This window comes from Aotus nancymaae, unplaced genomic scaffold (assembly GCF_030222135.1).
Source record: "Aotus nancymaae isolate 86718 unplaced genomic scaffold, 86718_ANA_hifiasm-v0.15.2.pri h1tg000046l, whole genome shotgun sequence".
In the NCBI taxonomy this organism is placed as follows: domain Eukaryota; kingdom Metazoa; phylum Chordata; class Mammalia; order Primates; family Aotidae; genus Aotus; species Aotus nancymaae.
In genome coordinates, this window is record NW_026988460.1 from 325,060 (window position 1) to 901,775 (window position 576,716).

At 41.7% G+C, this 576,716-nt stretch overlaps 2 protein-coding genes, 3 long non-coding RNA genes and 1 pseudogene across 12 annotated transcripts; 5 read left to right on the forward strand and 1 right to left on the reverse strand.

Moving 5' to 3' along the window:
- Nucleotides 1-33,747: 33,747 nt before the first annotated feature.
- On the forward strand, nucleotides 33,748-45,260 carry LOC135268865 (uncharacterized). 2 transcript variants are annotated; one of them, XR_010337196.1, is made up of 5 exons: nucleotides 33,748-33,833; nucleotides 37,165-37,254; nucleotides 42,739-42,840; nucleotides 42,984-43,262; nucleotides 45,000-45,260. It is a non-coding gene; the product is annotated as an uncharacterized LOC135268865 (long non-coding RNA). The 2 variants fall into 2 exon arrangements; XR_010337197.1 differs by lacking the exon at nucleotides 42,739-42,840.
- An 8-nt stretch (nucleotides 45,261-45,268) lies between these two features.
- On the forward strand, nucleotides 45,269-211,250 carry SLC25A26 (solute carrier family 25 member 26). 3 transcript variants are annotated; one of them, XM_012473770.3, is made up of 10 exons: nucleotides 45,269-45,385; nucleotides 60,838-60,994; nucleotides 67,281-67,390; nucleotides 85,890-85,994; nucleotides 87,180-87,227; nucleotides 176,852-176,896; nucleotides 196,215-196,284; nucleotides 202,714-202,778; nucleotides 203,774-203,847; nucleotides 210,992-211,250. In XM_012473770.3, exons 1-10 carry the CDS (start codon nucleotides 45,353-45,355, stop codon nucleotides 211,107-211,109), a joined length of 825 nt encoding a protein of 274 aa, XP_012329193.1. In that variant the 5' UTR covers nucleotides 45,269-45,352; the 3' UTR covers nucleotides 211,110-211,250. The 3 variants fall into 3 exon arrangements, with proteins under 3 accessions (XP_012329193.1, XP_021522453.1, XP_021522452.1); XM_021666778.2 differs by lacking the exon at nucleotides 45,269-45,385 and adding an exon at nucleotides 53,485-53,542; XM_021666777.2 differs by lacking the exon at nucleotides 45,269-45,385 and adding an exon at nucleotides 54,137-54,183.
- LOC105732231 (developmental pluripotency-associated protein 4-like) lies at nucleotides 139,928-155,245 on the forward strand (annotated as a pseudogene).
- A 19-nt stretch (nucleotides 211,251-211,269) lies between the features above and the next one.
- On the forward strand, nucleotides 211,270-246,538 carry LOC135268866 (uncharacterized). Of its 2 annotated transcripts, XR_010337199.1 has the most exons (5): nucleotides 211,270-211,773; nucleotides 212,845-213,004; nucleotides 213,348-214,180; nucleotides 214,779-215,019; nucleotides 243,633-246,538. It is a non-coding gene; the product is annotated as an uncharacterized LOC135268866 (long non-coding RNA). The 2 variants fall into 2 exon arrangements; XR_010337198.1 differs by lacking the exon at nucleotides 243,633-246,538 and having other exon boundaries at nucleotides 214,779-217,245.
- LRIG1 (leucine rich repeats and immunoglobulin like domains 1) lies at nucleotides 212,038-334,779 on the reverse strand. 4 transcript variants are annotated; one of them, XM_012473739.2, is made up of 20 exons: nucleotides 334,562-334,779; nucleotides 297,431-297,502; nucleotides 286,227-286,301; nucleotides 250,177-250,314; nucleotides 248,835-248,978; nucleotides 247,121-247,264; nucleotides 244,595-244,738; nucleotides 241,835-241,978; nucleotides 239,679-239,759; nucleotides 236,105-236,179; nucleotides 233,542-233,613; nucleotides 232,679-232,750; nucleotides 228,628-228,791; nucleotides 218,867-219,187; nucleotides 216,966-217,247; nucleotides 216,105-216,524; nucleotides 215,418-215,543; nucleotides 214,687-214,833; nucleotides 213,816-214,100; nucleotides 212,038-213,717 (listed from the first exon to the last, which is right to left on the reverse strand). In XM_012473739.2, the coding sequence occupies exons 1-20, from the start codon at nucleotides 334,777-334,779 to the stop codon at nucleotides 213,494-213,496; spliced, it is 3,348 nt and encodes a 1,115-aa protein (XP_012329162.2). In that variant the 3' UTR covers nucleotides 212,038-213,493. The 4 variants fall into 4 exon arrangements, with proteins under 4 accessions (XP_012329162.2, XP_012329170.2, XP_012329179.2 ...); XM_012473747.2 differs by lacking the exon at nucleotides 236,105-236,179; XM_012473756.2 differs by lacking the exon at nucleotides 214,687-214,833.
- LOC135268867 (uncharacterized) lies at nucleotides 219,612-235,772 on the forward strand. The gene is made up of 2 exons (XR_010337200.1): nucleotides 219,612-221,484; nucleotides 228,033-235,772. It is a non-coding gene; the product is annotated as an uncharacterized LOC135268867 (long non-coding RNA).
- Nucleotides 334,780-576,716: the final 241,937 nt, after the last annotated feature.

The window sequence follows — 576,716 nt, forward strand, 5'->3', positions numbered from 1 at the left end:
CCCTTTTTCAGCTCAGTGCCTGGGATTTTGAGTATACTTGTCAACCTGGACTTATATACACCTACGATTTTGGACTAACTCTATTACCTCTGCTAGAAATTAACACAGAAATTTCACAGTTGATCGACAGGAATGAGAATCAGTTCTAAAGGGTTAAAATAAAAACAAATCCTTTCTCAGTGAAAGAATCATCAACTGAAGTGGACACAGTTCCCTCGTTCTAACTTCATCTTCTATGCACTTAGAGGCAAGTTTTTCAAATTACACAGATAAAACTGTCCCCGCTTTAAGTGCTACAAAGCTGGGACAGTTTTAGCTGTGTATTTTACCAAGGTTGTGTGCTCTACAAGCAAAAAGCTACTTTTGTTGTTTCTTTTGGTCCGCAGGAGAAATGGGAGTCCTTTGCAGAGAGCATGGGAGACCCATGAGTCATTTGCAGTCCTCCTTTCTGCCTCTGAGGGTGAAATGAGAGTGTGAAGCACTTTGGTAAGTAGCCATTCTCTCAGGTAGGCTCGGTGCGCAACACATCTGCAGTCCTCCCTGTGTGGCTACATTTATCATGAGCCATGTCTGAAAGAACTAATCCCATTTCATATGCTAGCATGCGGTCTCTTTGACTGTGCTGTTGTTTCAATGAGAGCATCGTTGACAATTCTGTAACCTGATAGCGCTGCCTAATTGTATTCTATGTAATAATGCATGGGCTTGAGGAGGAGGCAGGTTTGTTGGAGAAGGAGGGAGAATGCACGTGTGAATTAGGGAAAGGTCTCTCCTTCTTTGGAGCATGGATGGGTTCAGTGACCTCCTCATACTACTAAGTCTTTGGCTTGAAACTACCAGTTGTGTGTCTAAAGTTTCTGTGTGTGTGTTTGTATGTGTGTGTCTGTCTCTAGGGCTGAGCAGGACCTCCACCTTCCTGTGGTAGCATGTTACTCAGAACCTTGCATAAATCCCAGCCCTCCTAAAAACACGATACATGTATGTTCCTAGAAACTTTTCTTAATGATTCGTGACAGGGTGGTGTTTTAAAGGAGCTCATTTTCCATTTACCACTAAGGCCAGCTCCTCTTTGCTGAAGAGGGTCCTTGACTCTTAGCAGGAACTCCTAAGTATATCAACCCTTTTCAAAAGTTACAGGCTGAAAGTCATGATCTCTCAGGTTAAACCCAATGTTACAACTTTAACTGGGCAAATTCTCATTAGAGACCAGGGGCAGTGACTGTGCGAATGGAATCTAATGTCTTTTCAGGGTGACTTCAATGCAGTAAAGCTCTTGCTAAGGCATTTAACTCTAAAATTGGGCATTGGGGAGACACTGCACCCTCTGAAGTTAGGGGTCAGGAGATTTGGATTTCATTTCCAGCCATCCGCCACTCATTCAGCCACTCACATTCAAGGGAAAAGCCTTAGGCCAGTCACTTTCTGTATCTGTTTCTCGATTTTTGCACAGCAGTTTCTGTGGGACGTAAGGCCCACTGGGAAATGATCCCTTTTTCAGCTCAGTGCCTGGGATTTTGAGTATACTTGTCAACCTGGACTTCTATACAGCTATGATTTTGGATTAACTCTATTACCTCTCCTAGAAATTAACACAGAAATTTCACAGTTGATTGACAAGAATGAGAATCAGTTCTAAAGAGTGAAAATATAACCAAATCCTTTCTCACTGAAAGAATGCTCAACGCAAGTGGACGCAGTTCCCCCGTTCTTACTTCATCACCTATGCACTTAGAGGCAAGTTTTTCAAATTACACAGCTAAAACTGTCCCCGCTTTAAGTGCTGTAAAGCACTTAAAGCGGGGACAGTTTGAGCTGTGTATTTCCCAAAAGTTGCGTGCTCTGCAGATCAAAAGCTACTTTTGTTGTTACTTTTGGTCCGCAGGAGGAATGGGAGTCCTTTGCAGAGAGCGTGGGAGACCCATGAGTCCTTTGCAGTCCTCTTTTCTGCCTCTGAGGGTGAAATGAGAGTGTGAAGCCCTTTGGTAGGTAGCCATTCTCTCAGTTAGGCGCGGTGCGCAGCACAGCTGCAGTCCTCCTTGTGTGGCGACGTTCATCATGAGCCATGTCTGAAAGAGTTGATCGCATTTCATATGCTAGCATGCGGTCTCTTTGACTGCGCCGTTGTTTCAATGAGAGCATCGTTGACAATTCTGTAACCTGATAGCGCTGCCTAAATGTATTCTATGTAATAATGAGGGGGCTTGAGGAGGAGGCAGGTTTGGGGGAGAAGGAGGGAGAATGCCCGTGTGAATTAGGGAAAGGTCTCTCCTTCTTTGGAGCACGGATTGGTTCAGTGCCCTCCTCATACTACTAAGTCTTTGGCTTGACACTACCAGTTGTGTGTCTAAAGTTTCTGTGTGTGTGTTTGTATGTGTGTGTCTGTCTCTAGGGCTGAGCAGGACCTCCACCTTCCTGTGGTAGCATGTTACTCAGAACCTTGCATAAATCCCAGCCCTCCTAAAAACACGATACATGTATGTTCTTAGAAAGTTTTCTTAATGATTGGTGACAGAGCGGTGATTTAAAGGAGCTCATTTTCCATTTACCACTAAGGCCAGCTCCTCTTTGCTGAAGAGGGTCCTTGACTCTTACTTTGTGGCAGGAACTCCTAAGTATATCAACCCTTTTCAAAAGTTACAGGCTGAAAGTCAAGATCTCTCAGGTTAAACCCAATGTTCCAACTTTAACTGGGCAAATTCTCATTAGAGACCGGGGGGCAATGACTGTGCGGATGGAATCCAATGTCTTTTCAGGGTGACTTCCATGCAGTGAAGCTCTTGCTAAGACATTTAACTCTAAAATTGGGCATTGGGGAGGCACTGCACCCTCTGAAATTAGAGGTCAGGAGATTTGGATTTCATTTCCAACCATCCGCCACTCATTCAGCCACTCACATTCAAGTGACAAGCCTTAGGCCAGTCGCTTTCTGTATCTGTTTCTCGACTGTTGCACAGCGGTTTCTGTGGGACGTAAGGCCCGCTGGGAAATGACCCCTTTTTCAGCTCAGTGCCTGGGATTTTGAGTATACTTGTCAACCTGGACTTATATACACCTACGATTTTGGACTAACTCTATTACCTCTGCTAGAAATTAACACAGAAATTTCACAGTTGATTGACAGGAATGAGAATCAGTTCTAAAGGGTTAAAATAAAAACAAATCCTTTCTCAGTGAAAGAATCATCAACTGAAGTGGACACAGTTCCCTCGTTCTAACTTCATCTTCTATGCACTTAGAGGCAAGTTTTTCAAATTACACAGATAAAACTGTCCCCGCTTTAAGTGCTACAAAGCTGGGACAGTTTTAGCTGTGTATTTTACCAAGGTTGTGTGCTCTACAAGCAAAAAGCTACTTTTGTTGTTTCTTTTGGTCCGCAGGAGAAATGGGAGTCCTTTGCAGAGAGCATGGGAGACCCATGAGTCATTTGCAGTCCTCCTTTCTGCCTCTGAGGGTGAAATGAGAGTGTGAAGCACTTTGGTAAGTAGCCATTCTCTCAGGTAGGCTCGGTGCGCAACACATCTGCAGTCCTCCCTGTGTGGCTACATTTATCATGAGCCATGTCTGAAAGAACTAATCCCATTTCATATGCTAGCATGCGGTCTCTTTGACTGTGCTGTTGTTTCAATGAGAGCATCGTTGACAATTCTGTAACCTGATAGCGCTGCCTAATTGTATTCTATGTAATAATGCATGGGCTTGAGGAGGAGGCAGGTTTGTTGGAGAAGGAGGGAGAATGCACGTGTGAATTAGGGAAAGGTCTCTCCTTCTTTGGAGCATGGATGGGTTCAGTGACCTCCTCATACTACTAAGTCTTTGGCTTGAAACTACCAGTTGTGTGTCTAAAGTTTCTGTGTGTGTGTTTGTATGTGTGTGTCTGTCTCTAGGGCTGAGCAGGACCTCCACCTTCCTGTGGTAGCATGTTACTCAGAACCTTGCATAAATCCCAGCCCTCCTAAAAACACGATACATGTATGTTCCTAGAAACTTTTCTTAATGATTCGTGACAGGGTGGTGTTTTAAAGGAGCTCATTTTCCATTTACCACTAAGGCCAGCTCCTCTTTGCTGAAGAGGGTCCTTGACTCTTAGCAGGAACTCCTAAGTATATCAACCCTTTTCAAAAGTTACAGGCTGAAAGTCATGATCTCTCAGGTTAAACCCAATGTTACAACTTTAACTGGGCAAATTCTCATTAGAGACCAGGGGCAGTGACTGTGCGAATGGAATCTAATGTCTTTTCAGGGTGACTTCAATGCAGTAAAGCTCTTGCTAAGGCATTTAACTCTAAAATTGGGCATTGGGGAGACACTGCACCCTCTGAAGTTAGGGGTCAGGAGATTTGGATTTCATTTCCAGCCATCCGCCACTCATTCAGCCACTCACATTCAAGGGAAAAGCCTTAGGCCAGTCACTTTCTGTATCTGTTTCTCGATTTTTGCACAGCAGTTTCTGTGGGACGTAAGGCCCACTGGGAAATGATCCCTTTTTCAGCTCAGTGCCTGGGATTTTGAGTATACTTGTCAACCTGGACTTCTATACAGCTATGATTTTGGATTAACTCTATTACCTCTCCTAGAAATTAACACAGAAATTTCACAGTTGATTGACAAGAATGAGAATCAGTTCTAAAGAGTGAAAATATAACCAAATCCTTTCTCACTGAAAGAATGCTCAACGCAAGTGGACGCAGTTCCCCCGTTCTTACTTCATCACCTATGCACTTAGAGGCAAGTTTTTCAAATTACACAGCTAAAACTGTCCCCGCTTTAAGTGCTGTAAAGCACTTAAAGCGGGGACAGTTTTAGCTGTGTATTTCCCAAAAGTTGCGTGCTCTGCAGATCAAAAGCTACTTTTGTTGTTACTTTTGGTCCGCAGGAGGAATGGGAGTCCTTTGCAGAGAGCGTGGGAGACCCATGAGTCCTTTGCAGTCCTCTTTTCTGCCTCTGAGGGTGAAATGAGAGTGTGAAGCCCTTTGGTAGGTAGCCATTCTCTCAGTTAGGCGCGGTGCGCAGCACAGCTGCAGTCCTCCTTGTGTGGCGACTTTCATCATGAGCCATGTCTGAAAGAGTTGATCGCATTTCATATGCTAGCATGCGGTCTCTTTGACTGCGCCGTTGTTTCAATGAGAGCATCGTTGACAATTCTGTAACCTGATAGCGCTGCCTAAATGTATTCTATGTAATAATGAGGGGGCTTGAGGAGGAGGCAGGTTTGGGGGAGAAGGAGGGAGAATGCCCGTGTGAATTAGGGAAAGGTCTCTCCTTCTTTGGAGCACGGATTGGTTCAGTGCCCTCCTCATACTACTAAGTCTTTGGCTTGACACTACCAGTTGTGTGTCTAAAGTTTCTGTGTGTGTGTTTGTATGTGTGTGTCTGTCTCTAGGGCTGAGCAGGACCTCCACCTTCCTGTGGTAGCATGTTACTCAGAACCTTGCATAAATCCCAGCCCTCCTAAAAACACGATACATGTATGTTCTTAGAAAGTTTTCTTAATGATTGGTGACAGAGCGGTGATTTAAAGGAGCTCATTTTCCATTTACCACTAAGGCCAGCTCCTCTTTGCTGAAGAGGGTCCTTGACTCTTACTTTGTGGCAGGAACTCCTAAGTATATCAACCCTTTTCAAAAGTTACAGGCTGAAAGTCAAGATCTCTCAGGTTAAACCCAATGTTCCAACTTTAACTGGGCAAATTCTCATTAGAGACCGGGGGGCAATGACTGTGCGGATGGAATCCAATGTCTTTTCAGGGTGACTTCCATGCAGTGAAGCTCTTGCTAAGACATTTAACTCTAAAATTGGGCATTGGGGAGGCACTGCACCCTCTGAAATTAGAGGTCAGGAGATTTGGATTTCATTTCCAACCATCCGCCACTCATTCAGCCACTCACATTCAAGTGACAAGCCTTAGGCCAGTCGCTTTCTGTATCTGTTTCTCGACTGTTGCACAGCGGTTTCTGTGGGACGTAAGGCCCGCTGGGAAATGACCCCTTTTTCAGCTCAGTGCCTGGGATTTTGAGTATACTTGTCAACCTGGACTTATATACACCTACGATTTTGGACTAACTCTATTACCTCTGCTAGAAATTAACACAGAAATTTCACAGTTGATCGACAGGAATGAGAATCAGTTCTAAAGGGTTAAAATAAAAACAAATCCTTTCTCAGTGAAAGAATCATCAACTGAAGTGGACACAGTTCCCTCGTTCTAACTTCATCTTCTATGCACTTAGAGGCAAGTTTTTCAAATTACACAGATAAAACTGTCCCCGCTTTAAGTGCTACAAAGCTGGGACAGTTTTAGCTGTGTATTTTACCAAGGTTGTGTGCTCTACAAGCAAAAAGCTACTTTTGTTGTTTCTTTTGGTCCGCAGGAGAAATGGGAGTCCTTTGCAGAGAGCATGGGAGACCCATGAGTCATTTGCAGTCCTCCTTTCTGCCTCTGAGGGTGAAATGAGAGTGTGAAGCACTTTGGTAAGTAGCCATTCTCTCAGGTAGGCTCGGTGCGCAACACATCTGCAGTCCTCCCTGTGTGGCTACATTTATCATGAGCCATGTCTGAAAGAACTAATCCCATTTCATATGCTAGCATGCGGTCTCTTTGACTGTGCTGTTGTTTCAATGAGAGCATCGTTGACAATTCTGTAACCTGATAGCGCTGCCTAATTGTATTCTATGTAATAATGCATGGGCTTGAGGAGGAGGCAGGTTTGTTGGAGAAGGAGGGAGAATGCACGTGTGAATTAGGGAAAGGTCTCTCCTTCTTTGGAGCATGGATGGGTTCAGTGACCTCCTCATACTACTAAGTCTTTGGCTTGAAACTACCAGTTGTGTGTCTAAAGTTTCTGTGTGTGTGTTTGTATGTGTGTGTCTGTCTCTAGGGCTGAGCAGGACCTCCACCTTCCTGTGGTAGCATGTTACTCAGAACCTTGCATAAATCCCAGCCCTCCTAAAAACACGATACATGTATGTTCCTAGAAACTTTTCTTAATGATTCGTGACAGGGTGGTGTTTTAAAGGAGCTCATTTTCCATTTACCACTAAGGCCAGCTCCTCTTTGCTGAAGAGGGTCCTTGACTCTTAGCAGGAACTCCTAAGTATATCAACCCTTTTCAAAAGTTACAGGCTGAAAGTCATGATCTCTCAGGTTAAACCCAATGTTACAACTTTAACTGGGCAAATTCTCATTAGAGACCAGGGGCAGTGACTGTGCGAATGGAATCTAATGTCTTTTCAGGGTGACTTCAATGCAGTAAAGCTCTTGCTAAGGCATTTAACTCTAAAATTGGGCATTGGGGAGACACTGCACCCTCTGAAGTTAGGGGTCAGGAGATTTGGATTTCATTTCCAACCATCCGCCACTCATTCAGCCACTCACATTCAAGGGAAAAGCCTTAGGCCAGTCACTTTCTGTATCTGTTTCTCGATTTTTGCACAGCAGTTTCTGTGGGACGTAAGGCCCACTGGGAAATGATCCCTTTTTCAGCTCAGTGCCTGGGATTTTGAGTATACTTGTCAACCTGGACTTATATACAGCTATGATTTTGGATTAACTCTATTACCTCTCCTAGAAATTAACACAGAAATTTCACAGTTGATTGACAAGAATGAGAATCAGTTCTAAAGAGTGAAAATATAACCAAATCCTTTCTCACTGAAAGAATGCTCAACGCAAGTGGACGCAGTTCCCCCGTTCTTACTTCATCACCTATGCACTTAGAGGCAAGTTTTTCAAATTACACAGCTAAAACTGTCCCCGCTTTAAGTGCTATAAAGCGGGGACAGTTTTAGCTGTGTATTTCCCAAAAGTTGCGTGCTCTGCAGATCAAAAGCTACTTTTGTTGTTACTTTTGGTCCGCAGGAGGAATGGGAGTCCTTTGCAGAGAGCGTGGGAGACCCATGAGTCCTTTGCAGTCCTCTTTTCTGCCTCTGAGGGTGAAATGAGAGTGTGAAGCCCTTTGGTAGGTAGCCATTCTCTCAGTTAGGCGCGGTGCGCAGCACAGCTGCAGTCCTCCTTGTGTGGCGACGTTCATCATGAGCCATGTCTGAAAGAGTTGATCGCATTTCATATGCTAGCATGCGGTCTCTTTGACTGCGCCGTTGTTTCAATGAGAGCATCGTTGACAATTCTGTAACCTGATAGCGCTGCCTAAATGTATTCTATGTAATAATGAGGGGGCTTGAGGAGGAGGCAGGTTTGGGGGAGAAGGAGGGAGAATGCCCGTGTGAATTAGGGAAAGGTCTCTCCTTCTTTGGAGCACGGATTGGTTCAGTGCCCTCCTCATACTACTAAGTCTTTGGCTTGACACTACCAGTTGTGTGTCTAAAGTTTCTGTGTGTGTGTTTGTATGTGTGTGTCTGTCTCTAGGGCTGAGCAGGACCTCCACCTTCCTGTGGTAGCATGTTACTCAGAACCTTGCATAAATCCCAGCCCTCCTAAAAACACGATACATGTATGTTCTTAGAAAGTTTTCTTAATGATTGGTGACAGAGCGGTGATTTAAAGGAGCTCATTTTCCATTTACCACTAAGGCCAGCTCCTCTTTGCTGAAGAGGGTCCTTGACTCTTACTTTGTGGCAGGAACTCCTAAGTATATCAACCCTTTTCAAAAGTTACAGGCTGAAAGTCAAGATCTCTCAGGTTAAACCCAATGTTCCAACTTTAACTGGGCAAATTCTCATTAGAGACCGGGGGGCAATGACTGTGCGGATGGAATCCAATGTCTTTTCAGGGAGACTTCCATGCAGTGAAGCTCTTGCTAAGACATTTAACTCTAAAATTGGGCATTGGGGAGGCACTGCACCCTCTGAAATTAGAGGTCAGGAGATTTGGATTTCATTTCCAACCATCCGCCACTCATTCAGCCACTCACATTCAAGTGACAAGCCTTAGGCCAGTCGCTTTCTGTATCTGTTTCTCGACTGTTGCACAGCGGTTTCTGTGGGACGTAAGGCCCGCTGGGAAATGACCCCTTTTTCAGCTCAGTGCCTGGGATTTTGAGTATACTTGTCAACCTGGACTTATATACACCTACGATTTTGGACTAACTCTATTACCTCTGCTACAAATTAACACAGAAATTTCACAGTTGATCGACAGGAATGAGAATCAGTTCTAAAGGGTTAAAATAAAAACAAATCCTTTCTCAGTGAAAGAATCATCAACTGAAGTGGACACAGTTCCCTCGTTCTAACTTCATCTTCTATGCACTTAGAGGCAAGTTTTTCAAATTACACAGATAAAACTGTCCCCGCTTTAAGTGCTACAAAGCTGGGACAGTTTTAGCTGTGTATTTTACCAAGGTTGTGTGCTCTACAAGCAAAAAGCTACTTTTGTTGTTTCTTTTGGTCCGCAGGAGAAATGGGAGTCCTTTGCAGAGAGCATGGGAGACCCATGAGTCATTTGCAGTCCTCCTTTCTGCCTCTGAGGGTGAAATGAGAGTGTGAAGCACTTTGGTAAGTAGCCATTCTCTCAGGTAGGCTCGGTGCGCAACACATCTGCAGTCCTCCCTGTGTGGCTACATTTATCATGAGCCATGTCTGAAAGAATTAATCCCATTTCATATGCTAGCATGCGGTCTCTTTGACTGTGCTGTTGTTTCAATGAGAGCATCGTTGACAATTCTGTAACCTGATAGCGCTGCCTAATTGTATTCTATGTAATAATGCATGGGCTTGAGGAGGAGGCAGGTTTGTTGGAGAAGGAGGGAGAATGCACGTGTGAATTAGGGAAAGGTCTCTCCTTCTTTGGAGCATGGATGGGTTCAGTGACCTCCTCATACTACTAAGTCTTTGGCTTGAAACTACCAGTTGTGTGTCTAAAGTTTCTGTGTGTGTGTTTGTATGTGTGTGTCTGTCTCTAGGGCTGAGCAGGACCTCCACCTTCCTGTGGTAGCATGTTACTCAGAACCTTGCATAAATCCCAGCCCTCCTAAAAACACGATACATGTATGTTCCTAGAAACTTTTCTTAATGATTCGTGACAGGGTGGTGTTTTAAAGGAGCTCATTTTCCATTTACCACTAAGGCCAGCTCCTCTTTGCTGAAGAGGGTCCTTGACTCTTAGCAGGAACTCCTAAGTATATCAACCCTTTTCAAAAGTTACAGGCTGAAAGTCATGATCTCTCAGGTTAAACCCAATGTTACAACTTTAACTGGGCAAATTCTCATTAGAGACCAGGGGCAGTGACTGTGCGAATGGAATCTAATGTCTTTTCAGGGTGACTTCAATGCAGTAAAGCTCTTGCTAAGGCATTTAACTCTAAAATTGGGCATTGGGGAGACACTGCACCCTCTGAAGTTAGGGGTCAGGAGATTTGGATTTCATTTCCAGCCATCCGCCACTCATTCAGCCACTCACATTCAAGGGAAAAGCCTTAGGCCAGTCACTTTCTGTATCTGTTTCTCGATTTTTGCACAGCAGTTTCTGTGGGACGTAAGGCCCACTGGGAAATGATCCCTTTTTCAGCTCAGTGCCTGGGATTTTGAGTATACTTGTCAACCTGGACTTCTATACAGCTATGATTTTGGATTAACTCTATTACCTCTCCTAGAAATTAACACAGAAATTTCACAGTTGATTGACAAGAATGAGAATCAGTTCTAAAGAGTGAAAATATAACCAAATCCTTTCTCACTGAAAGAATGCTCAACGCAAGTGGACGCAGTTCCCCCGTTCTTACTTCATCACCTATGCACTTAGAGGCAAGTTTTTCAAATTACACAGCTAAAACTGTCCCCGCTTTAAGTGCTGTAAAGCACTTAAAGCGGGGACAGTTTTAGCTGTGTATTTCCCAAAAGTTGCGTGCTCTGCAGATCAAAAGCTACTTTTGTTGTTACTTTTGGTCCGCAGGAGGAATGGGAGTCCTTTGCAGAGAGCGTGGGAGACCCATGAGTCCTTTGCAGTCCTCTTTTCTGCCTCTGAGGGTGAAATGAGAGTGTGAAGCCCTTTGGTAGGTAGCCATTCTCTCAGTTAGGCGCGGTGCGCAGCACAGCTGCAGTCCTCCTTGTGTGGCGACGTTCATCATGAGCCATGTCTGAAAGAGTTGATCGCATTTCATATGCTAGCATGCGGTCTCTTTGACTGCGCCGTTGTTTCAATGAGAGCATCGTTGACAATTCTGTAACCTGATAGCGCTGCCTAATTGTATTCTATGTAATAATGAGGGGGCTTGAGGAGGAGGCAGGTTTGGGGGAGAAGGAGGGAGAATGCCCGTGTGAATTAGGGAAAGGTCTCTCCTTCTTTGGAGCACGGATTGGTTCAGTGCCCTCCTCATACTACTAAGTCTTTGGCTTGACACTACCAGTTGTGTGTCTAAAGTTTCTGTGTGTGTGTTTGTATGTGTGTGTCTGTCTCTAGGGCTGAGCAGGACCTCCACCTTCCTGTGGTAGCATGTTACTCAGAACCTTGCATAAATCCCAGCCCTCCTAAAAACACGATACATGTATGTTCTTAGAAAGTTTTCTTAATGATTGGTGACAGAGCGGTGATTTAAAGGAGCTCATTTTCCATTTACCACTAAGGCCAGCTCCTCTTTGCTGAAGAGGGTCCTTGACTCTTACTTTGTGGCAGGAACTCCTAAGTATATCAACCCTTTTCAAAAGTTACAGGCTGAAAGTCAAGATCTCTCAGGTTAAACCCAATGTTCCAACTTTAACTGGGCAAATTCTCATTAGAGACCGGGGGGCAATGACTGTGCGGATGGAATCCAATGTCTTTTCAGGGTGACTTCCATGCAGTGAAGCTCTTGCTAAGACATTTAACTCTAAAATTGGGCATTGGGGAGGCACTGCACCCTCTGAAATTAGAGGTCAGGAGATTTGGATTTCATTTCCAACCATCCGCCACTCATTCAGCCACTCACATTCAAGTGACAAGCCTTAGGCCAGTCGCTTTCTGTATCTGTTTCTCGACTGTTGCACAGCGGTTTCTGTGGGACGTAAGGCCCGCTGGGAAATGACCCCTTTTTCAGCTCAGTGCCTGGGATTTTGAGTATACTTGTCAACCTGGACTTATATACACCTACGATTTTGGACTAACTCTATTACCTCTGCTAGAAATTAACACAGAAATTTCACAGTTGATTGACAGGAATGAGAATCAGTTCTAAAGGGTTAAAATAAAAACAAATCCTTTCTCAGTGAAAGAATCATCAACTGAAGTGGACACAGTTCCCTCGTTCTAACTTCATCTTCTATGCACTTAGAGGCAAGTTTTTCAAATTACACAGATAAAACTGTCCCCGCTTTAAGTGCTACAAAGCTGGGACAGTTTTAGCTGTGTATTTTACCAAGGTTGTGTGCTCTACAAGCAAAAAGCTACTTTTGTTGTTTCTTTTGGTCCGCAGGAGAAATGGGAGTCCTTTGCAGAGAGCATGGGAGACCCATGAGTCATTTGCAGTCCTCCTTTCTGCCTCTGAGGGTGAAATGAGAGTGTGAAGCACTTTGGTAAGTAGCCATTCTCTCAGGTAGGCTCGGTGCGCAACACATCTGCAGTCCTCCCTGTGTGGCTACATTTATCATGAGCCATGTCTGAAAGAACTAATCCCATTTCATATGCTAGCATGCGGTCTCTTTGACTGTGCTGTTGTTTCAATGAGAGCATCGTTGACAATTCTGTAACCTGATAGCGCTGCCTAATTGTATTCTATGTAATAATGCATGGGCTTGAGGAGGAGGCAGGTTTGTTGGAGAAGGAGGGAGAATGCACGTGTGAATTAGGGAAAGGTCTCTCCTTCTTTGGAGCATGGATGGGTTCAGTGACCTCCTCATACTACTAAGTCTTTGGCTTGAAACTACCAGTTGTGTGTCTAAAGTTTCTGTGTGTGTGTTTGTATGTGTGTGTCTGTCTCTAGGGCTGAGCAGGACCTCCACCTTCCTGTGGTAGCATGTTACTCAGAACCTTGCATAAATCCCAGCCCTCCTAAAAACACGATACATGTATGTTCCTAGAAACTTTTCTTAATGATTCGTGACAGGGTGGTGTTTTAAAGGAGCTCATTTTCCATTTACCACTAAGGCCAGCTCCTCTTTGCTGAAGAGGGTCCTTGACTCTTAGCAGGAACTCCTAAGTATATCAACCCTTTTCAAAAGTTACAGGCTGAAAGTCATGATCTCTCAGGTTAAACCCAATGTTACAACTTTAACTGGGCAAATTCTCATTAGAGACCAGGGGCAGTGACTGTGCGAATGGAATCTAATGTCTTTTCAGGGTGACTTCAATGCAGTAAAGCTCTTGCTAAGGCATTTAACTCTAAAATTGGGCATTGGGGAGACACTGCACCCTCTGAAGTTAGGGGTCAGGAGATTTGGATTTCATTTCCAACCATCCGCCACTCATTCAGCCACTCACATTCAAGGGAAAAGCCTTAGGCCAGTCACTTTCTGTATCTGTTTCTCGATTTTTGCACAGCAGTTTCTGTGGGACGTAAGGCCCACTGGGAAATGATCCCTTTTTCAGCTCAGTGCCTGGGATTTTGAGTATACTTGTCAACCTGGACTTATATACAGCTATGATTTTGGATTAACTCTATTACCTCTCCTAGAAATTAACACAGAAATTTCACAGTTGATTGACAAGAATGAGAATCAGTTCTAAAGAGTGAAAATATAACCAAATCCTTTCTCACTGAAAGAATGCTCAACGCAAGTGGACGCAGTTCCCCCGTTCTTACTTCATCACCTATGCACTTAGAGGCAAGTTTTTCAAATTACACAGCTAAAACTGTCCCCGCTTTAAGTGCTATAAAGCGGGGACAGTTTTAGCTGTGTATTTCCCAAAAGTTGCGTGCTCTGCAGATCAAAAGCTACTTTTGTTGTTACTTTTGGTCCGCAGGAGGAATGGGAGTCCTTTGCAGAGAGCGTGGGAGACCCATGAGTCCTTTGCAGTCCTCTTTTCTGCCTCTGAGGGTGAAATGAGAGTGTGAAGCCCTTTGGTAGGTAGCCATTCTCTCAGTTAGGCGCGGTGCGCAGCACAGCTGCAGTCCTCCTTGTGTGGCGACGTTCATCATGAGCCATGTCTGAAAGAGTTGATCGCATTTCATATGCTAGCATGCGGTCTCTTTGACTGCGCCGTTGTTTCAATGAGAGCATCGTTGACAATTCTGTAACCTGATAGCGCTGCCTAAATGTATTCTATGTAATAATGAGGGGGCTTGAGGAGGAGGCAGGTTTGGGGGAGAAGGAGGGAGAATGCCCGTGTGAATTAGGGAAAGGTCTCTCCTTCTTTGGAGCACGGATTGGTTCAGTGCCCTCCTCATACTACTAAGTCTTTGGCTTGACACTACCAGTTGTGTGTCTAAAGTTTCTGTGTGTGTGTTTGTATGTGTGTGTCTGTCTCTAGGGCTGAGCAGGACCTCCACCTTCCTGTGGTAGCATGTTACTCAGAACCTTGCATAAATCCCAGCCCTCCTAAAAACACGATACATGTATGTTCTTAGAAAGTTTTCTTAATGATTGGTGACAGAGCGGTGATTTAAAGGAGCTCATTTTCCATTTACCACTAAGGCCAGCTCCTCTTTGCTGAAGAGGGTCCTTGACTCTTACTTTGTGGCAGGAACTCCTAAGTATATCAACCCTTTTCAAAAGTTACAGGCTGAAAGTCAAGATCTCTCAGGTTAAACCCAATGTTCCAACTTTAACTGGGCAAATTCTCATTAGAGACCGGGGGGCAATGACTGTGCGGATGGAATCCAATGTCTTTTCAGGGAGACTTCCATGCAGTGAAGCTCTTGCTAAGACATTTAACTCTAAAATTGGGCATTGGGGAGGCACTGCACCCTCTGAAATTAGAGGTCAGGAGATTTGGATTTCATTTCCAACCATCCGCCACTCATTCAGCCACTCACATTCAAGTGACAAGCCTTAGGCCAGTCGCTTTCTGTATCTGTTTCTCGACTGTTGCACAGCGGTTTCTGTGGGACGTAAGGCCCGCTGGGAAATGACCCCTTTTTCAGCTCAGTGCCTGGGATTTTGAGTATACTTGTCAACCTGGACTTATATACACCTACGATTTTGGACTAACTCTATTACCTCTGCTACAAATTAACACAGAAATTTCACAGTTGATCGACAGGAATGAGAATCAGTTCTAAAGGGTTAAAATAAAAACAAATCCTTTCTCAGTGAAAGAATCATCAACTGAAGTGGACACAGTTCCCTCGTTCTAACTTCATCTTCTATGCACTTAGAGGCAAGTTTTTCAAATTACACAGATAAAACTGTCCCCGCTTTAAGTGCTACAAAGCTGGGACAGTTTTAGCTGTGTATTTTACCAAGGTTGTGTGCTCTACAAGCAAAAAGCTACTTTTGTTGTTTCTTTTGGTCCGCAGGAGAAATGGGAGTCCTTTGCAGAGAGCATGGGAGACCCATGAGTCATTTGCAGTCCTCCTTTCTGCCTCTGAGGGTGAAATGAGAGTGTGAAGCACTTTGGTAAGTAGCCATTCTCTCAGGTAGGCTCGGTGCGCAACACATCTGCAGTCCTCCCTGTGTGGCTACATTTATCATGAGCCATGTCTGAAAGAATTAATCCCATTTCATATGCTAGCATGCGGTCTCTTTGACTGTGCTGTTGTTTCAATGAGAGCATCGTTGACAATTCTGTAACCTGATAGCGCTGCCTAATTGTATTCTATGTAATAATGCATGGGCTTGAGGAGGAGGCAGGTTTGTTGGAGAAGGAGGGAGAATGCACGTGTGAATTAGGGAAAGGTCTCTCCTTCTTTGGAGCATGGATGGGTTCAGTGACCTCCTCATACTACTAAGTCTTTGGCTTGAAACTACCAGTTGTGTGTCTAAAGTTTCTGTGTGTGTGTTTGTATGTGTGTGTCTGTCTCTAGGGCTGAGCAGGACCTCCACCTTCCTGTGGTAGCATGTTACTCAGAACCTTGCATAAATCCCAGCCCTCCTAAAAACACGATACATGTATGTTCCTAGAAACTTTTCTTAATGATTCGTGACAGGGTGGTGTTTTAAAGGAGCTCATTTTCCATTTACCACTAAGGCCAGCTCCTCTTTGCTGAAGAGGGTCCTTGACTCTTAGCAGGAACTCCTAAGTATATCAACCCTTTTCAAAAGTTACAGGCTGAAAGTCATGATCTCTCAGGTTAAACCCAATGTTACAACTTTAACTGGGCAAATTCTCATTAGAGACCAGGGGCAGTGACTGTGCGAATGGAATCTAATGTCTTTTCAGGGTGACTTCAATGCAGTAAAGCTCTTGCTAAGGCATTTAACTCTAAAATTGGGCATTGGGGAGACACTGCACCCTCTGAAGTTAGGGGTCAGGAGATTTGGATTTCATTTCCAGCCATCCGCCACTCATTCAGCCACTCACATTCAAGGGAAAAGCCTTAGGCCAGTCACTTTCTGTATCTGTTTCTCGATTTTTGCACAGCAGTTTCTGTGGGACGTAAGGCCCACTGGGAAATGATCCCTTTTTCAGCTCAGTGCCTGGGATTTTGAGTATACTTGTCAACCTGGACTTCTATACAGCTATGATTTTGGATTAACTCTATTACCTCTCCTAGAAATTAACACAGAAATTTCACAGTTGATTGACAAGAATGAGAATCAGTTCTAAAGAGTGAAAATATAACCAAATCCTTTCTCACTGAAAGAATGCTCAACGCAAGTGGACGCAGTTCCCCCGTTCTTACTTCATCACCTATGCACTTAGAGGCAAGTTTTTCAAATTACACAGCTAAAACTGTCCCCGCTTTAAGTGCTGTAAAGCACTTAAAGCGGGGACAGTTTTAGCTGTGTATTTCCCAAAAGTTGCGTGCTCTGCAGATCAAAAGCTACTTTTGTTGTTACTTTTGGTCCGCAGGAGGAATGGGAGTCCTTTGCAGAGAGCGTGGGAGACCCATGAGTCCTTTGCAGTCCTCTTTTCTGCCTCTGAGGGTGAAATGAGAGTGTGAAGCCCTTTGGTAGGTAGCCATTCTCTCAGTTAGGCGCGGTGCGCAGCACAGCTGCAGTCCTCCTTGTGTGGCGACGTTCATCATGAGCCATGTCTGAAAGAGTTGATCGCATTTCATATGCTAGCATGCGGTCTCTTTGACTGCGCCGTTGTTTCAATGAGAGCATCGCTGACAATTCTGTAACCTGATAGCGCTGCCTAATTGTATTCTATGTAATCATGAGGGGGCTTGAGGAGGAGGCAGGTTTGGGGGAGAAGGAGGGAGAATGCCCGTGTGAATTAGGGAAAGGTCTCTCCTTCTTTGGAGCACGGATTGGTTCAGTGCCCTCCTCATACTACTAAGTCTTTGGCTTGACACTACCAGTTGTGTGTCTAAAGTTTCTGTGTGTGTGTTTGTATGTGTGTGTCTGTCTCTAGGGCTGAGCAGGACCTCCACCTTCCTGTGGTAGCATGTTACTCAGAACCTTGCATAAATCCCAGCCCTCCTAAAAACACGATACATGTATGTTCTTAGAAAGTTTTCTTAATGATTGGTGACAGAGCGGTGATTTAAAGGAGCTCATTTTCCATTTACCACTAAGGCCAGCTCCTCTTTGCTGAAGAGGGTCCTTGACTCTTACTTTGTGGCAGGAACTCCTAAGTATATCAACCCTTTTCAAAAGTTACAGGCTGAAAGTCAAGATCTCTCAGGTTAAACCCAATGTTCCAACTTTAACTGGGCAAATTCTCATTAGAGACCGGGGGGCAATGACTGTGCGGATGGAATCCAATGTCTTTTCAGGGTGACTTCCATGCAGTGAAGCTCTTGCTAAGACATTTAACTCTAAAATTGGGCATTGGGGAGGCACTGCACCCTCTGAAATTAGAGGTCAGGAGATTTGGATTTCATTTCCAACCATCCGCCACTCATTCAGCCACTCACATTCAAGTGACAAGCCTTAGGCCAGTCGCTTTCTGTATCTGTTTCTCGACTGTTGCACAGCGGTTTCTGTGGGACGTAAGGCCCGCTGGGAAATGACCCCTTTTTCAGCTCAGTGCCTGGGATTTTGAGTATACTTGTCAACCTGGACTTATATACACCTACGATTTTGGACTAACTCTATTACCTCTGCTAGAAATTAACACAGAAATTTCACAGTTGATTGACAGGAATGAGAATCAGTTCTAAAGGGTTAAAATAAAAACAAATCCTTTCTCAGTGAAAGAATCATCAACTGAAGTGGACACAGTTCCCTCGTTCTAACTTCATCTTCTATGCACTTAGAGGCAAGTTTTTCAAATTACACAGATAAAACTGTCCCCGCTTTAAGTGCTACAAAGCTGGGACAGTTTTAGCTGTGTATTTTACCAAGGTTGTGTGCTCTACAAGCAAAAAGCTACTTTTGTTGTTTCTTTTGGTCCGCAGGAGAAATGGGAGTCCTTTGCAGAGAGCATGGGAGACCCATGAGTCATTTGCAGTCCTCCTTTCTGCCTCTGAGGGTGAAATGAGAGTGTGAAGCACTTTGGTAAGTAGCCATTCTCTCAGGTAGGCTCGGTGCGCAACACATCTGCAGTCCTCCCTGTGTGGCTACATTTATCATGAGCCATGTCTGAAAGAACTAATCCCATTTCATATGCTAGCATGCGGTCTCTTTGACTGTGCTGTTGTTTCAATGAGAGCATCGTTGACAATTCTGTAACCTGATAGCGCTGCCTAATTGTATTCTATGTAATAATGCATGGGCTTGAGGAGGAGGCAGGTTTGTTGGAGAAGGAGGGAGAATGCACGTGTGAATTAGGGAAAGGTCTCTCCTTCTTTGGAGCATGGATGGGTTCAGTGACCTCCTCATACTACTAAGTCTTTGGCTTGAAACTACCAGTTGTGTGTCTAAAGTTTCTGTGTGTGTGTTTGTATGTGTGTGTCTGTCTCTAGGGCTGAGCAGGACCTCCACCTTCCTGGGGTAGCATGTTACTCAGAACCTTGCATAAATCCCAGCCCTCCTAAAAACACGATACATGTATGTTCCTAGAAACTTTTCTTAATGATTCGTGACAGGGTGGTGTTTTAAAGGAGCTCATTTTCCATTTACCACTAAGGCCAGCTCCTCTTTGCTGAAGAGGGTCCTTGACTCTTAGCAGGAACTCCTAAGTATATCAACCCTTTTCAAAAGTTACAGGCTGAAAGTCATGATCTCTCAGGTTAAACCCAATGTTACAACTTTAACTGGGCAAATTCTCATTAGAGACCAGGGGCAGTGACTGTGCGAATGGAATCTAATGTCTTTTCAGGGTGACTTCAATGCAGTAAAGCTCTTGCTAAGGCATTTAACTCTAAAATTGGGCATTGGGGAGACACTGCACCCTCTGAAGTTAGGGGTCAGGAGATTTGGATTGCATTTCCAGCCATCCGCCACTCATTCAGCCACTCACATTCAAGGGAAAAGCCTTAGGCCAGTCACTTTCTGTATCTGTTTCTCGATTTTTGCACAGCAGTTTCTGTGGGACGTAAGGCCCACTGGGAAATGATCCCTTTTTCAGCTCAGTGCCTGGGATTTTGAGTATACTTGTCAACCTGGACTTATATACAGCTATGATTTTGGATTAACTCTATTACCTCTCCTAGAAATTAACACAGAAATTTCACAGTTGATTGACAAGAATGAGAATCAGTTCTAAAGAGTGAAAATATAACCAAATCCTTTCTCACTGAAAGAATGCTCAACGCAAGTGGACGCAGTTCCCCCGTTCTTACTTCAACACCTATGCACTTAGAGGCAAGTTTTTCAAATTACACAGCTAAAACTGTCCCCGCTTTAAGTGCTGTAAAGCACTTAAAGCGGGGACAGTTTGAGCTGTGTATTTCCCAAAAGTTGCGTGCTCTGCAGATCAAAAGCTACTTTTGTTGTTACTTTTGGTCCGCAGGAGGAATGGGAGTCCTTTGCAGAGAGCGTGGGAGACCCATGAGTCCTTTGCAGTCCTCTTTTCTGCCTCTGAGGGTGAAATGAGAGTGTGAAGCCCTTTGGTAGGTAGCCATTCTCTCAGTTAGGCACGGTGCGCAGCACAGCTGCAGTCCTCCTTGTGTGGCGACGTTCATCATGAGCCATGTCTGAAAGAGTTGATCGCATTTCATATGCTAGCATGCGGTCTCTTTGACTGCGCCGTTGTTTCAATGAGAGCATCATTGACAATTCTGTAACCTGATAGCGCTGCCTAATTGTATTCTATGTAATAATGAGGGGGCTTGAGGAGGAGGCAGGTTTGGGGGAGAAGGAGGGAGAATGCACGTGTGAATTAGGGAAAGGTCTCTCCTTCTTTGGAGCACGGATTGGTTCAGTGCCCTCCTCATACTACTAAGTCTTTGGCTTGACACTACCAGTTGTGTGTCTAAAGTTTCTGTGTGTGTGTTTGTATGTGTGTGTCTGTCTCTAGGGCTGAGCAGGACCTCCACCTTCCTGTGGTAGCATGTTACTCAGAACCTTGCATAAATCCCAGCCCTCCTAAAAACACGATACATGTATGTTCTTAGAAAGTTTTCTTAATGATTGGTGACAGAGCGGTGATTTAAAGGAGCTCATTTTCCATTTACCACTAAGGCCAGCTCCTCTTTGCTGAAGAGGGTCCTTGACTCTTACTTTGTGGCAGGAACTCCTAAGTATATCAACCCTTTTCAAAAGTTACAGGCTGAAAGTCAAGATCTCTCAGGTTAAACCCAATGTTCCAACTTTAACTGGGCAAATTCTCATTAGAGACCGGGGGGCAATGACTGTGCGGATGGAATCCAATGTCTTTTCAGGGTGACTTCCATGCAGTGAAGCTCTTGCTAAGACATTTAACTCTAAAATTGGGCATTGGGGAGGCACTGCACCCTCTGAAATTAGAGGTCAGGAGATTTGGATTTCATTTCCAACCATCCGCCACTCATTCAGCCACTCACATTCAAGTGACAAGCCTTAGGCCAGTCGCTTTCTGTATCTGTTTCTCGACTGTTGCACAGCGGTTTCTGTGGGACGTAAGGCCCGCTGGGAAATGACCCCTTTTTCAGCTCAGTGCCTGGGATTTTGAGTATACTTGTCAACCTGGACTTATATACACCTACGATTTTGGACTAACTCTATTACCTCTGCTAGAAATTAACACAGAAATTTCACAGTTGATTGACAGGAATGAGAATCAGTTCTAAAGGGTTAAAATAAAAACAAATCCTTTCTCAGTGAAAGAATCATCAACTGAAGTGGACACAGTTCCCTCGTTCTAACTTCATCTTCTATGCACTTAGAGGCAAGTTTTTCAAATTACACAGATAAAACTGTCCCCGCTTTAAGTGCTACAAAGCTGGGACAGTTTTAGCTGTGTATTTTACCAAGGTTGTGTGCTCTACAAGCAAAAAGCTACTTTTGTTGTTTCTTTTGGTCCGCAGGAGAAATGGGAGTCCTTTGCAGAGAGCATGGGAGACCCATGAGTCATTTGCAGTCCTCCTTTCTGCCTCTGAGGGTGAAATGAGAGTGTGAAGCACTTTGGTAAGTAGCCATTCTCTCAGGTAGGCTCGGTGCGCAACACATCTGCAGTCCTCCCTGTGTGGCTACATTTATCATGAGCCATGTCTGAAAGAATTAATCCCATTTCATATGCTAGCATGCGGTCTCTTTGACTGTGCTGTTGTTTCAATGAGAGCATCGTTGACAATTCTGTAACCTGATAGCGCTGCCTAATTGTATTCTATGTAATAATGCATGGGCTTGAGGAGGAGGCAGGTTTGTTGGAGAAGGAGGGAGAATGCACGTGTGAATTAGGGAAAGGTCTCTCCTTCTTTGGAGCATGGATGGGTTCAGTGACCTCCTCATACTACTAAGTCTTTGGCTTGAAACTACCAGTTGTGTGTCTAAAGTTTCTGTGTGTGTGTTTGTATGTGTGTGTCTGTCTCTAGGGCTGAGCAGGACCTCCACCTTCCTGTGGTAGCATGTTACTCAGAACCTTGCATAAATCCCAGCCCTCCTAAAAACACGATACATGTATGTTCCTAGAAACTTTTCTTAATGATTCGTGACAGGGTGGTGTTTTAAAGGAGCTCATTTTCCATTTACCACTAAGGCCAGCTCCTCTTTGCTGAAGAGGGTCCTTGACTCTTAGCAGGAACTCCTAAGTATATCAACCCTTTTCAAAAGTTACAGGCTGAAAGTCATGATCTCTCAGGTTAAACCCAATGTTACAACTTTAACTGGGCAAATTCTCATTAGAGACCAGGGGCAGTGACTGTGCGAATGGAATCTAATGTCTTTTCAGGGTGACTTCAATGCAGTAAAGCTCTTGCTAAGGCATTTAACTCTAAAATTGGGCATTGGGGAGACACTGCACCCTCTGAAGTTAGGGGTCAGGAGATTTGGATTTCATTTCCAACCATCCGCCACTCATTCAGCCACTCACATTCAAGGGAAAAGCCTTAGGCCAGTCACTTTCTGTATCTGTTTCTCGATTTTTGCACAGCAGTTTCTGTGGGACGTAAGGCCCACTGGGAAATGATCCCTTTTTCAGCTCAGTGCCTGGGATTTTGAGTATACTTGTCAACCTGGACTTATATACAGCTATGATTTTGGATTAACTCTATTACCTCTCCTAGAAATTAACACAGAAATTTCACAGTTGATTGACAAGAATGAGAATCAGTTCTAAAGAGTGAAAATATAACCAAATCCTTTCTCACTGAAAGAATGCTCAACGCAAGTGGACGCAGTTCCCCCGTTCTTACTTCATCACCTATGCACTTAGAGGCAAGTTTTTCAAATTACACAGCTAAAACTGTCCCCGCTTTAAGTGCTATAAAGCGGGGACAGTTTTAGCTGTGTATTTCCCAAAAGTTGCGTGCTCTGCAGATCAAAAGCTACTTTTGTTGTTACTTTTGGTCCGCAGGAGGAATGGGAGTCCTTTGCAGAGAGCGTGGGAGACCCATGAGTCCTTTGCAGTCCTCTTTTCTGCCTCTGAGGGTGAAATGAGAGTGTGAAGCCCTTTGGTAGGTAGCCATTCTCTCAGTTAGGCGCGGTGCGCAGCACAGCTGCAGTCCTCCTTGTGTGGCGACGTTCATCTTGAGCCATGTCTGAAAGAGTTGATCGCATTTCATATGCTAGCATGCGGTCTCTTTGACTGCGCCGTTGTTTCAATGAGAGCATCGTTGACAATTCTGTAACCTGATAGCGCTGCCTAATTGTATTCTATGTAATAATGAGGGGGCTTGAGGAGGAGGCAGGTTTGTTGGAGAAGGAGGGAGAATGCCCGTGTGAATTAGGGAAAGGTCTCTCCTTCTTTGGAGCACGGATTGGTTCAGTGCCCTCCTCATACTACTAAGTCTTTGGCTTGACACTACCAGTTGTGTGTCTAAAGTTTCTGTGTGTGTGTTTGTATGTGTGTGTCTGTCTCTAGGGCTGAGCAGGACCTCCACCTTCCTGTGGTAGCATGTTACTCAGAACCTTGCATAAATCCCAGCCCTCCTAAAAACACGATACATGTATGTTCTTAGAAAGTTTTCTTAATGATTGGTGACAGAGCGGTGATTTAAAGGAGCTCATTTTCCATTTACCACTAAGGCCAGCTCCTCTTTGCTGAAGAGGGTCCTTGACTCTTACTTTGTGGCAGGAACTCCTAAGTATATCAACCCTTTTCAAAAGTTACAGGCTGAAAGTCAAGATCTCTCAGGTTAAACCCAATGTTCCAACTTTAACTGGGCAAATTCTCATTAGAGACCGGGGGGCAATGACTGTGCGGATGGAATCCAATGTCTTTTCAGGGAGACTTCCATGCAGTGAAGCTCTTGCTAAGACATTTAACTCTAAAATTGGGCATTGGGGAGGCACTGCACCCTCTGAAATTAGAGGTCAGGAGATTTGGATTTCATTTCCAACCATCCGCCACTCATTCAGCCACTCACATTCAAGTGACAAGCCTTAGGCCAGTCGCTTTCTGTATCTGTTTCTCGACTGTTGCACAGCGGTTTCTGTGGGACGTAAGGCCCGCTGGGAAATGACCCCTTTTTCAGCTCAGTGCCTGGGATTTTGAGTATACTTGTCATCCTGGACTTATATACACCTACGATTTTGGACTAACTCTATTACCTCTGCTAGAAATTAACACAGAAATTTCACAGTTGATTGACAGGAATGAGAATCAGTTCTAAAGGGTTAAAATAAAAACAAATCCTTTCTCAGTGAAAGAATCATCAACTGAAGTGGACACAGTTCCCTCGTTCTAACTTCATCTTCTATGCACTTAGAGGCAAGTTTTTCAAATTACACAGATAAAACTGTCCCCGCTTTAAGTGCTACAAAGCTGGGACAGTTTTAGCTGTGTATTTTACCAAGGTTGTGTGCTCTACAAGCAAAAAGCTACTTTTGTTGTTTCTTTTGGTCCGCAGGAGAAATGGGAGTCCTTTGCAGAGAGCATGGGAGACCCATGAGTCATTTGCAGTCCTCCTTTCTGCCTCTGAGGGTGAAATGAGAGTGTGAAGCACTTTGGTAAGTAGCCATTCTCTCAGGTAGGCTCGGTGCGCAACACATCTGCAGTCCTCCCTGTGTGGCTACATTTATCATGAGCCATGTCTGAAAGAACTAATCCCATTTCATATGCTAGCATGCGGTCTCTTTGACTGTGCTGTTGTTTCAATGAGAGCATCGTTGACAATTCTGTAACCTGATAGCGCTGCCTAATTGTATTCTACGTAATAATGCATGGGCTTGAGGAGGAGGCAGGTTTGTTGGAGAAGGAGGGAGAATGCCCGTGTGAATTAGGGAAAGGTCTCTCCTTCTTTGGAGCATGGATGGGTTCAGTGACCTCCTCATACTACTAAGTCTTTGGCTTGAAACTACCAGTTGTGTGTCTAAAGTTTCTGTGTGTGTGTTTGTATGTGTGTGTCTGTCTCTAGGGCTGAGCAGGACCTCCACCTTCCTGTGGTAGCATGTTACTCAGAACCTTGCATAATTCCCAGCCCTCCTAAAAACACGATACATGTATGTTCCTAGAAACTTTTCTTAATGATTCGTGACAGGGTGGTGTTTTAAAGGAGCTCATTTTCCATTTACCACTAAGGCCAGCTCCTCTTTGCTGAAGAGGGTCCTTGACTCTTAGCAGGAACTCCTAAGTATATCAACCCTTTTCAAAAGTTACAGGCTGAAAGTCATGATCTCTCAGGTTAAACCCAATGTTACAACTTTAACTGGGCAAATTCTCATTAGAGACCAGGGGCAGTGACTGTGCGAATGGAATCTAATGTCTTTTCAGGGTGACTTCAATGCAGTAAAGCTCTTGCTAAGGCATTTAACTCTAAAATTGGGCATTGGGGAGACACTGCACCCTCTGAAGTTAGGGGTCAGGAGATTTGGATTTCATTTCCAACCATCCGCCACTCATTCAGCCACTCACATTCAAGGGAAAAGCCTTAGGCCAGTCACTTTCTGTATCTGTTTCTCGATTTTTGCACAGCAGTTTCTGTGGGACGTAAGGCCCACTGGGAAATGATCCCTTTTTCAGCTCAGTGCCTGGGATTTTGAGTATACTTGTCAACCTGGACTTATATACAGCTATGATTTTGGATTAACTCTATTACCTCTCCTAGAAATTAACACAGAAATTTCACAGTTGATTGACAAGAATGAGAATCAGTTCTAAAGAGTGAAAATATAACCAAATCCTTTCTCACTGAAAGAATGCTCAACGCAAGTGGACGCAGTTCCCCCGTTCTTACTTCGTCACCTATGCACTTAGAGGCAAGTTTTTCAAATTACACAGCTAAAACTGTCCCCGCTTTAAGTGCTGTAAAGTTTTAGCTGTGTATTTCCCAAAAGTTGCGTGCTCTGCAGATCAAAAGCTACTTTTGTTGTTACTTTTGGTCCGCAGGAGGAATGGGAGTCCTTTGCAGAGAGCGTGGGAGACCCATGAGTCCTTTGCAGTCCTCTTTTCTGCCTCTGAGGGTGAAATGAGAGTGTGAAGCCCTTTGGTAGGTAGCCATTCTCTCAGTTAGGCGCGGTGCGCAGCACAGCTGCAGTCCTCCTTGTGTGGCGACGTTCATCATGAGCCATGTCTGAAAGAGTTGATCGCATTTCATATGCTAGCATGCGGTCTCTTTGACTGCGCCGTTGTTTCAATGAGAGCATCGTTGACAATTCTGTAACCTGATAGCGCTGCCTAATTGTATTCTATGTAATAATGAGGGGGCTTGAGGAGGAGGCAGGTTTGGGGGAGAAGGAGGGAGAATGCCCGTGTGAATTAGGGAAAGGTCTCTCCTTCTTTGGAGCACGGATTGGTTCAGTGCCCTCCTCATACTACTAAGTCTTTGGCTTGACACTACCAGTTGTGTGTCTAAAGTTTCTGTGTGTGTGTTTGTATGTGTGTGTCTGTCTCTAGGGCTGAGCAGGACCTCCACCTTCCTGTGGTAGCATGTTACTCAGAACCTTGCATAAATCCCAGCCCTCCTAAAAACACGATACATGTATGTTCTTAGAAAGTTTTCTTAATGATTGGTGACAGAGCGGTGATTTAAAGGAGCTCATTTTCCATTTACCACTAAGGCCAGCTCCTCTTTGCTGAAGAGGGTCCTTGACTCTTACTTTGTGGCAGGAACTCCTAAGTATATCAACCCTTTTCAAAAGTTACAGGCTGAAAGTCAAGATCTCTCAGGTTAAACCCAATGTTCCAACTTTAACTGGGCAAATTCTCATTAGAGACCGGGGGGCAATGACTGTGCGGATGGAATCCAATGTCTTTTCAGGGTGACTTCCATGCAGTGAAGCTCTTGCTAAGACATTTAACTCTAAAATTGGGCATTGGGGAGGCACTGCACCCTCTGAAATTAGAGGTCAGGAGATTTGGATTTCATTTCCAACCATCCGCCACTCATTCAGCCACTCACATTCAAGTGACAAGCCTTAGGCCAGTCGCTTTCTGTATCTGTTTCTCGACTGTTGCACAGCGGTTTCTGTGGGACGTAAGGCCCGCTGGGAAATGACCCCTTTTTCAGCTCAGTGCCTGGGATTTTGAGTATACTTGTCAACCTGGACTTATATACACCTACGATTTTGGACTAACTCTATTACCTCTGCTAGAAATTAACACAGAAATTTCACAGTTGATTGACAGGAATGAGAATCAGTTCTAAAGGGTTAAAATAAAAACAAATCCTTTCTCAGTGAAAGAATCATCAACTGAAGTGGACACAGTTCCCTCGTTCTAACTTCATCTTCTATGCACTTAGAGGCAAGTTTTTCAAATTACACAGATAAAACTGTCCCCGCTTTAAGTGCTACAAAGCTGGGACAGTTTTAGCTGTGTATTTTACCAAGGTTGTGTGCTCTACAAGCAAAAAGCTACTTTTGTTGTTTCTTTTGGTCCGCAGGAGAAATGGGAGTCCTTTGCAGAGAGCATGGGAGACCCATGAGTCATTTGCAGTCCTCCTTTCTGCCTCTGAGGGTGAAATGAGAGTGTGAAGCACTTTGGTAAGTAGCAATTCTCTCAGGTAGGCTCGGTGCGCAACACATCTGCAGTCCTCCCTGTGTGGCTACATTTATCATGAGCCATGTCTGAAAGAACTAATCCCATTTCATATGCTAGCATGCGGTCTCTTTGACTGTGCTGTTGTTTCAATGAGAGCATCGTTGACAATTTTGTAACCTGATAGCGCTGCCTAATTGCATTCTATGTAATAATGAGGGGGCTTGAGGAGGAGGCAGGTTTGGGGGAGAAGGAGGGAGAATGCCCGTGTGAATTAGGGAAAGGTCTCTCCTTCTTTGGAGCACGGATTGGTTCAGTGCCCTCCTCATACTACTAAGTCTTTGGCTTGACACTACCAGTTGTGTGTCTAATGTTTCTGTGTGTGTGTTTGTATGTGTGTGTCTGTCTCTAGGGCTGAGCAGGACCTCCACCTTCCTGTGGTAGCATGTTACTCAGAACCTTGCATAAATCCCAGCCCTCCTAAAAACACGATACATGTATGTTCTTAGAATGTTTTCTTAATGATTGGTGACAGAGCGGTGATTTAAAGGAGCTCATTTTCCATTTACCACTAAGGCCAGCTCCTCTTTGCTGAAGAGGGTCCTTGACTCTTACTTTGTGGCAGGAACTCCTAAGTATATCAACCCTTTTCAAAAGTTACAGGCTGAAAGTCAAGATCTCTCAGGTTAAACCCAATGTTCCAACTTTAACTGGGCAAATTCTCATTAGAGACCGGGGGGCAATGACTGTGCGGATGGAATCCAATGTCTTTTCAGGGTGACTTCCATGCAGTGAAGCTCTTGCTAAGACATTTAACTCTAAAATTGGGCATTGGGGAGGCACTGCACCCTCTGAAATTAGAGGTCAGGAGATTTGGATTTCATTTCCAACCATCCGCCACTCATTCAGCCACTCACATTCAAGTGACAAGCCTTAGGCCAGTCGCTTTCTGTATCTGTTTCTCGACTGTTGCACAGCGGTTTCTGTGGGACGTAAGGCCCGCTGGGAAATGACCCCTTTTTCAGCTCAGTGCCTGGGATTTTGAGTATACTTGTCAACCTGGACTTATATACACCTACGATTTTGGACTAACTCTATTACCTCTGCTAGAAATTAACACAGAAATTTCACAGTTGATTGACAGGAATGAGAATCAGTTCTAAAGGGTTAATATAAAAACAAATCCTTTCTCAGTGAAAGAATCATCAACTGAAGTGGACACGGTTCCCTCGTTCTAACTTCATCTTCTATGCACTTAGAGGCAAGTTTTTCAAATTACACAGATAAAACTGTCCCCGCTTTAAGTGCTACAAAGCTGGGACAGTTTTAGCTGTGTATTTTACCAAGGTTGTGTGCTCTACAAGCAAAAAGCTACTTTTGTTGTTTCTTTTGGTCCGCAGGAGAAATGGGAGTCCTTTGCAGAGAGCATGGGAGACCCATGAGTCATTTGCAGTCCTCCTTTCTGCCTCTGAGGGTGAAATGAGAGTGTGAAGCACTTTGGTAAGTAGCCATTCTCTCAGGTAGGCTCGGTGCGCAACACATCTGCAGTCCTCCCTGTGTGGCTACATTTATCATGAGCCATGTCTGAAAGAACTAATCCCATTTCATATGCTAGCATGCGGTCTCTTTGACTGTGCTGTTGTTTCAATGAGAGCATCGTTGACAATTCTGTAACCTGATAGCGCTGCCTAATTGTATTCTATGTAATAATGCATGGGCTTGAGGAGGAGGCAGGTTTGTTGGAGAAGGAGGGAGAATGCCCGTGTGAATTAGGGAAAGGTCTCTCCTTCTTTGGAGCATGGATGCGTTCAGTGACCTCCTCATACTACTAAGTCTTTGGCTTGAAACTACCAGTTGTGTGTCTAAAGTTTCTGTGTGTGTGTTTGTATGTGTGTGTCTGTCTCTAGGGCTGAGCAGGACCTCCACCTTCCTGTGGTAGCATGTTACTCAGAACCTTGCATAAATCCCAGCCCTCCTAAAAACACGATACATGTATGTTCTTAGAAAGTTTTCTTAATGATTGGTGACAGAGCGGTGATTTAAAGGAGCTCATTTTCCATTTACCACTAAGGCCAGCTCCTCTTTGCTGAAGAGGGTCCTTGACTCTTACTTTGTGGCAGGAACTCCTAAGTATATCAACCCTTTTCAAAAGTTACAGGCTGAAAGTCAAGATCTCTCAGGTTAAACCCAATGTTCCAACTTTAACTGGGCAAATTCTCATTAGAGACCGGGGGGCAATGACTGTGCGGATGGAATCCAATGTCTTTTCAGGGTGACTTCCATGCAGTGAAGCTCTTGCATCAGAGGGAAGGCTGGGGTATTTATGAGTATATACCCACGTATCTCAATTATGCCTGCAAACTTCCCATGGTGCAAGAGAGAGGGCTCAGGTAGAGAGAACAAGAGACACTGATTCCTATGCTGGGATGTTTTCAGTGTGCCAGGGAGTGTCCACCATTAAATGTAGGTCAATGCAGGTGAGCCAAGCAGATATGGGGCAGTGCATCTGTGACATCTGCTAAAAAATCCTTACTTTCTCTACTTGGAGGCAGGGTCCATTTTGGGACCAACAAACTTCAGACTGAGGTAAGATCCAGGGCTGCCACATATGGCTATTTAGGATTAGCCAGTTGTGCACCGTTTAACCCCAAAGACTGCCAAGTACATAGACTGTATTGTAATTATTATTGTCTGGAACTCGGCAATGAACAATCTGTAACACATTCTCAGGAGCGTCAGTATCACTGGCATCCCTTGGAGCCATGTAATTCACAATCCGCAAAGTTGTACGTGCTGTTTCTCTTATAAGAAAATCCTCTTATGAAGGGTAGGTATTATTTTTGGGAGAGTAAATAAATTATTATAAAGCATTGGAGGACATTTCAAAATAAAAGAGATTTCAGTTAACATGTTTGCATCGCTCAGCAAGCAGTAGTTACAGGTTCCTTTTTTTTTTTTAAGACAGAGTTTTGCTCTGTTGCATAGAGTGGGGTGTAGTGGCATGAATCCAGTAGTCACTGTAACCTCCACCTCCCTGCCTCAAGCAATCCTCCCATCCTCCCACTTTAGCTTCTCAAGTACCTGGGACTGCAGGCATGCACTACCATGCCTGGCTATTTTTTTTTTTTTTTTTGTAGAGATGGAGTTTTGCCATATTGCCTAGGCTGGTCTTGAACTCCTGGGCTCAAACCATCTGTTTGCCTTGGCCTCCCAAAGTGCTGGGATTACCTCACCTGGCCTAGTTACAGGTTTCACGTGGCAATCACACTCAAAAGACCCAACAGACTTTAAAACCTAACACCATATTTTTCTTAGCTTTTTAGATGGATACAGGACAACATGTACAGTATCTGTGCCTTATTAGGAGACCCAACTGCTACGCAAGTGCCCTCCTCACCTGCATAAGTCATGTCTAGCTGCCTCACATACAAGGTACATGCATATCATCTTAACACAGAGAAGCTATAGCCTCAGTTTCCTCCCAGTCCTTTAGACCATACTAGTCCATTTTATGACTCTTCCTTTCTTGGTGCAGTTCCGATAATTAGGGGTTTCATGGCAAACAAGGCAGGTATAACCATCCACATATATTTTAATCTCCATTTGATTATTGAATTATATATTAAGATAATCTTAATTTCCAATGAGACAGTATGATGAGAAGACGGACTCCAAACTTGTTTTAAAGGCAAGTTTTTGTTCAGCACATTGTGATTTTACTCACAATATTCTACATAAATTTCGATGAAAAAGAATACAATGCTTATGAAACAATGGACCTCATCTCTAAGTTCCTGCTCAAAGTAACTGACAAATGCAATAAACCTGAATGTAAACAAATGCATAGTTAAAACTAAATTATTTTCTCATTACCAAGTAGTCTTATTGTTAAATGTAGAATACTTGAGAAAGAAGACAGGCACACAGTATATATTTTAGAAATGTATTTCTCAACTTAACTTTAAAACTTTATTGTAACATCTGTGCCAATTTTCTTGCCCATGTAATCTTTCTTTTACAGGACTATCGCAGAAATTGAGAAGTAGAGGTTGAAAAGAAAGGTGACATAACGATAAACTACTATTGCTATTACCCCATTGTTGAAACAGATAGTTTATCAGCAAGACAGAGATAGCTTTCTCAAGGGTTAAATATCCATTATATGCTCGCATAAACTATGAGCATTGTGTAAGCACAGTGTTCTCTAAGTACTAACTGAGGGCAACTTACATATTACATGGAAAAAAACTTTATATAGTTAAAGCACTACAGAAAAACTACTCTGTTTCTAAGGGATTAGTCAATGGTATTCTAACGTTTTGGAAACTTTTATTTTTAATCATTCTTTCTTAAGCTCTACTAAAATAAAAATCTAAATTCTTTTTTTTATCTTCCTGTTTTATTTCTTCAAGCACCGTATAGTTTCATTGCTCATCATAATGACTTTTAAAAAGAGAGATGATTTTCTGCTCTTGTGAAATGGCCAATTTATTTGCCAACTGAGCCACAACAGAACTGATTTCTCATTGCTCTAGTTGGAATCAGTTTTGTCTCTGAGAGAGCCTTTTTTTTTTTTTTTTAAAGGATATCATGACAGGCCAATGTCAATGAACTCAGGGAGAGGCCCCGGATCAGAGGTCCTGAAATTAGGAAAGAGATTTCTACATGGATTTCACATGCTCTCTTGCCGGAAAAGCATTCAAATTGACATTCTGGGACCCTTCTTTGTAGCAGAGAGCTATTCTTCTTCTTTCACATATTAAATCTCTGCTCTAAACCTCAAAAAGGTATATATAGAAGCAATAGTTTCCTGAGGGAAAGAGTACCCTGACGGTGTTGATAGCAACAACCGTCCCCTAGCATAGGTTTCTAGTAGTCTCGGATGCCTATTGGACCTTCCTGATGCACATCAGCTTTGTTATGGAGCTAAAGATGCAACTGTGTATGGCTCCTTCACTTCCTCCTTCCTTCCTCCTTCTCCCTCTTCTTTCCTACATTCCAGCAATTGAGCCTGTATAATATATCTAGCACTGAGTATTTGGTGGTAAACTTGATAGACATTGCCTCTGTCTTCACACATTTTTAAAATCTGGTGGTGGAGGCAGATATTAAAGACATGAGCACACAAATGTAGAATTACAAATTGCAGTAAGTTCAGGGGAAAAAACGTGATGCTATGGGGGAAAGCTGGAGTGGGGTGATGTGAAGGAGAAGACAATCTCCCTTACAAAACCACATTAAGTTGAACTGTCAGGGAAGGATAAGGAGAAACATGGGAGTGGGGATTGGCATGTGCAAATGTCTTGAGGCTGAAGGTATAGACAACTGTGACTTTTTTTTTTTTTTTGAGATGGGGTCTCACTCTGTCACCTAGGCTGGATTGCAGTGGTGTGATCTTGGCTCACTGCAGCCTCGACCTCCTGGGCTCAAGCAATCCTCCCACCTCAGTCTCCTGAGTAGCTGGGGCTACAGGAGCATGCCATCCATCACGTGAGGCTGATGTTTGTAATTATTTGTAGAGATGGGCTTTTGCCAAGTTGCTCAGACTGGTCTCGAACTCTCGGGCTCAAGCAACCCTCCCACCTCAGCCTCCCAAAATGCTGGGATTACAGGCACAAGCTACTGCGCCTGGCCTCGACTCATGCAAAAAGCCAAGTATCGCCAAAGCTTTGTCAGCAAGGAAATGTGACCGGCAAGCTATGAAGTTGAAGCAACAGTCAGGGGCCAGATCACTCAGGCTAAAAGCAAACATATGTCTACTGAGAAATAAAGCATGTGAATAGGCCAAAACTAACAATAGAGGCTGCGGGATTGCACCTGCACGACACATTACTGTGTAGGTGGTAACATGTCCTCTTGTAATTATTTGGGGAATGGTGGCTATCTTGCTGTGTCAGCAGCATTGAACCTGAGAAACGACAATGCAAAGGTATTCGTTTATCTTTTACAAGAGATTCTTTGAACTCTAAAGCGGGGTTCACCTGGGGACAGATCAAGAAGATTTATGTTCGACCTGTAGCATTAAGCAGACTGTGTTCATTTAGGATGCACGATGGTAGCTCAGAAGAATAGAGGGTTGTGCCCTTTGGAGTGGAGGCCTGCTGTTTGTTTGACAGAGGGTAATAAATAAAAGGACCACAGTGCCTCGAAGCTCTTTGGAAGGTTTGCAATGAGGAAGGTAAAAAATGGGAAACAGCCTGAAAGTGGCATGTAATGATGAGGGAGCCGGTGAATGGAAATTCAAATCCCTATCACGCTTTTACACTTTTCCGTGCTGGTGAATTATCTGGGGTCTTGTGGCTCATAATAGAGCTTGCACTGATTGCTGCGTCCCTCTCTCTTTTCCTCCAGAAAGTCTGACTTAATGAAGCAAAATGGCATTGAAGGGGGAGGAGAGAGAGCTTTGATTATTTGTGCATTAAAGAATGTTGCTGTGATGTGACCAGTGGATAGAAAATTTTAAAAACAGGAAAAAAAAGTAAGAACTTTGCATATGTCAGCTTTTCTTTGAGACTGAGAAATTTCACAAATGTTTCACAAACATTTCATTTCTGAAATCAAATACTTTAAATGCATTTCATCCCTTCTGAAGAAAAAGTATGTCATCTATTGTAAATATAACATAACATAAAAATGACCGTTTAAACCATTTTTAAGCATATTCAGCTTATTGAGTACATTTGCTGCTCAATGTACATGGGCAACTATCACTACTGTATGTCTCAAGAATTTTTCCATCTTCTCCAACTGCTACTCTAAAATCTCCCCCTATCTGCAGTTTTGCTTTCTGTGGTTTCAGTTAGCTAGAGTGAACCGAATCACAGTCCAAAAATATTAGGATATTTTTAGAGTGAGCGACCACATTCACATAACTTTTATTACAGTATATTGTTATGATTGTTCTACTTATTGTTATTATTTTTTAGAGACCAGGTGTCCTGTTGCTCAGGCTGGAGTGCAGTGGTACAATCATAGCTGACTGCAGCCTGAAATTCCTGGGTTCAAGTGATTCTCCCACCTCAGCCTCCTGAGGAGCAGGGACTATAGGTGCACAGCACCATGCCTGGCTTATTAATTTTTTTTTTTAATAGAGACAAGGTCTTGCTCTGTTGTTCAGGCTGGCCTCAGACTCCTGACTCCTGACTTCAAACAGCCCTCCCATCTCAGCCTCCCAAGGTGCCAGGATTACAATGTAAGCCAGTGTGCCTATCCATATTTTATTATTCATTATTGATGTGTCCAATTTATAAATTAAGCTTCATAATCAGTACATATTTATAGGAAAAAAAGTATACGTAGGGTTCAGTACTTTCAGTACCTTCTGAGGTTTCAGGCATCACCTGTTGGGAATCTTGAAATGTATGCCCCATGGATAAGGGGGAAATACTGTATCCACTGAACAATTCAATGAGTGATTCAATACTGTATCCACTGAACTCTCCATTTTCCCCTCCCCTAAGCTCCTGGGAGCCACCATGCTACTTCTATCTCTATAAATTTTACTACTCTGGATACCTCACCTAAATGGAATCATACAAGGTTGTTCTTTTTGTGACTGGCTTATTTTGCTTAGCATAATGTCTTCAAGTTTCATCCACATTGTAACATGTGCCAGAATTTTCTTCCTTTTTAAGGGTAAATAATATTCCACCACATGTATAAATCTACATTCCATATTTTGTGTACCCATTTATTTGTCTTTTCATGTTTGGGTTGTAGAAAAAGTGTCTTTTAAACATGGAGCAGGGGGCCATGATCCTTTCCTTTTCTTAAATCATCTTACTTTTATTTTTTCCTTTCACTGTCCTTTCCTTCTTTCCTTTTATCCTTTCCTCTCCTCCCTCTCTCCTCCCTGGGTAAAAGGAGGATAAAATGTGACTAAGAAATGTTACCACTGGGAATTCAAGAACTAGGCCAGGCACGGTCCAGGCACAGTGGCTCACACCTGTAATCCTAGCACTTTGGGAGGCCGAGGCAGGCAGATTACCTGATGTCAGGAGTTCAAGACCAGCCTGGCTAACATAGTGAAACCCCATTTCTAATAAAAATACAAAAATTAGCCAGGCATGGTAGCGCACACCTGTAATCCCAACTACTAAGGAGGCTGAGCCAGGAGAATCATTTGCTTGAACCTGGGAGGCAGAGGTTGCAGTGAGCCGAGATATGCATTTATGCTTCTTCTATGTCTTTTCATGGCTTGATAGCTCTTTTCTTTCCCTCCCCTCCCTTCCCCTCCCTCCCCTCCCTCCCTCCCTCCCTCCCTCCCTCCCTTCCTCCTTTCCTTCCTTCCTTCCTTCCTTCCTTCCTTCCTTCCTTCATTCCTTCCTTCCTTCCTGTCTCTCTCTCTTTCTCTCCTCCCCAGGATGGAGTGCAGTGGTGCAATCATACCCCATTGCTGGAACTCTGAGGCTCAAGAGGTCCTCCTGCCTCAGTCTCTTGAGTAGCTGAGACTACAGGTGCTTGCCACCATGCCCGGCAAATCATTTCTTTTTAGCATTGAATATTATTGCATTGTATGATGTACCTGTTTATTTATCCATTCACCTTCTGAAGGACATCTTGGTTGCTTCCAATTTTGGCAGTTAACAATAAAAGTTGCTATAAACATTCACGTGCAGGTTTTCATGTGGGCATAAGTTTTTAGCTCATTTGGGAAAATGCCGAGGAGCACAATTTCTGGATTCTGTGCTAAAACTATATCTAGCTTTGTTAAGAAACTGTCAAACTGTCTTCCAAAGTGGCAATGACTTCCTTTTGGGTTTTATTGTTTTCCTTTCAGAAGTGAGGAGTTCAGGCTCCATTATAACACTTAAATCACAAGGTGGCAGTGTAGACTAAGAGAGAAAGTAAATAGGGTCTCAGACCCCTACACATGGCCTGGCATAAGTGGTTACACTTTCTCCTGCTCATGCAGACTGTCCAGGTGAACTGAGAATGGGGATATGGAGTCAGAGAAGTTTTCTTGTGACTGCTTCAGCCGTTACGTTCTTCTTATTATTATTTTAGAGATGAGGTCTCACTTGGCCACCCAAGCTACAGTGTAGTGGAATGACCATAGCTCACTGCAGCTTCAAACTCCTGGGCTCAAGCACCTCTCCTGCCTCAACCTCCCTGAACTAGCTAGGACTAAAGGTGTGCTCCATTGTGCCTGACCAAGTTACTATTTTTGAAGGCATAAACCAAGGTATTGTGTAGAGCAAAAGGACAGGAGAGGAATGGTGTCCCTGAAGGATTAGGTGACAGTTTTGGCATTAAGGATAAATAAGAAGTTGTGCAAGTGCCAGGCTTCTTAATCTAGCAGACTGTAAGGACAGTAAAGTCATGGTTAAGAGGCAAGTTGAGGCTGGGTGTGGTGGCTCATGCCTGAAATCCCAACACTTTGGGAGGCTGAGGTGGGAGGATTACTTGAGACCAGGGGTTCCAAACCAGCCTGGACAACAGAGTGAGACCTTGTCTCTAAACAAATAAAATTAAAAAATGAGGTGAGAGGATCGCTTGAGCCCAAGAGATCAAGGCTGCAATGAGCCATGATTGCACCACTGCACTGCCACCTGGGTGACAGAGCAAGACTCTACTAAAAAAAAAAAGAGTTGAATCGGTAAGGTGTTTATATATTAAAAAAAGACTGTTACGATAGGTACCAGGCACTTAGCACTTGCTGATGGAATTAATTGATTTGGAGTATAATAAAACTCTTATTTGGGCTTAGCCAGAAGACTGTGATTTAATGGTGGATATTTTTGTTTAAATTTGTTTCTGATTAACAGGAAAATTATCAATCCCATTTAATGTTTTCTCATTATTTCCAGTATGGCAAAGGAAAAGCAGCTGCACTTGCCCTTCACTATATTAATAGACAAAGGACGAGAAAGGTCACTTGTTGTTGTCATCTGTGTCAGGTACGTGTCACAGGGGTGATCTACACTTATCCATTGCCACTTCACTAGAGGGGAACAGCTACAGCAAAGGCACTTCTGTGTCATATTTCAATGCAATAGGCTGTGGACCTGACGGATGGTCAATGCACAAGGCATAAGGTTTTAGAATAATTTCCATAAAAGAGTGGAGATCTTTGTCAGAGAATGTGAAAATTAGGTGAGCAACATTTCATCCTGATTTTTATATATGTCTTGGAAACCTAGCCAGAGCTTCATCATGTGTCAAATGTTGAACAAAAGCCAATTGTGATAGTTAATTCACTCTTAGTAAAGTCTAGGCAGGTGTATTTCAACTTGCTCATGGAGAAAGTTAGGAAGTTAAGCAGTATCATGTGAGTGGCTGTCAGCTCCACACAAGTCAGCAGCAAAAGATTTGTATGATAATAGTTGCAATTAATAGTAATTATTAGCCAGGCATGATGGTTCACACTTGTAATCCCAATATTTTGGGAGACTGAGGCGGGCAAATCACTTGAGGTCAGGAGTTTGAGAACACCCTGGCCAACACAGTGAAACCCTGTCTCTCCTACAAATACAAAAAATTAGCTGGGCGTGGTGGTACACACCTGTAGTCTTTAATACTTGGGATGCTGAGGCAGGAGAATCACTTGAATACGGGAGGCGGAGATTGCAATGAGCTGAGATTGTACCAGTGGACTCCAGTCTGGGTGACAGAGCGAGACTCTGACTCAAAAAAAAAAAAAAAAAAGTATTCATTAAAAACGATCAGTAATGCAAAAGTCCCCGGAAATGTCAGGGTTTAGGGTTTGATATGGTCTGGATGTTTGTCCCCTCCCAATCTTATATTGAAATGTGATCCCCATAGTTAGAGATGGAACCTGATGGGAGGTGTCTGGGTCATGGGGATGGATCCCTCTTGAATGCCCTGGCCCCCTCTCCACAGTAATAAGTTCACGTAAGAGCTGGTTGTTTAAAAGAGCCTGGCAGCCCTTTTGCTACCTCTCTCACCATGCGATGTGCCTGCCCCCACTCCACCTTCTGCCATGAATAAAAGCTTCCTGAGCTTGGCTTCACTAGAAGCCAAGCAGACACTGGTGCCATACTTGTACAGCCTGCAGAACCATGAGCCAAATAAACGTCTTTGCTTTGCACATTACTCAGCCCAAGGTATTCCTTTATAACAGTGCAAAACAGACTTACATAAGATTTTATTACATATGTCCATATTGCTCACCAGAAGTTGCTCTGATTCTTCCTCTAGAAGAAAATCCTTACCTGTTTAAAATGTTAAAAAAAATGCTTTCTTGTTTTAATTTTCATTTTGGGGTTATTAATGAGTTGAAAATATTTTTTAACATGTTCATTATATATTTGTATTTCTACTTTTGTGACCTTTACCCATTTTTTTTCTCTTGGTATTAGTGTTTTTCTATTGAGTTATGGGAACTATTTATACTTAAATTTGATGTGATTATATACCTTGCACATATTTTTCTCTGAAAATTTATTTTTATTTTAATTTTTAATAGTAAAGCTATTAACTGAACATATATATATATATATATATATATTTTTTTTTTTTTGGACATAGAAAATGTTTCTTTATGTCAAGAATACAAAAATGTTTACCTTGGTCAGGCATGGTGGCTCACGCCTGTAATCCCAGCACTTAGGGAGGCCGAGGTGGGCGGATGGCTTGAGGCCAGGAGTTCCAGCCAAGCCTGGCCAATGTGGTGAAATTCCATCCTACTAAAAATACAAAAATTAGCTGGGCATGGTGGCGGGTACCTGTAATCCCATCTACTTGGGAGGCTGAGGCAGGAGAATCACTTGAACCTGGGAGGCCGAGGTTGCAGTGAGCCAAGATTGCACCACTGCACTCCAGCCTGGGTGAGAGAGACTCTGTGTCAAAAAGAAAAGGAAAATGTAAAATGTTTATGTTTTTGTTCTATTATTATTATTAATTTTAAATTTTATTTTTATTTTTTGAGACAGAGTCTTGCTTTGTCACCCAGGCTGGAATGCAGTGTCATGAACACAGCTCACTGCAGCCTTGACCTCCTAGGCTCAAGTGGTTGTCCTGCTTCAGCCTCCTGAGTAGCTGGGACCACAGGCATGTGCCACCATGCCTGACTAATTTTTTTTATTTTTTGTAGAACCATAATCTCCCCACGTTGCCCAGGCTAGTCTTGAACTCGTGGGCTTAAGTGATCCTCCCATCTCAGCCTCACATAGTTCTGGGATTCAGTACTATTTTAATAGTTTATATCAATGAAAAAAATTCGGAACTGCTTTTGGAGGCAAAGTGTAAGATGAAGCTCAAACATTATTTTTTAAAATATGGCTAGCTGACTGTCCCAAAAGCATTTATTGAAAGAGTCATCTTTTTCTCTCTTTGTAATTTGAAATGCAAACATAAAGCCACATAACAAATACTTTTTTGATTCAATCACTTAAAGGAAAACTGACTTTTCAAACAGATCTTTTAAAATTTTCATTTGACTTTCTTTCCATTATATATATTTACCACCTGTTGCAGATGGAGTGAAATACTTCCAGGAATATTTTTATTGAAAATGATTGTAACTGTTGTCTTAGTCCATTTGTGCTGCTGTAACAACATACCACCAACTAGTTAATTTGTAAAGAACAGAAATGTATTGCTCAAAATTGTGGAGGTTGAGAAGTCCAAGGTCAAGGTACTGGCAGATTCAGTGTCTGGGGAGGGCCTAGTTCCTGCTTCCAAGATGGCACTTTGAACAGTGCCCTCACATGGCAAAAGGTGGAAGGGAAAAAAGGCTGAATGAATATTTTGTGAAGCTTCTTTTTTTTTTTTCTTTTTTTTCTGAGACAGAGTTTTTGCTCTTGTTGACCAGGCTGGAGTGCAATGGCATGATCTTGGCTCACTGCAACCTCCGCCTCCTGGGTTCAAGTGATTCTCCTGCCTCAGCCCCCCGAGTAGCTGGGATTATAGGCAACAGCCACCATGCCCAGCTAATTTTTGAATTTTTAGTAGAGACAGGGTTTCACCATGTCAGCCAGCCTGGTCTCGAACTCCCGACCTTGTGATCTGTGCCTCGGCCTCCCAAAGTGCTGGGATTACAGGTGTGAGCCACTGCGCCCGGCCGTGAAGCTTCTTTTATGAAGCCTTTAATCATATTCACAAGGGAGGAGACCTCATGACCTATTTGCCCCCTAAAGGGTGCACCTCACCGATTAAATTTCAACATATGAATTTTGGGGAACACATTCAGATCTTGACAAGTATTATCATATTTTTCAACAAAAATTAGTAACACAGGGCGGGGCGCAGTGGGTCATATTTGTAATTCTAGGCTGAGGTGGGTGGATCACCTGAGCTCAGGAGTTCAAGACAAGCATGGACAACATGGTGAAACCCCATCTCTACTAAAAATACAGAAAATCAGCTGGGCATGGCATGCTTCTGTAGTCCCAACGACTTGTGGAGCTGAGGCAGGAAGATTGCTTGAACCCGGAGATTGAGGCTGCAGTGAGCTGAGATGGCACCACTGCATTCCAGCCTGGGCAACAGAACAAGACCCTGTCTCAAAACAAAAAACAAACAACAACAGTAACAGGGGCTTGGACCTTAAGCCTAGTCGTGGTTGAAGATTATGTCCTTGGTTTTATTTTGTGGTTATTTTTTTTCTGAGCTAGGCCTAATTCTTTTGTGAGCTGTATCTTTGATTTCTTGCTCATTTTTATAAATACTGTTAAGATTTTAGAGCTTGTTTAAAAGAAAACTTGACTTACAGTGATAGTTTAAGTGAGAAAGACCATATTATTATAATAGCACATGTATAATGCAAATCAGTGCTTACCACATTGCCTGTATCTTTTAAAATGAAAGATTTGAGAACATATGCTGCCTGCAATGTGGTGATAATGATGATGCATTGAAATATTCCACTTAAAAAGCAGGCACAAGTAGTAATGAGTTTTTCTGCTAGCATTTCATGAAAAGGAGGCCCTAGGTCATGTTTGTAATATCTGTACTTTCCAAAGGGCTTCCAGTGGTCTCATGTAATACCTGGTAAAGCCTTTACCTTGCATAAAAGGAGAGAATATGTATTTCTCCTTGATTTTGAAAGGTACCTGATAAATTACGTTTCCCTCCAGGTTACCAGAAAATGACATCAACACAATTTTTTCTTACAAAGTTAAAGACAATCATTGCATTGAAGAAGAAAAGAGTTTTTTTCTTGATTACACTTCAAAGGATGTATTAAATCAAAATTAATGTTGTAAGTCTGGGTTAAATTTTCTCTTAGGGAAGGAATTACATTAAAAACCTCCAGGAACATTAGTAGCTAGAAATAAGATTTATTTTCACTTAGGAAGTTATAGTAGTATGTATCACAAAGTACTTATGCATCTTGATAACTTAGCAGTCTCTCATTCATAATATTCAGAATATCTAACTTAAATAGGAAAATACAGAATAAACTCAATATTTTCTATATGCCAATCACTGGACTAAAAATTTCTGTGCATGTATTATTAATCCTCATCATCATGTAATACAGTAATGTTTTAATCAACTTTATTGAGCTATAGTTTACATATACATTTTTTTGTTTTTGAGATGGTGTCTCGCTCTGTCGCCCAGGCTGGAGTGCAGTGACACAATCTCAGCTCACTGCAACCTCTGCCTTCTGGGTTCAAGTGAGTCTTCTGCCTCAGTCTTCTGTAGTTGGGACTACAGGTGTGCATTACCACATGTGGCTAATTTTTTGTATTTTTAGTAGAGACAGGGTTTCACCATTTTGGCCAGGCTGGTCTCGAACTTCTGATCTCAGGTGATCTGTCCACCTCGGCCTTTCAAAGTGTTGGGATTACAGGCATGAGCCAACTTATAGTTTACATATACTAAGTATAACCATTCTAATTGTGCAAGTCAATGCATTTTAGTAAATGTATATACCCATGCAACTACTATCACAATAATAATAGAGAATATCTTCATAATTGAAAATATTCTTTTGTGTCCACTTTGTAGTCAATCCTTTGCCTCTACCTTCACCCCCTGGAAACTACTGATCTACTTTCTGTCACTATAATTTTGTCTTTTCTGCAATTTCACGTAAATGGAATTGTAATATAAGTAGTCTCTTTTTTTTACATAGCATAATGCTTTCAGATTAATCGATGTTGTTTCATGTATCAGTAATTCATATCTTTCATTGTTGAGTGATGTTCCATTGCAAGGATGTACCGTAATATGTTTATACATATACTCACCAGCTGATAGATATTCAGGTTTTCATTTTTTGACTATTATGGATAAAACTGCTTTGAAATATAATGTAAAAGTATTTGTATAAACGTTTAGTTCTCTTGGGTAAATACCTAAGTGGGGCATTGGATTTTATAATGATTGTACCATATTAAATTCAAAACAGCAATGTATGAGATTTCCAGTTGCTCCTCATCTTTGCCAACACTTGGTCTTTTCAATTTTAGCCACTCTGAAGAGTGTATTCATAACTAATCGTGGTGTTCACCAGCATTTCCCTGATGTGGTAGCCAGTTTCCAAGATGGCACCCAGTGATCCTCATCTTCTGGTATTTATGCTTTTGTGTAGTACAGCCCCATAATAAATGTGGATGACCTGTGTAACCAATAGACAATCGCTGGAATAACAACTGAGTAACTTATGAGGACAGGTCATAAAAGACTTTGTAGTTTCTGTCTTGTTCTCTTTCAGACCACTTACTCTAGGAAAAACCAGCTATTATATCATGAAAACACTCAAGCAGCGCTATGTAGAGATCTATGCCATGAGGAATTAAGGCCACCTGCCAATAGCTAGCACTAATTTGCCAGTTATGGGAGTAAGCCATCTTGGAATTGGATCCTCCAGTCCCAATCAAGTCTTATGATATAGTCCTGGCCACCATCTTGACTGTAGTGTCTTGAAGATTTCTGAGTCTGAACCACCCAGCTAAATGACTCCTTGATTCTTGACGTATGAAAACTGTGTGAGGTAATACAAGTTTATTGTTGCTTTAGTCTGTTAAATTTTGGGGGTAATTTGTTATGCAGAAATAGACAAATAATATAGATTTTGGTACTTGGAGGTGGCTACTACTGTAATTCCTAAACTGTGGGAGTGCCATTGGCACCAGGCAGTAGGTGAAAGGTGGGAAGACTGAGGGGAATGTCAGTGAAAGCTTATTGATAGAACTTTGATGGCCTTTGAGGAGGCTGCTGGTAGTGTATATAGGAATGTGAAGTAGGCAAGATTCTAAGGTGGCCCTCAAGAGTCCTGGCCGAGAATGTGTTTTGCATAATCACCCCATTGAATGTCAGCAGGACCTGTGAGTATGAAAGTACATTACTACCAGAATTATGTTATAGTATATAGCAAAAGGGATTTTGCAGATATAATTAAGGTGTCTAATTAGTTGACTTTGAGTTAATAAAAATGGAAATTATTCTGGGTAGGCCTGACCAAAATACATGAGCCTTTTAAAGACAGAAACAGCAGCAACAGCTGGCCTTGACAAAGTGAACTAGCATGTTTTCAGAGGGCCTACAGGCAGCATAGGCAAAGGTATTCTGGGTAGAGAGAACAACATGGGCAAAATGAGGAGGCTTGAAAGTGTATAGTCTGTGTGTAGTCCGGCTAGTGGGAAGAGTGACAGGAGACACCAGCTGAGAGGTATAGACCATGCTAGGGAGCTGGACTGTCTCTACTGGCAGCAGAGGGGTGCCGTAAGCAGGGAAATGACATTACCATCATCTTTAGAGAGTACTTTCTATGAGCCAGGAACTAGGCTAAGAACTTGAGTGCATTATCTTGTCTAATCTGTTAATAGAACAGTACCGCATGAAAAAGTTACTATCATTATTAGCACTTTACCGAGGAGAAAACTCAATCTTGGGAAACTTATGCCCAAACCCAGCAGGTGATAGCTCAGAATCTGAATTTCATCTAACACCCAAAGCTATTCTGCAAATAATTTCTAGATCATTTTACCTAGAAGAGAGTAAGAATAATTATAAGAATAGTTCTAGCAGTGTTATAGAATAGGGATTGAAGAAAGGCCAGGCAAGGAGCCTGCTCAGGTTATTATAAGGGTTTTGAGGAAAGATGATGAAGGCATTAAGTATATTTTCGGTGCTTGCTCTGCTATGTTCTCTGTAGTCAATATTGGGTTACTTGTTGGAGCCTTCAGGAGCCTTTGTAAAATGAGGACAGTAGTGGTGCTAACATCACAAGGTTGGTGAAAGGATTAAATGAAAAAAAAGTCTGTCAATCACTTGGCACCACGTCTGCGATGTAGCTGGCCCTTAATATACACAGAAGTTTACAAGGTATTTGTTTAATAAATATAAAGAGGTTCACTCCAAGAGATTTTATTAAGTACATAATAACGTGTACTTTGAAGTGTACACAGGGGTACAACAGCGAACAACATGAGCAGGTAAGCAAGTGAACAAACAAATAATTTTAAGTGCAATAACTGTGTGTAAGGAAAAATGGAAGATGCTAATTTTTAGCTCCAGTAAGGAAATTTTTGAAGTATTTTTCTCTATCTTTATGTAATATCCTTCAGATAAGTTAATTTAATATAAATTCAGATAAAATGTGTTTACAAAACTAAGAGATAAACCAAAATGAAACACCCGATTAGGATTCCGAATCTCGCCTCCCGAGGTTAGTCCTGTCCCTCACGACTCCTCCTCCACCATAGCCACGCCTCTTTTGGGTTTACAGTGCAGGATCACCTCGGCCCCATTCTAGGGCTGTCCTCTCCTGGATCCCAGCCGAGGATCATTTGCTCGCGAGAGTTCCTCCGTCTAGCTGCTCACAAAGCTGCTGCGGGAAACTAAGGTAAGAAAATTGCCGAGAATTAGCTCGACCACACTCCCTGAGGCCCCGCCCCTCCTCTCTGGCCCGCCTCTTGGCACCCCTCCCCAGCGTCGCACGTGCAGTTGTTGTGGTTCTACGTCACGTGTTCCCGGAAGTGCAAGACAGGCCCGCCTCAAAGATGGCGACGCCCGGCGCACGAGGACGCCGTCCGTCTCTGGTCTGACTTGGATGGTAGCCTTGACGAGGTCCGCGGCACTATGGACCGGCCGGGATTCATGGCCTCGCTGGTGGTGAGTGCGGGGCGGTGGGGTGGGTTGCTTGGAGTGCCGGCATCCAGCACTGGAGCCCGTGGGGGTCCTCTGCTCTAGCTGTCTTCCGGTTTTGCGCGTTGGACTGTCCTCGGGTTACTGGCAGCCAGGTCTGAGAGGTAGCACGGGGCTCCCAGGCCACCGGCAGGCCAGGTGTCAAGGCGATGCCTGTATTGCCAGGTCGTAAGAGACAGGCTGGGGAACGAGGGGGTATTTGACTCGCTTTTGCACACTCATTTACTTAAAAGAAAAAAGAGCTAACATTATGCACTGTTAACTACTTTTAAATAGCATAACTACTGTAGAGATGCTGGGAGTTAATGTATGTATGTAACAACCAAAAAAACCTTACTAAAGTCTCTCACAGCCTTTCTATTCAGTACTACGTTTGTCAGTTTGCTGCATCTCTTTTCAGTCTTAGAAAATGACAAGTCCATCTGTTCATTCAATACATAATCTGCTTTTTCTACTCCAAGCCTAGGCTTTGAAGATATGTTGATGAGCGCACATAGCCCATCAATAACGCTGTGGAGTCAGTAGACAGGCTTAGTATTTAATTCCGTAGTAGAAAACTGCGAGAATCCACATAAAACAAAACAAAACGTCTTTTACCAAATATTTTGGAGCCTCCGGTAGGAGTTACTAGATATAGCAGTTAGCAAGACACAGATTGGCTGCCTGCGTTTTCATTGTGTGGGAGTGGGCAGAGACAGACAATAAATAATTTTAAAAATTATTTTCATGGGGTAAATGGAAGGCCGCAGTGATTTATTTACTTAGTTACCCAATTTTGGTGCTGCAGGTGTTGAGGATAACCTGGTGAACCAGATAGATCTGCTCCTAAGGGTCAGGTGTTGGAGACAAAATGACTGTTGGGATAAATAACAGGTGGGCTAGGTTCAGGGTGTTATGGGAATATATGGAAGAAAGGGATGTCTTAGCCAGACTTGTAGGATGATGGCTTTAAATCTAGATTTGTTGAATCTTGTATAAGCTACCTCTTAGAAATGTAAAGAAATAATGTTACCACTTTCAAGGAGCTTTCCTGTCTAGCTGGTGAGACAGCAGTAGTAGTTTGTCAACTAACGTTCCTGTGCCAGAAACTGGGGTAAGCTCTTTACCTACATTATCCAATTTGATTCTCAAAGCAATTGAAGCCTTATCCTGGTTTTCCAGATAAGGGAACAGGGATACCAAGAGGTTAGAGAACTAGTTCAAAGTCACACAAGTGAGATCCATTTCGTGTGTGTAAGTTTTGGAGCTCATGTTCAAACCCAAGTGATGTCACCTGGAAGTCCATGCCCTCACCTGGTTCTTGATAGTCTCTCTGAAGTCAGCAAAGGTTGCAGTTGCTAAAAACCAGGTGAGTGCTGCAGTTAACAAATATATACTTAATTAAAGTATGATATGATACACATGCAGTATACTTTTTTTCCCAATGTACTTATAGAGGGTAAAATTAGGATCAATAGGTGGAAGTTTCAAGAAACTAGATTTCATTCCAAGTGAAGGAAAAACATTTCATTGATTCAGCACACAGTTTATCTGCCATGGATTCTGCCCACTGGGTACTGTGGTAGGATTTGTAGATACAGTGCCAAATAAGCAAAACCCCATCTCAGGAAAGAAAGGCCAACAGACAGTTGCAGTGAATGATAAGTGCTATGAAAGAAACAAACTGAAGATATGGCAGAGTAGGGAAGTACTGGTGAACCTCTTAGATAGAGTGACCAAGGAAAGCCATAAAGAGGTGACATTTCAGCTAAAACCTAAAAGATGGGAAGGGGCTTGAATTTTTGATGATCAGAGTGGGAAGTTCAGTCATGGTGAATAGCTCACATGGAAAGAGCTTAGAGTATTCAAATGGTGAGGCCTAATAGATAAGGATAGCATGTCAGGGGATAGTATTGGAGGGGTAGGCAAAGCCAGCTGAGGTGGAGCTTTGTGGGCTAGGGAAAATAATTTGTATTTCATTTGAAGTGTAATGGAAGCCATTGAAATGTTTTATTATCAAAGTAGTACAGAAATGGAGTGGCTATTTTTTAACATCTTGGAGTGCCTTTGAGACAGGGTGAGTACTCCTCAGGGAGTTTGGTTTTGCTTACTACTATGTTACAAGTACCTGGCACGGTGTAAGCACTCAGTACTACTTTGAATGAACGAAAAGCCTGGATGATTGCTGAAGTCTTGAAACTTAGATTTGAATAATTAAGTGAGATAACATTAAACATGCAGAACAGAGCCTGGCAAGTAGCAGAGATTGAAATGTTCCCTTCCTAAAGCTTCATGAAGAGGACTGAATAAGGGGAGAGCCTCTGGGATGTTGGTTTTCATTTGGAGCACAGAGTGGGCTATCTAGAAACAATCCTCAAAAAGTACATTGATCAATGCATACTTTTAGGAAAGCAACTGGAACTAAGTAAGAGCAACCTAAAGATACTTATATTAATAACATTTAACTTAGTGAAGCCAGTACGAAACTACTAAAACATGGGACAAAAGGGGAAGAATTAGGCAAGCAATGGGAAACCCATTTCTTGGACTAGCCTGGAGTCATTAAAAATATCGCTTGTGAAGAGAATGTATTGTAATTACATGGAAAATGCTTATGAGATCAAATTAAGAGAAAACAACATTGCATGTATGTGTATTTGCTTGTGTCTAATTAAAGCTATGTTAAAACCTGTTGCATTCATGGGGGAAAAAAAGCCAGATTGAAATATCCCAAAATAACACTAAGTATTTTTGGTGGTAGGATTACATTGTGTTAGTCTTTTCTCACACTGCTAAAAAAGACATACCCAAGACTGGGTAATTTATAAAGGAAAAAGTCTTAATTTACTCAGAGTTCCACATGGCTGGGGAGGCCTCACAATTGTGCGGGAGGCAAGTGAGGAACAAAGTCACGTCTTACATGGTGGCAGACAAGAGAGCATGTGCAGGGGAACTCCCCTTTATAAGACCATCAGATCTTGTGAGACTTATTCACTATCATCAGAACAGCATGGGAAAGACCCTTCCTCATGATTCAATTACCTTCCACCACATCCCTCCCACAACACATGGGAGTTAGGAGAGTGACAATTCAAGATGAGATTTGGGTGGAGACACAGAGCCTAACCATATCATTCCACCCTGGCCCCTCCCAAATCTCACGTCCTCACATTTCAAAACCAATCATGCCTTCTCAATAGTCCCCTAAAGTCTTAACTCATTCCAGCATTAACTCAGAAGTCCTCAGTCCAGAGCCTCATCTGAGACAAGGTAAGTCCCTTCTGCCTATGAGCCTGTAAAATCAAAAGCAAGTTAGTTACTTCCTAGATACAATGGGGTTTAAGGTATTGGGTAAATACACTTACTGCAAATGGGAGAAATTGGCCAAAATGAAGGGGCTATACGCCCCATGCAAGTCCAAAATCCAACAGGGCAGTCAGATCTTAAAACTCCGAAATGATCTCCTTTGACTCCATGTCTCACATCCAGGTCACGCTGATGCAAGAGGCGGGTTTCCATGGTCTTGGGCAGCTCTGCCCCTGTGGCTTTGCAGGGTACAGCTCCCCTCCTGGCTGCTTTCATGGGCTGGCATTCAGTATCTGTGGCTTTTCCAGGCACAGGGTGCAAGCTGTCAGTGGATCTACCATTCTGAGGTCTGGAGGACAGTGGCCTTTTTCTCACAGCTCCACCAGCTGGTGCCCTGGTGGGAACTCTGTGTGGGGACCCCCTACTGGGGCAGCCATACTTCCCTTCCACACTGCCCCAGCAGAGGTTCTCCAGGAGAGCTCTGCCTCTGTAGCACACCTCTGCCTGGACATTGTGGTATAACCGTATATCTTCTGAAATCTAGGCAGACGTTCCCAAACCTCAGTTTTTCTCTTCTCCACACCTGCAGAACCAACACCATGTGGAAGCTGTGAAGGCCTGGGGCATGCATACTTCGAAGCCATGGCCTGAGCTGTACCTTGGCCCCTTTAGCTGTGGCTGGAGTGGCTGGGACACAGGGCACCAAGTCCTGAGACTGTGCGGAGCAGGGGGGCCCTGTACCCATCCAGGAAACCATTTTTTCCCTCCTAGGCCTGGGAGCCTGTGATGGGAGGGGCTTCCATGAAGGTCTCTGACATGCCCTGAAGACATTTTCCCCATTGTCTGTCTTGTCAATTAACATTTGGCTCCTAGTTACTTATGTAAATTTCTGCAGCCAGCTCGAATTTCTCTCCAGAAAGTGGGGTTTTTCTTTTCTATCACATTATCAGCCTGCAAATTTCCCAAATTTTTATGCTCTGTCACCTCAAGGATGCTTTGCCACTTAGAAATTTCTTTTGCCAGATACTCTAAATCATCTCTTTCAAGTTCAGAGTTCCACAGATCTCTAGGGGAGGGGCAAAATGCTGCCAGTCTCTTTGCATAGCAAGAGTGACCTTTATTCCAGTTCCCAGTAAGTTCCTCATCTCCATCTGAGACCACCTCAGCCTGGATTTTATTGTCCATACCACTGTCAGAATTTTGGTCAAAGTCATTCAACAAATCTCTAGAAGGTTCCAAAGTTTCCCACATCTTACTGTCTTCTGAGCCCTCCAGACTCTTCCACTGTCTGCTTGTTACCCAGTTCCAAAGTCACTCCCACATTTTCAGGTATCTTGACAGTAGCACCCTACTCTGGGTACCAATTTACTGTATTAGTCTGTTCTCATGCTGCTGATGAGGACGTAACTGAGATGGGGTAATTTATAAAGGGAAGAAGTTTAATGGACTCACAGTTCCACATGGCTGGGGGTGCCTCACAATGATGGTGGAAGGCCAAGGAGGAGCAAAGTCATGTCTTACATGGCTGCCGACTGGAGCATGTGTAAGGGAACTCCCCTTTATAAGACCATTAGATCTTGTGAGACTTACTAGCACCAGAACAGAATGGGAAAGACCTGCCCCCGTGATTCAGTTACCTCTCATCAGGTCCCTTCTGCAACATTTGGGAATTATGGGAGCTACAATTCAAGATGGGATTTGGGTGGGAATCCAGAGCCAAACTGTATCATATGTGTTCTTTTCTTTTTCTGAGACAAGGTCTTGCTCTGTTGCCCAGGCTGGAGTGCAGTGGTGCTGTCTCGGCTCAACTCATCCTCTCACCTCAGTCAGCCTCCTGAGTAGCTGGGACTAGCAGCATGCACCAGCCATGCCTGGCTAATTTTTTTTTTTTTTGTAGAGACAGGGTCTTGCTGTGTTGCCAGGGCTTGTCTTGAACTACTAGCCTCAAACAATCCTCTCGACTTGGGTTCAAAGTTTTGGGATTACAGGCATGAGCCTCTGAGCCCAGCCCTCATTTACCATTTTTCAAAAATTATTTTTGTAGAGAAAGGTTTCACAGGCATGAGCCACCACGCCTGACTGACCCTAATTTTGTCAAAACCTAAAAAATGCTTTAGCTGTAAATATATAGGTGAAAAACTACAAAGCTGGTGTTTATTTAGTGCACTGTAATTTAAAATATTAGAAACATTAATACCTTAATTCTTTTGGACAAAACCTTATCAACAGTAGTTTGAACATTTGCTTGTGTTCTCATTATATATTACAGAGGAAGCATCTTTTTATGCCTTGGCAAGTTGTCATACTGCTTTCTCAGTTTGGATCAACTTCTAACATTTTTTGTGCTTTCGATGTTGTGAGTTCCTTTAATGTGAAGATTTGCTGGCATAACTTACTCTGGGACATTTTTATCCTTTTTATCACACTACTTTCCTCATTTATATTAAGTTTGCTCTCACTTACTTTCTCTGGTTACTTATCTAGATTAATGACAGCAATGTGACTATTTCCATGGCCAGCTGTTTCTTCTTTACCACCATTTATGTTTGATTTTTATTTAACTTCGTGTTACCACTTTTCATTTCTTTGCACTTTCATCTTTGTTCATCAGTTTTCTATTTTTGTAAAATGCCATGTGCATTTATTACTTGGAGATAAGGCGGTAACACAGCTATATGCTTTGCTGTCTGTGCATGAACTAATAGTGACTTCTGTTAATTGCATTGTGATTTGTAGACTGAACAGGTGGTAAGTTTTACACTTTTAGAGTTACTCACAGTCAATATGCTGGAGTAACTGAAATTTGACCTGGGTTGTTGGGAGATTCATGTTATTTAAGTAAACCGTGGTAACTGGAATTCATGTATGTAGGTACCATGCAAAGTGAGGACTGCTTATAGTTTTTTTTTTTTTTTCCTTCTGTTTTGTAGTGAGGTGATTTTTGGCTGGTGGTGTCATCTGGGGGGCTTCTTCATAATACTTGGATGTCTTCTCACTGAACCTACTCTTTTGCTGAGAACTACTGGCAGGCAGTAGGAGAGCTGAGAGGAATGAAATGGGTTAAGATGCCAGGGATTCTTGGGTGGAGTGAGGAAAGGTAATACGAATGAAGTATGGGGTATACTCTTAAAGGAGGTTTCCTCTTTTGTTGTTTTGCCTCAAATCTTTTCTGGATAGTGGCCTCCTAGTTTTTAATAGGGAGTAAAGGGCAGTTGGTAATGGATAAGAAAATATTAACTCCAAATTTATAAGAAATTGAGAAATATGCTTCACTTTCTCAGGACTTGTGTGACTTGTTTATTTTTGGCATTTGTGTCAGAGTGAGCAAGTCTTCCCTTTTTGCTTGCTTTTGTGTTGAGCAAGAAATTACCTAATCACAAGTATATTCTAAATTTTGCTCAGCCAGTGGAGCATGTAAAGCACTGCTTGTAGACCACCAATCATGCAAGAACAACAGTTGAGAACCATCACTGTGAGGCATTTTTTTTGTGCTTCTCTAGTACCCAGAGATGGGAGTACCTTTCTTTTCTCATTTTTCTTTCTGTTTAAGAAAGATGTACGTGGAAGATTTTAGTATTTGATAATTTAGCTGTAAATGACTTGTTAATGTGCTTTTGTTACCACTTCCAAACCCTACTACTACATGTTGAAAGTTGCTTTAATTATTAATTTTTTTGTAATATAGACAAAATTCGAGTAACATTAATTCAATTCCAAATAAAGGAAAGATAAAAGTTACACCCACAGTTATCTCACCTCCCCAAATCAGGTGTCTTTTACATGCTTAACCAGGTATTGTTGTTGGCCTTTGCTGTGTTATTTGGGGTTAAATGCCTCAAAAATGTGATCCCCCACCTTTATGGATTTCGAGTCTAGTAGGAGGCAGATGTTAAACAAAACTTAATTATGTAATTCCAAGTGGTGGTAAAACTTAGCTGTTTACTGGCACTTTAAAAGTGCTTATGCAACGTTTTTTTATAGCTATGGTTATATAGGTACAATTTTATATTCTACTTCTAAAAAATTAAATATAAACTCAAGTACGAGAATCATAAAGCAATTTGAACACTACTGTTTCTCTTAAATTTTTGAAGTTAATGCTGAATGTTCTGTTATGCATCATGTGATTTGCTTTCTGTAGAGTCAGTTCACTGAGGATTCTTGTCCAGAGAGCAGAATTTGAGAAGACCTTTTAATTCATTATTGCTACTGAAAAACTTGCATTTACAGATTTTAATATATGAACTTGTCACTTGAGTTTAATACAGGAATGTAATCTTCAGTCTTTGGTAAAGTACTCTTTAGGCTTTTGCATGGTTTTTAGCATTTGCATGTCAGTATTGGTACCAGCAAACTTGGAAGGATGTTTATAGTAACCTAATTCTAAATATAATAGTTCCTGTTCATTGAAAATTGATTAAGGGCCAGGCATTTTGCTAACCAGAACAGGTTCATCTAATTGTGTTTAGTTCTCATTTAATGTTATTTAACTCTCAAAACCTCTATGACATATAGGTACTCTTTTCTCTGTTTCTTGTGTCAAGAAACACAGACTTAGATTAAATCGTTTTCCTAAGAAGACTGATATGGTTTGGCGATGTCCCCACTCAAAATCTCATCTTGAATTGTAATCCCCATAATCCCCATGTGTCAAGGATAGGACCAAAAGTTGGACATAATTGGATCATGGGGGCAGTTTCCTTCATGCTGTTCTTGTGATGATGAGTCTCATGAGATCTTATGGTTTTATAAGTGTCTGGCGTTTCCCTGCTTGCACTCACTTTGTCCTGCTGGCCTGTGAAGAAGGTGCCTGCTTCTCCTTTGCCTTCTGCCATGATTGTAAGTTTCCTAAGGCCTCCTCAGCAATGCGGAACTGTGAGTCAACTAAACCTCTTTTCTTTATACATAACCCAGTCTCAGGTATTTCTTCATAGCCATGTGAGAACAGACTAATATAAAGACCAAGTTGAGATTGAAGCCAGATCTGTTTGATGCCAAAGCTGTGTTGTTAGGCAGTGCTTAATTTGAAAGAATTCCTGGAGAAATGGAAGAATAATCAAGTCAGATTCTAGAACCATTATTATTGTATCCTCGAGATTAGCTTCATTAAACAAAACTGAACGTCACAGTTCTTTCCATTAGGAAGTAATAATAAGCAGAGATTTCTGGAGAAGTCCCCCTGAATATTCCACAAAGCGGTCAGGGTGGCTGGGGAATGCTGGGAAGACTAGCAGCAGATAGCTAACCCTGGCTTTTGGTTGTCACAAGTGCTGTGGCAGACCAGAGCAGGGACCACCGAGCAGTGCTTTACTGCAAGATTTCTTCTGAACATCTCATCTTTTTACAAAGTGTTATCTCACCCCACATTTTTGTTTTAGCAACCCTGCTACATAAGATGCCCTGGGTTCGATATTTAGGAAAACAGAGGTGACTGACTGATTTGGCTTCTACTCTGAAGGATCTTAATGTCTGGCATGATGGTTAGTACCAAAAGTGAAATATAAACGTTATATGGTAGCATCAAGGACATAGCATTTAATTCTGCCTAGAAGATTGGGGGAGGCTTTATGAGGAATGTGGCATTGGGTTGCAGCTTTAAGAACGAAGAGGATTTTGGCAGGGGTGTATGTGCACACATGTGCCTGTATGTATGTAATGGGGTGGAGGCGGTGGTGGTCTGCTGGGTGCAATAGGCAGGAGACAAGGATAAGAGGGGCATTTTAGACTGAGGAAAACCTAAGCAGAAGCACAGGAATGAGAAATTTCAGAGCATGGCTGGGTGCAGTGGCTCATGCCTGTAATCCCAGCATTTTGGGAGGCCAAGGCGCACGGATCACCTGAGGTTAGGAGTTTGAGACCAGCCTGGCCAACATGGTAAAACTCCATTTCTACTAAAAATATAAAAATTAGCTGAGCATGGTGGCGTGTGCCTGTAGACCCAGCTGCTCCGGAGGCTGAGGCAGGAGATTCGCTTGAACCTGGGAGGCAGAGGTTGCAGTGAGCCGAGATTGCGCAGCTGCATTCCAGACTGGGTGACGAGCAAGACTCTGTCTCAAAAAAGAAATTGTTTCAGGACATGTTTGAGACATTTGAGTAGTCAGCTTGGTTGAATCTCCAAGGTCTATAGAGGGTGCAACATGAAGCTGCAGAGGAGGTAGCTTAGGGTTCTTAGTTACCATTTGCTGAATGGCTTCTATATATCAAATACAACCAGGAAATTAGAGATTTGTTTTTTCCAGGAAAGCATTAATTTTGAATGGCTTAACTTTTATATATTTGTAATATTCATTATAAACTTGAGCAAATGAAAAATTAACAAGATAGTAATAATATTTTTCATCCTGAATCTCTTTCCACAGAGGCATTAACTTCTAGCAATTAACTATTTATGCTTTCAGGCTTCGAATTATACACATACAAATAGTTACACATTTTAAAAGATGGAATTATATAGCATATATTGTTTTACGACTAATTTGATTAAGAGTATAATGTATGTTTCTGTGCCAATAAGTATGGATTGACCTCACTTTTTTTTTTATTTAATTAGAGACAGGATCTTGCTCTGTTGCCCAAGTTAGAGTGCAATGCAGTGGGGTGATTGTAGCTTACTGCAACCTCAAACTCCTGGGCTCAAGTGAGCCCCCTACCTCAGCCTCCTAGCAGCTGGGACCACAGACATGAGTCACTGTACCCAGCCTACCTTGTTGTTGTTGTTCTCCGCCCGACCCCCACGGCAGATTCTTGTTCTGTCACCCAGGCTGAAGTGCAGTGGCATGGTCTCGGCTTACTGCAACCTCCAGCTCCCGGGTTCAAGCAATTCTCCTGCCTCAGCCTCCCGAGTTGCTGGGATTACAGGTGCCCACCACCACACCTGGCTAATTTTTGTATTTTTTGTAGAGACAGAGTTTCACCATGTTGGCTAAGCTGGTCTCATTCCTGACCTCGTGATCCACCCGCCTTGGCCTCCCAAAGTGCTGCGATTACAGGCGTGAGCCACCGCGCCCGACCTACCTGTTGTTTTAAAGGCTATGTAGCAATTTATCATTTGGGTATAACTTAATTTACTTAAGACCCCAGTGGAGGAAGTTTTAGGTTGTTTTCAATTTTTTCCTATTACAGAAATGCTGTAGTAGACATTCTTGTGTATTTGTGCACTTATTTCTGTGGAAGAAATGCTTATAAATAAAATAACTGGATCAAAGGGTTTGATAATTTAAAATGTTCATTTTGCCAAATTGTCCTCCAGTAGATTATGGTAATGTTTTCATCAATAGTGCCCATACCCATTCTTCATATTTTTAATTTTTTCCAGTTTAATTGGGAAAATATTTTGTTTTTATTTGATAACTAATGATGAAGCATATTTTCATATTTTTGTTAGTCATTTATATTTTTCTTTTGTGAATTGCCTAGTCCTGTCTTTTGCTGTTTTTGAAAAAAAATAAATGTACCTTTTTAAGATTGATTTGTAATGCCTTCTAAAATAGAAATAGTAACCCTTTATTAGAGCCATTGAGTGCCTCCTATTAATATGTGCTGGTGCTGGGAACATATTAGTAAACAAAACAGATACAGATCTTGTAGTTTAATCGGACAGGTACTGAACAAATGGTCAGAGGCAAAACTATGGAATTAAAATTGTGTTCAGTGCTTGGAAACAAGAGACTCTAAACCTGAACTAGAGATTAGAGGTCACCTGTACAAAGTCCTTGAAATGTGGAAGATAGGATGATTTAGAGGAAAAGATCCGGGTGACAAGAAAGGACTGAGCAAAGGGCACATAGTGCAAGTTTTGGGAGTTAGAGGGGCTCCAGAACTTCCAGAACCTTAAAGGCCGTGCTGGGGTTTTCTTCTTCATCCCCAGTATCGTTGGAATGTTTGGAAGATTTATAGGCTGGAGAGTGGCAAGATGAAATTTGCATTTTTATGAAAATGATTAATACAGAGAGGCAGCGAGCACTGCAGGGAGAGTGAATGAGAAGTGGGGAAGGCGACAAGTATGTCAGAAAGCAGAGGTGGCAGCTCTGCAGTGAGGAAGATGGTGGTGTTCACGTCATGGCTGGCCACTTCATTGTGGAGGAAACTGAGCAAGTCAGGGGAATGTTTCCCTTGAGAAGCCATGTTAATGTTATTGTAACCGGATTTTTTCTTGGGTGCTGGTGAGGCACAACTCCCCCGAGAGAATGCTGTGGGTTCTTGGTCTCCAATCTCTTAAAGAATAAGTGATGGGACCACTGCAGTTGCGCTGTACACTCGTAAAAGTATATATCGGACCCAAGAAGTGTTGCAGAAAGGTGATTTTATTTAGATAAAAAAAGAGAGAGACTTCCATGAAGAGTGTGGAAGGGGATTGCAGACAGGAAAATCCGAGAGGGGAAAGGTAGCTCCCACCATGTGGGAAGGGATTCCAGAGAGCTGGAAATCCGGTGCCGGTGAAGGAGCAGGGGAATTTATTCTGGGAGAAATTCCCACCTTCCCAAGTTCCTCTGGCCATTGAAAGGAGTTCCTTTAAACTTCCGCTGGGGTGATTGACTCTTAGTTTCTTCCTGCGCTGGCGAAATTCAAACATAAACCCTTAAATCTCCCAGATGGAGAGAAATGGGAGAGGGGCATGGCACTGGGAAATTCTTGCTCTTAAAACTACGCCCCCTCGTGGACCCGAAAAGAGAACACCTTCCCTTATTATGGCTGGTTCTTCTTAGCTGTCATTTAGGCCAGTGGCCTGTGTTGATTTTGCTTAGTTACATTACACAGATGGTTTGGTTTTGTCCTAGAGGGAAGCAGTGATGCTTTTTTTTGTGGTGTTGTGCCCTCCTCCTTTTGAGAAAAAAAGTTTTATAGCATGTAATTCTGACCTTTCACTTCTCAGAGTAATTGCAGAGCAATAATTAGGTGCTTCCTCTCTACAGCCTAGAACGTCATACATTTTTTAACTTAAGGTAGAGACATGTATTTTATCTATATGATACTGAGATCTCAATACATTGTGATGCTGTAGCAAGGTTTGCTGTTATCTGAGTTATGTTCTATTTCTTTGGATTTTTTCCTAGTTGTTAGAATTTTTCAGTATAAGCTACCATAAATTATGAATCTAATCACTTGCCTGATAACTTTCTGATAAATGATTATAACAAAATAAAATTTTCAGGCTGAGAAATGAAAGTTTGATAGAGTTTTTTTATAATTAGGTTGCTATTGGCTTACATATTTTGTACATCATTAAGTACAAAACAATAGTGATATAAGATTATAGGCATTCCTTAAAATTTTCATCTAAATCTGAAATACGTGGTTGTGTTGCTAAATATATAGATATTCTTATTCCTCAGTTTGTAAGTTGATTTTTTTTTTGTCTCATGAATTTAAACGACATTTGAGTTATATAGAAGTTTGAAATCCATAGAAGCGATTAGTAATTCTTGAGACATGTTTTACCAGACAAGTAGATTGAATCTGGTCATTTTTTTCCTCAGAAGATAAGAATTATGATGAAAGAAGGGTTAGAGAATCAATATATGTAAAGTAGCCAACTAAATTAAAAGAGTAATTAACTTGTTGATTAAAATGTAGCAGTAGATAGCACTTCTCTGAATCCTAAGATTAAAGAGAAAATTAGGTGAAGTGCAGCATGTTTTTAAATAATCTAGTCACATGAAACATTCTCACCAGGATTTTATTCTCTCTGTATTTTGAGAAAATGAGGAGGCAGGCAAAATATTTGCTTACCAAATTGTTATTAGAGATGAGGTCTCCCTATGTTGCCCAGGCAGGAGCATGGTGGCTATTCATGGGCACAATCATACCTCACTGTAATCTCAGACTCCTGACTCAGCCTCCCAGGTAGCGGGGATTACGGGTATATACCATCATGCCTGTCTCTACTTACTGAATTTTATAAAAATCCTGAAACAAGATGAGTTCTGAAGAGTGGCCTTTTTACTTTCCTACATTACTTGCGAACTTTTTCCCATGACTTAGGGAAGGCCACCTTTATATCCAGAAAGAAATCCCACATTATTGGATATTCTTTTGGTACTGCTTGGTTTCTCTCCTGGCACATCTCTGTGCCCTTTTGGGGGATGTCTTCTTAGGTCATTTGCAGAGTAGAACTTTAGGGTCTTTGGGTTTCTTTCATGTCTTCGGGCTGATCAAAAGTATAGTATTAAACTTGAAGTAATGTACTTTTATTGTAAATTAATTTTTCATAATTAACCTGTGCTAATTAATTTGAAAATAGGTATTGGATTTATCATTAAAGTATTTCATTTTTCCAGTTAACTTCTGGGATGGTTTTATGGTGAGTGGTAAGTAAAGCAGATAGTATTTGCTAGGTATCAAGCTTTGTAGCACATGAACTTTTGTAAACTCAAAGGATGGAAACAGTCAATCAATTTGAACTTCACTTGTATGTTTGAATAATACTGATTGTTTTGTTTTCCTTTGTCATGAAATGTATAGTTTAAAAATGTATATTTTTACTTTTTGAATAGGTAACGTATTCACATGGTTCAAAATTCAAAATACAGCAAAACCTAGCAATTCAGTTAAAAAATTAGTATGTAGGAAACAGTTTCCTCTTTATAGTGCTTCTGTCTGCCTACTGTAAACTGATTATGACTCACATCTTTAAATGATGACTTTAGATCTGTGTGATCTTTTTGTATCAGAACAAATGTTATGTTTTTGTCTTTTTAACTAATAGGTAGTACATCTGTATTGACATTTTTGAGACCCACATTTTGAAGCAACTAATGATCCTTGTGAATCTAGATCTGTATTTTAATAATCACACATGTAAGGATTCATATGTATTAACCTTGCTTTGATGCTCTTTGTGTTTATATTTTCTCAATTTCTGTTTTCTTTCACTAAGGTGTAACCAGTTTTAAAGTATTCTAGATATGCTTCACTATAATCATGAGGTACAAAGTTATTTCTTAATCATTTTTCCCCCAAAATCCATTTAGCAGGAATTAGTTTTTAAAGTACAGCTTCTCCAAAGCAACGTGGTATCTCTTGGGAGATGACTAGTTTGGGCCGAGTTTTAATTTCCTCTAGTAATTTAGCTCCTTAAAAAAATTTATTCTCAATTTAAAAATTATCAAGGAATTTTCAAATACATTTTAAGTGGAGAGAATACTGTATGAATCCTTAGATGTGTGTTTCTTAAAATACAGATCCAGATTCACAGGGATCATAAGCTGTTTCAAAATTCAAGTCTCAAAGAAGTCAATTTCGGATTGACTGCTTATTAGTTAAGGCAATAATAAAACTTTTGGTCTGATGTGAAAAGATGAAGATAAATTGTTTTAAAAAAAGTACAGAATAGTGCATATTGTACATCCATCTTTTTAAAGAAAAGGACACTAAAATATATGTTTATACTTGCTTATATATGTTTAGAGTAACTTTGGAAGGATACAACAAGAAACCAATGAAAGTGGTTACCTGAGTTATTAGGAAGAGGGTTGGAAGGAAACTTTGAACTCTTTACCTTTCTGAGGTTTATTTTTGTTCTGGTTGGCTATTTATTTATTTTTAGGAGACAGGGTCTTGCTCTGTCGCCTGTACTGGAGTGCAGTGGCATGATCATAGCTCACTGAACCGTTGAACTCTCAGGCTCAAGTGATCCTTATTCCTTAGCCTCCCAAGTAGCTGGAACTATAGGCATGTGCCACAATGCCCAGCTTAATTTTTTATTTCTTGTAGTGATGAGGTTTCACTATATTGCATAGGCTGATCTTGAACTCCTGGTCTCAAGTGATCCTCCTTCCTCTGCCTCCCATAGTGCTGGGAGACATGAGCCACCACATGTGGCCTTTTTAAAAAAATTATTTTTAGCTTTTTGAACCATGTGAGTACTGTATTAACAATGAATTTAAATTTTGTTTGAAAAATTTTGTATTAAAAATTGATTTAAAAAGAAAATATAAAATTTACAACTTGAAAATGTAGCTATTTTCCCAGGAAAACTTCTAGGTTTAGGTTGAAGGCCACAGAAGTTGTGGACTGAAAGGAATGAGAAATGTGCTTTAAAGACTGCCTTCTTCCTATCCTTGCTGCCAAGTGGCGGAGAGCTTATTTTGTTGTAACTTTTTTTTCTTTTTCTCCCCTCCTCTTTTTTTTCAAAGGCTGGTGGGGTAGCAGGTGTTTCTGTTGACTTGATATTGTTTCCTCTGGATACCATTAAAACCAGGCTGCAGAGTCCTCAAGGATTTAACAAGGCTGGTGGTTTTCATGGAGTATATGCTGGTGTTCCTTCTGCTGCTATTGGATCCTTCCCTAATGGTAAAATGTTATATTGCTATTCTCACTTCTGTAAAGCCAAGATAAAATGGAATTTTCAGAATGGTGTGTGGTCTTACCCCACATAGAATTCCTTGTGTGTTGAAGCTTATCTTCTGAATTTCCTTCTTTAACCTGTTATTATGTATTACTATTTTTTTTAAGTCAGGGTCTCACTTTGTCACCCAGGTGGGAATGCAGTGGTGAGATGATAGCTCACTGCAACCTTGACCTCCTGGGCTCAAACAACCCTCCAACTTCAGCCCCCTGAGTAGCTGGGACTACAGTGCTGCACCACCATGCCTGGCTAATTTTTGTATTTTTTGTAGAGAGTGGGTTTTGCCATGTTGCTTAGGCTGTTCTCAAACCCGTAGGCTCAAGCAATCTGTCCACCTTGGGCTTCCTAAGTGCTGGGATTATAGGCATGAGCCACTGTGCCGGGCCTAACTCATTATTTTTGAATCAGATAGTGTTATAGATTCCTATTTGTAGTAGGGGAAAAAGAGCAATCTTTTAAAAATGGTTTTTGTTGTTCAAATTTCCAGCTAGAATCCTTAAAGTGTTATTTTAATGTTGTGACTCCTCAGAACAATCATTCTCAGCTTTGCCTGAACATTAGAATCCATTGGGAAGCCTTAAAAAATATTGATGTCCTGTGTCATCCTAGAATTTTAATTAGTCTAGGTTTTGCCTGGGTATCATAAGTTTTAATAACTTCCCAGGTGACTACAGTGTGAAGCCAAGTTTGATGATAGCTGCATTGGAGGTCTTAGAGAGCAGGTGAACCTAAGAGGCATTAAAGATTTCTATCCTAATTAAGTTGCTCTTAGATGATGCAAGTGTTTCTCACTAATGCTCTCCTGGCTACTCTCCTTCCAGCAACTTTTGTTTTGGTTCTGAAGTCATGTGACTTATGACCCTCTTATTCTTTAGTCAGTATAATCTGTTTTGTTTAATCTGCTTCTTGGTATACTGTTTGCAGATACTTACTTTAATTGTTTACTGTTGGATGCCTCTAGTGGCATTCAAAAGTAAACTAAAGCAACAAAAAAATCACCACACATAAGACAATACCACAGCTCTAGAAGATTCTTAAATTCTGGGATTTGCTTTTGTTTTTTGCAGGATAATTCATGAGAAATTTTTGCTCTTTTTTTATTTTTAAGAGAGTTCACTGTGTTGGCCAGACTGGTCTCGAACTCCTGACCTTGTGATCCGCCCACCTCGGCCTCCCAAAGAGCTGGGATTACAGGCATGAGCCACTGCGCCCAGCAAGAAATTTTTACTCTTAAGCTGACATTTAAGTGTTCCATCTGTGAGCATAATATTTGTATAAAAATTTATAGTGCAAAGTGAAAAATACTGTTTTTTTTTTTCCTCCTGCTCTTCCCCATCCCCCAGCCATCATTAGACTGGCAAACTCTTTTGGTCATCCTTGACTTTTTGTATACGTTAATATTTGAGTAATTGTAACAAGTTGTTATTGAGCATCAACTCCATGCCAGGCATAGTTTTAAGTGTGGGAGAGGGGCATGGGTTCCCAAATTTGTCCACTTTGAAATCACCTGATTACTGAAGAGCTTAAACAAATACAGTTGACCCTTGAGCAATGTGGAGGGCAGGGGTGCCTACCTCTCCCGTGCAGTTGAAAATCAGAATGTAATTTTTGACTCCCCCAAAACTTAACTACTAATAGCCTGCTGCTGCCTTAATAATATTATAAATAGTTGATTAACACATACTTTGTATGTGTGTTACATATTAACATATATTTATGTGTTACATGTGTTTTTAATTCTTATTTTTTGAGACAGAGTCTTGCTGTTGCACCCAGGGAGTGCAGTGGCGTGATCTCAGCTCACTGCAACCTCCACCTCCCGGATTCAAGTGATTCTCCTGCCTCAGCCTCCCAAATAGCTGTGATTACAGGCGCACACCACCACACTTGGCTAATTTTTGTATTTTTAGTAGAGACTGGGCTTCACCGTGTTATCCTGACCTCATGTGATCCACCTGCCTTGGCCTCCCAAAGTGCTGGAATTATAGGCATGAGCCATTGTGCCTGGCAAATGTGTTATATACTGTATTCTTAAAATCAAGTAAGCTAGGGAAAAAATGTTATTAAGAAAATAATAAGGAAGAGAAAATGTATATTTACTAAGCGAAAGTGAGTCATCAAAGTTTTTCATGTTGAGTAGGCTGAGGAGAAGGAAAAAGAGGAGTTGGTCTTTGCGTCTTAGGGGTGGCAGAGGCGGAAGAAGTAGAGGAGGTGGAAGGGGAGGCAGGAGAAGCAGGCCCACATGGTGTATCTTTATGGAAATAAATCATAATTTCTCTCTCACTTTTTTGCTGTTTCTTTCCTCTGAAAATGATTCTATGTGGTAACAATGCTTTCACCATTTGCTTTAGTTTCAGTGCCCACATTGTAGAAGAGTTCTTGTCATAAAAGAAATCAAAAGCAGTCTTTAATAATCAGAACCCTTCTGCTAGATTGTCTAATGTCATGTTCTTTTCCGGCACTCCTTCCTTCTTCTATATTTTCCCCTCATCATTTGACACTGGTTTGGAAGGAGTCATCTCCACCAAGTTGTTTTCTGTTAAGTCTTCTGGTGTGGTGTCTGTTAGCTCTTGAATTTCTTTAAGATCTATATTTTGAAACCCTTCACCCTCAACCTTTTTTTTTTTCCCACATCCACAATCTCTTTTATGGTTTTCTTGATTGGCTCTGTCATGAATACTGTGAAGGATTTGCTTGCTTCTCTTCCTTACTAATAAATGTCCTTGTGACATTTTTCTTTTCCCACAATAGGGCACTTTCATCTACATGAGAAACCTATTCAGGCAGATTTCCTTTCTCCTCAGTGATTTACGTAATGGCAGCTGGGAACTTGATTACTGACTGATGGATGGCAGAAGCTGCTTCTCCGTTATCTTGACATTTTTAAGCCAAATCTCTTTCTAAAATTATCAAACCATCCTTGGCTGGTGTTAAATCCTTCGGCTTTTAGATCCTTTACCTTTCTTTTTTGTCATGAAATTACTTTGCTTTTTCTCAAATCATATTAGGGATAATAAATATGCCTTTATTATAGCAATTCTTTTCCCACATAAAAGCTGCGTTTTCAAAACAAGAAAAAAGTTACTTTGCAAAGCTGCAGAGCTGGGTTAATGAATTTCTTTTTTTCTCTTTCTTTTTTTTTATATACAATAAATTAAGCTGGATTCATTCATCTTGAAATGGCTGTCAGCTGCAGCTTCAGGTTTCAGTCTGTAGTACCTAACAAGCAGTTTTTCTTACAATGTCATGACTCCTTTTTGCTTTTTAGGAGCTTTCTTGTAATGTCATGACTTCCAGCATCACTAGTGGCACTTTGTGGGTCCTATGGCATTATTCAGAGTTTGTGATATGGCACTAACCACAACAAAAAATACATAAGCACTGGGAGAGATCCTTTTGTACTATGATATGCAACTTATTGGGGGAGATGAACCGCTCTTCTGGAGATAATTTGTGTCACATGGCATTTTAAGTGGCCACTCAGCAACACCTGAATTCATTACAGCAAGAGGAGGTGGCTCAGAGATTACCTCAGTAGTACAGTATATGCTACAGTTAATTTTATGCAGTTTTGATTTAACACTACACCTCTCTTTTTCTCTCCCTGAGACCAGGTCTCACTCCATTGCCCAGACTGGAGTGCAGTGGCATGATCTTGGCTCACTGCAACCTCAACCTCCCAGCCTCAGGTGATCCTCCCACCTCAGTCTCCCAAGTAGCTGGGACTACAGGTGTGGGTAACCGCACCCAGCTAATTATTTATTTTTTTTGTAGAGACAGGGTTTCTCCATGTTGCCCAGGCTGGTCTTGAACTCCTGAGCTCAAGCCTCAGCCTCCCAAACTGCTGGATTACTGGTGTGGGCCACTGTGCCTGGCCCATCTTTACCTTTGTTTACATTTCTCTCAACTATGAATGATGTGATCTGTGGTTTGTGTAAGTTTTGATAAATTTTAACTTTTTATAATATATTTTATGTTAGTAAATGGTAAAATAGGCTAGTATTGACATATGTTTTATGTATTAATGAGACAGCCTTTTCCTAATTTTTTTTGATATTTCTAGGCTATGTGGTTCATATATAAGTTTCTTCAAATTGTCATGAATCTCCAAAAAATTTGCCAATTTATTTATTGTATATTGGAATATTTGTATAAGTGAACCTGTGCATTTAAACTCGTGTTCAAGGATCACCTGTACTAGTCCTTGTCACCTAACCCCAGAGATTGTGATTTCATTGGTCTGAGGTATGGCCTGGGCATTGGATGTTTTTTAAAAAAAATCCCAAGATGATTCTTGTATTTAGACAAGTTCGAGAACCTCTGAACTAGGGAATTGCAAAGAAGCATGTCACTAAGTCTCTGTCTTTTGGTCACCATTTTTTTATGGTGTCTCCTTCATTTACACTCATTGTTCTAAAGATCTTTTTCTCTTACATATTGCACATAAAGATTATTGTGGGGACGTGTACTACTAGCTATAGTGTGTAGGTTACATGGTGTTGTCATTAAGATCACAGGTTTTACATTCTTAGGAATTTACGTTTAAAATGTGGTTTTGATTTTTTTTTTTTTTTTTTTTTTTTTTTTTTGCCGTCCACCAAACTTCAGTGAATGGGAGATGCTAGGGAAAAGTCAAAGTACCAGGGTTTCAAAACTAGCGTTGTTTTACTGCAAATTTTGATTGAGTTGGACTTTTTTTGAGTGTGGTGTCTTTTTTTCTTTTGCTATTGTCTAAGGTTCTAATCTGAGTACAGAGCTTCACTGTAGTTGATCATCAGTGGCTGTGGGTGTTTTTGTAAACCTGTGCTGCAGGAGTGAGGGGTTGGGGTTGAGCTAGAGGGTACCAAAGATGGAAAGAGGTGAAGAGAAGACTTATGTGTTACTCCCTGTTTCAAAGGGAATGTAGAGAAACCATATATATATATATATAATATATATAATTTTTTTTCTTTTTGAGCTGGAAGAAACTATAGTTATCAGCTAGCCCAGCCCCTCTTCTTTGCTTTAGCTTGTTCAGGGCCTCCACTTGGAACCTGACTGTCCCGACATTTAGTAGAGGCTTTCTTGGATGCCCCTGGGGGGACGCGGAGGGAGGTTAGGAACCTGGAACTTATATTCTTAAAGGGATCGTGTATGTCACAAAAGAAGCCATAAAGTTAGACGAGGTTGAGGTGGATAGCCGTGAAGTGGAGGAAGTTTTACCACTGTCTTTCTCCCTTTCCTGGGGGTTAGGAGGGTAAGATGTATGGTGGCAGAACTCAACAGCTGAATGCAATTGGAGGTATTATAGCTGCACATTTAGTGAGTGGGCGGAAGTGGGAAAATCATATGAAGAAACACAAATGGGAATAGGCTTGTGTTAACCATGTAAAACTACCTGAACTGGTTATTACTCATTCGTGGATGGCGTGCCTCTTCATTTGGCCTAGTGTATATTTGTTAGCCTGTGAAGATCCTTTACAAGAGTGTTGACTTTGGAGAACTGATTTTCCCTATCAAGCTGTTTTCCTCAGTGTTTCAGACTTTAACTGTGACATGTTGAAATGTCCTTCAGAAGATGACTTTGTCATTCCTTTATGTCTTGTGCCTTATCTTTTATCCAACTGATAAACATATATTGATTAACAGTACATAGAAAGTTTTAAAGCCCTCAGGGGCAGCTACGATCAGTTCATGGTGATCGGGGTAGCTTTTTAGAGATTTTGATTTCCAGTTTTAATTAAATGGTTGTTTTCTTGATGTAAAGGTGAATTTATGCATTAAAAATATAGCCATGGTTATTTTGTGTAACCAGCAGTAAAACGTTATAGAGTAGACATTTTCTTTAAGTTAAATTTTGTGTTTTTAATTTTAACCTGTGTATTTATCGATGTAGTTGATTGTTTTATGGCCACACGTATGGATCATAGAAATTCATATCCTTTTCTAACGTTGACTTTAAAAATGTTTAAGAAATTTTTCAGTATAATTGGTAAGTGCTGGATTAGCTTGTATGCTCCCTCAGGGTAGGCATTATATTTTCTGCATTTTTGTAAGTCTAAGATGAGGCATAAAACATGGTCTCAGTAAATTCTGAAAGAGTGGGAGTAGGAAAAAAAAGATACGTGCTTATCTCCTTTTCTGTTATCTTATAATTTAGTAATTATTGTCATACCTTTTGAGAAACATGTTTCTTAACAGTTTGAATATGTGTTTCAACTTTGTGAAAGACTGGCTTGTTTTAAATTTCAGCTGCTGCATTTTTTATCACCTATGAATATGTGAAGTGGTTTTTGCGTACTGATTCATCTTCATATTTGACACCTATGAAACATATGTTGGCTGCCTCTGCTGGAGAAGTGGTAAGTAAGAAATACTTACAAATATATACCATGTGTATAAAATACTTCAGAAATGCAAGTCATGCATATGTTTTCAGTACATACTTCATTTTTTAAAAAATTATTTTTTAATTATGAAAGTCATAAATGCCAACAAATGTAAATGGATTAAATATGACAGTTAAAAGATAGAGGCTGACAACTAAAAGAGCCTTAGGTAGGACAGAAGCTATGTGTATTTACAGAGATAGATCTAAAACATAATTATATGGAAAAAAGAAAAAGAGGTAGAAGAAGGTATCCATGCGAATTGTGATAGCTTTGTATTGTGTCAGCGCAACTGAGCTGAAACTGCTTTTCCCAGAATTTCCTTCTGAAGTAGTTTCAGTTTGGGTCAGCCACAAGAGAAATCTGCATGTTCTTTGTAAGGTGGAAATGAAGCAGCTGCTGTATTTATGCTTAGAAGGTTAGCACATGGTCAGGCATTGTTGCAGCTCACACGCCCTGTCACTGACTTTGCTGTATTATTACCATGTTGGCATTTGGCTTCCAGCTCCCACTGGTTCTTCTCCATCAGCTTCCCCAAATTCTAGGTCAGATTTGTGGGCTCTGTGATGCAGGGCGCCAGCTTATACTGCAAGTTCTCTCACAGGCTGGTGAGAAATAAATGTGTGTTCTAGTCTGTCCTTGTTCTTCTCCCACTTTGCATCCATCTTTCCTTCCCTGTTGCCTGCCCGTTGATTTCTTAGAAACAGGAGGAGCAACCATATCACTTTTTTTTTTTTTTTGAGACGGAGTTTTGCTCTTATTGCCCCGGCTGGAGTGCAGTGGTGCTATCTCGGCTCACTACAACTTCTGCCTCCTAGTTCAAGTGATTCTCCTGCCTCAGCCTCCCAAGTAGCTGGGATTATAGGCATGTGCCACTAAACTTGGCTAATTTTTATTTTTAGTAGAGATGAGGTTTCTGTATGTTGGTCAGGCTGTTCTCGAACTCCTGACCTTAGATGATCTGCCCACCTAGGTCTCCCAAAGTGCTGGGATTACAGGCATGAGCCACTGCGCCTGGCCGCCTGCCTGTTGATTTCTATCCAAACACTAGATGCAGAAGCAGCAGCCTTATACAAACTGCTTAATTAGCGCCCATAATTGCTGCTCAGATCTTTATAATCCTTATCCTTATCACTCACAGTGATGAAACCTTAACTGATAGAGAAATACTAATTGAAAAAGAGTTTGTGGCATAATATTAATATTAGGAAAAAATACTTCAGGCAAAAAACAGAGACCAGTGTATAATGATACAGGAACAGTTATTTCAGGAGCTGTAAGAAGCCTGAACCTGTACTGAATAACATAGTCTCAAAACATACAAAGCAAAAACTGGCAGAATTTTAAGGAGAAATGAACAAAACTATAGTCTTTGGAGATAGTCACATCTCTGTCTCAAAGCATTAAGAACAGGTGGACATAAACTTATTAAGGCCATAGAAGATTTGAACAACACATGGCAAGATTGGCCTGTTGATACATGTAAAACTTTGCACCCAACAAGATCACCTTTTTTCAAGCATAATCAGAACTTTAATAAAAATAGTAATAGCCCACAGGGCAAGTTTTATTGAATACTGCAGAGACAGTGTCATTATAGATCATTTGTCGTGTCATTATAATGAAGTAAAATTGGAAACAATGACAAAAAATAGGCAGTCTCTTCCTACCATGTGTTTAAAAAACAAACTCTTTCTTTTGTAAATAATTTGAGTTGAAGTAGAACACAATACTGTAAGTGGTAAGTATAAGTGATACTTTTGTTTTTATTTTTGAAGAGATGGGGGTCTCATTATGTTTCCAAGACTGGTCTTGAACTCCCAGCCTCATGTAGTCCTCCTGACTCAGCCTCTCCAAAGTACTGGGATTGCAGGCATGAGCCACTGTGCCTGGCCGAAAGTGATATTTTTAAACGGAAATCATAAACAAGGTTATGTTTTTTTTTTTTAAACACCTCAAAACTAATGCAGAAGATAAATGTGTAATACAAATAAAAGTTTCTTCATAACCTCATTAACTTACCTTTCTCCCTACCCTTTCTGCACAATACTGAGGGACAGCCTTGTCTGTTGCTTATTCGTGTTATTTTCAAATCACACAGCCTGGTAGTCATGCAGTCCTATTAACGCCCCAGCCTTGTGATGGGCATAATAGAAATGGACAGCACAGTGAAGAACAAGTCTTAAGTTTGTAAGCCTTTTAGCAAATCACATTTTTCTTTGTGATTAGAACAGTAATGGCATATGTTTACGTAGAAAACTTGGGAAATGAATTAGCCTTTATAACATTTACATTTAAAAATTGTGTTATATTGTGAATTGGTTTTTGATGCAGTTTTTTTCTTTAGAAAGTTTGAACAAGAATCTACAAACTGCTTAGTAACCTAATATTCCTTGCTTAAGAATATAGTGAATTAGGGATATGGAAAAAAGAGGTAATAGAAAAGTAAAAATTAACATAAAGGAGATAATTTTTTTAAACTAGTTTTATTGAGACATAGTTGACATACTATACAATTCACCCATTTAAAGTGTACAACTCAGTGGTTTACACCATAGTCACAGAGTTGTACAACCATTGCCAGACTCCATTTTAAAACATTCATCACTCCCCTAAGGAAGCCCTTACCCATTGCAATCACAATCCCCATTTCACCCCAACCCTCCCCACCCCTAGGCAACCACTAGTCTACTTTCTGTCTCTATGAATTTGCCTTATTTGGACATTTCATATAAATGGAATCCTATAATATGTGGCCTTTTGTTACTGACTTTTTTCAGCTAGTGTAGTGCTTTCCAGGTTCATCCGTGTGGTAGCATCTGTCAGTACTTCATTTCTTTTTAAAATTATTTTCGATGATTACGTTCTGACATCGCAGTCTCATTACTTACTGTTAGTTTGGACTATATATACTTATGTTTGTTGATATGTTGTTGAGAGCAACCAGCAAATAAAGAACCTGGCCACTTCATTTCACATGGGGATATCTTGCCTGAAAGCTAGTTTGCCATGTTGAAGGGCAGACTTTCTTCAGTTTATAAACTTTCTGTCCAAGAAAATAGAAAGTGATATAATAGGTAGGGCAAATAGTAGCTATTAGATTTCTCATGTTAATCGTGTATCTTTTATTGGTAGAAAGTCCTGTTCTACAAATACTCTAATTCTAAAAAATTCTAATGCTCCTAATATTTGTAACTAATATTTAAAAAGATTGGAGCCTTGGAAAAAGGCTCAAAGTTTTTAAGATTTCCAAATATGTCGTCATAACATTTGGCATGTGGACTGTTGGGCATGGGAGGTGGGGTAGGTAGACTTTAGATTAGGAAACAAGTATTCATGAGACTGGAGTTAAAACAGATAAGGACATTCTTATGGGATTGTGTCTCTTGGGGGTTCCTTGGTCCCTGAATTGGTAAGGCCAAAATATCAAACACCTGTTTATAGTTTCCATGGAGCTGGGCTCTTGGTAGTTTGCCCATGTTGGCTTCAGACTCTTGGCCTCAAGGGATCCTCAGTAGCTGAGACTACAGGTGTGTGCCACCAGGTGTGGCAATTCCTAGAGAATCTTAAGAGGACAATTGGGAATGTAGATTGAGGACTTTCCACATGAAGTACTTCTTGATGTTCACACACACCCATTTACAAATGAATGAATGGTGGGGTCTCACTGTCACTCAGGCTAGAGTGCAATGGTGTGATCATAGCTCCTGTAGCCTCTAACTTCTGGGCTCCCGTGATCCTTTCACTTTAGCCTCCTGTGTAGCTGGGACTAGCTACCTGGACATGGTGGTGTTGCAGATACCACCATGCCTGGCGAAGTTTTTAAAACAATTTTGTAAAGCTGGGATCTCACTATGTTGCCCAGGTTAGTCTTGAACTCCTGCCCTCAAGCAGTTCTTCCACTGTGACTTTCCAAAATACTGTAATTCAGTTGTGAGCCACTGTACCCTGCCAATATCGACCTTAAGTGGACTTTAAATTCAGTTACAGTTTGGTATGCTGAGAAGTTTGCCAAATTTGTGAAGTTTGTGGATATGTTGGTTCTGATGCTCTAATAATTTTTGAACTAAACAACAACAACAAAAAACTTCCTGAAGCCATTCAGTTTCAGTTTTCTTAGTAAATGATTATATACATATTACTCTTTTCTTGTTTTAGTAACCTGTTTCAGTCTCATAGAAGATAAACTTTTGATTTCAGATTCATGCAAGTATGGTTGCTAAGATTAAGATAAACCAACAGATGAATTTAGAGGAGATACATTTTCATTTGTAAAATAAAAAGACATAGGAATAGAAAACATTTATAGCTGTCAGTGATCACAAAGGTATAGTAACCTAGAGATAATAAGAAATACCTCAGTGCAATCATTATTCTCTAACACATTTGCTTTGATATATGGTAATTATGTTACAGATTCCTTAGAAACAATAACATATTTTATTGGTATTGAATATAGCCAGTTACTTTCTTGAAGCAACTATGAAGGAATCTTAGAAACAAAAGAACACTGCCAAAATAATAACCATTCCCTGTAGCAACAGCTTGATTAAAACTTAATGATCAATCAGTAAAACTATAATTACAACCTTCTACCTTATGTTTGCAATTTGGAATACAGTCAAATCAATCAAATAAGATTTAACATGTAACAATAGCAAGAAGGGTCCCACTTGTGCCATTTTTATTATGGAGATTGTTGTGCCAAATCTCTAAATCCCTACCTCAATAATTTTACAGCTCAGTTTTCATCACAGACAGAAAAAGCCCTTTGAGAAGTAGAATCTGTAATTAGATCAGAGGTTGGAGCAGGTTTACTTTACCACTACAGATGCTACAACATTCTAGTGGTAGTGATTTTCTTTTCTTAAAACGTTTTAAGATTTGACTTTTGTTGTATTGTATCCTACTTTTGTCTTTCTTCATATTGTCAGAAATGAAGAAACATTGAAATTTCTTTGCCCTTGAAAGCAGCAACTGTGAATGTAATGTGTGTGCACAGGTGACGAGTTCACATCCTCACACACTTAGATGCTGTTAGAGTGTCTTTTTCAAGTGTCCTTTACAGTCCTGTTCTCACTCGAGATTGAGAAAGCTAGGAAATAAATTATATCATGTTTTGAAAATGTTTTTCTGATAGCCTCTAACAGTACTTCCCAAGAAGGCCCAACGAGCATCTGCCCATACTTCACAATCAATTGCATAGGTAGCTAGTTACAAATGGAGATTTTTGGAGCTGACATCAGCGGTCCTGTATTTTAAACACAGTTTCTAGATGATTATGCAATTCACCAATATTTAAATCCCACTAATCTAGGCACATAAAACATCTGAACTTACACCCTGGTAGTAAATATTTTTACTGAATTGGCTTGGTTGTTCCCTATATCATATTTTAGTAGGTCACAACACTGGGTATACCACTTGTAGATCAAACACTCTTTCTGTTCTCCTCAAAATGACATATTTTAGACCTAAAAAGGCTAGTTTGATAAACTGGTCATTTTTGAGGGTGACAGTGAACTCAGACATGTAGATTTAGATTTTACTGCAGTTAGAATGTGTTGAAACCTCACTGAGGTTTTCTCCAAGGCCCATGCTGTCATAGAGCCTTGTAGGTGAAGGCAACTTGTTTTACGGTTTAGCTCCTTTAACAACGAACAAGGCCAGTGGACTCCCTTTGTACCACAGTCCGTTCTAGGGTCTTGTTTGGTATCAGCATATGGGGCAAACATGTCGTTTTTATTCAGCTTTCCCACTGGTTAAAGTATTGAACACATAGATGCTTGTGGTGTTTGTCACTCCAGAGCATGGTGCACATGTAACTGAGTTTTCCCTAGTGGGAGCTTAAGCTATTTTGTTTATATACTTAATATCATGTTTTAAAAATAAGTATGCAGCATTCTTCATGATCTTCACTGGCCTTTTCTAAGAAGAATCACTGAGCATGATAATAGAAAAACTTTAAAAAATGTATTTTATCTTTTGAACTAATCATGCTTTTGAAATACTCAAAAATCAGTACAGATTAACTGTCACTTACAATTGGAATATTTTGCCATATCTGTGCACAGTTGTATAATTGAATTGTGGGGGGTAGATTGAGTAGATGATAACATGGCTGCCCTGGGCCACAGTGAAGTGTAGCTGACGATGGTGATTGTTTGTATATAAAGATGAATGAAGGTAGACGTGTATGGCTGTTACCAGGAAACACAGAAGCTGAAACAGAACTGTCAGATACCTGAGCGCACTTGAACAAGCACTTCTCTTTTTTTTTTTTTTTTGATGTGTCTAACCACATCCGTGTATTATGGGGACCTTTCACCCAGTTTTCCTGTTTACTTTTTCAGCATGTCTGGGAGTCTTCCTTCAGGGCATTAAATACATAAGGCAGGCAGACTTTTAAATTCCTTCTTAGCAACCCTAAACCATAAGAATTACACAAAAAAATTATCTCAACAATATAAAAAATAACCTGCCTTCCAGACCCCTTTTCTTTTGTATTCTTTCCTCACTTGTGCATCTTTGATTCCTTTTTGTAATAGTTTACTTTTGTTCAGCTCATCTTAGATTCCTTTACCACTTTTGTTGTCTTTACTTAGTGATGTGGATTTAGATCTGAAGTCCATAATATGTTCCAGGCATTGAGGATGAAATGACAGGATAAGATACTGCCTTTTAGAGGCTTGCTGTATAGAAATGGAGATGGACATGTAAGTGCACTAAAGATGGACATGTAAGTGCACTAATGGAGATGGACATGTAAGTGCACAGGCATTTTATGAAAAGGAACTATGAACGGTCCCTGATTTACAATGGTTCTACTTAAATGACTTTATGATGGTGCACGAGCAAGATGCATTCAGTAGAAACTGCATTTCAAGTTTTGCATTTTGATCTTTTCCCGGGCTAATGATAGGTGACAAGACGCTCTCTGGAGATGCTGGACAGTGCATGTCCCTGTCAGCTGTGCTGGTTTAAGTATTCTGAGCAAGTTTCAGGAACGTGAGGCTAACGTAATGAGGTTCCATAGGTTAGGGGTATCACATGCATTTTCAACTTGAAATATTTTCAACTTAGGATGGGTTTATTGGGATATAACCCTGTCGTTAATTGAGGAGCATCTGTATAAGGTAGAGTGAGAGGCTGAAGGAAAGGAGTGGTTGATTTTCTCTGGATTGGGGTAGGTGGGTGGGTGTTGATTCATAGAATAGCCAGCCTTTAAGCTACATTGAATTCATTTAAAAAATGATGTATCTATTTAAGGTATACAACATGATATGGGATACATATAGATAGTAATGTGGTTACCACAGTGAGTGAAGTAAGTTAACATATCCATCGTTGCACATGATTACTCTTTTGTTTTTGTTTTTGTTTTTGTGGCAGGGGCAGCTAAAATCTACTCATTTAGCAGGAATCCCAGTTACAGTACAGTTGTATTACCCTGCATTTAGAATAGGATGGTTTGTTAGGTGGGTGGTTGCCAGCGGGTGATGTTGGAGTTCTGAAAAGCTTTTGTTAGGTAGTTTTAAGTTCCAGAAAGTTGGAGCACAGTGTGACCGGGTCACCCTGAGGTGAAGCAGGGGCTCAGAGCTACAGGGCTTTGCCTGCTGTGGTAAGGAGTTGGGCTTTTATCTTTTGATCAGACTTGTAATTTTAAGAGGGTCCTCTGGCAGCTGTGTGGAGATAAGGAGACTGTTAAAGAAATCCCCAGGGAGAACCACAGCCAGGGCAGAGGGATGTAGAGGGAGAGAGTGAGTTCAAGAGATGTTCAAGAGGTAGAGCTGGCGGAAAGATGATCGTTCTTTCAGAAGCCCTTCCGGTAACATCCTTCAGTGCGTTTTTCATCATGGATGCCTTTTAGTTTGTTGTGTCTATGTGTGTTGTGCACCTGCTTGAATTCTCCAATGGAGTCTAGTGAGCTAAGTTCAGTAAGCATGCCCCATCTTTGCAGTGGGCTCAGCCATCTGAGGCTGAGCTCACATGCATAGAGGGGAAGAAGATGAAAGAGAGAGAGGGTCAGGACACAGGAGGATCAGGGCTTGCCCTGGCTTTGCATTATCTGTGTGTGGTGATGAGCTTGCTTGTAGTTATTTATATATAGTACACGCATGAATGTGCTGAAGAGATTTCTCAGGGAAGCCTTTAGAAAGGAACTTCATACCCTATCTGCCCCCCACCCCCCCAGTTTCTCCATGACTTCCTTTTCTAACATATTTCAGATTGTTTTCTGTTGTATGGATTTTCTTTTTCTAATATAGTATGCAGTGTTAGTTCAGATGGTAGTGATTCATGATCTGGGAGAGTGTATTTTATCAATTATATTATTTAGTTAGTGGACAAAAGGGAAGGGAAGCTCTGTGGTAGCTTTTTATTGAAGAGCTGCATCAGTTTATAGAACACAATTAAGTTGAGCTTTATAGATACAATGTAATTTTCATATAGGATGACGAAGTTGAAGAAACCATTCTGAGCCACAGGAGTGTAACTTGGTCAGGTATTGTCACTATATTGTGAATGGAAAAACTGAATACTATTCTCAAAGGACCAAAATACCAAAGGAGGTTAGGCTTAGCCACTTCGGAGTGAGCCTGTACTCTGTCAGTGATAGACATTTACTTCCTAAAATATTACCTTGTTAAGATCAGGGTTCTTGAATTAAATGCCACTGTCACTTACTTGCTTTGGTTTGTGATTGTGTGCTTTTCAAAATTAGAGAGCCTGTTGTATATCTAACACTATTGATAGGTGCTAAGAGACACAGAATAAGAAATTTGATCCCTGTTTTTGAGGAGCATTTAGTAAGTTGGATCCATCTGTTAAATAACTAGAGAGAATTTGGGGATGTCTTTAGGGAGGCAGCATGGTATGGATCAGAGGCCATCAAGTTACACAGATCAGGATCAGATTTGTGACTTGTCCACGTATTTGCTGTGTGTCTATAGGCCATTTACTTGCCTTAACTGAAATGCTGTTTTCTTCAACTTGAAAAACAGGATTAATGCCATCCCAGTCACAGTTGTTACAAGGATGAATGATATGGCACTTACAAAGTGTCCAGCCTAGCATCTGACACACAAAATGTTGAGTAAACATTTGTGTGTTTCGTTCTTTCAGAAGCCCTTCCGGTAACATCCTTCAGTGCGTTTTTCATCATGGATGCCTTTTAGTTTGTTGTGTCTATGTGTGTTGTGCACCTGCTTGAATTCTCCAATGGAGTCTAGTGAGCTAAGTTCAGTAAGCATGCCCCATCTTTGCAGCGGGCTCAGCCATCTGAGGCTGAGCTCACACGCATAGAGGGGAAGAAGATGAAAGAGAGAGAGGGTCAGGACTCTGCCCAGAAAGACTCAGTAGTCTAGCCCCATTTCACACAAGTTGCTGCATGTGGCCCATTTTTAGAATTTCCTAGTTTTGGGAGGAATATCAATTCAGAAGATGAAGAAATTGAAATTCAAAGAAGTTTAGTGATGCGCTCCAGGTTTCCCAGCTATTATGGATAATAAAACACCATTGCAGAATGAGTAATTATATAAATATTTCTCTGTATACTTCCAGGAGCACCTCTGTTTTCTTTTTCATGCGGTATTTAAAAATCGGCAGAAGTAGCGATAAGTATATTTTGTGCAGTAAGGAGTCACAAAACTGGTTTCTTAAGAAAAGGTCAGGTTTCAGAATATGCTATTGTTTACTGTGATGGGCAAAATAATTCCCTCCCTCATAAACATGTCCTAGTCCCCAAATCTCTGAATGTTTCCTTACATGGGAAAGAGGTTTGGCAGATACCGTTAAGAATGTTGAGGTGGGAAGAATTTTCCGGATTATTCGGGTGGGCTCAGTGTAATCACCAGGGTCCTTAGGAGGAGGGAGTGGAGGTCAGAGAGAGATCTGAAAATGCTGTACTGCTGGCCTAAAGATAGAATGAGGGGCCACAAACCAAGGAGTGAGGGGAGCCCTAGAAAGCAGGAAGTCCATGTTCCCTTGGAGCTTCCAGGAGGAATGCTGCCTGACTGACACCTCTCCATCTTAGCTCAGGAAGACCCATTTTGGAATTCATACCTTCAGAATTATAGATAATAAGCTTGTGTTTTATTCCACTAAATGTTTGGTGATTTGTTAGAACAGCAATGGGAAGCAAATACAGTCACCATTGCTACCTCCTCCACTTTCAGATTTTTGTATTGGTAGGAATCTATAAATCCATCCATGGGGTGTTTGTCACCTCCTGTGAAGTCATGGCTCATTGCTGTTATGGAAAAGTAAAAAAGCGAAAAAGCCATTTGAGGCTTATATTTTGGGTTGCATAAAATTCTGTAAACGAATTTTAGACACAGGGCCTAAATGTTGATAGATGTTTTCATTGAGAAGACTTCTTGTGTAGTCTGGATTATCTGTGACAGCAGTCTTTTCAGGCGAGGGAAGACTACGATTGAACTTATTTGCGTGACTGGAAAGAGTCTTATAAGGGAGAAAGATCTGATGAACATAGGTCCCAATGTAAGTAGGTAAAATTTAAAATCTAAGGAGTGTGAGTTAGGATTTGTAAATTGATTTTGTCAACAGCTGTGATTCCATTTATCAGCAGAAGATGGCAGACTTGACACACACAAATGAACTGTTATAGAGGTTTTTGATTTTTAAATGATGGTATAGAAAGAGATGTTAAGTATTCTTAATTGGACCTTTCTAAAGAGAATTTTGGGAGTTACAAAGAGAATATGGAAATGAAATACAAGTAAACAAATTGCATTTCAGCAATCTTTATAGTTTCCTAGGGTCTCTCCCTGACCTCTCGTCTTACTAATTTGCCACATTAAGTTTGCTCTGTAAAGTCCAAAGTAGCTTTTGCTTTGAATATGATGAAACTTCGATTGGCTCTGTTCAGTGTATTGTTAAATTTCTGTTGGATTTGTTATAGAGTTGCCTGTTGAAACATGAAGCATTAGCTGAAATTAAACCTTGAAGCTTTAAATGCATTAGGTGTGTGTAAGTATGACATCTTTATTGAAAAATAATTCTGGAGATGATAATCGGAAGACTTGGGTTTCACCCATGCTTCCTGAGTTGAGTAGCTCTCTGACCTTCGGTGACTTCTATGATCTCAGATTGATTTACGTATAAAATGCTGACATAATTAGCTTCTAATATCAGAGGAATATTTGCAGGTAGTTGATGGAGTTTCTTGGAGAAAAGTCTTAAATAGAATTTTTTTTGCATTAACTGTGTTGAGATAGTTGTGAAGAAGATGTAATGTTAATAAAAGGTATGATTAGGGATACTTAGGGAATTTGAAGAGCATTTCCAGAGCAAGAGGACAGGGTATGATTGTAAAACCCTGGTGGTGATATGTTGGAGGAAGGGAACTTGTCTGTGGCAGTGAAAGAACCAGAGATTTTAGCAGCATCCTTCTCTCTTCCTCCACTCATCTTATCTAACGTGAGGCTGAAGTTCACTGTAATTTTTTCCCTTTCAGACACTTAGTTTTATGCTTTGTAGTCTTGCATCTTGGGTTTTTGTTTTTGCTTAAAGAGATGGTCTCATAGGTGGCCTAGGCTGGCTTCAAGCTTGTGGCCTCAAGTGATCCTCCTGTTGTAACCTCCCTGAGTAGCTGGGACAGCATGCACGCACACCTGGCTATTGTTGTTTCATTTAATAAATACTGAAAGGAAACATTCAGGCCTTAGTTGAGCAGTCAATTAAAAACTTAACAGAAAAGATTTTATTTATGTCAAGGGAAGAAAAATCTTGGTAGCGGCATCATTATTTAATCAACATTTTAATCTAAGGTTTCATCATAGTTTGGTATATTTAAGGAGGCCAGCATTGCATTCTGATGTTGATAAAGTATGGAGGGAGCATGTTTTTTACTTTATGGAAAACCTTAGTAGTTCTTGTTTTTAGATAGAACTTTAACGTATAAAACATTCTTGGGTTTAGTGAAAATGCCACCATTCCTGTGTCATGGATGCATACTGAACCTCAGATTTATGAGGAAAGAAAGCTCTACAGAATGGATTTATTACCAAGAGACCCACAGATGACATTACCTTTATTTCCTTTCATAGAACCATAATACTGTAACATGTTTTTGTTCTTGCGCAGTGAAATACTTTGTTGTAGCTCAAATTCAAATCTAACAAAGATCAGAGTTAATAGAAAACCAAATGGAAGGCACCGGAGGTACTGAAGGAAGCAGAGGTGTTACTTTGTAGCGCCTCTCTTATGCTACAGTTGCCACCCAGCAGAAGTCAGGAAGCCATGCTGGGTGCTTTGTACCCCTTGGCTAGGTAGATTGTTTTTTTGTCGGAGAGCCTTTTCAAGGTTTTTCTTCTGCATCTGTATTTTTAAGAACTAAAAACATAATAGTAAGAACGTGGAGGGTTATGAAGCATGAAGTTCCATAAATATTTATACCAAACCACAGAAGTAGACAATTCCTATTTTCTTGACATATTGGGGTCGGATTTCACTCTTGACCTCTTGAATTGAAAAATACAAGGAGTTAGTGTACCCTTTTCTTTCTCTTATTTTTTCTTATTTATTTATTTTCATTTCTTTAATGAATGTCTTTTGCTGGGAGCTGTCCTGTTAGGTTCATGTAGGTTTCGTTAGACTTATACCCAATTTTTGGCCTTACTGGTAAGCTGTTTAATCTGTTTTTGTGGATTTAGTGTTACTGAATTTTTAATAGGTCATTTTTGTCAACGCTAATAGGTAGGTTGACATCTGAAAGCGTATTTTAAATTAGTCCTTTCATTTTATTTTTTCTCCCTCACTTAAAATCTTTGGTCCATAATAAACACTTTTACCTTTGAAATTATGTTTAAAAACTTATGAAATAATAAATGCTAACTGTAGAGAATTTAGAAAATATAGATAGGTAGAAAAGAAGAAATGTGTAATCCTACTCTGTTTTTTCCCTGCTCTTTACTTAAGTACATGTATAGGCAATAAATACATGAAGAGGCAAAAAAAAAAAAAAAAAAAAATTAGGCTAGGGTCGTGGCTCCTGCCTGTAATCCCAGTGCTTTGGGAGGCTGAGGCAGGTGGAGTTTGGGACCATCCTGGACAACATAGCAAGACCCTGTCTCTACAAAAAAATGAAAAAATTAGCAGGGTTTAGTGGCACACCCATAGTCCCAACTCCTCCAGAGGCTGAGATGGGAGGATCACTTGGGCCCAGGACTGAGGCTGCAGTGAGCTATGACTGTGCCACCTCATTCCAGTCTCGGTGACAGAGCGACACCCTGTTTCTATGTATATTTATATGTAAATTCTAGAGTATGGAGAAGTTATTTCTGTGAAATTGATGATGATGATTTTTTTGCTGATCTGTTTCCTCCTGGCTAGTTTCGTTTGCTTTTGACATAAAATAATACATCAGCTGATTAGTAAGTGTGGTGCATACCGTCTTCTTGCTCTCAGGGTGCTTATGGTTTAACAGAAGGGGAAATATATTTTACAAACTATGTGGTATAAGTTAATAAGTAAAAAACATCAAGTAAGAAAGCTTATTTGGGAATTAAGAATATGGAGGGAGGGAATCTTTTGAGGTTAGATAAGATATAATTTTGGAGATTAAGAATTACAGAAATAAGGACCTAAAAACATTCCATAAAGATTTCTGGTCCAAGTCAAGAAAAATTATATGCATCTAATTGTATAAGTATATATGTATTTTTGTCAGTTTTCTGAATTTCAAAATGAATTAAAAATAAAAAAGACTCTCGAAGGCCAGGAAAACAACACTCGAGAGTTCACTAGCAGAGCTGGGGCCACAGTCTAGGGCTACAGACCAGACCCTCAGCGAGACCACTGCTCATTCCTCCCTGGAGTTGAGCCCTGAACGAAAGGTCCAGTTTAGATGCAGGGGTGGCCTCGAGGCGGAGGGGCAGCCCTTCTGAAGTGAGTTGTTCACAGACAGAGAGGCATGGACTCGAGCTTCAGGCTTCTGACTCTACCTTTTTTCATTTCCTGTGAGGTCTTCATTTGTCTGCTGACAAATGAAGTCATCAGCATAGTAATGGAACCCTGGGAACATCCATTTTTGAAGGACAAGCAACAGTGGGTACAACGAAAGGTCTTCATTTGTCTGCTGATAGCACTGACCCCTGTCATATGTACAAATATTTACTGCCTTAAATAAAATCACACTGTTGCTTGACCCTGTGGCCCTCGTACCTCTGAATCCATCTCCCAACACCTAGGCGCCTTCCCCCTACGGTAGTCTACACTTGCTCATCTCTCTCAGTCCCTTAGGAATTGGCCATAATGGATCTCCCACCCCAGCCACTCCATGGAAACAATTCTGGTGAACTCTATAAACCCGCATATATGCACTGCTCGAGACTCTTGATGCATCGCTCTGCAAATCTCCATTTGAGGCTTCTGGCCCCCTTGCACATCAAGTAGGGTGCTGAGTTGCTTGCCATCAGCGTGATCCTGGCTGACTTATGGAATGAAGAATATTTTTTGGAAGATTGGCAGACGCTATTGCTTCTGACTTCTCCTTTGCCCTCAGGATACTGATTTGGTTTGTGTCCCGTGTTCCTGACGCTTTGCTAGATGTAGATATTCTCCGCCTCCCTAATAAGGGGTGGCCACGTCATACAACTCTGGCCAGCACATGCAAGGAGATGTCTGCTGGGGGAAATCTGAGAGAGGAGGCCTGTTCTTCTTGCCTTGGACTCCGTTGTGATGAAGTGGTACTGGAGGACATAAGAGCTGTCTTTTATGGGGACAGTCAGGAGACCTCAGGATGAGAAGTCAAGGGAGCTGGGTGGCTGGGCGGAAGGATAGGGAGAGCCTGGCCTCTTGTTGACTTTGAGGTTCTGGACTAATGTTGAACTGCCTGTCACCAAATAAGTGACATAATTAAATGTCATTTATAGTCATGGTCCTGGTACTTGCATCTAAAAAAGCAATTATTTCTGTAAATGAATGTTCAGCTCTCCCAGTCATTCCAAACAGCACTGTCCAATGGAGCTATAATGTAAGACGCAGGTGAAATTATATTTTCTAATAGCCACATTTAAAAAAGTGAAAACATCTACTAGGATGAATTTTAATAACCTTTTATTAAACCAAACAAATCCATAGTATTGAGATTTCACTCTATAATTAATGTAAAATAATTATTAATTGGGTGTGGTAGCACTTGCCTGTAGTCCCACCTACTCAGAAGACTAAGCGGGGAGAATTGCTTGAGCCTAGGAGTTCAAGGCCAGCCTGGGCAACATAATGAGACCTCATCTTTCTCTCTCTCTTTTTTTAAAGAATTATTTACAGGATATTTTACATTAATTTTTTATATCCAGTTTTCAAAATCTGTCTTTTAACCCTTGTGGCACATCTCAATTGCCACTTTTCAAGTGCTCCATGGCCTCATGGGCTAGTGGCATGCATATTGGCTGGCATAGCTCTAGAATTGGACCCCTGGACAGGAGTGGTGATTAGCAAGACATAACTTACCTGATGGTGGTCCTCCTGCCAGGACAGGAAGGGAGAGACTGACTCCCTTTGTATTCCCTACCTGGGAAGCCCCCCACACATGAGAGTCAGAAGCTGGGCCGCCAGAGAAGGTTGGTGTGCCTTGTGACACTATGTACCCCCTTTCGTTGTACCCACTGTTGTTTGTCCTTCAAAAATGGATGTTCCCAGGGTTCCATTGTTGGCTTTTGATCTTTCTTTTTGGTTCTTTCTTTGGGTGTTACCTGTTTTGGTTTTAGCCATCATCTGTATGCTGATGACTTCCATATCTGTATTCGCAGCCCTGTTACTTTCTAGTTTTATAGCCATATATTCATTTCTTGGCTGGACGTAGCCCCTTACCTGTCCTCCAGACTTCCATTGCCTAGTCTGAACTTACCTTCCCTCTTCTTCCTTGGACCCCTAATCTTATGTTTAGGGACCACTGTATACCCATTACCCAAACCAGAAACAGGAGCATCTTACTGTCTCCCTACTTCTTCACTCCTTAACCTCCTGTCAGTCACCAGGTCCGGTGCATTTTACTCCTGACTCTTTCCTCAGATTTGACCCTTCTTATCTGAGCCATATTCATTACCAGACATCTTTTATAGAACTGCTGTAGCAATCTCATAGCCCATCTCCTGCCTTCTGGCTCGTGGTCCCCCTTTGCTTCTTGCCTTTCTCCCCGCCCCACCCTCCAGCTGTCCTGTGCACTGCAGCCAGAGTGATCTCCATTAGCACACGTTGTCATTCCACTGCTTCAGCTTTTTCAAGTGTTCCCATTGACTGTGGAATGAAGTTCCAGCTCTTTAGCATGTTATACAGGGCCTGGTCTGTCCAGTCTTACCTGTCATTACTCCTGACCTTGCATTTGGTACTTTAGTAATACGGAATGGAGTGGGTGGCTGCTGGCTGTGGAATGCTGTGTTGGTGGGGGCTGCCACTGATTCCCCTAAACGCCCTGCTTTTGTATTAATGTGCTTTCTTGTATTGTTCCCTCTTCCCACCGTGCCCTTTCCACCTTTCTGGCCAGCTCATTGTGGCTCATCCGGAACGTTCTATAATGGTGTAATCTGTGGCAGTTTCTCTGAATCTGGAGACTGGACTAAATACCCCTCCTCTGCATTTCCCATAATCTTTGCCCATGCCTCCCCTTTTCTGGCCATATATTACTGAAATGATTTATATGTATTTGTGGGATCTTTGAGGCCAGGGCATCATCTTAGTCGTCTTTATCATGGAATGTCTTGTGTGGTATCTGGCTCTGTATGTATTTCTTGAACTGAATTAGATCAGTTTGAAGGGAGACTGAGTGGAAAAGTATGTCGACCCAAGTTACAGACAACCTTATGCATAAGAAGCATTCAAATGTTTGGTGAATGAAGAACTGGAAATCAGATTATATTGCTTTGTAAATCTTGTCAGTTTTGGTGGGAAAATAACTTCAGGTAATAAATCCTTTGTTACCACAACCATACCCTTTGTTGTGGTGTATCAGCATGAAGCATTGTTATTTTCTAGCTTTAGAGGTGATATGCCCATGTCAGCTGACTTCATGACATCTAAAATCACATCACATGGTGTTTTTGTCCCACTTGTCGTGGGGTGCTGGGGCTTACATCTATTCCGTGCCCAGTCGGCTCTTTCCAAGACTAATTCCCTTAAAGTAAGGGTTAGCAAGCTGTCACCTGTTTTTGTAAATACAGTTTTACTGAAACATAGCCAGACTATTAATTGATACGTTATTATGTATAGCTGCTTTTGTGCTGAAACAGCATAGTTGAACAATTGAGACAGAGACCATGTGGTTTGCAAACCATAAAATATTTCCTATTTGGTTTTTTACATTGTAAGTTTGCTATAGAGCTTTGCCTTAGAACCATTTAATTTTTGGCAGACAAAACCTTATGTTTTACTCCATATTGAGTACTGATCTCTGATTAGGAATCAGGAGAATACAGATCAAAAAGCATCTTTGAGTTGTGTACTCTTTTTCGTGGGATGGTTTTCTTAAATTGATTGCAGGATAGTCTCGAACTCCTGGGCTCAATCGACCTTCCTGTCTCAGCCTCCCAAGTGCTATATCTTTGTTGTTCTAGGTTATGTATATGAAATCTAAGTTGCAGAAAAAGTTTGTACCTTTGCAGACTGCTAGATGTGTAGAGGCTTAAATACAGGACTTCCATTAAAGCGTTTAAATGTCTGTTTATACATCTTCCTCCCTCTACCTTACCACCCGTTCTCCAACCTTGCCGCCTTTCCTTTTGTAGGCAGAGTTCCTCTGGGTTTGACTAATTCTTTATTGTTTCTGTTTCTGAAAATAAGTAAGCTACCTTTATAGGGTAAAGATAAAATCCTTGCAGTGTGGATTTGAGGTGACATATACCTGTCCTCAGCATGTCACCAAAGGCGATATTAGAATCATTTATTGTCTGGTAGCTGTGAGGATGACCCACGTCTGCTGGAATGCTGGAGGAGAATGTACAAGGGTGCTGGGAGTCCCTTTTCAGTTGCTGCGTGATCGAGAGGTCTCGGGGCTGGAGGTGGTGAGGGATGAAAGGGTGGGGTACCAACTGATGGTCAGCTTGCCTCTACAGATGTGTGTATTACTTCTAGTAAACCAGAGGTTCCTCTGGCTCATCCTTCATCATGCATCTTTGAAATGTCATGTGCCAGATGCAGTTCTGGATGTTAGGGATTCAGAATAAGTAAATGTGCTTGTTGCCATTGGGAGGCTTATAGACAGGTGTTCTTGGAACAATGTGGCAGGAGTTGGGAAGATCTATGCTGGACAAGCCAGGAAAGGTTCTGTGCTGACAGAACAATGTACGTGCTTTAACGGTCCAATGGTTTTAGGTTTAAAAAAAACTCAAACTTTTTGACACCTTCCACCAAGCCTACATATTGTACCTTTTTACTATAATTTTCACTTAGAAAAACATTGCAGTTTTTATAGCAGTTATTTACTTTTTAGGATATAATTAAATTTATCTTTTAGGTTGCCTGCCTGATTCGCGTTCCATCTGAAGTGGTTAAGCAGAGGGCACAGGTATCTGCTTCTGCAAGAACATTTCGGATTTTCTCTAACATCTTATATGAAGAGGTGAGATGTGTTTTTAAACTCTTCTTTTCTTTGTTAAGATTTCATAGTAGCTAATATGAGCACTGTGGATTTCATCCTAAAGGACCTTAGAGAAAACTTTAGAGCTAAATTTAATGTCCAGTTACAGTAATTTTTTGCTAAGATTATCTTTGCCTTTTATTCGTTTTTGAGTATTTTCTTTTAAATGTTTTTCAAATCTCTAAGCGTAACATTGAGTGTTACTACAGTATGTGTATCCTGAATTGTAATCTTCCTGCAGTTCTTCTGGAATCAGATGTGAAACAAATTGTAAATATGTAAAATGAATAAAGATACTACATTAAAATATCTCTATAGTATTTTTGGTCCGTGGAAGAGAAATATAGTACAGGACTAATAACAGTGATTGGTGTCATAGTGTTTATACCAAAATGTAGCTCCTCTTTTATGATGCATTTGAAGCTCTCAGTCAGAAATTATTCTTCCTGGCTGTGGAGCATTTAGCTACTTTCCTTTATAGTGTTTATAGAAGCCTTTTTTTAAAACAAGAAAATCAATCACATGGAAATTTTCAATGAGTCTCGATTTTGGAAAAGTTATTTCTAATGGGCTATTACCTAGGTGAGGAGACATTGAATATCTAATTGTACAAATGAGATGAAGCTATTATAGCTTCCTTGTTGAACTATGTGGATGGTTAATCCAGGTTTGTCTGGAATTATTGAACACTGCTTTGAGAGATTATGAGTGAATTTCTGATGTTTGAAGCTATAAATATAATTCTGTTGTTATACAAAAGGATAATTGGCATTTGTATGCATTTGCTTTTGGAAATGTATTTAAAGCATCTCAAATGTTCTTTTCAAGAGAAGACATGTTATAGCAATTACATATGACATAATTAATATTTAGTAGAGTTCAGCAACTCACACTAAGTAAATATGTAGTCAGTTTTATTGTTAGAGATGTGCCTATTTCAAAGGGAGCTAATCTGAGCCTCCTTAGGAGCCAGTTACAGAGATATGTAAGTTAAATAAGATATAGTATGTACCTTAGGCCAGTTTAGAATCATTAACCTCTTATAGAACTGTGGCAATTGTGAATGTTTTAGAACTCAAACGAGAGCAGGTACATCTGCTACATACAGAATGTCCTTCAGAAATCTCTGCTATTCTTTCCGAACTCTTAGCCGTTTGTCTGTTTCAGGGTATCCAAGGGTTGTATCGAGGATATAAAAGCACAGTTTTAAGAGAGGTAAGTCACTTACTTTCTGTTATTGAAGTACAAAGGAATGATGTGCTTTGTTCTGTAAGTTTATACTTCTTAACAGTTAGAAATATGTTTGCAGAAACTTGGTTTAAAAAATCAAAAAGGGAAATTATAGTCACTCTTCAGTTTTCTCAGTTTTTATATTTAAAAGAATGGGTAGAACGGGTTTGCTGGAAGAGCAATTTCAGTGGTCAGAATGGCCCGCCATGTAACTGACTTATTATTCTAGGGTGACTAAATGTCTGTTATAGTTGAAATATTAAGAAATAACTACTGGTAGTGTGATGCCTCCCACTTTGTTCTTTTTGCTTAGAATTGACTTGGCTATGCGGGCTCTCTTTTGGTTCCATATGAAGTTTAAGGTGGTTTTTTCCAGTTCTGTGAGGAAGGTCATTGGTAGCTTGATGGGGATAGTGTTGAATCTGTAAATTACTTTGGGCAGTATGGCCATTTTCACGATATTAATTCTTCCTAACCATGAACATGGAATGTTTCTCCATCTGTTTGTGTCCTCTCTTATTTCGCTGAGCAATGATTTGTAGTTCTCCTTGAAGAAGTCCTTTACGTTCCTTGTTAGTTGTATTCCTAGGTCTTTTATTCTCTTTGTAGCAATTGTGAATGGCAGTTCGTTCTTGATTTGGCTCTCTTTAAGTCTGTTATTGGTGTATAGGAATGCTTGTGATTTTTGCGCATTGATTTTGTATCCTGAGACTTTGCTGAAGTTGCTTATCAGTTTCAGGAGATTTTGGGCTGAGGTGATAGGGTCTTGTAGATATACAATCATGTCGTCTGCAAATAGAGACAATTTGACTTCCTCCTTTCCTAGTCGAATACCCTTTATTTCTTTTTCTTGCCTGATTGCTCTGGCTAGAACTTCCAGTACTATATTGAATAGGAGTGGTGAGAGAGGGCATCCTTGTCTAGTGCCAGATTTCAAAGGGAATGCTTCCAGTTTTTGCCCATTCAGTATATCCAAAGGATTATAAATCGTTCTACTATAAGGACACATGCACACGAATGTTCATTGCAGCACAGTTTACAATAGCAAAGACCTGGAACCAGCCCAAATGTCCATCGATGATAGACTGGACAGGAAAAATGTGGCACATATACACCATGGAATATTATGCAACCATTAAAAACGAGGAGTTCACATCCTTCGTAGGGACATGGATGAACCTGGAAAACATCATTCTCAGCAAACTGACACAAGAACACAAAATCAAACACCACATGTTCTCACTCATAGGCGGGTGTTGAACAAGGAGAACACACGGACACAGGGAGGGGAGCACTATACACGGGGGTCTGTTGGGGGGGAGGGGGGGGACAGCGGGGGGGTGGGGAGTTGGGGAGGGATAGCATGGGGAGAAATGCCAGATATAGGTGAAGGGGAGGGAGGCAGCAAATCATACTGCCATGTATGCACCTATGCAACAACCTTGCATGTTTTTCACATGTACCCCAGAACCTAAAATGAAATGAAAAAAAAAAAAGAAGAAGAAGAAATAACTACTGGCCGACATGGTAGCTCATGCCTGTAATCCCAGCACATTGGGAGCCTTAGGCAGTGAGACTACCTGAGGTCAGGAGTTTGAGACCAAATGGGCCAACACGGCGAAACCCTGTCTCTAGTAAAAATACAAAAATTAGCTGGTCATGGTGGTGGGCGCCTGTAATTTCCAGTTACTCAGGAGTCTGAAGCAGGAGAATCGCTTGAACCCAGGAGGCGGAGGTTGCAGTCAGCCAAGATCGTACCACTGCACTCCAGCCTGGGTGACAAGAGCGAGACTCTCTCTTTTTTTTTTTTTTTTTTGAGATGGAGTCTTGCTCTGTCACCAGGCTGGAGTACAGTGGCGCAATCTTGGCTCACTGCAACCTCCGTCTTCTGGGTTCAAGCGATTCTTGGGCCTCAGCCTCCCGAGTAGCTGGGACCACAGGCACGTGCCACCATGGCCGGCTAATTTTTGTATTTTTTAATAGAGATGGGGTTTCACCATGCTGGCCAGGATGGTCTCGATCTCTTGACCTCGTGATCCGCCCACCTCGGCCTCCCAAAGTGCTGGGATTATAAGTGTGAGCCACCGTGCCTGGCTGAGACTCTGTCTCAAAAATAAAAAATAAAAAAAACAAGAAATAACTACTAAGGATAAGACATCAAGTTAAATACTGAATTATGAGGAACTAATGAAAAATTGGTGATGAAAGATGCACTCTAAGACAGGGACCCCAACCCGGGGGTTGTGGACTGGTTCTGGTCTGTGGCCTGTTACGAACTGGGCCACACAGCAGGAAGTGAGCAGCAGGTGAGTAAGCATTACTGCCTGAGCTCCACCTCCTGTCAGATCAGCAGCAGCATTAGATTCTCAGGAACACAAACCTGATTGTAAACTGCTCATGTGAGGGATCTAGGTTGTGTGCTCTTCGTGGGTGGATCATCTGAGTTGGAACAGTTTTATCCCAAAATCATCCACCCCACCAGCGGTCCATGGAAAAATTGTCTTCCATAAAACCTTTCCCTGGTGCCAAAAAGGTTAGGGACCGCTGGTCTAAGAGATAGATGTCTCAAAAGTTTGTATCAGGCAGTTAGCCCTTGGCTTCTTGATAACAAAATACGATGAGCTGGGAAGTTCAGTCTGGACTGGAGTCTTGGCACTGCAGGTGATTCACAGTGCAGTGTGCCCCAGGGCAAGCCACTTTACCTCTCTTTGCCTTTTAACTTTAAATTTCTGTGATTCAGCACATGGGAAATTTTCTTTTGTTGTTTTTGGTTGAAAGAGCAAAAGTTTACCATCAATAAGTAGTTTCAGTATATTACTGCAAGAATCATGATGTAGACCAGGCATGATGGCTCAAACCTGTAATTCCAGCATTTTAGGAGGTGGAGGTGAGTGGATTGTTTGAGCCAAGGAGTTTAAGACCAGCCTGGGTAACATGGTGAGACCCTGACTCTATAAAAAATATGAAAACTAGTTGGGCATGGTAGTGCCTGTAATCCCAGCTACTTGGGAGGCCGAGGTGAGAGGATTGCTTGAGCCTGGAAGGTCCAGGCTGCAGTGAGCCATGATTGTCCCACTGCACTCCAACCAGCCTATGTGACAGTGAGTCCCTGTCTCAAAAAAGAAAAAAAAAGCATGTTATAATCTTTGCTTCACATAGAAGCGACTGTCTTGAAGTTCAAGAGTTTGTTTTCAGATAGGTGAGATAAAAGAGAAATCTGGTTTGGGACACCATTTTCTGTTAAAACATAAGTAAGAACCTGCATACATGTGCCCTGCATCTGCGTTTTCTATTTGGAGGTCCTGGGATACTGAAACATAATTGTTAAATATTGCCATAATTGACCAAATACTGGAATTCATTGAAATCCTTCATTTTATTCTCAGGTAGTTTTATTGTGTTTAACTAGAGATTACAATCTTTAGGACCTAACAGTGCTGTTACATGTGACTTAAAGCTTTGGTTTTTTACAGGTTAACAACCTAGTTGGTGTAGATGTTTGAAGAACTTTTTAAGGCAAACTTAATGTTTCAAAATTAGTTATTTGTGTGGAGATAACTTCTGCCTTTCAGAAATATCACCCATGCTGTATATTCACTCTGTACTTAGTTTCTGACTCACTAAACATGTGTTACTTAGATTTCACCTAGGTGAGGAAAAAGTGAGGCAATAAGCCTTTTTGATTTTTCTGAGAGATGCTGAATAAATGAATATATTTACATGGCGGAGAATACTGGTTTTGCATACAAACAGATAAACCACATGGTCGCAACTGCATTCTGTTCTTTAGAAAATTTGTTTTGACATACGTCATGCTGGTAATTAATTTCTAGGCTGCAATCCTTGAAAGTATTGTGACCTTACTGAGATGACTTTGTTTACTCAAAATGGCAGTGTTTTCTTGGAAATTTAATTGAGGTCTTCTGCATTATGCATATTTATAAAAGATCCTTCAGACTTGATTTTAGTTGAGGTATTGCTTTTGTACAGATTCTCTGATAGAACAAGAGAAGAATTATTGCCGAATGAAACACAGCTTCTTCTAAAAATGAGAAAAATAAGAAGTGATACTTCTGCTTTAAGCAAATTTTTTTGCATTATAGTTTAGATTCTTACTTTATTCTGGCACCAATATAAAATCTTTTTGCCAAGAGCTTGTTTGTTGTTTCAGTAGGAAAATAAATCAAAACCTTAGTGAGAATCACCTGGAAATGTATACATTTATTCTGTATGCCATTTTTTCTTTAGTTTCTCTCCCTAGGAGTTGCCGATGAGAATGAGATTGAAGTTTGGGTCCATGCATTATAAGATAGATTCTGTGTGTTCTTTAGATTGTGTGAATGTTGTCGCACTTTTTTTTTTTTTTGACTGCATTTGATGTTTGTGGAGATTGCATGCTTATCCCTGATATTCTCTGAAATTATTTTAGTTACTGTGAATTTTAGATGGAGACTAAGCAAGGTCAGCAGATTACGCTATTTACCTCACCCTTTCAGTGTTCATTTTTCTCGTGATCTTTGCCAAACTAGATGTGGTTAAGCATGCTGGTGCAGTGATATTACTGCAGTAAGATGAAAGTAGGGAGCAGAATCATAGCTGCTTTCATAACCAGGATGATTTCAGTGCCATTGGCCTGAAAATATTATGGAGAGCAGCCTCAGACTCTTGGATGTGAATTAGAAGGTCTTTTATAGAGGAAGAAAACAGAGTGAAGCAAATTGTTTCAAAAGAAGCAGAAATCAGTTAAACTTAGCAGATGTCTTTTGTCCGCAAACTTCACTCAGCAGTCCTTTTTGGAGTGCCTACTGTGTTTTGGGGCACTACAGGGAACACTCCTGCCCTGAAGGATTCACTTCCTGGCGGGGAAACAAATAGGGAAGTAGACACTTTCAGTGCAGTGTCATAAGCACTGTAATGATAAGTATATACAAGATGTAGCTGGGGTTGCAGAAAAAGTAATGCTTGAGTGATGCTCAATTAGCATAAAATGACTCTTAATTGTTGAAGGAGTGGCAGTTAGAAGTAGTCAAGGATATAGGGAGATAGAACAGCAAGAGCAAAGGCACAAGCGTGTGAAAGTACATGGCCCGTGTGTAACTTGCTTATTGACGCTTGCCGACAATGTAGGAGCTTTCTGTTTTCCCCTGCCTCACCTATGGACTAGCAGACTAAAAGACAAAAACTGATGTCATTGTAGTTCTAATTTTAATTACAAGTAAGACTGGACATATCAGCATATATCTGAGAAAGATTTCTGAGAATGATTTTATTTACTTTCCTTTCACCTGATTATTTGAAACTTCCCAAAATTCTTGTGAGGATTAAATGAGGGGATCTGGGGAAGTGCTTTGTTTAGTGCTTGTCCCATAGTATGTACTCAGAAAGTGTTAACTGAGATGATTAGTACTCTGGTAACTGAAAGAGCATTGACAGTAAAGGACACCTGATAAGGCTTGGCTCTGTGTCCTCACCCAAATCTCATCTCGAATTGGAATCCCCATGTGTCAGGGGAGGGACCTGGTAGGAGGTGATTGGATCATGGGGTGTTTTCCCCCGTGTTCTTCTGGTGATACTGAGGGAGTTCTCACAAGAGCTTATGGTTTTAAAAGTGTTCAGCAGTTCCCCCTTTGTGCTCTCTATCTCCTGCTACCATGTAAGATATGCCTAGCTTCCCCTTTGCCGTCTGCCATGATTATAAGTTGCCCAAGGCACCCCAGCCATGTGAACTGTGAGTCAAACCTCTTTCCTTTATAAATTACCCAGTCTCTATAGCAGTGTGAGAATGGACTGATACAACACCTAAGTATGGAATCCAGCTCTATCCCTTAGCAGTCCATATGCTCCTGACAAGTTTACTTAATCTGAGTCCAGGTTTGCCCGTTTGTGCTAGGAACGTTACATAAACCTTTCTCATTGATACCTTTATGCAGTTCTACAAGGTGGCTATGATAGCAGTGTTGCCTGCTAGGAGATTCAGAAATTAAACCTGCCTTTAGGTTGTTAGGTTCTTTAACAGGGATGAAGCCTTGATCTATCTGCTTTTAGACATGTTGATGACGATAACAATTGCTGTGTTTGAATGAGAGGCCAGATAACTGTTACTGCTTGTAAAGCTCTTTAGCGATAATGAGAGTGTTTTATCCAAATGTCTTATAGAGAGGCATCTCTATAATTGTAATAAATTGCAACCTGCAGTTGATATTCACTGGCTACTTCTGTAGGAAAAACAGCATATTGGTATAATAAAGTTATCCTAATTGATGATTGAGCTGATCAAGATTCCTAATGGAAGTGGGTTGGGAAAATTCTATGATTGTTCATTTTTGACTTTCTTAGGGAGATTGCACCATTTGGATGTTTTCCACTGAAAAATGTTGCCAAGCAACTGTCGAAAGAACTTCTATTGCATCTTTACTGTCCTTAAGGCTCTATGTACTGTTTCCTGCTTATGATAGTACAGGAGAAAAAAAATAGTCCTATCTGATCAGGGAGAATTTTCCCACTCCTTGTTTCAGTGCGGTGTATCTGTCTCTGTGTATGCTTGTGTGAAATTGTTTTCTTCGATTTACCTCATTCTGTTTTGGTTTGTCCTTATAGTTGGGTTGTGTCTTATCTTTCCAGATAGCATTTAAGTTCTTCTGAAAACAGCTACTGGGTTTTTACCTGCTTGTAGGATGCACGGGCTCTAGCATAATCCCTTCTACACAGTGAGCACTCAGTAAATACTTGTTTTCCTTCACTGCTTTAAGTTTGATTCATTTTTGTTCAGATGCTACCTGACATCCTGATCATTTCAGGATCATGAGGGAGCTCTAAGGGGGCTAGGAGTTATGTAGGGTGGTGAGTCAGCCTTTTGATATACTACATTACTATGATCTTTGCATGGGATGGGTGATGAAATACCAACGGGTATACACTTTAAGATCCCAGTCATCTTAAACCTGGAAAAGCTCATTTTTATGTCTAGTTTTATTGGGAAAGTAGTAAGTGCTATAATTATTCATTTATTTTCTGCATCTTAGCACTTCTACTGAAAAGGAAAAAAAATGATTCAAAGTCTTTCCAAACTTCTAATGTGAAATTGTTTTTCAGTTAAAATCCAATGCAAACATATTGAACCCTATTTTAATCCTACATAATTCATTTTATTAACTATGACCAAATAGAACATCTGTTAAAATTCCATAATGCTAGCTTCATGGGAAAAGAAAAAAAATCCCTGTTTGCTCTTGGAATTTGTCCATTGTTTTATTATTCAGGCTTTCAGTAAATGTGTAATGAGACATTCTTACTGATGGAAATATTAAACAAATGAAAATGAAATTTCCTCTTTTATCATAGAGGTTTATAAAATGAGTCACTTAACTGCATTTACATTATTATAACTTCACTATAGAGATGTTCTGTGAAGAATGAGTGCTGGTTCATTCAGTTCATTCTTTAATTCAAGAACCTAAAATCATTACTCCTCAAACCTGGACTTTAGCCTCTAGTTCTTCATCATCTCTTAAATAAGCAAACATTTTTAGGAAGAACAATTGAATAAAATTATCTTCATGTGGAAATATTACTCTAGCCCTTCAGTGCATATTTTCTCATGTTTCGTTTACATGAAACCAGCTGCTATTTACTTTTTTCATTCCTTGGACAAATTTCATTTATGCTGTGAAGTGACTTGAAAATGCTACATATTTTCATTGTTGCATGTTGGCTGTGTTGTCCTGAAGGGGCACCAGTTCCTGTGTATATGGTTTACTGGGATGTAAATGCAGTAATAGGATGCTTCACTATAAACACATTGAAAGCTATTGGATACAGGTGGAAATTATCTCTTAATTCTTTATTTAAATGTTGTGATTATAAACCATAGTGTTGAAGTAGCTCTCTGTTGTTCCTTTGTGGTTTTCATCCCATGTGAAATGTCCTCTGTCTTCATCTTCGTGTGTCCATTTGGATTGCATTTAGGCTGCAAATAACAGAAAATTTCACTACAGTGGTTTCACCAAAGAAGTTTTCTGTTTTTCTCTTTTGCATCAAGAAATCTGAAGATGACCATTCTAAGGCTGGTGTACTGGTTAGATGAGGGCAAGGAGAATCCAGTGTTTTTCATTTTGCCTGGCTGACTTTAATGCTGTGGCTAATTGACTCATCATCACAAAATGGCTGCTCTACTTTCAGGCATCATAGTTCCATTCCAGGCATGAAGAAGGGGAAGGGCAGGAAGCAGTACTAACTTTATCTATCCTTTTGTTTGTCTCGAAAACAAAAACTTTCCTGGGACAGATGGTATCTCAGGGCCTTTCTGAGTTCTGTGGGGATTGGGAAGTTGAGTATGTAGCTTTTCAATGTAGTAGATGAAGGCAGGCAAAGGGCGGAGTGGGGGCAGTGGGACTACTGTTACTGAGTCACCCCACAGGATCTGCCATATTCTGTCCCTTCAAACCCTTCCTGCTAAAGTTCTGTCTCTTCAGAAAGAAGACCATTTTATCTGTTTCTAGCTTCAGCCCACATGCGGGCATCCAGTGTTGTTAAGATCCATGAGTACTTGTCTGTACCACTATTTTTTTTTTTTTGTCATTCTACTCTGTAAATGGAAATGTCTGTTCATTTTCTTTTTCTGCCGCCTTTGTTCTTTTGGGCACCAGTGTAGAAACTCATCTTTAAAAATTATTTGGTGGTCTCACTGAAATTATTTTGAGGGCACAAATTTACTTCCAAGTTATTTACTTATATATATAGTTTTGATTTACAAGTTGAAATCTCAGAATACTTCCAGTATTGATATATTCATATGTGAACACCTAAAAATATGTGTCATTTTAGACGGAAATAAAATGACGTTGACGTTTACCAAGTACTTAGAATGTTTCAGTCATTGTGCTAAGTTCTTTACATACATTATTTCTCATAGTCCTCACAGTAGCCCAAAACATGATCCCTACTTGACAGAAACTAAAGCTTGGTAAGTTGTGGTTGGCCCAGGGTCTCATAACCAGTAAGGGAGAGATCAGAGGACTCCAGAATCCACGAACTTAACCTTTATGGTGAGCTGTATATTTTTCATTTTGTAAACAGATAAATTTTTCTGGGGAGGAAAATATATATTTAAAATGAATAATCCACATTTATATCTGTCTGTAGTCTTAAGCCTTTACATAGGCGTTAGTGCCGGGAGTTTGGGGAGAATAAGTTATCAGCAACTGGAAGCCTACATGATACTAAAAATAAATAAATTAGAGGACATAAGGAAGTGTAAGGAATCTGTGTTGCTGGAAGTGTTCATGAAGAACTGTGGCTTATAAATGCATATTACGTTTCTCTGATTTTCCCTTGTCTAGATATTAGTTCACATGCCCCTTCTCTGAAGGATCTCCTGTGATCACTCCAGCTAAAATAGACCAACCCCATCCCCAGTCACTTACCTGTTACCATTGCATGCACTGATGTTTGAAATTACCTTCGTTTCTTGTTCAAAAACTAATTATGTCTGTTGTGCCTCCACTAGAATGTATGTAACAGGAGGGCACATGCCTCCCGTTTTGTTCCTTATTATTAATCTAACACCTGGAAGAGTGTCTGACACATAGCACCCTCAGAAAATACTTAACAAACAAACCAGTGACCTAATCTACTTGCTTCTCAAAAGCAGACCAGTTTTAAGTACTTAAATATTTAAGATCTCCAGATACATTTGACAAGGATTATGTTCTCACTTAATTCCTAGGCAAGTTAATGGTTTTCTGCCAGATAAACTCTCTGTACTTCCATTGAGATTAATTTTCTTGTCTTATCATATTTCCTGCTGTCTACAAATAGCTCTTATTTTAATTTTGTCATTTCTAGTTACTCCTGTAAATATTTCATATATGCAAAACAGTTTTTGAAATTACATATGAAAATAATAAAACAACTTAAGACGATCCTTCATCAGGTGTTTGGAAATTATCTCCAGTGAATACCACGTGGGTCAAGAGTTATGATGTTCTCAGTACTGTATACTGTCTTATTGTGTGAATAAACACCATCTTATATGGAGTATTAAGAAGCTATAGATGTAAGAAAACTAAGTTTGAAGTCAAATCTAGTTTTTTAGATGAGTAATTCAAAAATAGCAATTGGAATCATTTAAAGGAAGTTAAAATGTTTTTCTGTGGGTTCGAATACCTGGCTACAGATTAGCATCACATAATGAAAATAAAGTTTGAATACTAATTATGATCGTTAACTTTACATGTATTTTCCTAATCCTTAAACTGTAAGACATTAGCCTGTTTGTACAGATCATAAGTGGAGGCTTAGAAAAATTAAGTAATACAACTAGGAGGTGGCAGGGCTGGAATTGGAGGTCAAATCTATGTAATTCCAAGGGCTGTGATTACACTTTGCTTCCTGCTCATGTCTTTTGGGTAAATTCACTGATAGTCCTCTAAGAATTTTCCTAAATCCTAAGAAAATAATACGTTGGGAGATCTGCAAGACTTGAACCAAATCTTGACCTGAGTGAGAGGGGAGCACGGTTTCTGAGTGTTAGAAGATTTTAAAGGATAGAAATGGAACCATTTTTATGGGCACAACACAAGGAGATGCTTCTAAATTAGACATTAATATTGATTTTAGCTTCCTTTTTCATCTGGCCTTTATGAAGGTTGCTTAAAAATGTTTTGATTGTAGTCTTCTGTCTTTTTTTGTTCCTTGGTTTCATCATGTGTTCTGAAAAACAGTAGAGTAGGTGGGAAAAGGCTGATAATCTTTGGCCTTGAACAGGTTTTGGTATATAGCCAAGTAACTAGCAGATAATTTATTGACTAGTGAAGAAGCAGAATTTTTGTGAGGAGATAATTTTTTTTTCGTTTTTGAATATGCTTTGCGTTTTGTTATTGAACTTGTCCATGCAAAATTCACGTTATGGAAGAATACACCAGAGGGCGCACAAGGTCTGTATTTTAAATGTTGGTGACCAAAACCTCAAAATGAACTTGGGAGCTGCTTCCTGGCACTGTGTTTTTTTTTTTTTTTTTTTTTTTTTTAAAAGGTTCACATTAGAAAATGAACACTTAAGCATAACAGTGTTTTCCGATCAGGATACCTGAATGGATAAATTTGTGTTATCTTTTGGTACATATGTGCATGGAGTTCTATTTATTTGTTTGGGTTCTAATTTTTTAAAACTTTTACCATGGAAAAAGTTAAAGCCACACAAAAAATGATTAGTAAAATGAATCCCTGTAGCCTCATGAATTACCAGCTCTTGAGCAATATTGTTCCATCTATACCCAAACCTACTTCCCACATGTCTCTATGATATTGAAGCAAATACCAGACGTTCTGATTTCATCCAGAAATACTTCACTATGCATCTGTAAAAGATAATAACTGTAAGTACATACAACTTATCAAAAATGAATGTCATAACAGAAAGACAAGTATTGTGTGGTCTCATGTGTAATCTAAGAAAGTCAAATTCATAGAAGCAGAGAGTAGGACTATGGTTCTCTGGGGTTAGCAGGTGGGGAAATGGGGAGATGTTGGTCAGAGAATGCAAATTCTCAGTGATAGGATCAACAGGCTCTGGGTATTTAAGGCACAACATGCAAAGTGATGGATATGTTAATTAATTTGATTGTGGTAATCATTACACAATGTATATCAAATCATCACATTGCTAACTTTAATATATATAATCTTTATTTGTCAGTTATTTTTAAAAATGGATATCATAGTCTTGAAGTATTTCCCCAAAGCTATTTGTCAATTACAAAGGAGAAAATAGTAATTTTACAGTTGGAAAGACTGGCAGTTGCTATTTTATCCAAGTGACCAAGATTAATATCACCAGTACTAAGATATATTGACATTATACATCCCTAATATAATGCACCAAGAAGGACACAGTGTCACTTCTTTGGTCTTCTTGCCAAAGATGCATAATCTCAGTGTGATCATGAGAAAACATCAGACAAACCCAAATTGAGAAACATTGTACAGAATTGTCAAAGTCATGATAATTAAAGAAAGATGAAAGAACGATCACAAGTAAGAGGAGACTAAGGAGACACAACAAGTAAATGCAGTGTAGCATCCTGGATTTGATCCTAGAGTAGGAAAAACTGGTGACATTCAAAATCTGTAATTTAGCTATTAGCATTGCAGCAAAACTGGTAGCTGGTTTTGATAAGTGTACTCTGGTTATTAACATTAGAGAAGCCAATGTATATGTGAGCTTTGCTATTTTAGCAACTTCTATGAAAGTTTGTTTAAAAAAACAAAAAGCTAAAATAAATGCCAGATTTGGACATTGTATGAAATACTTATTATTCTAAAATAATGGCAATAAGTTTAAAATTTAATTTATTTTATTGTTAACTTGTATCAAAATAATATGTGCAATTAGTAACAACCCAAATAATGTAGAAAGGCTTAGGAAGAAAAACAGCAGTCTCCTGCCCATCCCCTTTCCATTCTGGTTCCACTCTCTAGAGGTAACCTTTTTCTTTTTTTTAAATTTTAATTGCTTTGTTTTTAGTTCTTATTTCATCGATACTTCCGGATAATATATTTAAACATCTGTTTTTTAATTTGTCGGTAGATTCAGTCTGTTGAGTCTTTGGGATGGAAGATGTGATTAAGCTCACATTATGCTCTTCCCCAGCTCTGTCTCATCCTAGCATTCCACTTATATAAATTCCATTCCTCCGGTCATTTTAGAAACCTTAAGTCATGCATTTGTTTCTTTATTTCATATCCTACCAACTTTCAGCATCTTGCAACTTTCTCTTGACGTGATGAGGTACTTTCTTTTTGCCACTTTGTCCTCTTTAACCTGCGAATTCCACTTTGCGGAAAGACTTCTCTCAACTATACTTTCATTCTACATTGTCAAGTGGGTTGACAGTTTCATCCTGTCTTTTACCCACAATCACTTCTTTCATGGTTTTTCTGTATTGAGTCTGAAAGTAGAGTACTGGTGAACTAGTGTTTATGTTATCGAGAAGACGTCATGATGAGTGATCAGACCATGTAGTGTGCTAAACCTGTACTTTTGTGTGTGTGTGGGGGGGACATATCACCTTGAGAGATGGTTTCAGCATCAGAATCGAATAGGCTTTCTTTTCTTGCACTCTATGAGTTGCTAAAATTTAATTGTGTAGTTTCCAACATTTGGGGCATGAACTTGTCTTTTTTTTCTTGGAGTTTCTAATTGTCTTCTCTACATAAAAAAGGCATTATTTGCATTATTTTTAAGTATGACAACTTTGGAAACATACTCTTTGTCCTGAGTCTCCTTTCCCCCTGGGAATCTTGGAATCTTTCATTCTCTTGTTCAAATCCAGTGTTATTCACTGTGTCTGGGCTTTTTTCATTGCCTTCTTGGGTCAGATTTGCTGTTTCCTGAAGGCCGCAGAGCATAGTGGGTCAGACCAGGACTTTGTGGCCAAACAGCCTAGGTTTTGTTGAACAGCTCTGCCTCTGTCAGGCTTACACCTGGTGCTGTAGTGTCCTCATCAAATGAAAATGCTTTAAGATATGATAAATATAAGAATATAGTTCATTTGTTTGAAGGTTTTTATTTGATCCTGATTTTCTTTTTTGGTCAGGTAATTATCTGTCTCTAGTGCCTATTATTTTTACAAATCTCTCATTAAAGACAGTTGATGATAACCATTCTAATGATTCTTTGGCCTCAAATGTGTTTTATTGATTTTTTTTTATAGTAGGAAGGAATTATGTTAATGTTACGATTCTTAGAAAAGCATTTTGATCTTATTAGTTTAGTATGCACCCTAATTATGTTTTGGAAATAAGTGATTTAATTGATCTCTGGGAGTCTTACAAATTGATTACCAAGTTTCTGATAAAGCTTGCCTGTGCCTTGATCCACATATTATAAGTCTTTCCTATTGTTGGTGAATTTTTCCCTACTTCTGTTTTAGATAATGGAATGATGACTATGTTAAAAATCACTTTGGGGTGAAATTTATTATCCTTTATAGGGTAAATGACAAACATGTCAATTACCTGGTAGAAGATACTAATAGTATCTGTGTTCACAGTCGTCTGTGCTATCTCTTACGTTGACTAATGAAGATCTTGTGATAATTAGATACTCTGTGGATTATCTTTTGGTTCACACTATTGTTTGCCAGCATTTTCTCATCCTTATTGACATTTAATATGAGTTTGAAAAAGTAGTGTGAACAACAAATCTCAACCATTAAGTTTTGATTAAGTGAAAACACCAAGGGTCTGGTATGTAGTTGCCTCTTGGTAGGTGGTAAGTTCTGGTCACATTATTTTTCTGTATTTGAAGGAGAAAGTAGGTTGAATTTATCTATCATCTGCCATATACCAGACTAGTTACTTTTCATATATTTTCTTTTCATTTAATCTTCATGGTAATTCTCAGTCATTATTGCCAACTGAGTAATTGGAAAGTAAGCACCTCTTCAATACCTTGTTATGATTCCCAGTCAATCTCTAATGTTCATCTACCTTGTAAACCATTTTATATGCTAACAGACATTTCTCTGTTTAATACCAGTGAGAAAACTGACCCTTGGTGATATAACTTGATCTACATAAAGCACGAAACACTGTTAATGGAGGGCAGACTTGGGCTCTGAATTCTTTGAACTCTTAACACTCTTTTTGTAACAATATGTGTATTTCCTTTCTTCTGTTTGGGGTATGAGTGAGGAGGTTTGAAATGAATAGTAACACCACCTTTTTCTTTTTTCCTCCCTCTCCTGCTTTTTATTTTGAAAAATTATAATTTACAGAAAAGGTAGAACATGTATTTTTTTCACCAAGGTTCACCACATTTTGCTTCATCTGCTCTACCCCTCTTTCTCTTTTCCTGAAATATTTTAAGTACCAGAGAATCTGACACTTACCATTCAGTATTCCAGCATGTCTCCTAAGAACAGAGTCATATTTCTCACAACTACAATGCCATTATCACACCCAAGAAATTTAACATTAACACCCTAATATTATCTAATGTGTGGTCAGTTTCCCTGTTGTCCCAGTGATAAAAGCCTTATAACTTCTTTCTCTCCTCAGGATGCACAAAGGATCATACATTGCATTTGGTTGTCAGGGTCCCCAACCTTTTTTATTTCCTCCATGACATTGACTTCTGTAGAGTCCAAGATATTTGTCCTGTAAATGGTCCCATAATCTGGATTATCTGACTTCCTTATGATTAGATTCAGGTTAATTTTTTTTTTTTTTTTACGTGGATACCTGAGTATTTTTGGGTGTTTCTCATTGAGTTATGCCAGGAGGCATATAAAGTCTTACACTTGGTGAGTTTAATCATCTGATTGTTTTCCAGTTTGCTATACACTAAAAGTTCAGTTATCCTTTGATGTTAAGAGGCAATATATGGGGTAATATTTTGAGAACACACGAGCATCCTGTTCCCCAATAATCTTTCACCTAATGGTTTTAACATCTGTGGATACTTCTTGTCTGAAGCTGTTTATTACATTGGTGGTTACAAAATAATGATTTTCCTAATACTTCATTTTTCTATGAATTTGTTAGCTGGCATTCTTCAGTAGGGAAGAGTTTCCTCCCTTGCCCTCCAGACCCTTATAAAAAAAAACCCCATGGACTCATGGATTTAAAAAAATAGCCTAATTGAGATACAATTCACGTACCAAACTATTGACTCATTTAAAGTGACAGTTCAAGGGATTTTAGTGTATTCACAAGTATGTGCAATCACCACCATAGTCATAGATTATTTTTTGTTTAGTAATTATACTCTATTACCATTGTTATTCTTTTGATACTTAAACTGTCCCAGATTTGGCCAGTGGGAGCCTCTTTAGTCTACTTCTCTGTTCGTGTAACATTTCCCCATTAGTCTTTTTTTTTTTTTTTTTTGCGATGGAGTCTTGCCCTGTTGCCCAGGCTGGAGTACAGTGGCACGATCTCGGCTCACTGCAACCTCTGCCTCCCAGGTTCAAGCGATTTTCCTGCCTCAGCCTCTCGAGTAACTGGGGTTACTGGTGCATGCCCCCATACCCGACTAATTTTGCATTTTTATCGGAGATGGAGTTTTACTATGTTGGCCAGGCTGATCTCAAACTCCTGACCTCAAGTGATCCACCCACCTTGACCTCCCAATCCTGGGGTTACAGGCATGAGCCACCATGCCCAGCCCCTATTAGTCTTTGAGAACCTTCTTACTGGGGTCTTAGTCTTTTTTTTTTTTTTTTTTTTTTTTTGAGATGGAGTTTTGCTCTTGTTGCCCAGGCTGGAGTATAGTGGCACAATCTTGGCTCACTGCAGTCCGCCTCCTGGGTTCAAGTGATTCTCTTGCCTCAGCCTCCTGAGTAGCTGGGATTACAGGTGTCTGCCACCATGCCCAGCTAATTTTTGTATTTTTGGTAGAGACCGGGTTTCACCATGTTGGCCAGGCTGGTGTCAAACTCCTGACCTCAGGTGATCCACCCGCCTCAGCCTCCCAAAGTGCTGGGATTACAGGCATGAGCCACCGTGCCTGGCCAGGGTCTTAATCTTACCCATTCCAGCAGTCAGCCCCTACCCAAGGAGGCCTCGATTCCCTTTGGTGGGGAGTGGTATTTAGAAACTATAGGTGTATCATTGCATCAGAAAAAAAATATTTCATTTTTCCCATTTTATATATTTACATCAGGCAAGAACAACACAGAATTATGATTTATTTAAAAAATTATACTGTAAACTTATTTCCGGTGTACAGTGCTGTGAATTCAGCATATGTACAGATTTGTGTAGCCATCATCACCGTCAAGATAAAGAACATTTCCATTACCCAAAATTCCCTTGTGCTACCCTTTGTAGTTATACACATTTCCCTGCTTCTTACTGCTGGCAACTTTACTGATCTGTTCTCCATCACTATAGTTTTTTTCTTTTTGAGAATGTCATTTAAATGGCATTACAGAATATAGAGCCTTTTCAGATTGGCTTCTGTCATTCAGTGTAATGCCTTTGAGATTCATTGCATCAATAGTTTATTCCTTTTTTTTTCTTTTTTTGAGATGGAGTTTCACTCTTGTTGCCCAGGCTGGAGTGCAATGGCACAATCTCCGCTCACTGCAACATCCCCCTCCCAGGTTCAAGCGATTCTCCTGCCTCAGCCTCCCTAGTAGCTGGGATTACAGGTGCCCACTACCACGCCCAGCTAATTTTTTGTAGGGACGGCGTTTCACTGTGTTGGCCAGGCTGGTCTTGAACTCCTGACCTCAGGTGATCCACCTGCCTCAGCCTCCCAAAGTGCTGGGATTACAGGTGTGAGCAACCGTACCCGGCTAGTTTCTTTCTTTTTATTGCAGGGTATGGTATTCCACTGTTTGGACGTATAATGGAATACAAAAATTGTGGTTTACCCTTTGATCTATTGAAGGACATTTGAGTTCTTTCGGGGTCATTATGAAGAGAATTGTTGTAAATGGTCATGTATGAGTTTTTGTGTGAACGTCGCTTTCATTTTTCTAGGTAGAAACTCAGGAATGGGTTTGCTGGGGCATATGGTGAGTGTGTATTTAACTCTATTAGAAACTGTGAGCTCTTTTCTTTCTTTTTTTATTTTTATTTTTTTGAGACAGGGTCTCACTGTGTTGCCTAGGCTGAGTGCAGTGGCACAGTCTTGGCTCACAGCAACCTCTGCCTCCCGGGCTCAAGTGATCCTCCTACCTCAGCTTTCTGAGAAGTTGGAACTACAGTAGACATGTACCACCACGCCTGGCTAATTTTTGTATTTTTTGGTAGAGATGGGATTTTGCCATGTTGGCCAGGTCTCGATCTCCTGGGCTCAAGCAGTCTACCTACCTTGGCATCCCAAGGGGTTATAGGTATGTGCCACTGCACCTGGCCCAAACTCTTTACTATAGTGGCTGTACAATTTTACATTCCCACCAGCAGTATATGGTTCGCACTTGATATTGTCAGGAGTTTTATTTTAGCCATTTTAGTAGTTGTGTAATGATACCCCATAGTGGTTTTATTTATTTATTATTGCTTTAACCTTAGTTGACTCTTTAATCACAAAAGTTAAATACTCCAGAAAATAAATTTATTTGCAACAAAGAACCACACATACTTATGGGAGAGAAACTTTCTATAAGACTGAAAGTTGAGAATATTGAGAGCTCTTCATCTTGAACATGGTATCTCCTTTATTTTTGTCTCCATTTTCTTTAATGTTTTGATAAGACTTTATAAATTTGTTGACAATTGAGTACTTTTTGATTTATTCTTAGATAATATTTTCTGATGCCACTGAAATGTCATCTATGTCTTATTTATGCTAAAATATTTTAAAGTAAATTGATACTACATACTTAAATGCTTCAGTATAGGGTGGGTGTGGTGGCTCACGCCTGTTATCCCAGCACTTCCAGAGGCTGAGGCAAGAGGATTGCTTGAGCCCAGGAGTTTGAGACCAGCCTGGGCGACATAGTGAGACGATGTGTCTACAGAAAAATTTTTAAAAAATAGCTGCCTGTGGTGATGCACACCTGTAGACCCAGGGATTTGGGAGGCTGAGGTGGGAGAATCACTTGAGCCCAGGAAGTAGAGGCTGCAGTGAGCTTAGATTATGCCACTGTATTCCAGTTGGGGCAAAAGAGCAAGACCCTGTCTTGAAAAAATAAGTATGTATTTCTAAAATAACACTTAACAAAAATTATTTCCTAATATCATCTGTCACCAAAAACTAAGCCATTAAATACAAAAAGGGGTGCAGGCTCTTTAGTAATTAGAAATATAAATTAAGACAAAGAGATATGGTTGTACACATGTGAAACTGGCAGAAATTTAGAAGTCTGATGCCAACTGTTAGAATGCTGAGTGCTGGAACTCTAATCCATTGCTATCAGAAAAGGAATAAAAGTCCCTCTGAAAAAAATAGTTTCATATTATACAGTAAACCTGAAGATGCGTATAAGCTGATTTTCTCCACAACTGCCAGGTATATACCTAACAGAAATGCATATGTGTGCCAAGAGACACATGCAACAGTGTTCATATCACTATTGTTCGTGATAGGAAAAATTTGAGATAAATGCTTCTTAAGATAAACTATGATATGTAAGTACATGGAATAATAGACAGTCGTGTAAAAAGAACAAACTGCAGCTTTTACAACAACATGGATCAATCTTAACAAATTTTATGACAATAAAAAAGAGATGCAAAGTAACACATGTAGTGTAAGTGTTCATACAGAGTTCAGAAGCAGTGCTTGCCACATTTTCAAATGGTACAATATACATAGAAATTTTCGAATATATATGTATAGCCATCTCTTGAGATGTAAAGATAACATGGTGAAAGGTTAATAATAATTGGGAATCTAGGTGAAGAATATGCAGAAATTCATTGGACTATTTTGTTACCATTTTGTAGATTTGAGATTTTTCAACATAAAAAGATAGGAAAGAGTTAAAAATCAGATAAAGCTAACTTACATTGTTTTGGAGTACAAACATCGGTAGTAAAATGATAAAGAAAATATCGTGATTCAGAATAGTACCAGCTCTGGGAAGAAGGATGAACTTTTGCTGAGGGAAAGCCTAGTAAAAGGCTTCTGGTGCTGATTTTTTCTTTACCTGGGCAAATGTGTGAGCTTTCCTTTCTAATTATTTATTAAACTATCTCTATGAATTCTATGCATTTTTCATACACATTTCATAGGGGAAAAAAGGTAAAAACAATGTAACAAGGTATATACAATACTTTCAAAGACAGATTGCTATACCCTTGGTAAACATTATTATTTTTTAAAAACGCTGCATTTGCTTTCTAAAAAGCAAAGTGAGTAAGTGGATTTTTTGCTGTGCGAGTTGTTTACTTGAGATCAACTTATCAAAGGCACTTACTGAGGACCAGTTTTTGAGGCTGCCAATATAACAATGTCATCTTACTTTTACATAAGATAGTTCTTATGCAGCCATCAGTTTTGAATCTTGTTTAGTTTGTTAATACTAGGTAATAGATTCTTTTAAATAAGCTCCATGAACTGCAGTATGATACCCTTATATTCATTTTGGCAGATATTATAGCATCTGCAACTTAAACATTTGTTATAAGAAAATTTGACTCTGGGGTAACAGCAAGACCCTGTCTCAAAAAAAAAAACCAAAAAAACCAAATCCAGAAACACAATGGATAAAAGTTTTATAATTGTTCAAATACCATACATGATTTATATTGTTCATGTGTAAATTTTGCCTATTTTCAATAGCTTTTTAAAATTTTCTCATGATTTCTCAGTATTTTTTTGTGAAAATTTGAAGTCCAAAGTTTGGTCAGAATTTCACATTCTCAAATTGACTTTTAATATGTTGATATTAATTCACTCTATCTTTGTCATTTAAATCAGTATCAAAATCTAAATCATCACCCTAACTTTTTCTCCATCTTCTTCTGTGGTTAGAACTTAGATTATTTTCAGTAATTTTTGTTTTTTCTGTTTATTAAAACAAAATAATAGTGACTTCTTTCCACATTGTGTGCAGACTTCACATTCCTAGGCACAGTGTATACATTATGTGATAAGAATCCTTCACTGACTTTTATAAATAACCATTTAACATATTTTTATGTTTTGATAATGGTTTATGTTTGTTGTATTTTATTAATGCATGCCATTTAAGAACTTCTTTACAGAGTTGACACATTCCATCATGAAAGTTTGCATTCATTTTCTTTGTCTGAACACTCTCATGAAATTTTTTTTTTTTTTTTTGAGATAGGGTCTTGCTTTGTCACCCAGGCTGGAGTGCAGTGGTGTGATCTCGGCTTACTATAACCTCCTCTTGGATTCAAAACTTGGAGGTTCCTTTTGTTTTTGTTTTGAGACGGAGTCTCACTTTGTTGCCTAGGCAGGAGTGAAGTGGTGCAATCTTGGCTCACTGAAACCTCTGCCTCCCAGGTTCAAGAGATTCTCCAGCCTCAGCCTCTCGAGTAGCTGGGACTCCAGGCACCCACCACCACACCCAGCTAATTTTTTTTTTTTTTTTAAGAGACAGGGTTTCACTGTGTTGGCCAGGCTGGTCTGGAACTCCTGACCTCAAGTAATCCGCCTGCCTTGGCCTCCCAAAGTGCTGGGATTACAGGCATGAGCCACCACACCCGGCCTGATTTTTGTATTTTTAGTAGAGATGGGGTTTCACCATGTTGGCTAGGCTGATCTCAAACTCCTGACCTCAAGTGATCCACCTTCCTCGGCCTCCCAAAGTGCTGGGATTACAGGCATGAGCCACCATGCCCAGCCCAAAACTTGTTATTTTTGAAGCCAGATGTATTCTGGGGTTTCTGAGACCGGCAATGAAACACATTCCCTTTCTGGGAGCTCACCACAGAAACCACCACCCTGCACTGAGGAGAGGGGAAATAATGCAGGAAAGGCAAAAAGACTATCCCCAGGAGTTGATGCTGCTTCTCATAGTGGTTTTAATTTTCAGTTCCCTAATGGCTAATGACGTTGAACATCTTTTCATATGCTTATTTACCATCCTTGCATCTTGTTCGTGAAGTATCTGTTCATCTTTTGTTCATTTTTAATTGTATGGTTTCTTTTGGAAGTTTAGAAGTTCTTCATGTATTTGGGATGCTAGTCCTTTTCTCTTACATGATTCGCAGTATTTTCTGATAACCTGTAACTTGTTATTTCTCTGAACAGTATTATTTGCAAAGTTAAAGTTTTAAATTTTGGTAAAGTCCAATTTATTTTTTCTTTTATGAATTGTACTTTGGATGTCATCTCTAGGAACTCTGCCTAACTCTAAGTCATTAAGGTTTTCCCCCATGTTTTCTTCTAAAAGTTTTACAGCTTTATGTTTTGTTTTTACATCTGTGATCCACTTTGAGTTGATTTTTATTTAACGGGTGAGGTTTAGCTCAGGGTTTGTTTCTTGCATATATAGATGTCCAGTTGTTCTAACAGCATTTGTTGAAAATATTATTTTTTTCCCTCACTGAAATGGTTTTGCATCTTTTCAAAAAATCAGTTGGCCAGATTTGTATGGGTCTGTATCTAAAAGAAATATATAATATTAAGGAACCTGTATATATAGGTTCCAAGGAATGTCTTTGTTTTTCTTCATCTATTCAGGTGTTTATTTTCATATTTTTGAACATCCCAGTCTTGAAAGATGGTGCTTTGATTTTCTAGGACATTTCCCTTTGTTTGTTTTTGTTTTTTCGAGACAAGGGTCTTTCTCTGCCACCCAAGCAGGGGTGCAGTGGCTCGATCTCAGCTCACTGCAACCTCCCTCCTGGATTCAGACTCCACCTGAGTAGTTGGGATTATAGGTGTGCACCACCATGCCCAGCTAATTTTTGTATTTTTTTTCTTATTTCTTTTTTTACCTTTTTTTTTTTTTTTTTCTTTTTCAGGGATTATTGCCTATAAGTATGGATCTTCTCTGAATTTTTGTATTTTTAGTAGAGACAAGGTCTCACCGTGTTGGCCAGTCTGGTCTTGAACTCCAGGCCTCTTGTGATCTGCCTGCTTCAGCCTCCTGAAGTGCTGGGATTACAGATGTGAGCCACTATGCCTGGCCTGTTTGTTTTTCTTAATTGATATGATAGCTATCTTAAAAAAATCTAAAAGTGTCTTCTCTCTCTTCTCTCCTAAAACATCTCTTTGTTCCTTTTGTTTTTTTTTTTTAAACTGATAGAAAGGACTGACTTTTTAGTCATTATTTTTACATTTCAGAAGTTAGGTATCTTTCACTTTTTCCTGTCTCTATTTTTCTGAAAATGCCTATTTTCTCTTGCGTTACCATACTGTTAACATGTAGACAGTGGGCTAGAAGCTCAGTTCTTCCTCTTTTTTGATTCATAATATAGTTAGTATTATTTCCTTACATAGATTGTGCCCTTTGTTTTTAAAATTACTGCTGTTGCGTTATCATGTAGTATGAATAATGTCAACATTCACCTACTAGAAGGAGAAGGTACTGTGTATTTTATTTTATCCAAGCACAAAGCATCTTTGCTTTGAGTTACCCTCCTTAAAATATCCTATAAAATATAAAATCTGAAATAAGTCGCTAAGATTACTGTTTACTTCGTGCTGAAGTAAACCTAGAACCTAAATTATTTATTATTTGCTTCTTATTGCAGCACTGCCTTCCCAGAATTGAAACTGTAAAAATCATGGAATTAATGTGAAGTTTTTAGTGCAGAGGACATCCTATAGAAATGTTCTTTGTACAGTATCACTCACAAGTTTACTGTAGTTTTGAGAATAAATATTGTTACTGAAGTGGTGACGCAGTAATTTTAGCTCACCAGAAAACATTTATAGAGTGAATGTAGGATACAGAGCTGTAGAATCAACTGGGAGGGGATGGGACAGAGGATAAAGATTCTACCCCTAGACAGCTGCTTCTGTTTGTGGGTGGAAGTGCATGGATGTTCATAAAGCAGTTCATTAGTAGTTGGATATTAAAAGTGTTGGAGTTCTAGCAAGATATGAATTAATAGACAGTGAAGGAACGAATCCTTGTTTCTGAATGAGTTGAATTTTGGGCAGTCCTTTTAGACAGATTAGAAAAAGAAAGGGTCGAATAATGAAATTGATATGTTGACGGTGGAAATCATTGTTTTTAAAGTATGCTTAACTGCCTTTAAGGAATATTTTTTACTCGTACTTTGAGTGGTACTAAAACATTGAGCTTGGACTTTGCTGGAATCACATGCACCAAACACCCCTTTGGGGTTGAGATTTTTGTTAATTCTTTATTAGATTCAGGGGTACACGTGCAGGTTTGTTACATAGGTAAACTTGTGTCATGGAGGTTTGTTGCACAGATTATTTTGTCACCCAGGTACTAAGTCTAGTACCCATTAGTTTTCTTCCTGATCCTCTCCCTTCTCCCAGCCTCCACTGTCCGATAGGCCCCAGTGTCTGTTGTTCTCCTCTATGGATCTATGTGTTCTCATCATTTAGCTCCCAGTTATAAATGTGAACATGTGGTATTTGGTTGTTTCTTTCTGCATTAGTTTGCTGAGGATAATGGCCTCCGGCAACATCTGTATTTCTGCAAAGGACATGATGTCATTTTTTCTTCTGGCTGTATAGTAGTCATGGTGTATTTGTACCACATTTTCTTTATACAGTCTATTATTGATGGACATTTAGGTCGATTCCACGTCTTTGCTATTGTGAATAGTGCTGCAGTGAACATACATCTGCATGTGTCTTTATGACAGAAGGATTAATATTCCTTTGGGTATATACTCAGTAATGGAGTTGCTGGGTCAAATGGTAGTTGTGATTTTAGGTCTTTGAGGAATCGCCATACTGTCTTCCACAATGGTTGATCCATTTTACATTCTCAACAACAGTGTATCCGTTCCTTTTTCACTGCAACCTCTCCAGCATCTGTTATTTTTTGACTTTTTAATAATAGTCATTCTGATAAGTGTGAGATGGTATGTCATTGTGGTTTTGATTTGCATTTCTCTAACCATCAGTGGTATTGAGCTTTTTTTCATATTTTGCAAAAGTTTTTTTCCGTTCTATAGGTTGTCTGTTTACTCCATTGAGAGTTTCTTTTGCTGTGCAGAAGCTCTTTAATTAGATCCTGTCAATTTTTGCTTTTCTTTCGATTGCTTTTCTTTCAATTGACATCCTCATCATGAAATCTTTGTGCATTCCTATGTCCAGAATGGTATTGCCTAGGTGTCTTCCAGGGATTTTATAGTTTTCAGTTTTACATTTAACTTTTTAATCCATCTTGAGTTAATTTTTGTATATGGTGTATGGAAGGGATCCAGTTTCAGTCTTCTGCATTTGGCTAGCCAGTCATCCCAGCACCATTTATTGAATAGGCAATCCTTTCTTTCCTCATTGCTTGTTTTTGTCAGTGTTGTTGAAGAGCAGATGAGTATAGGTATATGGCCTTATTTCTGGGCTCTCTGTTCTGTTCCATTGGTCTGTGTGTCTGTTTTTGTACCAGTACCATGCTGTTTTGGTTACTGTAGCCCTGTAATATAGCTTCAAGTCGGGTAGCATGATGCCTTTAGCTTTGTTCTTTTTGCATAGGATTATCGCCTTGGCTATTTGGGCTCATTTTTTGTTCCATATTGATTTTAAAATAGTTTTTTTTTTTAGTCGTGTCAAAAATGTCCATAGTAGTATTATAGGCACAGAGTTGAATCTATTGTGTAAATAGCTTTGGGCAGTATGGCCATTTTCATGAGGTTGATTCTTCCCATGAGCATAGAACGTTTTTTCATTTGCTTTTGTTGTCTCTGATACCTCTGAGCAGTGTTTTGAGGTTCTCCTTGCAGGATCTTGTATTTCCTTGGTTAGCTGTATTTCCAGGTATTTTCTTGTTTTTGTGGCAAATGTGAATGTGTGTTCATTCCTGATAGGTCTCTTGGCTTGCCTGTTGTTGGTGTATAGGAATGCTAGTGATTTTTGTACATTGATTTTGTATCCTGAGGCTCTGCTGAAGTGGTTTGTCAGCATAAAGAGCTTTTGGGCTGGGACTGTAGGGTTTTCTAGATATACGATCATGTCGTTTATTGAGAGGTGTTTTTTTTTTTTTTCTTTTTTTTTTTTTTTTTTGAGACCAAGTTTCACTCTTGTTGCCCAGGCTGGAGTGCAATGGTGTGATCTCGGCTCCCTGCAACCTCCTCCTCCTGGGTTCAAGCGATTCTTCCACCTCAGCCTCCCGAGTAGTTGGAATACAGGTGCCAGTCACCATGCCCAGCTGATTTTTATATTTTTAGTAGAGACGGGATTTCACTGTGGTGGCCAGGCTGGTCTCGAACTCCTGACCTCGTGATCTGCCCGCCTCAGCCCCCTGAGTAGCTGGGATTATGGGCATGTGCCACCATGCCCAACTATTTTTTTGTATTTTTAGTAGAGATGGGGTTTCACTGTGTTAGCTAGGCTGGTCTCGAACTCCTGACCTCGTGATCTGCCCTCCTCATCTTCCCAAAGTGCTGGGATTACAGGCATGAGCCACCATGACTGGCCATGTGTGTGTTTTTAAGACTATTTTTAAAATTCCATTTCTTAAAGAATTGGAGCCATCAAAGTTGGCAACCATTAAGCATGCTAATTAGTTCAACATACTAACCAATTCTCTGAATTATGAGTTCAAAGAAGCATGTGGACAGGGATGAAATTAAATTTGGGTACTTTTCACTCTAGTTGTTTTAGAATGCTCAGGTTTGCTTTGATCTGTAGATAACAGATGCTTTTTCATGCATGGTTTAGGGTGCATCAAACATGTTCAAAAGTGTGTCTCAGATACTTAAAATCAAGTTATTTTATTTTCCTGATATGCATGCATTTGCTTTATATTTCAAAATAAACTGGCATAAAATAGTTGTAAAATGCATAAAATTTACTTTATTAGTTGCTAAACTCTGTTGATGATTTAAATATCAGTTTTAAGAGTAAAAGCTTTGGCAACTATGAAAGGATAGGGAGTATATGTGTATATATGTGTTTACATAATATACTTTTAGGTATCTAAGTGAAGATAAATGTCTGTTTTACTTATATTAGCTAAATATTCTGTTTAACCTAATAATTATTTAATACTAGAATGAAGATCAAACCTTGTAGACTGTACAGAAACATTGTTTTTAACTTAAGTTTCACAGTTTACTACCCCTTTTGGCTCTTAACCAAAATTTTAGTATTGGGAAGAATTTTGTAACAAATGGCATCAACTAGATGGCAAATGGGATGAGAAAGGTGTAGGACCAAGAGGGTAAAAATTGAGAGGTTCTTGATTCCGTTTTTTACACTCCCTGGTCAGAAGGCTTGATGGGTGTAGGCCCTGCTCCAACCTACTGTAAGTTGCAGGAAGCCATATCACAAGAGTCCAGATTGTCGTCTAGTGGTGTAAGCCTCCCATTTACAAATAATAATAGGAATAAGAATGTATGGCATTGGGCTGGCATGGTGACTGACACCTGTAATTCCAGCACTTTGGGAGGTCGAGGAGGGTGGATCACCTGAGGTCAGAAGTTCAAGACAAGCCTGGCTAACATGGTGAAACTGCGTCTCTACTGAAAATACAAAATTAGCTGGGTGCCGTGGCGGGTGCCTGTAATCCCAGCCACTCAGGAGACTGAGGCAGGAGAATCGCTTGAACGTGGGAGGCAGAAGTTGCAGTGAGCCGAGATGGCACCATTGCATTCTAGCTTGGGCAACAAGAGCCAAACTCTGTCTCAAAAAAAAAAAAAAAAAAAAAAAAGGGATGTCTGGTATTAATTCCAGAACTGAGATGCTCTTTTGCTTAGTAGAGTCATTTTTTTCTTTTTGATCCTTAAGCTACATGAGGTTTTTTAATGCATTCCATTTGTGGCTGTTCTTTATCAAAATATTACTATAACAGTAGCTTCCTTGGTACATCAAACATCAGGACACTGAAGGTGTAGTTGTAATTTTGCCACTTGCTATCTTGTACCTTTTGAAGTTGTTTAATCTCTCTGGGCATTGATTTCGTCTTTTTAAAAATAGTTGGTAAACTGTGACCTGCGGGCCAAATCCAGATGGCAGCCTGTTTTTGCAATAAAGCTTTACTGGCATGCAGCCACTTTCTTTCATTTTGTATTGTCTGTCTGCTTTCACACAACAATGGCAGAGTTGAATAGTTGTGACAGAGACTGTATGGACCATAAAGCCTAAACTATTTATTATCTGGCTCTTTACAGAAAATGTTTGCTGAATACTAAACCACATCATCTCGAAGGCCTGTGCTGTGCCTTCCATTTCCTTTTTGTCAATTTTTCTTTAATTCTGTTCTCGAAGTCTGTCTGTCTGTCTTTAAAGGATATAGTATACCGTTTTCTCATTATCAAATTTGTAAATTATCAAAAGAAAGAAAATACTGCATAGATCATTGGTTCTCAAAGTACAGTCCCTCCACCAATAGCAGCTGCATTCCCTCAGAACTTGTTAGAAATGCAGACTCTAAGTCCCCGCTTCAGACCTTATGAATCAGAAACTCTGGGGCTGAGTCCCAGAATTTGTGTTACACACTCTCTGAATGATTCTGATGCATTCTGAAGTGTGATACCAAGTTCAGTTAAAAGATTTTCTTGTTCTGTTTTGAAAAAAGAAAAGCTTAAATACCAAAACCGTTTGGTAGGTATATCAGGAGGAAAATGAAATGTTGGATATTATTACAGCACTGGTGAAATTAATATTTTCTCTAGTGAAACTCCTTGTCACAGATTGTGGATAATTTTTTTTAATATAATAAATTTCTGAAAGGCACATCTGTGTCGCCTTCAGCACATTTTTAATGGACAGAAAAGTGAATATGATTGATTTTTTTTGTGGGGTTTTTTTTTTAGTGGGAGATCACTTTGAATTATTTTGAAACTGGTGATTTGTAATAAACAGTTTTCAGAATAAGAGAATTAAGAATTATTTGGCTTGTGAAGAAAATGTTTTAAGGAAAGATCATTTAAGGGGTGCAACAGCCTCTCTGCTGTAGCTGAGTTTCTTAACCATTTTAAGTGGCATCAGTGTTGAATTGACTTTTTCCACAGTGCTAAAAGCTGTTAGAAATGAGCACCAGTGACACTACTCATCTGTGTTAGGAAAGATCACAAACACAGTGCTTTGTAATAAATCTCAAAAAGAGGAATAGCAAAATTGTTCATGTCAAGAAAGCATTACAGGATGACGTTGTTACTTGGAGTTTTGCTTTCATCTTTGAGATATCTCACACCTGCTTCATTTGGCATACAATGTTTCCATTTCATGAAGACAGTCTTTTCCTTCCCCCAGATTCCAAGTTATAGAAATGGTATGCTAACAAGGGAAAAGTTAAAGACTCATTTGAAGGTGCCATCTAAAAGCTCAGTGTATAAACCGAGTTAACTAACTTTATTTTGTTGAAAAGGGACCCTTGATTTGTGTGCGTGTATGTGTGTGTACACGAATACTTACGTATGTATACATTACTGTGTGTATGCTTACATATTGATACAATTCATTTTATGTGCATGTGTACGCACCTATTTCCATGTATATATTTAAAAGAATACATTTAACAAACTTTTTTTCCAAGGCAAAGTCTCCCTCTGTCATCCAGGCTGGAGTGCAGTGGCACAATCTCAGCTCACTGCAACCTCTGCCTCCTGGGTTCAAGCAATTCTTGTGCCTCAGCCTCGTGAGTAGCTGGGACTTCAGGTATGTTACACCATGCCTGGATGATTTTTGTATTTTTAGTAGAGACTGGGTTTTGCCATGTTGGCCAGGCTGGTCTTGAACTCCTGGCCTTAAGTGATCTGCCCACCTCATGCTCCCAAAATGCTGGGATTACAAGTGTGAGCCACTGTGCCCGGTAAACAAACTTTTGTGTATATAATCCTCTAATACTAATTTTTAATTACTTCTAAAATCTGTTTTAACCCTCAGTCCCTAACACAGTTCTGTAGGCCATATTTATTTCTGCTGCTTTTACTTTTCTTCTTTCTTAATACATGAAAAATACAATGTCATTCAAGGAGGGTGTGTGCCTGCGAATGTGTGTATATAGACTAACAGTTAAATGTCTCGAAATAAACTGATTTGGATTTTTAGGTTATTGATTTTTTATTATTATTATTAAACATCATGATTGTTTATCATCTTGGCTGTTTGTATAACTCCTTGAGACGCTTCCTCATCTGGTAGTTTTGAAAAAGGGAATATTTATTTGCTTTGGTTTTTCAAGGGATGGTATTATACTACTTTTTTACATTTTATGGATGACATTTGGCTATCCCTGGGTAAAATCCAGTTAAAAATAATAATATTTAATAAACTACCAGGCTTTTGAACCATCTGGAACTTTATTTTCTTTGCACGCAGCATCTGAGTTTCAGCTGTTAGCATTTCTCCTTTGCTCTGGGAAGGGTCAATTGCTTTTAAAGTCTTTGATGCTTGCTGTGTCAGCCCTTTTCATATTTTCAAAATGCCCGTGTAAAAGGGCTTTTCATCCATTCATGCTGATAATTCTTTTGAACTTGAGGTTTGAACCAAGCTAATCAAATTTAATTATAGCTTAAATCCCGTTACAGTGAACTCCAGTAGACTTCTAGGCTAGGGTTTTTTTTTTTTTTTTTTCGGTGTCATTCTGGAATTTAGCTATTACCAATATTACTAGAAGTGAACAGGCCATTGACTGCAGTTTGGGAGATCTTTTGTAATGGCAAGATTTTGTTATAGTGACATTGGCAATATGATTTGAACTTTATTCTTTTCCAAAGGAAATAATTGAATTAGCCAGAAGTAAAATTTGTTATTATTTGCATATATTGCAAATTGTTTTCCTATTCATCTTAAATAATTTTGAACAATTACAATCTAAAAACTACTTTCTTAAACAGTCCTTTGGTGGTGATGTCCCCAATGCTTGTTTTTTGTTTGTTTTTAAGATCCATAATAGAATAAGGATTTATATACATCCTCCTGGGTATACTGTCATGGTCTCTGCATATTTGCATAGCATTTTGAGAGAGACTTTTTCCTTTTTGCTACATGAAAAAAAAGTTTGAGCAGTATAATTTCCTAGAAATAAGGAAATAGAAATATTTTAGACTGTAGCGTATATTAAAAGGAGGTGGACTAGTACTGATATTTTTAGTGCTTTCTTTAAAGTGATTGCTAAGACATGTATATTATTTTTTAGTATATTATTAAATTCACTTGTTAATCTGTTTTTATGCTTCTGTATGTGCAGAGTTTGTTTTTTCCAACACAATTTAAAATTCTATTTAAAAATTACATTTTGTTTTCTAAGCAGATTTGGGAATTATGACATTGAAAATACTTCATTGCTTTTCATGTCTAAATAAAGTCTCTGCATTTTTATAATATTGGACCAATGTTTGACCTGCCAGAATAAAATGATAGAACTCATTCTATCCTTTGAAGAATTGGATTCTGAAATGGAAAATAGAGTTCATGAAGAACAACAAATAGCAGAACTCATATAAAGGTGAAAATTTAGTTTTCTTTTTAATATTCAACTCAAAATTGCCAGTTTCCCTCAATTTATTATAGCAAGGTCTCTTGTTTTAAAATGAAGTGAAATGTGAAGTTAATTTACATACTAGCTGCTTTGAAGTGTAATTTTGCTTGCTAAGTTGCTAAGGATTTTTATACAGACTTTTAAAGGATTTTTGTAATACTGCCGCAGTGTGTAGGACAAGTTGATGCCATACATCTTTGATGGGCTTTGTAATTGTTTGCCACAGTTCCCACTCTGGTTGGAGGGCACAACCAAGTCGTCTATGCCTTTTGACTTACATGCCAGAGAGTGTGACTTCTGCATCTGTTTGTTAGTACTTTTATGTAAACAGAAGCCCAGAATATCATTAGAAAGTAAAACTTTTAACAAGAAGGACTGAATCCTACTAGGCCAACATAATTTAGAGAGAGGAGTGGCTAACATTTTCATTTGGGAAAAATGCTTCCATTTCTGTATATGTTTAGACAGAGTACCTTAAGCATTGTTTTAGTCTTTTCTTATCTACATGTTACCATTAAGAACTTAGGTGGATGAAACATACTTAAGTGTAGTTACAGAGAGATGTAGAACTAAATGCCTACAGATACAAGCATGAGAATTGTGCTGGGATGATTAGAAGCATGGACTCTAAGGTTGCGTGTCTGAGTTCAAATCTCAGCTCTGGTACTTACCAGTCATGTGGCCTTATGCAAGTTATTTAAACTGTCTTATTTCATTTTCTTCCTCTGTAGGATGAGAGTAATAATAATACCAACCTCATAAGGTTGTTGGGAACATTACATGTGTTCATATATATGAAATGCTTAGGACAGTGCCTGAAATATAATCCTCTGTAAATGTTATGATTTATGATTACTGTGATGATAATGATGATGAAAATATCACTGGCAGCCCCTCTGAAACTTGTTGGCCTCATTCAAGGCCCGTCATTTAGCTCCATCCGTAGTGTCTGTAATACTCCATCTGTTGTGCAGAGTACATCCTGAACCCCCCCTCTGAATTTGCCCACTTGGCATCTCTTCAGTTGCTTTTATAATCTCGAGACCATAAATTTCAAAGAGGCGGTCCAAAACATTGGACTCAAGGGTTTTGAAAATTATGACATGTTAAAATTGTATGGTTTCATATACAACTCCAGATACCCAAGTTTTTTTTAGAAAATCTGGATTTCTTGTCATAATGGGCCTACATTACTGCATGGCAGTAATTGTCTAGAGCAGAGCAGCGGCTGTCTCTTTTGACAGGAACTGTGCTCTCTATGTCATCAGAGTCTCTGCCACTCCCTGTTGTTTTGACACTTTTCTCATTCCAGTCATCGATATCACTTTTCTTTTGCTTGGCCCGTGTAATGTTTATTTGCTGCCAACAGTTTAGAATAAGCAGTGGTTCTCCACTATTTCTGCACACTCATAACCCACTAGTGCCTTGCGGGTAAGTCACCAGATTTTGATAAGTCACCAGATTTTGATCTGTGTCATAAAACATACATTTGTTAAAATCAAGTATGCATGATAATGTTTTGGCTTTGTCTGTCAGAAGGATTGTTGAGCAGGGCAGGTGTGCTTGTATATTAGAGCTGGATACAACTTGGTGAAAAGTTTCAGCCCATATTTAAGTTCAAACCAAAGAAAAGTGATTAAAGACCAAGCCAAAGAAAATTGGGACTCAAGGGAGAGCTTTGCCTTCTGAGTGTGTAAGGGAGCACAGGTGGGGCAAGCCATGTGTTCAGTGTCCCAGTGCTAGGGGCTCAGCAGGGGTAAAGAGAGATAACAGATACCTTAAAGCAGAGTTTGAGGGCCTGAGGATTGTGTCCATTGGAGACCCCTCTATTCATGGCAGGTTGTTTAGCAGCATCCCTGGCCTCTACCCACTAGATGTCAGGAGCACCTCCCCTGAGTAGTGACAATTTTAATATCCCCTGAGAGGTAGAAAGACACAGAAGACATTAAAATATAATAGTTATCATAGTCTATTCACTGTTGACATCTTTAATGCTGCTTTTAGTCTTTGAATCCTTTCATATATCTGCTTTATACTCCACTTTTCTAAAGCATGCAGTATTTGTTTTATGGCCATTTTACTACAGTAACAGAGAGCGGAGATACACTGCTTCTCTCCCCCTCTCTAGTCAAGCACAACTGTGAGTATCTTTAAGGAGTGGCCACTTTTAAGAAAAGACTTCCAAGGGAACAGCTAATGGTGCTGGAGGAGCTGGGCCTGTGGCTCATCCTGTGCTGTTCATTAGTCCTGTGAGGCTGAGGAGGCTAGCTCCCTCTCTGTCTTGGCTAGAAAGTGAGGTGGCTGGATCAGATAATCAGCAAGATGCCTTCCAGGTAAGATTAGGCTATAAGTCAGAAAATATTGTGGGGCTTCGGAAATTTAACGGCCACTCAAGATCACTTAACTCGAATGTCCCACATTCTTTACTCCATGGAAATGAGTAACTTCAAGTGTCATGTAACATCAGGATCACATAGGAGAACATCTAGAGGTGCAGTAGGTGATTGTCAACTTTCTGTTGTTGTGTAATGAATCACCGCAACTTTAGGGGTTTAAGGTAATATATACTGATGATCTCCTGGGTCTCTAAAGCAGCAGTCTGGGGACCACGTGGCTGAGTTCTCCATTCAGTGTTTCACATGGTGGCATTCAAGGTGTTGCAGGGACCCTGAACTCATCTGAGGCTGGGATTCTCTTCCAAATGCACAGGCGATTGGCAGATGGCATTTCCTTGTGACAGTATGACTGAGGGTCTCGTTTCTCATTAGCTATTGGATGGGGAACATACTTGACTTCTAGAGGCTGCTCTTAGGTCCTTGCCATGTGGCCCCCTCCATAGGCACTTTTACAACATGGAATTTTATTTTTTCAGAGCCAGCAGGAGAATCTCTAACAATTCAGATCTTGTTAGGAAGGGGCTGATTTTCCTAAGAACTTACCTTTGAAGTCGAGCCCATCCATGATAATCTCCCTTTTGGTAAACTCAGCACCAACTGATGTGGGACCTTAATTACATCTGTAGAATCCCTTCATGTTTGTCATGAAATGTAATGAACTGTAACCTCATCACAGGACTCTTCTCTGTCCAGTTCATAGTCCCGTCCACACTCAATGGGGGAGGGTTATACAGGGCAGGTGCACCAGGGAGTGGGAATCTTGGGGGCCTCCCACAATGCCTTTTGATTTAAGAAGATTCCAGAACTTACTTTTTCTTTCTTTTTTTTTTTTTTTTGACACGGAGTTGCGCTCTTGTTACCCAGGCTGGAGTGCAATGGCGCGATCTCGGCTCACCGCAGCCTCCGCCTCCTGGGTTCAGGCAGTTCTCCTGCCTCAGCCTCCTGAGTAGCTGGGATTACAGGCACGCGCCACTGTGCCCAGCTAATTTTTTGTATTTTTAGTAGAGACGGGGTTTCACCATGTTGACCAGGATGGTCTTGATCTCATGACCTCGTGATCCACCCGCCTCGGCCTCCCACAGTGCTGGGATTACAGGCGTGAGCCACCGCGCCCGGCCCCGGAACTTACTTTTTCTTATGTCTCATATCTAAGCTAAAAACTTCCCTTCAGTTTTGTGTTCACACATCCATTGTCGTATTTTTTCTTTTGCTGGAGGAGGATTAGAATCAAAGGTGTGGGATGGCTTCTGAGCTTCTGCAAGGTGTTGTGTGTAGCTTGTATATATACTGTTGTACTGGTATACTCTGTAATAACCCCTGATTGCTGAATGTACTAACTGGGATATATACTTCATGGTTCACTGGTGCTTTCAGGAAACCATGGAGATATCGAGCATTGAGGATTCATTGTTCACAAATATATTCCTTAAAATGTTTTAGAATCATGATATTGTTTCCTTTCTCTCTGTACATGAGACTGATTGACCACCATGTGGGTGGACATCTAATTTGTTGCTGGCTGCAGAACTTTGCAGAGTTCTCCTATTTACCAAATGAACTGTGATAAAAATTGATACATTAGTATTAAGAGGATGATTTATAACATTACTATGATTTATAGGGTCAAAGAGACCTGATAAACTCACAACCAGTTAGCCCCATAATGTTAATAATTCAGAAGATTTTGTCACCAAAATATATCTTGTGGTGTTTTTTTTTAAATAACACTGTAGTGTCACTTTTTTAAAAAAAATGTATAACACTGTAGTATCACTCGTTAGAGTTCTTGGATTCTTTATTAGCAACTGATAGTTTTCTAGGAACTGAATTTTTACACTTGAAGCTTCCAAAAGCCAAAACCTTTTCTAAATGATCTCTATCTCATTCCCTTCAAATAATAATATGCAAGCTCATTATAGTTTGTTAGTTTATCATGCCTTTCTTTGGTGTTCTCATGGTTGTGAGAAGTTTGGAGAAGCAGTGTCTAAATTTAGGAAATGGAATTCTTTGCCATTACTAAGTGCATTGCTATAATTTGAAGATAACAGGAGAACATGTCTCTTTTTTCTCAAATGGATCTAAATATTTTTTTCTAAGGTGATTCTCTAACTTGATGATGTAATTTAATCAATGTTATAAAAAATGTAACTTTTGTTTAGGATTTTAAAAGGTAATGTTAACAGATACCAAGTATTTTATATTAGGGATTGAAGGACTTTCATTTATTTATTTAAGTTCCAGGGTACCTGTGCAGGATGTGCAGGTTTGTTACATAGGTAAATATGTGCTGTTGTAGTTTGCTGCACCTGTCACCTTGGTATTAAGCCCAGCATGCATTATCCATCTTTCCTGATGCTCTCCTTCCCCCCACCCCACCCCCAAAAGACCCCAGTATGTGTTTTTCTCTCCCTGCATCCATGTGTTCTCATTGTTCACTTTTAAGTGAGAGCATGTTGTTTGGTTTTCTGTTCCTGCATTAGTTTGCTGAGGGTAATGGCTTCCAGCTCCATTCATGTTCCTGCAAAGGACATGATCTTGTTCCTTTTTATGGCTGCATAGTATTTCATGCTGTATGTGTACCACATTTTCTTTATTTAATCTATCATTGATGGGCATTTGGATTGATTCCTTGTCTCTGCTATTGTGAATAGTGCTGCAGTGAACATATGTGTGCTTGTATCTTTGTAATATAATGATTTATATTCCTTTGGGTGTATACTCTGTAACAGGATTGCTTGGTCAAATGGTATTTCTGGTTCTAGGTCTTTGAGGAATCGCCACCCCATCTTCCACAATGGTTGAACTAATTTACATTCTCACCAACAGTGTAAAAGCATTCCTGTCTCTCCACAACCTTGCCAGCATCTGCTGTTTCTTAACTTTTTAATGATTGCCTTTGTGACTGGAGTGAGATGGTATCACATTGCGGTTTTGATTGCAAAAACTTTCTCCCATTATGTAGGTTGCCTGTTCACTCTGATGATAGTTTCTTTTGCTGTGCAGAGCTCTTTAGTTTAATTAGATCCCATTTGTCAATTTTAGCTTTCGTTGCCATTGCTTTTGGTGTTTTAACCATGAAGTTTTTGCCCATGCCTTATGTCCTGAATGATACTGCCTAGGTTTTCTTCTAGGGTTTTTATGGTTTTAGGTCTTACGTTTAAGTCTTTAATCCATCTTGAGTTAATTTTTGTATATGGTATAAGGAAGGGGTCCAGTTTACACTTTCTGCATATGGCTAGCCAGTTTTCCCAACACTATTGATTAAATAGGGAATCCTTTCCCTATTGCTTGTTTTTGTCAGGTTTGTCAAAGATCAGATGGTTATAGATGTGTGGTGTTATTTCTGAGGGCTCTGTTCTGTTCCATTGGTCAATCTGTTTTGGTATCAGTTCCATGTTATTTTGATTACTGTAGCCTTGTAGTATAGTTTGAAGTCAGGTAGCGTGATGGCTCCAGCTTTGTTTTTTTGCTTAGGATTGTCTTGGCTTTACAGGATCTTGTTTGATTCCATATGAAGTTTAAAGTAGTTTTTTTTCTTATTCTATGAAGAGAGTCAATGATAGCTTGATGGGGAGCATTGAATCTATAAATTACTTTGGGCAGTATGGCCACTTTTGTGATACTGATTCGTCCTATCCATGAGCATGGAATGTTTTGCATTTGCTTGGGTCCTGTCTTACTTCCTTGAGCAGTAATTTGTAGTTCTCCTTCACGTCTTTTGTAAGTTGCATTCCTAGGTATTTTATTCTCTTTGTAGCAATTGTGAATGGGAGTTCACTCATGATTTGGCTTTCTGTTTGTCTGTTTTTGGTGTATAGGAACGCTTGTGATTTTTGTACATTAATCTTGTATCCTGAGGCTTTGCTGAAGTTGCTTATCGGCTTAAGCAGTTTTTGGGCTGAGACAATGGGGTTTGCCAAATATATAATCATGTCATGTGCAAACAGAGACAATTTGACTTCCTCTCTTCCTATTTGAATAACTTTTCTTTATCTTGCCTGATTGCCCTGGTGAAAACTTTCAATACTGTGTTGAGTAGGAGTGCTGAGAGAGGGCATCCTTGTGCCAGTTTTCAAAGGGACTGCTTTCAGCTTTTGCCCATTCAGTATGATATTGGCTATGGGTTTGCCATAAATAACCCTTAGTATTTTGAGATACATTCCATCAATAACTAGTTTATTGGGTGTTTTTAGCATCAGGGGTGTTGAATTTTTTCACGAGCCTTTTCTGCATCTGTTGATATAATCGTGGTTTTTGGCATTGGTTTTGTTTATGCGATGGATTACATTTATTGATTTGCATATGTTGAACCAGCCTCACATCCCAGGGATGAAGCAGACTTGATTGTGGTGGATAAGCTTTTTGATGTGCTGCTGGATTCAGTTTGCCAGTATTTTATTGAGGATTTTTACATCGATGTTCATCAGGGATATTGGCCTGAAATTTTCTTTGTTTGTTGCATCTCTGCCATGTTTTGGTATCAGTATGATGCTGGCCTCATAAAATGAATTATGGAGGAGTCCCTCTTTTTCTAATGTTTGGAATAATTTCAGAAGGAATGGTACCAACTCCTCTTTGTACCTCTGGTAGAGTTCAGCTGTGAATCCATCTGGTACTGGGCTTTTTTTGGTTGGTAGGCCATTAATTACAGCCTTCATTTCAGAACTTGTTATTGGTCTATTCAGGGATACAACTTCTTCCTGGTTTAGTCTTGGGAAGGTGTATGTGTCCAGGAATTTATCTATTTCTTCCAGATTTTCTAGTTTATTCATGTGGAAGTGTTTATAGTATTCTCTGATGGTAGTTTGTATTTCTTTGGGATCTGTGGTGATATCCCCTTTATCATTTTTTGTTGTGTCTATTTGATTCTTCTCAATTTTTTTCTTTATTAGTTTGTCTAGCAGTCTATTTCGTTTATCTTTTCAAAACAACTTCTGGATTCATTGATTTTTTTTTTTTTTGAAGGGTTTTTTGTGTTTCTGTCTCCTTTAGTTCTGCTCTGATCTTAGTTATTTCTCGTCTTCTGCTAGTTTTTGAATTTGTTTGCCCTTGATTCTCTAGTTCATTTAATTGTGATGTTAGGGTGTTGATTTTAGATATTTTCTGCTTTCTTCTGTGGGTATTTAATGCTATAAATGTTCCTCTAAACGCTGCTTTAGCTGTGTCCCAGAGATTCTGGTACATTGTGTCTTTGCTTTTCTTGGTTTCAAAGAACTTACTTATTTTTGCCTTAATTTTGCTATTTACACAGTAGTCATTCAGGAGCAGGTTGTTCACTTTTCATGTAGTTTTGAGTGAGTTTCTCAATCCTGAGTTCTAATTTGATTGCACTGTGGTCTGAGAGACTGTTTATTATGATTTCTCTTCTTTTGCATTTGCTGAGAAGTGTTTTACTTCCAGTTATGTGGTCAATTTTAGAATCAGTGCGATGTGGTCCTGTGAAGAATGTATATTCTGTTGATTTGGGGTGGAGAGTTCTGTAGATGTGTATTAGGTTTGCTTGTATAGAGCTGAGTTGAAGTCCTGGATATCTTTGTTAATTTTCTGTCTCGTTGATCTGTCTAATATTGACAGTGGGGTGTTAAAGTCTCTCATTATTATGGTGTGGAAGTCTAAGTCTCTTTGTAGGTCTCTAAGAACTTGTTTTATGAATCTGGGTGCTCCTGTATTGGATGCATATATATTTAGGTTGCATTGATCCTTTTACCATTATATAATGCCCTTCTTTGTCTTTTTTGATGTTTGTTGGTTTAAAGTCTGTTTCGTCAGAGACTAGGATTGCAACCCCTGCTTTTGTTTTTGCTTTCAATTTGCTTGGTAAATATTCCTCCATCCCTTTATTTTGAGCGTATGTGTCTTTGCATGCGAGAGGGTTTCCTGAATATAGCACACTGATGCATCTTGACTCTTTATCCAATTTGCCAGTCTTTGTCTTAATTGGGGCATTTAGCCCATTTACATTGAACGTTAATATTGTTATGCATGAATTTGATCCTGTTATCTTGATGGTTGCTGGTTATTTTGCACATTAGTTGATGCAGTTTCTTCATAGTGTTGTTGGTCTTTATATTTTGGTATGTTTTTGCAGTGGCTGGTACCGGGTTTTCCTTTCCATATTTAGTGCTTCCTTCAGGAACTCTTGTAAGGCAGACCTGGTGGTGACAAAATCCCTTAGCATTTGCTTGTCTATAAAGGATTTTATTTCTCCTTCAGTTATGAAGCTTAGTTTGGCTGGATACGAAATTCTGGGTTGAAAATTCTTTAAGAATGTTGAATATTGGCCCCCACTCTCTTCTGGCTTGTAGGGTTTCTGCAGTGAAATCTACTGTTAGTCTGATGGGCTTCCCTTTGTAGGTAACCTGACCTTTCTCTCTGTCTGCGCTTAATGTTTTTTCCTTCGTTTCAGTCTTGGTGAATCTGATGATTATGTGTCTTGGGGTTGCTCTTCTCGTGGAGTATCTTTGTGGTGTTCCCTTTATTTCCTGAATTTGAATGTTGGTCTGTCTTTCTAGGTTGGGGAAGTTTTCCTGGGTAATATCATGAAGTGTGGTTTCCAACTTGGTTCCATTCTGTTTGTCACTTTTAGGTACACCAGTCAGTCTAGGTTTGGTCTTTTCACATAGTCCCATATTTCTTGGAGGCTTTGTTCGTTTTTTCTTTTTCTTTTCTTTTTTTTTTTTTGTAATATTCACACTGTATTTTATTAAGTTGATGTTAAGTCTCTGACATGAGTTCTTCTGCATGATTGATTCAGCTATCGATACTTGTGTATGCTTTGTGGAGCTCCCATGTCGTGTTTTTCAGCTCCATCAGGTCATTTATATTCTTCTCTAAACTGGTTATTCTAGTTAGCTGTTCCTGTAACTTTTATCAGGGTTCTTAGCTTCTTTGCATTGGGTTAGCATATGCTCCTTTAGCTCTGAGGAGTTTTTTATTACCCACCTTCTGAAGTCTACTTCTGTCAATTCGTCAGACTCATTCCCTGTCCAGTTTTGTTCTCTTGCTGATGAGGAGCTGTGATCCTTTGGAGAAGAGGCATTCTGGTTTTTGGAATTTTCAGCTTTTTTGGGCTGGTTTTTCCTCGCCTTTGTGGATTTGTCTACCTTTGATCTTTGATGCTTATGACCTTTAGATGGGGTTTTTGCGTGGGCATCCTTTTTGTTGATGTTGCTTTCTGTTTGTTAGTTTCCTTTTAAGAGTCAAGTCCCTCTGCTGCAGGTCTGCTGGAGTTCACTGGAGGTATACTCCAGACACTAAATTTGCCTGGGTATCACCAGTGGAGGCTGCAGAACAGCAATGATTGCTGCCTTCTTCTTCCTCTGGAGGCTTCATCCCAGAGGGGCACCTACCAGATGCCAGCCAGAGCTCTCCTGTATGAGGTGTCTGTTGACCCCTGCTGGGAGGTGTCTCCTAGTCAGGAGGCATGGGGATCAGGGACCCACGTGAGGAGGCAGTCTGTTGCTTAGCAGAGCTTCAGCGCTGTACTGGGAGATCCGCTGCTCTCTTCAGTGCCAGCAGGCAGAAATGTTTAAGTCTGCTGAAGCTGCATCCACAGCTGCCCCTGCCCCTAGGTGTTCTGTCCCAGGGAGATGGGAGTTTAATCTATAAGTATCTGACTGGGGCAGCTGCCTTTCTTTCAAGAGACGCTCTGCTCAGTGAGGAGGAATCTAGCGAGGCAGTCTGGGTACAGTGGCTTTGCAGTGAGTTCCACCCAGTGTAAACTACCCGACAGCTTTGTTTACACTGTGGGGGAAAACTGCCTACTCAAGCCTTAGTAATGGTGGATGCCCTTCCCCCCCACCAAGCTCGATCATCCCAGGTCGTCTTCAGACTGCTGTGCTGGCAGCGAGAATTTCAAGGCAGTGGGTCTTAGCTTGCTGGGTTCTGTCAGGGTGGGACCCACTGAGCAAGACCCCTTGGCTCCCTGCCTTCAGCCCCCTTTCAGGGGGAGTGAATGGTTCTGTCTCACTGGGGTTTCAGGTGCCTCTGGGATACGGGGAAAAAAAAAACAAACAAAAAACTCCTGCACCTAGCTCTGTGCCTGCCCAAATAGCCACCTAGTTTTGTGCATGAAACCCAGGGCCCTGGTGATATAGGCACCTGAGAGAATCTCCTGGTCTGTGGGTTGTGAAAACCATTGGAAAATCATTGTATCTGGGCTGGATAGCACCATCCATAATGACACAGTTCCTCATGGCTTCCCTTGGTTAGGGGATGGAGTTCCTCAGCTCTTTGTGCTTCTCAGGTGAGATCACACCCACCCTCAGGTGAGGTGACACAGAGGGCAAGGTGACACCCTTGCCCTCTGTGGGCTTCACTCACTGTCTAACCAGTCCCAGTGAGATGAACTGGGTACCTCAATTGGAAATGCAGAAATTACCTGTCTTCTGCATTGGTCTTGCTGGGAGCTGCAGGCTGGAGCTGTTCCTATTTGGCCATCTTTCCAGATCCCCCTGTTTGTTTTTGTTTTTGTTTGTTTTTTTTTCTTGTAAATTTAAGTTCCTTGTAGACTCTGGATACTAGACCTTTGTCAGATGGATAAATTGCAAAAACTTTCTTCCATTCTGTAGGTTGCCTGTTTGCGCTGATGATAGTTTCTTTTGCTGTGCTGAAGCTCTTTAGTTTAATTGGATCCCATTTATCAGTTTTTGCTTTTGTCACAGTTGCTTTGGGTGATTTTGTCATGAAACCTTTGCCTGTGTCTATGTCCTGAATGGCATTGCCTAGATTTTTTTCTAGGGTTTTTATGGTTTTGGGTTTTACATTTAAGTCTTTTATCCATCTTGAGGTAATTTTTGTATAAGGAAGGGGTCCAGTTTCAATTTTCTGCATATGGCTTGCCAGTTCTCCTAGCACCATTTATTAAATAAAGAATCCTTTCCCCATTGCTTGTTTTTGTCAGGTTTATTGAAGATCAGGTGGTTGTAGATGTGTAGTCTTAATTCTGAGTTCTTTATTCTGTTGCATTGGTCTATGTGTCTACTTTTCTACCAGTACCATGCTATTTGGGTCATTGTAGCCTTGTAGTATAGTTTGAAGTCTGGTAGCGTATTGCCGCTAGATTTGTTCTTTTTGCTTAGGATTGTCTTGTCTGTACAAGCTCTTTTTTCATTCCATATGAATTTTAAAATAGTTTCTTCTGACTCTCTGAAGAATGGCTGTGGTAGTTTAATGGGAGTAGCATTGGATATATAAATTACTTTGGGTAGTATTTCCATTTGTGTAATATTGATTCTTTCTATCCATGAGTATGGAATGTTTTTCCATTTGTTTGTTTCCTCTCTGATTTCCTTGAGCATTGGTTTGTAGTTCTCCTTGAAGAGACTCTTCACTTCCCTTGTTAGCTGTATTCTTAGGGTTTTTTTTTTTTTTTTTTTAATCTTTGTAGCTGTTGTGAATGGGAGTTTATTTATGATTTGGTTCTCTGCTTGCCTATTGTTGGTGTATAGGAATGCTTGCGACTTCTGCACATTGATTTTGTATCCTGAGACATTGCTGAAGTTGCTTATCAGCTTAGGAAGCTTGAGGGCTGAGACAATAGGGTTTTCTAGATATGGTATCATGTCATCTGTAAATAGGCAGTTTGACTTCCTTTCTTCCTATTTGAATATTTAGTTTTTTTTTTCTTGCCTGGTTACCCTGGACAGAACTTCTAGTAATGTGTTGGATAGGAGTGGTGAGAGAGGGCCTCTTTGTCTTGTGCCAGTTTTCAAAGGGATTGCTTTCGCTTTTGCGCATTCAGTATGATACTGGCTGTGGGTTTGTCCTATCTGGCTCTTACTATTTTGAGGTATGGTCCATCAGTACCTAGTTTATTGAGACATAACATGAAAGAATGTTGAGTTTTATCGAAGGCCTTTTCTTTGTCTATTGAGATAATCATGGTTTTTGTCTTCAGATCTGTTTATGTGATGAATTACGTTTATTGATTTGTGTATGTTGAACCAGCTGTGCATCCTGGGGATGAAGCCAACTTGATTTTGGTGGATAAGCTTTTTGATGTGCTGCTGTATTCAGTGTGCCAGTATTTTATTGAGAATTTTTGCATCGATGTTTGTTCATTAGGGATATTGGCCCGAAGTTTTCTTTTTTTGTTGTATCTCTGCCAGGTTTTGGCATCAGGATGATGCTGGCCTTATAGAATGAGTTAAGGAGGAGACTTTCCTTCTCTGTTGTTTGGAATAGTTTCAGAAGAAAAGGTATCAGCTTCTCTTTGTATTTCTGGTATAATTCAGCTGTAAATCCATCTGGTTCTGGGCTTTTTTTTTTTTTTTGGCGGGGGGTAGGTTATTATCCCCTCAATTTCAGAACAGATTATTGATCTATTCAGGGATTCAGCTTCTTTTTGGTTCATTCTTGGGAGGGTTTATATGCCCAGGAATGTATCAGTTTCTTCTAGATTTTCTAGTTTATTTGCATTGAGGTGTTTATAGTATTCTTTGATCATTGTTTGTGTTTCTATGGGGTCAGTGGTGATACACCTTTTATCATTTTTTGTTGTGTCTGTTTGTTTCATCTTTCTTTTAGTCTAGCTAGCAGTCTATTTTTATTTTTTCAAAAAACCAGCTCCTGGATTTTTTTTTTTTTTTTGAAAGGTTTTTCATGTCTCTCTCCTTCAGTTCTGCTCTGATCTTGGTTATTTCTTGTCTTTTGCTAGCTTTGGGGTTTGTTTGCTCTTGGTTTTTTAGTTCTTTTAGTTGTGATTTTAAGGTTTTAATTTGAGATCTTTCTAGCTTTTTTATATAGGCATTTATTGCTATAAACTTCCCTCATAATACTGCTTTAGCTGTGTCCCAGAGATTCTGGTACGTTGTCTGTTTATTATAATTGGTTTCAAGTAACTTGATTTTTGCCTTAATTTCATCATTTACCTAGTAGTCATTAGGGAGCAGATTGTTCAATTTCCATGTAGTTTTGTGGTTTTGAGTGTTCTTAAGTTTGAGGGTTTCTGAAGTTGTAATTTGATTGCACTATGGTCTGAGAGACTTGTTTGTTATGATTTAAGTTCTTTTGCATTTGCTGAGGAGTGATTTTCTTCCAGTTGTGCAAGTAAGTGCCATGTGGCACCAAGAAGAATGAATATTCTGTTGTTTTGGGGTGGAGAGTTCTGTAGGTATCTATCAGGTGTACTCAGTCCAGAGCTGAGTTCAAGTCCTGAATATCTTTGTTAATTTTCTGTCTCAATGACCCGTTATTGACAGTAGAGTGTTAAAGTCACTCACTATAACTGTGTGGGAGTCTAAGTCTCTTTGTAGGTCTCTAAGAACTTGTTTTATGAATCTGGGTGCTCCTGTATTGGGTGAATATATATTTAGGATAGTTAACTCTTCTTACTGAATTGACACCTTTACCATTATGTAATGCCCTCCTTTGTCTTTTTTGATGTTTGTTCGTTTAAAGTCTGTTTTGTCAGAGACTAGTGTTGCAACCCCTGCTTTTTTCTGTTTTCTATTTGCTTGGTAAATTTTCCTCTTTCCTTTTATTTTGAGTCTGTGTGTATCTTTTCATGTGAGATGGGTCTCTTGAATACAGCACACCAGTGGATCTTGACTCTTTATCCAGTTTGCCATTCTATGCCTTTTAATTGGGGCCATTTAGCCCATTTACATTTAAGGTTACTTTCGTTATGTGTGAATTTGTTCCTGTTATCATGATGGTGGCTGATTATTTTGCAAACTTGTTTATGTAGCTGCTTCGTAATGTCACTGGCCTGTGTAATTCCATTTGGTTTTGTAGTGGCTGGTACCGGTTTTTCCTTTCCATATTTAGTGCTTCCTTCAGGAACTCTTGCAAGGCAGGCCCTGGTGGTGGCGAATTCCCTCAGCATTTGGCTTGTCTGAAAAAGGTTTTATTTCTCCTTCACTTATGAGGCTTACTTTGGCCAGATACAAAATTCTAGGCTGGAAATTCTTTTCTGTAAGCATGTTGAATATTGGTCCCTAATGTCTTCTGGCTTGTAGGGTCTCTGCTGAGAGGTCTACTGTTAGTCTGATGGGCTTCCCTGTAGAGATGACCTGGCCTTTCTCTCTGGCTGCTTTTAACATTTTTTTTCTTCATTTCGACCTTGGAGAATCTGATGATTACATGTCGTGGGGTTGGTATTTGCATGAAGTATCTTACTGGGGTTCTCTGGTTTTCCTGAATTTGAATGTTGGCTTATTTTGCTAGGTTGGGGAAGTTCTGGGTGATATCCTGAAGTGTGTTTTCCAGCTTGGTTCTGTTCTCGTCTCTTCCAGGTACCCCATCAATCATAGGTTCTTTTGGTTTTTTGTTTGTTTGTTTTTTAAACATAATCCCATAGTTCTCAGAGGTTTTGTTCATTCCTTTTCATTCTTTGTTTTCTAATCTTGTCTGCCTATTTTATTTCAGCAAGATAGTCTTCAAGTCCTGATATCCTTTCTTTCATTTGGTTTATTAGGCTGTTGATACTTACGTTTGCATTGTGAAGTTCTCATGTTGTGTTTTTCAGCTCTATCAGGTCATTTATTTTCCTCTCTAAACTGGTTATTCTGGTTAACAGCTCCTATAATGTTTTTTTTTGAGACAGAGTTCCACTCTTGTTACCCAGGCTGGAAACCAATGGCTCGATCTTGGCTCACCGCAACCTCCGCTTCCTGGGTTCAAGCAATTCTCCTGCCTCAGCCTCCTGAGTAGCTGGGATTACAGGCATGTGCCACCATGCCCAGCTAATTTTTGTATTTTTAGTAGAGATGGGGTTTCACCACGTTGACCAGGATGGTCTCAATCTCTTGACCTTGTGATCCACCCACCTCGGCCTCCCAAAGTGCTGGGATTACAGGCGTGAGCCACCACACCTGGCCCCCTATAATGTTTTATCGTGGTTCTTAGCTTCTTTTCAATAAGTTAGAACATACTCCTTTATCTCAGTGAAGTTTGTTATTACCCATCTTCTAAAGCCTACTTCTGTCAATTAATGCATCTCAAGCCTAGGCCCAGTCCTGTGCCCTACTGGAGGCATGTTTCAATCATTTGGAGGAAAAGAGGCACTCTGGCTTTTTGAGTTTTCAGCATTTTTGCATTGATTCTTTCTCATCTTTGTGGGTTTATCTACCTTTGATCTTTGAGGCTGCTGACCTTTGGATGGGATTTTTATGGGTCTGTTTTGTTGATGATGTTGTTGTCGTTGCTTTTGGTTTCTTTTTCTTTTAGCAGTCAGGCCTCTCTTCTGTAGGGCTACTGCAGTGTGCTGGGGTCCACTCCAGACCCGATTCTCCTGGGCCCCTCCTGCCCCTGGAGGTATCACTAGTGGAGGCTGCAGACCAGTGAAGGTGGCAGCCTGCTCCTTTCTCTGGGAGCTCAGTCCCAGAGGAGCATTGACCTGATGCCAGCTGGAATGCTCCTCTATGAGGTGTCTGCAAACTCCTGTTGGGAGGTCTCACCCAGTCAGGAGGAGTAGGGTCAGGGGACCTATGTAAATAAGCAATCTGGCTGCCCCCCTTGGCAGAGCAGATGTGGTCTGCTGGGGGGAGTCCCCCTCATCTAGGCTGCCCTGACTCTCTGAAGCCAGCAGGAAGAGAAGACTAAGATTGTTTATTCATGATACCACAGCCGCCCTCCTCCCAGGGGCTCCTCTCAGGGATATCAGAGTTCTGTCTGCAAATCCCTGGCTGAGGATGCTGAAATTCCCTCAGGGAGGCCCTACCTGATGAGGAGGAGTGGATCAGGACTGACGCAGCCACTGTACTGTGCTGTGGGGAGTTGCTCCCCGTCTAGACCACCCAGTCTTACTGGCACCGATGGCAGAGGAATACAGGCAACTGGAGTTGCAGTGATGGTGGCTGCTCTTTCCCCGGAGGAATTCAGTTGTCTTAGTCAGTCTCCAGCCTGCTGGATTTTACCGGTGGGGATTCCAAGCCAGTGGATTTTAGCTCTTGGGGTTCCATGGGAGTGAGATTGCTTGGCTCCCTGGCTTCAGCCCCCTTCCAGTGGGAGTGGACAGATCTCCTGCCTCACTGGGGTTCCTAGAGCTGGAGTATGCAAATACTCCTGTGTCTCAGTGCCTGCTTGAGCGGCCGCCCACCCGAGTACCTGCTGTGAGTCTGCATAGTTCTATACTTTGGACCCCAAACCCTGGTGGCATGGGCTCACGAGGGGACCTGCTGATCCATGGGTTGCAAGGATCCATGAGAAAAGTGTGGTTTTCAGGGATGGGTAGCACAATCCCTCACTGCCTCCCTTGATTGGGGGAGAGAGCTCCCTTTTCTCCCATGTAGCTCCCAGGTGGGCCCTTGCTCCACCCTGCCTTTCCTCGCTCTCGATGGGTTGCACCAACCACCTAGTCAGTCCCAATGAGAGAACCTTGGTATGTCAGTTGAAGATGCAGAATTCACTCACCATTTTCGTCCTTCTTGATGGAAGCCACAGAGCAGAGCTGTCTCTATTCAGCCATTTTGGCCGGCTGACGTTTATTTGTTAAAAAAAATTCATTGAGACAGGATGTTGCCCTGTCACCCAGGCTGGAGTGCACTGTCTCATCATAGCTCACTACAGCCTCGAAATCCTGGGCTCAAGGGTTCCTCATGCTTCAGTCTCCCACATAGGTGGGACCATAGATGTGCACCACCACATCCAGCTATTTAAGTTTTTTATAGAGATGGGATCTCTCTTTATTGCCCAGGCTGGTTTCGAACTCCTGGGCTCAAGCCATCACAACCTTGGCCTCCCAGAGTGCTGGGATTGCAGATATGAAGTACCACACCCAGCCTCAAAGGACTTTTGGACTCACAAATTTGAGTTACTTTCCCCGCAGTGTGACTTATGCTGCACTTACCAAGTTTCACTTGACACTGATATTTCTAAATGCATAAGGCTATTGAATAAACAGTAAAGGCAGAGTGACAACCACCCTTGAGAAGCTTAGTTTTGTGGTGAGAAATCAGGAGTTAGCATCACTAAAATCAGGTTGGAGTTTGCAGAACCTAAGTTACTGAAGTAGAGAAGTGTATATGATGGCATAGCTCATTACACATTTCCTGTATTTTAGGAGCCTCATTATATAATTGTTTCTTTTCTGTATTTTTAGTTACTCAAAGTATTGAAAGTTGGGAGTGAGGGAGTGCCAGAGACAAGTGAGATTATGTTCATTGGGAAATTTATATTATGGCTAGGAAAATAACTATAGGCAAAGATACTATACCAGTATATAATGCATCCTGCTGGTCTGTTTTATCCCATTAAAAAACTTTGTGTGCTTTTATTAGGAAGTTTATTTTTCATATGACTGGGTGGAAAGAAAGTTAGATAATTTATCTTTGAAACAGACTTGCTTATCTAGTATTCTTATACCTTCCTAACCTGTTATTAGTAACTGTTTCTGCCTTTCAAAGTTGATTTGACTAAATTTGGCTAAAATTATTGTCTAATCTTCCATTAGCAGTTTTTCTTTGTGACCATATGAATACTGTAGACAAAACAAAACCAGTATGATATGTCTTCATAACTTAAGAGGTCAGCTAAACTGAAATCAAAGTATTGATGGCAGCAATTTAATCGTTAGTGGGCTTTTGGACAAATAATTGAGACTAAACTTTGAATTAATTAAATTTGAGCTTTTTATGATGGTAGTTAATAAAAAATATATAAACTAAAATTTGCCATTTTAATCATTTTTAAATGCCTAATTCAGTAGCGTTTATTACATTTAGTGTTGTGCAACCATGACCACTATTTCTAAAATGTTTTCATCACTCCAAATACAAACTCTGTAACCATTAAGCAATAAGTTCCCACTCTCCCCTTACCCCAGCCCCTAGTAACTTCTAATCCACTTTCTGTCTCTGTGAATTTGCCTGTTCTAATTATTTCATATCAGTGGATCACACGATATTTGTCCTTTGTGTTTGGCTTCTTTCACTTCGCTCAGTGTTTTGAAGGTTTATCCATGTCATAGTTTGTATCAGAACTTTATTCCTTCTTCGGATACTATTACATGGCATGGATATATTGTATTTTGTTAACCTTCATCTATTGATGGTCACTTGGGTTGTTTCTACCTTTTGGCTATTGTGAGTAAGGCTGCTATGAACAGTGGTATGCCAGGTTCTGTTCGAGTTCCTGCTTTTAATTCTCTTGGGTGTATACCTACAAGTGGAGTTGCTGAGTCATATAGGAATTCTATTTTTAGCTGTTTGAGGAAGCCCCAAACTGTTTTCCACAGCGGCTGCACCATTTACACTCCCACCAGCGATATATTAGAGTTCCAGTATTACTTGCCAGTAATTGTTATTTTCTGTTTGTATGTGTTTTTTTTTAAATTCTAGTCATACTAATAGGTGTGAAATGGTATAAACCAGTTGCATTTTTAAAAGTAAATTTAAGATAATTTGTTTATGAAATATTTAAAGTTTGCTTAAAAGTGCCCTGAGTTCAACAATTTTAAAAAACAGTTATATTTTAAAATATTTATATAATTGCTATGGTCTGAATGTTTGTGTTCCCCTAGAATTACTTTGAAATTCTAACTTTCAAGATGATGGTATCAGGACGTGCATGGCCTTTGGAAGGTGAATTAGGTCATGGAGGTGGAGGCCCCATGATGGAATTAGTATCTTTATTAAAAAAAAAAAAAAAAAAAACTAAGAGAGAGAGACCACACCTCTTTGATCACCTAATGTTAGAGTGAAAAGACCAAGAACATTATTAGCATCACCTGGGAATTTGATATTAATGCAAAATCTCAGGCCCTACCTAAATTGGTAGTCTGGGGCTAGGGTTTAGAATCTGTTTTTTTTTAAACAAGTCCTCCAGATGATTATGATGCATGCTAACATTTATACTGTTCTCTGTATTTAGAGTTCTTTTTTTGTCTTTTATAGTATTATGAGGATCTGTGCATCTTGGCTCAGTTGCAATGTTGTCCCTTCTGGAAAGGCTTCCCCTCCCCCAGTCACCACCTGCACTGGACTCTCAGCGCGCAGTTAGGGAGTGCTGATGGTTGGATGTTGCTTCCAGTTTGAGAAACCCTTCCGTGTAGGGATTTGTATCTCTTTTACTTCTTTATAAACCATCATGCTTAGCAAACTGTAGAGGTCCTTTAAAGATTTGTTCAGTTGAATTGTGTGCCCAGTGGGTGGGGGACAGGTTACGTAAAGTAATTATAGGGACGTAGAGATAAAGCACGTTGTTACTTGATTCATGGGGTAGTGTAAACAATGGCAAAAGTTGAGTTTAAATTTTTCAGAAGTTCTCTTGGGGGATTGTATTATGCTTTCTTGTTACATAGCTTTCTGCCTGCCCTTTTTTTTTTTTTTTTTGAGACAGAGTTTTGGTCTGTCGCCAGGTGCCAGGCTGGAGTGTAGTGGCGCGATCTCAGCTCACTGCAACCTCCACCTCCTGGGTTCAGGCAGTTCTGCCTCAGCCTCCCGAGTAGCTGGGACTACAGGCACACGCCACCATGCCCAGCTAATTTTGTATTTTAGTAGAGACAGGGTTTCACCATGTTGGCCAGGATGGTCTTGATCTCTTGACTTCGTGATCCACCTGCCTCAGCCTCCCAAAATGCTGGGATTACAGGCGTGAGCCACTGCGTCCGGCCTCTGCCTGCTTTTTTTTCTTATTTTAAGAGTGATATATGCTAGTTAGAATTCAGAATTATCAGAAGGAACTTTATCTTAGCCTGTTTTGTGCTGATATAACAGAATACCACACACTGGGTAATTTATAATGAACAGAAATTTATTTCTCACAGTTTTGGAGGCTAGGAAGCCCAAGATTGAGGGACCAAAGTCGCCCTTTTCTATAGAACTCTGTCCTGAGATAACAGGATTAAGCCATTCATGAAGGTGGCACCCCCATGACCTAAATACCTCCCATTAGACCCTACCTCTCAACCCTGCCACATTGGGGATCAAATTTCTAACACATAAACTTTGGGGGACACATTCAAACCATAGCAAATTTGCTTTAAAATGCTTATTGGGCATGAAATGGACTTTGAATATAGTTATAGGGAATATTCAGAAATGATTCTGTTTTCACCTTTAAGGTATATCAAAGTGTTTTGCTTTGTTTTGTTTTGTTTTGTTTTTGAGATGAAGTCTTACTCTGTCGCCCAGGCTGGAGTGCAGTGGCACAATCTCCGTTCACTGCAACCTCCCCCTCCTGGGTTTAAGCAGTTCTATGCCTCAGCCCCGCCCTCCCCGCCCTCCCCAGCTCCGAGTAGCTGGGATTACAGGCGTCCGCCACACTGTGCCCAGCTAATTTTTGTATTTTCAGTAGAGACGAGGTTACACCATCTTGGCCATGGTGGTCTTGAATTCCCGACCTCATGATCCAGCCGCCTTGGCCTCCCAAAGTTCTGGGATTACAGGCATGAGCCACTGCGTCTGGCTTAGCAAAATGTCTTTTAAAGAAGTCCTTTGTTATTAATTCACTAGTTTGATGGATGCTTTAGATTCTTTAAAAAATAGGACACTTTTACCCTGTGAAGTTTAAATATATGACTAGTTAAAAATACCATTTAAAGTTTTGGGACACATTTTCTCATTAAGCAGTGGGATTCATATTTTCTAGTTTGTGGGATAAAAATAAAAATTTGATCAGTGGTTGCTACAGTTTCAGTCTCATTACAGCTGCAGTGAAGTTTTCTTATTAAGACAAACCTCTTTTCAACCACGGATACACTTTTTACCATGGGCTTCACAAAGCCTCATAACTGAGGTTGCATTGGCATCGAGTATCTTGCCTTTAACAGACTTCTAGGGCTCTATTTGTTTCCCACAATTTTCTGCATGTTTGTCTCAAATGAACCATAAAATGATCCAGTGACAACATGTGGTTTTAATAACAAACAAGCATGGGCAAATGAATGTGGACTTAGAATTTGAAGTTTTATACATATGCCATGACTTAAACTTCTAAGTGAATTTATAGCTCAGCACTCAGTGGTAAATAATTTATCAGTTGCTAGATGGAATTTTTCATTCTAGACTTCAGTTATATTGGATGTCTGATATTGAAGACCACAGATCATTAATAAAAACAATTTTCTGCAAGGTTTTAATAGTACATTTCTAGTTAAGTTTTGTGATTAGGTGGGAGCAAATTTCCACCAATCTCTTATTTACCTTCTTGGTTTTCAGTTATTACGGTTATATTGCATCATGATGAAAATTTCAAGATAATCAAGTAACGTATTATAAAACTCACTTCTTTACAAAAGTTTATATTAGAAATGAGTCTTTTTGAAGTAGGAATGTGCTATACTAGCTGCTCTGAGCATTAGAAATAGGTGTAGTGGAGATTTTCTTTTCTGAGGTGGAACAGCATGAGGCTGCTGATGTGTGGTAATGTGGTCATTCCCTCACATCGGATGGGTATGGAAGGGGTGATGGAAGAGAGAGGAACGGTTAGTAGGGGCCACATCGGAATTGAGTGTCTTGCCTTTAATAGGTTTTGACTGAACTAAAAACCACATTTTCCAATCAGCATTCCAATGATAAAAATAATACTCTGATCTTAAAGAAGTAATGTACTATGTCTAAAATAATGTATGATATCAGTTTTAACCACCCAACAAGTTCTTGCCTGCTGCCCAGACAGAGTCAGTTTATCAGGATGAGGGGATTGTGATAAAGAGTTTAATACACGTAGAGCTGGGTAAACAGGAGACCGGAGTTTTATTACTACTAAGCCTCAGCGAAAAATCAGAGGCTGGGATTTTTTAAAGATAGTTTGGCCTGTAATCCCAGCACTTTGGGAGCCTGAGGCAAACGGATTGCTTGAGTCTAGGAGTTCAAGACCAGCTTGGGCAACATGATGAGATGCTGTCTCTACAAAAAAATACAAAAATTAACTGGACCTAGTGGTGCATGCCTGTAGTCCCAGCTCCTTGTGAGGCTCAGATGAGAGGATGGCTTGAGCCTGGGAGGTCAAGATTACAGTGAACCTTGTTCATGCCACTGCACTGGAGCCTGGGTGACAAACTGAGACCCTGACTCAAAAAAGTAAATAAATTAATTAAAGATAGTTTGACATACTGGGTGTGGTGGCATGCGCCTGTAGTCCCAGCTGTTTGGGAGGCTGAGACAGGAGGATCTTTTGAGCCCAGGAGATCTGGGTGGTAGTGCAGTGTGCCAATTGGGTGTCCACACTAAGTTCAGCGTCAGTACGATGACCTCCTGGAAGCCGGGACCACCATGTTGCCTAAGGAGGGGTGAACTGGCCAGGCTAGAAACAGAGTAGGTCAAAACCCCCATGCTGATCAGTAGTGGGATAGTGCCTAAGAATAGCTATTACACTCTGGCCTGGGCAATGAAAAAATATGTATATTTTTAAGAAGGTGTGTGTGTGTGTGTGTGTGTGTGTGTGTGTGTGTGTAGGGGGTGTGTGTGTGCGCGCGCGCGCGCTGGTTTTCTTGCTGTCTTCTGTTACTGAGTGGGATTGCAAAACTAGTTGAGCCAGATTTTATTGGTCTGGGTGGTGCCAGTGGGTCTATCAGAATGCAGAGTCTGAAAAATACCTCGAACACCAGTCTTAGGTCTTACAATAGTAATGTAATCCATGGGAGCAATCGGGGAGGTTAGGAATCTTGTGGCCTCTGGCTGCATGATTCCTGAGCCATAATTTTTAATCATGTGGCTAATTTATTAGTTTTACAAAGGGGATCTGGTCCCTAAGCAAGGAGGGAGTTTGTTTCAAGGAGGGGCTGTTAACATCTTTATTTCAAAGTTAAACTATGAACTAAATTCCTCCTAAAGTTAGTTTAGCCTACACCCAGGAATGAACAAGGGCAGCTTGGGAGGTGAGAAGCAAGATGCAATTGGTTAGGTCAGGTTTTTTCACTGTCATAATTTTTGCAAAGGTAGTTTCATTATTAAAGTTAATTTATAAGTACAGGGTTTTGTTTGTTTGTTTCGCCTTGTATCCTTTGTCTTTTGGGAGAAGGAAAAAACCTTTTTCTTTACTCTCTTATATTTGGTAGCTGAGGGTCTACAAATTATAGCAACAAAAGACAGAGTAGCAAGGGAAAAAATGGATTTGATTGTATTTATATGTATACAGGAGTTCAGAATAAGTGTGACTCAAAGAGGCAGTTCGAATTTTGGGCTTATATACCATCTTATTAAGGGTTGGAGAGGGCCCTTCTGAGAGAATAAGTAATTTCTTACAATGGGGAGGGAAGAAAGGACATGTATGGGAAAACAAATGCCGCTTGGGAGAATAAATGGGAGATGCATAGTTTTGAACAGTGTCTGGTTGTGCTGTAGACTTCTTCAAGAAGAGAAGATTACAGTTACTCCTGGGAGGGGATTTACGGCAATTCTTCTGAGTTCTCCTGGGAGACTCTGCTTCTAGGCAGATAAGGGATTTCAGGAACTCCAATGCCATCTGCTCAAAATAATTCTTGTGCCATAGTGGCTTATTCTGGACCCCTTCCTGTCATAGTTTCTTTTTAAAACAATTCTGGGAATAATAATACTTTGTTTTACATTACGGTTTATCTTCTTCAAAGCACTTGTTCCTTTTAAATCAGTCTGGCTGAGATGTTATTTTACATATATCCAGTTAAATATATTCATTTAAAATGCGCAGTTCAGTGTGCTTTGATGTATTCATACAACCTTGTAACCTCCTCACCTCAAGTAAAATAGAGATAATGGAACAGGTGTCAGCAAACTTTTTGCATAATAGACCAGACTGCAAATATTTTAGGCTTCATAGGCTATACGGTGTCTGTTGCAGCGCTCAATACTGCCCTTACAGTGTGTAGGGCATAGCTGTTTTCCAGTGAAACTTTATTTACCACAACAGGCAGCCAGCCTGCAAGTTATAGTTTGCCATTTCCTAATATAGACCATTTCATAACCACCAGAAAAGTTCTCTTGTACCCCTTTGTGTTCAAATCTCCATCCCCAGCCCTAGCCCCAGCCAGCTACTGTTTGTGCTGTCTAGCACTTCAGATCTGGTTTGTGTGTTCTAGAGAATTTAAAATGAAATCCTATAGTGCATACTCTTTAGTGTTATGTTTTTGAAGTTCAGCCATGTTGTTACATGTATCAGTAGTTCATTAATTTTTGTTGTTGAGTGTTATCTAATTGTACAGATATACCACAATTTGTTCATCCATTCTTCTATAGACAGACATTTGGGTTGTCAGTTTTTTTGGCTGCTAAAAATAAAGCAACCATGAGCATTCTTATACAAGTCTTTGTGTGGATATTTGTTGTAATTTCTTGTGGGTTAATACCTAAGAGTGGAATAGGTGGGTCATATGGTATGTATTTAACTTATTAAGAAACTATCAAACTGGCCCAGCGTGGTGTCTCATACCTGTAGTCCTAGTACTTTGGGAGGCCAAGGTGGGAGGATTTCTTGAGACCAGGAGTTTGAGACCACCCTGGCCAACATAGCAAGACTCTGTTTCTATATTTAAAAAAAAAAAAAAAAAAAGAAAAGGAAAAGAAACTATCAAACTGCTTTCCAAAGTGATGGTATCGTATCACATTTCTACCAGCTACGTGTGACGGTTCAGGTTGCCAACACTTAATGTTGTCAGTCTTCTTAATTTTCCGCTTTTCTGTTCCTTTATGCATTCTTCTTTCTTTTTCTGGCTTTACTGCGCTGGCTAGGCCCTCCAATAAAATGTTGAATAGAAGTGGCAACCTTTGACATCCTTGTGGTTTTCCTGGTCTCCAGGAAAGGCATGCATCCTTTTGCCATTAAGTATTCTGTTAACTGTAGGTTTCTTACAGATGTTCTTTATCAGGTTGGAAAAGCTTCTTTCTCTTGCTAGTTTGCTAATTTTAAAATTTAGTCTGGCCATGATGAGTATTTAATTTTCAAATGCGTTTTCTGCATACGTTGGAACAATCATAGCGCTTTTCTTCTTTATTCTGTTAATGTAGCAAATTCTGTTGCCTTCAGAATGGTGGAACAACTTTGTATTACTGGGATCAGTCTCTCTGCTCATCCCAGGAATACAAAGTTGCTTCACCATTCTAAAGTCTGTGTAATTGACTTCTGGATTCAACTTGCTAATATTTGTTAACAATTTTTTTCTGTATTTTTTTGTTTTCCTACTACTTTGGGTTTACTTTTCTCTTCCCTTTCCAGCTTCTTAACTTGTAAACTTAGATCATTGATGTATGTATCTTTTTTTTTCCTCATGTAAGCATTTAAATTTATACATTTTCCTCTAAGCACCAGATATTAAGCTATATCCTGCAAACCAGAGTTGTGTTTTCATTTTCATTCATTTCACAATATTTCCTGAAGTGCCTTTTCACTTAGGATATATAAGGCCACAGAGAGAAAAAGCCAGTTAATATATAAAATTATAGTTCTTTTTCTTGAGGTCATTACAGAGCTGAGGTTACAATGCAAGTAGGTGAACTGCGTTACAAAGTGTCACACGCCCCTCCAAGAAGAGACAGAATATCCAAAACTGTTTCACCTTTGTCAGAGAGGCAGAGGTAGTTAACCATAAAAGTAGGTAAGAAGAAGACAACTGAAATCTTAACACATTCTTAAAGGCTGGGTATGGTATATAGTAATACCTTAGAATTCCTGGAAGTCCCAGGCACCAGGAGAGTCTGCACACATTGATTAGCTTATTTCTGCATTACCTGGTACTTACAAGAAGGATTTGGGGGCAGGGCAGGAGACCTGAGAGAGTCCCTTCATGTTGCAGAGTTTGAGAGCAGAGCAGGAGTATCCAGAGAAGCCCATCTGGGGTCTTACATAAGTACCATGTTTTTATTAGTTGTCATGGGGGAAGAGACACAAAACTCACCCATATCCCAGAACCTTCACTGAAATAAAGTGTAAGTCACCTGCTGGGGGAGGACAAGTAACCCTCCTCGTTGCCCCTCCCAGGTTAAGGCTGGCTGCTGCTAGTGTAGAGGGGATAGCAATCTTACCTCAAGCTTGTAATTGTACTAGGCAAATGCCATCTACCACTACAAGAGGGCCCAAAGATAAAACCTAGTGTCTTATTTCTTATTTGTTATAAAGAAAATGACTGATGCCGTGTGGGATAACTGGCAGATCTGGCTGACTGTGATTTGGGGTCTTGTTGCAGGACATCCTGATATGTGGTACACTTACTCAGCTGAGGCTACTGCCCAGGGTTCAAGCCAGAGTGTTAATATTTATTTTGAGAATTGCCTGTTGACATCATTTGTTAGTTTTATATTTGAGATGTGCTTATTCTTTTGTGTACTTAGATGTACTTAGATTGTGAGGTACATATAAAGGATATTAATCTGTTACCATTTACATTGTAAATATATAGCCAGTTGTGTCACTTGCCTTTTAATTTTGTACAAGATTTTGATGTTCCATAGGGAAGTTTTAAATTTTCATAGAGACAAGTGTGTCCTTTTCCCCCTTCTTATTGTTTCTTATTTAGTCTTATGAAAAGTCCTGTTTTCGATGATTGTGGTATAATTTACATGTTCTAAAATACACTGATCGTAAGTGTCGAGCATGGTGCATTTGCACACATGTACATATCCCGGTAACCACTACCATGATCAAGATACATAACTTTTTCACCACCCCAGAGGCTCTCTTGGGTCCTTTCCCATTTCATGTTCACACCGTTATCCCCAAGAGTTACCACTGTTTTGACTTTTAGCACCATAGATGAGTTTTATCTGTTCCTGGCCTTCATAGAAATAGAATCACATACTGTTCTTTTGTGTCATCCTTCTTCCACTCTGAGATTCGGCCGTCTTATTTCATGTATGGTAGTTATTTTTTTTTAATGTTTGACTTTGTGGTATGCCATAGTATAACATACCGCAGTTTGCATATTGATTCTTCTGTTGATAGATACATGGGTTGTTGGTAGCTTGGCTAATATGAGTAAAGCTGTAATGAATACTCTCATACGCGTTCTTTTGTGAAATGCAGTCATTTCTTTTGGGTGTGTGCATGGGGCAAATTACCATGTCATAGGGTAAGATGTATATTTAGCTTAATAGATAACTGCCAAGCTTGTCCAGAGTGGTTGAACCAGTTTACACTCTGATAAAAGGCACGCATTTGTTATTTTTCTCCTGTTGGAGAGAGTCTTTTTTATATATATTTTAGCAAAATGTCTCTCTTATCTTCCAGCTATAATATCTAGTGTGATAAATACTATTTTGTTTAATGGAGTGACAAAACACAGCTCTGGAATATGACAGTAGGGCATCGCCTAGTCCCCCAGCATATCCCAGTATTTTTAAAACATTGCTGTTGAGCAGAGACAATGATTCCATCTCAAGTACATCCCTTTAACAACTTCATTTCAGTTCATGCAAATTCTTAAGATGGGGTACAGGTTGTTGTGAGGGAAAATTTTGTGGTGGCTTTATTTAAGCATTCTGGCATAAAGGATACTTATTGTGCATAGGGGAATCGTAATGTGTTGTCTCTTAAGTTCCTCTTTTACATGGAAATCCGGAAATTACATCCTTAATGTACTTGAGACCCTCAAGACTATTGGATCTTCTGATGACTCATATGAGGAAAGCTGTTCTTGTGCCCACATCATTTGTACTTGGCTTGATGAGTGAATTGGTGTGATTGGAGAGAATTGTTTAGAAAATGAGGGGAAGGGGGTTTGGATATCACCTGTGGGATAATTCAAATGCTTAGAAGGTTTTCAAAATCAAATAATACAAAGAGCATACGATCCTCCAAAGATGGTGGCACCACTGTCTGATAGTTACTGACATGGAGGTTTGATCACACTGACTTAGATGTTTGTAATCATTTAGCTCCACCAGGGGGATCAATCCCCAGTTCCTTATTTTGCTAAGTGGCTTCTCTGCTTTTAGCCCACCCTATGTGCATAGACATTCTGTGTGAAAATTTCTCATTTTTCTCTTTCTTGCTCTTGGATGTGCTGGCTTTGGCTGCCTCGTCCATATCAGGTGAGGTGTCAGGAAAGCAAGAAAGAGCCAACTCCCCTGTTGCTGCTTCACAGTGTCCTCCATCTGCCTAGCCTGGAACACAAATGCTGTGGCGTGCCCCTCATTCCTGACTACAGATCCAAACTGTCTATTCTTTTCTGGTTTAGTAGCCTTAATTTCTGGCGAAATGTCCTACTATAATAGAGTAACCGTATTTGGTCTTTCAACGTATTTTCAGAACTTTAGCGCCCATCACCATGTAAAAGGGGACCCCACTTTGGAACCTTTGGGAGGGAGGTTCCAAAGGCACTGGAGTCATGACGTTTTAGTGAGGCTGCAGGAAGAAATGCCAACCTGGAAGGACACAGGAAGCAATTGGCTGTGTTCTTTTTTACAGCCTTCCAAAGAACAGTGTGTGTATGGGTTTGATCTAGCAAGCCATGGATTTAAATCCCACGCCTACATGTGCCAGGCCCTGTGCTAGTATATTCCACACATAGAGACTTCTTGTATTACAGCAAACGTATATATCTATGAGCATATATTAAGATTAACGAAGTTTTAATAATACAGCAAAATGAAATAAATCCCACGGGCTAGCAGGCCACTTTAGATTACTGTTCCATCTTCCTTTCGGATAGGAATCTGATAGCATCTTAAAGGCACAGTGGTTTGAATGCTTACAGATCTGCTTACTGCTTTATTTATTTATTATTTATTACTTTATTTTTGGGACAGAATCTTGCTCTGTCGCCGAGGCTGGAGTGCAGTGGCATGACCTCAGCTCACTGCAACCCCTGCCTCCCAGGTTCAAGTGATTCTTCTGACTCAGCCTCCTGAGTAGCTAGGGCTACAGGCATGTACCACTATGCCCAGTGAATTTTTTTTTTTTTTTTTTTTTTTGTATTTTTTAAGTGAGATGGGGTTTCACCATGTTGGTCAGGCTGTTCTCGAATTCCTGACCTCAAATGATCCACCCACCTTGGCCTCCCAAAGTGCTGGGATTATAGGCATTAGCTACCGTGCCCAGCCTGCTTTATTCTTTTCTATGTTTTAGCTCAGTGTTTCTCAAACTTTAGTGTATGTAAATTATGCCATAAGATTGTGTATTTAAGACCAGGTATCCCAAACTTTAAGGGTGAGGTAAGAGAAATTTATAGAAATTTTGAGCAGAGTTGAGTACTTTCTTCCTTTGCTATGTGTCAGTACTCAGGTTAATAGTTTGCCCACTCTCCTGCATCCCCATTCCCCTTGCCACACACATAAATTTAGATTGGACTTTTCTTTATGTTGGAGGATTGACTTAACCCTTGGCCTATTTTGGTCTCCTTCAGTGTTTCCACAGTTCTAGCACAAGCGTTCATGCATTCATGCAGTTTCAGTTTAAGAAGACATAAGGTATATATTCAATGAAAAATAAAAGATAATCAGAATAAAAAATCAGATAAAAATTAAGGAAAGGTGAGGTGATGCATGCCTATCTTGTTTATGTAGTAGCTGAATGAGGCTTTACAGATTGTTGGATGGATAGATGGTTAGCTCATGGGTTCGTTTACAAATGTATACTCAGTCTTTCATATGTACCTGGTACTATGCATAGATAGGGTAAACATCTGTTAACAGGATCAATCTGGGCCCTGCTTTTGCCTTTTGCCTAGTTCTGGAGTGTAATGAGTGCTTTATAGGTGCTGTGAGAATGTCTAAGTAGGACACCTGATCTAGTCTGGACCAGTTAATGGCATTTTCCTGAGGGTATGTTGTTGAGTCTGAGTTCTGATTTATGATTAGTAACTAACTAGGTGAAAAGGGGGTACAGGGAAGGCCCAGCAGCCCAGGCAGAGGAATCATCCATAAGAAGGCCCTAGGGATAAGGCCCGTGTAGATAAAGCACCAAGGAGGGCACAGTGGCTGGAAGTGAGCCAGTGCATTTAGGGCCTCGAAGACCATGGAAGGACGTTTTCCTTCATCCTAAATGCAACAGAAAATCATGGAAGGTTTTAAACAGAAGACGATCACTTTGGTTGGTCTGTTTTTTTAATGTTGCCTCTGGCTTCTCCGGAGAGTGGATCATGGTGGGGAAGTAAAAAGAGGTTGAACAGAGATGAGGCAGGGTGTTGCAGTTGTCCAGGTGAAAAGTAATAGTAGCTTGGAGAAATAGATTGAATAAATATTTAGGAGAGCAAATTCACAAGGTAGGATTGGCTGCTAGCTCCTGAAGAGAAAGGAGGTACCAGGACGGATCCACAGATTTCTGACACAACTACCTGGATGTGTAGTGACCTCACTGACTGAGCTTGGGAATCCAGGAGGTGGATAGGCTTTGGGGGCTGGTGCTTTAGCCTGTGGGCTAGATTGCAGGTCATAAAGAGTGCCTGAGATATAGCTACGTGGAGATACTGAGTGGAGATTGGAACATACGGATCAGGAGGTAGAGGACCTGTCTGGGTTAGAGAAATTTCAGATGGAATTGGGAAAAAGCAAAAAAAAAAAAAAAAAAAAAAAACCTGTTCAGGTTCAGCAGCTTTATGAGTCTTAAAATTTTTATTGGCATGTCCAATAAACAAATCTTTAAACACCACAGATTATGCTAATAAATCCTTTTCTTCCTAAATTTTTAAGTGAAGTATCTTACATGACAGCAGCAGTGAAGGAAAGTGAGAAGATAGAAGCCTTAAAATAAGAGACTCTGCAGAGCCATCTCAAGAGAAGCAGCCAGTGAACATGAACAGTGGAAACTTAGTTTCCACTAAAAACTAAAAGCTTTTTAGTGGAAAGCTTTTGCCCTTTCCACTCACCCTGTTGCAATCCAGAAAGCAGTTAAACCAGAAGAATAATCTGCAGTCAAAATCATTTTCTGAAGCATCTGTGGTCCCACACAAAGGTGAAATATTCTTTATTTCAGCATCACACCTTTGAATGCCCTGTCTGTGCCTTGTACCATGGTTACCTCAGCCAAAAAAACTTAAAGCCTTTGGAACCTTAGAATAGTAAAATGTTAAGGTTGGAAGGGACTTGAGTAATCTTGGTGTCTAGTAATTTTCCTTTGTAGATCAAGAAATAAAGGTATCAAGGTCACAGATCCTATTAATAGGAAAAGTAAACTATAGCCCAAATACCAAATTCCCTATCCTTTCCTGTACCAGTGCACACTGCTCTCCTCATCTTTTGACTTCTCTTTTAGCCTTCACATGTAATTGCCAAAGCTTTACCAGCTGTTCTTCCAAAATGCCTCTCGTGCTGGTTCCTATCTCCAAATTCTACCCCTTCTAACCCAGCTCAGTCTCTCATCTCCCATGCATTCACACTGTGGCAGGAACCTCCTGACTGGTCTTTTCCTAAACCACTGCCTTGCCTGTGTGCCTCTCCAGTTCACATGGGCTTTTTTTTTTTAATTGAATTTTAGGTTTTGGGGTACATGTGAAGAACATTCAGGATTGTTGCATAGGTGCACACATGGCAGTGTGATTTGCTGCTTTCTTCCCCATTATCTATATCTGGCATTTCTCCCCATGTTATCTCTCCCCAACTCCCCACCCCCTGCTGTCCCTCCCCTATTTCCCCCCGACAGACCCCAGTGTGTGATGCTCCCCTCCCTGTGTCCATGTGTTCCCATTGTTCAACACCCACCTATGAGTGAGAACATGCGGTGTTTGATTTTCTGTTCTTGTGTCAGTTTGCTGAGAATGATGGTTTCCTGGTTCATCCATGTCCCTACAAAGGATATGAACTCATCATTTTTTATGGCTGCATAGTATTCCATGGTGTATATGTGCCACATTTTCCCTGTCCAGTCTATCATCGATGGGCATTTGGGTTGGTTCCAGGTCTTTGTTATTGTAAACAGTGCCGCAATGAACATTCGTGTGCGTGTGTCCTTAAAGTAGAACGATTTATGATCCTTTGGATATATACCCAGTAATGGGATTGTTCGGTCAAATGGAATTTCTATTTCTAGGTCCTTGAGGAATCGCCACACTGTCTTCCATAATGGTTAAACTAATTTACACTCCCACCAACAGTGTAAAAGTGTTCCTGTTCCTCCACATCCTCTCCAGCATCTGTTGTCTCCAGATTTTTTAATGATCGTCATTCTAACTGGCGTGAGATGGTATCTCAATGTAGTTTTGATTTGCATTTCTCTAATGACCAGTGATGATGAGCATTTTTTCATATGTTTATTGGCCTCATGTATGTCTTCTTTAGTAAAGTGTCTGTTCATGTCTTTTGCCTACTTTTGAATGGGCTTGTTTGTTTTTTTTCTTGTAAATCTGTTTTAGTTCTTTGTAGATTCTGGATATCAGCCCTTTGTCAGATGGGTAGATTGCACAAATTTTTTCCCATTCTGTTGGTTGCCGATTCACTCTAATGACTGTTTCTTTTGCTGTGCAGAAGCTGTGGAGTTTGATTAGGTCCCATTTGCCTATTTTGGCTTTTGTTGCCAATGCTTTTGGTGTTTTGGTCATTCACATGGGCTTTGACTTTTCCTTGGGGCCTCCTGTTTTACATCAGAGGTTTTCAGGCTGGTGTTCCTGGTCCAGGCTACGCAGTCCCTTTCTGCGTGCCTCACTAGTGCTGTCCCCACATGCCAGCTAGCTTTCATGAGTTACTGTTTCCTAGTGGATTTTCCTTGTCTAGGCTTTTCTATTTGTGTGCCTTTCTGCCAGCAGACCTTACTTCTCACCTTCACCTATCAAAACGCTATGCAGTTTTCAAAACCGGGCAGGCAACTTCCATGATACAAATGACACTCCTTCCTGAAGCCTCCTCTTACGATTTGAGTATTGTGCCCTATTTGCTAAGCTTCCACCATGGTGCCTTGAATCTTGTAAGAAGTCTGTAAATGTTTGTCAGATAAATGCTGTTACTCCTTTTTTCTTCCAAGTTGTATTTTCTTAAAAGGGCAATAAACTCATTTCAGTTATTTTGACTTTAAGACTGTAAATGTCTTTGGATTTTCCCAATATGCTTGTGTTTGTGTCTGGTTTCTGCATTACTTTTGACATCATTTCTGGATCCTGCGAGAAGGGCTTTGTAGGAGTGCGCCTGACTTAAAACTGAAATCGAGTCATTGAGAATTAGTGTGTATGTGCAGGTTAACTCTAATCACACTGTAGGATGTATCTATATGTGTTTGAAGTATCCAGCGATAATGGTTTACATTTGAAGGACTGTGATCAAGAGTCCCCATTACAGAGGTGGTTATAGCAAGGATTTCAAATATTATCCATCTAGGCCTGTACAAAAGGATTTGTCAGTTAACGTAAAGTACCTTTGTGGGTCCTATGCTCCACCAGGAATCTGTTGCCTGAAGGTTAGTCATAGAACATTTTTTCATTGGCCTTAGACTGCCTAAAACAGCAGGGAATAGAGACATTACTAAGCTTAAAATTTTAGTTTCTTCAGCCCTTTTCTGTGACAGATAATAAATGTCTGTTTGTAAATTTCCTGAGGCTTCTTTTTGTTGGAAATATCAGTTGATGGGAAAGTATAGGGAAAAGGATCTATATCCTTTACTCCTTCCTTACCTCATATTTGTTGGCCCTGCCAGTATTTTAAGCAAACAAATGTAGCCAGTGGTGAGTTAAGTCCTCAACAGTAAACCACTCCTCTCCCTAAACACATGCATGTGCGTGCGCGCACGCGCGCACACACACACACACACACCCCTGTGATGGCCGGAGCTGGTTCCAGCAGTCTGGCATTCTGGAAAACAGTTTTGGAGCTTCCTCTGTCTCTCTGGATTGGCTTTACTGTATTATCCAGTAGGTTTGAAGGTTTCTGCCTGTATTATATGGATTCTTGGAGTTATTTCTCTATTGGGGGAACAAATTTTTAGATTTCTTTTTTTTTCAGAGCTGTAGCTCAATCAGAATTTTTAGATTGATTGACATGGTATACCTGTGTGTTTCTTAAATTGTTAGGGTTTTTTCTTTATATTTTTTATACTGAAAAGGTCAATTAGAAAAGGATTCCAAGGGAATATTTTCCTTAATTTAGAAAATGAGCAAATTCTTGGTTTGTTTTGCAGATTTATCAGGGCTTGGTAGTTTACATAACTAGAAAATGGTTATTTCATCCTGCCTGCATCACAGGCATGTATTTTAAAGAGTTTTAAACCTTTAGCAACTGATACTAGTATTCTTAAATAATTACATGTTTGTGGTATGTCTGTACACACATACATATGCCAAATTACACATATATGCATGTGTATATATATATACACGTATATATTATATATATCTATATCTGTATATATCTATATATCTTCCCCCCAACCCCCATCCCTTCTTTCCCTGTTTCTGTAAAATTTTTTGTAAAGTCACTCATTTGGGAATTCTTTCATATTTTTTAAACCAAAATTGAAATGGAGTTACTAGAAAAACCTACGGTGCCATCTCTCCAACTTTCTTGTTTACCTAGTGTACAGGTAACAACTGGAAACAAGGAGGCAAAACTAGTTTTCATCTTTGTTATTAAACTAGCAGATGCTCCAGAATCTGACTCTTATCAAAGGGAACCACAGAACTGGTTTCAGAGTCTGCTGTTCTGTTGCTTCTGTGACTGTAGGTAGGGCCTGGAGGTGAGGGTGGAGTCACAGAACTTCAGCATATATCTAATGGTTTTTTCGGCTTTGGAGTTTGAAAAGGGTCAACCTTTGGGAAAGGGAAGACTGCCAGCCTCTACCTATGTGTTGTAGAACTGTTAGTGCCATTTCAAGCTATGCTGTAATTCATTTCACCTGTTTCAGCAGTTTCTTATTAAGTGCCTACAGTGAGCCAGGCACTGTCATAGATATGAAGCCTTTAACTTCTATTTAGTAGAGAAACAAGTGTTGTTCTTATAGAATTAAAAACAGATTCCTTTAGATGGTAGGCTCTATGAGGCCAAATACCTTGTTTTAATCATTTTGTATCTCCGGAGTCTACCTTAGCTTTGGGCACTTATGGGCCTTTGGTAAATATTTGTGGTGTTAATGAGGTTGAATTAAGCCAATTTTTTTTTTTTAACTTACACATTGTTTTACTTAAAGACTTTCCATAAAAAAATTATCCCCTTTAAAGGGCTCATAGGTTTTTTTGGTTCATTCTGTATGACTGTCCTTTCCATCCATTCATTTCTTTCTTACCTAAGTTAATAATGGAAAGGTAAGTAATGATTTAGTTGTCATGAAAGAAAGGTATTGCTGGGTGTAGTGGTGCACCTGTTGTCCCATGTCCCACCTACTCAGGAGGCTGGAGTAAGAGGATCACTTGAGCCCAGGAGTTTGAGCCCAGCCTGGGAAGCATAACGAGACTCTTTTAAAAGGAAGAGAGAGAAAGAGAAAAGATGTTAGCATGTAACAACATTTTTTGGAAAATCGGATATTTACACAGTTATATTTTGATTTTGTGTCAAACTGAAAAATACACATAATACAGATATGTGCCTTGATGTCTGTTAGTAAATGTACTGTGTTTTATTAATATGCTTTGAAAGTATATTTTGTGCTCTAATAGTATTTGGTCATTTCTTGTTTCTATTTAATACGTTTTAATTAGAAGGAAATGTTGCACTATGTACAACTGCTCTGCCAGGAACGTGAGCAAAGGGGACCAAATGAAAGAGATATGTCAAAGGTGACCAGATGCTCCGTCCAAAGAAGGACGAGTGCAGTGACAACCCAAAACCTCAGAAGAGGATACCAGTCCCTCCATTTCCCTGTAAACTGCCACCTGCCCATCAGATTCACTGGGACATTCTGTGGGCCTGGTGCCAACAATTAAAGCTGAGCACCAAAGACCAGAAATTAGATGCATGTAAGGGCCTGCGTGCCTTTGCCTACCCAAATCAAAAGGATATTCCTAGCATAGCAAAAAGAGGCCAGAATCTGAAAGTCATTACAAAAAACATCTAAGGTGGAAAAATGGGGATATGTCCCTGCAAAGTTCTGAGGAGTTGCATCCTCCCGAAGTAACTCTTCTTCCTGAGGAGGGGTCACCTGTCCTGGAAGAGTGGCTGCTCTCCTTGAAGGAGTTGTGGTGACAACTTCTGCCCCAGAGGCTTCGTTGGCCTCCTGGGCCAGAATTGTAGCCAGGGTGGGGATGCCAGAGGCAATGGAATCTCCACCAGAGGCCTGTGGTGTCATGTGGCGTGTGGTCCATGGGAGAAGTCCCCCTGCAGACACAGGTGCTTGGGTTCACCTTAGTTTTATGCTGAACCAGCCTGGGTTCCCCAGGTACAGGAAGGTAGAGTGAGTGCTTTGGGTTCACCTTAGTTTCGTGCTGGACCAGCCTGGGTTCCCCAGGTACAGGAAGGGAGAGTGAGTGCTTTGGGTTCACCTTAGTTTCGTGGGGTTCCCCAGCAGCAGGAAGGGAGAGTGAGTGCTTGGGGTTCACCTTAGTTTCATGCTGGACCAGCCTGGGTTCCCCAGGAGCAGGAAGGGAGAGTGAGTGCACGCATACTTCTTGCTTCCTGCCTCCACTTTTCCACGCCCATACCTTGCAGACAACATGTTGAGCTGCAGATGTGTTCACAGGAATAACATCTTAAGAAGCCTCCTGGGGAAAAAGAATATTATGAAAACGATCACCTCTCTGGCAGTTAATGGCAGAAAGCCCGGATGGTCAGATGGTCGAGTCCATGGTGCTGCTGACAGGCCTGGTCCTCTCCACACCTGCTTTATATGCTGTGCAGAGTGGTGGGTTGCAGATCTTAGCCTAAGACCCTGGCAGTGCCTGCAGCTTTGTGGTTTCAGATAGAGACTCTCATGTTTAAAAATGGAAAAACATTTTACATATTACCATTTAATTCTAGTTAACATGTAGAAAAAGTCATTCACACTGGCCCTCTAAAGTGGAAATGACTTGGACTGCTCTTTTAAGTGGGAACTTCTTCAGCTGAGCGTTGGGAAGGGGTTGAGTTTGTGTCTACGCTCAGTTTCCCTCCTCACAGTACTGATTGTTTTAGGAACTGCTCCATTCCAATTGTATAGTTCATAAATTGTAAGGTATTTCTCTCTCCAAAACGCATGATTTTTAATATTCAAAATAATGTTTTTCAAAGTTTTCTTAGTAACCTAAGATTTCTGTGGTTTGACTCTGGGATAAAAACACAAGGCACTTTGTCTGCATTATTTCCACTTGTAATTATTTCCTATATTTCTGCTGTTAAAAATGTTTAAGGTTGCTTCCCACTCATAAATATGTAATACATTAAAATATGGTTATTAACCAGTTCTCCAAAAATAAAAATTAAATGTGTATATAAAATAATTCATCTGTTATATTTAGGGAGCTGTATTGATTGCATTCAAATAATTGTTAGTGTTCTTTACTGAAAAGATTAATCCAAAAAGGATTTTTTTTTTCATGATTCATTTGCTTGTTTTTTTCTTTATTAGTTGGTGGTATAGGTTGAACAATTTGTTTTAAAAACCACTTTTTGTATGATTGACATACAGAAAGCTACACATATTTAATGTACCAAATTGAGTTTAATTTTTAATTTTTTGTATACTTCCTAAATTTATAGTCCTGTGATTGAGTCTTGGGACAGACTTTCACTTGTCCTGTGTTTTAATGTCTGTTTCCAACATTGTTTTATTGGTATGAGTAGGGGATTTTTTTTGCCACTTTAATGAAGATACAAAATATAATGCACTGAAAGGAGTGGCAGGATTGGAAAATTTGTAACCATCATGATGATAGTATAAAAAAGTTTGGGAAAGAATCCTCAAAAATGCTCAAGTGAAAGAAGAAAGTTTGTTAAGAAGCAAGATGGTTTCATGGTCTCATAGTGTTTTTCCCTCCCACCCCCCCATTGGTTGTTGATGGTCAGAATTGTTCAGTGTAATAAATAATACACACATTTTTCCCTTAAAAAGTTGTATAGATTGTTTCGTGTTTTGTTTAGTATTGTGATGATGATGCATTCTTTTGTAATGATGTGAAAAGAGAATAAAAGTCCTATTAAGATGCACATTCAAGAGCAGGTTATTTCATACGGAAGGTGTTTCTTTTTGGTTAGACTTAAACCATTTTCCCCATTTAACTTGACTTAATATGAAAGCTGGTTCTGTGAGGCACTCTTCACGTGAATCAGTGTTAGACCTTCATGGTCATAAACTCAGAGCATGTGGTCCTAACACATTACCTACTAATAAATAGGAGATCAGCTGTGGTCTCTGGATTTCCCCGTCAGCTCACATATTTTTAAATGGTTTGTTTTCATCCTCTTTCCTTTGAGGATGGGACTCTAAATGGTCTGCCAGCTGATCACTTCTGTTTCCTATTTAACAGTACCTCCATTCACCAACAGCTGCTAAAGTCATCTATATTAAAAGATTTTTCACTTAAAAGACTCAGCGTTCAAGAAATAACTTTGGTATCTTTGTAGAAGTATTATACATTCTTTAATCAATGAAGCTGTGTCTTGAACATTTCCTACTTTGCAGTAAAACACGTTTCTCTTTGTAAGATTTTCTTTTATAATTACTTGCATTTAGACTTGTATCCTTAATTTTCTATTTGTTGTCTAAATGGCACCATTTCAAATGTTTTAAGAAATTTAATATTTCCTTATTGGATTAGGAGGACGTCATCATAGAGAAATTAACCTTTGAGCAGGTGATTTACAGTATTATTTTCTCCTGGCTAACCTTTTAAAAAAATCCAAAATATGTGCCACCTAGCGTTTTTAAACTAGAATTAATTATATATTATGACATATTTGTGAAGTATGTAAAGTGCTTCAGACAACACTTGGCACATAGTGAGCACTAAGGGTTTGCCATTATTATTCTTACCTTGATTTGAAAGATGTGAAATATGGAGATGTGACCTTTTTGGTTTTTACATTGAAATTTCATATTAAGTTGGTGGCTCTTTCAATAAATTTATAGCTTACTGTAAAGTTCTCTGTAAATGATTTTCCATTTTCATATTTAATTTGCATGCATATAATAATTTTTATTTAACTCCTGTCAGACTTTTTCTGTAGATTTCTTTTTAATGTGTCATACTTAAAGACCTCTTCGTTTGCTTAAAATTCTGCATCCTTCTTTTAACCAAACACATTTAGAAAGTCATTCAAATGTTATACATGTAAGTGATACTGAATTTGAAAAGCAAAGGATTGTTTACCTCAGGAGCAAGCTGGAGTGTGTGCCTGCTTAATAATGAAAAGAATTGTGATCAGTTTACTTTTAACTAGTTCTATTTTTTTCCCCCAGTTTCCTTACCCCCAAAAATGAATATAAGTGTTAGACAAAATTGAGATGAGTTTCCGTTAGGGTTTTAAAAGAAATTTTCCATTATAAAGGAATTGTGTATTTGTTACATTTTTAATATAGGAAAATTGAAAGAAGAAAGACACTAACAGACACTAAAAGACCGTTAGTGTTTTGTGACGGATTGTTCCAGTTTTTTCCTCCTACTTTATTCAGTTTTACTTGTTTATTTATGAGCTAGAGTCTTGCTCCATCACCCAGGCTGGATTGAGTGCAGTGGCACAATCGTAGCTCACTGTTACCTCAAACTCCAGACCTCAATCCATCCTCCTGCCTCAAACTCCCAATGTGCTGGGATTATAGGTATCAGTTTCCCCAATTCATTTTAATACTAACATAGGTAGAGATTATAAATTAACTTCTAGATTTAAAAACTATGGTATTTTATCTTTCCAACTGCTTTAGGATGTTTTCTCTAGGGATCTATTCCTTCATTCAATAAATAATTACTGAGAACCTGTTACATGCCAGATGCTGTTCTAGGGGCTTTAATTCATTAGGACACCCTATTTCACCCCATCCTTAACTTTCTGCTTTCTTGTCATCTTTCAGTACACTCTTGACACCCGGAGCTTCCAGTGAGTTAGCCTGACAGATAGGATGCGGTTTGTGTGAGAGAGAGAGAGATCTGTCAGAAGTGACTCCAGGGTCCAGTTTGGCCTGTACAACTGGGCCTATGTAGTCACCTTTAAGATGAAGAAACTGTAGGTAGAGCAAGTTTGGGAGGAACATTAGAAATTGACTTTGGAGGCCAGGTGCCGATAATCCCAGTACTTTGCGGGACCGACGGGGCGGATCACCTGAGGTGGGGAGTTTGAGACCAGCCTGACCAACACGGAGAAACCCCGTCTCTACTAAAAATACAAAATTATCCAGGCGTGGTGGCACATGCCTGTAATCCCAGCTACTCGGGAGGCTGAGGCAGGAGAATTGCTTGAACCTGGGAGGTGGAGGTTGCAGTGAGTCGAGATCGCGCCATTGCACTCCAGCCTGGACAACAAGAGTGAAACTCAGTCTCAAAAGACAAAGTGAGTTTGAATAGGTTTAGTTTAAGATAACTATTAGACAACTTAATGGAAATGTTGAGTAGACGGAAAAACAGTGATGTTCTAATCAGATGTGACAAGACGTCAGCCAGAATTCTGCACAATGATCAAGATTATTTAAATGTTGTATATGTTATATATATGTGTGTGTGTTAAATGTTGTATACAATAGGAGTAGGCTATATATAAAATACATTTCATGTGTTTATTTATTTCTGTGTATTCTACTAGGCCATGTGCTTTATGCTAACTTGTACCTTGAGATGTTAGCTAACGATAGTATCTATATAATTGATCCTCAAATAAATAGACATATATGGGGGGGGTTTGGGGGAGTGGGTAGGCATTTTTTTTTTGTCAGCAGAATACGGAGAATCTGTAAACTGCTGAAACATCCACACAAACTTTTGCTCATTGAAAAAGCTGTAATTTTTTTAAGCAACACTACTTCAAATATGAAACTTTCTTATAAGAAAATCGTTTTGATACTAGAATAACCATACTCATTTGCAAGGAATCAGATCCAAGATAAACTACCAGCCTATAGCTAGCTGTTTGTCCTTCAAGAACAGAATTCATGGGAAAATTCTCTTGGTTATTCCTTTTCTTGGGTAATGATTTGTGAGAGTTTGTGTATCTCAGTCAGAACCTTAGATTTATTATTAACATATTATAATTTAGATACTGTTTACATATCTGGAAACAACATCTCTTAAGAGAAGAGCCTTATTTAAAGTACTTATTAACTGTTTAATTTATGTGTTTATATATAACACTGGTATATATTATGCTGTATCTAAACTCTTGGGCTTTCTAGGGCAAAAGTCATCGTATGAGAGTAAGAAAAGTTCTTTTCCTTTTTCCCTTCCTCCCCTCCTTTTCCCGTGTTTCCACCAAGTTACTGTTTTTTTACTATATTCACCAGCACTTTTAAGGAATGTTGGTTGATACTGTAAACAGTAGACATCCCTATCTAGTTTCAATTTTTAATTCATTTAACTGCTGTATTTTAGTTTGAGTATTGGTTTGTGACATACTTTCTTTATAAATCATGACTTTTGTCATTACTTAATACCCTTTAAAAAATCCCATTTAGTCATTTTAACCTTTTAAATTGCATTTCCATGCCTATCCTTTTATTTCCAACATTGCCTTGTTATTTTGTTTTATGTGTTTTTCTTTTAAGCAGAATATAGATAGGCCTTTTAATGGAATAATTTAGTTTCTTCATGTGTCATGTAAATAGTTTTTTCTTCCTTTGTTTGCTGCATATTTTAACTTACAGTTTCTTTTATATGATTTTTGCTGGTTTGATCAATCAAAAAATTCTTGTTACTTTGGAAATTCTACTGTATATTTTCATTCCATTAATGGTGACCTTTTCTTTCCCTGTATTCAGAAACATTTGTATGCTGTTATTTAAAAATAAAACATGTGACTTTTCCCACCTACTTGTCTTTGCTGTAATAACTTCTTTCTCCTGCTTACAGCCTTCCTCATTAAGGTGATAATTTTGGAATATTTTCACTTTCCTCTTGTTCTGCTTTCCCCAAACCCAGCCAAGAAGCTTTGCTTGTTTGTTTGTTGAGACGGTCTCGCTCTGTTGCCCAGACTGGAATGCAGTGGCCTGATCTGGGCTAACTGCAGCCTCCACCTCCCAGTCCAAGCAATTCTCCTGCCTCAGCCTCTTGAGTAGCTGGGATTACAGGCATGTGCCACCATGCCTGGCTAGTTTTTGTATTTTTGGTAGAGATGAGGGTTTTGCCATGTTGACTAGGCTGTTCTCAAACTCCTGATCTCAGGTGATCCACCTTCGTCGACTTCCCAAGTGCTGGGATTACAGGCATGAACCACCACGCCTGGCCTTCAGCCAAGTTTAGTAAGCTCCTGCTCCTGCTGTATTTAGCCGTTCTTCCAATGCTTTGATATTCCTGAGACACTTTGATATTTTCAGTTCAATCCTTAGCAGATACTACTTTGCCATACACCTGTTTTGTTTCAAGTATTCTTCTTTAGAATTTATTACATGTTTCTATACAATTAATATTACTCATTTAGATTGAATATGTATTAACTACTGTATTTCATAAAACTAAAGGACTTTTTTTTTTTGCATTTTAAAACGTCTGAAATTGAGATATGCCTTATAATTGATGGTTTTCTAAAATTAGACATAAAATTATAATTTGGCAGAACTTGAATTTTCTTTTTTTCTTTTTGTTTTTTGAGACTGCGTCTCACTGTGTTTCCCAGGCTGGTCTCGAACTCCTGAGCTCAAGCCATCCACCTGCCTTGGCCTCCCAAAGTGCTAGGATTATAGGCGTGAGCCACTGTGCCTAGCCAGTGCTTGAACTTTCTTATCTATCTGGTGGAATAGATCCAGATACATGAAACTGTGTATCTATAGGGAAAGTAGGTGCTGGCATAGTCAGGGTTTATTTCTTACTGCTCTTGTCTCTCCTGTCCTTCCCCAGAAGTCTCTGTTCTAATTCATTTGTTCTTTAATCAGAGATCTTTCTCAGGTATTTTTCTATATGACATATGTGGGTGATATATTTTCTGAGTATCCATACACATATTTTTTTCATGACAAATGACAGGTGTTGTGTTTGGGGATTGCTTTTTTCTCTCAGTTGTTTGTTAAAGCCATTGCCGTGGCTTCCCTTGTTGCGGGTGAGAAGTCTGATGCCTCTGGTTTTTTTCCTAAGTACTGTTTTCTGTCTATCTGTAAGCTTTTAAAATTTTTTTCTTACAGAGTTCAGGAATTTAGTAGAATATGTCAAGATCTGTGTGTAGAATAACATGAGTTCTTTTAATCTGCAGACTAAGATCTTTCTTTGGCCCAAGCAAATTTTCTACTGCTTTATTACTGCCTCTCTGTTCATCTTTCTTCAGCTGGTACTGCTGTTCATCTTATTACATCTGTCCTCCAAGACTCTTATCTTTTCTGTCGTCATTTCTGTTTTGTTGCTTTGAGCTCTTTTTTCCATTTGACCTTCCAGACCACAAATTTGGATCTTCGTCATGAGCCATTCTTTTCTTCATTTAATCTACTATATAGTTTTCTTGGGAAACCATGTTTTTAGATGTGGGAAAGCTTCTCTCCACTATAGTTAAATCACCCCAGAATCCCTTAATTTTTCTGACTCTTAGTGGCCTTTTGCTCTCCAAGCAGCTCTATTTGGTTTTGGGTTTATTCACTTCATCTTGACCCCTGTCTTTCTGGATGCTCAGCCTCTTTATGTGTTGTCATGTTTCTTGGTCAGCTCATTACGGCCCAGGTCTGATTTTGGCCTCTAACGATTCAAGGAGATGTAGATGTGCTGATTTCCCTGTTCCCCACCCAAGGGTTATGAGTTCTCTATGGGCCAGGCTTTTCTTAGAACCATTCATTTATGGTCCTTGTTCTAGGGTTCCAAGAGGCTTGTCTCCAGATACTTGCCCAGGTCCTAAAAAAATAAAAAAGTACACACTCCAGTTCTGTCCTCTGTATTACAAAGAGTGCAAGCCTTCACTTCCATTTAGCTGTCTGTAGGTCCCAGGGCTATGGTCTGTTGCAGCAGACAGATTGAGAATGGTAATGGAGACAGAGAGGTGAGTTTGTGTCTGTTTCTGGAATCTTTTGGGGCCTGGATTTTTTTTGTTTTCTTTCCCATAATAGTTGGAGATTTTTTTGTCTGGACTTACCAACAGTAGGAAAAAAAGCATTTGGCATGGAAACTAGAAGACCTATAAGAGTGATATATCATTGTTCTCAACTCTTTGCTTCTTTCTCTCTGAGAAGGCTGATGATACTTCCCTGTCTATTGCAGTGTGATTTGATTTGTTGTGTCTCCTTGTCCCATAGTCAGGCTTGACGTTACGACTTGGCCAATGGAGTATAAGTGAAAGCTATATTTTATCAGCCCTGAACAGAAGCTTTTTTTGTTTCTTTTGTTTTGAGACAAAGTCTTGCTCTGTTGCTCAGGCTGGGGTGCAGTGACGTGATCTTGGCTCATTGCAACCTTCACCTCCCGGGTTCCAGTGATTCTTGTGCCTCAGCCTCCCAAGTAGTTGAGACTACAGATGTGTGCCACCATGACTAGCTTTTTTTGTGTGTTTTTAGTAGAGATGAGATTTTTGCCATGTTAGCCAGGCTGGTCTTGAACTCCTCGCCTTAAGTAATTCACTGGCCTCAGCCTCCCAAACTGCTGAGATTACAGGTGTGAATCACTGTGCCTGGTCCTGAGCAGAAGCTTTAAGAGGTGTAGCAAGTTTCTGTCAGCAGCCCTCTTGCTTCAGCCTTTGCCTTAAGAGTAGCACGTCCCAAGTATGATCTGTTCTTCATTGGATTCTGGGTAAGAAGACCCTCGGGACAAAAAACAACAGCTTTTTTTTTTTTTTTTTTTTTTTTTTAGAGAAAGAGAGAGAATAGGAAGGAGGAAAAAGGAAGAGAAAGAGAGAGAGAGAATGGGGAGGAGGGAGAAGGAAAAGAAAGAGGGAGAGAGAATGGGAGTATTGCTTTCTTGCCCAGGCTAGAATGCAATTTAGTAATGGGTATTGAAAACCTCTTTTATACTGATAATTATACTTAATGATGTAGTCAGGAAGGAATAAGGGAAGAAGATAACAAACAAACAGCCAACCAATATTTAATTTAAACCTATGAAATGCTATGCGATTACTGAGGAGTGATTTACTTCCAATTATATAGTCACCTTTGGAATAGGTGTGAGGTGGTAATGTATGTTTTGTGTATTTGAAGTGGAGAGTTCTATAAATGTTTATTAAGTTTACTTGTTCCGGGTCTGAGTTCAAGTTCTGAATATCCTTGTTAATTTTCTATCTCGTTGATCTATAGAATCGTTAGCTCTTGTTGCATTGATCCTTTTGCGATTATGTAATGTCATTCCTCGCCTCTTTTGATCTTTGTTGCTTTAAAGTCTACTTTATCAGAGGCGAGAATTGCATCTCCTGCTTTTTGTTTATTAGTTAATTTTTACTCTCTATTTGATTGGTAAATCTTCCTCCTTCTCTCTGAGTCTTTGTGTATTGTTTCATGTAAGATGGGCCCGGATGCAGCATACCGATGGGTTTTGGCTTTTTATCCAGTTAAAATATATATAAGTTTAATACTGGCGTTTGATGCTAGCTGGCTGTTTTGCCCATTAGTTGATGTAAATTTTTTATTGTGTTAAAGTTCTTTGCTTTTTGATATATTTTTGGAAAGGCTGATATTGGTTGTTCCTTTATATGTATAGTGCTTCTTTCAGAAGCTCTTGTAAAGCAGGCCTGGTGGTGGTGAACTCTCTAAGTACTTGTTTGTTCGCAAAAGATTTAATTTTTCCTTCGCTCATAAAGCTTAGTTTGGCTGGATAGGAAATTCTGGGTTGAAAGTTCTTTTCTTTAAGGATGTTAAATATTGGTCCCCACTCTTTTCTGGCTTGTAGGGTTTCTGCTGAGAGATCTGCTGTAAGTCTGATAGGTTTCCCTTTATGGGTAACCTGACCTTTCTCTCTGGCTGCCCTTAGTATTTTCTCCTTCATTTCAACCCTAATAAATCTGGCGATTATGTGCCTTGGGGTTGGTCTTCTTGAAGAATATCTTTGTGGTGTTCTCTGTATTACCTGGAGTTGAATATTACCCTGCCTTGCCAGGTTGGGAAAATTTTCCTGAATGATATCCTGAAGAGTATTTTCCAACTTGGATTCATTCTCTTCATCACATTCAGGTACACCTATCAAACGTAAATTAGGTCTTTTCACATAGTCCCATATTTCCTGGAGACTTTGCTCATTCCTTTTCATCCTTTTTTCTGCATTCTTGTCTTCTCGTTTCATTTCACTGAGCTGGTCCTCGACTTCTGATACCCTTCCTTCTGCTTGATCAATTCGACTGTTTAAACTTGTGCATGCTTCGCGAAGTTCTCGTGTTGTGTTTTTCAGCTCCATCAATTCACTTATATTCGTCTCTAAATTGTCCATTCTCGTTAACATTTCGTCAAACCTTTTTTCAAGGTTCTTAGTTTCTTTGCATTGGGTTAGAACAAGTTCTTTTAATTCACAGAAGTTTCTTATCACCCACGTTTTGAAACCTGCTTCTGTTATTGGAATACACGTGTAATCTATTAAGCCTTGTTCCGTTACTGATGAGGAATTGCAATCCCCTGTAGAGGGAGAGGCATTCTGATTTTGAGTATTCTCTACCTTTTTATGCTGGTTTCTTCCCTTCATTATATATTTGTCCGTCTGTCGTCTTTATAATTACCGACTTTCTAACTGGGTCTCTGACGTCCAACTTGTTGATTCCCTGCGCCGAAATCTGAGCAATCCACTGAGCCGGCCAAAACAGCGGTGTTAAGATTGATGGTGCTTTTCTGCCTGGGAATCTCCGGACTCTGCACCAAGAACTGGCATGCTAAGGCACCAGCAAAACCGCCGCGACGGCCACAAGAGTCGCCCTGGCGACCCGTGGATCTCCTCCACTGGGAATCTCCTGGTCTGTGAGCAACTAATATTCGTCTGAAAGTGTGGTGTCCTCTCGTTCTTTGCGCTTTCACTGGGAGGTATGTGCCCGAGCTGCTAATCATCAGCCATCTTGGATCTCTCTCCAAAACCACAGCTTTGAGGGCAGCCATAGCCAACCCATAGCTAACATGTAGTATGACTGGGAAATACACATTATGTATGCCACTGAGATTTGAGGGTTGTGTTGTTAATGAAGCAAAGCTAACAGATAAAATCTGGTTTAATTTCTTGTTTCTCCTTCTAGTTGCTGATACTTATTTTTCCTACCAACTTTAAAAATCTGTACCAGAGCCTACATTCTATTTTCTGTCTCTCCTGATTTATCTCTTAATTGGCTGATGTAAATGAACTGTTGTAATTAGGATCAAACACTGATTACTTGTGTTAGAGTGTTTATAAGTTATACAATGGGTTCCAACCTGTATAACAACTGGGGGGAAAAAAAAGTAAATTGGGGGCATTGTCTTGTGGCTGTTAGTTGCCCATTTATTGAAAGCCCTAAATTCTACTCCAAATTATGGTTATGGAAGCATGGCTTTTCTCTAAATGAATAAAGCAGATTATTTGTAGATCTCAACATCTGGATGGTAGTGCTGTTTTCTATTGTCATGAAAAAGAATTAATTGGGAAAGCATTTATGGAGTTACCTTCCAGAGCTGGAAATTCCTGGGATATGTATATGTGCATATTTATCTGGCCTGTTGGTTTAACTGATGAACAGATAGAAAGAATGGGATTTATTTTTGTGTTTTATCCTTTTGTATATAATTGATACTCACTTTTCTTTTGTCTTACTATTCTGTTCTCAAAACACTGTTCTAGCAAATTTTGTAAATTAACAGTAGATGAGTAGAAACAGTAATATTATTCCTTGGACCATGAACCAGAAGACCTGGGTTCTCCCCTAACTCGTTCAGTCATAACCCCTCCCTTCTCTTCCTTCATTTGCCTTTCCTCCATTCATTGATGCAATAAATATGTATTGATGTAATAAATATATACTGTTATGTGAGATGCTGGATGTGATGAGAAGTAAGCCAGACACCTCCCCTGCTTGCGTTATCAAGCTTACTGTCTTCTCTTCTGCTCCTCAGCCTCTTCTGTCTTCTGACCATACAACAATATAAATTGGCCCATGCTGCATTACTACTAAGCCTCCTGGTTGCCCTCTTTTGTTAACAGGACCGCTTTAAAGGTGCTTTTAATACTGGATTGTTTTGGGAAAGTTGGGGGTGGTACAGAGGGAGGGAGGAAGGACAGAGGGTGGATGAGTAGGCAGATGAGAAAGCAGGAAGCTAGGGAGCTGTTCACACAGGGCCTAACCACCCAATAAGCCTCTTTTTATTAATATTTTTCATAATTATTTTCTAATTGTAATTTTGCATAAATGCACAGAGGATGTATCTATACACATCATTTGATTTGAAGATTAGATAAGAACTTTTGTTCCTGGCTAGGTTTTAAAATTTTATTTTTTAGAATTTGGGAAACTATCAATTACAACATCTTTGTTACCAGAAAAATTGCTCAGAAATAGGGAAAGCCTGGATAAATAAGCATATGCCTTTGTGAACAAGGGCATTTGATAGAATAGTAAGTAAAATAAAATCTGCCTTTCATTGTAGTATTTCTTGAGGCATTGGTCACTCATTTTTCCTCTCCCTTCTTTGTTGTTGGCTCAGTAAAGAGATGCTAAAATGTGCTGCTGAAAGGGAAGGAAAGAGTTGGGGGTGGGAAAGACAACAGAACTGTATGCAGTGATGTCATTCTCAGCTGCAGGAAAAAAATCTTAAGGCAGCCTAATTATATTTGATAAAAGATTAAAGTTGCATGCAAATTCTAACTGAAAACAGCTGTTTCCTGACCCTGTGTGAGTTCTAACATTTTGATAGGAATTCTGGTTTTGAAATTTCTGAGTCTTAAGTACCTTCCTCAGCTACTGCCTGGCTGTTTTCTTAAAGGACTTAAGTCAATACTGCTTAACATACTGGAAATGACTGTGAAGAACCAAAAATGAACTTCTTTGTTTGCTTCTTACGTACAAGAAGTTTTCAGGTTTCATGAACAAGATTCATCCTGATTGCTGAGTGACAATTTTAAAAATTGTGGTGTGATCCACAGTTCGTTTCAGGAAGCCATTGAAAATAAATGGAACATATGTATGTGTATATGTATATTTAATTAGATAGTAATTGATTTTTTAAAACTTTTCAAGTGTTCCTGATTTTATTTAGAACCTCAACTAGCAAAAATCGTTTCTTTTTAAAACTTTATTTTTAGATAAGATACAACTTGTATCTACTTGTGACATCATATTTTATGTTTTGCTAAATCAGACATGTGTTGAAAAACCTTGTTACCATAATTGCACAGCATCAGTAATGCTTACAGACTGCTGTAAGTAGGATGAAATCTAAAAGCAAATATTGAGCATTAGCTAGGGGTCATTTTATACTGAATTTTGCATTACAATCACTCACTTCAACTGTGAAAGCCAGTGTGATTTTGTGATTTTCATTTTGATTTGTTAAACTTGATACCTAAAAGCAGATTTTTGTGTATTCTGATATACCCAGATATTGACACTGGGCATTTTCTGAGGAAGATTGTACTGTGGAAGTGTTAACGCTGGGTCTTAGCCTACTGTGTCAGTGTGAGGTTTGTTGAGGAATATTTAGTCTGTATGATATAGCTAGAATTTCCTACACATTAGAAATGATTGAATAAAGAAAAATTGTTTTATGAGGAAGAAAAATAGAAATAAGCCATCAGTGAGGGACAGTTAAATATTATGAAATTCTGTGCCTTAGAAAGAATGACAGATCTATTAATGTATTAATCAACGTGGAAATATCTCTAAGATATTGTTGAGGGGAAGAAAATTTTGGAACACATACTAATGTTTAAAACAAAACAAATCTTCAAAAATTAAAACCAAAAACTAAATGTGTTGAGATAAATCAGAAGACTCATTTCAAATTGTTAATGACAGTTAACTTTGGTTGAACTTCTATATATTAATTTTAATAACGCAAATGTCATGTTTTACACATACACTTTTTTATTATGGAAGATTTCAGATGTACACAAAGTAAACAGAATTTATAATATAATGAACCATGAAGTACCCATCACCAACCTGCAAAAGCTGTCAATATTCTGTTGTTTTTATTTCATTTATGTCTACATTCATTCTTTACCTTGACTATTATATTTTTTTACAGTACATTTTTAGGTAAAATTCTTATACATCTAAATGCACAAATGATGTATGTACACTTTTGACAAATGTGTAGTCATGTAGTCCATATCCGTATGATACTGAATATTTCCCTAGTCCCAGAAAGTTCTCCAGTCCCATTCTGCCTACCAGTTTATTTTTTGCCTTTTGTGGAATTTTATGTGAATAGAATCATATAGTCTGCACTCTTTTTGTTTCTCACCACGTTTGCTTGGTATAATCTATGCAAGAGTTGTAAATGTTCCAGCAATGTATCACTAATTGTTTTCATTGTATGACTAATATTCCTTTATATGAATACACCACAGTTTGTTAGGCCTTCTCCTATTGGACATTAGCTGTTATGATTAAAGCTGTTATGATATTCATGTATAAATCTTTTTGTGGACGTATATTGTTGTTGCTCTTGAATCAATACCTAGGAGTAAAATTTCTAGTTCAAATTAAAACCTCAGCAACCACTTTTCAATGTTTTAAGTTCCTACCAGCAAAGTATGGACGTTGTGGTTGCTCCACATCCTCTCTGTTGTTTGATTTTGTCAGTCTTTTTATTTTAGCCATTTTAGTGGATGATGGCACCTCATTGCGGTTTTTAAAAAAGTATTTTAAAGACTGTGGTAAAATTGCCGCTACCGTAATCATAAAATTTGCCATTTTAAACGTGTGAAGTGTAAGATTCAGTATGATTATGTTCGCGGTGTTATGTAACAGTCACCACTATCTATTCCTAAAACCTGTTTATCACTTCAGACAGATACTTTGTCCGCATTAAGTAGAGAGCTTCCTGCTGTCCCCTTCCCCCAGCCAAACTACAACTTCTAATGCAGTTCCCTCACAAGCTACAACTTTCAATGTAGCTTCTATCTCTATGAATTTGCCTATTCTAGATATTTCATATGAATATAATCATACATTATTTGTCCTTTTGTGTCTGGTTTATTTTACCTGCCATGGTATTTTTAGAGTGAATCCATAACATGCCATGTATCAGATCTTTATTCCTTTTTATGGCTTAATAATACTCCATCCCATTGTATGTATATACTTTATTTTATTCATTTATGTGTGGATGTACTTAGATTGTTCAGCTATTGTGATTTATGCATAGAAGTGTCTGTTTAAGTCTGTTTTCAGTTATTTTGGCTATATACCTAGGAGCAAAATTGCTGGGTCATAACGTCATTCTATGTTTAACTTTTTAAGGAACCATCAAATTGTTTTATCAATGGATTTTATTCATCATTACCCTCATGACTAATGATATTGAATCAGGTGCTTATGTTAGTGACCTTCCTTTGTGCAGTGCTTGTTCAAGTCTTTAGCACATTTTAAAAATCAGGTTTTCTTTTTAAGGTTGAAGTTTGAAAGTTCTTTATATGTTCTGAATGCAAGTCCTTTGTTTAATACACATCTTGCAAATATTTCACTCTGTGGCTTGCCTTTTTATTAGGTATATACCTAGAGATGGAATTGCTGGATTTTATGGTAATTCTACTTCAAATTTTTTGAGGAAGAGTCATACTGTTTTCAAGTGACTGCAGCCTTGCATATCCCTTGTTCACTGTTAGTGAACAAGGGTATCATTTTTTTAACATCTTTGCTAGCACTTGCTCTTTTCTGTTTTTGTTGATAGTAGCCTTCCTAAAGGGTGTGAGTTTATATCTCATTATGGTTTTTATTTGCATTTCCCTAATGATTATGATGATAAACATCTTTTTATATGCTTGTTGTTTATTTGTGTATCCTCTCTAGAGTGATGTCTATTTAAATCCTTTGCCCTTTTAAAATCTGGTGGTTTTGTTTAATTCTTTATATATTCTGGGCATTAACCCCTTATCAGATACATGATTTGCACATATTTTCTCTTATTCTGGAGGTTGTCTTTTTATTAATTGCATTCATTGATGCACATGTGTTTTTAATTTTGATGTAGTCCCATTTGTTTCTTCTTGCTTTTGTTACCTGTGCTTTTTGTGTCATATCCAGGAAATCATTGCCAAATCTAATGTTATGAAGATTTTCCCTGTATTTTCTTCTAGGGGTTTTGTGGTTTTAGGTCTTATGCTTAGTTCTTTCATCCACTTTAGTTAATTTTTATATAGGATGTGAGGTAAGGGTCCAGCTTCATTTTTTTTCATCTAGACATCCATTTTTCCCAATATCGTTTGTTGAAAAGATTGTCCTTTTGCTGTTGAATGGTCTTGGAGCCCTTCTTGAAGACTATTTAACCATATATGTGAAGCTTTATTTCTGGGCTGTTTTATTTCATTGGTCTATATGTCTGTCTTGATGCCACTGCAACACAGTTTTGTTCATTGTAGCTACTTTTGAAATCAGGAAGAATGAGACCTCCAGGTATCATTGGGGTTCCTTTAGGTCCATATGAATTTTGGGGGTGGATTTTCGATTTTTCTATTTGTGCAGAATATGCCATTGGGATTTTTCTTAACAGTACCTTTTGATGAGCAGAAGTTTTAAAATTTGATGTAAATTAATTTTTCGAAAGATTTTTTTCTTTTGTGGTTATTGAGTCTTGTGGTCCAAGAAATTTTCTCCTACCCACAGATCACCAGTTCTCACCTGTTTTCTTTTGAAAGCTTTATGGATTGATCTTTTATCTTTAGTTCTGTGATCCACCTCTCATTAATTTTTGTGTAGGGTTTTGAGGTTGGGGGTCAAGGCTTATTTTTATGCATGTGGATATTCAGTTGTTTTGCTATTTTTTGAAAATATTGTTTATGAACACTCTCCTCCATTCCATTCTTTTGTCTATCCTTATGCCTGATTATTCTGATCACTGTTTTGATTGCAGTAGTTTTATAGTAAATCTTGAAGTCAAATATTGTTAGTACTCCACCTGTCTTATATCTTTCAAGATTGTTTTGGTTATTTCACGTCTTTGGCATTTTCATGTAACTTTTAAAATCAGCTTTTGATACTATTGTAAATCAATTTTTTTGTTAAAAAAGTTGTTTTTCACTTATTTGTTGCTACTATTTAGAAATTCTGTTGGAGTGTGTGTGTGTGTGTGTGTTGAAGATTCTCAGCAATGCTACTATTTAGAAATTCTGTTGGAGTGTGTGTGTGTGTGTGTGTTGAAGATTCTCAGCAAAAACAATCATGCCATTTGTGAATAGGGACGGTTTTACTTCTTTTCAATCTTTGCTTTTTATTTCTTTTATATTTTTATTCCTTTTTCTTGCCTGATTGCATTGATTAGGACCTTCAACGCAGTGTTGAATAGAAGTGGTGGTACAAACATCCTTTACCCCTTGTTCATGAACTTAAGGGGAAAGCATTTAGTCTGTCACCATTAAGAATGACATTAGCCATATATTGTTGGAGATGTTTTATCAGATTGAGGAAATTCCCTTTTAACTTATTTTGATAAACATTTTCATCATAAGTTGGTGTCAGATATTTAAATAGTTTTTTAAAACAGTGAAACTTGTTTTGAGGGCTTCAGAAGTGTAGTAAATTACAGACTAATTTGACATTGCCATAATCTTCATTACAAAATAGTGTTAAATAACTGGTACTTTAACATGTAAATTGATATATTAGGAGCCACTTCCGTTTAGACAAAATTACTGTGATGATTCTGTAGAATGTAGGAAAAGAAGATCTAATCATCACCTTCAGTGATAACATTTATGACTAATATACTGAGTTGTGTTTGGAGATACTCCTCATACCCCTGCCCTTGAAATCTGAAAGATTTACTTAATAATCAAACTGCTCATACTCATCTCCTTTTCTCTATTAGGTTCTGTTACTCACATGTCCATTTTTTGTTTTCTTTGGAAAGATGCTTTAGAAATGTTAGCATGTCCTTATTAACCTAAAGAGTAATTCACTTTCCATTTTTCTCCTTTTAGGTTAATTTCTTTTATTGGGTATATATTCTTTTCCTTATATGCAGTGTAAATAAGTGAACTTAAGTCATTAAATTTAAAAAATCAGAATGTATTTACTATTGGAATTCTTTCCTGCTATGTTCAATCCTAGCAGACTGGCTTTGAATGGTTTTCACTTTTGCTGTATTTTTAGGAATAATTACCATTTTGGGACAAGGAGTCTTTAGGTCTTCAACTTCATTTGTCCTTGGTTACTTCCGGGATTGAACTGGAAAAGGTTCAGTGTAGAATGGCTTTGTTATCGGTGGGACAGTAGAATGAAAAACCCTAAATTAAGCACTGGAATTTGGAAACTGTCATGCAAGAAAAAGGAGACCCTTCTGTGAATCACTTGTAGATTTCTTGAAAATTGTAATGGGCCAGTCCTTGGATCCACTCTGCTATACATGGCAAGCCTACCAATTCCATGGTGTTCTTCAGCTAGAGGTCTTGCACACAGTTTCTGTGATTTCTTTTAAATCTGTTGCTAGAGAGATTTTGGTTATTTCTGCCAATTATGAAAGCTTTTACAGCTTTTTAAATGGACTTTCTTGTTCCTTAGGCTTCCTACATATCACATGTGGCATTGTGTTCATTGCAGCTTACAGTCAAGTCTTATTTTTTAAAAATATATTGCTGTTGTAATTGTTTTATTGAAAAATAGAATGGTAGGGCTAAATGATAACTTAGAAATCATATCTTCATATTTTTTCACTTGTATTATAAATGACTTTGCTACTTATTAAAGGACCATTAGGTTACATTTATTTTAAGATCACAGGATTAGAAGCATTGATTGGCTTCAAAGATAATTCTAGTCCTACACTTTGTGAAAGGTGAAGTGTGCTCATAATGTAATTTTGTGCATTTTTAGTGATGGCTAATGTGCCCTTCCTGTTTACCACCCAGACTTCGTTTTATCTTATCACTATTTCACCTAGAATCCTCGCATGCACTCTTGTATAGAATTATTGCTCTATTTATTACTAAATGGAACCCATGTTGAATTTTAGCAGGTTTTCCCTCCTCCATCTGTGTCTTTGATGGTAGCTGGGTTTACTGCCGCTCACTTATTAGTGCCCTGGGTCTTAACAACCTTATTCAAACAAAACGTCTTAAATGGAGGTATTAAATGGGTCACAACAGTGAGCCATTTTCTAACTTTTGGTGCAATAAAATGGGTATGTTGTGTTTTGGAATATGAGACCTCTGAGTGCCGCTATTCATTTTCTTCATCTATAAAACATTTTAGAATAACAGCCTACATCTGTTTGGGGTGTAAAATTCCACGTTTTGAAGAAACATCACTGTTATGTAACTTCAAGCCAGACGCGGGGAGGGAGCTAGCTTTCTGACGGGCCCACGTTCTGTAGACGTTGGGAGTAGTGTTTGTTTTAGCTATGGAGCTGTATTTGCTGGCAGCCCATCTTTCACATGTGTGGAACACATTTTCATTATTGTTTCTTCATATTGTAAATGATAACAAGTGTGTGATACAATTTTGACTTGAAGAATATTTGAAAAATTTTTGCACATCAGGAATTTATGAGGGATATTTCACTACTAGAAGTCAGAAGCACATTTAATTATTTAGGCATTTATAGCATATTTAATTACTTTAGACTGTCAGTCTTCTTTTAGAAAGTAAAACTGGGATTTACTGTCAGCTCCCTTTTTAAAATAAATACCCAGTGGAATAGTATTGCCATTGCAAATGTGTTATTTTAAAATTATTTCTTTAAACTGAAGGAACAGCTCAATGAATAACTTTCAGTGGAAGAAATGGGCAAAATGTTGAACGATAGAATTCAAAATCTAAAGTATTAAGTACCAAGTAAGTGCAGATAACATTCAGTGCAATTTGTAGGTGATTTTAATTGAGAAGTAAATGATGCCAAGGTGGATTATTACAGTAAATTTCCAATCTTTTTTTATCTTACAAGTGTGAAATATTTACCTTCTTATTAAAATGTTATGTATTTGTCTTTGAGAGGGGAGAATACAAAGAAGAAAATTAAAGTGATCCATAATCATACTACCTGTTAGTCTTGTGGGACATATGTTACTACATATTGTAAACTTTCAAAAACTTAGAAAAGCTTTTAGAAACCTACACTGTTAAGTTTTTGTTTTGATAATTAATTGGAAATGCAACATTTGAGTTTCAGAATGGATAGTGTCAGATGCTTTTATGTTTTTGTGACAATAAAAAACTAAATTTAACTACTCTTATGGAACTTTCATATTCAGGGTGAGCTGGCTGCCTGTTTATGGTGATAACAAACTTCTCTGAGATTGTAGCTTGTCAAATTAGTCCAGGCTGTTGACGTTGATCTTTTTTCTCATTTACATTTCCTTCCTGAATGGTAGACAGATGATTTTCTTTCTATGGTCACTGTTTGTCAAACTTGGGGCCATCAATTGCTGTAGCTGAGTAGGACAGATGATGCTACTTTTTAAATTTCTAATTAAATATAAATATTTTTTTAAAAATGCCCTCAATTCAGATGAAGGTAAATACCCATTAATTTCTCCATAATTGGGACATGCCTCCCATGCCCACCCACCCACATATAGTAATAGTGATAATGTTCGAAGTCCACATTTACTTTTCCCTTGCAGCTGGGCTGCCTGTGGAATGCCAGTACTGGGCCCGTGGCATGTGTGTGCTGTTGGGCATCACCGCCACCAGCACCTGCTCCCCAGGCTATGCCTGGACATTACTTCAGCTGCTGGGTGGAGTCCACTGGTGTTTAGACATTTTTATCGTAGAAAATATGAGATGAGTTTCTAAGTTTGAATTTCAGAAAATTTAATTAACAACAAATAGATTATACTGCAGGTGAATTTATATGCAGATAACTTAGATGTCTCCTGGGGATAGTGATAGTTAGACAAGACTCTAGTCAGATTGTCGGGGCTTCTTGCCTCCTAGCTGCCTTTAGGCAAGTTACACAGCGTGTTTGAACCTCAGTCTCATCAACTATAACTCAAGGAAGTAATACTGCCTAACTGTCAGCGTGTGCTGTGAGGATTCAGTGAAATGAAACTTACGAAGTGCTTATTAGCAGAGTACCCTGGCACATGAAAAGTGTTGGTGGTTCTAGCCTTTATTGTTAGACAGCTAATTGTAAATAGTGAACTCTAAGTGTGGTGATTCTCTTGACCACTCATGCTTCATTACTACAGATGACTTTCCTCCCTAGCTGTGCCTGGGACTTGATCGGCGCTCAGACCCACGTCCCCCTGTGTTTTGTTAGACCTTCTCCACCTCCCCCAGCATTGACTGGCTTGGTGATCCTCCCTTGGGGGGCTCAGGCTCCCCACTCCCACACTGGCTGCTCTGTTCCTAGAGTCCTGTTTTTCAGGTTGGAGTCTTGGAAGTGGCTCTGTTCGGTTCCTCTTTCTTCCTTGCCGCTTTTTGTCCTCCACCTACCCTTGCTGTCTCTCCAGCCTCCTCCTTACTCTTTTCTCCCTCTCCTGTCCTTCTCTGCCCCTGTCTTCTGTCCTCCTCTCTGCACCCCCACTCTCTGTGCCCTCATCCTCTGCCTCCCTGCTTTCTTCCCCTCCTTCCTGCTCCCTTTTTACCCCCTTTTCCTCTCTCCACTCTCTTTCCCTTTCTTCCACTCCTTTGTCTCTCCCCTTCTCTTTTTGCTCCCCCTTTCCTCTCTGTTGTCTCCCCATTCCCCTAATGCTTCTTCCCCCACCTCCCCTTACCCGAGTTTCTCTTTTAAATGCTAACACTTTGACTGCTAAGAAATACACAGCCTTGGCCCTTAAACACAAAAATGTCAAGTCCTAAAGTTTTTTTATTACGATGGGAAATATTTATTTTGTCATTTCAGTAGCTAGACTCTCGTGCTTCTCTTTCCACTTCAAAAGGGCTTCACAACATCATTTTATGTCCCTTGGGCTCAAAAAGTTAGAATATCACCAGGCTCAGTGGCTCATGCCTGTAATCCCAGCACTTTTGGAGGCCAGGTCAGGTGGATTGCTTGAGCCCATGCATTTCAGACCAACCCAGGTAACATGGTGAAACCTCATCTCTAAAAAAAAATAAAAAGTTATCTGATTGTTGTGGCGTGTGCCTGTAGTCTCAGCTACTCTGGTAGCTGAGGTGGGAAAATCTTGTGAGTCTGGGAAGTCAAGGGTGGTGATCGTGGCACTGTACTCCAGCCTGGGTGATAGAGCGAGATTTCATCTCAACCAAAAAAGAAAATCCACAGACTACAGTTTAACTCTTTTTGTAACTATACCTGTGAATTTGTTTGATACTAGCTTTGTTATAAAGTTAAAATGAAATAATAGTAATTATAGGCTCATACAGTCATAAGGCAAGCTTGGCTCTTTCTTACCTAATTTATTTGATTTTTTTCTCTCTCTTTTCAGATTCCTTTTTCTTTGGTCCAGTTTCCCTTATGGGAGTCCTTAAAAGTAAGTTTCTCAATCTGCACATAAAATTTATCTCTAACTATAATATAGCTAATAGTTTGAGTGTGGAAGAGTAGAACATAATGTTGACTAGAAGTTTAATAAGTCAAACCTATTAGCAGTTGAAAATACATTTTATGTGTGATTTACTTGCCATTTCAGTCTTTTAAACTTGTTTAGGTGGCTGTGCTCTGAGGAAATAGGCATAGCAGGGGGCACTGACACCCATAGATATTAAGAAAAAAACTTAGCTGTACTTTTTTTCTGTATTGCCATTTTGGAATTTCTGAGCATACCCAGTTAAATTTCATTTTGCTTCCGCGTCTGTCTCTGTGTGTGTGTGTGTGTGTGTGTGTGTAGAAGTTAGAGTTACAGTGAGGGTAAATGGATGAGGAAAAATGCAAAGCCTTGAATACATGAAGACTGAGAAGGCCCAGTTTCCCCCACACCCTATATAAGGAGCACTTGGATCAGGAGCAGCAGGGTCTCAGGGCTCTGACTGTCCCTTCCATCTTGGCTGCTCACTCCAGCCAGTCTAGATGCCCCCAGAGGGAAGGAGCAGAGTATGGTGAATTGTGAGTCCACCTTGGAGAAGGTCAGTGAGCTGTTTAAAAAACCAACGTGTTTTAACCATTAAGGACATGGACATGGGCAAATATTTCATGACGAAAATATCAAAAGCAATGGCAACTGAAGCAAAAATTGACCAGTGGGATCCAATTAAACTAAAGAGCTTCTGCACAGCAAAAGAAACTATCATCAGAACGTTCAGACAACCTACAGAATGGGAGGAAATTTTTGCAACCTATTCATCTGACAAAGGTCTAATATCCAGAGTCCACAAGGAAATTAAACAGATTTACAAGAAAACAAGCAGTCACATTTAAATGTGAGCAAAGGACGTCAACGGACACTTCTCAAGAGAAGACTTTCATGCAGCCAACAAACATGAAAAAAACTCAGCATCACTAATCGTTAGAAAAATGCAAGTCAAAACCACAGTGAGATACCATCTCATGCTTTAATAATCACAATGGTGATTATTAAAAAAAGTCAAGAAACAACACATGCTGATGAGGCTTTGGAGAAAAAGGAATGCTTTTACACTGTTGATGGGACTGTAAATTAGTTCAGCCATTGTGGAAGACAGTGTAGTGATTTCTCAAAGACCTAGAACCAGAAATACCATTTGACCCAGCATCCCCATTATGGGGTATATACCCAAAGGAATATAAATCATTGTTATAAAGATACATACATGTGTATGTTTATTACAGCACTATTTACCATAGCAAAGACATTGAATTAACCCAAGTCCCATCAATGATAGACTGGATAAAGAAAATGTGGCATATACACACCATGGAATACTATACAGCCATAAAAAAGGAATAAGATCATGTCCTTTGCAGGGACATGGATGGAGCTGGAAGCCATTATCCTCAGCAAACTTTAATGCAGGAACAGACAGGCAAGCACTGCATGTTCTCACTTATAGGTGGGAGCTGAACAATGAGAACATGGACAGAGGGAGAAGAAGAACATTCAACGACTGGGGCCTATTGTGGGTTGCATGGAGAAGGAGAGCATCAGGAAAAATAACTAATGCTCGCTGGGCTTAATACTTACGGGTTGACAGATGGAGCAAACCACCATGGCACACATTTACCTGTGTAACGAACCTGCACATCCTGCACACATACTCTGGAACTAAAACCAAACAAAAAAAAACAACACATTTTTAAAAACCTGTATTCAAAACATGCAGAGATATTGCATTGGTTTTTCACCTTCTCGTGCAGTGATAATGAAAACTTTGGGCCATGATATGAATTGTGTGGGTCTTTGTCAGCATTTTAAAGACCATAATAAAGAAGAAGATAGTAGAGGGCATCTTACATGATAAGAGTCTTATTTTGTAAGACCTCAATGTTATGTGAGTATGTGCGCGCACACATAAATATCTGTACTAGGTTACGATGTAAAATGTATTTCTCATTGTGGATAATGGTCCAAAAACTTTGAAAGCCCCTTTTCAAGTGAAAATGGTTCATAAATGACCAGGCTGTAAAATATCTAGGTAGGCATTAGCTAATACAAAAAATAAAGGAATTACTCTCATAATTTTATAGGTTTACTAGGCATGGAGTGCTCATACAAAATGTCTTTCTAAGAATATCATAAAAATTATTTAGACCTGGAAATAAATTCTGTCCAGGTTATATACTAAAGGATACTAAATTAAGAAAAAACATTACTCTTTAACAGAGTAAATTATGGGATATTAAGTAGCGAGAAGTATTTCTTATAAGTGATCTGATTTTAAGGAGGAGGAGTGCTCATTTAATACAGTTTTTTGGGTATTCCGTTTTGTTTGTTTTGCTGTTTCCTATGTGGTGTGTGGTGAAAATAGAGTTCTCGGACAGCATTTCAGGGTATGATGTAACAGCTATCCAATGAGAAGGTCACATTCCATTAGCATAACAGCTCTCCTTTTTAGCGTGTGACAAAAGAACAATGAAGCCAACAGCTGTCCAGCAAACAAGACTTACTTTATTAGTGTCTCAATAACCAGCATTCACACAGCTTCTGCACACTCTAACATCCTTTTGCCCTGCAAAGGAATGTTTTGAGGCCTAAAGAAGGAAAAAGCATAGTGTTTGTTTCTTTTCAATATTAAGGGCATTTGTAGAATTCTGGCTAGTTAAGAAATGTCCAGAATTTTTCAGAGTAATCATAGATGACAATGCTATGATTTAAAAATTCTCTTTGAGCAAATATTAAGATGCTGCAATGTTTTTTTTTTTTTTTTTCTGTTAAGTCAGGTTTCTTGAGGAATACGTAACATGATAAAATTCACCCTTCATAAGTGCACATTTTTATGAGTTTCGATAAATGTTTACAACCACCACCATAACCAAAATAGAGAATTTCCATCAACCCAGAAAGTTCCCTCATGCCATGTTGTAGTCATACCCTTCCTGCACCCACAGCCCCTGTGTCGCACTATTCTGTAGTCTTCTCTTTTCCAGAACATCATAGAAATAGGTACAGAGTACTATTATATCATCTTGTGCCTTGCTTCTTTTACTTAATGTAATACTTTGGAGATTCATTCATGTTGTTGCTTGTACCAGTAGTTTGTTTTCTTCTGTTGCTTTGCAGTATTCCGTATGTGTATGGATATGCTACAGTTTACTTATGCACTAGTTTATACACATTTGAGTTGTTTTCGTTTTTGATAATTATAAATAAAGCTGCTATAAATACTTGCATTTATTATTGGTATGGATATAGGTTTTTATTTCTCTAGGTAAGAGGCCAAGAGTAGCATTCCTGGGCCATAAAGAAGGTATATGCTTAATTTTATAAGAAATTGAAACTGTCAAGTTGTTTTCCTAAGTGTTTGTACCATTTTGCATTCCCACCAACAGTGAGAGTTCTAGTTGCTCTACATCCATGTCATTTCTTGTCACTATCAGATTAAATTTTTTTCCAGCCATTCTAGTACGTGTGAACTGGTATCTCATTGGGGTTTTAATTTGCAGTTCCCTTGTGACTAAATAATGTCGAACCTCTTTTCATATAATAGTTTTTAAACATCTGAATGTACAATCACAATGCTTTTGTAAAGTAGACAGTTTTTGGAACTTTAAAAAATTTTGTGTTTACAATTTTATCAATTTAAACTTACTTTTCCAGTCATGGACATTATATTATATGAGAAGATTTCTCCACTGTGTTTATATATGGAAATACTACTATTTAGGAAATTTTTTCTCAGCCAAGACTAGCAGATTGCATACACATGGCACTGCAGGGAGTGAGGGGCTGGAGGAGATGGCAGCTACTGTTGCCTTAAACTCAACTCTGTCTAAAATAAAAGTCATCATCTTCTAAAATCATGTCTTCCTGCTGGCTCCCATTTCTATTAATCAATATTCTCCTGGCCACCTGGTCTCAAGTCTCAGATTAAAATTTGATTCCCTTGTTTCTCTTTCTCCATATCACATTACTCACCAAGTTCCATTGACTCTACCGTTGGGAATCTGTGGCCACATTTTACTTGGTTCTTAGTACCTTATCCTTGCCTACATCCTAGTAGGTTCTCTTCTTTCTCATCCGATCTACATTTTGAATGTGTGTGATCTTCCTTAAACTTCTCTTTCAGTGACAGGTTCTCAGGAACATGAAGTTGGCACTCAAGGTTCTCCACACCGTGTCCTTGACTGTTTTTTTCAGTCTCTACCCTGTACTTTGTGTATGTGTGTGCGTTCATGCATGCACGGATAGAATCTTCCCCCTCCAGCTAGAATAGCCTCCTTACTGCCTCTAATATGTTCCTCCTTCCCTGTTATCTGACTCCTTTCTGAAATACGTTTCTAAAGGTCCAAAGGTGATACATTGTTCAAATCTCATTTCAGTGTTTGAGCTCCTGCTTCAAGTCTTCTAATCGAGACCTTGGAGATTTGCCCTTACTTACTGCAGATTTGTCTGTGTCACTGACTCGTATTTAATCACACGCTCTTTTGTGTTTAAAACATCTTACAGTGTTCAGATAAGGCCTTAACCCCTTCCATTTACTAATAAATGACACCTGCTGTCATTGAGCCTCTGCTGCCTGTCCACTCTGTCTGGACATTGTTGCATTTCACAAGAATGCAAAGATGAATAAGAAATGACTTAATGCCCTTGAGCTGAGAGTCCATCAGAGCGGCACACAACTCCCTGATAACTTAAATGTAGTGTGTCTCTAATTGCAGAATACTCACTTGTTACTACACTACATCATTACCTTTGTTTTTCTTTTTTTATAATACATATGCTTGCCAAAACATATTTTAGATGAAAGAGGACAAGACACCAGAAAGAGATGGGGAAGCAAAAATGGTAGATTATCACGTCCAAAGCGTTAGAGAAGATAATTTTCCTTAAAGATTTGTATTTACTTTAGAACTTTATGACAGCCCAACAAGAGAAACACGATAGATTTCATGGTTTTTATTACCTGACAGAGCTGTAGCTTGTAATTTTATCTTATTCCTTGGCTTTAGATGCCATCTTTAAACCAACTTGCATGTGTATAACTCCATGGCAAGCCCCTTCCTCTGAGCAGCAGCCTCAGATGACCAGCTGCCTAGTTGATATTCTCACTCAGGATGTCTCTGGGTGGCCAGATCAGAACAGAACTGTCACTTTTTATTTGCCTTCTTCCCAATCTGTTCCTTCCTAGTTGTCTGCTTCTCAGTAAATAGCACAGTTGTCTGATGTTTGCTCAAATAGAAACTTAAGAGAGTTCTGTTCTTTCATCCCTCATCATGTAGCCCATCAACAAGTTCACTGTTCTAGTTCAAGCCTCTAACTCACTCCTTGTTTGAATTGCTACACTGGCCTGTCAAATGGTCTTCCTCATTTCACTCAGGCTTCCCCAAAATATCTTCTTCATCCAGCAGCCAGAGTGATCTTTTAAAGAAATGAATGAGGTGAGGCACAGTGGCTCCCATGCCTGTAGTCCCAGCACTTTGGGAGGCTTAGGCTGGAAGATCACCTGAGCCCAGGAGTTCAAGACCAGCTTGGGCAACATAGACTCCATGTCTACAAAATTTCTTAATAAAAATTATCTGCGAGTAGTGGTGCACACCTGTAGTCCCAACTCCATGGGAGGCTGACGTGGGAGACTCACTTGAGCTCACAACCTGGGTGACAGAGTGAGACCCTGTCTCTTAAAAAAAATAAAATCAGAATAAGAATGAAATTAGATCGTACCACTCTCTGCTAAAACCTGTCAGTGGCATCCCTTTAAAAAAAGAATAAACCTAGAGCTTAAGACCTGGCTGTCAAGGCCCTGTGTAATCTGGCCTCCATCTGCCTCATCATCCTTATCCCGTGCCACTCACCCATTGTGCCCAGCCATGCTGCAGATGCACCAGGGTCCTTACATTTGTAAATCTCCCTGCTAGAAATACTCTTTCTTCATTCATTCTATATATTTCATTTTTTAGGTGTGTGATAATTTTTTAATTTTAATTTTTTCCTGTTTTAAAAATTGACAATATCTGTATATTTCTGGTGTACAGCATGATGTTTTGACATATATAAATAGTGTATACATCTTTATCGAGTGTCTACTGTGTGCCAACCATTTTCCAAGGTCTGGGGATAGTGATGAAGAGGACTGACACGAATAACTGTCCCCATGGAGCGTTCATCCTAGCTCTTTCCCTAGGCCTCTCTCATATCCCCTTCCCCATTCCTCTCTCATGTCTCCTCTTTCCGTATCCTCAGGCCTTAGGATCACATGTCACCTCAGAGACACATCCCTCCCTTCCTCCCTCCTTCATAATCATAACACCTATTTATTTCCTTACTAGTGTTTTAATGACTTAGTTTATTTAGTTATGCACTTACATCACCCGAATGATTATTCACGGCATCAGTGGTGTGATGAACAGATACTGTGTGCCAGGCTCTGGGCTAAGCACGATGCATTCTTTACTGTCTTCTTCACACCACACACAACCCAGAGAGGTGAGCCTTGCTGTTATTCCCACCTTAAAACCAGGGAAGCAGGGCTCGATAAGATTGTCTCTGCCATAGTAGCCTGAGCCCCTTTTACTGTGCGCTGCGTAGCAGACGGGGACTCAGGTTACCAGGTGATTTTTTAGTGGTGGTAACAGCCATAATAAAAGCAACAACAACCCACATTTTTCAAAGCTACAACACGCCAGGCAGTGTAGTAACCACTTTCCACAGATCTTCTCCTCTTCATCTCTATGACAGTCCTTTGAGGTAGGTGCTGGCCTGGTCTTTGTTCTGTAGATGTGAAAATGGAAAGAGAGTTTGAATGCCTTGCCCAAGGCCACAGGAATACTAATGGGCACAGTCACGATTTGAACTCAAGTTGAGATCTAACTCCAGACTTGATATTCTTAATCACTTTACATGTAATTATTCACACCACACATGATGTCTTTCATAATGTTTTTGCAGTTTCATAAACTGAAAGTTGATAAAAAGTTGAGGTCATATTAATAGTCAGCTCATTGAAGGCATTTCTGTCAATTACATTGATTCCTTAACTTGATGACATGTAGCTTAGAAGGCCTGGCCAGCATGTTTCTTAGACCACCTCTCCCAAGCATCCTTGCATCTGCTGAGCTTGGGCAAGGATTAAACCGTGCTCGAGTCAGTTCTCAGAGACCATCCAGGGAGAGCACAAAGTTCACAGTAATGAGTTCAGCCAGAACTGCATTTTCCACATGTTTGAGTTGAACCTTCACAGGGCGTGCTTATTGGAGGAAGGAACTGTGTCTTCTGTTTATTCTTTATGGTTCTGTCTTTTACACAGCAGGTGTTTATGTAACTATTTGCTAATTGTTTGAAGGTTAGCATTCTTTTTCAAGTTCAGTGCAAAGTTGGATGACTTATCTACATTAACTGTTTTATGTATGCATTCCTTTAGAGGTATGTTCATGGCCATTAAAGAGTTTTCCCTTTTTAACCATATAGGTTTTTTCCTTACCAAGCTTTAAGTCGAAGGTGAGCATATTATGAAAGGATATGATAAAATTTCCTGTGAGAATGTCATTTTTTTCTATTGTCTTAGTGTGAGACATCAGTTAATAGTGCGGTGTGGAAACTGTTAAGAATACTGTCAGGTCCAAATGGTTTTGCTTACAGCTACAGGGTGTTACTAAAGCAATAGCTGGATGAGATGTAATCTTTAAGCTAACAATATTTAAAGCAAAATGAAAATAAAATCAGTTTGGTTTTGTAAGATAGCAACATTATGCTAATGCTTTTCTAAGATGAAATCATAGCTTTGTAAAAGAAATCAGGGACCAATACATTTTCACTTCACTTACAGTCATAGTTCAATGTGTATAATAATTACTTAGATCTCTTTTTTTGTTTTATAAATATTTTAAATGTGCAGCACTATATAAAAACTATTTTCAAGTTTAAGAGTAAATAACATTTTTTTCTTGTTGATTCTTGTTTTAATAATAGTTAAAATGTCTACCATCACCCTACCCACAACAAATTTCTCTAATACTTTTACTGGTATAAAGAAGGTAAGAATTAGAAGATGCTCAGTGTTCAGGGTCTGCAGTTACACCATTTCATGAGACAGGGAGAATCTGGTGTCTTCATAGACATGTTTGCTCAGAACATAGTTTCCAGTAAAAACATCGTAAAGATTGAAAGGGAGTGGCGAAAGACTGAAAATGGCTTTGTGTCTATGATTTTTACCACGCTAAGCTAGTATTAAAAATTAAATATAACTTGTCAATATGGAAGAAACTACCTGAAAATAAGAACAAAGTACATTTCAGTCCAGGCACAGTGGCTCACACCTGTAATCCCATCACTTTGGGAGACTGAGATGGGCAGATCACTTAAGGTTAGGAGTTCAAGACCAGCCTGGTCAACATGGTGAAAATGCATCTCCACAAAAAAGATAAAAATTAGTGGGATGTGGTGGTGTGGGCCTATAATCTCAGCTACTTGGGAAGCTGAGATGGGAGGATTGCTAGAACCCAGGAGGCAGAGGTTGCATTGAGCCAAGATTACGCCACTGTACTCCAGCCTGGACAACAGAGTGAAGCCCTGTCTCAAAATGAAAATAAAAATAAACTGAACAAAGTACATTTTAAACTTTCAGATCAGCAGTCAAAGCAGTCTGAGATACTATTTAAGATTTTAGCAAAATCACAGGCATCTTTTAACAATTCAAAAACTATAAGAAAGTTTGAATTCTTAATTTGCATATTAGAAAGTATGGGACACACAATAGAAAAAGAATGAGAACTCCTCAGCATCCTTGCATTCAAATTATAAAGGTAAGAAGCAACATTTTCTGGTTCCTAGAGCAATTGAGAGAGTTCCATATAGGGAATGTAAGAATTGGAAAAGCATGAAACTCCTACTTTTAGGTGAAATTCAGTGAGTAAACAATGTTTCGGAAATGTTTGTATTTTATAGTTTGGCCAAGGAAAAGATAAATAGAGATGGTGGAAAAAAAGATGACAAAGAAGACCAAGTAGGGCAGGAAGAGTATCGTGTATCTCAAAGGCCCAAGAGGATGGATGGAAGGAAAGGCTGTGGCTCCTAGAGCCCTGGCCCCCTCTCCCAGCTTCTCAGTTAGAGCTGGGTACCCAGCTACCCAGGCAGCCTGCTGTGGTTACAGTTGTGGAACCAAACTGGTAACACCCAGCACATTCCTTGCAGGTTCTCTTACTTAAACTAAAGGTAAGATTTAACCATGGCTTATGAGTGCCATAGCCTGGAGGTAGTGGGCTAGGGTCCTTCGTAAGGAAATAATAAGAAGCACACCAGAATTCCTCATTTCTTTCTTTTAGGCATTTTTCTCATATTTATGCAAGTTTGTGACTGAAATGCGAATAATAGAATCCATCAAGATAAAAGGTTCTTGGGATGAGTCATATCAACTTCTTTTGGCTGAGACAAAGTGTGAGAAAAGAGAATTTTCCACACTTCAGTTTAATGAGATAATCAAACATAAATATGTATTTAGAAGCACTTAAAATGGCAATAATGATTCCTTGTTCCAAGGAAATATAAGACCTTGCCAGCTTATGATTTTCAAGGGACCTATCTATACATTCACATGTAACCAACCTCCTTTAACAAACGGGGATAAAAAGGAGAGTGTTAGCTGTTTGTATATTTCTTGGGACCTGCTTACTTGTTATTTGTGAGCATTTTGGAGGTTTGTTGAGTACATATAGTTTAAGTTTGCGATATGATAGTTCATGTGCTGCTTCTAGGTCTTGCTCTGCCCCAGTTGGCTTCACCAGTTGATCATAGCCTTCGTTACAACTGAGCCTAAATAAACTTGAGAAACCATTTTTGCACAGCTTGGTATAAAGCATTGTCCAGTTCAGTAAATGCCATTTCTGATTTACAGGGTTCTTCATTGAACTAAGAGTGAAAATTTGGGATTGGCCCATTCACGTTTTCTTCTGTTCTTTACACAAGGGTAAAATGATGAAATACTGCTTATATGGTAGGTGTTCATGTAGGTACCAAACATTTACCTGCCTTCTTTATATTAGGAATCGTGTGGGGCCCTGTGGGACTCCAGAGATGAAGGTAACGAGGTCCCTCTCCCTTGGAATCAAAGGCGAGATGAGAGAGCTTTTAAAGGCGAGGTTAGAGAGCTTTTAAAGGGCGATGAAAAAAAAAAAAACAAGTGACTGCTTTCTTTTAAAATATTTTTCTGGTGCTTTTTCAGACAAAAGCTTGTCAGTATATCTGTTTCCCAATAAATGGGGCTTGTCAGTGTAAGTCCTACAGCTCTTTTATGTTAACCGTTTTTGATAAATATTTTTAAAAAGATTGTCCCATATGTAAACATAGCAAACCAAGTGTTCTTTTGCAGGCAAAAATATTAAAAATAATCATATCTGGGCCAGGCACGGTGCCTCACGCCTATAATCCCAGCACTTTGGGAGGCTGAGGTGGGTGGATCATGAGGTCAGATCGAGACCATCCTCACTACTTAAAATACAAAAAATTAGCCAGGTGTGGGGGCAGGCGCCTTTATTCCCAGCTACTTGGGAGGCTAAGGCAGGAGAATTGCTTGGACCAGGGAGGCAGAGGTTGCAGTGAGCCGAGATTGTGCCACTGCACTCCAGCCTGGGGGACAGAGTGAGACTCCATCTCAAAAAAAAAAAAAAAAAACTCTTTTTCTTGATGACTCATAATCAAAATAATTTTTTTCATTGTGACTATTACTCAGTGATATATTTAGATGTTGTCAATGGGTTTTGCCCTACGCAAAACTAATGATACGGTTTGGCTGTCTCCCCACCTAAATCTCATCTTGAATTGTAACTCCCACAATTCCCATGTGTCAGGGAGGAACCCAGTGGGAGGGGATTGAATTATGGGGGCACATCATTCCTGCACTGTTCTCTTGACAGTGAACGAGTCTCACAAGATCTGATGACTTTAAAAAACAAGAGTTTGCCTGCATAAGCTCTCTCTCTGCCTGCTGCCATCCATGTAAGACGTGACTTGCTCCTCCTTGCCTTCCACTATGACTGTGAGGCTTGCCCAGCCACATAGAACTATAAGTCTGATTAAACCTTTTTCTTTTGTACATTGACCAGTCTCAGGTATGTCTTCATCAGCAGCGTGAAAATGGACTAATACAACTAAAAAGATACCAAACCACAAGTAGAAAGCTCAGAGGATCCCCAGTCAGAATAAATATACCCCCAATAAAACCTAGCCCACGCTTATCCAAAAATGATACTGTATAAACTCTAAAACCTAAATATTACAAAGCAAACTGAGCATTTTACTCCGTCATGCTTTTGCTTAAGAATAATCATTATCTTTGCCTGTAATTACCAGCACAATTTTTAGTTTAAGATTTTCTTGCACGTTCTTATTTTTACCAGCTTAACTTATCTGGAATGCAAATATCTAAATATCTCAACCAGCCAACATATATTATTACCAAAAACAAGGTACAGATCAACGCATATAAAATCGATGCCCCTTGCACATCCTAGAACAGTTTCAGTCTAGCTGCCATTATAACCCAAATCAGCCTGTGTACTGTGAGGGGTTCCTAATTATCAGTTAGGTAGGTCTAGTTTTAATTATGAAAGTAGTGCTATATGAAAAATTCATTTTAGCCTGTTAGCCACTGGTTCGTATTGCAAGAGCTACGGTATGGTGGAAATGAAAGCCCAGTTCTGGTTCCCAGTTAGATTTGATAGTCTTTTCAGTTTCAGAAATTTCTTTTAGAAATCTTTTTTTTAGACATAATAGTATGTGAATACTTCACAGAGAGATGGTTCATCTGATTAAATCGTAAAATTATAGGCAGCTGTTGCTTTGTTGGTTTAAAATATGTGTGCAAAAGCTATACAATAACTTGAACAACTACAGTATGGGAAGTATTTGCATGAAAATCATTGCTGTGTTTAATCGGTCCTAAACTTCTGGTGGTAAACTCACGGCAGTGAGACCTACCCAGAGGATGATATCAAGAGCAAGCCTAGGTTTGAAAAAACTAAGCATTATGCTTTTCGTTGTTTTAAATTTTGTCATCTGGTGTTACTAATTTGGAATTGAGTAGATGATTTTATGCATATACCTGTTGGACCATAAAAAGCATGTAGTAAAATTTCATCATCTTGTAAGGTTGCAAGCCATATAACTGCTTTGGATTAGAGCAGCTTAAAGCGGTCCCAAGTTGTAAGTTTTCGTTCACTGGAGCCAAAACACTTATTTTCAATTTGTTATTCATATGACAATAGTGCTTATTTGGGTGGGGCTTTTAAAAGTGAAAAACAAAGCCTTCTCTTCATGCTACACTTTAATAGAAAACACCTGGTCTGGGCTTGGACTCCCAGCCATTTCGTAGTATTGTGCCTGGTGTTTGCTTTCTGGCCTATGACTACTGGTGCTAATAGCTGTTATCTTGGGGTGGGGTTGGGGGAGCCAAACTACTTCATGCTGTTCCTCTGATAGGCTTTTAGCAGTAAGTGAAGAATCACTTGGGAAATTACAACCTAATTGTTGTTGTAGTGATATCACGAATTGTTGTTGTAGTGATATTAGGATGTAGTGAGCATCCTAATGAATAATAGAAATATCATTCATTTAAAAAGTCAAGCTGATGTTTAAAAATTGCTTACTTTTAAACAATTATTATGGTGAAACTCAATTAGGGCGTGTAGCTTAATTAATAATATTGTACCAAATCTCAGTCTTGTGCTTTGATAATTATACTATGGAAGCTGGGTGAAGGATATATGGGAACTATATTATTATTATTATTTGAGATAGGGTCTTGCTCTGTTGCCCAGGCTGGAGTGCAGTGGTGTGATCACTGATAACTGCAGCGTCAACCTCCTGGGCTCAAGCGATCCCCCTACCTCAGCTTCCCCAGTTGCGGGGACTCAGGGCTTTGCCACCACGTCTTGCTAATTTTTAAAATTTTTTGTAGAGACAGGGTCTCCTTGTGTTGCTCAGGCTGCTCTTAAACTCCTGGGCTCAAGTGATCCTGTCACCTCGGACTCTCGAAAGTGCTGGGATTATAGGCACAAGCCACAGCACTTGGTGGAATGCTCCTATTTTTGTAACTCTTCTGTAAATCTAAAGTTATTTCAAAATAAAAGTGTCATACAACCTATTCGAAATATTTAAGGAAGGTTTACTTAAGAAAAATTACTGAAGTGAAACTAAGAACATTTTTGACTGGTGTTCTCATTACTTAAACTTGATATTTCTCATTAATGTTAACCATAGATTCATGTGAAAATTTCATTTATACTGTAATTACAGCTACTTGGGAGGATCGCTTGAGACCAGGAGTTTGAGACCAGCCTGGGCAAACATAGCAAGATGCTGCCTCAAAAAAAATAAATTAACTGGGCATAGTGGCACTTGCCCATAATCCCAGTTACTCAGGAGGCTGAGGTGGGAGGATCACTTGAGCATAGATGTTGGAGGCTGCAGTGTGCTGTGATCACTTTACTGCACTCCAGCCTGAGTAACAGAACAAGATGCTGTCTCTTAAGTTACTTATATTTGAACAGAAAAAGGAAATGGGACATTGAATTGGGATAAATAAGCAAACACCAGGGAAAATATGGCGCCTTGCTTTTTAAATTTCTTACTGTTATTTTGGTACACAACCTCCACCAGGAGTTGAGACTCCAATACTGCTTCTTTATATCCCTTTATGCCCCTCCCCTCCTCTTCTAATCATCTATCTGCCTTGACAGAAATGATCATTAGACCTTTGGGGCAATGAAATGACTTATTTAGGTTGAGAAGTTATGGAAATTTTAAAAAATTTTGGCAGGTCCTTTATAAAAATTCCTATTATAAACCCACATTATTTAAATTCATTTTATCAACATCGAAGTATTTAATAAAGTATGTATTATGATGTGTTTGACTAGAAGTTGCACTGTATGTGATAGTGAGGAAACATAATTTTGCGTATATACTATGCTATTTGCAAAACAAACCAGCCTCAGTGTTTCCACTTAATATCTGTGTGACCTCAGGCAAGTTACTTAACATCTCTTAGCACTTGCCCCTCAGCGTTTTTTTGTGGAGAATAATACACTTCTCAACATTGAATGAGATAACACATGTATAAGCTTTAGCATAGTGCCTAGAGCATTGTAGGCAGTCAGTAAATCCTACCTAATATTGTCAGTTGTAATCATTTATACTGTTGCCTACAATATATTTTTATTCCACATTCCAGTCTAAAACTATATGAATGCCATAATCAATAATACGTAGTCTTCCTATGAGTAATGTCTTCCAGCTAGAGTATTTTATTACAGTCCTATTGTCCCTTCAAATAGATAAGCAAATAAATAATTTCAGAATATTTTCATAATTGCTGTATAGTATTTTTTATCAGCCAGGTTCTTGTTATTGTTGTTTTATGAATTTAAAGCTGCACTCAAATGACTAATTTGTAAATAACTCTCATCTTTTTAGATTGGTCTCACTATTACATTTCTGAAGTTCTGTATTCAGACACTTCCTCCTTTTAAAAAATCATTTTAATCTAATTTAAGCAAGTTGTTTTACACATTGACATAATTTGTTCATTCACTTGGATAGTTTAATCATTCCAGTAGAAATTGTGATTTGCTTGTAGAAGTGTCTCATGAATGCTTATCTGTGTCAGCAGACAGCTGTAGCCTACAGATCCAAACCCATGTGTTTTCATGCCCACACCAGAGTGTCCCATCCAGCTCCTAGCTTTCCTGTTTAACCTTTGGCAAGTTAATTAACATCTTTGGGCCTCATCTTTAAACAATTTTTTTCTTAGAGATGGGATCTCATTATGTTAACCAGGCTAGTCTCAAACCCCTGGCCTCAAATGATCCTCCCATCTTGGCCTCCCAAAGTGCTAGGATTACAGGCATGAGCCACAATGTTTTTGTCTATAAAATGACAAGATAATAAAAATTACATACACCTCAGAAGATTGTGGATTCATGTAAAGCGCTTCACACCCAGACATGGGAAGTACTGTATGTTCTATGTAAGTGTGTATTGTGGTTGCTGTTACAGTCATTCTTTACGTCATGCTTTGTGTTTGCCACTGACGTTTCTTAACTTCAGACATTTTGGGTCTTCTAGAGATTTGTTTGTTTTAACATACTTGTTAGTATCCATTTCAAATACCAAATTATTTCTTTGTATGTTGTTTGTGGGCTCATTATTCCGGCCAGGTAATAGTGGAAAGTTATGCTTATCTGCGGAGTTTCTATTTTTAAATGGTATCTTTAGCCATCTGAGTCTATTTTGATTGTGTTTTTTTTTCCCCCCCGGCAACCAATTTTTTTTCTCCCTAGATTGTAACAGGCACCTCTGTGAAGCTTTCTCTGTCACCTCACTTCTCTCTTTTATAATCCTCTTCTGCCCCCACCATACCTTCCTCACATATTAGACCTAGGAACTGTTATGTTTTCTTTCCTTGACTACAGTACCTGACACCTAGCAAATATTTGTTGAATTTATGAATTACATAATATTGTTGATTTCTTATCACATCCACATCTTCTTACTTTTGCTTATAAACTCAGCATTATTACCAGCATTTTAAGTCTGTTTGGAGTAGCCTTCTGCTCTTTGGAACCCTTAAAGATATTAGTAGATTAACTGAACATGACCTTTAGTCATCAACAGAAATCTAGTTTATATTTTGCATTGCTTTTCTAATGAGTTGGTGAAGTAAGTATTGGTGTTAAAACTGGCGTTAGCGTGATGAAATACACCCTTTGCCACCTTAGAAGTAAAGAAAAAGTGATTCCACTGTCTTGTTTCTTATTCTTAATCCAATGCTTGTAGGAGCTCTGGAGAAAATTATCCTTTCTATTAAAGCATACAGATTGATTTGCAAACATTAGAGCATTTTCTGAAAATACACCAGTTACTCTGTTTAATGGCAGTATTATCTTTAGAAACCTGTTTCTTGTAAATCTTTTCTTTTTTAGCTTATCTACTTTCACGAGTAAGGTGACAAAAATCTATATGATAGCTGCACTCTCAGTGCAGTAAATTGAATTAACCCTCTTTCAGAGAATCATTCCTGTTCGTATGGATAGAGGGAAATGGTGGAGTCCTCAAGCCACACACTGTCACTTATTTAATTTGTTAGATAGATAACGTATTCACTGTCTGACTTAAGTTGTTAAAGTTGACAGAGTAAACAGGGTCCTGCACCTAATGATTCATTTATATGACATCTTCTTCATCCCCTCAGTGACTCTCACAAACTTCCAGATACAGTTGTCAGTGGGGAAGTATTTAGAGTAGGAAATTAAAATGAACTTTGCTGTTCTTTTTTTAGTTGTGGTGTATTTGATTATCCCTAAAAAGTCACACCACTCTCAGAAAGCCATTATACTATTCTAACCATTTAAATTAGAACAATCCAGAGGTCTTTTTTGGTAATATTTGTGGTCACTATTGCAGTACATGCCATTATGCTGAAGGTCCTACTCAACTGAGGCAAAAACGAAAATAAACACTAAAAGATATCTTAATTGGAGAGGAAGAAGTACAACTGTTTTTATTCATAGATGATATGGTCATCTATGTAGAAAATTTGATGAGCTCTATTAAAAAAAGCTATGAGGATGGTAATTTTAGCAGCTGAGTTTAGCAGGGTTGCAGAATACAAGATCAGTATACAAAAACCAATTGTGTTGATAATCAATTTCTACATATTATCAATGAGCAACCGGAAATTGAAATTTCAAAAACAGTACCATTCGAAGTAGCATCAAAACGTGAAATACTTAAGGATAAATTTGACAAAACCAGTGCAAGACCTGTATGGTGCAAACTACACAACAGTGTGGAGAGAAACTAAGACCTTAGTAAAACGGAGAGGGATGCCGTGCTTATGAGAGGAAAACCCCTCAGTGTGACCCACTGGTTCTCTCCAAAATAATCCGTGGATTTGGTGCCTCCCAATCATAGTCTCAGCAGGTTATTTCATGGAAATTATTAATCTGATAGCAAAATTCATATGGAAATGCAAAATATTTAGAATATTTAGAACTTTGAAAAAGAACAAATTTGGAAGACAAATACTACTTGATTTCGAGATTCATTATAAAGTTACAGTAGTTAAGAAAGTATGGAATTGCCATCAAGATAGGTCTATAGATGGGAATGGAATAGAGAGTTCAGAAAGAGACCCACACATATGTGGAAAATTGATTTTTGACAAAAGCAAGCGGGAAGTTCACTGGAGAAATGATTATCTCTGCCAGTCACTGAAATAACTGAATATCCATATGTGAACACCCAAATAACTTCAATCTACAAATTGTACCATAAATAAAAATGAACTCAAAATGGATGACAAATATAAATGTAAACCTGAAAACATAAAATTTCTAGAAGAAAACAGAGGATCAAAAAATCTTTGTGACTTTGGGTTAGGCAAAGATTTCTTAGATGTGACACCAAAAGCAAGATCTGTAAAAGGATCATTTGGACTTCATCAAAATTAAAAACTTCTTTTCTTTGAAAGACACTGTTAAAAGAGTGAAAAGAGAAAAGAAGACTAGAAGAAAATATCTATAAATGAGCTATCTCTAGGATATATAAGAAATACTAAAATTCAGTCATTGAGATCATGGTAACCCAATACAAATGTGCAACACATTTGAACAGACACTTCACCAAAGACAGTATGTTGTGGATGGCCAATGAGTACATGAAAAGCAGCTCAACATCATTAGGGAAATACAAATTAAAACTGCAATGAAGGCCAGGCGCGGTGGCTTACTCCTGTAATCCCAGCACTTCGGGAGGCCGAGGCAGGCAGATACTTGGGATCAGTTTAGCACCAGCCTGGCCAACATAGTGAAATGCTGTCTCTACTAAAAATACCAAAATTAGCCAGGCATGTTGGTGGTCACCTGTAATCCCAGCTACTCAGGAGACTGAGACAGGAGAATTGCATGAATCCAGGAATTGGAGGTTACAGTGAGCTGAGATCGTTCCACTGTATTCCAGCCTGGGCAACAGTACAGACTCCATCTCAAAAACAAACAAAGAAAACCTACTAAAATGACTTTCTTTTCAAAAAATATATATTCAAAAAAAAAAAAACCAGTGAAATACTGTAACACATGTACTAGAATGGTTGAAATTTTAAAGTGGTGATGATACCAAGTATTGGGAAAGACATGGAGAAACCGAAACTCATGAGAATGTAAAATGGTACAATTGCTTTGGAAAACAGTTTGGCAGTTCTTAAAAAGTTAAATATATGGGCCGGGCGCAGTGGCTCACGCCTGTAATCCCAGCACTTTGGGAGGCCGAGGCGGGTGGATCACGAGGTCAAGAGATCGAGACCATCCTGGTCAACACGGTGAAACCCCGTCTCTACTGAAAATACAAAAAATTAGCTGGGCATGGTGGCGCGTGCCTGTAATCCCAGCTACTCAGGAGGCTGAGGCAGGAGAATTGCCTGAACCCAGGAGGCAGAGGTTGCGGTGAGCTGAGATCACGCCATTGCACTCCAGCCTGGGTAACAAGAGCGAAACTCGGTCTCAAAAAAAAAAAAATAAAAAAAAATAAGTTAAATATATACCTCCCATGTGATCTAGCTATTTTACTGCTAGGTATTTCCCTGAGAGAAATGAAAGCATGTGCCTGCTTACAAATGTTCATGGTGGCTTTATTTGTAATAGCCCCAAACTGGAAAAGTCCCGAATGTCCATCGACAGGTAAATGTGTAAATCACGATATATCCCTACAACAGAATATTACTAATGAAAAGTCAGCTACTGATATGTGCATGACATGGGTTAATCATAACATAATTCTGAATAAAAGAAGTTGGATTTTAAAAATGCATGATTACAATTATATAACATTCTAGGAAAGGCATACTAATCTAGAATGACAGATCAGATTGCTTGGGGGTAGTGAGGAAGGACAGGAAAGAAGGGTTACACAGGGATAGAAGAAAACTTTTGGGTGATGAGTAAGTTCACTTTCTCAGTTGTATGGCGATGATGTTTTGTGTGCACCCACAGACACTTATGTATTCTCTGAAAATTGTTTCCTTTGAGCACTCTAATGTAGCTGTCATTCTCATTTCTTTGACTTATTTTACAATGCAGTTAAGTCTTTGGGAAAGTCACTTATGTCATCAGAAAAGAATGCCACCAAAATAGCTTCTCACTTAAGTTCCCATCCCCAGAGCTAACCCACAGGAGGTTCCGATAAATTCAAATATTTAATAACTTGTATTTTTCTTTCTTCTTAAACACAGGCCCTCTGGTCCTGGAGGCAGGATCATGTGGTGGATTCTTGGCAGTCAGCAGTCTGTGGAGCTTTTGCAGGTGCAAAGGATTATGTTATACTGGGAAAGACCAAAGAGGGGGAAAAATGTGAAAATATTAACTATGCAAAAACAACATTCTTTAGAAATTCCAGATTGTTTAGATGAAGAGCGCTCCATTAGTTGTTTGAGAAAAGCATGTGTCCTAGGGAAAATAACTGCTAAAAAGGTGTCTGCCTGAAAGACAACCAATTTGTTTTTGACAAATTTTTCTTTTTCTTTTTATCTTTATTAAAGCCTTCACTCAGGCCCTGGAATTATCTTAAAGATGATTTATAAAGTCCTCTGTGGGAAGAGACTTGCTGTGGGTGTAGGGCTGACTGTGCAGCTGTCTGCCTTGGGCAGTGCTTAGGGGGTTTAAGCGATTTCTGCAAAAGGCAATGATTCATGGTTTGTGTGACATGTTTGACAGCACTGTAGATTAACTAGTGTCAGGAGAGCAGAGGCTCCTCCATAGCTTACTGGAGGCTAAACTGTTCTGTGTAGGAAGTATGGAGATCTACACATGTGGGCACTTTCGAGACATTAAAGCAAGAGCAAGGTGACAATATGCAATATGGTGTTATCCATCACTAAGTCATATGAATTTTCCAGTGAGGCTTTAATGAGAACTCAGATGCTTTAAAGAGAAGTGATATGTTTAAAAGCCTAAGAGAGAAGTATATTTGGTTGTTACAAAGTTAAATGAGAATTATAGTTGAAATACAATGGAAATTGGCCAGAAAATGAAACTTTTAGTTGAGATGTGAAGCCAGTATGGGAGGTTTGGGGTGTTAACTTTATTGGAAAATAATTATTTTCCAGTTTGCTTAATGGTCATTGGTTTTTTGTTGTCATGATTGGGAAAACAGAAAATGTACATTTTATAGGATTCTTTATTAATAATTAGACTTATTTGACTTGTCGAATTGATAATCAAAAATAAGGATTTAGCCTCTAGACATGACACCAACCCAGATTGATTATGATAGTAATTGTTTCCACATGACACAATAGTCATTAGCTGTGTTAAGTAAGTAGGTGGTCTTGATTCATTTTCCAGAGGTCAGGAGTCATTATTCCCCAGTCCCTAAGAGAGATGTACATTTTTTGTAGACTGTCTCCTGGACCCTGGGGACAAAGTGAGCGCATTATGGAAATTCAGTCATCCTGGATAAGTAAGGCTACTTCTTAAAGTTAGCAATACTGTAAAACTTTCATGTGTTGAAATAAGGAGAACATATTCTCTGGTCCTATTCCTTAAATACCCAATTCAAAGATTTGCTTGCAGAGACATTGTTACTATTAAGGAAATTTGCATTAATTACCGTTTCCTTTTCTGAATAATACTCTGTAATGGACACTAAGCATTTAGATTGTCAGAAGGAGGGGGAGAAGGGAACTTCCTATGAGACGACCTCTATGTGGTAGGATCCTACCATCCAGGTCCTTTCAGTTGAGGTGGTTCTCCTGGGGCGTGTGGCAGCATAGCCGGTGCTGTGGTGATGCTGAGAGGTGGAGAAGGGGAGCGAGGTGCCCACAGCTGCATATCTAGCACAGGCTGAGCTGTGTGACCTGCAGGATTGTCAAGTCTCTGTTTTGTCCCCAACTCAGGAATGAGACTTTGGGGCCCTCCTGAGTGCCAGTTTCCTTACCTGTAATGTAGAAGCAACAATTCCCACCTTAGGGGATTATTTCAGGGCTTGAGATAATGTATGGTTAGTACTCTGTACTCTGTAAAACCAAGTCGATGTAAGGAATTACTACTGTTTCAGTAAGGACAACCAACATGCAGGAAATGAAAACCTATTATCACAGTAATTCACCTTGATTGAGTGAAGGAATGTTATATCAATAAAGTTACTCTACAGAACAATCTCCTCTAATAGCTTGCAAAGTTTGAAATACCTCCAATACAAGCATCTTATTTTTTTTGCATTAGTTCTGATAAGTGAAGGAGTTTGTCCAAGGCCTGCAAAAAATCCGTTGTCAGTAGATCCACATATATTTAGCAAAAGATAAATATATTTCTTATTTATGTCCCTTATTGTTTTGAAATTTTATTTGGTACAAATGTTGATCTAGAGGAACAGGATTACTATTTTAAAACATTTCTGAAGGATAAATATCACTTGAAAATATTCCAGTTTGTGAAAAAGTGAGGTTCTCTAAGAGTTGCAACATGATGCCTTACAGAGTATACAGATGAGTGATGTCTTGTGCAGTTGCTTTAAAATACTTACACACTGCCTTGCAGACTTTACCCTTACATGGCCATAAAGGGAGTGAGAAAACTTGCCCTCAAATGAGAAATCAGAGTTCCCATCCCGTGTGCTTTTCCAAGTTTAAATTGGCTAAATCATTGCAGATGAACCATTCTGTGTGCCATCCTTGGCACTCTTTCTTGCTCATGCTTGTTTTATAAACTACTTGGCACAAGTATCCAGAAATGTCCCTTGAGATTGGAGGTGTTGATGGCTTGTCATGCTCAGAAATTCCCTTGGCTTCTGGTCAGGGGTTAAACTAGGGGGAAAAGAGGACTTTGCCAATTTCCTTGCTTCGAGTTACCATAATGCAATCTAAGTAAGCATGACATTTGCTACTATAGTGATATTTGGTACTCTAGTATATTTTGGTCAGTTTCTCATAATAAACACCTCTCTGTACATTCTCTAGGAGAGAAGGGGGTGGGGGAGAAAGAGGCAGAGAAAGAGAGATTGATTGCAATCTCTCCATGGGTTTGAAATTCTAGAATAGGGTGAGGGATTATTTGGGTAACAAATGAGAAGGCCTGACACAATCTTTATTAAAATACAAACAAAAACCATTTTCCTTGTTGTTGATGTGGAAGTCTTCCACATCTGCACGCTTCATTGGAGGTCACGTGTAAGAGGGGCATGGTGGTGCTTTTGTCCCTCCCAGACTAATCAAGGGCAACATAGGATCTGGAGGAGCAATGAATGGTAGCAAGGTTGCCCGGGAATGGGTTTGGGGACGTCCCCACTGCTGCCCCTACATTCTTAGCTGCTGCTCAGCGGTGAGAGCTCCAGCCTTATTGTAGGAAGGCGGCTGCTTTGTCTTTATGGCAGGAGAGGGGGGCACAGTTAGGGAATCTGCATTTGTTCCTCAAGGAAATATGAGATACAGTGCTATCATAAAATTGTAGTTTCCCTCGAATCCTGTCCTTGAAAGCAGTTAGCCTAACATTTAGTACAAACGTAACTCCAGTGGAGACCATGGAAAACTGTTTCACAAATGCTTTGAATACAAAACCAGCCTATAGTTGCTGTACCAAATAATTATTTCCTGTCTCATATGTTAGAATGCTCCTTGTATTTGTTACCAGTAGCTTACAGGGCCCTTAAATAAAACACTTAAATAACTGCATTTTAACTGAAAGTCCTGGCCCCAGCCCTTCCCTGTTATGACCATTATTCTAGTCTATTATCTTGACAAGTCTTCCTTACAAAAGCATTGTGAGGTCTGTGAGTTAGAGAAGTCTTTGATAGTTGAGACAGGCAAATTGATTTATTAGCAACTTACATAAAATTCCACTTCTTTCATGGTAGTAAAGTTAGGACCTATTGAAGCATATGTGTTTCTGTTTGTAACTTTTCTTTTTTTTAATTTCATAAAACCTAAATCTCCAAGAGAGTATTGGCAGGCATCCACACTGAAGGAATGGTAGACATTTGCTAATGGCCAAAAAAAGTTTGATTTGCAGTAACTAAACTTATTAGCTGTTCCTTATCAACCTTTAGATCTTCTTAATTGGTTTAGGATCATTTGTGAACATTTTCACATATGAAAGTTGGTTTTAACAATTGGACAGATTTTAATTTGTCTTATCATATGTCAAAGCAGTTATACAGTGGAACGAGTACTATTTTTGAAGTCATGATACACGTGACAGTCCCAGGTCCCATACCAGCTGTGTGGCCTGCGCAAGTAAGCTGGTTGTAAAATGGGAATAGTAACACCTATGCAAATGAGATCAAATAATCAATGAAAGTGCCTAGTGCATTCCTGGCGTGCCATATATGAAGTAAGCACCGCAGATATTAGCTCCTACCTTTACCTTTTCCTGCCTTTGAGAGGATGAGTTGAAATTTTCAGTTTATAAGAACTAGAGACCAGGGCACCGCTTAAGTGTTTTCGAGTGCCTGCTGTGTGTGCTGGTCTAGAGATGCAAAGAAAAATCACTTAAAAGCCCTGTCCACACAGGAAAGAGTTAATTACTTAGTGATTACTGCTGTGAGCCAGATGCTGTTCCAGACACATTGCATAGGCCCATTTAGTTCCCGTGTCATACTACTGTCTGCATTTTACAGATGAGAAAACTGAGGCCACTAGGACACCAGTGACTGAGTCCGAGTTCCGGGTTAAGATCCGTTCTCAGCTCCGCACTAAGTAAACTCTCCAAATTTTTAGCCTCTGTAAGCCTTGATTTTCCCACTTGTAGCATGGGGCAGTAAGAGTCCCTAGCTCATAAAGTATTTCAGCTAGAGAATAAGTAATTACCTTAGGCCAGACAACTGGTAGAGCAGGGATTTAAGCATTAGTCTTTCCACCTCCAAAGAAAGGTTCCTTCAGGCTAGAAACAAAACCGAATCTGTTATTTCGGGGTATGGGAAGTTTGGGATAGTAAAGTTTGTTGCCTTTGTGTCTTTTTCCCTGTTCTTCCTTTCTTGGGGAATGGATACACACACACACACACACACACACACACGGATATGAAGTGTTCATGCATCCTATTGTGTAATTAAAAGTATATTTACTTTTCTAGGGAAAAATATATGGTTAAAACAAAAGCATAGGATTTCAAGACCAAGCCCACAAAAATTTAAAAAACACGAAGTTCAGCAAGTCTCTGAATTTCAGACAACCTCTGGATTTAAGACAAAGAGTTTTACATACTTAGAATTTGAAATGGCTAAACCAAAAGGGATTCAAATGTTCACGTCAGTTGATAGTACTTACCCCTAAGGTGTGTGACATTCGAGGGTAACCAGAAATGGGCCCTGAGAGCGTAAATAGGTACACCTTTCAAAAAGTCGGTGTCATAGTAGGTGTTACCATATGGAGGAGGCGGTATAATGATCTTATTTCACCATCATATTTAGAAAGATATTTGGCAGAGATCAAATGACCTTCTTGTCCACAAGCCACAAGAGCGAGAAGGAAACTAGTGCTATTTCTGGAATATCCTTCACACACGTGTGTCCTGTTCAGCCCTTGTAACACTGCCTCTTTCCCCCAGCTCATGGAAGCTGAATCTTTGTAATGCCTTTTAGGGTTTATTATTTCTGTCTCCATAGGGCCTCTTGGGATTTAGAATATATCTTTGTACTGCATTAAATGAAATCTTGATACCATAAACTTGGTTTATGTTAAAACAGAAAGTCCTTCAAAAAGTCCAATCTGTGCACAGTTCAGCCATCATAACATTCAGATAATGCAAACATGAGAGAGAAGGTAAGAAGGAAGCCATAACGTGTAATGCCTGCTGAACTCATGCTAAGAAGATGTGGAAGAGAGCTTAGAAATGTAGGAACTCTGACTGGACTGTTAACAGGAGCCTGTGAAATATAAAAAAACTTTACTCCTTTAATTCAAAGAATCCATGTATACCAAAAATCCCCACAATGTTACATGTGACTCTATTTGTCCATTTTCCTACATGTAGATCAAAAACGATAGAAGCATTTTGGAGTCACTTTAAAGAACAGTGGCCTAGGCTGGGTGTGGTAGTTCATGCTTGTCATCCCAGCACTTTGGGAGGCCGAGGCAGGAGGAGTGCTTGATGCCAAGAGTTCAAGATCAGCCTGGGCAACATAGCAGGACCTTGTCTCTACAAGAAATTTAAAAATCAGCTGAGCGTGATGGTGTGCATCTGTAGTCCCGGCTATTCAGGAGGAGGCTAAGGTGGGAGGATGGCATGAGCCTAGGAGGGGTGAGGCTGCAGTGAGCTATGATCACATCACTGCACTCTAGTGTTGGTGAGAGACAGTGAGACCCTGTCTTTTTAAAAACAAAAAAAGACAGTGGCCCATAGAAAGTCATGAACCCTTTGGGAACCATTAGGAGCAGTATATCTCACATACTGAGATCTGGCTGTATACATGTATTTCATATATGTACACATTCATCATATATGTACACATACAAACACACTCATTAGATTGCTAGTTAATGAAAGAGCAAGGTAAATTGTGGAGCCCTGTATTTTTCCCTTGAGTGGGTAGAGCATTTTCTTTTACATGCAGTTCTGTATCACTGCAAAAGAAATGAAGCATATGGATAGATTTTATGCGTGTGCATCCTGTTCTTGCATCAGGTGTACATAATGACGAAGTGATTTGGGCAGAGTTAGGAATTCTAAAAAATTACAAAATTATCATCTAGTACAGTAAACAGTATCTCACTTGGGTGTTGGGTATTACTTGCACAGGTGGATTTGCCGCTGCAGTCACCACACCTCTAGATGTGGCAAAGACAAGAATTATGCTGGCAAAGGTAAGTGGTGAAATAATGTAATGGAGACGTTTCAGATGCTCATATCTGTCAGCACTGGGACTACAGGTATATGAAGGGAATACAAATGGCTGCCATTTACCTGTAATAGCATCTTATGCTGCCTGTGGAAACACAAAACCACCACCGATGGAATAATGTCCCTGGTGTCTGTGTAACATTGTACCATTTCACCGTCGTTTTCACCTATGTTATGTATGCATGTAGGGCCGATAGGGCCATTGCCTGGTAATACTATCTTCAGATAAACTCTATTTTTACTGGTGACAAACCTAAGTCTCAGAGAGTTTGACAAGCTTCCTGCCATGCAGCAGGTAATTGACAGGCTTTGAACCTAAGGTTGCGATTGACTTTAACTGGATGAGTTAAGACAGTTGTCAGAAATGTTTAAACAATTTTCTTTAAGAGAAAAATTGTTTTTAAAAAAACCCTCACTAGATGGAGAGTTGAAAGAATGCCATCCACATAACATACCTGCACCAAACCAAAACAGGAAACGTCCTAGCTGTGTGGAAAAGTAGAACAAATATGGGCCAGATTTTAGTGTGGAGGTGGCACGGTCCAAGCTAAGGATGTTGGTGATGTTTAAGTGGAACATGGCGCTCTATTAAATATGTTGATTAGCTGCTTAGGCAGGTTTCATAGTTGTATCATTTACACGAATGATTCCCCGTCCTCCTCGTATGGCTTCATAGAGCTTCTGTCTTTCTCCTGTTGAATAGTTGCTCATCAGTCATCTGTTGAGCTCTGAAAAGCAGCCTCCCATGTGGCATGGGCCACATCCCTGCTTGCCTGCGTATCTGAGTGTAAGTGCGTCTGAGCAAGCGAGCCAGGTCCTGACTGCCAAGAAGCTCCCTGGTATCTGACACTGTTCTAGATGAGGGTGATGGGGAGCCGTGTGTCTGAGGATATCTGGGAGGCAGCTGTGTGATGGGAGCTTCAGAAGATAACGGGTTTCTCTTTGTCTGTTCACACAGGCTGGCTCCAGCACTGCTAGTGGGAACGTGCTTTCTGCCCTGCACGGGGTCTGGCGCTCACAGGGGCTGGCAGGGTAAGATGAGGAATGCTCTCCTGCCTTTCTTCCTCTCCACCACTCCTCCTTTAGGACAAACACCTCTCCTTCCCTTCTGCTTATCTTCTGATTTGAGTTTCTATATATTGTGCAAAATATGATAGTTAACGTTGTATATATGAGATAACATTGCAAATCAAATTGACAGAGTATTCCAGCCAGGCCATTCTCAGCCTTGCCCATCTTGATGTTAGATGGAATTCGCCTATGTGGCCCTCACCAGGGTCTGGGCTGCAGTGATGAAATGGGCTTCTGGTTACACCGTGCAGAAATACAAGGGAGTGAAGTTAACATTGTTAGAAGAAAGCATTTCTGGTTTCGATACTTTTAACTGTTATTAGTAACAAGTTACTTTCAACATACCACAGTGCAGGTGGTAGGACTCCACAGCTAGCATCGAGTGAGAACCACTGTTCTTCAGAAGCGCCTTAAACTTCTAGCTTCATGTCCTAAAAAGCTCTCTCTGCAAGGTATTTCTACATTGCTCTGACAGCATAAACTTGTAAAGCCGCCTGAATGTTGGGATCTTGCAGGGCATGTGAAATTAAGATTTTCTCTTAGGGACCATCTACCAGGGATTTGCTTGCAAGAGGAAAGCAGTGGCCTCCCTTTGGAGAGGGTCGGCAGCTGCCGTATGCAGCATAGAGGCTGCTGCCTGGACTTCTGGCGTCTCAGCTGGCACTGCCACCTCCTCCTCCCGACGCCAAGTTGGATCACTTATTTGATTGTAGTTGTTGTGTGCCTTTGGCAGTTTTAATCTCAGCTGTTTGATGGTCTGGAGAACGTGAAGTAGGTGAATCAGGCCCCAGTCAAGGTTTTGTAGGAGAGCAGCCCATCTAGATTGAAATTTTCCATCTGCAAGTTTGAAAAGTAGGTGATCTTGGATGGTTTTGTTGAATGTGACAACTCTGAGGGATTGGTGTTGGGTGCCTGAAGGGGTCACAGTTTTGAGACAAGAACTGCGGCAAAGCCAGAGGAATAATTGGCTGTTGACGTCTAGTGAGAGCGTGGGAAGGGCAGAGTTGGGGCGTGTGTGCTGTAAGCCTGCCACTTAGGGCTACCATGTCATGAGGAAGCGAGACCCTGGCTGCTTGCATCTGTGGCACATTCATTCTGCTGCCAGTTTCACAGTAAACAGAGGAACCATGTGAGAAAAAATGAGTCCTGAAGCCGCTTAGCCAGTAGCAGGTAAAAGGTCCTTATGGGCCGGGTGCAGGGCTCACACCTGTAATCCCAGCGCTTTGGGAGGCTGAAGCAGGAGGATCGCTCGAGGTTAGGAGTTTGAGACCAGCCTGGGAAATATGGCGAGACTCTGTCTTTAAAAGTAAATAAATAGCCGGGTGTGGTGGCATGCAACTGTAGTCCCAGCTACTCAGGAGGCTTATGGATTGCTTGAGCCTGGGAGATCAAGGTTATAGTGAGTTACATCTGCGCCACTGCACTCCAGCCTGGGTGACAGAGCAGGACCCTGTCTCAACAACAAAAAAGTTGGTATGTTTCAAATAGCCATTGGGCTACATACATGGAGAAGTCACATGCAGTGGTTTTTTTTAGACTGTACAGTCAAACTGCCAAATTTCACTGTCTTACCGATTTCAGTGTAGTTCATGTTTGATTCTGTGGCAACTGTTGGGCACACCTCTTCTGTCGACCTTAGCTCTGTGGAGCTGTGCAGAGCTGCAGCCCTCTGCCTTTCTAGAGACAGTGGTGACAGGTGGGGATGGCATGGTCGACTGGCAGTCTCATGGCCCCGAAAGCTGGCAGAGTCACATTGAGTAGATGATTGAAGATAATCTTCCCTGTCCTGGTTGTGGCTTGTACTATACTTGACATTATAAGTGCCAGAAATACAAGCAGAGGAGGGATGTCTTCCTCGGGCCAAGGGCCTGTCGCTATCCCCACTGTCAGCTCTGAAAAGGTCGTCTGGATTTTTGTGCCTCTTCTGAAGCCTCCTAAGTCATGGGCTCCAGTTAGTCTGTACAGTGTAGTCCTTAAGAACATTACAGACAGCAACAGTTGTCACTTAAGGGAGTTTTAATTAATCCCTTATTAATGATTAAACACAATAAATAATTTGACAAAAAACAGTAACAAAAACCTGGTGGCTGTTCTGAACAGAGGTCTCAGGCACCTTCAGCCTGAAGGTGTCTCCACCGGCTTCCTCAGTTGGGTCTCCAGGTACACAGCGCTGCTGCCATGCTGCCACCTCCTGTCTCCTCCCCTGGGCGTGCACTAAGTTTACCAGGTACTATTGGGTTTCCCAGCAGACACCATCTCCTCACCTTGGGATGGAATGATGCTGCCTTCTCGGGGTCACGTCAAGTGGTGACCATTTTCATCTTTCCACGTTGTCCACACAGGTGAAGACCTTGTTCTGGCACATACTGGGAATACACATAGAAATATATTACTAAACAAACATCATGTGTTCATTGAGCCCAGCAGCCAGAAGGCGGATGGGGAGCCTGCCCACCTCGGTGTCCCCTTCCTGGTTTTCTTCACTCATCAGCTGGCTTTCTGTTTCTGTTGATTGTGCTCTTTATGTAGTAGCTGCCACGACTGCAAGCACCCCTTTCTTCCCAGTGCTGTAAATGCTTAAGTTTGCTCTCATTTAATCTGTGGGCACTAGAACACGGTCCTGCTCAATTCAGAAGTGTTCACCTGCGAGATCGGCAGGGGCGCTCACTATACAAATTACTCCATGTGAAGGCCGTAATTAGTTAATAGATTCAGTGGTCATCTAGTGAAACCATAAACTGCTTCCATCTGCCTCTGGCTAGGAGCAGCTGAGCTTGTGAGAGGCAGAAACTGAACAAGACGCTGGCATTTAGAAGTAAGGTAGTAAAGGCAGGAGAACTTTGTGGCCAGGGTAGTCTTCTGCAGCTCGGCTTCTGCTGGCATCCCGTCTAGCACCCTTTCCTTCTTAGGGTGGGAGCCGGAAGGCTCTTCTGTTTTTCAGGCCAGAAGGACATAGCAGTAATGTATGAATTTCTGTCCTCACCATGCACCCTATGCAGAAACAATTTGCATGATGCTGAGTTTTTTTTTTTTAAACAAGTGTAGTTTAGTTTTCAATACGATTTTCATGGTTATTTTTAGACAAGTAAAAGGGGTCCTTAATCTTATGTGCAGTATTTTAATGATTAAAATCCTTCGTTAGCTAACTATAAAGGGCCCTGCAGAACTCTTCTTAAGCCTCCCATTTTCCTTAGAAGTGCTGAATGCTGCAGCCCTGCCTCCCCCAACAACTCAAAGGTCTTGGGAGAAAGGACGCAGCCAGGTGCTGGGAGCAGCCTTCAGGGACCATCTTCCTGCCACGTTTCCCTTCCAGGCCACCAGCTTGCTTGTCACGGAGGCTTTTCCCGTATCTTAAAGGATGCACAGCTACTGCCGGCATAACTTGACCATTTTCAGTTTTTTTCCATAGACCCACCCAGAAATCTTTTCACTTGCATATGCACTGGTTTGGCCTTTATAACTCCTCCTGCTTACAAAAGTATTAGAGGCACACTTTGCTTAATTGCACTTCTCAGATAGTGCATTGTTTACAAATTGAAGGTTTGTGGCAACCCTGGTTGAGTGAGTCCTTCAGAGCCCTTTTCCAGCAGCACGTGATCACTTTGTGTCTTCACATTTTGGTAATTCTCACCTTTCAAATATTTTCATTCTATCTGCTGTGGTGATCTGTGATCAGCCATCTTTAATGCTACTATAATTGTTTTGGGGCATCACACACTGCAGCCATCAAAGAGGGCAAACCTAATTGACAAGTGTGGTATGGATTCAGGCTGCGCCTCCAACCGGCCATTCCTTGTCTCTTTCCCTTTCCTCAGGCCTCTTTTCTGTGAAACACAGTATTGCAGTTAGGCCAATTAATAATCAATCCTTCAGTGGCCTCTAAATGTTGAAGTGAAAGAAAGAATCACACCTTTCTCATTTTAAATAAAAACGAGGGCCGGGTATGGTGGCCTACACCTGTAATCCCAGCATTTTGGGAGGACAAGGCAACAGATGGCCTGAGCCCAGGAGTTCGAGACCAGCCTAGGTAACAGGGCAAACCCCGTCTCTACAAAAAATACAAAAATTAGCAGGGCATGGTGGTATGTGCCTTTAGTCTCAGCTACTTGGGAAGTTGAGGTGGGAGGATCACCTGAGCTCAGCAGGCAGAGGTTGCTGTGGGTCATGATCGTGCCACTGCACACCAGCCTGGGTAACAGAGCAAGAGCCTGTCTCAAAAAAAAATTAACAAATGAAAATCTGGAAATGATTAAATTTAGTGAGGAAGGCATGTGGAAAGCTGAGATCGGCCAGAATCTAGGCCTCTTGTGACAGTTAGCCAAGTTGCAAATGCAAAGGAAAAGTTCTTGAAGGAAATGAAAAGTGCTATCCAGCGAATACACAAATGATAAAGTATAACAGCCTCATTGCAGATATGAGGAAAGTTCAAGTGTTCAGGATAGACGATCAGAGCAGCCGCAACATCCCTTTAGGCCAAAATCTAATCCAGAGCAAGGCCCTACCTCTCTTCCATGAAGGCTGAGAGAGGTGAGGAAGCCGCACAAGTCTAAAGCTAGCAGAGGTTGATTCATGAAGTTTAAGGAAAGAAGTCATCTCTGTAACAGAAATGTAAGGTGAAGTGGCAAGTGCTGATGGAGAAGCTGCAGCAAGTAATCCAGGAGATCTAGCTAAGATCACCAGCGAAGGTGGTAACACTAAAAGCAGATTTTCAACGCAGACGAAATAGCCTTCTATCAGAAGAAAATGCCATCTAGGACTTTCTTAGCTAGAGAGGAGATATCAAGGCCTGGCCTCAAAGCTTCAAAGGACTGTCCGACTCTCTTATTTAGGGGCTAATGCAGCTGGTATGTTTTAAGTTGAAGCCAATGCATTGACTATTCTGAAAATCCTAGAGCCTTTAACAGTGCTGGTGAATCTCCTCTGCCTCTGCTCTACAAATGGAACAACAAAGCTTGCATGACAGCACACCTGTTTACAGCATGGTTTCCTGAATATTTAAGCCCACTGCTGGGACCTACTGCTCAGAGGAAAAGATTCCTTTTAAAATATGACTGCTCATTGACAATGTACCTGGCCACCCAGGAGGTCTGATGGAGATGAATGTTCTCATGCCTGCTAACACAACATCCATTCCTTAGCTTGTGGATCAAGGAGTAATTTTAACTTTCAGGTTTTATTATTTAAGAAATAGATTTAATAAGCCTTCGGCTGCACCAACAGTGATTCTTTTGCTGGATGTGGGCAAAGTAAATTGGAAGCCTTCTAGAAAGGATTTACTATTCTAGATATCAGTAAGAACATTAGTGGCTTCATAGGAGGAGGTCAAAATATTGACCATGCTAGGACGTTGGAAGAAGTTGATTTCAATCCTCATGGCTGACTTCAAGGGGTTCAAGACTTCAGTGGAGGGAAGTACATAACTGTAGATGTACTGGAAATAGCAAGACCACTCTAGTTAGAAGTGAAGCCTGAATATGTGACTGAATTGCTACAGTCTCATGATAAAACTTGAACGGATGAGGTGTTGGTTCTTATGGATGAGCAAAGAAAGTGATCTGTTGAGATGAATCTACTCCTGGTGAAGACATGGTAAACACTTGTAAATGACAATAAAGGATTTAAAATATTTCATCAGTTTAGTTGAGGAAACAGTGGCAGAGTTTGAGACGACTGACTTCAATTTTGAAAGAGGTTCTACTGTGGGCAAAATGTATTGTGTGCTACAGAGAAATCTTTGATGGAAAGAAGAGTCCATCAGTACAACGATTATTATTTTTAGAAATTGTCACAGCCACTCCAACCTTCAGCAGCCACCACCCTGGTCAGTCATTAGCCATCATTCAAAGCAAGACCGTCTACTACCTGCCAAGATTACAATTTACTGCAGGCTCAGATGCTCATTAGCATTTTTTTTTTTTTTTGCAATAAAGCATTTTAAAAAGGTATGTACAGATTTTAGACATAATGCTATTGTATATTTAATAGACTACAGTATAGTATAGACATCTCTGTGGCCTGGGAAACGAAAAAATTAGTATGGCTTGCTTTATTGCAATATTCAATTTATTATGGTGGCCTGGGACCAAACATGAAATGTCTGTGAGGTATGCCTTTACTCTTGGTAAAAAGGTCCAAAGGTTATGGAAACATGGGCCAGGAATGTGTCCTATAATCCATAGACAACAGTCATTCAGTTTAGGACACATCCTCGCATGCCTTTTAGACACGGAATCATACATGTAGCCCTTGGACTTGGTTTTTTAAGCCTAATCTGTTTTGTAATTTTTTAATGTTGGCATCTGTGGATTTCCTAATCTTTATCAGCTACATAATCATCCACTGTGTTTATACTGTGCCATAACTTATGTATCCATCAGCAATGCCACAGTGTAGATTTTTGAACAAATATCTATGAGTAGGTATGGGGGGCAATTTTAACGAATGAATTCCCAATTTATATTCTTGTTGCATTGTAGTTTTATTTTGTGTTTCTGATTATTCTACATTGCACCTTGGCTAGTGAGTGGCCTTGGACTGTGCAGGTGTAGGCATGCTGCCCCGTCCATAGCCACAGCCCATTTGCCTTTAGACAGAAAAGGAACACAGGGAATCCAGGAAGGTTTGACTCGTTGTGACATCACGTTTTGGGGTCTCAAAGGACAAAATGCAACTGAGTTGGTGGAGTGGCTGCACTGCCCAAAAATCTCTTCAGTGAGCGATCCCCTGGAGACCACTTTGGAGGTCTGGGCTGGGAAGTGCCTTCCAGCCTCACCTAGGTTTCAGTTCTTTGATGCCTTTTTTTAAAAAGTCAATTTCATCATCTCTCAAAGGGAGAAATGGCATGAAAGTTTTAGAACTATTGTTGGGACAGAGCCCTTACTTGCCTTATTTGGGAGTGCTCACAAGTCCGCTGTTTGGTAGTTAGCCACCTTGGCCATCAAACAGCTGGGCTCACACTTCAAGCCTAATTGGGGATGTAATTTAGTGCCACTCTGAAAGAAAAAATGTACGTTAAGTGCCGTGTGTGGTTTAATGAGCAAGCTGTGGGTATTGGAATTTAACCTTTTTAAAATACAACATTAATAATCCCGTTTTTTTCCCCTAGATTATTTGCAGGTGTCTTCCCTCGAATGGCAGCCATCAGTCTGGGAGGTTTCATCTTTCTGGGGGTTTATGACCAGACGCACAGCTTGCTGTTGGAAGTTGGCAGAAAGAGTCCTTGAAGCAGAGACAGCCTCACCTCCACTTCTGTCAAGAGAGGGGCCTGCAGTGTAAACCCTCCTTCCGCTGAGCAGCTGTCTGAGCTACAGGCCCCAGTGCCAGCAAACAGTTCTGCCAAGATGCTGGCATCGAGATTGTGCCATCCGTGGTATAGGCTGGCTAGTATAAAGTCAGTGGCCTCTATGCCAGAAAGAGAAGAAAATGTGGTCCCTGGCCGTACTGTGAACAGTTTCCTCAGAACCTCTTAATAAATAAGTTTGGTAATGCTGAAGCCAGGCCTTTCAGAGCTTTCATTTGATTTCTATCTGAGCTTTCATTTCCTGCCACCTGATGGTGGATTCAGCAGAAGGCCAAAGATGGTTACAATTTTAAAAGGACACTTGGGGAAGAAGTTGTGTATGTGGGTGTTTCTCTCCCTAGTTAATTCCTGGTGTGTCAGGTTAAGGCTTTGTTGAACAAGAATGAACTACAGGTGCATAGCAAGCATTCTTTCTGGGTAACGAGGCTGCTGGTTTTAATTACCCTCAGATTTCACCTATAAAAACACAATTGTATTGTTTGTTTGTTTTACAGAGATGTGTCCAGCGCCCCCTGTGATGTGTGAGAGAAAGCAGCTGCAGCTCAAGTGACTAGGTCGGCCCAGCTGGCTTCCCGCAGGAGGGCACGGTGGGTGAGCCATTCCCGGTATTTTCCATGTCAGGCTGAAAGGAGGGCCTGGCGTTGCTAGAAATAGGCAGGATGAAATAGGAAGGTCACCACACTTTGGGATTTTAGAGCTTGACTAACAAGCTCCAGGTGTAGAAAAATTCAGAACAGGATCTCAGGAATCTAGCAGGGTTGTCTGCCCTGGAGCCAATATTATTTCTTTCTTTGGGAAAGATAATTAAAGGCAGAGTGGCTGTGTTTGTAAAAGAAGGACCACCAACTACATTGACATTTATAAATGAACCTTTATTAAAGACACTTCAATGCCATTTGTTAGACACTTCAATATTTTACATGGTTTTCAATGTACACTGTACCAAAATTTCTATAAATAAATAACTTTGTACATAAAAGTAATACTTCCTCTTTCACATTGCCTCTCAGAAGCAGCAAATTCACATATTTTGTGGAAGTAAGATTAGTCAGTTAACTGTTGAGAACAAAATTCTAAATGTGCTTACCTTTTGAACAGTGATGACACCTGACAGTAAAATTGACATTGTTAACGATTTTCTCAGTAACTCCCTTCAGCTTTTGGCCAAAGGAACATTTTAAGGACCTTGTTTGTTTCTATGTAATTTTTACTAAATTACACATTGGCACTTACAAGATGGTTAGCTACAGGTCTCAAAAGTGCAAATAGACCCAGAACCCAGGTCAAGGGTGAAGTCTTTTCCAGTCCCAGCTCAGTTTCATCTGTGCGAGGGAAAGGCATATGGACAGCCCTGCTCTGGATCCTCAGTAGAAATAAGGTAGCCCTGAAAAGTAAGAACTTCCTCCTTTTTATCCCCCAAGGCCAATGTAATACTAATTATATTGGCAGAACGAAAACATCACTATAGAAAAATCCACAGGTACCAACAAACACCAGCAGCCTTTACCTTAATTAAAAGTCTCAAATAGCAATCGAATGATACTGAGAAGGCCACATTTGCTTTTATCATAAAATAAGCTTCAGAGGAGGAGGAAAGGCAGTGTGTAACTGTTCTGACCACTTGGATTAACAACCCTCATTCTACTCCTGAAAGACAGCACTTAAAAGGAAAAGCTATTCACTGCAGTGTGGATGGCACCTGCTCCCGTGGCTCTACAGGGAGGCCTGTGACAGAGGCATCTACACACGAGCAGTGCTCACCTGAAGCTCCTTCCAGCGCACGTGGAGTGTGGAGGCCAACCGAGCAGCAGCCTAGGGGTCTGTATATGAAGTGCAATACAAATCCAAACCCTTCCATCCTTCCCCACCCCACACCAAAAACTCCTGGGAACAAATGTGGTTGTAGCCTCTATAAATTCCAGCCATGCGTTAAGGCACCAGAACTATTATTTCCCCTCCCCCCTCCAAAATTAAACAGCAACCTGATATGAAAAATAATATTGTCAAAATTGTATAATTTCTCTGTTAACCATGCACTAAAGATTAAAATAGCCTCTGTAAAAGATATATATGAAATCTCTGAAAACTCTTATGTACAATGGTATCAAATACTTTTTCTGCCTTTTGTACACAAATACCCTCTTGCATTTCTGTGCTTCAGATGCAAGTCCTGTGAACGACGGATACTCCACATGGCAGTTACAACTATATCCACATCAGTGACGCCTGAACCCAGGCTTCCTCACCGCCTCTCCTACCTCTCTTTCCCGTAGAGATTGGCATGACAAGAGCTGAGGTAGACAAAACCTAGCTTTTTGGTGCCAACAGCAGGGGCACCCTCTGTTTGCCAGGGAGCTGTCCTGTCAGTGGTGTGGACTCGGGACTGGAGTCACATGCTTTGGGGAGGTGGCCATTGGAAACAAGCAAGTGCTGGGCTTCTGTGCGCTCTGGATTGCTTGAAGATAATGAAGATGCAGGCTGTAGCTCTGAGTCCGGGTCATACAACCTTGCTAAAGTCCAGGAAGAATCCCCTACAAGGAAAGAAAGGACCTGTCAGACCCCCACCTGACTGGTGCAGCAGCTCCCCACCCATCTGTCAGTGAGTCCTCAGAAGGCAGTAAAAAGTTACCTTTCCCATCTAGAGATGCCACTGGCTTTTTCTTCACAGCCGTCAGCATTCTATCATGGTTACTGGGGTAGAGCGACCCCTGGCACTCAGGGCAGGACCCAGCAGCAGTCCCGCTGCACTGGTGATGTGCAGAATGCTCTCGTTCACTCCCACCCGCCTCCGGGCCATGCAGTGCACCTGGCTGCATGCTGTCTCTGGACACAGGCTGGGGGTGGAAGGCCTGTTCCCTGGAGTAACAGTCCACCTCAGTGTTGCAGTCACTGCATACAACCCGGCCACCATGTTCTGAAGGACAGCACCAAAGAAGGGTTAGAGCCACTCTTCATCCCGCACAGAGAACAGGCTGCTCAGCTCCACCGTGCAAGGTAAGAACCCTGACTGTGAACACAATGCATGCTTCCTCCCTCCCCCAACTATGTCCTCAGAAAAAGACTGGGCAAATACCAAGCTGCTCTTGAACAGGGGTTTTTCCTACTCCGACAACGTAGTCTTACTGCTTGGGGGAAAAAAGCCATTTGCCTTGGGTACCATGCAGTGTTGGGTCTATTCAACAATTAGAGATTATAGCCCTGGTGCAAAGGTGCTGACCAACATTTGGTTTGTGCCTTGCCCCTTATTTAAGTTGCTCATTAAATAAGTTGCTCATGGATCTAGAAAATCCATGCTCAGGCTTACCACGCCACAGATTGATGTAGGAGACACTATTCTGGAATTAAAAGAGAGCCAGGCCCAAGCTTCCCATTTATACACTGAATACTAGATTTGGAGACAGCTGTAGACTAATAATGTGTCTCCCCCTTTCATGTAGTGACTAGGTCAGCCCAAATTTCCATTTCAGAAAGGAACACTGCAGATGGGAAGCATCTCATACCCATCTGATGTGGCCCAGGTGTCCCTTCAGCTTTCTCTGTCGCTTTCCACGGCTCTTTGTGATAACCAACACAGAGCTTTGGCTGCCTGCAGGCAACGCTGTGAGCATCGGCCTCTGCAGAGTGGCTTGGATCTCTTGGACAGACACCTGCGATGGATTCCAACACAATCAGAAACTCTGGGCTTAGTATTTCACAGGAAGTCTTATGAAAGGAATGGGCAAGGCCGCTACAACAGTCATTTTTTAAATTGGTCTAGCAAGCAGCATGTTTTCTAATACTGCTTCCCAGCAGGCAGGCCGGCCTGTGAAGTGAGCAGCTCTCTACAGTCTCAGGTGAGTGCTCAGAAGCCCTCCACCGTTGGAAATATCTCATCCTAGTGACAGCTTTCTAGTATGAGACTGGAGCACAGAGCAGATCTGGGCACGTTCTCCATGTAAGGAATGGGTTGGGTGGGAGCCCCCGTAGTGCCCTTTGTAGCTGCCACTCCAGGCAATCCTACCTTACCCTGCCAAGGAGATGCTAAGCCCGATACAGTGACTTCCTGGAGGGCTTTAAAACCTTGCAGAACTCAGGAAGGCTGGGTCCAAAATAGCAGCCCTTAGTCACACAGCTTTCCAGTGCAAGTGTGCCCCATCTAATGCCAGGTACATGCCCTGCAAAGAGCCAGAGGCCACCTCCAGCACCCAGAGACATAGTGACAGCAGAGCTCTGCTTCACACTGAGGCCTTACCATTGCTCTCAATGTGCCCATTGGCCTGATGGCCACCCTCAGTCCTGACCACGGTTTCTTGTCGGTCAGAAAGGGTCCCCTGAGAAGAGAGGTAGCTTGGAACATCGGGTGGCACGATGGTTTCATCTGCAAGGAGATAGAACAAATGAAACACCAGGGTCACAGTGACAAGAAATGCAGACACATGTTCATTGTCAGGCTCAGAAGCGGGATCCTCCCAGTGATGACCATCAGGGCTGGGCAGAGAGATAGTGTGGAGTCCATGTATGCAAGAGGCCCTCCCAGTGCCTGCTCAGCCTTACTCTACACCCAGTGTGAAGAGCGCAGCAGGCAGATGCCACAGGAGGTGGGGATGAGTGATGGGAAGGGAGCTAGGATGCACAGAAGCACCACGCTGGGAGACTGTTTCAGTTACAACCTACGATGTGGCAGCAGGGCCTGTGCACAGGCGGCCTCTCAGTTACCAAGGAGAGGGAAAACTGCAGGGTGTGGCAGTTACTTCTGTTTGGGAGCATTCCTGTTAAAGATGAAGTTCCTCAAAGTTAAAAGGAAATCACTGGGACTAAAGCCTCGGGAGTTCTGAACATACTGTGCTGCTTTCAAAAGCCACTGGACCCCCACCCAGTTTCCCAGCATCACTGCCATTCCCCCGCTCCCTGGAAGTCAGCTCCACCAGCAGGGCCTGACCTGTGTTTGTGACACTGTACTCCTCACTCTTCTTCCTCGTCTGGTAGATGATGCACACCCAAACCAGCGACGTTAGAACGATGCTGCTCACCACGGCGATGGTGAAGATGCCCACCGTGGTCCCATCCTTCCTGCAGCTGGCCGCAGGCAGGATGCTCAGCTGGCTGTGAGCTCGCTCTGTGCCCAGGGTGTTAGACATCTCACAGGTATACTGGCCCGCATCCTCCGCCACCACGTTCTGAACCACAAGCAGCTGGTTGTCAGGGGTCAAGTGGTGCCGCTCAGTGAGGCTCAGCGGGTGGTCCCCCTTGAACCAGGTGATTCGGGGCGGAGGGTTCCCAGTCGCTTTGCATTGGAGGGCTACCGTTTCTCCCACAGATACCACACGGTCTTCCAAGGGCACTGCCAAGGATGGGGTCTCTGCAAGAGGTCAGCAGAGAACTTTTTTAGTCATTCTCAGGGCCTCGGTTGCTCTGGCTCTGCCCTGTCTTTGGGACAACAGACAATCCAACATATCAATGAGATGCATCTGAGATCTCGGAGTGGCAAGCTTTTTTAACACATCAACTAAGTCATCTCCACTTTGGGGGTGGTTTCCACAGGGGCAGTAAACTAATCTCTGCCTACAAAAGCCCCTGCTATTCCCTAACCATCCTTTTGACCAACCCACATCCAACCTGTCCAATTCTTAGAATGTTTTCTATCTAAAGCCAGCGAAGAGACAGAACTACCAAGAAAAATGTTAAAAAGCAGCCCCGAAAGGCCCACCACACGTATCACCCCTGGCCACACAGAGCAGTTTGAGGACCTTGGCTCTAGGTGCTTATGACACACACACATACACACGAGCAGTGGCCAAACCTAAGACAGTCAGGGTGGCATTAGCTGAAATGGAGCCGGCTGAGTTCTGGGCAGTACAGCTGTAAACCCCTGCGTCATCGATTTTCACATCAGTGATAAAAAACACGTCGTCATCTGGCATGACATGCATGCGTCGCTCACGGGCAGCGGGGAAATCCGTGCCTCCATCCTTCTGCCAGGCAATCTGGGGGTTCGGGTGACCTGTGGCAGCACATTCGAGGCGGGCCATGGTGGTGGTCCGGATGGTTATGTCATGAGGCGTTTTGGTGAATGATGGCAACACTGGAAAATATACGCATACAGGGTCGGGTTATGGGACAGCTAGATGCAAAGCCAGGAAGTCTTCTGGCAAACACCTCCCCATCACTGTGCCCCATGCCAGTTCACTTCCTCACCACCCTTTCTCCCAGGGTCTGCCCAGGACCACTCCTGCTACCTGGGAATCAGGAACCCCCAGCCTCTCCCACCACAGCTGAAGCACTTCCATCAGCCTTGCCTTGTATACCTGAGGCTGGCTATAGTCCATTCAAAGTGAAGGCTTATACCTTACATGGCAACGTCTAGATGGGGGTTGCAGGGGGCACCCCTCCACACTAGGTCAGGCCTGATGCCTGCCTTAATTACCCACCAGGAGAGAGGCTACAAGGTGGAATTACAGAGGGAAGGCAGACATACCTACACCCTAGGAGAGCAATGGGATAGCTCATCCGTTTGGATGGGTGTTCCCGCCCACTGCTGTACACCCAGGCAGGAAGCATTCAGCTTTCTCAGCCTGAAGATTGATGTCCCGACACGAGTAGAAGGCATCCAGCCACGTGTCAGGCACCACCACAGTTCCTGTCAGAGTCTAACAGTTACCTGAGTCTTCCAGAATCAGTAAGGACTTGGAGTAAGCCAAGACAACCTGACCACAGTGTGGTAAAGGTGTTTCCCTGTGGTCTGTGGGGGCTTAAAGAACAGGGCAGATCTAGCATTCTGATGATTGTCAAGCCAATTCTTTTTAACTAGAGGGTTAGTAATCAGGAAAACCCCACTAGGTTACTGGGGTGGAGTAGTAAACTACTCAAGCTATCTATTCCCCACCCCTCAGCTCCAAGGCTGGTTCATAAGTAAAAACCTGTCAACTGCCAGAACACTGTGTCTGACAGGCCAGGGCTCACACCAGCCTTGCACTCCACAGCCTCTGGAGAAGCAGCTAGCCTCTGACTCCAAGACTGTGCCATCTACTCAAAGAACAGCAGCTTCCCCAGGATAAGGGGATGTTTAGAATTTGGAAACCAGATATGCTGGATTATAGAGGATAAGAAATGGACAAAAACACAAGACTTAGCTCTCTGCAATTTGACTAAACATCATAACTAGTTACTGGGTTTTTTTTGAGACAGAGTCTCACTCTGACACCCAGGCTGGAGTGCAATGCTGCAATCTTGGCTCACTGCAACCTCTGTCTTCTGGGTTCAAGCGATTCTCTTGCCTCAGCCTCCCAAGTAGCTAGGACTAAAGGTGCATGCCACAACACCCAGCTAATTTTTATGACAGACCAGCTATTTTTAGTAGAGATGGAGTTTCATCATGTTGGCCAGGATGGTCTCGATCTCCTGACCTCATCATTTGTCCACCTTAGCCTCCCAAAGTGCTGGGATTAGAGGTGTGAGCTACTGTGCCTGGCCAATAACTAGATTTTTAAAAGTCATCAAAAACAAATAACTCATTGAGAATAACCCTTGATATCTGCAAACTTTGCTCTGGGGCAAACCCAGGCAACAGTATGATTTAATACTGCCCCAGAGAAGTATGTGTGTCCTGTCTCCGTCATCTCTGTATGGAAAGCTAAAAGGACAGTAAGGAGTGTGAGCTGTAGGATTCTGGTACAACAACAAAGAAAGATGGTGTTTCCATACCATTCACAGTGAGCCTGGCCTTGTGTGAATAGGTGGAGCCGAAGTGGTTGGTGATGACACATTGGTAGCGGCCCTCATGCCCGAAAGTGACCTGGCGGAGATGCAGGATCGTGGTGTACTCCATCACTTCCCCATCCTGCGCGTGGACGTGGACAAAGTTCTCCATGTCTGCGTTGGTCAGGACTTCATTGTCCTTCTTCCAGGCAAAGGTCATTGGGGAGCTGCTGCTGCTGGCTGCTGAGCACGTGAACCGTATGTCCTTACCCACCATAGCCATGGTTGTTTCTGGCTGGGTGATGATCTGTGGCTTCAGGAAGTCATCTGGGAATAGAAGGAGCAACTGTAAGATACCAGGTTCTGGGTATACACAGGAACCAGCTGCTGTTCATGCTAACACTGGCTCTGACACCAGGCAGGAACCACAGCTTGAGGTCCCTGTGCATCCTCAGGCCCACCACACATACTGTAAGAGGTGCACCATGGACATCTGAGCCTCATCTAATTTTAAGTCTATGAGTACTGATCACCTTTATGATCAAACTCCTTGATTAGAAATTAACCCACCAGTTCTCAGCTCTCAAACCAGCCAGCTGGCAGTTCCTTAAGACAACTGGATCTGCCTGCTGACTTTCACACAAAACAGAGTCAGGCATGTCTAGTCATGACTGCAGAGACCTTATGCACACACCTTACTCTGAAAGGAGGGGGTGTGAAACACTTCCAAAATGTCAGAATAAGGACCTCCAAAAACCTGCACCTCCATTAAAACAATGAAAACACCTGCAAAAATGGTCAAAACTAACTTTTTCAGAATTCTGGAAAACCAGAGGCTTACAACAATCCATAGAGTGTTGACTCAAGAAAATATCTCAGTAAGAAATGTGAGCTTTGTGGTGTTTTAACTAATCCTAAGCCTCATTCCTCTCTCCCAGCTCCATGGTAGCCTTGAAACCCCACAGCCTAGCAACCACTGAAGGGTCAGAATGGGTTCCCCAAAAGCCCTGTCCTCAGAACTGACACCGTGTGGCCTATCTGGCAGCAACCTGCAAAGCCCCATTCACAGGATTTGCATTGATCTGCTCTGATCTAGTTTGCCCAGCAGGAGAAGCACTAGTTAGCCCCAGGGCACGTGACTACAACAATCAGCAGCCACTGTTCAACAGCACAGCTGTCCGAGGGGACAATACTCACGGAGCAAACAAGCAGCTGGCCGAAAAACTATAAAGGAAAATGTGGAGAATAAAATGTTGATAGTGGGCTTTGAAAAGGTCCAATACATTCCTGGAGATCTAGACAGCCACGTGCACAGGCAGAGCCATGTGCACACCCAGGAAAGACCTGAGGGGGTGTCCTAATTTCTCACCTGTGGCTGACCATGACTGTTTGCACAAACAGGAAGTGATGGCACACCCCAACACAAACACACAGGCTGGGTAAAGGATGGGAGACAGTGGTTGTGAGGACAAGGACTTCTCTGTCCAACCATTAGCTAACCACTAAGTTAAACAAGCAGGAACTTAAGGGGACAGACTTTCCAGCCTTTGTCCAGGAAAAGTCACTAGGCAAGCTGTAACAATAAACGGCAACAGAAGCAAACCCTGGGGGAGGAGAAGGAATATCCAATTTCCAGAGTTGCCACATTATTTTCTTTTAAATGCCCCATTTTCAACAAAATATGATGAAACAAACAGGAAAACAGGTCAATAGAAACTGTCTCTGAGGCAGCCAGACTTAAGACTCACTAAATAAACTTTTTAAACTGGCAATTATAGGTATGTTCAAACACCTAAAGGAAACCATGTCTTAAAAAATGGAAAGTGTGAGAACATTTTATATCAATAAAGAGAAAAGTTTTACACATGACGCAAGTAGAGATTTTGAAACTTGTATAATAACTGAAACGAAAAATTCACTAGAGGGCCTTGACAGTAGAACTGAATGAGCTGGCAGAAGGAAGGGGCAGGGAACTTGAGACAGTCAACTGAGATTATCCAGTCTGAGAAACAAAAAAGAATGAGGAAAAATGAACAGAACCACAGAGACTTGTGGGACAGCATCAAGCACGACATACAAATCATGGGACTCCAAGGAGAAGAAAGAAAAAGGAACAGAAAAAAGTATTTGCAAAACAATGGCCCCAAATTTGATGAAAAATATGCAGTCACATACCAAGAATCTCAATGAACTCCAAGTAGAATAAATTCAGAGATCCACACCCAGATGCATCATAGTCAAGCTGTCAAGTGCCAAAGACAAAGCGTCTTGAAAACGCCAAAGAGGAGCAACTCATCACATTCAAGGGATCTTCACTAATATTAACAGCTGATTTTTCATCAGAAACCACAGAGAACAGAAGGCAGAAGACATTTAAATTACTAAGAGAGAGATGAGCAACTATGAAGTCTATATATTAAAAAAAAACCCATCCTTCAAAAATGAAGGGGAAGTTAAAACCTTCCCATGTTTTTATTTTAAACACACACTAAGCAAGTTCACTGTTACCAGATGTGCCCTTACAGGAAAGAAGAGTATTCAGTATGGCTGAAATGAAAGAACATCTGATAGCAATTCCAATCCACACCAAGAAATAAAAAATCCCATTAAAGGTAACTATACAGGTAAGTACAAAACACAGGATATATGTATTTTTGTAACTCTCTTCTCCTGATTTAAAAGATAACTACATAAAGCAGTAATTATAAAGCTGTGTTGATGGGCTTAATGAAAAATGTAATGTATATGACAGTAATAAAGGAGGAAAACTGGATCTTAATAGGAACATAATTTTTGCATACTATTGAAGTTAATTTCATTATTTATTTGAACTACACTGTTGTAAGATGTTAATTTTAATTTCTATGGGCAAAACTAAGAAAATAACTAAAAAATACATGGGGGAGTGGGGGGGAGAGGGGGGGGGAGAGAGAGAGAGAGAGAGAGAGAGAGAGAGAGAGAGAGAGAGAGAGAGTGTGTGTGTGTGTGTGTGTGTGTGTGTGTGTGTGTGTGTATTTTAAAAACAGGGAATTAAAACAATACACCAGAAGATATCTATTCAAAAACAAAAAAAACAACTAGTCAGTAATGGAAAAATAATGAAACCAAAAGATAGGATACATAGAGCAAATAAGGGGCAAACTCTATCTTATCAGTAACTGCATTAAAAGAAAATGAATTAAACACTGTAATCAAAAGGTAAAGATTACCATAATGGATTAAAAAACCATGATCCAGCTATATGCTGCCTACAAGAGACACAGTTTGGAAGTCACCAAAAGAGAACTAAAATGCTCATACTACTAACAGATAAAATAAGCTTTAAGATAGGAGTTTTTACTAGAGAGACAATAATATTTTATAATGTAAAAGAGTCAATGCATCAGAAACACATAAAAATGATAAATATACACCTAACGGATGGCCACAAAACATAAAATCTGACAGAATTAAAGGAAGAAATAGTGCAATTGTAATAGTTTGTACACTTCAATATGCCACTTTCAACAATGGACAGAACTTCAAAAAGTTCATGGAATAGACTTTAAAAAGTTCATGGAAAATGGAATTATAAACTTTATTTCTCAACATAATCTCCATCAAGTTCAAGACTCTCTTGAGTGATAATACCAGCCATTTAGTACAACCCTAAAGAACGAGGGTCCTGGGGATTTAAACATATTAATGCAGTCTTTTTTACATTATTAATGGAAGAAAAATGGGTGCCCTTTAAAGGTTTTTAAAGATTACAAATAAAAAGTTAGATGGAGCCAAATCAGGACTTCAAGGACTTTTCATGCCACTGCACTCCAGCCTGGGTGACAGAGGGAGACTCCATCTCAAAACCCAACCAAACCAGCAAAAAAACCCAAATAGACCTAATAGATATCAATGGACACTCCACTTAACACCAGCACGAACATTCTTTTGAAGTACACGTGGAATATTATCCAGGATAGACCACAATTTTTTAGGTCACAAACCAAGTCTCAAATTTAAAAAGATGAAAATCATACAAAGTATCTTCTCTGATGGCAATGGAATAAAACTCAAAATTAATTGGGTAGAAAGAATAATGGGAAACTAATCTGTGGAAGTTAAACGGTGCACTCCTAAAAGGCAAAGAAGAAATCACAGGAGAAATAAGAAAATACTTTGAGATGAATAAAAACAAAAATATACAAAAACTAGGAAGTGGCAGCTGAAACAGTGTTTATACATTTACAACTGTAGATACCTATATTAAAGATCTCAAATTAATAATCTAACCTTTCAAGAAATTTAAAAAAGGATGAGCAAGCTGTACCCAATGCAAGCAGAAAGAAAGAAATAATAAAGATCAGAACAGAAATAAATGAAAATAAATAGAAAAATTAAGACAAGCACTGAAAACAAAAGTAGGTTCATTGAAAATATCAACAAAACTGAAAAACCTTTAGATAGACTCGTGGGTGGGAGAAGCAGGCTCAAATCTCTAAACTCAGGAATGAAAGAAGACACACTATTACCAACCTTACAGCAATAAAACAGCGTATACTATAAACAACTGTATACCAATAAGATAACCTGGTAAAAATTCCTAGACAGACACAAACTACCAAAACTGGCTCAAGAGGAAATAGACATTGTGAATAGACATTAACAAGTAACAAGACTGAATTAATAATTTTAAAACTTCCCATAAAGAAAAACCCATGCCAGGCATGGTGGCTCATGCCTGTAATCCCAGCATTTTGGGAGGCTGAGGCGGGCAGATCACTTGAGGTCAGGAGTTCAAGACCAGCCAGACCAACATGGTGAAGCCCTATCTCTACTAAAAATACAAAAATTAGCCAGATGTGGTGGTGCACCCCTGTAATCCCAGCTACTCGGGAGGCTGAGGCAGGAGAATGGCTTGAACCCAGGAGGTGGAAGTTGCAGTGAGCCAAGATCATGCCACTGTACTGCATCCTGGGTGACAGAGCGAGACTCAGTCTCAAAAATAAATAATAAAAACCCAGACCCAAATGGCTACACTGGTGAGTTCAACCAAATATTTAAGGAATTATTACCAGTCATTCGCAAACTCTTCTCAGAAAACATTTAAGGGAGTATTTCCCAATAAAACAAAACCTAGTCTCACACACAAAAGCTACAAAACAACATCCTTCGTAAGTATAAATGCAAAAATCCTCAATAAAAATACTAGCAAACTAAATCTTACAATATATAAAGATTATATACCACAAGCAAGTTGGATTGATCCCAAGAAGGCAGGGTTGGTTTAAGATCCAAAAATCAAAGTAATACACTATATCAGCAAAATACAGGGGAGAAAAACCACATCACTTCCACAGATTCAGAAAAAAAAAAATTGACAGAATCCAACACCCTTTCATGACAAAAAAAAAGAAAAACAGAAACCCTCAACAGATTCAGGATAAAAAGGAACTTCTTCAATTCGTAAAGGTCGTCTCTGAAAACTCTACAGCTAGCAAATACTTAATGGTGAAAGACCAAATGCTTTCCCACCAATTTTAGGAAAAAGACAAAAATGTCTGCCTTTACTACTTTTATTCAACATTGTATTAAGAGCTTCTAGCCAGGGCAATTAGGCTAGAGAAAGTAATGACAGCCATCCAGACAAGAAAGGAAGAAGTAAAGCTACTGTTTTGCAAATGACATGATGATCACATATAAAGAAAATCCTAAGAAATTTATTGAAAAACTTAGAGCTAATAAATGATGTCAGCAAAGGTGCAGGATACAAGATCAAGATACAAAATTCAACTGCATTTCTGTACACTTGCAATGCAAATCTCATTTTTTAAATCCAAAAGTGAAATTAAGAATTTCATTTACAATAGCAAAAAGAATAAAAACAAATAAGTTTAACACTAGTTCAATGAAAATGACAAAACATGACTGAAAGAAATTTTTAAGAATCTAAGAAAAAAAGGGTGAACAGATGGCCCATCTTCATGGATTGGGAAGACTTAATACTGTTAAGTTGCACTACTTCTCAAATTAGTCTATAGATTCAATGCAAACCCTATCCCACTTTCCTTTACTGCAGAAATTGATAAGCTGATCAAAAAAAATTATAGGGAAATAGCAAGAGATCCATAATAGTCAAAACAGTTTTGAAAAAGAACAAATCAGAGGGCTTTTTAACACTAAGGCTATAAAACTCTTAGGAGGAAATCTTTGTGACCTTATCTCAGGCAAATAGTTCTCAGGTATGACATCAAAAGCACAAGTAATAAAAGAAAAAATAGAGATAATGAGGTTCATCAAAATTCAAAACTTTTGCATTTCAACGATCAAGAAAATAAAAGCCCTCAGACTGGGAGAAAATGTTGGCACAACATATATCTTATGAAGGTCCAGTATCGAGAATACATAAAGAACTCTTACAACTAAACAATGAAAAGACAAGTGAACACTGGCAGATGATTTAAATAGCTGTTTTTCCAAAGAAAAGATATATATAAGTCCAATAAGCATGTGAAAACATGCCTTAGGGAAATGCAAATCAAAACCACCATGAGACTCCACTTCACACTCACTAGTATAGCCAAAATAAAAAAGACAGTTAATAACACATGCTGGCAGCCAGGTACAGTGGCTCACGCCTGTAATCCCAGCACTCTGGGAAGCTGAGGCAGGTGGATCACCTGAGATTGGGAGGAGTTCGAGACCAGTGTGACCAACATGGAGAAACCCCATCTCTACTAAAAATACAAAATTAGCTGGGCATGGTGGCGCATGCCTGTAATCCCAGCTACTTGGGAGGCTGAGGCCAAAGAATTGCTTGAACCCAGGAGATAGAGGTTTTGGTGAGCTGAGATTGTGCCATTGCACTCCAGCCTGGGCAACAAGAGCGAAACTCTGTCTCAAAAACCAACCAAACAAACCAAAAACACATGCTGGCAAAAATGGGGAGAAACCATAATTTTCATGCATTGCTGATGGGCACGTAAAATCATGAAGCCGCTTTGGAAAACAGTTTGGCAGCCCCTCAAAAAAGTTACACATAGAGTTAGCATATGACCCAGCAATTCCATTCCTAGGTCTGTACCCAAAAGAATCACACAAAACCTTTTGAATCACACAAAATTCAAAACTTATGAATTTTCATAGCAGCATTATTTATAATAGCCAAAAGGTAGGCACAATCTAATGTCCATCATCTGATAAATGGATAAAATGTAAACCCATATAATGAGCTATTATTCAGCCATTAAAAACACTGATACGTGCTAAGAAAAGCCAGTTACAAGAAACCATATATTGTATGGTTCCATCTATGTTAAATGCCCAGAATAGACAAATGATAGAGACACAATGAGATTAGTGCTATCAAGGGCCTGGGGGCAGAGAATAATAGGGAGTGATTGCTAATGGTATGGGGATCCTTTCAGGGGTGACGAAAATGTTCTAAAATTAGATAATAGTGATGGTTACAGAAGTTGTGACTATTAGAAAAACCATCAATTTATACATTTTAAAGGGGTAAATTTTTATGATATATAAATTATATTTCTCTGTAAAACCAGCTTAATTGGTTTTATATCTACACAGCAACTCTACACAACAACTCTAACTCATCTAAAGTATACAATTCAATGGTTTTTAGCATATTCACCAATATGGGCAACTATCAATTACTACCGTCAATTTTAAAACATTTTCATCACCTCAAAAAGAAATGCTGTACATTTTAGCTATTACCCCTCTCTTTCCACCCCTCCCCATCCTTAAACTACTAACCTAATGTCTACCTCCAGAGATTTCCCCATTCTGGACATTTCTATTAATGGGATCATATAATCTAGTAGTGTTTTATGGCTGACTACTTCCACTTAGCATGACATTGTCAAAGTTCATCCACGTTGTAGGACCACCAATTATTTTTATAGCCTAATGAATATTCCATTGTATGGTTATACCACCTTTTGTTTATCTAGTCATCAACTGATACCTGGGTTGTCCCCATATTTTGGCTATTATGAATAATGCTGCTTTGAACATTCATAAAGAGGTTTCTGTGTGAACATATACATTCATTTCTCTTGGGTATACACCCAAGAGTGGAACTGCCAGGTCACATCGTAACTGTATGTTGAACTGAGGAACTACTGAGACTGTCTTTCAAAATGGCTGCCCCAGTTTACACTCCCACACAAGCCACGTAGGAGGGTTCAGATTTCTCCCTATCCTCACCAACACTTGTTATCATCTGAGTTTTTTATTCTAGCTGTCCTAGTAGATGTGAAGTGGTTATGTTTCAGTTTTTTGAAAAGGAGTGGGAGACTCTCACAGAGCTTGAAACCTTATCTTCTGCCAAGTGTTTTCATGATTCCCATTAACACCTAATGTTTTTGGAGGGGAAAAGCTTGCGCTAAAATGAGGTGGGGAGAGATATGAAATAAACAACTCCTGGAATCTAGAATATGCCAGGGCCACAGGCTGGGGGCTAGGTGAGTGTACCAGAAATCCTGCCTGGCTCACCCAAAGGGAAAGCCTGCCCTATGGCAAGAAAGGGGAGGGAGCGGCAGAAAGCTTCATTTGAGGGAGAACTACGAAAATCTAATGGTCAAGGACTTGATGACAATGGACCGATGAACAATAGATTATACAGCCATCTGTGCCTGGAGAATGGAGCTGTGCACACATTAGATTCCACACAGAAGCATCCGTAAGACAGATCAGTGTGAAAAGCTCAGTATGGAGAGCTGCTGCCATGTTGTTCACAGTATGTTTAAGACGTCTCCTTGGTCTGCATCCAGAGGAAGTTCAGCAGGCCTGTTCTCAGAAGTGGCCACGGTGGAGGTAGGGGTGGATGCATGGAAGGAGGGCACACACATGTGGCCTCCAGCAGGCACACTGGCTATTGCTATGGCCAGAAAGCAGGATAGAGAAGTGGCCCACAGGGGTCCCCATATGGATGGGTGAACTCCTGGTTAAGATCGTCACAACAGGGATCTCAAGGCTCAAGGGAGACCAGTGAGTGCAAAAGGCAGGGGGTACTCACACCTGCCCAGCAGTTCCAGTCAGGCCTGGGAATCCCACTCTTGCTCCCACTTAAAGCAAAAATCCAGGAAAAACTCAGAATATCTGATTGTTTGACCACGTCTTCCTGTGAGGCTGTGTCATTCCTGTCTGAGCTAGCCTGCGTGTGTGTTTTCAGCTGTTCAGCATTTTCCGTGCTCTCTGCAACCAAACTTGGATCCTGACCCCAAATCAAAAAGATGCCAAGAGCTACGTTCCGGCAACCAGAAGGCAAAAAGAATGTAAAGCTACAAGTGCAGATTTCAGTGGTTTGGAGAAACAGCAAGGGTACAAGTCAACATCAAGGACTTATTTTTACTACAGCAACTGTTCTCCTGAGACTTGTTCTTCCTGTATTTAACCTTTCATTCTTGGGGTTGGAAAGAACACACATTAAAACCCCAGCCTTGTACACTGAGTAAATTCACAGCTAAACCCAGGCACCAGAGCCCTTCTGAAACAACAGAACTGTCTTCCTGTAACTGATTATTCTGATTTGTAACTGAACCAACTTATATTCCCTTCTGATTAAATGCATGTCCTCCACATAATGAGGCAACTCTATGGTAAATACTGTGTGTGGTTTCAGCGAGAAATAAATTGCATCCAGCAGCTGATCTGTAACCATAGGCTGGGGTTTACTCTGATCACAGGAATTACCCGCATAATGAGGAGTACCTCCTGGCTTCTTTGCCTTTCATGAAGGAGAAAAAAAGTTACAAAGACAGTCTTACCACACACGAAACTCTCTGGTGGCACAGAGAAAATGCTCTGACCCTTCAGTGATTCTGGGTGGGCACAGGTGGCTGTCACAAAGGCCTGCAGCATCCTGCCCATTAGCCACGGGGGCAGCCACTTCAGCTGGCAGTCACACAGGAAGCTGTTGCTGCTGATATGGCTGAAAGAAACACAACAGTGGATGCTTCAGGTGCAGCTGCAAAGGAGGGATATTCCCTTCACAGACAGAATGATCCATTGACTCCAATCACCTTTTCAAGTGAACACCAGCAAGCTGGAAGGGAGAAATGGTTTTTCTCACAGTTCTGCTCCAATTTCCCAGGGCAGTTCATATAACTCACCTGAAGATTTTGAAAAAATGCAGTTGCTAACTGACTGGGTTGGTCTGGAGTGGCACCCATGATTCTGCATGTCTAACAGGCTCACACTTGATGCTGGGCTGCTGGCCCAACGACCACAATGGGAGTAGCAGCAACCTGGAGCTTACCCATGTTGTGGGACGGACACTGTTCCCGTGTGACCCTGGGCCGCCTTCTCACCTCTCCTGACGTCTGATACATCCAACAGTGCTGTGCTGCCACTGTCCCCACTCTGGTTTCCACCTTCCTGATACGCTATTTAGGCTTCCAAACTCAACCTAAGACTTTGATCCAAATTCTGCAACAAGTTCCGAGGAGGGTTCTTTTGCCTCATGACTGTTCCTTTTTCATCTGGCAAAGCTGCATGTTTTCTTACTTCCAATGTAATAAGCCTTGCCACCATGCCACGCTTTTGTTTGTGCCTTGATCCCTACAGCAGTATTCTTCAGGGGGCCGACAGAATTCAGCTCTGCTCCCTAAATAGTGCTTGTTAGTTAATTGCCACTGCCCAGGGAGCATGAGAATGCACAACTTTAGTTTTGTGAGGCTCCAACCAAAACAGAGAATATTTTCTTTTTCATTTCTCAGCAACTAAGGATAAGCTTTTTAAACAGAAATCGGAATCGCCATCTCAGCGGACATTCCTTCCTGAGGAGTCACTTGAAGATAAGTCAACCAAGAGTCTAACTGCCCTGTTCCTGGAAGACCTCAGAGCTGTGAGCTAAAGCATTATGGCTGGCCCATGATAAGGGAAAAGACTGGGAGAGAGAACACACAGGCTTCCCTGCAATAAACTGTCTCTAGTACACGATGACAAGCAGGGGGCACAGGTATGCTCAGAAATTCCAAAAACACCATGCAGGCCAAGAGCACGGCCTCAGCTGCCTTCTCCACCCACCGCGGTCGTCAGACATCAACAAAGCAACCAGATGGATTGGCCTTCCGTTTTCTTCTATTTCTCTCCAGATTTCTAATGAGTGGAGAAACTGTCGCAGCAAGAAAGAATGAAAGAAGTAAGATCCACTCTTCCTCATACTCCCCATCAACCCTAGATGAGTTGTGTGTCTTAATAAAATAACTATAAAATAATTTTGGAAAAGTGCTTTTCCAAAAACTGAAATAACTTGTCTCAAAGCCATTATAACTGGGATGCTGGTCCATATGAGATCTTAAAATCAGAATGAGATTTTGCATTTTGATTTGATGGGCAAGTAGCATTCTGCTGAGAGCTATCTGGAAGGGCTGACCTACTGCCCCTATTGGAGTCACTGCAGGTGGCGGAAGGGCCTTCAAGGCCATCCCTGAGGAAACAGCCAATTCCCGCGCAGCATGTGGGGAGGGCAGCTCCCGGGAGTGCACCCTGCATGTGGGTCAGGCTGGCTGTGCCCAGCATGGGGGAATTCAGCCTGGACGGAGAACTCTCTGCTGTCACAAGCACCTCCGGCTGGCTCCCCAGCAAGAGGGCATTTCCATGCGGTCAGACAGAATGGTGCAGGCACTGTTCACGAAAGCCTAGGAGGAGATGCTGGACCATCCCTGCGCAATGTTAGACCTTTGTGCCGGACACAAGGACATATTCCATTTGAACCACAGGAACAAACTGGGGAAAACAGATTTGACATTTATCTTTGATCAGACACGTGGAAAGAGCTAAGCCTCATCTACACACGTCCTGGACTCGTGGGGCTAATGCCTTTGAGGATTTCCTACTTCTTCCACCACGAAACCCACCCGAGAGAGGAGGCCAGACCCCAGGAAAACAGTGGGTACCCAGAGTGGAGACAGCACGTTCCTAAACAGCAAGTTAGGACCAAGAGGACACATGGGGAAGGCCTGGGGCCAGGCAGGAGCAAGGACTCTGACCCCCAGGCTTTGCAGAGTCCCACGCCCTTTTCCACCCATGAACAGCACAGCCATTGCTCTACCCAGCACTGCCTTCTGCGGCTACGCCTGCAGCCATCCCACAGCTTCGCTGGCTCACATGGTGCATTTCATGATTCCAACTCAAAGTGTGTTTCTAATCATCACTTGTGGAAATTTACCCAGAGGATGACTAAGTGCACAGTACAACCTGACTTGATCTGGTGGGGAAGAAAACGACCAAGTGGAATTAACCGTTTATCCCATTTGAGGACTGGGCCCAGGGCCAGCCCCAGCGAGGTACGTGCAACGACGATGGGAAACCCAGGCAGGAGACCGAGGCTGAGCCTCCAGAACTATGCAGAAGCACTCTGGGGGGCCAAGCTTCTGGAAGAGTCCAGTTCCTCCCAACTTCCCAAGAAAAATCTTATCTCCCTCCTCCCTCCTTCTCTCAAAATACCCTCTTCCCATTTAATCAGATCTTTTTCACTCCTGACATCATATCTGAAAGTTTCAAAGACAGAAAAGGTGAAAGAATTCCACAGTGAACACTCCTGTGCCCCACGGCTTGTCTTCTACAGCTAACTTTTCATTCCACTTGCTTTACTGTGAGTCCACCTCTGAATCAGCCTTCCATGGTGGTCTGGAATCATCTCCTCCCCTACACTGGGAGAGCCATGGAATCCTTTCTGCATGTTCTGTCTTACTCAGACAGATGGAGGCAGAGCTGCTGAGGCTGGAAGAGGGAAGGCACTGGGCACGGAGCAACCGTCTGCAGAGCCCTGAGCTCCATGAACCCTCCACAGACGCCCACTCTGAGATCCAGCTGTTGCAAGGACAGCATCTACTCAGCAGGCCTGAGGCTCACAGCATGCTCAATGCCACGGGGCAAGGGCCCAGGCCACCTCCTCTCCTCACTCAGAGCAGTGTCACCCAGCCCACTTCAGTTCTCAGCTACAGGGAATGTACCTTGTTCCCCCACTCCCAGCCTCCCTGCCCCAACTGAGGGTCCATCAGTAGTGGCCTCAGGGAATGGGGATGAGGTCAGGGCACAAAAATGACTGTCCTGTGGCATCTGCCATTCTCTCAGCACTTCTAGGAACCAAAAGTTACCCCTTGAGGGAAGTGGTATCATGGCTAGAACTTAGTGGCTGCAGAATCAGATTCATGTTTAGCAAAAAAAAAAAGAAAGGAAACTTAGGTGTTACTACCTGAGGACCTAGACTAGCTCCCCTGCCAGACAGTAGGATACAGGCAAGCTTTTCTAACCTTGTCACCCAAGAGCCCATGATCAAAGTCCACAGTGGCAGCACCACCACCTGTGAACCATGCCCAGGAACCTTGGAAATGGTATGGGCAGACACTGCTGCACCCCTGAGTATCGCATCCCCTCCAGAGATCTGCCTTGCTTAGCCCACTAGGCTCTGAAGTAGCTCCTCTCAACAGGCCTTAACTGTAACCAAATCCAAAAGATGAAAAAACTTCCCTGACGTAATTAAAGGGGTGATTATCCACTTTATAGAAGAGACTATATTTCACATTGTCTAGAATAGTGTGTTAGCAAACTTCAGCCTGCAGCCCCAACTGCCTGCTTCTGTCACTGTGACTTTATGGGCACACAGCCACACCCCCCTGCTTATGTATTGTTTACGGCTGCTTTCTGCTGCAGTGACACAATCAAGTAGTCATGACAGAGACCCTGTGGCCTACAAAATCCAAAATATGTACCATGTGGCCTTTTAAGAAGTGAGCACAATGCAAATGCAGGAGTTTCTTGCTCTGAAAGTCTCCGCTCACATTTACAGACCCAGGAAATCCAGATACTTACAGCTCTTTAAGATTCTTCATCTTCACAAAGGCGTCAAACTGGACAGACCTGATCGCATTCCCTCCAAGGTTCCTGGAACAGAACACAAATCCTTGTGCAAAGAAACCCTAGGTACACCTGAGGGTTTTTCAGGACAGTCCTGGTTCCACAGATGACCCACAGGGACTAGCTAGACCTGTATCCTAACTACTACAGGTGGCTGCTGTTTCCCAAATAGTGACGCCAGCCCACGAAACCACTCAGGAGCCAAGCCAGCCTCAGGGCACCATCAAAGCTGGGCTGAGGCCTGCTCAGCAAGGCCAAACCTTTCCCAACAGAGTTAGACTCAAACTTGATTCAAAGAAGAAATAAACTAAGAATCATATACAGGAGGGATCCACCCCAGATGGCAACAGCATGAACGTCTCAGGGGTGGCTCTGTCCCCTTCCTCCCAGGGTCTCAGAAGCAATCATCACACCAAAATGTTTCAGCCCAGCATCCACTCTGCATTGTTAAGCTGCTTTAATGGAGGCAACAGGCTTGGCCAGGAGGAAGTGCCCTGGTGGAAGAGGCAATGAGGCCAGGGGCCCATGAAGGATCCGGTGCAGGGGTGAGGCAGCGCAGCAGGACAGGGAAGGTATTTATCCAAATACCAACTGAATTAACTGGGAGCACACCAACTGGCCATATGTTCTGTAACTGTTCCTGGCATAGGCAACATAAAGGCCAAAGTTGAAGCTGACTTATAATGAGAAGGAAGCAGCTGGTGTTTCCAAATAGCCTGTTTCTCGGTTTACAAAGATGCGATTAAATTGCTAGCAGACGTCCAGGCAGCCGCATTTGGCAGGCCTGTGCCTCAGGGCAGAGCTGGCGAGATACTCACAGGTGCTCCAGGCCTTCCAGCCCCGAGAATGCTCTCTTAGCCACAGACTTGATCTTGTTTCCAAACAGACTCCTGCAGTTTCCAAACATCCAGAAATTGAGGCCAGGGAAGGAGAGAGAAACAAGGAAGGGTTGAGAGAAAGAAAGAAAACACAGAATTAAGTTAGTGCTACCTGATAAGTCTGTCCAGTGAGGGGCGAGTGGAAAGCTGACCTGTTCTGATTACGGGTTTGAGGCACACAAGGACTTCCCCTTTCTGAAATGAAATACTTTTATCTTTATTAGAATTTAATAGTGATGACAGGCTGGAATTGCATGCACCATCTAGCCTAAAAAGGCCGCTTGCAGTGTCAGGTGGAAATCACCTTGTCCGGCCCGGGCTGTCTCTCTCCAAGGACCACCCAAGGGTGGGTGGTGAAGTTTAGTGATGGCCTTGCAGGAGAGATGAGACAGGTTATGGTTTCAGTGAGAGGAAGCAGAGTCCAAAAAGGAAAGACAAATCTTTGGAATCAAAACTGCTTCCCATGACTGGGCATGATAGCTCATGCCTGTAATCTCAGCACTTTGGGAGGCTGAGGCAGGAGGATCACCTGAGCCCAGCAGTTTGAGACCTGGACAACATAAGGTGACACTTTCTCTACAAAACAATAAAAATTATCTGGATGTGGAGCTGCGCACTGGTAGTCCCAGCTACTTAGAAGGCTAAGGTGGGAGGACTGCTTGAGCCTGGGAAGTCAAGGCTGCAGTGAGCCATGACTGTGCCACTGCACTCCGGCCCAGGGAACATAGGGGGATATTGTCTCAAACAAAAAACCCCAAACTGCCACCCACTTCTCAAAAGTGCATTCTGGGGTTAAACTTTCCCAAAAGAGGCAAGAAGAGGACAGGAAAACAGGGATCCATCAAGCTGACTCCACAGCTCTCTGCACATAGCCACCATGAGCTGTGTCCTTGCCTATGAGATGGACCCTGCAGGAGATGCCCCAGCACTTTGGGTCTTAAGCCAGACCCCCGACTATATATGACATCAGTGGGCCAACCTCCAAGGTTATCGCTAGTGTCTGTCCCCTTCCTGGACTGCCTGCCCGTGACAAGGGGTTCCTGCCTCCAGGCAACTCTGATCCCAGCCTTAGCATTAACTGTTAAAGAGTTTTCCCAGAAGCCAAAGTCTGCACCCCTGCAGAACACAAGGAAAAAATGAGCGCCTCCTCCACCAGACTGTGTGATCTAAAGGGAAGCTGGTCTCTCTACAGGAGAGCCCCTAGGGTGGACACTGGGAATGAAGAAAATCATGTTTTCCCCTCCCCGTTATCATGTTCTCTCATGAGAACCCACCAAAGGCATTCTCTCTAATCCAGAAGGCACAGGAGACCACCAGGGAACAACTGAAGGCAGTGCTGACCATAAGCTTCATCAACTTGTCAATCTTGAGGTCCACAGGATCTAATGGGCTTGCTAAGAACACTGACTGCCAGAAGCCAACTCATGGGGATTCTCAGCATCAACAGGTCTGTCCAAGGCAACTGGGTGCAAGTGGGCAGGAGAGGAAGCCCCTGGAGAAAGCCCATCTGGCCCCGCACCCTACTGGGAAGGGGACTCCTGGTCCAGGATCTCACCTAGCATCGGGGAAGAGACTGGACTACAGGCTAGCTCCATCTTCAACCTGCATTAAGACTGGGACCCATAAGAGAAGACGAGAAGCCCCAGCCCCTTTCCAAAAGGAAGGAAAGAAAGGAAATATAAGCCCTGAAGGAAACCAAAGATGGCAGGGCAGCCTGGGACCTGCCCACCACACAGGCCTCTGCTACATCCTAACTGCAACAGGCCTCCTGGAAACACAGGCCCAGAGCAGAGCCAGAGGGAGGCACCACCAGCCCGCGTGGCCAGCTTCCGGGGCAACCACTCCAAAGGGGCTGCCTGATCCTCCGTTTCATCAGAAACAGACGCCCTCCCTGGGGGCCTCCATTCAGGCCTACCCCAGCGCTAACTCGAGCTCAGCCCTCAGACAAAGCAAGCTCTGTTTCCTGCCTCTGGAGGATGATGGGGCAAACAGACCAGAGACCCTCTGCCTTTTCTTTCTCTCTGAGACCATATGCATGGATGTGAAAACAATCGTATTCTAAAGCGTTTCCACAACCTCTCTCAGTCTAAAACTTTTATTTTAAAACAAATAAACCAAATGCACAGAAAACCCAGTGGCCATGCTAACTTAGGCTCTTTAACCACAAAACTCGCCAGCAAATAACAGCTCATGAGGCACTGCAACCCTCAGCGCTTCAGAGAGCACTGCCAACTTCTACACTTACTCACCTCCCCCGGCCCAGGCACTGTGTGCCCCTGGTCCGAATAAAAACTCACTGAACTGTTAAGAGAAATCTCCTGTAAACGAGATCCAGGAAAAAGCTGTGCTTTATTTCATCCATTAAATATTAGTCACATTGACCTGTTTTACAGTGAGGGCAGGCTGTTATTTTTAATGGTGACAATAGCAATAAAACAAATTCTCAAATTCTCAATTATGCAGGAACTAATCATCTTGTTGGTGGATTAAGCAGGGTCCTTACCTTCCCCCAGCAGACATCTGGGGCTGAGGTGGGGAGCTGCAGTCAGCAGACGGGGATGGCTCTAATAAAAGGCTGCTGTGAGGAGAAAGGAGAGGAGGACTGCGGGCTGGGAGGACACTATTTCTGTCCCAGAGAAGGAACAGCTGGCTGGACCTCCCCAGCACCAATGCAAAGCAGAAAGCGAGCTGTGGGGGTCACCTGTCAAACCTCCCATCCATCTCCTGGCCAACCCAGCCAACAGCTCCAAAGGCCTGGTTAGCGCCCGCCAAAGCAAATGGCAGGTACTGGGGGCAGTGCTCAGTACCTTGTACTCCTGTCCTTGAGAGTAGCCGTGGCTTGTGCACCAGCCTACCCCCTCACCCCACCCCCCACACAATGAGTTCCACTGCAGGCCTAGCATACCCCACAGGCAGGGATGGAGGCTGCGCTCACATCAGCTCTGCAAGTTCCCCCAAACATGCCCCTTCCCATGTGCCCTGTGTGGGACTCAGTCCCTCCCTCCGAGGAATGCCATGGAGCCAGCTGGAATCACGGGGCAGACACTCGCATACCCAGGTCACTAACGGCTCCTCTCTGCCTGTAATTTGGGATCCAGAAATTCTCCCTTCCCTCCCGCGTACTGATTCTGTGCCACTATGCAGGCCCCAGCTGGGGAACCGCACAACCATTTGGAAAAAGGTCCTAGGGTGAGTCTACAAAAGAATCCCAGACAAGCTAGGAAGAAAGGCATGTGCTGGGGTCTGGGAACATTCTAGCCCTACCGGGAAACTCCAGTGTGAGGAAGTCTCCAACACGGGGCTGTTCGACAGCTGGAAAAATTAAGGGCAGGTCAGCATCCACCCCAAATTCACAGAGAGACCGTTTATGGTTCTGCTGCTCACATCTTCCTTTCTTGGAAAACATTTTAATTTAGGTCTGACCTCTGGCATGGTGGAAAGGACCCAAGGTCTTTGAGTAACTCAGCAAAGGCAGGGATCTCTACCTTCCCATCCTAGGGCAGGCCCTGAACACCAGCCCCTCGAGCTCTCCAAAGGCAAACCCACACCAGATGAAGGGGCTCACGGCACTGGCTGCGCTCCCCACAGGACGGATCAACTGCTCTAGAGGGGCAGCTCTTCTCCATGCTAACATGCACCCCACTTCTCAGTGGATCCCAACATGCCAGACCGGGCCACTCCCATGGAGCAACATGGTGCTGTCTGTGGTCACTCCTCTCAGTCATGGCCGCAGCACAACTTTCCTGCCAACGTTCTCAGTAGACGGGTAAGGAGGGGACTAACGAGGCACTGTAGACGGGTAAGGAGGGGACTAACGAGGCACTGGGTTCTTCCTCTGTCCCTCCCTTCATTCAACAAACATCGACTCAACACCTGTGATATGCCAAACGCGGCAGTTAAGTAACCCTGTGTACCAGGATCACATGGGAAGCATTTACTTCTCCGGTTCCCTTTTACTGTGGAAATCTGCACATACCATGCTAGGTAGATGGAGTAATATCCTGAACCCTAAGTGCTCATCACATAGTTACAATCCTCCTCCGGTTATGCCAATCTTACCTCATCTCTACCTCTAGCCACTGCCCATTCTCAAACTCAGCAGGAGTTTATGGAATCCAAATCATAGGCATCATACCATTTTCTTTCTTTATCCAAGAAGAAAAGGATTTGTTTTTTTCTTTTGCAACATAACCATGATAGCATCACATGTAAATAAGTGATTGCATTTATTTAATCGTATTATTTTTTGTCCCAGCTTTCCCAACTGGATGCATATCTTTCTCTCTTGCCCTTTTTCAAAGATACACAGAGTCTCCAGCCCCAAGATGCTGACTGGGGTGGGATAAGGCCTGGATTTTAACAAGTTCCCAAGACTCTCAGGGCCAGCTCAGTGTGGACTCCCTCACATTATGTGAGTGAGGAAAGCAAGGGCTCAGGCTGACCTCTTGGGGCTCAGGTGGAAGTACTGAGCCTGGTCTAGCAGGTGGACAAAGGAGAAAGCACCAGGGCACAGAGGGCAGGCACTCAGGAAGGCCGCGGTGGACACATGCAGCACTGAAACCCAGGGGACCCAGGGCCAGGCGCACCTCATGGGCCCTGCTTTCTGTAGTGAGACAGAGCCTCCTGGAGCCATAATACCCAGGAAACGGCTCCAGGTTCCTCTGGAGGGACACACCCCAGTGGAACCTGGCAGTGCTGCCCACTCCCCACCCTTACCCTTCAGTCAGTTATGGCCAAGGCCAGGGAGGCTCATGCCAAGGGGCGGCCCCGGTGCTGAACACCTTAGCAGCCCCGTCTCAGGCCTGGAGCTCCTCTTGCTAAGAACAGGCCTCTGCCCCACCCCACTTGGTACTTCTGGCTCTTCCTAGGTTTGCCCTGTACAGGATAAAAAGGGGCCACATACTATAGGTTAAAGGCTGGGGAAAATGAGCATTGTTTGAGGGAGAACAAGGACAAGAAACACTGACAAGCATCTCTGATGTGCTGCTGGAGTGCAGGATGCTGAAGAAGAAATAGCTTCCTCAGACAGCCAAAAGAGCTTATTCCCAGTCAGACCCTCGGATCTCAAAGGTGCAAAAAGCCACACCTTTCAGAACAAATCAGAAGCATCTACCATACAGAAAGACTCTCCATACCACAGGCTCTCCTCAATCCTCAAGCTCTGCTAGGGCTTTCCAAATATTTACTTTATACTTGCACTCTGCTGAGCTCCCCGTCACTGGGGACGGGCTGGGGGAATGCAGTGGCGACCGTCCCTTCTGTCTTGCCCTCCTCCAAGCCTTCCCTCCGAGCTGCCAGTAAACAGTAATAATTACTCAGCCCCCCTTGCACGGTCCTTGGATGGCATCTACAGAAAGTGCTGGTGACGTGCAAAGTAAACAGGGTGGGCCAACAGGGAGGGAATGTGGGCTTTGGAGCCAAACAAGCAAATCCGGATCCTGCCACTTGCCAGCCGTGTATTTTGGGCAAAATCCCATCACTTCTCTTTCCTCAGGTATAAAAAGTTTGCCTAACAAAGACTACTCTCACGAGATCATTAGATGTAACACACACGCGCTGGGCAGAAAATCTAGGAGCTAGAAAAAAAGAAAAAGACCCCAAACCATACATTCAAAATAGCTGCTACTATGACCCTTGGAAATGCTATTTCCATTTGAGATGATGGTTAATGACGAAAGTCCTGACAGGAGCCCCACAGCCTTCACAGCTTACTGAGCTTTACACAACTCCCACAATTCCAAGAAACTATGTAACAGGGCAAGACTCCTTTGTACAAAGAGCAATGGCAAATCCAGCAGTTTTCAAGTGAGTTGTGAGTGAAGCCCAAGAGAAGCTCCACCAGGCCACCAAACGCCAGGTCGTCAGTCCCCAAGAACCCAAGGCCCGGGTCAGCAAGGAGCCCCCGGCCAGCAAGGAGTAGGGTGTCCCCCGCTCTCTTCTTCAGCAGCTCAGTGTGGAGCCAGCTCTCTTCCACCTGGGCCCAGAGCAAAGAGGTGTAGGGGGCAGCACAGAAACGTCTCCCACAGAAGTGTCTTCCCATACATTCGCTGGCAGAGCTCCATGCCGCGGATACTCACAGCTTGCTGAGGCTGTCGAGCCCTGAGAAGGCGCCGCTCGTGTCCTCTATTGTGCCTGAAATCTCGTTATGGTCCAGATCCCTGGGGAGAGGACAGAAAGCAGCTCACCATCCAGTCTGAGCATGAAGGGAAAGCAAATTCCCACCCAGCCTGCTGCTCAAAAGTTGGAAGTCCCCTGGGTGCACCCTGGAGGCACAGTCTAGATGTAGGGTGGAGAGACAGAGGGAAGCGCTGTTTCTCAGCCTTCCAACCAAGATGACACATGCCTCAGGCAAGAAGCTTCCCTGGGCTCCACCTGCTGCCTGCCTGTCTGCGGAGGCCACGCTCTGGGGAAGGGAGGTGGTGCAGACAGCCTGGTTTGTACTCTGCCCCCAGAGAGCGGATATCTGGCCCTGACAGTTGAGTATCAGCCCAAAAGGTTCCTTAAGGCTCCCCGTCTGCCCTCATACCAACCAGAGTCCCTTTTCTGGACGTGACTGAGAAACTGCAGAAAGCACATAGAAGAAAGAAACCCGGCACAGGGCCCGCCCGTGGGCCCTTCCGTGCCAGCCAGTGAGTCCGGAGCCCAGAGTCCATCTCCTCCCAAGGCCTGCCGTGCGTTGACTCTGAGCCAGGGAGGACATCTGGGTGCTGAGTCAGACTTGTGACCCATTCGTCAGGATCGGAGGGATGAGGCCAACTCCTCAGCCCAGGCCCCTCCAACAATGCAAATCCCATGGCCAATGACTCAATGGCCTCCCAGCTTCCAGGAGTAGGTCACAGTACCCAGGCGAGACATCACACCTGGTGACCAGACCCCAACCTTGCACACGTTCTGCCCTCTCCAACTTGCCATGAGGTCCTTGTTTCTTAAACCTCCCCTTCCTGAGCCCTTGCAGACACAGGCCAGTGACAGAAAAGGAGCTCTTGGCTCCTGTGAGAAGCTGCAGCAGGAATCAAGGCTGCCAGCAGGAAGGGCAGCTCTGGCTGAAGAGTGAAATGCTGGCGGTGACCTTTCTTTTCAGCAGGAAGCTCAGAGAGTGGAGATTCTGCTGCTGGAAGGGACTTCTCCTCTCAATGGGTTCCTTCCTCTCATCTGCATACTCAAAAAAACCAGGGACCCGGGGCTGTGGCTTTGTGTGCCTGTCTCCCTGCTCCTAGCCCTGGCTGCCAAAGTGTTTCTCTCCTTTCTGGCCCACTCAGTTTGAATGTTCCCAGCCTTGTTATTCAGGCCTCGCATGGGCTCACAGGCTGACCTGGCCTGAATAGCTTGGCTCCAGCCTCTTTCACACTCCCCAGCAATGGCTCCACATTAAAGCCGGCTCTGCCAGGTGCAAGTGCAAAGGCTCCCTCCCTGTCACACTGGAACAGACCCCTCTCTGTGCAGTGGATTATGCCTAGGAAGGAGACCCTAGAACCTGCCATCACTGTCCTCTGAAAATCATATACCCCTCTCTGGGGGTTTTATGCTGATAGCTGCTTGGAAGTTTTATGAAGTCAACCATGGAAAAGTTTTATACAAGTCTCAGAAAAGCATCCTGCAGCCACTTTTGCCAGTTTGTCTAATTAGGGACTTCAAGGGAAACAGCATTATCACCTCCACTTTGTTAACTGACACCTGATGAGGTGCAAGGAGAGACACAGGATTCCCTAAGTGCTGCTTCTGGAAAGGAAGCATCTTGGTATAGGTTATGCTGAAGAAGTTCAAATGCTAGGACGAGAGACACACTGCAGCATTCCCATGGTTTAGAGAAAAAATATTCAGGACTTAAAAATGGAAGTTGCAAATGAAGACTCAAGACGGGAAAGACTGACCCCACAGCTACCTAACTGGAGGCTGCACCAGGCCTCAGCGTGGGGAAGCTTTTCCCAACGCCAGGAGCCAGCATCCCGTCCAGTGCAACGTGGGCATCACTGCTTGAGGACAACTACTTTTTAAGAGACACCATCCCTCTCTAGTCACCATCCTGGGGGAATGAGAGATTTTTTTGCTTAACTAACAGTTATTTTTCAGTTGATTACATAAAAGTCTGAGACTCTGTACACAGAGCAAGCCAGCTTGGGATCCAATTCTGACTCAAAGCCAGTGCAAATGGAGGTCAATTAAACAGTTGGTTTGCTCTATTCTGCTCTCCCCACCGGGGACCCCTTCATCCTGTCAGTAGTGGGAGACATACAAGACTCGCAGGCTCTTGAGTCCCTTGAAGGCGCCCTCCGCAATGTGGCTGATGGAATTGTGGTTGAGGCGCAGGATGTTCAGGCTGCTCAGCTCAGCCAGGCTCTCCTCATCCAGCCGTGTCAGGTTGTTGAAGGACAGGACCCTGCAGAAAGGGAGAGCAGCAATGTCACCATCTAGTGTGGCTGCCCCCAACCCCACCCTGCTGGAAATCGGGCTACAGCGGCTGGGTTTCAGTGGGAAACGATACACATGCATGCGCACACGCACACACAGAATCCTAGGGGGTAAAAGTGCCCATGCATCTAGAAACTCATCAGTGCCCAACACACTAGTCTGACTCCTAGAATGGATGAGTAGGTCACAGGGGCCAGGGTGGCTGTTAAACTGTGAAGACTACACACAAGGTCATGACACTACAAGAACTCTCAAGCTCCAGTGCCTTCACGCTGCTGTCCGAGGCTACTCCTGATTCAGGCTACCAAAGATCTCTGATAGCAGAAGCCTGGGATTCTGGACGTGGCTCGGCAGCAGGCCAAAGCCGCAGTCACACTCCCTGCAATGGCCAGCAGAGGGCACCACTAGCCCCTGCCTGGGACGGCCACACCTGTGTCTCATGCCTTAGCTGGGCAACTACCCCTGGGTGAGAGGCTCCTGCCCAGGCCTCCCTGCCCCCATCCATGTGGGCCTCAGAACAGGATCCCCTACTGCAGGCACTAAAACCATATGCTTTGCCCGAGCCTCAGAATCGAAGCTTCCTCCCAGCACTCCTGCACCTCTTGGTTGGTTACATGACATACTGGTCATCCATCGTTGAAAAATGAAAAACTGGGGCTGGGAAAGGAAAAAAGAAAATGAATTCAAAGAAGATTAATGAGTTTTTAAAGACGGCAGGGAGCAGCATTCTTTCCCTCCTGGACAAATAAGTCAGAGTGTCTGTCAGTTGCACAGACCTGGCAGGAGATAAAACCATATCCTCACCTGCAATTAAAGAATTTAGCTTAAAGGAGGGGTGGGAAACATACACTGGGAAGCAATCCCAAATCTGGCTCTGAGGTTACCTGGATATGGCACAAACTGCTAGGACTGCTCAAGCGCACTTCTGTGACCTTTGCTGCCCCTTCTAGAGGCCACAGAAGAGGGCTTCATGCTTCCCACTAGCCAGAGAGGGGATCCCACACCCCGCAGAAGAGAGCATGCCTTTAACTGGGGCTGCCACACTGGTGAGTCAGAAGACGGCTCCCAGCTTTAGGAACTGGACTGGCTCAGGCATGGGGGACTTAAAGGACCTCTCTCGCTTCCCACAGCTCCCAGCCCTGACCAACAAAACCTGGAGTTCCCTGGTGGGGTCACAGCCTGAGTACAGAGCCTGAAAGGAGCCATCCAGCACCACATGGAATGCACAACTGCAGTGCCCTGAAGCACAGAAGCTGAACCCAAAGGGTTAACACTCACAGAATCCAAGGGAAGTGAGGAAAGAGGCAGGACCACTGTGTTTTGCATCAGATAATGATGGATTCACCAAAATATAAACTCCAAGTCCGTGCGTGCGTGCGTGTGCGTGTGTGTGTGTGTGTGTGTGTCGGGGGGGTGGAAAGAGGAGGAGGGAGGGAAGGACAGGGAGAGAGAGAGAGAGAACACAGAAGACCAGACACAAACACCAGCTGCAAGAATCCACATTAGATTCACACATCCCCTTGAGTATGCCCAGTGAGGTCAAGAGAGAGAGAGACAGGACAGACTGACACTTGGCACTCTTAGCAATCATTCACTTCAGTGGGTGAATCTTCTTTCTACAGCCAAGCCTAGAAAAGGAAGAACAAAACAAAAAAGAGAAAGCCGACCCAACTCTTGTGAAAAATAAAGAAACCTAGTGGACTAAAGTGGAGCATATCAAACAGAAAGAAGGACAGTGAAAACACAAACCACGTGTTTGTGAAGATGTTCTCTGAGTCCTTAGGAGCGCTGCGTTCACTGTCAATAACCCCACCCTGACGTGAGGGGGTGGCCAGGGCCACTGCCCCTCCCTACCCAGGGGACAGTCTGCCATTACTAATCTCAGAACTATGGGCAAGACCAGCTCAGTTCTCAGTCTCAACCTGGGAGCCCTGTCTGGGAATCTCCAAAAGGACCTTTCTCCAAGAGGAAGACGCATCTCTGAACCAAGCACGCACACATGACTGCACGGTAGCCTCTGCTATCAGGGCACTGCAGTGCAACATGCAGAAAGGGAAGGGGCCAAGAGCCTGGGCCACTCATCTACAGCAAGGAAGGTGGCAACTCCTAGGAAGCAAATTCTTCCAGTCACCGTCTCTCGGCTTCGCTGACTTACTCAAAGTTGCCTGTGTTTGAGCCCAAATGACTCCCTCGCTGAAGAAGTGCATGCTAGTCACTCTTAGAATGGCTCCTGTGAGTACTCTGCTGTAGCTGCCCTTCCCCAGGAACTTTCTACCCTTGGAACTGTCTCCAAGCCCAACAGGGCCTTGGGGGCTGAGGCTCCCTGCTGGGACCTAGATGCTACTCCTGGAGCCCCTGTTAATCCAAATGCAGAGGAAGTGGAGAGGAGATCCGGAAGGGACTTGGGCTCAAACTGCTGAGGGTCCTACTCTGGGCCTGGCTGGTTTGGGGACAGGGCTACGCTACTGGCCTCCCTCTTAGCCCTCCCCAAGGCCACTGTGTGGTGGAATGAACCAGGCGTAGCACTGTCATCTCCAAGCAGTGGCTAAAAACACTGTCACAGCCCAGAGCTGAGGACACTTACAACTCATGCAGCTTCTGGCAGAAGCTCCAGCCCTTGCGGTGAATGCGAGCGATGGAGTTGTTGCTGAGGTGGAGCTGCTGCAGGGCTGTGAGGCCATAGAGCGAGCCGCTGTTCACTTCCACCAGGCTGTTGTACTCCAGGTGCCTGCAACGACAGCCGCGCGCATGATGAAGAGGGGTTTTCACTCCTTCCCTGGACAGAAAGCAAACGAACGGCCACGCCCACCAGACACAGTGGTCGCACCCAGGCTAGAACAGTGCACGAGAGAACTGTGGAGTCCACTCGCACACATGCATGGGAGTGGGGCTGGGAGAAGACAGGCATGTCGAAACGGATGAGGGCACATGCCAAAGCTGACTCAGAATGTTCAGCGGGCAAGAGGGAGCTTCCTACAAGTGACTTTTTTGGCTGAGTAGAAGTGAACCAGGGCCGGGTGTGGTGGCTCATGCCTGTAATCCCAGTACTTGGGGAGGCCAAAGCGTGAGGATCGCTTGAGCTCAGGAGTTCGACACCAGCATGGGCAACACAGCAAAACCTCGCAACCAAAAACAAAACAAAAAGTGACCCAGGCAAACAAACGGGCATCAGAGTTCCAGACAAGGGAAAGGAGAGAGAATAGGATGCGGCTCTTATTAGGACTCCCATCTTACATGAGAGGAACGTGCCAGCCAGAGAAGCCAGGTAACCTAAGACTTCACACAGCTTAGCCAGTAGTGGAGGGGCCAGAATTAATTCAAGCCCAGGTCTGGCTACCAAAGGCTGGACTCTGTGCCACTGTGCTAGGTAGGAGACTCGCTTTAGTTCTCGTGTCAGACGACCAAGATTTAAATCCTAATTTTGCAGCTTGCTGGCTGAATAAACCTGCAGATCTGTAACATGGAGACATTCGGGAAACAAGGAGACATCAGGATTTACTGCACTGCTGGCCTGAACTCTCAAGCCCCGTGTGTGAGCATGTAGCACCCTACTTCCTGACACAACATGTGCTAGGAAGGACAGTGTGAGCCCAGGCGATCGCCTCTTCAACAAAAGTCCCTAACTCAAATTTTGTTCCGTGTTCAGTATTACAAGGGCTTTGGGTAACCAAGTTTTGCGTTTTTCCATCTTTCTCTCTGCCACTGCTCAAAAGGTAAGTACTTAATGTATAAATAACCTCTGAGGCAGCTCATCAGTCTCAATTTGTATCAATTTGTTCAACATAAAAACCAAATGGTAGGTGCTAACCCCATTTTTCTCTGAGAATTCTCTTTAAACTTCAGTCCACCCAGCACATGACCACCTTGGATTTCCAAGTCCAAAATGACATGCTTAAGGAGGTCAAGTGAAAACTCTTTTGAATATGTAAAACTGAGGGTGGAGCATGAGTAGAGCAAGAAGCCCAGCGGCAGGAAACATGCTCACTGTTCACAGGCTGGTCATGCAGAGACGCTGCTCAGAGTGACACAGCACAATACATGGATGGACCTGGGCCTAGCTGGCTTCCACTGCCAAGAAAACCAGTAAAGGACATACAAGTCATGATATGATGTGCCCAGACTGGAAGGGAGAAGGGGCAGTCATGAGCAAGTTACATCACTGACTCTAAAGCAGGAAATCCCAAGTGGATAAGTAAAGACAGTGGTGTCAGTATATTAACTTGGAAGGAACAACCAGCAAAGCTAAAAGCAGAAAAACCAAAAAGAGAAAGGCTTAGAAGTGCCTGCCTCCTGGGAGAAGAACTGGGGTGAAGAGAGAATGAGGGGGTGGCAGGGAAGGGGCTGGGGTGGCAGTGACGGCTTTTCTTTACTATCTGATTTGATTTAACTATGCAGATGCATTACTTTTGATTAAAAATTAATGTTAATGTTTAAAAAGCCTTTCCTGTATGCTGCCCTGCTGTTTCACATGACTGCGCAGGCAAGCCCGTTCTGCTGTTGTACACATCTGGCCAAAGAGACTGCTTCCTTGATAAAAGTTGAACATCTGCACCCAGGGTCTTGATTAGCTCACAAGGCAGAAATAAATCTCCTAGGATGAGCTCTACATTTCTGGCCCACCTGCACCTCAAGAAAGACTGTCAAACTCAGATGGGGAAAGAAGGGACTTCCTGTGATGTGGGAGTGGAGAGGATGTGAGGAGGGGTCTGTTCCACAGTCCCACATTCACCAAGGAAGCAGGGGTGGGGGCAGTGGATGCAGGCTGCGGGGAGCAGGCCCAGCAAAATGGCCCCCTACTCCATCTCCATTAACCAACTTGTCTAACTCAATCCGCTGAAACTTCCCCCAAGGGGACTTCACTGGATTTCCTGATCTGCTCAGAAAAGAACCCTCAGATTTGGCCCAGTCCCCAAGACACTGAGTTGGGCCCAGGTGAAGTCACAAAAGGAAGGGGGCTGGGTCTAGCTGAAGTCTTGAAGGATCCTTCACAGGAGGGACTGGGCACTGGTGCCCCGCTTCACACCTAGTGCTCAGCTGAATGCTTACACACATACATGGTGCATAGGTCACACAGCAATCCTTACAACACCAGGAGACCGGTCGCACTTACAGCACATGCATCTTGGACAGTCCCCAGAAGGCCCCGTCTGTCAGTTTGCTGATGTTGTTTCGCTGAAGCTTCAGCACCTCCAAGCTGTTGAGCCCCTGGAACGTGAGGCCCTCTATCAGCCGAATCCGATTCCGATTGAGGTCCCTAAGAGATGAAGCCAGCAGGGTCAGAGTGTCCTATGTGCATATCCCACCTGTAACCATTACCAGGCAGTCCTAGCTGAGTTTCCAAGCCAGAGGAGAAATCCCAGTGCAGGGATCCCTGGGAAGCCAGGACATGTAGGGGAGCCCACTGTGTGTCTCAGCTGCCATGCCCGGCACTGATGCTGCCACTTGACCACAGCTAGTACAGGAAAGAGGGGTGAGGTCCAGCTCTCCACGGCCAGCTCCGAGGCTGGGCCCACGGCTATCCAGAAGAGAACGCCCGTCTCTTTCCCCAGTAGCACCAGTGCCATTTGTGACTCTGCAGTGAGGAGGTGGGTATGACTCAAGGGGTGAACGTCTTACGTGAGGTGTCTCTGAGCTCAGCAACAGAAATCCAGACCACATGCCTCAACCCAGGAAACACCAAACCACTGAGTATCAAATGGCAACACTTTCCACTAGGGGCAATTCATAGCATCTCTACTATGGAGAGAAGTTACTGCACGTGGGGCGGAGGGAGATGGGGGAGAGACACCTTACAAGGCATATACATTTGGCCTCTAGCCCGAGTATGACGAAAACCTCAGTCAACCGAAAGATGTCAGGAATCTGGGTGGGCCAGATCCATTAGCAGCCCTGCGGGAAGGGGAGGCAGAACAGCCAGAAAGCCCTTGGTTTTCCCCAAATACTTTTGCAGTGTCTCATGACACTGCCCTACACACGATCTTCTTGGGAATCACTGAGACCTTCGCCACACACTGAAAAGGGCAAACTCTAGGACTCACCACCCAGGGAAGGTGAAACCCAGGTAGGTTGAGAGCCGGGCATACCTCGTCTTGCCACCAACCTGGCCCTCGACAATTACTTTGTTTTATTGAAACAAAATGTCCAATACTGTCTTATTTTCCTGAAATACACTCTTCTGCCAAAAAGAGGGCACAGAAGAAAAAAAACCCAGGGAGAAAAAGAGTCCTTCGTCAAGCTCTGGTTAACAGAGCTTTTCCTCAATCTAAAACTCTGCCTTCTAGAAGGGTACTCAGCCTTCCATCAATAAACTAAACAAACAATCAATTGTTTTAAAAAATAAATCGACTACCTTGTAAGATTTAAGAGATGAAGACAAAGGCCTGCCTTTTGCTTACTAACTCAGGCTACACTAACTTCCTCTCAAACTGTTTAAGAAGTGTCGGACACCACCATGTCCAAGGTACAGATTTTACTGCTATCTTTTAAAAATACATGAAAATGTCAAAGATAAGTAAGAATCCAAACCCACACAGCCTCAGCAATAGCCAGCATCAGCTAAGCAGCAGGATTCCTGATTCCATTTTGGAAAACATCAGGGAAGACAAGCGAACTCAGTGGATCTCTTTCTCAGTAAGCTGAGGCAGCAATAGCACCAGACCCAGCTCCGCATTTGCTTTTATGAGGTGCTGCCATTAATGGCAGTTTACGGCGAGCTTTACCAAAGGGAGCAAGGAAAGGGTCGCGTTTGGTACAAGGTCCTTGGAGAAATCTGGCCTCCATAAAGTTTGGCTAGCCTTAATTAAAGTGTACATTTCGGTACTCACAGTTGTGTCAGCCTGGGTAGCTTGAATGCTCTTACAGGAAGCTGGGTGATCCTGTTTTTGCTCAGGCGAAGAGTTAGCAGCGACCGTGACAGACCATCAAAAGCTCCCAACTCCAGGGTGCCAATCCGATTGCCAGCCAGGTTGCTGGAATGATTCAGGAGAGAAAAGGTGGTGGATGGTCAAAGGCCTTCCTCATTTCATTACAGACACCAGACCTCACTGGGTTTAAGTTGGGAAGATCAATTAAGACATCAGAGGGACAGGTTTCCAGTGACATGTTCTCAGTCACAGGCTTTGGATGGGGAGCCAGAGAGAAGCAGGTGTTAGGACTGTGCACCTAAGGCCTGAAGGCAAGGCCTGTTTCTCAGAAAGCAAAGTGGTGTCAGGTGGACACCTTTTAAGAGCCCACACTGGAGGCTTTACAAAGGCCAAGGCCTCCGGTCCCCAACTCTGGCACCTTGATGCAGCCTAAAAAGACATCACTCCTTGCCTTGCGGGCTTTACTTGGAAAATCTATGTGCCAAACGTCACCCTCCCTGAAAAGATGGGTCACAAAGACCCCTAAACTAGCCTTGCAAATGGTTTCCAGAGTTACTCTGGAACAGTAATGACACAGGGAACGAAAACTCACCTGGAATTGGAAAATGTTTCTTTAGCCTAGGGTTTCAAATTCTTTCCCAGGGCAACACTTTTCCTACCAACAAGTAGTTGATTAAGTAGGCTTTAACTTTTTTCCTTCCTGTCTACCACCCATTGTGTGTGAGACAGGACGTTAACATGGATAAAAGAGAAACAGACAAATCTAAAAGGTGCCGAAAACCCACAAAACAGAGTAACTGCCCTCTCCAAATAAACCCAGTGACTTGTTTTAACAGTGCATGATACTAGGAAGATAAGCACTGATAAGTTAAGCCTGGTCAAACAGACTTCCAATGTGAATCCTCTAACCATCCTCCCTGAATCTTCTCTGGAACCATTTGTGAAAGGCAGCCAAGGAAATGGGAAAGAAAGCAGTCTTTGTGGTCAAGATCGACCTGTACTTGAGTCCCAGACTCTTGTCTTGGAGTGCTGAGTCCCCTGGACAGGCTAAGTAACCTTTCCCTGACTCTGTCCCTCATCTGTCTGTAATGTCAGGATAATGCTGCAGGGTATGGACGTGCTCTATACATAGGCCCCGTCCCCACCCTGCTCAGGGAAGGTCTGCACCATCCCCACTGACTTAGCCCAGCTATGACTGAGAAGGGAAGGAAGCATCCCTCCTGTGTCCAGAACTGGGTGCTGGTGAAGCTGTTACCTGGCTGTACACAAAGCGCCAGCCACAGGTGGCAGAACAGGCACTTACAGCTCCTTTATAGGCGGTCCATGTGGAAAGCAGGTGTTCCGGACTTCCGTGATGTTGTTTGAACTCAGATCCAACACTTCTAAGGAAACATAGGCCTTTAGCACGCTCCCCTCCACGATGCGAATCTTATTGTGCTGCCTGAAACACACCAAGGGAGGTGACTGGAGCATTTCTTTCTGCAAAGTAACTACAAGAAACTAGTATTCCTCGCCCCTCCCTGCCCCCTGCGACTGGCAGTTTTTTTTAGACACCTTTTTTTTTTTTCCTAGTTGTTTTGCTCTTTTATAGAACTACAATGCAGTGACACTCTTAAAAATGAGCTCTCTTGTTTCTCTTCCCATCAAGTTATCACTTGCTGGTCAGGTGCTACAGAGAATACTGGATTTTCAATCTGGGACAAGTCTCTCGAAGTTCTGTCCCTAGGCTGCCCTCTCCAAGGGCAACAACACAACAGTGACGCTGAAGACCATGTAAGACCAGCATGACCTGACCAGAATCCACGGATGTACTCACCATAAAGCATGTGCCCTGTGCAGCCAGGCAGCTCCAGTCCTACTCACCCATCATCTTCAGACCTAGTCCAGCCTCATCACTTACGAGAGCCAGAGCACCACAGCCCAGAGTTCACGTCAACCCAGTTTAACACGTCATGACACACCTCACATTTTACCAACACCTGCCATATACCAGGTATAGAGAGAGACACAGAGGATTTAAACCAAAAATTCAAAAAAAAAGGTTACAACAAAATTCTGATAATCTAAAAAGGGAAAGAGGAGCTCACTGCTGGGTCTAATTGGAATCAAATCCCCTGAACCTCCTGACTCTACCATTAATATTAAGCATTGTGCCTCAGTTTTCTCTTCTGGAAGATGGGGCCATAACCCATCACTTCAGGGATAGGGACGATCCAGCCTGAAACCACATAAAGCACGTGATAGACGTGAAGGTAAACATTCAGTGGTCACCACCTCCCAAGAGAGGGATGCTCCACCATGATTTGTGTGCACTCTTTTTTTTTTTTTTGAGACGAAATCTTGCTCTGTCACCAGGGTGGAGTGCAGTGGCAGGATCTCAGCTCACTGCAATCTCCGCCTCCCAAGTTCAAGCAATTCTCCTGCCTCAGCCTCCCGAGTAGCTGGGATTACAGGTGCGCGCCACCACACCCAGTTAATTTTCTTTTTTTTTTTAAGTAGCTACGGGGTTTCACCATGTTGGCCAGGATGGTCTCGATCTCCTGACCTTGTGATCCTCCCGCCTCAGCGGGAGACAGGATTACAGAGTGAGCCACCCCACTGGGCCTGTGTGCACCTCTAATCTACTTTCTGTCAAACCCACAATCTAAACAAGCAACAGTTACTAGTCAAGAGAAAGACGAATGCTAGCCAAGGCCAGAGGTAGCTAACTGCACCGTTGTGGGTTTGGCACTGCCTGGCAGAGTCAAACCACTGCAGCCTTCGCTTTAGTGCTAGACATTTAGGAATCTGCTGGGTGGTGGTGCTGGGCCTCTGGGTTCCAGGCACTCGCACTTGAGCCAGTTCTGAGTAAACAGTGTCAGCGTCTCCGGCCAATCAAAGCATTCTTGAATGCAACACAAGTAAGCCAGGCGTCGCTTACCAAGTGGCATCTTCTTTAAACAAACACTTGAATGAATCAGTTCCAACAGGCATAAACAAGGACCTCTTTCCCAGAAGCTCCGGGGCTTCTCGTGGACTCCTTTGTTTTTTTCATGAGACTCCCAGGCCCTGAACTCCAAAGTCCATTTCCAAGGGTCCAACTCTGCACATAGAACCTCCCTGGCATGAAAGGACCCTTTCCCTTCCTCTCCTCCCCGGGCCCCAAAGCCACTTCCTTTGAGTTCTTTATTAAGTTCTTTAATAAAGATAGTCTCTTCAGTTTTCTGACTCCAAAGGAAAAAAAGAAAAGAAAACCTTTATTATGTAAAGTATGGGAAGAAAAAGAACAAGAAATAAAGGCGACAGAGCGGAGTCTTATCCGGGAACTCTGAATATGGTACCAGGGAGCCAGGAGCAGGGTCTGTGCCAGACAGAAGGGCTGGGCGCCGCCTGCCTAGAAGGGCACAAAGAGGGGGTGAGGGCTTACATCACGAAGCCGTGGGACAGCTGCAGGCCCGACATCTCTCCCACGCCAGTTCTGTCCTCTCCCTCACCTTCTCCTCTGTCTCCTCAGTCTTTGTCTGTGGTCTGGTACCTTTCGCTTCTTTCTTGTCAGCCTATTCATTCACTGAATCAAACACAGTTCAGGCCCCATTCTGCATAAAGGACCCTGTGCGGAAGACAAGTCTCTTTCACCCACTGGGGAAGTTCCCCATTTGGCAGAAGGGGCAGCTATGGAGATGGGAGACGGGGGTGTGTGGGAGAGGGCCCCCGTGGCAGGGTCTGTGAGAGGAGCGAGGGAGAGGGTTCAGCTCTGCCTGGCACAAGGTGCCAGGGCGAGTGGCTGAGGGTGTAGGATGCGGAGGCCAGGAGGAGACAGGTGGGGGGAGGCCAGGAGCTTGGATCAGATTGCAGAGCTGGTAGGGTGGGCAGGACCACAACAGCAAAAGCCTCACCGGCCAAGCTTACAAGTTGGGAATGGACGCCACAGTGGGCCAGGAAAGAGATGGCGACCATACAGAGAAGGGCACAAGAGACCCTCTGATTAGGTCCTACCCGCCCTACCAGCTCCACCCTCTGATCCAAGCTGCTGGCCTCTCTCCAGCTGTCTCCTCCCAACCTCAGCATCCTACCTTGAGACACCTGCCCTGGTGGGGGCTGGAGACGACAACTGGGGGCATCAATAATGATTCAAAATGTTCTGGTTAGGAACTGGAAGATAACCACACTCATGGGCTACTGGCTACACCATCCATCCCTGCCCACTTACAGTCTATTGCCAACCCAGCAGCCAGAGAGCCTGTTAAAAACAAGTCACTTCAGGCATCCCACAGAACGGAGAAAACATGTGCAAATCACATCTCTGATAAGGGGCTAATATCCAGATATAAAGAACCCCTAAAACTCAAAAACAACAGAAAACAACCAAGCTGATTTTAAAAATGAGCCAAGATTCGAACAGACCTTGTTCCAAAGAAAACACACAAATGGCGTGATCAACATCACTCTTCATTAGGGAAACATAAATCACAACCACAGTGAGGTGTCACCTCACACCCACTGGGATGGCTACTATTAAACAAGCAAACAAAAAAACAGAAAATAACAAGTATGGTGAGGATGTAGGGAGAGTGAAACCCTGTGTGCCAGTGGTAGAAATGTAAAACAGTGGTGTACCTGCGGAAGAAGACAGTATGAAGATTCTTCAAAAAGTTAAACAGTGGTGCACCATATGATCCCACAATTCCACTTCTGTGTCTCAAAATAACTGAAAGTGGATCTCAAAGAGACATGTGTATACTCATGTTCATAGGAGCATTACTTGCCACAGCCAAAGGTGGAACAGCTCAAATGTCCATCAATGTGGTACATACATGCAATGAGATATTACTCAGCCTTGAAAAGAAACTGTAACACATGCTACTGAATGGATGAGCATTGAGGACATGATGCCAAGTGAAATATACCCGTCACAAAAAGACAAATACTGTATGATTCCACTTATGTAAGGTAGTTAAGAGTAGTCAGATTCATTGAAACAGAGAGCAGAATAATGCTTTCCAGGGACTGGGGAGACCACCAAAAGAAGATCTGTTGTATAATGGTGTATTAATAGATTTGTTGTTTATTGGTGTATTAATGGTCTGTTGTCATGCTGATAAAGACATACCTGAGACTGGGCAATTTACAAAAGAAAGAGGTTTAATTGGACTCACAGTTCCACGTGGCTGGGGAGGCCTCACAATCATGGCAGAAGGTAAGGAGGAGCAAGTCATGTCTTACCTGGATGGCAGTGGGCAAAAAGAGAGCTTGTGCAGGGAAATTCCTGCTTTTAAAATCACCAGATCTCATGAGACTCATTCACTATCACGAGAACAGTGCAGGAAAGACCCACCCCCATAATTCAATCACCTTCCACTGAGCCCCTCCCATGACACATGGGAATTATGGGAGTTACAATTCCAGATGAGATTTGGGTGAGGACACAGTCAAACCATTATCATTCCACCCCTGGCCCCTGCCAAATCTCATGTCTTCACATTTCAAAACCAATCATGCCTTCCCAACAGTCCCCCAAAGTCTTAATTCATTTCAGCATTAACTCAAAAGTCCACAGTCCAAAGTCTCATCTGAGACAAGGCAAGTCCCTTCTGCCTATAAGCCTATAAAATGGAAAGCAAGTTACTTACTTCCTAGATACAATGGGGATACCAGTACTGGGTAAATACACCCATTCCAAATGGGAGAAATTGGCCAAATCAAAGGGGCTACAGGCCCCATGTAAGTCCAAAATCCACCAGGGCAGTCATGTCTCACATCCAGGTCACGCTGATCCAAGAGGTGGGTTCCCATGGTCTTGGGGCAGCTCCACCCCTGTGGCTTTGCAGAGTACAGCCTGCCTTCCGGCTGCTTTCACAGGCTGGTGTTGAGTGCCTATGGCTTTTCCAGGCACATAGTGCTAGCTGTGAGTGGATCTATCATCTTGGGGTCTGGAGGACAGTGACCCGCTTCTCACAGCTTCCCTAGGCGATGCCCCAGTAGGGACTCTGTGTGGGGGTTCCCACACCACATTTCCCTTCCACATTGCCCTAGCAGAGGTTCTTCATGAGGACCCCACCCCTACAGCAAACTTCTGCCTGGGCATCCAGGTGTTTCCATAAATGTTCTGAAATCTAGGCAGAGGTTCCCAAACCTCAATTCTTGACTTCTGCACACCTGCAGGCTCAGCACCACATGGAAGCTGCCAAGATTGGGGCTTTCACCTTCTGAAGCCAGGTCTCAAGCTCTATGTTGGCCCCTTTCAACCACGGCTAGACCAAGTCCCTAGGCTGCACACAGCACAGGGACCCTGGGCCCGCCCCATGAAACCACCTTTTCCTCCTGGGCCTCCAGGCCTGTTATTGGAGGGGCTGTCACAAAGGTCTCTGACATGCCCTGGAGACATATTCCCCCTTGTCTTGGTGATTAACACTCAGCTCCTCATTACTTATGCAAATTTCTGTAGCTAGCCTGAATTTCTCCTCAAGAAATGGGATTTTTCTTTTCTACTGCATAGTCTGGCTGCAAATCTTCCAAACTGTTATGTTCTGTTTCCCTTTTGAAACGAAATGCCTTTAGCAGCACCCAAGTCACCTCTTGAATGCTTTACTGCTTAGAAATGTCTTCCATCAAATACCCTAAATCATCTCTCTTAAGTTCAAAGTTCCACAAATCTGTGGGGCAGGGGCAAAATGCCACCAGTCTCTTTGCTAAAACATAACAAGGGTCACCTTTGCTCTAGTTCCCATCAATTCCTCATTTCCATATGAGATCACCTCAGACTGAACCTTACTGTTTATATCACTATCAGCATGTTTGTCAAAGCCATTCGACAAGTCTCTAGGAAGTTTCAAACTTTCCCACATTTCCTGTCTTCTTCTGAGCCCTCCAAACTGTTCCAACCTTCGCCTGTTACCCGGTTCCAAAGTCGTTTCCACATTTTCAGGTATCTTTTCAGCAACACCCCACTCTACTGGTACCAATTTACTGTATAGGTCTGTTTCACACTGCTGATAAAGACATACCTGAGACTGGGCAATTTACAAAAGAAAGGGTTTTAATTGGACTCAACAGTTCCACGTGGCTGAGGAGGCCTCACATCATGGCAGAAGGCGAGGAGGAACAAATCACATCTTACATGGATGGCAGGAGGCAAAGAAAGAGCTCGTTTAGGGAAACTCCCATTTTTAAAACCATCAGATCTCATGAGACTCATTCACTATCATGAGACCAGCACAGGAAAGATCCACTCACATAATTCAATCACCTCTCACTGGGTCCCTCCCATAACACGTGGGAATTGTGGGAGTTACAATTCAAGATCAGATCTGGGTGGAGTCACAGCCAAACCATATCAAATGGGTATGAGGTTTTAGTTTTACATGATGGAAAAAAGTTCTGGAGACTGGTTACACAACATAAATGCATTTAATACCACTGAACTCTACACTTTAAAAAATACTTCAGATGGTGTATTTTGTTATGTGTATTTTACCACAGTTTGAAATTAAAACCAAACATGAGTCAGTTCACAGCACTTCGCACTCTAGTGTCTCCCAAGTAAATCCTGTCCATGGCCTCCAAGGCTCACGTGATCTGTCACACACGCACATCATCTCCTATTCCTCCAACTCGTATGTTCTGCCCCACACTGCCTCAGGACCTTCACACCTGCTGTTCCCACTTCCTGGAATGCTGTTCCCCAGACACTTGTCTTATGTCCTCACTTCCTTCTGTCTTTATTCAAATGTCACCTTCTCAACAAGGCCTTTCCTGGCTACCTCCTCTAAAATCATAAGCGCACGTGCTCGCTCTCTCTCTCTCTCTCTCTCTCTCTCTCTCTCTCTCACACACACACACACACACACACACACACACACACACACACCCTTTCCACACCCTTGCCTCCTTAATTTTTCTAAATAGCCCTAATTATTTATCATCGAATAGCCTCAGTGTTTGCTTATTTCTAGTTTAACACTTTCTCTTCCACCAGGATGTAGCATTGCAATGGCAAAAATGTTTGCTTTGTTCACTATTATCTTTCCAGCCGCTGGAGCAGTGCAAGGCACACAGTAGGTACTCAATACATATCTGCTGAATGAACCACAAAGAGCACATGTTGATTTCAGAAGGGCTGAGGTTGAACACAGATTTCAGACTCACCGGCATTTAAGTAGAAGCAAACCATGCAAGCAGATGAGCTCAATCAAAACTCAGGATTGGGAGGAGAGAAAAGTTTGTCAAGTGCCCTGTGAAAGTACTGAGCCCAGGGCAGCCCCAGAGGCTGAAGAACACACACCGCCTTTTCTTTCTTTCTTATTTTACCTTTAGAGAGGGGTCTTCTTATGCTGCCAGGCTGGACTTGAACTTCTGGGCTCAAGAGATCCTCCCACCTCAACCTCCCAAGTATCTGGGGCTCTGAGTGTGTGCCACCAGTTGCAGCCTTGCCACCTTTTCCTCCAGGATCTGTCTCTCTGCTCTAGAGCATAGCCCAGGACCCTGACCATACTCTTCCTGCATGCCCCATGCTCAGGATACAACTTTGAAGTTCTGCACTCCTGTAGAACTCTGCATCTCCTCCCTCACAGAGCAAGAGCCTCACTGCATTAGATGTGTCTGTGTACTCTGGCAATTCCATTCAGGGTCAAGGAGTTCTTCCTGGTCTGGAACATGGCACAGCACTGTGGAACAATATGCTGTGTCTCCCTTCCCAAGTTCAAATCCCAGTTATCCCACTCACAGGTGTGAGCCTCGGAAGAGCCCCCTCTGTCAAGTGATGCATAAAGTTCATATACCCTATGGGCTGATGTGACCTGACATGTAACAATTGCTCAATAAAATGAGTTCTTGTTTTTAGTAGTCATATTTGTGTCATCAGAGCCAGGGTAAGGATCCAGTTGATAGGAGGTACTCTGGAGAAAGAATAAATAAAATTAATGACTGGTTCTTGTCTATTCCTCTGACATATTTCAATGCAAACAGGCAGCTCTGGCTCCCCTCTCTGGAACCAAGAGCTGACTTAGAGCTCTCATTCTTAACTTCAAGCATAAAAGAAGCCTGCTCCAGCTGGAGAGTGTCAAACCCAGCCACTGGGAAGACCCCACGCTTCAAAGCAAATCCCAGACTGCAACTTCTGCAGGATTCAGGGTGGCTAGAGATCTAATAGATTCCCCAGCATCTGGATGACACCCCCCACCCCCACTCCCACAGCAAGTAGAACTCGGGTCACATCCCTAACCCAAGCCCACCAAACGCCACCAACCCCACCACTCCAGAGGTAGCTTGCTGATCTAAGACACTCCTTCTAGGTCTCCCCTCCATGAAGGTTAGAGAAAACAGCTGGCATTCAAACCCCTGCAGGGAAGCCCTCCCACCTCCTGCCTGAGAGTCAATGCCATGGAAACATGTCTGCTGCCCTGGCTCAATCTCTGACATTCCACCTTCAGGAAACGATCCATGTTTTCAAAGCCACATGCAAACCCAAGTGGTCATCATTTTCACTCCTTTAACATAACAAACTGCACAGCTCCCAAGAAGATACATACCTCTCTTTATTACCTCTGAACAGCTGACCAAGTAATAAACACTTTTCATGTATACAGATGAATAGCAGATCCTGGGCAAAGCCATCGATGACATCACACAGCAATCTAACCAAGTAGGTACTATTAGCTCTATAGGCAGTCTCTGACCTACGATGGTTCAACTTAACAATTTTTTGACTTCACAATGGTGCAAAAGCTATACACATTCAGTAGAAATTGTACTTCAAGTACCCATCAACCATTCTGTTTTCCACTCAGTACAGTATTCAATAAATTACATGAGATATTCAACATTTTATTTATAAAATGGGCTTTGTGTTAGATGATTCTGCCCAACTGTGGGCTAATATGAGTGTTCTGAGCACGTTTAAGGTAGAGTAGGCTAGGTTGCGGTATTCAGGAGGTTAGGGGTATTAAATGCATTTTTGGCTTAATGATATGTTCCACTTAGGATGAGTTTATCTGGACATAATTCCATTGTCAATTGAGAAGCATCTATACTTCGGCAATTGAAGACAGTGAGGCTCAGAAGTCTGCTGGAGCTTGCCTGAGGTCACACAGCCAGGAAGCAAGGGGAGCTGGGATGCAGCCCAGGGGAGCATGACCCTATCTAGCCCATGCGAGAGGCTCTCCTAGCATGTTAAGGGCACTAGCCCAGATTCCACCCGTAAACTTCCAAAGCTTGGCTAATTCTGAACGTTAGCTGGCCTTTCTCAGTCAACTCAGACTGGTCTATGGTAGCCTGGTTTCAGCCAGGTGGCCCAGCTCTCACACCAGCTTCCCAGAGTCCTGCATGAGGAGCAAATGTGCACAGGACTTCATGTGACCGAAACTCAGAAAATAAGGCAGAGGAAGCTGAAGTTTTTACTTTAGATGTTCCAGATGGAAAGAACAGAGCAGTTTCTTTGAGATCTTGATAGATCTGCCATCAAAGGAGGAACTACTATCTTTATTGTTAGGGAAGGTAAGCTACAAAGGGATCCACTTAAGTTTACAAAAAAAGGTGAGGATGGTGCAAGGCAAGAGGACAGTGTTGTGCTAGGAATAGTTCTTACTGGCCTCCTCATCAAAGGAACAGTGCAGCCTTTCTCTGCAACCAGACAAAACCGGTGATTCTGCACTTACAGGAACTGGAGGACGTGTGTAGTGGCCAGGTCATGTGGCATTCGCCTCCATCCACAGTGTCAGTTTACCTCTTGGGCTGCCCTCTGGAGCGAGGAAAACTTAATACAGCCGAAGTCTATTAAACCAACACCTGTTAAAGGCTTCAAAAATAAAATGAGTCTTCAAAGGCGGAAAGCAGGCGAGATAAGCTCTCCCCACTTGGCTGCATTTTCAGAGCTGATGTTAAATTAGACAGTGAAACAGATGGAGGCATTTGAAACCAACATTTAAAACTTTTTCTCATAAGTGATTGTTCCACTACGGTTCTGTGAAAGCCTGGCTTACAAGGTATTCCCGTTAGTGGTGGTAAAGATTTCTCGTCACAGATAACAGCCAGGAAGAAAGGGCAAGGAGATCAAAGGCAGTTGGGACAAGGTGGGTCAAGTGGGTAATTTCTGACCCCTGAAATTATGCACCTATTTTCTACACCAGGGGTCAGCAAACTTATTCTACATTGGGCCAGATGGTAAATTTTTAGGCTTTGTGGGTCATACTGTCTCTGTAATGACCACTCAGTTCTGCTGTTGTAATGTAAATTACATCAGCAGCCAGACAATAAATATGTAAATGAATGTGTGGCAATAAAACTTATTATAAAATAATTTTATTATAAAAATAAAACTTGATTTACAAAAACAAGCAACAGGCCAGGATTGGGGCCACTGCCTGTAGTGTGCTGACCTTGTCAACACTATGGCAACCAGTATGTTTCTTGGCGGCGGGGGGCGGGGGGTGGGGGGGGGCGGTGCGCAGAGATCCCGACTCTAATTCTTGCTCTTACGCAACTTTGGAACTGTGTAAAACTCACTCTTTCTCTATCTCATGTAACCACCTGCAAAAATGATGAAATAGCTCTTAACGGCAGAGAGAAAACTTTCCCCTTGTCCCTCCAGTGCCCATGTCAGACATCACTAATCACAGTCTTTTCTACCAATGTCTTTCCACCTCTTCAGAAAGTGAAATGGAACGTAAGTCTCTATCACTATTATGTTCCTCAAGAGATCATTCAGGTTCCTTAGTGGAGCCAATGAAGAGAGACAGGCAAACAGAGTTACCTTACAGAAGACAGAGTTCCACACTGTATCCTTACTCATTTTAGTTCCGCCAATTAGTCTGAAACATACTGAAGCTGGCCAACTCCCCATCCCTAAGATCTAAGCAGCTGTGCCCTATCCACTCTCCAGACTATTGCAGTGATTCACGAAGTCCACAGTCAACTACTTGAGCGTGGACTCTCACCAGAAATGGCAAAACTGCCATAGTTTTACTTTAAGATCAAACTCTTAACACGTCTTACTCAATGAATAGCAAAATAAAAAAATAGCAAAAAAAAAAAAAAATAGCTTCGCCTGAACCTCTGGCTAGAAAAATAAGTTTCACAAAATCTAGCCCTGGAATGGGGAAAAAAACCATAAACATCCCCAGTCCCCATTACCTCCAAAGTGACCCTGGCAGACAGATTTAATCAAATTCCACAGCCTGCAGCACTCTGCCCATCATGGTGATGCAGTGGAATTCTCACCAAGGCTCAGCACCACACACTCAGTGTCACTGCCCACACACAGCAGGCACTCAAAATAATCAGAATACATGAAGGCGTGCACACATTCATATATGCCTTCTGAGGCTACAGTGTAGCTTAACAACATATCATATGTGGAATCCACACAATGTGAGACTATTTGAAACCATCATATTATTGACTGGAGATGAAACTTAGCACAGGGCACACCATCCCTGATGCCTGCCTAAGGGGGTGTACTTTATGACTGCAAATGCCAAAAAACATTAGCTATTTCAAAAACACACATGAAGGTGATGATTTCTCCTTCGACAGAGGATACAGGCTGGGAACAGTGACTCAGGCCTGTAATCCCAACACTTTGGGAGACCACAGTAGAAGGACTACAGCTGGGCGTGGTGGCTCATGCCTATCATCCCAGCACTTTGAGAGGCAGAGGCAGGGGATCACGAGGTCAAGAGATCAAGACCATCCTGGCCAACCTGGTGAAACCCCGTCTCTACTGAAATTACAAAACTTAGCTGGGCATGGTTGCACACACCTGTAGTCACAGCTACTCGGGAGGCTGAGGCAACAGAAACGCTTGAACCTGGGAGGCGGAGGTTGCAGTGAGCTGAGATCGTGCCACTGCACTCCAGCCTGGCGACAGAGCAAGACTCTGTCTCAAAAAAACAAAAACAAAAAAAATGTAGAAAGACTGCTTGAAGCCAGGAGTTTGAGACCAGCCTGGGCAACACAGTGAAACCCCCACATCTCTTTAAGAAAAGAAAAAAATTAAAAAAAAAAATACAGCACTATCAGACACAGGCCATATGGCCAAATGCTGGCAGTTGTTTTGTTTGTAAACAATTTTATTGAAATATAACAGTCATACTGAGAAATACATAAACTATGAGTACAGAGTTCAGTGCATTTTTACAAAATGTAGAGAAAAATTTCAGCACCCTAGAAGGCTTTCTCCTCCTGTCTCCTAGATATTCCTCCCAAAAGAAACCTCTAACTTCTACCATCCACAATTAATTCTATTTCCATGCTGTATAGACACAAAACTGTTCTGAATATACGCTTTTTTTATCTGGCTACTTTCACTCAACATTTTTTATGAGAGCCACCTGGGTTGCTGCCTTAGCAGTAAATTCTTTTCTGTCACTGTGTAACATCTCTATCGACAGATCATACAGCAATTTATTTTTTCATTCTATTGTTTTATATTTTTCATTCTACTGTTGACGGACATTGAGTTATTTCCAATTCAGGCTATTGCAAAAATCACAGCTACGAACACGGACATGTCTTCTGCACGTGCTTTCTGGTGCATATCTGCATGCATTTTTGGCAGGCGTGCAATGTCAGGTCATTGAGCTTGCATATGTCTGGCCTTAGTAGACACTGGCAGTTTTCCTTTAAACCAAGTCCCCCAGGGTTGAAATGAATCTGAAAACCATTAGCTCCAAGTGCCCCATTTCATGCTGCTTCATTTGACCACATTCTCAGATGCCACTGCCTTCATGTGTCCCCTTTCTGACCCCTCCCCAAAAAACACATTAGGAATACAGCCTGGGGCCACTGAAAATGGCCAAGCTCAATCTAATCTTGTTCAGGTGTCCAACAGAAATTTTTTTTTAATAAGTGAGGGCCTAATGATCACACACACACAAAAAAACAAAAAAAACCCAAGAGTAATTCTAATTCTCAAATTGGCAAGAAATAATGTGATGCTAAAGTCCACAGCTTATGTTAATGTACTTGTGCCAGGACCAATCCCCCATATATAACTTGAAAATTAAGATGAGATATTTTTCAAGAACAAGTGAGTACATAAGAGCTTTCCTAGGCTGATTTGAAGAAAAGTCTCTCTTCTCACAATGACAGTTAAAACCATTTCCCTCTAGCCTGCTTTACATCCATCTTCTTAAAAATTAAAATCAAAATTATTTGTTCTATTGCAGAAATTGATCATTTGCTCAAAGAACCGCTTTCTTGTAAGAAACAGCCCAGCCTGGGTTATTTGCTGGACAGGAAATGAGAATCAGAATAAGCAGGTCTCTCTCTCTTGCTTGCTCCCTCTCTCTTCCCCTGCTGCTGGTGAATCACCAGTTCCCTGGGGAATTTTGGCTGATTCTCAGCCTGGCTGCAGATGACGTTCCAGATCTGTTTATTCAGGTGGAGATTGGATAAAAAACAAGAGCAGCCCAGTGGCGGGATAAACAGCCTCCGCCAGCGAGGGTCAACTTCTCCAAAGGCAAGACTAGGCTGTGTCAACCAACCTTCCAACCCGTTCACTTCCTTTAGGGTCACCCTCCCCTCTGGGTCTTCAACAAACAGTTTCCATTAACTCCTTGCAAAGACGACCCAATGTCCTATCCCCAAGAGAGTGCATGGCCCCAGGGACCTTGCTACAGCAGATCACATTTGGTTCTCCCACCCATCAGCTTATATCCATTGAACTGGAAGCCCTGGATACCTGAAATGAAGAAATCTAGGTGCGATCAAGAGCCAGCCACCACTGTTTTGTGAAGTCTAGAGTGACCCAACCTATGAATGACTGAAGATCACCAGGACCCAATCCAAACTATCACAATGTTCACATTTAAGATGCGCAAATAACAACAACAATAAAACTCCTAATACATGTTGTTGAGTAAAAAGATGCCATCTGAAAAGACTACCAATTGTATAATTCCAAATATATGACATTCTGAGAAAGGCAAAACTATAGAGACAGTAAAAATACCTAATTGCCAGAGGCTGGGGAGACAGACATGGATAGATTCAGCACAGGGGATTTTTAGGTTAGTGAAGCTATTCTGTATGATGCTATAATGGTGAGCACATATGATTATACATTTGTCAAAACCAAAACTGAACTCTAATGTAAACTATATAAGCTTTAGTTAGTAATAATGTATCAATACTGACTCATCAATTGTAACAAATGTACCACACTAATGCAAGATGTTAATAATAGGGGAAACAGGGTGGATGTGTGAGTGTGTGTGAGGGCAAGGACACATGGGAACTCTCTGTACTTTCTGCTCGATGTTTCTGTAAATCTGCAACTGCTATAAAAGTCTATTAATTAAAAACAAAACCAAACAAGACCTCCTAAAGTATTAGTCCTGAGGTCTTGACTGGGCAGAATGTAAGCTGCACATGGGCTAGGATTTTTTTAGTTTATCGTATTGAATGCTATAGCCTTAGCCCCCAGAATAATGCTTAGAACTTAAAAGGTGCTCAATCAATATTTGTTGAATAAACAAACAAATTACAACTTTAGTTCAATGTCCTACATTCACCACAACAAACCTGAACCAAGGAACATTATTCAGAAAAAAACAAAAAACTCTGAGGCAGCACCAATCAACCAATTAAAAACTTTTAAAAAGAAAGCTAAGATACAACTGTAGAGTTAACTTTTTTTTACCCCCCGCAAAGGTACGGAAGCTGACAGACCTATTTAAAAGTAAATGTCAAACATGATGAATTTTCAAATAGCATAGGTTGGGGTTACTTACGCATTTCCCACATTCAAATGAACCCTAAACACTGGCTGGCCCTCACTGGCTCACCAGGCTTAGAATGTTGAGACAGTTATGCTTGCCCAACGCTGGCCAACAATCTCTCCCTCACCCACTTCTAGCAGCAGCTAGGCCCTGCCTGAGGTCCCCATCTGCATGCCTCCCCTGGGACTTCCACACTGACACTGCTGACCCAAGGAAGTTGTACAAGTCACATCTGGATCACATTCCCCAGGGAGAAATCCTGCGCCATCCTAACACTAACAGGCTTGAGGAGTTAGTTCCATGTCCACAGGGAGGTCAGCTGTCTTGGCATCTGGACATGGCAAAGCAGTACCAAGTCGGGCCAAAAGATGAAAAGCCAGGCCCAAACTGGGCCAGAGATGAAGAATGGGCCACTTCCACCAGAATTCCCAACCACATATGGGCATGTCTGGGTCAGAAGAGCCAAACGTGTTTACTGCTTTTGCTCAGGGCCAACAAGGCTACTCGATTATCTACATGTGTCAATACATCCCTATTTTCTTCCCTCTTTGTTTTCCTTTCCCTGATGACCTGCTACCCTACACCCCACCATACTGATGGTGTTCCCTCCACAATACCGAGACCCTGCCACAAGATCTCGGCCCTCATGGAGCACAGGTCCCAGCCTCGAAGTTGGCAGAGCACCAGGGCTATCAAGCTGTGTCGTGTGGAGCCACCTACCCCAGCAAAATCAGGGAGCCCAGAAACAGCACATCAGAACTGGACCCCTCTCATTTCCCTTTGAGAACAAGGCTAAACGTACTTTGCCTACAATTGTCAAGGTACGTGTGTCCCTGCCTGTTCAGCTCTGCCCCTTGAGGGAAGGAGGAAAGAAAACCAGGACACAGAACAAGAGGCACAGATTCGCCCAGACTCAAAGGGCTGAGTAACTGTTTCTAGGCAAGAAAAGTGTAAAAGGTGAGATGACAACGATTAAGAACAAGGTGATGAGAGTGCCCCTTAAGGCCAGAAACTAATTGCAGACATTTTAACCAAGGAGCGCCCGCACCACCCACGCTGGAGAGCATCAAGAGGCTGCCATGCATGGTTTTCCTCCAAAGAAGAATCCACCAGCTAGGGCGAGGTGGGAAGTCTTGAGCCCAGGGGTGTGAAATGATGGGATACTGCACTTCACAGAGCAAGGACCTCCTCTGCCCAAGTTCCACAAGGACTGGTCAGCAAGTGGGGGAGTCCAAGACCAGTGAGCTCTGACATGGTCGTGGTCTCTGCTCCTCTGACCTCACCAACTAGGACCTGAAAAAATGGAACCACTGATGAGAAACATGCTGACCTTACACCAAATTCCCCAAGGGATCAGAATGAACCTCCTTCTCACGGCCACCCTTCCATCTCAGCCTTGGGCAAAGGGGTCTGCAGCACTCACGGACCTGAAAACTATCCATGCCCCCTTCCTAAACCAAAAGCAGGGCACACAGCCCTCCAATTTGCATGACTGCCGCTCTCCAGAAGATGCAAGTAGGAGAAAAGGTAGGTAATACAGTATGTTGCTCTCACAGTATGATGATAGTGGAATCCCCACCCCATTTTTGCATACTGCTTGTCAATTATGTGACATTAAATTTATATTTACAAAGCAGTTAATGAAAATGTAGACACTGAACTTTGAGACCTAATCTTTAAGTGCAGAGCAGTCTAAGAAGTGTGATGGAGAGCTGTGTAGGGTTGGTACAGTCCAGGGTGGCCTGAGGGGTTAAACCACGTCTACCAGGTACAAAGGAGGGTTTTCCACGCAGAACCTCCTCCTGAATCCCCTTCACCCGACCCTCCCATGGCACACAAGCCTGCTCCAGGTGGTGCAAATTTCAAAAGGCCTTTGTAGCTGGAGTCTGGAATGGAGCCCTGGCGCTTCTGTGGCCTCCAGGAAGTGGTTCCAAAGCTGCACAGGGCCATGGATCTCCAGGGAGCTTGCCCTTGATGTTCAGCTACGGAGGAGGCACACTGCATATTCTTTCTCAGTAGAAGGGGTAGCAGGAAAAGCCATCCTGATAGGAACAGTGGTAACAAATCTAACGTTTTGTTAGTGCTTACCAGCAGCTAGGTGCTGGCTTAACTCTTCACAACTTCCCTCGTTTAATCTTCCAGACAACCCCAGAGGTGGCCACTATTACCATCCCCATTTTACAGATGGGGATGCTAAGTCACGGAAAGGTCAACTCACTTGCTGAAGGTTACATGGCAGGAAGCAGTGCAGCTGGGACTGGAGCCCAGAATAGGAATCCATATCCTACACTCCTACTCAGGATGTGGAACTGCCTCATAAGGGAAGCAGGCAGAAGAAACCCTGAGGAAGATAGCTTCTCTGGATAGCACCCCATACCTCCCATCTCTTTTCAGCATTCACCAGGGAGGGGGTTCCCCCACGCTAGGGCCACACCATGTGATTGGAACAGAGGCAGGACCTGACCCTGCAGATATAGATGGAACAAGATGGGGAACGTCCCATCGCAAGCCACTGTACATCCCTAGTCCTGCAGTGGGGCCCACACACCTCCACACCCACACGTGGGCTTCCAAGCCCTCAGCCCACAGCATGTCAACACACCATTGCCGGACGGCCCAGCCAGACCGCCTCTATTTATATTTAGGATGACTGGAGTGGTCAGTGGCTGTGTCCCCATCCTAAATAGGTGGGTGAGAGTGGCTCTTATTTCCTCAGGCAGTAAGTGTAACAGCACAGAACTAAGCACTCTCCAGGGAACAGGAGAAACTTGTTCACTCACTGCTTACCACCATGCCAAAGAAGGCACCACCTACTGCAGAATCAGAAAGGTTAAGACCCTCGTCTGGAGTCACCCAGCTAATCAGGATGCAAGCATAGGTATCCTCTGACTCCAGGCTGTGCCACTCTCTGGAGTGACAGTAGCACAATAAGCCAGACCAGACAGGCTGTGGCTATGAGGACAGAGAGGGAACTGTGAATGCTGCAGTGCTAAAGCTCCCTCTGGGGTCACACATGGGTCCCTAACCTCTACTGGCCACTGATACATTCTGAGATTTGCATGCCAGCTTCCTGACAGCTCCACAGTTCCAGGCAAAGGAGGAAGCTGTTTCAGCACTTGGCTGCAGCCTCTAAGACAAGATCCTCCCCTTCTCTGGGGAGTGATACTACTGATGTGCCTTTAAAAATAAAACCAGGCCTGCTTCCTGCCCCATCTGAAAGACTTTGATCTCCCGATCATATATTTAGAGTATCTCTTACCATGCAATTTCCCAAGCCTTCAGCATATGAACCTGACAGTACTTCGGGAGGGTTAAGGACATATATGGGTGGGATTAAGGAGTTGACCCTTTAATGCAGCCCTTCTTCAACCACCCCAAAAATGACTTGTTACAACATAAAAGTGGCACTGTCTGCAGCACCCCTTCTCTGTACCCCAGAACCATCTCACCTCTTGCCTTGCCCACGCTGGGATCCTATGAAAAGCAATACTTGCTCTGTTTCTTTCATAACTTCAAGTTTCTTCCTTATTTCAGGCTTTAAAAAACATATCATCATGAACTTACATGCAAAACATAAAACTAAAGAGCTTCAAAGAGAAAACATAGGAGAAAAATCTTTGGGATCTACAGTTAAAGTTCATAGACCTGACGCTAAAAGCACAATCAATAAAAGGAAAAGTTAACACATATTAGGCTTTGTCAAAATCAAAAATGTTTGTTCTGTGAAAGAGTCTGCTAAGATGAAAAGACAAGCTACAGATTAGGAGAAAGTATTTACAAACCAGATATCCAACAAAGAACAAGTATCCAAAATATATAACCAGACTATATAAACATTTCGCAAAACTCAAGAGCGAAACAACATCAAAAACCACCTAAAAAATCCAATTAGAAAATGAGCAAAAGGCATAACTGGACATTTTACCAAAAAGAATCTACAGGTGGCAAATAAGCAAATGAAAAGATGCTTAACACCACTGGTCATCATGGAAATACAAATTAAAACCATAATGAGATATCACTACACACCTGTCAGAATGCCTAAATTAAGAAAATACAACACCACAGCCGGGCGAGGTGGCTCACACCTGTAATCCCAATACTTTGGGAGGCCAAGGTGGGTGGATCACTTGAGGTCAGGAATTCAAGAGCAGCCTGGCCAACATGGTGAAACCCCGTCTCTACTAAAAATACAAATATTAGCCAGGTGTGGTGGCACAAGCCTGTAATCTCAGCTTCTCAGGAGGCTGAGGCATGAGAATCACGTTAACCCAGGAGGCAGAGGTTTCAATGAGCAGAGATCATGCCATGCCACTCCAGATTGGGCAACAGAGCAAGACTCTGTCTGAAAAAAAATTAAAAAAAAAACACCACCAAATGCTGGCCATAATGTGGAGAAACTGAATTGCCTATACATTGCTGGCAGGAATGTCAAATGGTATGGCCATTTTGGAAGAGTCTGACAGTTTCTTAAAGAAAAAAAAAACTAAACATACAACTCCCATATGACCTGTCAATTGCACTCCTGGGCATTTATCCCAGAGAAATGAAAATTTATGGTCATAGACAAAAACACTCAAACATGAATGTTCATAGCAGTATTTTTTTAAAAACAGCCCCAATTGGAAACATTCTAGATGCCCTTCATCAGGTGTATGGTTAAGCAAAGTATGGCACATCCATACCATGAAATACAACTCTGTGATTAAAAAGGAATGAAATGACAAACACAAAAACCTGGAAGAATCTCCAGGGAATTATGCTGAGTGAAAAAAGGCAATCCCAAAAGGTTATCCATACTTTATCATTTCATTACATAAAACTCTAAATGAAGAAACTACAATTTGGAGAACACATTAGAAGTCAACCAAGGGGGCTGGGCATGGTGGTTCAAGCCTGTAATCCAGGCACTTTGGGAGTCTGAGGCAGGCAGCTCACTTGAGGTCAGGAGTTAGAGACCAGCCTGGCCAACAGGGTGAAACCCCACCTCTACAAAAAAAAAAAAAAAAAAAAAATTAGCCAGTTGTGGTGGTACATGCCTGTAATCCCAGGTACTTGGGAGGTAGAGGAAGGAGAATTGTATAAACCTGGAAGACTGAGGTTGCAGTGAGCCAAGATTGCACCACTGCACTCCAGCCTCAGCAACAGAGCGAGACTCTGTCTCAAAAAAAAAAAAAAAAAAAAGCAACCAAGGGTGTGAGGAAGTATATGACTGTGGCCATAAAGGGGCAACATGAGAGATCCTTGTGATGATACAAATATTCTGCATCCTGATGATACAAATATTCTGCATCCTGACTGCATCGATGTCAGTATTCTGGTTATGAAAAGTTTTGCAGCCAGGCGCGATGGCTCACGCCTGTAATCCCAGCACTTTGGGAGGCCAAGGTGGGCGGAACACTTGAGGTTAGGAGTTTGAGACCAGTATGGACAACATGATGAAACCCCATCTCTACTAAAAATACAAAATTAGCTGGGGCATGGTGGCCTGTGCCTATAATCCCAGCTACTCAGGAGCTCAGGAGGCTGAGGCAGGAGAATCGCTTGAACCCAGGAGGCGGAGGTTGCGGTGAACCAAGAACGTGCCATTGCACTCCAGCCTGGGTAACAAGGGTGAAACTCCATCTCAAAAAAAAAAAAAAAAGTTTCCCAAGATGTCACCATTGGGAGAAACTGGGTTAAGGGTATATGAGGGATCTTTCCATGTTATTATTTTTAACAACTGCATGTGAATCAACAATTATCCCAAAGTATAATTAAAACAATACAAAGTGTCATGGCATTCATGGTGGAATCAGACAGATGGTCTAGGGGAGTTCCCAGTGGAATCAGCCTTCCTGCTACTTTACTTGGTCTCCAGCCTTCCTTCAAACCAGCAGAAACTTACACAGTATGACTTAGGTCTCAGAGCCAAGCACCAACTACCGCTGTGCTCTGTGTGATTTCTGAAATCTGGGGATATGCATGAACTGTTTAATTACTTCCCACCATTTAGGAAAGAGCTGAGGGCTGGGACTCCTAGAGACAAGGCTGTTGCCGATACAGCTGAGGACAGCTACTGTGGCCCCTGCCTGGCATTAGAGGTTGTCACCCAGCCCTTTGTCTTCTCCCAACATTACCTGGCCAAGGAAGAGGGCGTGCCAGATGTGCATACCCAGAAAGTGGCAGACGCAGGTTGCCAGACAACAGACTCCTAAAGCATCATCCCTCAAATACTGGCCTTGGGAGGTGTCCCATGGAAAGGGTTCTGGGCACAGCCAAGTTAGGGGAGGGGCATCTCCTCCACTGCCTCTTGCAGACTCCCCCAGCAGGTCAGCAGAGGAAAGCAGCTCAGGACTGATAATAAGGACATCTTTCACTCGGCTTGGTTAGGCATTTGCTAAACTTACATGACCACAAAATCATTTTTTCATCAAACAACCGTTAACATCCCACAGAACAAGTATTCCAGGTGGCTCACTACTTATTATCTGTGGAAAACACCACATCTCTCCCCCTCACTAGAGGTCAAAAGACATACAATGCAGAGCTCTAACGGTCTGGTGCCAGCCTCCAAATGAAGCCAAACCGTGACAAGCCTGCACAGAAAGAACTGAAGGGGAGGGGGGAATGCATGCCCGTGGTAGGAAAGTCTAAACTTCATGGATGTGCGTTTAGGCAGGGAAACAGCACTCTCCCCTGCCAGGAGGACATGAGGAGTGGAGTTTATCATTCTCTAGGTCAGCACCTCTCATGCTCCTGAAATCTCCCTCCCTACCTCTGAAAGAAAATGAAAACACAGAGCTATGATGAAATGATCTTAGGAGGACCTCCTCTGCTTGTTCTTGGAGACTCAAAAGGAACATCAGGCATGAAAGGCTCTGAAATGTCCTGTAGGAAAGAAAGGTGCTCACCTTCAACTCTGGGTTTTCTGAACGTTCTCACTACAGAGCACTCTCTTTCCCCTCAATGCATCTACTGGCACCTCGAGAACCCAGGCACTCCTTACCATAATCCTTTATGCAACCTGCTGCACCTCCCTCATTTTCCTTCCATCTCTGTGGGGGGCGGGGGACGGGGGGAATGGGTGGCATCTCCCAGCATAGGCTGGACGCCTGCAGGGATCTGCAGTGACTCTCCACCTTCACTTCAGAGAAAGCCTTTCCAAAACCACCTGCTGGCCCCTCAAACAAGCAAGCAGAGACTGGGAGAGCTCTTCTCTGACACATCCATGGCGGGGTAAAAGCAATTTCTCATCTAAACAAACTGAGGCTGGGAAAGCTGCCGCTGACGTGGCAGAATCAAGACTCAAACCCCAATAATGAGCCCTGGGGGTAAGCCCTGTCCACCTCTGGTCCAGGTGGTCTCTCACACGGCAGTTACCACTAATACTTTTTCTCCCATGACACCCTGCCTGACTCTTCAATAAATCCAGGAAAGCAAGTCTTATCTCCTGGCTGAAGAGCCATGCCTCCAGGACTCCCCAGCAAGCCATTTCTACTATTACGTGCCCAAGCCTGTCTCTCCACCTTGAATAAATGTCTAAAGCAATCTAGTGTCTGCCCTGTACCCCACAACTGCTCATCCTTGAGATGACCCTTTCACTTGGTCCATCAGAGTTATTCATCCACACATGAATGGGACAGCTGCTACGTGCAGCTGCTGCAAGGAAAGATGGATGCGGCCACTGCACCATCGGCCCCTCACCCCAGCCCCCAAGGAGACAGAGAGATGTGATGGGTGCATTGGCAGAGGGGAACGTGACATCATCAGGGGAGAAGGTCAGGAGAGGGCCAGCCATTCTCGACCAAGGTGGCAAAATAAACCTAGCACAGCATCCAGAGTCACAGCCAGCGTAGGCTTTCATTACGCACAATTTAGAGGTGGGAGACTAGGAAGAAATGGAGCCAGGGCCAACTCTGAAAGAGCTGGGACTTTGTCCCACAGAGGATGGGAAGCCACAAAGGGACCCTTCATTCATGTCTTCATCAAATACTGATGAAGGTGCTTCACTGGCTGATTGGTGTGGAGTGGGGAGGGATGGGGGCTGCCTGAGGGCCACATCTGGATGCTTGGGAGCCGAGGCCTTGAGGACCCCCAGTAGAGATGAGTTGCATGGCCCAGATTTGACACTGGACCCAAAGGGCCTGCTAGGGTGCTAACCCCTGCCCCACTCCAAACAGACTTTTCAGCATAGAGCACACGTCTCAGCCGGCCCTCTCCACAGAATGCACGAACATGTGAGCCTGCCAGGAACCTGGGGCCCCACAACTAGGGGGTCACCCACAACAGCAGTTCTCAACTAGGGATGTGAGTCTGTTCCAAAGAACATACAGTCCAGGCCTCCAGGAGGAAAGCAGCCGTGTGTGTGTTTTTAACCCTGGTTGAGTACGGCCGATACTGAACCAGCCTCTTTCCTTACAAATGAGGAGACAGAAGCCACAAAGAGAAGTGTTTTGTGAAAGATCCTATAATGGATCCATAATGTCAGAGTAGGGACCACAAGCCAAATGGCCCAACGCTCATTTCTCTGAGAACACTACTGGTGTTAACAAGGGGGAGAAGGCCCTGTGCACTCCAGGAAGGGATGTTTCCACCCAGTTTCCAGGGCATTCTCATCCCACCACACCACTGAATGACCTGCATTCAAGAGGTAGAATGTACCTTGGATTATGTCCTGACAAGAGGACAGTGAGAGGGCTTCCCCTGCAGCAGAGATAGCAATGCAGACATCCCAGCTGGAGGTGAGCAAAAAGAATGGACCAATGTTCTCTATTAAAATGCCCACAAAGGGATGGCCCTGTGAGAGACCACCTGGTCCTCCCCACTGTGCCATCAACTCACGCCTTTTGGCTTTCTCTTCCTAGAGGTGACCCATGAGGCCACCAAGGCAGGCAATGCACATCTCTGCCACATCACTATTTCCTTTGATGGTGTACTGAATCTCTTTTCCAGGGAATGGGGCAAAGTGAAGACAGGCACTGGGCTCTTACTCGGAACCACATAATTGCTGTAGCATCACCAAATCAGGGTTCTTGTTAACACACACTAGAGGACAGGGAGAGAGGCAGCAGGGGCCAGCCTAGCCGTGAGGAAAGTCAGGTGGTGAAAGGGTTTATCACGGCTGTCAGCAAGGCCACGGGGAAGCGGGGAGCCCCTGGAAGGGCTGCCCGTGGCCTCCCCAGGCCCAGCACATGAAGCCCATGCTGGCTTTCTCAACACGCCAGCTCTCATTCCAATTGAAAAGAACCAAGCAATTACAAGGCAGAAAAACTTCACTATGCATGCTGATAACCACTGTTTTTTCCTTATAAAAAGTACATTTGATTTGGAGAAAAGTCACATTCTAAAAAGTCCAAGGGGAATTTTTTTTTCTCATTTCCAAAGTTCTACTCTTTGCAACTTATCTAAGCATCCAATTCCAGATACAACCTTCACAAAATCCCATTATACAATTATCCAACTCAATCTTTGCTATATTACAATACAGCTTTTGGGTGAGGTCTTTCAGTTTCCATATCATCTATTGATATGTTTTTTTTTTTAAGAGCCAAGTCTTAGTTTTGAATTTATTTTTTTTTTCTTTTAAAAAAAAGAGTGTTTAAAGAACTTAGAACAAGTCAGTTTTGCCTCTTGTTTTACTATAAAGGGAGTTTTTTCCACCATCATAATGTGTGTTTCTGACATCTAGGTAGAATGCAAATGATGGACAGGTGGGCTGTCAGCGGAAAGAAATGACACAGATATGGGGCAAATCCACAGCTGAATTCTGTGATCTCCAAATAAGGTGGGTGGGTTTAATCAGACCAAACACCCTCACCCATATACCACCAAAGCAATTTCCTAACCACTCTGTGGCTAACTGCACAGTATCTTCAAATTAAATCAATGGTGAAAGAGGTAACTAAAACTTCTACTATGGAACACCAGAGTCATAAGCACTAAACTGAAGGTCAGCCTAAGTATTTATTTCCCCCACCCCGCACCTGGTGAGAAAGAAAGAGGAAAAAAAGGAGTGGAGGGCAGGGAGGTGGGGAAGCCTGGCTATTTTAAGTGACAGTTATGAGAGGGAAGGAGAGAAGAGAACAACGCCTTTCACTTGCAATTACCCAGCTGTGGCTTATTAAAGCTGTTGGCTGCACACTGAAACGACCTGGAGAGCTTTTTTCAAAAACCACCACAATGCCTGAGCCCAACACTCACTCCTCTGCTCCCCAGCCTGCTAATTCGAGGTTCTGATTTAATTGCCCTGAGATGTAGACATCTAGATTTTTTAAGCTCCCCAGGTCATTCTACTATGGGTGAGAGCCACTGCTTAAACATTTGCCTAGCACTTTGCTGCTTGCTGCACCTACCCCAGGTAGAAAAACAGATGAGAGGAGAGAAGGGCAAATAAACTCTGCTGCTGTCCTCCACAGCTCCCATAAGAGGAATGAACAGATACACATACAGGGTTTTCTGTAAGCTTCAACTGGTTTATGGGAAGGTGAGCCATGATGGATATCTGCAATTAAGATCCATTTTTATGGGATGTAAATAGACTCCTCTCCAGTCTCCGAAACCAGGCGGCTTCCAGGGTTCAGTGTAGAGAACAGCAATGCCCCTCAGAGCACAGCAGCAAAAGCAGGCCTGCCTTGCCCACAACCCCAGAGGTGCTCAGTACACAGTTGTCAGAGATAGCAAGAGTGTCTAACACTCAGTGCACATTCAGTATATGCCAGATGCTGTACTGAAAACACATACTGTTTAGTTAATCCTAACCCCCACCTTATCAGCAAATACCATTTTATGAGTGAAAACTGAGGCCTGAGAGAACCTGCCCAGGTGACACAGCAAAGGTGATGCAGGCAGGACTCGAACACAAATCCGATCGATACAGAGCCTTCTCTTCACCACTGTGCAAAACTGCTCCCTCTCTATAAAGTCCACATGATGCCCCAATCAGTGTAACGGGAAGAGATCCATTTGTACCTATCTTTGTCCTACAGCTATGTGGAGAAGGAGCCCTGCTACTTACAAGCTAATTTCACAGCAGCCCTCCCCGAGGAAAACATGTCTCAGAGCCCCCAAAGAGACTCTACAACGGGAGAGCTAGCTGAGCAGAGCCAGTGGCCCCTGAGAGGACAGCCTATGAGGACCTGGGGGGCTGCACCCTTCACAGCACACATCTCATCTCCTGGTTGATGAAGCTGGAAAGAAAAAAAAACACAAACTGGCACCTTTATTTCAGCTGTTTGGGATTGAAAGGCATCCAGGAAGTGAGAAAACTGCAGAGGAATTCGCCTTGATGTCTTCGAGGGCAGATAGCCACTATCTGAGAATCTACTGGCACAATTGAACAAGTTTGGGCTCTGCCGAGACCTGATGACAACAGTGTTTTTCCTCATGGTACCTTTCACAGATGGCTGGCATAATCAGCTCCGAACTGTGTGTGTGTGTGTGTGTGTGTGTGTGTGTGTGTCAGAGACAGAGAGAGAGACAGTGGGGGGGGGAAGGACCTCCTGTTACTTCACATCAGTGAAAGAAAATCATACCAAGAGTTACCCAAAGCAAGGTCACCTGATGCCAGAAAGAGGCTTTTAAAGCAAGGGCATTACAGAGGCACGCAGCACCACTTGGGGAGATGCGTGCTCTATTTGCAGGGTAGAAGCCACACTCCAGAGTAACATCGGAGCCTTTGGGCCACAATACGAAGGTTTCCCATACCTAGTAGTTTGAAATGTCATCACTTAAAACGACAAGACCCTTCTAGACTCCTAGACCACACACTTCCATGTGTACAGTAAGCATAGGCCCCAAAGACGGAGAGAAATAACAGGACCCACCTTTGATGCTTCCTAGCTCTGTGACCTCGAGCAAGTTACTTGCCTTCTCTGTGCCTTAGGTGCCTCATCTGTAAATTGTGCTTAATAGATTTTGTGTCTGATAGAACTGCAGAGCTGACACAGTAAGACAGGTCCTGGGAGGCCCACAGAGCAATGCCTGCCAATATCAATGTACCAGATATGCTGACTGTCACTATTTTTTCTTCTCAAAAGGCTGAACAATACAAGATTGCTGAGGTTTGACCATTACCAAACAAAACAAAAACAGCAATTTCATAGGACTCAATATACTGAGTAAACTATTTTATCTTTTAAAACTCTTGCCTTTAAACAAGCTGGGAGAATCCAATATTCCCTCTATATGGCCCAACAATGACAGGCCTTATGAAGGAAAGGCCCGCATAAACACAAACACATTTCTTCCACTTGGGCTATAAAAGCTGAAAATGGCTCCCAGGTGTGAGCAGACACAATAGGCCCTGCCTTCCCTGCAAGGTCACCACACAGGTCAAAGTCAAGCCAGCCATTTTCGGATTAGGTGCATATGCACAGGAGGCTTCTCAGTGGTAACTGGATTACAGAAGCCACCTGCAGGAAGTGAGGAGGGGGAGGAGGAGGAGGAAATGGTCCCAGTTGGAATGAGACTGTTGATATGGGCTGGAGCCAACCCCTTTTACACGGGAGATTGTGCAATGACAGAGCAGCTCCGCTTCCCGGCTCCATTTCAAGCAGCCCTGGAGGGTTTTCAGCACTCACTGCTGGAAGGAGCGGCACTTCCCCTCCGAGACCATCCACTGCTTCTCCAACATGGGGGGTGGGCAACTCAGCTCCCCACTGGATCTTGGGCTATACTTAAAGCTTATATGGTCATCAGGAAAAGAGAAAGAAAGAGAGAAAAAGGCAGACGGGGAGGGCTGGGTGGCGGAAAGGAAAAAAACCAGACACTCAACAAAAGCTACCGAGTTTCCAAAAGAGGCAGTGATCTCTATGACCAAGCTCCTATTCCACGGGCTCTCCCCTTCCTCGGCTCCCCCAACCCCACAGCTGGTGTTCCCTTCACTTTCTCAGCAAATGATTTGCAGATGTACCTCTCATCTGGCTGGTTCACCACCCCCACTCTCAAAGAAAGGAGAAAAAAGGAAAGAAAAGAGAGAAGGAAAATGACAAGTCATGACTGTGCAATTTGGCAAGCTGGCTGCGGAGGCCACAGAGGCTCCTTTCCCAGCGAAAGGCTCGCTTAGACTGGGGGGCAAGTGGCAGTCTGCACTACGGAATCCCTGGGAAGTTTCCGGGACAGAGAGCTGCTTTCTTTGTAAATTGGGTGTTTAATTTTCTATTTTGAGGCTCCTTGGTGGTATCCAGCATCTGATGAGGCTGCAGTTCTAAGAACCACGCGCCCTACTCTTCCTTCCAACAGCAGCCTGCTGGCTCTTCATAAAAGCCTGCCTGCTGACAAAGAAAAAACGTGGGGAAGGGAGTGTGTTGGGGGAGGAGTGAGTGAGGGGGTGTGTGTACACAAATTGGCCTAAAAATGGAATTAGCCATGTCCTTTTAGTATTCCTCTGAATGCTTCTCCAAGTACCCAATGTGCTGGCTGAACATTCAGGGTGTTCCATTTAATGCCTGTAACTTACACCCCGGTGTAGGGGAAGAGCAAGGAGGTTTGCAGAACAGGGAGCCTCAGCTAAAATGTCGCTTCATCTGGGAGCCTTCCCCGTCATGTGCCCCATGAGTGATGGGCAGTGAGGTGCCCGTCAGACATTCCCAGCCCCTGTATGACAACTGTCTGTTCACCCATCTTCCTTTGCAGGTAGACTACCAGTTCCTTGAGGGCAGAAACCCCAGGCCCACAGGACCCAACCTGTTTGCTCATGCTGGGCCTCGTGTGGGGCATGTGCTGGCAGACTTCACAGCAGCCTTGCTGCCTTGCAGATGAGCCCATGGTCTCCACCATGAACCAGCTGAGGCTTCCTCCACTTTTTCATCTCTTTTGCCCACTGGTGGCCAGGACCACAGTCCCCAGGCTGGGAAAATGGTAGGAGAGTAACCCGGTCATAAACAATGCAGTGCTAGGAAGAGGCAACGGGGCAGGTGTGGACCCCAGTAGGTGGGGAAAAGATGCCCACCTTTCAGAAACGTGTGTTAACTTCCATCTGGAAAAAGAGGTACCATTCAAGTCTTAGCTGAGGATAAAGGCTTATCAGATACGAGTGACTGATAATCAGAAGAAAGATAAATGTGCTAAAACTGTTTCATTCCTGCTGGGGGATGCTCAGCTGTAAGCAGAGCTGCCAGCACCCACCCGCTGAGAGAATAACAGGGCTCCTGCCACGCTGGGCTGCTCAGGAAGCACTCTCCACCTCTACAGTAACCGGTGAAGGTCTCCTGGGGAGACCTGAGTGGTCACCAACAGCCAATTGAGCATAAGCAAATGTGTAACAGGCATGGGCCTCAAACCTAAGCCACCCAGCTCTATTCTGTCCGTGGTACTGGAGCTCACTCTGCTCCCTGCCCCAGAGCCTTTCTCAGAAGCCATTACCAGGGCTATAGAGCCCCACTGTCCCAAACAGATGCCTGTCACAATGCTAGTGACATCAGGAGTTGATCTAAATAATTTACTGTTCTCCAAGGCCTGAACAGCTTGGTCAGAACTGACACATGAGCCTTGGGGCTCCCCGCAGCCCCATATGAGCCCCAGCTTGGTTCTCAAAGCCAGGTTCCCAGGCCAGCAGCAGTAGCAGCATCACCTGGGAACTCATGAGCAAAGCAGTTCTCTTGTCCCACCCCAGACCTGCTGAGCCAAGCCAGAAACGAGGCTGAGGCCCCAGTCACCTGTGTTTCAGCAAGCCCAATAGATAGTCTACCAGTGAGGGGAAGCCACCATCCCCCAAGGGAAAGGGCATGAGGTTTTATCCAGGAGAAACAATCGGTTTACATCAGCAAAAATCTGGGCAAACAGGGCAGGAAGTGAACACATCTTTGAAAACTCATTAGAGGGACAGAACTTTAGATAATATTCTTTGTGTATATATATATCTCCCTGTTGTGTTGTTTGTTGACTCTCATCTTCCCCCTTTAGCATCTGAGAACCAAAACAGCTTCGGACTACTCAAGGAACAAAAGGCATTCATTTAAACTCAATCCCTGCCTTTTAAAACACAGCTTTGCCCACAGTTTCTTCCTAAAGTAGCTGGAGTCACTCACTCTTCCCCACACTCTTAACAAGAATGCATTTTATTGCCAGAGCAATAAAATACCAGTGGGCCAGGTAAGGTTTACTTTTACACTGACACCCAAATGGATTGACCATCCCTCAACAGTAAGGCTAAATCAGGTTGCTACGTGGGGGACGCTTGTCCAAAGTAGCATGGAGACCTATCTACTTGTTTTCATATTTTCTAACTAACACCCTTGATTAGGTCCGCTCTTAAGCTGGTGACTGGTGGAAGGGCCAGCAGTTAATTCCTCCAAACGAAGGATGGAGTAACCCTTGGTCTTGGGGAGAATCTTGACACCCAACTCGACTGTACATACACCTATGGTGCCCACAGGTTCAGCCAGGAATAAATGCACAAAGAGCTCCACCATCTGAGATTGCCACTCAACTTTTAAATACAAAGTCTTATCTCATCCCTCCAAAGATAAACATCACATGCAAAAATGTTTCACATCAATTCTTCACTATGCCAGCAAAGGATGCCCTTTTTCAGGAGATGCAATATGGAGAAAGTTTTAAGGGTAGGTAGTGAAGAGAAGGGCAAGACGTTTCAACCCAGCTCCTTAGATGGAGAATAAGTCCCGCCATCCAAACGCACGCATGCAGTGCGAACGCCAGCCGCTGCCTACTCCTCAGTATAATCTCACCTGTGCTTCAAGCCTGATTATTCACAACCTTAGCGCAGGTCATGAGGCCGAGCCTAATTTTTCAACGTTGCATTCCAAGTCCCTTCCCTTGCTTCCACCTTGGGCCCTCTGAGGGACTCTCATTATTCCCTCCAGCCCTGAGCAGCAGCAGATCACAGCTGCCTCCCTCTAAGGCTCACTCTTTACGCTTTAATGCAAATTGATCTTTGTATTAATGAGCCAGTAAAGAAGATTGATTTTGGGCGCTTTTTTCCAGAGGTCTTGCTAGGTACTCTGAGAGTTAAGTATTCCTATTGATTTTACTTCACCAACAGATCCAGCCAAGAAGAGGGCTCAGGCCTTCGCTGCCTCCAATCTCTCCAACCCCTCCCAGGGCTTCGTCCACTCTTCCCTCACCACCAGGGAAGCAGAGGTGGTCACAGACAGGACACGTCATTTCTTTCCTTCCAGGTTTTATTCTCCAGAAGTTACAATAGAGGGATGTTAAGTATCCTATTCCTTTTATTTAATCACTTTTTCTTTTTTTTGTTTTTTGTTCTGTTTTTGTTTATAGAAAGTGATTTATTTAAACAGAGAGAGAAACAGGAGAAGGAGAGAGAAAGAAACAGCTCTCACACTGAGAGAATCCAGAAAGATGGAATCCAGGAGAGGAAAGCAGCTTCCCCACTGAATGGAAGGAATAGAAAGAGAGATGGAGTTTAGCAGGGGAAGAAAGGCTTTCACAAGAGAGTGTGGAAGGGGACTCCAGAGGGAAAATCCAGGATAGAGAAAAACAGCTTCCATGAAGGGAGTCTTCATGGAAGGGGACCCAAACATGGAGTCCCTTAATCACTTTTTCTTCAGCTGAGAGGTCACAACAAAATATAGTTAAAGCCACCTCAGATATTTTTATTAAGTTATTTATACACTAAGTCTTACAGGTACATCTGTTGTTGACATGAGAGAAAAATACTTCCCTCCAAAAAAAATTTAGTTTTCAAATAAGTGGTTACCCGGGGCCAGAGTGAGGGGGATATGTGAAGTGACTGTTGAAGAAGTTTTTTTTTGGGGGGGGAGGATGAAAATGTTCTAGCATTGTGTAGTGGTAATGGTTGCACAACACTGAGAACATACTAAAAGTGGCTTTTAAATGGTGAGTTTGTGGTATGTTTATTTTTTTTTTCTGACTTTTTTGAGAGTACATAGTAGGTATATATATTTACGGGGTACATGAGATGTTTTGACACAGGCATGCAGTGCATAATAATCACATCATGGAGAATGGGCATCCATGCCCTCAAGCATTTATCTTCTGTGTTACAAACAATCCAATTACACTCGTAATTATTTTTAAATGTACAATTAAGTTATTACTGGCTCTAGTCACCTTGTTGTGCTATGAAATAGAAGGTCTTCATTCTTTCTATTTTTTTGTGTCCAATGACCATCCTCACACATCCTCCCCATGTCCCTGGTATATTTATTTTATCTCATTAAAAAAATAGTTTTCAAAAATAAGTTTTCAAGATTAGAAGTAAAAGGCATTTCAATGTGTTTTCAAATGCAACATAAACCTAAGGAATTTTAATAGCAATATTACAAAGTCATAATTAATTGTGTGCCCCTAACTTTTGCCTAGGTCTCCCTCCTGGCCGAGGACACAGGGCTCGGGGAGAGCAAATGACAAGGCACCATAAATGAATGAGGTCTAGAAAAACCAGCTGGAGAAGAAGTTAGATGGACAAGGCCAACCCTATGGGTAATAAGCTACAGTCTAGGCATAGGAGATAAAAGCTTAGGCCGACTGTATCACATGTGTTTTTACTCCTAGGACTGAAAAATTCAAGCATTTCCACTGTCACCAATCTTCTCCAAGGTACAAGTGCAGCAACACCACAGGAACAGTGGGAATTTTTCCTCAGCAGAAATGTCATTTATGCACCAGACAAAATTACTGTTGCTGTGGGAATCGTAACCTGAGTTTCCTGGATTTCAAATTAAAAAAAGAAAAAAATCTCAAATGTAAAAATCTACTGGCAGCTTCCGCCCCCATTTAACAAAACAAAAAAGTCTGTTTCTTTTTCTCAGCACTATTTCATGAAATTAGCTCCCTCACCGGAACTCAGTCTCATTAAGAGCTTTCCTTGGGTTCTGTGCTTTCTGTTTATTAAGGACAAATGGCTCTGGCATTATCCTCAGAACATGATGCAAATAAATCTGTTCTTTGACAAATATGTTAATTGAATTAGATTCTTTTAATCAGAAAGTATTAACCAATTGAAATTTTGCTGTATGACTCCAGTTCCCAAAACTCTGGAAGTTTCTTTTGAAGCCCTCATAGAAAAAGCCAGGTGCAGAGCAATGCCTCTTCCCACGAGGCGCTCCCAAGGGTGCCAACCAGCTCAGGAGGGCTCTGATGTCTGGGAAGTCAGCCTGCTTCTGCATAAGCAAACGAAACACAGAGAGAAAGGGCCAACTTCCAGAGGCAAAAGTCCCTAAATACAGGTGTCTGAGCTGAAAATTAGCAAACCTGCTACTTCTGTGAAACACAGAAAGCAACAATGGTGGCTACTGGTCAGGGGCAACTATGTCTTTTGTGACATTACTGCCTCTGCTCTCAACTTTCTGGTCACAAAGCGAATATACAAGCTTTGAGGGTACTTTTACCATCTGCTTCAACTTCCTCATTCAACGAATGAGAAAAAAGCAACGTATCCCAGGTCACAACTACATTAGAGACAGCAGGACCCACACCTGGCCCTGACTTTTCTCTGAGGCATCTGCCTATAAACTTGTCCCAAGAAAGTTGTCCCGGCTCTTATCACTCACATGGCCTCAGCATACATTTGCTCTATTCTCTCTGCATATTTTGATTATTTTTCTGATCCTCTGTCTGCCCACAAAAATGGAATAAGAATCTGAGGATTGGCCGGGCGCGGTGGCTCAAGCCTGTAATCCCAGCACTTTGGGAGGCCGAGGCGGGTGGATCACGAGGTCAAGAGATCGAGACCATCCTGGTCAACATGGTGAAACCCCGTCTCTACTAATACAAAAAATTAGCTGGGCATGGTGGTGCGTGCCTGTAATCCCAGCTACTCAGGAGGCTGAGGCAGGAGAATTGCCTGAACCCGGGAGGCGGAGGTTGCGGTGAGCCGAGATCGCGCCATTGCACTCCAGCCTGGGTAACGAGAGCGAAAACTCCGTCTCAAAAAAAAAAAAAAAAAAAAAAAAAAAAAAAAAAAAAAAAAAGAATCTGAGGATTAAGGACTGTAAGCATCTAACTATTAAGTACCACATTTTCAGACAATGTGTTGAGGCTTCTGCTTCTCCCTGGGACAACCTCTGGACCACAAATGCAGGGGCGCAAAAACTGCCTACTAAATATTTATAGAACACATGACGCCTTTCAGTTCACTAGTTCCGAAAAGTAACAAGACACATCAGCAAAACCTGCTGTTCAAAGCCTGGATGACTGGAATCATCATGTGGTTGGGGCTACTAAGTCTTCTGCCTTCATTGGTTAGGATGGGGAAGGTGGTTCTTTGGCTGTAAAATGATGCTCATCCGCTGCCTGCTCTGTTGTTTTCTCCCTTGCCCTCTGCACGGTCCACTTGGGAAATACAGAAAAGGCATGAAGGATTATCAATAATCCAGCTGCCCAGATGTCATACTGCTAACCTAACTTTTGTCGGCAGTGAATCCAGGCATCCAGTCTAAGAATGGGGAACACAGGCACCTCAGAGAAAACCAAGAGAAAGACCCTTCAGTTTCTATCGTTTCAGAGAAATCACTGACCAAGTCAGATGGTGCCCAACTTCAGGCCAAAGAGCTGGCTGCCAGTGCTAACCTGCATTTTCCAAACTGAATCCAAACAGGGAGTAAATTTTTCTTTCTCTTGCTTTACATATTTCAATGCTGTCTAATGGAATAGAAGGAACAAGGCCAAACAGCCCCACTTCTCTTGGCACTTGGGCCAAGGAACAGAAATGTATTTTCAGTCAGCAGAGCAAGGTGCAATTAGAAGTGCCACAGGCCTATGGGGCAAGCTGGGGGTCCTGCCTGCCTCTGGCACAGCGTGGTTGAGAGTCACCTGCCATGCTCCTGCCCTGAGTGCATGGGGTTAGATAAAGGAGTGATGCAAAGGTATTTGTGTCCAGTCTCGCTTCCACCTCTCACTTTTGCAACTTAGAAGAACTCCACAGAGGCTCAGTTTCTTCTCTGATAACACAGAGATATTCTCTGAGGCCCTAGCTTCCTCACCATGTGAGGAACAAGAGAAATTACATCAACATTTCTCCAACTTGAACTCGTGGACCAATGGCCAGGGCTCTTGTTAAATGAAGCTTCTAATCCAGTAGGGTTGGAATGAAGCCTGAGGTTCTATATTTCTAACAAGCTTGAAGCGAACTCAATACTGATGGTCCAAGACCCACGCTTTAAGCAGCAAGGAGCTCCCAGCATCTTCAGAAGTTTTGCTTTATGGACACACAACAGGTTATCACAACCCCATTAGCCTCACATAAGATGGACTCATCGATTAAGCCAAAAATTAAACACCTTCCAGATGCTGGGCCCACAGACCAAGTGGGTACAAAATAAAGTCAGACCTTTGCCTACCCATCAAGGGAACAAAAGGCCTCAAACCTTCCTTCCAGCACTTCACGGGAACAAGGACTGATTCTTAAGTCCTGTGGCTTTAAAGGTGAGATCTGTCAAGATCTAAGGAGCTACGTGACAACCAGCCACCAGCCAATAATGGTAACCACCATTTGTCAAACACATACGATGCTGGGAGCTTCATATACATTCCACTCCCTGGGCCTCACTCTCCTCATGTATAAAATGGGTCAAAAATGCATTATGTAAATGAGGGAAATGAGGTTCAGAGAGACTAGGCATCTGTCCAGGGCATAGAGAATGAATTGCACTTCTAACTCCCCAAGGATCTCCTGCAATCCCACAATGCCATGAAAAGAGTTAAGCCCAAGACCGTGTTTCACAGGGACATAACACCTCCTGAACACAGGGTATGCTGCCAGCAAAGATCCAAGATCTGTAACTTATGCCAGCACTCTTATTAATAGCACCTTCCTGCAAAGTTTTTCTGCTCAGCCTGCTGAGCCTCAGCATCGAGAAAAGATTCCTACAGGTAAGCAAACGAATTATAAAACTAGCAAAATAAAAATAAAATTAAACTATGCAAGCCTAGAGTAGAAACAGGAAATTCAGTGTGAAAAGGGAGGTGCTCTGCTGGGGAAGCTGCCAATAAAATCTGGCAGATAAAATTGTTGGACTCATGGCTGGTTTATCTGGAAACTCTTCTAGGTGAGTTTAAAACAAGCAAGCTCCTCCACCTGACTGCTGAAGAAACAGGGGTAGGACCAGTGCTCAGTTCTCTAGCAAAGGCTTATAACAGCACAAATAATAGTATCCTCAATGGGTACCTTCCTTTCTTTTTAGCTAAGGTCCTTAATTTGCTTTTTCATTTCCAATATGCTGTCTATAACAAATAGATTGCATCTTACCTAACACTTGACCATGACAATATACTTCTATGTTGATTTCAGAGGCCTGGGGGCACTTTCTTTTTCTTAAAGCCATAAAAGTAAACCAAGTCACATTACCAAATTCACTGGCACAAAGATGAGGTTGCTGTCTTATAATTCACACAACCTCCTTTAACTCCAGTTTTACTCAAAGTTGCAGCTTAACGAACCACAGAAGCAAGAAAGCTAGTTCCATGTACCTCTGGGCATTAAAAAAAAAAAAAAAAAAAAAAGACCTATTTCCTTGCAAATTAAAGATAAGGCAAAACTTCCAGCTTTTAATTCTGCAAACCCTAAAACAGCAAGCAAAGCATTTGTCATGATCATTAGGGCCACATAAAGAAAGGTCTTTCTTCACCAGTGAGTATATGAACTCAAGTTCTTCTGCCACCAAGTATCAGGGCAAGGTGACAAACACCACGGCCCCACCACACAGCCCAGAGTCTCCCAAATGGCACCACTTACAGAAAGAGAGAGACGACATGCGATGAAGCAGCACCCAGGGATGGCACAGCTGTCAACTCATTATTATTGAGGTACCTGTAACAAAAACAAGAAATTAATCACTTAAAGCATTTAAATTAGTCTGAAATCGTACACATAAAATAAAAATAAAAATAAAAAAACACTGCTGAGTCTGCCACAGTAAACCTATATTCTAATGTTGGAGAAAAGAGAAAGAATTTAGCAGTATTTAAAGGGAAGGAAGTCACATGAGGTCACAAAAACTAGCCATTGATCACACCCATGGCTAGAAATAAACACCAAGGGGAAGCATCTCACGTCTCCCATCAGCTTCCCATTGAGCTCAGAAATCACGACAATGAACACTGAGAACAAGCCAAGATGCAGGTTCAGACAAAAGTGCCCCTAAGACCATTAGTGAGAACACTCCCTGTGGGCTGAAACCTGCCCTTGCCAAGGGCAACATGTGTGGAACAAGAGCCAGAGACTCATGCCCTGGCTCACATGCAGTTCTGAGGGCCTTGGGACACGTGGGGCCAATTATTTCAGTGCTTCATCTGTGAAATAACAAGGGAACTGGACTCGGAGACTCTCTTCTATTTGAGGTTCCAGCTGGACTCTGATGCAGCCTCTGGATGCATCTCCCAGGAAAATGAACATATATGCACATACTTTTGTGCACAGAGACTCTGAAAATTCTCCACAGACAAGATTTGCTCTCCAAGCTCCCTTCCTGCTCAAATAGTCTCAATTTGTATTTCCACAGTTAATACCTCTTAATGGAAGGCGAAGCCCATGAACCACAGCACAGCTCGCCTGGTCTGCCCCCAGAGGCTGTGCAATCTGGCCTCCTTACATGGACATGTATTTCCAAATCTGGGAAGAGAATCCAAAATCAGACTTGCAAAGTGAGCCTAACAATCCTTAAGAAAACCAAAGCACAGTGTTCAGGCTTTCTGCCAGGTGATGGACTAGAAAGAAACTGTATTTGCGATGCAAAGTGAAGAGGATAAAACTGGATTCTCTTATTCTTAGTTTTTTAAGGGAGGTATGTGTAACATAGAACATCTTGCTTCTGTTTGAAGACAAGGCAACTGAAATGACAGCTGTACTCATACAAGTATACAGCTAGCATGTGCTTGAACGGAATAATCTGGTTGTCTGCCATCTTTTATAGAAATGAATAGGAGAAGGGGAAAAAAAAAAAAGGAAAGGCCTTGAATTATCCCATTTGCTTTCTTCAGTGCCAAAGCCAGTTAGGGATGAAGCTTGGCAATTACTGGGCTGTGGGACATAGAATGCCTGTTTCAATAGCTTCATGGCTGAAGCATCTGGCAGAGAGCAGGCAGATCCGTATCATGTGGCAAATCCTTTCTCCACTTAAAGGGCCCTTGTTTGTGTGTTGAAATAGACAATTAATTACTTTAACAGTCTCTTATCTGACTGCCCCTTAAATCAGATTGTTTCTGCTTCACCTTTTATCTCCTCCAACCCTGCTGTGATCCATTTCCCATCCTCACTCAGGGACACTGAAAACTCCCAATTAGTCTTAATCTCAGCTAATAAATTTTCATAATACCCATCAACGCACCTATTATTACGAGAGACCCCCAGGTTTTATCAGAGCAAGAAAAATTAAGGTCAGGACCTGCTGCCAATCAGGCAGCTTGCCTAAGAACTCCTCATTGCTTAGTGATTTATTCTAAAACACAGAGGATGGTGGTAACAAAAACAAAAGCAGGTAAATTAATGAAGGCTGACTATCTGCCAGGCACAGGTCTAAGAGCTTTTCAGTATATTAATTCATCTTTACAGTCCTAGGAAGTGGGTCCCAGGAACATTCCCACAACACCAATGAGGAAACGGAAACACAGATGTTAAGTAATTTGACCAAGGTCACCAGCAGTAAGCGGCAGTGGCCCAGGATGGCTAGCCCCAAAGTCTAAGTTCTTCCTCATTACCTTCAATTTCCTTATAACAGCAAAAACTTGACATGCCTCATGCACTTTCACCATCACAACAACTTTGAGTCAGGTACCAGGTAACTACTACCATTCTCTACATTACAGGTAAGTTCTCCAGGCCAGTTTAAGTCACTAGTCCAGGGTCACACAACTAGAGAGGACACAGTCAAGAGCTGAAAAAACTATGACTACAAACCAGAGGAGAGCGACGGGCTCAAAGGCCAGCTGGAAAGCTCATAATCCCTTAGGTAACAGTGCAGTTGTTTTTCACCCAGCTTAAGATCTCACTTGATTTTAAATCTGAAACAAAGAGGAAGGACTTCTCCGCAGGGGGCTACGCCTGATGAGCCTGACAAACTGCTCCACCCAATTTTACAGAAATAAATGAACAAGAGAAGGGGACATCATGATATTTTTAATCATGACAGAACTGCTGCAAGTGGAGCATACAGGGGCGGTGGACCAGTGCTGGAACTTATCTGGGCCTTGTATGTCTAGATGAGCAGCCCCACGCCAAGAGGCTCAGTCAGAAACAGTGGGCTCTGATTGCAACAGGGCTGCCTGACTTACAGGGAGGACAGTTGGAGCCCCGAGGAGATGCTCTGCACCGTGAGCTTACTTCCAGATCATTTCTACTGAAAAAAGAACCACTGTTCAGAGTAAGTCTGTTAGCTCCACCACTGCTGGCTCCCTCTTTGTTCACTCTGTCCCCTGTTGAAACAAGAATACTCTTCTCAGAAGGCAGCAGAGGCCCAGCTCACTCTGAGATGCAATGAACTCCTTGCCAGACTGAAATAGAGACTGGTCAAAAATAGCACAGCTGCAGCTTCGAGGGGAAAGGCACTCAGGAAGTTTAGCAGAGTCTCCATGAATAAGAAAATTTTAGGAATTAAAGATTGTGCCTGGTGAAACTTTTTTAAATATCTACGGTTGTACAGTCTTCTATCCCCTTCCCCCTATACACCATCCCTCCCCAATTTACTTCCCCTGACCCCCATCTCCCTGCAAAATTTACTTCCATCCAAAGCCCTAAAAATCTCTCCAAAATGTCTTGCCTCTATTACTAAACCTTTTCCTGATGATTCAGGATTAAGAAGTGCCTCAGATGCATCAGATCATGAATCATGGCGGGACCCTGGGGCTGGAGAATGTGTAAGTAAGGTAAAAGGCCTGCCTGACCCCAGGAGAGAACCTGGGGGTGGGTTCTTTCCCAACTCAATCCATTAGGCCAGAGTGGACCTTCTCGTCCCTTAGCTTTCTTCCAAAACTTCCATTTAATTGGCTGAAAGGAAGTTTTACATTTTGTAGGCTGCAAAATGTGAAAAAGGATATTTTAGAGTACTCTATCATCATCATCATCATCATCATCTTAATCAATCTTAATCAAATTTGGCTTCAACAAACAATGTCAAACCAATGCAGAAAGAGTGCTTTTTTTTTTGAGATGGAGTCTCGCTCTGTGGTGTCCCAGGCTGGACTGCACTGGTGCAATCTTGGCTCACTGCAACCTCTGCTTCCTGGGATCAAGCGATTCTCCTGCCTCAGCCTCCTGAGTAGCTGGGATTACAGGCACGGGCCATCATGCCCAGCTAATTTTTGTATTTTTAGTAGAAATAGGGTTTCGCCATGTTGGCCAGACTGGTCTTGGAACGCCCAACCTCAGGTTATCTGCCTGTCTTGGCCTCTCAAAGTGCTGAGATTACAGGAGTGAGCCACTATGCCCAGCTTTTTCTTGCTGTATTTATTTACTTATTGAATAGCTGGTATAAGCATAGAATAAAGTTTTCAAATCATTTCAAAAAAAGAATACAAAGTGAAAAATAAAGCTTCCTTGCAGTTCCATCATCTGGTCTGCCTCCAAAGAGCTGCTCCTGCTACTCTAGCTACTAGAGATGTGTATGTGTCTTTCTTTTGCACAAATGCATGTGTATTAAACAGACTATTGAATACCACCATTTCCCTTTAGTAATATACCCTGGAGGTCTCCACTATTCTTTAAACCAGTGGCACAGTAGTCCTCTGCTGGTATCAACAAACCATAACTTGTCTAGCCAATCCACTACTGGTAGACATAGTGGCTGTTTTTTGATTGCTCCCAAATACAGACAGAGCTGCAATTAACAGTAGTCAAAGTTGGGCAGGGGTTGAAACTGCAGCTGGTTTTGTTTCTTAAAAGGGTAAATGCCATCAGTATCAGGTAGGAATACGGGTTTCGGAAGCAGGGTCACTTAATCAGTTAAGTGTTATTGTACTTTAGTTACTAGAGAATAATGTATACTAACTAATTGATTTGGTGAGACTTTATGATATGTGGTTTCTACACAAGATGGCCAGATAAAATTATTTTAGTATAGGATATAATTACTTTAACAAAATAATCAATAATAAAGGTGAACATTTACTATGTGCCAGACTCTATTCTAAGTTTTCTATGTGCAATATCTCACTGAATGATATGCTAACACTTTGAGGAAAGTACTAAATTATTACCTCTCCTTAAGAAAGGAAACTGAGGCACAGTTACAAAGCAGGGATTATTAGGATGGGATTATACAGCTCAGATGTTTTAACTCATATCTCAGTTCCATCAACTCCAATTCTACCCCTTATCAATCCAATGCTAAGTATGTCACTCAGCCTTGCTGCCCTTACTTTCCACTTCTCAAGAATGTAAATAATACAATTACTAGCTTTGTAGGGGTTTGGGAGGATCCAGCTGAAATAATTAAGCCTAAAATCTGAGGATATAGACAGACACACAGGATATGCTTAAGAGGTGGCAGTAGGGCCAGGGGTGGCGGTTCACACCTGTAATCCTAGCACTTTGGGAGGCCAAGGCAGGAGGATCATTTAAGCCCAGTAGTTTGAGACTAGGCTGGGGAACATAACGAAACGCTGTCTGTACAAAAAATTAGACAGGAGTGGTGGTGCATGCCTGTAGTACCAGCTACTCGGGAGGCTGAGGTGGTAGGATCACTTGAGCCTGGGAGTTCAAGGATGCAGTCAGCTATTACCATATCACTGTACGCCCGCCTGGGCAACAGAGTGAGATCCTGTCTTTGTAACAACAACAACACCACCACAAAAGAGGTGATAGTAATTCACAGCCAAAAAGCAGTACCCCAAGATGACAACCCTCATTATTTCACCCTCTCCCTAAACATACTACCATTCCCCATGCCCCCACTCACACATACCCACTGTGGGGAGCAGCAGCCTGACACAGAGTGGGATGAGCCACAAATACCCAATGGCAGGGCACACTTGAGGCTTCCTCACCAAGTCAGTGGCCCTGGTAAGCACATGGCAGCACCCACAGCAGGCACCGCAGGCCAGGCGGCAGTAATGTGATCCGAAGCAGTTTCTACAGAGGACTGTATAAATAGCTCCTCTTATTAATAGAGAAGCCTGCTGGCCAGGACCCCGGCTGGAGGTACTCCCTGGTGGGCTTTCCTCAGGGCTGTGGGCAGTGAAGGCTGTGTGGCTTGGACACAGCTGCACAAGTGTCCTCATGCCCTCCAGGGGCCCCGTCTCCTCTCTCCAGCCAGCCTACAATGTCATGTGGTTCTGAGGCCTCCAGAATAAAACCACTGCGAAACCACTGCCTGCTGTTCTGCCTGCCTGTGGCTCCATTCTCACTGAGGGCTCCAGACCGAAGGCTCTGCAGGGTTTAGGAGAGCTGACAGCCCAGGCAACACTAGAGACTGGTTAATTGTGAAGCAATAGCATGTCAGCTATGATTTTTTTTCCTTCCTTCAATATCCTTCCCCACCTCCCCACCCCTCACACCTGACAGCCTCTTTCTATCTCCACGACTTATTAGAATTCCCTTAGAGAAAGGCCTGGGTCTTTATCAGTGAGAAGTTCTACAGTTCTAGGCAACAGGGAATTCGTCTCATCCATCCCACAGAACAGGGAGTGACACTAGAGACAAGAGGCCATCACAATGGTAAGATGTTCAACCTGTCAGCCTGCAAAGATTCGTTTCTAAACAATGCACCCAGCTTGGAGGACTGTGCAGTTCCAAAAGTAGCAGGAGAGAAAAACGATACAAATTTAACGAGCCTCTCCCATGTGCAAGGCCCTGTGCATCATCTGAATAACCATAATAACATCGACAATGTGTTATGATGTCAATGTTACAGAAGAAATAAAGGAAACCCTGAGGCACTAAGCAACTTGTGCAGGGTCTCAGGACTATAGTAAGTGGCAGAACCAGAACTCAAATGTAAGTCTGTTTGCTAACAAAATGAGAGTTTTTCCCACTATATCATATTGAATCCTTAAGAGATGACTTCTATCTTAACACCCTCGACACTCAGAAGGTATTGTTGCCACAGAGCGTGTGGACCAGGATTATACCGGAGAGCACGGGTCAAGTTCTACCACTCACTAAGGCAATTTCAGCCAAAAATCTTGCTTCAGTTCCTTTTCATCTTCAGTCGACTATTAGGGTTAAGATGAAGGATGTGGAAATTTAAGGTAGTGCAGCTTCAAGGTTAGCACCAGTTTTGAGTTCTCTTAGCTTTACCAACAATGTGACACTGTGAAGTTTCTCTAACTTTTCTAAGTATCTATTTCCTCTTCTGAAAAGCAGATAAATTCCTTTTATTATTCTTACATTTTCTTCAGAGACCGGGTCTTGCTCTGTTGGGTGGAGCACATGGTGAGAATGTGGCTCACTGAAGCTTCAACCTCCTGGGCTCAAGCAATCTCCCAGACTCAGCCTCCCAAGCACCTGGACTACAGGCATGGGCCACCATGTCTAGCTAACTTTTTGTAGAGACAGGGCCTCACTTTGTTGCTCAGGCTGGTCTCAAATTCCTGGGCTCAAGTGATCCTTCTGCACCCAGCTGAGAACATGCTTACAAAGAAAATGTTTTAATGGGCTGGGTGCAGGGTCTCAAGCCTGTAATCCTAGCACATTGGGAGGCCAAGGTGGAAGGATTACATGAGGCAAGAGTTCAAGACCAGCCTGGCCAACATGGCGAAATCCCATCTCTACTAAAAATATAAAAATTAGCTGAGCGTGGTAGTGCACATCTGTAATCCCAGCTACCTGGAAGGCCGAGGCATGAGAATCACTTGAATCCAGGAGGTGGAGATTGCAGTGAGCTGAGATTATGCGACTGCACTGTAGCCTGGGTGACAGAGCAATACTCCAGGAAAGGGGAGGGGGAGGGGGAGGGAGGAAGGAGGGAGGGAAGGAGGCGGGGGGGGGGGGAGAGAGAGAGAGAGAGAAAAGGAAAGAAGGGAAGGGAAGGGAGGAGGGGAGGGGAGGGGAAGGGAAGGAATGTTTGATATCAGGCTGGGCAAGATGGCTCATGCTTGTAAACCTAGCATTTTGGGAGGCCAAGGCAGGCAGATCACCTGAGGTCAGGAGTTCGAGACCAGCCTGGTCAACATGGTAAAATCCCATCTCTATTTAAAATATAAAAATTAGTTGGGCATGGTTGCGGGCGCCTATAATCCCAGCTACTCAGGAGGCTGAGGCAGGAGAATCACTTGAACCGAGGAGGTGAAGTTTGCAGCGACTCAAGATTGTGCCATTGCACTCCAGCCTGGGAGACAAGAGTGAAACTCTGTCACAAAAAAAATAACAATAATAAATAAATTTTATATCACAGAGTTGGTGTTAGGGTTAAGTGATGTCTTATTCCCCAAAGGTTTATTAGCACACTGCTACAATTACTGTGACTGTTCCTAAGCAAGAAATATATTTTTTAAACTCATAACCAGTATCTAAAATGAAGGACAGGTGGAAGTGCTCAGTTCTAGAACTGGGCGGAACATGAACTCTAAGAAGTACTGAATAAAGCCTCTGCAAATCACGGGGGCCAAACCAAATGAAAGGTGAAAGCCTGTCTGGCCAAGGAACAAGGGGAACAGGGAGTTAGAACAACACTGAAAATGCTCACTGGAGCATATACCATGCCTGCCCCTGATGGACAGGGCTCACTGATGGTTGAAACTATAAAAGGATCTAGCACCTGGCCACATACCCCTGCCCAGGCACAGTGGCCCTCAGCCTGTTCCTTTCTTGAGGCCTCGTACTTGTAGTGCTCCCTGTCCTCATCATTCACACCTGCTCAGTCATGACCTTCCAGACCACCCTGTTTCTGTTATCATGTCTCCAAAATTCTGCATACAAAAAACACTCCCATATTACTCTGTTCTATTTCCCCGCTACCACTTATCTCCAGTAAGTCTTATTGGTTTCCTCATTCAGTCCATGGCTTCCTTCAACTTAATATAAATTCAGTGAGAGGAGAGGTTTGTCTGCAGGGCCGGAATTGGGTGGGGAGGGGCACAAAATTTAAGGAAAAGCCAAAAACCCAGTCACCAGGACAAAGAATATATTAATCAAATGTTTTTAAAATATCAAAATGAATGCAAAACAAAATTCATGATGAACAAAATATGAAAAGTTTCAATCAAGACAAAAACAGCAACAGCGCCTTGTCAAGCCATCCTGGAACCAGAGGCAAAAGGAAAGGAATCAGTATTACTAATCTTATCTTGATCTAAGCTTTTTATATTGGCATTGTTGTTGTTGTTGTTTTTTGGCATTCATTTTGACTTTCAAAATGCTATACCAAAATATCCTTTATCTTGACTGCTGAGTCTTTGGTGTCCCCATAAGTTTTGCCTGTGTTGGGCGTCCCACTTGTCCCTCCTCTGTCCCATCCTTATTAGTGTCTTCTTCATTCCTATAGCCCCAGCACCCAGAACAGCTCCTGGACAGAGCAGATGCTCGAGTAACTGTTCAATGAAAGCCTGAATGATGCTAGAGAGAATTCCTCAATCCTGTAAGAAACCACTAAGTTTAGAGATATACACAGAATTTGAATATATTCTAACCACAAGCATTAAAGACAGCTTGGATCAGGGAAAGCACTGGGTTACAAACCTAACCAGTTCCATGATGGACTGGATTTATCATCTGGGTGACTACGATGGGCTGAGCTGAGTTCCCCTAGAGTTCGTATGTTGAAGCTTTAACTCCCAGTACCTTAGAATGTGACTGCATTTGGAGATGGGCCTTTAAAGAGGTAATTAAGGTTAAATAAGGCCAGATGGATGGTCCCTGATCCAATGACTGGTGTCTTTATAAGAAGAAGAAATCTGGACACACACAAGACACACCATGCATGCATACAGAGGAGAGATCACTTGAGGGCACAGTAAAAGGCCTCAGAAGAAACCAAATCTGCCCGTACCTTGATCTTGGAGTTCCTGCTTCCAGACTGTGAGAAGATGAATTTCTGCTGTTTAAGGCACCCAGCCTGTGCTATTTGTTTGTTATGGCAGCAGCCTTAGCAAACTAACACAGTGACCCACTTCAAACTTCCTTTCCCCTGCCATGGGCTCACTGATCCTCTGGGAGAATGAAAGTCCTAGAGAAAACATTTCCAAGGCCCCTTCCTGCTCTGATGCTTCTTTAACTGTGGAAGCCTACACCTTTTTTAAACAGACGCAGAAATTATAAATGCCAATATGGAGAATCTAGAGATGAGGGTATGGAATGCAAGTATTTTGCAAATTGTACCAGCTGATGAAATTAAAGTTTCTTTAGATATGTCATCAATAATGGAATCAAAGAGTAACAAGTAAGCCCAAGTGCAGTGGCCCACGCCTGTAATCCCAGCACTTTGGGAGGCCAAGGCAGGCAGATCACTTGAGGTCAGGAGTTTGAGACCAGCCTGACCAACATGGCAGAACCCTATCTCTACTAAAAAACTAGCTGGATGTGGTGGCACACACCTGTAGTCCCAGCGACTCAGGAGGCTAAGGCTTGAGAATCGCTTGAACCCAGGGCAAAGGTTGCAATGAGCTAAGATCACGCCACTGCACTCTAGCCTGGGCCACAGAGTGAAACCCTGTCTAAAAAAAAAAAAAAAAGAATAATAAATAAAACTTTCATCAGTTACTTACAACAAAAATGTGTGAAAAACTTACCTAATGATGTCTAATAAAATAAGTACTGGGTAGATAATACATGGAATATCCATATATACTATGTATAGTAGTTTTACACAAAAACTAAAACGGGGCCAGGCATGGTGGCTCACGCCTATAATCTCAGCACTTTGGGAGGCCAAGGCAGGCAGATCACCTGAGGTCAGGAGTTTAAGACCAGCCTGACCAACATGGAGAAACCCTGTCTCCACTAAAAAATGCAAAATTAGCCGGGTGTGGTGGCACATGCCTGTAATCCCAGCTACTTGGGAGGCTGAGGCAGAAGAATGGCTTGAACCCGGGTAGTGGAGGTTGCGACGAGCCGAGATTGTGCCATTGCACTCCAGCCTGGGCAACAAGAGCGAAACTCTGCCTCAAACAAAACAAAACAAAACAAAAAAACAAATAAAAACACTAAAACCAGACATTCAAAAAATTTTAGTTTACATGATAAAGTATCTTATGTAAGGATAAGTAAGAAAGACTGATATAAAACCATAATGTACAGTTAGATCCTAAAATTGCATATGCACACGTAATAGTTTTTACTAGGTGTTCACAATGGGTATGTCTGGGTAAGAACACTGGTGATTTTAATTCTTCATACATTTCTACAGTGGCCAATTTTTCTACAGTATGTATACTACACATATGTCAAGGTTTCTATAAAGTCTCCATGGAACTAAAATTCCTGATAATCCTAATATCCACATCAAAAACAGAGTTCTTTACATTAAAAGAAAGAAAAGATTGCAGCCTGATTTAAAAGACACTGCAAGGGACAGCAAGCCTAGAGCTCCAAAGGCAGTCATGCCTCGCTCTGTGTGGCGGTGGAGGCAACAGGTAAGCCTCTATTGTCTATCCTTCTATAATTGTACTTCCTGGGAAATAGAGGTGGGCTGACATCACATGCCACTGTTAAGTGGACTCCTCAACCTCCCCGGGAACTGTGAGAAAGTACCAGCCCAGGTGTGTCACTCCTGTTACAAGGCTTCTCACAATGGAAGGACTCTGCTATACACCCACCATGCCCCCAGGATTTCCAGGAGCTCTATGCCTACTGAATTGTAACATACACTTCACAGACAGCCTAGGAAGAGAGAGCCTACAGTAAGGGAGAGATAAGCAGGAGTAGAATTCATCAACAGAGCCCATACACAAATGTTTCTTCCTACAAGTTTGGATTGCAGATCTAGGGGAGTGGGCGATGCTGCAATATGAGAGGATTTTCCCAAAGAGCTCTCCATCCTTCCACCCGCCAGAGGTTTGGGGAAGACTCACACTTCCTGTAGATTCAGCAAGTCCTCAAAACCAGCAGGGTCAATCTCAGAGAGTTTGTTGGAACTCAGGTTTCTGGTAGAGAGAGAGAGAGAGAAAAAAAAAAAAAAGGAATCAACACTAGCCATCATACCCAAGATTCAGAAATCTCCTCTTCTCCTGTCTCCCTAACCCTCAAAATCCTAGCCCTGACCCCATGATCATGTGTCAAGTATCCATAATGATACTGAGATTCACAGACATACCCCTTCTCCACCTGCATCCATAAATAAGTCACTCCAAGCAACTCTGTGAAAACCCAAATGACCCGAGGCTGGCTAAACCCAAATGAATTTCAATCAATATCATTTCACTATTCAGCAACTTTGAAAGAAATTCTAAGGTGAGCCAGTCCTCTACCTACATTAAAGTGTCCTGGTCCAAATGCTTTGCACCATATCAAGTCCAAGGCTATTCTTAACGGCATTTTTTAAAATTAATGTTTTCCTAAGCATCAACATCAAGCAGTAGTAAAGGAGAAAAGGGAAAAAGAAAAGAAACCCTTCATTGTCTAAACCAGTGGCTCTCAACCAGTGATGATTTTGCCCCCCAGAGGACACTTGGCAATGTCTGGACACATTTCTGGTTGTCGCAACTGGTGGCAAAGAGTGGAGGGTGTTACTGGCATCTGGTGGATAAAAGCCAAGGATGCTGTTACAATGCACAGGCAACCCTGCACAACAGAGAACTGCCCAGTCCTAAATGTCAAACCTAGTATTCAGAGGTTGAGAAAGCCTGGTCTACACAAGAGCTTAAGACTAAAAATTGCACAGACAAATAGTCAAAGTTCAATTGAGTGTTTAGAAAATGAACACTGTAAGATCCTGAATCATAAGGCTACTTATGAACACAGTATTCCCCATCTTCACTGAACAAACCGGGAGGAACAGTCACACAGGAGAAAAGGGCCAGTTGGTTGTTGGAAATTCTTGTTGGTGTTAACCACAGGCAGGGAAAGCCTCAGGTAAGCAGCTTTCTCAAGATGATAGCATCTGTGTCAATGGTTCAGAATTACATCCCTCCCTGCTTTATAACCCAGCCATACCCTTAGAGGTGGAGAAAGAGCAAGCTGGACACTATTCCATTAGGTGACCACAATCCCAACCAGACCAGCCTCATCTTTCAGGAACAGAAGCCACAAAGATGTGATCCAAATGGGCCCTAACTTTCTTCGCACAGAAAGTAATCTTTCCATACCTCCAAAGTCTACCCAGCCCTGTGTTTGCCAAAGAGGTTAACATTTTTCATCTCAGCTATTAATTCCATTGATATTACCACCAATTAACAGTACAACTAATTGTGAGTTTAAAGTTTCCAGTCTCAGAAAGTGTCACGTACGTCACAACAATCTTTTAAACTTACTCCAGAGACATTTCAATCAATACTAACCTAGAGCTGAGAGCCATTTCACTGTGAACTCAGAGACATTCATCTAAATAAAAGTCAAACTACACTTGAAACTAATGGTACTTCTGTATTCATGGTACAGCCTGAATTAAAAGCAATTTGTCCAGAGATTATGCTACCATAAAGATTGAAGGTGGTAGTGCTTTAAACTGCATATAGAACTCAAGTTTGAGCTTGTCTGTGCCTGGGGGTATTTATTAGTGGGTACCCAGAAATCCCAACCAATTCACAAACTGAGAGAACTCCTCCACATCAAAAAAAGGACTGAACAAGGCTGGCTGCGGTGGCTCACGCCTGTAATCCCAGTACTTTGGGAGGCTGAGGCGGGTGGATCACAAGGTCAGGAGATCGAGACCATCTTGGCCAACATAGTGAAACCCTGTCTTAAAAAGAAAAAGAAAAAGAAAAAGAAAAAGGACTGAACAGACTGAGATTTTCTTCTGTTTTGAGCAGATTATCATAAAAAGGGGGATGGAAATATTGTTTCTTAGTGTAAAGACACTGTGAGTTTACAATGACTGTAACTTTTGTATCACTATAGGTAACAGGAGCTGTGAAGCTGGAAGAGATATTAGAGAAAGACTCAGAAACCACAAAGGCAAGAGCTTAGAGGACAAGCAAGAGAGACCTGGTGACCCCAACTGGTGTGTAACAAAGCTGACACGGAAGCGTCTGCCGCCCACCGACAGGGGCACTTGCTTCTTGTTCCCTGAAACAAGGGCCAGTGTAATCTCAGCTTTCCAGAGAGGTTCATGATCTGAATTCATGATTTGTCTGGCCCATCCAGGGTTGCTTTATTACTTAAAAAGGAAAAAAAAACCTTAAAAGATTTCATGTATCTGCAGGCCACATTTGGCTCAAGGACCTCCAGTTTTCGCCTCTGATCTGGGCCACTGACACTTGAAGCCATTAGGTTCAAAGGGAACAGTGTGTTTCTGGCTTACACATGAGGCCCGGGTGGAGCTAGGGCTCACCAGGTCTTAACGCAGTTAAACTGATGGCTGTGTTTGGGACTATCTGAAATGAGATCACTTCCCTCATTTCCCACCCAGCAAGTGTCCACAAGTCTTCAGCAACTTGGTATAAAACCATTTAAGTCACAACACCCTTGGGTTTGTCTTTCCCTTAAAGAGCAGGCAAAATGTATTTACATTTCAAAAATGTTATACAAATTTTGCTTTTTAGATAAGGCTACTTGAGCAAAGCGTCTTCCATTCCAGTACAATCAAGAAGCCTAGCAGTATCAGGACTTAACACTGTGATGCCAACAAGCAGCAACAGAGATGAGACACTCAGAAGCAGAAACATAAGTTCTCACAGGGTCAGCCAGAATGCAGCAACTTTTAGAGTTTCAGTGAATTAGAAAAGCCACCTATCAACATGCAAGTGTTAAGGTGCTGCCCAGAAAGGGTGATTCTCCTCTCACAGCACCTGCTGGCGAAACAGAAGACAGCCACCGAGGCTCACGTCCCTTTCTGCTGTGGTCAACGGGCCCTCCCGGTTTTTAAGTCCAAGAATAAGGGACTGAGGAGTGGAGCCAGCACTGTGGACCCTCAATAGGTTGACTAAGAAATGAGGAAAATATTTACTACATTTTCCCTAAGGAACTACAACGGAAATAAAATCTTCAGAGACACTTTCTTATTGGCCCAATTCAAGGAGACAAACTCTGAGCATAAATTTTTTGGGGGGAGAGGACTAGTCTCACTCTGCTGTCACCCAGGCTGGAGTACAGTGGCATGATCTTGGCTCACTGCAATCTCCGCCTCCCAGGTTTAAGTAATTCTGCCTCAGACTCCAGAGTAGCTGGGATTACAGATGCCAGCCACCACACTAGGCTCTTTTTTTTTTTTTGTATTTTTCATAGAAACAGGGTTTCACCATGTTGGCCAGGTTGGTTTCAAACTCCTGACCTCAGGTGATTCACCCACCTTGGCCTCCCAAAGTATTAGGTTTACAGACGTGAGCCACCGCACCTGGCCTGAGCATAATTTTTTTTAATGTGGTAAAATACATATAACATAAAATGTGCCTTTGTCACCATTTTTAAGTGTACTATTCAGTGGCACCCAGTTGTGCAGCCATCACATGGTTGTGTCCATCTCCAGAACTTGAGAACTTTTTCAACATCCCAGACCGAAAGTCTGTACTCATTAAACACCACCTCCTCGTTCCCCTCTGTCCTAGCCCCTGGCAACCACCATTCTACTTCTGTCTCTAAGAATCTGACTACTCTAGGTACCTCGTGTTGGTAGAATCACAGAATAGTTGTCCTTTCATGACTAGCTTAATTCACTTAACATAATGTCTCCAAGATTCATCATGTTGTCACATGTGTCAGAATTTCATTTTTTTTTAAGAGACAGGGTCTCACTCTGTCACCCAGGCTGGAGTGCAGTGGTGCAATCATAGCTGACTGCAGTCTCAAACTCTTGGGCTAAAGTGATCCTCCTGTTTCAGCCTCCCAAGTAGCTGGGACTACAGGTGTACACACCACCACACCTGGCTAAATTTTATTTTTTTAGTAGAAATGGGGGTCTTGCTATGGTGTTGCCCAGGCTAGTCTTGAACTCCTGGCCTGAAGCAATCCTCCCACCTCGGCCTCCAAAATGATGGGATTATGGGACTGAACCACTGCATCTGGCAGAATTTCATTTCTTTTTAAGGCTAATATTCCAATGCATGTATATACCATATTGTGTGTATCCATTCATCACAGATGGCATTTGGGTTGTTCCTCCCTTTGGCTTTTGTAAATAATGTTGTTATCAACATTGGCATTTTTTTTTCCAAATTAAAAAAATTTTTTAAACAAAGTTTTTTCAAGCCTTTTCATTGCTTACAGACAACACTCATTTCTCAATAAATAAGGAAATACACTTAGCCCAACAGCTCTGCAGAAAGGAGTGTGAATTCCCATCTGAGATCCCAAGAACAATCAAAGGGTTAATCAGTAAAAACCTTTAATGAGGCCCTTCTTTCAGGTGGCAGCTGACATGCACACACATCTAAAGCATCTCACTTATTTCTATGAACACGATCACCCTGTACCAGGCCTGACATCTGAATGTGTCTTCAGTTGAAGGTTTCAGATTCTCCTGTCAAAACAATTCATCTGTCAGTAGGACAGATGCTGTCAAAAGCATTTCTGCACCTTTCAGTAGCAAAGAGGAGAGGAAAGAAACCTCAGAGAATTTAGTTACTGCCAATTGCAGCTTTAATTAAACATTTTGTCAGCCATTGTCATAACACAAATTTTCCCTGTTCTTGCACAAAGGGTGCGCAGATCTCTTAACAATTGAGCCCAGCAATAGATATTCTTTCAGCTAATCTGCTGAAAGATGACCGTTCGGCCCACTGTTTGCAGAACACACAAGAGGTACCTCTGCAGAGAACAGCTCAAGTTTTATCCAGGAATCTGAAAAGCAAACTGTTTAACAGCGCACGACGATAGTCTGCTCACTGAGCATGTTTCCTGACAAGCCCCCCTGCCCCAACCCCAAGGAATCTGAAGAGCTAAAGTCTTTCGATAGCTGCAAAATCCCCACCATGATCTAAAACCTGTGCTGTCCGACTGAGTAGCCACTAGCCATGTGGCTATTTACATTTGTATTTAAATGAAATTAAAATTACATAAAAATTAGGAATTCAGTTCCTTGGTCACACTAGCTGTATTTGAAGTGTTCAACAGTCACCTGTGGCTAGTGGCTATCAAAATGCAGAATGCAGACGGGTTATTTCTATCAGCACTGAAATTTCTATTAAACCGTGCTGTGTCTAAAACACAAAATAATCAACAAATAGGTCTAAATCATGAAATAATCCTCAAATACTTCAAGTAAAATGTCACCTACAGAAGAAACTTGAATCAAAAAAATAAATCTGAGTTACCCAATAACTCAAGAACTATGTAAAAGGATGTGGTGGGGGACAACATGGGTATTAACACAAGTCCTTTAAGCACACAAAAAGTTCTGAACTATCCCAACAGGAGAAAGGGGCTTCAAAAACTGAAGTCATAAGAAAGACACTCTTAATAAAAACTGCCCTCAGAGTATAATTCTACAGGCTTAATCGGTATTTATGTAATCTGACCAGCACCTTCCTGGATTATAACCAGAACCACATATTATAAACTTGGCAAATGCTATTCAAAGCTGGTGAACAGTAATTCATTGACTCCTTGGAAGTTGAGGGATAAAAAGTTCTGTTTACTTTTCAGTAAGCTGTGGTGAGGAAATAACTCCATTTCGTTAGACAACAGAATTATCACTTCATCCCCAAAAGCAAGCACTGCTCACAGACCACTAAGGAACACAGACAAGTCTCTCACTGTGAAGAGGAGCACAACCCATGGCTCTGTTTTTCAACATTAACAGAATAATTCAAAGTGGAAGAAATTGGTCCTAAATCTGTAACAAGCATTCCCTGAAGAATGAGGTTTTCATACTCGGTTTGGTTTCCAGGCTAGCCTATTTCCCATTACTCAACTCTGTCTGGACTCCTGAATGTCACAGTATTTTGCATACTTTAAGCTTTCAGATGTTTGCTAAACTGCCTAACACAGCTGGAAAGAAAGTGTGAGGCAATACAACAACCCAACTTCTGAGCACCTGTGGGCACCCAGTTCTGGCCTAGGAACAATGGGCTCTTGCCATTCATCTCTTTCTCAACCTCAGAACTTGCACTATCTGCCACTTAAAAAAATTGCCTGCTTCGGACTAACTGGAAAAAGGTGATTGCTCCTTTCAAAATTTCAAGCGGTGCAAATGAGGAAGAACATGCAACAATGTTTAAGTTATTTAATCCTTTAAGATTTTAAGACCGTTTCTAATGCATTTTTACTTTCTGAGGAATTACACAGTACACATCAAGTTCCAATGAAATCACCACATTATGTTCCCATGTTATAAGGTTTTATGAGAATAAGACTCTGTTTAAATCTTAGAATATTAGATGGTCTTATCTTTTTGTCTATTGTGATGCTCTCCCCTTGTTAACCAAAAACCACAACTGAACAAGCGGTTAACACACATTAAAGGCTTATATTAAAATGACAAAATTGCATCTTGAACTGGAATCATTCCTCTAATATCCTATCCAAGGATTTCCACTCAGGAGAAGCTTCTGCACTTGCTGCTTTCTCTCTTCAGTCAGCTAAGCAGCCACATATTCCCTACACGGGGGCTTGGCTAAAGAACATACTCTGCAAATAATCAAATGAAAAAAATCACTCAGATCTCAACATGATACAAATAGCTCATTTTGTAAGCTTCTGGGCAGTTGCATTTCACAAAGTCAGTGATGAGTAACAGTTACTTCCATTTTTGAAAATTTTACATAGACCATTATCTATGCAAATGAGGGAAACCTAAAGGTGACTCAAAATAGGAGATACTATACGTACAGCCATATATGGACCCAGACTCACTGTTTATTTGTACTCCTTAAAATCAGCTAAAATAATCAGTGTAGGCCTCTGAAGTCTAATACCTATGACATTAACTGAGAGAAGAAACTCATGCCTGCTTCCGTAATCCCTAAGGTTCTTCTATGTGCTTCTTGACCTTACTAGTTCACACGTCATCCTGGTCTGTAGCTAATTTGAGTACAAGTCTACATCTTTTCCCTGTAGCACCCAACAAATGTCAAATTTGACACATATTTATTGTTTGTCTACAAGGTATACCACACTGTGATAAACTGATAACAAATTAGGGTAAGATCTAGTCTGTGATCTGAAGTGGTTTACAATCTACTGGTCAAGTTAAGACACCTGGCTGGGTGCGGTGGCTCACGCCTATAATCCCAGTATTTTGGGAGGCTAAAGTCGGGAATCGCTTTAGACCAGGAGTTTGAGACCAGCCTGGGCAACATAGTGAGACCCTGTCCCCACCAAAAAAAAAAAAAAAAGAATCCTGAGCAAATAACTACAGCTCTCCTAATGCAAGCATTCTGCAATGGTAGATCAGTAGTTACAAACTGGTAGTTTGTGGGTACAAAGCTGGGCTGCAGGGAAACCTGCTTGTTTCTGAATGAACAGCATCTGAAAGTTTTCATCAAAAACTAAGAGTCTCAGCTTTTCTTGAAAATAATCACTGGGCCAGCATTCCTAATAGAAACAATCAACTACATGCATTTAGCAAGCATTCCAATGACCACAGACCTCACCACTCCTTACTGTCTCACCCCGACACTCTTTACTCACTGGCAGTATCTTCCTGGCCGCTGTGAGATCTGAGTTTGTTGTCCCTAGTATGAATAACATGAATGAAGTCCAGATGGCATCCAGAGCAGGAAAGATCAGTTGTAATGAGAAAGGTTTATCAAAAATGCAAGATTTCAGCTAAGCCTAGAAGAAGAGCATGTTTTTTTGAGGAACAGTCCGGGGAAATGAGGCCAGAAAAGTAAAATAAGGAATGGAGGGCATGGAGTAAAATAAGCAAACAAAAAGGCCAAGATGTCAGGACCTCCGAGAAAGGAAAGGGCAAGACAGAAATGGTTTTACAGCAAAGTTGAGAAGAAGAGCCCCATGCTGCCAGGCCCACAACCCACCAGGCAGTTAAGTCAAGGGTTATATAAACCTTAGCAAACCTTAGTGCCAGGTCCCTCACGAACATTAATCTATAGGGCCATTAAAGTTGATTTTCATAAGAACAAAATGTCTCCTTGTTGATCTACTTAAAAGTTCTGAACTAGATAATCAAGAGGCCCAATTTGTTTTCTCACCATCACTGAAGGCAGTTAGCATTTGCTTTCTATACTACCCCTTAAAATGGGAGATTCCAGGATTTTCCCACCAAAAATCTTAGTTTGGCCAAAAAGAAACAAAGTAATTAGTTATAACGGGTTTTGTTTTGTTTTGCTTTACTTTACTTTCAGCAGTCTCATGCTTAGAGCAGTTTAGTACTGGGGAAAGCCCACAAATTTCCCATAATAGTCCCTTGTTAATATGGTATATGCACCATTAACCCCCAAAGATTAATTAATTTAATTAAGAGGAGGCACTCGGACAAACCAGCTCGGCAGTTGGTGGGGATTTTACAAGCAAAAGGAATTTGGGCAGGGAATAGCTGCTGCCGGAGGCTGACCCTCCCACAGACCTGCCACAAAGGGAACATCACCATGGCCACCCCAGCAGGGAAGAGATGCCTACAGCCACCATTTGGCTTTGCTATTAGAGAAGTGCTTTGCAGAGGCTTACAAATGGGGAGGAGTCAGAAGTCTAGTCACTTAGGATCACCTATTCTCTACTTTATCATCTCCAAACACACACACCCCACACACACACAAATTCACCCTTTCACATAGTCCTTAAGCTCTACGGGAGACTTTCCAAACTCATCACCTGCACAACAGCCCCCTCCCCACCCCAGCCTCACCCCATCCAGTAACAGAGCTGAATCTCTACCTCCTGGGAGCCCAGTCATTCTGCAGAACAGAGGGGGGTTGGAACCTCGGAGCCAGGTGCTCCCTGCTCCCATTGATCTCTTCCCCCAGGTGCCCTGACAGCCTGGGACCCCAGCTGCTGCAGGGAGAGCAAAGGCTCATCCATCCCAACCAGCCAGAAGGAGGGCACAGGGGGGATGGAGGGCAGCCAGAGGGAAAGCTCAGAGGTTCTCTAAGTTAAAGAATGGCAGAGGGTTCTCATAAATGAAAACTACGCTCTACTGCAGCAGAAAACGGAGACTTTTGCTTCTGGAATAGTGAAAACAAGTCAGGTAAAAAGGACAGGAAATAACGGATAGGTAAAAGTGGGAAAGAGGACACATTAACCTGGGATAAATCTGGAATCCTAGGTTCACCGAGTGCTTTGTAAAGTCTGCCAATGCTCCTCTGGTCACAGATTACTGTTTTCCTTTCCTAAAACCTCACCTTTACCCCTCCATATCTTCCCCTCCACCACCCGGCCCCTGCTAAACATCCACTTTCAGGAGATTGATTGGCTTCTTGTGAAACCACCAATGCAAAATCCAGGGTGTCTCTGAAAACGTGACGCAGCTTTAAAATTCACTGACTTCGGAAGTACATAGGAAAGATGCAAACTAGTAATGAAAACTTCTTTGATGGCCATGTGCCACACAACAGAGTTTAATTGTGTAAACTTTGGCACAGTCACCATCTATAAGTGATGCTGCGATGAATCTCGTCTTCCGGCACTTAACGGTGAGAATCACTCACTTAACGGTGAGTGATTTTATACACTACATGCCCACACCTAAGGGCCCTGAGATGAACACTGCGATCCAAGAGTATTTTAACACAGACCCATAAAATGGGTGGCCAGAACAGGGTGGCCAAATTCTAAGCCTGCCTTTCTGGCAGAAGGTACAACCATGGATTTCACTGAGATAAAGGGATAAGAAAATTCTATACCAGTGACTCTTGATTCTTTAAGACTGAAACCTCCAATAATATATTACTTCCTCTGGGTGCAACAGACACAGATTAAAACATGAAAACAAACAAAAAATCCCTTCCCATCTGAGTCATTCATTTCACACTATTGTAAACACTCTTGTCTAGGACTTTCTTAGGACCGGGAAAGGATCAGGCATTTTGAGCCTTTTTAACTCTGATTTTTGACAATTCACTCTCTAACATAATCCAATCAATGAAAATATTAGTACAAAAACCTCATGTTACAGAAATGTATGCCAAAAGATTAAAAAAAAAAAAAAAAAACACCTCAGTGGTGACTCACTTCTGGACATGTAGTGATTAGAGGTGGTTGTTGTTGTTTTTTAAAGAAATTGAGAAGGGCAATTTTAGGTAAATACCCTTCTAGTTACAAAAGAGCAACGTGTAAGTTGCCTATTTGTTCTATTTAAAGAAGGAAATGAAAGTGGTTTGTTTTAAACAAATACATCTGTACAAACAACAGCTTACCTTAGTGTTACTGGCATCTCCTTCATTCCCCATCCACAAAAAAATTTAAGGGACAAATGACATAAGTGGGTGTAACTACCTTCCCAGGCTGGAGCTTCTCATAAGGAAAACCCTTCCTGGAATGCCAGAAGTTCCCTGGGGTATGGGAGTCTTCTATCAGCCTCCACTGGAACTTACACACAGCCTTTATTTTTCAACAGTGTGACATGACACCCACAGCTAACTAACGTCTCTGTGAGGTCTCTTGGTGCCTGTCTGAAGCCCAAGCATCCAAAATCTATAAAGCTAATATACCATGTTTACTTGCATTTGCCACAATGCTCTGCATTACAAACGGATTAAGTATAAGGTATCTTCAAATATTATTTTCTAGGTTTAACCTCTCTTCCTTTCTCGGCTGCCTCAAAACTTAACAATGTAGATCACACAAATACGGATAGCAGATCCCTGGTATTACATCGGCCAAATTAGAAAAGCGAATTTACCCCCAACTTTTCAAGAATACATCCGCTCCATTACAGGGAGGCACGCGACTATCTCTAGCTAACTATTTTAAAGAAAACACACAGTTTTAAAAGGTCAGCTGTCTGGCCCACAGTGAAGGTGCTGACTTTATTAGCTAGCTTATCGGCTTGGGATCTCGTCCTGTTCACTTTTTCCATTGGGCTTCTTAAAGTTTATGTGTGTCATGAAATGCTTAGCTAAAGCCAAAACGCTAAGTTTTCCTCTCTGCAGTACTAAGACGTCGTGAAACACTCTAAATTTAAAAGACCACCCACCACACAATTTTCCCTGTTTAGGGGCGTGGGGCAGTGATGCTTTTCCTGGTTCTGGCTGTTGAAATGGCTGAGAAGACACGAAGTCAAGGTTCAAAAACCACAAAGTATTTCAGCATGCATTATTGTACACAGACTATTCTGCTATTAAAACATGGAACTTCCTTTTCATTGAAATTACAAGCACGAAAAAGCAGATGATGCATGCGACCTCCATTCTTGAACATATTAAAATTTTGCTGTGTCAAATGGAAAACTGGCTATGAAAATGACTGAGGCACAACACACTTTTCTTTTTTTTAACTCATTCACCAAGGTCCCTAAAAACAATGCCTTGCCTCTTTCACAAGATCCACCTACATTCTTTCTTTTTTTTTTTTGAAATGGAGTTTCACTCTTGTCACCCAGGCTGGAGTGCAATGGTGTGATCTCAGTTCACTGCAACCTCCATCTCCCTGGTTCAAGTGATTCTCCTGTCCCAGCCTCCCAAGCAGCTGGGATTACAGGTGCTCACCACCACGCCCAACTAATTTTTGTATTTTTGGAAGAGACAGGTTTTCACCATGTTGGCCAGGCTGGTCTCGAACTCCTGACCTCAAGTGATCCGCCCACCTCAGCCTCCCAAAGTGCTGGGATTACAGGCGTGAGCTACCGCGCCTGGCCCTATCTACATTCAATGTGGCTCGGTGTATCACCCCACCACACATCTGTCCCCCCGCCATCCCACTCCCATTTGCAGGTCCAGGTCATCTACTCATAAAGAATGTGTCTTACAGGATTGACCCTAGTGGTACATTCCACTCACTAAAGTAGATCTTAACTAAATAATGAATACTGGTGCCTGTGGAATATGAGTCCATTTTTTTTTTAAACCAATCACCAGCAAAGACGGTTAAATGCCTTACCAAAAGTCAATTATCAGTAACTCCTTTTAGAGGTTCAGTTACAGGCAGAAATTTAAGAAATACCATGTGTACTTCTAGATACTCCATAGCCTCTCTGTGCACTGGGGAAAGACAAGAGCCATTCAATTCACAGACATACCAAAATGAGACATGGACAAGATCAGCCATAATGAGGCAGCTGCCCTATGAAAACATCTAGGACTTAGCCTAACACTTGCTATATAATGAACACACAATCTCCCAGGTTCTACCAATTACTCCCTTGGCAAATGCAGGTTTGTCAAAGTCTCTGCCTAGCCTCTCCTACATCAAATGACTCCATCATGACTTCCCTTCAATAAACATGCTATCTTTGGTAGGAAGGTAGAAGGGTGGAGAATGACTTGCATCCCTGCATACTTCATACTAACAAAATTAGGCTGGTTTTGTTCTATGCCCTGAGATACAGGGGACCAAAGGATTGTGGGTGAGAGCAGTTTGCTGGAAAAGGCAGGCACTCAGCTATCAGATGCAACCTGTACCCCAGCTAAGTCTCCTCAAACCGGCTTTCCTTTCTCCTCACTCCCCCACACTCAGTCCTTAACTACTGTCAAAATAAATAAAAGCTGTTCTAATCCCAGGTCTGGTCCTCATGGCCGCACAAACATGACTCTGCAAAACAGTGCTGACAACTGCATTTACCTGTGGCAAAGTGAACCAGGATCGATAAGCCAAAGTGGGTTTAGATTTGGTTAGGTTTAAGCTTACGTAAGTACAAAGAGAAAACCACCCACTTTCAATTTCAAAGAACCAGTGCAAAAAGCACCTGCACAAACTCATCAGGATGGTTTATAAGGTCACAAGCACCTGAGAAAAGATCGTTTATTCCTAGGGGCATGAAACAAATGGCAGGCCTGTCACACTGCTAGTGTCAATATTTATAAGGCCTGGGTTTTCAGGATGGTATAAACCAGGCACCTTTTCAATTCAGTTATTCACATAATTCGCTACTACAAAGCCCCAAAACAGAGATTCTTTTACAGCTTGAATTTCTTTTCTTCCACTTCCATACACAGGGGGCTGGCTGCAGAACCCACGGTCTATGTCAGCAATAATCCCTGCAGCATGGGAATAAAGTGTACAATGTATTTCAGAACTGCTGATATCAAATGGCATTGCACCTGAGGACAATGAAGAGGTGGGGAAGGGAAACAGAGCACCTGCTTTCTTCCTTCCTATGGCAAGCATGTTTTTTGGAAATGAGCAAAGCTTAGACCCTATAGTAAAGTAAATGAACCTCAAGAGTCACACCTAGGAATGTCTAAGTGTGACTTACACTGCAGGATTAATCCCGCAACCAATACTCAAAGGTATATAAAGCTCAAATAGTCCTATCTGGCCACCTCCAATTCTCTCCAACTCCTTCCTCCTTCACTCCTTTCCCCCTTAGCCTCCCCTCTCCCCCAGATAAAGGCCTAATCACAATTCTCTTTCCCCAGTAAAAGTCAAAAGAAATAAGCAGTCCATTACTATTAACTTTAAGAGGTCCAAGAGACCTCTGAAAAACAGCTGTGGAAACCAGGTTCACAAATGGATTTCTCCAAGTCTCTACCTATCTCTCAAAGTCCTTAAATCCCCCTTTTCCAAGATGCCACACTGCAGCTCCCTCAGTCAAATCTGCTGGCATCTTCCTGCAAGACATACTGTTGTATAAATCAAAGTACTAGAAAAGATAGCTGTCTCTCCAGGGTCACATTAAAGAACCTGCCTCAAAACCCTCTTTAAAAGTCGCTAGCTAAGTGACAATCAGTAGATTTCTCAAGCCAGCTTCCTATTATTCACTAAACCTAGTTTTCTGATTCCATACACAGAATTCTTCCCAACTACCGGGATCTTTACCAAAGTCCTCACGAGGACTCTGGATACTCAGTGCAGCCTAGTAAGGATCATCCTACTTATATATCCCAGCAGGCTGCAAAACACTTCCATTCTCTTCGAAGCGAAATTGTGATGGCACAACTGATGTGTCATGATGCATGACACACACGTGGTCCATAAGGAGCCAGCATTCCTACCCCTACTTTAAATACGCCTGAGAGTAGGCAGAAACTGAGCCCAAAATGGTAGCAGCTGAGGGTGTGGTCACTTTTATTTTTTTCTTACATAAAAATACACTTAAGCAGCCAGTATTTCCTCACACACGCTGAAGTTAATAATTCACAAACCAACTAACATTCATCAAGGATCAGAAAATTTAAAGGTTGTTTGCGCAAACACTCCTGTTCTTGCTCTTACTTAACAGCTGGTTTATTTAACTGATGGCTGCTGTTGCCATTAGGGCCAGGTGGCACTTCAAAATGTTATTTGTTGAGCCAGACACACCATGACCCGGGTCATCTGCCCTCTGGATTCCATGGTATCCAAACTCCTGTGCTTAATTTTGCCTCTCAGACGGAACAGTTAGATAATTCTGGCAAGGCAAAAATACAGGACAAGATGATCCTAGTTTGCTGTTAGAACATTACTGTGATTATCCTCTCCCTTTTCTAATCTGGCTCCTCCAAATGGACAATCCCCAAAGATGCCAAGGCACAATGGAGCAGTAGGTAGGGCTGGAATAACCTCATCCAAGAGGCAAGCTGCCTAGACTTCAGACCAGGATGTCTTATTACAAGGGGAAGATCAGTTTCTATACCTCCGTCATCCCCTAAAAAGGAGGACCCAATCCCCTCTCGCCCCAAATCTTATCCTCTCCACCTTTCTTCCTTTATCTCACTTAAATCCATTCTTTCATTTTTAAAGATGTTATCAGCAGAACCAGAAATGTAAAATCACGCATAGGTATATTGGGGATATACCTACGGAAAGGGGAGGGGCAGGAGGAGCCGGGAGGAGGGTGATCTAATAAAGCCTTCACCAGCAACTATTTGAGTGGCACACTACAGGATAGGAGGATTACCAAACAGCTGTTGGCTGTTGTTTCGACCAAAGAAAATTAAACCTTGAGGGTATGAGTTAGCTGCAAAGCCATGGACTTCCTACCAACACATGACACACAGCCTGGGTTTGTAGGCCTGCAATGGCTTCAAGGCCACATTAACATCTACATAAGCCTTGTTAAAGAGGTTACACATTAACCACAGCACATCTCCACACCTTTTATTAGGTGATAGGATGAAAATCCTATCACCTCCACCATCTCCACACCTTTTATTTCCCGCCTTTGAATGGACTTTCTGGAAGCTGCTACCACAGAATTAGAAATAAATGGAGATAAATCCAGTTTTTAGTTTTATGTTTTTGTTGTTAATACACAACTAATTTCAGCGCATGCAGGAGGTCCTGAAAAGGTAACCCAGTTAACCCCAGTGGGGCAGAAAATAACAGTTAACCCCAAAGGGCAGATGTGTACAACAGTCAACTCATGGTTATCTCGACAGGTGTGCGTAGGCAGGAGTTTCAGGGACATGATAAAGCAGTGTCCCGGATATTGTCAAGGCAGAAAACTCAACGGTAACTCACAGTTGGTGTGGAAATAAATACACAAGTGTTTATTAAGCATCTGCTGTGTGCCAGGAGGGCCACACAGGTCAATAAGGTAGGCACTGCCTTCAGGGTCTGCCCTCACATTTAAGACTCCAAAGCAATTTCCCACAACAGCTGTTTATAATGCAGATTCCCAGGTCCTGGCACCCTAAATTCTGACTGGAGGACTAACAGAGGCTACCATGTCATTATTATCTCACTTGTCTAGACAATTCAGCCCACTGACCATCTCCCTAACTCATGGATCTCCAAGAGTTGGGTGCGGGGAGTCAGTGTTTTTTTCAACATGTCCCCGAAGGCCTTTTCTCAAGCTCACCACCACCCTCCTGTCAGTTTATCTAGAATGGGACTAAAGAGTAGGAAATTAAAAACTAAACTCAGAAAACCGGACCCTCTACACCCAGGTCTGCAGAAATTTAGTACTAACTCCCTGAGTAGCTCAATGAGCGATTTTTCTTCTGGTTTCTTGCTCTAAAGAAAACCACTGCAGACTTTGGCTCCCTTTCCCATTAAAAGCCACCGGGGCCATAGTTTTCAATTAGCTCTGTCAGCCCACCACCCTGCAGCAGCCCAAGTTCAATACATCCTCCCTTCCCCCAGCTTCTGGTCTCCACCAAGCACTTCACACCTCCCTATTGTAAACCTGTCCAGAGCAATTACCCTCCCTGCACTTGGACAGCCTCAATACTGCACTTCTGTCTAATTTATAGCTGCAAAGCTCCATGGGCAAAGCAGACCTGCCCTGGAACAGAGGAAATGCAGAGAAAACGGTCAGGCTCTTCCATAGATGCATGTGCACTGCCAATTTCCTTAGGTTACAGGACAGCAAATTCTCCCATTCTCCTACTGACACTATGTAATAAGCTCCCCTAGAGCCTCTGAAGTCTGGATTCACTGCAAGAAGAACCAGTGCTCTTTCCTGCCACATTTTCTTTTCCGTCGAGCTTCTAAATGGGGGCAAGTTATCAGGTAAGTAATGTCCATTACACTTCTACCTGAAAATCTTAAAAGTCTTAAAAATAAAAACTCTTCTTGCCTGAGGAAGACAGACAAAGCACACTACCAGGGGAATACCCCAAGCTGTTTGAAATTGTACTTTCTAAACATGCTCTGCTTACCACTGAGCAATAAAAAGACAAAGGACCCAATTAAAATACAGGCAAAGAACCTGAATAGACATTTCTCCAAAGAAGATACACAAATGGTCAATAAGCACATGAAAAGATGCTCAGTGTCATTAGCCATTAGGGAAATGCAAATCAAAACCATAACAAGATACAACACATCCACTAGGATGGCTAAAATCTAAAAAGACAGATAACAGCAAGTGCTGGTGGGGCTGTGCAGAAGCGGGAACCTTCATATCTTGCAGGTAGAAGTGCCACATGGTCCACACAGCCCCTTCAGGAAACAGTTTAGCAGTTCCACAAAAAGTTAAACACAGAATTGCCATATGACCCAGTAATTCCATTCCTAGGTATATGCCCACGTTATACACTCAAGTGAAAACATATTCACCACAAAAACGCATGCACAAATGTTCACAGCAGCATTGTTCATTACAGCCAAAAAGTGGAAATTAACAGTGTCCATCAACTATGGATAAAGAAAATACGATCTCGCCTCACGATGGGAGCATTCTTCAGCCATAAAAATTAATGAAGTACTGTTACCTGCTACAATCTGGAAGAACCAGGAAAACACTGTGCTAAGTAAATAAGTAAAAGAAAAGGCCACATACTGCATGATTCTGTTCATATGAAATGTCCAGAACAGACAAATCCATAGAGAAAGTAGATGTTGCCAGGGGGTGGGAGGAAGGAAGAATAGGCAGAGAGAGTGCTGATGGGTACAGGGTTTTATTTTGGGATGATGAAAAAGTTCTAGATTATTAGTAGTTGCACAACTCTATGAACATACTGAAAATCCAGAATCCTATCATTTAAAACGATGAGTTTTGTGGTATTTGAATCACATCTCAATAAAGCTGTTACTTTTTTTAAAAAGTCCCGTTGCCTGCCTTGGCAGGCTCTCAGAATTCCAGGCTGAAAATGCCACCTAGATATTTCTATACCATAGAAATGCAGAAATAACTGCTCCTCTATGTGCCAGGAAATAAATGAACACCCAATCAGCTTCTTTGTGCTTCCCAAATTGTCCTACACTTACTCCCGAGCCCTGCCCGTGAGTCTAGCAGGTGCAGAAAATCTCAGCTAGAGTTTACCCTCCCGCAGAAAACAAATTCTTCGCATTTTGAAAGAGCATTTCTTTTCTTCCTTTGAGAAATTATTTAACAAGGCTGTGGAAAGCAGGATTCCCAGTGGCCAGTCATTCAAAAATTAAGACCAAGCCAGAAGGCAGGAGGAAATGTCACCACAACAGGAAAAAAATAAATTAGTTAGATTAAGATTCGGATATAACCCTTTTCTGTGGTGGGGGCCGACAGATTTGAGAATAATAGCACACGATTTCAGGAAAGTCCCTCCAGAGTAAAAGCTGGGAGGGCGGGGGTGTGAGACTATATGTTTCAGTGTTGGATTAAAATTTGTTGAAGTTGATTGAAAACAGATATAAATGGCCAATGGTCCCCCTGCACAGCACAGGTATGCTGGTCCTCTGTGGCTGAGGTCCCTCTACATCTCAGACCACACCTCAGCACTGCCCTCGCCAGCAAAGGTGCAGTTAACCAGGAGGGCCCAAAGTCTAATGGGGCCAAGATGCTACACAACATCAAAGAGATTCCAGTTGCTACCCTCGTGCCATAAACTCTTTCAGCCAACATCATTCACACTTTCAGAGTGCAAAGTTCACTCTGATATTGGTGGCTTTCTCACTTTGTAGCTTTTTTGGCAAGTGCCCCTTGGCCTGGTTGTTCATTAATATATAATCAGAACATTAAAAGCATTGTTTCACCTTCTAGGGAGGCTGTGGCCAATTTAATAAAGCCGGCATTGTCCCTAGGGTGGGGGGAACCACCTGGAAATTGGCAGAAAATTCAAAGATGCAAAGACCAGAGGGTGTCTGTATACACACACACACTCACATGCACACACACATGCACACGAGTTAAGTGTTTCACAAGATGTTTTTGATATTCCCCATGGCAAAGGGGCAAAATTAAAATGCTTCTCTCACCACAGAAATTGACCTGGCATTTCTTTCCCTTAAGCCTTTCAATACCAAATTACTCCTTACCTTTAAAACCTTTATAGGAAGTAGTGATATTTGTGTCAGGAAGACAAACAAGAAGGGATTGTCTGAAACTCTATCAAAATTATCTATGAGAATGCTGGTTCAGTACACTACTTTTACTTTTCAAATCACACGCACACAATGACAACTCACTTTCGAGACCATGTTTACTTTGCTGAAAGCCACATTCTAAACATGGGCTGCTTGCAGAAGGGAAGCAGCTTACAATTCAACCTTGTTTATGCTCCAAGTAGGTTTGACAGAAAAACCACATCAATTTGTTTTAACATAATTTCCATTTGCTGGAAGCTGTTCCTGAAAGGTTCTCAGCCATGCTAATTTGCACTGATTCCTACCAGCTGTAGGTACCAGGCACCCTGGCCAGACAGGGCAGCCTGGGCACAGGCATGCTGGCTCTGCAGAGGGCTGCTGCTGTGCGGGATCCACAGAGCCACTTCAACAGTCCCCTCCAGAACACACAGTCCACATCAGTTTAAGAAGAACCCAAAAACATGTCCTGGTTCAGTCAAAGTGTGTGACCTGCCCGCTGAGAGCACAGTTTTCTATGCAATTACACCTGTGCTCTCTCAGAAACACAGCTTCTCTAGTACCAAAGCGATGTACTGTGATCAAGCCCAAAGTCCACAGTTGAGGACAGCAGATGATTTACTGGGCTGAGCATCAAAAGAGGATGGAAACTCAAAAAGGAAATATCTGAGAGTACCCTATGAAATATCTGAGAGTACTTCATCCAAAGAAATGCAGATTAAAATAATCTGAGGCAACTTCCATCCATTAAACTGGTATATGATGACAGAAATAAAAAGCATTTAATGTTTGTGAGGGAGGGTGTGGGACAAGCATAAGTTTACAGGTAAGTTGGCAGCCTCTTTCTTAGAGGCAGTGGTACTGAAAGTATTAAAAATCTGCATTCTCAGGGCTATCTGGATTGCATAATTCATTCTAAGGAAAAATGAAATGGTTAAACATTTATGCGTAAGGATGTCTATCAAAGCTTAGCAAAAAGCCTAAATTCCCAATATCAGCGAAATTTTATGAGTTTTATAGTAAGTTTTGTAATCATTCATTATAGAATATTAAAGCAAATTTTTAAAACTGTTAAAAGTCAGGGGAATATTCATGATATTGAGTCTTTAAAATGTTAACTGAAATAGGTATTCAGCCTCAGACATTACTGGAAATGGATACACCAAAATGATAATAATTTTATCACTGGATAATGAAATAAGTTGTTCTTTTTTCTTTTGTACTTTCTTCTTTATTCAATAAATGCCTAACATATGTCACCAGAAAATCAAAAGTAGTAAAAACATAGTAACTAAGCTAACAGGTCAATAGCACCCCCTCCAGCACTCCCCCATGACCATCAGCAGAGTAATCTGCCTAGACTAGCTCACTGGGGACAAAAGGCTTTCCCTACAGCGTCACAGTCCAAGACCTCGATAGCCATTAAAAGAAATGCATGACGCCGAGCTCATCCAGCAGAACACAGCTTCCCACTGCTCCTTGCTAGCACGCCTGGGAGACTGCCCAGAGAGAAGCTGCGCGAGCTGTGTTAGCAGTGCTTCTTCTGCCACGGATGGAGATCCTGCGTGTCTGAGGATGGGGTGGAGGCCAACGTCTCACGTCTGTGGTCCATGCTGAAAAGGGCCAGACTGAGAAGTGTATCTGCCTGAAGTCTCCTGCCACAGAGGCTTCTATCAATTTACGCAGTTACTTGGGCTGGGTCCACAGAGGGCAGGGCAACCTGTCCTTAGTGTTCTTACAGCTCCCTCTGGTCAAGGAAATCAATCCTTCTCTCTGCCAGCAGCAAAGAGGGAGAAAAGTTACGTTGGCCTGGTCATCCTTCTTGTCAAAGCAAAGGCCCAAGTAAAGTAACTAAGAGCTCAAGCAACCAAAACCAGCTGCCTGGCGAGGGCTCAGCATAAACTGAGCAGAATAACCACAAGGGGAAGGGTGTCTAGACAGCTTTGGTCTATGGAAGAAGCCACCCTCCCCTGCAGTGTCAACTCTGGAAAAGCAGGCTCCAAAATGCGGCTCCAGCAAAAGAGCAGATGAGAGACCATGTCAACAGCTGGGAAGGGCACCGCGGGCTCCCTCGCCAAACGCAACACGGAGGAGAGCAGCTGAGCCTGGTCCACCTGCCAAGGACAGCCACCAGCAATCCAGCAGGGATGCAGCACCCAAGGACCCCATGTGAGGACAGTTCACATGCACTGCTTAAACTACAAAGCCACTTCAATGACAATTCTTGCATATGGGACTTATCCAAAATTCAGAGGGACTAAAAAGACCACCAATTCTAAATGTGGCAGGTAAAAAGCCTGTCATCTTTTTCAACCTCGGTTCTGTGTGCTGCTTCTTCCTTTCCATTCTAAGTTTCTGAACACTTAGAGACTTTGGTGGAGGGTGGTGAGGGGTATATGAAGCTACCAAACAGGCAAGGTATATTCAGGAAATACACAGACAGATGAAGCCTGGGAGGCCTAAATTATTCTACTATCTGGCAGAGGTATTTCCATAGTAGGTATAGGATTCTATAGAATGAATGCCACTATCTACACTGATATCTATCATGAGCATTTAATGTATCACAGGCTTCATGCTAGATTCTGGGAATATAATGGATTCAGGGAGCTTATAGACTAACGGGACAGTCAGAAATCAATCAAATATTCACACAAAACTTCTGTACATAGCACTGCAGAATCCTCACAATGGGAATTTAACTTAAAGGGAATGTCAGCAATGGTTTCTATGGAGAGAAACGTTTAAGACAGATGAATAGGAATTTGTAAAGGAAAGCAAAAAGAACCATTCTCCAGACAGAGGAAATGGTGGGTGAGGGACATGGGACACAGCGGTATGAAAAAAAAGAGTCTTTTAAAAAAAAAAAAAAAGCCCCACTCGGTGGCCAGGGCAGGTGGAGCCAGATAAGAGGTGTGAGAAGAGGCAGGTGGAAAGTAACAGCTTTAAGCAATGGAATTAATGTGCCCCAATTTGTGACTCTGCAAAGACCCCTATAGCTGGGGGCGAGGGGTTGCAAACAGATGTGAGTAAAAAGCTCTCTACTCCCCCTAAAGTCTGCATAACACAGTGAAATAATTATGACAGAAAAGTGTAACATAAAATTTATCCTACAGGCCAGGCATGGTGACTCACACCTGTAATTCCAGCATTTTGGGAGGCCGAAGTCAGTAATCACTTGAGCCAAGGTGTTCGAGACCAGCCTAGGCAACATAATGAAACTCTGTCTCTACTCACCAAAAATACAAAAATTAGCCAGGCATGGCGGTGCACACCTGTAGTCCCAGCTACTCGGGAGGTTGAAGTGGGAGAATTGCTTTAACCTGCGAGGCGAAGGTTCCAGTGAGTAGAGATCGCACCACTGTACTCCAGGCTGGGTGACAGATTGAGACTCTGTCTCAGAAGAAAAAAAAAAAGGAAAAATTATCATATAAAATTATTGATAAATTCCACATTTCTCCTTCCATCTCGCTGCTGCATTCCTTTTCTTTTGAATGAAGGGTGGAGGCAGTGGGTCACCGGTGGCCACAGCACTCTCCCAGAACTAGGTACATTTTACAGCGCCACAAATCCAAGGCATGCCAAAGATTTCAGGCGGTGCACAAACTCCATCAGCAGGCTAAACTGTTTATATGTTCTTGAGTTAAAAATACACCACTCGGGTTAGTGTTAACACCAGGGCCTTATCACTAAGGCTGTCTGTGAGCTGGTTACACAAGGCTGGACCATGACTCGCCCATCTTTTAGATGTGTCTCGATCTGCAAATTATCTAGCGATACATCAGTGAGATGATAATAAAGCTAACAAATATACACGCATTTGAGAAAAACACTTTCCAAACCCAAGGATACTTTACTGTTTATAAATAGTTTACTTTTTTTGATCCCCAAGCATATAATATTCGCAGTTGCTCCAGAAACCAAAGGAACATGGAACAGAAACATAAACCACAATGTAAGAGAAACAATAAACAACAGATGGCAAAACATATGTGCATGTTACCACCCCCTTTACCAAAGAGGCAAACCAAAAATGGATTTGACACACCCGCCTACCAAAGAAGAAGCACACTCTTCAAGATCACATTCAAGACATCATGTATAGAGCACCAGCTGTACGGTCAGAACTACACCAAGCGCTTCATGCCCCCAAAGACCAATCGCTCGCCTCCAAGAATTCAGAGTTGTCAAAGGCAAGAAAGAAGGCAGTGCTACTCTTACCATATTTTCTTCTAAATATGTACATGCAGGTCTAAGTTCTAACTCTGGCAGCTGCTAGACCCTGAACAAGTCACTCAACTACTATGGGCCTCATGTATACAACAGAGACAATATTTTTCATAGAGTTAAGATGGTGATGATGAGTTAACACAGATATATACTGCTGCAGAAAGGTATACTGCTATTATTGTGATAGTTATGATAATAATATCATAGCTAACCTTCCTCAAGCTTCTGCTCGTGAGGCCCAGTTTTAGATATTTCATTTTTTTCCTCACGACAAGCTTAGTGAAGCCAGCACTACAATTATTCCCATTATACAGATAAGGAAACTGAGGTGGAGTTAAATTGTCAAGGTCACCCAGGCAGCCAGGCCCCAGAGCTGCCTCTTACCACCATGCCACATAACAGCACGGCTGCTGCATCCCCACAGCCACGGCCCCTCGTAAGTAGACGCCTGGAATGTAGGACTCTGAGAAGACAAGGACACACGTTATTTTCCCCTGAAGACCCTGAAATACTACACTGCTCTGAACTTTTCACTGGTGAGCAAGGCGCCTGAACATATTTAAAGAGCTCAAGACAAATGCTTAAATAAATTCTGATTCTCAAGTCACATTTGACACAACTAGTGATTCTAATTAGCTGATGTTTATGACATTTTTTAAAATGTTTCAAAACAAAGGAAAAGTATACCAAAAAGTAAGTGTGGCTATCATATTGTCTCCCATGTATGGACATGGCTATTTTAGGTATCACAGCCTCACGTCCAACCACTCTGCCAATTTCACCTCAATGCTAATATTTTAAACTCTGACTAGAATTTTCCAACTACACTGTAACTTTAAGCTTTTGTGTTTCTTCTACATTTAAAAAGAATGCCATTTCCCAATATATAACTCCCAGATGTAGAATTCACAGATGATTCATCTCACAGAACAAGTGTTCTGAGACATCAGCTCCAAATAGAGGAAAAACTTGGAATTCCCTTCGCCCTCAAAGTAAGAACTCGCCTAGATCTGCTTTGCTCAACAAAGTTTGTTTTCAATTATATTTCCAAATTCTTCTAACAATAACTCCACGGCGTCTGGCACCAACACATCTGATTCTTTGAAGTGGTTCTCAAGCAGAAAGTAAAAAATAAGGAGAAATGGGAAAGGAAGAAAGGACCATCCATAATTTTTGTTTTAGGTCAAATATTCTCTCCAAAAGTTCTGACATATAAAATCAGACAAACCACAGGCTATGAAGGGGCCACACTCCAAGAAACAACAGCAATTGAAAAAAGTCCCTGCATTTAGCTGCTGGCTCCGGAGGAGAAAACAGATACTCAGCACAAAGAAAATGGCCTTTTACTCCTTATATTTAAATTCCAAAAACACTCCTGTGAAGTCCTCCACACAGGCCAATCAGGAACAATTACACTTCAGAGGTAAACCTCAGAACCCCTTCGAGAAACAATGAAACTGGGGATCCGTTCTCCCCTGAAAGAATGTACCAAGCTCCAAGACAGAAACTGGTAAGGCAATAAACAAATAGTTATCAAGGGATTCCTGGGTACATGAAATTGAGTGATCTCTGCTACTTTCAAGTCTAAGTGAAGAGAAGTCAGAATCAGACACACACACAATAGGGATGTGTAAAAAGTTACCTAATCAGATAGACTCAGATTCCTCCAGGAGAGGACAAGATGTAAATAACAAATTCACCAGAACGAGACCAAGTGAATAACAAGGGAGTGTGTGTGACACTGACACAGGAGGCTCGTGGATGGGTGGGAAGATCATTTCGCCTGTTTTGATCTCAGAAAGCACAATGGAAAAAGGTCATCTTTGGGTCTTAAAGGGAGAATTTTTTTTGTAAAGTCTAGTTTTTTGGACTCTTTATTCCTAAAGTGGTCCCTAATTGTTGCTAAACTTCCGTCAAGAAGTTCCAAACCACTAACAGTGCCTCCAACTTCATTGCATTTTAGCTGTATCCCCAAACAAAACTCTAAATTCCAAGAATTTGTTCTAAATTTGTTCTGAAATAAAAATAAAAATTTAGAAATCTGAAAGTTTCATCTTATGAAAATTTACATGATAAAGAATGAGTGCCTCAGAATTTCCACTGAAGGCACTAACAAATTCCACGTGGAAGTAGACATCCAGAACAAAGAAAATAAAAACTTCTAGATTCTCCATGATAAATATTTTAAGGAGTCCAGTTACTGTCATAACTGTCAAGATTTTCAAAAACAGTGTGTAACCAAGAGTAAACCAATGCAAACCTAGGTAGATGGGTAAATTTAATATGAACTTGACCAAAAACAGAATCATACTTCAAAATTAGAATAAGAAGCCACAGCCAGGTGTGGTGGTTCACGCCTGTAATCCTAGCACTTTGGGAGGCCAAGGCAGGTGGATCACTTGAGGTCACGAGTTCAAAAGCAGCCTGGCCAATGTGGTGAAACCCCATCTCTACTAAATATACAAAAAATTAAAAAATTAGCCAAGTGTTGTGGCAGGCGCCTGTAATCCCAGCAACTTGGCAGGCTGAGGCAGGAGAATCATTTGAACCTGGAAGGCAGAGGTTGCAGTAACCTGAGATCACACCACTGTACTCCAACCTGGGTGACAGAGTGACATTCTGTCTCAAAAAAAAAAAAAAAAAAAAAAGAAGCCACTAGGCTGTACACATTAATCGACTGCGTTTCCACTTTGAAAGGGATACGTGAAAGATCTCCCTGGTAAAGAGATGGCAAGCTGGCCCAGAAAGAACAGGCAGTGCAGTGAGTAGCTGCCCTTCCTATGACCATGATTATAGAATGTGACAGGTGGCCCATCCAGTCCTTAAGGTAGTTTCTCAGCATCACTTACAACTTCACTCATCACAAGTATTCATTGAAGGACTGCTTGAGAAAGATGCTGCCTGCAGTAGCCCTAAGAAATGACCCTTTGAGAAACATGTCTAATTTATTAGACTGTTTTTCTTTTTAAATTTTTCCCTAAGTTCTTCAAAAGCTAAATCAAAGACTAAAATGGATCTGTACCAGCTTCGAGTTTTCTTTGGGCCAGAAGGGAAAAGGAGGTAATAATGAAGGAAAGCACTAGTTTATTTGTGGAGTATGTGCTACTCCTCAATAACATCAAAAGGCTCATAAAGGGTCCCTCATTGAGATTCTGCATGCACACACCCTTTTTTCCTCTTTGCTGCTTATGGTATCCATCTGAGAATTTTGCTCATAAATAGCATACATTGGCCCAGCATGGTAGCTCACATCTGTAATCCCAGCACTTTGGGAGGCCAAGGTGGGAGGATCGTTTGAGCCCAGGAGGTCAAGACCAGCCTGGGCAACATAGCAAGACCCCATCTTTACAAAAAAACTAAAAACTAGCCAGGTGCGGTGGCACGTGCCTGTAGTCCTAGCTACTCAGTAGACTGAGGGAGGAGGCTCACTTGAGCCCAGGAGGTCATGGCTGTGGTGAGTTATGACTGCTCCACTGCACTCCAACCTGGGTGACAGAGTGAGACCCTGTCCATCTGTCTGCCTCTCTCTCTCTCTCTCTCTCTCTCTCTCTCACACACACACACACACACACACACACACACACACATACAGAGTACGTTAAAGTATCCCAGACACGGATCAATTTACTAACTCTTACCATCCAATGAAATGTAAGTTTACTCCCTTTCTGATTCAATTAGAATAGAATCATGAATGTAAAAATGAGGAGTCTTAGAAGTTATACATCCCTTTACAGACAGGAAATTAAGTGACCAGCCCAAGGTCACACTGCCAATCAGTGGTGGAGCTGGAACAAAACCCCAAGGCCTCCTGAGGCCCAGCCATAAGCTAGTTTCCCATTCTACCACATTCTCACTTTCATGACTTTAAGAAAATTAATTTTTTCCACTCAAATCAATCATTTTTATGCCTTTTTGATCAAGCACTCCTTTAAGAAACTTCATGAAAATGTGGTCTCCTTTCTGTCCAGAAAGACATTCTGAGCACCAAGACTTCACATAAAGTTTCTCCCAAGTAAATAATAAGGTCAGCCAATCTTTATTTTAGAATAGTAAGGAACGGAATATAATTTAATCATTTCTAACTATGGTTTCAAATAAACTTGTGAAAGAATACAAAAATCTCCATAGAAGAGTCTCTGACTTTTCTATTGGGTAAAGCATAGCCCTGGATAAGGCCGAACTACCCAAAGCAAAGAGTCCTACACAGACTCCAAATCTGAGAAAACCATCAGAGGAATTTGCAATAAGGCAGATCTTGCTAACTCCAGTGCATGTCCGCTTGCTTTCTGGATCTCCCCTCCTACAAGATGGAGGGAAACCCTGCTCCCTTTGAGCTGCAGCTTCTGCATCCATCACTTCATTGCATCAACAATCTACTTCCTGGAAGCAACAAGCTCTTCTGACTGTTTATAAGTTTTGCAAGCACTGGGAGCTTGTGTGCCAGAAACTCACACCAGCCCAGGTGGAGGGAGAAAACCACAGACACACAGAAAAATTCTCCTTAATTAAAAATAAAACAAAAACTAAGATGCAGGCATGATGCTAGGTCAAGGTACCACACTGCTGAAGCCAGATGAAAGAACGCTGCTCTCCGGATTTGCAAAACAGCACTTAATTTTATAGTCAGAGTCTCTCAATACTAAGCTTTTCTTTCCCATAATTTTTTTTTAAAAATGCACTGGAGTGTGCTTCCACTTTTCTAAACAGAGAACCCACGGTAAATGGTTACTAATTGGATATCATATAAATTTAAAGCTTCAGAGATCCATCAGTTTAACCTGACCATGTTGTTGAACAGCTTTTCAAGCCACTGAACACTCCATAATCTACCTGGAATTTGATTTTCACAGATAGAGGATGGAAATCACTTCAAAAACTAGCATAGAGTGAGTGAAGTTTGGAGGACTAGTAACTCCCACTCAGATTCCTAAATGAAGCTCCAGCTAGCACAAAATCCATTCTAAAGGAGCCCCCCACTCACCAACAAAGTACCAAACTGTGGAGAAATTAAACTATGGACTTTTATAAAATAAAACAAACCATTCAACAGCTACTTGGAGAAAGCATTTTCAAATCTGTGTGAAGTTTAAATCAAGCACAGAGCGTTGCAGGAACCTAGTTCTTTGCTTTTTGAGGCTTGCAGGCTGCCTCTAACTCTATTTAAAGCAGCATCAAGTAGCCACAGCTGGAGGGTCAGGCCTTACAAAGTAAACAATAGTTAACTCAATTCAGACTCAGGACTAAACTACAACCAATGGCTAATTATCCCTCTACTAAACAACAGTATCTGAGATATCACTTTTTAAATGATCTATTCCATTTCTAAGTATGTTTGTTCACTAATGTATTCTAATCAACAATTCATAGCTTGATAGAAACTTCCCAAGTAAGTTATGTGGAGAAAGTGGAAGGTTAATCAGAATTGCACAAAGGACTAGCACAGAGAGCTTGCTAAACACCTCCTACAAATGAAAAAAAAAACAAAACTGTATTTTGAGAACATATAGAGTGCACACATTATGTGCCCAATAAACATTCTGTAAATATACAGCTTACCAAAACTCCCTTTTGAAAAACAGTGTTAAAATTAATGTCAATTTTTTCAAAACTCCCAATTTCTTAAAACCACCCTATAGTAAATAGTAGGGTATATAAATTATATCCCAATAAACTGTTAATTTAAAAAAACAACCTAGACACTTGCAGATGAAATGATATGCCTTTGATTTACTTCCAAAAAAAAAATAAATAACATGGAGGAGCAGAAGCATATTGGGAAACAGATCAAATAAGACAGGCCATGAGTTGATGATTGTTGAAGCTGGGTAACAGGTACCTAGAGTTCATTACACTATTCTGTCCACTTGTGTACATATTTACCTTTCTCCATAATCAAAAGGTAAGAAAAAAACACTCCATAGCAACAGAAGTGAGTTAGTTTATTTAAACTACCTGGCTGCGTATCAAATGTTCCCTTAATTCAGAATTTTTTCTAAAAACTATGTATTTCAGATCACCTCACAAGAAAAAGAAGCTGTATCTGCAACAGCCTACTTCCTAATCAGTTGGAAGTTTTCTCTAAGCAGAGCCCAGCCTGTTAATTTCTTGTTATCCAGCCCAAAGTGCTAACGCTTAAGAGACAAATGCTTTCAAACAAAGAGCACAGGAACTACAAGATTTGAAACTACAACAAGATTATCTATCCTCCAGTTCAGAAGTGCTCAATCCTTCTCATTGTATCTAACAGGCTAACATCAAGTAGGTAATCCAGGAGAAAGGAATTTATCAGTGCAATGTATGCCTTTGACCAAGATAAGCAGTATATTATTTGAATGGCAAATTATAAATTGGTGGAAGGAGCAAAACAGGGAGAGGGAAGTTGTTAAATGTTGCATAAAAAAGTCTTAGAAAATAAAGTTATGAGTTTTTTTTTCTAATCAGCTAAAAAAAGAAGAAAAAAACTCTGCATTATATTCATATTTCTCAATGTCCAGCTAATTCTGCTTGTAAGAGAGACCCTTACTCATTTCCTTCATTTTCGTCCTAATGTGAGATCTTGAAAATGCAGATCATAAAAAATTAGAGACCTGTACACCACAAAAGTTCAAAAAGTAATCGATGCAAAACACTTAAAAAGAGACAGGCTATGCTTTCTTTAAACCCTCTAAATGTCACCTTTGCCAAAACAAACTGAACAAGCAGTAATTAGAACCTGCATCCTGGTTCATAAGGAAACCAAAATGTATTAGGACTTGCAGAGATTAACGGATTGGTTGTTCGCACAATGGGCCTTACTGGTTGTGCTAGATTAAATAGTAATAAAGACGCAAACAATCGTGGCCGTTCACGTGGGAAAGGCTGTGAATCATGGCCATTCACTGGGGAAGGAACTCAGGTACAGGTGCACAAGCAGTGATAGCAAACAGTAAACGGCTTTTCAGGTGGCATCCTTGCCAGATTCCTCAAATGACCCTGTGTTCCCCGCCTGTGTCTCCTACAAAGTTACCATGCAATTCCAAACAGACCAAAACAAATGAAAAATGTTCTCTTCATACAACCCCACAATTGTCTCCTGTCCTCCCTCCTCCTCCCTCAAGGTTTTCCAAAGAGAAGAGGGTAGAGTGAGGACTCAGCCAGCCCTAAAGTCTGTAACTTAACCCTGTCTGGAATAGCACACCTGCATTTTTCCAAGCTATTGACTGAGAGGTGCTACTTGCATCTTGGTAGGGCTCAGTTTCAATGAAATCCTGGGAAACAATCGGATAAAATGATTAAAAGGCCTCTCACTTACCTGCCGCCTTCCCATATCTGCCTCCCTTCCTAAAGGATAATACTAAATAAAAGTATCTGTACAACTGGAATAGATTTATAAAATACCTTAATAATTTTTGCTAATTATATAATCTGCTGCAACTGTTCATAGCTTCCTGCCTGTTTGGCTGAGATTTCCAAGGGTATGTGAAGTTCACTTGTGGCGCTTCATACACATCACCAAAAACCCATGGGAGAAGGCAGCCATCTTCTCACCCCAAAAGACTCCTTCAGAGCAGAAAGGTAAATATTTCCAGGAAAGCCTTTCTTGCCAGCAATCCAGCTTGGAAGCTGGGTGTGGTAGCCTGAGCCCTGTAGTCCTGGCTACTTTACTTAGGCTGAGATGGGAGGATTGCTTGGGTCCGCAAGGTTGAGGTTGCAGTGAGTCTTGACCACTGCACTCCAGCCTGGGCAACAGAGTGAGAAACTCTACCGAAAGGAAAGAGACAGGGAGGGAGAGAATGAAGGAAGGAAGGAGGGAGGGAGGGAAGGAAGGAAGGAAGGAGAGGGAGGGAGGGAGAAAGAAAGAGAAATAGAGAGAAAGAGGGGAGGGAGGGAAGAAGGGAGAGAGGGAGGGAAGAAGGGAGGGAGGGAGGGAGGGAGGAAGGGGGAAGGGGAAGGGGGGGAGGGAGGAGGGGGGAGGGAGGAGGGAGAGAGGGACTCTGACTTGGAGAGACTGGCTGTGCAACAGGATGAAAACTGGAGCTATTAAGGCCTTTAACCTTCAAATCGTGCTCCAGAATCATCATAAAGTTGATGGCCTCATGTTGAGGAACCTAATTAAATACATGCATTATCTAACTTTGTCCTCACAGCTTCTATAATATACAGTATTTTTCTATTTTTTTTTAGACATGACGAGGTTTGCCCAAAATCACACATGTAGCTGCAGACTGGAGGTGCCAGGAATGGACCACGGAATTAACTTTCAACCCCTTCACCATCATTCCTTAATGAATTAGCTGGGTGTGACCACAGGGACAAGAGCCCCTGCATATTTAACACAGTAAAGGTAAGAAAAGCTTTGTCCTCACCTATTCTCTCCCCCAATCAATAACCCAAATGGAGACCGGGGACAGCTGGGTAGCAAATGCCCATTTAGAAGATATAAAGAACTAAAGGCAGGAAATGAAAAGTACAAAACCCAGTAAAATGGAGAAACAGTTTAAAAAATGGAATGACTTCTATAAACAGATTGAGATTATAACTTGTGTTTCAAAAGACTATGCATTAAGTGCTTGGGTAAAAAGATAACATATTAAATTATACAAAAATAAGAATACAGGAAATATAGGAACATATAAAGCAAGAAGTCTTTGTATAAGAAAAGTTCACAAGCATACCCACCACCCCCTACAGAAAAAAGGTATAAATTGGCAACTTTCAATTAGAAATTAGATCATCAACAAAATGCAGTTTTTTCCTGCAATCTTTATTGATCCATTCATTTTGCTTAATAACAATGATCACTTATCAAGTACTTCAGCAAAAAGTACTCTCAGTCCTAGTCATAATTGGACAATTAATTGGTCAGTTGGGACCGCTCTTCTAAATTGTGCGGCTATATAAAATTGTCTGAGCAAAACATAAATGCAGGTCCCAGGGGTAAACCACCATAAAATTTTAACCTCTGCTCTTCAAAGTCCTCTATTTCTTTGCAGAGGACATAAGATCTGAGTTTCTTACAGATTTCCACACTTTAACCTGAAACAAAAGCAGAAGATAACCACATAATTGACATACAAGAATTAAAGCCATGAGTTAGATGGAATGAACCCTAGTGGCTCAGTGTCATGCTCAAGTTATAAAAAATAGCAGTAACGGTCCCTAAATTTCCCACAGGCTGGTAAACATTGGAGATTTTTAGATATTTGCCCTTCCCTGCCTGGGAATTTTTCCTCCACCCCTCCTCCCTCCTGTCTCAAGACAATGCCTTCAGCCTTTGAAACTGCATCCATTGCAAACAGTTCTGAATATTAACAGGCCCAGAGTCCCGTTCGCTTTTAAAAGACCCCCAGAGTTTCAAATTGCAGCCACTGAGGAGGGGGAAGGTCCCCAGTGAGTAAATGTCACATAGCTCATTCAAAAGGAATTCAAAGTTAGGCTTGCTCGTGAAACTTAAAGTCCTTCTACCTATGGGGTAGGTCAGAGGAATCCCGTTTATGTTTTAAACAAATGAGGAAAAGAAGAAAAAAGACTCTGATACAACCAACATCCTTTACTGCTTACAGAAACTTTCAAGTCAATGAATCCCTCTTCCAGATTTCCCTCTCCTGTGGATGCTACTTTCTAAATAACCATAGGCTATTTTAAACAACCTCCACCCAGCCTTGCTAGCTAACAAACCTTCAGGGCTTTAGCAGGTGCACAGCACTGGGCCAGGTGCATTGTTAAGTCACACAAAACCCCAGTGCTCTCTCTCGCATTCCTGTCCACCCTGAAAGAGAGGATGCTGAAAAGAGTCTGCACCAAGGAGACATCCCTGCAGAAGCCGGAGAGTCCCTTTCATTGTGATCATGGTGTCTGAGGGAGAGAAAGGTCAGCCAGAGGCCGTCCCAATGGACTCAGGGAAGCTGCAGGGAGAACCCAGGCAAAGTAATTAACCCTGGAGGGAGGGAAGCTTTCTGCTCATGTGCAGAGCTGCAGAGATGGGACATGAGGACATCCACTAGGAACCAGCTCTCATCACAATACACTTACATTTCTTCATCTTTCTGAAGATGGTTCCAAGAATTACTGCTAATAATATGTTCAAAAGTCCAAAGTTTTTGAAATCTAGTAACCAGAGGTAATTATGCAAAGAGACAACACACCACTTTTTAAAACAGTCCCTTGAAAAGCGGGGCAGGAACAGTTCTGACATGTCCTAAAGGCAAGAGGGACATTGTGTGCCAATACAGTTAATTCATATCGGGCCCTGGTGATCTCTGCACACCTCCTACTTTAGCAGTAGTCAAAAAGTAGACATTATGGCCATAATTTCATATCAGCAAGACTTAAACAGTGTGCCTTTTTCTCACAGCAACCAGTATCATTTGCCAGAAACCTCACCTGACTCAAAAAAAAGTTGTCAGAGAACTAGCAACAGACAAATTCACCCCCATCAAGAGGTAAGACACTTGTTGTTGCAAGAGAAAAGGACTCTGAGCTCAAGCTAAAGCTCCCTGAAACTCCAAGAGCACTTGCACCTTTCAGATTGTATTCTTGGCAATTACCCTGGGTTTAAAATGCTCCCTATTCCAAACAGCCCTTTCCCTGTCCCACTAAGTGGAAGATGTTCAAAGTCTGTTGAGTTTAAGTGATATGGAGAAGGAAGTATTTCAGGACCATCTATACAACAATCTACTTAAAAAAAAAGGTAAATCTCAGTTTAGGTTCTGAAACAATTTGGTGATCTGCACTTTAAATCTAATTTGCATAAACAAGATGGGAAGTATTTTCCAAATCCTTAATTCACAACACCCTGCACACCTGGGCCTTCCAGCACAACTGTAAAATTTGAAAGACAAAGGCCCTCTTTGCTTCACAACTACAATGGCAACCATACTTAGTGTTTATTTTCTAATGTAATCATAGGCACCACTTCTTTGCCAAAATCGGCAAGGTTAGATTTAAGTTAACTGATTTGGTATTGCAAACATATACTACAAAGAGATCCAAATCAATAAACTCATCTTAATGTGTCGTAAGACAACTACATTTGGTATACTTTTGTGAATATCCTTGCTTTTGAATGCTCTCTCATCTTTGCTCCACACTCAGAATAAAAATCAGGGTTTGTTCTTCCTCTAGGGCCTGCCTGCCTTCCTAATCCCAATCCCAGTTCACAGAACATTTAAACTAGCAACATTTTGTGACTAAACACTGCTCAAATTTATGACACAGATAAGAGTCTAAGGTAAACTGTATTTAATATTTCTTTTTTTTTTTTTAACCTGCTGGATGCAGCTGGGCATTTGTGGGGTAAAATATTTCTTAAATAGCTTCTGAAGCCATGCTCTCAAAAATAATTTCAAAGAAAGCAAATATCTGAGTTCTAAGAAGTTCAACTTCTTCTCAGGTTCTGGGAAGTTGGAATAAGGCTTGGCAGTGGCTTGGTGCTATTTATGAATGTGCTAGTTGGACCATGCCAATCTCACCTACGTAATGGGCTGGGAGACTTGACATTATGGCTTGACTACTACAACTATAAGTTATCGTGCTGAGTAAGTTATCCTCAGGCCCCAGAAATGAACGGATTATCAGCTCCATTCTGTTTCTTCTATTCACACTGCATTTACATTCACTATTTAAAAGTTCTACTTTTCTTATATTAGGCCTAGAAGCAACTTCCACATTAGATGCACTGTTTACAAAAGAAAAAAAAAAGGTCCCATAAAGCCACAGGTCCCATGCTATCTCAAACCCACAGCCTGAAGTTGTTTGAACTAACTGCAGTAAATCTAGTTCATGGGTTTATAAACTAGCTCAAAGCATTTTCTAGACACCATGGGCTTAGAGTGTGTAAACCTGGTGAAACTACATGGTATTTCATTATATCATATAAAGACACTTTCTCCCCTAAAGTCTTGCTGAATCTTAGCCAGGAATATAAATCATATAAATACTCTTATGGAAACTCCAGAATAAGACTCATGGAGACTAATCGTTTAAATTCAGAAGTCTGAAGTCTAGGAAAAAAAAGAACACATTTGCTTGATTTGTCCTTAATCAGAAATAAGATCATTTCACAAATATTTTTCAAAGGATAGCCTTTTCGTACTGCACACTGTGTTGCTACATACACACTAACCAGAAATCACGATGCTCGTATCTTAAAGTCTAATCAGTTAACACCATAATCAAGTATACTAAAGTCTACTGATGCTCAGAATATCCATGTTGGTATTTATTGATCATCAAATGTGTGAGTAAAAGAGAAGGACTTCAATTTTGAAGGTATTTACTCATGTGAAATGTCACCCCTAGGCAATGGAAAGCCTAAAGAAATAACCGGTATGTTTGCTCCAAAAATTAAAGGGCAAGGCAAAGTGGATCTTGTGACCACAGGAAAGTGCAAATAAGAGGACACCCTGTCCTCTCTGGGAAGTTACTGCTGTGGAACTAAGTGCCTTCCCCACAATACCACTGACACATGGCATTGGGAGTCACTCTTCCAACAGGTGAACACTTAACAAGTTAATCTGATTCTGCCCACATGATTCTATTAAAAACAAAAAAAACTACCATATGTAAGAGAAAAATCACAATACCCCAGACTAAATAAGATCCTACCGAAGGACAATACTGGGCTCTATCTCCCAGTACCTAACACAGCTCTACCTCCACCCTACCACCGCTGATTTCCACTAACTCAGTGAATTCTGTTGAAGTAGATATTGAAAACCTAACTGTAATTACAGGGTCCTGGTTGTCTTCACAACTCCGTACTTGTTCGTGGAGCAGTGTCTCAGGCCAAGTAAGATTCTTGCTCCATTTTGAGAGGTACAGGGTCTTTACACAGAAAGGAATTAACTTTTCTTCCCTTCAAGGCAGTCAGAACCCAGGCCACATATTCCTCGATCAAGCCACAGGTGCTGGTTACAACTTGTGACAGCAGTTTTCTCTTTTTAAAACAGCCATAGTCATGCCTGAGGTTACTGCTGTGCCTTTCCTCTGTTCTAGGAAAAATGTCCAATTATTCAACTGAAACGCGGACTATTTAAGCTAGGCCTTTTCTGGAAGGTACTACTCTACTACTTCTATAGAGATGCTAATTACCCATAACTGAACAAGATTTGACTCATGGACCAGATTTTTTAGAAGTAAAAGAAGGGTATTCTATTCCACCATGTTTACAGACGTCTAATGCCTTTTTTCCTACCAAATCTCCTGAAAGAAGTGTCCCACTAAGTTCTAATAGGCCCACGTCCTGACAGCACAGAAAAGAGCCTCTTTCGGGTGAAACAAACTGTTTAAATCAGCCAAGACTCTAGCACCCTCTCCTGAAGCAGCACTACTCCAAAACTCATTTGCACCATTTATGGAGGAGAGACTCTTGAGGGTGGGCCCCACCCCACTGGATCATAAAGCCCAATGGGGCCCCAGGGAACACACAGGAAGGGTCTGGAACACAGTTCCGTAAAATGCCAACCAGGCGGAAAAGGACAAACTCCCAGCACTCACAGGTCGCCAGGAACTGTCAAAGTCCTCTAACTCAGGGGTCCTCGGGTGAAGGCTGCCTTCTGCCCCGCACAGAGAGCCATGTCAGGTCACCACGGTCTTCGGGGATCAAGAGGCGGCTACACTCTCTCTCTCACTAATAAATAATGTAAACGGATGATTGGAGCCAAGAGTCATCTTCATTCACTACCCACTGGAAGACCAAGGAGCTCAGACACCAAAGAGTTGGATTACAGGAGGGGAAAAGGAAATGCACCCACAGACCCCCACACAAACTTCTTCAAACTCTGCTCCAGACGTTTCCCACCCACCCACCCGCAAACACACTCAGCTCCAGACTCTCACTCACTAACCCCCAGATGGCCCTCACGACTCGTGCTGGCTAACCCCCAAACCTCCACGACCCACGCTCGCTGGTCTCCAGACCCCACGAGGCACGCTCTTCTCCAGGCTCTCTCGCACGCCCTCTCGCCCGGATCCCCACGCAGGGTCTCCCCTCCGCCACCCCAAGCTGACAATCTTCCAGCACGCACAACTCCACACACACAACCCAGTCCGCACCGCCCCCCCGAGTACGAACCCCCGCCGCCCCGTCCCGAAGTGACAGAGCCCCGAGGCGCAGGGAGGGCGGAAAGGGCGGCACTCACAGGCTCCGCGTCCAGGAGGGCAGGTCCCCGGGCAGCGCCGCCAGCCCGCGCCCGCTGCAGTCCAGTGAGTCCCCAGCGCAAGTGCAGGCAGCCGCGCAGGGCGCCCGCGGAGCGGCCGCGGCGGTCACTGGCTCCAGCTGAAGCAGCAGCAGCCAGGGAAGGAGAAGGCAAGGCGAGCGGCGCGGGGCCCCGACCGCTCCGCCGACCGGCCGCGCCATCTTGTCTGGAGCGCGCTGCGAACTCCGAGCGCGGGGACTGTGAGGACCCGGACGGCCGCAGACGCGGGCAGGCCCGCGGCGCGCTCCGCTCGGCTCTAGGTTCCACGCCGGGGCATGGCCCCCGGCCCAAGTTCTCTCTGCGGACGCGGCTCCGGCGCTCAGCGGGACCCCGGTGCCCGGGCCGCTCCGCAGCACCCGGCGGGAGCCGCGAACTCCGCGCCCATCCGGGCCGGCCGGCCCGCCCGCGCTCGGTGCGAACTCCGCCGACCCAGGCAGGGGTGCCCAGTCTGAGGCTTCTCGTCTACTCGGCACACGCCGAGTGCCGCTAGCAACACCGGCGGAGGGCGGTGCTGCCGCTGCGCCTGGAAAAGCGTTCAGCCTCGCAGCCCGAGCTCGGCGCCGGCGGGCATCTTCCTCGCGGCTAGGAGCGCAAAAACGTAGACCCCGGGCTGGACGGTGCGGCCGGCCTCGCGCTCTCTCAGAGGGCCCCGGGCGCCTCGCTGGCCCCGCGTCGCGGGCAAAGAGCGCGCGCGCAGCCTCGCGTTCCGCACGGTTCCACCGCGCAGCGAGAGTCCCGCCGACCTCGCGGCCGAACAATCAGCAGCTCGCCGCTTTCCTCCTAGCGGCCCAGCCCCGGCCGGTCCCCCAGACCCCGCCCCCGGCCGCTCGCCCGCACACACCCCCTGCGCTCCGCGCCCAGCGGCCGCCAACAGACCCACGTTGGATGCTTTGCAACAGCGCCCCGCCACGCCCCCAACGCCTGCTGCTCATTGGCTGCCGGAGTCCACGGCGGCCAGCCTCGAGGGCCATTGGGCTGCTCGCCGTGATCCCGCCCCTCCCGCCTCGCCGGCCACCCCGCCCCCACACTCTTTTCCCACCCAAGGTGTGAAGGGCGGGAGATTGGGAGGAGAAAGGAAGGGACGGCCCCCGCCTCTTAAAGGGGACGCGCAGGTTGTTGGAGAACTGGGACGCAGGCTGGGAAAAGGAGGCGTGAAGACAAGCCCTCTGTTTCTAGAAAAGGAGAGAAAGTTAAGACGGTAACGCCCCCGTTTTGGAGCTGTCTGGCCCCAGGCTCTTCCTCAGGCTGCAGGCAGGACCGTAGATTAAGAGCAAACCCGCGCCCATTTTCCAGGTGCCTTCCACGAGCGAAGACACAGGTTTAAAGCTTAACACATTTCTTCCTGACTGGGGCATCCTTCCTCCTCGAATAGCCTGGAGCATCTGCCCCTGACTTGTTCTTCACGTCTTAAATCCAGCAATATGTCCTTGATTACCAAAATGGATGTGGGCTGCAGAAACCTAGTTCCAAAGGTGCACCCTCGGCCGCGCGTGGTGGCTCACGCCCGTAACCCCAGCACTTTGGGAGGCCGAGGCGGGTGGATCACCTGAGGGGAATTCGAGACCAGACTGTCCAACATGTACCCGTCTGTACTAAAAAAGAAAAATACTAAAATTAGCCAGTTGTGGTGGCACACGCCTGTAATTCCAGCTACCTGGGAGGCTGAGGCAGGAGAGTCGCTTGAACCCAGGAGGTGGACGCTACAATGAGCAAAGATGTCACTGCACTCCAGCCTGGTCTTTCGCAAGACTCCTTTAAAAAAAAAAAAAAAGAAGTGCACTCTCCTCTCCAGCCCCTAGTCAGTTGAAAGGTACTTCTAGAAATGCTCCAGCCTTTGATAAAGGAGTTGCTTTGTTGTTTTGGGGTTTTTGTTTTAATCAGAGCCTTTTTAACATGATTTTCAAGAAGCCATAGTGTACTCGTAAGAGTCAAAGTTAAAGGAGAAATAATAGTTACAAAGCTTCTTACTTTGGCTCTTACAGATCAGACCATTGTAGTTGTGTGTTATGATAGTACATGGAAACATCAAGGAAGACACACAGACACACACACACATTGAGAAAAAAGGAAAAAGATTAGCACTGTAACATATAGCTGACTTCTGGGCATTTTAGTTTGCTGGTGTCTCATATCCCTTCCCAATAGTATGCAAATTACTAACATAACTGTGCACATTGTCAGGAAAATTAAGCAGGTCAAGTTTGTCGAAAAACATTTGCTCCAGAACATTAAATCTGAGTTGTGTTTTATGGAAGTGGGGTGGGGTGGGAGGTAGAGAGGAGAAGATGTTCCTTAGGGGAAAAAAAGCAAAAAAATAAAAATAAAAATAAAGGGTTTATTCAATTTTTGACACAATCTAAGAGGTTTGCTTTAACTAAGATGCACTAAATGTATTAAACTTCCCCTCAGCCTTAAGATCACCTCTTTTCTTTAGCCAAAATGTAATCTTTCTATCCCTTCCTCCCCTTTTTCCATCTTTCCCTTCTGATTCATTGTGCTCTCAGATAATGGTGCCTCATTTTTTTCTTTCTTAATTTTGCATGAGCTCAGCAGTGATGCCCAAAGCAGTGCTCGAATATGTGGGTAAATCAATTCAAATCTAATTCCCAAGAAATATTATCAGAAAAATGCTGCACCTGACCCATTTGACCCAGAGCTTCAACCAGCTTTTATGTTTCATATGTAATCCACATAAACACATACCTTCCATCTGGACAAGAAGAAATATGTCCCTTGGTTCTATCCCTTTTGGTAATAATAATAATAATAATAATAAGCAGGGAGAACAGAATTTAAAAGATTCTAAATTTATGAAGTCCTCTAGGTAAGGGTTTTTTTCACCACCGAAGAACACAAAACAGTAATTTAATGCAGAATACCCACAGCCCTTTCCTGAAATGAAACTGTCAGATCCTCCCTGTCCCCACCCCAGAATAAAACAGCATATGCAATGAAATTGAATTGAACTGATTAAACCTCTTGAGATGCTGACCTAAAATTATCTTTCAGGTTTGTCTCATTTCTAGTACTATAAAATGGGTAATTCTTGTAAAATGTTTTTTCAAATGTGTATGCGTGTACTTGTGAGATGCTTTTCTGCAATCCCAGCGTTCAGGAGGATAGAATTTAGAGAATCCACAAGGTGAGGAAGTGCCCACAAATCTAAAGCATCCCTTGCGGTATGGTTACCATGCAGCCAGAGAAAAGGATTCCAAAGCCGAGGCACACTTGGGGGGACAGGGCCCCTGAACCTTGGCAGTTCCTCTCGTCTACAGCAAAGCATGAAGTCATGTCTGCTCCCCATACCATGTATGGAAGTTTGCCCACATACTAGCAACCTGCTTGTGATTGCAATAGGAGTGTGAACTTGGAGAGCAGTGATATCCAGCTCAGGGGGGAATTCATCTACAGTCACCACCTAAGATGAAGGAGACCTCAACAACAACAACGGCAAACGCCTAAGGGAATCTATGTCCCTGCTTAGAAAAGTGCAAGTCTTGGTCCATTCAGCACAGAGCAACAGTTGATTTGGGTACTCTAGGTCCTTATTTTCTGCACACTGCAATTTTCATCATTTTAAATGCTTATTCCTTGAATGAATCATCCAGGGATTGTAGTTTCTAGTTCATTCTAATCTGCCTCAGGGATAACATGGAATCAAATCCCCAGTGAGAATCTCTGCAGGTCTCTCTTGACTACAGAAGCCACAGTTAATCATCCTACACTCACTGCTCAAGAGAGGAACCCAAAATCTAAATAGCCTGAAATCTATTGGGGAGAGAAGCAAATAACAAAATAACAAGAAAAGTTAACCGTAAGGATTTTTTTTTTTTAACACAACTTCCTGGGGACTGAATTTGTGCCAGTTTGCTACAGTTCTAGGTGGTGGTCGTTACTGGTCTTAAAGAATGCTGAGATACAGAGGTGCTTTCTTAATGTTACATGAGATTTTACAATATGTTCAGTACATTAAAAGAGCACCAGGGCACCATTCAGGAGAGCTGGGTTCCAGCCAGGCCTTGTTATCCATGAAACCTCTCTTGGAGCCTCAGTTTTCTCAAATAGAAAACAAGGGGGCGGGCGTAGTGGCTGTAATCCCAGCACTTTGGGAGGCTGAGGTGGGTGGATCACCTGAGGTCAGGAGTTCCAGACTAACCTGGCCAACATGGTGAATGAAACCTTATCTCTACTAAAAATACAAAAATTAGCCAGATGTGATGGTGTGTGCCCATAGTCCCAGCTATTTGGGAGGCTGAGGCAAAAGAATCACTTGAACCCAGGAGGCGGAGGTTGCAGTATGCTGAGATCGCACCACTGCACTCCAGCCTGAGTGACAAGAGCAAAACCGTCAAAAAAAAAAAAAAAAAAATAGAAAACAAGGATAATGGTACTTGACCTGGGTGCTGAGAGAGTAAAGGAAGGATCATTTTGATAAAGGAGATAAGGGGCATTATAAACTGTTTAGGTCTGCATACATCTAAGGTTGTTTTCAAGGTGTTATTGAATGTTAACTCTGAAAAACTGAGCGCCCATATGTATAATATAGATGGAAAATCTTAGCAGGTTCTTTCAGCAGGAAAGTTTCTTGTCCAAGAATGTGACAAAGGGTTAATAATTACCTACAAAATCCCTGAAGACTTGCAGGGTGATGACAGCCGTGCTTTGAGCCTGTTTTGTATCTCTCTTCCAAGGAAAATAAAACTGTGTACTCATTAACTCCTTCCTCGCAATAATCTTGTCAAGGAGATGGATTGGTGGAGAAGGTAAGAGAGGAGGCTAATGAGTCTGGGAATAGAATATAAAAAGAGAAAGATTTTGAGATCTCCCCATCCCCCATTCCAACATTTGCCTTTGGTGGAGGTGGGGAGAGGTGTGTTTTCTTGTGCAATCTCTGGCGATTGGAATATTGGTTAATGCCCAAACAGTGCCAAGCTGCAGCTGCTGCAGTTCCAGAGCAAGAATGGTAGGTTGATGCCTGCAGCTCAGCTGTGACCCTTCAAAGGTTCTACCCTCCTCCGCAGAGCACCAGGGAGCAAAAACCTTTAGAGTCCATTTTCTAACACAAACTAGAACCTTGACACTTGTCCTTGCCTTGTGAATGTGAAATGTTTACTGGTTCACTGAAAGGATGAAAAAAAAAATTAGCAAAGATAGGAGCACTTCAGAGTTTGGAGACAGAGATTCTGGAGTGATGGTCATTATAGGAGGCAGTCCCTTACCTCTGACAGTGATGATGAAGGGAGGGACTAATTACATCATCACTGGAGACTGTACCTCTCCCTCTCAATCTGCTGCCTTTGCAAATGTCACTCGGAGAAGTACATGAGGGCGAGTTCAGGGAGGAATCAAAGTTTTTGCCTCACTGCCAGCAACTCAGAACTAATACTTCAATGTATGTAAGGAACAGCACATTGATCATAACTTATAATAATAATCTTTATGAAGTCATATACCTTATATTTTTCAAAGCACTGTCACATCATAACACAGCTATCACTTATGGAGCACTTTGTTGAGAGCTTTATATACTTTTTTCATTGAGATAGGAGCTAAGAAAAATGTTTAAGGACACACAAGCTAATAAGTGACAGGGCCAAGATTCCAAACCAGTTCTGTGGACACCAAGGATCTTTTTTGGGTTGGGCGCAGTGGCTCATGTGTGTAATCCCAGCACTTTGAAAGGCCAAGACGCCTGATCACTTGAGGTCAGGAGTTTGAGACCAACCTGGCCAACATGGTGAAATCCCATCTCTACTAAAAATACAAATATTAGCTGGGTGTGGGGGTGCGTGACTGTAGTCCCAGCTACTCAAGAGGCTGAGGCAGGAGGATCACCTGAACCCAGGAGGCAGAGGTTGTAGTGAGCTGATAGCGAGCCATGGCATTCCAGTCTGGATGACAGACCAAGATCCTGTCTCAAAAACAAAAAGAAAACAAAAAACAAAAGATCTATTTTGACATTTGAGCTTCCTAAACTTTGAATATGAAATTTGTTAATTGTTCTCACTTTACAGATGAGAAAGCTGAAGTTCAATGATTGCCCCAAGGTCACACAGCATCAGGAATAAATAGAATCTTAAATCACAAGTTTTATCACAATCACCAATACACATACTTTATATTCAGTGAAAGTCTTATGAAGTGTATCATGAAGTTTCTTTCTCAGGGATGCCATGAGAATGGATGTAATTTCTTTACTTTTTCATGTTTACTAATAGATTTCCAAAGTTTTCTCTATGATTAATAAGCTAAAATGTTAAATGATAAACATATTGACTTTTTTCTCCCACCATACACAGCAGCACTTGTATAAGCACAGTGGTTAATAACTACTGAGCACTTACTATGTGCTAGGCATTATTTCACATCGTGGCTTACTTTGACTGAAGAATTCTATGAGGTCCCTTAGAGATTGTCATCCTATAGACGAAGTTACTGAAACTCTGAGGTCCATTCACTTGCCCACATTATACCCTAATTAGGTACTGAACAAGAAAAGGCTCACAGCTAGCCTATCCCAATCACATACCCTCTCTTATCATTCTTGCTTTTGATTAGTTTTCCTGTTTATCTCTCCCTCCAGACTGGTAGTTCAGTAATTAAAAGACAGAGTCTAAATCCCGTCTTGGTATTCCTGTTGTCTAGCACAATTTCAAGGTAGGCACAGAGACAATATTTGCTGAGTGACTCCTGCCCGCCCTGCAAGGAGGGAGAATTATCAGGCGTCTTTCCTCCCCCATTTTATTTTATACATGCTTGAGATTCAAATCTGTGCATTAGCCACATCAATATCACCTGGAGCATCTCAGAAATGTGACCCTTAAGGCTGGGCATGGCGGCTCACACCTGTAATCCCAGCACTTTGGGAGCCTGAGGTGGGCAGATCACTTGAGATTAGGAGTTTGAGACCGGCCTGGCCAACACGCTGAACCCCATCTGTACTAAAAATACCAAAATTAGCCAGATGTGGTTACATGTGCCTGTAGTCCCAGCTACTTGGGAGGCTAAGGCAGGAGAATCGCTTGAACCAGGGAAGCAGAGGTGCCAGTGAGCTGAAATGGTGCCACTGCACTCCAGCCTGGGCGACAGAGTGAGATTCCATCTCACAAAATAAAAAATAAATAAAAATTTTAAAAAGGCCGGGCGCAGTGCCTCACTCCTATAATCTCAGCACTTTGGGAGGCTGAGGCGGGCAGATCACGAGGTCAGGAGTTCAAGACCAGACTTGGCCAACATGGTGAAACCCCATCTCTACTAAAAAATACAAAAATTAGCTGGGCATGGTGGCTTGTGCCTGTAATCCCGGCTACTTGGGAGGCTGAGTAGGAGAATTGCTTGAACCGGGACCCAGGAGGCGGAGGTTGCAGTGAGCTGAGATAGCGCCACTGCACTCCAGCCTGGACTACGGAGCAAGACTCCATTTCAAAAAAAAAAAAGTAATTTCAAAAATAAAGGCAAGCATGTGGTTGGGATTACCGCACCTAAACTGAAGCGCATTCAAAACATCTGCTGCCCATGAGATTTTGGTAAAACCCTCTCGTGCCATTCAAGTCTCTTTTCCTTCACCATGCATTCAGTCTAATAAAAAGCAGTTGTGAATTTTATGGCCTGTTATATTTGTTTCCAAAAGGACAGTGGGGTTTATGACACATTTCAAATTTATTATAAACATACAGACAGACACTTATGCTTTTCACTGTCATTCTTATCCATGAGCTACATTCTTTAGATAATCATTTAAATATCCTTATTTCCCTCGGGGAGCTTGACACTCTTCTTGGATTAGGTGCTATAAATCAAAGAAAAGTTTTTGTCTTGTCACCAGACTCCCAATCCCCACCCTAGCAAAAAAACCACAAGTCTTTCTTATTTGAAGTGCCTTGACTGGGTACTCTTTGGAGAAAGCAGCTGTATGGAAGAACTATCTGCTGATGGCCACTAGCAGTTTCTCCCCTCAAGAGGCAAAGTCTATTTTCTCTCCCTCTTAAATCTAGATTGGCTTTGTGCCTTGCTCTGACCGATAGAATGTGGTAGGAGTGACACTGTACCAGCTCTGAGCCTGGCAGCTTTGTCTGTCACCCACTTCCTACCCAAAGCTGTCATGTAAGGAAGTCCAGGCTGCCCTCCTAGAACTAGAGGCCCTGGAGAAGAGACCATAAAGAGAGAGAGGCCACGTGGAAGAAAACTGGGTGGCCTAGCCGACCCGGCCAGCACCATAACCCCAGACATGAGAGTGAAGTCATTTTGGACCTTTTAGCACAGACCAGCTAAATGCAACTGCACAAATGAGCCTCCTCAACATCACATGAGCAGGGCTACACCATCCCCGAGAGCCTTGCCCAAATTCCTGACCCACAAAATTATAGCCAATAAAAAAAGATCTTGTTTTAAGCCACTAAATTTTGGGGTGACTTGTTTGTTATGCAGCCATAGATAACTGAGATAACAAGTGTGGCTAAGTGAGCATGCAATAAAACGTGAGTGGATCTTGGGGGGAGGGATAATATCTAATCAAATAAACCTGTCATTAGGAGTGTCAAAAAAATTAGTCTTATCAGTTGACCTTCCTGACATGTTTGTCACGGCCCTTGATTGAGTGCAACACGCTAACTAGCTGATGCCATTGAACAAAACTTCTTAGGTAATAAATAGTCCAGTTCTTCAGCAGGCCACAAAACAGGTTCCCTTCCACTTCTCTTGGAAACAGGTATGAGAGAAATGCAGAGCACCTGCTTGTTTATAAAAGGTATGTTCTCCTGTGTAACCCCATGGCAGCAAGGTAAAATAACTGATTGAGAGGATGAAATAATTGAAGTTCTCTTCTGTTTTTCCTGAAAATATCAGATACAGCTTAAAGTGTTTACTCCATTTTTTCATAAGGGACAAATACATTAGTATTGAAAAATGGAATCCCAGCCATAAAACTGACATTGAGATACAGAGTTTGGGGGTATGTTTTGATAGGGGGTGACGGAGGTGGGGATTATATCTCTTAGCTGTGTGCTAACCTTTAAAGTCTGCAAGGCATAGCTTACTGCCTCCTTATGTATTTATTATCTTGCACTCTTCTTGCGCTCTCGTTTGTTAGAAGCCATCACTGTGAAGCACTGCAGCATACAAAATCAAGTTCACTAAGTCCCTGCCATCAGAGAGTTGATAATCTTATGGTATTGTTGTTGATAATCTTATGGTATTGTTGACTGCTAGGTCCCCAGGATCTAGAACAGTGCCTGACACATAACAGGCATTCAATAAATATTACTGAATAAATACATGATCAAATGAATGAATGGTTTTCTGTATGTGAACCTCATTTTCTGGTCAAGGATATAAGCAGGTCACAGGAAGCAGGCCACAGAATCACAGGCTATCTGAAGACAAAGGGATTTCATGTCTTTGAGTGCAGGGGTCAGGCTTCGCCCCAGATCTGCCAGGTCAGAAACTTCTGGTGACCAACCACCTAGGTTTGGAACTCAGGGTTTTCCCAGGTTGTGGGACTTCAAGTGCTTAAATAGGAAAAGTTTTGGAAAAAATCAGGCCAAATTGGTAACCCTAATTGGAATCCTAGTTTCTAAATGCACATTTGGAACCTTTTGCATGCCAAATAGCTACACTGTGAGAACCTACTACAGTATGCATAGGGAAATAACTTGCGTGTTTCAAATGTATTAATTCATTTGATCCTCCCTACAGCCCTGTGAGGCAGAACTATTAAAATCTTTCCTTTCTATAAAATAGAACACTGAGGTGCAGAAGGAAGTAATCCACTTAAGATCACACAGATAGGAAATTAGACTCCAGAGCTCACACTTTTATTACCATTATTATTATTATTATTGTTATTATTGAGATAGGGTCTTGCTCTGTAACCCAGGTTGGAGTGCAGTGGTGCCATCTCAGTTTACTGCAACCTCCACCTCCCAGGTTCAAGCGATCCTCCCATCTCAGCCTCCCAAGTAGGTGGGACTACAGATGCGTGCCACCATGCCCAGCTAATTTTTTGTATTTTTAGTAGTGACGGGGTTTCACCATGTCAGCCAGGCTGGTCTCAAACTCCTGAGCTCAAGCGATCCTCCAGCCTCAACCTCCCAAAGTGCTGGAATTATAGACATGAGCCACTGCACCCAGCTCAGAACTCACACTTTAAACCAGTGCTCTCATATACTTCATTATAGTAGATCCCCAGCTCCTTCTCAAAAAAGTTTTTAAACCTCATCTCTTTCTTTGTATTCATGACACCTTTCACAGTTTGCAGTTATTGTTAGATTTTGTCAGCCCATTTTGTACCTGACTCTTTCTAATAGTAGAGCTGGAGCCTGATGCCAGGGACGTCCATTCTACCTGGTAGGGTCTCTCACAGCACTTGACATGAGAAAAGCTCAGGACATACGCATGAATGAATGCAGTAGACATGAAACATGGTAGGTTGACTGAAGGACCGATGAGGTCAATTTCTAGCTCAAATGGAATCTAATATTAACCAACATCTACCATGTTTCAGCCATCATCCAGGTAAAAATGCTGGCCAAACTTGGGCTTCACATGGAATTAATTTGGCCTCAAGTATTTATTTTCATTTTTGGAGACAGCATCTCACTCTGTCACCCAGGCTGGAGTGCAGTGGCACGATCTCAGCTCACTGCAACCTCTGCCTCTCAGGTTCAAGCAATTCTCCTGCCTCAGCCTCCCAAGTAGCTAAGACTACAGACACACACCGCCATGCCCATCTAAATTTTTTTTTGTATTTTTAGTAGAGACAAGGTTTCCCCGTGTTGCCCAAGCTGGTCTTGAACTCCTGAGCCAAGTACGGCAATTTGCCTGTACTTGCTGTACAGTGTCCCAAAGTGCTAGGATTACAGGCGTGAGCCACCGCACCTGGCCAAAGTGGTTTTTGTTTTTTTTTTTCAAAATTTGAATTTGACCTACCTTTAGAAGGTAGGCATCTGCTGTCTTAATTCATATTTCCTGTGCGCCCACCTGACCAGGCATTTGAGTTTGCCTCTATGAGCCCAGCCTTTCTCTAACACGCATTCATTTATCCTTTACAGCAAGCCTACGTAGCAGGCATTTCCGTCAACAGTTTATAAATAAGAAAACTGAAGCCCGGAAAGCATAGGTAACCTGGCCAAGATAAAAACTTATGAATTGGGGACTAATACTCAACTCAGGGCTAACTCCTCTTGCTATATCCACCCCCTCACTCTTTAGCCACTAAGTGCCTCTAGACATCACATGAATGAGAGAGCTATTACTTCTCAGTCAACATATCTGTTTTACAAGGGTGAGGCTTCTACACAAAGGATGAGACTCCGCCTGCATTCAATACAGGCAAACCAAATGTGTCCCAGAGGCTCCTAAATGTTTCTCTCCCGTGATTCACCACCTCTCCTGTGCTCTGCAGTAGACACGGTGTTCTGAAACCTAAGTGAGAGGGATAGTCCACTGTGGGAAATGCTTTTGGAAGATCTAGGTGAGAACTAAGAACTGAGCATTGGACTTAGCATCAGATTTTATTCTAACCTTGATGATGGCTCTTTTGGTGAAGTAGAGAGAACAAAGCCAAGATTAGAATATTAAAGACAGAACTGAAGATAATAATTTGGCACAATGAGGATAGCCCTTTTGAGGAGTTGTGCTATAAAAGCAAACAGAGAAATGGGATGATCGCTGGAGAGGGAAGTGGAGTCAAGAGAGTTTGTTTTATTTTGAGACGAAAGAAATAACATGGCATTTTTAATGATGGAAATACATTTGTAGAGAATAGAAAAAAATCAATAATGTACTAAGGGCAGGGGAGAAATGTGAGAGGAATATTCGTGAATAGCCAAGAGTGGTCAAGAGGAGAGGAAGATTTTACCTTGGACCAAAGAGCGTTAGCAAGCTGGAAGGCAGATTACAGGCACGCCTTAGAGATACTGCAGGTTTGGTTGTATACCACTACAGTAAAACAAATATTACAGTAAAGAGAGTCACAACTATGCTGGCTTCCCAATGCATACGAAAGTTATGTTTTCACTGTTCCATAGTCTATTAAGCATGCAATAGCATATGTTTAAAAAAAAGTACATATCAGCCAGGCGTGGTGGCTCACGCCTGTAATCCCAGTGCTTTGGGAGGCCAAGGCAGGTGAATCACGAGATCAGGAGTTTGAGACCAACTTGGCCAAGATTGTAAAAACCCATCTCTACTAAAAATACAAAAAATAATAATAATAACTGGGCATGGTGGCAGGCACCTATAATTCCAGCTACTCAGTAGGCTGAGGCAGGAGAATCACTTGAACCCGGGAGGAAGAGGTTCAAGTGATTCTCCTGCCTCTAGCCTGGTGACAGAGCAAGAGTTCATCTCAAAAAAAAAAAGCACATATCTTACTTTAAAAATGCTTTATTGCTAAAAAATGCCAACAATCATCTGAGCCTTCAGCAAGCTGTAATCTTTTTGCTGGTGGTGGGTCTTGCCTCAATGTTTGATGGCTGCTGACCTAATGAGGGTGATAGTTGCCAAGGCTGAGGTGACTGAGGCAATTTTCCATAAATAAGACAACAGTAATGTTTGCTGCAGAGACTAATCCCTCCTTTGCAAGATTTCTCTGTAACATGCCAAGCTGTTTGATAACATTTTACCCATGGTAGAACTTTTAAAATTGGATTCAGTCCTCTCAAATCCTGCCTCTGCTTTATCAACTAGGTTGATGTGAAATTTTAAATTCTTGGGCATTTCAACAGTGTTCTCAGCATCTTCACCAGAAGCGTATTCCATCTCAAGAAACCACTTTCTTTGCTCATTCGTAAGAAGAAACTCCTCACCTGCCCATATTTGAGCATGAGATTGCAGCAATTCAGTCACATCTTCAGGCTCCATTTCAAATTCTTGTTCTTTTACTATTTCTACTACATCTGCAATTCCTCCCTCCACTGAAGTCTTGAACCCCTCAAAGTCATCTAGCAGGGCTGAAATAAACTTCTTCCAAACTCTTGTTAATTTTGAAGAACATTCATGGCTTCTAAAATGGTGAGCGATTTCCAGAAGGTTTTCAATTTACTTTGCCCAGATCCAGCAGAAGAATCACTATCTGTGGCAGCTGAAATACATTGTGAAATTTATTTCTTAACTAATAAGACTTGAAAGCTGAAATGATTCCTTGACCCACGGGCTGCAGAATGGATGTTGCGTTAGCAGGCATGAGAACAACATTCATCTCCTTGTACATCGTCATTAGAACTCTTGGGTGACCAGCAGCACTGTCAATAAGCAGTGATATTTTGAAAGAAATCTCTTCCTCTGAGAAGTAGGTTTCAACAGTGAACTTGCTATATTCAGGAAATCATGCTGTAAACAGATGTGCTATCATCCAGGTTTTATTGTTCCATTTCGAGAGCAGAGGCAGAGTAGATTTAGCATCATTGTAAAGAACCTTAAGGTTATCAGAATGGTCAATTAGCACTGGTTTCAACTTAAAAAGTCATCAGCTGCATTGGCCCTAAAAAAAGAACCATCCTGTCCTTAGAAGCTTTAAAGCCAGATGTTGATGTTTCTTCTCTAGCTAAGAAAGTCCTAGATGGCATCTTCTCCCAGTGGAATACTGTTTCATCTACATTGAAAATCTATTGTTTAGCATAGGCACTTTCATCTATGATCTCAGCTAGACCTTCTGGATAACTTGCTGCCGCTTCTCCATCAGCACTTGCTGCTTCACTTTGCGCTTTTATTTCATTGGGATGGCTTTTTCCTTACACCTCATAAACGAATCTCTACTAGCTTCTGCTACTTTTCTTCTGTAGCTTTATCGCTTCTCTCAGCCTTCACAGAATTGAAGAGAGTTGGGGCCTTGCTCTGGATTGGGCTCTGGCTTAAGAGAAAGCTGTGGCTAGTTTGATCTTCTATGCAGTCCACTCATACTTTCTCCATATCAGCAACAAGGCTGTTTAGCTTTTTTATCATTCCTATTTTCCCTGGGGTAGCTTTTTTTTTTTTTTTTTTTTTGAGACGGGGTCTTACTCTGTCACCCAGGCTGGAGTGCAGTGGAGTGAACTTGGCTCACCACAGCCTCTGCCTCCCAGGCTCAAGTGATCCTCCCATCTCAGCCTGCTGAGTAGTTGGGACCACAGGCATGTGCCACTACACCCGGCTAATTTTTTGTATTTTTAATAGAGACAGGGTTTCTCCACATTCTCCAATCTGATCTTGAACTCCAGCACTCAGGAAATCCATCCACCTTGGCTTCCCAAAGTGCTGGGATTACAGGTGTGAGCCACCGTGAGTGGCCTGGGGTAGCGCTTTTAATTTCTTTCAAGAACTTTTCCTTTGCATTCACAACTTGGCTAACTGGTGCAAGAGGCCTAGCTTTCAGCCTGTCTCAACTTTCAACTTGCCTTCCTCACTAAGCTTAATTATTTCTAGCTTTTGATTTAAAGTGAGAGGTGTGTGACTTTTCCTTTCACTTCAACACATGGAGGCCATTGGACAGTTATTCACTGGCCTAATTGCAATATTGTTGTGTCTCAGGAAAGAGGAGGTCCAAGAAGAGGGAGAGAGACTGGGAAATGGTGGCTGGTGGAGCAGTCAGAACACATACCACATTTACCTGTTAAGTTTGCCATCTTCTATGGCATGATTTGTGGCGTCTCCCCAAAGTAACAATAGTAACATCAAAGATCACTGATCACAGATCACCATAACAGACATAATAATAATGAAATAGTTAAAAATACTGTGAGAATTACCAAAATGTAACACAGAGACATAAACTGAACACACGCTATTGGAAAAATGGCACTGACAAGCTTGCTTGATACAGGATTGCCACAAACCTTCAATTTGTTTAAAAAAAAAAAAAAGCATTCTCTGTAAAGCATAATAAAATGAGATGTGCCTCATTATATGGAGCAGGTAGCCATAGCAGAAGGAGTTTCTGGCTATTGTCTTTCTTTCTCTCTCTCTCTTTTTTTTTTTTTTTAGATGCAGTTTTGCTCTTGTTGCCCAGACTGGAGTGCAATGGTGCAAACTTGGATCACTACAACCTCTATCTCCCGGGTTCAAGGGATTCTCATGCCTCAGCCTTCCGAGTAGCTGGGATTACAGACACCCACCACTACACCCAGCTAAGTTTTTGTATTTTTTAGTAGAGACAGGGCTTCATCATGTTGGCCGGGCTGGTCTCGATCTCCTAACCTCAGGTGATCTGCCTGCCTTGGCCTCCCAAAGTACTGGGATTACAGATGTGAGCCACTGTGCCCGGCCTGTCTATTCTCTTCTGATTGCTTGTATTTTCTTAGTGAAATAGAAGGCAAGATCATTGGCAGAGAGAGAGAATAAGGGTGGAGGTGATGGAGGTTTAAGGAATCATGAGAATGTAAAATAGAAGATATGGGTGTAAAGCGGGATGCTTGATTGTAAAGGGGTTGCTATTATTAGCAAGGTAAGGTATGACTGTGGGAAGAAGCAGCTGAGAATAGAAGAGCAAGGTCAAGCACTCAATAAATATTTGTCAAATGATGAATGAAACCAAAATCACTGGAGATGACGTGATTCAAAATGTGGGAGGCCAGGACAGTGAAAAGATCATTTGCATGGTTATGAAAATTACCAATAATTATGATGGAAGATTACTCTAAGAGTGAAAGTGGGTCAGGGGTTAAAATCTTTGAGGATCAGTAGATGACTGCTATAAGGTAGCAGAGGGTTTGGGGAGGTGTGGATGAGAGAATCTGAAATCATAAGATTGAGCCAGAAATGGAGGCTCATGCCTATAATTCCAGCACTTTAGGAGGCTGAGTCAGGAGAATCCCTTGAGCCCAGGAGTTCGAGACCAGCCTGGGCTACTTAGTGAAACTCTGTCTTTATATTAAAAAGTAAATAAATAAAATTATTAAAAAATAGCTGGGCATGGTGGTACATGCCTATGGTCCCAGCTACTCAGCAGGCAGAGAGGTAGGGGGAATCACCTGAGTCCAGGAGGTCAAGGCTGCACTGAGCTGTAATTGCACCACTGTACTCTGGAGCCTGGGTGACAGGCTGAGACCCTTCTCAAAAAAAAGAAGAAGGACAAGGAGAAAGCGAAGAAGAAGTGGAGAAACTATTATTAAGAAAATTATAAAGAAGATAAAATACATTTACAATTTAAATGCAAGTGGATCATCATAAAAGTCTTTATCCTTGTCTTCACATTGAGCAGGTTAAGGAGGAGGATGGAGAGGAGGGATTGGTCTTGCTGTCCCAGGGGTGGCAGAGGCAGAAGAAAACCCATATATAAGTTGATTTGCACTGTTCAAACTCACGTTGCTCAATGGTCAACTCCACTGTACTCCACCATTGTATCACAAAAGCAGCCATAGACTATATGAATATGAGCTTATTCATTTAGAATATGTGTAAGTGCATTCCAATAAAACCTTATTTACAAAAACACATTGCAGGCCTGCAGGTGGAAATCTGCTAACTGCCGATCAATACTGCTGAAAAAGCTCAGCTAGGAGAAGGTCTAATGAACAAAAACAGAACATGCTTATCTGAGAACCAAGAATAAAAAGGATATAAATTTAGGATCCTGGTTGCAAGCAGAGTGGCCATGTATAGTTGTGAAGGTTGTTCACTGCACAACCCCAGGGGGCACTAGTCACATAGATTCCAGAAGCTGTGCAGGGCATAATCTGTATAGCCACACTTGACAGTCCTAGTTGCAAGTAACTTCAAGGATTTTACTATAATAAAGGAGTTGAGAGGAGCCTCAAGCCTGAGAGAATGTCTCTACTCTTTTTTTTTTTTGAGATGGAGTCTTGCTCTGTCACCCAGGCTGAAGTACAGTGGCACAATCTCAGCTCACTGCAACTTCCACCTCCTGAGTTCAAGTGATTCTTCTGTCTTAGCCTCTTGAATAGCTGGAACTACAGTCATGTGCCACCACACTCAGCTAATTTTTGTATTTTTAACAGAGACAGGATTTCACCATATTGGCCAGGCTGGTCTCGAACTCCTGACCTCGTGATCCGCCCACCTCGGCCTCCCAAAGTGCTGGAATTACAGGTGTGAGCCACCGTGCCCGGCCAGATATCTCTACTCTTTCTAGAAAAATAATCACTGCTTTTATTGAGCACCTGGCTTAGGAATATATAAACATTATCTCATATAATCCTCCTAGCATCGCTGTAAGGTATATATTTTCCTCATTTTATTTTAAGGTTCAGAAAGGCTGAGCAATTTGCCTAATGTACCCAGCTAGAAAATATGTAAACCAACGTTTGCCTGACTCAAGTCTGTGTTCCTTCCTATTCGCCTCTCCTTTCAGACTGGTTACAAGTTTCTCTAATGATGACCCAGTCAAATATATATTAAAAAATTTCTTCTGGAAACCTAATTAAAGATAATTACATACCTTAAAAGACACTAAAAATACGGCAGGCATGCCAACAAAGAAGACAGTTCTTATTATATCAATGTCTTTATGGATTTGGATTCTGTTCAGAAAAGCTCAGGCTCAAAAGGTAATTGCTGGCAGCATGCAGAATCCATCAACCCATAATTAACATATGACAATTATTCTAATTGCCTCAAACAACATTTCTATGTTTTTAATTGTAGAGCAATTTGCCAATAGCATTGTTAATTGGCAATTTATATTTTAAACCTGCAAAGGACAATGGGTCCTTATTTCCTCTGAGGCAACTGCATGCATTAATTGAATTTTAAAAATACATTTTCTTCTTTTCTCTGACCCCAGGACCTCCTTCAGATGGTTCTTATTGCAGTTCCTTCTGGCCAAAGTGTGTTTTCTCTGGGTAACTTAATCTTCCTTTAGCACTTTAATACATTTTCCTAACAATTCACTTAGACCAGATCCTTGTTTCTCTCTAGACACCCTGAGCAGGGCTCCTGTTGACTTCAAAGGGAAAATAGTGGGTGCAGGGAAAACGAGGAAATCTGGTTCCTGGTTCAAAAAACCTCCACACACTATAAAACCTCACTGGTGTCTTCCTGTGTGTTAAGAGCCAATTAATATATGTGAGTGAAGCCTTTGTACGAAACCACCCTGGCAACTCGTGAACTTGCTGGGAAGCACAGCAGCTAATACAAAACAATGTTTAGTGGACCCAGTTCCCATGCAGACCCCCGATTTACTCATAGGGAGGGAATGAGAAGAGTAAGAATTGCCTCGAAAGGCAGAAAAGCAATAAAGACCACCATTGATTCTCTCTTTCTGTCTCCCCCTCCATTCCTTCAACACACAATTATAGACCACTTTGAACCAAACACTTGGCTAAGTATGAAAGATTAAAAATAATTCATTACCCAAGCATCAACCCCCAGCCCCAACGTTAAGGGTCACTTTCCTCTGGTATGTTTGGGAACGAGGTGGTATGCCTTAAACCTACATGAGACAGCCTGGCACAGCTCCTCGGTGTTACAGAATCTTCCCTCTGGCCTGCTGGCTGTCACCTGGAGCTCCCGAGCTCAGCCCTGCCACAGGATGCTGCTCCTCTATGTGGACTTTAGTGGAGGGGAGGGGGAGGGGCAAGGTGCCTTTAGCTTGTCCCTTCTTGACCCCACCGAAACCAGGACCAGGACCAAAACCTCTACCTTGTAAAGCTGTTCTAGAAAATGAGAATTTAGGGACGATCTAGAAGTGACTGTGATAGAAATTGAAAGACAAAGCTTTTAATAATATCAAACTCTTTTAACTTCATATAACTGCTCCCCATAGACAAGGGGAAAGGAGAGAAAAGCCAATACCTTGATAGAGATTTCTAGCCTGGGATTGTTTCTCAGACTTCTGGGCACCCTCCTCCCAAGACCATCACCTGCAAATACAGTGGAGCTGAACTCTGGATGCATATTAACTGAAGAGCTCTACCTGTACCAATTTAATCAGAATCCCTGGATATGGGGCCTAGGCAGCAGTATATATGTTTTCTCTCCCCAGGTGATTTTCACGTGCAGCTAGGATTGAGACTTCCTGCCCTCGGATAGATCCTGTCCCACCACCAGGCCATGGGGTGGAGTAGGGGTGGGGGTGTGGGTGGACGATGTCAGCATAGGTCCCAAAGCTGGAGTTATTCAGTCTAGACTGGAGTTTGCAAATTGAAGGCCCACCCACAGGCTGGATTCAGCCCGCAGATGTGTTTTGTTTGGCCCGCGTGGGGCTTTAAAAAAATGAATTACTTGCCAGCATTTGTTAATGAGAAATGTATTGTACAAAAATCTGGATATCTGGCTTCTTTTGGAAAATAGGAATATCTGACTATTCTTGGTCTGAATTTCTTTGTGACAACAATTGGCTGGGGGGGAGGGGCCACCAGCCCTTTAGGTACAGCCTGTGCTCTTGGATTCACCAGTCTTCACCACTCTCTAATCTCACACCGGTCCCACCCCACTCATTCACCTCCCTGGCCTCTGTAGCTCTGCTTAATGAGGCACACAGGGGAAAGGGAGGAAGCTTTGTCTCCCTTTGTAATATCCTCCCCATGAAGTACAATCCAAGGACTGACATCCACAGGATAAGAATGCAGATAAACACAAGAGATTCCTAAGAATTACAGAACAGAACTATTTTTCTATATACAACTGAAACAGGAGAGTTCCCTGATTTCCTTCGAAGGACCGGCAACAAGGGTGTGACTCACCTGTTCGGTCATCCCCGAGGCTCAAACCCCTAGGGTGAGCATGCAGCTGGGCAGGTGCAGAGGCTGGGATGAGTGCTTTGGGCTCTCAGCCCTGTGGTAGCGTCTAGGAGTAGGTGTCTGCACTCCAGTGTTAGCAAGCTCTTTCAGCTTTGCCATCTGCAGACAGCTTGTGTGTTAATCAGCTCAATGGACCCTCTGCTTTGCCAAAAGGGCAGAGGGCCAGTGTGACAGCCTTCTGTATCCTGAGCTCTTGCTCAGTGTCCCAAAAGAATTGGATCCCATGTGGGCTAGAAGGATTAGTGCAAGGTTTTACTGAGTGGTGGTGGTGGCTCTCAGTGAGATGGATGGGGAGCCAGGAGAGGGATGGAGTGGGAAGGTGGTCTTCCCCTGGAGTTGGGCCACCCAGCAGCTGGACTCTCCTCCTACGGCCCCCGGCCAAACTCCCCTCCCTCTTCTCTCTCCCTCTCTGCTGCATCACTCCTCTCTTTCTCTTTCTCATCATTCTGCTTCATTGGTCTGTTGGTCTGATGGTCTGCAGGTCTGCTCTGGAGCATAGGGTTTGGGATTTCTACGGGGGCAGGATAGGGGGTGTGGCAGGCCAAAAGACAGCTTTTGGGGCACAAAAACAGAAATGCCTGTTCTCATTTAGGGCTGTGGGTATCCAGTCTTGAGGGCGTGGCCTTTGCCAGGGAACCACTCTCTTGTACCCAGTATTTCCCTGTCTCTTGTCCGTATCACAATTAATCTGCACAGGGCTCTGACTACAATGGAGAGTACTTAACCTTATGATCACAGAGTTTGGAGGCCCAACCCGTTTCTGTCCTTACCTCCACCTCTGCTCTTTGCTCAACCTCAGGCTTGAGCTTGCACAGGAAAAATCCCACCCCACACCCTTCAAGTATCCACCCTCTCAATGATACACAGTTACTGTTTATCAATGCCTTAGGCTAGGTCAGGTTGCCAGGCCAGATGGCCTCACACCTGTCTTCCTGGGGCAGTATTTCCCAACATCTGACTCCCACACCTCCTGGCAGATTTCTATGCCCCAGTTCAGATTACTGAATCTAGATATCTAGAGGTGGGGCCAGGCACCCACATTTAATGTGCCCAGTGAGCCTTCTGCTCAGTAATAGCAATAGCAGCTACACTTACTATATGCTTTACATGTGTTATCTTATTGAATCTTCATAAAAATCCTTGATTTGGGTAGTAGTAGCACCACTTTGCAGGTGAGGAAAGCTGCAGCACAGAGAAGTTAGGTAACTTGTCCAAGTTCACATCGCCAGTAAGTAGCAGAGCTGAGATGGGGCTCACCTGTTCTGGTTGGTGATCCTCCGCTCTAAGCAATAGGGAGGCAAGTGTCGGATTCGTGAGCCCCCAGGCCAAGTCATTCAAGGAAGGTGGGGTAGAGTTTGTCAGTTACAATGATAAAACATAGGCCTTGCTTTCTGCTACTTGAAATTGTTTTGACGTAGAGACTAGACGAAAGCATCTTACCTATAACATATGGCAGCATATGATTAGATGACAAAAAATATCCTGTGTCCCATAGTATCTACTCTCTGCTTGTCTCTCAGGGACCATCTTCTGCCTTTAATTCCAGCCTTTCTGCTGTCCTGCTGGTCCTTATGCTGGGACTTAGCAGGTGTTGTTTCCTCTATCTGAATAGATGGTGGGTGGGATCTGGTGGAAGGTCGTCGTTTGCCAAACTCTGCCTTGGATCTCACAAACAGTTCTTCTTGTGCCTCCAGCTCTGCTCAGCTCTGCTCAGCTCTTGTCTTCTCAGAGAGGCCTTTCCTGATTTCTCTGGCTAAAGTTGCCTCTTTCTTCCTCCTAGTCATCTCTTTCTCATCAGCTTAAAAAATGAATAGCACTTACTAAGATTTTCACATTCATACTTAGTTTCTTTGCATAGAATGGGTCTTCCTGCGCTAGCATATAAGTTCCATGAGAGCAAGGTGGTTGTCTGTGCTGCTCTTTGCTGTTTCTTCCATGTCTAAACAGTAAATGGCACATTGTAGGGTGAGTAATTGGGTAAATGACTAGGCAAAGCTCTCCCTCTCCTGTAGTACAACTCACATTTCCTTACCATGCTAAGCTAGGGGGCTACAAAGATAAAATATTACCCAACTACTGCCCACAGGAATTTAAGTTGTAGGAAAAGCACAAAACAAAGCCTGAATAGGTTTCCTGTGTACAAAGGACATGAATAGGATATGAATTAGGATGGTGACAGGTGAATAATGCACATAATTCTTGGAGTTAGGCATTCTTTTTTTTTTTTTTTCAACGAAAGAAAAGAACAGATTCATTGAAACAAAAATACATTCCACAGAGTGGGAGTGGGCTCCAGCAAGTGACTCAACAGCTGTTAGGCATACTTATTATTCTGAAAGTGAAATTTTCATCTTGGACAAAACTAAGGGTTTCTACATTTCCTTATGAAAAGCTTAAACAATCATTTCGAGACAGGGTCCTGCTCTGTCACCCAGACTGGGGTACAGTGGTGTGGTTATGGCTCACTACAGCCTTGATCTCTCATGCTCAAGCGATTCTCCCACCACAGCCTCTTGAGTAGCTGGGACTACAGGTGCATACCACCATGCCTGGCTTCTTTTAGTATTCTATTTTTTTTGTAGAGACGGGGCTTCGTTATGTTGCCCAGGCTGGTCTCGAACTCCTGGCCTCAAGCAATCCTCCCTCCTCTGTCTCCCATGGTATTGGGATTAGAGGCGTGAGCCACTGCACCTGGCCCTGATATTTTCTTTTGTAAATAAATAATACATTAAAACAGTTGTTAAATTGTGCCTAGTCAGAGAATGAAGAAAACAGTCTCCTTATACACTGGCACTAGCATGTACATGAGAGAACAAACAGGCTGTTAAAACTTTTGTAAGCAGGGTCCATGGGGGCCCCATGATTACAGGAGAAGCTTCTCTCAAGGCCCGCAGGGTCAGCCAAGCAGCACAGATGGGGCAAACCCTATGACATTCATCTACATCATAGGGAAGTTTGATGCTGGAAGTTTTCCTTAAACCATACTGAAAAGAGCAGTTGTCTATTTCATTCCCACTGAAGACTTATAAAGGGGGACTGTATTGGTCTATTTTCATATTGCTGTGAAGAAATACCTGAGACTGGGTAATTTATGAAGGATAGAGGTTTAATGGACTCACAGTTCCACATGGCTGGGGAGCCCTCACAGTCATGGCAGGAGGCAAAGGGGGAACAAAGGCACGTCTTATATGGCGGCAGGCAAAAGAGCATGTGCAGGGGAACTGCCCTTTATTAAACCATCAGATCTCATGAGACTTATTCACTATCATAACAGCATGGGAAAAAAACCACTCCCATGATTCAATTATCTCCACCTGATCCCTCCACAACATGTGGGGATTATGGCAACTACAGTTCAAGATGAGATTTGGGTGGGGACACAGCCAAACCATATCAGGGGCTTCATCACATTTGCAGATGGAATGTGGAATGGGAGTGGATCTCAGTATTTCAGGGAGTACAGCTCTGACACATGACTGACGCCTGAAATGTCCACTGGGTCCCAGGTGGTGTTAGTCCCATGTGGACTTTACGACACTGAACAATCAGGCTGAAGGGAGTTTTGTAATAACAATAATAAAAAGACAGCAATGGTGCTGCCTAAGAGGCCTGTCACCTGAGGCCTGATGATGAATGCTGTGTCCTCTGCAAATCTATTTCAGCCAACAAAGTCCCAAAGGGTACCGTGAGAACTGAGGCAAAAGCAGCCATGTCTAAGTGTGGGATTCCAAAATGAAGATCTGCTTGTTTCTCTGGCAGACAGCCCTGTTTTCCTTAATGCATCAACAATGTTTCCCTTATTACATTAATTATAAGTTGTTTAAAATGACTCAAGGATTACGTTCTTGTTCCCCAGCACTCAGAGCTTTAATTGAGATTTGATCGACACTCGCTCCATACAAAGTGACAGGCTGGCAGGCAAGGGGCACAGTGGAGAGGAATACAAAGATGAAAAGAGGAGAGTCTCCCCATGCTGGGGCTCCCAACCGATCATGAGGATGTGTGTGTTGCACAACATATTTAGATACTAAGATACTGAGAAGGTGAGATTTTAAAATTTAACTTTTTCCATTATCACTGAAAAAATATCAAGTAAGCTGCTCTTACTGGCTACCAATGGTTACCACTCATTGGGTGCATAATTTGTGTCTTATCTAATTTAATTCTCAGAGGCAACCAGTGAAGTGGGTTCTATTATTGCCCTTTTTCATGGATGAGGCAACCAAGCATCAGAGATGTTAGAAGAAGCTGGTTCACACAGCTGGTAAGTAGATAAGCTGGGAAACAATTTGGAGCCTGGTTTAAAATTCATACACCTGGCCACTAAGCCCCTTCTGATGACAGCCTTCTGGGTTGATCAACCCTTAGGTACAGGATGTAATTGGATCACTCTCTGTGATTAGAAGGGCTCTCTCATCCCTACTGCCTCGCATGCCTTGCTTCTGAGAGCTGTGATTTTACTATCAGAGATTCATTTCTTTGAAGGGGAAATCTAAATCTCTTGATAAATTACAAGTGCCCCTTCAGAAGACTAACACATTACATCTTCATCTTTTATGAACTGCTCACTATCATATTGTAAAGAGGGAACATGGAAAGGATGGTCCAGGAGGTGGGGATAGTTTAGACAGTGGTCCTCAGAGGAGTCCCTTGTGAAGCTTGCAGTTTGGGGATTCTGGTACATCTGTCTGTAGGGCAGGGGAGCATGGACAGAGGAGATGGGCCTTTCTCTTCTCCACAATTTGGCTTCAGACCACCACTGATATGTGACCTCTTCCTGGGTACCTGGCTATGATACATGTCCTTGTCTCCCTTGGAACAGGTGTGTTCACACTGAGTTCAGGCCAGTGAACTATGAGGGGACATGAAATGAGTAAGTAGCCACTGCATGGAAACCCCACCCCACCCTCATCAATGAACTACGATCTGAATGAGGAGTAGACTTGGTGCATGAAGCCTCCAAATTGTGGGGAGTGTTTGTTACAGCAGTAGCTTACCCTGCTGCATGGCCAATGATTTCCCCAATGTTCAGTCCCCTTGACTTGCCAACTCTCTGCCAGTATCCTTGCAAGCCATGTGGGAATGAAGAGCTGTTTGTTTGGAGTTGGCTACAGCAAGGTGTACTGGGCTGGACAGTACAAAATTCATGTGCTTCCCAGAACCTCCAAATGTGATCTTCTTTGAAATCAGTGTTATTGCCAATGTAATTAGTGAAGATGAGATTATACTGGAGTAGGATGGGCCCATAATCCATGGTGACTGGTGTCCTTATAAGAAGGGACGGGAGCCAGAGACAGAGGCCCACGAGAGAACATCATGTGATCATGTGATGACAGGGTAGGTATCGGAGTGATGCATCCATGAGCCAAGGAATGCTGATTGCCAGCAACACTACAAGCTGAGAGAAAGACAAGGGGCAGATTGTCCCCTAGAGTCTTCAGTGAGAGCACAGTCCTGCTAACACCGTGACTTCAGACTTCTAGCCTCTGGAACTGTGAGAGAATACAGTTCTGCTGTTTAAGTCACCAAACTTGTGGTAACTTCTTATGGCATCTCAGAGAAATGAATACACAAGGGAGTCAGCCATCATCGCTTGCATTTGGCAGACTCAAAGACTGCTAGGGGAGTGAAAAGCTTTATTGACAGAATAAGAGAAGACTTCAGGTGTGCTCTGATTGGAGGTTGTAGGCATGGGGCAGCTGGGGGCAGGCACACAAGAAGTGGGGCATTTTTTTTTTTTTTGAGATGGAGTCTCACCCTGTGGTGAGGCTGGAGTACAGTGGTGCGATCTCGGCTCACTGCAACCTCCGCCTCCCGGGTTCAAGCGATTCTCCTGCCTCAGCCTCCCGAGTAGCTGGGACTACAGGTGTGCGCAATCACATCCAGCTCGTTTTTATATTTTTAGTAGAGACGGTGCTTCACCATGTTGACCAGGATGGTCTTGATCTCTGGACCTCGTGATCCACCCGCCTCGGCCTCCCAAAGTGCTAGGATTACAGGCCTGAGCCACTGCGCCCAGCCGAAGTGGGACATTTTATATGTTTGGTTTGAGGGCAATTTGGCTTTTTCTGGTTGGTCTTGAGTTGGAAGTGGAGGCAAAAAAATAAGAGACATTGGCAGTCATTGACTGAGTCCTGACTGCATAGATCGTGGTTTGGTTTCCTGAAGTGGCTGCTGCAGAGGTTGCTGTTTGGCTTCCCAAGGCAGTTGCTACAGAGATCGTGGCTCAGGATTCTATTGTCCTGTATGGTCTCACCACTGCCTGTTTATATATTCCATCTCTCCATCAAACCCTTTGGGCCAGCATCCTTTGAGAAGACATCGCTGATCCCCACCAATGCCCCCAATGCATTTCCACATACATCCCTTACCCCTCCTGGCTCTTCTGTACCTGCCTGCCATCATTTTATGCATTTTTCCCTCTTATCCTCCCTTTCTCCTTCCTCTTCCTCCTCTTCTTTAGAGACAGTATCCTTACTAAGAAACCATTAATCAATAAAAATGATAATATTTGACACTTACTGAATACTCTCAACATGCTAGAAACGTATAGTGTCCTTTTAATCATTTCAACAACCCTGTGAGTTAGACATTAATAGCTCTGTTTTGCAGATGAGGAAAAAATAGCTCAGAATAACTAGGCAATTTTCTAAGAAGTAGAAGAGCTAGGATTTGAATTTAGGAGTCCTTTTTTTCAAGTTCATGCTTTTTTACTCTTCGCATTACCCTGTAATAAGTTTCTCTATACCAAACTAATAGCCTTATTATAATTATTTTATTACTATTGTTAAATATATTTTTCATTTCAGAAAACCTTTTCAATGTTCTTATTACAAGAATAAAAGGGAGCATTTTTTCATGATATAATGATGGTTAAAATAAATGCATTTCAGAAGGAACACTATATATTTAAACAAGGGTTTTTAATTTCTAAAAGCTGATATCATGTAACCTCAGAGCAGAGAGCCGATAAAAACTAATTTAATGGAAACTATTTTATTTTGTTATTAAAGATTAAATTTTGATTGACTTAGCAAAACAAACTATTAAGCAACATTGAAAATCGATGTGAAAAGGGTTTCGGTATAATATGCCCACTCATGAACTGAAGTTTGACAGAAAGCAGGTGCTTCATTGGAATCTAATTATAGAGATTAGTTCAATACAACTCCAAATTGATTACCCAAAATTCACATTATAAAGACTATAGACTCATGCCTGCAGTCTGCCCTCAAAAGAACATAGTCATCTATTTTCAGAATCTCTCCAGTGATCTCTAGCCCCCCAATTTTGTTTTCACTCTGTAGAATTTAAAATTAGGTGTGATTGCCTTTGGCTAGAAGAATTTATTAAACACGTTTGTTCATTAATACAACAAAAATTATTGAGCACCTGTTAAACAGGCAAAGCACTGCATTAGGCAACATAGGAGCTATAAAATAAATCACACACCAGAACTCACAACCTTGGAGAAAAGATCAGGTGTACATCTAAGTACCTAGACAACGATCTCTGTTCTTTAAGAAATGTCCTCAAATTATTTGATACTCTTCCTGTAGAATGGTGGGGTCCACTTCTCCTTCCCTTGAAATCTGGCATGTGACTGCCTTGGGCAGTAAAGTAAGGCAGAAATGATGCTATGTCAAGTCCAGGCTGGCTTTAAAGGGACTGGCAGCTTCCATTTTGGTCTACTGGAGCCCGGAGCTACCATGTACAGATGCTCACTACCCTGAGGATACCACGCTATGGGGAAGTACATGCTAGGCATATGGAGAAACTCTGGAAAGAGAATGAGCAAGAGGGATGCCCACATCCACTCAGCTGAGGCTCCAGAAATCACAGAGCAACAATAAGCCAGCCCTGTTTTGTCCTGATCTAAGTTTTGACTCAGGATCATGAAATATAAAAATGATTATAGTTTTAAGCTACTAAGTTTCGTTGTAACTTGTCGTAACAGATAACCAAATGTGCTTAGTATCAATAAAAGTGGATAGAGGAGGGCCCTGTGAAATCAGAAGAAAAATTTATTTCCGGCCTTGAAGGTGGTGGGAGGAAACAGGGAAGGTTTCAAAGCAGTGGTGACATTTGAGTTGAGTCCGGAAAATTTTGGGATTTGGAAAGGCAGGGAGGAAGGGATAAGGATGCTCCAGACAGAGAAAATAATGCTGACAAAGATACAGAGGTGAGAAAGAGCCTGATGCATCTGGGGAAAACTGAGTGTTACTGAGCAATGGGCTCGCTGGGTGATGCCCACAGAAGCCAATACTTACAGCACTGATTTTGAGATAAGAAAAAGCTTTATTGAGAGTTGATCAGCAAGGAGACAGGAGGCAATACTCAAACGTGTTTCCTCTATGTACGGGTTGCGGGGAGGGTCAAGTTTTATGGCATTACTAAGTAGTCCCAGGTGATGCCAATGCAGCTGATCTGCCAGGCTGGTGGTGTTAACAGTTAGGTTTCATTGCAGGTACCTGGGTGACATGGCTTGCAATTCTGGCTCTGTGCCATCCGTAACAACTTAAGCAATGGTTAATTGGTTTGAGCTGGTCCCACGGTTACAAGTGGTTCATTTTGACAAAAGAAAATTGTTTGCAAGAGTGAATTGTGATTATATAAATGAAAGGAAGGCTGAAACCAAGTATCACCAAAGGCCCCAAAGCCTTAAAGGTCAGGGTGAGGAGTTACATTCAGTTACGTGGATGCCAGGGTGAGGACTTAGATTCAATTATGTGGATGAGGAAGAGTCATCCCACATTTTGAACAGAGAAGTAATATTGTTAACCTTGTGTTTTCGAGGAAGTTAACTGAAAGTGAGAATTAACGGAAGGAAGGAGGCAAGTTATGACAGCTGAATAGTTAGTTGGAGAGCTGGGGGCCCAACCTGTTTCCTCTTTGGGGTAGAGGTGGAATCCTGGAGGGACTGGGTTGGTATGCAGAATAATGGCCCCTAGAGATGCCCACATCCTCGTCCCTGGAACCCATGAGCATGTCATGGCAAAAGGGACTTTGCAGATATGATCAAGGTTAAGGCTATTGAGATTAGAAGTTTATCCTGAATGACCAGGGGCCTAATTTAATCACGTGTTCTCAAAAGGGAGAAACTTTGGAAGCTGTGGTCAGAGGAAGGTAGGACTATGGAAGAAAGGTGGGAGAGATGCAGAATGACAAGAACTTGATCTGCCATTCCTGGCTTTGAAGATAGAAGAAGGGGCTAAAAGCCAAGGAATGCAATCATCCCTAGAAGCTGGCAAGGGATCTGAGTTTACAGCAAAAAAAAAAAGACAGCTAAAACTAGAACCTCAGTTTTGCAACTGTGAAGACCTGAAGTTTACCAACAACCCAAATGAGCAAAGAAAAGGATCCTCTCCCAGAACCTCCAGAAAGAACATAGCCCCACTAATACCCTGTTGTAGCCTAGTGAGACCCATGTCCAACATTTGAACTCCAGAACTGCAGGTTAATAAATATGTGTTGTTTAGCCGCTACATCTGTGGTAATTCGTTAAGGCAACAGGAAACAAGTATAGACCTCAATTAGCTAACAGCATTTACTGGACACCATTGCGCTAGAAGCCAGGAGCTGACTGACCTCTCTTGAGCTGCAGCTTCTTTTGGGCTATGGTTCTAGTTTCACACTACATAGGAACACTGGCTTTTTGTCCCTGCAGTTTCTGGATTCAGCCAGGTGTTCCTGATTAACTTACCTAAGGTCTCTGAGCTTGTTTCATCTGTTCAGTGAAGAGGCGGAGCAAAAAACAGCTCCAAACTTTACTTTTTTTCACAATGACATGTTTGATAGAGAATGTTCCCATCTTCCACTCAGTGACAGGCATAATCTAGGTTTGGGAAATTTCGAACACTCTAGAGATAACACTATTTCCTCTCCCCATCAAAAAATCAGGCCGGGTGCAGTGGCTCACACCTGTAATCTCAGCACTTTGGGAAGTGGAGGTGGGTGGATCGCTTGAGCCCAGGAGTCCAAGCCGGCTTGGGCAACATAGGGAGATCTTGTCTCTACCAAAAACAAACAAAAACAAGAGCTGGGCATGGCGGCATGCGCCTATAGTCCCAGGTACTCAAGAGGCTGAAGTGGGAGGATCACTTGAGCCTGGGAGGTCAAGGATGCAGTGAACCATGAATGCTCCATTGTGCTCCAGGCTGGGCAACAGAGTAAGACCCTGGCTCAAAAAAAGAAAGTATCCTGGTTTGAACTGGGTACAGTGGCATGCACTATAGTCCCACCTACTCGGAAGACTGGGGTGGGAGGATCACTTGAGCCCAGGAGATCAAGGATGCAGTGAGCTGTGAACGTGCCATTGCACCCCAGCCTGGCAACAGAGCGAGACCCCGTCTCAAAATAACAAAATAAAAAATCACCTCAGAATACAAGGGATAAGTGATGTTTTCATAGGGATAACCTTATATTTACTCTAATTTATTGAGCTTAGTTGCAGGGTTTGGACATTTGTCTATATGTATCATAATATTCTATAAAAGTGGCACAGAATTACATTAATATAATGCACAACAAGAGATCTATCATAGACTGGGCACAATGGCTCACACCTGTTATCCTAGCACTTTGAGAGGCTGAGGTGGGAGGATAATTTGAGTTCAGGAGTTTGAGATCAGCCTGGGTAACATAAGGAGATCTCATATCTACTGAAAAAAAAACCCAAATAAATAAATTAGCAGAGTGTGTGGTGGCACACGCCTGTGGTCCCAGCTACTTAGAAGGCTGAGATGGGAGGATTGCCTGAGCCCAGGAGGTTGAGGCTGCAGTGAGCCATGATTGTGCCACTGCACTCCACCCTGATGACAGAGTGACACCGTCTCAAAAACCGAAACAAAACAAAACCCAACAACAATGAAACATTGTATATCATAAATATAAGCAATGAAGTTTTACTGTTATTATCACAATGTAGCTGTGAGCACTGGGCTAGATGTTGGTAATACTCTTCCTAGCAGTGAAATTGAGTAGTTTCAGGAATTGAAGAGTGGCCTGAACTAGTTGAGGGAGAACCACTTGCAGCTGAAAGGGTAGAAGAAAGTGAAGGGGGAAAAACCATTTTCTAAACCTTTAAAAAAAATTTGTTCCTCCCCCTGAGTCACCACCCCCAACCAAACTGAAAAACCCCTTAATATAGCAATATAGTATTAGAGTTGTAATTATTTCACACTTCATGCTGAATTTGTGGAGGGAGCTAGGGTGAAGGGCCTCCTGATAATTCCTAATGATCTTCCTATTGAATAAGAAAGAACTAAAACAGGGTAGCAAGGAAACCGATCAATATCGACAGCAGGCCTGCCTGAGTTGCAGTCTATTTAGTGGCCCTGGAGCTGTTTCACACTGAGCATCTGTGCCAGGAATCGTTCTAAATCTGAATATTTCAATATTTTCAAGGCAGTTCAATTTGACTTAGGCATCCAGACACAAAGCACATGAATTTCTTGAAAAAGAGATGAACCAGTGTTGGGAAAGGAGTCCTTACATGATGTGGCTGGGATCCTGGGCTCTGGGGGTCACACATCTTGGTGTATCAATCCCAGTTCTGCCACTAACTATGAGTATGATATTAGGCAAGTTACTTCACCTCTCTCGACCTCAGTAGCCTTTTTTGTGAAGTGAAGAGAATCAAAATGCCTTCTTCCTGTGCTGAGGACTTAGACAGATGCCTGGTGGGGAGTGAAGACTCAGTGTCAGCTTTCACCATTATTAAGACCACAGAAACCCAAGGAAAAACCTGCCAAGTGGACTGGATTGCTTTCTCATCATGCATTATATTAATGAAGTTGCATTACATAAAATTTCAAGTCCTGCATCTACGCTCTTATGTACTTTTTGAAATCTACAGTGTGGCTTTCATGGCATTTCCTTTTTTAGATGCTAATCTTTTTTTGTTTTTTTTCATACAGAGTCTTGCTCTGTCCCCCAGGCTGGAGTGCAGTGCTGCAATCTCAGCTCACTGCAACCGCCACCTCCTGGGTTCAAGCGATTCTTGTGCCTCAGCCTCCCAGGTAGCTGGGATTACAAGCACGGCACCACCACAACTGGTTAATTTTTTTTTTTTTTAGAAAGAAAGAAAAAAAAGAATGAAGAAGAGGAAGAAAAAGGAAGAGAAAGAGAGAGAGAATGGGAGTATTGCTTTCTTGCCCAGGCTAGAATGCAATTTAGTAATGAAAACCTCTTTTATACCAATAATTATACTTAATGATGCAGACAGGAAGGAATAAGGGAAGAAAATAACAAACAAGCAGCCAACCAATATTTCATTTAAACCTATGAATATATATGTTTAATACTGGCATTTGATGCTAGCTGGCTGTTTTGCCCATTAGTTGGTGTAAATTTTTCATTGTGTTAATGCTCTTTGCTTTTTGACATATTTTTGGAAAGGCTGATATTGGTTGTTCCTTTATATGTATAGTGCTTCTTTCAGAAGCTCTTCTAAAGCAGGCCTGGTGGTGGTGAAGTCTCTAAGTACTTGTTTGTTCACTAAAGATTTAATTTTTCCTTCGCTTATAAAGCTTAGTTTGGCTGAATATGAAATTCTGGGTTGAAAGTTCTTTTCTTTAAGGATGCTAAATATTGGTCCCCACTCTTTTCTGGCTTGTAGGGTTTCTGCTGAGAGATCTGCTGTAAGTCTGATAGGTTTCCCTTTATGGGTAACCTGACCTTTCTCTCTGGCTGCCCTTAGTATTCTCTCCTTCATTTCAACCCTAATAAATCTGGCAATTATGTGCCTTGGGGTTGGTCTTCTGAAGAATATCTTTGTGGTGTTCTCTGTATTACCTGGAGTTGAATATTACCCTGCCTTGCTAGGTTGGGAAAGTTTTCCTGAATGACATCCTGAAGAGTATTTTCCAACTTGGATTCATTCTCTTTGTCACATTCAGGTACACCTATCAAACGTAAATTAGGTCTTTTCACATAGTCCCATATTTCCTGGAGACTTTGCTCATTCCTTTTTATCCTTTTTTCTCCAATCTTGTCTTCTCGTTTCATTTCACTGAGCTGGTCCTCGACTTCTGATATCCTTTCTTCTGCTTGATCAATTCGACTGTTTAAATTTGTGCATACTTCGAGAAGTTCTCGTGTTGTGTTTTTCAGCTCCATCAATTCATTTATATTGCTCTCTAAATTGTCCCTCGTTAACATTTCCTCAAACCGTTTTTCAAGGTTCTTAGTTTCTTTGCATTGGGTTAGAACAAGTTCTTTTAATCCACAGAAGTTTCTTATCACCCACCTTTTGAAACCTGCTTCTGTTATTGGAACGCACTCGTTCTCCATTAAGCCTTGTTCCGTTACTGATGAGGAATTGCGATCCCCTGTAGAGGGAGAGTATTCTCTGCCTTTTTAGGCTTGTTTCTTCCTTTCATTATATATTTATCCTTCTGTCGTCTTTGTAATTACTGACTTTCTAACTAGGTCTCTGAGTAGACGTCCAACTTGTTGGTTCCCAGTGCCGAAATCTGAGCAATCCACTGCACCGGCCAAAACAGCGGTGTTGAGATTGAAGGTGCTTTTCTGCCCGGGAATCTCTGGACTCTGCACCAAGAACTGCCGTGCTAAGGCGCCAGCAAAACCACTGCGCCGGCCACAAGAGTCGCCCTGGAGACCCGTGGGGCTCCTCTGCTGGGAATCTCTTAGTCTGTGAGCAACAAATATTCGTCTGAAAGTGTGGCGTCCTCTCATTCTCTGCGCTTTCACTGGGAGCTAGGAGCCCGAGCTGCTAGTGATCAGCCATCTTGGATCTCTCTCTTTTGTTTTTTAGTATTTTTAGTAGACACAGGGTTTCACCATGTTGGTCAGGCTGGTCCTGAACTCCTGGCCTCAAGTGATCCACCTGCTTCAGCCCTCCCAAAATGCTAGGATTATAGGGGTGAGCTACTGTGCCCAGCCTAAATGCTGATCTTTTTAATGTGTGAATTGCACTAGACTTCTGTTGAGAACAGGATTATACTCCTGTTCTCCTGGCCCAGTTCTCAGAGCAAGAGATGCATCAATTACTGAAAATCTGAAGTCCAGTTAGAAGACCTTCCTTCTCACTCCATAGTGACATGCAGTAGAGAATGAAGAACACAGATAAACCGGAAGAAATGCTTTTATTTTTGTGCAAATGACACTGTTAGTTCTGAACAGATAGATGACTGGACCACGGAATTATTAGAATAGCACAGCAGTTCCCTGGTAGAAGTGACTTAAAGTGGTTGCCTTGCTTTTTGTTAACACCAGTGAAATTTGAATTGCACAGAGGAAAAAATGTATTGGAATGGGGAGTCAAGGGTGATGGATTCTAATCCCTCTTTTGCCAGAAATAGTTATGTGACCCTGAGCAAGTCACTTGCCCTTTCTGGCTTTAAATTTCTCCTCCATAAAATGAAGAAGTTGAACCAGATCAATGCATCTCATTCTGGAACATGCAAAACATCAGTGCTGTGTGACACAATTTAGGTAATTTTGTTATGTATTTACTTTAATACGCACATAGAAAATACATGAAGTAGCCAGGCGCGGTGCCTCATGCCTATAATCTCAGCACTTTGGGAGGCCGAGGTGGGTGGATCACTTGAGGCCAGGAGTTCAAGACCAGCCTGACCAACATGGCAGAATCTTGTCTCTACTAAAAATACAAAAAATTAACCTGGTGTGGTGGTGCCGTACCTGTAATCCCAGCTACCTGGGAGGCTGAGGCATGAGAACTGCTTGAATCCAGAAGGCGGAGGTTGCAGTGAATCAAAATCGTGCTACTGCACACTCCAGCCTGGGTGACAGAGTGAGACTGTCTCTCTCTCTCTCTCTCTCTCTCTCACACACACACACACACACAAAAGAAAATGTACTAAGTATATCAGCCCCATGATTTCACGGATCTTACTGCTTAAAATGAAGCTAAATATATTTAAGTTTAGAAAGAAGAAGCAAAAACAGATGAAAACATTTTGTATTAGACACTGGTTTGATTTCCTAAGATATATATCCCAGCTGATGATGTTGTCTGGTGTGTATTAATCATGTTTTTTGTTTTGCACATTTTATGGTGCTTTGATATCTGGAGGCCTTTCCATTACAGAAAGGGACTGCTTCTCTCAGGATTAGCTAATTCCTAGAGATAGCAAACAACTGCTTTAGAGCATGCCTTTGATATCCAAACCAACCAATCCTGTGTCTATACCTCCCACCCACCACTTTCATTAGGCTCCAGCAGTCTGGGATGCTAGCCTCCTGCCCTAAATAACACTGGGCCAGGTACAGGACACTTAGGGACCACCCCCCATAGTCATGAGCTCACTGAAATTATTCAAACTATTCAGTGCTTAATCTGATTGCCCTGCCTTGCCCATTTCTTCCTGTAAAAATCATAATAAAAGCTCTGGCCCATGCCCATGCATTTTCTTCCCTCCTTCTGCCTCCTGACCATCCCTGGTGCTTCCCAACTTGGCCCTGCATGACATGCCCTGACCCTCCTCTTGGGAACTGTGAGTAACAAACTGTCTTTTCACTGGTGGTCAATCTCCTGATCTGATAGCCTCACCATACCTGGATTTCAAAATGGTGAAAGAATACCTTTGAACTACTCTGACTAATTGTGAAGAACTTTCACCTCATCACCCTGCAGGCCTGCTTTTTCTCTGTTTTAAAAATTGTCTTGTTACAGAAAGTAGATTAGTCGCCAGGGGCTGGGAGGAGGAGGGAATGGGGGGTGACTTCTAATGGTGATGTGATTCTTTCTGGAGTAATGAATGCTGGTTGTGGAATGAGATAGTGATGATCGTTGCACAATTTTGTAAATATACTAAAAACACTTAAAAGGGTGATGTTTATGGCATGTGATTTGTATCTTGATGAAGAAAAAAATGCTCCTGTTGACCACTTTTCCTCTCTTCTAACTCATTTGTCCTGCAAGATTCAACTTAGATGTCATTTTGCCCCCCAAAGCCTTTGCACAAAATGCCTATGGTTATAATAGTTCTCCTTGCTGTGTTTTCAGGATTTTGTTTTTGTTTTTATATAGACAGGATCTTGCTCTATCACCTAGGCTGCAGTGCAGTAGTACAATCACAGCTCACTGCAGCCTTGAACTCCTGGACTCAGTAGCTCAGTACTCAAGTAGCTGGGACTACGGGTACATACCATCAAGTCCTATAAAATTTTTTTTTTTTTTTTTTTGAGACAGGGTCTCACTTTGCCACCCAGGCTGGAGTGCAGTGGTGTGATCTTGGCTCACTGAAGCCTCAACCTCCCACGTTCAAGCAATCTTTCCACCTCAGCCCCACTAGTAGCTAGGACTACAGGGACACATCACCAAGCCTGGCTAATTTTTCTATTTTTTGTAGAGACAAGGTTTCACCACATTGCCCAGGCTGGTCTTGAACTCCTGACCTCAGGTGATCCACCAGCCTCAGCCTCCCAAAGAGCTAAGATTACAGGTATGAGCCACCATGCCTGGCCCTGACTAGTTTTTAAAAAATTTTTATTTTTGTAGAGATGAGGTTTCACCATCTCATCTGATCTCAAAATAAAATTTTGTAGAGATGGTGAGAGCTCATCTCACCATCTCTACAGGTTGGTCTTGAATTCCCGGGCTCAAGATATCCTCCCACCTCAGCATCCCAGAGTGCTGGGGTTACAGGTATGAGCCAGTCCACCAACTTCCTTGCTATGTTTTCAAACTGGTTTATGAGGGGTTGGGGTTAAGAAAAAGAAACACTTAGGGAGGCCCTACTGTTGCTTGTGGAACACCCCCACCACCCACCCCACCCCACCCCACCCCACCCCACCCCACCACTTCTTTGATTCAAGAAGTTCCTAGGCAAATCTCAGTTTCTACTTCAGTCTGAAGTGTATGATTTTCTGGTGTGACTTTTCCCACACTTTTTCCTGGGGCTTCTAAGTCAAAAAATGTGAGTAGGAACTTGTGTTTGGACATTTGGAGGCACGGCTTTTCAAAGATTTGGGGACAGATGAGTTACCAGTCAAGCAAGGTCCAAGTCTTATCTTTGCTATTAATTCATACTGGAAAAGATGCCTTTTTCTCAGGAAAAGCCTATGACTTTGGGAAGAGCTCCAATCCACAAATGCCCATCAGAAGGACCATACTGCATTGAAGCAATTTCAGCAGATGTTGACTCTAAAGGATTAACTGCAAGGTTTGATAACAGGTTTTGTCAGCCTGTAATTGGCTCCTGGGGAGAGGGGAAATCAAATCCTTCTACTTCTATGTATCTATCCATATCTTTTCTGTGCTAACTGTTTGGTCTCTGCTGTGTTTTTCTTGAAAGAGTACAGCAAACCCGCTTATGACAGAGCCTCCTGATTCAATGCTGATGAACTGCAGTGGTTCCTCTTAGATAAGACAGGACTCTCTCTAGCTGCCTTTACTCCCGTAAAGCAAGTCACAAGCCAAAGCATGATCTCCTTTAAGAATGAAGAATGGGGCCGGGCGCGGTGGCTCACGCCTGTAATCCCAGCACTTTGGGAGGCCGAGGCAGGTGGATCACGAGGTCAAGAGATCGAGACCATCCTGGTCAACGTGGTGAAACCCTGTCTCTACTAAAAATACAAAAAATTAGCTGGGCATGGTGGCGCGTGCCTGTAATCCCAGCTACTCAGGAGGCTGAGGCAGGAGAATTGCCTGAACCTAGGAGGCAGAGGTTGCGGTGAGCCGAGATCGCGCCATTGCACTCCAGCCTGGATAACAAGAGCGAAACTCCGTCTCAAAAAAAAAAAAAGAAAAAGAATGATGAAGGAAGGGTTGTTTAGTACCCAAATGGTGGGTGGAGTTTAAGGCGGAAAAGGAGTAGGCCAGAGAATTCACAACCTCCTATCCTGCTGTGCTAGGGTTTCTCCAGCTGTAATGTGCATACAAATCACCTGGGCGTCCTATTAAAATACAGGTTCTAGTTCAGTAGGGAGAAATCTGAAATTCTACATTTCTAACAAACTTGCAGATGACGTTGATGCTGCTGATCCTCAGACCACATTTTGAGTAGCAAGAAATATCTCTGATTTCCTATGTATCTTTTTGTCTTTCTTTTTTCTCTTTTTGAGACAGGTTCTCACTCTGTCCCTGAGGCTGGAGTGCTGTGGTGCAATCACAGCTCACTGCAATGTTGGTCTCCTGGGCCCATGAGATCGTCTTGCTTGATCCTCCCAAGTAACTGGAACCACAGAGATGTGCCGCCACTCCTGGCTAGATTCTTAAAATTTTTTGTAGAGATGGGTGTGGGGGGGTCTCTCTATGTTGCCCACGCTGGTCTTGAACTTTTGGGCTTCAGTGATCCTCCCATCTCGGCCTCCCAAAGTGCTGGGATTACAGACATGAGCTATGTAACTTTAAAATCTAGATTGAAAAGAACTTTCTGAAAGTTGACAATTGGGGGTTCTTTCTTGCCTGTCTCAGTTAAATATTAATGATAGCAATAATAATTAAAATGACAACAATGACTAACATTTATGGAAGGCATAGTATGTGCAGGGCTAGACTGGCCTAACTATAACTGCTACCCGCCTATGAAAGGACTACTTGTGGTCTAGAGACACTAAATAACATGCTCAAGATCTCTTTGTCAGGAGTAAGTGGCCAAGCAGGAACTCAAAGACGATTTGACTCCGCAAGTGCGCTCTAAATATTACTGTCTCTCATCTCCCTGTGTCTTATTTTAGGTTCAGTGAGGCTGAACATGTGAAGTGTGATCTTTGCTTTCAAAATGGAGCGTTTTCCTGTGCTCAGGACTAAGCCAGTGGTGCAAAGTTACCCATGAAGTCAGAGGAAGGTGCGGACAGACAATGCATGATACACAGGCAAAAACTCAATGGAGAAACTGGATGACCTGCAGACTCAGTCTGCACTGAGAGCAAAATGCTTTCCCCAGTGATTTATTTTTTCCTTGTAAAGCAGACACTAGATTAGGAGACTGTTGTCACTTTAATATGAGGCTTATTGAAAATTGGTGGGGTGGTAAGAAAACTGTATCAATTATGTTTTTAAGTCAAAATTATGTAGTCTTTCTCGAACACAAATTAAAATGCTTAGACAAGACACCAAAAGCACAGAAAAAAGCACACAGAAGAAAAAATAGATGAATTGAACTTCATTAAAATTAAAAATTTATACACTTCGAGTGACATTGTAAAGTGTAAAGATGAGCCACACAGTGAAAGAAAATATTTGCAAATTATCTATCTGATAAAGGGCTTGTGTCCTTAAACCTCAGTATTAACTCAATTAAATAATGACTGAAAGATCTGAATAGACATTTCACCAAAGAAGATAGACTGATGACCAATAAGCACATGAAAAGGTGGTAATATCATTGGACGTTAGGAAAATGTAAATTAAAGCCACCATAAGATGCTACTTCACTTTCACTAGAGTGGCTGTAATAAAAAAGACACAATAACAAGTGCTGACAAGGATGTGGAGAAATAGAACACCCATGCATTGCCTGTGGGAATGTGAAATAGCTCAGTTACTTTGGAAAATTCCAGTCATATAAAGGATTTTATTTCCTTGTATACTGGAATGCCTTTTTTGTGGTAGGTTTCACATGTTTTTTTGACCTAAAATTTTTTTCACATCAAAAATATTTTAAATCCTTTAAAACATGAAGTAGCTAAACTTAGACCTTTTTGTTTTTGTTCTTGTTGTAACTTTTTAAAAATCACATTTATCGCAAGCAGCAGTTCATACCCAGAGCTACGGATAATCAAATTTAAAATCCAGCTTTATTTAAATAATTTGATTTAAAATTTTGATAGTTGTCAGTTTTAATTTATATTTTGCCTTTTAAGTTTAATAGATAATTTAAAACATTTTAGAATAGAAACCATTTAAAATATTTCAATATTTTATATTTACTTTAATATTTTAAATAAAATATATGCATATTTACATATGTTTGTGTTAGTTGATTTCCCTTCTCTTTCCTCCCCACGCTATTTTTATATAGGATGTGTTATTGTGGTTAACTTTACAATTGAGTCCACAGGGCTTATAATATTTAGATGAGATCCAAAAGAATTAGAAGAATGGTCCTCATGCAGAAATCCTGGACTTTAAGCTGGATACAGGAACCAAAGAGATTTTGTGTTGCCTTCTTCTGGGAAGTGGATGAGATCACGATGAGATTTGGTTGCAAAACGTTAACTGGAAACTTAAAAATATATATATACATATGGAAAGGCATGTTGAACAGCCAAAGGAATGAACTGTATTTATTTAGCAGCTAACTCCTGTTCTAATTTGGGAGGAGTCACCAATTGCATGTGCTGCCTCTCTTGTTACAAAAGTCAGAGGGAGATGACAGGTTGCTCCTCTTCATTCTGCATGGATGACAGGGTGGGAGCACGTGAACCTGAACAGTCACTCAGCTACGTCTGTGCAGGCCTTTACATCTTGATTGAGTGACACAGAGGAACATTATCACAGTTCACTCCAGACAGCAGCCTGATCTTGTCTGAGGACCTTGATCATAGTACCGCTCCTTCTGCCTAGAGATTTTTGCATCAGATCTCCCGTGGCAGCTCCATTTCTTTTTTCACGTCTCGGCTCCAACGTAACACCCCTGGCCATCTAAAACAGTCACCTCCACTTCCCATCATTCTCTGTTCTCTAACTCGGCTTTATTTTTCTATATGGCACATATATAGAATTACATATTTATTTTATTTTATTTTATTTTTTGAGACGGAGTCTCACTCTATCTCCAGGCTGGAGTGCACTGGCACGATCCCCGCTGACTGCAACTTCCATTGTCCAGTTTCAAGCAATTCTCCTGCCTCAGCCTCCCTAGTAGCTGGGACTTCAGGCACACACTACCACGCTGGGCTAATGTTTTGTATTTTTAGTAAAGATGGGGTTTCACCATGTTGGCCAGGATGGTCTCGACCTATTAACCTCGTGATCCACCCGCCTCAGCCTCCCAAAGGGCTGGGATTACAGTCGTGAGCCATCGCGCCCAGCCAATTGCTTTTTTTCTTTTTTTTTTTAAACTGCAATGTACTGTATTCTCCTCGAGGATACAAACATTTTTGTACACTTTATCTCCAGGGTACAGAACAGTGCCTAGCACAACTAAGTGCTCAATACATTCTTGTGAAAAGTGAATAAATAAATGAATGCTAGTCCAGTGCTTGGCAGGCCAATCAATACCTGTGAAACTGAACTGAATTAGTATTAGTTCTATATCAGGTTTACTTGGGCAGAAATTGAATCTAGTAAGTGACTCAAAGATGAACACATGATTAGAGTTTATTTCCAGCAGCAACTTGTTTCTTTTGTGATGAAGCATGAAAACTTGGCCTAATTTAAAATGGCATCTGCTTGCAGGCCCTGACACAGTATCTGCCAACTTTCACTCAAATACTTATGAGAACTAAGAAAAATATAGAAACCAGCCTCGACAGACAATCAGATGTAGAGCATCAGAAGAATTTTCACTAATTCTAAGTCAAATGGTGCAGTATTGGCAAGCGAGTTGCAGTTCTTAGGAAACAGTGAAGCCTGCTCCCTCAAAATAAATTAAAACACACGTTCTTCACTAGTAACTGACACCAGTTAAAAGAATAGAAACAAAATATAGCATATTGGTTACAAAATCTCTCCCTAAAGGAAATTAATGAGAAAAGGTTAGACATAAAAGAATGAGTAAGATTTTTCTGGCAAATGCAAAGGAAAGAACACAGAGGTGGCAAACTTATTTTCTGACAGTGTAGAATCCGAGGCAAAAAAAAAAAGCATTAATGAGACAAAAGAGGAAATTTTATACTGCTAAAAGTTAAAATGGACAGCAAAGGTAGAAGAGTCAGTAATGTACATGCATTGTTTGTCAAAGAGCCAGAGAAAAAAGGAAGAATGGATAAAAGGTGACTGTGGGAGCTTTTGAAATATTTTTCATACACTTTTACAAATCTGGTAGTTAAAAAATACATGTAGAGGAGAAAATTTGAAAAATAAATTAAGATTTATTATGTATATTTGTGTCTATAAACCATATGCTCTTCTTGGGCACACATTAATTTTTATAAAAAGTGCCTATGGGTTAGCATAGTGAAAAAATAACTTCCCCAAATGAAAATACAGATCAAATGTCCTGAATATAGTGCAGTAAAATTAGAAATGAATAACGAAAGTGTAAGAAAGAAATTTTAGGCCGGGTGCAGTGGCTCATGCCTGTAGTTCTAGCAGTTTAGGAGGCCAAGGTGGGAGAATTGCTTGAGCCCAGGAGTGTGAGACCAGCCTGAGCAACATAGTAAGACCCTAGCTCTAAATTAAAAGAAAACAAAAACAAAATTAGCCATGTCTTGTGGCATGTGGCTATTATCCCAGCTACTTGGGAGGCTGAGGCGGGAGGATTGCTTGAGTGCAAGAGGCCCAGGGTGCAGTGAGCTGTAATCACAGCACTGCATTTTAGTAGAGATGGGGTTTCACCATGTTGGCCAGGATGGTCTCGATCACTCTAGCCTCTGTGACAGAGTAAGATCCTGTCTCAAAAAAAAAAAAGAAAGAAAGAAAGAAAGAAAAGAAAACAAATAAATTTTAGAAATAAATAAAAATAGGGTCAAGTGCGATGGCTCATGACTTTAATCCCAGCATTTTGGGAGGACAAGCCAGTAGATTGCTTGAGCTTAGGAGTTCGAGATCAGCCTGGGGAACATGGTGAAACCCTGCCTCTGCCAAAAATACAAAAAATTAGCCAGGCATAGGTCTGCCTGTGGCCGCAGCTACTCGGGAGGCTGAGATGGGAGGATCACTTGAGCCTGGGGGGTGGAGGTTGCAGTGAGCCGAGATCACGTCACTGCACTCTAACCTGGGTGACAGAGTGAGACCTCATCTCAAAAAAAGAAAAAAAAAGAAAATACTTTTCCCAAAAATACTGAGTCAAAAGAGAAATAAAAAGTATGATTTCTGACAATTTAGAAATTAATGTAAAAAAAATATTTTCAGAAATCCAGCAAAACCAAACTCTGAGCAAAACCATTGGCTTAAGGAAGTACAAAAATAAATGAAGTGACTGTTCAACATAGAACTTATCAAAGTGATAAAACATAGGCATTGAAAAACAGAAGAAAAAATAATAAATGTTGAGCAAAAGTTAGTGGATTTGAAAAGAACAATTTAATGGATAAATAATTAGATAAGCTTTTAAAAGGAAAAACAGTAAAATAGACAATCTCAGGAAATTTTACCCAGAAAAGGAGGGAAAACAGAATAAAAGAGATTTCTTTTTTTTTTTTTTTTGAGACAGTGTTACTCTTGTTGTCAAGGCTGTAGTGTAATGGCATGATCTTGGCTCACTGCAACATCTGCCTCCCAGGTTCAAGCAGTTCTCCTGCCTCAGCCTCCCGAGTAGCTGGGATTAAAGGCATGCACCACCATACCCAGCTAATTTTGTATTTTTAATAGAGACGGGGTTTCTCCACGTTGGTCAGGCTGGTCTCTAACTCCCGACCTCAAGTGATCTGCCTGCCTCGGCCTCCCAAAGTGCTGGAATTACAGGTGTGAGCCATGGCACCCAGCCTGATAAAAGAAATTTCAAATGAAAAACAACAAGGAAAAACAGATGTCCTCTGTCTATTAATACATTTGAGGATTTGAAAGAAATGGATGATATTTTGTAAGAACATAAAACTACCAAATAATCTTAGATGAAAATTCAACTACTAGTTAAAAAATTATCTCTAAAGTAGCTGCCAAGGCCAAACCAGTGAGGTCTCACACCATCACAAAATAAATAATTCCTATCTTTACTACATAAACTTTTCTAGAATAAGGTTAAATAAAATTTAACATTATTCATTTATGATGACCAATTACAGATTATAGTAGTATTTCAAAGGAGTTTTATACTGGGAAATGTGATACTTCAGAAGGTTTCATATAAAAATTATTGTTTAATAAACATAGAAAAGGCACCTAATATTATCACGTTCTTATCTAATAATAATTTCTTAGAAAAATATGAAGAGTAGTATATTTCCTCAGTGTGCAAAGAACATTTATTTCATATCAGCAGGAAACAATGTTGAATAGTGAAATATATTCCCATTAAAATTGGATTTAAGATTGTTGTGGATGTTCTGACCAGTGCCAATAAGACATGAAATAAAATATGAGAAGTAGTATTGGAAAGAATGAGATGAAGTTCTTAAGGATATAGAAGATGGATTAGTAAATTTCCAGGATATGATGTAAATAAAAATTGGTAGCATTTTGCATGCCAGCAATAACTAACTAGAAAATACAGTGGATAAAGTAGATTTCTTTCCAAATAAAAGTAACAACAACAAAAAATGAACTAGAATCAATTTCAGTAAGAAATGTATGATACACACACACACACACACACATATAATAAAACTACAAAAGGGCCTTTGAGATTATTTATGATACAATGTTATTTTTAAATGGCAGGATATAAATATAAATATTACAAGTTTAATGTTATATTACATGTCATATATATGCTTAGAAAAATATGCAAAGGAAATATAAGTAAATGTCAACAGCAATAAAATAATAGGTAAGAGTTTTGGAGTCAGAAGAACAGGGTTGAATCCTCTCTACCTCTTGCAGAGACCCACTGAGGGTTAGGCCTTCAACCTACGAATTTTGGGGAAACACAGTTGAGTCCACAACAGACATATTTGTGGATGAAAGAGAAATCTGAAACTTATGTCTTGCAGAGTACACACAGGTATGTTAATATCATTCATAGCAGTAACAATAAATATTCCTTAATATTTTGCAGTTTATAAAGCTTGCTGACATATTTTTCTCAAATCACTGAAATGCCACCTCTTCCCTGAGATCTCCGAATCGCACCCCATGTATCATGTGGCATTATGTATATATAATAGTATCCCCAGACATTGTTCTCTCACCTCTTACCTAGCTTTACTTTTCATTTATCATCTTACCATCATCCAATATATTTATTTTTTCAACTTTATTAAGGTATAAATGACAAAAATGGCATATATTTAAGGTATACAATGTGATGCTTTGATATACATATACGTTGTGGAATGATTAGTACCATCAAGTGGATTAACACATTCATCACCATGCAAGTTACCATCTTCTGTCTGTTTGTGTGTGATGAGGATACTTATGATCTGCTCTCCCAACAAATTTCAAGTAAATAACACAGTATTATTAAATAGTATGATTAACTACAGTCAGCAGGCTATAGATCCTCAGAACTTATTCATCATATAACTGAAAGTTTGGACTCTTTGGCCAATATCTCCCCATTTTCACCCCCTTTCAGTCCCTGACAACCACAGTTCGATTCTCTACTTCTATGAGTTTGACATTTTTTCTTTTTTTTAAGAGACAGCATCTCATTCTGTCACCTAGGCTGTACTGCAGTGGCATGATCAAAGCTCACAGCAACCTTGAACTTCTGGGCCCAAGTGATCCTCCTGCCTCAGCCCCTTGAGTAGCTAGGACTACAGGCATGCACCACCATGCCCAGCTAATTTTTTAAAAAAATGTAGAGATGGAGTCTTACTATGTTACCCAGGCTGGTCTTGAACTCTTGGCCACTGGCAATCCTTCCTTCTTGTCCTCCCAAAGTGCTGGGATTATAGGCATGATCCACTGTGCCAAGCCTATAAGTCTGACTTTTAAAAAATTCCACATATAAGTGAGATCATACATTATTTGTTTTTCTGTGTCTGACTTATTTCATTTAGCATAGTGTCCTCCAAATTCATCTATGGTGTTGCAAATGGCATGGTTTCCTTTTTTAAGGCTGAGTAATATTCCATTGTGTATATATACCATATTTTTATTATCCATTTATCTTTCAGTGGATGCTTAGATCGTTTCTGTATCTTGTCTACTATGAATAATGCTGCAATAAACACAAAAGTGCAGGTGGCTCTCTGATATATTGATTTCATTTCCTTTGGATATATACTCAGTAGTAAAATTGCTGGATCACATAGTGGTTCTGGTTTTAATATTTTGAGGGACTTCATACTGTTTTTCATAATGGCTGTATCAATTTCCATTCCCACCAATAGTGTATAAGGGTTCTCTTTTCTCCACACCCTTGGCAACACTTAGTTCTTATTTTTGTTTGACAACACTCATCCTAACAGGTATGATGTGATATTTCATTGTGATTTTGATATTCCTTTCCCTGATTATTAGTGATGTTGAGCATTTTCTTCATATACTTACTGGCCCTTCATAGGTCTTCCTTGGAAAAGTATCTATTCTGTTGCCCACTGTTTAATTGGGTTGTGGTATTTTTGCTATTGAGTTGTATAAGTTCCTTGATATATTTTGGATATTAACCCCTTAGCAGGTCTGTGGTTTGCAGATATTTTCTCTCACTGTGTAGGCTGCCTGTTCATTTTGTTGACTGCTAGCTTTGCTGTGTAGAAGCTTTTAGGTTTGATGTAGTCCCACTTGTTTATTTTTGTTGCCTGTGCTTTTGGTGTCATACTCAAAAAAACATTGCAAGTATTGGTTTAGTTATTTTTTGCCCGTTGCCTATACTAGGAAAGACTTCCCAAGAGCATAATATCCACTTGTTTTGTTCACTATTATGTCCACATCCCAGCATCTAGAACAATGCCTGGTGCACAATAGGTGACCAATACAATTTTATTTGAAGATTAAGTTATTATGTGATCATCCCAATTAACTGTGTGGTTAAGTAGGTAGTGTAGGTACTGGTTATAGATGAAGGACAAGAAGCTCATATGGTCATAGGGCTTCTGATTTCCTGTCCCGTAGGCTTTCTGTTATCAGGTACATTCTGTTATCAGTCTTCATGACCCATGATCTTGTCTTACATTATTAGATAAATATGTGGGGTTTTTTTTAAAAGCTTTGTTGAGATATAATTCATGTGCCATATAACTGACCCACTTAAAGTACACAATCCAATGGTTTTTAGTATATTCACAGAGTTGTACACCATTATTACATCAATTTATAACACTATCATCACCTCCAAAAGAAATTCCCTATCCTTTAGGCAGCACCCCCTCAATTCCTCCATCACCCCCAGTCCCAGGCAACCACTAATCTGTCTGAAGTCTTTTTAGATTTGCCTTATAGCTCACTGCAATCTTGAACTCTTGGGCTCAAGCCATCCTCCTGCCTCAGCCTCCTGAGCAGCTAGGACTACAGGCGTGCACCACCAAAACTGGCTAATTAAAAAAATTTTTTTTTGTTGAGATTGAGTCTTACGCAACCCTCCTGTTTAAAAAATATATACAGCTTCTATACATTGCTTGTTAGAATTATTTCTATATAGTTTAAGTTTTTGTTGCTTTTTTTTTCTTTTTTTTTTTTTGCATTTTTTTTTGCATAAGACTTCTGGTCTTATGCAATCCTCCTGTTTAAAAAATATACACAGCTTCTATACATTGCTTGTTAGAATTATTTCTATAGGGTTTAGGTTTTTGTTGCTTTTTTTTTTTTTTTTGCCTTTTTTTTTTTTTTGAGACAGAGTCTTACTCTGTTGTCAGGCTGGAGTGCAGTGGCTTGATCTTGGCTCACTGCAACCTCCGTCTCCCAGGTTCAAGCGATTCCCCTGCCTCAGCCTCCTGAGTAGCTGGAAGTACAGGCACATGCCACCACACCCAGCTAATTTTTCATATTTTAGTAGAGATAGGGTTTCACCATGGCCAGGATGGTCTCCATCTCCTGATCTCATGATCCGCCCACCTTGGCCTCCCAAAGTGTTGTGATTACAGGCGTGAGCCACTGCACCCAGCCTTTTGTTGCTATTTTGAAAGAATTGAGTGTTCTAGAGCTGTGTTGTCCAACGTAGTAGCTGCTTGACATATGCAACTATTGAGCTCATGAAACGTGGCTGGTCCTGTTTCTTTTTAAAGTCACTAGTAGCACATTTAAAATGACAGATGTGATAAATTATATTTCTGTGGAATGGTCATGTTCCTGACAGAACAAATTTATCAGATGAATTTAAAATATGTATTTTACTTTGTATTTTGTAGCTAAAATATGACAAGCTCTCAAGGAAAATTGAGATTTGCTGTGAGGGTAAAATATACACCAGAATTGTAAAACTCAGTATGAAAAAAGAATGTAAAATATTTCATTACTAATTGTAAATGTTGATGACATAGTGAAGTGATACTATATTGGGTCATATTTTTAAGTAATATTTAGTGATAAAATATGTTATTAAAATTAATTTCACCTGTGTCTTTTAAGTTGTTTACTGTCACAATTAGACAGTAAACAATGTGACAATTAGACTAAACATATGTGACTTGTGATATATTACTATTGGACAGTGAGAGTCTAGACATCAAATTTATCAGATAAGTTTAAAATATGTATTTCACTTTGTATTTTGTAGCCAGGATCTTAAAATCCCTCAGAAAGAAACGTATTTTCAAGGATAGTAGAGGAGGATCCCATGATCAGAAAAGATTGAAGATATACCAAGAAAGTAGTGTTTGACTTTATATTCAAATATATCACAAATTTGATGACTAGGCATGGCCTAACCATATTTATCCCACCCTGGGCCTTCACAATAGCCTCCCAATGGGACATCCCGCCTCTGTTCTTGGGCTGTCCCTGGGAATAATCCCCCCTCCAGTCAGAGGGCTCTTTCCACAATGCTGGTCAGGTTCCACCACTTCCTGGCTCAGCACCCGTCAATGGCTTCCCAAAGCCTTACATGATCTGAGCTTCCTCTCCAATCTCTCTCTTCAATCTAGGCTTTGCTCATCAGTCATGGCTATGCCATCCCCTCTCCTTGTTCCCTTTCTCCTGGGATACTCTCCTGGCCTGGTCTCGTCAGGGCTGGCTCCTTCCTGTCATTCATATCTCAGCTGCCTTTGCAGTGGGTTTTCAGTGTCTCATGAAGAGTAGAGACTACGAAGCTATCCTGCCTGAGTAGCTGTGTGACTCTGGGAGAGTTTACCTTTCTGTTCCAGTTTGCTCATCTGCAAAAGGGGATAATTATGGTGTCCTCAGAAGGTTAAATGAGTTATTATATGAAAAATGCTTACAACAGTGTCTGGCATATAGTAAGTACCATGTTTGTTTCATTATCATCACTACCACCACCATCATCATTGTTACTATTGAAGGTTTGGCAATCCCAGCACTTTGGAAGGCAGAGGCAGGTGGATTGCTTGAGCTCAGGAGTTCAAAACCAGCCTGGGTAACATGGTGAAACCTCATCTCTACTAAAAATATAAAAAATTAACCAGGTTGTTGGCATGTGATTGTTGTTCAAGCTACTCAGTTACCAGAAAATTAAGTAGGAGTTAATTCATAGGCTCTTCAGATACAGATCTTGCACTGTATCAACAATAATGACAATGAGCTGAGCACCTACTATGTGACAGCAGCTTTATATATTTATCTTGAGTCTTCACAATCACCCTGAGTGGTTGGTATTATTTTTTCTCATCTTGTAGACAATGAAAATTGAAACCTGGAGAGGTTCAATGACTCACCCAAGGTACACAGAGAGATGTTCATGAAATCAACCCTATGTCTTAGAGTCCACCCTAATTCTACTATACCACATGACCTCCCTTCCTAAGCAGCAAAGCCTGCTAGACTCATGACAGGGCTAGCTCCAAAGTGGGTGCATTTGAAGGAAGATTTTGTCTTAATATATTTTATCCAATGGATGATGCTTCTTTTGTTTTCTGAGACAGAATCTTGCTCTGTCACCCAGGCTGGAGTGCAGTGGAGCAATCTCGGCTCACTGCAACCTCTGCCTCCTGGGTTTAGGTGATTCTCCTGCCTCAGTCTCCCGAGTAGCTGAAACTACAGGCGCATACCACCACACCCACACCCGGCTAATTTTTTTTTTTTTTTTTTGGTATTTTTAGTAGAGACGGGTTTAACTGTTTAACTGTGTTAGCCAGGATGGTCTCCATCTCCTGACCTCGTGATCCACCCACCTCAGCCTCCCACCGGGTTGGGGTTACAGGTGTGAGCCACCGTGCCCGGCCTGGATGATGCTTCTTGACAGTGACTTTAAGAGCAAACTAAAGAGTAATATCGAGGAAAAGAGTTCAGATAAAACAACCCCCACCTGCAGTTGAGGAGCAGTGAGGTTTGGCTGGGGTTGAGGGGTAAGGCACACAGATGAAGATGTTGCTTCAAGATCAGATTCCCCGGGGAGCTACTCAGTTCTTCTCATTGGGCTGCCAACCGCCTGCAAGCCAGCCATCAACGTTGTGATATTAAGATCACAAAAGCTATCACTTCTTGTGTGATCGCTGGTCAATACTGTGCTATTCTTCCTAATAAGGTTGAATAAACTACAACTAACTTAACATACATTGTTTCCTTTAGTCCTCTCAAAACCCAGGGAAGCATTTACCATTAAAGGGACCCAGAGAACCAACAAGGTGGAGCCCTTTGCCCAAGGCAACACAGCCAGCAACTGCAAGGAGACTCAGCTCCCACTACCCCTCGGAGCCTCTGTCTCCTTCCTCCATCTCCACCTCAGATCGGCCTATTTCTCATTCCTTGTCTTTGCTCCAGCTGAGCATCTGTTTGAAGTGCAATCGCCCTCCCCCTCTTCGCAGTCATCTCTCACAACTGAAGTGAAATCCTGCATTCTTGGGGGAAATGTGTCTGTGATTGCTTTAGTCCACAGAGCTTTGTCCCCTAAAGCCAGACACCAAAGGGTATATAATATATATTTCCATTTCTATAAATACAGAAAGGGTAAAACCTAATGTATGGGTTATAAGTTAGGATAATAGTAACTGTTGGAGAGAAGTGGTGATAAAGGGATAAAAAGAGACTTCTGGGGTACTGGCAATGTTTCTTGATCTGGGGTCTGGTTGCACGGGTGTGAAAATTAATTGAGCTATCTACTTATTTGTACTTTTCTGTTCATTAATATTGCAGTGAAAAGTTAAAATGTGGCCGGGTGTGGTAGCTCATACCTGTAATCCCAGCACTTTGGGAGGCTGAGGCAGGCATATCACCTGAGGTTGGGAGTTTGAGACCAGCCTGACCAACATGGAGAAACTGTCTCTACAAAAAATACAAAATTAGCCAGGTGGGGTGGCGCATGCCTGTAATCCCAGCTACTCTGGAGGCTGAGGCAGGAGAATGGCCTGAACCCAGAAGGCAGAGGTTGCGGTGAGCCGAGATCGTACCACTGCACTCCAGCCTGGGCAACAAAAGTGAAACTCCATCTCAAAAAAAAAAAAAAAAATTATCCTTAAAAAAAAAAAAGAAAAGAAAAGTTAAAATGCTAATTCCTGTGCTCTAACCCAGACGAACAGAATCACTCTCTCTCCAGTGCAGGTGTGTTTGTGCATGTGTGTGAGTGTGTCTGTGCATGTGTGTGTGTGTGGTCAACAAGGTCCCCAGGCATTTCCATTTAGGTCATTAGGGTAACGGTTTTTTGAAAATTACACTGCACTTGAATGACACACATATTTCCTTCTTCAAGGGGCTTCTACAAGCACTCTTGGCTAACTCAGCAACTGCCTTTCCTAGTTTCTTTCGTTGTATATGCCCATGTTTTACCAGAAGCAAAGAGGGACATAACATTAAGAGGTCTTACGGGTACCTTTAAACAGTGGCACTTGGAGCAACAGAGAGAGACAGCTCTGATAATGTGCCAGCTTATAAAATATGGCTAAATAAAATTAAATGTTTATGGGGTGACTAATGCGCCATATCCCTAGGGGAATAAGTCAAGTGCTCACCGTTGCTGAATTTCCGCTGAATCCTGGCTTCTCCAGAGAAGGATTGCTGGGTGGAGGCCAGAAGGATCTGGGGCTTTTCCTGGAAGGAAAATGGAGAGACCATGACTGGACAGGAAAGGACCAGTTTATGGCCAGTATATGCCCAGTTTAGTGTCCAGCGCTCACTGTGCTCAGTAGATGATGTTTGTTGCTATCTTTTCCAGCTGGAAGGGGCTGTAGAGATCATCTGGTTCAGAGGCTCTCAGAGATCTACCCAGAGAGTTGCAGCAGCATTTGTTGGGATGAGGTAAATATGCAGATCCGACAACAGACCTGCTGAATCCTAATTCCATTGCTTTGGAGAGTCGTTTCAATATTAAGAATTTAAAGTGAGTATCAACACAGCAGAATAGGCTAGGAATGGTGGCTCATGCTTATAATCCCAGCACTTTAGGAGGCTGAGGTGGGTGGATCACTTGAGGTCAGGAGTTTGAGATCTGCCTGGGCAACCAAGATGATGAAATACCGTATCTACTTTAAAAAAAAAAATTAGCTGGGTGTGGTGGTGTGATTTCAGCTACTTGGGAGGCTGAGGCAGGAGAATCACTTAAAACCGGGAGGCAGAGGTTACAGTGAGCTGAGATTGTGCCACTGTACTCTAGCCTGGGCCACAGTGCAAAACTCTATCTCACACAAAAAAAATAATAATAATTAAAAAAATAAATAGAGCAGAGTAGCAGGGTCCAAGGCAGCTCTGATACAGTAACTGAGCAAGTTGCTTAAGTGTCTCTGAGCCTCACTTTCCACAACTGTGAAGTGAGAATAATACTATCTACCATGGAGGGTTGTGAGGAAGACACTTACAAAGCCCTGCAGCCCTACCTGGAATATCCCCAGCACTCCATCAATGTTGGCTACTAAGAAAGGTACTTCAGATTACGTTGTTTTTACTGGAATTAACTCACAATTTAAAAAACATTCAGCAGGGTGCGGTGGTTCATGCCTATAATCCCAGTGCTTTGGGAGGCTGAGCAGGAAGGATTGCCTGAGGCTAGAAGTTCAAGACCAGCTGAGCAACCTGGCAAGACCCTGACTCTATAAATATAAATAAATAAACAAATAAAAATAAAAGAATAAAAAATTAGCTGGGGGTGGTGCACACCTGTAGTTCCAGCTACTTGGGAGGCTGAGGTGGGGGGATCACTTAAGCCCAGGAGGTTGAGGGTGCAGTGAGCCATGATGGTGCCATTGCACTTCAGCCTGGGTGACAGAGCAAGATCTCATCTCTAAAAAAAAAAAAAAAAAAAAAAAAAAATTCATCTGTACCACTCTAATTATGTTTCCACCTTTAAAAATCTGAAATGTAGTAAAAGGAACTTCATACTGAAACGGTTATCTGGGTGTCATCCAAAGTCCTCCTACAGGTTCCCCTTTTCAGGGCCACATGGATAATATATTTGGAAAAATAATGAAAAGAGGGCCGGGCGAGGTGGCTCACACCTGTAATCCCAGCATTTTGGGAGGCCAAAGCGGGTGGATCTCGAGGTCAAGAGTTCGAGACCAGCCTGACCAACATGGTGAAACCCCATCTCTACTAAAAATACAAAAATTAGCCAAGTGGGCCCCTGTAAACCCAGCTACTCAGGAGGCTGAGGTAAGAGAATTGCTTGAACCCAGTGGGTGAAGTTGGCAGTAAGCTGAGATTGTGCCACTGCACTCTGCACTCCAGCCTGGGTGACAGAGTGAGACTGTCTCAAAAAAAAAAAAAAACAAAAAACAAAAGTGGACAGGCTGATGGAAAGAAATGCTTTCAAGATCACATTTCTTGCTAACACTTTTGTCAAGACTAAGGGAAGTGTGCAGCCTGTTGCCTGAGACAGAGTGGGTAGATGGGGAAAAGGGTTGGTTTCTTCCAGGAAGGGTGAAAATAAACATGTTGGTGCCAGGCTCTTGAACATTTACACAAGACAGGACACCTCACTGCACATTGGACTACTTTTGCCTAGCATGACCTGAACATTAAAGTGGTTGTCAAGCTGTCTGGCTTGAAGTCTACAAAATAGAGCAGATCCGCAGAGTTTAAGATTTATGCTCCAAGATGGTAGGAGCACCACTCCGAATACACAACTCATGTGGGTTCTTGGCTCGCTCCCTTTGGGTCTCTGTTGCTTTTCCCCTGCCTTCTTGGGTTTAAACATTAAGTATTTACAAAAAGGGAGCATAAAATTTGGCTGAGGTCCAGTGTAGTTTGGTGCAATCCACTTGTAGGAAGCCCTGAAATGTGCTGGAACACTGATTTGATTTTATAACTAAATAACTGAATAGGAATGGAAGAGAACCAGACAGAATTTGATTCTATAGGCTGGGCATAGTGGCTCACGCCTGTAGTCCCAACACCTTGGGAGGTCAAGGCGGTCGGATCACTTGAGGTCAGGAATTCGAGACCAGCATGGCCAATGTGGTGAAACCCCATCTCTACTAAAAATATAAAAATTAGTCAGGCATGGTGGTGCATGCCTGTAATCTTAGCTACTTGGGAGGCTGAGGCAGGAGAATCACTTAAACCCAGGAGGCGGAAGTTGCAGTAAGCCAAGATCGTGCCACTGCACTGCAGCCTGGGTGACAGAGTAAGACTCCGTCTCAAAAAAAAAAAAAGAATTTGATTGTATAAAAGGGAGCCACATTTTAAGGATGAGGAAATGTAGTGACATGAAGTAACTCACCTGGGGTCCCACTGGCTACTACTTAGCTTTAAAAATCAACTCAAGGCCGGGCGGGCGCGGTGGCTCACGCCTGTAATCCCAGCACTTTAGGAGGCCGAGGCAGGTGGATCACGAGGTCAAGAGATCGAGACCATCCTGGTCAACATGGTGAAACCCTGTCTCTACTAAAAATACAAAAAATTAGCTGGGCACCATGGCGCATGCCTGTAATCCCAGCTACTCAGGAGGCTGAGGCAGGAGAATTGCCTGAACCCAGGAGGCAGAGGTTGCGGTGAGCTGAGATCGCGCCATTGCACTCCAGCCTGGGTAACAAGAGTGAAACTGCGTCTCAAAAAAAAAAAAAAAATCAAAGCCACATGCAGATGATCAGACAACAGATGAGGGTTTTTTTTTTTTTTTTTTTTTTTTTTGATGGAGTCTGGCTCTGTTGCCCAGGCTGGAAAGAGCAGTGGCTTACTGCAACCTCCACTTCCCGGGTTCAAGTGATTCTCCTGCCTCAGCCTCCTGAGTAGCTGGGACTACAGGCACGTGTCACCACACCCAGATAATTTTCGTATTTGTATTAGAGACAGGGTTTCACCACATTGGTCAGGCTGGTCTTGAACTCGTGACCTCATGATCCATCTGCCTCGGCCTCCCAAAGGGCTAGGATTACGAGGGGAGCCACAATGCCTGCCCACAACAGATGAGGTTTTAAAGACAAAGAGGAAGATGGCAGGCTCTGAGGAAGGCTTCTCTACCCATTGAGTATGTGGACACTGAGAACTTGATGGTATCTTTCCTGGTATTAGTTTGACAAAGTTAAGAACTAATGTGAAGCAGAGGCATACAGGATGCTAGACCGATCATCTGGATCCACACAAAACCATGGGAAGAAATCATTAATCCTGGAAGACAGGAGGTGTGTTTCTTATAAAATTAGCTCCGTTACCAGCCAGTGACATAACTACACCTGCTGGCATCATGCCACTGTTGTTCTGGGAAAAATGAGTTCAGGCCACCTGGTTATACCCCTAAACAATGGTGGAATTTGGTAAGAATGGATAAAGAGAGTATTGCTAATTCATTCCCCTATCACTAGCTCACATAAAATGCCCACTCAACTGTTAGTATCATCTTTGAAGGATGGTCAGGTGTTCGGGTATGATTTAGACATTAAAATTGTTTTGCCAGGCATGGTGGCTCATGCCAGTAATCCTAGCACTTTAGGAAGCCAAGAAGGGAGGATCACTTGAGGCTGTAAGTTCAAGACCAGCCTGGTCAACATAGGAAGATCCTATTTCTACAAAAAGATTTAAAAAATATTGTTCAGCAGACACTTGGCATTCTCAGATGTAATACTTAGTAATAACAATGCCAATGAGAATATGAACATGGTACTTACTATGTGTGAGATACTGTGTTAGCATTTTTCATGTGACAACTCATTGCCTCTGAGGACACCATTTGTATTAGTCCGTTGTCACGTTGTTGGTAAAGGCAAAACTGAGACTGGGAAGAAAAAGAGGTTTAATTGGACTTACAGTTCCACATGGCTGGCGAGGTCTCAGAATCATGGTGGGAGGTAAAAGGCACTTCTTACATGGTGGTGGCAAGAGAAAATGAGGAGGAAGCAAAAGTGGAAACCCCTGATAAACCCATCAGATCTCGTGAGACTTATTTACTATCACAAGCATAGCATGGGAAAGACTGGCCACCCATTATTCAATTACCTTCCTTTGGGTCCCTCCCACACATGTGGGAATTCTGGGAGATACAATTCAAGTTGAGATCTGAATGGGGACACAGCCAAACCATATCATTCTGCTCCTGGTCCCTCCAAATCTCACATCCTCACATTTCAAAACTAATCATGCCTTCCTAATGGTTCCCTAAAGTCTTAACTCATTTTAGCATTAACCCAAATGTCCACAGTCCAAAGTCTCATCTGAGACAAGGCAAGTCCCTTCTGCCTATGAGCCTATAAAATCAAAAGCAAGCTAGTTACTTCCTAGATACAACGGGGGTATGGGTATTGGGTAAATACAGTCGTTCCAAATGGGAGAAATTGGCCAAAACAAAGGAGTTACAGGGGCCACACAAGTCTGAAATCCATCAGGGCAGTCAAATCTTAAAGCTCCAAAATGATCTCCTTTGACTCCAGGTCTCACACACAAGTCATGCTGATGCAAGAGGTGGGTTCTCATGAGTCTTGGGCGGCTCTGCTCCTGTGGTTCTGCAGGGTACAGTCTCTCTCCTGGCTGCTTTCACGGGCTGGTGTTGAGTGTCTGCATCTGTTCCAGGCTCACAGTGCAGGCTATCAGTGGATCTATCATTCTGGGGTCTGGAGGACGGTGGCCCTCTTCTCACAGCTCCACTAGGCAGTGCCCTAATGGGGACTCTGTGTGGGGGCTCCACCCCACATTTCCCTTCTGCACTGCCTTAGCAGAAGCTCTCCATGAGGGCCCTGCCCCTGTAGCAAAGTTTTGCCTGGGCATCCAGGCATTTCCATACATCTTCTGAAATCTATGTGGAGGTTCCCAAACCTCAATTCTTGACTTCTGTGTACCTGCAGGCTCAACATCTTGTGGAAGCTGACAAGGCTTGGGGCTTGCACCCTCTGAAACCACAGCCCAAGCTGTACATTTCAACCATGACTGGAAAGGCTGGAACACGGGGCATCAAGTCCCTAGGATGCACACAGCACAGGGACTCTAGGCCTGGCCAAAAACCACTTTTTCCTCCTGAACCTCTAGGCCTGTGATGGGGGGAGCTGCTGTGAAAGTCTCTGACCTGCTCTGGAGACATTTTCCCCATGATCTTGGAAATTAACATTAGGCTCCTTGCTACTTATGCAAATTTCTGCAGCCAGCTTGACTTTCTCCCCAGAAAATAGGTTTTTATTTTATTTTATTTTGAGACAGACTTTCTCTCTTGTTGCCCAGGCTGGAGTGCAATGGCACAATCTCAGCTCACCACAAACTCCGTCTCCCAAATTCAAGCGATTCTCCTGCCTCCGCCTTCTGAGTAGCTGGGATTATAGGCATGCACCACCATGCCCAGCTAATTTTTTTTTATTTTTAGTAGAGACTGGGTTTCACCATGTTGGTCAGGCTGGTCTTGAACTCCTGACCTTAGGCGATCAACACACCTCGGCCTCCCAAAGTGCTGGGATTATAGGTGTGAGCCACCACGCCTGGCTGGTTTTTATTTTTTATTGCTTAGTCAGGTTGCAAATTTCCTGAAATTTTATGCTCTGTTTCCCTTTTAAAATGAATGCTTTTAACAGCACTCAAGTCACATTTTAAATGCTTTGCTGCTTAGAAATTTCTTCCACCAGATACCCTAAATCATCTCTCTCAAGTTCAAAGTTCCACAAATCTCTAGGGCAGGGGCAAAATGCCTCCAGTCTATTTGCTAAAACATAACAAGAGTCACCTTTACTCCAGTTCCCAACAAATTCCTTATCTCCATCTGAGACCACCTCAACCTGGAAGTTATTGTTCGTATCATTATCAGCATTTTTGTCAAAGCCATTCAACAAGTCTCTAGGAAGTTCCAAACTTTCCCACGTTTTCCTGTCTTCTGAGCCCTCCAAAATGTTCCAACCTCTGCCTGTGACCCACTTCCAAAGTTGCTTCCACATTTTCGGGTATCTTTTCAGCAACACCCAACTGTACTGGTACCCAATTTCTGTATTAGTCCATTTTCATGCTGCTGATAAAGACACACCTCAGACTGGGAAGAAAAAGAGGTTAATTTGGATTTATAGTTCCACATGGCTGGGGAAGCCTCAGAATCACTGGGGAAGGAAAAAGGCACTTCTTACACGACGGCGGCAAGAGAAAATGAGGAGGAAGCAAAAGCAGAAACCCCTGATAAACCCATCAGATCTTGTGAGATTTTTCACTATGACGAGAATAGTATGGGAAAGACCAGCCCTAATGATTCAATTACCTCCCTCTGGGTCTCTCCCAACAACACATGGGAATTCTGGGAGATATAATTCAAGTTGAAGGCCAGTGCAGTGGCTCATGCCTGTAATCCCAGCACTTTGGGAGGCTGAGGTAGGCGAATCACCTGAGGTCAGGAGTTTGAGACCAGCCTGAGCAACAGGGTGAAACCCTATCTGTACAAAAAAAAAAAAAAAAAAAAAAATTAGCCAGGTGTGGTGTTGGGTGCCTGCAATCCCAGCTACTTGGAAGACTGAGGCAGAAGAATTGCATAAACCCAGGAGGTGGAGGTTGTAGCGAGCCAAGACCTCGCCATTGCACTACAGCCTGGGTGACAAGAATGAAACTCTGTCTCAAGAAAAAAAAAAAAAAATTCAAGTTGAGATTTGAATGGTGACACAGCCAAACCATAATGCCATTATTATCCCCATTTTATAGATAAAGAAACTGAAGCAGAGCAGTAAATTCACCCAGGATCATACATCCGTTAGTTGTCATAGCTTGGATTTAAACTAGGAGAGGATGGCTTCACAACTTTCAGTCCTCATGAGTACTCTGAAGACTCATAATATAGAGTCATCTGACATTCTTCAGAGGCAGGGATTGAATTCACTTGTTATGAAGGGCTTTGTACAAGAAGAAAGTCATCACTTAGCTAGCTACTGAGCCCAGCTCATTGAACATCTGAATCTCAGAAAAGTTTTGCTTTTTCCTGGTCAACCTAATCTGGACTTTTTGTGAGAAAATTATATGCCACAGTAGATAGCATATAGTTTAGTTAGATGTATAATTAGGATGCTTTTGACAACAGGTAACAAAAATGCCAACTAACAGTCATTTTAAAAGTAAAGACGACTAATTTTCTAACGCAACAAGAAGTCTGCAGAGAGGTGGTTTTAGGATGGTACAGCAGCTCAAAGATCCTAAGTGTGTTGGCGTTGACTTCCCTCATGATCCCAAGGTGGCTGCAGTAGTTCCAAGCATCACATCTTCTTTCTCTGGTATCCAAGAAGAAAAGAGGGAGGCAAGGCAAAAAATATTTCCTCTTCTTAGGGAGGAAAAATACTGCCTGCAAGTTCCCCCTACCTCTTTTCTGTGGCATTTCATTGCCCGGAACCGTGTTACATGTCAACCCCTAAACTGGGGTGTCTCCACCTCAGCCTTATTGATGTTTTGGCCCAAGTAATTCTTTGTTGTGTGAGGCTACCTGAGCATTGCAGGATGCTTAGCAGCATCCCTGGCCTCCGCTCATTAGACGCCAGGAACACAGCCCCAGTTAGGACAACCAAAAATGTCTCCAGACACTGTGAAATGTCGTGTGTGTGTGTGTGTGTGTGTGTGTGTGTGTGTGTGAGAGAGAGAGAGAGAGAGAGAGAGAGAGAGAGAGAGAGAGAGAGAGAGAGAGAGAAACTGCCTGAGGTTGAGAAACATTGTCTTAGACCAATGACTGGCAAAAAGAAACGAGAGAGTCCTAACTGACTTAGATGAATCAGTTTATCCTCTGGGGCTGGGCACACTGATGTGTAAAGAGTCTTGTTTAAGGGAGGAGGGGTAATAGCTGTGGTTTCACAATCATTCCCACATTGCTTTGTGTTTTTGTTTCTTTAAAATAGTGAAAGAGGATTTTGGCTACATTGGCAATTGTCTATGTTGACAATACTATCTTGTCTACGTGGCCCAGGCTGGTCTTGAACTCCTGGGCTCAAGTGATCCTCCCCAACCTTGGCCTCCCAAAGTGTTGGGTTTCCCGGTATGAACCACTGCACCTGCCCCCCATGTTGCTTTCTTGTTCAAACAAATGCCTTTACTGGAAATCCAAGGGGAGAATTGAAAAGGAGTGTCCATAACTTGAATTTAAACTAGGACTTCTCTAACCATTCCTGTGGTATGTTGGGAAGAATCAGGTCTTAGAAATAGGTGTCTTAAGATAACTAATATTCAGCTTTGGTGGCCACAGGAAAACAATAGGGAGTCTGGGTAGTCAATCGTCTTTTTATTTAAAAAATCTACATCAAGTTGCCTTTCTTTGGGGCATTCTTTTTTTTTTTTTCTTAAAGATAAACTTGTATTTGTCCAGGGATATTTGATAAATAAGGACTACAAAGGGAAAATTCCTAAATTTGTTCCTCCATTACATCCCTTGGACATTTAATTTCAGAAATTAAGATCATGGTTGTAAAACTTTTCAAGTTGGTTGTCTGAAAACCATTGGTAAACACCATCAAGTCGGCTGCCCAAGGTCATTTTAGCCTTACAATATTTATTTTCAAAATTTCAATTACTCATGATCTACACAAGGTAGGATTCAGAACTTTCGGCTAGAAAACAATATGTGGATTTAAAGGGTTACAAGGTGTGATTTTTCTGGCTTTCAAAGAGCTGTATTTCAGATCATGGTTTTCATCAAAGTCATTTTCTACATTTTTGCAAACATATTTAATATGAAAAAATTTAAATAGCCAAAACAAAATGAAAAATTGCTCTAAATATGGAAACACTGGAATGAGTGCTATGTTGTAAAGGCTCTCCCTTATGAAAACACTGTAAAGCCAGCACTGTGTATCTTAGGGAAGGGGGACACTTTGTTATTGCTTTCTAAAAGAACTTTTTTACTGTATCTTTTAGCAGTGAGATTGAAAGACTATTGAGAATTCCCTGATGGGAAACCAGCTTTCATTATTAAAAAGAAGACCCTGAGTAAATATGAAATTACTTACATTAGAACTACAGAAACCAATGAAGGCTGAAAACCTGATTATAATAAATGAAAATTCTCTTAGTTGAATTCCCCCTAAAACCCCAGAGGCATAAATACTTCAGGAATTGATTTTCTTTTACTCAGATACCTTATAATGATTCAGCAAAACAAAATTATAAATACTTCAGCTCTAAGTAACATTAAATTGGGAGCAGATCGGATCCTACTCCCCAAAGTCCACTTGCCTCAGATAAGTACCAGGATCAGGATGCGCTTCAGTGAAAAAGTTTATCCCAAATTGATTGGAGCAGAAAAAACAAAATGTGATATATGTATTTTTAAACTCCTACCCCTCATCATGTGCTCAGTGCATTTTTACCCCTCATCGCAATTTTGTAAAGGTCTGATTCAAAATATTTAATTGGAAAATGAGCTTAATCAGATTTTGGGGAAGTAAAAATAGAACAACCCTAAGGTGAGTGTACACACACATACACACACACACACACACACACACACACACACACAGGTTCTCTGTTGTCAGGAATTCAGAAAAAGAAAAAAATTACCACAAAGAAAAAATATATGTATCTGTTTTATGTACACATATACACATACACATATAGTCGATTATATTATTCATGGTAGCTATGTTCTTTAAAGTTGGAGCAAATACTGAATTAGCAAATAGCAAATCCTTGGCTCTAGGGGAAACTTAGGGATAGGTTCCTGAAAACCTATGGTCACAACACGATTATTCACTGATCAACACATAACCTTGTTTTACGTATGTTTTTGTTTAAAGACACCTTATTTAATACACAGTGCTGATTCATTTTTAACACTGAACTCACAAACACCGTAACTCACATCTGCATAAAATTTATCTAACACATGTATTTTCTCTGCAAAGCACGTCACAGCCTTCTTATGGTTAGGAACACAAGGGAACTACATTTATGGGCAGCTTTAAACAGCAAAATCATCAACTAAAAGCTCACGAATGTGAAAAACATGGTGCTAGATAGACCTAGAAAAGGACCCCTATATAGTCGGAGAGCTGAACAAGTATTCGACCTGGGAATATGCACATTAGGTGACTCGAATTTCCCCCCTCTTTGTGCAGGTCTGAGTGATCACAGAAGTGCTACAGTTTTGATTTTTGGGGTTACAAATATGTATGTATACACACACACATATACATACATACATACATATATATATGTATCTTATTTGATGGTGCAAAAAATTGGTTCTCTGATCCCTACAGGTTAATAAAACGAAGGCTTCTCTCTACCAGGCCTTCATATAAGACCCTCAAGCTGAGAGTAGGTGAAGTTTTTAGTATGTGAACGGCTTTGAGGCTGTGGAAGATAAAAAGATGGATCAACTGCCTAAGATAGGGGTCCTTAGAGAGTGGCAAATAGAAACTCCCACCCTGCCCATTTCTGAGGCACTCCTCAGCTACAGAGCTACGTACTAGATGTGTGAACTTGGGCCAAGCAGGTAACTGCTTTGTGCCTCAGTTTTCTCAAGTATACAATGGGATAAATTTTAGAACATACTCTCATGGGGCCAGCTTTGCACTGGTGGTAAGAAGAATTTATTTATTTACCAAGGCAGTTGCAGTTAAAGAAAGGCAGATTAGATAAACTATGAAAATATGTTGCAAGGAAGCAATGGGCAGGTCAGCAAGAGAGGGGCTGATAGCAAAGAGACAAAGGCTTGCTAGGGCTTTTATAGGATGGTGCTTGTACTGTGTGCTGAAGAGGGCTTTGTGTCCTACTGATAATGTCAAGGTTGCAGTGAGCTAACTTGAATTTTTGTATTAGCCAAGGGTCTGGTGATAGGTGGGCTCAGGAAGATTTTGAGTTATTTATGCAGGAGGTGCTGTGTGTCCTGGACCACGAAGAAAGGAGACTTAGAGCTCATCTGCTTTTTCTTTTTGCTTTCCCTCAGTTCTGGCAGCCCAGCTTCCTGTCCCTAATTAGGACTCCACACATACCTGTTTGAGTTGCTGTGAGGATTAAATGAGATAAATGCATGTAACAATTAAAAAGCACAAGTCTTTTTTGGTATGACCAGACCTTACATAACTCCTGATGAGACGCAATATATGAAACATACAACCCAAGTATGACATAAATATTGTCAAAAACAGTAAAGCCTTATCAAGCCTCCAGAGCCAACCAGGAGGGAGAGTTAAACAAGTGAAACAGTTCTATGCTTTGGAAATAATCAGATAAATTCAGGAGGTCGGATAGCTGACATGTGTGTGTATGTATGTGTGTGTGTGTGTGTGTGTGTGTGTGTACAAGTGAATAGCATGAAAAAAAAGGGAAGGGGGAACTTTCATGAGATGGAAGACACATAATCATCAAGTACAATATGTGGACAATTAAATTGTAAAAAGACACTTTTGGGACAGTTAGGGACATTTGAATATAACTGGCTAGCTGATATTAAATAATTAAAATAATTACTTGTATTGTTAATTTACCAAGTGGAAGACTACTACTGTAGTTTTATAGGAAAATGTCCTTATACTTTAGAGGTTTATACAGAAGCGTTAAAGTGTAAATGATATGTTGCCAGGGATTTTAAAAAATATTATGGAAAGGAAAAAAAAAGGAAAGGATTAGGAAAAAACATTGCTAATTAGTTGCTTGACAAAAGCTAGTAGTAAATTATTATAATTATTATCATTATTATCTGAGATGGGGTCTGGCTCTGTTGCCTAGACTGGAATGCAGTAATGTGATCATAGCCCACTGCAGCCTCAAATTCCTGGGCCTAAGTGATCCCCTGCCTCAGCCTCCTGAATAGCTGGGACTATAGGTGCATACCATCATGCCTGGCTACTTTTTAAAATTTTTGGTAGATATGGGGTCTCACTAGGTTGCTCAGGCTGGTATTGAACTCCTGGCTTCAAGTGAAGCTCCCACCTCAGGCTCTCAAAAGTTCTGTGATTACAGGTGTGAGACATTGTACCTGGCCAACAGTAAATTCTTTTGAAGGGGTTAGATGTCTGCTGCCTATAGTACTTTTGGAGTTATGGAGGGGTTTAGCTCAATTATTTTATGTAGTTGTTATTTCTTAAAGAGTGAACTTTTAGTTTCAGTGAGAGAGGAGAGAAATATAAGATATGGTTGCTAAGTAATAGCTTAGTCAGCAGAGGTCTGGAATCTCTGGGGTCTCTGAGATCTTTCATGCGATTCATGAATTCCAAAACTCCTTTTATAAAAATACGAAGAGGCTGAAGCTGAGACCTAAAAGCCAAAAAGGAGTGTTCCAGGCAGAAGGAATAGTATGTGCAAAGGCTCTATGGAGTACTGTGCATATAGAGGTCTGATGCAAAGTGGTTCTGTGTGATTGGAATGTACAGTTCCCAGCACATACATAGCTGATGGAGTGGTTTGTGGGAGGATTCCTTTGCCTTACAGTTGTTCATTGGCATGGGGTTGAAGCCTTGGCACTGAATGCCACAATTCGTGCAATGAGGTGAGAACCTGTCAAGGCTTGGAAGACCTACCTTAAAGGTATCCAATTCTGAACATTTCCTCTCTTGTTCTTAGTACACCTAATACCACTGTTAAAGATACTCAGGTTTGGTAAAGTAATTGTAATAGGCCGGGTGCGGTGGCTCACGCCTATAATCCCAGCCATTTGGGAGGCTGAGGCGGGTGGATCACGAGGTCAAGAGATCGAGACCATCCTGGTCAACATGTTGAAACCCTATCTCTACTAAAAATACAAAAAATTAGCCGGGCATGGTGGCGTGCCTGTAGTCCCAGCTACTTGGGAGGCTGAGGCAGGAGAATTGCTTGAACCCAGGAGGCAGAAGTTGCGGTGAGCTGAGATTGCGCCATTGCACTCCAGCCTGGGTAACAAGAGCGAAACTCCATCTCAAAAAAAAAAAAAAGTAATTGTAACAATCCCAATCCACCCAATAGAGCACTTGGTAGTTTATAAAGCTCTTCCTTATGGGCATTTTCTGCATTTGGATTTTAAGCAAATGGGGTAGACACAGTGGGCATTATTGTCCCCAGTTTACAGAGCAGAAAACTAAGGTTCTAAAACATCAAATTTCTTGACCCGTGTTACCCAGTTAATGAGTAGCCAAACCAGGACTTGAAGCTTGGTCTTTAGCGACCAAATCCTTAACAACTAATTAATTCATTAAAATGTTCATTGATACCATATAATTCTGTCATAGGTGATGGCTGAGGTTACAAGATGAATGAGACAAGTCCTTCCTCTCACATACTTGTCCCCTGTGGTTCTCCACATGCTTAAGTATGGTGTCTAGCACACAGTAGAAATTACAGACCAGTAGAATCCTATGTTCCTCGTTACCCATTCCTAATTATTTGCCTTTATGAATGGTTGTTAAGTTCTGCCAGATGTATTTGATATTGTATATTAATAGTGAAACCACTGGGGTGATAAGAGAGGATTGCCTACTGGGCATTTCACAATACTCATTCTTAGAATTATATACTTTTTAAGTAACATATCTGGGCCTCCATTTGTCCCCTTTTCACCAACATTTCATATAACTGCACATGGCATTTTTAAAAATTGCAAGTCTACATGCTGCCCCCTACCTCAGAGCTGTTAATGGCTGCTTATTTTGTGTGTGTGTGTGTGTGTGTGTGTGTGTGTGTGTGCAGAATTTTGTTTTCTTCAACTTTTATTTTAAGTGCCAGGGTACATGCATAGGATGTATAGGTTTGTTACTTAGGTAAACATGTACCATGATGGTTTGCTGCACAGATCAACCCATCACCTAAGTATTAAGCCCAACATCCATTAACTATTCTTCCTGGTGCTCTCCCTTCCCCCATCCCCCCTGACAGACCCCAGTGTGTGTTGTTTTCCTTCCTGTGTCCGTGTGTTCTCCTCATTTGGCTCCCACTTATAAGTGAGAACATGTGGTGTATGGTTTTCTGTTCCTGTGTCAGTTTGCTGAAAATAATGGCTTCCAGCTCCATCCTCGTCCCTGTGAAGGACATTATCTCATTCCCTTTAATGGCTACATAGTATTCCATCATGTATATTTACCATATTTTTTTTGTCCATTATATTATTGATGGGCATTTGGGTTAATTTCATGTCTTTGCTGTTGTGAATAATGCTGTAATGAACATATGCATGCATATATCTTTATAACAGAATGCTTTATATTCCTATGGGTATATGCCCAGTAATGGGATTGCTGGGTCAAATGGTATTTCTGTCTCTAGGACTTTGAGGAATCACCAAATCGTCTTCTACAAGGGTTGAACTAATTTACACTGCCACCAACAGTGTAAAAGCGTTCCTTTTTCTCTGCAACCTTGCCAGTATCTGTTGTTTCTTTACTTTTTAATAATTGCTATTCTGACTGTGTGAAATAGTATCTCCTTGTGGTTTTGATTTGCATTTCTCTAATGATCAGTGATATTGAACTTTTTTTCATATGTTTGTCGACTGCATGAATGTCTTCTTCTGATTAGTATCTGTTCATGTCTTTGCCCACTTTTTAACTTTTTTTTTCTTGTAAATTTGCTCAAGTTCTTTATAAACTATGGATGCTAGACCTTTGTCAGATGGATAGATTGCAAAAATTTTCTTCCATTCCATAGGCTGCCTGTTCATTCTGATGATAGTTTCTTTTGCTGTGCAAAAGCTCTTTAGTTTAATTAGATCCCATTTGTCAATACTTGCTTTTGTCACTATTGCTTTTGGTATTTTTGTTTTGAAATCTTTGCCTGTGCCTATGTTCTGAATGGTATCGCCTAGATTTTCTTCTAGAGTTTTTATAGTTTTGACATTTACATTTAAGTCCTTACTTTCTAAGGCAGAAGTGGCAACATGGTAGTCTATAGGCCAAATCCGGCCCTCAGGTTAAATCAGGCTCACTGACACAGTTTGGGGCTTTCCCCTTGCTGGTTATTCTCTGTGTTTTAAAATTGAATGAGTCACCAATGTTTCCCATGAGGGAGAGTTGTACATAAGGATCTGGATCTTGGCCTCTTTCGAACAATGGAAAGATCTGGCACTACAAGTACTGACTCAAGTGCACTACTGATTGCCACAGTCCCCACTGTCTTCTCTTGTCCCTGAGCCAGTGCATTAATTCACACCATCTGCCTGGTCTGGGCCAGGTCTAAGGAATCAAATACTGTGTCTTTAGTGCTACATCCATGGCCCTCCATGACTTGGCCTCAATTTACCTCTTCTGTTCCACCTCCATCCTATTAGGAAGTTTATGCTCTGGTAATAAGGAGATGATTGTAATTCCCCAGCATAGACCATACCTTTGCTTCCTTTGAATGACCTGTACCCTTTTCTCAATTCTGCTGAACCATATGTTTCTTCAAGACCCAGGTTAGATGCCATCTTCTCCAGGTGGCTTTCCCTGACCCGTAAGGTTGGATAAGGATCTCTTTATATTCCCCGAGTTTCTTGTGCCCTCTCTAACTATGATACCGAAATGATCTGTTTATCCAGTTGTTCCCCCAGTGGGAAATTCTCTCATCTGCCTACATTCAGTTTTGTAGCCCAGCACCTAGTGCAGTGCCAGGCATACCAAGGGGCAGGTGTCATAAGAACTCAGACTCCAAATGCTTCCATTGGAGAAGGCCTGGGAATCCAGAGAGGGAAATTTTCTCAGAGACCAAATCCCTTTCTGCAGCTTTTTGCCTTCTTTTCTCTATGTGTCTCTCTGTCCTAGCTATGAAAAAAATTACAACTTGGGTTTTATTGGGCAGTTTGGGCTTTAGATAGGAGATAATGTTTAAACAATCAAGTCTTTCTGGCTTCTTGCCTTTGCACACCTGGATGAGCCAGAAGTGGAAATGTAGGTGAGTCACTGAGTTGCCTCCCGGTCAGGAAGCAGTGCTAGGCCTAGGAGACCACTCCTCAGGAATGGTGCTCCTGGCAATTTGGGTGAGGGAATCAATTCTGAGAAGCCAGCCTGAGGCTAGGATGGGTTAATCACTACAATTACTCATTGCAGCTATTAATAATCGCTATTATTTAGATATGAAGTAATTAATTCACTGCTATTAAATAAAGATACTTAGTGAGGAATTAATCTTGCCTAAAGCCATCCTTAGAAGAAAGGCACGGAGGCCAGGTGGTATGGTGGCTTCTGCTTGTAACCTCAGCATTTTGGGAGGCCAAGGCAGGAAGATTGCTTGAGGCCAGGAGTTTGAGACCAAGCCGGGCAATATAGTGAGATACTGCCTCTACCAAATAATAATAACAATGGCAGGGAACATGGTAGTCTAATTTAGAGCCTGCTCTATTCCAAGCCAACTACAGGAAACTCACCTCGATGACAAGATCTTGTTGAGGATGTTATTTCTTACATTGCAGAATGTCCTCCTGCTCCTCTGTATCAGGAAAAGCCTTGTTGTTCCTGGACAGTGCGAGTTAGAGAGCCTGTCCTGATTCACCTTCTGTGTGAATTGCTGGAAACCTCAGAGTCAAATTTGTGACTTGCTTATTTAGGTTTAGATGGTGTTTGCTTTTGGAACAAGCCTCATTCTTAGCTTTCTACTTGCATTTTTCTTTCTTTTGGCCTACCTACTTAAAAAAAAAATCCCTACCCTGCCCTTACTAAAGAATGATAGATACTTTGTGCAAACAAAATCTTTAACAATGTATAAAACACAGAAAAGTAAACACAAAATGAGTAAAAATCACCTAGTCATACCCAGAGAGAACACCATCTATATTTTGGTATATTTTCTCCCTCCCTCACCCAACCCACGGTATATACATATTTTTTAGGTTGGTACAAAGGTAATTGTGGTTATTGTCTTGTCATTACTTTTTTTTTTGAGACAGAGTCTTGCTCTGTCACCAGGCTAGAGTGCAGTAGTGCCATCTTGGCTCACTGAAACCTCTGCCTCCTAGGTTCAAGTGATTCTCCTGCCTCAGCCTCCTAAGTAGGTGGAATTACAGTCGTGTGCCACTATGTCTGAATAATTTTTGTATTTTTAGTAGAGATGGGGGTTTCACCATGTTGGCCAGGCTGGTCTCCAACCCCTGACCTCAAGTGATCCGCCTGCCTCGGCCTCCCAAAGTGCTGGGATTATAGGTGTGAGCCACGGCCCCTGGCCTATTATTGCTATTAGTTTTAATGGCAAAAACCGCAATTACCTTTGCACCAACCTAATACAAAATGAGATTATATCACATATAGTGTTTTATAACTGTCCTTCCCTTCCTCCCACTTACTGCATCATGCACATCTTTCTATGTAATTAGGTGTCTTCTGTCTTGTAGATGACCCATAATTTATTCAATCAATATAAGATTGTTGAATGTTAAGCTGTTTCTAAATGTTCCCTTTTATAAAACAAAAAAATGTAATAAACACTCTCGTAGCAGAATCTTCATGCATAGATTGATCTTTTGGTGAAAATTCTTAGAAGTTTTCATTGGCTTTTAACTTATGTTGCTTAATTTAACGTATCCTGTCAAGCCCCTTAAATACTTTCTGGAACAAGCTGAGATAGGACTAATCTCTTGCTCAGCATCACTACCCATCAGTTAACTGGGATTAACAAATTTTCTCAGAAGACTCAAGATACAAAGAATGATAAGAGGTGATCTCTGTGTCTTCCTGGGCTTTAAATTCCACTAGGCAAAACAGATGACCTATGAAAATGTGCACCGAGTGACCCAACAAGGTTGGAGAAAAGTTTATATATAAGGTGGCATCTGAAAGGTGCCAAAGGCAACAATTTGTAAGGGCAGGTTGGTACATTTAGCAAATATTTACTGTACCAAGTGTTTTGTGTGCTCAATGCTCAGGATACAATGGAGATTAAGACCCAGTCTTTGTCCCCAAGGAACTCAAGGTCTATAGGGGGTGAATGAGTGAAGGGGAGGGTCTCAGAGTACTTACACAGATTATTGCAAAACAACCTGGCAAGTGTTCTTAGAGACACACAGGATTTTCTGGAAGCTTGAAGGCTGGGCTTCTAAATAGGAAGAGGGGGCCAAAAAAGACTTCCTGGAGTTGAGCCGAAAGGATGAAGAGAAAGCGAAACAAAAGAGCAAAAAGACATCTCTTTTGCAGAAAGCACTAGACAAACTTTTTGACTTTGCTCCACAGTGAGAAATTCATTTTGAATCTTGATCTAGTATAGGCACATTTTTGTACATAAGTAGTACAAATTTTCATGAATCAATTCTCTAATATATGCAAAATAATTTTACTTTCTATTTTAATTCATTAAAAAAAGTATGGCTGCAATCTACTAAATTGTTTTGATGATCCACTAACGAGTACTTATGTGCAGATTGTATATTATACGTCTAAACTGAGGATGGGTTCAGTGCTTGACAAAGCAAAAATTAAACCCAAGTAGTGGCTAGAAGTCTCTGGAGTACATCAGCCAGGTCAGGAAAAGGTCCTTGAAAAGTCCCTTTTACTTGCAAACGAAACCATAAATACGGTCAATTGTCATAATAAAGAGAATGAAGAATACTTTTTTGTTCTTTTGAGTGGTTTACCAAAAGCTCCCTCACCCTTTGTTATGTAGAGCTGGTACCTGGGGAGAGCTGATACCTCTGTTTGTGGAAATTGACTCAAATCTCTTTCCCCCAAGATTCCCGGGAGTCTTTCAGAATGGCGAGACTGGGGGACGAAGTACCTAAAATAAAATTTCCCTGGGACAGCCTTACTAAAGGTTAGATTCAACTCAAAGGGCTGAGAATTCACAAGGGTGGGCTGGTTTGGGCGCAGGGTGCGTGTGACGGTGTGAACTTCCGGGTGCCGGCGCTTGTAGCGCAGTAGATGTGCTTTGGTAAAAAAAAAAAAAAAAAAAAAAAATGGCTTAGTATGAGAGTGTAACGGGGAAAAAAAACCGTAACGCTAAAAGCCACAATGAGACTTCAAGGAGCTTCCGCAGGTGCCCGGATGTGTGAGGACAACCCAGTAATCAACGCTCCAGCCACAAGCAGTGGTGCAGGGGCCAGTCTTCAACAGCGCGCCCGGCGTTAGTGGGAAGCAATGGCAGTAGTAACTGACGAGTGCAGTTTCTCTGGCCTGGGGAAGAGGGGTAGTAAAATCCTTACGGACTCGGTAAGATTCTGGGGTTCTTGGTCAGTTTTGCGTGTTGGGAGAGGTCTTAAAAGAATGATACAGAACGTCCTACCATCAAACATGAAAGCACAGACTAGCTTAAAAGATGTAATCAGATTTGACGTCTCAGTTTGCAGAGCAGGTATGTATGCCAGCACCATGCAGAGTTTAGGCTAGGTTCATCTAACGGAGCCCGTATTCTTCAGCATGCCACCAGTGTTTTTTAAGTTGGTTTCCTGACCAGAAGCATCGGCATCTCCCAGGAACTTGTTAAAAACGCGCATTCTCAGATCTCCTTCAAGACCTGCTGAATCAGAAACTCTGAGAGTGGGGCCCAGCATGCTGGTTTCACAAGCCCCTCCAGATGAGGAAACTGAGACTTGGAGAAGGTCCCACAGCTGGCCAGCAATAACCTGAATTCAAACTTAGGCACTAGCACCTATGCTCTAAGCCACTAGCATAGCTTTTCTCAAACTTTTTCGGACTAAGCCTCAGAGTCAGAAATGCAAATTATTCTTATTCTTATTTTAATTTTAATTTTTAGTTCTGGGTTACATGTGCGGGATGTGCAGGTTTGTTACATAGGTAAACGTGTGCCATGGTGGTTTGCTGCACCAATCAACCCATCACCTGGGTTTTAAGCCTGGCATGCATTAGCTGGAAATGTAAATTATGTCATGGCCCAGTACACACACACAAAAGCTTTAGGAAACAATCTATGTTTTTTTCCTGTTCTATTTTCTTTTATGCTCTTCTATTTCAGCTAAAAAAAGTTTTTAGCTATGGCTCACCAAATTGGTTTCACATCCCACAAATCATTGGGTTATAACCCATAGTTTGAAAAACCTTGTATGAAGAACATAATATTTTACACACAAGAAAGCCAACCAATGTGGAATAGCAAGAATGTAAGACACTGCAGATGTCATTTAAGTATCTTATTGTTTGGTACAGGTGACAAGTATTATGATCAAACATTTGAAGGAGGGAGACAGAGAGAGATATTGAAATAGGGGAGGTAAGAGAACTGTGAGGCTTCCAGGGAAAGGCAGGTTACAGAGTTCTAAGCCTTGAGGATGAAATAGAATTCAGAGGGGAAAATTCAGGGAAGGACACCGTAACAATTGCTAGGCCTTGAGGGATTAAAGTCAGAACTACTAAATGTCAGTATTATCTTCTGTAAAATGGGGTAATAATTGTCCCTACCCAAAGGGATTCCTGTGGGGTTAGAAGAAAATAATGCATATTGGCAGGGCACAGTGGCTCATGCCTGTAATCCCAGCATTTTGGGAGGCCGAGGCAAAAGGATCACCTGAGGCCATGAGCTCGAGACCAACCTGGCCAACATGGTAAAACCCCGTCTCTACAAAAATACAAAAATTACCTAGGCATGGTGCCATGTGCCTGTAATTCTAGCTACTTGGGAGGCTGAAGAAGGAGAATCGCTTAAGCCTGGGAGGCGGATGTTGCAGTGAGCCGAGATTGTGCCACTCTACTCCAGCCTGGGAGACAGAGAAAGACTCTGCTTAAAAAAAAAAAAAAAGGAAAAAGAAAAAAGAAAATAATAATGCATGTGCCATGCTTTGCCGTTAGTCACTGTTCACTTGCAAAATGATGAGAACCACATAAGTAAGCATTTCTGGTAGTCACATTAAAAAAATAAACAGATGAAATTAATTTTAATAATATGTACTACCTAACTCAACATATTCAAAACAATATTATTTCAACATATAATCCATATAAAAATTATTAAGATATTGCATATGTACTTCTCATAGTGTATCTTTGGAGTCCAGTGTATATTTTATACGTATAACTTGTCTCAATTTTGATGATCCACAGTTTGAGTGTTCACTTGCCACATGTGGCTCATGGCTGCTATGGTGGGCGAAGTGGGCCTAGCACAGAAGTGTTCTGTAAGTATTACTATTGTTATAATTATTGTCATTGTTGTTGTTCATTGTTGAGCAATGTAGTCAAAGACTTTTTGTGGGTGTGGGGTGGTGGCTGTGAGGAGTCGAGCAAAGGAACACCCTACTTCCCTGACATCCAGAATGCCAGCTTGCTGGGATTTCATTGCAACTGAGGCCTAAGCCAGTTAAGCCTATGGGTCCCAGACCTACGGCCACTTGGTGCCTTTCATGCGATCCACAGACTATTCGAGTAACCGTGTTTCTCATATGGTCATGTTTATACTTTTGTTTCTGGTATGAACTAATAATTTACTTACGATAGTTAATAAAAACCAGACATCACCTCATCGGTGTTTAAACAAAAACAGTGCAATTTACCTTATTAATTCTGGTGAGGTCGTCTGTCTTCTGCTGTTGAATTTGGAGGGTGGTGTGGGCATGCATTCTATGGGGTCTTAAGCCAAATGGTCCTTGGGCTTCAAAGTGCAGGCTTTCGGTTCATGTGGGTATTTGGTGGGTCACTGTGGGAGACAGGATGATGGAGTGGGGCTGTGGAACCAGGACCAGTGCTGGGACGAGGGAGCTACAATGCTCACACAGGCAGTTGGTGTGCATGCCCAAGGAAGCCAGTGGCAGCAGGTAGCTCCTAATGAGAGCTCCATAGGCGCTGCATACTTTATTAGCATGATCTCCTCTATCTCCTCCAACTCCACTCCAAGGTACCCATTCTACAGAGGAGAAAACTGCAGCTCAGAGAAGTTGGGCAACTTGCCTAGCTCCATGATGGTCAAACCTGGCCTCTCCCCCAGGGTATGTGACTCCACGGTCTCTGCTCTTAACCACTTTGCCACACCAGAACTTCCTCTCCAGACTCTCCTCATTGGAGCCATGGTCTCCTTGGCATGGTTTTTTCCTGATTTGGAAGCTGACACTAAGTCTGGTCAAACTCTTCCCTTGCTTGTGAAGGAAAAGTGCTTTCCCAAGGAAGTTGAACAGGTCTGTGTTCAGTGGATACAGGTTTCCCAGCTCTCAGAAAAGAGTGGGTGAGAGGCTGGGTTTCAGATTTTTCTTTTCCTGCCAGAGGCTAGTGGGATCGCTGTTCGGAGAAAGGGGCTGGCAAGTGCTATCATATCCCACTTTAAGGATGTGGATGCCACATCACCCGCTATGCTCCAGCTGCATTCTTCTCTCTATAGTTTCTTGACTTTGCCAAGCTCTTCCCTGTCTCTGGGCCTTTGAGCTAGCTCTCTTTTCCCAGGACTCAGCTGAAGCTGAGAATATTACCGTCTCAGAGTTGCCTTCCTGACCACTACATATAAGCAGCTCTCTATCACAACAATCTGTTTCCTTCTGGCCATTGATTATATACTTGTTGTTGGCTTACTCATCAACTGTCTGAATCCCCTGTAGAATATTGAGTTCTACAAGGGCAGAGAACACATCTGTTTGATATACTAATGAATTTCTCACACTTAGCACACTGCTGACCCCAAATACACTCAGTTAAATATTTCTTGCACAAATGAACAGATCAAGATGGAGATTCCCCAAGATTCGTGGCCACTGTGTGAATCTGGATAAGTTCTTTCCTTCTCTGGGGCTCAGTTATCACATCTATAAAATGGCCTTGAGATGACCTCTAAGCTTCCTTCCAGCTCTGAAATTCCACAGCTCTCTGATCTGACATTGGAAACTGCTGAGCCCCACCCCGTTCAGTTATTTTGCCTTTATCACCCAAGTATTTCTTTAGAAAAGGGGGTGGGGATGTTCTAAAGTAGAACCTTAGTTCCTTTTTGAGCATTTGGGCAATTTTCCAGTGCTTATAATTGCATTAGAAACCAACAAAGTTAACTGAGTTATTGATTCTGGAGTTTCGAGCCTCCATTGGCAAGACCAAACCCACAAGTTGGCAGCTTGGTATTCTTTTTTCTTATTTCTCTTTTCTTTTCTTTTTTTTCTTTTTGGTAATGTTGTGAGATTATAGGCCAGTCCCTGGATCAACAATTCTTTCACTTTATAATAAAGTTGTATTTTTAAATTTTGCTTTTGACTTTAATTGCAGCCAGGCATGAAACGAGAGAATGAGGGTGCCTTTCCAGATGAGTGCACATTCAAATCATTCAAACTCTACTTGGAAGAGGAGAGGAAAATTAATAATGAGAACAAACAGGCCTTTGGAACCAGGCTCCCCCTCCTCCCTTCTTCATAAAATGAAATCCTTCTCCTCACAGAGTAAATGGAAAAAACACCAGAGCAAACAAGCTGGGGAGGTGCTAGCATAATTGATTCTTTTCGTCTTCACAGACCTAAATCAAGTGAAGACCCAACAGAACTATGAACAGGACAAAACCAGATCATTCAACGTTCATTCATTCATCCCACAAATGTTTACTGATCATTTATTCTGTGCCAGACTTTGAGCTGGGTGTGGGGAATAAAACAGTGAGTAAGACAGAAAAAATTCCTATCCTAATACAATAACACTATTCATGACAATAATAATAATTGTTATTCACACTTGCTATGTGCTTACCACAGTGAAAGAGCTCTTAGTGAATTTTCTCCCTTACTGCGCAATATTTTTATGAAGTAGGCACCTTTATGAGTCCATTTAGCAATGAGGAAACTGAGGCACAGGGGAATGGAGTGATCGTTCAGGATCATGTGGCTAGCCAGGGAAGCAGCAAAGCGGGCAGAGCTCTGCAGCTATGGAGCTGAGTCCAACAGAGCAGGTCGGTGAGCTCAGAGGCAATTCTAAGATGGTTTGAGAAGTGATATGATATGGACACAGAGAAAGGACAGGCTGGAAAGGCCAAGAAGTATTTGTGAAAGATGTGCTGCGATCTGAAGAAGGAGAAAGAATAGCGAGGCAAAGATTGTGGGGCATTTGGAAGGGCTAAAAATGTTTCAGATGGGAGAGAAGTGAAGGAGTGGGCCAGCAGAGGAAGAGAGATGAGTCTGGCAGATAGACAGGAGGCCAGAACATGAAGGGTCCAGGAAGCCAGGCTGAGACCTTTGCAACCCGGTGGTGATGGGAAGGCCCTGAAGTAGCACCATGTATTAGTCTGTTCTCATGCTGCTGATAAAGACATACCCAAGACTGGGCAATTGACAAAAGAAAGATGTTTAATGAATTTACAGTTCTACGTGGCTGGGGAGACCTCACAATCATGGAGGAAGGCCAGAGAAGCAAGTCACATCTTACATGGATGGCAGCAGGCAAAGAGAGAGAACTTGTGCAGGAGAACTCCTCTTTATAAAACCATCAGATCTCATGAGACTTATTCACTATCAGGAGAACAGCATGGGAAAAACTTGACCCCATGATTCAATTACCTCCCACCAGGTCCCTCCTATGACATGTGGGAATTCAAGATGAGATTTGGGTGGGGATACAGCCAAACCATATCACACCATAAGCTTCGTGTCTTGGAAGGGTCATGTCTAACTGCTCTGTAGGCAGAATGGACTGGAGGGTTGGAGGCAGAAAGATGAGGTAGGTCCAGAGGTGATGGTGATCCAACTCAAGACTGGGGGCAGTGGTGAAGAAGAGTATTGTTAGATCTGAGAAAATCTGGGATGTAAAAATGATAGGACTTTGTGACAATGCAAATGTCCACTGTTCAAGCAAGTGACTTAAATGTACAACTTTGGCCACCTGTGGTGCCTGACAACTCTCGGCTTCATTTTGTGCTACATGGACAGGGTCACACATGGGAAAACTAGGCAACTCTACCCTGCAGGGTCATCTTCTCCCAAGGGCCTATCAAAAAGTCCCTGTGAAGAACACACCGGCATTGATGTAACAACCAGCCTTTTAAGTGGTTGTTCTTCATTCTGTGTTAGGCCCTCATATGAATTCCTCTGCTAACTTATAACTAGGATCGAGTGTTTTCCCTTGGAACTGCTGCTTGAAAGTAATTTGGCCAGGTGTGGGGGCTCACGCCTGTAATGACAACACTTTGGGAGCCAAGGCAGGCAGATTGCTTGAGCTCAGAAGTTTGAGACCAGCCTGGGCAACATGGTGAAACCCTGTATCTACAAAAAAAAAAAAAAAAAAAACCCAAAAATTAGCTGGGAATGTGATGGACTCCTGTGGTCCCAGCTACTCTGGAGGCTGAGGTGAGAGGAACATCTGAGCCTGGGATTTTGAGGCTTCAGTGAGCTGTGACTGTGCCACTGCATTCCATTCCAACCTGGGCAGCAGAGTGAGACCCTGTCTCAAAAACAAAAAACAGAGAGAGAGAGAGAGAGAGAGAGAAAGAGAAAGTGATTTAATCAGGTATATTTTACTTTTGCCTTGGTTATCGAGAAGTTTAGCATGAATTTTTATTCACACACATATGTTGCTTTGGAGGGTATGTATCTATTAGTAATCAACAGTTTATTGAATGTAGTATCTGCCACTTGGGGTGTAGGAGTTTGAAGAGATGGGAAATAGGACAGGGAAATGTTGGTGGAGACCTACAGGTTAGGAACACTTTGGAGGCTGGAGCTGTTGACGGTCAAGTAGGCTTGAAACAAACCTGACTGGGGGCCATGGAAGGGCTGGCGAAGTCATCATAATAGAGGACCAGAGTCATCGGTAGGAGACAAAGTGGAAAGCCACTGATTGGAGGAAAGTGGGCTAGAGTGTGGCCACCCAGCCTTGCTTTCTGCCCTTGTTTTAACACAGACATCAAAGCCACAGTTTTGAAAGACTTGAACAGCAAATTCAAAATACCACAATTAGGTGAATGTCCACATGAAGTGATGTTCAGGAGGCTTAGAAAGAGATTCCTGGTTTCCTTTATGCAAATATCCTTATTACATTTTGGCTATTGGTGGCTTATTCATTGCATCAAATCACTGCCATCCCAGAAAGTCTCTGCTAAAATGTGAGTGCCCCTGAATGGTGTCGTATCATCAGGAACAAATCATAGTAACTGAGACCTTTGAGCTATAAGAGGCCTGTGAGATAATTGACGGCAACTCTCATGTTATGGATGGGGAAAGTAAGCCACAAAGAGGTTAACCAGATCAGACTCAAGTCTCAAAGCCAGTCAGTGGCAACACTTGGATTAGAATGCAGGTCTCTAGCCTCTAATAGAAGACATTTCCTCGCCACATGATTAGAGGACAGTCTGCATACTATTCCTTTCTAAAGTAACAGCTGAAAAAAAAGTGAATTAGATCCCGGGTGAACAGGTTTTGATAGGAAGGGAGATAAGACAGTCAGTCAAGGGGACTAACATCCTTCCACTCCAGCCTGGTATGTATAGGAGAGGGCACCAAGGCAGGCCATTCATAGTTCTCCATGCCCATGTTTATTGCTATTGGCTCAAGCAAACGGTGGGTTCTGGAACCAAATGGATCCAATCAGAGTCCCTCCAAAATGGGATGTATGGAAGTCTCACTCCTACGCTAAAGACTATTTGACCTGGCAATGCAAGAAGCCGTGTTTCTCATAGTATTTGAGAGAGCCTGCCTGCGTGTGAAGGCAACACAGAAAAGAGCAGAGCCCCAAACAAGAAAGAATGAGGAAGGTAGCGAGAGGAGGAGCACAGGAGCAAGAAACAGATGACAGAGACAGAAGTTGAGAGGGAAAATGCAAGAGCAAGCAAGCATCTCAAAGAAATAATTTGAGTAACTGGATCCAGCTATGCCTGAAGCCAGATGCACTCCAAAACTTTTCAGTTTATGGGAGCCAGTAAGTACCTTTTATTTTTTCTGTTTAAACAAGTTCAAATTGAAGTTGTCTTACTTTTAACTGTAAATATCCTATTTATAACAAGCTTTTTATATAAATTATTCTACTTGATATTTGCAAGCGCCCTGTGAGATAGATATTATAATCACCATATTATGAATGTGAAAACCGAAGCTCAGCGATATTTAGTGATTGGCTTAAAATTAAAGAGCTTTGTGAAAGCAGCCTGTGCTATTCTTCGTAATAGGGGTGTCCTGATCTTTTGGATTCCCTAAGCCACAATGGAAGAAGAATTGTCTTGGGCCACATGTAAAATACAATAACACTACCGATAGCTGATAAGCTAAAAAAAAAAAATCACAAAAAAACTCATAATGTTTTAAGAAAGTTTACAAATTTTTATTGTGCCACATTCAAAGCCATGGACTGCAGGGTGGGACAAACTAGCTTTATAAGAGCCTTCCTTTTTTTACTTACTAAGGACGTGCTGTTCAAATTGTAATCTGTAGACCAGCAACATTGGCATCACCTGGGGGTGAGACGGGGCTGTAGTATCCAAGGCCTCTTCCCCAAAGTGATGGAATCTGAATCTGCCTGTGAACAAGCCCCCCAGGTGATTGGAATGCCTAATACACGTTGAGAAACACTGCACTTTGAGCAGGGCTGACTTCAGGGTGGTGGGGTATTGGGGGTGGGTGGAGAGACCTGAGCAGTCTGGGCACAGCTCGGTCCTTGCATGGCATGGTCAGGGGCCAGCTGTCTTCTTAACCCTTTCTTCCTAGAGTAGTGTGTTAATACATTGTTAGCTGCTAGGATCATGCTAAGCAGAATCTGTTAGATAACCACACTGGTCACATGAGGTGGATGATTGGACTTTCTGAGTCTGAGCCTGGGACGCTAACTCGATGGGGAGAGAGGCAGGCTTGTCTCCAGCTTTGTGTGGCCAGATGCTGTGCCAGCGCCCAGGCCGTGGCCTCAGGACCACAGCAAGCCTCAGCGGGAAGCCCACATGTGAGCAAGTCTCCTTTGAGGTCTACATGTGGTGCAAGCAGAAGCCTGTGGTCAGCATGTGGCAGCTCAAATAATACGCTCCACTAGTGTGAGAAAGCCACAACACGGCACGGAGGGAACCATTCACCAGAAGCTTCTATCCTGTGTCTGCCGGGCAAGGTGGCTGCTGCAGCTGGGACTGGAGCAGAGCCTCTGAGTTCACCAGTCCATAAGCCCTGAAGAATCATGTGAAAAGACAGGTGGACCGTGACGAAGGAGAGCTCCTATAAACACAAGCTTAAAAGGCCTGAAGTCTGCCTGCCTGGTTTATTTCTGCCAGCACTGGGGCTGGGTGAGAACACAGACACATCCTTCTACTCCAAGGCTCCCTGAGAGGACATGCCAAGTTCTGAATGTCTGTAATGGAGATACCTGGCCATGTGAGGGGAGACAGACTGAATTGTTGTGGGGACCAGTTCCAGTTTCTTACATGACTTGGTGCATCCACCTCAGTTTTTCTTCCATGTTCCTGGAGAAGGAGCCTTCATTCCTCTGAGCCCCGTGGTCCAGCACCACAGGAAGAAAAGTCTGGGAGTCACCACTCCTCTGACTTGGGAGCACATTTTGCCTCTGATGTCTTTTTCCTGAATGCATTTCAGCTTTACTCTTCTGATTCTTTCTCTCCCATCTGGTTTCTATCTGACCCAAGCAGCTGTTTTTTCCATTGAAAAGAACACATTTACCTCTTTCTTCTTCTCATGCCATGTTTTCAGTTCTGAAATGCTTTTGCATATGGACTGAAACAGTCTGGATTTTTTTTTTTTTTTTTTCTCTTCAGGAAAAAGGAGTACCCATATTTTGATTTGGGTATGTGCAAATTCTTTAAGCAGACCCACAGAACAATGGCAGTGAATGTCTTCACTCCCCTGGCTAGGAGGCCATTCCGTTTATTCATGATCACCATGCTCCATGCACAGAAAGACTCTCAGCCATGACTAATATTAGCACAGCACAGTATATATAACATGGTCAGTCATGTATCATAAATATTTATAAAGACCACAGGAGCCTTGCTCATAATGCAAAGAGATGTGCCCAAGAAGACTTGAGCAGTATGTGTTGGGCGTTTTGGGAAAATGAATAGATGCCCTTTTTTCCAAATGACAAAATAACCTTTTCACCCCACCCCCCCCGTCACCTCCCCATCCTGCCGAATTTAAAGATAGCTGGAAAGCAAAGCGCTGGAATTTCCTCTGTTGATCGAAGTGTGGGCAGAACACTTCACCATTGGCGAAGGAAGAATTTATTCCCATTTTAAGTAATGTTTACCTATCCAGCAAGGCCATAGGAAAGGGGATCCAGTATTTGAAAGAGTGAGGTTTGACATTCAAGACAGTGGCCTTATAAAGGAAAGGTGCTAGGACCAAAAGGTGAAGTGAAATCTCAGCTCCGTTGTCAGCTGTGTAACCTCTTTGTGCTTGGAGATGTCCCTTCCTTCTCAAGGTCTTTGCACATGCTGTTCCCTCCATGTCATGTGGTGGTTCCTTTAGGTCTCTGCTTCAGTGTCACCTCCTCATAGAGGCCTTCCCTGACCACCCTCCATCAATGCAGGCACAATCATTTGCCTCGTTTCCTTAATTATATATCTCTTGTTATATCTTTGTTTCCTTGTTTGGCATCTGTCTCAGCCTCTATAAGTCCTCAAAATGGTAGGCACTGTGGTTCCCCCAATTCCCATTTTTCTTTTTCTTTTTCTTTTTTTTTTTGAGGCAGAGTCTTGTTCTGTAGCCCAGGCTGGATTGCAGTGGCATGATCTCGGCTCACTGCAACCTCCATCTCCTGGGTCCTGGTTCAAGCAATTCTCCTCTCAGCCGCCTGAGTAGCTGGGATTACAGGCACGCACCACCATGCCCAGCTAACTTTTTTTTTTTTTTTTTTTTTTTTTGTATTTTTAGTAGAGACAGGGTTTCACCATGTTGGCCAGGCTGGTCTTAAAATCCCGACATTGTGATCTGCCTGCCTTGGACTCCCAAAGTGCTGGGATTACAGGTGTGAGCCCCCATGCTCGGCCTCCATTTGCCAAGTTGATAGACTTTATATTTTGGAACAATTTTAGGCTAACAGAAAAATGGAGTAGAAAGTACAAAATTCCCATATACTTCCTCCCCCCAGCTTCCTCTATTACTGATATCTTGAGTTAGTGTGGTACATTTGTTACAATTGATGGGCCAATATTGACGTATTATTATCATTAACTAAAGGTCATAGTTTACTTTAGGACCCACTCTTGGTGTTGTACATTCTATGGCTCTTGACAAAGGTGTTTTTTTTTTTTGTTTTTTGAGATGGAGTCTCTGTCACCCAGTCTGGAGTGCAGTGGTGCAGTGGTGCAATCTCGGCTCAACCTCCGCCTCCCGGGTTCAAGTGATTCTCCTGTCTCAGCCTCCTGTGTAGCTGGGACTACAGGTACGCACACCATGCCCGGCTAATGTTTTGTATTTTTAGTAGAGATGGGGTTTCACCGTGTTAGCCAGAATGGTCTCAATCTCCTGATCTTGTGATCCACCCGCCCTGACCTCCCAAAGTGCTGGGATTACAGGCGTGAGCCACTGTGCCTGGCCTTGTCAAAGGTTTCATGTCATGAACCTACCATGACAGCATCATACAGAATAGTTTCACTGCTCTAAGAATCCCTTGGGCTACACCTATTCATCCCTTCTTCCTTGTCCTGAACACGTGACAACCACTGATTTTTACTGCCTCCGTAGGTTTGCCTTTTCCAGAATGTCATATAATTGGAATCATACAATAGGTACCCTTTCCAGATAGGCTTCTTTTACTTAGCAATCCCCACCGCCTTCATTTTTAACCACTGTATTCTAGAGTTCCTGATGTAAGAAGTGCCCAGTGAATATTTATGAAATAAACAAATGAATGAGCTTTATGTTGTCTTAATTTGGAGATTGGGTCTATTGTACAGCGTTGTGAAGATTTGAAGAATAACACATAAGAAGGACTTTTATCTAGCCCCTGGTAAAACCTCACAACAGTTGTTACTTTTTATGTTCTAGGGGCATTTCTGGATCTTTTTTTTTTTTTTAGATAGAGTCTTGCTCTGTTGCCCAGGCTGGAGTGCAGTGGTCCATCTTGGCTTGCTGCAACCTCCGCCTCCTGGGTTCAAGTGATTCTCCTGCCTCAGCCTCCTGAGTAGCTGGAATTACAGGCGAGCGCCACCATGCCTGGCTGATTTTTGTATTTTTAGTAGAGACGAGGTTTCACCATGTTGGTCATGCTAGTCTCGAACTCCTGACCTTGTGATCTGTCTGCCTCGGCCTCCTAAAGTGCTGGGATTATAGATGTGAGCCACCGCTTTTTCTGGATCTTGATGATGCTGGTATAGCCTGGGAAATGTTTAAGGTCTGATAGTGTGTTTATGAAACTCAGGCTTTTTTGAAAGCTTTCACTGGTAAAGCTACAATTTCTCTGTCAGCCTCTGTATCTCCAGATGGCCACTCCCTAAAATTATAGGGCCTTTGGGGAATCTTGGTGAACCACTGATAGGATGTCTCTGGTCCTGGTTTTTCAGTACAAAATATTTCTACTATTTGCAATTTTTTTGAGAGATGCTTCTTTCAAAATGATTTTAGGACTCTATATTTGAAATGTTCTTATTTCTTTTCTATTACATGCTATTTAGTAACTCCACCTTTTCTTCAAGAAAATATTCACACTGTTTCCAGTTCTACTTCATTTTGCTGTGAAGTGGAAATTCTGATCGCTTTCCTAGTGGGAACTTGATGAGACTGGCCTAGTTGTAAAAGTGTGGCTGACCCAGGTGAAGTATTCATATTCTTTAACTCTCTAGTCTTCTGAAAAACCCAGATTGCTGAAAGAACTTCTGAAACGTAAAACATGAAAAATGTTTCACAAGAGCTCCCATCCCTGGATTGTTTAAAATGCTTTTGGAAAATAGAATATTTCTGTGGCCCTTTTAGGTCGAGGTAGAAGTTGTGTCTTCAGTTCCTGTGTTTTGTCTATCTAATGTCACACATCTGGGTATTTGGAAATAACTAGGTGACTGGCCACATGAGATTTTGTAAAGTTTTACGATCATCTTTTAGAACAATAAAGGGTAATTTTTTAAAAAGATTTTAAAATGATTTATGCCAAAATTGGTTACAAAAATATAATGACTGCCATTTTCAATGGGGGAAAAGAATCTATTATTTTTTTTCTTTTTGAAGAAAAAAGTGCTACAACTGAATTAACGAAGTTGAAAAACTCTAAAAGAAATATCCTTCATGGAATAATCTTAATCTTCGTAGGCTACTGTTCTAATAATTTAAAATGCCAGTTGTAGTTTTGTGTCTTTAGAGATAAATGGGATTCCTTCTTGGAACCTGACCTACTTGACTGATGGTCAGATGAAACCCAAAGATGAAACTGGCTGGCCATGGGTTAGGGCAGGGGTTGTTAGCTATTGTACATGGGGATTGTATGGACACATGGCACTCATTAAAAATGCAGATCCTGGGCCAAGTGTGGTGGCTCAGGCCTGTAATCCCAGTGCTGGGATTACAGGCCTGAGCCACCACACTTGAGGCCAGAAGTTCAAGATCAGCCTGGGCAACATGGTAAAACCCTGTCTCTACTGAAAATACAAAAATTAGCTGGGCGTGGTGACACATGCTACTCAGGAGGCTGAGGCATAAGCGTTGCTTAAACCTGTGAGGCAGAGGTGGCAGTGAGCCAAAATGGTGCCACTGCACTTCAGCCTGGGTGACAGAGTGAGACCCTGTCTCAAAAAACAACAGATCCCACTTCCCATTAAAAATCTAACTTAGTTGCCTGGGATATGAGATGAAGCCCCAAAGTCTTCATGCATGTGCACCCCGGAAATGTACTAGACCAGTGTTGCTTAAACTAATTTACAGAGCACTGTTCTAAGTGCTTTGCATGCATTAACTTATTTAATCCTTCCATCACCATAGAAGGCAGTTATCATTATTATCTTCATTTCATAGGGGACGAAGCTACATAGGAATTCTGCAGCTCACTGTGATGAGGATGCATAAACTCAGCTGGTTAGAGCAGAGCTGGAGTTCAAATTCTGGCAGTCTGGTGCCAGAATCTGAGCTTTCAGCCACTTGGCTACACTGTCTTTCATGGATTATCATTGTTTTCTTACTTTGAATGTAGAGGATAGACTTTTTTTCAGTTTTTGCATGAATGAAAATTTGCATCTATATGTGCAACTACTTCAGCCATGTTGAATAGAGTGATAAGGTGATTATGTCAAGAGGACCAGGCATGTAGACATAGGACCACTTAAAACGAAATGAACACACCCATTAGCATGGCTATTATCCAAAAAACGGAAAATAACAAGTGTTGGTGGTATACAGAGAAATTGGGATCCTAGTGCATTGCTTGTGGGAATGTAAAATGGTGCAGCTGCTTTAAAAACAATTTGGCAATTCCTCAAAAAGTTAAACATAGAATTACCATATGAGCCAGTGATTCCACTCCTAGCTATATACTCAAAAGAACTGAAAGCAGGAACTCCAATGGATTCTTGTACTACTATATTCATACCAGCATTATTCACAATAGCCAAAAGGTAGACATAACCCAAATGCCCACTGACTAATGAATAGATAAAATGTAGAATATCCATACAGTGGAATACTATTCAACCACAAGAAGAAATGAAATTCAGACATATGCTACAACATGGATGAATCCTGGAAATATATGCCAAGTGAAATAAGCCAGACACTGAAAGACAAATGCTGTATGATTCCATGTATACGAAGGGCCCAGAATAGGCAAATTCATAGAAACAGAAAGCAAGATAGAGGCTGCCAGGTACTGAGGGGAGGAGGGGTTGGGAAGGGAGGGAATTGTTTAATGGGTACAGAGTTTCCGGATGGGATGACAAAAAAGTCTAGAAATAGGTAACAGTGATGGTTGCACAACATTCTGAATGTACTTAATGCCACAGATTACATATTTAAAAATGGTTAAAATGATAAATTTTACGTTATATATATTTTACCACCATTCAAAAAGACAAAAAAAAAAAAAAAGAGAGAGAGAGAGAGAAAGAAGTGACAAAGGGAGACTGCCAGCCAAGTGGGAAGACATAGTGAGACAGTGACTTTGGATCCAATTAAGATTCTTAGCTCAGCTCTTGGCATTTTATCCAGTTCACTATCTTCATGAGTACCCTTTTCAGTGTGTGCATAGACACACTGGGCTATCTTAAGAGAGATATCACTAAAATCCTTCAGATGTTCATCTTCCAGTAGAGAATGTGTTATTAATGAAAAAATGTTAAAAATATTTAAAAATATTAAAATATTTTAACAAGCCTTGAGTAATACATTAAGATGAAGAAAGTCCTTCTGATTCTGGTTATGGGGGTGACCCCCATGTTGCTCTGATTGCAGTGGGTGTTGCAGTGGCTCATTCATAAATACAGGCAGCCCAGTTATTGGCTCATCACAGACACCTGTTATTGGAAACAGAATATGCAATCTTGACCTCCAAATAATGAGTCGTCGCCAACTCAACTGAAAAAGCAACTTGTAGACTCTATCCAGCTAAGGGCTGCGGTTTGAGCAAACACAAACATTACATAAAGCCGTTTGTTTTTCAGCTCTGCTGAGGATGAGTAAAGGTCACAAGAGCTCAGTTCAACGTGTGCAATCAGATATAGACAGCAAAGAATTAATATGGACCAGGCAACAGAATGTTACTGTGCATGGGAGACCAATTCATTGTGAGCCTTGATGTTTAGAAGACAGACTTCCTAACTCAGGGATGAAGGAGTAGCCTCTGACTGATAAAGGAAATGATTGCATTGAGATCAATTAAAAACACATCCTGGTAGGGCTAATGCTAGGGATAACAGAGGTTGTGATGAATTCTGATAAACACTTCATAGTTAAATAAACCCACAGTGCCTCTATCATCTCATATAGGGCTCTTGTAGTCTTTTAAACAATTCAATGAAAGGAGCGATGTGCTAATCTTTATGACTTCTTAATGCCAGTGTCAACAACTAGACAGCTAGTAACTGCCAATCAACAGTATTGATGAGAATAATTTAGGAAACTCTATTCCCTAGAAAAACAATCTATGTAGGTAGGTGTGAACGACTTCATTTGGTTGACCAAATGGACAACCCCCAAACTGTTATTTGCTTTTGTTCTGTGGTTATGCCTATTGTCTCTCTGTTCAGGGATGGAATAATATTGATTTCTTCAATCTCTCAAGCCAGTTAATATCTCTAGAGCTACCACCCTAGCTAAAGCCACTCTCAACTTTCGTTGGTGCTGGAGCAGCCTTCTAGCTGGTCTCCTTAATCTAGGCTTGCTGCCCTCAACCCAGTCTCCAGTCCTCAGCCTGAATGAGCGCTTTAAAATGTAGATCTCATAATTTCACTCTTCTGCTTCAAACCCTCAAATGGTATCACATTCATTGTTCTTGTAAAGCTTTATTATTTTTTTTTGCTTATCCACCTATACTTTTTTCTAAATCTTTTTCAGTTGATATGTCATATTTGTATACTTTTTATGGGGTAGATGTGGTATTTTGTTACATGCACAGAATGTGTAATGATCAAGTCAGGATATTTGGAGTATCCATTATCCCTAGAATTTATCCTTTCTATATTTTGGGAATATTTCAAGCCTATTCTTCCAGCTATTTTGAAATACACACTACATTGTTATTAGCTACAGTCACCCTACTCTGCTATCAAACATTGAAATTTACTTCTAACTGTATGTTTGTACCCATTAACCAAGCTCTCCTCATTTCCCTCCCCCTACCCACACATCCTTCCCAGCCTCTTGTATCTTTCATTCTATTCTCGACTCTTGGGCTCAAGCAATCCACCCACCTGGGCCTCCCAAAGTGCTGAGATTACGGGCATGAACCACTGCGCCTGGCCTATTCTGCTCTCTTTCTCTGTAAGATCAACTCTTTTAGCTTTCACATATGAGAACATGTGATATTTGTCTTTCTGTGTCTGGCTTATTTTGCCTAACAGCATGACCACCGGTTCCATCCATCTTGGTACAAAAGACAAAATTTCCTTCTTTTTAATTGCTGTGTAGTACTTCATTGTGTATATATACACCACATTTTCTTTATCCATGTGTCCGTTGATGGGCACTTAGGTTGAGTCCATATCTTTGCTATTGTGAATAGTGCTGCAATAAGCATAGGGGTGCAGGCATCCATTTGATATACTGGTTTCTTTTTCTTTTTTTTTTAATTTACAATATACTGACTTATTTCCTTTGGCTAAATACCCAGCAGTGGGATTGCTGGTAGTTCTATTTTTAGTTTTTTGAGAAATCTCCGTACTTTTCCCATAATGGCTGTACTAATTTACATTCCCACCAACAGTGGGTAAGAGTTCCTGTTTCTCTGTATCCTTGCCAGCATCTATTTTTTTTTTTTTTAATAATAGCCTTTCTAACTGGGGTAAGATGAGATATCACTGTGGTTTTGATTTGTATTTGCTTGCTGATTAATGATATTGAGCATTTTTTTCACGTACCTGTTGACCATTTGTATGTCTTCTTTTAAGAAATGTCTCTTCATTGTTCTTGCAAAGCTTTAAAAGATGTTTATGCAGGCCAGCTGGCTCGGCCTTGCTAGATTTAGTCCCTTCCTGGCATTCCAGTACCTGCTGATGCCCCTAGCCCTGTGCCTTACCCCCCATTCTGCTTGCAACAGGCGCACCAGCCTTCTTTCAGTTCTGCGAACTAACCTGACACTTTCTAGGTGCACAGCCTTTGCCAATGCTGTCGCTCTGCCTGGAATATCCTTGCCATTAGTTTTGATTTGACAGTGTCTTACTTCAGGCCCCAAATGCTGTCACTTCTTCAGTGAGGCCTTTCTTGGACACCTCATAAAAATTAGAAACTCTATGTGCTCTCCCAGATCCCTTTCTTTTGTAGCACTCATTATAGTTGGTAACTATATTTTTATCCCAGTGATTATATATTTAATGCCAGCCCTCTACTGCACTATACACATTAAAAGGGACAATGCATATCTTATTTATTATGGCATCTTCAGGATCTAGCAAGTAAACTGGTACCTAGAAGTTGCTCAATAAATACTTGCTGAAAAAAACATATTTAACCATAAGATGCTCACTGTGGTCAGAAATACGATGTAGGTGGTGCTGTCTTCTAAACAAGCCACATGCATTCTTTAGGACTCTGAGTTAGTTTTATTAGTGTTCGGGTACAATTTGATCATTTAACCTTCACACACACTCTCTCTCTCTCTCTCTCTCTCTCTCTATATATATATATATATATATATATTTTTTTTTTAGATGGAGTCTCACTCTGTTGCCCAGGCTAGAGTGCAGTGGCATGATCTTGGCTCACTGCAACCTCCGCCTCCTGGGTACAAGTGATTCTCCTGCCTCAGCCTCCTGAGTAGCTGGGATTACAGGCTCCTGCCACCACACCCAGCTAATTTTTGTATTTTTAGTAGAGACGGGGTTTCACCGTATTGGTCAGGCTGGTCTTGAACTCCTGACCTCATGATCTACCCGCCTCAGCCTCCCAAAGTTCTGGGATTACAGGCGTGAGCCACTGAACCCAGTTAACCTTCATTTATATTTAACATGCCTTTCCCAAACAGATGTGGGGGTGGGGTGGGGGGGCTATGCCAGCCTTGTAAGTGGATTTACAAAATATGTATGCTCAAAAGGCACACAAAGCAATTCCATCTATTCCACTCTTTTCTGCTATTATTCCTCAACTTATTGTGACCAAGAATCAGTCCAGTATTTGGCAACAAGAGGTGTGGAAATGAACTGAAGACATGAGCAACAATTGACATGGAATTCCTAGGTGCGCCCAGTAGACGCGCATTCTCAGGAAAGCCAATGCAAAAGGTGTGGCAAAGAGGGGCAGAGGATAAGAAATTTCTTTTCTGACCACTACTTATTGGTTTTAGATCCACTTTGAGCAGGGCAGAAAGAACTGTTTTAAAAAATAACTCACTTTATTCTTAAATGTCTCTAAGAGAAAGAAGTGTTACTATCTCCACAGGGATGAGGTAGAAATTAAATCAGATAATCCTGGGAAATGATTATGCAAAGTGGCTGTCTTATAGCCAGTGTTCAACCACACTGTTGGCAAGGATTATCGCTTCTCAGTATTCAGCAATGCTGGGAGAGCCTCTTTCAAATCTTTAGTCTTGGAACCAATATTGATCATCTTAGAACTATAACTCGTATGGCAAAAGATTTTCGATAAATCAAACCTAGATTTCCTTCGCTGTTGTTTCCTTTAATATTTCTACTATCTTTCTTAAAATATGAAATTTGAAAGTATGAGTAACTATTTCATGTTGATTATATCTTAGAGAGTTGGGGTGAATTGTTGGGTCTGAGCAATTAGCCAAATAGCCAAGCCTACGTTTTCCCTTCCTTTCTTTCCTGGCCCTTGTTATTTGGGTAATTGCATCAATTCTACACTTGGTTTTACATGTATTGCGGGAGTCTAAGCTGTGCAAAAAGGGATGTCCTTTAATGATTTCCTTTGAATAGCTTTCCATCTAGGGAGGAAGAGGGCCCCTCTTGTTCAAAAACAAAGGAATCATCCATCCTACCAAGACCTTTCTTCTCTGTTAAGTATCTCTTGAATTTCAAAGGAGGACTTGGAATTTCTTAGTCTCGATCTTAACGGCAGCCCCAGACTGCAGTTTATTTTCTTTGTCCCTTTAAGACCAGAAAACATTACAGCAATGCAATAACTTTTCTTATTTTTCTTGGGTTCAAAACAAGACCAGATTCCAACCTGCTAATGCTTACCATTTCACAGTAACCAAGCAGTTAATGATCATCAGCTCAAGCATACATTTTCCTTCTAAACAAGGATATGGCTACTAGCAGCAACAGCTGTATTTTGCTAGTCAATCCTCATGTTAAAGATTTACAGTTTTGAATTCTGTCACTTGGTTTGCCAACTGTTCTTCTTCCTGGAGCTGCCCAGTTGTTTCTGAGGGGCCTTGAAGTGGTTTCCTAGCTATTTCAGTGCCCTGAATGACAATGCATCCTCAGAGTCAGACTGAAGAATGGAATTCCTTGTTTATATCCACAAGACTTCTCTTGCTCTCCCCGCTGGTTTTTTTTTTTTTTTTTTTTGAGACGGAGTCTTGCTGCGTTGCCCAGGCTGGCGTGCAGTGGCACCATCTCAGCTGACTGCAACCTCCGCCTCCTGGGTTCAAGCGATTCTCCTGCCTCAGCCTACTGAGTAGCTGGGACTACAGGCATGTGCCACCCTGCCCAGCTAATTTTTTTTGTATTTTTAGTAGTGACAAGGTTTCACCATGTTAACCAGGCTGGTCTTGAACTTCTGACATCAAGTGATCTGCCTGCCTCGGCCTCCCAAAGTGCTGGGATTACAGGCGTGAGACACTGCGCCTGGCCTCTCCTTCTTTTAAACATATGCGGAGTCACCGCAGAAATTGGAACCAGGTTAAAAGAAATGCTGGCTTTTAAGGCAAGTTTGAAAAACGTAAAGCTGAAAGCCAGCTTCCCTCTCTCCCTGGTTCCCTTTCTGCGTTCTGTTCTGTGATTCATCTGCTCTAATCCATCACCGATTCATCATGCTCATCCATCAGAACCTTCAAAGCAAACTCTACAGCTGCTTTTGCCATTTATCAGTAGGAAATAAAGGAGAAAGGGAGAAAAGTAAGGAAAACATATCACCACCTTCCCGGGCCTGGGATAATGGGTGTGAAAAAAGGGTGGAGGGAAAGCTTAACTAATGAAACCCAGAGCCTTCCTGGGATGTGAGTTATTGAACAAAGGATTATGACTGAGAGCAAGACCAGCAGCCAGTCTGCAGTAAAGTTTCAGGGATAAAGTCTGCCAGAAACAAAAGGTTTAGTGGGAAACTAGAGAAATGTGGACAAAATGATATCCACTCTAGAGGAGTTTAAAACCTACCAATATTCATAGAAATTTGTTCTCTGTGACCAGTCCCTCAGCTTTCAGCTGTGCAATAGAACATGGGCATTTGGGTTGAGAGGCAAACATTTGACTTCAGTATCCTTCCTCGCAAACTGGGAAATGACTGGACTCGTAATTCACCATTCTCAGTTTCATAAGATGCCTTGCAAGTCGTCTGCCATTTAAACACAGCTGATGTGCCTTAGTTTTGAATTTGTCATGCACCAGTTTTTTATTTTTATTTATTTTTATTTTATTTATTTATTTTTTTGAGACAGAGTCTTGCTCTGTCACCAGGAGCCAGGCTGGAGTGCAGTGGCGCAATCTCAGCTCACTGCAATCTCTGCCTCCTGGGTTCAAGCAATTCTCCTGCCTCAGCCTCCCGAATAGCTGGGACTACAGGTGTGTGACCACCACACCCAGCTAATTTTTGTATTTTTTAGTAGAGACAGGGTTTCACCATGTTGGCCAGGATGGTCTCGATCTCTTGACCTTGTGATCCGCCCGCCTCGGCCTCCCAAAATGCTGGGATTACAGGCGTGAGCCACCGCGCCCGGCTTTATTTTTATTTTTTAAATTTTATTTATTAAAAAAATAGAGATGAGATCTTCCTAGGTTGCATGGGCTAGTCTCGAACACCTGAGCTCAAGTGATCCTCCCACCCCAGCCTCCCAAAGTGCTAGGATTACAGGTGTGAGCCACTACACTTGGCCTCATGCACCAGTTTTGCTCTCAAATTTGAGAATCAAAAAATAAGGGCTAACTCAGTGATTCCACTTCTAGTAATTCAGCCTATATATTTGTAATCCGTGTAGGAGGTGACTCTCTCTGTCATCGCAGAAAGTAGAAACAGTCTAAAGGTTCATAATCAATGACATAATATGTAGCTTTTAGAAAGACTGAGGAAGGTAAACGAACTGTGGATACTATGAAATTCTACGACACAACAATAAAAAGGAATAACTAGGAATGCATGCAATGGGGTGGATGGACCTCAAAAGCAAGCGAGAACATACTATATGATTTCGTTTATAGGACATTCTAGAACAGGCAAAGCGATTTTATGGGAGAAAGAGAACAAGAGTTGCCTCTGAGGGTAGAAGGGTGGGACTGGTGGGTAAAGGGCATGAAGGAAGTTTCTGAGGGTGATGTTAATACCCTGTATCTTGATAGGGGTTTGGGTTACACAAAAGTATTTAGTGTCCAAATGCAGTGAATTTTGCACCTAAGGTTTGTATGTTTGTCGAAGCTTAGAGAATGTTTACTTAAAATTTGTGCATTTTATCACACACATACATATTTTTTAACGTAAAAACATTATAAACCAATAATGAAAATTCTGACTAAGAATATGCTTGCTGGAGTATTTGGGTAAAAGTGTATTGATGTTTTCTATTTACTTTGAAATGTATCACAAATAATACGGATTGCTGGATGGATAAAAAGATGACTGATGGGTGAATATTTGATAAAGCAAGCACGGTAAAATGTTAATGGTAAAAGTTAACTGGTAGATATTCACAGACATTCCTGGTAAAACTACTTAAGCTTCACTCTGTTTTGAATTTGTGTGTGTGCATGTGTGTGTGTGTGTGTGTGTGTGTGTGTTTGTTTTTTGTTTTTTTATTTGAGACAAAGCCTCGCTCTGTTGCCCAGACTGGAATGCAGTTGCACAGTCTTGGCTCACTGCAAACTCTGCCTCCCAGGTTCAAGGATTTCTTCTGCCTCAGCCTCCTAAGTAGCTGGGATTACAGGCACACACCACCACACAAGCTGATTTTTGTACTTTTAGTAGAGACGGAGTTTTGCCACATTGGCCAGGCTGGTCTCAAACTCCTGACCTCAAGTGATCTGCCCATCTCAGCCTCCCAAAGTGTTGAGATCACAGGCGTAAGCCACCGTGCCCAGTCTATTTTGAATATTTTTATAAAGTGTTGGGAAAACAAAAAAAAGAATGAGGAAGTTTTTATATCCTCATATGGACTTATTTCTAGCTTTATTGTTAAATGAAAAAAGTTGCAGGCTGGGTGCAATGGCTCATGACTGCAATTCCAGCACTTTGGGAGGCTGAGGCAGGTGGATCACTTGAGGTCAGGAGTTCAAGACCAGCCTGGCCAACATGGGGAAACCCTGTCTCTACTAAAAATACAAAAATTAGCTGGGCATGGTGGCATATGCCATAATCCCAGCTATTTGGTAGGCTGAGATAGGAGAATCACTTGAACCTGGGAGGTGGAGGTTGCAGCGAGCCGAGACTGTGCCACTACACTCCAGCCTGGGCCACACAGTGAGACTCAGTCTCAAAAAAAAAAAAAAAAAAAAAAAAAGTTGCAGTATCCACAGTATGTTGCCAACTGCAGGAAAAAAGAAGGAATGCACATGGGTATCTGAGTCTATGTGCGTATATCATTTCTAGAGGGAGACCCTAGAAATGGATTATCATAGAGGCAATCACACAAGAAACAGTTACTTTAGAGGAGGGAAAATGGGTGCCTGGAGGAGAGGTGGGAAGGAAAGAGCATATTTTAAATCATTATGATGATTTAAATATAGATACAATAAAGGTAAATTATTGTATACTTTTTGATTTTGTATATGTGAAACGATTAGTGATTCAAATTAAAAAAAAAAAGAGCAATGATATATGCTCGAGTCATCACAAATATCTACAATGGGTTCCCTTTGCATGGCTGACCTCTGGAATTTACTCTCCTAGCATCCATTCATTCATCTGATGTTCCCTATTCTCTTGTGTGCCAGGCATGGTGCCAGCCTCTGGGGATAGGGTAGGAAATAGGGGGGCAGTGGTGTCCTTGAGCTCATTGCACTCACTGATCTAATGAAAGGCTGGGTACACATTTGGAATGGGTGTAAGTTCTGATCTAACATAGTCTGGGGTGCGGGTGGGGTCAGGAGGAATTTTTATACAAGGAAAAACTGAGCTAATCATGAAGGGATCCCCAAACTAGGGTGGGGAGAACAGCATGTACAAAGCTTCTCCCGTGGGAGGGAGCAGGGTGGTTTAAGTCCCTGAAAGAAAGCCAGGGTGGCGGATCACGGAGAGCACAGAGGACGGACGGAGGAGATGAGGAGATACCGGGGACCAGACATTCAGGATATTGATCTTTATCCTGTTGTTTAATATCATAATGTACTTTCTGAACATCCTTTGTATGTCAAGAAACATTTTTCTCTTTGTAGTGGGATTTTTGCCCCCATAGGTTCTTCGAGAACATTGGAACAGAGCTTGTTACATCCCTTCTTAGGAGAAATGAAGCACCTCACTAAATCTCCTGACATAATCAGGCACTCATATCTTCTTTTCGAGGGCCAGAGCCGGCATTTCTTTGCCCGAGGGCTTTCTTTGGCTGCTGGGGTCTTCTCTGCCCCATGAAGCAGGCAGATGGTGTCCTGGAGAGTTCAGCCCCCTAAGAACAGCCCTTAAACAATTGATACAGGCGATAGAAAGAAATTATTTAGGCAGATAGTGAGGGCAAAAGAGTTCTTGACAGAATTTCTTTTCTAACAAAAAGCAGCCCCCCAAATCATTCCTTTTCTAATAAAGAGCAGCCTGAAAAATTGAGCTGCAAACAGATAAGAAAATTGGAAGCTTGCATGGGGAAATGCTAGTAGCTGCATCAATAGAAAAGGGCTACCTGGGGGCCAGGTATGTCCAACATGGAGGCTCCGTCTTCCCTTTTTTTTTGTTATCACATGTATAGTAATAAAAAAATGGGCAACATGGTGCAACTCAGGCAGAGAACCCTCCTGCATAATAAAATATTAAGGTGAAAGCTACCAGAGATTCTGGACCTCTGCAAATGGCACACCTACTCCAACCAGCCTTTCATGTCATATGTAAATCAGACACCACCTCCTCACCAGCTCATCTATAAAACCCCCTGCTCTCAACCTCACTCTTTGTGCGTCCACGTCCTTGTTCTCCATGACTGTGAGACAACAAACCTCAGATGTTACTCCAGACAACGGGACCATTTCACAGTGACTGATGGGAGTTGGCCTATTCATACCCCAGCTCATCTCTACTGGGCTTCCAGAGGCCTTTTTGTCTTTCTTCAGTGGCAAGTGGGGAGAGAGTCGGCTTTGATGAGTTCAGTTGCAGACTTTGGACTTGGTTAAGATCCTAGGTGTTTTGACCTTTCTGAACACAGCTAGTATTTCTTTGATCTTTAATCTCACTACATATAATTGCAGAATATACACTCATTTAACAATTATATTGGCTTCCATTTTCTATAATAATGTCTAACTTATACACTAGCGTATAGTCACTTCACACTCTTCCATAGAACTCCTAAATGGACCAATACCAATATTCTCCTTGAAATTATCAAGAACCAAATAAACAGATGCCAGATAGTCTGGTTAGAACAAAAAGCTTACTTCATTTGACAGATTTTTTCTGAAGGACTTTTACCTTAAATCTTTAAACTAATCCACATACTTGGTACAGCTAATTGTCTACATCTTGTCTTTCACATTTTTCATTTGTTACTTTTGAAAAATTAGTGGAATTTTTCACGGAGATCAGATGTGAAGAAATCTATGGCAGGGTGAAATTTCCTAGTCTAGAGGCTGCCTTTCTATGAAGGTCTCATTTCCCTTGCTTTAAAAAAAAAAAAAATGAGGCTGTTTTAGGGCGGGTCTCTGTGGGTGACTCAAATCAAAACCTTTTTAGTTTGGGAAGCTCAAGCACCAAGATATTTTCACGCTGGGATTACTTGTCCAGATGGTTTAAGCACAATTTTCTTGGCGTGCTCGTAAGAACACAGGAATTTTCAGGGGAAACCAGAGAACATAGTAGCGGGGAGGATAGGTGGGGGAGGGCAAGCCATGGCTGAGAAGGCAGAAATAAGGTTTGGATACCACCAACTGGCACTGACTAGCTGAACTGGAATCAGTCCTAGTTATAGTTGGCACAGGTACCCCTTTCCCTGCTCCAAGATCACGGACTTTCCCTCTTCATAGTGGGAATTACCTGGCTCTCCTAACAGAGAATCGAGGAGGGAAGAACTATGGGGAAATTCATGGAGCTGAGGAAGAAAACAATTGAGGTGCAGACCCCAAACCTCACCACCAGGAAAGTGTTGGTCAACTCCTATACGCATGATTGGGACACTCAGCAAGGTGGGGAAGGAGAGGTCTTAAGAGAGATGTCATTCCAAAGGACTGTGTTAGGCCTGAAAACAAGGCGTTCGCAGGCAACTCTCTTTGATAGTCTCAGCAACCACTGCTTAAAAACACAGAATTAAAAATGGCAGGCGGAATTCCGAGGTGGCTCCCAAGATTCCCGGGACCTGATGCACACACACTTTCCATGTGTGTGAATCACATACAGTCAAACACAACTCCAGGTACTGCTGTGAAAGATGCTTGCAGATGTCATTAAGGCCCCAGATTAGTTGACTTTAGGATAAGGTGATCATCAAGGTGGGCCTGGCCTCCTCACATGAGCAACACCCCGCCTTTCTTTTTTTTTTTTTTGAGACAGAGTTTTGCTCTGTTGCTCAGGCTGGAGTGCAGTGGCATGATCTGAGCTCACTGCAACTTCTGTCTCCTGGGTTCAAGCAATTCTCCTGCCTCAGCCTCCCTAGTAGCTGGGACTACAGGTGCATGCCACCACGCCTGACTAACATTTTGTAGTTTTTAGTAGAGACGGGGTTTCACCATGTTAGCCAGATGGTCTCCTTCTCCTAATCTCGGGATCTACCTGCCTCAGCCTCTCAACGTGCTGGGATTACAGGTGTGAGCCACTATGCCCGGCCACATGAGCCCTTTCAAATGAGAAGACAGCAGAGGTGGAGGTCAAACAGCTGGGTCTCTGTTGACCTGGGAGAGAGCAGACACCCAGGTTTGTGAAAGCCTGTGGAGGATGTGGTGAGGGACTGGGACAGCCTATAGGAGCTGACAGTGGTGCCTGGCTGACAGCTGGCAGAAAAACCACCTGCGTACTTAGAAGAGCACCCAAAACCTCAAATGAGAACCACAGTCCTGGTCGACATCTTGATTCCAACTCAGTGAAGCTCTGAAGAGTCTAGCTAAGTCCCATGCACAGACATCTCACCTACTGGAAAGATAATAAATTTGTGTTGTTCCAACCTCCTAAATTTGTGGTAATTTGTTCTACAGCAAAAGAATGATGAAACGTATGACAATGGTTAGATGAATAGTGAGAGAGGCAGTGCAGCATCGGATCAAGAAAATGAACTCTTTCTTTAAACATCTCTGATGAAAATCCTGGCTCTGCTACTTCATGGCTGTGTAACTTTTAAACAGGTTACCTAACCTCGCTAATATGTATTTCCTAGTGTGTAAAAAAAGATTAAAATAATGAGTAAGATTAAAAGAACATTATGAAGATTAAATGAAATACTATGTAGCAAGCTCTAAGTCATGTGGAAAAGCCACGATGCATGGTAACTTTGTCAGTGCTCAAAAAATAAGAGTTAACAGCAGCCATAATCTGTGGAACATATGGCATGTGTCTGTTGCTGCACAAGGGGCTTTAAAGAAATTAATCTTCAAAGAAACCCTGTGAGATTGCAAGTGTTAAGCCCATTTTATAGATGGGGAAACTGCAATTCAGAGAGGTTTAATACTGTGCCCCAAATTTTGCAACTAGTAAGTAGAGGAGCCAGGATGAAAACTACGGGGCTCTTTGATCCTAAACCCCATCCTTTGAACCGCTATTTTAAGCCCCATGCACAGTGAAGAGGTTACACCTCTCCAGGCTGTTGTCCTCAGGAGACCCAGGGCACCAAGATTGGGAATTCCCAAACTGCCAGGTCTCTCAAAATGGAGCCCAAATGATCCCAGAACTCTGGGAGGCTGAGGCAAGAGGACTGCTTGAACCCAGGAGTTCAAGCTCATCCTGGGCAACAAAGGGAGATCCCGTCTCCACAAAAAAATTAAAAATGAGCCGGGCATGGTGGCACATGCCTGTCATCACAGCTACTTAGCAGGCTGAGGTGGGAGGATCCTTTGAGCCCAGGTGGTTGAGGCTGAAGTGAGCTGTAACTGTGCCACTGGACTCTAGCCTGGGAGGCAGAGCAAGACCCTGTCTTGAAGACAGAAAAAAAGATCCCCAATTCTCCAGCCGTGGTCTCCATTCCATGGGATGCTCTCTTCTTTGTCCCTGCCTTGTATACATCCCTCCTGCTCACACTTCAGATCTCCTGACCATATGGATCAGACCAAGTCCACTTCCATACATTCTCCTAAAGTCCTTCTTTATAGCAGTTCTCACATTTTATCTTTATGTGCTAGACCAGTGGTTCTCCTCTGTGGGCAATTTTTCCCATGTTTGTCATTGTCTGGAGGCGGTTGTCACCATGGAAGCAGGTACTCTTGGCCTCTAGCGAGTGGAGGTCAGGGATGCTACTGAACATCCCACAGTGCAGTGCCCTGGAACAAAGGATTATCCAGGCCCCGATGTGAGCAGTGCTGAGTATGAGGAGCTCTGTGCTGTGCCATGGGCTCCACAGGGCTGGGGTTGCCTCTGTATTTCCCCAGTGCCTCGGATGAGGCCCTCGAGAAAAGTTTGTCGAAGGAATGAAAGGAGGATAGACAGTGAATCTCAGGTCAGTCTCGTAGCTAGCTCTGCTTCACTTTCTGTAGTTTCAAAAAACTGACCTCAGTGGCAGAGGGTAGGTAAATTTGAAACTTATATATGTCCTTGGAAGCGGGGAAAATAAATGGGCAAAATAAGTTCTTGGTAAAGGAGTTAAAATTCTTTCTTCTTCACCCTCAGTAGTCCTAGCTTCTTCAGCTTTTCCTAAAATTTTAACTTATTTGTTTCTTTACCCCCAAATAATCTATGTTTGATGAAGAAAACTGGAAATGCAAATGGCCCAAAAGAAAATATAAATAATCCATAATCCCATTATCTAAATAGAAAAGCTGTTATTATCCTAGGGCATATCCTTCCAGTTCTATATCTATATATATATTTAAAACAAAAATGAGATTATGTTATACATATAAATGCAAAGTTTTTGTAAGTTAAGAGTAATTTGTGAACATTCATTTATTCATTTACCAAACATTTCTAGTTTCCTTCTAGTGTGCTGGTACATATAGGAGAAAAAAAATATTTTCATGCCATTATATAGCTTTCTTTCTCTTTCTTTCTTCCTTCTTCCTTTCCTTTCTTCCCCCTCCCCCTTCCCTTTCCTTCCCCTCCCCCTTCCCTTTCCTTCCCCTCCCCTTCCCTTTCCTTCCCTCTTTCCTTCCTCTCTTTTTCTCTTTCTTTCTTTCTTTTTTTGACACAGGGTCTTGCCCCATTGCCCAGAATGGAGTGCAGTGGTGCAATCAGAGCTCACTGCAGCCTTGATCTCCTGGGCTCAAGTCATCCTCCCACTTCAGCCTCCCAGGTAGCTAGGACTACAGGCATGTGCCACCATGCCTGGCTAATTTTTTAAATTTTTTTTGTAGAGACTGGGTCTCCCTATGTTGCCCAGGCTGATCTGGAATTCTTGGACTCAAGTGATCCTCTTGACTCAGCCTCCCAAAGTGCTGGGATTACAGGAATGAGCCACCACACCTGGCCTCCGTCACATAGCTTTCTATAGCATCAGTTTTCATGACTGTATGTTATTAACACCAAATGGCTACACCATAATTTATTCAGCCAGTACTCTATTATCAGACATTTAGATGGTCCCCTCTCTTTTTTCCTTCTTTCTGTTCCTTTTCCCCTTCCCTCCCTCCCTCCCTCTCCTTCCTTCCTTCCTACCTTCCTTCCTTCTTCCCTCTCTTCCTCCTCCTGCTCCTTTCTATTATAAATGCCACCATCATGAACATCTTTGTAGCTTAACCTTTTCGCATGTCCCTGATGACTTCTTCAGAATCAATGTGCCTCTCACTGCTTTGGAAACAACTTGATGTCACAGAATTTAACCAAGACCACAGGTCTAGTAGCAAACACATAGACATTTCAAGTGGAAAAATGCATGTTTTACTCCTTCTAGTAACACTGATGAGAGAGTCAAGGTTGTAAGAGCAACAAGGCAGGACAGCCAATCCTCACTTGAGACATGGTTTTCACATTGTCTAAACCTGTTGGGGCACATCAGCCTTTGGCAGGGAGCAACTTTATTGTCTCTTCTGCCAGAGACTTCCCCAAATCCTTAACTTCTTTTTTAGTTCCCAGTGAAGAGTCTTGACATTCACAGAGAGTTAAAGAAGAAAAAGATGTGCTTGCAGACAAATTAAAATAGACAATGCCAACTGGCTGGGAGTCATCATTTCTGTATATGAGAGGTGGGGAGCCCTCCTATGTACTCAAAGCCCTGAGTAAACAGCTTACCAGGACAAAAGACAAAGTGTTTTCTTTTCTGAGCACTAGAAATTCAGGAACAACTTGTGTCAGATTTTGCAACCTTCGCAAGAGTTTGGGTATCAATAACAGTAATCTCACTCCTGGAGCCATTAACCAACCAGGTTAACCAACCAGAGATTAACCAGCCATTAACCAACCAGAGACAATAACCAACCAGGTTCTCTAACTTGGAAGCCAAAGATGGTTATGGAACTGGCCCACATCAAACTACATTTTGGGGGCTGGGGAGCAAGTGGGGTTGGAATGAAGATGTTGGGGACAACATGGTATATTTGCAAAGATACCAAAGTCATTCCCACTCTCACCTTTGACAATTGCTGACTCTACGCTGACATTTTGAACTTGAAGCATTTTCCAGGTGAGCAAAGGACAAAGGGAGAAAGGATATGTTCTAGTCAAACAAGGAACATACCTTGTAAATGTGGGAGGTGACTTCTGGCACTGTGTTCTCAGGACATAAGGGGCTAAGATGCAGGAAGAAGCCACCCAACCCCAAAGCATTTCAAGTCGTGTGGTTTCCCTGGGCACAAAGCACAGGAAAGAGTACAGGGGAAGGGAAGAACGCTTTGTTCGTAAAATACAAAGCTAAGCAAACAGTGCAGGTTGGAAAGGAATTGTAATGTTTTAATATTGTGTAAAAGAATAGAGGATAAATCCACTTAGAATTGACAGGAGCAGCCGTGTGAATGATCCAAAAGCATTGCTCCAAGTCTCAAGAATGAATAATGGGATCGCTTGCCCCAGCATATTGCTCTTACTAAATATGTTTCCTGTAGTTTATTGTTAAAATTAATGAGCACTCCCTGAGTGTCTGGGGAAAGGTGACCTGTATGTTGGGTGACATGAAGAAACCTCCCTGAGGTCAAAACATTCGTGAAGAAAATGTATGCATGGATCAGTGAGAGTTCACTGGATGTATTAATTTTGATTTAAAAACCCTTGAATCCATTACTGTTTATCGATACTTTTAGTGTGGTTATTATAGTGTCTTGCACTTGACTAATCACTCAAGTCATATTCTCTGACCTACAGTATATTCACTGTCTCTCATGACCCTGTTTTATTTTATTATTTTATTATCATTGGACAAAATTATCATGTGTTATTATTTTTTAAACTTCTACCAGAACATAAGCTGCAGGAGGTTGAGGAGTCCCTTTGTCCTGTTCACTACAGTATTCTCTATGCCTAATACAGTACCTGGTACATAATAGGTGCTCAGTAAATATTTGCAGAGGAAATCAACACGTTTCCATCCAACACACTTTCTAGGAAGAAAGCTAGTGCTTTCTAAAGATTCAGTGTCAGCTGAACTTCCTGAAAGATCTTCCACTCTCATCTCTTCTTTCTTTTTTTCTATTTTAAAAATTAAGCTATCAATTACAAACAGTAAAATTCATCCCCCTTAGTGTGCAGGTCTGCAAGTTTTGACAAATGCATATAGTCACGCAACTACCATAGTCAAGGTACGGAGTAGGTCCATCATTCCCACAGTTCCCCACCCCTACCCCTGGTAACCATTGATTTGATTTCTGTCCTTATAGTATGAAGGCATTTGAATCTGGCTTCTTTCACTTAGCGTAATGCATTTGAGATTCGTCTATGTTGTATGTATCATTAATTAGTTCCTTTCGATTGCCACGTGGTATTCCATTATATGGATATAGCAGCATGTGTCTATCTATTCTCCACTGGAGGGGCATGTTCTCATCCCTTCTTATATAAAAATGTTGTGCGCTCACAGTGGCTAAGAGCAGAAGTTTTAGGATCAGCTGGAAACAGGACTGAAATTTTGGCCCATTACCTCTTGGCTGTATGAACTTTGGACAAGTCAGTGAAATGCTCTATGATTCAGTTTTCTTAAGAAGAGTAGAGAGGATAACTTACATAATTTATTTAGCACAAAGTCTGGCAAATAATAAGTGCACAATAAATGGTAGCTCTAATTATTTTTCGGGGAGAGTCAGGAAAGGTCCTGCTTGAATTTACCTTGCTCTGATCAATTCACCAATATTTAATCATTCCATCTTGCTATTTAACAGGTGTGAATCTTAATTTTTTCACCTGAAAAAATGGGGGTAATAATACCAACTTCACATAATTGCTAGCAGACTAAGTGGGCTAATAGACATAGCTAGACTAACGCAGTGTGTTGGCCCAAGAGAAAGGTTGGTTAGAATATGAGCACGTGGTGACTATGACTCATATAACATCTTTAAGGCTTGCAGGAATTAGAAGGAAGCAGGGTTGTACAGACAGGAGATGGAGGACAAGCTCTGGGGTCAAATTGCCTGGGTCCTATTCTCAGCTCTCTGCCTCCCTACCAGAGTGAAACTGAACAAATTACTTAACCTCTCTGTGTGTGTTTTTTCATCTGAAACATGGGGATAATAAGAATAGCCACCTGCAGGGTTGTTCTGGAAATTACAAAAGATAATTCCTGTCAGGTGCTTGGAACAGTGACTGGCACATAGAGTTCCTTAATGTCAGCTGGGAAGATGGTTAGATATTGAACATGCCTGGCTCCTTTAGATGGCCTGAGCTTTAGGTGTCTTTGTATTATAATATTAGATTAGCACAGCTTCAGGAACAATGTAGGAGTTCACTGCATGTTTGTTGAACTGAATTAATCTGAAGAACACATTTCCCTTTGGGTCACATCACAATTTTATATGTTATCATATATTTTGAAATCCAATGTAAACCAATTTTTAAAAAGATATGTTGCAAAACTGCCAACAATGAGATTCAGAAAAGCAGTTGAGGATGTGCATTATTCTTATAAGAAGGCTTTCATTAGGATGCTTGTATGAAATTTTTCATACTGGCCTTTTTTTTTTTTTTTTTTTTTTGAGACAGTGTCTTGCTCTGTTGTCCAGGATGGAGTGCAGTGGCATGATCTTGGCTTACCACAACCTCTGCTTCTTGGGTTCAAGTGATTCTCCTTCCTCAGTCTCCCGAGAATCCAGGACTACAGGCAGGCACCACAATGCCTAGCTAATTTTTGCATTTTTAGTGGAGACGGGGTTTTACTATGTTAGCCAGGTTGGTCTTGAACTCCTGACCTTGCGATCTGCCTGCCTCGGCCTCCAAAAGTGCTGGGATTACAGGTGTGAGCCATCATGCCAGGCCCATACTGGGTACTTCTTTAGGAGAAAATCACCCTTGATTCTTCTGAAAGACACCTTTGACATTTCATTTGTATTTTCCTTAATAGATGAACACATTGAGTGTCTGTGGTTGCTTGGTAGCCTTTGGACATCAGACTTTTCCATTTTCTGCTCTAGAACTGGCTTGCTGTGTGATTTCAGGTAAAGTGATTTCCTCCTCTGCCATAGGTGCTCCATTAGCCACCTCTGTGGATTATAGAGTTAAATCAACAATTCTTTAAAAGCTGCATGATAGCCACAAAGATGGTGGGTGTGTGTTGGAGGTGGCAGAAGACACTATAAAAGTTATTCTCATTCATTATAAAGAAGTGAGGGGGTTTGGACATTATCTAGTAAGAAGATAGCCTTGTATAGACTATAGTACTCATGTATGTCAAGTTACTAAGTCCTCATTAAGGTCTATTTATATATTCATTCATTTATTTTAGAATCATCAACCACTTATGTTACCCAGCTACCTAAAGACAGCAACCCTCGGTGGAGGGCATGTGACTGCATAAGGCAGGTTTTGCATCACATTGTTTTGGCCACTGAAAATGTCAAAGGTCTTTAGGATCAAAACTGGTCCAACTGGAGTGAATCTCTAAATTGAGGTGGGAACCACCAGAAAAGAGCTCATAGTTTCCTCCTGGATTTGACATCGGAGCAGCTGCTGCTGACCATCGTGACACAGCAGGAGACACTTCCCAAGAACAGGAGAAGCTGGGCTCAGAAGCATAGAGAGAAATGAGATCCTAATGACAGGGTCAGAGGCCTGACTTCCAGTGTGCCTGAAAACCCAGTCTACTGATGGCCTTTTCAATTCTGTAAACCAATCATTCTGCTCTCTCATACCTGCTTTTTTGGCTTATGTCGGCTGGCTTGTGTTGGGTTGTCATTGGCTTGTAATAGAAAGAGTCCTATTTAATATTAGAACCACTTATTTATGAGCTCTTGGGGGTAACTTAGCAACTCCGAGCTTCAATTCTCTCATCTGTAAAATGTGTGGTTTTGTTGGATTAATTAGAACTAATACTAGTATATAGTAATAGATGAAGAAAACCAAATCTTTCTCAAATGTTGTCTTCCCAGAGAGGGATCCCCGCCCCTCTTATTTAAAATTTCTAAGCCTCATCTCTCCATTTCCATAAGCCTGCCTTATGTCTGTAGCATTTATTTTCTATCTGTGGCAAAGTGATTTACTTAATTGTCCCAACTAATGGCCCGCCTGTGACTGCATGTTTTGCCCTGGAACTTTATAGTCTACTGACTTTCTGGATCTTGGCTTCGTCATGTGACTTTCTTTGGCCAATGGGATGTTAGCAACTATGATGCAAGCAGACACTTGAAAAGCATGTGTAGGTGTTCATTTGCCCTCTTGCAGGATTGGGCTGTTTGCCTTTGCCTCTGTCTGGCCATGGGAACATGACAGGGTTAGCTGACTGAAGGGATAAGAGAGCGACATGGACCAGAATGGCCTAGTTTTCTCCAGGTGACCCCAGATGTATGCACCCTCAGTTGCAACCTCACCAGCTGCCTTCCAGACCCAGGAGCAAACGCAGCTGAGACCAGGACTGTCCAGCCTAAATCACTGATTTACAGAATCAGGAGCTAAATAAACGATTATTGTTTTAAGTCATTGAGATTTGGGGTGGTTCATTATATAGCACAAGCTACCTGATACACTAACATACCATCAAATTTACTTACTTGTTATGTGTAATATCTCTCTCCCCTGACTAAAGTCCCAAGAGGGTTGCGATTTTTGCCTGTGTTGTTCAGAGTTATGCCCAATGCCTAGAACAGAGCCTGGTACATAGTAGGTAGTTGATAAATACTTGTTGAATATTAAATAAATAACATATAAAATACCCTATAAAATGGCACTTGGGCTGATGTTTAACAAATAGTGGTTAACATAATAAGTTAACCATTTTCATGCCAGAGCCAACATTTGTTTTTCCTTCAGGGTCTTCTGCTATTTGCCCAAGGACATTGTTCAAAAAATGGGAAAAAGACAAGTGACCCTCTCTTAGATACATGTTGGTAGATGGGGGTTGGCAACTGGCAGATGAGAAACGTAATTCTTTTTCTTTCTAAATTGGCTTGGGACTGTGGGCATTGTGGAGCCATCACCTGAGCCTCTTCATTTATGATCCACCCTAGCAGCCCCAGTGGTAGCAGGAGTGCTGATATTTATGTGTGAAGGTAAAGCAAAAGAGAGATTATTGCGCTAAGAGGCCACATATATAGCATATATGTTATAGCATTTATAATTTTCTCTCAAAACCATCATCACATTTAAAGTAATTAATTATTTACCAGGTTATCTGTTTTATTTCTCTCTTCTCAACCAGGTTGCATGTTCCATGAAAGAAGAGATCACTTCTATTTTATTCATTATTATACCCTCATCATCCAGCACAGGACAGGTGTTCAAATATATTTGTTCAATAAATGAATCACGCCCTTGTTCATTTTAAGAATGTCAGCTTCTTGAACTGAAGGGCTATGTCTTTTTACAAACATGGTGTGAACTTGGCATTGTGGTAGCAGTTCATGTGTGTGCAGTTGCTCTCATTTTGGGGCAAATAACAAGTACATTTTATTGGGCCCTTACTACATGCCAGGTACTGTTCTAAGCACATGATGCACTGTGGAGGTAAATATTGTAATAAGTACCATTGTACAGAAGAGGAATTTAAAACACAGTGTGCCTCTCTTGGAATATGGTGTTGTATCTTGGGTAAGTCACACTCCCTCTAAACTTCTGTCCCTCTTCTATAAAATAAGAAGGTCAGTATGGTTAGAGTAACCTTTCCTTCTATGTGTTCTAAGAAGAGCTATACATCTGATATGTTCTGGGGAAAATAAAGGCTTTTATGGTGAGCAGACTTGTGTTCCATACCACATCCCTCTGGCTTACATTATTTCAGTGCAGCCATGTGGAACGTTCCCTGCGTGTTGCCAGAATTCCAGGTCAAATGCTTCACATGGTGTCTCTTTGCTTTGCTGCCCCAGAGCTTTCTCCAAAGACAGAGAGAGCAGCTCCACCAGTGTCTTAGTCTGTTTTCTGCTGCTGTAACAGAATACCAGAGAATTTGTGAAGAATATAAATTTCTCTGGCTCATGGTTCTGGAGGCTGGGAAGTTCAAGAGCATGGTACCAGCATCTGATGAGGGCCTCTGTGCTGCATTATCTCATGGCAGAAGGCAGAAGGGCAAACGAGCGCAAGAGATATAGAAAGGAACCCACTTGTGTGATAACTAACTCACTTCTTCGATAATGGCATTAATCCATTAATGAGGGTGCAGCCCTCATGACCTAATCACCTCTGAAAATTTTACAATAGCAATTAAATTCCAACATGAGTTTCGGACGGTACCTTCAAACCATAGCAACCAGCATGTAGGTGTAACCCAGGAGGTGCAGGGTACTTAACTTCTTAGGGGCAACCTATAACCCATAGGGAATATAAGCCCTGGTTGCTTCACTTTTAGCAGCACAATTTTTGGGCATATTTTATACGGTCCTTCATAGCTTTTCCAGCGATACTGATTTCCACTTATCACAGTGGAAACCAGCCCATGATGCACTTTTATTGCCTTTTGTTTTTTTCCTTCCATCCTTCCCACTCCCTCATTTCTGATCACTGGAATCAATTCCCAAATACACTATGCCTGATGCCAAGCCTTTGTCTCTGCTTTTGGGAGAATCCAAATTAAGATATAATGTGAAATAATTTGGAGAAATACTGTATGCTGCTTCTTCTCTCAGACATTCACAACACAGTCAAGGCTCTCAAAAGTCCTGTTGTAAAGTAACCTGCCCAACTTTCTTTAACTCAGGCTTTCCCAAACTTAATTGCCCGCGAACATTTTTTTTTATCCCTAACATCTTTCAGGGTACCCTGGAGTAGATGTTCCATGAAATATGCTTTGAGAAATGTTGGCTAGTGTAGTCTCAAGGGTCTGGTCCCTCATTATTATTCTGTCAATTGATGGATGGATCCAGTAGCTTTAGCTACCATTCCCTGGCGTGGAGCCAACAGCCAAATAGAACTCTCTGGATGGGAGATTTCTCAGTGCCAGGAGGAGAACCTTCAGACAAGGCCTCTCTGAAAGCGGGAAACATTTGTTTTTGAAAAACTTTTCTCTTAGAAAAAGGCCTCTTCTCCTTTTTTTAATAAATGAGATGGTCAGCCTCTGTGTAGGGCCAAGAATGTTTGGCTGGCTGGGCTGGGAGTGCAGCTGTGGGCATCCTGAGAAAAAGCTCCACTTTCGGATGACGCAGGAGCCTGGATGAGATGAACAGGAAATGTTTGCCAACCAGCCTGCCTGCCCGCACTCTCTTGCTAACAAGCAACCATGGGAGAATTTAACTGGCATGCTTCCAGGGAGGATAATTATTTCCTACAGTGGTATACAGAAGGGTACCTGGGAGACCCAGTGATTACATGGGCAGGAGGATGTGCATGGAGGCCTGGGGCTTGGGGTCTGTGGCCTCCCACTGGGAGCTGGTTGTGAGAGTGAAGGGGGGTGACCAGCAGCCCATCCGTCTTACTTGTCCCCTCAAAGTCTCATATTGAAGGAACAGTATTGGGGTGCTTAGATTTGGGGGATCAGGTTACACTTGAGGGAAATGCTTGAAAATGACATCATTCTTTAAAAATGAACCAGTGAAAATTATAACAATAATAATGGCAAAATCAATTTCTGAATTCTTTGTTGAAGGATGTACACATACAGCCTTTTATCAAATCTTTTACATTCGACAATTAGTCTGTGTTGGGACTTCTCAACCTCAGCACTATTGACATTTTAGGCAGGATAAGTCTCTGCTGTGAGGGGCTGAACTGCACACTGCAGGCCACTTAGCAGAGTTTCTGCTCTCTACCCACCAAATGCCATTGGCACCACTTTCTCCTCAATTATGACAACCAAAAATATATTCAGACATGTCCAAATGTTCCTTGGGGGCACAAAACTGGTCATGGATGGGAGCCACTGGTCTATATTAAACGGCAGTAGATTATAATGGTTAAACGTAGGCTTTGAGCCAGGCTGGGTTTTTTTGTTTGTTTGTTTTTTAAGATGAAGTCTCACTCTGTCACCCAGGCTGGAGTGCAGTGGCATGCTCTTAGTTCACTGCAACCTCTGCCTCCTGGGTTCAAGCGATCCTCCAGCCTCAGCCTCCCTGGTAGCTGGTTCTACAGGTGTGCACCACCATGCCCAGCTAAGTTTTGTATTTTTAGTAGAGACAGGGCTTCACTGTGTTGGCCAGGCTGGTCTCAAACTCCTGGCCTCAGGTGATCTGCCTGCCTTGGCCTCCCAAAGTGTTGAGATTACAGGCATGAGCCATCACACCTGGCCTGGGTCAGGCTGTTTTATCCAACCTCTGGTTCTACCACTTTTGTTGTGTGACCTTAGTCACAGTATTAAACCTCTCTGTGCCTCAGTTTTCTTAGACGTAGAATGGGGATAATAATAGTACCTGCCTGATGGCGTTATGGTGAAGGCTAAAAAGTTTAACACATACGTAAATAAATATTTTAAAGTATTTAACACACTCTGGCCCATAGCAAGCGCTCAAAAATGTTAACTCTTATTATTATCATAATCATCATGATTTTTTGTTTACTCTTTGCTCCTAGACTATAAGCTCTCTGAGTGTAAAGACTAAGTCTTTTTATTTTTTAAACTATAATATCTAGGCCAGGCATGGTGGTTCATGCCCATAATCCCAGCATTTGGGAGGCAAAGGAGGGCAGATAATTTGAGGTCAGGAGTTCGAGACCAGCCTGGCCAACATGGTGAAATCTCATCTCTACTAAAAATACAAAAATTAACTGGGCATGGTGGTGTGCACGCCTATAATCCCAGCTACTCGGAAGGCTGAGGCAGGACAATTGCTGGAACCTGGGAGGCAGAGGTTGCAGTGAGCTGCGATCATGCCACTGCACTCCAGTCTGCGTGACAGAGTGAGATTCTGCATTAAACAAAACAAAACAAAACTATAGTGTCTAGCAGAGGTACTTAATAAAGATTGAATTCAAGAAAGAAGGGAAGGTAGGAAGAAAAGAAATAAGCTTAGCAATGGAACTTCCATTCCAGATATGAGAGAGAAAGATTAAGAACCTTTCCCAGACTGCTGGCCTATGCACTGTGGTCTGAATCTAGAGCTCTCCTAGTTTCAGTCCACAACCTCAGGTGGGAGAGGAGGAAAGGGAAATAAGCCACTCAAAACCCCAGGGGATGTGTAAAGGGGACTAAATGCAAAACTTTAAGGCAGGCACACAGATGCATGGAGACATGCTTGAAACTTCTTGGGGCTGGAGATTGTAGGTGGGTTCTGTGCTAAGTAGAAATGATTTCAACAGCCTGGAAGAAGCAAGAACTCCAAGAAGGACTGAAGTATGGCTAAGAGTACATTATTTACTCCTCCATTTACAAAACCCATGAAGACCACCCATGAGCTTGGGGTAGCAGGCTTTAGATGCAGGGCTGGAGCAACGCAGTTGAAGGAGATAAGGCTTCAGCTGGCCACCCAGAGCAGGGTCAATCTTTAAGCGCTAGGATGTGGGAGGGCTCTAGAGCAGGATTGTCCGATTGAACGTTCTGCAGTAATGGAAATATCTTACATCTGCGCTGTCTAATGTGGTAGCTACTAGCCACATGTGGCTACCGAGTATTCGAATTGTGGCTAGTGTGAAGGACTGAATTTTGAATTAAACTAAAGTAAAACTTAAACAGCTCACATGTGCCTTGTGACTACTGTATTGAACAGCACAGGTCTAACAGAAGTGATATGCCTCTAGGTCCCAGGCTTTCCAAGGACACACACTGAGAGGTGGTGGGCTCAGTGCCTTCCTAGAAAAAGATTAGGCATAAATCCCTATTCCTTCTCACCCATATTCACCTGCCAGACAGGCTAAATGGTGTCCTGTTCCAGAACATTCCATTTTCTTTCTTTCTTTTTTTTTGAGACAGGCTCTCACTCTGTTGCCCAGGCTGCAGTGCAGTGGCATGATCATGGCTCACTATAACCTTAACTTCCCAGTCTCCTGTGTCAGCCTCTCAGGTAGCTGGGACTTGCCACCATGCCTGGCTAACCTAAAAATTTTTTTGTAGACACAGGGTCTCCCTATGTTTCCCAGGCTGGTCTTGAACTCCTGGGCTCAAGCAACCCTCCCACTTTGGCTTCCCAAAGCACTAGGATTACAGGCATGAACCACTGCACCTGACCCCATTCTACTTTCTTAGGCCACTAGTAACCTAATGTGAGGGGAGAGTAAGAGAGAAACAGAGGCAACAACAACAATGATGGCAATTACTATATTACTGTTACTGACTACAATCAACAGCATTTGAGAACTGAGTATGTGCCAAGTACTAAGCATTTCACATGGACCATCACTCATTGGCCAAGTCTAGTCGTTATTCCTGTATTTAGACAGAAACTGAAGTACCAAGCCATTAAGAAATATGCCAAGGTTACTCCAACAGTGCACTGTGAAGCTAGGATGCTAAGTAATCAGAAATGAGGACTCTGGAATTAGCTAACAATATTAGTGACTTAGAACTTTTTGGGGAAGGGATCTATAAGAAAGTGTTAATGCTACTTTTGCAAAGAAGGCCTAGGAGTTGACGTGGGGGTAGAAGAGATTTTTCTCTTTTCTGTATTCAAATTTTTCTGTATCATATGAAGCAAAAAAAAAAATATATATATATATATATCAGTATGTACATGACTTTTTAGTAAAGGAAACATTTATCAGCTGGGCTCATCTTGTCATTGGGAGTATAGGCCTTTGAATTTTTATTATTTTCTGTATTAGAGCAGTCAAATTAAGATGGAGAGAGTTCATTTTGTGCATTTGGCCACCGTGGATCAAGTTCAGTACTCCTGGTCACTTTATGGGTTTGCATTTTTTCCCTCTTTAGATGAGGCTTAGTGAGGAACCCAGGGCAGACAATCCCATTTATACCAAAGCAGGTTCCTGGATTTTTTGACCTTGGATGCAAGGTGATAAACTATTCTGGTTTGGCCAGGACTGAGAGGTTTTCTAGGACATGAGACTTCCAGTGCCCAAACTGGGAAAGCCCTGGGCAAACATGACTGAATTGCTGGTCCTGCTTGGAATGGGAAAAAGGTGACAATTGATGGAGACTCCAACGCACACAGCTCCTGTAGCAAAAGAGCAGATTCCTAATAGGCTGTTACTCAGGTAGACAAGGGGATTGCCAAACCAAGGATATGCCTAATCTCCCCGGCAGTGCTTTTTTACACTTAGACTTTCAAAGACAGAGCGTCCTGAGGAAATACCAGCAACACCATGTAGGGCTGTATGCGACTTTCAAGGGCCCAAGGACCTCATGTCTTCATAATCCCCTTCCTTTATTTAAAAAAAATTAAAAATTACATTGAAGGTTGCATTTGTACAAAGAGGAATATAATCCAGGTTGAATTTATTATTATAGATCCATTATTATTATGTTCATTTTTCTTCCTTTTTATTTTTTGAGACAAGGTCTCACTCTGTCACCCAGGCTGGAGTGCAGTAGCGTGATCACGGCTTTCTGCAGCCTTGATCATCTGGGCTCAGGTGATCCTCCTACCTCAGCCTCAGTAGCTGGTTCCATAAGTGTATGCCACCACACCCAGGTAATTTTTGAATTTTTTTTTTGTAGAGAGGGGGTTTCACTATGTTTCCCAGGCAGGTCTCAAACTCCTGGGCTCAAGCGATCTGCCCATGTTGGCCCTTATAGTGCTAGGATTATAGGTGTGAGCCACTGCACCCGGTCATTCTTCCAGTTTTAAAGAAATTAAATTAAAAATACTTTCATGGTACTTTAAAAGTATCATGGCCCTGGCATTGTGTCTGTTGTACCTACAATGGGCAAGTTGGCCCTGGTTCCAATGCTGGGGAAAGAGGAAGTCTGGAAGCATCAAGGTCAGGGGCGGTGCGGGGGTGGGTGGTTGGGTGGTTGGGTTCCTACCCTAGATAAACTTGCATGGGAAAAATGTTCTTAATTTTCTACAATCTCTAACTACAATTAAACATTTCCTTCCATGATGACTGAGGGCAAAAAACCATACCTGCATTGGCAGCATTTGCTACTCTGTCACCAGTAGAAATGACTGGTATTTTCAGGTCACTTTACTATAGTGGTACATGTCTAAAATAGCATTTTTTTTCTTGTCCCTTCTTCAAAATTACTGTAGCTATTAGACTGGCTGCTAGGTCATGCTATAGGATGTATTATCAAAGAAGTTCATATGTTATTATAATTATCATTTTAAATTTTAAATACTGTGTCTTCATATAATTTTTTCTTTGATAGTTCTGTGTATGTTGTTTTATGCATTTCAAAACCTTATTGTGAGAAGGAGTCCTCAGGCTTCAGGAGACTGGCGAAAAGTTCACATCCAGGAAATGGTGAAGAAACCCTCACTAAGGGTCTAGAGTTCACAAACGGGGCCCTTCCCTTAGTTTTATCCCTCCAAATGGTGAGGAGGAGATTCTTAAACAGCTCTGCCCATCTGCAGGAAAAGCCCAGGATAGGGTTAAAGAATTGCTGGTAGAGCTTAAAGTCACACCCCAGGTGTGCAGCCTAATAAGGTGCTAATTGGAAACCAGGTGAGCAGAGGATGGAAACCCAGATGGTGGCATTGGGTGTTTTTTTCCTTGAGGCTTGGTTGTTGTCAGAACAGTATCAACCCCCTCCTGGGTGGAAACAGGTTGAGTGCCTCCCCCTACCAGGCTTCTTTGCAGAAAATTCCACTGCTGTGGTCCTAGGGTAGGCCTAGAGTTTTAATTTAATATGTCTCATTTACTAACTTTTGTTCCTAACCTTCACTGAGCACTTCCTATGTGCCACGGAGTTTGCTAAGGGCTTTAATGAATTATGTCATTCAGGTCTCACAACCACTCCATGGGGAAGGCACTCTTGTTATTTCTGTATTTATATATGAGGCAATAGAGGGAGGCTCCATGCAACAAGTGATTTGCCTAAATCCACACAGTCAGCAAGTGGTGGGTTGGGATCTCAACTTGATCTCATTCTTCCAGAAGTCTCTTTCCCTTCAACTTGTGGTTTGCTTGTTGTTTTGTTTTCCTTTAACAGTACTTTTATTTTTAGTTGATATGTAATCATTGTACATCATTTACACCATGTGTAATGATCAAATCATGGTATTAGCATATCCACCGCCTCAACCATGTATTATTTCTTTATGTTTGAACATTCAGAATCCCCTCTCAGCTGGGCATGGTGGCTCACATCTGTAATCCCAGCACTTTGGGAGGCTGAGGCAGAAGCATCACTTGAGTCCAGGAGTTTGAGACCAGCCTCAGCAATATGGTGAAACCTCATCTCTACTAAAAATACAAAAAATTAGCTGGGTGTGGTGGCATGCACCTGTAGTCCCAGCTACTCAGGAGGCTGAGGTGGGAGGACTGCTTAAGCCTGGGATGTCAAGGCTTCAGTGAGCCATGACCATGCCACTGCACCGCAGCCTGGGTGACAGAGTAAGACCCTGTCTCAAAAAACCAAACAACCCCCTATCTCCTCTTTTAGTTATTTGAGAATATACAATAAATTATAGTTAACCACATTCACTCTATAGCGTGCAGGACATCAGAACTCATTTCTCCTGTCTAGTTGTGATTTTGTATCTGTTAACCAACGCTTCAACAGAATTCTTAATTTTAAGGATACAGCACATCTCAGACACTTCAGCTGACAGACACGTGATCACAGATAGAGCTTATAAAGAAGGGGCTTAATAGAAGATAAAATGTAACTATATGAACATGGTGGGGCCTTAGAATTCCAAGCCTCCTGGAGGGGAGGACAGCCTTCCTCCTCATACTCAAGTCTTGCTGCTCTGTGATAGTCATAAAGGCTGACATTAGGCAGGTCTTGTGTGTGTTAGGGTGGGCTGCTGAGGCGAAGAGAAAAAACTGTCCTCTTGAGGTACAAGTCACACAACTCCAACACACACATCCTTGAATTTTTAATTAAAAAGTTAAGAGCAAAAAAGTCACTTCTCTGTTCCTTGTTACTGTCTGGTTACGTTCCAGTCCTCCACTGATGAAACTTTGAGAGAAGTGGCTGGTTTTAATGTGGGACACACAGGATGGGTGGGTTTGCCATCAGATTTGCTCTATGCTGGGTCTGGGGTCAGCTCTACTTCATCTTATCTTCAACCACCCAGAAAGGTCAATGCTCAGATGCAACGACTCCACAAGGCATCCACCCTTTGTCACCATCTGTTTATATCCCGAAGAAAGATTTGATGTTGCAAAACCCTAAAATTTAGAGCAAGCGGAGCAAGGAACAATCCATTCCTTGTTTTAAATCAAGTTGTCATAATCCAAAGGCAAGTTCCAACTTTAATAACAAACACCCAGTGTTATGACATTTTACCTTTTCCAACTATTTATGTAGGCCCAAATATTGTGTTTAAATTTTAAACTATACAGTTAACATAAAACAGTCCACTTTCTTAAATACAATAAAAATAAAGCTAGTTATGCCAATTTTGCTTCCCTTTTAGGCCTCGTTCTTTAAATAGATCATTCATTCAATGAATGTCTGTTGAATGCTCAGTGTCAGACACCGTGCTTGGCACAGCATACCCCCAAATAAACCAGCATTAGTCCTTGTGCTCTGAGCACTACAGAAAAACAGGAAGAAAACAATGGAAGCCACTCTTAAAATCACCTGTTCTTTTCTGTCTCCAACATCAAAAGATGTATTGGAGATGAGCGGCATTCCCTTTTCCGTCCTCTCCAAGCCCTGTCCTCCCAAACCAAGTCATAATGGGATCTAAAAGCTGCAGGGTCTCAAACGTCACAAGGGTAAAGCCTAAATCACATCTGGAGTATGGTTTTTCAGCAGTTTTATGAACTCAGGCTGTGAACTGCAGAAATGAAAGTGGTGGAGAAAACAGTATTTTGCAGTCACCCAAAGAAAGATGAAATGTATGGTGTTCCATGGCCTTGGCATCCCTCCTCTTCATCCAACACTCAGATGGCAATTGGATTTTAACAAGGAGTAGGGTTTGTGGTTTGGGAAATACAGCATTTTTACTGCCTTGGGTCATATTTGAAATATTTGCAGCCGTTTAAAATAGCGTAATGTTATTTTTTCCCTTGTCTTCAAAACAAACCCAGCAAGCTTTTCTAAGTCATAATAACAAGCATAAAATTGGGACATTGGAAAACCCATGGGCAGGGCTTTGGAAAATCCATTCTCCCTCGGGATAAGTGTTTAGATTTGGTTGCAAAGGATGATTAGCTTCTTAGAGGCCCACCTGACCTTGAATGACTTTGGGACCCCAAAGGAAGAAGAAAGGACTCCAGGGGCTACAGAATTGGGATGTCCCACCCAACCGTTCTTCAGTGCAATGATGGAAGTATGCACAGAGGCTTTGGGACTTTCCTTTAGCTAAGATGTCCTGTTTTTTATCCTGGAAATTTCTTTGAAAGAAAAAATAATCCAGAGACTCATATTTATTTAAGTGAGCAATTCCCAAAACCCATTGCTCTGGAGTTCTGTCCTGTGAGCCATGCTATCTGGGGCCTATCCCTGCCAAAGGGCCTCAGGCGGGGCCGAACGCTGAAACAAGTGAACTGGCCTCAGACGCAAGGCTACCAGCTTTCCATTTATTAAAAAAATTATTAGAAAAATGAAGGGTAATCAATCTTTGCCCAGAAAGAAATACACACACACACACACACACACACACACACACACGTATGTATATATAAGTATGTGTATGTATATGTGTTTGTATGTGTATAAATATGTGCACTTATGTACCATACAATGATGTTTGGTCAACAATGGACCACATGTATGGTGGTGGTCCCATAAGATTATAATACTAGGCCAGGTGTGGTGGCTCACACCTGTAATCCCAGCACTTTGGGAGGCCAAGGTGGGCAGATCACAAGGTCAGGAGATTGAGATCATCCTGGCCAACATGTTGAAACCTGTTTCTACTAAAATACAAAAAAAAAAAAAAAAATTAGCCAGGCATGGTAATGTGCACCTGTAGTCCGAGCTACTTGGGAGGCTGAGGCAGAAGAATCACTTGAACCTGGGAGGTGGAGGTTGCAGTGAGCCAAGATTGTGCCACTGTACTCCAGCCTGGTGACAGAGTGAGATGTCATCTCAAAAAAAAAAAAAAAAGAAAAAGATTATATACCATAATTTTTGTGTACCATTTCTATAGTTAGACATATTCAGATACACAAATGCTTACCATTGTGTTACAGTTGCTTATAGTATTCAAGACAGTAGCAAGAACAACAGGTTTGTAGCAAGGAGCAGTAGGGTAGGCAATAGGTGTGTAGTAGGCTATATCATCCAGGTTTGCACCATATAAGTACATCCTAGGATGTTCTCACAATAGCAAAACTGCTATCCCTGTTCTGTTGTTAAGTGACACATGAGTGTATTAATAAACAGTAAATAGTTATGTAGTAAACATAAAAGTTAATATTTCTTGAGCATCTCCTAGTCCATACCCCAATTAATCCTCATAACAATGTGTACCATTATTATCCCAGTTTCTTGATGGAGAAAACTGATGTGTAGGGAGATAAAACAACTTGCCCAAGGTCACAGCCAGGAGGCAGGAGAGCTGGGGTTTCCATCCTGGCGGCTGGCTGACGAGAAGGAGAGAGCTCTCCTGTGTGTTACCATTACACACCCTGGCTTGCTTGTCAGGTCCAGATTTAAATACATTCATATTTCAAGGATCAGAAGTTCTGAAAACCTGATGATGAAGGAAAGTGTTTGATGACTTTCCTTTTGATTCTAATTATTAAAGAAAAGATAAATGTAATTCTCCAATTATATGGAATACATAAGAAAACAAATCAAAGTGAATTAAAACACATTTTTCCAGGCCAGGCATGGTGGCTCCCCCCTGTAATCCCAGCACTTTGTGGGGCTGAGGCCAGCGGATCACTTGAAACCAGGATTTCGAGACCAGCCTGGCCAACATGGTGAAAACCTGTTTCTCTACTAACTATACAAAAATAATATATATATAGTAATAATAAATTAGCTGGGGTTGGTGGTGCACACCTGTAATCCCAGCTACCAGGGAGGCTGTGGCATGAGAATTGCTTGAACCTAGGAGGTGAGGTTGCAGTGAGTTGAGATCATGCTACTGCACTCCAGCCTGGGCGACAGAGCCAGATTCTGTCTCAAAAAACAAAACAAAACCCAACACAAACAAAAATACCAACACATTTTCCCTATTTTAACCCCTGTATATTCTCTTCCAAAGAGCAAAACAATAAAGAGAAGAAAAGCTCTTTACTTGCTCCTACTTTTTGAAATTACCTTTTCCAATTTTTAAATTCCTGATTTTAAGAATGTAAGCAAAAGAAACGACAAAAACTGCTTCTGACATGGAAGAGGAAGCCACTGCGCTCAGCAGGCCTGGAACTGATGGGGGCCAGTCTGCCGGGGTCTGGGCTGGAGTGTGGGAGAATCCTCTTTGCAGAGAGGACACGGGAACGCTTTCAGTGTCCTGGGATAAAAGACTTCAGAAGAAAGGCGGCTCTCAATGAATGGTGCTCAAAATGGGCTGGAAAACAGGGGAAACAGGCCCTCTCAATGAAAAGCCGAAAAACTGCCTTTTTTGTTGATTCCCTCACTGTGAGACACTGCTCTTCCCCCCTCATCGTCCCTGACCCCTTCCCCAGCTCATCTCATTGGGCCCAGAGAAAAGGCCTCTTGTTGAAACCCCATCTGCCTGCCACTCATCCACATTCTTTTATCTCTGCCCAGGGTCTGGCAGTTGGGCTGGGGTTTCAGCTGCCAGAAATTTTGGGTTTCACATTGAATATTTCCAAGATGGGCATCTGAGAGATGTCAGTTTACATCAAAATTGCCTTCTCCAACGAATAGCCAGAGAGCTTTCTTTCCCTAGCAAGGTCGGGAAATAACTCTGTTTTCAAGATCATGCCAGTACAAACTCAGATCCACTCTCGGCAAGGCCTGACTTAAAGGGACAGGAAACCACCTTGGTTTTACACTAAAAAAAGGATTGAGTTTTACAGTTGGATCAAAGATGGAAAATTAGTCATGTTTCCTTCTTTGATAGTGCTTTGGGTAACAATGAATATTGCATATAACTTATTCTTGAGAACGGAGTTGTAGCCAAGCTCACAGAGGAAAGTCTTGGGTGATGTTAAAAAATCACCAATCCATAACAACTTGTGTAGTTGGCAAAGTCCAATGGATGGCGGGGCGAGGATGAAGATAAAAAGATAAAGAAGAGAAAGCAGAATTTCTTGGAGACATGTCACTGATTGATAGGGAGTTCTGTAACAAAGGGAGCAGAGCACTCTTTGAAGTGGAAGCTTGGGTCACTCAACTGAGTTGGTTAGAACGCACAGGAGGGAAATTGTGAGAAAGTCTGATTTTCCAACCCTGCAGGAAATCTCTGCTCATAATGATATTTCAAGCATTGGGACATTCACTGCAAAGATAACACTAGATTCTAGCTGTTATGCAGGGAAATTCAGGCATAAGGATGGGCAGAGGGGTGTCCAGATTGGAGATTGACAGGCTCTTTAGCCCCAGCTCTGAATATGAGCAAGTCAGCAGAAGCAATAAAGGACAGAAACCCTGTTTTCTATTCACCCTCTTCCAGGGTTGTCCTTTGTTAGGCTGATTTTTGTCTAAAGTGGACGTGGGAGGTGGCAGGGTGGGAGTTGGGGTAGGTGGGGTTGGGATGTAGGAAGGGAGGGGGCTGCCAGAGGGCTTGGGGTTGGGGTAGAGTATGGCCCAAAGATTTCCTTAGGTAGTGAAGGCCTGGCAGCCTCTCTCCATCCCTTACCCACCCCAGCCCCCCTTTTTTCCTCTCCCTGTGGAGAATAAGCAAATATCTTCTGGTCAGCTTATTCTCCCTTTCAGCAGTAGCTCTAACCCCGGAGGCAGAAAGATCTTTCTAAAGTAAAAATGAGAACCTCACACTCCCACTGAAAATCCTGCAATGCTGCCCATCATCCCAAGGTAACCTATGGGCCAAAGTTCCTCCCCATGGCCCAAATGTGGGGTGACTTTTAAAATGATCAACCAAAGGACTTTAAAAAAAATATTTAAAAAAACCCACTTTATTGAAATATAGTCAAAGGACATTTTTGAAAGTGAAAATGAGTGCAGAGAAAATCATGCCAAGGCAACAGAAGCTGTCCCAGAAGAATCAACATGTGTAGTCACTGATCCAAAAGGCCCCTGGAGACCTGGCCCTTGCCTACCTCCTCAGCTTCTTCTCATCTCCCACTTCCCTCTGCTCTCTCTGTGCCTTTGATGCCGGATTCCTTTTGTCTCTGTGCCCTGCCCGACTTCAGGGCCTTCACACATTCTGTTCTCTCTGCCTGGCTCAGTCCCCTTTATCCATCTTTCCTGGCCAGTGTCTGTGGGTCTCTCCTAGAGTCTGCGCTTTATCTAGGGAAGCCTTCTGTGTTGTGTTTTGTTTATTTATTTATTTTTGCTAACAGAAAGCAAGCAGGGACCAGATTTTAATATCAGACAAAAATGAATGGAAAGCCTAAGGCACATAGGCTATGGCCGGCTGTGAGAATGTCTTTGCCTCCACTGCATCTTCACCAACTTGTTTGTATTCTTCCTATCTCTTCCTTAAGTCTTTCCAACTCAACTGCTCTTATCATTTCTTCAGGATCCAAATGCCTAAAAGGGAGCATCCTCTTTAAATCCCCAGATAGTCCTCATCTGGGGTTTCCTTCTGCTTCCTGGCTTACACCTTCTGAAGAGGGCTGAGACTTCCTTTTGCTTCCTGGGGGACACATTTCCAAGGGTAGACTCCCTCAGCCTTTGACATGTTCTGTGGATGTTCTTCACAAGACTTTTGCATATTGAGTATTTTTTTAAAATTATTTCCTTTTTGAATAAACTGGTCTTGAAAGGACCCAGGTCACTTTTCTCCTTCTCCAGCAATAGGGAGTGGCTATAAGGAAACAAGCCCTGGACCATAAACCCTGTGTGTTTTATGGTCCTAAGGACCAGAGATGATAGTCCAAAGATGCAGTCACTGCTGGGCAATATGAACAAAGAAATGAATGAGCAAATGGATGAATGAATGAACAATGATCTCCCTTTGCCTTGGTCAGCTTTGGCTTGGTCAGCTTGGGCTGCCATATAGGCTGCGTGGCTTAAGGAACAGACATTTTTTCTCTCATAGTTCTAAAGACAGGAGTCTGAGATCAGGCACCAGCATAGTTGGATTCTGGTGAGGTCTCTCTTGATATGTTCTCACATGACAAAGAGAAAGAAAGAGAAAGAAGAGAGAATATCTCTGGTGTCTCTTCTTGTAAGGGTACTAATTCCATCACAAGGGCCCCACTCTCATGACCTCATCTGAACCCAATTACCTCCAAAGGCCCTATCTGCAAATACTGTCATATTGGGAACTAGGGCTTCAATGTATGAAGTTTGGGAGGACACAATTCAGTCTATAGCACCCTTTAATTCTCTAAATAAATGAAAATATATGTTGAACAAATCTGCTTACTGAGTAATATATTGCAGCTTAAGTTGTTCATCAGATCATTGCCATAATTTCCAAATTATTTTTTAAAAACTATTTTAAAATTTTCATATGTTTTAAAACTATTTAAAACTACTTTAAAAACTATTACTGATTCACAGCAAGTTGCAAACTTAAAACAGAGGCCCTTTGTACTCATCACCTGGTTTCCTCCAATGGAAACATTTACATAACTACAGTGCAATATGAAATTAGGACAGCAATATTGGTATAATCCACAGACCTTATTTGGATTTAGGCAGTTTTACGTGTGCTTTACACTTATACACTGTGTGTGTGCATGTACTTCTATGCAATTATATCATATATGTAGATTTGTGTATCCAGCACCACAACAAAGACACAGGACTGCTCTGTCACCACAAAGATCTGTTGTGATCATCTTTTTTTTTTTTTTTTTGAGATGGAATCTTTCTCTGTCACCCAGGCTGGAGTGCAATGGCGTGATCTCAGCTCACTGCAACCTCTGCTTCCTGGGTTCAAGAGATTCTCCTGCCTCGGCCTCCTGAGTAGCTGGAATTATAGGTGCCCACCACCATACCCAGCTAATTTTGGTATTTTTAGAAGAGACGGGGTTTCACCTTGTTGGTCAGGCTGGTCTCCTGACCTCAGGTGATCCACCTGCCTCGGCCTCCCACCACACCCGGCATGTGCTACTCTTTCATTGTAAGACTCAACCATCTCCTCTCCACCTCCCACCCTGTCTCTAACCCCTGAAAACATACTTTTTTTTTTTTTACATCTCTATAGTTTTGGGTGGGTGCTGCAATGCCCCTCCAGGTCCTGTTCTAGGCCTTGCTTTCCCTGCTGTGACCGTCTCTGGTTGATATTAGTAAAAAAATATATAATTCATAAACCAGTACAGAAATATTTCAACATGCTAACAATCTTTATTTGTACTGGTATGTACTTATTGAACGTCAGCCCTGCATAGAACTTTCTTTTTTTACTGTTATTTTAGGTTTAAGGGTACCTGTACAGGACTGTCATATAGGTAAACTGTGTGTCGTGGGGATTTGGTGTACAGATTATTTAGTCACCCAGGTAAAAAGCATAGTACCCAATAGGTATTTTTTTTTTAATCTTCTCCCTCCTCCCACCCTCCACCCTCAAGCAGGCCTGGGTGTCTGTTGTTCCCCTCTTTGCATCCATGCATTCTCATTGTTTGGCTCCCATGTATAAGTGAGAACATGTGGTATTTGGTTTTCTGTTCCTGTCTTGGTTTGTTTATGATAATGGTCTCCAGCTCTATTCATGTTGTTGCAAAGGAGATGATCTTGTTCTTTTTTTATGGCTGCATAGTATTCCATGGCATATATACATTTTCTTTATCCAGTCTACTTCTTCTTCTTTTTTTTATTTTGAGATAGAGTCTTCTTCTGTCACCCAGGCTGGAGGCAGTGGCATGATCTCTGCTCACTGAGACTTCTACTTCCTGTGTTCAAGCAATTTTCCTGCCTCAGCCTCCTGAGTGCCTGGGATTACAGGCACCGGCCACCACGTCCAGCTAATTTTTGTATTTTTAGTAGAGATGAGGGGGTTTCACCATGTTGGCCAGGCTGGTCTCAAACTCCTGACTTCGTGATCCACCTGCCTCAGCCTCCCAAACTGTTGGGATTACAGGTGTGAGCCACCACGCCTGGCTTAGCCAGTCTACTACTGATGGGCTTTTAGGCTGATTCCATGTCTTTGATACTGTGAATAGTGCTGCAGTAAACATACACGTGGGTGTGTCTTTAAGGTAGAACTAATTAATAACTTTTTTCTTTTAAACATGTATCAGCATGTGTCTTTGTGGTAGAACTATTTAATAACATTTTTCTTTTAAACATGTATCATATTTAAAGTAGTGTTCAGGCCAGGCATGGTGGCTCATGCCTATAATCCCAGCACTTTGGAAGGCCAGGGTGGGAGGATTGTTTGAGGATAGGCTGAGCAACAAAGTGAGACCCTGTCTCTAGAAAAAATTAAAAAAACCAAATAGCCGGTGCGGCGGTGCATGCCTGTAGTCCTAGCTACTCAGGAGGGTGAGGTGGGAAGATTGCTTGAGTCCAGGGGATCAAGGCTGCAGTAAGGTCTGATCGCACCACTGCACTCCAGTGTGGGTGACAGAGCGAGACCTGCCTAAAATAATATAAATAAATTTAAAAAATAGTGTTCAGTTTCTGTCTTTTAATCTCCTTGCAGTCAGGGCCCTTCCTGTACTTGTCCTTTCTCCAGCACCTAGCTCAGTGCCAGCACAGAGTAGGCACTTAAAACACTTTTGCCAGATGAAGGAGTGAGTAAGTGGGAGCCCGTTCTATGGATGGCTTGTTGGATCTAAACTGATTTCTCTTAAGAAGAAACTATTCATTCCTTTCTCAAATGATGCATTTCCCCTCAGGTTCTACTGGATTTTTTTTTTTTTTAAATCAAGGAAGAAGGCAGTGAATGTGCTAGCAGCCGCTAGCCTAAGCAGCCCGATTATGGTGTTCACAATGTCTCCTGCCCCCCTCACTATTTTGAAGTAAGCACAGGAAATTACGTAAATTGGCAATAAGAGTCCAGCAGTTGGGATCAGGGAGGTGTGCATATTTGCGTATCCAATTTTCTGCTCCCCTACCAAGCGAACACATGGAGCTTTGACCTTCCATATGTTTTTAATGCGTGCCGGAGATAAGTGTTCCAACAAGTTGGAAGCAACAGGTTGAGTTTTCCGCACCCCCCACTCCCTTCCTCCATCTGAAGCTGCTTCAAGCAGGCTGTGCATGCGTGGGAGAGACAAAACAACCTCCCATGGCACTAGGCCTTCTCAGAACGTTCTGGACTCCTACCCTCTTGAATTGTTTAATCTGGAAATCTTCCCTGACGTGCAGGGCTGGATTAGGCACAACCTCTTGCCCCTAGCACCCTGTGTTTATCTTGCGAGACACGGACGATGCTGTCCTGGAATTGACCGTGTTCTGGTCTGTCACCCACATTAGACTAAACCTGAGAAGATTAGGGCCCTCTCTTTCTTCTCTACCTCGTTCCTGGTGCCTGATATCATGCCTGACCCAGAGTCGGGGCTGAGAATGGATTCATTAGATGAATGAAGAAATGACTAGAAGGGAAATAAGAGCATTAATCAGAGCTTTCTGACCGTCAACAAGTCATCTAGACTTCTGACACCTATAAATTCTGGTTCTTATTGCAATAATCACCAAAGACTATGGGTTGTTCATTCTATAATTCAGTGGTTCTCAAGTTTGAACACACAGCAGAATCACATGGAGGACTTGCTAAAATACAGATCAATGGGCCTTACTCCCAGAGTTTCTGATTCAGCTTATCTGGGCTAGGGCTCTAGAGCTGCATTTCTAACACATTTATTGGTAATACTGATGCTGCTCTTCTGGGACCACAGTTTGAGAATGACTTTAATAATAAATAGAGAAGTTATGCTCAAATAACATTTCCTTCAGCACTGAAATCTGCATTGCATAATGTTTTAAAATGTCAATATCACTGCTTATGATGTAAAATTAGCTTTATTAACTTAAATATGATTTAAAGCACATAGGAATCTGTAATTTTGACTTTGTGACAGAGGACTATGTTGGGCTTTTCATCCATGTGAATTCCATATTTAAAAGGCATGTGGTCATGCACGGTGGTTCACTCCTGTAATCCCAGCACTGTGGGAGGCTGAGGTGGGTGGATCACTTGAAGCCAGGAGTTTGAGACCAGCCTGGCCAACATGGTGAAACCCTGTCTCTACTAAAAATACAAAAGTTAGCTGGTTGTGGTGGTGCCCACCTATAATCTCAGCTACTTGGGAGGCCGAGGGACAAGAATCGCTTGAACCTGGGGGTGGAGGTTGTAGTGAGCTGAGATTGTGCCACTGCACTCCCGTCTGGGCAACAGAGCGAGACTGTCTCAAAAAATAAAAAATAAAATAAAATAAATAAAAGGTATGTGGAAGAAAGATCGTGGGCTTTGGAGCCAGCATGACTTGGCTTTGACTCTCACTTTACCAGTGACTGCCCAGGAGACTTTGGGCAAGTTACTTGCTTACTTAGGGTATCAGAATCTTCATCTGTAACAAGATGATAGTAAAAGACTCTTCTCAGTTGCTGGAAGAGACAGGAAAAACAAACAAATACCCCTTCCTAGCCAAAGATACATTGGATCTTGAGACTAAAAACAGTAAGTTTGTACAGCAAGGAATACAGTGTTTTCTGAAGCTATTCAGCTCATGAGTTTAGATCATGAGAATTATATCGGAAAATTGATCTCAACTTATTTGGTTACTCAGTGTGGACAGTAAGAATTTGGAAAGAGGGATGTTTACACAAGTAAAATGACTTTTTTTGTTGTTTTCTACAGAGAAGATACTCAATAAATGATAGATATAATAGAAAAATTGAAGGCAAGAGAATAATGTTTGCATAAAATACATGGATATATTATATAGGAAAGATCTTCATTACTTGAGTATTTGTTATTTGAGAACTTACAGGTGCCCAGTTGTGGAGGAAAGCTGAAATTGTGGTAACACAGGAAATATTCACCAATGACATGACCGTCACAAAATTAGTTCCTACTCAAATTCTTCCCGGCTCAGCATCTTTTTTGCTCATTATGTACAGTTTTAGTTGCTGTTCCTGTCTTGTTGCCCATTGGATGTCCACCTAGTGAACAGGTAAACACAATAAAAAGCTTCTTGAAAGTGAACAGTGAATCTTACAAATGCACAGGATTTCCTAAAGTCGATGAAAAGATGTTAGAAAATTATGCAGAGTTACATAGAAACAGGAGAGTAGCTTACAACTGAAAAAGAAAATCCAGAAGGATGATGGTATGACGATTCCAAGAGATAATTATTTGACTATCAAAGGATTGACAGAGATGTTGAGAAAAGCAATAAGGCCTTCAAATAGTTTTTCACAACTAGTTTTCTTTTGATAAAACTACAGGAGTCAACAGAAAGAGATTATGCCATTTTATGCTATGATTGTAAACATACAAAATGTTATCACATATTTTGTCAGAAATATTATGTTAAAACTACGTGATTCTTGTGTTTTCTAAGAATTGGTATACATAATATTATAATCTAAATAAGCAGTTAGCGAATCACAGCTTGAGGTCAAATCTGGCCTACCATCTGATTTCGTAAATAAACCTTTATTGGAACACAGCTATGTCCATTCATTTACTTACTGTCTGTGGCTGCTTATATACCACAATGACAGATTTGAGTAGTTGTAGCAGAGACCTCACAGCCCACAAAGAGAAAAATATTTGTTATCTGGCCCTTCCAGAAAAAGTCTGGTGACAGTTATGCTATCTGGCCCTTCCAGAAAAAGTTTGCTGACAGTTCACCTAAGATTCTGTTTTAAAATAAGCTTTTTCTCTTTTACTCTTAACAGACAGAGTTCTAATAAAAAATTTTCCCTCCACTTTTACACTGACATTTTAATTTTCATTTTAAGTGAATTTCTTTTAGGTGATACCTTTCTCTCACCTCTCCCCAAATTATGTTTAACTGATGAGGCCTCCTTATAATTCAGGATAAAACATGACTATTTATAAAGATAAATTATTACTGGCCCCCAATTTAACAGTGCAAGGCTTTTGAATCAGACTGGCTATGTTTGAATCCTGGTACTGCCGCTTACTAGCTGGGAGTATCCATGCATGATATCTAATCTTTCTGGGTCTCAGATTCCTCTTCTGTTATATGGAGATAGTAGCACGAACTCTGTTCAGTTGGTGAACTAAAACAAGATAATGAAGATTGGGCTCTTAACCCAGTCCCTGGCACACCGTATACATACTCAGTGGCAGCTGTTATCATGTCTATCTGCCCTGAGTTGTTTGGAATCACCATTTACATAGCCTGGGATCTGAGAGCTGAGTTCCTCCAGGCTTTCTGTGAGTTGTTTGCTGTAAGGCAACACTATGGTTTGGAAATCACTGCTAGGAATGGAGGCAAATCCTTCACCAAATCAACTAGTTCAATCTGTTTAAAAAAGTAAGGGGCCAGTTAAGAATTTATCTCACTTTTAAATATGTTTCCTCAGTCAGTGCATGTTAGAAATTGCAGCAACAGCAGCAGGGAGGAAGCTTTTCACAACAATCTGACCCCAGCAGGGAGATACAGCCCAACACAGCTTGCGTATAAATATTCCCAGATGCTGTGACTTCAAGAGAGAGGTATTTTGTCATTAGGAGAAGTGGACAAAAATGACAGCCGCAAGGCAGTGATGGTAATGAGGGTGGTAGCCAGCGGGCCAGGGGAGAGCAAGGTGATTTCCTGGCTGGGTCACACTGAGAACAATACAGGCTTTATTCCTCCCAGCCTTGTCCTGGTTTGCAAAATACTTGCAGGAGCAGCCCTCGCTGTCCTGGTTTGCAGAATACTTGCAGGAGCTTCTAAGTTGCTCCCCAACTATCCCATCTTCTTTATTTGTGTATGCCCTGTCCTTGAGTATGGGCTAGACCTAGCAACTTGCTTCTAACCAACAGAAAAGGTAAAGATGATAAGATATCACTTCTCTAATTAGGTTATAAAAGTGTTTAACTTCCATCTTGCTAGCAGACTCTATTGCCTTCTCAGCTTGTATGTTTTTATGAAACAACTTGCCATGCGGGAGAGATCCACATGCCAAGGAACTGAGGGTAGCTGCTGGCCAACAGCCAACAAGGAACTGAGAGCCTCAGTGAACTGGATCCTGCCAACCATCATGTAAGTGAGTGTGGAAGCAGATCCTTCCCCAGTAGAACCTTCAGATGAAATCCCAGTCCTGACTGACATCTTGATTATAGCCTGTGAGAGACCATGGAGCAGAGGACCCAGCTAAGCTGTGCCCAGAGTCCTGACCCACAGAAACTGACATAATAAATGTGTGTTGTTTTAAGCCACTATGTTTTGGAATAAGTTGTTATGTAGCAATAGATAGCTAATATAGATTTCTCCCTTCAAATTAAAAAGTCGACAAAAGACCTACTTTTCTGCTGAGGGTTGATGGGTGGATTGTCACTTATTTGGGTTTATCTCAGTCATTCTTCATCTAACATGACATGATATTAAGAACAGCACACTGCTGATAATGTTGATAGATTCATTTGTCTAAGTCACACCTCTGATATCACCCTTCCCCTATTTAAAAAGCTTCATTGGTTCCCACTGACTGAATGAAAGAAGTTCAACTTTATTTGGCATTCAAGGCTCACTTTGATATATGTCCTCTGTAAGCTGTTAAAATGATCATCCTAAAATATCAATTATCATGTTACTCTTATGCTTATAAAAGTCTCTGTTCAATTCTGACTTCTAACTAGAGTAAATCTGTATTCCACAGCATCAAGTCTTACCATGATCTGGCCCCTCCTACCTTTCTGACTTACACTTTTCTTTCGAGACAAGTTCTCGCTCTGTTGCTCAGGCTAGAGTGAAGTGGCATGATCGTAGTTCACTGCAGCCTCAAACTCCTGGGCTCGAGTGATCCTCCCATCTCAGCCTCCTGAGTTGCTGAGACCACAGGCATATGCCACTCCATCTGGCTAATTTTTTAATTTTTTGTAGAGACAGGGTATCGTTAAGTTGCCCAGGCTGGTCTTGAATTCCTGGGCTCAAATGATCCTCCTGCCTTGGCCTCCAAAACTGCTGAGATTATAGGCATGAGCCACTGTGTCTGGCCTCTGCCTCATGCTTAATCTCTCAGCAACACAGGAGAGCTTGTTATGTGTTCCCCAATCCACACAATGTACCGTCTCCTGCCCTCCCCACTTCCTGTCTTTACGACGTCTTTCTCTTTGACTCAGTTGCTATTCTCTTCCTTTCATTCTCTATATTCCTTTCTTGGGAAAATTCATTCTTAAAGTTCAGCTCAGATCATCGAGTAGTAATGTGAAAACATACTCATCTGCTTGGATCTGCATAGGCTGTGTCCAGAAGAATCCAGAACAAATCAGTGACATTGGTTAGCTCCGGGGAGGGGGTATTGAGAAGGCCTGAGGGATAGAGTTTGAGGGAGAGAATCTTCATGGTAACCCATTTTGTGCCTTTTAAATTTTGTAGCATATATTTATCTGTTCAATCAAACATTACATGAAGCATTTATAATAAAAGAAAAAAAGTTAATTTCTCAATTTACCTTTGCTGGGAGCCTTCCCTGACTTTCTCTTACCGAATTGGTTGTGTGATGTCCTGTTCGTGTATCTGTCACCCCTTCCAGTCTCTACTGTCCTGGAGTTCAGGGATCTCTCCTTGTCCTTCCCTTATTCTTGTCCCTAGTGGCTTAGCACAGTGCCTGCTACTTCACAAGCCCTCAAAATATCTGAGGAATAAAACTGCTACACTTACAAATGTAATTCCCACCACCCTTTAGGCTCTCTATCGGTCCTGGCCTTTCCTGCCTCTGGCTCTAGCTCTTACTGTCCCCTCTCCTTGGATTTCCCTTTCCCCCATTACTTCATTTTTGAAGTCTCCTCACTTTGAGCTCAGCTCTCACCCCAGGAAGTCATCTTCCCTCTGTCTGATTTCTCATGTACTCCTGAAGCATTTTATTTTTTACTTTTTTGAGATGGAGTTTCACTCTTGTTGCCCAGGCTGGAGTGCAATGGTGTGATCTCAGTTCACTGCAGCCTCCATCTCCTGGGTTCCAGCAATTCTCCTGCCTCAGCTTCCCAATTAGCTGAGTAGCTGGGATTACAGGTGTGCACCACCGCGCCTGGCTAATTTTTTTTTTTTTAATAGAGATGGGGTTTCACCATGTTGTGGTCTCGAACTGCTGTCCTCAGGTGATCCGCCTGCCTTGGCCTCTCAAAGTGCTAGGATTACAGGTGTGAGCCACCATGCCCGGCCACTCCTGAAGATTTTTTTTTATCCTTTATATCAGGGACTGGTGAACTACAGCCTGTGGCCAAATCTGACCCATTCTCTGTGTCTGTAGATGAAGACACCATTTATATATATATACACACACACACACACACACACACACATAAATTATATATATGTGTGTGTGTGTGTGTGTATATATATATGTATATAAAATTTATTTATTTATTTATTTGGTCTCACTCCGATGCCCAGGCTGGAGTACAGTGGTGCAATCTCTGCCCACTGCAGCCTTGACTTCCCAGACTCAGGCAATCCTCCACATCAGCTGCTCAAGTAGCTGGGGGTACAGGTGTGTGCCACCACATCCAGCTAATCTTTTGTATTTTTAGTAGAGACAAGTTTCCCATGTTGCTCAGGCTGGTCTTGAACTCCTGGGCTCAGGCGATACCTACCTCAGCCTCCCAAAGTGCTAAGATTACAGGCATGAGTCACTGCACTTGGCCCACACCCATTCTTTCACACATTGTATATGGCTGCCTTCTCCTTCCAATGGCAGGGTTGAGCAATGCCATAGAGACTCTCAGGTCTGCAAAGCCAAATGTATTATTTACTATCTGGATCTTCACAGAAAATATTTGTGCTCTCCTGATTTATATCATAATTATACCCATTCACTATTCTGCTCATTAAGATACAAACTTGGACTCAAACTCTGTGTTGGATCCAGCCAAAGTCATTACCCAGCAAAAGAGGCTGCCCACCCCTCCTCTGAGCCTCCAGAATGCCATCCCACAGAGCATCTTCCCATTCCCAGAGCTACTCACATCCTTTCGTGCCTCAGCTTTGAGCTTGCAGTCTGGCTCCACCTGAACTCAGCTCTCCCAGGCTGGCTTCTTCTTGTTCTCCTACTCTCACCCCAATTCCCCAGCCTAGAGAGGCATTCCCTGACCCCTTACCTATTTAGGTAGTGGTGCTAGTTTCTGTTCTGACACCCGTGTGTCCCTGCATGACACATACTACAAACTGTACTTCTTTTTATTTATCTGTTAGGCTCACTCTCTTATTAGACCATGATCTCCTTGAAGGCAGGAACTTTATCTATCTAGGTTCCTACTGTATTTGCAATGTCTTTTTTTGAGACAGGGTCTCGCTGTGTCACCAAGCTGTAGTGCAGTGGCACGATCGCAGCTCACGCTTTGCAATGTCTCACACAACGTCTGTCACACAGGGGGTAAGTACTATAGGAAATACTATTTACTGACTAAGCAGATGAGTGAGTGACTAAATCTTTGTCTCCATCAGGGTGACTGGCTGAGTGTCTAGCAGGCACTCAACACTATTTGTTGAATGAATGAATAATATAAGAGGGGACACTTAATCATGATCATACTGATAAAGGAAAGGAACTCATTGCAGGGTTCTCTCCACCCTTTAATATCAAGCTCATGGAAAAGAATAGCTTCCTTCAGCTCTATTTAAATTATTCAGGACAAAGGAAAGGAAGTAGGCTCTCAAGAGACATGCTAGAATATCCTCTGATTGTGTATGTCTATGTGTGTGTATGTGTGAGAGAGAGAGAGAGAGACAGACAGACAGACAGACAGACAGACAGACAGAGAAAGAGGGAGGAGAAAGAGAGAAATATGTATTAGCCCATAGGTCAGGCTGCTGCCCATGGGCTTGGGGAATAAGGGAATACCCTAGTTCTGTGGGGCTTTGCACAAATATGCTGCCAGTGGACTGTGAAATCTGTTTTTCCTTAGAATCAGCAGTTCAGAAGTTGGAATACCGACTTAATATGTTTTTTAAAGCAATACTGTTTTGGATTATAAAATGGATGCATGTATCGCAAAGAATTTCAAAACTAAAGAAAATATAAATAAGAAAATAAAAATTACTCTTAATTTCACTGGGTATTTTGTCTTACCTATATGTATTTTAGATTTTCTTCCTCTCTCCCTCCCTCTCCCTTCCCTCGCTTCCTTTTCTCCCTCTCTCTCTTCCTTTGTTCCTTTCTTATTTGTTTTCAATACATTTGAGACCTATTTAGCATTATATCCTGAACATCATCTCATAACATTAAATTTTTTCAGCAATAACATTTTAAAGAACCATATAATATTCCAGGAAATTTATTTCGTCCCCTACATGAGTTATTTTCTGTTTATTGGTGCTATCACTCTATAATTAACTAATATACAATTCTACAGTGGACAAATCTGGTAGTTTTGCACTTCCTTTAACTAGATTTATAGAAGTAGAATTATTGGCTAAAAGGATAAAATTTTACAATATTGTTTACAGGTATGGCCAAATTAATTTTGTGGGACCGATATAGATCCACAGTCCTAACCTCATGACTATTTTGCCATAGACTTTCTTCAATATTATTACGTTGCTATTGATACAGAAGGGGGACAGGGAAGGTGCTGGGACGAGGGCAAGGTCCCTGGCTAGGGCTCCACCCCTGAGCCTGTGCCCATGGACCTAGGTGAAGACAGGTATTTTTGTTTTCCTGCTCAAATGTTACATTTCTCAAGACCACGCAGGCCTGCCATGCCCCCATCCTGTGCCTATGGAAACCCAGAGACTTAGCAGGCAGACACCCAGGTGGCTGGACATCGAGAGGAACACATCAGTGGAGGAACATGGGGGCGGCTGGATGTCGAGAGGAACACATCAGTGGAGGGGCACATGGGCATGCCGGCAGGCCATCAGGCCATCAACGGTGGAAGGAGGTGAAGTTTGGCCAGGGCAGTCGGAAGAGAGCCCAAGTGGCTGAGTGGCCTGACTCCAGGGGAAAATCATCTCCCTTCTGGCTCCCCGATTTGCTGAGAGCTACTTCCACTCAATAAGACCTGGCACTCATTCTCCCATCCCATGTGTCATCTGATTTTTCCAGTATACCAAGGCAAGAGCCCTGGGATACAGAAAGCCCTCTGTCCTTGTGATAAGGCAGGGGCCTAACTGAGCTGACCACACAAACTGCCTATAGACGACTAAACTAAAAGAGCATCCTGTAACATACGCCCCGGGGCTTCAGCTGTGAACTTCACCTCGACACTGCTGAGGGGTCTGAGTCCCACAGCCTGCCCGTCTGTATGCTCCCCTAGAGGTTTGAGCAGCAGGACAATGAAGAAGTCAGCCATATCCCCATCGCATGCCCTGTGAGATGGACAAGGGAACCTTTCCCCTTTCACTATCACAGAATACTTTTATTATTTTAATGAGAAAGAATCAGTTAAAATGTTTATCATTCATATCTCTTTTTCTACAAATCTGTTTTCCCTATCCACATTCTTCTTTGGAGCTTAAATATTTTAAAATTCAATCAAACTTAAATAATAATTGTTATTTTCTAGGTGGTTGATTGTGTTTCCAACTAAAAGTAGTATTTTAATATTTAGAGTCATTTGATATAAAGAGTCACACTATAATAAACTACAAAAAAAATTGTACACTAACAACTCACTTACCCTGAGCCAATTTACTGACTTATTTTAAATTTTAAGAATACAAATACCAGAGGGAAACCAAAAAAATGCACTTGAAAAGGCTACATCATGGTCAAAGATCAGCTCAAGGTGTGGTACACAGACAAATCCCAACAAAGTCACCTGGCAGGGGTTGTGCTTGGGGTGTTTGTTAAAAGTACTTCTTTCCAACACCCACCAAATCAGAGTATCTTGTTGGCAAGGTCTAGGAATCTGTATTTTAAAAAAATTCTTCATTTCAATTGAGTTTTGGGGAACAGGTGGTGTTTGGTTACATGGGTAAGTTCTTTAGCGGTGATTTCTGAGATTTGGGTGTACCCACTACCTGAGCAGTGTACACTGTATCAATGTGTATTCTTTTACCCCTCACCCTCTCCCACCCTTTCCCCCAAGTCCCCAAAGTCCATTATATCATTCTTATGCCTTTGTGTCCTCATAGCTTAGCTCCCACTTATGAGTGAGAACACAGGATGTTTGGTTTTTCATTCCTGAGTTACTTCACTTAGAATAAGGGTCTCCAATTCCATCCAGGTTGCTGTGAATGCCATTATTTAGTTCATTTTTATGGCTGAGTAGTAAGGAATCTGCATTTTAATAAGGCCCAGAGAATTTAGAAATCACTGCTGACTTTCTTCTTCATGCTGAGTCTATTTATTCTTGTTTTACCCAGAATCTACTGGGTCTCGATAGGGTGTACATAAACCTAGCAAGATGGTCCTCCTTCAAACAGAATCATGGCAAAGGGGATTTGACACTAGGGCATATTTTCCCTCTTTGGACATGAGATCTTGGGGTCTCACTATGTTGCCCAGGCTGGTCTTGAGCTCCTTAGTTCAAGCAATCCTCCCACCTTGGCCTCCTACAGTACTGGGATTATAGGTGTGAGCCACCATGCCAGGCTGGAATTGCGTATCTTAAATGAGATGGATGGGGCTTTTCCCTCCCTCCCATTAACTTCTAAATATTTTTTATTGTCCAAAAGAGATAGGGTTCAGCATCAATTTTATTTCTTTGCTTTGCTTTTAATCATAGCTGTAAGGACTGAAAAATTTTGTTCACATTACTAGATGAGAATGGAAAGAGATTTGTTATAGCAACATCACTCAATTCTTTAAACTCCTTCAAGTTATTTGCCAAAAATTATATGGTGATCTATCATCAAAAAATATTTTTAATGCTCTACCAGCTGACAACTCCATCAGATCCTCCTTCAATTTTGTTGAAAGCAAAGAATTGAAAACTGGTTGACTTACAAAAGGATTTGTAACTCAATCATTAGAATCTTTCACTTTGTCAACACTGAAATGGCTAGATTTTGAATCACTCCTTTGTTTGGAGACCTGGTTTTTTTTTTCCTTGGGGCAATGCACTGCAATGAGATTCAGGTTGAGTGAGAAGTGGACCTTTCTTTTGTAAAAGGGAAAAAGGTAGCTGTGAAAGTGGGAGAGGACTCGCTGAAGCCTACCACACAACCCATTTTCCAAATCATTGCCATAGGGAAAATATTTAGGTGGGGAATCTGGACAGAAACAGAGGAGTCTAGTTCAAAACAGAACTACAACATGGTACAACTATATCCACCATTTCCCAAGTCAATGGAAGCAAAGCAAAGTCTGTAGCAAAACTCAATTAATAAAGACAAATATTTTGCAGTAAAGGCTGTGAATCAGGACATGCACATCACAGAATACAAGATAAATCAGATCATATTATGGTTGAAGATATACAAGAAAAATCCAGTCTTGACCAGGACACAGATTATTCCTTTGGCTACACTGAACAAGAGTCATCAACATTTTACTCAATGAAAAATACTGGAGCGGATATCAGACACCATGGACTATCTTTATGTTTCTGTTTTATCTCTGTCTCAGATTGGGGGATTTCCTGATATATGTATTTCGTGTGTGTGTGTGTGTGTGTGTGTGTGTGTGTCTGTGTGTGTATTCTTCAGTGTAAAGTTTATTTCTAAATATTTTGTACTTAGTACTTAATGAGTAATTCACTAATAGTTTGTGGGGAGATACTTTGAGGCTCTGTAATTATCTTATTCCTCCTCAGAGTTCTACCCCTTGTTGTTGATTCTTGCCTGAATCTGTTATTTCTTTGATAGTTGCCACCAAGATTTTTAAGGGCAACTTTGGCATGAATGGTTTAAAGGAATAATTTCTAGATTATCAGCTCCATCTTGCTGCAGATGCTCTTTCTGCTAGCTTTGATGAAGAAAGTGGCCATGCTGGAGAGGCTAATGTTATAAGGAACTGAGGGTGGCCTCCAGGCAACAACCAGCAAAGAACTAAAGCTCTCAACTCAGCAGCCTTTGAGGAAGAGAATCCTGCCTTCACATGAGACTCTATCACTTCACTGCACACAGCCATGTCAGAGACCAGAGACCCTAAGGCAGAGGTTCCAACAAAGTGTGCTGGATTTCTGTAGATTCCTGACCCACAGAAACTGTGCAAACATAAACGTGCATTGTTTTAAGCTGATAAGTTTTGGAGGTAATCTGTTAATGCAGCAGTGGGTAACTAACATACCATGTATTTATCAATCTTAGTTTAATCACTTTATGTACTTAATTGTATTGCAGAAAAATAGTAGGAGCAGCATCATACACATAGCGAGCAGCAAGAATGTAGCTGAATTTAAAAGAATTAATCCATAAATTACCAAGATCAATCACAAGGACTTAAGACACAGCAATCAGAGGTTATTTAATGGAGAGGCAAACTGTTTTGGAGAACTCAAACAACTTTGAATTCAGTGGCTATGCCATTCAGTTCAATGTAGCTCATAATAGTCTCTACTTCTCTTATCCTAGCACTTCGTTTACTGGGATTTCTTGTTTAATTATCTCCCTTCTTCACCAGAACACAGGTTTAGTAAGGACAGGGACTCTGCCTCTTCAATCACTATTATAGTGCCCATACCTGGCATAGTTCTTGGCACATATTAGGCTTCCAATAAGCATTTGTTGAATGGATAGATGCTAATGTTTCAGTGAATGTCAATAAGTCACACAATGTTACTACATATTTTAGAAAAATAAGCACAAGGAATAGTTATAATGAAGATTTTCTTAGTGCTTAAAGGAAGTAAGTCTTAGTATCTGGCCAGTTCACTCATTTAGGGCATCTAATTCCCTGATAATGCCAGTTAAATGGAACATTACTGTAAAAGGTACCATTAATTATTCATTGCTAACACAGTGTTCAAGGTCAAATGAAATCTGATGGAAAAATCTCACCATTGTGGAAAAATCACTTGCTGATCATTATCACAACTTTCACCGCTGCGGAATAGAGCTTATCTCCTTCCAGTGCGCTCTACAGGGACCACAGCCACGAAGTTCATCTCAAGGAAAAGGCAATTCCATTTTATCTGATTGCACATTTCTCTGCTGCTAGGAATTTCTTTAATCTTGTAAATCATATACATTTTATATATATATAATTTATAAGATTAAGGAAATTTAATCTTTTTTATATATTATATGTATATTTTACAAGATTAAGAAAATTTTATAAGATTAACAAAATCCAATATATAATTTACATATTAAATATAATTTATGATGAAGAAAATTTATTAAATTTCCTCTCTATATATAATTTATAAGATTAAGGAAGTTTATAAGATTAAGGACATATATACATGTGAACTATTATAAAGAGAATAAAGGAAATAAGTTATGGTAAAATATAAGCAGAACAAATGAAAAATAGATTATTTGTGAAAGAGAAATAGGATGCCAGTGTCACCAAACTTTAGAGGTCTACCCCTGAGCTACCTAGTGTAAGCCAACCAGCGTAAAACCCAGAATGTACATCAAGAGGATGAGTTTAGCGTTTGTCTGATGGCAAAATGGCAATTGGGGGTGACGTCTTTATTTAGTGAGAATGAAAAATGGTATTTAGGTTCCTCCCATTGCTCTGTGTTGAGAAGGATTCTGAGGCTCCGTAGAGGATCATTATGACTGATTAATGATGGCACTGAGCAATAGAGCAGATGCACTAATCAGTGCATTTGTGAGTCTTAGATTTCCCTAATATAATACAATTAGTTTCAGGGTAAATTGCGACTCAGTGAAATCCAATTATGACTTATTTTCCTTATTGCAATAATATGAACAGACCTGTTTCTAGATTCAAGGATTTTTTTTTTTTTTTTTTTTTTTTTTTAAATCTCTGCGCTTCTAGCCTAGGCTTGGCTTATACTTACTTTAAACAGGTTATTTCAGCTTAGGGGAGGATTTCAGGCTCTGAAATGTTATCAAGTTTCCCAATAGTGAAAAACAAAGCTCATAAAAATGAATCATTTTTCAAAGGTGACAGAAACCACTGATGCTTCTGGCTTATGTGTTTGCATTTCACCATAAAGCAATAACTGTATGTCCACTGGTGATTTGCTTTAATCTTAAGATAAATAAAACCTGTTGGAGCGGAAACCGAGAACAGGGTGGTCAAAGGGTAAACAGTATTGCTAGTACTTTGTTCTCACATTGCTCCTGGTTTCCTGGGGCATTTAGCCATTTGCTAACCTAAACTAGTGCACTAAGCCTTTTAAAAAATGAAAATGTATATTAAGAGACAAACTGACCTGAAAACACTTTACAAGATGAATATCAAACGTAACATGCAGATTGCATAGAGATGGTGAATGTTTTTAGACATCCTCAGCCTGAAAAATCCATTTTCCTCACTCCTTTGTGAAACTTGAGCTGGCCTGACACCCCGAGAGTGGGGACCGTAGGTTCCTTCCATCTGGCAACTCCACGAATGGCTTGGACTTCAGCTTCCTCCACAGTTCACACTAATTACACTGACTGTGCAGAGCCCCTACTCTTTCCTCTCGAATGTAAGATGTGTAATTAATACCTTCTCCAAGGACCTGCCTTCTCTTTATCACTATGTACCAAGTCCTTCCACTCTTCGAGCTGTCGTTCCTTAATTTACATATTAATTTAATAAAAATGCTATGTAGGTGCTAAAGATAACAATGGTAAAGATTACAGATAAAGCAGGTAAAAATATAGAGTATTTAAACAACATGCTTGGCAAGAATAATCTAGTGGACACATATCTAACACTATTACTAATAACTGAAATAAACTTTTTTGTACATACACACGACATGCATAAAATTTGAACATATACTGGAACATAAAGCAAGCATCAAACAAATTTTGAGCAATTGGTACCACACTGGCAAATGGTATGCTAGTAAACTACCTCTGTGGGAAAAGACAAAAAAAGCTCTGATTTGCAGTGATTCCCTAATTCATGGTATTAACACTTCCACCATAGCTGATTTCAAGCTACCAGCAGCAGCTTAACAATGGGTTTGCACAATTCCTGAATCTTTAACAATCAGATATTGTGAGTCAATATGAGTTGGCTCTAGTACTTTCTGACTATAAAAAATAAGGATTAGCCATTAATTTAAAAAGTATAACTGGCCCTCCCCCTCATTCATTTGGATATTAAAAGCACACTTCTCTAGCTCATGTGTCAAGTATAATGGGTATTCAAACTGAATGATAGTGAACATACTCTATAGGAAAACTCATGAGATGCAACAAAAATGTTCTTCAAGGAATTTTTGTTTTTTTTTTTTGAGTCAGAATTTTACTCTTTGTAGCCCAGGTTGGAGGGCAATGGTGCAGTCTTGGCTCACTGCAACCTCCACCTCCTGGGTTCAAGTGATTCTCCTGCCTCAGCCTCCTGGGGATTACAGGTGCACACCACCATGCCCAGCTAATTTTTGTACTTTTAGTAGAGATGGAGTTTCACTATGTTGGCCAGGCTGGTCTTGAACTCCTGACCTCAGGTGATCCACCTGCCTCAGCCTCCTAAAGTGCTGGGATTACAGGCATGAGCCACTGCATCCAGCCTACTTCAAGGAAATTTGCATCCTTAAATGATTATATTTCATAAGAGAAAAAGTGGAAAACAAATTAGCTAAGATTCAACTGAAATAAAACAACAAAAATGAATAATAAGCCAAAAAGCTGAAGAAAATAAAATGAGGGACATAACAATGGAAAGGGCAGACTTTAATGAAAGATAACACAATGCACAATAGAGATCCTCCCCATCAACAGATATTGGTTGGTTTACTAAAGTGATATAATTAAACTTCCTATAAGATCGAGCAAGTAAAAAGAAAACCCAAACAAAATAATTAAAAACGGGCATCATAGATGCCTCCGAAATTAAAAATGCCATATATGACTAGTATGAATAATTTTATGCCAATAACCTTAAAAAATTCAGATGAAATAGATATATTTTTAGACAAGTATAAGTTATCCAAAGTGATTCAAGAATCAGAAAATATAAATGGTCCTATGCATTCGTTATCTATTGCTGTGTAACTACGAACCTGCCAGTCAATGACTTAAAATGACAAATATTTAGTATTGTTCAGAAATCCACAGGTCAGCTGGATTGTTTCTTTGTCTCAGCAAGGCTGACTAGCAGATTGCAAGTTGCGTAGGTGGCTCTGTGGATCGAAGTTGGGCTCACTCTCAAATATGCTTCAAGAGCAGTTGGCTATAGGCCAGTAGAGTGTGGCCTCAGTTGAGACAAACTGCTTGACCATGAGATGGTCTCCAACAGGCTAGGTAGGGCTTGTTCCTGGGCTGGTGGTAGGGTTCTAATACAGTGAGCAGAAGCACAAAAGCCCTCTTGAGAAACAGGAACAGTGGAAGAACTGCATTCTATTGACTAAGAAATTCATAAGGCTAGTTCAGATTCAAAAAAACAAGGAAATAGATACTTTTTCTTTAGTGATAGGGCATGAATATAGAGAAGAATGAAGAACTGCAACCATTCTTGTTATCTAGCACATCCTAAAATCATCTAAGATGTTGATTCAGCAGTTAGAAAGTCTTCTCACCAAGAAAACACCAGGCCAGATGCTTTTACTGGCAAGTTCTACCAAACATTCAAGGAACAGACAAATCCAATCAAAAGAAATTTCTTCAAAAATAGAAAAAGAAGGACTAAGTCATAACTCATTTTTATGAGGCTACAAAAACCCAGACACCAAAACTAGACAAGAACAGTATGAGAGAAGAAAATAATGACCCAAATGAACTAAAGATCATAAACGCAGAATTCCAAGCACAAGTTAAGGAAACGAAATCTGTCAAAGTATAAAGAAAGAGGATGCGCAATAGCCAAGAGTTTATCTTAGGAAAGCAAGGTTGGTTCAACCTTAAAAAAATCTATTAATTGACTAAGTTAACAAAATATAGGAAATAAATAAACTCCAATAGATGGAAAAAAAGCACTAAATAAAATCCAACAAACATTTATGGTTAAAAAATAATGGTAAATATTAAGAATAGGCTTGAGGATAGGAGTTTGAGACCAGCCTGAGAAACACTGAGACTCTGTCTCTGCATAAAAATAAAAAATTTGTTAAAATTAGGAAAAAAATAATAGAAAGGAACTTTCTTAATAAAAAAAAAAAATAGTATCCACCAAGATGTATAACCAAACATCAGTCTTCATGTTGAAATGTTAAAAGCATTTATTTTAAAACCAGAATCAAAAAAAGACTGAGTTATTTTACTAAACATCGTTTTGGCGGTCCTAGCTTATGCAAGAAAATAAGAGAAGTAAATAAATGTATAAATATTAGAAAGGAAGAAACCAAACTCTCATTATCTACAGATGATACTATATATGAGAAAGCAATCTTACAAAAACCCATAAGCAATTAGATATAAGAATTTAGAAAGTTTGTGGAATATTATATCTATATACAGTTAATTACATTTATCTATCATAGCAATAAACAAAAAATGTAAGTGAAGTCCTGATTATAATAGCAAGATACCATCTAACTACCTATTTTAGAAACAAACATACTAATATATATATAAGATCTGATAGAGAAAATTATAAATTGAAGGCATTAAAAGCATTGAATGAGGTGGTGGTGGCGGGAAATTAAGAAATGTTGATCAAAGGGTACAAACTTCCAGTTTTAAGATGAATGAGTTCTGTGATCTAATGTCCAGCATGATGACTATAGTTAACAATACTGTATTGCTTACTTGAAATTTGCTAAAAGCAGATCTTAAGTGTCCACACACACACACACACACACACACACACAATAACTAAGTGTGATGATGGATATGTTAATTAATTTGATTGCTTATCATTTCACAATGTGTACATATATCAAATCATCACATTGTACACCTTGCATGTACAATTCTCATTTGTCAATAAAGCTGGGGAGAAAAAGCACTGGACAACCTAAATAAATACAGAGTTAATTCCTATTTATGCATGTATTCTCCAGGTTATAAAGTCTCAGGTACCACTAATTCAATCGTGTGGTTTGTTGTCAACATTCTTAATGGAAGGAAATGTTGGATTTCAGTTAGAGGTTACTGAAAATAAAAATGTGTTTTTTACCTCCCATTCATCTTGAAGGACTCTGTGAATTCTAACCACTAACCCATTGGACATCCATGGATCCCAGGATAAAAATCCCCGTTTCTACACAAAAGTTCTTATACTAACAGCTGGCACAAAGACACTTTATTGTTGTTGCCATGGTCATTGCCATCACTTTAGGAGGTGGCATGGATGATCATGAAGTTTTTCTAGTACATTGGGGCAGACAGCTTTGCCACATACTAGCACTGTAACCTGGGCAAGGCAGATGCCTCCCTGAGCTTGGTGCCCTTATGATGCTTCTCCTGGAGACCCTGATTAGGAGAGTTATAGAAGGGAGGTGCCGGGGGAAAAGGAGGAAATAATTTCTGGATACATCTTGCCAGTTACCACTCCAGCCTGACACAGATCATTATTTATAAACTATTAACTACTCATTCTCGGGATTTTATTGCTTATTAAGAGCTGAGTGTAACATCTTTAATTAGAGTCAGGAGTTGGATGTGTAAGAAAGAGAGACAGAGAATATCTGAAATTCTGAATCTAAAATAAAACTCTTTAAACAGATTATTTTTGTAAGAAAAAAAGATTAGGGAAAATCTTTGTCGTCTTTTTTTCTGGTTGAATTTTGAGGCTGTGAAGTTTGTTCTGTATCCAGTGGTTCCATACTTCAGAGTTTTTCTGCTTCCTTGAAAAAAGCAACCTTCCTGAGTTCTACAAGATATTTGTATTTATACTCTCAACATTTAAAATACTTTCATATCTGCTATCTCTACCATCTAACTTCTTTCTGAAGGACTTATGGGGTAGATGTGATCAACTTTTGCTTGAGTTAGCAAGAGAAAGTGCATTTTGCTTGTAATCTACATTTCTTTGCTACAGGACTTCTCAAAGCCTCTATATGGTAATGTGCATTGGGAAGTTCAGACGGGGAAAAAGTAGTCAACATTTCTCAAACTTGTGTGACCTGCTTTTTTATCTATAGAATTTCTCATAGGACTAGTAAGAAAATGCTACTAGATAAACACTTTAAAAAGAAACATTTTTCTTCGGAAGTGTTTGTAGTCACTGTAATTATCAAACAACAACAAAAAAGCAGGGAAAGTAGGGGGTGTGATGGGCTGAATCTAGAATGGGGACAGAGCTGCCCTAGGAGGACCCCACAGATTTAAAAAAATCATCTTACCTGCCTTATTCAACTTGTGATTGTGAATAAAGGTGAAATAACATTCCCGGGTGGCCTGCTCTGATTTCAGAGCCATTTGTTAGGTCCTGGGTCCTCTGGAACCACTTAGGACTGTGGGCCCCACCTCTGAGGTTGGCCTCTATAGCTCCACTGAATGGCCTATACATATCAGCTCTTTCTTCTTCCTTCCCACATTTCTTCAAGGCCCACCCTGCCCCCTGCCACAGAGGTGATGTTTGCTGAGACTGTTTGTCTAAACCAGGCGATCTAGAGAAAGCCAGCCATTTGTAGCACAGGAAGCGTGGGTGTCAACACAAGTGATATGAGGCTGTAGCATCTGGCCTGTCCGAAATCAAGGCTCTATCTCCACCCAACATGAAAGGAAGCAGCGGCAGAACCTTTCCCAGATGGGGCCTGGGCCTGGAGGATGACACAGCGGATTAAAAGGAGATTTTGGTTTAAGCATAGTTGTAAACTTGCATCTCACTTGCTAGAAACTAGAAGTTAGTATTTTGAGAGGCATGTTTTCAACCATCAAACCGACTTTAACTTGCCATCTAGACCAATGGTCCTCAACTGAGGATGATGTTGCCAGCTTCCTACAGGGGACATTGGGCAATGTCTGCACACATTTTATTTATATGTTGTCACAATACAGAGAGGTGTTACTTGGCATGTGGTAGGTAGAGCCCAGGGATACTGCTAAACACCTGTAATGCACAGCACAGCCTCCACAGCAAAGTGTCATCTAGCCCCAAATGTCAGGAGGGCCTAGGTTGAGAGATGCTGCTCTAGAGGATGGTGTTTAATCACAAGGGTGCTTGAATCAGACAGGCCAGGATTCAAACCCTGACTTCACCACCTACTGGCTGCATGGCTCAGGCAAAGCACTTCATTTAATTCTCCCATTTGTAAAACAAAGCTACTGAGACCTATTTCAGAAAGTGCTCCCTTAGTGTAAAGTACTTAAAATGATGCAATTGTACTATTATTGCTCTGTAAAAGGTGGTTGAATTGTCTCCTAAAAGACAGATAGTTGACAGATGCAGACTGATCCCAACATGCCAGGCAGTGCAGTATGTATGGCAAAAGGTTGGGAGAGTTTGTGGAAGAGACAAAGCGTAAAGATGTGGCCTTTCATTTTGGACAGAGTCTGGAACTGTGCCGTCCACTCGGACTTTCAGCAAAGATAGAGATGTTCTATATCTACTGTCCAATATGGTAGCCACTAACCACACATGGCTTTTGAATGCCTGAAATGTGGCTAGTGAGACCAGGGAACTGAATTTTTAATTACAAAAATTTTATGGGGTACATGTACAATTTTGTTACATACAAAGATTGCATAGTGGTTAAGTCAGGGATTTTAGGGTATCCATCATCCAAATAATGTACATTGTATCCATTAACTAATTTCTCATCATCCATCCCCTCCTACCTCGTTACCCTTCCAAGTCTCCACTGTCCATCATTCCACGATGTCCATGTGTACACATTCTTTAGTACCTACTTATGAGTGACTTTCTGTACCTGGCTTGTTTCACTTAATGACCTCCAGTTCCATCCATGTTGTGTCAAAGATGTAATTTCATTTTTAAAAATTATTTCTATTTTTTTTACCTTTAATCCATCTCAAGTTAGTAATTTCATTTTTTATGGCTGAAGAGTATTCCATTATATCTGCATATCACTTTTTTTGATCCACTCATAGAATTTTAAATTTTAATTTTAATGAATTAAAATGAAGATACTGCACATGGCTAGTGGCTACTATATTGGACAGAGCAGGTTTAGAAGGGGAGATGATGTTGACGCAGACTAAATATTGACAATACATGACACTGGATGGGGAGGGTCCCAGTTGGGGTACAGGAAATGAGGGGAGGAAGACATCACTTCTGACCAGGCACTTCATGGAAGAGATACTGGGAAAGCTTGGCCCAAGGTGAGCGGGCTTTTGATAGCAGAAAATGGGACCAGTGAAGGAGAGCAAATTTCAGGCAGAGAAAGTTATGTAGGCAAAGACATAGGCAGGGACATAGGGAGACTGCAGGGCCTGTCTGCACGGATGAAGGTCAGGTCATAAGACAAGAATACCAGACCACACAACAACTGTCATTCGAACTAGGCAATGTCAAAACTAGTTACTCGACAACATACGTAGCGTTAAGCCCAGGACACTCACACATGAAATGGAGAGAAGTGACTTGGGAAAAAAAATGCTATTTTATGGGACAAATTCTTACTGAATCCACCAGAAAGTTGTAGATGTGGGTCTTGAACTCAGGTCTCTGTGGCTTTAAGCACAAAGTTTCCCACTCTACCCCATGAAGGCACCAGGTCTGTGTGTGGGCACAGAAGCTGTAGAATCCCCTAGGAGAATTTGGAAAAGCACTAAATACAATTTTTGACAATTTGACAATTTGCCTCAGGCTGCTCTGGTTTCTAGAACCCAGTTAATGATGGATGACATGGTAGAGGATATTGATGAGGATAAACGGTACTACAAAACTCTGCAGACACTCAGACATTGCCTCAAACCTTCCCTAGAAATCTACAAATTATTGAGACTCTACCAAGCAGTCCTTATTTAGTAGCTGCTGGGGCTGGACTCACAGTGGCAATTGCTTTGGGGATTTTACTACGTGGAGAGGGGAAGAGAATCTCCACATGGGACACCTGAGATTTGCAATGGGGTTTGCTGCCGGAGCAAAACACATTTATCTCCTAACATGAGGGACATCTGCAAGGTATGCCAAATTACAGTGTTCACTGAAGACATTTAGAGGATGTGACCATGTCAATAAGGTGAAAATTTCTCATGACAAAAGGAAATCATCTTGTGCAACCGAAAATCTTGTCAGTTTTGGTCACTGGCTAGAATCTGGGCTTCTTATGTAACCCTGGGAAACAACAATGGTTCCCAAAACAGGTAGATTTTCGAACTGTGTATGTGAGAACGTCTAGCAAGATTTTAATTTTGTTTCCATTTTATTTATCAAAGAGAAATTCCCTCTTTGATAAATAAGATGGAAACAAAAATTTCATAGTCTCTGGACTGTCTATGAATCTTGAAAGGAAGAAAAAAATCACGAGACGTTGCAAAATAAATATTTGGATGTAGAAAGGAGAGAAAGAGATACAAACTTTGAATACATGTTTGAAAACTGAGCACGCTGCTCCTAAAAGTTATCCCATAGAAGAGTTAAAAAAAACAGGAAAACAGGAGCTTTCAATGGCATAATCAATCTGTGGATAGCTTAATTCATGATTTTAGTCATCTGGTATTAACACAATAATTTCATAACTTAAAGGAAATTTTCAAAGTAGCTTATAGGTCCTCCACTTCTTTAGAACTTAAGGTCTGTAGAGTTTTACTCCAGCTAGAACCTAGGGCAAGAAGTCCAGGTAACAAGATGGTCATTTTTTACCTCCCTGGTTTGTAAAACCCGCAGTCCCTTTCACTCCTCAGACACTTTGGATTAAACAAGATGTGTTTTCAAACTACTTTGTCTCTTAATTTTTAAACCCTTGTTTATTTTAACTTAAATTTAATCCACATGTTTCTGATTCATTTATACTTAACTCATCAAAATGCTGTTTCATAAAAAGGTCTTTGATGTTCAATTTGCCTTTGGAGCTATTTTTAATAAGTTCTTTTTTTTTTCTAAAAGCTTCCTTACTTAGAAACAGAAAGTTCCATTTCATTTCTATTTAATAACTAGGGGTCCATAGTGTTGGGTTCAGTTCATTATTTAAATAAAATAATGTATGTAAAATGCTTCATAAATTCTAAAGCAATTGCTGCCTGTTAGTGATTACAGCTGCTATTGTTATTGCAACCATGCAGAGGGGCATTCAGAGGATCGAGGTTTCTTCCTCCCCACGTTCGCTGAACTAGAACATCTCGTAGCTCTGTTTCATTTACAACATTTTCTTATTCTAGGACTTTCACATTCTTAGTAGCAAGTACAATAAACACGTCAAATGACTGGTGAAAGAATAAAAAATGATGTCAGATTGAGAGCCACCCACACAAATTGAACCCCTTTTAGCTGAGGTCTCACTTGGACCGACAGGCTGACCCTCAGTGGGGTTGAGTGTCCGGTTGGCTGTCACTGACTTCAGGGTCAGGGGCTTCTCAGTGTATTATTTGCATGAATTGATAGGCTTTGACAGAAAAATGATTCACTCAAAAGGAAGCTTTGTGAGCAGGCACTGGGGCAGGAGTTGGGGGTGGATAAGCAGGCAAGGTGGGGTCTGTTCCTCAGCCCCAGGCATGCATTCCAAGCCTCGTGGAGAGCTGTACGGAAAAGCTGCAGCTGTTTGCAAGGGGAGCTCTGGGAGATGTGGGCACATAAGGGGCTGCTTAGGATCGTCAGGCAGAGGGAGGTAGTAGAACATTCTGCTGTTTCTGGGTAGAACTCAGCCCTGCCCTGGCCTTACGGCAGTTCCTACACGTTGATGATAGTGTCTGGTGGAATAGTGGGGCAAGGGTGGCTGAGATTCTGTTTTCTGGCAGGACATGGCAAGGAAGTTTTAACAATATCCTGTTTTGGCAATAACCAGTTGCCTGTAGGAGTATTACCCAGTTAAAGCTGGCTTAAGTGCATGTGAGCCTCCCTGGGGTCCCCAGAAACACTTTGGGATGTGTGTGCGTGTGTGCGTGTGTGTGTGCGTGTATGCGTGTGTGTGTGTGTGTGTATGAAGAGGAGGGGTTTCCATGTGTCTCTCTGACCTCAATCCTTGTTGGAATCTGCTGAGGCCTGAGGCCATTCAGGTTACATGTGAAAACAGCAAAACGGTCGTTCTGTTGCTCTGTGCTCACAGTTGTATGGAAGGTCTCCACCGCTCTCACACGAGTGAACAGGAGCGCTTTGTCTCCTGGAAGCTGACCCCGATCCTGTGTGTGAAGCGTAGACTTTCAGCTTTTGCATGCTGCACACCAGGCTGCCTTGAGGAATTTGGAACCAAACATGAAAACTCTTTCTCAACAATAGAGGGAACGTTGCTGTGCCCTTTCACACATCAGTCTTTCCTGGTGAATGGCTTCCCGGCCTTCTGATTCTTGCCGTATGGAACAATTGGCCTGTTCAGTTAACTTGCCAGCGGTAATCAGTTATTTTCTCCTCGCCATAAATTTCAACCATTCTTTTTGGAGGAGAAAGAAATTAAAGAAACAAAGGGAAGTGGCTATAAAGAACAGAACTGTCAGAATAGAAAGTGTTTGAGTAATTTGTTGGGTCCTTGGTTTAGGGTTGACTGATTTTAGCACTAATTTTGGTTTGGAGGATTTCTTGAGACAAAGAGACCCTATTTGAAACTACGTCTCTAGTGAAGATTGTGATTACGAGAGGGGAAATGCTGTGTAATGGAGGTCTTGTTATAATTCCATAACCTAATTGATTATTTCCCCTTCTTTGCTTAGAATTCTGATGTGTATTTGGCTATCTCTCTTTTCATGAAACAAGCCAGATCTTTGACAACACCCACTGAACTCGGTCCATTATAAACATTGCCCAAAAACCACCTGGTCCAGCAAAATTGTAATAACTGCTCTGCGGCTCAGTCCACCGGGTCTCTTTTGAAAAAGGGGGAAAAAATTCCCCAAATGACTAATGTTCTTAGGTCCAGCAGCAGTTTTTCATTGTTCTCAAAGCACCTGGTATAACCTGCTTGCTTTCAATTCTTCTGAGAGCTTGAGGATTTGAAATGAAAAGAGAAAACAGAATCCCCTAAGTCCACGGGCAAGGCAATCTGCTCTCATAAAGAAAACATGGAACATTTCCGAACATGTGGCCCGCTCAGCTGCCCTCGTCAGGGTCAGATTTATGTATTTGCTCTGGAATCAAGATTTTTGTCCACCAGGCACAATACCTTGGAGTATTTACAGTGTAAGCTATTTTGCTAAAGCAAACAGCTGCATCGAGGCTCAGTAAACCCCCCTGTCCCCAGACGCAGGAGCCAGAACCTTCTCAGGCGGGCGAGCAGGTGTGTGTCCTAACTAGGAGGTGAACTTTCTTTGGGCCTGACTCTCCAAATGTCTGAACATTTTTCCTTTTTCCAGGATGCGATCTGATGACTTCTGAAAGCATTTCAAAAGGAGATTCTTTGCTTATTTTCCCCGTGATAAGAAAAACGAAAAAGGGTACAGTTATTACAATCTGAGGGGAAGGGTTGGGTTGCTTTTAGAGGAAACTGTAGATAAAGTCTGAGCTGTGACAAAGGCACTTTATCATCATCTTCTTTTCCTTTTTTTAGTTCCCCTCCCTTTTTTCTGGCAGAGAGGGTGGAGGCCATGGTCATGAGCAGGAATTTAAAAGGGAAACGAAAGACAAAAAGCAGGAGACTGCTTTTGCCCCGTGGAATCTCAATGGTAATTTTTGCTTGCGAGTCACTCCTTACTGGCTTCATCAGTGGAGAGGACAAAATCACCCACATATCTGCAGTGAGGACTTTAAAAAACAGAGTGGAATAAAGGGATGGAGTGATTTATTTATTTATTCATCTAACAAATATTTATTAAGTGCCCACTGGTATGGGGCTAAAGTTACTGTGGTAATGGGGTTGGACATATCCCTGCAGGAGACCAAAGGTGTCTCCCTCACTAGCTAACTGCAAAACATCCACAATTTCAACCATTTCTTACCCTGATCTGTCCTCCTGCCTTTATCTTCAAAGCTAGCAGTGTAGCATCTTCAAATCATTCTCTGCTTTTAAAAACTTTTATTTTTTGTAGAGACGGAGTCTCCCTATGTTGTTCAGGCTGGTCTCGAACTCCTGGCCTCAAGTGATCCTCTCACCTCGTCCTCCCCCAAAATCTGGGATTACCAGCATGAGCTACCTGCACCCAGCCTCCTACAGCCCTCTAATAAGGACTCTTGTGATGATATTAGGTCCATCCAGATAATCTGGGACGGTATCCTCATCTCAAGATTCTTGATAATATTTGCAAACTCTCTTTTACCATTTAAGCAAATGTATTCACAGGTTCCGGAAATATGACATAGGCATCTTGGAAGCCACTCCTCAGGTAACCAAAATTCCATTTTGAGATATTTACCAAGTGGGTCCTTAATATATAAACAAAACAGGCTGGGTGCAGTGGCTCATGCCTGTAATCCCAGCGCTTTGGGAGTCCTAGGTGGGTGGATAGCTTGAGGTCAGAAGTTTGAGACCAGCCTGAGCAACATGGCAAAACCCTGTCTCTACTAAAAACAAAAATTAGCCAGATGTGGTAGCATGCACCTATAAACCCAGCTACTTGGGAAGCTGAGGCATGAGAATTGCTTGAATCCAGGAGGTAAGTTTGCAGTGACCCGAGATTGCACCACTGCACTCTAGCCTGGGTGACAGAGATAGACTCTATGTCAAACAAAACAAAACAAAACATGATTATTAAAATTTATAAAAGTGTATATTAAGTTGAATTAATATCTATCTGTTTTACTCATTTCATCAACAAGTATTCCTAAATATCTATATGCAAGGCTTTGCCCAGTCTTCCCACTGTCAGCTTAAGAGCTCCTCCTTCTCTACCTTCCTCAGGAGGATTGATTCTCCATTCTCAGCATCTATATAGAGCCTGGCCCAGAGTTGGAACTCCCTAACTGTTGACTGACATTATTTCAATGACGTTTCTGTGTTTCTTCTCTCTGCCAGCCTCTAAGCCACCATTCCTTAAAGCACGTTTCACAAAACACTTGTCTCATGAGATTACGTCACATACAAACAGTTCTATGGTCAAAATATTTCAGAAAACACTACATATTTTACCCTCTATATTGGAGATTCGCAGTAGTGTGCATTGGCTTATTAAAGACTCTGAGAGGTCCTGCAGTGGCACGGGGTAGGAGTGGGGAGAGGTAATTTAACATGGAATTTTCCAGATTTACTTGCCAATGGAATTCCTTTTCCTACAAAATTGATTAACATCACATTTTGAAAAATATTGCTCTAAGGTCCTTGGGGTAAGAATCAAATTGTGTCCTTCTTTGTATCTTTTGTGGCTGGTGTGTCCCTGGGATACTGTGGATGCTTAAAAAATATATGTTGAATGAATGCATTAAACAAAAGGAAAACCAAGTTGATAAGACAAGGTCACTTCTCTCAAGTTGCTAAAAATGAAGAAGACATATGTGTAAATAATTATTTATAGTACTAGATAAATTAAAAAGCGATCTAAGCTACAATTGTTAATAAGAAGGAGAAAATCAAATCCAAATGCTGAAAACCAACCTGAGTTAAACAGAACTGAGCCAGGTTACTCAAGCTGCCCTTTGAACTTTGTGGACTGCTCTCTTTCAGAAAGGAACAAAGAAAATTCGATCTGTGCCGCACAGAACAGAACAGAAAGGAATAGCTGTCTTCAGATAAAAAATGAAAATTGTTATGGAAAAGATTAAGCTAGGATTAAAACTCCAAGTCAGGTCTCTATTGCGCCCCGAGTGATGGCTGAGAACCCACTACTCATGTCCAATTGTGTCTGTGAACCACAGGCAGTCAGTTTGAGGGAGTGAACCCAGAGCTGGCTGCCAAAGGTTGGGCATGGATTTTCCAATCCCAACCACCATCATTTATCAGAAATGAAGGTTCTCTTGACACAGGAAGCAGGAATGGCCTCGCTCTGAGATGGCGCCAAAGGCCAGGGCAATCATGGATGAACCAGCCACTCCAGCAGCTTTGCTGGGTTCCCCTGTTGGTTGAATCTAAGAGCTAATTCAACCCAGGTCATGAAGTGGCAGCAGCCAGTCTTTCCTATGTGTTCTGCCAAAGTCACTAGTTCAAGCGAGAAGGGAAAGAAGTTGGTATGGCTCCATAGAAGAGGCAAAAGGTTTTGGGACCACCAGAAAGATGTGGGTTTGAATACTGGCTTTGCTGTCCATGCCTGTACGCAAGTTACTTAACTTTTATGAGCCCATGCCTTCAGTTGGGAAATCTGAATATACCTCTGCATAGGGTTGTTGTAAATCCTAGAAGTAAAGTTTACAAAGTATATGTAGTAGTCACTCAGTAAACAATAGTAGGATAGCATTTATAATTAAAAATGCTTATTAGTAATATAAAATTATAATATTAACATGATAAAATATTAATAAAGGATATATTTAGAATAATATTTTAACAGTAAAAAATGGCAGGATAAAATTTGTGAGTAACTAATTTTGCTCTCTTATACTTGTTTCAGGATTTCTTTTTATTTTATAACTTTGCTCAGTATTTGGAAAGTTGTTCATTCTGGGCTTATTGCCTCAGGGAATAGTGGAACTAGCAGGGAAGCAAATAAGAAAGAACCTCTTCTGGATTTTCGGTTTCAAAAGCCAGACAATGAAGGAATAAAAAAGAAGACTCATGATACAGACTTGCCCTGACCAACATGGTAGCCACCAGCTAGCCGCGGCTATTGAGTGTCCGAAATGCGGCTGGTCTGTGTGCTGTAGGTATCAAACACACACCAGATTTCAAAGACTTAGTGCAAACTAGAATGTAAAGCACTACAGCTGAATGTTTGTGTCCCCTGAAAATTTGCTTGCTGTAACCTAACCCCCAATGTGATGGCATTAGGAGGTGGGACTTTGGGAGGTGATTAGGTCATCAGGATGGAGCCCTCATGCATGGGACTAGGATCTTTGTTAAAGAGGATCCAGAGTTTCTGTGCCCTTCTGCCACTTATGAACCAAAAATCTGTCCCTCACCAGATATCCCTGCCAGTGCCTTGATCTTAGACTTCCAGCCTATGGAACTATGAGAAATAAATTTTTGTCATTCATAAGCCACCTGCTTTATGCTATTTAGTTATAGGAGTCTGAATGAACTAAAAAAGTTATTAATTTTTAAAACAAATGAAAATATTTTATTGAATTAAGTAAAATGTATTATTACAATTAATTTTATCTGCTTTCTTTCTTCTAATGTAGCTACAGAGAATAAACACATGTAGTTTACGACTGCAGGCACATTATGTCTCTTTGGAACATCACTTGGCTGAGACAATGAAGGAACAGAAAAGACTTATGGTGTCGATAATTGATCTGATTGAAAACATACTCAGTCTGAGCAAGGTTTCTTGCTGCTAAAATTAGAAATGGATTCCTGGACTGGGTGAGGAGGGTCAAAGGCATGCCATGAGAACTAAGATGCAAGTTCATTCTTGTGACCTGCGTGACTCCTAACTCTGTAGCCTTAGACCTGGAGAGGAGATGCGTTGTCCCCAAATAAGGTTTTGGGATCAGAGGCAAGGATATTTGTGCCTCCTTTGCCAGCTAGAGTTCTGGTGTGGCAGCAGGAGTCCAGAAGGAGGACTGTATGGTCACCCCAGCAAACTGGGCCTTAACCTCATTATGTTTCCCACGCTCCAGGAGAAGAATTCCCACACATCCCCAGAGTGGCACAGACATAGGAGAGCAACTAACTGCCAGATTTGAAGAAGCTTTGCAGATAGGATCAGGGGCTGACTCAACAGGAACCTGAACGGACTGACAACCTAAGAAGATAAAGGATGATGGGAGTTTCCTTGCAAATTGTCTTAGGCCACATTCCCTAGAAACAGAGCTCAAGATCAGGATTCTTTTGGAAGTGACTTCTTGAGGTAGGGTTTGCAGGAGAAACCTGAAAGCAAGAAAGGAAGGCAAACAGAATAGGGCAGGGGAGGAACTTAGGCAGAGACATAGCTTCAGGAGTAAACCAGGCCCTGCCTGATCCCACAGAGTCCTGCAATGTGAAGTTGTATCACAGAATTTGTTCCATCTTGAGGCATGAAGGCTGAGCTCTTATGCAGCTCCATCAATCATTAGTTACAGAGGAACCTCAAGGGGCCTTTTTAAAAATCATCTTCCAGGCATTTCTAAGAGAAGTGACTCCAGTCAGTGAGGGACAATACTCCTGAGAAGGGTGCAAACCTTCAGCAGCCAGGGGATGAGAGCAGAGTCTGGGAAAGAGGACTGTGCTGAGTGCCCACAGCATCTGCCACATGGAGAGGGGTCAGCAGGACAGCAGATGAACCCCCTTCCATTGCCTTGGCACAATGGAAGTCTCATTCTTGGCACTGGGCAACAACTCTCAGGAGAGAGGGAAGATCCTAAGTTGGTAGAAATTAATTTTTTCCCATCCTTGTTGATAGGGAACTTGATATAGTAAGTAAGGCAAAGAATTAAAAAATAAAATTTTATTTCTTGTATACCTGAATTATGGACTGAGATTCACTCTTCATTGTAATGATTACAAGGTACAGCAAGCTAAATAAAGGTGGGTATAAGACGTTTATGAGAAAAAAGAGGTATGTCCAATGGCAAATATATATGCTTTTCTTATAAAGTAAAAACAGACTGGGCACAGTGGCTCATGCCTGTAATCCCAGTGCTTTGGGAGGCTGAGGAAGAAGGATGGCTTGAGGCTAGGAGTTCGAGATCAGCCTGGGCAACACAGTGAGATATCACCTCTACAAAAAAAAAAAAAAAAAAAAAAGTAAAAATCAACCAGATGTGGTGGTATATGCCTGTAGTTCCAGCTACTTGGGAGGCTGAGGCAGGAGGATTACTTGAGCCCAGGAGTTCAAGGTTGCAGTGAACAATGATCACTCCATTGCACTCTAGCCTGGATGACAGAGAGAGAGAGACACTGTATCAAAAAAAAAAAAAAAAAAAAAAAGTAAAAAAGTAAAAACAAAAAAAACAAGATTTATAAACCTTGTCCAGTATGGGCTATTGGTAATTCTGGTGAGAAATATTTACACATTCCAGTGGTTACATGATGCAATTTCCAGGTGGATATTACATGGACTGTGACGAACCTGGAATGATGGTACTGACACCGTAAATATCTCATTAGCAGATTGCCTCAACCTATAAAAAAGAAAGCTTTTACTGATTTATTCATGTGGTCACCATATTTTCCAGAGAATTTCACACACATTTAGATGTGTTTAATCCAAGGGAAAAACAATCATCTGGACTGGAGGAAGTTGCCAATAGCTCACGGGACTAAAATTTCTCATGTGTGTCGTTTAACATGGGTCCACGTAACAGGTTTTTCCTGTCTGTATTTGTTTGACAGATTAATTAAATCAATTTCAATTTACATTTTTTATCCCATTCTAATTTAGAAACTGTCAGCTAAGACTTAGAAAGCTCAGAAAAAAAGTCAAAAACAATGAAAGGGTAAGCCCCCACGTATATGGAAAAAAAAAAAAATACAAATTTGCCAAATGTTTGCCAGCACTAAGGGTACTGGTAAGTTCTTCTTTCCATTTCCCTTCCAAATGCTCCAGCTCATTACACTGCTTTTCCCTTAATTTGATTTAGAACTCATATGCAGTCTTTACTATGGTGTTCTTAACTACTTGCTGTACAATTTATCTGATTCTATAAGGCCATTCACTTACTGAACTTAATGAATATTTCTTGGGTATCTACCACATGCCAGGTGCTGAGCTAGGCAGCAAGGACCCAATGGTATACAGAACAGGTCCTGCTCCTGTCTTTATGAAACTTATAACAGGTACACGGTCATCAACTGGGCTAACAGAAAACATCAGATCTTTGTTTTGAACCTGGTTTCTGTTTTTGTTTTTTTTTTGAGACAGGATCTCGCTTTGTTGTCCAGGCTGTAGTGGCATGGCATGGCCCACTGCAGCCTCCACTTCCTGGGTTCAAGTGATCCTCTCACCTCAGCCTCCAGAGTAGTTGGGACTGCAGGTGTGTACCACCATGCCTGATAATTATTTTATTTTATTTTTTTATAGAGACAGGGTCTCACTATGTTGCCCAGGTTGGTCTCGAACTCCTGGGCTCGAATAATCTTCCTGCCTCAGCCTCCCAAAGTGTGGAGATCACAGGCCTGAGCCATCATGCCTGGCCTCTAATGGTTTTTTTTCAAACTAATATTTATAGCTAGTCATAGAAACATTGAATAATATCTACTGTTCATCAAGGCAAGGTACTTGGGGCTTTAAAGATGTCCTCACCACTTCATCCTTATCATAACCCACTTATTCCCAGTATACAGAGGGGGGACTTTGACTCCAAGCCCACACAGTAGACCAGGCCCTAACTTCTGTTTTTTTTTTTTTTTTTTTTTTTTTTTTGCTTTTCCCCTTGAAATTTTTTAGTGCATTGTGTGTATTATCACATCAGTCCTATTCCTTCTGTCTTAAAATCTGTTTCTTGGTGGTAATTTACATCACCTACTCTGACATACCCTCGATTTTGATGTCACATTGGAAGGGAATTGATAAATCAGTGCCTGTGAGGAACCATGATGGTACCAAACAGAGAGAGATTAGGGTCTGTTAATGAAAATCTTTCAGAACTAAAAGTCTGCATCTCTGACAAAGGGCTCTCAGGTGCTACAGCAAAGATAATTTTTCCATAGGTAAATTTGCTCCTTCTTCCTTAGCAATAGAACACACATTCTTTAGCTGAGACCATGATCATCCAAAAGAAAGATGACATCTCCCAGTTTCCTTTGCAGCTAAGGTGACCATGTCATTAAGGTTTGGCTAATGGCATGCAAGCAGAGTGGTCTGTGCAGTTGCCAGGAACCATGCCCTGAAAGGAAGGTGATGTGTCTTTTTACATCTGTTCCTGTTGGCTAGAACACAGATATGAAGGCTGAGGCTCAAGCAGTCAGATTGGAAGTAGTGTGTTGATGACAGCAGAGCAGGAACTTGGAAGGAGCCTGCATCTGATGATCAGGGAGCACCTCACCAGCCCTGGACTGCTTATCTTTGGACTTTGTGTAAGAGAGAAATCAACTTCCATCTAGGTTTTGTGACTTTGGGTTTTGTATTACTAGCAGCCTAATTTAATCCTAATGAAACAGGCACTGTGACAGAAAATAAGAATATCAGCCAGTGACTTTCCTGGTATCTCTGAGTCAGGGAATTAATGGTTCTCCCTGCTTATGATGCTTATCCATATACTGTCCTTAAGCCAGAATGAAACTTGACAAGGAAATAGGGCTTATGAATGATCAGAAAACATTCTGGCAATCACATTTCAGGTGGCAAAACCCCTGCTCCAGGAAAATCCTGGGAGAGTCACCTGCCCCTCAGTCTGGCGTTGGTGCAGCTTTCCCCTTGATAAGCACGTGTCTGTGAAAACAGCTATTGCCTCTATCATACCAGCCTCTAGAGTCACTTACCCAGCCCAGAGGAGTTACAAATTACGCGAATTGTCTCATATACAAAATGACTTTGTAAAAAGAAGCCCAGAGAACAGGGAACAAAGAACAGGATCAGAGCTGAAGTTTGAAAATATTGGTACAGGATGGATTGGGGCTGGGGGTGGAAAATTGGGAACAGTGAGAAATATTAGGAAGGCAATGAAATAATCTAGGAGGCAAACATTGAGAGCTGGAGCTAAGGCATTGGGAGTAGGAATGTAAAGGAAGCAACAGTTGAATTAGAATTGTTGTGGGTGTGAGATTACATAGCGATTATTCATAAAGGGAAAAGAAGGCAAAAGAATGAGAGCTAGCAAACGAGATGAAAAAGGTTGAACTATAAGGGTAGGAGGAAAAGGAAGAGAGTGAGCATCATGGAACAGGGTACGTTTTAAAGGAAGGAGTGGTCAACAGAGTCAGAAGTACTAAAGAGGTCAAGAAGGATAAGAAGAAAATCTATCAATTGGCTTATTATATTGGTTTTGGCAACATGGTTGCCATTGGAAACTCCGCCCTGAGCAGATCTGCTAAACTAACGTGCATGGAAGCCAGATTGCAGTTGACTGAGGGATTAAGACCTTTCTCCATCCTAGAATAAAGGAAGGCGTGGGATGAAGGGTTGTTTCTTTGGGAAGACAGGAACTGCTAACACAGACCTCAGGTGAAAGCAATTCTTACAAGAATCTTGGTTTGATATCATAGAACACTTTCAATTCATACTCATGTTGTCTTTGGCTCCTGGAAATGGTGTGAATAAAAAACTTCAGCATTGTGACTGCCTTTAACTTTTTGGATGTTTTGACTACTACCCATTCAGTTGGGCCAAAATCAACTAAGAAATTATGCACATGGGTATGATAGTTAAATACCAAATGTTTACTGTCTGTCCCAAGAGATAGTACAAAAAAGTTCTGCTAATTAGGTCCTGTTTACATTTCCATTATCACGGCTAATTACCTGTTTTATTCAATGATATGTTTTATTAATTATCACGAGTGCTCTTGGTTCTCAGCCTATTTTCAACATCTTACAATGCTTTCTTTATTTCCTAGGTGTACTTACCAGCCCAGATTTTGTTTGTATTAAGAAAGCAATAGATACATGGAAGATGACGTGCAAATTGCAGAATCTGCCCCTGTCTTTGCTCTTTCAATGGAGAAATGCGATCAGAAACTGGTCACATTCTAGAATTAGAGATGACTAAGTTATTAAGGTTTATTTTGTGTAGCAGTTCTCACTCTTTTTGACAATGGGCAATGCTTTACGATTAGTATTGAAACCACAAAGACTTATTTATTCTGTTACACGATCTTGATGGGCATTATCTCATATAACCCTCAGAACCCCTTATGAGGGAGTGTGATAGTCCCTCATAAGGGGTTCTGAGGGTTATATGTGTGGGTTGTTCACACAATTTTCTGCCTCTTTCTGGGACTTGACTTTAGAGGCAGGGCTTGGGCACTGGACCAAACTGAGGACTAGCTAAAACACGGACAAAGCAGAAGCAGCTTTCCATAACACATGTCCACCAGTGTGCCATGTCAGTTACCACTGCCGTGGCAACCCCCCAGAGTTACCACCCCTTTCCATGACATTTCTGCATCATCTGTCCCTTAATTTGCAGGTAATTAAAAGTGGGTATAAATATGACTTCAGAACTGTCTTTGAGCTGCTACTCTGGACGCACTGCCTGTGGGGTAGCCCTGCTCTGTAAGGAGCAGTGCCTCTGCTGCTGCTCTACCCTGCTGCTTCAACAGAAGCTGCTGTCTAACACCACTGGCTCACCCTTGAATTATTTCCCGGGAAAAGCCAAGAACCCTCCCAGGCTAAGTCCTAATTTTGGGGCTCAACTGCCCTGCATCAGTAGGATTGCATTTTTTGTTTCTTTGAAGTTAGGTGGGGACATGTGACTTATTTGACCAATGGGATAAGAGCGTTAGTAACGTGGGTCACTTCCAAGGGAAACACTGAATTACCAGTGTGAGATGACACAGCACTCTCTGGTCCTCTTCTATTGTGACTATAGAAGCACAGAGATTGAACTTCTGTTAGGCAGGGGCCCTGAGTGATGATAACAAGGATTACAGCCTATTACTGGTGTGTGAGGGGCATGAAGTGTAGGAGAGAAATAAACTTTTGTGTGTGAGCTAAGTCACTGATTTTGTGAGGTTATTATGGAAACAATATAGTCTATCTTGACAAATATAAGGAGAGACTATTATTATTCTCTTGTTTCCGAGGAGGAATGGGAGGCACAGAGCAGTTAAGAAATTTATCCAAGGCCACACAGGCAGGAAGGTGGAATCAACAGTCAAACCTAGATTTTTCTCAGTCTTAAATGATGTCTTTAACAACTACACTATTCTTCACTGCCTTCCAATTAGTTGTGGGAATTTACAGTCTCAATAGAAAATATTTGTACCTGTCATTTTTAAAGCTGTCTTCTTGAAAATTCTTATGTATGAAGGAATCATTGTGCGAAGTGATGTGATAGGTTTCCAAAATGCAAATGACTTTTTTGGGTCAGGGCTCCCCACAGCCAATGCCTATGGTTCTGCAGGCCTCCTTTCAGCAAGGGAGCAGCCTTTCCAGTTTCCCAGATTCTTCTGTCCCTCTTGATCTGTAAGATCCAGTGTCTGGTCTTAGGACCCATGTCTGAAACCTGTGCCTACACCTTCTCATATTCCCATGTCCTTAGCTCAAGGACTTACCACTCTGCCTTTAAATATTCTCTTTATTTCTGACTTTATCAAGCCCCAAATTAAAAATCTTTTTATTCTGTATAGGTGATTCCTAGATACTATTCATGCTACAGAAAATAGAAATACTGTACAAAATGTAACAAAAATAGCAAAGGACATGACTGTTCATAAAATAAGTAGGATTTAAAGGTTTTAAGACAGCAAAAACTATAGTGAAAAATAGGAAATTATGAAAAAAGAACTTGGACGCTTAAACAATATGCAAATAAGTCTTTTATCAATGAAAATTATCATTATATTAAAAATTCAATGAATAGATTAAGTAGCAGGTGGACTTTGGTTGAGGAAAAAATTAGTAAACTGGAAATTAGATTTGAGAAAATTAACCAGAAAAGGGGTTAAGAGATACAGAGGAAAAAATGATAAGGTCTCATTATAGGTTACTAGAAGGATAGATTAGAATAAACGGGGGGGATGGCCAGGCGTGGTGGCTTATGCCTGTAATTCCAGCACTTTGGGAGGCTGAGGCAGGCAGATCACTTGAGGTCAGGAGTTTGAGACCAGCCTGGTTAATATGGTAAAACCTCATTTCTATTAAAATTACAAAAAATTAGCTGGGTGTGATGGCACACACCTGTAGTACCAGCTACTTGGAGAGCTGAGGCAGGAGAATTGCTTGAACCTGGGAGGCAGAGGTTGTAGTGAGCTGAGATCACATCACTGCATTCCAGCCTGGGTGACAGAGGGAGATTCTATCTCCAAAAAAAAAAGAAAGAAAGAATGGCAGGGAGTGGGAAAGTTGAAGAGATATTAGTTGAGAATGTATCAGAAATGATAGAAGATATAAGTATTTTTTATTTTATTTGAGTACTTATTTTAAAGTAGATTCCTTGACTAGATTTATGATTGAAATAAGACTCTGGTACCCAAATAGTGAAAAAATAAGCTGCTCATTTGAAAATTGTGCCTTGATGAGGATTATTTCTATAATTATGAGTCTACTTTATTGAAGTCCAGTAGGATTATTTGTGAAACAAAATAAAATAGCTATAGTCAGGCCTGAAGATTATGAGAACGAGGAAGTCATACATGTAAAGCTATTGTTCCAACCTGTATTGTGCATAGAGATCAGAAGATGAACTAGTAAAAATGCAGATGGCTATCTCTTACTCCAAAATCACTAGATTCAGTTAGTCTGGCCCAGCAGGTTGTGCCTTTTCTAAGCACCAGCCCAGTTTATTTAATGCAGGATCATCCTTGAACCTCACTGTAACATACATGGTTCTTGCCCACAGTTGCCTCAATGTTGTACTGCTTTGAATCTTGTTGCTTAGGTATGGAAATATTGGCTCTGGTGTACAGGGACTGCCCATCCTCTAACAGCCAAGTCATTTCCTGAGATAGGCTTTAATATCAAGAAAAACTTTGAAGTCCATTGTTTAATAACTTTACCTTTTTAATCAAAAAAGGAAATAAAAATAAACCTCACAGCATTTGAACAAAAGAACGTAGTTTTAGTAAAACAGTAAAAAGAAATCCTGATAACAAAATTACTGATAAATTCACTTGACAAAAACAAGGGTATTCATAATCCATTGGCCTATTTAGCGGAGTTTTAGAATCAATTTAGAATTAAATTTAAACTTGACTTCTACCATGTAGACAAAACTCCTGAAGGATGGAGGTAGCCTGGTATAACAGAGTGAGTACAGACATTCCTGTCAGAAGACCTAGGTTGAATCTTGAGTCTGTCAATCCAGCCATGTGATATTACCCTCTAGTGATAATGTACATTAACATAGCTTGAAGATATTTCTTTTTGTCAGCCAGGACATTATTCAGTCCATCTTCCATGAAATAATTAACTTTCATCAGTACTAATATGCCAACCAATGTGGGATTTCCACCCAGCCATCATTGACACTCCCCAAATAGCCCCTTAGGAAAGGACTGCCACCATTATAATGGTGATAATGTATCACCTCTAGTGAAAATGTACATAAATTTCTTAGCCCAGTTATTAGCATTATGTATAATCATGACTATTGTTATTTATCTTCTCCTCCCCTTAATCAATAAGATGAAGAACATGATGGTGTTCTTCCCTAACTTTGTTGTGAGGATTATTAAATTAGATAATTAATAGGCTACACATTTAGTGCTTATGACATGCTAGGCATAGTTCTAAGTATCTTACATGCATTAACTCATTTGATCTTTACAACACCCTGTGAGGTTCTCCCCATTTTACAGATGAGGAAGCTGAGGCTCAGAGATGGAAAGTACATTACTCAAGGTCACACTGCTATAAGCGGTAAAGCTGGACTATCGTAGGAAGAGCTTAGTCTGGTACCCAGTACACAGTAGGCTCTTAATCATGGACAGCATTCATGGTGTTGTGTGTAGAGAGAACCTTTCCTAAGAGGCTGACTTAGCAGTGTCAATGACAGGTGGGTGGAAACCCATGTTGGTAGGCATATTAGTACTGATGGAAGGTAATTCTTTCATGGAGGATGGGTTGAGTAATGTCCTGGCTGACAAAAAAAAAAAATCTCTAAGCTATCAGCTGCAAATGAGGGTGGACATATATTTAAATAGGAGTTGGGCCCAATTCATCCCATGTGGTCCCCAAATTAATAGTATCTATGAAGGAACTAAATAATTGTCATACTTAGAAATGTTCCCTTTTAGTCCGGAGAGAATGATTACGCTGCAAAGATGCAGTTCTTAAGAGTGGATGAAGGAAAAAAACCCTTCTCTTATATATAGTTATATTCTGATGGGCCAGCAGTAGATGCAAGAAAGGCAGTGATATTTACGTTGATCAGGGACAGATGTTTAACATATTTTATGTAAGAATTGTAGACAAAGTTAACTGACAAAACAGACTGTTTCTTGAAACATTGGACAGATGGAACCAAAAGATATACTCCTGAGGACGCTGAACTCCTCAAAGTGACTCTAATTTAAAAATAATAATAATTAGTCTTGATCAAAGCACTTCAGTGGTGTTCAATTCTTTTGTCTCTGTTCACTTTACCATAGCTACAAAGGTATTTCAGATGTAAAACTTCTCTCTCTCTCTGTATGTGTCTGTGTCACACATGTGTGAGTACTCCTGGCTTCAAAAACATATTTTGTTTTATTTTCTATCATTCACTGTGGGAAATAGTGTGCTGTGCATATTGTTGGCTTTCTCCCCAGCATCTGCTCCCCTCCCCTCTTTCCAACAGCCCTTGATTTCCATTTGGGGATCTGTGGTCGAGGGAGACTGATTCCACACCCAGCTCCATATCTTGTCACTACTGTGATCCAAAGCCTCCTCTTGCTCCCTTTCCTACTGAGAGTGAAAAGGCAAAATTTCCACTGGCTGTGAGGTCCAACACCATCTGATCCTATCCTGCCCTGATCTTGTCGCCTCGCTTTCCCTGCCCCCTCACTTTGCTCCTTTAAAATGATCCCCTTGCTGCTTCTCAAATATGCCAGGCAGGCTCCCATCTCTTCCTTTCTCTAGATCTCTTAGGGCAGGGGTCCCCAACCCCCAAGGCTACTGACTGGTATAGGCCCCTGGCCTGTTAGGAACTGAGCTGCACAGCAGAAGGTGAGTGGTAGGCAAGTGCAACCATTACTGCCTGAGCTCCATCTCCTAACAGATCAGCAGCAGCATTAGATTCTCATGGGAGGGCGAATCCTTTTGTGAACCGTACATGTGAGGGATCTAGATTGCTCACTCCTTATGAGAATCTAATGGCTGATGATCTGTCACTGTCTCCCATTACACCCAGATGGGCCCCTCTAGTTGCAGGAAAACAAGCTCAGGGTTCCCACTGATTCTACATTATGGTGAGTTGTATGTATAAATATATAATTATTTCATTATATATTACAATGTAATAATAAAAGAAAGTGCACAAAAAATGCAATGTGCTTGAATCATCCTGAAACGATCCCTTACCCCTAGTCTGTGGAAAAATTGTCTTCCATGAAACCCGTCCCTGGTGCCAAAAAGGTTGAAGACAGCTGAGTTAGGGAACATTTCACTGAATCAAACAAGCGAAGACCTTGATTGAATTGAATACTTTTGTCCAAATCCCTCATTTTTGCACCACAGAAAAAACATTCCAATAAAACCAGATTAATTTCAAGCATTCACCATTTAATGTTTCAAGAGGAGTTTGCACCAACATTCTGCCCTGGCAAGAATTTTAGAAGACGTGTATGAAGTCTTTCTTCTTGTGTTCATATAGAACAATGTGCAATTCAGTCATGGGGTGAAGGCTTTGTTTAAAGCAACTGAGAGTTATTTACTGGGAGGGATTTCAGTCTTGTTGCATTTACACAGCGTCAGCTATTCTGCTTATAATCACTTAATGAAAACTTAAAAATAAAAACATCTGGAAAGTGTGCCAACCAATGCCTACTTCACCAGTTCCACTTTCTGGCTTGTCTCAAGCAATTTTAATAACGTATGTTAACTCAACCGGGGTCTTGGAAGAATTCATGTCCTATAATCTGCCCCTGTCCACTGCTACGAGAGTTTTGGGAATAGGCCTATGAATTTAATAAAATACTTAAAATAATACTGCAGGAGACTAATATCTTGATAATTATGCAAAGAGTTGCACTTCAGATATATTATGTGCTTCTAAAAGGACGCAGTTTGCCTAGAATTCTGATGATTGTACTTTAAAAGAGCTGTGGTTAACAGGATCAAATTTAAATAGTTTTGATTCACAGATGACTCAAAATGAAATTCATGCAACTAACAGTTGGGAGGGATGGTGCTACCACTCTCTTGAGTTTGCCTTATAATGACTCTGTTTAATTTCCTGTTTTAAAGAAAGAACTTGAATGGAATTTCTTCTTAAGGGATTGTTTGGTTTAAACCTGATCCTCTCGAATGCTTTCCTAAATCCCTCCTTTGAGGATTTGGACTCTGGACTCACCTGAAGGTATCATTTCAGTTCTTGGATGAGAGACACACTCTTCATCATTCCGAAGCAATCCGAGAAAGTTCTTCCCAGCTACAAATGGCACCAGCAAGTGTACAAAGCACACTTTGTCCTGTGGAAAATGAAATTGTATTCTTAACAGTGCATCCTTGGGCTGAAATAGGAAGACCCTCCACCTGGGCATTAATGCAAGTCAGAATCATTAACGTTCACAACAGTCCACATTGCCGTTTAAGCACCTGATGTTCAAGGTATTTGGGTCTCATTTCATTCAATAACATAATACCTGCATTTATTAGCAACTCCAATTTGGACTTCTTACTATTCAATTCGGCTAGGAAAATTTATATTCAAACCAGAGACTTTAAGCTCAAGGACTTCATACTTCTTTTGCCATGGCAATTAGTGGAGCGAAAGACCTCCCAGCCTTTCACCCGAGTTCTCTCCACTTTCCAGGGGAAAAATAATTCAGTGATCACAATAAAGTTTCAGTGTCCAAGCAAATTCTTTTGGGATTATGCGTACATCTGTTTTAGCAATACAGGTAAGGATGACCTATTTCAAACCACAACACGTGAGATACATGCAAGTTTACTTAGTGGAAAGTTATAGGCTAGACATACTGCTCATACGAAGAGGAATTTCTTAACTGTGAAGTTAAGCAAACAATTCCAACAAACTTAATGAATAATTATGAGGCTAAACCAAGATTAATTTCAGGTAAAAACAAAACAGAACAAAACAAACCACCACTAGAAGACATTGAAAACTGCAGTCAAGTAAGATAACAAAGTACAACGTATACCATCCCCAAAAGCTCAGTGATTCCAATGATCAGTGGAGCCTACCTACACAGTAAGAGTTTCACAGCTCTGTGAAACTCTGCCTGGAAGACAGCTTTCTTAGTAGAATTCAGAATTAAGAGCCAAAGTAATCTTTTAGTTTCATTAATGAATATCAAATTTTAGGAATTCTGAATAATTCACTTCACAGGTTACTGTTATGTAGCACTGAATCATATATAAAAGTTCATATATTCACAAGTCATTCATGCAGAAGACCTAAAATAAATACCATGCATTTTAAGAAATTTAATAATTTACTTTTAAATAACTGTAGATTCACATGGAGCTGTAAGAAGCAGTACCGAGAGGTTCAGTGTACCCTGTACCCAATTTCCTTCAATGGTACTTTCTTGCAAAATTTTACTATTATATCACAACTATGATATTGACATTGATACAATCAAGTTACAGAACATTTCCACCTACTCAAGAATCCCTTATGCTGTCTTTTTATAGCCACATCCACTTCTCTCTTGTCCCTATCCTCTCCTTCTCTGTGGGCAACCAGAAATCTGATTTTCATTTTCATAATATTCTCATCTCAAGAATATTAAATAAGTGGAATGATACAGTATGTAACCTTTTGGAAAAGTGCCAGATTGTTTTCCAGCGTGACAATACCATTTTACATTCCCACTAGTACTGCATGAGTGATTTAGTTTCTTTGTGTGCTTGTCAGCATTTGGTGTTGTCACTATTTTTTATTTTAGCCATTCTGATAGGTGTGCAGTGATAGCTTATTGCAATTTGCATTTCCCTGGTGTCCGATGATGTTGATATCCTTGCATGTGTTTACTTGCCATCAGTATGTCTTCAGGGAATTGTCTTTTTCTGTCTTTTGCCCATTTTCTAATTGGCTTGTTTGCTCTTCCTACTTGAGTTTTGATAATTCTTTTAAATTTTGGGGCTATTCAACTGATCTATTTCATATTGAGTGAGTTGTGATAGTTTGTGTTTCTTGAGGAATGGGTCCATTTTATCTAAGTTGTCAAATTCGTTTGTGTAGAGCTGTTTGTAGTATTTGCTTATTATTCTTTTGATGTCTGCAAAATCTGTAATGATATCCCCCGTTTCATTCCCGATGTTGGTAATTTGTATCTTCTCAAGTCTTGCTCAAGGTTTGTCAATTTTATTGATCGTTTTTTTTAAAAGCTCTTTTTTGTTGACTTTTTCTCACAAAACTGTTTTTCTGTTTTCAATTTTATTGACTCCTGCTCTTACCTTTATTATTTTCTTCCTTCTGCTTGCTTTGGGTTTATTTCACTCTTCCTTTTCTAGGTTCTTTAGGTAGGAACTTAGATTGTTTATTTGAGAATTTTCTTCTTTATATACATGTAGTGCTATAAATTTCTGTTAGCACTGCTTTAGCTGTCTAACAAATTCTGATGTGTTGTATCTTTCATTTTCTTTCCATTCTCTGCATTTTAAAATTTCTCTTGAGACTCCCACTTTGACACAGGATTACTTAAAAGTCTGTTCTTTAGTTTCCAAGTTTTGGAGATTTCCCTATTATCTTTCTTTTACTGATTTCTAGTTCGCTTTCATTGTGGTCAAAGAACATACTTTGTACTAGTTCAATTATTTTAAATGTGTTGGTGTTTGTTTTACGGCCCAAGTATACTACATCTTGGTATATGTTCTGTAGGCCCTTGACAAAATGTTTGTGCATTCATGTTCTTGACCTTGGTCTTGTAGTTTTCTGTTTTTGTTTTTTTTTCCTTTTTCTTTTAGAATTGCCTATTTGGTGTTGGTATCAGGCTAAAGCTAGTCTGATTAAATGAGTGAGGAAGTGTTTTCTCCTATTCTATGTTCTGAAAGAGATTGTGTAGAATTGATGGCATCTTCTTCAAATGTTTGGTCAAATTATCTGGGCCTGGATATTTCTTTTTTGGAAGATTTTTAAAAACACAAATTCGATTTCTTCAATAGTTTTGGCACTATTCATATGATGTATTTCATCTTGGGTGAGTTTTATTAGTTTGTAATTTTCAAGGAATTGGTGTATTTCTTCTAGGTTGATGAATTTATATGCATGTGTGGAATTGTGTGTGTGGGGGGGTGTGTTTCTTTTATGGCATTCCTTGTTATCCTTTCAATGTTTGTGGAATCTGTAATGATATTTCCCCCTCTTATTCCTGATATTGCTAATTTGTTCTCTTCTTGTTTTCCTTTGTCAGTCTTTCTAGAGTTATTAATTTTATCACTCTTTTGAAAGAACCGATTTTTGGTTTTATTAATTTTCTCTACTGCTATTCTGTTTTCAGTTTCATCGATTTCTGCTATTATCTTTATCATTTCTTTCCTTTGCTGTAAATCTGTTCTAGCTTTTTTTTTTTTTTTTTTTTTTTTTGCTTATTAAGGTAGAAACTGAGTTAAATGATTTGAGACCTTTTTTCTTTCCTAATGTAAGTATTTAATGCTACAAATTTTCCTGCTTTAATTGCATCCCATAAATTTTCCATGTTTTACTTTCATTTTCTTTTATTTCAAAATATTTTCTGACTTATCTTGAGACTTTCTTTTTGATCTATGGATTGCTTAGAAGTGGGTTGTTTAATTTCAGAATCTTTGAAGATTTTTCTGTTATCTATTATTGATTTCTAGTTTAATTTGATCATTGTCCAAGAACAAACTTTCTATTTCAGTTCCTTTTATTAAGTTCGTTAAGCTTTGGCTTATGAGTCAGAGTATAGCCTATCTTGGTGAATGTTTACTATGTTGTGGAAAAGAATGTGTATCTTGATGTGTCTTGGTGGAATGTTCTATATAAATCAATTAGATACATTTGTTTGAAGGTGTTGTTGAGTTCTATTGTATCCTTAGCAATTTTTCTGTTTCCTAGATCTATCTATTACTGAAAGAAGTTTGTTGAAGACTTCAACTATAATTGTGCATATACCTATAGCTATTTCTCCTTTCAGTTCTGTCAGTGTTAGTTTCAAGAATTTTGAAACTATGTTACTAGGTGCATAAACATTTAAGATTATTATGTCTTCTTGATGATTTAAATATTTTATTAATATCCAGTATCACTCTTTATCTCTGATCATATATTCTTTTAGAGCAGGCCTGCTGGCAGTAGATTCTTTTAGTTTTCCTTCACTGAAAACATATTTATTTCATCTTCATTTCTGAAGGAGTTTTCCACTGAATATAGAATTGTATGTTAACAGTTCTTTACTTTTAGCACTTAAAAAATGTTGTGCTATTCCCTCTGGCTGCCATGGTATTCTGAAGAGAAATCTGCAGGTACTTAAATTATTATTTCCCTCTAAGAAATGTATTGTTTTTCTCTTGCCATTTTCAAGAGTTTTTTTTTTTTTTATGGTTTTAGTTCAGTAATTTTATTATGTCTGGTGATGAGTCTCTTTTGGTTTATCTGCTTGAGTTTGCCAAGCTTCTTGAATCTGTAGATAAGTGTCTTTTGCCAAATTTGAGAAGTTTACAGCCATTGTTTTTTCAAATGTTTATTCAGCATTGTACTCCTTCTTCTCTTTTTCTGGAACTCTCATGAAGACACACGTTAGACCTTTTTTTAGTGTTTTGCATGTCCCTGAGGATTTGTTCATGCAGATAACCTGAGATTGGGAGTTCCAGACCAGCCTGACCAACAACATGGTGAAACCCTGTCTCTACTAAAAAATACAAAATTAGCCAGGTGTGGTGACACATGTCTGTAATTCCAGCTACTCAGGAGGCTGAGGTGGGAGAATTGCTTGAACCCAGAGGCAGAGGTGGTGGTGAGTCGAGATCCTGCCACACTGTACTCCAGCCTGGGCAACAAGAGTGAAACTGTCTCAAAAAAAAAAAAAATATATATATATATATATATATACACACACACACACACACACACTATATATATATTTTATATATTTCTCTTTATTGTGCATATTAATTTCTATTGATCTATTTTTAAGTTCACTAACTCTTTCTTCTGTCACCTCCAATCTGCTGTTGATCCCATACAATCAGTTATTAATTTTGGTTATTGTATTTTTCAGTTCTAAAATTACTATTTGGTTCCTTTTTATACTTTCTATTTATTTACCAAGACATTCTAGTTTTTAATTTATTCCAAGTGTATTTGTGATGCTTGTTGGAGCATTTGTATAGCAGCTGCTGTAAAGTCTTTGTCTGATAACTTCAGTATCTATGTCGTTGTAGTGTTGATGTCAGTTGAGTGCTTTTTGATGCAATTTGAGATTTTTCTCATTCTTTGTGTGCCCAGTAATTTGGGTTATATTCTAGGCATTTTGAATATTATATTATAAAACTCTGTGTCTTATTTAAATTTGATGAAAGTTGTTAAAATTTTTGCTTTAGTGGGCAAACTGGTTAGGTTCAGACCACAAATTCCAACTTCCACCTGTGGGAACTGCCGCCAGTGTGGTTTCCATTTTCTTTTCTCCTCCTCCTCCTCTTCCTTTGCTCCCTCCTCCCCCTCCTTCCTCCTCTTTTCTTCTTCTTCCTCCTCCTTTTTCTTTCTTCTTATTCCTCCTCCTCTACCTCTTCTCCTTTTACTTCTTCTCCTTCTTTCTCCCTTCCTCCTCTTCGTTCTTCTTCTTCCTTTTCTTCTTTCCCTCCTTTTTCTTCATCTCTCCCTTTCTCCCTTGTTCCTCCTCCTCCTCTTCTTCCTCTTCTCCTTCTCCTTCTTTCCCTCCTCCTCCTCTTTCTCCTTCTCCTTCTACTTCTTTTCTTTTCTTTTTTTTTTAACATTTACCAGTTTATTGCAAGAGATATTGCAAAGGATAAAGATGAAGAGACACATAGGGGAAGGTATAGGGGGATGGGCACAGAGCTTCCATGCCCTCCTGGACATGCCACCCTCTGGGAGTCTCCACATGTTCAGCTATCTGGAACCTTCTCATTTCCATTTTTAAAGCCTTGGCAGTGGAATTCTGATGCGTCCCACATGTGTGAGACTTCGGCCATAGTCTAACTGTTCATTCAATTCTCAAAGTTTTTTGGTTTGCTGATTAGGATCAGACTCATGAATGTGCAGCTTACAGTGAGTCCAAGTGTTCATAAAGAGCTATGGGGTTGCTTTCCTGAGCTCCCCCTCTGGTACTTTCCGTTTCCTAGTGTTCCTCTTTTTGGCCTTCTGGCCTGATAGCTGGGGCTTTAGTTACTTTCTGCCATGCAAATCTGCAACTGCTCAAATATCCAGGCCCATGTGGCAGGAGGATAGAGAAAGAATAAAATAAGATGCAGTGGAGGGGTTGTCCCACTCTCTTGGGATCACCACCCTATTGATGGGCAAGGAAGATGTCCTTCCCTAAGAGTTTTGGTTCCTGCTAGCCCCAGCTGTAGTCTCTGTCACTGCCTGCCTTGGATTGCTCAGGGGATAGGATGAGAGAAAACTGAGAGAAGAAAATCTAAAAAAACAAAAAAGAAAGTGGGATTTCCATATTGTATTCTAAGTGTCAGAAGTTTCCATTCCTCTCTTCCCAAGCCAGTAGTACAAGGCTTCTTCTAGAGTACTGCTTATACGGTGCTCCCATTTGAGTTTCAGGGTCTATCGTATTCAGGCCAGGGGATACAGGAGGGAAAAAGTGATAAACTCACTACCATTTTGGTGGCACTTCAAGGTCTAGTCTTCTTCCTCAATTCATCTGCTACTATTTACTTCTCAGGGTCCTCAAACAACTTCTCTACCCAACCTATGTAGATATATTTTCAATGGGAGATCCAGAGTAGAGTGTGCCTTCTCCATCTTACCTGGGTGGGACCTCAAAACACGCATTTAAATTTCACTTCACACCTATCACCTATCATAAAAAGGCTTAGCTCATACTCTGAGAATTACTGGTCAAAAGCAGGGTGTCTCAGCCTCCCATTTTTTCGAATACAGGAACAATTGTATGTTTATCAGCCTTTTAGTCATGACACAGTGCCATTAATGAAACATTGTGACTTAAGGTGTTAGATTCTCTAAGTATCCTTAAAAAGTTATATACCTGGATGATATTACTTTAGCTCTTGGTTAAAATGTAATCAAGACAGTGATTAAAGACAGACTCTGGTTTTTATCCAAAGTTGAGAAAAGAAAACGTACTGCTTTGGAAGACATTGCCCATTTTGTTCAGCATTGTTTAAATAAAACATTTCTCTTTTAATTTCATGTAAAGAAAAGGTTCATCGCTTCTTATGAACTCTCATGTTTCTTATGTGACTTAGTTTTTTTTCTGTTCTGGCTTTCAGAAATCTCAAATCCTCACGTATTTTTGGTTCAATTACACTGGCTCTCCTTAGCTAGGTCTCCTGAAATAACCATTTTTCCTCTATCATGTTACGTGTATCTATTTTTTTTTTTTTTTTTTTGAGATGGAGTTTCGCTCTTGTTACCCAGGCTGGAGTGCAATGGTGCGATCTCGGCTCACTGCAACCTCCACCTTCTGGGTTCAGGCAATTCTCCTGCCTCAGCCTCCTGAGTAGCTGGGATTACAGGCACGCGCCACCATGCCCAGCTAATTTTTTGTATTTTTAGTAGAGACGGAGTTTCACTATGTTGACCAGGATGGTCTCGATCTCTTGACCTCGTGATCCACCCGCCTCGGCCTCCCAAAGTGCTGGGATTACAGGCGTGAGCCACCGCGCCCGGCCACGTGTATCTATTTTATACTTATTATATGGATAGACACCAAATCATAAATGAATTTGATGCAATGGTAGGATTATTAGTCTCCTGTCTTTGATTCTCTGCCATTTTTGGTATTTCAAAAAATCATGCTGTTTTTTTTTTAAATATAAAACTTAAATGAAATAACTATGTTAAACCTGATGATGAGTACATGTGATTTTAGAATGGTTATTGACTTTGTATATACTTGAAGTTCTTCATAGTAAAAAGTTAAAAGTTTTTTTTTTTTAAAGAAATGATTACCCAGCTATTCTATTAATATTGCAGCTCTGGTATAAGAATAAAAGCACAATAATTGAAATAGAATAGCTAGACCTGCAATATTAATAGACTAGCTAGTCCTGAAGCTAGAACTAGCACATTAATTTCTGATGTATAAGTTGAAGATGCAATAATAAATCAGGAGGAAAAGGAAAGATTTTCAACAAATAGATATCTTGTAATATCTAGGTTAACTATTTGTACAGAAAAAGGTTTACTTTCACTGGATATAAAACCTCAAAATTAATTCTAGGCACACCTAAGAATTAAGTGGAAAAAAAGCTAAAGAAAAAAGAATCTAAAAACTAAGTAATTATTTATTGACCTCTCTATTTTCGGAAGAACTTCTTAAGGTAAAAACAAAAGAAAACAATCATAAAAGGTCAAAGATTTTATCATATAAATATTTCACACTTTGTATTTTGAAATTTAAAAAGCCACAATAATCCAACAACAAACTAGAAATATTATTTACAACAAATATCACTGGCAAAGCATAAGTAGTCTACGGCTATGCTAAACTTTTGTAAATGAATAAAATGAACAGTAAAACTCAAGCAGATAAACAGTCAAATGTCTTGATAATTCACAAAATAAGAAGTGGCTAACAAACATGCAAAAGAAGTATATTCTTCATTAATAACTTATTAAGGTAAATCACACCTGTTAGATATCAATTATCTGCCAAATGTGACAGTTTTATGGAAACTACGGTAAAATAGTTTTTTAAAATAATGATGATGATTTAATCAAGCTATTTTGTCAAGAGCTTTAAAGCTTTAAAATACTAAGCATTTGATCCAATAATTCACCTCAAGGAGTTTGTCATAAGGATAAACTTTATATCCTTAAGTTAGTGACATATATTCTTAATTCTAAACATATTCATATATAAAATATATAATTTTATATTATGTGTATGTGTATACACACATATATACATACATATGTGTATGTATACGCACACACATATACATATATAAGCTATATATACACATACATGTATATATGTACATAATATATGATTATATATTTTATATATAAATATGCTTAGTATTATGTAATAAAAACTTTACTGCAATGACTATATAAATGCTCCAACAAGCAATTGCACATACATTTGAAACAAATAAAAAACAGAACATTTCAGCATAAAAATAGAAGATATAAAGAATCAAATAGAAACACATAGACACTCACACACAGACACACACACATGCTCACAGATGTTTGCTGTAGTTTTAGAAAAAAATATCTGGAGACAACTTAATTGTTGACACTTCAGTAAATAATTGTATATTTGTATAAGGAATATTTTGTAGTCAATTTGACATAATATTATTTTTCTCCAGGGGCTTGTGATACAGGAAAAATGTGGAGTTATTGTTTAATGGATGTAGAGTTTCTGTTTGGGATGATGAAAAAGCTCTAGAAATAATGGTGACAATTATACAACATTTTTGAACGTTCTTAATGCCTCTAAGCTGTATGCTTAAAAGGATTAAAATGGTAAATTTTTATGTTATGTGTATTTTACCACAATATAAAAAGAATTATTTTGTGATGTAGAAAAACACATTATAAAAAAGATGTTACGTTAAAAATGAAAATGTTTGTACACATGTTAAAGGGAACCCACTGCTATTTTTTTTCTGTTAGAATATACTGATTCACAACTGAGGATGCATATCAGAATCACGAGAAGAGCTTTAAAAAATACCACGCAGAGACTCAACTAAAAAAGAAAACTTCAGGCCAATATCCATGATGAATATCGACACAAAAATCTTCAATAAAATACTGGCAAACCAATTGCAACAGCACATCAAAAAGCTTGTCCATCACGATCAAGTAGGTTTCATCCCAGGGATGCAAGGCTGGTTCAACATATGCAATTCCATAAACATAATCCATCACATAAACGGAACCAAAGACAAAAACCACATGATTACCTCAATAGATGCAGAGAAGGCCTTTAACAAAATTCAGCAGCCCTTCATGCTAAAAACCTTCAATAAACTAGGTATGGATGGAACGTATCATAAAATGATAAAAGCCATTTATGACAAACCTACAGTCAATATCATACTGAATGGGCAAAAGCTGGAAGAATTCCCTTTGAAATCAGGCACCAGACAAAGATGCCCTCTCTCACTACTCCTATTCAATATAGTATTGGAAGTTCTAGCCAAAGCAATCAGGCAAGAAAAAGAAATAAAGCATATTCAAACAGGAAAGGAAGAAGTCAAACTGTCTCTATTTGCAGACGACATGATTGTATATCTAGAAGACTCCATCGTCTCAGCCCAAAATCTTCTCAAACTGATAAGCAACTTCAACAAAGTCTCAGGATTAAAAAATCAGTATGTATAAATCACAAGCATTCCTATATACCAATAACAGACAAACAGAGAGCCAAATCAAGAGTGAACGCCCATTCACAATGCTACAAAGAGAATAAAATACCTAGGAATACAACTAACAAAGGATGTAAAGGACCTCTTCAAGGAGAACTGCAAACCACTGCTCAACGAAATAAGAGAGGACACAAACAGATGAAAAAACATTCCATGCTCATGGTTAGGAAGAATTAATATCGTGAAAATGGCCACACTGCCCAAAGTAATTTATAGACTCAATGCTGTCCCCATCAAGCTACCAATGACCTTCTTCACAGAACTGGAAAAAACCACTTTAAACTTCATATGGAATCACAAGAGAGCCCACATAGCCAAGACAATCCTAAGCAAAAAGAACAAAGCCAGAGGCATTACACTGCTGGGCTTCAAACTATACTACAAAGCTACGTTAATCAAAACAGCATGGTACTGGTACCAAAACAGAGACATAGACCAATGGAACAGAACAGAGGCCCCAGAAGCAACACCACACATCTACAACCATCTGCTCTTTGACAAACCTGACAAAAACAAGCAATGGGGAAAGGACTCCATGTTTAATAAATGATGTTGGAAAAACTGGCTAGCAACGTGCAGAAAGCAGAAACTGGACCCCTTCCTGTCACCTCACACTAAAATTAACTCCAGATGGATTAAAGATTTAAACATAAAACCTAACACCATAAAAACACTAGAAGAAAACATACGCAAAACCATCCAGGATATAGGCATAGGCTAGGACTTCATGACTAAAACACCAAAAGCAATGGCAACAAAAGCCAAGATAGACAAATAGGATCTAATTAAAGTTGAGGGCTTCTGTACAGCAAAAGAAACCACCATTAGAGCGAACCGGTAACCAACAGAATGGGAAAAAATTTTTGCAATCTACCCATCTGACACAGGGCTAATATCCAGAATCTACAAAGAACTAAAAGAGATATACAAGAAAAAAGCAACTTCATTCAAAAGTGGCGAAGGATATGAACAGACACTTTTCAAAAGAAGACATATATGAGGCCAACAAACATGAAAAAATGCTCATCATCACTGGTCATTAGAGAAATGCAAATCAAAACTACATTGAGATACCATCTCATGCCAGTTAGAATGACGATCATTAAAAAATCTGGAGACAACAGATGCTGGAGAGGATGTGGAGAAATAGGAACACTCCTACACAGTTGGTGGGAGTGCAAACTAGTTCAACCATTGTGGAAGACAGTGTGGCGATTCCTCAAGGACCTAGAAATAGAAATTCCATTTGACCCAGCAATCCCATTATTGGGTATATACTCAAAGAACTATAAGTCATTCTACTATAAAGACACATGCACACATATGTTTATTGCAACCCTGTGTACAATAGCAAAGTCCTGGAACCAACCCAAAAGCCCATCAATGATAGACTGGACAAAGAAAATGTGGTACATATACACCATGGAATACTATGCAGCCATAAAAAATGATGAGTTCATGTCCTTTGCAGGGACTTGGATAAATCTGGAAGCCATCATTCTCAGCAAACTGACACAAGAACAGAAAACCAAACACCACATGTTCTCACTCATAGGTAGGTGTTGAACAATGAGAACACGTGGACTCAGGGAGAGGAGCATCACACACTGAGGGCAGTTGAGGGGTTAAGGGAGGGACAGCAGGGGGTGAGAAAGGTGGGGAGGGTGGGGAGGGATAACATGGGGAGAAATGCTGGATGTAGTATACACCTAAAGTAAAATAAAAAATTAAAAAAAAAATCTTAAAGTGCTCAAGATCCACCTCACATTTATTGAACCATCACTTCCAGGGGATGACTTATTCTATTTTAGTTTTAAATTGTTTAAAAAAATAAAATCTGTAATTGATTTTAATATATGTCCCAGATTAAGAACTATTCTTCTAGATTATTAGAGACTGAGAGGAAGCAGAACAATTATAGTATAACCCCAAATGTGTAAAGATTAAAGGCAAATAGTTATACAAACCAAACACACACAGAGATTTACTAAGAAGTTATCAGCAGATATCTTTGTCAGATGGAATACAAGATATCTGATATTTCATTACAGTAGTGTGTGTGTGTTATGTGATTTCAAATTTTCCACAAAGGGTATTAGACATATAATCAGCAAAAAATTTTAAAAGAGAAGCAGTAAGCAAATCAGTGAACATGTTCCTTTTGAAGGGAGGTTTTCCATTTTAAAACTAGAGATTACCAAAAATCCCAACTTCTACTAAACTGAATGTTCTTGACAATACAGCCAAGCATGTTGTTTATATTCAGTCAGTTGAAATGTGAAAAAACAGAACCTACTTATGTTGGGGTTACAATATCGCAAAGGACCAATTCCTTCCCATCCTTTCCTTTTCTAACCTTGCTCACTAAAAGCACTAAATCTATGGGCTGTTGTGGTTTCACAGGGTCTTATCATGTGTACAAACAAATGGTATGGGTCCTTAGCGCTGCTTCTTTGGAGGTGGCTTCTTTATACTGATTTAACTCCTTCCTTACCTTAAGGCTTGAAATACATCAGGCAGAGCTTCAAAAAATCATTTCCTGGGAGTAAGACATTTTGACCAACACTTCAGTTTGTGTGAAATCCATTTTTCCTCTTGCTCACCATAAAATACCGTGCCCACCTCTGTCGGACTTTGGAAAGGAAGAGGATTTCGTGGGTCAGTGAGCACATTAGCTTTTAGGAGAGTGGAACTTGAAGGGCAACAGGTTGATTATGTTCTCTTCCAAAACACCACCCAGGCTGAGGAGCTGGATCGTCAGTTACTGAGGAAAGGCTCTGAGACCCAAACCAAATGGTTTCTGTGTTGGATGTCTTCCATCTGCCCCTCCAGGTCCACTCTCTGTAATTCCTTACCAAGCTCTGGGCAGAGACCTCACCAGTGGGCTCCCTTGCCCTCTGACTTTCTGTTAAATGCAGTCAGAGGCATTGTCAAGAAATATGAGAGCGAGGCCACAGTGCTCATTTCTCTTGCTCCTTCCTCTGCAGTTTGATGGTGTCTTTGTACTGAAGGCCACACCTCCTGTGAGGCCGCCCTCAAGTACAGCTAGAGCTACCCTCTCCAGTTCTAGGAATTTCCTGGTTTCGTCCCCTTTCCCCTTCAAGGTTGGGGTGATACAGCCCTTCTGCAGCTAAGCACAAAGTTCTGACCCACCCATTGCTGGTTTCCCTTAACCCAGCCCCCATTTTTATAAACAACTCTACACTTTCGTGAAATTCCCCTCAACTGTACCATGGGAGGGAGCCGTGTGTGCCCTGCCAAGACTTTAGGTCACACTTCTCTTGATGTTCAGTAATTTTTTTCTCATTATGCGTTCCCTGAAGAGCTAAGTATAACGTCTGCTAGCCGAATGGCAGGGATGGCTTCAAGATGAGGCCTCTTTACGTGATCCTGTGGGATGAGGAAAGCTTCATAGCAAAAGAAAAACATGTGGAGCCAGATGTGCTCATTGAAGTCAATCAACATTCATCAGGATTCACCCTCGACCTTCAGAGATTTCCTGATCTAAGTAAGTGCAGTCTCACAACATTGGCCATTGATAGTTTCTATCTAAAGTTCACACCAACAATCCAATCAACTCAATATCTGCCTTGAGAGTACAGTGAGGAGTGTTGGTTTAGGCAACCAACATATAGTAGATGTTCACTATTTGTGACACACCCTGTACTGACCCTGGAAACCTACCACATTTCACCTTAGTCTTCCCAACTCTCCATACAGCCAATATTATTACCACCTTACAGATGAAGAAAGCAAGGCACAGAAAGGTCAGGTATCTCGCCTGGGATGCACAATGAGCAGAAGACCCAGCATTCTGACTAGGCCTGTGGGACTCCAGCCAGGCAGGCTCTGAAGGTTTACAGAACGTTCTTAGAGAAATGACATTGCAGATGATAGCCTTGTACTTAAGGCCAGGCTCTCCTGGCCTGGCTGAATTACTTTGAACACCTTACTTAACTTTTCTCTTCTTTCTTTCTTTCTTTACTTATTTTTTGAGACAGTGTCTCATTCTGTTGCCCAGGCTGGAGTGCAGTCTCAGCTCACTGCAACCTCCACCTCCCAGGTTTAAGTGATTCTTCTGCCTCAGCCTCCTGAGTAGCTGGGACTATAGGCATACCACCACGCCTGGCTAATTTTTGTATTTTTAGTAGAGACGGGGTTTCGCCACATTGGCCAGGCTGGTTTCGAACTCCTGACCTCAACTGATCCACCTGTCTTGGCCTCCCAAAGTGCTGGGATTACAGGTGTGAGACACTGCACCTGGCCTGAACACTTTACCAAGTAACTTTTCTGAATCTTACTTTCCTTAACCATACAGAAGATAAAACCATTTCTACATTCCAAGTTAATTTTGACTATTAAAGAAATAACATGGAGGAAAGGATTTTTTACTTTTTAAGGGTTGTAAAAATACAATTTATTCCTTTGGTTGTCTTTGCCCAATGCCCCAGGACCTTGGAGGCAGTGAATCTGATTCCAGTTTCCATTTCCATGAGATATCCGACAATAGGCCAGATGACGTTTGACTTTCGCAGTAGCAATGGTAACAGTCATAATGATGACAGTAAAAACAATAATAATTATACTTCTATGAACAACTCACATTCACTGACCACTTACCATGTGCCAGGCACTTTCCTTGGATTAACTGATTTAATCCTCATACCCCCTCTGTGGGGAAACATCATTATTATTTTTTGGATGAGAAGACCAAGGTTCAGAGAGCTTAAGTAACTTGTCTGAGGTCACACTACTATGAAGAAGCCCCACTGGGATTTGAATTTACCACTGCCCCTGGAGTTGCACTGTTGAATACAGTAGTCACTAGTCATGTGTCACATAGCACCTGAAATGTGATTGGTTGAGATGTGCTGGGTTTTAAATACTTAATATTTAAAAAATAAAAACATTTCATTAATCATTGATTACATATTTTGGATACACTGGCTTGAATAAAATACATTATTAAAATAAGTGACAACTGTTTCCTTTTACTTTTTAAACACAGCTACTAAAACAATTTAAAATTACATCTGTCGCTTGCATTATATTTCCACTGGACGGCACTGGAGTGGAGCAAGAGCTCTGAGGCCCTGTCCCAGCCTTTGCTGGGTCTAATTCTAAAACTGCATCACGTAGAGTAGTAACAGAGAAAAGCAGACATTTGCTTTTCTTTTTAGACAGAGTCTTGCTCTGTTGCCCAGGCTGTAGTTCAGTGGCGTGATCTTGGCTCACCACAACCTCCGTCTCCCACTCCTGGGTTCAAGCGATTCTCCTGCCTCAGCCTCCCAAGTAGGTGGGACTACAGGCATGCGCCACCATGCCCAGCTAATTTTTGTATTTTTAGTAGTGACAGGGTTTCACTATGTTGGCCAGGCTGGTTTCAAATTCCTGACCTCATGATCCCCCTGCCTCGGTGTCTCAAAGTGCTGGGATTACAGGCGTGAGCCACCGCAAACGGCCAGAAAATTGTCTTTGATAAAATTTATGGGGAGCAGGGGTGGAGGAAGGGACCAAATCCATATTTGTGTGGCTTCCAGAAAGCTGGTTTATCTTCACCAAGAGAGGGATCTGCTTCTTGGGGCTATGACATGTGCGTCTCTAAATATCCTGGTAGTTTAATCCAGCCTGAAAGCAAACATTTCAAAGCCTTTGGCAGAAGCCGTTTAGAGAGAGGCTTTCAAGCCATCAGGCCAGCAGATGATGTTTACTCCTTGTGACAAAATAGTCAAGTCCAAATTGTATTTCATAGAAGTTACTTTTATGTCCTGAGAACAGAAAAATCCCTTTCGATGACCAAAACACCCCTGCACAACCTCAAATCCCATTAAATAAGCCTGTGGCTTTGCCTCTTTGTGGAAAATAGTGCTTCAACTTTTCAGTCAAGACAGGTCCTTAACCTCCGAGATACGTCTTGCACTAGCAGAAGGGGTGTGTGTGTGTGTGTGTGTGTGTGTGTGTGTAGTTCTTTAAACATACTGATTATGGCCAGGTTCAAAGGTATACATACCACACCATGTTCAGAAGGGCAATTTATGCTGGGTGTGGTGACTCACACCTGTAATCCCAGCACTTTGGGAGGCCGAGGCTGTCAGACCATGAGGTCAGGAGTTCGAGACCAGCCTGGCCAACATGGTGAAACCTCATCTGCATTAAAAATACAAAAATTAGCCAGGTGTAGTGGCATGTGCCTGTAATCCCAGCTACTCAGGAGGCTGAGGCAGGAGAATTGATTGAACCCCGGAGGCAGAGGCTGCAATGAGCTGAGATTGCACCACTGCACTTCAGCCTGGGTGACAGAGTGAGACTCCATCTCAAAAAAATAAAAAGAAAGAAAAAGAAAGAAAGGCGATTTGGAGGGTACAATGTCCTACTGCAAAATGGTTGGCTGGTGACAAAGACTGGAAGAAACAGCAAGCAACATGCACCTTGCACAAAGGGCTTTGCAGTTCCTGACATTGCTCTGCACTCATGATTTCACTGGTCCCTTTTTCACGTTGATGAGGGAGATGAGGAAACTCTGGCCAGGCAGGGTTTCCGCTTAGCACAAGGGTGAAAGGGTAAGATTTGGAATCAGAAGGCTTGCACTTAAAAGTATTGCTCTGCTTTTCTAGCTGTATGGCCCTGGGCAAGTTACCAAACTTCTCTGAGCTTGTTGTGTCTTATTTGTAGAATGTGGCTAATAGAGACTCAAGAGGTTATACTTTGTATGATTTCATTCATATGACATTCTGGAAGAAGAAAATCTCCATCAGTGGTTTCCGAGGGTCAGGGCTGGGCTGAGGGAGGGTCTGCCTATGAGTACTGAGCACAAAGGAAAGTTCTGGAGCAACAACTGTTCCGCGTCTTCTTCGTGGTAGTTATGAAAACCCAGAAGCAACGGTACAGCAAAATTAAAAAGTGAATTTTACTAAATGTAAATTCAGTAATATTTATATGATTAAAAAAAAAATTACCAGACTAAAAAAAAAGCCTCTCTGGAAGGTTGCTGTGGCATTTGAGTTTATACAGTAAACAGCAGAGAAACAACTGAAACCTACTTCTGGATATTTCTACCCTGGTATTCCTAGGTCTGCCACTGCTGAATAGAAGCATAGGAAATGGAATCAACCAAATTTAATTTCAACTCTCAGAAGTGGTGAAAAGAAAAGAGGCTCACGATCCAGGGCTGGAAATGGAATGCTGATGTGGTGACAGCTGAGAACAGGTGGGAGACGGGAACTGGCGAACTAATCTGTTCGTGCCACTCTCTGTACGGTGAATTTACCAATAAGAGAGTTTGCAAACCTTCTTCCCATCCTCTCTGCTTGTCCATGGTATCTTTCACTGTACCCTGGATCCAGCCCTTCCTTGCCCCACTGACTCTAAACTTTCTCACCAAGTTTCACACAGATCTAGTTGTGTCTTGGTTATTTGTTTCAGGCACGCTGCCAGCTGGCATGCTCTGTCTACTGCTACAGAAAACAAATCTCTCCTCCATTTCTCATGTGTTACCAGCCTAACAAATACACTACTGTCTACGTTTTATACTGATTCATGCAAACGACCTGGCTCTTTTCACGCGGAGTGCTTTCTGCAGGCTGGGATTTTAAAAAGATGAAGTGTGGTCCTCTGCGTGGGCAGAGTATTTTTAGCTGCTAGGTTTTTGTTAATTACACTGGCTGCTGCTCACCATGGCTCTTGGTTTCTTCTGTCTTGCTGAGGGGAGCTGGGTCGGCTTCTGAATCTAAAGCACGTGGCTTTGAAACATAATTAAATCTTTCTACAGGGTCCCAACTCTAGTTGTCAGGGATTTCCTCAATGCACTTGCATTTTTAGGATGCGCGGAGTGTTTCTGATGCTTTTGTGGTGGGACGTGAGGACGGAAGTGGTTTCCTCCCCACACCTTGAGTTCTCCTCTGTCTTTGCTGGGGAAATTGGCTCTTACTTGCTTTGTAGCTTTCCTCTCCTTCCTTTTAAGAAAGTGATTATGCACAAAACAGACGTTTTCAGGCTCAAGCATGCTTGTGAAAGGGAGTTGGAGATTTGGAATTGTTTTGGTGACTTCTGGGAACAAAACTAGGAAATTCAAGGGCGCTGGTTTGTGGAGGCTTCTAATTAGAAGTGCCCTCAAATGCCTTTATATGTAGTGATGTCCCTATCAACAGAGGCATTCAAAAGGAGGCTGGTGGGCCACTTGCTGAAGATACTTGAGAGAAGTTTTATGCATCCCAGAGGGGTTGGCGCTTTTAGAGCTCTCCTAAGCTCAAGCCTCTGTGATTCTACATGACTCCTTATCTCGGACGGTAACACAGACACAGAAAGGGTATACAATCAACCTTTTCTGGGAATTAGTTAAAACAGTGCGGGGCCAGGCCCAGTAACTCATGCCTGTAATCCCAGCACTTTGGGAGGCTGAGGCAGGAGGATTGCTTGAGTCCAGCGGTTCCAGATCAGCCTGGGCAACAGAGTAAGATCCTGTCTAAACATACAACACACACACAACACACACACACACACACACACACACACACACAGACACACGCCTGGGTAACATGGCAGAACCCTGTCTCTACAAAAAGACAAAAATTAGCCGGGCATCATGGCACATGTCTGTAGTCCCGGCTACTTAGGAGGCTGAGCTGGGAGCATCACTTGAGCCTGGGAGGTGGAGGCTGCAGTGAGTCAAGAGTACAGCACTGCACTCTAGCCTGACACAATGATACCCTGTCTCAAAAACAAAGAAACAAACAAAAAACAACAAAAAACAAACCTGAAACAAACAAAAAACAGTGCTGGGCTGGATATCTTCTGTCTGTCCTTCCTTCTTGCTCTACTTTCTATCCTTCTAGATTTCTCTGTGTCCTGAGAGGCTGACATATATGGGTCACCTCAACAGGCTCCTGTGCCCTCTGGCTTCCAGGGGATTTCAGCCACCAGGGAACCCAGGAAGGTAATCAGAGGGTGGGAGGAGAGTGAGGTCAGAGGATTCATTCCCAGCTCTCTCTCTATGGATTTGGGACATGGTGGGTAAAATAGCTCTCTCTCTTTCTCCCTGTTTCTATCTCTGCCCCTATCTCAGTTGTACTTCCTTCTAATGTCTTTGCAGGCCTAGGGATAGTGAAACTCTCCTCATGTTACTCAGTTTGAGTAGGCATCTCTTTCTTGACAAGACTCTGCCTGACACAAATATTCAGCACCTACTCTGTGCAATGGAAAATATGGCATGGCTCTTTCCCTCATGTGCTTTCTAGGATGGTTGTGGAGATAACATGAAGATCTCGGGAGAGGAAATGGATACATTTTTGTTGTAGTGGCTTTTGACTACGTGAGCTCCGTAACCCTAGGAGATGAGAACTGGGTTTAGATACAAGAACTAACCAGACCAAATTCTGCTAAAAATCAAGCAGACCAACGCTTACATGAATTCAATCAAACAAATGTCTCATTTCTTGGCTTTCTGACAAAGATTTGACCGAATATTCCTTCAGGACGAGCTGTTTCAGTGTGGTCTTCAGACACGGCCTCTGACAGCATTTATGGAGTGACGAGGTTAACTTTGGGGGAAAGACACACAACGGGGACCAGTGGTTTCTGGCAGCCCCAGGGTGACCTGGGAGGGTCAGGATCAGAGGATGCATGTTGCAGCTGAACCCCAGGATAATTAGGTTATCATACTGTGGGACCCACACAGCTGCCTGGTCACAAAGCAGAAGGAGGCTGAATTTCTCCAGGAAGAGGGGAGCACCTGCAGAATCATTAGTAGGAACAGAAAGCCAATGCCCCTTCTGGGAGGAGTGAGCAGGGAAGAAAAATGTCCTCATGTATTCATGAAAAGGCAAAGAAACACACAAGCCTTCACCCCGACCCCCGACTTTATGGAATTGGGCAAAGTGCTTTGTACGTAGGGCACAAAAAATTGCACATGGATAGCTTTAATTTTCTGTCACACACTCTCAGTTTTCCTTTGGACTAAAATCTCTGTCAAGTCAGGGGCTGTGCTGCATTTGCGCAGCTTATCTCCAGGTCTTAACACAGTATCTGACCCACAGAAACTTTAGTAAATCATTGTGGAATGAAGGTAGAATTGCTACGTCTTTCTTCATCTAAAGCAACATTTCTCTTACTCATCAAATTGTACAGTTTTAACTCCCCATCTCTCATCATTTCTTTTCCTATTTCTAAGAAGTTCTACCTCCTGTGGAAAGTCTGAGAATCCCAGGGGTGTTCACTGGTGTAAGTGATTATTGTCCTCTACAGAGAGGATCTTGGAAAACATCGTTGGTCTATGTGTGAAGCACATGTTGTGCTATTGTTATTGTTGCCACATAGTATGGCTCTTGAAAGCAAAGGTCCAGAAATGTGGGGTAGCCTTGGATCACTGAGAAAAATTTTCCAGTTATCCAAGCACATCCATTGCTGGCCCAGTAGCAATCTTGCTTGGCTTTAGAAATGGGAAAATAAAGCCTTTCTCTCCCTTGGTTAAATTCATCATACCCTGTTCTACACAAACTAGAAGAGCGCTAGACCCTTCTTCCCTAGTCACGTTCTGTCTCCTAACCCCATTTCCTTCATGGTACTTATGACTAATTGAAACCATATTTATTTATTATGTATCCTGTCTCTCCTTCTCTAGAAGTAAAGCCCTGTGGGAGTAGGGACGACAGTATCCCCAGCACCTAGAATGTTCTGGGCACATGGTAGGTATTCAGTAAGCTTTGTTGAAGGATTGAATGAAGGATGGGTCACTTCATATTGGGGTATAGGTTCCCAATAATATATATAATTCTTTAATATACACAGCTCTTTTAATATGTGGGCACTCACCGATTTTTACTCCAAGACAATGTTTGGATCAGGAGGGGTTGCTAACTTGTAGCCACATATATGTTCAGGACTAACCTTCCTCTCCATGGAAAATATAATCCTGGCTTTGAGGTGAATCAACAAGCAAGTTATGGTGAAATTTCCCCTGTGCTCCCTGGCCTCATCTGATCGACCTAGTCTATCAGAAATACGGTATAAAGCAGAACCCAGAAGATAAGGGGTATAACTACTTTTTCCCAAGATTCCCATTGATCCTTAAGTCAGACATGATTATTTGTCTACCAAAACCATTTCGCTAACTTTCTGTCCATGGTGAAAGCTCTTTTCTCTGAGTCTGTTAGAGGATCTGGCAACAGCCACAGGGCGTGGTGGATCCAAGATACAAAGAGCTTGGATCTCTGATGCTGTCCCCCTGAACATTAATCTTTGTGTGAGTGAGAAGTAGAACAAGTGACTTCAGCCACTGAGATGTTCAGATTTATCTGCCATGGCCAGTAGGTAGTTGCCCTAATACAGTTCCCACAGAAATTTATTCTCCACTCCATAAGTATTCTAGAAGCTTTGCAGAACAGGATACATGGGGGAGTGTTAGTCTTTCTCAAGCCGTGACAAAGAGGCTTTACTTGCCTTACAGCTGCTAACTGCAAAGGGCCACTCAGATTCTCCCCAAGAAAAGGTAACTGGATGTTTCCACCACTATGAACAGAAGCTTCTGGAAGCGTCTACATGAAAAAACAAAGTTTCATCTCATTGGCACCGCACTACTAATGAACAAAAGTACACACATTTTAGTGATGGAAATACCTGCTGTGGGATAAAACTGTACAGTGTAGCAGAAAGCATTTTTGGACCAAGAGAGTTAAAACCTATTTCTAATCGTTATAGTTCTGTCCTATCAAGCTGCATGAAGCTTGGACCCCTCTCTTTACCTCTCCAGGCTTCATGTGGTATTGAAAATGATCAATGAAGGTAAAACACATTAAAATGGTTCAGGTTTTGTATTCTATAAATGGATAGGTACATTCAGTTCAACAAACCTTGATTAGGATATGTTGGAGATGGTTGAACTAAATGAGATAAGATGGCTGGGAATGGTGGCTTATGCCTGTAATCCAAGCACTTTGGGGTGCAGAAGTGGGTAGATCACCTGAGGCCAGGATTAACTGGGCATGGTGGCACATGCCTGTAATCCCAGCTACTCAAGAGGCTGAGGCAGGAGAATGGCTTGAACCTGGGAGGTGGAGGTTGCAGTGAGCCAAGATTGTGACATTGCATTCAAGCCTGGGCAACAGAGTGAGGCTCCATCTCAAAATAAAGTAAAATAAAATAAAATAAAATAAAATTAGACATAGTCTGACCCCTAAGATCTTCCAGTTTACTGGAAGAAACAGTTGAATGAGAAACTGTAATCCCAAATAGGCTGAAATAACAGCATACTATTAGCAATGTGATCTGGGTGTGTAAAAGCAGAGATTACTTTTGGCCTTGAGAATGAAAAAGGCTTTAATAGTATTCCTAACGTTCTTAAGAAATGGGTAAATTTTCTTAACAGGACTTACAAGGACATGTACGATTTGCCTCCACCACCCCATTTCTCCCATGGGTTTCCTTGGTCTTATCTCTCTCTGGTACCTAAGCAATATTCTGTGCTCCAGCGATAGTCACCTATTTTGAATTCTTAAATTTACCACATTCTCTCCTCCAAGTCTTTGCACCCTCCTTTTTCACTTTTGCTTCTATTGCATAACGTGTACTATTTTTTATGCTTTAGTTCATGAGTCACCTCCTCCAGGAAGCCTTCTTTGACTCTCTCAGTTCAGATTAGATATCCTTTGTATCACTTAGCATTCTATTAGTTGTAAGTAACAGATATGGAATAAAATGGTATTAAAACATGACAAGAAATCTGGAGAGATACAGAGCTAGGATTATATAACAATATCGAGACTTGGATTCAACTTTTCTGCAGTTCTCTTGGCTTTTGCCTCATGGTCACAAAATAGCTGCTGTAGCTCCAAATCATGCCCTCTCACAAAACCACCAAGATTAGGAAAAAAGTAAAATAACTCTGTGTTGATATTACTCATCAAGAAAAACCCTTCCCAGAAGTCTTTCTAATATTTTCTCATACATCTCTCTGGCCAGGAGGGGCTTGTATGTTCATGCCCTAGCTGCAATGGAGGCTAGAAAGTGAGAGTCTGGCGTTTCCAAAGGAGGTGTTGCAAGTTTGAAAGAAATGGGATAGGCGTGACTACTGTGTAGGCCAAAAACAGGGCCTCCCTCTGAACTGCCACAGCCCCAGTTCCCACTATGGATCATCATTACATTGTATTTAGTAGTTTACTTGACTGTATCCACTAGCCTACAAGCTTTGTTAGAGAAGGACAGTTGCACTGGATGAATGAAAAAGAAACAGTATCATTATCACCAATCCTTCTAATAACAAAAGTAACAAACTGAAATCACTTCAGTCTGTGAGTAGCAAGTCTTCACTGTGCAGGGGCTCCCTGGTGAGATCCTATCAGGTGAGACCTCAGCTTCAGGAGCTACTACTGATGGACAAAACGTAACAAAGTACAGTTCCTGAGCCTCTACCAGGTGTTTAAACCAGGTGGGAATAGTGAAAGCAGAAAACCCGAGAACTGGTAGAAGCAGAACTTCATAGCTGAACTGGCCTGGTAGAGACAAAACAGGAATGTGTAAGATTTGGGAATTCATTTGGTTATAAGAAACAGAAACTAACAAACCCACTAGTTGACACAATAAGGGACATTTTTACTCTCTCAATAACAAGAAGTCTCAAGGTAAGGCAGCTCTGGGTTAATTCTGCCTCGTCGTCTATAGCTGGGCCTTCCCAGGGTTGCAAGGTGGTAACCACAGTTGCAACCTCTACATCAACAATGTCCACAGGATGACACATTTCCCCCTATGCCTCTTTTGAAGGGAAAGTTTACCTTTTCCTGAAATCTCCAGAAGACTTTATTTTCCTTTGGGCAGCTCTATGTTACATATTTATCTATAAACCAATCACTGGCATGTATAATGAGATAATCGTAATTGAATGAAATCAAGCAATGTTTTCTTCATTACACACAGACACCCCAATTTTGTTATGTGTAGGACTTACAATTTTGTTGGGGTATCCGTGCATAATGAAGAAAATCTTGAAGGAGGGGGTCTCCTCCAAGGAAAACAAAGGGGATTGGAATGGTTATTAGATGGGTAACCAATGACATCTGTCACAAATGGCTCTCTTGGAACCAAGCAAATTCCAGCTTTGAATGAGTAAGTCTTACGAGGCTGAATCTCAATTTATACCTGGCCCTGCAAAAAACCCTGCAAATGAAAGAATAGCCCAGGTTAAAATGTTTGTCAACTGATTTCTTCTGCTTCTGTCTTATACAGAGGTGCTTGTTCTTCAGAATTCCAAGGACATGTATACAGAATAATCTATGACATTCATCACCTCTGGGTTAGTTCTTTGCAGAGGGGCCAGTTTTGTCATTTCTAAGCACCAGGATTCATGTATCCTGAGCTGCTTCAGGAAAGGAAGACACTGGCCTCTCTCTCTAGTCCTGTGCTTTAGGTCTGAGCCTGCATTATATTCATTGATATCTGAGCAGCATCTCCCTTTCTGCCTTATCATTTAGAGGAAGACTTCATTATTCCAGATTTGGAACTCACTTTGGTTGTTTCCAAACTGTGAGGCAACATCTTCATTAAAAGTTTTTAAGTCAAGAGAAGATGTTTTCCCACCAGGTGGAAGCAAAAGAGCTTCAGAATAGATCTTGGTCCAGCTGGTCTTAAGGAACAATTAGCGTTGTTTATTTTCCATGACTCAAGGCATGTCTAAGTTCAGGCCAGTAACTACTTCTAAGCTGGAACTTTCCCCACGGACACCAAATTATTCTACTGCACAGTCCTCTGGGTCCCTCTTATTAGATGTTTTAAGATTCTAAGTCAGGGCTCAGTGGGCCAAACCTGGCCTGCTACCTGTGTTTTGTAAATAAAGTTTTATTGGGACAGACCCTATGCCCATTCATTTACATATTGTCTATGGCTGCTTTTGATCTACAACTGCAGAGTTGAATAGTTTTGACAGATCCTATGGCCTCCAAAGCATAAAAATTTACTGTCTGGATCTTTACAGAAAAGTTTGCTGACTTCTGTCCAATGGGGAAAGAGCAAGTGAAAAGCACGGAGGTTCTAAGTGGGATAGATGCTCAAACTCTTACACGTAAACGCTACACAAAAGCTACAGAGATGCTAGAATGGGTTCAGATGGTTTGAAATTGAGCACACTGGGTCAAGCTGGGCCTTACAAGGACTCCGCTCAGCCCCTGATATATAATGGGCACCTCACAGGGAGCTGACCCAGTGCCATGTCTCCCTGGAAGAAGCACTACACTTAGCAAGTGTTTATGTTCTCAAATGTGAAACCTGGAGACGGTTTTCTAAATAGGACTTTAAATGCCCCAGTCTGGGTGTTTTTGCAATCTGACACACACATCCATTAGAGCTGCTCCATGGAGTCTCTGGACTGACCGTAAAAATTCAGCCACAGACCTCTTTGGTTTTCAAACAGGAGCCCAAGAAAGACCACAACAGAAACTTGTTTATACAATTCAGGTTTTCTTAGTAACACAAGGCAGAGTCACAAGACTCAGGCGAGTCTTAATCACTTGCTGTAAGAATTGATTTCTGCTGGAACCTAAGGCAGACAGACTTAGCTGCTTAGGCTTGTGGTTTCTTATCCCTTTTTAATCAAAAATAATAAAATAAGATAAAGCCATGGAAGATGCCTGGACATGGCGGCTTGTGCATGTAATCCCGGCGTTTTGGGAGGCTGAGGCAGGTGGATCGTTTGAGCCCAGGGGTTTGAGACTAGCCTGGGCAACATAATGAGATCCCCATCTCTACAAAAAATAAACATAAATGAGCCAGGAATCATGGTGTACATCTGTAGTCCCAGCTACTGGGGAGGCCAAGGTGGGAGGATCACTTGAGCCCAGGAGGTGGAGGCTGCAGTGAGCTGAGATTGTGCCACGTGTACTCCAGCCTGGGTAACAAAGAGAGAGCTAGTCTCAAAAGAAAAGAAAAGAAGCCATGGAAGATAATATTTATTAATCACTCTTGTTTTAGACACTGCACTAAGCACTTTATGTGCATTATCTCACTGAATCTTTACAATGTGCCTGTGAAGAAGGTACTAGACAATATGACCTCCTTTTTAGAGATGAGGAAGGTGAGGCCTAGCACAGAGTTCCATGAGCCTGGGGAGCTTGTGAAAATACAGATCACTGGCCCCTTCCCCAGGGATTCAGATTCAGCCTCTCTGGGGTAGGACCTGAGATTCTGCATGTTTGACGAGTTCCGAGGCAATGCCCATGCTGCTGGCCAGGACTGCACTGAGTGCACTGCCCTAGAAATTAAGGGGACAGCTAAGTCTCATGACCATTTGTGGCAGGACCAGCTCTCAAACCCAGGTTTGAGCATATGACGCTTCATTCTTTTAATCACTTTTCATAAACTGCCTCCCATGAGCTCCAAAAATAAGTGAGTGAAAGGTATTTAAACACACACCCAGGAAATCAGGTCAAAAACTCAGTGGTTGCTGTTTCTAAAATGATCCAGATCTTTCTCAACTGGTGTCTTGCAATTTTGGCCATGTTGGGAAGTCATGTTTGAACAATATACAACCACCCAAGCATGTAAGTAATTAAATGGAACTTTGGCCTAGAATCATAGATCGCAAATCTTCTCCAAATTATTAATTCTAAGAAGTCTTATCCAAACTGACCTTGCCTCCACGCTTTCTTAATGTGCTCTCAGGACTTGAGAAAGGGGATGTTACCACACAATGTTGCTCAATAGTTTCAGCTCTATACATCAGCCATTCTCTGCTCATAAAGATCAGAAATTGCTTAAAGGGAATATTTTCCCAGTCTTAACATCCTAGTACTGTATTGTGCCTGAGTAAACAATATTCAAAATGCTGTATAGTATGTAGAATATCTGGCAGTATGGCATAACAGTAAGAATATGGGTTTTGTATTCAATTTTGAATTCACATACAGGCAATGCCACTTACTGTGTGACTTTGCTTAAGTTCCTAAACTAAGTCTGTTTTCTTATTAATAAAATGGAGACTGGCTGGGCACGGTGGCTCACGCCCTGTAATCCCAGCACTTTGGGAAGCAAAGTGGGCAGATCACAAGGTCAGGTGTTTGAGACCAGCCTGGCCAACACGGTGAAACACTGTCCCTACTAAAAATACAAAAATTAGCTGGGCGTGGTGGTGGGTGCCTGTAATCCCATACTTGGGAGGCTGAGGCAGAGAATTGTTTGAACCCAGGAGGCGGGGTTGCAGTGAGCCAAGATCACGCCATTGCACTCCAGCATGGGAGACAGGGCGAGACACTGTCTTAGAAAAAAGGAAAAAAAATGGAGACCAAAATACCTCCATAAAGTTGTTATATCACATGCAAAACACTCAGCCATGACGTATGGAGAGGCCTAAAAATGTGAATTACAAATTATTGTGTAATTTATTATATATACATTAGATCATATAAGTATATATTTATATCTTATATAGTCTTAATCAATATATTAATAACACAATTACCTTACTACTATATTAATGTAAATTAATTATATAGAATAATAATATATTAATATTAATCTATTATTAACATAGATATTGATGTATAATGTATATAATATATAATTATAAATATTATTTAAGCTCTAGAAAAATATGTTGATTAAATGCATCTTTTTTTTTTTAAGACAGAGTCTAACTCTGCTGCCCAGGCTGGAGTGCAGTGTAAGCATCTCAGCTCACCACAATCTCCACCTCCTGGGTTTAAGCAATTATCCTGTCTCAGCCACCCAAGTAGCTAGCATTACAGGCATGCACCACCATGCCCAGCTAAGTTTTGTATTTTTAGTAGAGTGGGAGTTTTGCCATATAGTCCATGCTGGTCTCAAACTGCTGGCCTCAAGTGATCCTCCCACCTCAGCCTCCCAAAGTGCTGCGATTACAGTTGTGAGCCACCACACTGGCTTAAATGTATCTTTGAATCTAGTCAGTTTGAGCTGAAGAAGCACACAGCGGTAGATGCACAATCTTGTTCTCCCAGCCAGAATATATTCTCCTTAAGAGGAATTTTTCATGTCTGACTTTTTTTGTACCTGCCACACTGCTTGGTAAGTACTTGAATACAAGCATGGGAAATACAATAAATTTAAATGTATTTACTGAAAAAGAAGCAGGGTCTAAATTGTGATGCAAACATGTTCAGCCTTTGCAGAATAATCATTAGTTCTATTTTGCAAAATAACATTGCATTCAGACCACTATAAGTACAAAGCATGGTTGGGCTTTATGGCTCTAAAGAGGCCAGATAGAAATAATGAGGCCATTCTACTGCATTGTCCACAGAAACAACATGATTTGGCACACAGTGGAGACTGGTGGTATAAACATTTCTTAGTACAGATCTTAAAAGGGGCTGTAATCCTAAACTCACCTCTCCTTTAACAAAGTTATTATGTTTTGGCATTAGACTAGATTAAAATGTCATATGAATTGAGCAGCTGAACCTTGGATATTTTAAAGATGGACATTAGGGAGATGCTCTCAGAAGCACAATGAACTAAAAAACTATTCATAGACAAGGTTTTGTATTTTAACTCGAACACATGGCTCCATATGTAGATAATTTTCAACTAACTTGAAAAATTACTGTTGAGACAGAAGGCTGGCACAGCTGGTGGCAGTGGTTATGTGTTCATGAGAGAAAATCAACGCTACCCCCTGGATTGATGTAATCATGTTGCTTAGAGTCCCTTAAATCGGGATCTGCTGACCCTTCTTAAGTCTTTGCCAGTAGTGGTGGAATAGAGAAGTTTCACTTTATGTGACAACTGACAAGTAGGGAATGCTTCTCAAACTTTAACATGCACACAAACCTAAGGATATTGTTAAAATGTAGATTTGGATTCAATAAGTCTGAGGCAGGACCTGGGAGTCTACACTTCTAAAATCTCAAGTGATGTTAACATTCCTAGTCCAAGGACTGCACTTTGAGCAGCAAGTAGGTAGAGGATGCTGCAATAGTTAATGCATTTCTGCGTACAGCAGCCAGCCTGGATGCAATGAGGAGGCATCTGCACTGTTTTAAGGGGGATGTATATTAGTCCATTTTCATATTGCTGTGAAGAAATACCAGAGACTGGGTAATTTATTAAAAACAAACAAAAAAGAGGTTTAATGGACTCGCAGTTCCACATGGCTGGGGAGGCCGTACAATCATGGCAGAGGGCGAAGGAGGAGCAAAGCCATGTCTTACATGGCAGCAGGCAAGAGAAGTGCCCAGCCAAAGTGGGAAAAGCTCCTTATAAAACCATCAATCTCACGAGAACTTACTCACTATTGCAAGAACAGCAGCATGGGTGTAACTGCTCCCATGATTCAATTACCTCCCACAGGGTCCCTCCCATAACATGAGAGATGAGAATCAGGTAGAGACGCGATCAAAGCATATCAGGATGGAAACATGAACCTTCTAGAAATGAAGATCAGGGAGGAATTCAGTAGACTTTACAATGAGCATCACATCTAGTGTCCTTTGTCAGAGACGTCAGGTTCACTAGCCAAAAGGACACACTTTCCTGTCTCAGTCTGCAAAGTGGTGACTCCAGAGAAGCCGCAAGTTGAAAGGATGGCAAACGAGTGCTACTACAGGCAGTGTACATGAGCCTAGTGTCAGACAGCCCAGCTCTGACTCCTGGCTCTGCCACACACTCATCGGCTGTGACCTTGGGAAAGGTGACTTTTCTCCCTAAGCCTCAGTTTCCATGACTGGAAAGCAGAGTTAATACTCATAGGGCTGTTGTGAAGACTCCAGAAGGAACACATGTAAAGCACCTCATTCTATGCATGGTGCATCTTAGTCAATACATCCCAGTCATTTTTAAAAAAAATTAGAAAACCAATCAATCAGTCAAGAGTGATTGAGTACTTGTTTGTTGAACACTGTCTTGAGGCAGTCCTAGGGAAGACAGAGTGAGAAAGAGAGAATGAAGACTAGACAAAGGAGACACAATCACAGGTCTCAAGTAAATTCCAGAATATACGTGAAGAGGCAAACGTATACGCATGTGGAATGATTTAGTATTTCCACAGCAACAGGCCGAGAGACATCACAAATAGAGTTATAGAGCACACGTAAGCCATTTGAAGAAAGCAAATGTTTAAAATGATATCACTGGCGACAGGAAACTGAAGGAGTCCCTAGACAAAGTCAGAGCTGTATTAAGTTTCTTTTTTTAATGTTTCATTTTTCAGCAGGATATTGACAAGAGCTGCTGTCATATGGAAACTATTTTTTAGAAACACCTGGAAGAACTAATTTGGGGGATTGAATTTCTTTTTTACACAGGTGTAACATATAACAAAATACAAGGTGTGTCTGAGATGCAGGCCTGGTAAGAGATTAGATCACTAAAGCTAAATTACCCTAATTTCCATATTATTTCTGAGAATGGCTTGAATAGACCTTTTAGGTCACAAGCCACAATTTGTGAAGAACTCATAGACATCTTTGTAAGCCTCACAATATTCGAAAACCTATTTTGATATTTTTCCTCATAAAGACAACTGCAAAAAACAAAACAAACAAACAAGAAAAAAAACAAAAGAAAATCTTATTACTTTCACAGAATTTCTCCGTGAGTTAATTTTGTGTTTAAATGCGACCATTTTCCTGATCCCACAGATCAGCCTGCCTGCCTGCAGCAATGAGACAGTCATGGCTCCCGAAGAGGAACGGAAATAAGACTCTCTGGGGAATGAGCCTGTAGATGTGATCGTTCTGGTCACTGTGCCCGAGCCCATAGATCTCTTTGACTGTGCTTGCCTGGAGAAAACAGCAGGGAAGTAATCACAGTTAGAGTGAATGTCAATTCAATTCCATCTCCTAGGTGGGACTCCTCCTAGCTATTTCAGGTAAGTTTGTCAGATGAGTTGTTTTAGTCTTACTGTTTTAGAGTCACTGTCTTAATCTCATTAAGGAAAAAGTTAAATTTCATCTTAATATATAGCAGTCATTTCCAATACCTCTTCTTTCTTTTTCTGTGTTCAGCTGCTCTCCTTTCTTTTCTTTCTTTATTTGGCAATTGCCTATAGCTTCACCTGGATCTTCAGCAGGTCCTTCACAATTTCAGTGAAGCTCAGCCAGCATGCACTGACTGAGGCTCTACTGGATGTTGAAGTAACACAGATGCTGAGATATGGGCCCTGACCTCAAAGAGCCTATTGTTTAGAAGGCAGACACAGGGCTGGGCGTGGTGGCTCAAGCCTGTAATCCCAGCACTTTGGGAGGCCGAGGCGGGTGGATCACGAGGTCAAGAGATCGAGACCATCCTGGTCAACATGGTGAAACCCCGTCTCTACTAAAAATACAAAAAATTAGCTGGGCATGGTGGCGCGTGACTGTAATCCCAGCTACTCAGGAGGCTGAGGCAGGAGAATTGCCTGAACCCAGGAGGCGGAGGTTGTGGTGAGCCAAGATCGCGCCATTGCACTCCAACCTGGGTAACAAGAGCGAAACTCCGTCTCAAAAAAAAAAAAAAGAAAGGCAGACACAAACACAGGTCACTGCAAAACAATATGGTAATGCCAAATTAGAGTTACACAGGAGGGCATCTTGTCTTGGAAGTTTAGAAGGATGAGGTTTAGTATCTGAACTTAGCCCTGAACAAGGAATAATTATAATTACAAACACCTTTAACGTTCTTAACTCTATGTGTCTTAGTTTTCTCATCTGTACCATGATGATAATGATCATCAACTACCTTTAGGTTGTGGGAGGAATATATGTGTCAATAAATGCATGTAAATCATTGGACTGATGCCTGGCATATAGTTTAAATAATTGGTCAAGTCCTGCAGTGAGCAAGTGGTGGAATCCCAAGCCTGTGCTCTGGATCACAATGCTATCTTGCCAGGGGAAGGTGGAGAGAGACGAGGATGGGTATGGCAGGCAGACGGAAGATTGTGGTAAAGCCACGGTCAGGTGAAATAGCACAGTAGTGTAAAGCCAAGGGACCAGGCTGGAGCATAAAGAGGGACTGGGACACAGAGGGAGCCATAGCCATGATAAGGAGCTTGACTTATCTTCTGGTCTGTCATTAATTATCTTCTTTAATTATCAACTGGGCGATAGACTTCAAGCTGGGCCACAGGAGGTATGTTTGGGGATAGGCAGATCTCCAGTTTTGAGAGCTCACTCTTGCAGTGCTAAGAAGGATGAGCTTGTCGGCAGAAAAGCTAAAATGGCACGATCGGTTAGACTGAAATTGCAACAGACTGAGTGGGAGCTGAGTACACTGTACTAGAGGAGTGGAGGGGAGATGGGGAACAGGACAAGATTTGAGAAATATGAAGACTGATTGGCCGGACTTAGTAGCTGTCATAGCAGCTTTCCAGATGGCCCCCAGTGATGCCTGCCTCCTTACGTTCATTCTGTGATGGTTAATACTGTGTGTCAACTTGATTAGATCGAAGGACGCAAAGTACTTTTCCTGGGTGTGTCTGTGAAGATGTTACCAAAGGAGATTAACATTTGAGTCGGTGGACTAGGAGAGGCAGACCCACCCTCAATCTGGGGGAGTACCATCTAATCAGCTGCCAGCACGGCTAGAAGAAAGCAGGCAGAAGAAGCTGGAAGGACCAGACTTGCTGAGTCCTCCAGCCTTCATCTTTATCCCATGCTGGATGCCTACCACCCTCACATCGCACTCCAGGTTCTCCAGTTTTTGGACTCTTGGACTTACAGCAGTGGTTTGCCAGGGGCTCTTGGGCCTTCAGCCACACCCTGAAGGCTGCACTGTTGGCTTCTCTACTTTTAAGGTTTTGAAACTCTGACTGGCTTCCTTGCTCCTCAGCTTGCAGATGGCCTATTGTGGGACTTCACCGTGTGATTGTGTCAGTCAATTCTCCTAATAAACTCCCCTTCATATATACATCTATCCTATTAGTTCTGTCCCACTAGAGAACCCTAATACACATGTTCTTGTGTCATTTTCTCTCGTACGGTACCAGGGCTTGTCAGCGTGACCAATAGCATATGGAAGAAATGGTGACAGGTCCCTTCCAAGATTAGGTTACAAAATACTATGCCTTCCATCTTGAGCTCTTTTTTTAAATCCTTGCTCTGGGTGAGACCAGGTGCCACGCTGTGAGCTGCCTTAGGGAGAGGCCCACACAGCAGCCTCCAGCCAACAGCCAGTGAGGAACCGAGGCCTGCCAACAATATGAATGGGCTGGGAGGTGAATTCTCCAGTTCTAGTTGAGCCTTGAGATGACTGTACCCCCAGCTGACAGTCTGACTGTAACCTCACGGAAGGCTGTAAGCCAGAACCACTCTGCTAAATCATGATGGATTCCTGATCCTCAGAACATCTGTGAGACTATAAGCGGCCATTGGTTTATGCTGGGGCAATTTGTTATGCAGCAATGGAGAATAATGTGGTAACTCAAGGAATAGCAGAAAGTGGGATACACGTGAGGACATCAGGCGTGGGTGGCTACATGGAGAGTTATATCAGCAACTGAACCAGGCCCGTGCCTTAATCTGAACTCAGGTCTCACCTCAGATGGACTCTTCTTCCTGACTTTCCCATCCTGTTAATGGCACCATGGTTTTCCCAGCAACCCAGACTCAAAACTGCAGGCCCACCAATGCCTATTATAGAACTGATGTCAAGATGTGTCGATATTTTCCGACGTTTTCCACTTCTGTCTCTCTCCTTTTCCACCACGCCAACTGTATTCATCATTATATCTCATTGCGTCTTAGCTATAACACTGCAAATGCTTCTTTAATGAATCTTTTTGCTCTTAGTTTCTCCTCGCTTCGCACTGAGAAAACTTAATCTTCCTAAAGTACCATCTACCACTGCCTTATCGAATCAAGTTCAATCCCCTCAAGCTTGTGTTCAAACCTCCCCATTCTTTTCCCAATCTCTCAGCTCGGCCTAATTCCCCCTTCTTCCCTGCACCTGCACCTTATGCAAACCGTAACAGTTGACCACACCTTTGCTTATATTCTGCCTCTTGCAATGCTGTCTTTCCATTTGGCCAAACTTTTAGTTCTCTGTCACAGCCCAATTTGAAATTTACCTCTTTAATGCAAACTTTTTGTATCTCAGCAACTAAATGAGACTTAACTTTCCTTTGAGCTCTATAGGACTTTTATACCTCTCCTGTAGCATGTGTATTGTCTATGCGTGTCCTTGCCGCTTCTCTCTTACTAGGTTTCAAACTCTTCTAGGCTGGGGCTACATCTTATTCATCTTTGCCTGACACATAAAAGGGTGCGCAATTTGGGTACAGTGGTACATGTCTGTAGTTCCAGCTACTAAGGAGGATGACATGGGAGAATTGTTTGAGTCCAGAAGTTTGAGTCCAGCCTATGCAACGTAGCAAGACTTTGTCTCCAAAGAAGAAAAAAACCCCAAAAGACCAAAACAAAATGAAAGAGTGCTTAATAGTGCTCCATATAACTTTGCTGAGTACATACATTTTCTTTCATGGCTGAGCCCCTCTAAACTAAGTCAATTTACCATAGTTTGCTATGCTACTCCTCACCCTCTCTTTGTTTAAAATTTTATTATCCAACTACATAAACAAACTATATGAATACAGTCAAGTGCATGCAATTCACTGTATTTGAATCAAACTTGGTGCCACAGTGATCTCTATCAGATAGAAACATAAAACCAATTTAACACCTACTGGTCTAGAAAAGTCAGATCTGTTCATATACAGGGGTAAAATCATTTTTAGCTATCCAAAACTACCATTTATATTCCTGGCATGTGTAGGTGCTGCAAAATTCACATAAATCCCATATTTGATTCTCACAAGAAACAAAAAACACACAGACTATCATCATTTCCACTTTACGGATGGTGACGTTGAAACATAGAGACATTTAGTAACGTGCCTAAAGTTGCACAGCTAGGAAAAGATGTTGCTGGAATTTGAACTAAGGATTTATGTTGTTAAATCTACTGCTCTTACTGTAGAGCTGTACTTAGCTTCATAAGTGTTTGTTTTGGGGAAAGGTTGCATGCTTCTGGGTTATCTTTCAAGATTATTTGCCCAGATCAGAGACTGGACCCACAAAAAGAGCTGGGTTTATGTCTTCGTAAGCTCTCTGGATACATAAGAATGCTCTTTATCAACAGCTGGCACATGCAATCCCTATTTGACCACCTTCATGTGATTCTCTCTAGACAAACTCTTTCCTCTTTCCTTTTACTTCTATCTCCCACACACATTTTCTCAGAGAACAACCCAGTTTACCATAAGAGCATGTCTAGAAAGATCCAACACTGGGAGACATCGTTCTACTTTCCCATTCTCTGCTAAAGAGACCAGAATGTCAATGTCCTGGAGGAGATGGGGGTGAATAGGCGTGTGGTCCCTGTCTGTACCTGCAGCAAGTTACTTAATCAATCATGACCGCCAAGATTTGTAACCTTCTTAAGGAAATGATGATGCCCTTCTCATCACTGTACCTTCCAGCACAGTGCCTGGTAGAGAACCCTCAAAACCTATTGGATGGAAACTTGCGCCAGTGTTGGTCACTAGAACTTCTGCAGTGATGGAAACATTTATTATTTGTCTTGTCCAATATGGTAGCCTCTAGTCACGGATGACTATGGAGTGCTTGAATTAACTACTGCTAAGGAGTGTATTTTCAATTTTTATTTTAATTTAATCAGTTTAAGTTTGAATAGATTCATGTGACTAGTGGCAAGCGTATTAGGCAGCCCAGTCCTAGGCTATAAAATCAGGAAAACAATTCCCCCATCTGTTTATCTTACACCTTGTGGTGAGGAATAAATGAAATAATGAATAAAGTAAAGTTCATATCATATGAGGAAATCAGATGATTTGGTTTAAATCCCAGCTCCATTCCCTTCTATCTCTGTGACCCTTGTCAACTTTAACTTCCCCCAGCCTCAGTTTCCTTATCTGAAAAGTGGGTTTAATGATAAGTACCTTTTACAAGTTAGTCAAGTGGATGAAATATAGGTGTGAACAGCTTAGCACATCACTTGACACACACACAGCGCTCAACAAATAACTATTAAAAAAAAACAAATGAGGGTATGTGGGAATGCGCAGAGCTCGATATAGGGGCAATATATGATTATGAGCAGGAAACGACATGACCTGTGTTTTCTCCCCTAAACTGTGCCTACTTCTCTGGAGAGGACATGGCTGTGTTGGCTTCTCCCCTTTCACAGCCGCCTTTTGTGGCCATATACTAGACAGATCACAAATACCAGATGCTTCAGATACATCGCTGAAACACTTCTCTGCTCCTGGAACTAGTTTGGCTTTCCTGGAGTGTGACATGCACGCTGTCCCTTTGCCACCAAGGAGGTCGGGATGAGGTCTGCTCCTAGGTCTCCTCTGCCTGCCTCCTGACACTGGGTTAGCTTTACTTGGAAACTCTGCAGAGGAGAAGAACTTTGTCTAGACAAGCAGTGGCTCGTCTGGCTGCTGCAGCAGCTAGCATCCTCATTGTTTCTCTTGTGTTGGCTGCGAATTCCTTTTTCTGTTTATCCCCTCAGGAGCCTAGGCTTTGGGAGTGTAGCATGGGGCTTGGAGAGAGAAAAAGCAGATGTTCCCAAGACTGTCATTGCCATGGGTACCAGCCATGTTTGTGGTGCTGTTATTGATATGGCCCCGAGATGGCACGAGCATCAAGTTGTCAAGGACAGTCTACTGGTTCTAGTTACTGAAGCTGCCACCAACGTTTTACAGTGGATTCCCTGCCAGCTACCCGCCTGGGAAACTTCAAATTGTTTAAAAGAAGCACCTCCTATCCCCTAGCCTGATGCTGGAGCAAGAGAGCTACTCACAGTACCTGAAATATATCCTGGTTCTCATATCTTCTCTGGTCTTAACTTACCCAGAAACCATTATGCAGATCTGTTCTGCAGGTGGGAAACTGAGGCACGGTGGGACAGACTCACAGACTCTGATCATTCCTTTAACACGTATTTGCTGAGAGCAACAATGGCAACTGCTGACTGTTGCAGTGAGTCTAGCAGCCAATCCCTTGGCATCTTAATATATATTGACTTGTTTATTGACAGTCTGTCCCTGCCAATAGAATGGGAGCTCCACAGGCCAGGGATTTTGTCCACCACTGTAACCCTAAAGCACGGCACACAGATGATCCTTAATCAATACTTGTTGAATAAATGAATGAGGACTACTCTTTCCTCATTGACGAGTCTTTTAAACAAAACATGTGCTTAGAAAGCCCATGACTATAGATCTGCTTCCAAAAGTACCAGATCCATTGATGTGGCAGACACATTGACTCACTGATTCAATGTTTGATCATCATTTCCCTCCCTCCTTCCATCCATTCCTTTCTTTCTTCCCTTTTTCCCTTGCTCAGCTTTTCCATTTTTAAAATATTTATTGAACACCTATGAGTGGCAAGGCACTCTGTAGTATACATTAATGACACAGAGTCTTAAACACATTTGTCTTTGCTTATACAGTGCTTTTGGAAAAAGAAAAAACAAAACAGAAACAGGGACCTCTCTACTGTGTGAAGGATGAAGGTTTATTGGTACTTGGAGAATCTGTTGAAAGATGGAATTAAAACTAGAGATACAAGTTGAACTACGCAGTTTACAGCAACATCCTGAAAATCACCTAAGGGAAAAATGGTAAGGTGAGAAGGGAAGATATAATCTTACTGTGATGTTTTCATGGTAGGAATATTTCCTGGACTAAATCACAGGTTTAAAACACATAACACAAATCCATTCTACTACAAAGACAAACTTAAGTTCATATGATGTCAGCTGGCAGTATAAATAGTCTAGACTCTGGGGTGACGAAGATACAGAGTACATTGGTCTAAAGCAGGGGTCAACAAACTATGACCCAGGGACCAAGACTGGCCCACAACCTGTTTTTGTAAATAAAGTTTTATCGGAAGGCAGTCATGCTCATTTGTTTGTAAATTGTCTATGGCTGCTTTCGTGCTGCCACAGCAGAGTTGAATAGTTGTGACAGAGATCGTATGACCTGCACAGCCAAAAACATTTACTATCTGGAGTTCTACAGAAGTTTACTGATCTTTGGTCCAAAAGAAAGATGCTCTTATGCCAAATGAGATTCTTTAAAAGAAAACAAGGCTAGGTGCGGTGGCTCATGCCTGTAATCCCGGCACTTTGGAAGGCCGAGAGGGGTGGATCACCTGAGGTCAGAAGTTTGAGACTAGCCTGACCAACATGGTGAAACCCCATCTCTACTAAACACAAAAATTAGCCAGGCATGGTGGTACATGCTTGTAATCCCAGCTACTCAGGAGGCTGAGGCAGGAGAATTGCTTGAACCCGGGAAGTGGAGGTTGCAGGGAGCCACGATTGTGCCACTGCACTCCAGCCTGGGCAGCATAGCAAGACTTTGTCTCAAAAATAAATAAATAAAATAAAATAAAATAAAACAGTCCTCACATTTACTTTCGTACATTGATGTTTATACACCTGCTTTCCCAACCAACGAAAAGCAACCCACAGTTCATGTCATTACATCATCAACCCCAATATGTTATTGTACTGTCTTTCTGCGATACGGCAAATAAGTTGATGATCTGATATAATTTTCCATAAGTGAAATACTGAACGGTCAAGGTATTTCTACTCTAGGCTTCCCAGAGCACTGCCCTTTTGCTGTCTCACACCAGAGCTGGATAAATAATCAGATCAATTCATGTTTGTACTGAGGCTTGACTTGGCATACAGCAGCCTTATAACTGAAGATTTCTTCACCTGTGCTTGCTTTGTGGTTACAGATCTCAAAATGCCCATAAACTTGATTAAACTTGTCCCTTGTATGCCTCCTCTTTTTGCATGCAGATTGTTTGTGATTCTGAGTTACATAATTCTCAGTTTCTCAATAAAGCAGCCAGCAGGTGGTATGCCTTTCTGTTTGAAGAGTTACCTCCCTGTGTAAAAATGTGGAGCCAGGTGTCTCTCACTGAATTCAACAGATCCAGGCATTCAGACCTCCTAGGCCTTTCTTAAAACCCAGCCCTGATTTTTTTAAATGTAAAATAAATATTTTGAAAGAGGGGCCAAAGCATTTGACCATTCTCTCTTCTGCTACTGCAATGCAGAAACTGAAAAATGGGATCCTTTCACTGCTCTGGTGATGAAGCCTTGGTAGAAAGATAACCATTTAAACAGCAGTTTCTAGATACACGTTTACTATAATCCTTACAATCCAATAGAGTTATTTTTTTGCCCTTACAAATGAGTAAACTGATGCTCAGAAAGTTCCAGTAATTTACCTAAGGACACCCAGCAATTAAGACAGAGAGACAGCGTCCAAACCTATACTCTTTCCACTCTGCTATTCTTTCTGATAAGAGCATGGACATAAGGACTTCAGAGTTCTCTGTGATCATTACCTACAAAAATGATTGATTTCTCTACATTTCTTGTTGATCCATAGGTACAGAACCCTATTACTAATGAAAGTTGGTTTACATAATTTTAACAAGTGTGCCATGACCAATTATTTTTGTTGTCATTTCAAATGAAAATGAAGATGGTGGGCATTTGGAAGGTGATGATAGAATATGGAAGAAAGAGTAAATTAAATTTGATTTTCACTGGTGAAGCACTATAAAGGAATAAGCTAGATCTGAATGAGAGGTGAGGTGTGGTCAAAGTTACCTTTAAGAACACAAACACACTTAGGGAGGCTGAGGCAGGAGGATTGCTTCATCCTAGGAACTGGAGACTAGCCTGGGCAACACAGTGAGATCCTGGTCTCTACAAAAAACTGAAAGATTAGCCAGACGTGGTGGCACATACCTGTAGTCCTAGCTACTCAGGAAGTTTAGGTGGGAGGATGGCTTCAGCTCAGGAGTTTGAGAGCCTCGGCTACATAGGGAGAACCTGTTGCTACAAATAATAATAATAATAACAACAATAATAATAATAATAAGCCAGACATGGAGTACACCAGTAGTCCCAGCTACTTGGGAGGCTGAGGCAGGAGGATCGCTTGAACCCAGGAATTTAAGGCTGCAGTGAGCCACGATCATGCCCCTGTACTCCACTCCTGCCTGGGCTAAAGAGCAAGATCTCTAAACACACACACATGCACACACACACGCACACACACATTTTTTAAGACAAGGAAAGTTTATTAATTGGCTCTTACCTAAAGCTTGTTGATAGCTGTTCTATAAAGCCCCTCCTGTTACCCCTATTGCCTGTTTTCTCATCCATTCACCCATTTATTGAGTGCTGACTAAAGGCCAGGCTTTCTGTGAGATCTTGAGACTATCAGGACAATATGGCCTGTATTTGCTCTCTGGAATCTTGAATTTAGGGCCCCCAGGTTGAAATCATCCTCCTCATTTCTCCACCAGTGAGGACAAAGAAGGCTGATGAAGAACTATTGGAATACAAACACAAACAGCATGGCACATAGAGAGAAGCTTGTCCCTCACTTTCAAGTTTTATCCTAGAGATTTCCCACAGGACATCTCTTTCTGCACCATCATGGGCTCTTTCTTATCTCCTCAGCCCTTAGAACCACAACTTCAAGTTCAGCTTCTTTTGATCCATGGGGATATAGGTTAAGACAGAGGTGGGGAGTAGCTGCTTATTTCAGCTTCTCAAGCCACCCAAAGGCAGGGAGAAGGCACAGAAATAAAATATTGCTACAGTGAGTTAAACCTGTACTCTCCCTTCTAGGGAGTCATTCTCATTTAGGGGTCCTAGGGAGATTGGGGTAAGTGAAGATGATATCCTAAACATCCACTTCCCATTAATAACTGAGACCATTCTATTAATCCATTCTTTAAAACTTTAAAAATATATCTTTTAAAAAATTATACATGCTGCTAGACTGCACAACACCAAGAGTGGACTCTGATGTAAACTATGGACTTTTAGTGATAACAATGTATCAATGTAGGTTCACTGACTGGAACAGATGTACCACTCCGATGGGAATATTGATGGTGGCAGAGGCTGTGCGTGAGGGAGTTGGGTAAAGGAGAGGGTATATGGGAACTCTCTGTACCCTCTGCTTAATCTTGCTGTGAACCTAAAACTGCTCTTTAAAAAGTCTATTTTTCAAAAGTCGTACACATTCATAGGCTTATTATAAGAACTTTAAAAAATGTAGGAAAATACAAAGAGAAAGGTAAAATCACCCAGCATTCTTCCATTCCCAATGTGAGATGAGTAGGGTTAATGATTTAGTGACATCCCCCAAGGTTACTCTGACCTTACCTGTATGTGTACAAATGTCCATAAACAGGGATGGGTGTGTGCATGTGTGTTTGTCTATTTGTGTTTCACTCAACATGTTTTCCTATTAATATGGATCCACATAATTTTTAATAAGTGCATAGTATTGTAGACATAAATGTGCCATAATGTACCAAATCATCTCTTATTTGATAGCCACTTAGGATTTTTGCTCATATAAATAATGCAATATGAATGTTTCTGAACATAAACCTTTTGCCTATTACAATCTTCTTTGAATCTGTGTATCTTTCCAGTCCCTAGCATGTCTTGGAGAATGTTTTGAACTACGTTTTCTTAATATGAATGAATGCGAAGTGGTTCTTCTTTACACAAAGTACACACCTAGGCAGAGGACCTTTATTAATTTGACTTCTGATACTCCTGTTAGAGAAAATGGGGAAGAAGATTTGACTGTGAGATCACATGTGTAATGTCTGCAGACAGGGCCTTGTACACAGTAGGCACTCAATAAATAATAGCTGCGACTATTATCATCGTTGATGTGGTTTCTTTTGCTTGGTCCAAATGTCCTTCCTGAAAAAGATCTGAACGTGGCATAGGGTGACCTGAACAACAGAAAATGTAAAGAAAACCACATTTCTAGTCACTAAAAGTTTCTGACTCTGGCTGTAATTAATTGTCAGTTTTAGAAACAACTGGTCACCCTGAGAATGCAGTTCCCTCAAGCGTCCTCTTTAGACATACAGTGCAATGGCTGTGAAACGGAAGACCACATGGTCTATGGAGGCTGTGATAATGGTCAGATGTATTGACTCATTCATGGTGAAGAAAGGGAGCACGATTTTTCTGGCTTTTGACACATTATTATCTCAGTTCTAACTTTCTTATCCCAAGGAAATAGTAAGACATGTTGGACTTTTATCGATGGCATTCCATGTCAGATCCTGTGGGTTACCACTCTGTTGGACCACTCCCACAGCCTTCCACAAAAGCCTCTACAACTGTCTACTTTAACCCCTTCAATATAAAGCAGTTTTTTTTTAATCTCTCACACATAACTACTTCTGCCCAAATCTACCATGCTGTTTGTAAGACTCTGTGGTTATGATATGATTTTGAAATCATTTTCAGGAAAAAATTCTTATTGGTTTATGCTCAGATTTATGGCTGTATTCTTTGCCCCAAGGTGAGATGAAAGCAAAATCAATGTTAGTTTTGGGTTGCTTGAAGTAAGTAACACGAGCCAAACACGAGGTCACTTTCAGTAACCTCAGTTCAGTAAAGCAGGGGAGAAGTTAGAGGAAGAGAAATAAATCAAAAGGGCATAGTGTCTCTGGGCATACCACTTGTGTTGATGATGGAATTCATTTAAAAATTATAAGCAGTCATGTTTTAGTAGCATTAGAGAAAACAGCATAGGTTGTATTAAATTTGATACTAGAAATATTAGAAATAACAACAAAAATATTTTGCCCTGGCACCTCCCTGACCCCCAATCAATAACCAGCATCCCTAGTCATGGCACCACGCACATGAAGCCTCTATCACCTCCTTCATAAATACAGTAAGATTCTCTGAATCAAAATCCTGTGTCATCTCAAAAAAATTAATTATAAATAATAATTATGATTATCATTTATTGAGCACCTATTGGGCACCCGGCACCGTGCTGGGTCTTTTGCACATATGAGTCAATAAAAATTTACTGAGCACCTACTACGTGTCAGGCATTATTCTCCATGCTAAAGATAGAGCTGTGAACAAAATACACAGAGTCCCTGCTTTCTGAAGCCTTCCAGTCTAAGACAATCAATGTTTAGTTTATGAACAACCAAATACAGTAATTGCTATGCAGCAACATGACAGAAAGTGATTGGGTGGTCAAGAAATGCCTCTGAAGGGAATATATTTAAGCCAAAATCTTAACAAAAGGAGGAGCTACTCCACTGGGGATGAGTGGGGAGAATTTAATCCTCTTGACAACCATATCAGTCCTATTCCACAGAGGAGGAAAATGAAACTCAGAGGGGGCTAGATCACTTCTCCATGGCAGGCATGCGATTCACCTACTGCTCCCAGTTTACAAATGCCTCTTTAAAGAACTCACACTGAGTGTGGGCTGCCACAAGGTGGGAGGGAAACAGAGAAGACAGGTGGTTTGGGACATGTAACCTCAGAGTTTATTATTTCAGGTGCAACCAGCCTGAGTGAACTAAATTTGGAGAGGGAGAGGGAGCTGACTTTTTGGTGAGCATCCAAAGAGCTGGACCAGTTGGAGAACAGGGAATGTCCAGTGTCTATATAAGCAGGGCCAGGCCAGTGTTTGATCCTGGCTTTCTTGGGGCTGATACCTCTATCTCTGGAGGTAACTGCTGAACATCACATTTAAAATCAATCTCCTCAAGAGAAGAAAACTCTAAGAAGCTTTTTGGGGGTGTCATGACCTGCTTACTTTAGCTCATTCACTTAAACTGTTGCAAAGAGCAAAATATGAAAAAAAAATTTCATTAGACTCTAAGTCTCACATATTCTGGACTTATTGGCCATCCCTGCCTTCTTTCAGGGGTGTCTCTGTTTTCTTTCTGATCAGGGATTTATGATGACCTAGATGACCTCTTCAGAGCAGGAACCTGTATCTTTAAATTAATCTTTGTATCACCCACGTCTACTTGAGGACTGGGTATAGAATGGTTTCTCCCCACATGCTGAATACATGGATGAGTGAATCCAGGTTCCAGCAGAAATGAGAGGCACGCAGCCCTTCAGTCTCTACATACACGTCTCATGACTGGCCACAATTCCCAAGAGACGGTTTAGTTCCTTTTAAGGGTGACTGCTTCCTATTAAGACATAAGGAATGGCCTCCATTTGTGTGTGTGCATTAAAAATAAATACATAGTTAGGAAGATTATCCTTTGTAGACCACAGTTACACATTCTCACCTAAACCTTATTTCTTGATTTGGGGAATCATCTTACCCTCCCCCTCACCATAATGGACTCTAGACTTCTTCATCTCCTTCTCCTGGAGTCAATTTGCTTTCATAAAAGGGAGATCATTCCTGTTTTCATGTCTGTGGGGATGTGTGTGGGTATATTGTGTAGTTATATGTGACAGTGTGTGTTATGAGCTTGCTAAAAATGAAGATATCTGGATGCCATCTCAGGTCTACTTAACCTCAGTCCCTAGCAGGGATTGGGGGGCAGAAATCTATATTTTAATAAGCACTGCATGTCATTCTTAAACAGATTCAAGTTTGAGAATCTAGTCTAGGACAGTGGTTTTCAACCTTGGAAACATACAAAAGTCTCCCAGTGAGATTTAAGAAATCTTGATGCCCAGACCATACCCCTTTGAATCGAATCAGACTCTCTCGGAGGTGGAGCTTAGCATCCATAATTTTCAAATCTCCTTGAGTGGTTCTAATATGTAGTCAGGATGGAGAACCTCCTTTCAGCATAGCTTGACATAAAAAAATTCAATATAAGGAAATCAGGTCTGAATCAAATCTATGTCCCAGTACTTCGCTTCAAGTTCCCAAGAACCTCCCTTAAAGCATTAGTGATACTCTGTTCTTTGATTAGAAAGATAACTTTAACAAACAGGTAAAACTCATATGCCTGCAGCCAGCTTTACTGCTATGCTCACTTGAGAAACTTGCTAAAAGCCAGACTTCTGGGAACTACTTGTAGATATGAATTGATTCATCAGGGGCAGTGGGGGAAGTCTAGGAAATGGAGTTTTTAACAAACACCTAGGTGATTGTGGTGCAATTCACCTTCGGTCTAACAGAAACAATGCCTTAGACTAGGCCTTCTCAATTGGGACTGTTCTCCTTGGGGGACATTGGCGATGTCTAGAGACACTTTTGATCCTCACAATGGGAGTCTGTGTATGTCTGTGTGCTACAGGAATCTGGTGAGCTGAGGACAGGGATGCTGCTCAATGTCTTACAACCCAAAGGACAACCCCCAAAACGAATAATTATCCAGTCCAAAATATCAAGAGTGCCAAGGTCGAGAAACTCTAATATCTCTTCTCAATCAACTTTCTTCTCTGCTAGCCTCAAAGAAAGGCATCACCCTCTTTAGGAACTTCCACAGCTCTTTGTGGTGTTAAAAATCACCAGTGTGTGATTCATTTCCTAACAGAAGAAAACTTTCCTCAGGCCAGGATCCCTGCGTCATTCATTTCTGAGTGTGGTCTCCTTCCTCCTCCAGCACACAGTCCTCACTCCACACGTTCCAGCCATTTCAAACAAAATGAAAATACTCTTCAGGACCAATCACAAGGTGGCTTTGTGACTGGTAACCATACATACCCAGTGTCTATAAGGAGAAGGAAAACCCACGGCCGGGGCTCCTTTTCAGTCTAAGAGTTGAATACAAATCTACCAGCCTTCATCTAAGAAAATGGCTCTCCATATATTTTTTCAACATTCACCAAAAATTACAGCGGCTTCTGGAGCTGCCTGGGGTCTCTACGGGACAAGTCAGCTGTGTGAACGTGAGGACCACCCACGCAGCTCAGCCATCATGTGAGGAGCCTTGTTGGCTGTGTCTGCTGCAGTGTCCGGCTACCAGTTGGCAACTGTAAGTGGCTCACTTGGTCCCCGAGCCAACCCTGAATTCCAGAGAATCAAATGCAGCAAATAACTCTACACAGATCTGTCAGGGAAATGTACAAGGGAACAGTGCTCTCCACGGCTCTAAAAATAGCCAGGTAATTGCCTCTGAAGATCCCTTAAGAAGATCCACTTAACTGCACAGAGTGAAGCAGCAAAGGCCTCATTTGTTTGTTGATAGGAGCTGTCTCTATGTAGTCAGCCGACTTTGGAGTGTTGGAAACCCAATCAATATTTGGGAACTGTGGAGTTACTATGCTACTGGGCTGCCCATGTTCAAAACAAGAAACTGCCCTTAGTGAGGCTGACCTGACCATTTTTTTTTTTTTTAATCTTCAGTAAAATACTGGCATACTGAATGCAACAGCACTGACCACATTTTTTACTAAATTGATCATGCTAGTTTTCCTGACTTGGATTTTTGTTCCGATTTTAATGCTTGGCATGAATGTTGTGGTGAAAGGAATCCACTAATTTTTACTTTATGTGTTGGAGCAATCTATCAGCACCATCAATTCTTTAAATGTTACTTTAAAGATATTCCACCTCCAGCAAGATTGTTGAATGTAGAAATAAGACACATCACAGATTGGTGGTGAGGTTCCACCAATTTAGCAATTTTCCTCCCGTGGTTAATCACCCATAGAATACATTGCTCTTTTTCTTCTTCGTGTTTTAATTTGCAGTCTTGGCAATATATGCTAAAATGACTTGGAGTTATGAAAAGTATGAAAATGTGTGTTTCAAATAGTTGGCTAGGTGCTTCATCAGCCGGAGGCCTAATGCAGGTGTGAATATTTGTTTATAATCCAAACACAGCAAAGTAAACTCCCATTTTGCACTCCCTTTTCTCCATACAATGCTTTGAATATTTTCTTTGTGATGGTCAGTGACTTTGTTTAACTTTAAAAAAGGCTGAATGGAAAGAAAGGGCCTGGAGACTGGAAACTGTTTGTACAAGGGCCTGAAGTGAGTGATGCTGAGCTGAGCTGGGTGTGGAGACCTGACGTTTTGTCAGCTCCCTCAGGAGGCAGATGTGATGTCCACGACTCACCTGTCAAGTGCTGATAGAAAAATAACTGTCCTACGCAGCCGTTAAGGCTACACACGTGACCTCTAACCCCAGAACCCCTTCCGGAGTTTTCCACTGGGTGTCAAAATCCTTTCAAATATTTCCAGCTGGGCATCTCCTTGAACTGTAATTGCAGTTCAGCATTTTAACACAGGGTCCTTGTGGAGGGAATTTCTCTCTCTTTTCTTCCCCTCCCCCATGGCAAGGACCAGTTCTGACATCTCATTAGTAGCAAGAGAGAAAGGTTGCCCTCATTGTTTAAAATAGCCTTTGCCTTCCAGTTCAATCCAAGTGTCCTCCTGAAAGTAGAGTATTTTTGAGGCCACTCTAATTCCTGTTCTCATCTCAAACTTCTGAAACTCTTCATGGATCCTGCAGGGCAATAAACTTTTCCAGCCTCTGGGGTTCAGTGTCTTCCAAGGGCTTGTTTTCATTTCCCTTTTCGAAATAGAGGCAGCAACGAAGGGGAACTCAGATGCCCTGACTCCAAGGTTCCGTGTAGGAACAAAAAAGACTGGTAAATGAATTTCAAGACAAGGTGCAAGTCTTTTGATCTACATTGTCTACTAACATGATAGAAACCCCCAACATTATTTTTTTTAAAATAAACAAAAACGGGGGAAAACCAACATAGGATGTAGCTCAGAAAGAAGAGTTCATGGCTAAAGCCACACATTTCTTACAAATGGAAAGATGCCTCTTCAGTCAGCTTAGCCAAAAAAAAAAAAAAAAAAAGTCACTTGACTTAGGTCATTCAGAGTAATAAATAACGAATTTTATGGAGGAAGGCCAAAATCACCTTAAAATTACATCAGCTGGGCTCCAACAAGGTCTAAGAGTTCTTGAGTATTTCTCAGGATGAACCAAAATGGCCTTGGACTGTGTCCACAAGCTAACATATCTATGGCAGTCTCATTGAAGCCAGAAAATTTCCACTGTTCTTTCAAGTGGGAAAGGAGAGGAAAAAAGAAACCATCTCATTTCTTCAAAAGACTAAAGGACCTCAGCATTTGCTAAGCACATGGATGTTCATAGCTCCTCCACAGAAATTTTGATTTAAATGAGCTAAAAATAACCAAATAAAAGGAAAATAATGGACTGCAATCTTTAGATATTATTAACATCATTTTCTCCATTTTATGAATGAGGAAACTGAGATCCAGAGAGGTGAAATGGCCTTTTACCCCAGATTATAGCGCTAGTAAATGACAAACTCTCAATGAGGGCTTGACTTTCCTCCATTTCTTCTTTGTCTTCTTCTTCTTCTTTTTTTTTTTTTTTGGTAAAGTTGAGGTCTCGCTATGTTGCCCAGGCTGGTCTAGAACTCCTAGACTCAAGGGATCCTCCTGCCTCAGCCTCCCAAAGTGTTGGGATTACAAGTGTGAGCCACTGAGCCCAGCCTCCTCCATTTCTTTAAAGCCCTGGGCTTAAAAGTGGTTCATACATTTCTAGGAAAAATAAACTGACGGATGATTTTGTCCCTATGATAGGCAGATAGATAAACAGATGGCACCATTCACGATAACATCTCCTTAGGACAGGTATACTAACTCAGCTAGTTTAGGTGCTCAATTTAGCAGACATCATTGTCCAACCTGATACCTGGATGTCATATTTGCCTGACTCTTCTAGAACAACTGCATATAATAAATTGGGTCAAGTCGGGTTAGTCCTTCTACACTTCCTGTGGGATCCTAGGCTTAGTTTTTAGGCAATTCCTCCCATTTTCTTTTAAGAGACTGTGTGCCATCAGCCTGAGTCAGTTCAGCTTCCTCAGTCACCAGAAAGCCCCTAGACAGCCCAGCTTAGTTCTCACAGCCTGGCCCAGGCACCAGCTGTCTCCTATCAAAGCAATGGCCCCTGACCTTGTTATTCACATGCTTGGGTGTTTAGTCTGATGACGTGGGGAACTGGAAGAAGGAAAAAAAGCATAAATCTCTGGAAGAAACTAGAAATGTTCTGGGCCAAACAATATTTCTGTAGATTTGTTGTGAATACTCTTTTTTTTTTTTTTTTGAGACGGAGTCTCGCTCTTGTTACCCAGGCTGGTGTGCAATGGCACGATCTCGGCTCACCGCAACTTCTGCCCCCTGGGTTCAGGCAATTCTCCTGCCTCAGCCTCCTGAGTAGCTGGGATTACAGGTACGCGCCACCATGCTCAGCTAATTTTTTGTATTTTTAGTAGAGATGGGATTTCACCATGTTGACTAGGATAGTCTTGATCTCTTGACCTTGTGATCCACCCGTCTCGGCCTCCCAAAGTGCTGGGATTACAGGTGTGAACCACCGAGCCCGGCCTGTGAATACTCTTTCAGAAACCATTTAGCTTATTGTGAAATGCACTGTTGAAGGATGCAAAGGATGGTGTACTATCTTGATAGGCTATGCATCAGCAGAATCAGCATTGCTTGGGAGCTTGTAAGAATCTTGGGTCCCAGACCCATTGAATTAGAATATGAATTTTAATGTTAGGAATGCAGTGTTTTGGGTTCCAGACCCATTGAATTAGAATATGAATTTTAATGAGATCCCTGGGTGATTCACATGTACATTTAAGTTTGTGAAGAGCCCAGGGGCTGAAGAGATCTTCAACAGTTCCGTTGTCCACTTTGCCGCTCTTTGCTGCTGGGATCCATGATCACTGGCCAGGAAGTGAGTCCTTCCAACCACTTCCTTTTCTTCTTCACCTCTGCCTGACTCATCCTTTCTCTTTCATTCCTTGTCCTGCCTGTCCACCACCAACTCCCTCTGCTGAAGTTTCTAGAATTCTCTTTGCTCAACATGAAATATCACTATATAATGCAGTCTTTTCCCTAGAAACCTTAATAGCAATCTTTTTTCAAGTAGATCATTCATACTTTCTTACTTTCTATAACTTAGGACAAAAAGTAAGAGATTTCCCCTCACTTATCATGGATGCTTCCAGATCACACTCATTCTAGAACTTTTCCTTTGAGAATTTCTTAAACAGCACAGAAAAGCCTGATACAGTTTTAATATTAAAATTAAGAACTTAGTCAACAAAAGATAGCAAAAAGAATTTTTTTTTTTGAGATGGAGTCTTGCTCTGTAGCCCAGGCTGGAGTGCAGTGGTGCAATCTTGGCTCACTGCAACCTCTGCCTCCCGGGTCCTGGTTCAAGCAATTCTCCTACCTCAACTTCCCAAGTAGCTGGGATTACAGGCACGAGCCACCATGCCCAGCTAATTTTTGTATTTTTTTTTTTAGTAGAGATGGGTTTCACCATGTTGGCCAGTCTGGTCTTGAACTCCTGACCTCATGATCCACCCGCCTTGGCCTCCCAAAGTGCTGAGAGTAACAGGCGTGAGCCACTGCGCCCAACCAGCAAAAAGAAAAATTTAAAAAACAAAGTTGAAGGGCCGGGCGCGGTGGCTCACGCCTGTAATCCCAGCACTTTGGGAGGCCGAGGCGGGTGGATCACAAGGTCATGAGATCGAGACCATCCCGGTCAACATGGTGAAACCCCGTCTCTACTAAAAATACAAAAAATTAGCTGGGCATGGTGGAGCGTGCCTGTAATCCTAGCTACTCAGGAAGCTGAGGCAGGAGAATTGCCTGAACCCAGGAGGCAGAGGTTGCGGTGAGCTGAGATCGCGCCATTGCATTCCAGCCTGGGTAACAAGAGCCGAACTCCGTCTCAAAAAAAAAAAAAAAAAAAAAAAAAAAACAAAAAAAAAAACGGCCGGGCGCAGTGGCTCAAGCCTGTAATCCCAGCACTTTGGGAGGCCGAGGCGGGCGGATCACGAGGTCAAGAGATCGAGACCATCCTGGCCAACATGGTGAAACCCTGTCTCTACTTAAAATACAAAAATTAGCTGGGCGTGGTGGTGCACGCCTGTAGTCCCAGCTACTCAGGAAGCTGAGGCAGGAGAATTGCTTGAACCCGGGAGGCAGAGGTTGCAGTGAGCCGAGATTGTGCCACTGTACTCCAGCCTGGCACCTGGCGACAGAGTGAGACTCTGTCTCAAAAAAAAAAAAAAAAAAAACAAAGTTGAAAAATGCATTTGCCACTCAGAATTAGTGTCTAGAATATATAATGAGGTTCTATATACCAATCAAAAAATAACACCAAATTAAAGAAAATGAGTAATAGATACATTGAAGCAATTCACAAACCAAGAAACAGGAATATCCCACAAAAATATGAAAAGATTCTCAACCACACTAGTAATTAGGGAAATGCATGCCAAAACCATAGTAAATATCATTGCACACCCTATTAAGAAGTTCGATCATATCAGGTAGAGATGATGATGTGGAATAATGGAAACTTAGACTCTTGAAGGGAATATAAATGTTTGTGACTACATGAAAGAGCAATTTGGCAGTTTCTAGTCATGCTAAAGAAACCCTCACACTATCACTGAAGAGTTTCACAGCTAGGTAAGTCCAGAGCAGCTCTCACCAAGACACAAATGAAGATACGTACAAAGATATTCACTGGCACAGTGTTTGAAATGAGACACATTAGAAATGACTTTATGTTCTCCAAGAGAAAGAAGGATACATTGCATATTTATATGACAAAAAACTATGCAGCAGTGAATGTGAACTCTCCCTCTACAAATACATATGTATATATACCATACATAAATTTTATATAGGATGTATTATACGTATTATATGTTATATACTTGATATATGAATATATACTTTATGTATACTTAGTATATGTAACTTACATATACTTAATATATATTACATACTTGATATATGTATACTTATAAAATATGTAAATATACATGTATAATTTATAAGTATATATTATAATGTATTAAATACATATACATATATTTATATATGAAATATATACATATAATGTATAACATACATATTTTATATACATATTCTAGGATATGTATACATATTTTATACATTATATATACTCTATATTAGGAAAAATAATGTATATATATTCAGGAAAATAATATATATTTTATACATTATATAATACATATATAGTATATATAATGTATACTATATGTATGCAATATATACATATTATATAAGTATCTATTTTATATATTACATACTATAAATATATGTGATATATATACTATATATTGTATTATATGTTACATATATTCAACTTGGATGAATCTCATAATTTAATGCTGAATTAAAAAAGCATATTGTGGGTCAGGTGTGGTAGCTCACACCTGTAATCCCAGCTCTTTGGGAGGCTGAGGCTGGCAGAACACCTGAGGTCAGGAGTTTGAGACCAGCCTGACCAGTGTGAAGAAACCCTGTCTCTACTAAAAATATAAAATTAGCTGGGTGTGGTGGCACATACCTGTCATCCCAGTTACTCGGGAGGCTGAGGCCGGAGAATTGCTTGAACCTGGAAGGCGGAGGTTGCAGTGAGCTGAGATTGTGCCATTGCACTCCAGCCTGGGCAACAAGAGTAAAACGCTGTCTCAAAAAAAAAGAAAAAAAAGCATATTGTGGACAAATATATATTATGTCATTTACACAACATTTAAAGACATGGAAAACAAAGCTTCATTTAAGAAAACTGTATATACAGTAAAAAAGTAAAGCAAGCAATGCTTGGAAATAATAAACATCATATTTAGAACAGTGGTTATACTGGTGAGAGTAGAAAGGGAAACAAATATATGAGGATTTACACAGGGGGGCTGCAATAGTGTTGGTATAAAGGTCTCTTTCTTAAGCTGAGTGATAAATACAAAGGATAATAAATACCTTTTTTAGATACACTTTTGGGTGTCTGAAATACTAGTTAAATTAAAACGAGTAAGCTTTACGCTTTAAGACTCCGTAAGTCAGCTCTATCACCCTCGTCCCACTGTTGTCACCATGATGTATTGGTGAACTCTCATCTGCACCCAGCCTACAGTTCTGTTCATCCTTCCTACCATCTCCGCATGGCTTCAGCAGTCCTACTGCTCAGCCGGCCAATGACTTCACAATTCCTGGGTCTCTTACATTCCTGCAACCCTTAAATGCATTTGTCTTAGTAATGCACAGCCTATATTTTGCTTTTTGTTTTCCTTTTTTTTTTTTTTTTGAGATAGAATCTCGCTCTTTTGCCCAGGCTGGAGTGCAGTGGCGCGATCTTTGCTCACTATAACCTCTGTGATTCAAGTGATTCTCATACTTCAGTCTCTGAAGTAGCTGTGACTACAGGCACCTTCCACCATGCCCATCTAATTTTTGTATTTTTGGTAGAGACAGCATTTCACCATGTTGGCCAGGCTGGTCTTGAACTCCTGGCCTCAAGTATTCCACCCACCTGGGCCTCCCAAAGTGCTGAAATTACAGGCATAGGCACCATGCCCAGCCTGTTTTTTTTTTTTTTCTCTCTTGTTTTGTTATTTATTCTTAGTATTATTATTTTTTGAGACAGGGTCTTGCTCCATGGCCCAGGCTGGAGTGGAGTGGTACTCCACAGCTCACTGCAGCCTCGACCTCCTGGGCTCAAGCCATCCTCCTGCCTCAGCATCCTGAGTACCTGGGACTACAGGCGTGCATCACCACACTCAGCTATTTTTAAAAAAAATTTTATAGAGATGGGGTCTTTCTGTGTTATTCAGTCTGGATTGGAACTCCTGGCCTCAAGTGATCCTCCTGCCTTGGCCTCCCAAAGCTCTGCAATGACAGGTATGAGCCACCACTCCCAGTCACAAGCTGCATTTTGGATCCTGCACCCAAAACACCTCTACCCAATACTCCTGGCACTCTCTTCTTCTGCTTTTTTCATGCGTGTACCCAGCTAATCTTCCCTTTGATCTCTTGGGGGCTCTGTTTCCTTGACCTGTTTTCTCCCTCCAATCTTCCCTTGAGTTATTTTCTTGTTTCTTAGCAAACCAGGACTTACAACCAACATCTTAGAACTCTGGTTGCAACCGTCTTACCCAACTCCAGCCGTTTATTTTCTCGAATCCTAGCCTGGGGTGCTGAACAATGCTAACAGAAATCATGGGACTACCCTGATCAGCATCATTTCAAACCCATTTTCTCCAGAGCAGGGCGACTCTAGGTCCTAATGCCAGTCTTTTCACTCACCCCTATTTGAAATCATTATCTGCCTTAAATATCAGCCCTGGCTCCCCTTTGCCTAGAACGGCAAGCTAACTGCGGCCTGCAGAGCTAAGGGCTCAGGGAGGTGCCTTAGGAGTGAGTCCAGGAGAAGAACACCTCTTTGGCAGGCTCTGCGTCCCCATCTTTGCTTCAATCTGAGGTCTGCTTTAATCATTTACAATATTGGTCTTTCAAGTAAGATTTCACATAATAAAAAAGGGAGGAGTCCTGCTCTGCAAAATCCTTGAGTGGCTTTCTATTGCTCTCGGTATAAAACACAAACTTAACATGGAGTTTGTGGGACGTAGCTCTGTCCTCCTCTCCAACTTCATCCAGTGCTACTCATCCTGGCTTCCCACACTGCAGGCTCAACTCTGTTCTCACCTCTAGGCTCATGTGCCTTCTACCTGCTCACAAACCTGTTCCTCTGTTCTTTGTATGTCTGATGCTTCATTTTCACATTTCTCCTTACATGTCACCTGCCCTGGCCTCCTCATTATTCTCTATCACACTACCTTATTCATCTCCTTAATAACACTTCTTTCTGTCTTTATTCAGTTTTTTGTCTGTTTCCTCATTCATTGTCTCTTTCTTCTCTTGCTAGACTGTAACCCCCGTGATGGGAGGCATGATGTTTGTTTTTTTAACAATTAGTAGCAGAGCCCAGGAGTAGCTTCAGCCCCTCTTCTAAGGCTCAGAGTAGGAAAATGGACTTAAAATGATGCTGACCAGGACCTTCACCCCAAATTGCTTCAAACTAGTAAGTAAAGGAGAAATAGCACCCTTTAGTCTACACCCTTGCTGTACACATGAGGCTTTGTGGAAGGTGCCACAGCTCTCTCCGTTCCAGTCAGATGCTGCCCACAGGCCTTTGTACAGAGAAATGCTGGAGGTGGGCTGGGATCACTGTATCCCTGGCGTATCCTATTCACGTCCATAGGAGGCACACAGAAACATATTTTTGAATGAATCAATCTTTGAAAGTTTCAAAAATACCAGCTTAGGAAATAAAGTTCACCTCTCCTAAATCACTATGAGGAAGAAAACTAATTGGAAGTCAGTATTCTCTCCACTCCTGATAAGCCATTACCTACCCATTGTCCTATTCCAGGATGAAAGACAACACAACACACAAAGAAAAACCCCTCCTTTCCAACATATGTGCCATATTGAATCTCCAGAAATGATTAATTGAGACACTTGCAGAGTTAAGTGTGGAAGGGTCAACTGATTTCACAATAAATTGGTTAACTACTTAAGTGTTTCAAGATTCAACTTAAGTGTCCTCAGCCTATCTTGATATAAGTGGCAAACTTTCCAAAGGTTGGAATGCCTGTCATTGTGGTAATACGCAAGTGCACTGCAGGACACAGAACAGTAGTTAGTTAATTACTTCAATATATGAGACAGATTAGATATGATCAGTAGTTAAGCAAGCCAAACCCTAAACAGAAAAATCTCAGTGGTATCCACGTTTGTATAAAGGTTGTCATGGCCACACTTTGGCTTGGCAAGTGCATCCAGGTACGTTTTCTCCTAGGCTGCCTTCTCCCTCACCTGTTGTGATTGTCCTCAAGGCTTATAATAAAACACAGTTGAGGCCGGGCGTGGTGGCTCACACCTGTAATCCCAGCACTTTGGGAGGCCAAGCCTGGTGGATCATGAGGTCAAGAGATGGAGACCATCCTGGCCAACATGGTGAATCCCTGTCTCTACTAAAAATGCACAAATTAGCTGGGCATGGTGGTGCACACCTATAGTCCCAGCTACTCGGGAGGCCGAGGCAGGAGAATTGCTTGAACCTGGGAGACGGAGGTTACAGTAAGCTAAGATGGCACCACTGCACTCCAACCTGGGTAACAGAGCAAGACTCCATTTCAAAAAAATAATAATAAAATAAAAATAACATGGAGAGATAGCAAACATGGGTTATGTGGGTGTATCTGTCCTGTGCAAACAAGATTGAGTCTTTTAGAAGAAATACACAAGCAGAAAATGACTTCAGACAAAAAAATCAGAGTAGTACCTATGGGTAATAGAAGGCACTGTGAAGGTGGGTGGGTATAGGGTGCTCAGGTGTATGACTTGGGCATCTGGGTCAGTACAGGGATTGGAACTGAAATGGAGGCAAAGGTGGGGGTTATGCAGCAGGGAGAGTGAATCTGATGATGATGATAGCTACAGCTTCTTTTGAATAACTCTGACAAACCAGGTAACAGGCCCTCTACTTAGGGTTGCTTTTTTAACCCTTTCAGAAACACTATGAGATAGGTGCTTTTATTATTCTCATTTTACAGGTGAAGACACTGAAGTTCAAAGAGGTGAAGTAATTTGCCTAAGGTCACACAGTTAATTCCAGAGCCAGGATTTTATCCTGGATTGTGTACTTCCAAACTCTGTGTTCATAAACACTGTTACTTCAGTCTCCTCTGTTCCACTGTGTATGTTCTACACCGTTTCACTGTATCCTCTGTAGGTAGGACAGTTGCAGGAGGAATTTCTTAGAACATAAAGACAAGAAGAGAGTCAATCTCTTGCAGCTTCCCCGAGGTGTGGCATACAGGTAGGACCTGGGGAGCACTGAGAATTTGTATCAGAGAAAGTATGTTCTGTTGTTCCTTAATTTGAGGACACGGAAAAGAAAAAAGAAGTAAATCTGTGGCTGATGTGAAGGGCAGAAGAGTAAAAGATATAGGAAAATAGATGTAAAACATAACCACTAACATGTACTGGCCAGTTTACTGAATGCTTAGAATTGCTGATATTGGTTTTAGATTGAGTTGCTTTTTCTGCAGGCAACTCTATGTAGCAGGGTCTAGGGTGAGATGCCTAAGGGGTGTATTTATCTAATGATGGTTAATGATATTCCTGAGTAGAAGGGAGGAGCTCAGTTGGTTCTCCATAAGAGAAGTCAGAAAGATGGCAACAACATATGTAATTCCTGCCTTACTATCAGTAGAATGGAGACTGGTAGGGTCTGACTGTGTCCCTACCCAAATCTCATCTTGAATTATAGCTCCAATAATTCCCGCGTGTTGTGGGTGGAACTCAGTGGGAGATAACTGAATCACAGGGACAGGTCTTTCCTATGCTGTTATCGTGCTGGTAAGTCTCACGAGATCTGATGGTTTCATCAAGGGCAGTTTCCCTGCACATGCTCTGTTGCCTGCCACTATGTAAGACTTGACTCTGTTCCTCCTTCGCCTTCCACCATGATTGTGAGGCCTCCCCTCCCGAGCCATGTGGAACTTGAGAGTGAATTAAACTTCTTTTCTTATAAGTTACCCAGTCTTGGGTATGTGTTTATTAGCAGCGTGAGAAATACAGAAACCTTGTCTGATTCATTATGACCAATGCCATTTCTTTCTCCAGAGCTTTGCTACTCAAAGTGCGGTCCATGGAGCATCAGCATCACCTGGGGGCTTTACCCCAGCATGATTGAAACAGAGCTTGCATTTTAACAGGCTCTCCAGGCAATTCCTACATTCAGTAACATATGAGAAGTACAGCCCTAGAATATGTATTGCCAGCCCTAGAATATGTATTGCGCCAGTTAGGCAACTTGGTGAACTCTTGTTCAGCCTTCAAAGCCTAGCTCAGTTATCATCTGTTTTTTAAAGCTTCCCCTAGCAACGTCTTACAGATTTAATCCCTCCTTCTCTCTGCTGTTTCTCTGGAGCTCCTCTTACTCATCTCTATGCTGTGCTCATCACACTGTGTTCTTGAGGAGAGGGTACCCGTATTACTCCTCTTTGTAATCTAGTGTGTCAGCTGTGCCACTTCAACAAGATAGGTTCAAAAAAGCATCCAGTTATTCAGTTTAGTTATTGTTATTCCACTTAAGTCCCTCTTGGACAATGATTTTTAAATTTTTCTATGCACAAAAATGACCTGGTTATCTTGTTAAACTGGAGGCCTGTAGACCCTACCCCTATGAATTCTGATTCTGCTTGTTTAATTGGGCCCTAGAAATTTACATTTTAACTAGCAGCTCTAAGTATTTCTGGAGCAGATGACCGAGGGAAATTTCTGGTTTAGAAATATCACCTGGTATCTGTAATGTGGAGCTTCTTTCCGGTCTAGTGGCTTGCCACTGTCCTGGATATTGTGCTGGTCTTTACGTCCTCTAGGTACCAAGAATGCCTTAATCAGTAAGGGAGATACGCAAATATGTACTGACCATATATCAGTAAGGATGGCTTTATAGAGAAATGAAAATATGTTACATTTCAGGCCCTAACAGTCTCAGTTACTCAATATGGTAGAGACTGTTGTAAAAATCTCTTTCCCCAAGGTGGAGGTTGCAGTGAGCCGGTATCATGCCACTGCACTCCAGCCTGGGTGACAGAGTGAGACTCTGTCTCAAAAAAAGGAAAACAAAAATCTCTCTCCCTAAATGGACTCAATGACTCTTAGGACCCATTCCATTATGTAGGAAACGTGAATATTTTCCACATAGACAGCTCTGATTGTGTGAGTGCTGCTAAGTGCCAGGCAACATATGATGGGTGGGTACATTGATGATTTCACTGAATTCACACCATGATGCTGGACACACTGCAAAGGACACTGTCACCCTTTGAATGATAAGAAAATGAAGTCAGGGGTTCTTGCTTCTTTCCTGTTTGCCAAAGTGTCTGTTTCTTCAGCTATACTTTTTGCTCATTTTCCATGCAAAATTCCACAGGGATCAGCAGAGGGGGTGGTTGTCAGCCTTCCCTAAAGTTCCTTCACTGCACTCCACATCTAAGCCTTGATCATAACCATTATTCTCTGGTTGTAGACTATATCTGTACTAGAAGAAGTCTGGAAAACATAAAGAAGTGATTTATTTCATTTCCTAAGATAATTTTTAACCAGTTTGATTTTTCCTTAGCTGGTGCTGCCTTTAAATCCACACATATCTTCATGGCTGGAGTAACAGATACATAGATACACATCTTTAAGTTGTTATAGCAACGCAATCAAATCACAAAAGAGTGGAGACAATCATTTTTTGCAGTTGATTGGAAAGACAATTAGGAAATTGGATTGTCCGGGCCATAGCTAATTTAGTTAATGCTGCAGAGTTCTCCAAGAACAAAGCAACATTGTTTTTTCTCGGGTTTGTTATTTGAGAGATTATGAGGAAAGACTGGATTAAACAAATTATGGTATATCCATACATTGAGACACAATGGTGCTGGTTTTTTTCAATGTCTATTATACGTAGGGCACAAAGATGAATACAGCAGGCCCAATTCTTGCCCTCATGGAATTTATTATATATTGAATGAAGTAGAACTATGTAGATCTATATATACTATCATCAAAAGTCATCCAAGATATGTTGTAAAAAATGCATAATGTAAAAACAATATGTATTTATGTACAAATGAATTTGCCAGATGGTTACATGCAATGTTATTAATTGCAGCTATCTCTGAGAACTAGTAGTGGGTTTGGGTTGGATCAGAGGAATGAAAGGGAACGATCAACTATGCAACTTTTTGTGGCAGGGACTGTGAACTACCTGCCCTCAAATCCCTTCTTCAGTCAAAAAAGAAAACAAAAATCAAACCAAAACAGAACAAAAAAAACCACACAGCAAACAAACCCCAAATATTTCCCAGACTCCTTGTGGCTCAGCATAGTCCTAAGACTAAGTTCTAGGCAAGTAGAAGTGTTGTGTATCACAGCCAGAAAGGCCTCCTAGAAAGGGAAGGGACTTTCCCTGTTTCCTATGTTGCTTTCTGCTGCCTGGAATGCGGATTCGTGGTATGGTCCCGGTAGCTGTCTTGGACCATGAGGAGATCTGGGGGTGGAAGCCATGGACGGGAGAACACTAGGATGAAGGACCGTGAGTCTTCTACACAGCAACCCACTACTGTTCTACTGTCTACTATGCTATTAGCACTAGCCACATATGAATATATTAAATTAATCAAAACAACATAAAATAAAAAGTTTAGTTCTTCAGTCCTACTAAGCCATGTTTAAAGTGCTCAATGGCTACTGAACTGGATAAGACAAGTAATAGAACATTTCCATCATCACAGAAATTATTATTAGATAGTGATGCTCTGCTGTCTGGTTCCTAGTTCCAGATTTTATAAGAGTCAATAAATCTCTGTATTTACATCTTTGTTATTTATAGTTGAATTAAACGTACACTATACAAATTCTATTTTATAATGACCATATATCAATTTTATGATATAAAACTCATATAGTTTTAAATACACAATTAAACATCAAACATGGATTAAAACAGATAAAGATACATTATAAATAACTTGGTTTGATTATTTAAAAACCAGGAATATTGTGTCAAAAATAAAAATTTTAAGACCCTAGGTATAGAAGAGATCTAGAAAATTATAAACATTTAGATCTGTTTCCAAAAGCAAAAGGCTGGGCATCTGAGGTTTATATAAGCTTCACTTGGAATCGGCGTAGACCGCACACCAAGTAGGTGTATACATTTCTATCGCGTTGCTGTCTGCACATTCAGCTATGGAGCATATTAAGAATGTTCTGAGAGATATAGTGAACATTCACAGGAGACACTTTTATAAGGATAAGATATGGTCTGGTGCTCTTTAGCTATTTATCAAACTCTCTGCTGTTTGCATTTTGAAAATATACAATGACATTGCATTTTTAAATACACTAAGTTATATTGTGCTGCCTTTGAACCTGCAGCAAAATTATGATACCATTGTGTATTTTTAAAGATTAAATATTTCTCATATTTTTGCACTACAGCAAGCAAACCAAAGGCTTTTAGCATTCCAGGTCATGTGGACTCTTTCAACAAGGTTGTTTATTCTTCGTTCAACGTGTGCGGGATTCAGGAGAATCATTTCCATTCTTACAGGAAGGTGCCACCCAGGTAATCTTTGGCACATGGACGTCAATGCATATTCTGATCTGTTTGGAAAATGCAGTATATAAAACCCATTCACCAGGCTGAGGTCACCAAGGGTGGATAAACCACGGCTGTGCAGTGGCTGCTTATAACAATGTAGAAAAACCTTATGCTTTCAACAGGGCACCAAATTTAGTAAGTCCCTAAGCACCCCCATCTGGTACTCTGCCAGCACAAATGGAGGGCACATGTTGGTTTTTTCCTTTCCTCGTGTGTGTGTGAGAGAGAGAGAGAGAGAAAGAGAGAGAGAATATTTTATTCTTCCAAGTTGCGATGATTTGATATATGTGCGGTTTTTACATATTTCCCTTTTCTAGTTCCACTGAAAGTCTCCGAGACTTATGGAGATGAGAGTCAAAATTGGGTAAGTGTGTTCCTGGTAGGCAAATGGTGCTGTTATGAAATCCTTCCTAAAAATCACATTGGAAAAAAAAGTGGTTTCAATTGTAGACTTTATATGACCACCATGTCATTTTTGTATTTGCCTGAGAAATGAAGGGATGAGAGCAGGGACTGAAGACGGTTGGGAGACACAGTTCGGAGAGAGGGCCTGTTCCTAATACTCCTAATGCTAACTTGGCATTTCAGAGTGTTGTTTATCTCCTTCCAGTTCCATCAGCAGTGGTGATTTTAGTGCCATCATTAGGAATTTATTCTGCTGTCCCATTCAATACAGTGTGAAGTCTGACATCCAGAAAATATTGAAGAACAACGTAAATTTTTACTAAGGTCTCTTGAAACAATGAGCAAAGGGGATACATTCCTAACTCACAGACATGTTATAAAGTTCTCTTTCCCACCTTTGATCCTCTTGTCTCTGGAGTGCAGCCAACTCTTGGTGCATTTCCCTAAAACCTCCACGCTTTCCAAACTCCCTCTAGCATGGTTCTTTCTTGACTCCTGACCCTTGACATTTTGGATCTGGTATTTTCTCTCATGAGGGTCTTGGTCTTTTCTACTGTAAAGATTTCAAGATTTTCTGGGTATTTAAAAATTATCTTTCTGCTATTCCCAGCATTAAAACCACCAAAGGCCCCAGAGCATGAACAGGCAAACCCAGAAGCCACTCAGTAAGCAGTGGGAAGAGAAAAGCCTGAGAAACCTGCATGCTAAATTTTTCCTTTTGTGTGTTTCGGCTACAGAACCTTTTAACATGCTCCTAGTTCATCTTCCTTTCTTCCAGCCTCCAGGTCCCCTTAACCTTAGCTGCTCTGCAACATGAGCTAGTTTCTTTCCATCTACTCCTCTCTACCCCAGCGCTGGCCACCTGTTCCTTCCCTCCCCTCTTCCCTTCCTACTGCCTCTGCTATGTGACCTTAAGCTAGTCGTCTCAGTCTCCTCGTGTTTAGATCACACACCTGTTCTAAAAGGTGCCTGTGGGGCTCTCCTCTTCTGAGATTGTAAGATTCAGGTCATGCCTACTCCAGAACAAACACCCGACTTGGTTAAAAGTGAACACCTGAACATGGGTTGCTCCTTCTCCTTTAAAGTATTTTTTGATGGCACAAGTAACAGGTATATGAGTATATATTCCTACACGAAATGAAAACCATTCAGAATGGGACTGAAATCAGTCCTTCCTCTAACCCCAACCCATATCCCTTCAATTTTTTAAGAGATTAAAGAAACACAAAAAGTCCTAAATTTCATCCACTTCTTTTTTTTTGAGATGGAGTCTTGTCACCTAGGCTGAAGTGCAGTGGTGCCATCTCAGCTCACTACAACCTCCATCTCCTGCCTCAGCCTCCTGAGTAGCTGAGACTATGGGTGCATGCCACTATGCCCAGTTAAGTTTTATATTTTTAGTAGAGATGGGGTTGCAGCATGTTGATCAGGCGGGTCTCAAACTCCTGACCTCACGTGATCTGCCTGCCTTAGCCTCCCAAAGTGCTGGGATTACAAGCATGAACCACCGTGCCTGATCTCACTTTGATTCTGTAGGAGTTTGATCTGTATTTTTACTGAGAATTTTCTATGTTTTTATACACTTATGTATATCCCAAAACTGTACAATTTTGTTTTTTAAAGAATTTTTTTTAATATAAAAGCTATTCCTGCACATTTTTTATTTTCCAGTTCTTCTTGAATGTCTGAGAGGCTGGTAAAAATGAGATAAGAGCTGGGCAAGTGTGTTCCTGGCAGACAGTTGGTACTGTTTTGAATAAAAATAAAAATGGTACACTGTGCTTATTGTTTTTCATTTGCATTCTTTTGCCCTTAATATCATTGTTACTATAGAAGAACATACATCTTTTTTTTTTTAAACAGCTGCACAGTATTCCATGTAGTAGCGAGAAGTAGAATAATAATACTGGTAGCTAAAATTTATAGACTGCTGACTGCTTGCCAAGAACTATTCTTATTTAATCTTCAAGGAAGTCCATGAAATAAGCAGCCAGTATTAGTCCCATTTTACAAACAAGATATCTCAGAACCAATACAAAATCACCACACCTTATTTCATCTGTTGCCAGACAGTCAGGCTGTTTCCAATTGCTTGCTGTGACAAACATGAGACCAAATCTCCTTGCCGAGGTACAGTTAGGATGGTGCTGAGATGGAAACAGATGAGGTGTGGGGCATCTGCATTTTTAGATTCAAGTGATACTTCCAGACTTCCCTCATGATCGTATTAAGAGAGACTGTAAATATTGAGAAGGGTGGGGATGGAATATAGAATGGGGAGTGAGCTGGTAGGATGGTCAGAAAGGGGATGAGTGGAGGGATGTATAGCAGATGCACCTGACAGCAATAACTTCCTTAAGCCCACCCTGAAAATGACCCTGTATGGCACCTGGGGCACATCTGAACCCCCTGGATCCATCCTGTGAAATGTGAGCTGTACAGGGGATGCGGGCCCTTTGTTTTGGGTTAAATGAAGGTTGCCAGGTGGAGGTTGTTAGGGAGAGGGTGCTAACTGAAAATGCTATATAAACTGCATGCTTTTGCCAGTGGTTGTGGTTCTCCTGCCCAGTCTGCTGCCACTGGACCGTCCCTGTGTGTGTTTCCCATCAATAAAACCCTGTGCCTCATCTGCTGGCTCCATGTCTCTTCGGCCTCTTGAACATGGTGCCATCCTTGTTGAGATTAACAGGGGTCCAGCACGACAAAGGACAGCTCAAACTCCAACTTGATCCACTTTCCAATCGTGCATGATGACCATTCTGGGTAAAAGCAGCCATTTCTGACTATTTATTTCAACCTTCCTGAGCTCCAAGAGATCGTCTCACTTCTGCCTTGTCTCCCCCACCCAAGACCTTCCATCCACCCTGCAATGCATCTGGGCTCCAGCTGTGCCAGCTTTGTTAAGACTAGGAAAGATGTCAAGCCTTTCAGTATTTACTTTATCCCAAGAACATAAGGCAGGCAGACAGGCCTCCATTCCTATGTACCATTTACACAGATGTCAGGCCATGGATGTGGGTTCATTTTTCATTCTTTAATCCACAGGTAAGAATTAAACCATAACCTGCTTCACCAACACCACAGCATCAATATTTTCTCAGACTGGAACTTGGTTTCCCTGTTCTTATCCACCATTTAAAAATAAACCTAACATATGGCATTTGTCTTATGTCAAAGGAATGCAATGTGCTTTTCTTGACATATGACTCAATTCAAACACTGGGAAAACTTTGATATTTCAGAGGAGTGTGCAGTGGGAGGGAATAGGCTTGCTACCTTCCCCATTAAACCGGTTAATCCCCTGAGGCACATGTCCAGAACCTGAGATGTCCTGAGTAGAATTCTCAGAGAGAGTTCCTTAAATCAAAATACGTGTCACACAGACCCAAGAGTAATGCTGCATGCTCTGTAAGACTTCTTAGATCACAGTCAAACCAATAGGTAAAATGGATGGAAGTTGGGAGCATCCAAGATTTTATGTATGCAGTATTCTCTCTTATTTATGCAAGATTTTATTTATGCAGTATATCCGGCCCTGAAATGCCAGATCAATCATTCAAACACACCCCAAAGGCACCACATCAAAGGAGGTAAGGGAAAGAGGACGTGGACACACAGCGAAAACTTGCAAGTGGCGAAAACATTCATATATAAGCAGAGCAAATAACTACCACTTGCTGGATGTTTATAAACCAGGCATAATCTTAGTGTTTCACCTATGGGATGATGTTCAATACTCACAACCATCTTCTGAGGCTGGTATTGTTATGAGCCCCATTTTACATATAAGGAAATTGAAATGTGGAAAGCACAAAATTTTGGGCAGAAGTTATACAGCTATTGAAGGAATAGGAATCCAAGTCCACTTGTGTCTGATTCTAGAGCTTGGCCTGACTCTGTTCATAACAAAGGCTTATTATTATATGTCATCAGGGAGAGCAGGCTGTAAATGCCATCTCTCCAAACATAACTATGATTCTGTGATTTTTTGCCTCCAAACAACTTCTCAACTTTCTAACCTGCCTGTTCAGGCACGGAAGTCCCCTCCTAGCTGCGTACCCGACATTCTAATTTCTTCACCTAGGCTACTGGAAGCGTGATCTTCCAGGGGAACAGAAAACCATCATGAGCTCACTTGCTCAGTAATCCTCAGTGATTCTCACATATAGCTCTATGACCAAGACAGTGCCCTACAGACAGTGAACACACGAACTTTTACTGAATGACCAAACATGTTCCAGTGACCTTCTTCCTTTCCCTGGCACAGTTTCTGAAATTAGGTATCCTAGGTCACACCTGTAGATCAGGCGATGTTAAATACTGGAAAAACACTCTCTTCCGAGTCTGAAAGACTTGAGATCTATCTTTCTCAGCACTGCACCCTCAGGCAAATCCCTTGATGGCTCTCATTCTTTTTCCTCCCACGTCCCTCTTACCTGGTCAGTGTAAATGTAGCAGTGGTACATGCCTAAGGTACACAGGATTCTCACAGTATCATCCTTAATAAATACTGTGGAAACATCTTATCAGTCATTCACACCTTAGTAAATCAACAGATCTGAGCCATTTTCCCTGTGACTGCGAGGTGGGAGCAGGGTATTTAGGGAAGAAAAGTTTTTGTGGGCCAGAAGAGGAGGCCCTCTTGGAACAGGTGCCCTGCTTCTAGAGCCTTTCTGGGTCTTTGACTCAGCTTTCTCACTTCCATTTTCCTTCTTCTCACTGAAAAGTGTATTGATCCAAGGCCTAACCAGTATTTTAAAAAAGGAAAATTGTTTTGACTCTTTATGATGTTTTTCATCATCTTCAGGAAAGGGATCCAATTCTAAGGACTGTTCTATAACTGTACTATCAGCCGGCGTTCCATGGCCCCAATCCTGGAGCAATGTTACATTCAAAGATATCAAAGCATAAGTCATTCTCAACTAAACTTGCATTTCTTGAGTACTATTAAAGAGGGTTGAACTCCTAACCTAAAGCACCCTTTCCTCTCAGTTGCAGACTCCCTCACAGGCTGCCCCGCCATCTCTCTCTCTCTAATCTCCACCCTTGGTTTCCTCCTCAGACCCTCTCTGATGCTCCCAAATGCTACGCCCTACTCTTCTCTTCCCGTTTGGTTCCCACTTGAGTTTTTTCTCCTCTGTAAGTGTCTTTCAGCTCCCTCTGAAACAAATCCCCCAATCTGAGCCCTTCCTCCACAGATTGGCTTATGGTTTTGTCACCTTGCTACTGATGACATTTTGGGCCATATAATTCTTTGTGGTGGGACTGCCCTGTGCATTGTAGGATGTGTAGCAGCAGCCCTGGCCTCTACTCACTAGATGACAGTAACACTGCCTCCCAGTCATGACACCCCAAAATGTCTCTGGATATTACCAAATGTTCTCTGGCTGGCAAAAGCACCCCCAGTTGAGAACTGCTGTCTTAGCCCAAGCTGTATATTAAAGGCTCTTGGAAAATGAGGAGGGATAGCAAGATGCATTTCCGACTGAGAGAGAAAAGAAATAAACCAAAAATATATTGATTATACATTTAACGACTTGTGTCTCTAGTATAGTACCATAATCTAGCAGTGTGGTCAGGAGAAAAGAATGACTCAAAGGTGAGTTAAATTATGCATTGTGCATTCCAGCCTGACAGGAGCACGGGGTGCTAACATGAGCAAACACCTGGTGGAATGGAACATGAGGGCAGTGGGGTTCGGGTCTGAGATCTGCCACTTGTTTTCAGATTCAGCAGAGCTGGGCTGGGGGTTGAGCGTGAGTCATTGAAAAGGCTCTTCAGATGTTTCTAATGTGAACTTCTAGTTAAGATATTCTTCCTAAAGGCTCAATAAATGAAAGCAGCCATGATGGAGAGCCTGCTGGGATGGGAGGTGAGAGATCTGAGGTCTCTGTCAGGTGGTTCACTCACTATCTGTGAGACCTTGAGAAAGGCATTTCACCCTGTGGGATTTATTTTTATCATTTCCCAAACAAGGGAGCTGGACTACATCCATGTTTCTTGAAGCACGGTCCAGGACCACCTTGGATGTTTATCAAGATGCAAATCTGCACCCTGATCAACATTTAATTAATTGGAATCTATCGGGGTGGGGTCCAGAGATCTACATTTTTAAAGTACATTCTAAGTTTTTTGCTACAATAGGGCCAGCAAAGATGTAGAAATTATTTCTAGGTACCAAACTCTATGGTAAGCTTTCTTTGTTTTCATACTTAGGATGGATACTATTATGAAACCCATTTGACAGATAAAGAAACTGAGGCTTACAATGATTGAGCAACTTCCTCAAGGTCTTGGGCATAGTAAGTTTGGGAAGCCGGGTTCTGACCCCGGGCTACAAAGCCACAGCCCCTAACCACTGTATAGTCTGCCTCCCTTCTGAATACTAATTTTTGAGTGTATCTGAACTTGAATGGTTTCTAAGCCACCTGACACCTTGAACATTTTGACTAATTAAAAATTTTCCAAACTATTTGCCTTTAACTGTAAGTAGTGATGGCTTTGTGAAAAGGCAATGTTTTTTGGTGGGGTGGGAAATAGGAGGATTCACTGAAATAAATATGAGAAGAACATGGCTTCTAAAAATGAGAAGCTTTCCTCATTAAGCATATTTTTCCAGGGTATCATGGCTAATTCATTGCTATATTTTATTATAGAAACCAACTGAAAATTTATAAGCAAGTACTTTTCAGTCAGAGGTTGCAGTTAATTGCAACTTCAATAATTATTAGTGTTTCTGTTTTTTTTTTGCTGACTGATCCTGAAATTCTAAGAAGTCAGATGGAACCTGGATTGCAGTTTTTATCCTCTCTTCTTCTCTCCTAGATAGTCTATTTCCGACCAGCCATATTGGAGAGCCCGGGAGAGGCATTTGTTTTGATTTTCTTCATTAATGTTTGATCTGTTCAGGATAAATCACAGAGAATGCATACCAGGCTGAACATTTGCAAGGAAAATCCGTAAAATAAAGTCAAATTCAGAAATAATTTGGTTATGCCAATTCATCATGCCTAGCATTACTGACAATATTTAGACAATGTAATTCAGATTACACCTGCTTTTAGGGAAAAAATCAGTTACCCTAAATTAAATTAACATTTTTAGTGTATATAATTTGTAGTTCAGAATGAGCTATAATTATCATTTAGGGGAAACCATGTGGAATGTATTACCAGCCTTCTAAGTCTTGGGTTTTAACCATGATCCATGGTTCAAAATGCTTTATCCAAACAGGTTATAAATTCTGAGACAAGCAAGATGTATTTCAGTCATTTCTACATTAATTCCAAATGAAGAATTCATTGTCTTTTCAAATTAAAATAAATTGAAGAGCAATTTCCCACTAAACAAATCAAGGAAATTGAAAAATTACTTCTCTGGGAGCTGTTTTCTGCATCCTTTTTTTTTTTAAACGAAAAAAAAAAAAACATGGTTTTATTATTCTTGATGTGTATTCTAATAGACATCTGCATTGCCAAAACAATTTTCTTCCTCTTCTTTAAAGTAGAAGGTGAACTCTGAAAAATGCTAAATGTTCAATGTAATTTCATTCCAGGGGGAGTCTGGAGCCTGCAATGAGAGCTCACATTTAAGAACCTCAATTAATATTTAGAACATTAGCTCCCTAAGCTACTGCCTTTGTCTCTCAATGATGCACTTCCTAGGGAACCACAGAACTACGAGTCATGAAGCTAAGGATTCACCTAAGCCATACCTGCGGGCACTCAGATGTCCTCGAAATTCTTGGGATTGTTAAATTGATCTGAGATTTAAGATGTACTTAACAATCTTGCAGAAAAGAGAGGAAATGATAATGCATGAAGGACCAAAATGGGGACCCGAGACCAAAAGCAAGGGAATGATTTTTTAAAGTCACGTGTGCTCTGTCTTCTGAATATCTATTTTTCCTGCCCTTGTTTTTCTCCTTCAGGTAGAGACATGGGAAACATTCTTTAATGAACAGAGAACAGGGGTATATCTGTGTAATGCTATTTCTTATTCAACCATGCCAGCAAAACATTTTGACTTACTCTAAAGAGTAAACTTGGTCTCTGGTTGGGTGATCTGGACCCAGGATTCTCCATGCAAGGCTTATTTTTGTGGCTACTGGCACTATGGAAATTTCTGACTTCATTTCACAGTACTGGGCTCTGGCAAATGAATTAGGTGCTTTCCATCCTGTGGGATGCAGCTTCTACAATACAATTGGTATTGTAGGGAAGGTTGAAGGTTGTTCATCTGGGAGGAGCTTGTTGATTTTTTATTTTTTTATTTTAAAGGGCTTTTCTGAGAGTACCATGGAGTTTCTTGGAGGGGCACTTTGTTGGCAGGATTTTGGTTGGGTTGGTAACTGGACATCGGGATATTTTAATTTCGTGTTTTCCGAGGTGTGACAATTCAATGGACAGATGTAGGACATCAAACTATCAGTTGAATAACTATTGTCTCTTATGGAATTGTCCTATTTCTGTAGCATGAAGGCAGTTTAATTCACTTCGTTTTTATACTCTAAAGTTGGATTAAGAAGACAGAAAATCAGGAAGAGTAGTTTTATGTGGGAAATCAGTAACCGTGTGAAAACTTTTCCTCATTGTTTCATTACTCCAAGCAGTATTCCTAATTTGTGTCAAACAAATGCAAACCCAGATTTCTTAGATTTAGTGGTGAAAGTCACCTTATATACAAAAGACCACTAAGTCCAAAGCGGAGTCATAGATTGTCTTGGAGATCAGCTACAGAATAATGATGGTTCCAAAGCCCTGTTCTAGATGGGAACCAAAGAGCCAAGCATAAATATGGCTTGAAAGTAGCAGACTCTTCCCAGAGGGACTCTAGGTAGTTTGGATAAAGATCATGAGAAAGTTTATTATAGATCTTTATCAAGCGTAGAAAAGAAGACATATATTTTTTTTAACTTTTCTGGATGATATTTTAATCATAAATTCTTTTTTCCTTAAAAAAAAAAAATTGAAAGTCCATACCAACAAAATCTATATATTTCAGAGTAAACTGAGGGTTAGCCCTAGGAATAAAGACTTTTCTTTTGCCATTGCCTGACGTCCTTCCCTCTCCCCTTCCATATACTAAGCAGTTAGACATTGTAGAAATATATAATCACTGGGAAAATGCTGGATATTTCTCTCTTGGTGATTCTCAGAGTAGTGATCCACAAGGTTGTGAAGAAAAGTTCAGAGATTCATCTCATTTCTTCTATTTCTTCTTTGTCTATTTATAAAGTGCTTAGGTCAATGCCTGTTGCATAGCAAGTATTAGAAATAAATTTGTTATTATTATAATAATTATTCTGAGAAAGAAACAAGATGATGTTTGTAAATCTTTCAGCAGAACGCTTGCCACATAATACATGCTCCACAAGTGGTATTGAATATAGGTAGAAATTATGTTATATAATAAAACATCCAATTATATATTGTTATTATTAGTATTATCTTTGCTTGGTAAACTCCTAGTCATCCTCTAAAATCCCAACTCGAGTTCACCTTCAAAAAGAAGCCTTCCCTAGCACCCCAAAATATAATTAACTATTCTATCTTTTGTAGCACTTTGGTACTTAGATATCATGTATACATGTTTTATTGTATTATAATGAGTTGTTCACTGTTATGATCCTTTTGATAGGTCGCAAACTCTCTGAAGGCAAAGATCATGTTCTCTTCAGCATCACACTTCCTACATCCCATGGTATAGAGTCTGGCCATGTGGTAGGTGCTCAATAGACATTTGTTAAATTGCGCAAAAACTCTAGGCTTAGAGACAAAGGAAACTCTCCCATTTTTATGCCCAAATGAAGATGGGAATGCAGAGAATGTTTGTCTTTGAAAATAGAAATCTCAGGGGCTTACTTGAAAATAGGCTTGAGTGCTTACAAAAATGAGTGCCAAAAGCAATGTATAAGCAACTCAGGCCTGATGCAGCCCCAATGCGAGAAAATATCCCAGCCTTTCTTTGACTCAGCAGCTGCACAACAGATGGGAATGACTGTAGCTCAGCCACGCTGCCATGGGACTAGGGAAAAGGGACCAGGCTGCAAAAGGAAGAGAATGTTTTCTCCCATTTGTTAAATTGAAAATACAATGTTCTTTAAAGATGACCAGCACTGTACCAACATAACTTCACATGAGCTTTGGTGCTCACAGGGGACAGGGGAAGAGTCTAAGATGATCTCCACGTACCCATCATGGCCCTCACAAGGATGAGATGTGAGCCATCTTGCCTAAAGATGTCCTTTCATCTTCCCCAAGGTCTTGCATTTTTTGCAACCCACAGAGTGACGTGATCGGGACAGATGTAGTCAGAGTGGTGGGAAGGATCTGAACAGACAGCTTCAGTCCAGAAAATGTCCATTTATGGGGCTGAGTTTGCAAAAAGTGCAATACTTTGGCCCAAAGCCACTGCCACACAAGCAAAATTCCAAGCAGCTATGTATCCCCCACCACCCAGTCCCACCCCCAGACTGGGAGAATGGTCTTCATCTCTCCTGCCTGGCTGCAAGAGAATTCTCCCAGTTAGCTGGCTGACCCACTTCATCCTGGGCCCTATTCTTGTTCCTCCCAAACAAAAAGCAGCTTTTCTTCTTTCTCTGATTGATAAACTCATTGATGTATCCATTTAACATCAACCAGGGTGGGTACCAGGCATTGTGTGACGTGACAAAGGTGCAGAAGTGATTGTCCTCAAAGAGCTCCCAGTCTTGCTGGGGACAGGGACTGTAAACATGCAATTAAAACACAATTTTGACAAGTCCTCAAAGAAAAATATGTTCAAATAATTTTCAACAGGGGTACAAGAAAGGTAATTCTGTTTAACTTTCCTGGGGAACTGGTAAAATGAGGGTATTTCGCCTAGCAAGGTAGAAAGATAAGGAGATTAGCACCATCCATGGATTCTAGAAAAGGAACTGGGTATCAGAGTAGAGGCCATTTCTTTATAAACTGTTCAAAGAGCTCTCAATTATATGATAGATCTTGGGGAAATAGCTTGTTTGCACTGAGCTTTCCCTTATAAAAAGGAGTGAGTGGTTTGCAGAATTTTAATGCTTTTTGTCTAGAACTATCAGTCTTCATTGCCTCCAGGTACTAAATCCTTGCACATATGGTTCCAATACATAAAATTTTTGCCATTAAGATAAACATGTGCCTGAGCCTCCCATTCCTTGCATAGCTGAGCAAGAAGCACATCTAAGCTTGATATTACATTTCCATGCATTCTGAACAGCCACTTGTTCTAACTCTGTGAAGATACTTCAGGCCCTATAAAAGATCTATATCCCTTGAGAAACAAGTGGCTCGGGCAGAGCAGATTCAAGACAGTTGATAGGAAGAATGAGCTGTTTTACGCTCCAAGCACAAAGCCTGCAGGCATCAAACAGGGAGGGAGGGGAATAGAAGCTGGTCCATGAACAGAAGAGTTTGAGGACCTAGCTTAACCTCTGGGGCAGGTGCCAACTGTAATAGGTTTGTGGAAATTGTAGATTCTTGGGCCCACCCAAGATGTTCCAGATTCAACACAGCTCTGTGTCTTTCAGAGTCTTTAGACTGAGTCTTCTAAGACAGATGTATCTGTGACCAGTAAGAAGTATCTTTTACTGAAACATGCTGATGTATTATGATGTTACCCTGTCTTTATTTTGTTTTTCTGTCTTATCAAAAAACGCTTTCTTTTGACTAGGCAAAATGGCTCACACCTGTAATCCCAGCACTTTGGGAGGCTGAGGTGGACAGATCACTTGAAGTCAGGAGTTCAAGATCAGCCTGGCCAACCTGGTGAAACTCTGTCTCTGTTAAAAATATATAAACTAGCCGGGCATGGTGGCACACACCTGTAATCACAGCTACTAGGGAGGCCGAGGCAGGAGAATTGCTTGAACCCATGAGGTGGCAGTTGCAGTGATAGTTCACACCACTGCACTCCAGCCTAGGTGACAGAGCGAGACTCTGCTTCGGAAAAAAAAATCGTTTCCTAGGTAGGTAGGAAGGGGTTGAATGTTGGAAAAGAAAGATGAAGTGGGACAAGAAAGAGAGGGAGCGGGAAAGAGGGAGGGAGAGAGAGAAGAAGAGAAAGTGGTGAGAGGGACAACAATTTCACACTGCCACAAATGTATTACATGAGGAACCATATCAACAGATATATCTCAGGAGGTTTTACTCCTTTTTTTTTTTGAGATGGAGTTTTACTCTTGTTGCCCAGGCTGGAGTGCTATGGCATGATCTTGGCTCACTGCAAACTCCGCCACCCGGGTTCAAGTGATTCTCCTGTCTCAGCCTCCCAAGTAGCTGGGACTACAGGTGCCTGCTACCACACCTGGCTAATTTTTGTATTTTTAGTAGAGATGGGTTTTTGCCATGTTGGACAGGCTTGTCTTGAACACCTGACTTCAGGTGATCTGTCCGCCTCAGCCTCCCAAAGTGCTAGGATGACAGGCATGAGCCACTGTGCCCGGCCGGTTTTACTCTTTAAGAGTAAAAACTAGAAGTAAAGATGACAAAATTATGACAACTAAACATTAATATGACTTATAGGTGAAATGAAATTTCACAGGGTTGGCAAACTTTCTCTGTACAAGACCAGAGAGCCACAGAGAATACATAAATGAATGAGCATGAATGGATTTGGCCCTCCTGGCAGTACTTTGCGAACCCAGGCTAAAAGACAACAACTGCAATCTCACTAGTGCGACGCATCTTTTGATCCAAAGGAGGAAGACATCTTAGGATACATTTCCTATCACCTTTCTGATGTTCATAGGTCACAATTTTGTGTTAAGTCAGAAATATCATCTTTTCGCTTTGTAATAGGAAACTCTGGGGCATGATTCTTTCACCCAACTTCCCACTAGTTCCATAAATTTGGATCTCTTTTGTCTTTAACAAAGGGAGGTGAGTAGTATTCCGTGGTGTATGCATACCACATAATGGACTTTGGGGTCTCGGAGGGCAGGGGGAACGATGGAAGCAGGGTGAAGGATAAAAGACTACACTTTGGGTACAGTGTACACTGCTCAGGTGACAGGTGCACCAAAATCTCAGAAATTACCACCTAAAGAAGTCATCCATGTAACCAAAAACCACCCATTTCCCCAAAACAATTGAAATTAACAAAAGGGAGATGACTTTATGCCTCAAGAAAACAAAAGACCAGTAGATTTTATGCCATCTCCTAGAAACCCAGAGCAAGATACTATGGCATAAAACCATGTTGATGGTTCTTTTCCAGAAATACAGCTAAGAACATGGGGAAAATTAGATATAATGGGTTCAGAAGACACACGGTCTAGTTTCTGTCTCTGCAAGAATAGCTTATACTGTGGCTTTTCATCAACTCATTAAAACCATTAATTTTCAAAGTACATTGGTTCATACATTTCTGTCCATGTACATCTTGGAGCTCATTGAAATCCTGGGTCAGGCACCAAGTTGTAGAACTAAGTCTGCAAATGAATAAAATAAAGAGTGGGAAAGTTGAGAGAATTTCCCTTTAGGGAATTCCAGAAAAATAATGTCCCAAGTATATTCCAAGCCATTCAGCACCGAATCTTTGGTCTTTGCTTTTCTCTTAGCAGAGATGTTAAAATAGAGTGGCTTAGATGTCAGATAGGTTAAGTTACAATCACCACTTTGCAAAGATAATCCCCAAAGAGCTAAAATGTTTCCAAGCTCCAGCCACTGGTCTATTTATTTAAAAAGATATTAGATAAAGCAAAATTCCTGCACAAGGAAAGAACTGGACAAGGCCCTCAGAGGTCACTTCAATAGGACTTTCGACCCTGACAAGCTTGAAGGGTTCCAGTATATCTGGATGATATACTGGAAGGTATAAAGAAGGATGTGTGTGTGTGTGTGTGTGTGTGTGTGCATGTAAGTGTGTGTGCAATCATAGCAATGACTCATTGTGAGACCAGTGGGACAATAGCAGCCCAAGAACCTGACAGTTACCATAGCAAGGAAGGGGACTTTGACAAACGGAACCCTTTCATGATAATCTCAACAATGTTATCTGTAAATGTGTTTGAAACTCCACCTTAGAGGCTGGCTGCCAAGTTTAAGGCCTGGCCAAAGGACATGCTGGTCCAGAACTTTGTAGATCACACACTTTTATTTTTCCATGACTTTTCTGTCTCTAAAGATGAGCTGAGAAATTTCTTGTCCAAGCTACCTTTTGTAAAATCTTCCCTAAACTTCAGAAATAGCAACACATGTAGAGACATAAACCTGTATTATTGGAAAATGTCGGAATAGTGTACAAATTCTTTTACCAGCCCAAACCCTTTGCCCCATCAGCTGTCGAAATTTCTTTTCCCTCTTCTTAGAGCTCTGTTCTTTTTCTTCCAAGTGAACTTTATACATACAGAGAAGTGCACAGAATGTAAGTATTTGGCTCAATAAAATTTTAACTAAGTAAAAACATAAAATTAGCTAGCACCAAGATAAAAATGTATTACTGGTACTCTAGAAATTCCCCTTGGGTCCCTTCCCTGGCACCATCCATTCTTCTGACGCTGTAGGTTACTTTGTATCAGGGCTACTTAACCCAAGGTCATCTCGCCCTGCCCCTGAGGCATTTGGCAATCTCTGGAGACATTGTTGGCTGTCGCTGCTAGAGAGTGGGTGCTGCTAGCCTCTAGTGAGGCCAGGCGTGCCAGTAAACATCCTACCATGCACAGCATACCCCTTTACAACAAAGAATTACCTCGTCCCAAATACCACTAATACCAAGCTCAAGAAACCCTGCTTTAGATAAATGGAACCATGCAATATGTTTTCTTTTGCATCTGTCTTCGTTTGCTCACCATGATATCTGTGAAATTCATCCACACTGTGGCATGAATCAGTACATTTGTTCTCGTTTCGGCAAGGTATTTCCCAATCTTTTTTTTTTCCCCTCAGAATTTTACTTGAAAATATTTATCAAATCATACTTGGTCTTTTTCAAAATTTCAAATCTTAATTGTATGCTTTTGCTTTAGGCATCCCTTAAAAAATTGAAGTGCTGGTTTGTTATGACAAAAATTAATACATCACTTGCTTGCTCATTTGGCTGAGTGACTGGTTCACCTGTTCCTTCGCTTTCTCATTCATTCAATAACCAATAGCCATCCAGTTTCCTGCCAGAATCTCGGAGGTGCTGGAGGATTCTGGCACTTTCTTTGGGTATTTACAGAAGTACACTCAGCTTCTAGCATGCAGCAGGGCGGTCACTCCTGGGAGCAGAACCAGGCTGGGCTGTGAGGCAGCAAGTTCAAGAAAAGGGTACCACCTTTGTTACGATCTCCACCTGTTGCCTAGATTTGTTTTCACTGATTTCCCCAAATTCCATCATCATCTAACAAACCACCTTAAAACTTTTGAAAAGACAGCAATTTTGGAATATGTGCTTAAGTGGAAACAGCTGCCTCCCACAATATAACTCCTACTCCCTCCCCCATGCTTCTGAGTCCACATAAAGGATTTTGCCTGATA

Coding starts and splice junctions, on each gene's coding strand:
- SLC25A26 (XM_012473770.3), top strand. CDS start 45,353: ATGGACCGGCCGGGATTCATGGCCTCGCTGGTG. Junction 60,995..67,280: donor TATTGGATCCTTCCCTAATG/GTAAAATGTTAT, acceptor TTTAAATTTCAG/CTGCTGCATTTTTTATCACC. Junction 203,848..210,991: donor CGCTCACAGGGGCTGGCAGG/GTAAGATGAGGA, acceptor TTTTTCCCCTAG/ATTATTTGCAGGTGTCTTCC.
- LRIG1 (XM_012473739.2), bottom strand. CDS start 334,779: ATGGCGCGGCCGGTCGGCGGAGCGGTCGGGGCCCCGCGCCGCTCGCCT. Junction 248,979..250,176: donor GGACCGCCTATAAAGGAGCT/GTAAGTGCCTGT, acceptor GAATCATTCCAG/CAACCTGGCTGGCAATCGGA. Junction 233,614..236,104: donor CAGATGTCTGCTGGGGGAAG/GTAAGGACCCTG, acceptor TGGAAACTGCAG/GAGTCTGTTTGGAAACAAGA.